The 576,716-nt window shown below is 42.0% G+C and overlaps 10 protein-coding genes, 1 long non-coding RNA gene and 1 other non-coding gene across 41 annotated transcripts; 6 read left to right on the top strand and 6 right to left on the bottom strand.

Moving 5' to 3' along the window:
- Positions 1–54,365: 54,365 nt before the first annotated feature.
- CHMP4B (charged multivesicular body protein 4B) lies at positions 54,366–112,169 on the bottom strand. The gene is made up of 5 exons (XM_001381324.5): positions 111,685–112,169; positions 61,186–61,363; positions 59,956–60,070; positions 58,470–58,596; positions 54,366–55,221 (listed from the first exon to the last, which is right to left on the bottom strand). The coding sequence occupies exons 1-5, from the start codon at positions 111,875–111,877 to the stop codon at positions 55,157–55,159; spliced, it is 678 nt and encodes a 225-aa protein (XP_001381361.2). The 5' UTR covers positions 111,878–112,169; the 3' UTR covers positions 54,366–55,156.
- On the top strand, positions 87,719–102,009 carry LOC103105990 (motile sperm domain-containing protein 1-like). Of its 4 annotated transcripts, none has more exons than XR_008915211.1 (3): positions 87,719–88,379; positions 94,585–94,774; positions 100,881–102,009. XR_008915211.1 is itself a non-coding variant. In XM_007474210.3 (2 exons), the coding sequence occupies exons 1-2, from the start codon at positions 87,985–87,987 to the stop codon at positions 89,433–89,435; spliced, it is 477 nt and encodes a 158-aa protein (XP_007474272.1). In that variant the 5' UTR covers positions 87,719–87,984; the 3' UTR covers positions 89,436–89,609. The 4 variants fall into 4 exon arrangements, 2 of the variants coding, with proteins under 2 accessions (XP_007474272.1, XP_056667742.1); XR_008915210.1 differs by having other exon boundaries at positions 87,726–88,731; positions 100,881–102,000; XM_007474210.3 differs by lacking the exons at positions 94,585–94,774; positions 100,881–102,009 and adding an exon at positions 89,354–89,609.
- A 12,116-nt stretch (positions 112,170–124,285) lies between the features above and the next one.
- Positions 124,286–170,024, bottom strand: ZNF341 (zinc finger protein 341). 3 transcript variants are annotated; one of them, XM_056811763.1, is made up of 16 exons: positions 169,877–170,024; positions 168,442–168,517; positions 150,458–150,568; positions 147,408–147,595; positions 143,866–144,030; positions 141,159–141,425; positions 139,671–139,866; positions 138,590–138,674; positions 138,006–138,196; positions 137,310–137,500; positions 136,654–136,862; positions 133,888–133,984; positions 132,333–132,465; positions 130,723–130,834; positions 129,961–130,031; positions 124,286–129,618 (listed from the first exon to the last, which is right to left on the bottom strand). In XM_056811763.1, exons 4-16 carry the CDS (start codon positions 147,531–147,533, stop codon positions 129,116–129,118), a joined length of 2,346 nt encoding a protein of 781 aa, XP_056667741.1. In that variant the 5' UTR covers positions 147,534–147,595; positions 150,458–150,568; positions 168,442–168,517; positions 169,877–170,024; the 3' UTR covers positions 124,286–129,115. The 3 variants fall into 3 exon arrangements, with proteins under 3 accessions (XP_056667741.1, XP_056667740.1, XP_007474271.1); XM_056811762.1 differs by lacking the exon at positions 168,442–168,517; XM_007474209.2 differs by lacking the exons at positions 147,408–147,595; positions 150,458–150,568; positions 168,442–168,517; positions 169,877–170,024 and having other exon boundaries at positions 141,159–141,420; positions 143,866–143,998.
- Positions 170,025–214,964: 44,940 nt separating this feature from the next.
- Positions 214,965–231,229, top strand: PXMP4 (peroxisomal membrane protein 4). The gene is made up of 4 exons (XM_001381306.3): positions 214,965–215,199; positions 227,305–227,367; positions 227,624–227,822; positions 228,462–231,229. Exons 1-4 carry the CDS (start codon positions 215,087–215,089, stop codon positions 228,723–228,725), a joined length of 639 nt encoding a protein of 212 aa, XP_001381343.1. The 5' UTR covers positions 214,965–215,086; the 3' UTR covers positions 228,726–231,229.
- Positions 231,230–246,740: 15,511 nt separating this feature from the next.
- E2F1 (E2F transcription factor 1) lies at positions 246,741–262,386 on the top strand. The gene is made up of 7 exons (XM_001381292.4): positions 246,741–247,475; positions 254,395–254,485; positions 255,255–255,474; positions 256,984–257,136; positions 258,833–258,947; positions 259,290–259,518; positions 260,061–262,386. Exons 1-7 carry the CDS (start codon positions 247,224–247,226, stop codon positions 260,309–260,311), a joined length of 1,311 nt encoding a protein of 436 aa, XP_001381329.1. The 5' UTR covers positions 246,741–247,223; the 3' UTR covers positions 260,312–262,386.
- Positions 262,387–265,354: 2,968 nt separating this feature from the next.
- Positions 265,355–265,409, bottom strand: MIR7252 (microRNA mir-7252). Its single transcript, NR_127437.1, has one exon. It is a non-coding gene; the product is annotated as a microRNA mir-7252 (primary transcript).
- A 991-nt stretch (positions 265,410–266,400) lies between these two features.
- NECAB3 (N-terminal EF-hand calcium binding protein 3) lies at positions 266,401–301,983 on the top strand. 5 transcript variants are annotated; one of them, XM_007474206.3, is made up of 14 exons: positions 266,401–266,579; positions 266,760–266,922; positions 270,388–270,412; positions 271,056–271,164; positions 273,283–273,308; positions 274,206–274,303; positions 293,992–294,128; positions 294,566–294,693; positions 294,972–295,051; positions 297,175–297,231; positions 299,346–299,458; positions 299,690–299,767; positions 300,289–300,380; positions 301,142–301,983. In XM_007474206.3, exons 2-14 carry the CDS (start codon positions 266,800–266,802, stop codon positions 301,168–301,170), a joined length of 1,095 nt encoding a protein of 364 aa, XP_007474268.1. In that variant the 5' UTR covers positions 266,401–266,579; positions 266,760–266,799; the 3' UTR covers positions 301,171–301,983. The 5 variants fall into 5 exon arrangements, with proteins under 5 accessions (XP_007474268.1, XP_056667737.1, XP_056667739.1 ...); XM_056811759.1 differs by having other exon boundaries at positions 266,406–266,579; positions 299,343–299,458; XM_056811761.1 differs by having other exon boundaries at positions 266,422–266,579; positions 297,178–297,231.
- On the bottom strand, positions 275,864–280,319 carry ACTL10 (actin like 10). Of its 2 annotated transcripts, none has more exons than XM_007474203.3 (2): positions 280,215–280,319; positions 275,864–277,171 (listed from the first exon to the last, which is right to left on the bottom strand). In XM_007474203.3, exon 2 carries the CDS (start codon positions 277,036–277,038, stop codon positions 275,887–275,889), a length of 1,152 nt encoding a protein of 383 aa, XP_007474265.1. In that variant the 5' UTR covers positions 277,039–277,171; positions 280,215–280,319; the 3' UTR covers positions 275,864–275,886. The 2 variants fall into 2 exon arrangements, with proteins under 2 accessions (XP_007474265.1, XP_007474266.1); XM_007474204.2 differs by lacking the exon at positions 280,215–280,319 and adding an exon at positions 278,084–278,385.
- On the bottom strand, positions 282,630–283,696 carry C1H20orf144 (chromosome 1 C20orf144 homolog). Its single transcript, XM_007474205.3, has 2 exons — positions 283,441–283,696; positions 282,630–283,054 (listed from the first exon to the last, which is right to left on the bottom strand). Exons 1-2 carry the CDS (start codon positions 283,564–283,566, stop codon positions 282,671–282,673), a joined length of 510 nt encoding a protein of 169 aa, XP_007474267.1. The 5' UTR covers positions 283,567–283,696; the 3' UTR covers positions 282,630–282,670.
- Positions 301,984–306,803: 4,820 nt separating the features above from the next.
- Positions 306,804–462,261, bottom strand: CBFA2T2 (CBFA2/RUNX1 partner transcriptional co-repressor 2). Of its 19 annotated transcripts, none has more exons than XM_056811746.1 (13): positions 462,033–462,167; positions 460,939–461,064; positions 386,645–386,735; positions 346,406–346,546; positions 341,541–341,782; positions 338,332–338,421; positions 330,864–331,042; positions 327,578–327,828; positions 326,893–326,978; positions 320,975–321,170; positions 318,261–318,329; positions 313,937–314,127; positions 306,804–311,528 (listed from the first exon to the last, which is right to left on the bottom strand). In XM_056811746.1, the coding sequence occupies exons 3-13, from the start codon at positions 386,706–386,708 to the stop codon at positions 311,238–311,240; spliced, it is 1,800 nt and encodes a 599-aa protein (XP_056667724.1). In that variant the 5' UTR covers positions 386,709–386,735; positions 460,939–461,064; positions 462,033–462,167; the 3' UTR covers positions 306,804–311,237. The 19 variants fall into 19 exon arrangements, with proteins under 19 accessions (XP_056667724.1, XP_056667725.1, XP_056667728.1 ...); XM_056811747.1 differs by having other exon boundaries at positions 327,578–327,825; XM_056811750.1 differs by having other exon boundaries at positions 313,937–314,124; positions 327,578–327,825.
- An 11,576-nt stretch (positions 462,262–473,837) lies between these two features.
- Positions 473,838–503,314, top strand: LOC103103133 (uncharacterized). Of its 2 annotated transcripts, XR_008915209.1 has the most exons (3): positions 473,838–474,114; positions 487,158–487,287; positions 491,098–503,314. It is a non-coding gene; the product is annotated as an uncharacterized LOC103103133 (long non-coding RNA). The 2 variants fall into 2 exon arrangements; XR_457958.3 differs by lacking the exon at positions 491,098–503,314 and having other exon boundaries at positions 487,158–487,427.
- Positions 503,315–527,379: 24,065 nt separating this feature from the next.
- On the top strand, positions 527,380–546,399 carry SNTA1 (syntrophin alpha 1). The gene is made up of 8 exons (XM_001381272.4): positions 527,380–527,805; positions 530,253–530,438; positions 536,281–536,464; positions 538,638–538,848; positions 539,002–539,132; positions 540,870–541,066; positions 541,250–541,437; positions 545,646–546,399. The coding sequence occupies exons 1-8, from the start codon at positions 527,469–527,471 to the stop codon at positions 545,733–545,735; spliced, it is 1,524 nt and encodes a 507-aa protein (XP_001381309.1). The 5' UTR covers positions 527,380–527,468; the 3' UTR covers positions 545,736–546,399.
- The last annotated feature ends 30,317 nt before the right edge of the window (positions 546,400–576,716 follow it).

The raw sequence follows: 576,716 nt of genomic DNA, 5'->3' as shown, positions 1-576,716 counted from the left end.
CCTCAAACAAAATGATTTCAGGACTGAGTACTCCAGGATCTGCCCATTATCCTTCCTTGACTAAACAAAGATTTGTAGGTCTGAAAGAAGCTTAAGGCATCCTAAGAGGCCTGTGACCCAGGTAATATGGTCAATAATGGTGGAGAAGGGAAGGAAGGAAGGAAGGAAGGAAGGAAGGAAGGAAGGAAGGAAGGAAGGAAGGAAGGAAGGAAGGAAGGGAGGGAGGGAGGGAGGAAGGGAGGGAGGGAGGGAGGGAGGGAGGGAGGGAGGGAGGGAGGGAGGGAGGAAGGAAGGAAGAAAGAAAGGAAGAAAGAAAGAAAGAAAGAAAGAAAGAAAGAAAGAAAGAAAGAAAGAAAGAAAGAAAGAAAGAAAGAAAGAAAGAAAGAAAGAAAGAAAGAAAGAAAGAAAGAAAGAAAGAAAGAAAGAAAGAAAGAAAGAAAGAAAGAAAGAAAGAAAGAAAGAAAGAAAGAAAGAAAGAAAGAAAGAAAGAAAGGAATGGAAGGAGGAAGGAAGGAATGGAAGGAGGAAGGAAGGATGGAAGGGAGAGAGGGAGGAATGAAGGAACAAAGGAATGGATGGAGGAAAAGAGTAATGGAAAGGAAGGAAGAAAGGAGGGAGAGAGGGAGGGAGGAGAGAAAGGAGGAAATATTTATTGTCTATTGCATGACAGGCACTGTGTTAAGCACATTACAAACATTTGAGACTCACAATAACTCTACCAGGTAGGTGATATTATTATTCATATTTTATAATCAAGGAAACTGAGGCAGACAGAGCCTAAATGACTTGCCCAGGGTAACAGATAGTAAGAATGAGACTATATTTGAACTCAAGTCTTCCTGATTCCTAGCCTAACACTGTTCAGTGCACCAACTAGCTATCTCTGGGGGTGGAGGACAGGTCTTAAGATGGCCTCTTGATGTCAGTTCTAATAGGAATAAAATTCCAAAGGGGAGAGCTCTGCAGCGATCTCTGGACTCTTCCTAGGCTTGCTTGCATTAATCAGGTGTCAATGTAGAGACTGCTGCTTTACTGTGCAATTCTCCCTGCCTGGCTGCTCATGCTGGAACCAAAGGCTGGACTTGTCTGTCTGCCTCCCTAGACCATATCCCCTCTCCTGACACAGCAGTATTAAAAATAAAATAAGAGTCAGCTCTTACATGGTAGAGATCTCATTTGAATCTCACAACAATCCTCTGAGGTGGGTACTGTAGGTATTGTTATCTTTATTATATAATCAGTCATTTATCAAGCACCTACTATGTGCCAGGCACCATGATAAGCACCGCGGATACAAAGAAAGCCCCCAAATAGTTCCTGCTCTCAAATGGAAGTGGGCAGAACAACATCCAAACAATTATGTGCAGAATACACTGGAATTCTGACTTAAAATCCAACCTTTTTTCAATTTTAGCACCCCTCCATCCTTGGCCTGTGCCCCTCAAGGCTTCCCTCAGCCCTTCAGCATCTTTCTCAAACATTTCTCCTCTGCAGAGCTCAGAATGTGGCTCCATCCCCAAATCAGGCCCCTGATGGTTCCTTCCTGATCCCTACCTTAGAGCTGATACTCAATCCCTGGCCTTTTTATTAGAGCTCTGCCTCCTTGCTGTTCCCTGCTGGCTGCTCTACACTCAGACACCTGTCCCTTAGTTCTGGCCTTCAGACCATTCCCCTTAGCCTCTATATGTCACCTAGAGATCCGCTTGCCCCACAGCCTCCCTGCCTCTTGCCTTTGTCTCTTCTGACCTGGTTCTAATTTGGACAATCCAATGGGGGTGGGGATAAGCCTAGCCCATTCCTGATAGGATGACTGAGTCTGGGCAGTAGAGGTTGGAGCCTTTTGGCCCTGGGGAGATGCAGAAGCTCCAGGGGGTGCAGATTGACAGTTAACTTGGTTTTCATGGGGTTCTCTGCGGAAAGGCTGTCATGTAGACGAGGAAGTACATCTGTTCTGCTTGGCCTCAGAGGGCAGAACAAGAAGTGTTGGGTTGGGATTGCAGAGGCACGTAGAGCCTTCATGCTGGGAAAAACGTCCTAATAATCCAGGCTCTGCTAAAGGGGGATGAGCTGCTTGGGAAGCAGTGAGCTTCCTAACCCTTCTGGAAGTGGCCCTTAAGTACAGATTAGATGATCATTTGTCAAAGACGCTGTAGAGATTCCAGTCCAAATAAAGGTTAAATGAGGCACCCCCTATGGTCCTGCCAGCACTAGGATCCTGAGATTCTGTGAATTCTAATGAGCATACAGAGAAGGCTTCTTCCCATCCAAGAGACTGGCATCAAGAAAACAGACAAAGCAGGCCTGGATGAACCCCTTCACAAGAGATCCTGCCTGTTTATCAAGAGAGGAGGTTAACAAAGCCTCAGAGAATTGCATCCAAGGCTAGGGTATCCACATTCTTTAGACCTCCCAGCCTGATCTCCTGCCTAATGAACCAAAGAGAAGTTGGAGAGCCCTCTCTCTCTCTCCTTGGGTGCCTAATTGGGAAGGCCCAAAGATTCTTATCCCTGATCCAACAAATCAGAGAAGACTTTGCTGGAACCAAAGAAGAAGGGGTCCCAAGGAGTTTAAACATGTTGACCTGAATTCAAATCTTGCCTGATATTTACTAGCTATGTGAGTCTGGATAAGTCCCTTAGCTTATCTGGGACTCTCATCCATAAAATGAGTGGGTTGGACTTGAATGAAATAACTCTAAAGTCCCTTCTGATTCTAAATCTATAATCCTATGACCCTCCTTGTGTGACCTTGGGCAAGTCTTCTAACCTTCAGTGGGCCTCAGGTTCCTCATCTGTAAGATGAGGGCTTGGACTAGAACACTAAGGTCCTTTCCAGCTCTAAATCTATGATTTTACTTTATATGAACTTGGACAGGTTGATTAATTTCTAATGGACTTCATTCTTCTCATCCATAAAATGGGAGGGGGGATGTGGACTAAATGGTCACTAATATTCCTGCTAGTTCTACAGGTGTATCACTATGTCCTCTGAGCTCTTCTTTGACTTTGGATGAAAACTCTATGTTATTAGTGTTTGTGTTTTTCTGTAATGAACCTTCAGGAAAAGCTCCCTTGCCTTTCACTGATAATCTCACTAAAATCTAAGAGAGTGAGTGCCCTTCCTCCCCAGCAGAGAACAGTTCCCTCCTGGAAGGCCAATGGCCCCCCGCCTTGCTGTATTTCTGCTTATACTGTTGCCCTTTCTGGGCTCTCAGAGTGAGGGGCTCCTCCTATCTGGGCCCCAAGTACCACTTCTTGGGCTTATAGTCCAATCCTCCATGATGTTTCAGCCACCTCCTTCACCTTGAGCCTGGGACTACCTGGCAGGGAATTCCACATCCCTGTCATCTGAGTCTCTTCTCCCTGGCTGGATACAGAGGACCTGTACTTTCCTGAAAAATGCCCTGTGCATCACACTCTCCAGCCTGCCCTTGGCTCTCCTACTTCCCAGGCCCTTCCCAGCGTAACACCTCAGAACCAGCATCCTCTTCATCTTTTATTTCTCCTTTGCCACACCGTTTGCTGCCTTCCCTTCTTATTCTACCTTTCTCTCCATCATGTTTCTGATGGCCATCTTTGCATCAGAAAGCTCCCTACCCCTAAAGTCCCCTCATTGCGTTACGATGCCACCCTTACAATTGTGCAAGGAACATCTTGGTTCTGAGGGGCAGCCTGACAAAGTACAAGGAGTGTTGAATTTGAGTCAAGAGATCTGAATTCAGGTTCAGATTCCCACACTTATTGGCTGTGTGATCATAGGTAAATCATTCTCTTTGTTTCCTCCTCTGTAAAAATGGGGACAATAATACCTGAGCTGCCAGCCTCACTGGTTTATTGTAGGGATATGTTTTTGAATACCTCAAATCGTACAGACATGAGAAGTGTTAAAGCAAAGATTTAGAGCTGGACAGCCTTGTAAGGGTCATTTAGACTAGAGGTATTAAATTTATGGCCTACAAAATTCCCCATTGCAGCCAGAATCAGATTAAAATATAATTAAAATGCAATGGGAAATATAACAAAATAAACAAAAATCCAGCACCACATAGATGATGTTAATTTGTGGTTTTCTGATTTGATATATGATCTTTAGGAATCCTTACGTAAAATTTCAGTTTTGGATTTGACACCACCAAAGACCAAAATGCTCATCTTAAAGATGCCCAAAGGCCAGAGAGTGACCCAGATCCTTATAGGTACAAAGTGGGAGAGCTGTGTCCTCTGAGTCCAAATCCCTTTTTTGCCACTGAACTATAGTGTCTACTACATTTTATTTTACTTTTTTAACTCTTAGAATCAACACTGTGTATTGGTTCCAAGGCAAAAGAGCAGTAACAGGCTAGGCAAAGGGTTTAAGTGATTTGTCAGGGTCACCCAGCTAGGAAGTGTCTGGAGTCAAATTTGAACCCAGGACCTCCCATCTCTAGGGCTGGCTTTTTGACTATTGAGCCACCTAGCTGCCTTTTCTGCAACATTTTTTAAAAATGACAAAATAGATGGCTCTCTGGGTAGAGGTAGAGGAAGCATTATATTTGGAAATGAAGATACTATAAAAACAAATGCTATCAATAAAAAAAATTGTAAACCACTTAAGGCACTACATTTATCAGTATGAGTTCATACCTCTGGACTCTGTCAGGTATACTCCTGTCCAATCTACAGTCATATTTTAGAGGAAAATGGATTTTATCAGAAAATGCTTAATCAAGACTTCTTTTGAATTGAGCTGAGTATGACTGAGGAGACAGGCTAGAAATCTCTTCCTCTACCCAATAGGCTGATGAAGCTGCTTTTTTTACTGGGGGCTACTTGGACCCCAACTGAAGTGAAAGCAGGGAGAAAGCAGAAGAACCTCATTCGGGCTCTAAATCCACACCTTGAGGAACAATGTCAGAAAAGCAGGGCTGTAGCAGGGCATGCCTCACCCAGGAACCCACCTCTCCCCTCAGGGACTAATGTGGCTTCAGATTTCCTAGCCCCTCTGTGAACTTGGGGAATCCTGTCCTTACATCAGGCAGCTGATGAATCTTCCTGATTTTAGGCTTGGCAATCTATCTGCTTCACCACCTGGCTGCCCACCCTGAAATATAGCAAATATTTAATAAATGCTTCCTTGTGGAGCAGCAAGGCTGCTCAGTGGATTTAGAGATGGGAGGCTTTGGGTTCAAATTTGACCCTGGGGAAGTCACTTAACCCCCATTGCCTAGCCCTTGCCGCTCTTCAGCCTTGGAACTAATACACAGGATTGATTTTAAGATGAAAGGTTATAACTTTTCAAAAATTAAAATTAAAAATATAAATGCTTCTTTGCTCTATGTACCTATCTAGCTATCTAACCCTTTTACAAAGTGTTTTATCCAAAACAGCCCTAAAAAATAGAGATGAAGGAGGCAGCCAGGTAACTCAGTGGATGGAGATCCAGGACTAGAGATGGGAGGTCCTAGGTTCAAATCTTGACCTCAGACACTTCCCAGCTATGTGACCCTGGGAAAGTCACTTAACCCCCATTGCCTAGCCCTTACCACTATTCTGTCTTGGAAACAATATTGGAAACAATACACAATATTGAGTCTAAGACAGAAGGTAAGGGTTTAAAAAAATAGAGATGAGGAAACTGAGGTACAGAGCAAAAGTGACTTGTCCAAATTCATGCCACAAGTTAATACTGAATTCCAGAGTGGAAAACCGATCTGATTTCTCTCTCTCTTTCTACTTCGGCATACTCCTAGGTTTGTCTGTCTCTAGACTCCTATCCAAGACAAAATGTTTTGAGGCTTCCCCCTTATATAACAGGAGAGAGTCATGTGTAGGCAGTTAGCTGTTTTGCTCAATTGCAAGCACCAAAGTTATTCCTTATCTAATACTGAGTTTTAGATCCCTGTTTGCTAGCCAGTGATGCTCTTGTGGACCACATATAGTCTAGAGCAAATTTTTCCCAGTCCACAAAACTTTTACTACCAATGTCTCTCATTTTTAAAACATTAAAAATGTCTTTAGAAATTTCTCATCAAACATCAATATACACAATTAAAAAAAAAAAGATTGATAGAGCACTGGGGCTAGAATCAGGAAGACCTGCATTCAAATTTGACGTAAGATACTTCTTAGCTATGTGACCCTTGGCAAGTCACTTAACCTCAGTCATCCCATCTGTAAAATGGGGGTAATAATAGCATCTACCTCCCAGGGTTGTTGTGAAGATCAACTAAGATAATAATTGGAAAGTGCTTAGCATAATACCTGGCACTAAATAAATGTTAGTCATGTATAAAAGTTAGATTGACAAGAAGGGAAAAAAGCAATGGCCATCCCACTCTGGCCAGCCTGGGCCTTGGTCTGCTATGTCCAGACAGTGGAAAGAGTGAGGGGAGTAGTAGAGGGGGAGAGGAAGAGGAAGGGGATGTACCTGATGACCTAACCAGCTCGCTCTCTACATAGGGGTGAAATGACCTGTGTGGAGCTGAAATCAGAAACACACCAGTAGGTTCCCAGTCATGCCCTTCCTCACATCCCCAATGGTTTTACTCCACTCTTCTCTGAATGTAAAATTTCCCATTAATTTTCAGTAATACAACATAATGGCCATTAAATCCTGAAAGCTGGGAAGAGATCAGATGAATACTTGAAAGTACTTTCTGCCAGTAAGAAAGTAATAAAAGGTCTTTATGTTTAAATTAGGATGCTTCAAAGAAGAGAATTTCTTTTTTCTTTGCAATTTGAGAGGGGCATCAAGGCATAGTGGAGAAAGAGTTAAGCCTTGGAGTCTGGAAGGACTCGACCACATTAGACCCACATCTCTGGTGAAGTATCTAACAATGAGCATTTTTTTTAACCCTTACCTTCCATCTTAGAATCACTACTGTGTATTGATTCCAAGGCAGAAGAGTGGGAAGGGCTAAGCAATGGGGGTTAAGTGACTTGCCCAGGGTCACACAGCTAGGAAGTGTCAGAGGCCCGATTTGAACCTCCCCATCTCTAGGCCTGGCTCACTATCCACTAAGCTATCCAGCTGCCCCCTAACAATGAGCATTTCTTTTTTTTTTATTTAAGTTTATTTAATTTAGAAGTTTTCCAAGATTACAAAACTCATTCGTTTCCTCCCCTCCTCCCAACTGTATTAAAAAAAGATAAAAGAAGGGAAGTTTTGTGCCCTGAGGGAAGCTTGGAGTTGAATATATAGAAGGAGAAAGAGAGAACCCCCTTCTCAAAGTGGGGTTCAGGGGAAACAGCAGATGTAACAGGTTGGCTCAGAAAGAAAGGGGGTTTGAAGATTTTCCCCCTTCTGCCTTCCCTCCTTAGCTAAAGCTGCTCTCCCCAATTCACTCTTGTCCCTCTTGTCCCCCCTCCACTACTTGAGACCAAAGGATCTCCCCTTGATCTGTTCACTCACACTCAGCTTGGGGAACAGATAACCTTTAATGTTAACTCAATCAGGCAATACAAAAGGAATAATGGGCAGGGAAGAATGGGAAAAGGAATGTGGGAAAAGGGGATCCCTGTCTCTATCCTAACTCTTTTCCCTCCCTCCTTGAGTATGGGGGAAACTCAGGCCTTGGCAGCCTGAGCCCCCTCAGAGAAAGTCAGGTTGACTCACCCCTGGGCAACAGGAGCTGAGGTAAAGTCTGCTCAGATTTCTCTTCAGAAAGTTCCTTCAATTGGGAAGTGTTGGGGGGAAGGATTTCCAGTCACCAACAGGAAAAATGGGTAACTCTCAGGAGAAAGTCTTTTTTCCCAACTTCTCTCTTCAGCTTCTCAAGACTGTTCTCCAAGCTAGAGTCTCCTCCTCCTCTGTAATCCACTCCTGGGATCCCTCCCCCATCAAGGTGATCAATTTCACATACTCTTCTGCCTGGCACTTTCCCCTAGTGCCAGCCTCTGTCACACAACCCCTTCCTACACCTATTGCATACCAATCATCATGGGAGGTGCTGGGAATTCAAAGTAAAAAAGCAAAAACAAAAACAAAACCAGCCCCTGCCCTCCTGAAATTTGTGTTCTATTGAAGGAAATAGTATGTACACATACATATATTTTTTTTTTAAGTAAGTGCAAGGCAATTCAGGTGTGAGAGGGAAAGCATAGGCAACAAGGAGAAGGGGGTGGAGGGAATCCTGAGGGACCTCATGTAGGACATCCCGAACTTGGAAGAAGCTGGAGACTCTAAAGAGGCCAAAATGAGCACGGCATTTTAAGCTGGGGAGCAGGGGGACCAACCAGCTCTGAAACAGCAAGGAGGAAAGAAAGAGAAGGTCAAGCAAGCTATTTTGGCTGGATTGTTGAGTGTATAAAGGGAATTCATGAGTAACACCTGGACAGGTAGATTAGCACTAGCGTGGGAGGGATCCACCAGGTGGCTCCTGGGCCTCTTTGTCCTTATCTGAACCTAATAGAACCTGGATGGAACTGCTGGCATGATTAATAATAATGACAGCTCCCATTTCTATAGTGCTTAAAGAATGCTCATAATCCTGTGAGGTTGGTAAGGAAGGGATTAGTAGCCTCATTATCTAGCTATAATAATATCAAAAATACCAGACATTTATATAGTGCTTTACACACATCATCTCATTGTATCTGTCTACTGTATCTATCCATCCATTTTTGTTTGTATCTGTCTATAGCTATATCTATCTTTGTATCTATTTATTTACAGGGGGAAAAGAGAGAGAGAGAGAAGGAAGGAGATATCAAGAGAGAGGGAGAGAGAAAGGAAAGGGAGAGAGAGAGAGAGAGAGAGAGAGAGAGAGAGAGAGAGAGAGAGAGAGAGAGAGAGAGAGAGAGAGAGAGAGAATTGGTTGATTGTTGCCTTTCATACTTAAGGATGGCCAAAATGACATCACTGGTGATGCCTTTTAACTCATGCATAAATTGGATTTCAGTGAGACAGAGCTGTACAAAGTCATCAGCCTCACTCTTTCTTCTAGAGTTGTCCAAGTCCAGTGTCAGGACAAAAGTCAGGATGACTGATGATGGCTCAGGATACAGTGGATGACCTTGGCATCTTCAATGTCTGACCAAAAGCTAAGCTCTCCACAGCACCCACTTTCACTACCTTAATGGCTTTTGGAACAAAATGTTCTCATCTGCCCCTTCTACCTGGGAAAGTCTTCATATGCCTGAGGTAGACATTCCCTAATTCACCAACATATTTGAGGCCTGTTGGTTGCCCTTATCCTGGTTTAGCCCATCTACTGAGACAGTTTCCTGGGGTGTGGCTGCTGGGTATGCTACAGCTTCCTGGAGCCAAAGGTGAGAGCTGGGTGGCAGGAGGATCCCAAAGGAAGGAGTCCTCAAGTGGGTTGGAAAGCCTTCATACCAGAGGTACTAGTCTTCCTTGAGCTTCCTATCCACCATATATGGGTGAGTGTGTATGTGTATACAAATATTTTTAAATAGATATACTTCCATGTATCTACCTACATGTCTATCTCTCTATCTTTTAGCTATGCATCTATCCAGTATATATATATATGCGTATACATATATTTATCTATCCATATATACACATATACATATATGTGTGTCTACCTACTTACATGTTATCTGTCTGTCTGTCTTCTATCAACCCATCTATGCATTTATCCATCCATGGATATATGTATGTATATTTGTATCTATTTTTATTGATTCATCTGTCTATATATACATATATATTTCTCTTTGTATATATGTATATTATATATATACCCCATCTATGTATGTATAAATCTATTCATCTGTGTATCTAGCCATACATCTATCCATCTATGTATGTTCATACATATATGTATGTGTGCCTATCTATCTATCTGCTTTCTGTCTGTCTATCCATCTCTTTCTCTCTCTTTCCCATCTATTTATTCATCTCTCTCTTTTTTCTCTCCCTATCTATGTCTGTCCATCCATCTATCTATCCATCTCTCTTCTATCTATCTGTCTGTCTGTCTGCCTGCCTATTTATCTGTGTCTATCTGTCTGTCTGTTTATCTATCCATCTATCTATCTCTCTGTCTGCCTGTCTATCCGTCTGTATGTCTGCCTATCTATCTGTCTGCCTCTCTATCTATCTGCCTATCTATCTATCCGTCTGCCTGTCTGTCTGCCTGACTGTCTGTCTGTCTATTGATCAATCCAGTCCAACATTGTACTTCTCTTGGGGCAGGGAGTTCCCTCTTCTGATGTAGATCTCCCAACTCATCTGTAACTTATAGTCTCAGAGAGCTGCTGAGGGGCACTGAACAGTTAAGCCATTTGCCAGTTGTCACATTCCCATTTTATAGAGGAAAAAATAGGTTTCTGGCTTGACTCCTAGACTGTTAGAGCTGGGAGGGAGCTTAGAGATTACCTCCTCTAACAGTGTGATTTATAGGAGGAAGAAACTTGAGGCTAAAAAAAAAGGAAATGACTTACCCAAAGTTCCACAGGGAGTGTGTCAAACCTAAACCTCCTGACTCCAGTTCTCTTCTCATTACTCCCTGTAGCTGTACTCAGGTCAGCCTTCATGCATTTACATTTCCAAGGCCACAAACTGGACAATTACAGATTATTTTAAAATTCCATTTTAGATGAAGATTAGAGGCACCTGGGTAGCAGAGTGAATAAAATGCTGGACTTGGAACTGGGAAGGCCTGAGTTCAAATACTACCTCAGTCCTGGGCAAGTTAATCTTAATGTCTCTCAGTCTCAGTTATCTTATCCACAAAATGGGGACAATAACAGCACCTCCTTCACAGGGTTGTTGTGGGACTAAATGAGATAATTTATGTGAAGTTCTTCGAAAACCTTAAATGCAATATAATATTAGCTATTATTATTACAGGAAAATATGAAAAGATACTTATGAAATTATGCAAAGTGAAATGGTCAGAATAGGGGAGCAGACACATCAGTGACAAAATTAGAAAACAAGAAAAGAAATCAATGTCCAAAGCAGGTGAGTCTCTGACACATCTGAATGGAGAACCAGGACAAAGTATTTTGGTGTTTTGTTTCTTTGTTTTTCATTTGTTACTTTGATTTCTTTAGTTGTTCTTAGAATGTGAGTGGTTTTTCTCCATATCTGATTAAGATACAAATGATTCATATTTGGGTGTTTTGGTTACAAATTTGCCTCCCTGGACACTAATGCATTGTTGATGGAATTGTGAATTAATCTAACCATTCTGGAGGACAATTTGGAATTATGCCCCAAAGAGCTATAAAAAAATGCAAATCTTTTGACCCAATACTACTACTACTAGGTCTGTATTCTGAAGGGAAAAAAATGGAAAGTACCTGTTTATACAAAAATATTTATAACTGCTCTTTTTGTGGTGGCAAAGAATTGGAAACTAAAGGGATGTCCCTCAACTGGGGAATGGCTGAACAAGTTGTGTTATATGATGATGATGGAATACTATTGTGCTGTAAGGAATGATGAACAGGAAGGTTTCAGAAAATCTGGAAAGACCTACATGAACTGATGCAGAGTGAAATAAGCAGAACCGAGAGAACATTATACATAGTAATAACAGTATTGTGGAATGATCATCTGTGATAGACTGAGCTACTCTCAGCAATACAATGATCCAGGACAATTCGGAGGGACTTATGTCCAAGAATGCTCTCCACCTTCAGAGAAAGAACTGTTGGAGTCAGAATGCAGATGAAAGCATACAATTTGTCACTTGTTTATTTAGGTCTATGTTTGGGGGTTTAGGTTTTACAAGATTAGTACAAAATGAATAATATGGAAATATGTTTTATGTAATACATGTGTCACCCAGAAACAAATAAAAATAAAAGCTTGAAAAAAAAAAGAAGTTTGCCCCCATAATCCCTTCTGACTTCTCCAGTTTTCTTATACCTTTTTTCCCTCTAGCTATCTAATCCAGGAACACTGGTCTCTTTGCTTCCCGTTATAAGACACCCTGTCTTCTGACAACAATATTTCTGATTTCCCCCTGCCTGGAATTCTCTCCTTCCTCATCTCTACCTCCCAGTATGACCTAACTAAAACCTTATTTTTTAAACCTTTACTTTGTCTTAGAATCAATACTGTGTATTGGTTCCAAGATAGAAGAGTGGAAAGGGTTAAGCAATGGAGGTTAAGCGGCTTGCCCAGGTCCACACAGCTAGGAAGTATATGAGGCCAGATTTGAACCCAGGACCTTTATATCTAGGCCTGGCTCTCTATCTCAGTAGAGTCCTCTGGCTGCCTCTGACTTATCTAAAATCTCATCTTCTCTAAGAAGTCTTTACCAGACCTTCCTAATCTTAGTGCTGTCCCTCTAAAATAATCTCCAGTTTACCCTATTTTCTTCTTATTTGTACATAATTGTTTGTGAGTTATCTACCCCATTAGATTGTGAATTTCTGGGGAGCAAGGACTATCTTTTTCTTTTCTTTGTATCCCCAGTGTTCAGCAAGGTGCCTGGCACATTATAAATTTCCAGGATTCTAGGTACCATCATCTTCCACACTTTACCTTGAGAAAACAACCTCTGTGACTGAATATTGTTCAGTTGTTTCAGTTGTGCCCAACTCTTTGTAAGCCCATTTGGAGTTTTCTTAGCAAAAAATACTAGAGTGGTTTGTCATTTTCTTCTGCAGCTCATTTTACAATGAGAAAATTGAGGAAAACAGAATTAAGTGATTTGGCCAGGGTTTGAGCTAGTGTCTGAGATCGGATTTGAACTCAGGTCTTCCTAACTCCAGGACTGGCACGATAGCCACTGCTCCATCTAGCTGCCCTGACCAAGTGTCCTCATCTGTAACATGAAGGGGTCAGACTAGACAACTTCTGAGTTCTCTCCCATCTCTAAATCTAGGATCACTTGCCCTTAGTTTCCTCATCTGCCAAACAAGATTCAGAAGACCTTTTGAATCAGACAACAACCGTTTGAACCCCACTTCTGACCTTTATGTATCTGGTCAATTTTTTAGGCAAATTTTAGGCAATCACTTAACCTCTCTAGGCCTGTAATATTTCCTTCTCTGTAAAATGAAGGAGTTGGACTAGATGGCCTCTGAGGCTCCTTCTTGCTTTATATCCAGAAACTCATCTCTAAAGTTCTTTCTAATTCTGATAGTCTAAGATTCTGGCTGAAAGTTCCAATGTCAGGGACTGTGCCAGGGGCCAGCACCCCCAGCCTCCCCACTCTTCCCAGCTATCCCAGCCATTCAGGATCTCCACACTTCTCAAAGGCGGCCCAGCTGGAGAATATATGCTCTTTCTATTTTTTTTTAAAGCTTTCAGGCTCCAATAAAATGGCTCCAAAATTCAATTTCAAACTGATTTTTTTTCATTTTCATTATTTGCTGTCTCTTTAATGGTATTTGTTGCCCTCCCCCTTCTGCATTGCTGAATGAGCAATGACTCTGGGGACATCTGAGAGTCTCTCTAAATGTTCATGGCTCTAATCATGCCATCTCCTCCTGGCTCACAGCTTTTGTGGGCTGTCAAATTATCTTCACAAGAGCAGATTAGAGACTTGGAGTCTAAAAATCCACACTCTAAAGCATGAGTTGTGAACAGCCATAATTTATAGTGTCTATTATATTTCAGTGAGCAAAGAGAGCTAAGCCATGGAGCTAGGAAGATCTGGGTTCAAATCCTGCCTCTGACCTGTACTTGTTGTGTGACAAGTCACTGGGTAAGTCACTTAAGACACACTCAGTGTCCCAGGTATCTCTCAAACTCTTGAGTTGCAGAGCAAGTGGTCACCTGCATTGGTAGGAGTTTCCTTGCCAAGAATACCTTGCGCTTTGGTAGTTGTTCAGTCAGGTCTGATTTCTGTTATCCCATGGACATATACCCATGAAATAATAGATACAGCCTGTACGTATATGTGTGTACATACACACCTGTATGCACATGTGTGTATAAAATGCATGCATACATTTGTGCCTGTAAAGATTCTCATATATAATACAGAAATAAGAGAAGATTTGCCTCTCACCTGTCTAAAGGAAAAATTCCTGCTTGTAGTTCCTTTATATTATGAGACAAAATGCAGGAGATAAAAGAGAGGAAACTCCAGTGTACCCTCAATAAAGGTTCCCATAGAAAGCTTGCCTTTCACAAAATCATACTTTGTCTGCTAGTCTAGGAAGAATATCTCCAATTTACAGCAGACTCCTCCTCTTTCATCACCAAAACTTCTCTTGCTTATCCAGTTAAGGAAAACTTCAGAACAGAGCAGTTCACCCAGGACTGTTTCCCACCATCGGGGCAAAATATTCATTATTTGGCAGCTTCTCCATTCTGTGCCGCATGCCCCATGACAGATGTAAATTATTATCCCCATTCTATAGTTGAGGAAACTGAGGTAAACAGACCTTAAGTGACTTGCCTAGGATTATTCAGCTACTAACTCAGTCTGAATTTGACCTCCAGTCTTCCTGACTCCTCCAGGACCAAAACTTGATCCACTGCCAACCCACATACCAAATTGCCCATTCATACAAAAATTTTATGGGTGGTCTACACATTGCATCAAGGGCACCTTGATAAGAATATTGGAAATGAACAGAGAAGTTGTAGAGAATCACTGTACTTGTTGTTAATTTACCATATTTCACCATAAAAAAGCATTTGGTTCAATATTGTCTTTTTTTTTTTTAACTTTTACCTTCAATCTTAGACTTGATACTATGGATTGGTTCTAAGGCAGAAGAGTGGTAAGGGCTAGGCAATAGGGGTCAAGTGACTTGCCCAGGGTCACACAGCTGGGAAGTATCTAAGGTCAGATTTGAACCTAGGACCTCCCATCTTAGGCCTGGCTCTCAGTCCACTGAGCCATCCAGCTGCCTACAACTCTGCTAGTTTCAACTCCACCATCATCATCATGCTCCCCTCCTGAACACCCTCCTCCTCCTCCTCATACTTTAGCTTCCTTTTGTATATTGTCTTTCCCCATTAGATTGAGGGCAGGGATTGTCTTTCTTTTTCTTACTTGAATCCCCAATGCTTGGCACAGTGCCTGGCACTTAATAAATATTTCCATATTGTGTATATTTTGGGTATAATATGATCTATATTGTTCCCTACTATCTTAATATATATTAGTACCTACCTAATGGTAGGTATTACAGTAGTAATGCTCGTATTACTAGCAGTAATCCACAGTATTAGAATAATTATGCCTATCTTATAGTGCTATTTCAGGATCAAATCAGGTATTTGTTAAAAGTGCTTAGTGCATCCACCTCTAGAAAAAGAACAGTGGGAGGAAAAATCCAGAAGAAAACATATGATTTATCACTTGTTTATATGGGTCTAGGATTTGGGGTTTGGGTTTTAAAAGATTACTCTAGTACAAAAATGAATAATATGGAAATAGGTTTTGAGTGATAATACATGTATAACCCAGTGGAATTGCTTGTCAGCTCTTGGAGGGGGGACTGAAGAGGAGAGGGAGAGAAAATGAATCATTTAACCATGGAAAAACATTTTTAAATTTAAATTTTAAAAAAATTTAAGTGCTTAGCACATACTCTCAGTAATACAATGATTTAGGACAGTTCTGGGGAACTTTTTTAAAGTTTATTTATTTAACTAATTAATTTAGAATATTTTCCCATGGTTACAAGATTCATGTTCTTTCCCTCCCCTCCTCCCATAGCCATCATGGAATTCCACTGGGCTTTACATGTGTCCTTGATCAAGACCTATTTCCATATTATTGATATTTGCACTAGGGTGATCATTTAGAGTCTACATCCCTGGTCATATCCCCATTGACCCATGTGATCAACCAGTTGTTTTTCTTCTGTGTTTCTACTTCCACAGTTCTTTCTCTGGATGTGGATAGTGTTCTTTCTCATAAGTCATGAGGGCAAAATTTGAACCCAGATTTATAACCCTGACTCTGGAGTCAAACTTCCTGCTTGGCTCTCTATCCCCTGAGTTAGCTAGCTACCCCAGTTTCCTTATCTATTTGCCTTTTTTTTTTAACCCTCACCTTCCATCTTAGAATCAGTACTGTGTATTGGTTCCAAGGCAGAAGAGTGGTCAAGGCTAGACAATGGGGGTTAAGTGACTTGCCCAGGGTCACACGACTAGTGATACCAGATTTGAACCCAGGCCTCCTGTCTCTAGGCCTGACTCTCAATCCACTGAGCCACCCAGCTTCCCCCTATCTGTCTTTTAAAGTCCTTTATAACATGACCTCCACCCCATTGCCATTTCCAGGGTCATTACACATACTTCCTTTTCTGAACCCCCAAATCTAGTCAAACTGTTCTCTCTCTATTCATCACACATGGCCTCTGTCTCCCTTCTCCATGCTTTTGTCCTGACTGTCCTTCATGCTGTAGTAAATAATAATAATAAGGTATATTTGATAAGTGATAGATAACTAAAGATCAGGCAATTATCTTGTTTATTCTGTCTTTTCTTCCTCCCTCTATACTTCCCTTCCTCTCTTTTCCTTTCTCTCTTCAGCCTCTTCAGCTTCCCTCCCCCTTTCTTCTTCTTTTAAATCACTCCGGATGAGTTAATGAAGTCTCAAATGAAATACTCTTTATCTTCTTTTACCTTAACTAAGGGGTTTATTTGGGGAAGATAGGAAAGGATAGAGAACAAAGGTAAGAGGGTTGGGGATTTCCCTAATACTACAGTGAGCCTTAAGTTTGAGGATATTGGGCTAGAGTTCAAATTGAGAGAAATGTCTTTCATCAACAGAGCAAGTCAGAGAGATATCTGGACTATTGTCCTTTCTTCTGCCTTCAAAGTCACCAGGCCACCACTCTTTTCTGTCTCCAAGGTTAAAAGACAAAAAACTCCCCCTTCCTTCCCTGACACAAGGCAACAAGGATAACCAGAGCCCCCAACTGTTTTCCCGGTAACATTCGAAAAATGGAACCTCTTGTTTGACTGACAGGTCACCACTCAGCCACTGCTTCTACCTTTTGTATGCTTCCCAATTCCTCTCTTCCACAATGCCAAGATTTTCTCTCTTCTCACCTCATTTTCCTCCAAGGGAACCACAGAAGCACCACCTCCCTCCTGAAACCTGTCCTGGTTCCCCACAATGGCTAGTGACCTCCCTATCATGCGCTCAACTACTTGGTATAGTTTTAATCTGAATATAATTGCTGACCAGTTTGCAAACATTATTCTCCCATGTAAATGCATATATTGGCCCTTTAGACTGTAAGCTTGTTGAGGACAGAGTCTGTCTTTTTATTCATTGTATCCCTTAACACACAGTACCTGACATTGTAGGCACTTGTTGTTCAGTCATTTTTCAGTCATGTCCAATTCTTCTTGATCCCATCTGGGGTTTTCTTGGCAAAGATACTGAAGCGGTTTGCCATGTCCTTCTCCAGCTCATTTGACAAGTGAGGAAACTGAGGCAAATAGGGTTAAGTGACTTGCCCAGAGTCACACATGTTAGTAAATGTCTGAGGCCAGATTTGAACCCAAGAAGGAGAGACTTTGGGACTCCAGGCCTGACATTTTATCCACTGAACCACCTGGCTACTTGGATTGGATACTGTTATCCTTGCTAGAATCTAAGTTACTGAGAGCAGAGATTGTTTAATATTTTTCTTTGTATTTCTGGGGCCTAGAAAAGTGCCTGGCCAAGCATTGGAAATTGGGTAAATTCACAAAGATACGCAAACATTTCCATTCACTTATTCATTCCACTTTGCTGTTTAGTTCTTTTTGGTCATGTTCAGTTCTTCATGATCCCATTAGAAATTTTCATAGCAAAGATACTAAAGCTCATTTTACAGATGTAGAAACTGAGGAAAACAAGGTTTGGTGGCTTTCCTAGGGTTACACAGCTAATAAGAGTCTGAAGCCAGGCTGAACTAAGAAAGACTCATTTTCCTAATTCCAATCCTGGCATTCTATCCACTGTGCCACTTAGCATTTCCATTGCATAAACATCTATAGAATCCCTATTCTTTGCAAGGCCTTGTGCTGGGGAAGATACAATAGTCCCTGCCTTCTTTCTGCTCACGGTCTAACAAGAGACAAGACAGGAACCCAGGGTCTCAATCCCCAACAGGGAATAAATAGGGCCATAAAGGGGAGACAGATGGAGGCCTGAGAGGGAGGGAGGGAGGAAAGGGGGTCAGAGGGCCATACCCAGCTCAGGGCTTCCTAGCCATGGGCATGCAGGCGTTGTGAACACAAAGGCACACACGCATGCACCCACACTCCCCAAGTCCCCATGCAGACACGCCTTGTCCCCCCCCCCCCAGCATCCACTCACAGCCACCCACACGGGCCTGCACAGCCACACAGGCCATCTCTGTCCTTGCTGCTAATGAGCCAGGCACCAATTCCAAACCACCAACTTGTAACTGAATAAACATGATAAACGGCTCCTTTCCAGATGGCTTTTTATGCAGAACTGTTTATGCAGTGTTGATAGATGGCAAATTTTATGCCAATAAATCCTCATGTTTTAAAACATTTGCCTTCTTAATTGGCCAGTTTACATGTAAAATATGTTTATGTGCATTACTGAGCTTAGGTGAGGCCTCTGGATAGAGGGAGGCCCTCACCCCACCCACTGCCCAGCAGTCAGCACAGAAATGAGGGGAGCTCACCCAGCTCCCGTCCCTTGGACACCCACCCACAAGCTGACGGAAAGAGGAGATATGGCAGTGGAAGGAGCCAGGAGAATGCAGGTTTAAGCTCTAGATCTACTTTGAATTTGTTTGTGCGCTCATCTCCTCTGGGCCTCAGTTTAACCAACTCTGCAATGAAGGCATGGTTGGACCTGATGTTCAATAAGGCTCCTGGGAGCTCTGATATTAGGAATCTAGATTTACCTGCTCCTGGCTCCAGCAGATGTCCCTGGAGGAAAATCTAACAACCTCCTTCTCAGGTTCTTCTCATTCTTTCTTCCTCTCAATCAAGAGAATGGAACAAGCTCAGGAGTATGTGAGAAGAGGAGTGGTAAGAAGTATAACCCCTGTCCTGAAGCCCATTGGAAGGGGACTCTTTAATGGTGAAGATGAAAACCTCGCCCTGAGGGAGGGACTGGGCAGAGTTGTCCAGAATTCTTAATATCCTTGTGACTCTTTAAGAGTTCCGTCTCTTCTGGTACTTCCGGCTTCCGTCTTTGAGAAGAGAACATAGAAAGGACCAACCCCATTTCAGGCTGCTGAAGGAAAGGACTGGGAAGACACAAGAGGAGCCAGTAGTCTGGTCCATAATGTCCCCATCCCCAGCTTGCTACAAAAGAGACTTAGAGGAATTTCTGTTAGTTAAGATCTAGCACTCTCTCTCTCTCTCTCTCTCTCTCTCTCTCTCTCTCTCTCTCTCTCTCTCTCTCTCTCTCTCGTTCTCTCTCTCTCGTTCTCTCTCTCTCTCTCTCTCTCGTTCTCTCTCTCTCTCTCTCGTTCTCTCTCTCTCTCGTTCTCTCTCTCTCTCGTTCTCTCTCTCTCTCGTTCTCTCTCTCTCTCGTTCTCTCTCTCTCTCTCTCTCGTTCTCTCTCTCTCTCTCTCTCTCTCTCTCTCTCTCTCTCTCTCTCTCTCTCTCTCTCTCTCTCTCTCTCTGACTTTCTTCTCTCTCTGCTGAGTTGTTATCTCATTCCTAATGGAAGAACTCCTTCACTCTGTATTGTCTAGTACATATTCTCTTATATATGCTATTTCTGATTTCTACTTTTCTATGATTTAGAAAAAATGGGTTTCTTTCCTATTCTCTGTGTGCATTGTGGAACTAATTATTTTGTGGGAAAGGGTTTCCTTCCCCTCAGTAATGATGGCAAAGTGATCAGAAGCTAGATTAAAGCCAAATCATATCCCCTAGATTAGTGATGGGGAACCTTTTAGAGACTTTGTGCCATGCCCTGCCCCTGCCCCAGACCACCCCCATGTGCCCCATCCCCTACTGCCCCACACAGGGGAGGAAGAAAGTGATCCCATTGGACTGCTGAGCAGAGGGGTGGATGAAGTGAGGAATGTCCTCAGAGAGTGTAGAAGGGGAGGGGAATGCCCTGCATGCTCTGCTCCCCTCCAGCTCTGCCACCTTTGAGCCACCTACCTTAGCCCCTGTGAGCTCCCATTGGCTACTAGGTAGAAGGGTGGGGGATGTGAAAAAATGTCATCAGGCTTGGTGGAGAGGGGGAGGGGAGCAGTTCTGCCAGAGTTCCTCTACTGAACTCTGCCAGAAATCTCATGTGTGCATGCCCACAGAGAATAACATGACATAGGTTTGCCTTCGTGGCCCTAGATGAACAATATTTAAGGGAGTAGATAGAAGGAATTTTAGTCCAGTTCTTGTCTCTGAGGACAGAGTGGTAGCCTCCAACTCCAACTTTCTTTTTTCCTCTGGGCAGGAATTTGTTTCCCTTATAGAAGGGGAAGGAGAGGTAGTATGGAGGTACCTCTGTAGATGGAGAGCCAGGCCCAGAGATGGAAGGTTATAGATTCAGATCTGACGTGCCACTTCCTAGCTGTGAGTCCCTGGGCACTGGGTTCACACTTCTCCCCTGACACCACCTCTGTGACCTTGAGAAAGCCATTGAAACTTCTGGGACTGAGTTTCTTCATCTATAAAATGAAGGGGTTGGACTAAACCACCTTTGAGGTTACTTCTAGCTCTGGACCTATGTATACCCTTATACTCCTTCCCGTTCTAATCCTTCTGCTCCTAACACTATGGTGTCTTCTATAATAAGAGTGGATCCCACATGGGTAATGAGGGCTGTCCTTGTGAAACTTGAAAGGAGGCAGAATAGATATTTCTAGCCTTTTCTCCCCCTACCCTTCTTTTTTTTTTAGACCCTTACCTTCCATCTTAGAATCCAAGTCAAAAGAGTGGAAGGGATAGACAATGGGAGTTAAGTGACTTCCCAAGATCACACAGCTAGGAAGTGTGGGGCCAGATTTGAAAAGTTTATTTTATTATTTTTTAAACCCTTACCTTCTGTCTTAGAATCAATACTGTGTATAGGTTTCAAGGCAGTAGAGCTATAAGGGCAATGGGAGTTAAGTGACTTGCCCAGGAACATACAGCTAGGAAGTGTCTGAGGCCACATTTAAACCCAGGACCTCCTGTCTCTAGGCCTGGCTCTCAGTCACTGAGCCACCCAGCTACCTCTTAAAAAGTTTATTTTTTAAAGGTTTTCCTCTAAACTGTACTTAACAACCTGCTATATTCCTAAAGCCAGGTAGGTATGATCTCTCTTCCATTTTCCTCTTTCCCATTTCACAACCAAAACACCAAGTTCCATTTATAAGGCTTTCCACATGGTCAATGAATTTTTGTGGGATAGCTATGGCTTGGTCTGGGCTCACTGATGGAGGCAGGTGCTCAGCCCCCTTAGAAAGATTAGGGCTGCCTGGCAGCTCTGGACTATTACTCTCTTAAAAGTGAGATACAAGACCACTTAACTCAAGGCAGCTTTCATAAAAATGAATTTATTGCCAAACTCAGCTTTCTATTTTTGCAGTCAGAGGAGGAGCAGTGGCAATCCTTGGGGAGTGGACTCCAGAAGAGCAAGTTCAAATCCCACCCAACTCTGCCCTGATTGGTGGGGCAACCTTGGGCAGGGCACACGTCCCTCCCTCTAGACCTCAATTTCCTCTCGTAAAATGAATGAGTTGGGTTGATCTCTAAGGTCCCAACTCTGATATTCTCTTTTATGATTCATGAATACAATTTTTCAAGGGAAAATTTAAAAAACATCCACATCTCAGATCCACATCCTGAGGCCAAAGGGAAGAAAGGATTTGTTAATAAGTCATGGACGATTCTACTTAAACTTGTTATCTTAGTTATTAGTCAGGAGCAATATTTCTTACTAATAGCCAATTTCAGATGATAAAACCAACACTTTGGGATAATGAAAGCTCTAAGTATTAGTCTCTCACAAGGAACTTGATGCTGCAACAGCCTTTGTATCATAACCCAAATACAGTAGAATTTTCCATTTTCTGTGTACAGCCCACTGAATTTATCCTTTAGGCAAATAAAACATTCCCAATTCACTGACTCTCCTGTATTTAAAATGTTGCTTAAAACCTAATGAACTCTTGACAGTGGAACCGTTAATTGGTCCAACCACTCTGGTAAACAATCTAGAATTGTTCAAGAAAAGTCACAAACCTGTGCAAACCCTTGAACCCAGAGAACCCTCAGTTTTGTGTGGTATGTGAATGTAAGGCGATATCATTGCATTGAGAAGCTTGCATATTAATAAAGGAGATAGCATGTAAACAAATAGGTCTATTTAAAAAGAGAGAGAGAGAGCAGGTAAAAGGTATTAGCACTGGAGGAACCAAGTGAGGCCTTTTACCAGTGATGTTTAAGTTGAGTCTTGAAGGAAGCCAAGCATTCCAGACACGGGGGGGGGGGGGGGGGGGGGGGATGCCAGTGCAAAGGTACAGAGATGTGAGATGAAGAGTCCTGTGTTAAGGACAGGAAACATCCTGATACTGCTGGATTGAAGAGGGTGTGGATGAGAGCAGGGCCAGGAAAACCCAGAGAAGAGATATTATTTGAAAGAAGAAAGCGATCATATGAGTCAGAAAACAAATAAATAAAAGAGGATAAGGAGAGAGAAAAGGACATGAGGTTTGACAGTTAAGGGATCATTGTTAACTTTGGAGACACTAGTTTAGTTGAAATGATGAGGCTGGGAGACAGATTGCAGAAAAAAAAGAATAAGAACAGAGGAGAATAACTGAAGGCTATGAGTATAGATAGCTTTTTTCAAGGAAGGGTAAGAGGGATAGTTAGCATGGATGGTAGGATCAAGAAAGGTTCTTTTTTTGAAGGATGAGTAGGACAAGGGTGTTTGTATACATCAGGGAAGGAACTAGTAGATCAGGATGAATTAGAGACAGAATAGGAATGAAAACTGCTGGGGAAGATCTGATGGTACAAGAACAAACTTATAAAACTTGGTCAGACATCAAAGACGCCAAGGTCATCCACTGCATCCTATGCTATTATCTGCCTTTGGTCTTGCCACTAGACTTCAGTGACTTGAAGAGAAAGTGAGGGTGACAATTTTATGCAGCTCTGCTTCACGTAAATCTAATTCACAAGTCAAGACATCATCCTGTGATGTCAGTGGTCCCCTTCCAAAAAAACAAAGGACAAACAACATCATCAGGAAATGCCTGTTAGTCATCTCTACTGGGGAGGGGGGGGGAGGGGGCTCAAATCTTGACTAATGAGTCCTCATCCCAGTGGTTACAGTCTTCAGGTTTGTTGAACATTATGTTATTGTATTTACTTGCTTCTCTAAATGTAGTATGCCAATTCAGTTCTCTGATTGACTTTTCTATTTTTTAGCCTGAACTAAATAATTTGGATAATTATTATTGTATTGTTTCAGTCATAGGACTATTATTTTTGCATTATTTCCCTGGAGAATCTTGGCTTTTTCTTTTTTAATTAGCTTTTCTAGCTCTCTAAAAGTTATTCTTTGGTAGTTTGATTCGTCTGGCCCTGACTAAAAAATTCATTTAAGCAAGAGTTGAATTTTTATTATATTGGTGCAGCCCAACTATGAACAATCCATTTAGGTCTATATTTATTTGTGTAAAGAGTATCTTAGAGTTGTATGTGTGTCTTGGTAAATGGACTCCTAAATGTTTTATATATTCTGTAGTGATTTTGAATTGATTTTCTCTCTCTTCCTGCAAGGTTTTGTTGGTAATGTAAGAAAGACTGATGATTTATGTGGGTTCATCCCAAGGCATTTAAAACACAGCATTTTGGGAAAAGAATTCATCATCTTTCTCCTCTAAAACCTTTTCTTACTTCTAAAATTCCCTATTTCTGTCAAGCATCCTCTCAGTTATCCAGATTCTCAGCCCAAATTTATCCTCAACTTTTCCCTCTCCCTTAACCCTTCTTATCCAATAAATTGCCATACCTTGCTGATTTTACCTTCACAATATCTCTTAAACCCATCCCTTTGTCCTCACTCACGTTGTTATCACCTTAGTTCAAGCCCTCAAGGCTTCTTTAATGGCTTCTTACTGATAACCTTCTAATTTGTCTCTCTGCCTACAAATCTTCCCTCCTCTATGAAGCTGCTCAGGTCTGACCGTCTAATTCCTCTGCTCAAGAATCATTAGTGACTCCCCATTAGCCCTAGGATAAAATATAAAATCCTCGCGTTAGCATTTAGAGGGATTTTTGCAGCTGGGCTCCAGCCTACCTTTCCAGCTAATTGCATATTACTACTCCATCTATTCTCTACTCAAGCCAAGCTGTTTCCCTCACATAAAAATCCAGCCCTCATTTCTGTACTTTGCCCAGGCTTCCTGGAAGGCTTTCGCACCTCACTGCCACCTTTCAAGGCTCAACAAGATGCCTTTCCCAGTTGCTTGTGCTTCCTCTACCAAACTATGTTGCATTTACTTTGCATGCATTCTGTATCATCATATCTGTGAACATGCTTCCCTCTCAAAGAATGGAAACTTTTGGAGAGAAGACACTATCTTGCTCATGTATTATCAATCGCCTCTATCAGCTAGCACAGTGCCTGGCACAGAGTAGGCCTCTAATAAATGTTCACTGAATTCCAGTGTCCTCCAAGATAGGCATCAACATCCCCAGGATTCTACTAGGGCAGGACATCTTCTGGATTCAAAAAGGGAACAAGGAGTAGTTCTCTATTTGCTTTCTTATCCTGAGACAGACTCCTGTTGCCAGCTTATGATAGTCCTCATTTTACTTCATCTTTTAGCTTCTCTGGCCTGGGAACTTCCAAACAAGTCTACATTCTCATTAGGCTACTCTGAATTCTTTCCCCTGGGCTGGTCAGAATAAGAAGCTAGAGGCTGGTGTTGGGAAGGGACAAGGCCATTGCCCCATGACTCCTCTTGAGCACTAAGTAGCCTTTTCCAAGCTCCCCTTCACCCCAGGATGAAGAGAGTACCTTTCATGATACAGACAGAAGGAATGAGCAAAGTAGGTAGCAATGGGCAGTACAAATAGCCCCAGGTTTAAGAACAAAAAGGCAGAATGGTCTAGAAGAAAGACTATTGGATTCAGAAGCAGAGGGTTCGAATCTTAGCTTACACACACACTAGCTGTGTGACCTTCATCAATCCTTTCTTTTCTGTGTGAGAAGAAGTTTGGACAAAATGTTCTGAAGTCCCTTCTAGTTCTAGGATTCTAAATTCTGATTCTGCCATGGACTCATTCTACATCCTTACCTACAGGTAAGGGGATACCTTCTCCCTGCTCCCAGCCAATCCCCCTGATTTTCAGCTCCCCTTCTTCTCCCTGTAGAATGAATGTAAGCTCTTCAAAGGCAGGAACTTTCTTCTTACTTGTATTGTGTCTGGCACAGAGTTAATAAATGCTCATTGCTTGCCTTCCCAGCTGTAAAGAAACCCCTTCCAAGTTCCATACCTCAGTTTTCTCCTCTTCAGAGTTAAATTCACTGGGCAGTCACTGGGCAACACGCACTCCTAGAGAAATGTAAGGGACTTTACAGACTCCAACAAATAGGACTTTATTGGTTAAGAGGAAGAGAGGAAGGAAGGGGGTGAGATGAGAAAAGAAAGAGAGAGGTGATGAGATTCAGAGTTGGGGAAGGCGAATGATTAGAAAGATCAAGAGATTAGATCAAATGATTAGAAAGATCAAGTCATTGGAAAGGAAGGGAGAGAAGAAGTGAAGATGGAGAAGGAGGGTGGAGTCTACCACCCTGGAGAGGCAGGATCTTCCTGAGTTGGACAGTACCTGGTCCAGGGCCTGGCCACTTGGTTATAGGGCCTGGATAAATGCTGTCTACCCCATAGGAATGTTGGGAAGTCCAAGGAAGCCCTACAAACACTGCAGTGACCAGGGGTGCTCTGGCTACATTCTAGGAAGACCAGGGATAGCCACCACCAGGACCAGAAATGAATCATTGAGCCTGGCTATGTAAGCGGAAAAGGGAAACCCAAATTATCTGCCTTTAAATATTTGAAGACTGTCATATGGAAAAGATAGCAGACCCATAGGATAACAGATTTAAAACTGGCAAGGAAGGGGTGGCTAGGCGGCTCAGTGGATTGAGAACCAGGTCTGAAGATGGGAGATCCTGAGTTCAAATGCAGTTTTAGATACTTTCTAGCTGTGTGACCCCAGGCAAGTAACTTAACCACAGTTGCCTAGCCTTTACTGATCTTCTTCCTTAGAACCAATATATAGTATTAGTTCTAAGACAGAAAGTAAGAGTTAAAAAACAAAAACTTGCAAGGATTATAGAGACCACCTAATCCACTCCCTTCATTTTCCAGATAAGGAGATTGAGCCCCATAGAGGTTAAAATGATTTGTCTAAAGTCACCCAGTTAGTAAGAAATAAAGACAAGATTCAGACCTTTGAGAATCCTCTGATCCCAATGAGCTTTCTGATGTACCACCATTATGCCTCCTGTAGTATAAAGATGGAATACTGGATTCAGGACCATCTGTTTACTCAGTTTGGGAGGAAAGGAGTTGGGGAAGGAGAATAATATGAAATGAGGCTGGAAAGGTATGTTGGAGCCAGACTATGAAAGGCGCTAAACACCAGGCTTCTATCTCATCCTATCAGACAAGTGACATGACTAGACCCTGTGATTTAGAGAGATTATCTTCACAGCTGTGTGGAGAACTAGTTGGAGAGGGAAGAGACAGGAAGCTGGGCAACCAATTAACAGACTATTATAGCAGTTTGGATGAAAGGTGAGGAGAGCCTGCACACAGGTGATAGCTATGTGAGTAGATGGAAGAGAATTGGCAAAAGACACCGTAGAGATGGAATCTGCTAATCCAAGAGTTTGACAGTGAAAGGAAGAAGAGATACAGGATAAGGACTGCAGCCAGTGTCAAGTTAAAGTTTTATAAAGATAGAGGAGACTTAGAAATGCCAGTCGACAACCCAGAAGGAAAGCAGATGAACCTCTTTGAAATAGATGTCTAGCGGCGGGCTTTCTGAGTCAAAAGGAAAGCAGATCAGACATAGTCCTTGTCATATGGAATTCACAGTCTAGTAGGGAAACAAGACAAAAGGTATAATTATAATACACAATGTTATATAATAACTGCACTAGAGAGAAGCATAGTATCTCCCTTCCATGTCCATTATTCCCTTCCTAAAAAGGTTGTCTATATGGATGCCTCCATTTCCTCACTACACAAGATCTAAACCCTCAACCCCAGAAATCTGGCCTCCTCTCAATTATACTAAAAAATCATCTCCAGTAATATCCTAAGCAAGAAAGCCTTCTCCACTCCTAGCACCACCCCACACTTCCCTCCCCTCTTGGCAGAAGTGAGGAATTTGGGAGTATAGAATATTGCAACCTTTTAGAAATGGTTCATGTATTAATGGGTTTTATTGAATAACTTTTTGGGTTTTTTTCTTCCTCAACCTATGTTACAAAGGATGACCCTTGTAACCCTTTTGCAGAAGAAGAATATAGTCAAAAATGAAGATGATATTTGGATATAAAAGATGACATCATAAACAGATTAGAAAAGAAAGGAGAAAATCACCTTTAAGATCTATGGATGGAGGAAGGGTTTACGACCCAGCAAAGAATAGAAAGAATCATAGAAAAGAAAATGGACAGCTTTGATTATGTACAGTGGGGAAAGTTTTACACACACAAAACCAAATTTAAAAATGGGAAGGGAAACAGGTAACTAGGGGAAAATTTGTGACAAGTTTCTCTTATAAAAGTGTCACATCCAAGATATATTAAAAAATGACTTGATTTTATAAGAATAAGAGCCATTACCCAGTAGAAAAATGATAAAAGGATATGAACAGATAGTTTTCAAGAGAGAAATCTAGCCTACTGTCAACCACATGAAAAAATGCTCTATATAATAAGTCAGGAAATACAAATCAAATTAACTCTGAGGTTATAAATTATATCCATCAGATTGGCAAAGATGTCAAAAAAGAAAAATGAGTTGTTGAAGGTACTAAGAGAAATTGTTTGTGGAGCTATCAACTGCTTCAGCCATTCTGGAAAATAATTTGGAATTGTGCCCAAAAAGTTACTAAGTTGTGACTATGAAAACCTCTACCTTAAGAGGACCAAAGAAAGAGAAAAGGACTAATATATAAAAAAACTATTTGCAGTGACTCCATTTGTAGTAGCAAAACAAACAAACAAAAACGAATCGGGTGCCTATCAAATGAAAAATGACTGACTAAATAAAGTATGGTGTATGAATGTAATAGAATATTATTATACCAAAAGAAATGAGAAAAAGGACAGTTTCAGAGAAAAGCAGGAAGACCTATGAAAACTGATGCAGAGTGAAGTGAGCAAAATCACTTCATTGGAAATATTATATTCATACATGTTATAAATAACATTATAAAGAAAAAGTTTTTAAAGACTTGAGTAATTGATTAATTCAATGATAAATACTAAATCCAGAAAACCAAAGATTATGCCTGCTATCAACCTTCTGACTGAGAGGAGAGAGATGCAGAATGAAATATACATTTTTGAACATGGCCAACAATTTACTTTGCTTGACTGAACATATGTTATAGGAAGTTTTCTTTCTATCATTTTTTTTCTTTTTGGTTCAAGTGAGGAGATTTGGGGAAATACATCCTTGTTAATTGAAAAAGAAATTAATTCTTAAAAATAAATGAAAGTGATATAAGTACAAAAGACATCAATACAAACAAGATATAAATAAACATTTTTATAAGTCTTTTATTTTTTCCAGGCCTTATTCTCTGTTGCATTGGAAACAGTTGACTTCCCAGATAGTTCTCTTTCTGTATGATTTGCCCTTCCTTGGCTTAAGAAAAATGGACATTCTTGATTCTCTTATCTATGTACCTCTTCCTCCCACTATCTTCTTGTCCTCTTCCTTCCACCTTAATATGAGGATTCCTTTCCCAAGGTTCTCTTCCTGATAAGCTCTTATGGCTTCAACTATAATCCCTACTCAAATGAAAGTTGCTATTGAGAGGTTTTCTTCACAAAAATACTAGAGTAGTTTGCCATTTCCTTCTCCAGCTCCTTTTACAGGTGAGGAAACTGAGGTAAATAAGGTTAAATGACTTGCCCAGGGCCACACAGCTATAAAATGTCTGAAACCAGATTTAAACTCAACAAAATAAGTTTTCCTGACTCCAGATCTGGCAATCTATCCACTGTGCCACCCAGTTTCCATATTCAAATGATAAAGATAGATAGATAGATAGATAGATAGATAGATAGATAGATAGATAGATAGATGCAGTCCTAATCTCTCTGAATTCCAAATCTTAATCTCCAGCTGTTTACAGGAAATTACCTAGATTTCATACTTAATAACTCATACTCAGAAATGTCTGAGGTTTATCTTTCCTTTAAACTTGCTCCTTTCTCTTATTTCATTCTTTTTGTGACATTACTTTTCTAGTTTTATGTCCTATTGCTTAACAAAGCCAGCCAGCAGTGGTAGCACTGTTGCTGGATTCAGACGTAGGAAACCTTGAATTCTAATCCTGCCTCAGACACTTACTGGTTGTGGCTTATCTTCTCTCTATATATATCTCAATTTCCTAATCTGTAAAATGAGGGATTTGGACTTGATGGCTCCTAAAGATCCTTATGGCTCTGAATATATGATCCTTGAGTGCAGCAACTGTTTTCTCCCTTTCTTAGTATCCCCAACACTTATTATATTGCGTGGCACATAGAGTTTATGCTTAATAAATGTTTGTTGGCTGATTAACACTGTATCTTGGGCCATTTGGCCTCCACCATGGCTCAGAACTCTGCTCCAAGCCTAGCATGCCAAGCAGGAGGGGATAAGAAGAGAAATCCTTAAGAAACCAGAGACCAGGAGCACCTAAGTGTTTCAGTGGATTGAGAGCCAGGCCTAGAGAGAGGAGGTCTTGGGTCAAATCTGGCCTCAAACATTTCCTTGCTGTGTGACCCTGGGCAAGTCATTTAACCCCAATTGTCTAGCCCTTACCACTCTTTTGCCCTGGAAATGATATGTAGTATCAATTCTAAGACAGAAGATAAGGGTTTTATTTGCATTTATTTTGTATATATGTGATATGTATGTTTCTATGTGCATATGTCTTCTGGCAAACTATAAAATCTGCAAAGGAAAGATATTTTCAATCTTTGTATTCCTGGACCAATCACAGTGCCTGGCCTATTATGATCAATTAATAAATGTTTGCCAATTGATTGATTGACTAGGATATCTCACCAATCAGTTGAAAATAGAGATAATAATCCATAAATGACTGCCCATTCTGTAGGATCTTCCTCCATTCCCCTCCATAAATTCACCACTAAGGGTTCACCCCAAATCATAGAATGATATCCAAAGAAATAAAATTAAAGGGTGAGAAAGATGGTTGCCCCAGAAGAGAGATATATAATGGGGGTAATTATCTCACATAAAAGAGGTATGAAAGAGCTTTTACAATGGAGGGGAAGATGGGGGTGGTAGTAGACAACACTTGAGCCTTACCTTCATCAGAATTGGCTCAAAGAGAGAATAGCATACATCCTCAGTAGGGTATAGAAACCTATAATACTACTACAAGGAAAGGCTATAAGAGAAGGAAGTCCTGAAAGAAGAGAGGGCAGATTCAGCAAGATAGTGGTCAGAAGAAAGAGAAAGAGAAGGATAAACAGGGAGGAAATGGGATGAAGGAAAATATACAGTTAGTAATTATAACTGGATGTGAGTGGAATTAACTCATCCATAAAATGGAAGTGCATAGCAGAGTGGATTACATGATTGGAACATAAACGGTGATACCATAAGCAAATTAAGGGTGCATGGAATAGTTTACCTGTCAGATCTATGGATAAGGGAAGAATTTATGAGCAAACAAGAGATAGAAAGCATTACAAGATGTAAAATGGATAATTTGATTACATTAAATTTAAAATAGTTTTCCCAAACAAAACTAATGAAGCCAAGATTAGAAGGAAAGCAGAAAACTGGGGGCAGGGAGGGGATTCTACAGTGAATTTTTCTGATAAAATCCTCGTTTCTTTATATAGAGAACTGAGTCAGATTTGTAAAAATAAAAGTCATTCCCCAACCTACAAATAGCCAAATGATATTAAATAGATAGTTTTCAGGTGAAGGAATCAAAACAATCTAAAGTCATATGAAAATATGCTCTAAATCACTATTAGAGAGAGAAATGCAGTTTAAAACGATTCTAAGGTACCATTTCACACATATTAGATTTGCTAATATGATAGAAAAAGGAAATTATAAAGTTTGGAAGGGATGTGGGAAAACTAGAATATTAAAGCATTCTTGGTGAAGTTGTGAACTCATCCAAGCATTCTAGAGAGCAATTTGGAACTCTGCCCAAAGGGTTATAATTATAAAACCATGTATATATACCTTTTGACCCAACAATAGTACTACTAACTCTATATCCCAAAGATATTTTTTAAAAAGGAAAAGGATCTATCTGTACAAAAATAAGTATAACAACTGTTTTTGTAGTAGCAAAGAATTATAAATTAGATGCCCATCAACTAGGGAAATGGCTGAACAAGATTTGATATATGATTGTGATGGAATACTATTGCACTATGAAAAATGATGAGCAGGATGCTTTCAGAAAAACCTGGAAAAGGACAATTTCTGAGGGACTTATAAAAAAGTCTTATAAAAAAAAAACAACTATCCACATCCAGAGAAAGAACTGTGGGAGTAGAAATGCAGAAGAAAAACATGACTGATCACATGGTTTGATGGGGATATAATTGGGTTAGGGTTAGGGTTAAATGATCACTCTATTGCAAAAATTAATAATATGGAAATAATAATATGGAAATATGGAAATAATAATATGGAAAATGATCAATGATACATGTAAAACCCAATGGAATTGCTCATCGGCTCGGAGGGGGGAGAGGGGAAAGAAGGGGAAGAACATGAATCATATAACCATGGAAATATATTCTAAATTAATTAATTAAATTTAAAAAAGAAAAAAAAGAAAAGAAAAAGGAGAAAACCTAGAAAAACTTACATGAAGCGATACAAAGTGAAGTGAGCAGAACCAGGAAAACATTGTATATAGTAACTACAAAGTTGTATAATGATCAACTGTGAATGGCTAAGCTATTCTCAGCAATACAAAGTTGGAAAACAATTCTGAAGGACTCAAAAAACACTATCCACCTCCAGAGTCTGAATGCTGATCAAAGCACACTTTTTTAAACTTATTTTTTCATGGGGGTTTTTTGTCTGTGTTTTCTTTCACAATATGACTAATATGGAAATGTTTTGCATGACTGCACATGTATATTCTATATCAAATTGCTTGCCTTTCCAATGGTTGGGGAAAAAGGAAGAGAAAGAATTTGAAATTCAAAATAAAAAAAAACAAATATAAAAATTTGATTTTACATGTAATCAGGAAAAAAATATTAGTTAAAAAAGATGATGTGCTACTGAGAGAAAAACCCAATAACATTTCTATTGTACTTTTAAATTATGTTTTTAAAAGCACTTTCCTCATAACACCAAAGGGGGAGATAATATGAATATAATTGCTCCCAATTTACAAACAAGGTACTTGGGGTTCTGAGAGGAAGTAACTTGCTCAAGGCCAACAAAACTAATGTCAGATCTGGGATTTTAACTCCTGACTCCAGGTCTAGTGCTCTACTATACCACAATATAGGACGACTTATAAGAAGAGCATATGCTAGGCATTAAGAGAGAGACAAAACTTAAATAAGACCCACTCTCTGCCCTGGTGGAGCTTGTAGTTTTTTTAAGGGAAATGACACAAATCAAGCTAAGGGACTGGCACATGAGGTGTGAGAAGGAAGGTCAAAGAGGATCTGGATCATGGAGATGGAACCTACACAATACTTCCAAAGATGCAGGGAAGGAGGCAGGAAATTCACAGGTGACAGGAGGGTATTCTGGCATTGATAATAGGGTATTCAAAGGCATCAAAGCAATAGGATGAAAATTCTGGAGAGAAGTCAGTAGAACAGTTTAGTTGAATTATGTGGAAAAGGAAAGTAGTGCCAGATTATGGATAGCACTGAATGCCAGGAAGATTTTTTTTTAATGATACATTTTCTGAAGTATAATATCTAAATTGTCTCCCTCCCTCCTTTTGCTCCCCTCTTCCCAGAGATGGTAAGCAATTTGATCTAGGTTATACATGTATTATCACACAAAACATATTTCCATATTGGTCATTTTTGTAAGTGAATAATCTTATAAAACCAAGGCCCCAAAATTTGCCCAAATAAACAAGTGAAAAATTGTACGTTTTCATCTGTATTAGGACTCCAATAGTTCTTTCTCTGGAGGTAGAGAGCATTCTTTGTCATAAATCCCTCAGAATTGTTCTGAATCATTGTATTGCTGAAAGTAGCTCAGTCTTTCACAGTTGATCATCACACTATATTGCTGTTACTGTGCACAATGCTTTCCTGGTTTTGTTCATTTCACTCTGCATCAGTTCATGTAGGCCTTTCCAGCTCTTTCTGAAATCATCCTGTTCATGTGGTATATGATGGTGATGGAATCCTATTGTGCTATAAGGATTGATGATCTGAAGGATTTCTATATGAACTGGAAGAACTTCAATGAGCTGGTGCAGAGTGAAATGAGCAGAACCACAAGAACATTGTACACAGAAAGTGAAACATTATGGAACAATCCAATGTAATGAACTTTGCTACTAGTAGCAATACAACAAGCCAGGACACTCCTCAAGGACTTATGGGAAAGATTGCTAACCACACTGAGAGAAAGAATTATGGGAGTAGAAATGAAAAGTAAAACACATGACATCACTTATCACATGCATATATGGGGACGTGATTTGGGGTTCAGGCTTTAAAAATTGCTTTATAGCGAAAAATAATCATATGAAAATAGGCGTATAATTGACAATATGGCAATACAAAATGGATTTGCAGGCAAAGCAAGAAGCTTAGAACTCTTGGAATGTCAATCATCGGAGGAAGGGCGAAGGAGGAGAGACAGTGTTCCATCTTGAAGGGAGCAATTAGGACAGTCCAGCTGCTTGACCTTCACTTCCTTCTCTGGCTCTTGGATGAGAAGGTGGAAGACAAAACTCTCTCTTTGGCTATTGCTTATCCATAAGACTGAGTGCTGAGAAGACCCTTGGGTTGAACCCAGAAGAAACCTATCAGGATTTGCTGTCAACATCTCCCCTTAGGGAAAGATAATTTTGTTTCCTGAATTTGAATACATCTTGAACTCTTCAATCAATAGGGATAAATTAGAAAACATAAGGAGACCTATTTTCCTCTCACCCCTACCCTCTCCTTACCTCCTCTACCCAAAAGAATAAAAGACCTCTTGGTTAAAAGATTTGATTTGTCAGATTTAGTTATTAGGGGAAATCTTCAAGCTTACCATTTCTGTGAAGAACATTTCAAGACAGTGGAAAGGGAACAGGAAGTAGTGTAGGAGGAGAAGCCCAAGATTTAGTCTTTCCCCTAGCTTGCTTCCTGGTGTTACTGCTCTAACACTTCCCTATTACCATAATTCCCCTAATAGCGCTATCTACTACAGATATTAGGTAATAACATTTGTACAACCCAGTGGAATTGCTTGTTGGCTCTGGGAGTGGGGAAGGAAGAGGGGAGGGCAAGAAAATGAATCATGTAAACATGGAAAAATATTTAAAAATTAAAATTAATTTTAAAAAATGAAATCATCCTGTTCATCATCCCTTACAGCACAATAGTATTCTATCACCATCGTATACCACAATTTATTCAACCATTCCCCAATTGATGGCCAACCCATCAATTCCCAATTTTTCCACTATAAAAAAGAGCAGCTATAAATATTTTTGTACAAGTAGGTCCTCCCTGACTTTGTTATTTCTTTGGGATATAGACCTAGTAGTGATATTATTGGATCAAAGGGCATGCACCTTTAATAGCCCTTTGGGCATAGTATCTAATTGTTCTCTAGAATTATTGGATCAGTTCATAACTACACTAACAATGCATTCATGTCCCAATTTTGCCATTTCCCCTCCAACATTTATCAGTTTTATTTTCTGTCATATTGGCTAATCTAATAGGTGTGAGGTGGTACCTTAGAGTTGTTTTGATTTGCATTTCTTTAATCAAGAGGGATTTAGAACATTTTTCATATGATAGCTTTGATTTCTTCATCAGAAAACTGCTTGTTCATATCCTTTGTCCATTTGCGAACTGTGGAATGGCTTGTATTCTTATAAATTTTACTTAATTTTCTATATATTTGAGAAAAGGGCCCTTTTTAAGGGAAATCTGTCACAAATCCCCCCTCCCCAGTTCGTTGTTTCCCTTCTAATCTTGGTTACATTGGTTTTGTCAAAAAAAATTTTAATTTTACATAGTCAAAAGTTTTCATTTTACATCTTATAACATTCTCTGGAGACTTCTGGTCAAGATGGCGGCTTAGAAAAAGCTAAAGTTCAGATCTCCGAAAACCCTTCCCCGACTGATCTCAAACTATAAGCTCCTAAGGCGCTGAAATTCAAAACGATCAACAGCACAGACCCTGGGAATCCTCCTCCTGGACCTGGACCTGGATCAAAAGGTACGGCCCCCCTCAAAAGCCAGAACCCGAGATCACTCGGACCTAAGGGGTAGGAGCGCAGAGTCCAAGGCTCCGGGAAGCCGCAGCCCCCCCCCCCCCCCCAGCAAAGAGCAGGGTCTTCTGAAACAACAACAACCCTCAGGGCCAACAAGACAGCCTCACGGCCAGCTATTCTGAAGGCAACTTCCGGAAAGCAACACAACCCAGTCCAGTAGAGGGGGCACCTTAGCAGCAGGGAAACAGAGAGAGCCGGGGGAGAGTGTGGCCCCCTGGTCCGACCCTTCCATTCCAGTTCCAGTGAAAGTCATTGCCTTAAGACATACTCAGTTTAACCCAGGGAAAGCTCATAGAACGGACAATCTGCCCAGGACTAAAGCCTCTGAACGCCAGACAGAGATAAGAAAAGCTAATCCTCCCCATTCAGAGATGGCAAACTCCACAGAAGCACAGAAGCCCCAAAATACCAAGAAAAATAAGAAGAAAGGGGCGACTTTGGACACATTCTATGGAGCCAAAATACAAAATACAGAGGAGATAGAAGATGATACACAAGAAAATGCCACGAAACCTTCCAAAGGAAATGGAAACTCTCCAAAAACCCATGAAGAATTTGAATCAGAAATGACCAAAAAGATGGAAGCCTTCTGGGAGGAAAAGTGGGAAATAATGCAAAAGAAATTCACGAATCTACAAAACCGGTGTGACCAAACTGAAAAGGAAAACCAGGCTTTAAAGGCCAGAATCAGGCAACTGGAAGACAACGATCGTGTAAAAGAGCAAGAATTAATAAAGCAAAGCCAAAAGACCAAGAAATTAGAAGAGAACATAAAATATCTCACCGACAAGGTGACAGATCTGGAAAATAGAGGGAGAAGAGACAATTTAAGAATAATTGGACTTCCAGAAAAGCCAGAAATAAACACCAAACTCGACATCGTGATACAAGATATAATCAAAGAAAATTGCCCAGAGATTCTAGAACAAGGGGGTAATACAGCCACTGACAGAGCTCACAGAACACCTTCTACACTAAACCCCCAAAAGACAACTCCCAGGAATGTAATTGCCAAATTCCAAAGCTCTCAAACAAAAGAAAAAATCCTACAGGAAGCCAGAAAAAGACAATTTAGATATAAAGGAATGCCAATCAGGGTCACACATGACCTTGCAAGTTCTACTCTGAATGATCATAAGGCATGGAACATGATCTTCAGAAAGGCAAGAGAGTTGGGTCTTCAACCAAGAATCAGCTACCCAGCAAAACTGACTATATACTTCCAAGGGAAAGTATGGGCATTCAACAAAATAGAAGATTTCCAACTTTTTGCAAAGAAAAGACCAGAGCTCTGTGGAAAGTTTGATACCGAAAAACAAAGAGCAAGGAATACCTGAAAAGGTAAATATTAAGGAAAGGGGAAAGGAGAAAAATGTTATCTTCTTCCTTTATTCAAACTCTCTTCTATAAGGACTACATTTCTCTCAATCTATGTATACTAACATGTGGGGAAAATGTAATGTATAAATAGGGGGTAAAGAAAGACCAAATAGAATAATCGTTCTCACACAAAGATTCACATGGGAAGGGGAGGGGAAGAAAACTCCTATAAGAAGGAGAGGAAGAGAGGGTTTTTTACTTAAACCTTAATCTCAGGGAAATCAACTCTGAGAGGGAAAAATATCCAGATCCATTGGGATCTTGAATTCTATCTTACCCAACAAGGGTAGGGAGAAGGGAAAACCAAGGGGGGGGAGGGGGAGAGGGAAAACAAAAAGGGAGGGAAAGAGAGGGGGAAGGGGGAGGGAACAAAAAGGGAGGGACTCAAAGGAGGGGACAAGGGGGACTGATTCAAAGTAAATCACTGGACTAAAAGGTAGAGCCGAAGAAGAAAAGGTTAGAATTAGGGAAGGATATCAAAATGCCAGGGAGTCCACAAATGACAATCATAACTTTGAACGTGAATGGGATGAACTCACCCATAAAACGTAGATGAATAGCAGAACGGATTAGAATCCAAAACCCTACCATATGTTCTCTTCAAGAAACACACATGAGGCGGGTTGACACCCACAAGGTCAGAATTAAAGGATGGAGTAAGACCTTCTGGGCCTCAACTGACAGAAAGAAGGCAGGAGTGGTAATCATGATATCTGATAAAGCCAAAGCAAAAATAGACCTGATCAAAAGGGAAAGGGAAGGTAATTATATTTTGTTAAAAGGGACTTTAGACAATGAGGAAATATCATTAATCAACATGTATGCACCAAATAATATAGCACCCAAATTTCTAATGGAGAAACTAGGAGAATTGAAGGAAGAAATAGACAGTAAAACCATATTAGTGGGAGACTTAAACCAACCATTATCAAACTTAGATAAATCAAATAAAAAAATAAATAAGAAAGAGGTAAAAGAAGTGAATGAAATCTTAGAAAAATTAGAATTAATAGACAGATGGAGAAAAATAAATAGGGATAAAAAGGAATACACCTTCTTCTCAGCACCACATGGCACATTCACAAAAATTGATCATACATTAGGTCACAGAAACATAGCATACAAATGCAGAAAAGCAGAAATAATGAATGCAGCCTTCTCAGATCACAAGGCAATAAAAATAATGATTAGTAATGGTACATGGAAAACCAAATCTAAAACCAATTGGAAATTAAACAATATGATACTCCAAAATTGTTTAGTTAAAGAAGAAATCATAGAAACAATTAATAATTTCATCGAGGAAAATGACAATGGCGAGACATCCTTTCAAACCTTTTGGGATGCAGCCAAAGCAGTAATCAGAGGTAAATTCATATCCCTGAATGCTTATATTAACAAACTAGGGAGAGCAGAGATCAATCAATTGGAAATGCAAATGAAAAAACTCGAAAGCGATCAAATTAAAACTCCTCAGCAGAAAACCAAACTAGAAATCCTAAAAATTAAGGGAGAAATTAATAAAATCAAAAGTGATAGAACTATTGATTTAATAAATAAGACAAGAAGCTGGTACTTTGAAAAAACAAACAAAATAGACAAAGTACTGGTCAATCTAATTTAAAAAAGGAAAGAAGAAAAGCAAATTAACAGCATCAAAGATGAAAAGGGGGACAGCACCTCCGATGAAGAGGAAATTAAGGCAATCATTAGAAATTACTTTGCCCAATTATATGGCAATAAATACACCAATTTAGGTGATATGGATGAATATATACAAAAATACAAACTGCCTAGACTAACAGAAGAAGAAATAGAATTCTTAAATAATCCCATATCAGAAAATGAAATCCAACAGGCCATCAAAGAACTCCCTAAGAAAAAATCCCCAGGGCCCAACGGATTCACCAGTGAATTCTATCAAACATTCAGAGAACAGTTAATCCCAATACTATACAAACTATTTGACATAATAAGCAAAGAGGGAGTTCTACCAAACTCCTTTTACGACACAAACATGGTACTGATTCCAAAACCAGGCAGGTCAAAAACAGAGAAAGAAAACTATAGACCAATCTCCCTAATGAATATAGATGCAAAAATCTTAAATAGGATACTAGCAAAAAGACTCCAGCAAGTGATCAGAAGGATCATCCACCATGATCAAGTAGGATTTATACCAGGGATGCAGGGCTGGTTCAATATTAGGAAAACCATCCACATAATTGACCACATCAACAAGCAAACCAGCAAGAACCACATGATTATCTCAATAGACGCAGAAAAATCCTTTGATAAAATACAACACCCATTCCTATTAAAAACACTAGAAAGCATAGGAATAGAAGGGTCATTCCTAAAAATAATAAACAGTATATATCTAAAACCATCAGCTAATATCATCTGCAATGGGGATAAACTAGACGCATTCCCAATAAGATCAGGAGTGAAACAAGGATGCCCATTATCACCTCTACTATTTGACATTGTACTAGAAACACTAGCAGTAGCAATTAGAGAAGAAAAAGAAATTGAAGGCATCAAAATAGGCAAGGAGGAGACCAAGTTATCACTCTTTGCAGATGACATGATGGTCTACTTAAAGAATCCTAGAGATTCAACCAAAAAGCTAATTGAAATAATCAACAACTTTAGCAAAGTTGCAGGATACAAAATAAACCCACATAAATCATCAGCTTTTCTATATATCTCCAATACAGCTCAGCAACAAGAACTAGAAAGAGAAATCCCATTCAAATCACCTTAGACAAAATAAAATACCTAGGAATCTACCTCCCGAGACAAACACAGGAACTATATGAACACAACTACAAAACACTCTCCACACAACTAAAACTAGGCTTGAGCAATTGGAAAAACATTAACTGCTCATGGATAGGATGAGCCAATATAATAAAAATGACCATCCTACCCAAACTTATTTATCTATTTAGTGCCATACCCATTGAACTACCAAAATACTTCTTCACTGATTTAGAAAAAAACATAACAAAGTTCATTTGGAAGAACAAAAGATCAAGGATATCCAGGGAAATAATGAAAAAAAAATACATATGATGGGGGCCTTGCAGTCCCTGACCTTAAACTATATTACAAAGCAGCAGTCATCAAAACAATTTGGTACTGGCTAAGAAACAGAAAGGAAGATCAGTGGAATAGACTGGGGGAAAGCGACCTCAGCAAGACAGTATACGATAAACCCAAAGATCCCAGCTTTTGGGACAAAAATCCACTATTCGACAAAAACTGTTGGGAAAATTGGAAGACAATATGGGAGAGACTAGGAATAGATCAACACCTCACACCCTACACCAAGATAAATTCAAAATGGGTGAGTGACTTAAACATAAAGAAGGAAACCATAAGTAAATTGGGTAAACACAGAATAGTATACATGTCAGACCTTTGGGAGGGGAAAGACTTTAAAACCAAGCAAGACATAGAAAGAACCACAAAATGTAAAATAAATAATTTTGACTACATCAAATTAAAAAGCTTTTGCACAAACAAAACCAATGTAACTAAAATCATAAGGGAAACAACAAACTGGGAAAAAATCTTCATAGAAACCTCTGACAAAGGTTTAATTACTCAAATTTATAAATTGCTAAATCAACTGTACAAAAAATCAAGCCATTCTCCAATTGATAAATGGGCAAGGGACATGGATAGGCAGTTCTCAGATAAAGAAATTAAAACTATTAATAAACACATGAAGAAGTGTTCTAAATCTCTTATAATCAGAGAGATGCAAATAAAAACAACTCTGAGGTATCACCTCACACCTAGCAGATTGGCTAACATGACAGTTATGGAAAGTAATGAATGCTGGAGGGGATGTGGCAAAGTAGGGACATTAATTCATTGCTGGTGGAGTTGTAAGCTGATCCAACCATTCTGGAGGGCAATTTGGAACTATGCCCAAAGGGCGACAAAAGAATATCTACCCTTTGATCCAGCCATAGCACTGCTGGGTTTGTACCCCAAAGAGATAATGGACAAAAAGACTTGTACAAAAATATTCATAGCTGCGCTCTTTGTGGTGGCCAAAAACTGGAAAATGAGGGGATGCCCATCAATTGGGGAATGGCTAAGCAAAGTGTGGTATATGTTGGTGATGGAATACTATTGTGCTCAAAGGAATAATAAAGTGGAGGAGTTCCATGGAGACTGGAACAACCTCCAGGAAGTGATGCAAAGCGAGAGGAGCAGAACCAGGAGAACATTGTACACAGAGACTAATACACTGTGGTATAATCGAACGTAATAGACTTCTCCATTAGTGGCGGTGTAATGTCCCTGAACAATTTGCAGGGATCTGGGAGAAAAAAACACTATTCATAAGCAGAGGATAAACTGTGGGAGTAGAAACACTGAGGAAAAGCAACTGCCTGAATACAGCGGTTGAGGGGACATGACAGAGGAGAGACTCTAAATGAACATTCTAATGCAAATATTATCAACATAGCAATGGGTTCAAATCAAGAAAACATGTAATGCCCAGTGGATTTACGCGTCGGCTATGGGGGGTGGGGGGAGGAAAAGAAAATGATCTATGTCTTTAATGAATAATACTTGGAAATGATCAAACAAAATAAAAAAATTAAATAAATAAAAAAATTTAAAAAAAAGAATCATAGAAAAAAAAACATTCTCTGTCTCGTTTGGTCATAAATTCTTCCCCCAGGAGAATTAAAAAAAAAAAACACTTTATTGGCAGAAAAGGAAGGTTCTGGATTCTAATCCAGCCTGATACTTTTTACCTAAATTACCCTGGAGAAGTCATTTAATCCTCATTGCTTAGCTCTTACCACTCTTCTGCTTTGAACCAAATACTGTATGCAGTATTGATTCTAAAACAGAAGAAGAGTGTTTTAAAAATTAAAGTTTAAAAAAAAAACTTTGCTGGATGAAGGGAAGAAACTTTGGAGGCAAATACTCCAGCTCTTCTAAGGTGGGCAAATTTTCCCAAATCACATAAACAAAGTGGCTATGATTGTTCCAGCAACGGCAAAAGGTTTTAATGACTGTTAGAAAACATAGCTGAGCAAAAAAAGTGAGCCAAAGAAGGATTAGGAAAACTCCAAGTTACTCCTGATTTGTGAACCCAATCAGGCACAATGATGACTTGCTTTAGATAATTTTTTTCTTTTGGCATGGCCAAAACCCAAACAAACAAACAAACAAAAAACACACAAATTAAATTTTACTGGATAGGCAATAGGAAGCTACAGTAGATTTTTGGGCAGAGGAATGCCATGCTTAATTCTTTTTTAACTATGTATTGGTTCTAAGGCAGAAGAGCAGTAAAGGCTAGGCAATGGGGGTTAAGTGACTTGCCCAGGGTCACACAGCTGGGAAGTATCTGAGGCCAGATTTGAACCCAGGACCTCCCATCTCTAGGCCTACTTCTCAATCCACTGAGCTACCCAGCGGCCCCCTCTTAATTCTATACATAAGAAAGATCAAACTGGCAGTAGTATGAAAGATAGCTTGAAGGGAGAGTATGGAACCCAGAAAATCTGCCCCAAATGGTTCAGAAAACAAGTCATGGAATCCTATACTAATGTCACTGAGTCTATTTTCTCATCTCCAATGAGTTTATTCATTATAAAGGAAAGAGTCAAAACCCAGACACAGAGAACATCCAGGAGCCAGTTGTCTGAAGAAGGTTAGACTGGTCCACTGGTCCATGCAATGGAAGCTTCTGGGCCTGGCTAAATGCTATCATGCACACATAAGGCTTGCTTTAGAGTTCCATCACTTTGGGATGTTTACTCTCTAGGAGGCGGCGCCACCTAGAGGCCGCAAAGTGCAGGAAGTACTCCCTAGAATCTCGAGCATCTTCTGGGTCTTTGGCCGTCCTTTCTACCCAAGACGTTCCTAGGCGTTTATTTCAGAGCTTCTCAGTACTCTGAACTGGGATCAGGCTGAACACTCCTGGGAACAAGGACAAGTTCCAGACCAACTATTGCTCTAACCCACAGATCAGGAATCCATCTGAATAAAGGTTTTTCTAAATCCCACAGGCAGAAATCAAGAAAAGGGTTAGGCCAGTGATGGCGAAGTATAAGCACACTCGCAGAGCCAGTGGGGGAAGCTGCTCTGTGCCCCCTCTTCCCAGCGCCTGAGGGCATTTTTTGACTGCCCAGCTCCTCTGTCCAGCCGCCCAAGGAGGGTCACAGGCAGTTTGAAGTTGCAGTTTAGGTACATGAACTTGAAAACCTTTGCCAATGCTGCTCTAGACCATTTTCCCAACCTAGACCCTTTCCAGGCTTGGTGTTGGTCAAAAAATATTATTAAACACTTATTTGTTCCAGGCCCCATGCTAAATGTTAGAGGATATAAAGAAAAGCACAAGAAACCGTGTACATTCTAATGGGAGAGACAATATGTAAATAAGTATTTGCTGTTGTTCAGTCATTTGAGTTGTGTCTTCATGAACACATTTGGGGTCTTCTTGGCAAAGATACTAGAATGGTTTGCCATTTCTTTTTCCAGCTCATTTGACAGATGAGGAAACTGAGGCAAAGTTAAGTAATTTGCCTAGAGTTACAGAGCTAGTGAGTGTCTGAGGCAGGATTTGAACTGGGGAAAATGAGTCTTTCTGATTCCACTTTAACCACTGTGCTATCTAGCTGTCCCATAAATAAAGGGTGAGGGGGGGAAGAGAAGGAGGGAGGCAGACAGAGGCTGAGAGGGAGAGAGACAGAAACACAAAGACAAAGACAGAGAGAGAGGGAGGGAGGAATAGGAGTAGGAGGAAGAGAGAAATCTATATCTCTAATACATCAAATAGATAGTATATATATATATATATATAGTATGTTTTTAGAAAAAAGAAAGATCCCCTTCGCTGAGGCGGTGGATAGAATGGCTCTAGGTGAGAGGTGAGGAGAGATTGCACACTAACATTGTGGCTGTTTGAGTTGAGAGGAGCCAATTCTGGAGGGAATGACAAGATTTAAGCTGGGAATCGAATCCTGGGACAAGGATAAGGAGTATGAGGATGACACCAAGGTACCTGGGGATATGGTGGTGCCCTTGACAGTCTTGGGGACATTTCTAAGAGGAAAGGGTTTGGGAAGATCAAGAGAAAAGGTTTTGAACATGTTGAGTTTGGAACGCCTGGAGGATGTCCGGTTTGAGATGTCCAAGAAGCAATCGGAGATGAGTGAGTAGAAACTCAAGCCGGACACACAGATCCACACAGCTCAGGAATCCATCTGCATAAAGCTTTTCCAAGCCCGTGGGCAGAAATCCAGAAGAGGGTTGTTTTTTCCTGCCTCGAGCTGTCCAAAGCCCTCTCTGCTCCTAAAACCCAGGCATGAGTTGGGGAACAAAGTCTTCGATGCTTAGCAGGGACAATTCTGCCCTGCTGCTGTCTGCCCTGAGTAGGAACTTGGAGGGTTAAGACCCTGACTTGGAAACGTTGGCTTTCAGTGGGGAGCCTGGGCATATGGAGGATAGGAACAGATGGAGGTGACTTCTACTTCTGCCCTCCAGCTCTAACGATGGAGCCACCAAGGGATCAGAAGAGAGCAGGCATTTCCTCCTCTTTCCACAGCGATCAGACCTTCCTCTTCCAGTCCAGCGAGGTGTGGGGAAGTAGAATACTGGCGGGGCCTGCACAGTTTCCTCCTCAACACAAGAAGGATTTGCCTTTAAATCCCCTTGAAGAGCATAAATTCTGATTTTTCACTCTGAACTCAACCAGACTGAAAACTTTGGCAGCACGGTCTTCTGCTTTGGGGGTGTAGAGTAAATGTCTAGAAATTAGAACCTCAGAGTTGGAAAGGCCATCCTAAATCTAGCCCAATCACCGGGCCTGGATAGAGCACCAAAGCTGGAATCAGGAAGACTTGGGTTTAAATTTGGACTTGGATACCTACTAGTCATGTGACCCTGCATTATTACTCCAGTGCACCTCAATTTCCTCATCTGTAAAGTGAGTGGATTGGACTCAATGATCTCTAAGGTCTCTTCCAGCCCCAAATCTATTATTCTAATTTTACAGGTGGGAAAACTGACCTAAGGCTAGAACTCCATGCATTCTGAGTTCATTCTAGGTATCTGAGTGATATGAATTTCCATTTAAAAGCAGAACCCTTGGATGAGAGGAATGCTGGTGTAAAGAAAGACAAATACCACTGCATGCTATTGTGTGGCAAACATTGCATGATTCAGCCTTGCCACTGTGTCAGGCATGTTGTATGTCACAGAGCTGGAGATATGCATTGTTGGCCTATCACTGTGTGGTAGGTAGTGTTGCATGATGCATATGGAATGCTTCATGACAGACAGATCATTGCATGACACAGGCATTTCACTGTGATACAGGGGCATCCTATGATGCCATTGCATACACTAGTATGTCAGAGCCTGGCATTGCATCGTGCCATTGTATGCCATTTCCTGATTCAGGTGTCATGGGGAACTTCCCTGGAACTGACTAATTTAAATATTGATGGTGTGTGTGTGTGTGTATGTGTGTGTGTGTGCGCGCACACATGCACACACACACGCACATATGAAGGGAGGAGAGAGAGAGAAGAGAGGGAGGGAGAGAGAGAGAGAGGAAGAGAGAGAGAGAGAGAGGAAGAGAGAGAGAAGAAGAAAGAGGGAGGGAGGGAGAGAGAGAAAGAGAGAGAGAGGAAGAGAGAGAGAGAGGAAGAGGGGGGGGAGAGGGAATTGTGGTTTGATCTATGGTCAGTTTTTAATTTCAGGTAGCAGAACAACACAAATACTACTATCCTACAAAGCAGTGGAATGAACACTGTCAATGGAGTTAGGAGACCTGTGTATAGGCTTCTGCCAGGGTGACTTAAATCTTTCATCCTCAGTTTCCCCATCTTGTAAATTGTGGCTAACAATGCTTGCATCACTCACTTCTCAGTGTTGTGAGGAAACTAATTTCTAAAGTTCAACATGTTATTCAAACAAGTCATTATATATATATATATTTTTTTTTTCCCTTTCAATCCTTTCCATGTATAGATTTCTTTTAAAAAATTTCCACCCACTTTACAGGGTTAAAGGGAGGAAAGTGATTGTGAATGGGAATCTTTACTCAAAGTCCTTTCACAGGTATTATTCTCAGCCTGTTTTCAATCCTACTTAACATCTCTTAACACAGTTGAGGAGAAGTGATGTGACCTAAGAAGTCATCCAAAGGGGGCTCACTAGATTGAGTCAGATGGGAGGTCCTGGGTTCAAATCTGACATCAGACACTTCCTAGCTGTGTAACCCTGTGCAAGTCACTTAACCCTCACTGCCTAGCCCTTACTGATCTTCTCTGCCTTGGAACTAATACACTGTATAGATTCTAAGGCAAAAGGGAAGGGTTAAAAAAATAATCGGAGAAGGGGCAAATAGGTAGCTCTTTATTGAGAGACATTAGAGAAGGGAGATCCTGAGTTCAAACCTGACCTCAAATATTTCCTAGCTGTGTGACCCTGGGCAAGTCATTTAACCCACATTGCCTAACCTTTACTACTCTTCTGCCTTGGAACCAGGAAACAGTAGTGATTCTAAGATGGAAAGTACAGGTTAAAAAAAAATAATTGAGAGAAGAACACTCATGGCCAGGAAGAACTAGATTTCTCCCCACCATATTGAGGGCATAGAACTAAGAATGTGACTAACTGCCTTCATGCAGGGGATGGGGAGGAGGGAGTGTTTTGATGAACCACTTTCTCATTGGCTATTTACCAATTAGAGCTATCTTGGGATATCCAGGTGAATAAGCTCCCAAAATTGTCTATTTAAGGATCTGCTAGAGGAGACTTCCTCATCTTTGATCACTAAGAAAAATCAATGTTAGTTATTGCTAGCCTAATCAGTAAATTGACTTCCTTACCCAGAAGCCAGTCTTTCAGATTTTTAAATTATCACACTACCAAGAACAAAACCAAAAACTTTCATCTGGCTTTGGCCCACTCAGACAAGTCCTTCTTAGCCTAGTAGGAGATCTCTGACTCAGGGAGCAAAAGATGCTTGCTCATCCATGGCTCCAGCATCCCACCTAGAGTCAAGAAAGGGATGAGAGGAGGGCACCTGGATGGCTCAGTGGATTGAGAGCCAGACCCAGAGATGGGAGGTCCTGGGTTCAATTCTAGTCTCAGATACTTCCTAGCTGTGAGACCCTGGGCAAGTCACTCAATCCCATTACCCAGCCCTTACCACTCTTCTGCCTTGGAACCAATACACACAAAAAGTAAGGGATTAAAAATATTTAAATTTAAAATAAATGTTAAAAAAGGGGGTGGGAAGAGCAGACAGCACAGCATATCCTTGGTCTGGGTTAGATGTGCCACTCCTGGTCCCTTTAGCTCTAGTATTCCAGAATACTTCTTTTATGCCTTTTGCCTATCATACCACCTCTTGCTGGCTTTTTTTCCTTAATTACTTGGGCTTAAAGTTCAAACTTCTTGTGTCTTGTCAATAGTATCCGCTATTACTGGGGGGCAGCTGGGTGGCTCAGTGGATTGAGAGTCAGGCCCAGAGACAGGAGGTCCTAGGTTCAAATATGACCTGAGACACTTCCTAGCTGTGTGACCTTGGGCAAGTCACTTGACCTCATTGCCCAGCCCTTACTGCTCTTCTGCCTTGTAGCCAATACACAGTATTGACTCCAAGACAGAAGGTGAGGGTCAAAAAACAAACAAACAACAACAAAAAAAAACAGTATATGCTATTCCAGAGGAGAAATGTCAGCACACCACTGATGGCCAGCAGGTGGTGACAGCAGGAATCTGGTTGTGCAAGGAAAGTACTGGGGATCCAGAGGAGAGAAAGTGTGTGGAAGGAGCAGGTGGAGAGGGGGTGCCCATGTATGTCTGTGGTTTTTAACCACATGGGATGGAGTGGTGGGTTATGAGGAAACCTCTAAGAAACACAAGTGGCTAGCTTTCAATTTCTAGAACTGAAACTAGGCAGAAAAACACCAAACTTGGTAGCCCAAATCTCCCCATCTGCCCTTCATCTCCCTGGTAGCAGGGGACTAGTAGATGCCAGCACGCATACGTATGTATAGACTAGATAACCAGGTGACTTTACCAATTGGAAACAGGCTCTGGTCCTAGACCTCTAGCCTTTCTAAGAGGGTACATTCATGGACGATAACAGCTCATCTGAATGGAGCACTTACTCATGATCTGACCAACTTGGTATTACAGCTCCCCGGGGTCACCTGACCCTCTGCAAAAAGTCATTTCCCAAAGAGAATCCTTTCTCAATGCTGAATTCTTCCTTCTTCCCTGGTTCCTGAAAGTGTGGTGCTCTCCCTATTTAAGAAAAAGGCTTCTATTGTATATTATCCATCCTGTAGGAGAAAAAAGGTATTTTTGGTTTCTTGGCCTCGGGAATAGCCAAAGTGCATAAGAATGCATGTGTGCTTGTGGGTAAAAGTGGGTCAGAGGGCCAGTCATCCAGAGGATTCTTCATACCAGGATGGGTAGACTGGCGCTCCATAGAAACCCTATAGTTCTAATGGCAACAGATGATCTCAAGCCTGATGCTTGTGTTCGTGCATGCATGCCTGTCTGTTTCTCTCGGTCTCTCTTTCCTTCTCCCTCCCTCTCTCCCCCCTTCCTCTCTCTTCCTCTCCTTTCTCCCCTTCCCTCTCTCTCCCTCTCCTTCTCTCTCTCCCTCTCCCTCCCTTTCCTTCTTCTCCCTCTCCCCCTCCCTCTCTTCTCTCTACCCCCTCTCCCTCTTCTTCTCTCTCCTTACTTCTTTCCCTTTCCCTCTCTCCCTCCTCCCTCTCTTTCTTCTCTCCCCCTCTCCTTCCCTCTCTCTCCCTCTTCTTCTCTCTCCTTACCTCTCTTTCCCTTTCCCTCTCTCCCCCCTCCCTCTCTCCCCCTCTCCTTCCCTCTCTCCCTCTCTCTGTCTCTCCTCTTCCATGTATATAGGATGGAAGGGCTGCTAACATGCCCAGGGACCAGGCGATAGTCTTTCACACTCTGCCATACAATCTGGAGTCCATGTTCCTCTTTCCACAACCCAGGCAGCTACAGGAAGCTTCTGAGCACCTTGGGCATGGAATCTCTAGGAAGTCATGAGCTTCCATGCTTTTAATAGGGACTGTTCTCATTTAGGACCAAAGCCCTGAGAGAAAGCGTCCGTTTTATTGTTTCCAAGTATACATGGTGGAATGACTTCAACCTTCCTCTGGGTCAGTGTACACGGAGAGTTCACCTCTTGGTAACCCCATTTGGAGTCTTCTTGACAAAGATACTGGAACAGTTTGCCATTTCTTTCTCCAACTCATTTTGCAGATGAAGAAGCGGAGACAAATTGGGTCACACACTTAGTGTCTGGGGCCAGATTTGAACTCAGTAAGTGACTCCAGGCCCAGAGCTCTATCCACTGTGCCACTGAGCTGTCCCACTTCACCCCTCCTTAAATTCTGATTTGTAATTGGGGGGATCAGGGAAAGTAGCAGGTAGGTCTGGGGCCTTTTTAGTTAGCATGAAGCATTTTCCAAAAGCGCACTTTGTCTGAAGCCCCACATTTTGCTTTCCAAGCACTGCTGGCTGCTATAGGTATATGGCCTTTTTATTTCAATACACGGATTGTGTTGCGGAGGTTGTGACCTTCTGAGGGAGAACAGTAATGCTGTATGGGCACGGGGTTTTTATAATTTTCCCACTTTACCTCCATCATTCTAGGACAACCTCAGAACCCTGGCATTGGGCAACAGAGCAGGGCTATGATTACTGAGGTTGTCCCCCTGTGCCCCATGACGCAAGAACCTCCAGCCTACAGGCTGGCAGCCCACACACACACAGCCCTGGAAAGGAGCCGTGTCTCCTCGATGCATGGCTGCTAGGGCTGGGAAACAATTTTTGATTATCCCTGAAAAGTCACTAAACTGAACAGACTCTGATCCACCAATAGGAATATAGCCCAGGGGAATCCGAAACAAGAGGGAAAGTTCTCATACAGAAGAACATTTGTAGCAGAATTCGTGTAATGACAAAGAACTGGAAGCAAAGTGGGAGCCCATTAAATGATGAATTTAGTTGTACAAATTGTAGCATATTATATGATACGATGGACTATTACTATTATTGTTCTGTAAGAAACAACAAATATCTAACACTGTTCTTGGTAAGTGCCTGGTAAAACTTGGATGAACTGTTGCCAAGTGAAGCAAAGAGGAGGACGAGGATGAGGACGAGGACGACCACCTACATGATGACTATAATGGGAAAGAAAACCTCGATGGGAGGCATGCAGTGAGTGACCAGTCATGACTTCAGACTCGTGCATCACTGGGATCATGACTTTGGGAGGTACAGCATCTCCCACACCTTGGCAGATGGGGGTGGTAAATTATAGGCAGGAGAGGAGGGATGTCTGCTCAGTCAGAACCTGGGCCACGTGGTTTGGGTTTCTGCTTAGCAATGTGTCTATTTCAAAGAAGGACTCTTGGGGAAAGCCACTGGGAAGCAGTATCAATGTTAAAAAAAATCAGTATTTTTTTAAAAACAAGAAAGTGCAATCATAGCCTAGCAAGTCCTGAAGTAGGTGACTTCTAAAGGTCACACAACTTAAAGGAAGAGCTAGAAGGGAAAGCTAGATGGCTCAGTGGATAGAAAGCCAGGCCTAGACATGGGAGTTCCTGGATTCAAATCTGGCCTGAGATACTTCCTAAATGTGTGACCCTGGACAAGTCATTTAATCCAATTGCTTAGCCCTTCTTAATCTTCTGCCTTTGAACTCTGTATTGATTCTAAGGAGGGAGGCAGAGAAAAGTTGAGGGGAAAAAAGAGGGAGACACTAAAAGGTTCGCCATCACTGTTCTAGCCCATACCACTCTTCTACCTTGGAACTGATACACAGTATTGATTCTAAAATGGAAGGTAATCCTGAAGGACTTAAGATGGGGAACAATGTCCACCTCGAGAGAAAGAACTGTTGGAGTTCTTTCACATCAGTATATCTTTGGTTGTATTTGAGGTTTTGGTTATATGTGACTTTGCTCTTATAACAATAACAATATGGAATTATGTTTTGCATGACAATAAAAATTTTTTTTTAATTAGCCAGCGAGTAAGGTTTAGGTGAGTACAAGTCTTTCGTTTCTGGGCAAGTCATTGGATCTGAGCCTCATTTTCCTTATTTTTAAAATGGGATTATAGACCTGCATTACCTCATAGGGTTGTTGTGAGAGTCAAATGAAATAATGTGTATGAAGTATTCTGGAGTCATAATGCACTATACAGATGCAAGCTCTCATTTTGAAGAATTGTATTCATTTATCAAACTACTACATGCAGTGTGTTGTGCTTGGAGAGATACAAATATAAAATAAGGTCACTGATCCGGAGCCCTCAAAATTTTGTAGGGTTGATTAGACAGTTACACACAAGTAAATATAATATAAGGATAAATGCATATAAGGAATATCAAGTGCTAGTAAATTAGATGAAGGAGAGAGAACTTCCAGCTGGGAGAAAATCAGAGAAGGCTTCATGGAGGATGTGACATTTGAACTGGGCTTTGAAGAATGCATAGGATGTCGATAGGCAGAGATGGAAAAAAAGGCATTCCAGGCGTAGGGAACAGTGTGAGCAAAGTCACAGAGATAGGAGAGCGAAGGACATGTTTGGGGACGGGCGAACTCATACCGCGCTTTCCCGTCTCCAGGCCACAGTTAAAGAGCCCTGAGAAGTGTTCGAGGAGACAAGAGCAAGCCTGGGTCTGGAAGAAATGTGGTCAAGATCCTCCTAAGCCCATTAGAGTGCATCAGTTTGCATAAAATGGCTAAAAGATACCAGTACAGACACAGAGAAGCCAAGACAGAGGGTGCCATCTTTATATGTGGAAAGGACAACAGAAGCATCAAGCCATATAAGCAGCCATCATGATGGAGCCAAAGAGGCTATTTTTTATACTTGGAAAAGATGGCTTACCTGAGAGTTTAACTGCTTTTGCCCCCTCACTTAACTGGCATTTCCACATACTGATAAAACACTGAGAAATAAGATTCAGAACAATGGTGCCAAAGCATGTAAGAGCCACAAGCAGCCTCTGAGGCATTAAAGAAAAATTAGATTATGCCTAATTTAGGCTTCACATTAAAAAAAAAAATCTTAATGAGTTCTAATGCCTTGAAAATGGGTGAATTTGTGATGGTAGACTACTGATCAAAATCTGTGCATCCCATTTATTCACTAACTCTACGGGCAAATGAGCACCTGGGCCTCAATCACATGCCATTCCCTCCACAAAGCCTTCTCTGACCATCCCCCTCCTGCCTCTAAGAGGCTAGAAGGCTCTTCTTTTCTACTCTATGTACAAGTCTCTCTCTGCTAAATGATCAACTCCTTGGGGAAAAAAAGGCCTATGATACATTTATTTCAATGCCTCCTCACTGTGCCTAGAACACCACCTTCTATAGAGACATCTTTTAAAGCCTAAACCCCAAATCACAACCCCATATATGCACATGATAAGTGATGTCATGTTGTGCTTTTGCATTTCTGCTCCCACAGTTCCTTCTCTCAGTGTGGTTAGCAGTCTTTCCCATAAGTCCTTCAGGAGTGTCCTGGCTTGTTGCATGGCAACTAGTAACAAAGTCCACAATGTTTTACTTTATGGAACACCACCCTCTACAAGAAAATACATTAGAGCATTGAAATAGTACTCAGTACACTTTGTGAATTGTTTCTGCCCTCAGGAGGGCCCTCAATTTGCAAGGACTTACAAAGGCTAGAGCTCCAAGTTTAAATTTCTTTCCTTGGCCAGGGGATGGAGGTGCCTTTTTTTTTTTAAACCCTCACTTTCCATGCTAAGCATTGGTTCCAAGGCAGAAGAGCGATGGAGGTTAAGTGACTTGCCCAGGGTCACACAGCTAGGAAGTGTCTTGAAACCAGGATCTGCCATCTCCAGGCCTCTCTCTCAATGGATCAACGGATATTGATCTATCTTGCTGCCCCCTGGAGGTGCTTTTGACCAAATGACACCAAGGCAACTTATTTCTTTCTACTTGGAGACTTGAATATGGCCTGGCCTTGCACAGGAAGCAGGATGAGCTGGGGAAATGAACAATGGACTAAGAGTCTGAAGACCTGGGGTCCTGGTTCCTGCACAGTTACTTAACTGTAAAACTGTAGAAAAATAGCCTGACTCCTCCAAGCCACAAATTCCTCTGCTGCAATGTAAGAACGATGAATGTCCCACATCCTGCCTGTATTCCAGGATCATGGAGAGAATCAAACACAGATACAATCCACAATGTCAGCCAATATCTGACAACTATGTAAGTCAGCCAATTCTTATTCATATTAGAAGGGCTTATTTGCGTAATGGGATGCTGGAGATGGAAGGAGTCCAAGAGATCATGAGAAAGTTATCAGTTCTGAGTCAGGGTTTCTTGAAATGAGCTAGTCTAGCACTCTTAAGGGTTAAATGTCAGTAGAGCTGGCAGGAGAACCAGCATGAAACAATGAAAGACTGAGCTAGAGAGTAATCAAATTTTTTGAGAACCTAGAGGAGAGAATTCCTGCTCAGGGCTGGATTTCCTCACCTATCACATGACCCGTTTTCTCTGGCCCCAGTCCACGATTAATGTGAAGTCCATTACCTAGTCTAGGCTTGCCTAGACCAACCTTGGACCTCCCAGATAAGAACTGACTTGTTGGCCTTCTTCAGCATTTGGCCTTTAGACTGGATTTCTATGCATGCCTCAGGCTTATGTGACAAAACAAAACAAAACAAAACAACCCAACAACAGTGGGCCCAGAGTTACAGCTGCTTTCAAATGCCAATGTCAGTTGGGACAGAGATTATCATCAGGTGTTGGGTCCAAATGGACTTTAGGAAAAGATCGAGCTCTGCAACTCTTTCCCCAGCTGCCTCCTGGGGAACTGAAGCCAGCAGCAAAGCAGGCAGGTGGGAACTGGAGGCCAAGAAGGCTTCAGCTGGAAGTTCTCCTTTTGAGGGAAAAGAAGAAGAGCTAAGAGCCAGTGTAAATTTGGGTTTTCAGGAAGAATGATTTTCTGGCCGCTTGGGGGAGGTGGGGCTACTTTAATGCTAGGACATAAGGTCAGAGCCCAAGCAGAAGTTACTGGGGGTGGTGAATAATCATCACACCCCATAGTGTGAGCAGCCATTTTCTTTGACACACCTAAGATATCCAGCTCAATGGGTTTTCTGAAGGCAGGTCCTGCCATGTTCCCCCGTTGCTTAAGGTGGTGTAGAAAAGCAGAGGAGCCTTCTGGGCCCTGGAGTTTTAAGAACTTCTTTTTAATGTAACAGACATGCCATGAGAGCAAAACAATACCAGAAAACCCATTCCAGATCAGTTTCCATCTGTTGCCAGGAAACACAGGAAACACAAGTACTGAAATGAATTTCAAGGGGTGAGGGTGATTTTTATCATCAATTTAGTGGTAAATGATCAAATGAACAAAATGGCCACATATGAAAATTAATCGAGATATTTAATAGACAGTGCAAACCATAGTTTCATCTGAATATAAATGTATGCACATGTTGCAATGAGTTATATCAATCAGTTATCACAAACAGCAATGAACACTTCTGTAGAGCTATGTTAAAAAATGTACAGCTGGAATTTAATTCTAATAATCTCACCTGCTTCCAAGAGAACTTTGTCCATTTCAAATCAGTTTCACAAACTTAAAAGAAAAGGTGATCCAGAGTGAAAGGGTGGGTGTAGTGATAAATACAAAGGCAGTCAAACAATCAGTGGCTATAAATACAGCTTACAGAGTACCCCAAATCAAATGCATTATTACAGCTGAACACAAGAAAGAAACCTAGGATTTTTCTTTAAATGTCGTACAAGACTTACAAAGGCATGTGGGACATTTCAACTGACTTCAAATGACAAAGACTACATCTGAAGAGCATTTCAATCCTGAACAATAAATTCCAATTGAAGATCCAGCAAGGAGTTAGCATAGTCCAAAAGCTGAATGCTGGATATTTTGCAAATACATTTTATTTTACAGAAATTCAACATTATAAACAGCAGGCAACTCCCTTCCCCCTCCCCCCAGCTGCTCCCCTCCAAACCCCTCCCACTGGGTGCAGACCACACTCTCCAGGATGCAGCCATGATGCAGGCCCATTGCCTTGGGATAAGATCCAAGAGATAAAGATGGTTCTCCTCCCCCACACCACAAGCACACACCCACTGCCACAGGTGACCAGAGTCTGCTTTTATACAAGCCCAAGGAGTTGTACCCATTACATAGATTCGGCCCAGGTCTCCAGCTCTTTCATTTCATCCTCGTCCTCTTCCTTCTTCTTGGCTATAGAGGGAGAAGGGAAGAAGATGACTCTTATTTAAAAAAGCTAATGGTTTTAAACCCTGGCTTTTCTCCCATCCCCATCCAGGTTCCAGTGCAGTAAGTGGTTATGTAAACAGCCCCTCCCCAGGTTCCCAGCTCCTGATAAGCAGCTCCAGAATGCCAGAGAGTCAGAGAGGCAACTGAATTCACCCTCCTCCCCCTCCCACCTTCCCCTTCCCTTCCCAGGCAGTTTTCATCTGGCAGGAATGGTCATGTGATGAGGACGTCAATGATGATTCACTTTAAGGTTTCACCCTCATTGGGAGGCAAATGTTTCCTTCTTCAATAAGTGAATTGTGGGCACTGAGGGTGGTTTGCTGCTACAGTGCCTTTTTTTCCAGTTTTTTCCTGTCCCAAATCCTGAAGCCAAAGGCTCTCTGCACCAGACACTTGCACCCACTAGAAATTATTTAGGGTACCTGAATACTCAGAAGCAGGATTTGGTAAAGGAAGAAGAGCTTTATGGAGAGAAGTTCTGCACTCAGTGTTATGCCACTGGACACAGTTGTAGCAGGAATGAAAATAATAACTTCCCACTGTGCCTTACAATTACAAAGCACATTCACAGCAAACATCTCATTTGAATCTCATGGTCATTTATAGTTATAAAAGAAGGCAAGACAAAAGATTATGAATTACCCTTATTTTAGAAACAAAACAAAAAAAAGATTTGGAAGGAAAGCCATTTGTTCAAAGTCACACAGATTGTAACTGGAAGAACCAGGAATAGAATCTAATCTAGGCCCCTTTTGTCCATTGGACAGTGACTTCTGACTACTGTTGTCTGTCCATTATATCATGCAATCACTTAACGAATGCCTGCTAAATGAATAAAATAGATGGAGCCATTTGCTTGGTTCCTATGCAACTCTGCCTTCTTTACAAATTACTCCCCTTATTAGCAGAAAAGATGTTACCAAATGTTCTGGCTCTTGCAGTAGGATAATTCTGTTTCTGAGGATTCCAAGGAAAAGCAAGAAGAGAACTGCTGGTGGAAACCCTTTAAAGGGCCTGTTCTTAATGTCATTTTATTGGTTTCCAATTCACTTTCAAATTTCCTTTGACTGCAGACATCTTTGGGTACTCCTAGAGTAAGTGAGTTTAATAAATGTCCTGTCCCCAGTATGTGGGTATATCTAACATTATGTAACCTTGGTTAAAAACCCATACCTTCTTATTATCAATTCTAAGACAGAAAAGTGGCAAGGGCTTAATGATTGGGGGTAAATGACTTGCCCAGGGTCACATAGCTAGAAAGAGTCTGAGGCCAGATTTAAACTAGGTCCTCCCAAATTTCAGCTTGGAGCTTTATCCACTGTGCCACCTAACTACCCCACATTCTCTAACTCTCAAGGAGTTACATAAATTTCAGTTATTATCTCAAATACTAATTCTCTGAGTTGAGACTTGATCTATACAATGTCAAAGCAGAAAATCATAGATTTAAAGCTTAAGGGTGACTTCTAAATTACTAAACAACATTGCAAAGATAAACAACTTTGAAAGATGTAAAATCTCTGATCAATGAATGATCAACCATGATTCCCAAAGGACTATGCTGCCCACAACCAGCTGGAGAAATGATGGAGTATAAATGGAGAATGAGATTTATTCTGGGGCACAGATAATATGAAAATGTGCTTTGTTTAACTATGCATATTTATGGCAAAGAGTTTCCCCACCCCCCTTTGAAATTGGAAGAGGGATTGGGAGAAAAAATACACACTTGTTAATTGGGGAAAAAAAAACCCACTGGTAACCACTTGTCTAATTCCTGGATAGAGAAAGGAATTAGTGAACTGGAAAGCTTCAATTTTATAGCATTTGTTGCCTGTTGGCATTTCTATCTGGGCATCCTACATGTATCTCAAATTCCATATATCCAAAGCATAATTGCCCCCAATTCATTTCTCCCCAAAACTTCCCCATCTTTGTTGATGGCATCATTTATCCTTTCAGAACCTAGGCTGGCACTGAAGACATTTACCTGACTCTCCCCAATGCCCTATGTTCAATCAGCTGATAAACCTAATTGAGGATCTATCCCCATCTCTGTTTTGAACACAGTTACCACCTGAATTTAGGTCTTCATCACTTCATACAAGGACTATTACAATAGTCTGCTCAACGTCTGTCCTGCTTCCAGTCTCTCCTTTCTTCAATCTATATTCCACATGGATTTTTCCCCCTCCTCAATTCTCTTGTGTTTGGTTATCTCATTTCAGGTTACATCCCACAATAGAATAGAATCTATCTGAGGGTAAGTGTCTGTTTCACTTTTCCTCATAACTCTAATGACTACCACAGAGTCTTGTACACAGTAGGCATTCAAATGCTTGATGAATGTGTGTGTGTGTGTGTGTGTGTACATATTCCTTTATATAAATCCTTACCTTCTGTCCTAGATTTAATAATAAGAATTGATTCCAACACAGAAGCGTGATAAAGGCAACTGAGGTTCAATGACTTGCCCAAGATCACACAACTAGAAAGTGTCTGGGGCCAGTTTGAATGCAGATCTCCAGACCTGACACTCTATCCAATGAGTCATCTAGTTGCCCCTATTTTTTTAAACATTAATTTTCTTTTTAGTTGAATTCCAACTTCTCTTCCTTCCCTCCCTACCCTTAAGGCAAGCAAAATAAATTAAAAAAAAAGATAAGCAAAGATCCTTTATATATACACATATATATGTAAAGTCATGCAAAACATATTTCTATGTATATTAATGAAAGTCAGAATGAAAAGTTTATTCTAACTCCTATCCCAGTGCTCCTCTCATATTATGATAACCTCCAAAAGTGAAGAGTGCTTAATTCACCAGGCCTTTGGAATAGCCACAATTGTTCTAATCTTTCTTTTCCACACAAATTATTTCTGGAGCCTAAGTATTTGTCATCCATGAAAATGCCCTCATTTCTGCAATGGGTTGTCCTCAACCTAATATCCCATGGAAGCTCTCCAACATTCTACCTTTGCCCAACAATTTCTCTTGCTTGGCACTGTGTCCAAGATGGATTATTACTAAGGTTCATACATATTCAGAGCTGAATGTGTATAAGTGCACAGGAGAGAATTGTATATAAAACAGAGATCTCTAAGTGACTATTTCTCCAAATGTCACACTAACCTAGTGTTTCTGGCCTGGATCACCTCAGAACAGAAAACCCAACAATTACACCTACTCAAGGAGCTTTGGAGGTGCTTACCTGGCTTTGATGGTAGTGCTATAGAGGGCACGTTTGGTAATGGGACTGTTTCAGGACCATTGATCTCCAGCAAATTTTTGTCTAGTTCTTCCTGTTCAAGTTCCTCTAGCTCTGCCATGAGCTCGTCCTGAATGAAGGAAATCCAAGAGAGAAACGCGTCAACATGGAAATCCCAACCCAGAGGCATACCTCAGACCCAATGGCTCTCTGAATTCTGCTGTCTGGATTCTATTTGAGAGGGGCCAGCTGAAGAAGGTCTAATCTCTTCTCAGAAACCTTTAGTGGCTACTTATTGCCTCTAGAATAAATTGTACAATTCTCAGTCTAGAATTTAATGTACTCTACAACTTGACTCCAAGTGACCTTTCCAAGCAGCTTTCGTAATTGTTTCCCTTTACAATTAAGCCAAAGTGGACAACTGAGCTACTTCCCAAAATCCCACGTGTCATCTAGCTGTGTTTTTCTATAAGGGGTCAACCATACCTAGAGAAGACTCTCTCCTCCTCAGGACCTCCAAAGGCTATTTAGTCCCCCTCAAAGCTCAGCTAAGGTGGTACTTCCAACAATAAAGCCTCTCCACATCCCCTCTCCCTCCCCCTGCTTCCTGCTAGTTGTTATTAGTCTTTTTTATCCTTAAAGGACTTTATACTTATTTATCTCAGTATGGTCTGCATCCCCTTCTACAATGTAAGCTCTTTGAAGACAGGGACTAGTTCATTTTTGCCTCTGTGTACCCAATGTCTAATACTGTGTTGTAGTGCACATTAAACACTTACTAAACGTTAGTGGAGTTACATGGACCTACAGCCATCTAGTATATGAGTTGTTGTTGTCGTCATTGTTGGGTGGTTTAGTGTGCAACTCTTCCCGACCCCACTTGGAGCTTTCTTAGCAAATATATTGGACTGGTTTGGCCATTACCTTCTCCAGCTCAATTGACAAAGGAGGAAACTAAGGCAAACAAGGTTAAGCAACCTATCCTGGGTTGCAAAGCTAGTTAAGTGTCTGAAACAATTAGAACTCGGGGAAAATAAGTCTTCCTGACATGGGAGACAAAATCTGACCCTTAGCATTACTACATCAATGGTACAATGATATGCTTTACCATGAAGTTGAAGATGTAATGCCCCAAATTATTCCAATGTACATGGCAGGTCAACAAAGTTTGAGAAAAGGTACCTGCTCAGCCCTTCTGCATTTATGTTCAGGGTACAACAAGCATTTTAACAATTCTAAAATGGGTAGATATTAGCCAGCTTTGAGTTGAATGTTTGGAGAGGAAAAAAATGTTTCCCAAATCCTAGTCTATGGAAAAGAAAAGCAATTGTGTCTGAGGGGAGAAAAAAATGTTTCCCAAATCCTAGTCTATGGAAAAGAAAAGCAATTGTGTCTGAGGGGAGCTAGAAAGCCTGTAAAACTATCAGACAGCTAAAGAAGGGTTTGAATTTATTCAGTTTGTATAACTGATCTGAGTCAAGTCACTTACCTCATCAAACTCTTCTCCAAACCCTACAGGTTTGGAAATAGCTGTGGATATCTCCTCTGCAAGTTCCTGCTGGTCAGCAATGTCCTGCATTAGCTCATCTACTTTATCAATATCCCTTTAAACAAATTATACAAATGCCACATAAGTCAAGGTACATACACACAATAGAGTCTGATGGGTTCTCATAACTTAACATAAGTAAAGTAAGAATCCAATTTCTTTGGTGTGGAATTTGTCTCAACCTCACCTTTTCTCAACAAACTATAATTTTCTATTCTGAGTCAATTCTTTGAGATGGTCGGTTTTATCTTACAGACCAAAGATCATTCTGAACACTGGGCAATAGGCAAAATCATTACTCATCCATTAAAACACAATCATGCCCAGGAAACCTAATTTCCTGGCCCCCCAAATTCATTTATGGTTTTGAAAAGAAAAAATATCCCAAAATATTTTATATTATATATTATTACATAACAAACAGTAACACCTCACTTATCCAGCAACCTCTCCTTGGTAGGACATGGGAAAACCCCTTCATCAAGCCTTTACTTAAGAGCTTATCTAATAAAGTTCTAACAAAGAAGCATTTACCACAGCAAGAAGAAATAATTGCTAATAGCTTTGTGGTAAGTTAAAGACATAAGAAAACTATAAAAAGCAGATACAAGAACTTAAGGAATTTAACAATTTGAGGCCATTTAATATATACTATAGATACTTCAATATGCTTTAGGGCATCAATGTGTTATACTGGGACATTTAGGACATCTGTGGATATGCACAAATGGTAATCTTGAGACATCAAGAAAGGGGGGAATTCTGTTTGGTGTGCTCTACTGCAAAAGTCAGAGAAATATACAATACATGCTAGAAAATTTTCTGTTTTAAAAAAATTTAAGATAAAATAGTTGGGGACTAAATTAAGGGGTAAGCTTCAACTTTGCCCAACAATATGCTAGATAAATTTCATAAATATGGAATTATAAGTTGGAAATATGTGCATTAGAGCTAGGAGAGACCATAAAAATCATCTAATCCGGGGGAGGGGAGGAAAAGAAAACGATCTTTGTTTGCAATGAATAATGTATGAAAACGACCAAATAAAATAATGTTTAAAAAAAAATCATCTAATCCAACTGCCATATTATTTTATAGACAAAAAAACTTGAGACCCAGAGAGAGGAAGAGACTGCCTGAATACATGCATCTCCCACAGAGGTGACTTACATGTTATCATGGGCAGCCTTCATGGCTTTTGCAGCGTAGCCCATGTTCTTGAGGACTTCAGTATTAGTGTTGGCATTCTCAAGAGCTTCCCTTTGAAATTCGATTGTCGATAATGTACCATCAATCTGGGCCAGCTGTTTCTCATATCTCTTCTTGCGCTTAAGTGCTTGCAGAGCAGCTAGAAAAGAAAGAAGAAAATAGAATAGATTTTGAAAAAAATCACATAAAAGGGCTGCACTACAGTTTACTCAGTTTTGCAGTTTGTGGGACAAAAGCTATTGAAAAAATGTCCAAACCCAGATTATCTTTTGTCTTATTCAAGTTACATTAAAATCAGCATTAATGGAATTAGAGGTGGGATTGAGGGAAGAGTAGGAAAGCATTATAACTGTGAATAAGTCCTACAAATAAATTTCATGTCCAATGAATTCTGCGAGACAGAATCATATCTGATAAATTTATTAACATTATTTTAAGAGGTAAATGGGCATGCAGATAAAGGGGAATCATTAGCTTATATCCTCATTAGCCTTTTTTAAAAGGCCTTTGACAAATCTGTATACTGACAGCTATTAAGGCACAAAAAAAAAATGAGATACCACCAAAGCACTGGAGAAAAAAAACTATTTTATTATGGACATAGAGCTGGCTTAGAGAGAGAAAATAAAGGGTGGGGAAACTTTATACTTAAAAAAAGTTAAAAATCTACATAAGAATTGGCACTGGAGATTTTCTGATTTGGCATCTTTATAGATTTGTAATGGGGGGTACAAATAACAAAATCTCCAATTGTGCAGATTAACCTTTTCTGCGCAATAAAAAAGGGAACTGATGGGAACAGATGACAAGAAGAACTTATTAATCTACCCCTATATTTTATAATATTGTCAACTCTATGACAATATATGCATTGGAAAGAATAGTAAAACATAAGACATGGTTTTAAAAAAACAATCATTTTCTTCAATGAGAAAGATCACAATCCAGACTTTCAACTTGTGGCAGGAATACAAAGCCACTCTCAATACCCATACAAACATAATGAAGCTGCTGCCACCTTCCACCTGTTCTCCCTCCTCTACCCCTCCACAACAACAAAAAAGAAGCAAGGGACAGATTCCAATATTTACTAAAAAGATAGAGAATCTTACACCCATTAAAAAATTGGTAAAGAAGACAAGAAAAAGTGGCAATTATTAGAGGAGTTTAGGGAAGACAGGCTGAGTAAAGCACCTAAGGAAGTGGGAATTGGTACAACCTTCTGGAAATATACTCCCCTAAAAGCTATTAGACTATGCAAAACCCTTTGACCTATGAATATCACCACTAAGCATCTACCCCAAAGAGATCAAAAAAAGAGGAAAAGGAACCATATATACAAAAATACTTATGGCTGACCTTTTGGTTTTATTAGAGAACTGGAAATTAAGGGGTTTGATTAGGAAATGGCTGAACAAATTATGGCATAAGTATGATACATTGCTGCTCTGTATCAAATGATAACAGTGAATGATTCAGAGAAAACTGAGAAGACAAATAAACTGATGCATAGTGAAGTGAGCAAAACCAGAAGAGCAATTTTTACAATAACTACAAAAAATACAAAAAACACCTCAACTTTAAAAGAGTTGAGAACTCAGATCAATGCAATAAGAACTACTTTATTCCAGAAGGCTGATGATGAAGCCTGGTACCACCTATCTGACAGAGAAATGAGACTCCAGAGATTCTTATCTTGAACATAGCCAAAGTATAGGGTTTTATTTTGTTTTTTACTTGATGATGTTTCTTTTTTACAAGGGAGAGTTTGGTTTTTTGTGTTGTCCTTTTTTAATTTGGAGAGGAGGCATCTGGAAGGAAAAGTGGGACTAGTCAGAGAAGAAGAGAGAAGAGAGAAGGATGGGGAGGGAGGGGAAGGGAAAATCATTCCAACATGTTTAAAATGCATAGGAAATAAGTCTAGACAATCAGATCCGCTGTTCATCAACTAACGTTGAATTTATTATATAACTTTAAAAATACAAACTGTACATAATATAGTCATAGTTTTGTATATTTGGAAATGTTCATGCTGGATGATAATCATCAAAAATTTTTTTCTAAAGAAAAAGACTAACGGAATAGAACTGAAAGCCTATAGAATAGAACCTGATGAAGTTCCCTCAAATCCTACTGCAATTTTTCATCTTGGTATGGATGTGACTCAAAGACTATAAGCTCTATCAGGTTCTATCATCCTGGGAAGGTTCTGAGTACAATCTGAGCAAAAGACTATATCTGGTTTCCAAGGAGCTGCACAGCTAAGTATGAAGTGACAAATTCTTTGGCCATGGCAACCCATTAAAAAAAATTTTTAAGACAAATTAGACATCAGTTTTATATAGTCACTGAGTATTCAGTGCCAATCTCAGAGGAAAAAAAGACAGTACTAAGAATCAGTTTTTATACCACCCCTATGCAAGCAAACAGTAGGCATTCTAAATGTAAGATACTAATAACCAACAAGTAGACAAACTACCTTAGGAACTGAAAGATATCCCTCTAGGCATTCTCATTATAAATGAAACCAAAAGACAAGAGGAAGCTGAAGCTAAATGGAAAGATGGCTCAGAGGTTCTCCCTTGAGATGCAAAGAAAGAAGTAGGAAGAGTATGGGTAGCAGGGTGGAAGAGTGGATAGAGTACTGGGCCTAGATTCAGGAAGACATCTTCCTAAGCTCAAATCCTGACCCTGAGCAAGTAACTTAATCCAGTTGGCCTCAGTTTCTTCATCTCTGCTAGATAAGGAAATGACAAATCACTCCAGTATCTTTGCCAAGAAAACCCCAAATGGGCTCAAGGAGAACAGAACCCAATTGATCATCATCAGTTTAGTATTTAATAATGTATAAAGAGATCTGGAAACACCATCACATAGGGCACTTGGTTATCTATTACAGGTTCTCATAATAATAATTTGCAAAAAGACCAGTACAAAGGTAATTTCAGGAGCAGCCAGGTAGCACAGTGGATTGAGAACCAGGCCCAGAGACAGGAGGTCCTGGGTTCAAATCTGACCTCAGCATTTCCTAGCTGTGTGACCCTGGGCAAGTTACTTAACCCTCATTGCCTAGCCCTTACCATTCTTCTGGCTTAGAACTGATACTAAGACAGAAAGTAAGAGTTTTAAAATTTTTTTTGCCAAAAGATGAAAAGACAAAGAAATTCTATGAAAAACTCAATAAAATCCTCCAAATTAAACCAACATATACTTTTGATAGTTGATGACTTCAACATTAGCTGAGGACAGTGAATTTGCATTGGGAAATATTTAAAAAGCCAAAGATTTTTAGACTATATAGAGTCTTTATCCATATAGTGTATATCATGAATACTTTCTTCAAGAAAATAATTATAAGGCACCAGGCATGGCTAACACTGGATAACATTAAAAAAAGGGAAACTGATTTTGACAGACAAGAAATGACTTATTTTTAATGTAAGAATGATTTTTGAATCAGCTGCTTGTGTAGTCAGACCCTTGATTTGTTAGAGCAAGTATCAAAATTAATTCAGAGCTAGAAAAAGAATGGAGAAATGACACGTTGTTCAATTAAAATTCTAATTTGACCTACTTAAAGAAGTTATTGATGCAGAAAGATGAAAAATGGATGAAGGAAAGGACAATCTCATGCATCAGATGAACCGATGTAAATCAAATGCCAGAATGAGTAGACTAAAAAAAGTCTTAAAATGTAACTGACATACTCAACAAGCAGAAGTATATTGCAGCTAATGGCAACATGTGTTCAAACTTCCATTTGTCAAATCTTAAGGAGAGAAAGATAAAGGGAAATGATGAGCAGCACACAAGCTCAAAAAGGAAAAAACAGAAGGAAAAACCTGTTTTAAGAAAGCTTGGTGAGAAACCCAATCTAAGATAGTGCACAAGGGCATTTAGGGATGAAACTAAATGTGGAAAGATCTTTATAAGTTATTTCACTTCTTCCAAACTTCTATTTCTGTGCAAACTACCATGATAATCTTCCCAGGTTCATAACATCATCAGTTATATAGCCTTAACTCCTTCACCCACTCTTATCTATTCAGGTGACAAATTTTGTCGATTCTATACCTCAATCTGTCTCACATTCATCTTCTTTCCATTCACAATAACCTCTACCTTAAAGGCTCAGGTCTCTGATAACCTCCCCATGGGCCACTGCAAGTCTCTTAATTGGTCTCTCTTACCTCCATTTTCTCTCTCCTCATCAATCCGTCATGTACTTTGCTGCCAAACTGATATCCTAAAAAAGGTCTGGCTGGAACATTCTCTGACTCAAAAATCTTCAGTAGCTCTGTTTTATTTAAGTATTAAATATTAAGTCTGGAATTTAGTCACCTAAATTTAAATTTGTAAATTTTCCATATACCTGGCTTCTCTGATCTTTTCCAATTACTCTACTTCCTGGAAATATTATCTTGGTCAAAATGATTCACCTGCTCTATTTAACATTCCACCAAAGGTACTAGACATATGAGAAGAATTCTTAACTTTCTTAAAAGCACAGTTCAGGCATTCTTTGCATTCACGAGGACTTTTCATATCCCTCTAAATGTTAGATCTCTCTCCCTCTTGAAATTACTTATAACAAATTTTATATTTACTTGTATGCTTACATACATACATACTACATCCTCTAGCAGAATATGTTCTTAGAGAACAAGGAGTACTTCATTTTTGTCTTTCATCTAGCACACAGAGAAGGCTAAATTTAAGATTAATAAATATTTGTCAAGATGAATCAAAAACACTATGGAATGGAATTGCTACTAAATTTAAAACTGCTGGGGGAAACTCGGTGGTTATATGTCAAAAGATGGGTTTGGATCAGATATATAACAATGAATTCTAAGAAGATCCAAAATTTTCTTAACTAAAAAAAAAAAGGGAATATCACCTATGGAGAGAAGGGTCATTTTATCAAATAACTGGGAGAGGGAGAAATCACTGGAGACAAAATTGATAGATATGATTATATAAAGATTAAGAAATTTTGAACAGCAAAAAGCAGCATATTTAAAAGAAAAAAATTGGGGAAATATTTGTAATAAATATAAGGTTAAAGTCTTAGCTAGCTGATGATCAAATCAGAATTATAAGTGTATTTACTACAACTTTGGAGAAGAAAGGAAAGCAAGTGGGGTGGGTAGGGCAATGAGAGGAAGGAAGAAGGGAGAAAGGAGAGAGGAAAAGGGGGAGAGAGAGAAGAGGCAGGGAAGAACATTATTCAAATGAGGAACCAATTCCTTCTGCACTCCCTCAAGGTCAGCAGAAAAAAAAAGCAGGTGATCTTGAAATCCAGATTGAATCATGTCTTTGATTTAGCAGAAGACAGATAAAGAAGGGGATAAAAAAAAAGAATATTGCCCTAAAAGATGATAGTTCAGGCAGACCTGGAAAGGGATGTGGAACAAAAGCATTTTCTTTGCTTGTTAATTTATTTGGTTATGCCTTGTAAGGCTAAAGGCTTGGGACAGAATTTAATCTTTGTTTTGTATGTCTGTTTCTGACACTTAATTTTATTGTTGTTCAATTGTTTTCAGTCCTGTGGGATTTTTTTGACCCCATTTGGAATTTTCTTGGCACGGATACTGCAGTGTTTTGCCAATTTTTTCTCCAGCTCATTTAACAAAATAGGAAACTAAGGTAAACAAGAGTTGACTTCCCCAAGATTACACATCTAGTAAGAGTCTGAGACCAGATCTGAACTCAGGAAAATGAGTCTTCCTGATGTGTGGAACAGAAGTGGAGACCACCCCTCAAGAAGATCCACTTCTCACAATGAAAAAGTTCAGAGCCAGAAGTTATGAGCAGAAAAGACAGTTTATTTCTCTTTCATGAAAGAGGGCACCACCCCTAAGCATAAGGCAAATGTACCCTCTTCTGGCTGAACTTAGCCTTTTATAGGCTATAACCAGGTCTCCACCTCCTTTTCCTGTCTGCTTCCCAGAAACTGGAGAGCCAAAACTTTTTCTGATTTTAGCCAATCAGAAAAATAGGACAACCACAATTTTAACACCTATTTTAACACCCAGTTAGCAAATAGTATAACCACAACTTGACACCTGTAACATGTTGGAACACACTCGGGGGCACAGCCTAACAGAAGCAGGGGGTTGAAATTAGGACTTTTCAAGGATGATACACTTGTCAGCATGCTGAAATTAACACATTGCTTTTGGAGAATATATTCTAAGGGCAACACATAGCCCACTCCTCACATTGACTTTGGGCCCAGTACTCTTAACTATTGTACCACTAGTTGCCCAGTAAATTTTATTAAAAAATAAGCTCTTTGTGATGGCAAAGAATTGCAAATTGAGGGATGTCCATCAATTGGGGAATGGCTGAACAACTGTGGTAGATGATGGGTGATGGAATACTATTGTGCTAAAAAAATATGACCAAGATGATTTCAGAAAAAGCTGGAAAGATCTGCAGGAACTGATGCAGAATGAAATAAGCAGAACCAGAAGAACATTGTACACAGTAACAGCAATATTGTACTAATCATCTGTGAAAACTTGGCTACTCTCAGAAGTGCAGTGGCCTGGAACAATGCAGAAAGACTCATGATGGGAAAAGCTCTCCACCTCCAGAGAAAGAACTGTCGGACTCAGATGGACACGAATCAAAGCATACTATCTTTTATATCAGTATATTTACAATTTTATTGGGGGTTTTGGTTATGAGTTAGCTCTTACAACAATGACCAGTATTGGAAGTGTGTTTTACATGGCAATAAAAAATAAAATTTAAAAATAAAATGAAGTTAATTTTATAACTTTTAAAATTTAATAACCATTATATTAAGTGCCTCCCATGTGCAAGATTATTATTGCAAAGCAATTATATTGAAAATTTTTTAATCTATATGTAAATATTTTTTAAACCCTTATCTTCTGTCTTAAAATCAATACTAAGTATTAATTCCAGGTTAAAGAAGAGCTCAAAGGGCTAGGCAATGGGGATTAAGTGATTTGCCCAGGGTCACATTGCTAGGAAGTGTCTGAGGTCAAATTTGAATCCAGGGCCTCCTGTTTCCCAGTATGGTTCTCTATCCATTGAGCCAGCTAAGCAACCCCCTAATACTTTTTTATAAAAAACAACAGTAGCAGTCTGAATGGAGCGCTGACTCCCTTCAGCTTCCCTTCATGGTTAGACAGAAATGAAAACAGACAACTTCAGAATCATGCCTCTGATGGGGTACCTCTACACTAGGCAAAAAAAATAAAGTTTAGGGTAAACATGCTTTTTGTTCCATGGTGCCAAAATTTAGAGCTAGAATATATGATTTCCTCCACAAGTCTCGATGCCTATTCCTGCACCTCTCAGGCCTCCACTGTCCCTGTGTCACAGTTTCTTCATTTGCAGTCCAGCCTCCCTATTCTTTCCCCAAGGTCTGTCTTGGGGCTGTCTAAGGGTTCAGGAATCTCTGGCTGTGTTGCAAAGGCCCAGGCTGGACTAGCTAGAAGATGGAGCAGGTGCAACCATACCAGATCTTGAGTAGCTCAAATAAGTCACTCCCCAGAATGAGTGATACAAATCTGGCAGGAGGCAATCTCTCGCCACCTGTGCCAGAGGTGCTATTGACAGTAAAATCAATGCAGGTCATCCTGACATCAAGAGAAGTGTCCAGATGGTTACTTCATGACTGTTAGCTACATAGAAAAAAAAATCATAAAAGGAATGTTGGACAAAGTACATAATCACCTTTGTGCTCTATCAGTGTGTTATTTTATGAATTATAATTACTTATATGTCATAGTTATTTCATAAATGACCTTTATATTCCAATTCTAAAGTCTCTGAAGCATTTGCCATAAAAGGTATGTATCTCATAACAAATCTATGAGGTATGCAGGTATTATCATCTTCATTTTGCAGATAAAGAAACTGCAGCTCAGCAATAAGTTCAATGACTTGCCCAGGGTCACAAAGTCAGGAGAGATTTGATCCCAGACTTTCTTGATTCTGAATCAAACACTCAGGTGCTAACACTTATTGTAAAGGATTAGTTTTGCAAAAAGCAAGAAGTAAAGAAATCCCACAGAGCAATGACAGGGCCATCATTCCAAAGCTCTCAGGAGGTGAGGGACAGAACACAGAGGAGTTGCTGGCAGATGGTGGACTCTGGATGAGAGAGAAGCCTGTTTTTGCTCTAGCTGTCAGGATACCCAGAGGGTAGCTGTTTGGTATCAGAAAAGCCATTGGTTCCCTCTCTTTGACTGTCTTGATATTCTGCCTGAATTTACTGAGGCTGATACAGAGAAGTGGATTCTGCTGTTGCTGGTGACATCTTACTGGGATTTGCTATTTGGATCAAAGAAAGGACTCCTGTGTTGTGAGATTTCTTTGGGCCCCTTTGTCCTTGCCTCCTTCCTTAACTTGAATTAGTTAGTTTAGTATAATTATAGAAAGTATAGGATTTTAATATCTGGGGTGTGTTAGAAGTAATTCCCTGATTCCCTTCCTTTCCTTTCTCCCTTTAGGTAAATAAACTTCTATATTTATAGCTAGTTTGAACCCTTCTTTACACACCCTATAACACACTACATATGGTATGTGCTGAATATTTATAGAATGATACTGCATTGTTTCATCTTCCCTACAAGCCCCGTGTGATTTAACACATATTGGCTTTGTAGTCCAGGCCCCTAGACTACTGTCCTCCCCTGCTGGTCAGTCTCTCCCCACTTCAGTCCATCCTCCACTCATCTACAAAAGTAATCTTCCTAAAGGGTACATGGTCATGTCACATAGCCGCCACCTCCTCCTCACCAGTGGCTCCTATCATCTCTAGAATCAAATACTTGATCCTCTGTGGCATGTCCAAAGGCCTTCATAACCTATTCCCCCCCCCTTCAGGCTGCTTATACCTTTACTCCCTCCCAGCCACCTACTCTTTAATCCATGGCACTGCCTTCTGGCTGTTCCATAAACAAGAAACTCCATCTTACAAATTTCTGGCTATCCCATGCCTGCTCACTTCTCACCTTTACCTCCTGGCTTCCACAGCTTCCTTCGTCCTACCTTCTCTAGGAAGCCTTTTTCAACCCCTCTTAATCCTACTGCCTTCCCTTCTTGATTATTTCCTATTTATCTGATATAGTTTGTATACAATTATTTGCCTGCTGTCTCCTCCATTAGATTGTGAGCTCTTTAAGATCAGGGACTGTCTCTTGACTTTGTATCCCCAGCACTTAGCACAGTGCTTGGGACATCTGTTGTTCAATCATTTTAGACTCTCCGTGACTCTGTGGACTATAGCACTCGAATACTGTCCATGGGCTTTTCTTGGCAAACCACAAGAGTGATTTGCCTTTTCCTTCTCCAAAGGACAAAGAGAGGTTAAATGACTTGCCCAGAGTCACATAGCCAGGAAGTGTCTGAGGCTGGATTTGAACTCAGGTCTTTTTGGCTCCAGGCCCAGCATTCTATTCACTGAGCCATCAAGCTGCCTTTGTTTGGCATTGGGTAGGTGCTAATAAATGCTTATTGACTGACAGGCTGACTATTATATGCCCACAATCCCAGCACAGAGTTTTAAGCATTCTAGAGAGTTCAGGAAACATTTGTTTATAAAATACATGTTGCTGAAGCCAAAAAAAGAAGCAACTGGAGAGATTTTCAATCAGTGCCTTAATACTTTTGAGCCCTTTTCTATTAACCAGTTTGGGGTATACAAAAATTTTTTTTACAGAAACCAAAAATTTTCTAGTATGTGATATGACAAAGGTAGACTCAAGTGATTTTGAGAAGGTGCTGAATAGAAAGGAAAAAATAGGAAGGGGGGGAGGAAGCCCTAAAGTAATCTACTTGAATTTATCTGAGCACAGCCCACAACAGCAGCAGAGAGATAAAGGAAAAAAGAGCATTGAAATTATTTTTCTATTAACAATATGAATGAAAGCAAGGAGGCAAGGCTGACACACACACACAAAAAGCTATACTTAAGAACAGAGGTATAAATTCTGGGATAAACTTCAGTGACTTGGTCAGGGATAGTCAACTGATTTGCCAGGATACCATGGGATTTATCCAGCTCTCTCACCTCTTTACAACTGTCTCCCAAATACCCATGGAAAAAGACACAGACAGGCCAAGCCTTGAAATGTAGAGAACTAAGAAAGTCAGGAAGTCCTAACCCAATGAGCTGGTTAGGGAGGAGCCAGATCAGTTTACAAGCAGAAAGGAACTGGAAATGAAGATGGAGCCAGAGGCAAGAATGGGCAATCTAGGCATCCTCTCAGCAGTGTGCAATGATACCTAGTCACATGGTAGGGGCAGGCAAAGATGGATGAGAATATGTGGCTAGTAGTTAGCCCTGGATTTTGTGTTGGCCATATATGGCTAGACTAAGAATAGCTCAGGTTTAGATACCTATGATTTGTCTAGTCCAGTTTGTTTTCTCTGCTCCTTTTCCTTAGTTGTTAAGTAAAGCTCTCTTTGAAAATTCCAACTTCTGGGGGGGAGGGGAGGAGAAGAAAAAAGAAAAACCCAACTTCTGTTTTAAATACAGTAAATGTGGAGTAGGGGTGAAGAACGGAACAAGCATATATGCCCTGGGCTGTGCTAAGAACTTGAATGTGTGGGCAAAAAAATTACCCAAAGCCAATACAGAAATATGTTGTCTTCCCACCAGGGTTGAAGAATCTTTCATGGAATCAGGACAGTTATTTTTAAGCACTACTCCACAATACTGTGCCAGAACCAACAGGATAGAAGAGAGAGACATTTCCAAGAAATTTCTGTTGTGGCTGAGAATTAAGTTTATTACAAATTGGATGGGTATTCCTTGTGAAATGGAAAACTTCTCCTTCAACCTATTTCATTCAATTAATTTTTCAAACTCAATGTCATATTTAAAATTCCGAAAAACAATTAAAATAGGTGAAATGTGATGCTAATCTTTATTCTTTATGAATCTTCAGTGGGTAGGAGAGTGAAAAAATCAAGAGCACAAATATTTGTCATGCCTAGGTGAAGACTTATTAAATTACAAATCTGGGACCTGAATTAGAATACTAAACATTCCTTTCAAATCTAAGTCTTGAATCAAAGGTGATGTGCTCTATATATCCATAGAACAGTGCCTGGCACATAGTGGGCTCTTAATAAATGTCATCCCCTTCCACACATACACATTCTTAATAAATGGAAATTGAATGACTGAACAACATTTTTAGCATTACATAAACACAAGAATTATAAAAAATCATAAATTATAGAATTATAGAGCTGGAAGAGGTCTTGGAAATCATTTATTTTGTCTCATTTTTGTCTCATATTTGTCTCATTAAATTGTCTCATTTCTAACTATACAGTTCAGATGAAATTTTCATATAACAGATCTGAGACAAAAAATACTGACAAAGCTTAAATATTTTGGCCAAACACTGAGAAGATGGGAATCATTGGAAAAGACAGACTCTGATGTTGGAAAAGATTGAAGGCAAAAGGAGAAGGGGACAGCAGAGGATGAGATGGATAGATAGTGTCATGGAAACGATTAACATGGGCTTGGGCAGACTTAAGAGAGGATAGAAGGACCTGATGTGCTATCGTCCATGGGATCACAAAGAGTCAGTCATGGCTAAAGACTAAGTAACAGCAACAACAAATTATCATCTCTGTCTTACAGATGGAAGCATACTGACTTGTCCAGGGTAACGTGAGCCAACTGCAAAAGCAGAAACTGGAATACAGCCTCCTGACTTACAGTTCAGTTTTCCTGATATGCTTTGCCTCTCTATCCACATGCTTTCCATTCTCTTTTACTGGAAAGGGGAAAAAAAAGTACTGTGCAGTGGAAAGAACACTGGATTTCAAGTCTGAGTTCAAATCCTAGCTCTGCCACTTCTTACCTGCATGACTTTGATTGTCAATTAATCTCTCTGTAAAAATCCTCTTATAGAATGAGGGGTGAGACCAGATGATCTCAAATGCACACAACTTTAAATTTCTAAAATCTATATATCTAATCCCATTTGCCACTGAAAAGGTCAGGGATGGACTCCATTTCTGAGTTCCATAAAGGCAGCAGCACAAAGCAGGTCTGAAGAACCCCTAATCCCCGACAAACACAGTTGGAAACCCAGGTGTGACCAGTCCAGAGGTTGGGCTCTATCCACCTGCTTGTCTCCAAGGCCACTCCCAACACAACACATTTCAAAGTCTCCCACAAGAGGAGGAAAACCTCCTTCTTAACAAACCCTTGGAACAACGTTTAGAGACAAGGCTGTATTTGTTCTCACCCAGCTAGAGAGGTCAGTTGGATGTGAGCTGACTGCATTTTTCAGTACAGCTGTACCACTCTTCACAATCTCTAATTCTCTGGTACCTTAACTCGGTCTCTGTTGCCTGGAGAGGATACTCTCAACTACAGCATTTTAGTGACAAGAAAACAAATGTTTGTAAGTGACAAGAACTGAACTGGAAATGCTTCCAACTTCAGTCAACTGTAGAAGGAATGCAGGATGTTCAAGTGAGATGATAAAATTAGGAAGGAGAAAAACAGGTCCCAGGATCAACTTAGTTGGAACAAAGATGGCAAGAACAGGCTCAATAATCAATAATCAGTACCCCGAAACATTACTAGAAGTGACTCCAAATAGGTATGTATATCACTTAAAAATATCAGCAGATGCTCCATCTTTTTTTTTTTAATTCTGGCTCTTCATCTACAAAATAAAAGGCATCATTCTGCAGTGGAGAGAACACTAGAATGGTTGCCGAACAGAAGTGAGCCAAAGTCAAAGACAAGAGGGCTCCAGTTGTGCTATTGACATTAATTTGATAGGATGGGGCAGTTAGTATTAATAAGCACAGAGGATAGAGGGGCCAGGTCTGAATTGGGAGCTCCTGGATTCAAATCTGACCTCAGACACTTCTTAGCTATGTGGCTCTGGACAAATTATTTAACCACAATTGCCTAGCCCTTATTGCTCTTCTGTCTTAAAACTGATACTAAGGGTTAAAGAAGGGTTAAAAAAATTTTTTTTTGGTATGTGACATTGAACAAATTGCTTTATGCATCTGAGCTTGGTTTTCTAATCTGTGAAATGGAAATATTACCACTTCTACTAAATACACCATGCAAGGTGTTGGGAGACCCAAATAAGACAATGAATGAGAAACTCTCTAGCCACAAACAGCTACATAAATATGAAGTATTATTATTCTTATTATCAGATGACCAATCTCCAAGGTACATTTCAACTCTACTACAAGATTCTCTTTCAGACCTCATGGTACAATAGAAAGGGCACTAGACTAGGAGACGAAAGACAGATTTAAATCAGTTCTGTCATTTGGCTAGTCTTCCATCAGGAAATCCCCATTTCCTAGCCTTGATTTTTTCAGTAGTAAAATGGCATTATATTTGCCCTGCCTACCTCACAGAGTCATGAGGAAAACAGGAGAATGTCTATGAGACCACTTTGTAAAACTTAAGTGCTGGGCACATGTATGGGATTTTGACTTCCATTATTTAATTGAAATGCTCTATACCCTGCCCCAAATGAGCATTCTATCACTCTTGCTTAGCTGACAAGCCATACTTATCAGAAAACACTCTACTTTTTTCCAAGTCAATGAGTTACAGAAACCAAAGGAATACAATTGCACAAACCTCCGAATTGTAATGAAAAGCTGCCAATCACATCATCTCAGCTTTCAACCAAGGAGGAGCTTAAGTCACAGTAGGACTGAAAAAATATGGGGGAGGGGTTAAGCTGTCTGAAATAAAGAATGCCAGAAGATAGCGCTCTGAAAACCTTTCATCATACTATGGAGACAATCCACGCTTCTGTACTTTGTACTTTAAAGTTGCTCTCTTTGAATGCTCTCAAGTCTTCACATGTGCTTTTTCTGTCCTTTGACAGTGAAAAATCATCTATTTCCTTTGCATCTACCCTCATGCTAGAGTATATGCTCCACATACAAAGAGCCCTCAGTAACTGCTGAGAGAACTATCAGGCCTCACCAGGACCCTTGGCTGCCTCCGCCCTTTGTTTATCATCAGCTGAACTGTGTGGCTTCACCATCATGCCCCCCACTTAGGGTACCCTTGGCTCCTTTCCCCTTTCAACTTCATTTTCAGTGTTCTTCCCAGTAGATTATAAGATCCTAGAAGGCAAATGCTGCCCCCCCCCCTTATTTATATCCCTAAGGCTTAGCATAATGCCTGGTACATACTAAGTGCTTAAGATATATGTATAGTAGTTTAAGTCAAATTACAGAATCTTCAGAGTTAAAAATGATGGAAGAGGTCATTCTAGGTCAACTACTACCTGAAATAGGCAACACCCACCCCCTACAACGTTCCCAATGAGTAGTCAGTCATTCAGCCTCTGCTTGAGTTCACTTTCCAAGTCAGCCCAGTCCATTCCTGGATAAGTTCCAATTGTAGGAATTTTTTCCTTATGTCAAGCTGAGATCTCTCTTCCTGAATACAGTCTCTGAAGTAAAAGAGAAGAAATAATCATGTTCCCCCCTCAGTCTTCTGTTCTTTAAATTAAATGTCCACCCCCAGAGCTTTCAACTGATTCTCATGGAATAAGATTTCAAGGATAATTTCCTTTGATTATGGATAAAGAAAAGATCATTATCCTTTGGTTGATAAATTTAAACTTGTGGTACCTAGAACTAAAGCCTGAGAGATGATCTGGAGAGGCCAATAAATCATTAAGTAGAGGAGCTGGGATCCAAACCCACATCTTGACCCTGAGCGCTGCCTGATATTACAGCACACCAGGAATGATCACAGGACCACAGTGTCATGAATCCAGTGCTAAAAGAGCTGTTGGGAGGACAGCTCCCTCATTTCACAGATGAGAGGTCCAGAGAGGTAGGAGAGTGACTTGACCTCAACAGAACTAGTGAGTATTAGAGTCAGGGGGCTCTGACCCCCAGCTACACTGGATTTAGAAGCAGGAGACCTGGGCTCAAGTCAGTTCTGCAGTTCATCAGTGGAGATATGACAAAAAGTAAAAGATAGGCCCTGGCCTCAAGGAGTTTAAAATCTAATTGGTGTAAAAAATAAAATCTAATTGGTGAGACAACAAGCAGGGAAACAACCATATACGAGCAAGACATGTAAATAACAAATTGGAAATAATCAATAGAGGGAAGGCATTAGAATTCAGGAGTTTTAGAAAAGCCTTCCTAGAAGTTAGGATTTAACTGAAATTTAAAGAAAGCCTAGAGGCCAGGATAAGTCTGAGAAGGTGAACTGAGTCCTGATCACTGAGGGCCTTGAATGACAGGTCAAGGAACTTGAATATTATTTGAGTAGGCAATGAGAAAATATTACAGATATTACTTTGAAAAATAGATTGTGGCTTGCAGCTGGGTGGCTCAGTGGATTGAGAGTCAGGTCTAGAGACGGGAGGTCCTAGGTTCAAATCCGACCTAAGACACTTCCTAGCTGTGTGACCCTGGACATGTCATTTAACTATTACCTTACCATTCTTCTGTCCTGGAACCAATACACAGTATTGATTCTAAGATGGAAAGTAAGGGTTTAAAAAAATAAAATTTAGGTCCTAGGTTCAAATCTGGCCTCAGACACTTCCCAGCTGTGTGACCCTGGGCAAGTCACTTGACCCCCATTGCCTAGCCCTTACCACTCTTCTGCCTTGGAGCCAATGCATAGTATTGACTCCAAGACAGAAGGTAAGGGTTTTAAAAAAATAATAATAATGAAATAAAATAAAATTTAATTTAAAAAATAGATTGTATGACTTAGACTAATACTCTTTCAACAATCTCTTTTTAAGTTAAATTTTAAAAATAAATGAAAGAAAATTAAATTTTATTTTTCCCCCTTTACATGTAAAAAGTTTCCAGTAATTTTCAAAGAATATTGAGCCTCAAATTCTCTCCTCCTCCCTCTCCTGACCCCTGTGGAGAAGGAAAGCAATCTCATACAGATTTTACATGTGCAGTTAGGAAAACATTTTTCCATATTCAATCCTTTTACAGAAGAAAACTCAGATAAAAAAATTTAGAAAAATTGAAAAAAGTTTGCTTTGGTCTGGATTCAGACTATCTTTTTTTTCCCCACTGGAAGTAGATAGCATTTTTTTTTTAACACAAATACTTTGGAATAGTTTTGGATCACTGTATTTCTGAAAACAGCTGTTATTCACAGTTGTTTATTATACAGTATTCCTGTACAATGTTCTCCTGGTTCTGTTTATTTTGCTGTTTCAGTTTGTATAACTCTTTCCAGGATTTTCTGAGCACCTTTTGCTTGTTATTTCTTGCAGCACAATAATATGCCATTACAGCTATATACTATAACTTACTCAGCAATTCCCCAGTGGATGGGGATCCCCTCACTTTCCAATTCTTTTCCATAGCCTCTTCTTAAAACTTTAAGGCAAAATATAGTAAAAAAAGAGAAGTAAGAAGTCCTATGGTAGTTGAAAGGCAAGAAAGAGATTGTGTTGATAGGGAAAGCCCTATAGTGAAGAATGTGAGTAAGGTAGGATTTCTACAGGTGGGAATCACATGGTTAAGAGCTATTTCATGCCAAAGAAAACATCATGAACAAAGGAGCTAGTAAAACACAAATGAATTCCGGAAATTAACCAGTTCAACTACAAAGTGGTTAAAATATAAGAAGTATGTCCATTGACTGGGGAATGGTTGAACAGGTTGTAGTATATGAGTATAACAGAATACTACTGTGCTGCAAGAAATGACAAGCAGGATGACATCAGGAAAAAAAGACATACATGAACTGAGACAAAGTGAAGTAAATAGAATCAGGATGACATTGTACAAAGTAACAGTACTATTGTACAGTGGTCAATTGTGAATGACTCAGCTATTCTGATCAATACAATGGCCCAAAACAATCCCAAAGGTCTTATGAAAAATATTACCCACCTCCAGAGAAAGAACTGATGGAGTCTGAATGCAGATTGAAGAATACTTTTTAAAAAAATGTTATTTTTCTTGGGGGTTAGGGGGTGGGAAGGGCTCTGAATTTTTTTTTTTTGCAACATGGTTGATATGAAAATATGGCTTGCATGACTGCACATGTATAACCTATATCTAATTGTTTTCTTTCTCAAGGAAGGGAGAACCCAAAATTAAAAAAAAATGTTAAAAATTACCTTTACATTATTGGAAAAAAGAAAATATATTTTAAAAGAGAATTAGGCAGGAAACAGCAAGTTAATTAGCAAATTATAAACAAGGGCTAGTAAAGAAAGTAGAAACCAAAAAGGAATTTTCTATACTTAGTTCCAAAACCACTGCGAAACCTGGAATTGGCCCAGAGGGTCTTCTCTAGGAACATCGCTCTCCAGTCTTGAGTCCCCTAATCCCATATTTTCTCTTGGCACAGAAAGTCATATATGAAAATCTCTATCTTAAGACTCCTTAGGTACCTTTATACCCATCAACCCTTGATTTTTCTTCAGGGGTAGACAGGACTGATGCCATAGCCATACCATATGGATAGATTTAAAATAAATTACAGAAAACAACTTTAAAAGACTATAAAATTCTGATCAATGCAATGATAATAATAGCTAACACTTATATACCACTTATAATGTGCCAGGAATTCTGTAAGTTGCTGTGCAAGTAAAGCTATGTAAGTAAAGCTACTTGTGTTATAATTATTATTCTCATTTAATCTTCACAGTAACCCAAGGAGGTGTGATTATCCCCATTTTACAGATGAGTAAACTGATACAAACAGAAAATAAGTGAAAGCCTGGAGTAACATAACTAATAAGGTCTTCCTGACTCCCGGCCTGGTGCTCTGCTCTCTCCCATCCACCTCCATCCAGAGAGGTAACGGGCTTAAAATCCAGAATGAGATATACATTTTTGGACATGGCTAGTGGGAATTTGCTTTACTAGACTAGGCCAGTTTGCTGCAAGAATATTTTCTTTAACATGTATATAGGTACAGATAGACAGTACAGGCGAGACTTTAAAAAAAAAAAAAACCTTCATAACAAACTCAATCTGTGTGTGTACTCCTGCATATATATATATATATATACATATACATATTTTTCCCCCCATTCCCTACCCCCCAGACACCGCCATCAGGAAAAAGTAACTAGCAGTGGGAAGAGATACTCTTTTTCCATTAATTCTTCTTTTTAATCTGGCTCTACATCAATGGTAGAGATAGAGCTGCAATTTGGGGGGTAGTTTTGAATCATACCTTGAAATCACCTTCAGCTTATAAACAACAATTATAAAATGTTCATACTGAGTGATGCTTGCTAGCTTCTAGGAAACCATAATCTCCAGCTAAAGACAAATTCTTTGTAGGGGGATAGTCAAAGCAAGGCTGACAAAGTCTCAGTGTCAATGGAGGACCACTGACTCACAGGAGAGGACAGAAGGCTATATGCAAGTTGTGAATTTTAAAACTACTCCACCCTAATCAGACCATTCTTTAGAAGATCTGATTTAGCTATTTCCTGATCAATAACAATGGAGATACTAGAATAACAGAATCAGGTCTTGGAAAACCCACATTCTCCACCCTACTCAGTTTAACAAGATTTTGAAAGGTCTGCATCAAACTCAAGATTCAATTATCTGAGATGGCCTTCAACAGAAAAAGGACAGACCTCTGGGCTGTCCTAAGTCAAACTAAATCCTCATTGGTACAGATGAGATACAAGTTTCTGCCTCTTTCTCTTTCCCTGAAGAGACCACTCTGGCTGGCAGCCTGTGAAGTGTGGTGAGTTTGCCCTGGAGCTGATTTCAGGTTCAGGCATCTTAGCTAAGCCTCTTTGGAGGTCAAGCTGATTCTTTCCTCCTTCACACTCAAACCCTTACTTTCTAGATCTCCTATCTTCCTGCCCCATACTAGCCCCTTCCTTCCTCCTGCTTCTTAAAATCTTCTCTACTATATCAATTAAACCACCATAAAATTTGGCAACTGACTTGGGCATTTTATTATTTGGGATTTCCCTTGGAGACCACTTAAATTTTAGATTTTTTTCAGTCTCAACCATAATTTCACCCTTTACAAAGCAAAATAGCTTGCTTTTATTTCCCTATTTTTAAAAGATCCACTCACCTACTTTTAAAATAGAAAACAAGAAGCATCAATTTTGTTCAATAAATATCACTACTACTAAAAATGTCTTATTTCCATGTTATGACCAATTAAGAGAGATGGGAAGAAAAATAAAATAAAGGCAGAGGTGTCAAGATAAGAGGGAACAGGGAGGGTAGTTAGAGGGTGAGAGAGAGGCAGGAGGGGGATGTGAAAGGAATACTGGAAAAATGTTAAAAAGGGAAGTAGGAACTATATAAAGTAGTAGTAAAAGTATCATTAGCTACATTTACATGGCTAATAAAGAAATATGTTCTACATGACTATATATGTATTATTGATAAATTGCTTCCTTTCTCAAGGGATAGGAGAGTGCTACAGAGTGCACAGAGGGAGAAGTCAAGATTCTTTTAAAATAGATGTAAAAAATTTCTTAACATACCTGAGAAATTATGAAATTTAAATATATCTTAAAATAATAGCTATACTTATAATTTTTAGATTTACAAAGTGTGTGTGTATATATATAATCTCCTTTAAGCCTCATTTAACAACCTTGATAGCTAGTACTTAAGTGGTATCCCTGTTTTAACCAAGGCCCAAAGAGTTTAAGTGAGATCACTTAAACCAGCTATCTACAAGGCTCTCATTACCTTTTCCCTGGATATTTCAGTAGACTCCTAACTGGTTTTCCTGATAAATCTCTAACAAAAATGATAAATCCCTCTAAACAATCCATCCACTCTACAAGTCATTCATCTAAAACCCAGGTCTTCCTCCTGTCATGCCACTATTCAAACTCCACCAGCTATTACCTCTAGGATCAAATACAAACTCCTTTTTGCCTACCTGTTCCAATGCCTGGAATGCATTCCTTCCTTAAATCTCTTTCTTAGAATCTCTAGTTTCCTTTAAAGCTCAGCTCAAATATCACTTGTTCCATGAAATCTTTTCTGAGTTTGCATTCAATGTCTCCCTCCTAATAATAACTTCTATTAATTGTATTACCTTATGGTATATTTTGTCTCCCTTGATAAAACTATAGTCTTCTTGAGGGCAGGTATTTGTTAATTTTTCCTTTGCACCTATGGACAGTGCCATAATAGATGAAATACTTAATTGGTGTTGAGTAGTGTAACAGCTAATAAACAACATGGGAAGTATCTTAACCCATCTTGTCCAGTTCTAGGACTCTATCTATTAAACAATAATGTCTCTTAAGATTCAGATTCAGAAGAAACAAAGAGTTAGAAGGAAGGAAAATAGGTAGAGACAGAGCAGAGAAAGGGAAAAGGTGTGAAAGAGGTAGAGGAAAAACTAAGACAAAAAGGGGGAAAGAAGAGGGAAAAGGAAAGGGCACTGATTCCCACGACAGAAGGCTGGGGTACAAAATCTGTCTCTAAATTTTATAAAAATCTGTGTTTTGTGGCAAGTTCCTTAACCTTCTTGAACCTCAGTTACCTTATCTGTAAACTAAGGGGGTTGGACCAGATGTGATACCTGAGCTACATTCCAGTTTCTAGAACTCATAGAAAAAAGGATAGAGAGGGATGATAAGGGAGGAGACAAACTGACAGAGAGGGAAAAGCAGAGAGGAGTAGAAGCAAGGAGAGAGGAGAAGAGAGAATAGAGAAAAGAATTAACAGAGTGAGAGCCCCAGCATAAAAGATTGTGGAAAGCATGTATAAGAGAAAAGGAAGATCGTAAAACATATGGACAGAGAAAGGTAGAGCTATGGAAAAGGAAAGCACCAAGAGGGTGAGAAGGGAATGTATCCTGTCATAGCCTATTTCATTGGAGCCACAAGCTTCAAAAGAAGTTATCATTGATACTTTTTGAAATGCTGATTAACCATCATTGCTATCTCTTAATGAAAAAAACTGTTTTCAAGGCTATGGCTACTGCCACGTTACCTAGTACTGCTCTCAAATGGGTAAAATGAAAGGAGCCAGATAAGAAAGGGCTAAAAAGTTATTGGGGGGGGGGGGGGGGAGAAGGTGCAGCTGGGTATCTCAGTGGATTGAGAAACAGGAGGTCCTAGGTTCAAATCTGACCTCAGACACCTCCCAGCTGTGTGACCCTGGATATGTCACTTAACCCCCATTGCCTAGCCCTTTACCACTCTTCTCCCTAGGAAGTTCCAAGATGGAAGGTAAGAGTTCGAAAAAAAAAAAAGTTACCCAGGGAACCTGGAATCCAATATGGAAATGAATGAAGCCCATTTTTCCAATAGAATTTTCTTATTCCCAGCACCAAGTCTTCATTTTTAAAAGTGGTCCTGCCACCCTACTGCAAACATCAATAATATGGAAATAGGTCTTGATCAAAGACACAAGTAAAACCCAGTAGAAATGCCTTTAGGCTATGGAAGGGGTAGGGGAGGGAAGGGAAAGAGCATGATTCTTATAACCAAGGGAAAATATTCTAAATTGACTAATTAAATAAAAATTTTAAAAAATAAACATTAAAAACCATAAAAAACAAAATAAAAAACTGGTCCTGACTTCTCCAGAGATAAAAAAAGGCAACTGGGCCTGCTCATCTAGCCTTTTAACCCCAATAAAGACTTTCTGCAGAACTCAGAACTGCTTCCTCCTTAACAGATTTCTTCAGCCTTAATTTTGTGCAGAAAATCTGAGCTTAAGACACTGGGAAGAGCTGGGTCACAAATGAAGTCAGGTTCCATAGCCTTGTGCAGAGGAGTTTTGGAGAGGATTTAAAAAGTAACTTTGCAAATACAATTTCTTCCATTGCCCGGAAGGAAAGAGTTGCCATTTGATTTCCGTTCCCAGGCTAGAATGCACTGTTTCTTTTCCAAATTGCTTTTCTTTTCACCATTTCCAGCTGAACTAATGCCAACAAGCCCCCCTTTTTGTTTAATGCAGTTTTTGTGCTTTGGCAGCAGAAATAACAACCCAGCTCCTCAGCTAGGGTCCTAATTTTTAGTATATATTGTGTACAGAGTAGTCCCTCTAGAGGACAAAAGCAGGGCATTCACATAGTAGGGAGTTTGAGGGGAAGAGATGGCAAGAAGACAGCAGAGACTACTTATCCTGCCTTGCTGGGCAAGGGAAGCACAAAAGTTCTAGAAATTTTAGAGGCTAAGAGTGAAGTGAACAAGATCAGAAGGCATAAAGATAGAAGGGTAGGAGTCAGGTAGAGGAAAAAGGGGGAGGAGGAGACCACAGAGCAAAACCAAAATGGTTAAGAATAATTAAAGCTCTCAATGCCTTAGATGATTGCTCTCCAGGGCAAGGAAGATTGGGATTAAACTCCCACCCCCAATTCTTAATTGGAGTAAGGAAAGCAGGCAATATCTAAACCTTTCTCTCTGAGGTTCAAGGGTGTCTCCAATAGTGCCTTAAGGGTTCAAAAAAGGTAACTTACTAAAAAAAAAAAAGTTTGGATCCTGTAAAGTCTTCCCTGTTTGTATATTCCATGGAAAATAGGCAGTTACTACTTTGCCCCAGAAAGGTCAACACATGCTTTAAACTCATAAATACCTTCTGGTAGGAGTAGATTTTGCATCAGAAAGAAGTAAAACATGAGAAAATAATTTTGGGAAAATATGATAGATATGACTGAATTTCTAAAAGATACAAAAATAGACAGCATGATTTGGGAATAAAAAGCTAGCCTTAGAGGCAGGAAGACCTGAATTGAAGTTTCACATCTGACAAATACCTGTGACCCTGGGTAAGTCACTTGGTAAAAAAAGGCACAAAAAAATACTGAAGAAAAGAACTCCTTAAAAAGCAGAATAGGCCAAATGGAAAGGGAAGCACAAACATATCACTGAAAAAAAAAAAAATCTTTAAAAATTAGAATTTGGCAAATGGAAGCTAAGACTCCATGAGACATCAAGAATCAAAAAACCAAAGTCAAAGGAATGGAAAAAAAATTAGAAAAAAATGTGAAACATCTCATTGGAAAAATAACTGATCTAGAAAATATATTTAATAATTTAACAATTATTAGACATGGGGCAGCTAGGTGGCACAGGGGATAGTGCCCCAGGCCTGGAGATTGGAAGACCTGGGTTCAAATCTGATTTCAGACACTCCCTGGCTACATGACCTAGGCAAGTCATTTAATTTAACCCTATTTGCCTAGCCCTTGTCCTTCTGTCTTAGAATTGTTACTAGGACAGAAAGTAAGAAAAAATATTGGACTATTTGAAAGCCATGATCATAAAAAAAGGACTTTGACAGCATATTTCAAGAAATTATCAAGAAAAACTGCCCAATTTTTTTCAGAGAAAAACAGAAAGAATCCACTATTCGCCTCCTGAGAGAGATCCCAAAATGAAAATTTTCAGAAATGTTATAGCCAAATTTCAGAGCTCCCAAGTCCAAAAATATATTACAAGCAGTCAGAAAAAAATAATTCAAATATTATGGAGCTTTAGTAAAGATATGAAAAATATGAAAATATGAAAAAGCTTGCAATGATGTTCTGAGAGGCAAAGAAGCCAGGATTTGTGAAAGGAAATTCTTGATTCTCTTTGTCTATTCTGAGTTTACACTTGTAAAAAAGGAATCTTTTATTCTCTTTGTCTAGTTGAAGTTAACACTTTGGTTAACAATAACTTAAGTACTCCTACTTAGTACCTCAGTAGATTTTGAAGACAGAATTAACTGTCTACCTTTTGATTGAATCAACACAAAATTGAACTATGTGTGGGAGCTCTCAAACCATTTAGTGAATTCACACCCTCAGAAACTCAATCAGCCAGGAAACTATGAACTCTTTTTGATGAGAATTAATACCTCCAGAAGGTGAGAAGAGGATTCGACAGACACTGCCCCTCCTGGGCAGGGCTGGGCAATTTGGAAGCTGTGATTGGTCTTTGTTAAGAGGGGAAGGGACAAGAAGCCACTATAAAAGGCCTTGAATTTCTGGGGCTGGGGAAGTTCAACTTCAAGAAGGAAGTCTTCAGCTCCTTGTTGTCTTCACCTGCCTCTTGGAGGGAACTTGGGTGAGTGGTTAGCTGGCCTTCCCTTCCTATCTTCTGAAGAGTTTAATTCCAGTTCAAGGTCAACATGTCCTGGCTGAGTAGAGCACCAGATCAATATTTAGTTAGCTAGGCTAATGTCTTCTCTATCCTTTTGTATTCCTCTGCTTTCACTCTTTCCACCTCTTCTGTAAATAAAAGCTAATCCCTACATTTTACAATCAAGAATAAACTACCCAGCAAAACTGAGTATAACCTTTAAGGGGAAAAAAAACACCAAACAGATATTTAATGAAATACAGAACTTTCAAGAATTCTTGAAGACCAGAACTGAACAGAAACATTTGACATGCAAACAAAACTCAAGAAGCATAAAAAAGTAAACATGAATGAGAAATAATAATGGACTTAATATGTTTAAACTGTTCCTACACAGGAAGATACTTGTTAACTCTTAAGAACTTTATCATTATTAGGAATCTACATACAGGATTATTTTGGGATGATCTAAAAAAAAAACAAAGAGGAATTGCTTTGGACGATGAGGAAAACAGAATTGCATAAAAGAGTCATTCAAGGAAAAGCTTTTATAGTGGAGGGGGAAATGAGGGTAGTAAGGTTGCTGTTAGGCAACATTTCAACCTTATTTATCAGAATTGTTTCAAAGAGGAAGGAGAAAGAATCCACACACATTCAGCTGGATATAAAAAAAAATCTGACTCAGGAAATAAGAGATAAGCAAGGGAGAATGATAAAAAAGAGGGTAGACTAAAGGAAACAATGGTGAGGAGCAAAACAAGACTTTTGAGGAGTGACAAGGGACAAAAAAAGAGAAGGATAAACAGAAAATGGGATTGAGGGAAATATACAGTAATTATAACTGTGAATGGGAATGGGATAAGCTTACCCATAAAAGAGAAACAGATTGCAGAATGGAATCCAACAATACACTGTTTATAAGAGATACACTTTAAACATGACAGGTCAAATAAAGGGTTGGACCAGAATCTAGTATGCTTTAGCCTGAGTAGTAATCATGATCTCAGAACAAACAAAAGCAAAAAAAAACCTAATTAAAAGAGATAACTGAAGAAAGTACATTTTGTTAAAAGGTACCATTAACCATAAGCAATTAATATCTACATTTTTTTACAGCAAGTTTCTCTGATAAAGGCCTCATTTTTCGAGTATCTAGGGAACTGAGTTAAATTTATAAAAAATAAGAGCCACTCCTCAAATTGATAAATGGCCAAAGGATATGAATTAGAAGCTTTCAGAAGAAGAAATCAAAGCTATCAAGTCATAAGAAATAAAAACACTCTAAATCACTGTTGATTACAGAAATTCAAATTAAAACTCTGGGATATCACCACACATCTATCAGAAATGAATGCTGGAGGGGATGATGGAAAATACATACACTGATAAAATGGAATTATGAACTAATCTAATTGTTCTCAAGAACAATTTGTAACTGTGCCCAAGGAGCTATAAAACTGTGTGTGTGTGTGTGTGTGTGTATATATAAATACTCTTTGACCCAACACTAGATTTGTACTCCAAAGAGATCAAAGAAAGGAAATGGAACTATATGTGCAAAAATATTTATATAAGTTCTTTGAGGGGATCCCCATCAATTGATGAATGGTTGAACAAATTGTAACAAAAGATAAGAAATTAAGAAGGGGGTAGTGGGGGGGGGGGGAATGTGGCCTGACCAACAGGAACTGATGCAAAGTGAAATGAGAAGAAACAGATCATTGTGCACAGTAACAGTAATGTTGATTAACTGTAAAAGCCTGCTCTGATCAATACAATGATTCAAGATAACTCCAAATGATTCATGAACAATGCTATCCATCTTCCAAAGAGAGAACTGATGAACTGGGTGCAAAATGAAGTATAATTTTCTTACTTTCTTTTTTTAATTGCCCCCCCATATGGCTAATTAGTAAAAAATTTGTGATTTCACATGTATAATGGGTGTATCATCTTGCTTGCCTTCTCAGTGAGAGGAGAAAGATGGAGAATTTGGAACTCAATTTAAAAGGAAAAAGAATGTAAAAATAATAATTAATTAGAACAGATAATCTTTGACCCAAAAACCCACTGTTGGGAGCAAGCTGAATGTTTCCATGTTATCAAAAACTGTTCAAAGATTTTCATAAATTTAAGTTCATCAAGTTAATGAAATTCCAGGTCCAGTCAAACACATTAATGTAATGGTGTGCTAAAAAACATTAAAAGAGACTCTAAAAAGAATACAAGGAAATCTACAAAGACTTTTCCGAACTAATGCAGGATAGGAAAAAATCAGAGCCAGACAAATGGTGGAGCAGAGGTTGCCTGGAGGAGAAAGGGTTCGAAAAGCAGGGGCGCTGCTACCGTCGCTGACACCGCAGCGCTGCGGAAGCCCCTCCCCTCACTGCCCTCCCTCGCTCCCTTCCCTCCCACGGCTCAGCCTCCCGCCGCGCTCCCCAAGACGGTAGCTCCGCCCAAAAAGCCGCTACGCAGTGCTGCGCGGCCGCCTCGCCACGGGGTCCTCCCGTATCCCAGCAGCCAGCGCAGCCCCAGTCGGTGACAAAGGACTAGAGGAGAAGCGTCGTTGTCCCCGCCTAGCAGGGGGAGGGATCGAGCCGGAGGAGCCGCGTTCGTCGCCGAGGAAGACTGGAAAATGCTTTGGGGTTTTTAACTGAATTGGAGAAGAGAATCGCGAGGGGCAGTGAGGCGGCGGCGGCCCGGGAGCTCCGCGCCAATGCAGCAGCCACCACGGCAGCCCGAGTTAGGGGAAGGCAATCTTCCTGTGTTCGTGTTCCCTACGGAGCTGATCTTTTATGCGGACGACCAGTCCACCCACAAGCAGGTGCTGACTCTCTATAATCCTTACGAGTTTGCCTTAAAGTTCAAAGTGCTGTGCACCACCCCCATCAAGTACGTGGTGGTGGACGCCGCGGGGGCAGTGAAACCTCAGTGCTGCGTGGACATCGTCATTCGTCACAGAGATGTCCGGCCCTGTCACTATGATGTAATAGACAAATTCCGGCTTCAAGTTTCGGAACAAAGCCAGGGGAAGCCTTTAGGGCGCAAAGAGATTATTGCGACCCTTCTGCCGTCGGCTAAAGAACAGCGAAAGGAAGAAGAGGAAAAAAGGTTAAAGGAACACTTGGCAGAAAGTGTCTTTTTTGAGCAGATGCTGTGTCAAACGGAAAACAGGACTGGCTCATCGGGACCTAGTTTATTAACTGTCTTCCTGGGAATAGTGTGCATTGCAGCTCTGATGCTTCCCACACTGGGAGAAGTAGAATCTCTAGTGCCTCACTACTTCCATTTAAGTGTGAATCAAAAATTAGTGGCTGCTTATGTTTTAGGTCTTATCACTATGGTTATACTTAGAATATGAGCAAGGACTGAAATTGACTGAAATCATTTCACCTTCATATCATCATCATGAATGTGGACTGCCCTTTATTCCCACTTGACCCTATGCTACAGAAAAACTTGGGTGATTTAAAATACTTGCAAATGTGTAATATATGTATATATTTTAAACTGATGTATAACTTTATTTGAAGGACACCAGCACCTTGTGCTTATGTTACAGATAGTTATGATAGTTTGTTGAACGATTCCTGTAAAATTAACTGAGGAAAATTTTATAGCTATACTTGGAGGAGAGGGGTGGCTATTAAAATAACACTTGCTTTTTTTTTAGAAAGTGAATGTGAATGGAGTAGGAACCATGAATGGGTACTGCAAAGAGTCAAATTTAACCTTGATGTGAAGAAATACTTCTTTAAAATTAGGGTTGTCTAAAAGTGGAATGGGCTGCCTCCAGGCTGGATGACCACTTGCTGAGTATATTATAGGGAGGATTGTTTTTTCCATATAGGTTGACCACTCAGGTCCTTGAAACTTTGAGATAATGTGATAGTTCTGATGGTAACTTAAAAGGAGGAACTGAAAAAAATGTGATACTTCAGGCATTAAAATTATTTTAAATGTAAATCACTATTAAGCAAATGTGGTTGGTTGTCATGGTGTTTAATGTTTCTAACAACAATTATTTAAGCAACATTGGGAATTGGATGAACCAAAAAGCACTCTCTTTTGATTTTTCATTTCAGGTATGGAAAAAGTACTGGGGGAAAAAAAAAACAGAAAAAGTATTGGGCTAGGCTTCGAGACCTGGGTTCCAGTTCTGTCTAAGTCACTACCTCAATGTGTAACCATAGTAGGCAAGTGATTTGCCCTCTCTGAATCTCAAGTTCTTCCCCCCACCACCAAAAAGAGGAAGTTGGGCTAAATTTCTGAGACTCCTCCCTAATTCTAAAGTTCTATGATTTTAATGTTCAAAGGAATAAAATGTGAGTAAACAAGGTACTCTGATGGATCTATGGTCTTATTAATGTGGGTACTTCATCCAACGATGCAAATGGCAGGCCAGGTATGCCTTCCTCTGTGGCTCTTGTCATGTCAGGTAAATCTTTAGGGGTCCACCTAATATACAGGAAGTCTTTTTTTTTTACATCTTTTATGGATACCAATGGAGTATCTGGGTTGTCTCAAGTCAGTGACTTCATTTTCCTCATCTGTAAATTGAAAAGATTTGACTAGATCTATACTTCTAAGATGCCTTCTAGTTCTAAATCTATGATCCTTCTATAAAGCCAACCCACAATCTCTCTGATTGCATCCTTATACCAATGGCATCAAACTCAACTAGAAATGATCCCTATGAGCCACATACTTCCTTATAAAACTACATGTTTAATATTATATTTTTGCTTATGTTAAACATCTCAATTACATTTAAAAGTAGTTCTAGTTTGGGCTGCACTCAGGAGCTTTGAGGACTGAAGTTTGACACCTACTTTATATCACTTCTTTTGTGCAATTCTACATTGCAACCTAAGCATTTCCATCATGGGCCTATTTTGTTTAAAATTACTCAACTTTAATTCTTCAGAGATGAGTCTTACATGGCTTGTAACTCAATTCAAGTAAATAATGTGCATATCGTATATAGGCTTAGTAATTATGTAAAATTCATTTACAAATTCTTAAAATTATATCTAAGTATGAAGAGAATTAGAAAGATGTATAAAAGTGACAACTACCCTAGGCCACCATAAACCTTATAGAAAATGTACATATATGGAAATGTTTTTCACCCTCCTAAGAACAAAGCCAAGTATTTAGTGTCCTTCAGAAACACTAAAAAGCAAGGGGGAAAAGAGACCTTTCCTTAATACAGTAATCAGCATCTACCATCTAAAGAATCAGTATGATTTATAATGGAGAGTCACTAGAGGTATTTTTAATAATCACTAGTAAAATAAGAATATTCACTTTCACCACTATTATTTGATAGAGTTCTACTAGCTATAGCAAAAAAAGAAAAGTGATTGTGAGGAAATTAAAAATTAACTGCTATTTGCAGAAGATATTTCTTACCTAACAGGTCAGCAGAGACAACTAAAAATTTCATTGAAAACAATAACTTCAGTAAATTAGCAAGCTATTAAAAAAAAAAAACCCATATACACCCCTAAAGAATCAGCCTTTCAACCAAAATCCAGCAGGAGAAGATAAAAGTCATACAAAATGACTAAAAATATATATAAAATATCTTGGGAGTCTACTTTTAAAGACACATCCACAACTTATATAAATAAACCTACCAAACACTTTATAGAAATAAAGGAAAATAAATAATTTATGATATTAATCATGTCAATTTTTCAGAAATGATGATGCTACCTAAATAATTTACAGATAAAATGTCATGACAATCAAACTTAAAGGGTTATATTACAGAACTAGACAAAAAAAACAAAATTCATCAGGAAAAACAAATGGTGGGCGCATATAGGTGGTTCAGTGCATAGAGAACCAGATCTGAAGACAGGAGATATCCTGGGTTCAAATCTGACCTCAGGCACTTCCTAGCTGTGTGATCCTGGGCAAGTCACTTAACCCCCAAATTACCAAATCTTTAACAATCTTCTACCTTGGAACTGATATTGATTCTAAGACTTTAAAAGGTAAAGGTTGAAAAATAAGGTCTAACTTTGGGAGAAAAAAATGCAAGTAGAAACAAAAGAGATTTAACATTACTAGGTCTTAAACTATATTATTAAGCAGTAGTCAAAACTATTTTGGTATTGGCTAAAAATTAGAAAAGTTGATAATTAGTTAATGAGCCCCATAAGAGCATTCCAGAACATAGGAGGACTGTGTTCAATAAGTCCAGGGATGTCAACTACTAGGGTAAGACCCTCCCTATTCAATCAAAACTTGTAAAAAAACTACAAAGCAGCCTGGCAAATTAAGCTTATATCAACATTTTTACATCACATACCAAAATAAGCTCCAAATGTCCATATAAGTAGGTTACATCACACACAAAAAAAATTAGAGGAAAAGAAAATTCTTAACAGCGATAGGGGTGACCACAAAATAAAATGGACAATTTTGATAACATAAATTGAAAAGCTTTTCAACAAACAAAATCAGTGCAGAGTGTATTAGAAGCAGTTGGGGGAGTAGGGGGACAGCTGCAAGGGGATGGTGAATCTGTATTATCAAATGTCTTGCAAAGGTCTGAAATCCAAAATATTTTGTAGAACAGGATTTCTTAACCTTGGGGTCCTAAAATTTGTTTTTAAATATTGTTTTCTTTAAACATAATTGGTTTCCTTTGTAACTATCAATTTTTGTCATACATTTAGAAACACTATCATTCAGGAGGTCCTAGGTTCAAATCTGACCTCAGATACTTCCTAGCTGTGTGACCCTGGGCAAGTCACTTGACCCCAATTGCCTAACCCTTACTACTCTTCTGCCTTGGAGCCAATACACAGTATTGACTCCAAGATGGAAGGTAAGGGTTTAAAAAAAAAACAACCCACTCTGATTATGTTTTGCATGATAATGTGTATAACCCAGATCAAACTGCTTGCCAGATCCAGGAAGGGGGAGAGAAGGGAGAAAGGGAGATAATTTAGATGATATAAGTTTGGAAAACTTATGTGGAAATTTGTTATTACATGTAATTCATAAAATAAAATATCTTTATTCTCCTACTAAAAAAATAAAAATATTATTCTGAGAAGGGTCTCATAGGCTTCACCAGACTGCCAAAAGGGTCCATGACACAAAACTACTGCTTATATGCAAGTCTGTCCCACAGGCCACACCATTTTCACAGCAGTGAAGTATTTTTAACTGAAACCACTTGATAAAAGCTTTAAAACAATCCCTAATTCAACCTTACTGTCATAGAAACCAGTTAATTAAAAAGGACCATCCTGACAAGACAACCTAGAATTGAATGTCCTATTCTACTTATAACCAATGGTCAAATTTATGTAATCCTAGGTTTGGGCTTTAAAAAAAAAACAACCTATAATCTACACCAGATGGCCAGCCCTTAGTCACCTGTTACTTACCCAACAAAACAATCCAAAAGGCTTGGGAAAATGGGAGAGAACTGAAAAATGAAGCAAACTTTGATGGCAATAATAGTAGTGACACTGAAAACACTACCTTTTTTTAAATAGGGTATTTTTTTCAACCTAAATTTACCCTAAATAAAGTTTAGAATTACAAATAAAATGTTTGAGCTAAAAGAGCCTCAGAAATCATTCTGGTCCAGTCCCACCTCCTTCATTTTGCAGATGTAAAGACTGTAAAGACGTAGTATTCAAGATGATTTGCTCAAGGGGACTGACTGACTATATATTTCACCACAGTCAGTCTAGTGTTTCAAATACAAGTACATAGCCTATTGTTATCAAGCCAATAGGAGAATCTGTTTAACTCAAAAGCAGTTATTTTTTTATTTTATCTTTATTTTATTCTGATAACAAATTTACACATAAGTTTTCCAAAGTTACATGATTCATGTTGTCTCCCTCTCTTCTTCCCTCCCCCATCCCAGAGCTGACAAGCAATTCAATCTGGGTTATCCATGTATTATCACAAAAAATATATTTTCATATTATTCATTTTTGTAAATGAATAATCTTATAAAACCAAACCCCCAAGCTATATACCCAAATAATAAACAAGTGATAAATCATATGTTTTCATCTGCATTTCTATTCCAAGTTCTTTCTCTAAAGGTAGATAGCATTCTTTGTCATAAGTCCTTCAGAATTGTCCCAAAAGCAGTTATTTGAACAAACACATAAAGACATGTATGTCTTGTATTTCCTATTGTCTTAATTTTTTAAAAGACATGCCTTTTTTTATGGTGATTCACGGTACATGAGTAAATGGCAATTTAAATTTGAGAAAAGTCACTATACTGTTCATACCCTTGACCCAGCAATCCCACTTCCAGGCATTTAATCTAGAGGTCAACAAAAACAACAAAATGGCCTATAAAACCCTAAATATTCATAGTCTTTGTGGCAGCAAATCATCAGGAACAGAATATGCACCCCATCAACTGGGTAACTTCTAAACAATGAAAATATAATAGAATAATACTACTGTACCAAAAGAAATGATAAATGAAGAATTCTGAGTAAATAAGGGAAGCTTTGTATAAAGTAATCCAAAGTAAAGGAATCAGAACCATGAGAATATACACAGTGACCCTAATAATTTAGGTAAATAACACTTTAAAAAGCAGGGGATTAGGATCTGAATGATAATATATATATAACCCAGTGAAATTACTTGTCAACTCAGGGAAGGGGGACGGAAACAACATGAATCATGGAACCATGAGAAAAAAATTAAAAATAAAATAAAAAGCAGGTAACTGTAATAAATCATCTCAATGCTATAGAACTAATATAAAATACACCTTCCCTCCTCCCCTTTCATTATAAAAGAGGCCTTTGGATGTAGAATCTGGAATATTCGAGTTATTTGATTAGTATAACCAGTGTGACAAAAAAAGAAAACAAGTGGGGGACTATGGTGTAAAAAGCAACAGTAATATTAAGTAAAAAAGCTAATATAAGAAAAACAAGCCCTTTAGGGGAATCAGAAAAAGTTTCTCTAGGGAGTTAATACACAAACTGATTCTTGAAGCTAAACTAATGGTTGGGAACCAGAGATGAGGAGGAGATATATATGCCAAGCCTCAAACTAGAACAGCTGGGAAGAAGATTCTGAGACTCAAGATGGAAGTTGATGTTCAGGATACATCAATTTGGCCAGAATGTAGAGGGTGTCTAAAGAGAAATAATATGAATTCAGAAAAAGTAAGTTGGACCCAGATTGTAAATGATATAAGTAGAAGACTTGGTAATATTTTTTTTTTAACTTACAGGCAATAGAAAGCCAAGGAGGATTTTTTGAGCCAGTGAATAACATAGTCAAATATCTGTGTTTTTAGGGTGAGGATTTTGAAAGCTGTGTAAAAGATGGATTGAAGAGATGAGAAGATTATCAATGGAAGCCATTTAATAAGATACTGCCACAGACTAGGAAAAAGATGAAGACTTCAACTTAAGTGGTAGCCATAAAGCAAATGAAAGATCCAAGCATCTTGAAGAAGAAAGATAATAACAGTTAAAGTTTATATGGTACTTTTAAGATTTATAAAATGCTTTCTACATAAATTATCTCATATGATTCTCACAATATACCTGTAAATGCTATTATCATCTCCATTTTATAGGTGAAAAAACTGAAGCTCAGAGAGAGGGTGACTTACTTATAATCACAAAGTTGATGTCAGAGGCAGCAGTCAAATCCAAGCCCTCCCTAAATCCAAGTTCAAAACTACAGCATTCACTGGTGCCCCTCTCAAGAGACATAGTGTATCAATATGGTGGAATCAATATAGCACTGACAAGATTTGTCAGGAATCCAATTCTAGTTCCCTGGCTGCCTAGTTTCTCTCTCTCTAGGCTTGTAAGTTCTTCTATTCCATTATATATATATATATATATATTCTTTTAGTGATGTATTTTTTTAAGAATATTTTTCCATGGTTCCATGATTCATGATTCCTCCCCTGCCCCCTCCCAAAGTTGACAAGCAATTCCACTGGGTTATACATGTATCATTGTTCAAAACATGTTTCTATGTTATTCATATTTGCAGTAGAGTGATCCTTTAACATCAAACCTAATCACATTCCTATCACACTATGTGATCAAGAATATATTTTTCTAATGCATTTCTAGTTCCACAGTTCTTTCTCTGAATGTGGATAGTGTTCTTTCTCATAAGTCCCTCAGAATTGTCCTGGGTCATTTCATTGCCACTAATGGAGAAGTCCATTACATTTGGTTGTACCATAGTGTGTAACATAGTCTCTGTGTACAATGTTCTCCTCGTTCTGCTCCTCTCACTCTGCATCAATTCCCAGAGGTCATTCCAGTTCACATGTATTCCATCATCTTTCAAAGTTCTCAGATCTCTAAGAGCAATTTAGCATCATTTGAGAAAAAAAGTAAGCTTGAGGGAGAACTGCCTTATATTAGGTCACAATGCTAGTAGGTTCAAGAGCAAATGGAAGATATGAGACAGGCTTTCTATCAAATGGGGCTGCCTTCTTAGGAGATCAAAAAAGGCTCTTCTATCCTACCCAGGGGAAAAAGAGAAAAAAATCTATGCCACAAAAATTGCAACCATAATGAATAAAGCACAAAATGTAATGATTTTTTTCCAAGATGTAACACACACACAAATTTGTAAGAATAGGAACCATTCCCCAAATGGTAAATGATCAAAAGGTAGAAACAGACTGTTTCTAAGGAACAAATCCAAGCTATAAGCAACCAAATTTTTTTAAATGCTCCAAATCACTAATTCAAGAAATGCACCTCTCTGAGATTCTACTTCACACTCATCAGAATGAAAGTTAACAAAAAAGGAAATGAGAAATATTGGAATGCAGGAAACTGAGGGCATTATACGCTATTAGTAGAGCTGTAAACAGGTTAGCTATTCTGAAAAGCAATTTGAAACTATACCCAAAAAGTCACTAAACTGAGCATATGCCTATCTATTTCAAAAGGACCAAAGAAAGAGGAAAAGGAAACACATACAGAATACATAAAAATACATGTTCATAGATCATAAAAATAATCATAGCAGCTCTTTTTGTAGCAGAGAAGCAGAAACTAAGAGGGTGCGGATCAGTTGGAGAATGGTTGGTATGAATGTAATGGAATATTTTTGTGTTTCCAGAAATGATAAAGGGTACAGTTTCAGAGAAGCCTGCAAAGTACCATATGAACTAATGCAAAGTAAAGTGAGCAGAACCAGGAGAACAATTTATACAATAACATCATTGAAAAGTATATGTGAGAGACTTGGGAACTCATGATTAAAAATGCTTCCCACCTCCCTAGAGAGAGGTGATGAACTCAAGGTTAAGACTGACATTTTCTGGACATGATCAATGTGGGGAATTTGTATTGAATGACTTCATATTTGTCTTTTTTTTTTTACCTTTTTTTCTCCCAGTGGGAGATGGATGTTGGAAGTAGAGAAAATAGATTTTTGCTCATTTAAAAAAATAAAATAAATGATGCCATCTTCAAGACTTAATTAGTTCAGCTATGTACTTCCACAGAAAAAACCGATGAACTCTGAATGCAGATTGAAGCATACTTTTTCTTTTTTGGTCTGTTTTCATTTGCAGCATGGCTAACATGGAAATATGCTTTGCATGATTTTACATGTATAATCGCTATCAAATTGCTTGCCTTTTCAAGGAGGGGAAGGAGTGAGAGGGAGAAATTTTGGAACTCAAAAATTTTTTAAATGAATGTTAAAAAAAAATTTTTACATATAATTGGGAAATATTTAATGAAATAAAAACATTTTTTAAAAAGGAAAATTAAAAACTGTACTATAATGCAGTAATCATCTAAACAATTTGGTAATGGCTAGGAGAATAGATCAACAGAATCCATTAGAGGTAAATAACCTCAGCAGTCCTAAACCCAAAGATCCCAGTTTTGGGGATAAGATATTTGACAAAAACTGCTGGGAAATTTGAAAAACAGTGTGGCAAAAATTAGGTTTAGATCAATATCTCATACCCTATACCAACATAAGGTCAAAATGGGTATATGATTTGAACATAAAGTGATATTATAACTAAATTAGGGGAACACAGAATAGTTTACCTGTCAGATCTACAGAGGAAAAGGAAAAAATCTATTATTATTATTAAAGTTTTTCTATCAACAAAAACCAATGCAACCAAGAGTAGAAGGGAAACAAACTGGGAAAAAAATTTTATAACAAATTTCTCTGATAAAGGTCTCATTGTTCAAATATATAAAGAATTTAAGTCAAATTTATAAGAATCCAAGTCATTCCTCAATTGATATATAGTCAAAGGATATGAATGGGCAATTTTCAGATGATGAAATCAAAGCTATCATTAATCATATGAAAATGTTCTAAATCCATCTTGATTAGAGAAATGCAAATTAAAACAACTCTGAAGTACCATCTCACACCTATCAGATTGGCCAATATGACAGTAAAGGAAAGTAATAAATGTTGGAGGGAATGTGGCAAAATTGGGACACTAATGCATTGCTGGTAGAGTTGTCATCCAACCATTCTGGAATAGGTTTATTTTCCATTCCATTCTGGAAGGCAATTTGTAATTATGCCTAATTATGCCTAAAGGGCTATAAAACAATGCATAATTCTTTTGATCCAGTAATACCACTACTAGATGTATATCCCAAAGAGATTTTTTTAAAATGGGAAAGGATCTGTTTGTACAAAAATATTTGTAGCTGTGTTTTTTGTGGTGGCAAAGAATTAGAAACTAAAGGGATGTCCTTCAATTGGGGAATGGCTGAACAAATTGTGGTAAATGATGGTGTTAGAATACTATTGTGCTATATGGAATGATGAATAGGATGTTTTCAGAAAGAACTGGAAAGACCTTCATGGACTTTTATGGACTGATACAGTGAAATTAGCAGAACCCCAGGAGACATAATACACAGGAACTGAAATATTGTAGGACAATCAAATGTGACAGACTTTGCTACTAACAGCAAAACAATGATCCAGGACAATTCTGAGGGACTTAAAGAATGCTATCCATCCCCAGAGAAAGAACGATGGAACATGCAGATGAAAACATACGATTTATATCACTTGTTTGCTTGAGTATGAGAATTAGGGTTTTAGTTTTATAAGATTTATTCACTTACAAAAATGAATAATATGGAAATATGTTTTGTGTGGTAATACATATATAACCCGGATTGAATTGTTTGTCAGTTCTGGGATGGGGGAGGGAAGAAGAGAGGGAGACAACATGAATCATATAACCAGAAAATTTATGTGGAAATTTGAAAAGACTTAACTGGTCCAGAGATAAGATTCTAACCCATGTTGTAGTTTCCCAGTGACCTAAGAACAAAAACTATCACATAAAGAATCAGAAGTTCTTAAGACTGACCAGTGCAATAGCTTGACCAACACAAAGGCTGTAAACTGAACTGGACAAAATCAAAATTGTACCCTTGCTGAATATCCCTTCCATCCTATAGTTAAGCAAACTTTTTAAATGTTTTTAAAAAATCAAATTTTAAAAAATGTAATGCTTTGAGACTATGGCAAATTAACTTGAGATGTAACACCCTGAATATGTCATTTACCCTCTCTCTCAGCCACTTTTCTGTGAGGCTACTGAATTAGATGATCTCTAAGATCCCTTCTGTCTCCAATTCTCTAATTTCAAAAATAATCCAAGGGTGTCTCAACAGAAGCTAGAAAAACCAAATGCCCATGTCACCCAAATGTACAACCTGGAGGAACATCAACACAAAGAAAAAGGCAACATCAAAGAGCATGGAATTTATGTTACATTCTAGCTCTGTCATATAAAAGTTTTGTGGCTTCAGCCAAGTTATTAAATCTCTCAGTCTAAGTTCTTTTAACAGCAAAATGGGGATAACAGTGTACTGCCTCTTTCTCAGGGATGCTGTGGGATTAAAAATGAGGTAACCTCAGTAAAGCATCCTCTAAATCTAAAGGGTTATATAAACATGAATTCTCTTTTTGTATTGCAATGGAGAGAGCAATGCACTGAAAAACAGAAAAACTGAGTGAGAACTCACTGTGACCTTGAAGTCACTTCAGATCTCTAGAATTCAGTTTTATCATCTGTAAAATTATGATTTGGGACTATATGATCCCTATCTTCTCTTGCAGCTCTGTCCTTCTAAAATACTTTAATAATGTAACAATCACCCAGATTCTGTCCCCATAATTGGATGTTCTTCCCCAACCTTCTGCCTGAGCCTTCTCCTCTCTCTCTATACTCTCTCTCGGTAATGCCAACGGATCCTGTGATTTTAGTTATCATCTCCATGCAGATGATTCCCAGACCTATACATCCAGCTCCAGTCTCTCCATTGAACTTTATTCCCACATCACCAACTCCCTACTGGCCATTTCACAGTCCAAAGTCCCAGAAATATCTTACCCTTACTATGTTTCAAAATGCCTACATTCTCTCTCCTCCCTAACTCTTACATACTCCAATTTCCCCTATTTCTAGGAAAAGGTATTATCTTCTTTCAATGTCTCCAGTTCATAATCTCAACATTATCCTGAACTACTCATTCCCCCCTTACTCCATATACCCAAATATTGTCATTTGTATTTTCACAGTATCTCTCTCCCCTGATCCCTTCCCTCTAATCACAGTTATCACCTTGGTTCAGGGCCTCATCACTTCTCACTCAAATTATTCCAACAACCTCTTTATAGGTCTCTCTGCCTCAAGCTTCCCATTACAGTTGATCATTATACACTACTGTCCAAGCAATTTTCCTTAAGTATAATTCTGACACGTGAGTACGTGTCTCCCCAACTCAACCAAATCCCTCACATTTTGATGAAATCAAAAGCTCAAAATTACTGCATACTACCTACATACATGGTACAATTCTACATTCACTCCATCAGTAGGGATATAACTTTACACTAGTGCAAATCACAACTGTCCCTCACCCTCTGAGACTCTTAAACATGTTTTCTTAGAAATATTCCATAGAGGATCCCTCTTCTCATTTTATTATCATGGGAGAACCTATGAAGGATTTACGGCTGTCCTTCTTTGGAACAGAAGATTTAAATTCAAAGGAACCTTCTTGCTCTATCCACTTTTTCTGATTTTATATAGACACACAAACACATCAATAATGTCTTCTATATCACTTTTCATGCACAAGTTACTGCCAATAATCCACTTATGCCCACCACACATCTTTCCTTTCCCTGCAGGTAACTACACTGATGATTTTAATATCCCACAGTGCCACAGTTCACCGATATAAAAACATACTAAAAAAATACCAAATAATATATAATATAGTAATAAATACTATAATACTAAAAGAAGACTTGCTAGAGACAGACTTTAGCTGAAGTAGACATTTTGGGTCATTAAAAGTACTGCCAAATTTCTAAATGTGATTCAGCCCAAATTCTTGTCCATCAGCTATCCGAGCAATATACATCTTCTATCAACTTTGGTTTTTTAGTGTGAATGGTTTTACAGTAATCTCTTTTTGCATCACCATTGAGTTCACTGCAAGAGGCCTTGCAATGTTCCAGGTTTGATTAGTATAGTGTTATCTGGGAATAAGATATTTGGAGAGCCACTAAAGGTTTTTTTCCCTTTGTTTGTAGTAAGCATAATATTTTCCAAGATATGCTATGGAAGCATACTCTGAAAATTAACTGAAATGAAGGGAACTGCTTTGGGGAATGAAAGGAGTTAAAGGGAGGATCAGCTGGATTTTAGATTTTAACAGTCATTGTTTAGATCCTGTTAGGTTTTAGGTTTTTCCACATTCCTAACAGAATGAATTGCTCATGTGTAGAGCCAAGATTTACACTAAGTATATATATAAGACTTTTAAACCAGGTATTTTTCAGATGTGGGCAAGCCTTGAAACACTGATGGTATCACTGCTAAATCTCTGCCATTGATAATACTAAAATGCAGGCATAATTACAACTATTGGCCAACTAGTCTTCTGGAACTGGTTTTTTCCACTGTCCTAGACCTGGAGAAAGGCTTCTACATATTTTATCTCCAAGATTTAATGCAGGAGCTTGGGGCAGGACCCTGTTCCTCTCACAAACTGTCCGCTTCACCAAAGCATCTACTTTTATTGTTCACTGCTGGGTTTTTATTCACCAGAACTAGATCCTACTCAGCTTCCAGAAGAAATTGGTCCCTTTCATTTACCAACACCACAACAATAATAAAACCATATTTAAACAATGCATTCCAAGACAACTCTGCCCGGAAGGACTCCCTGCAGTATCGAGGGAGCTTCGCAGGACTGCCTCTCCTATGGCCACTAATTTAGCCCTAGCTTTTGACCTGAGTAACAGATGGAAAAAAGTTGAGCACATCATATGATGCACCATATGGCTTCTCTCATCTTTTACAGTTAACTAAGATGGTGGTACAAGGAAAAATGCACTGGACTAGGAGTCAAAAGACCCATACTCTGATACTGTTCCGCTACTATCTAGCTGTATGACCCTGGACAAATCACTTCTCTCTAGGCCTCTGTCTCTTCTATAAAACGAGGGCATAAGGACCAAATGCTCTGATGTCCTAAGAGCCCATCCTGTTCTGACATCAGATGATTCTATGAATTGCACCTGGGCCACCAACAGCCTTTTCTGAAGATGTCACATCCCATCAAGACATACAACATAAATGATTGTATTTAAGGTACTCTCAATACTTCAATAAACAGTGAAATTTTTTTAAAAAGACATACAAGATAAAGTACTATCAGTTATTATTTTTTAATTAGGATTACTCCAATTATTATATTTTTTAGAATTTCAATACAACCTTGGAGATAATTGAAAGTTTTCTGGGAGCTGGAAAAAAAATAGGATGGGAAAACTCTGCCCCAGACATTCCTTTCTTTCAAAAAACAAAAACAAAAACTAACCTCTTTTAGAATCAATATAGTGTATTGGTTCTACGGCAGAAAAGAAGTAATGGCTAGGCAATTAGGGTTAAGTTACTTGCCCAGGGTCATATAGCTAGGAAGCTACTTATGGGTCCATTCTGACTACTGACTATTACAGAAGCTCTGGAATGCTCCATTTGCACCCTAGGGCCCTTTCCCTCCTTAGACAACCTGATGGCCCCTGCTCCTGAGACTCAGTGAATACTCATGTTGAATTTAATATGAATTCTGGAAGATAGACATTGTAGCTCAGAACTCTGAGCTCACATGGTGCACCAGCCTGAGCCTAAAACTTCCCTGTTATCTAGGTTTACAGGCATAAGCTGCCACACCCAGCAAAGATCTTGGTTTCTCCCTCTCCTCAAAAATGATACCTCATTTAGGATTCATAACCTTGGGCTCTTTTTAATATATACCTTGAAAGATTCATGCGTTTTCATGATGGGTGATATGAATTTCACGTGGCCCATAGTTTTTCTTAAGATTCTTAAGGTCACTTTAAGGAGAAAAGAAAAGCAGTGTCTCATGTTCAGTCACTACTAATGATTACCACAGCAGATGGAGCCCCAGAATGTAAGTTTCATACAAACCTGGGTACACCTCTCACACACAGAATTTTAGAGGTTCAAGAGACCAAGACTACTCTTAGTCTGACCTACATCTGAAAAAAAGAATCTCCACCACAACGTACCCAAAAGAATATTTCTATCTCCCAAAGCAGCCCATGGATACCTCTAATCTTTGTGAAGTTTTTTCCTTACATCAAGTCTAAATTTAAATATTTGCAACTTCCACCCACTGCTTCTGGAAGCTACCATCTGGATTCAAAAAATAACAAATTTAATCCCTCTTTCACATGAAAACCTTTCAAGTATCTGAAGACAGCAATTATGTGCCCCTCTTAACTCTTCTTCAGGCTAAATATCCCCAGTTCTTTCCATCTGTTCTCAAATTTCATGAACCCAAGGCCCTTACCCATCCTGGCTACAACCTCTGAATGCTCTCCATATGACCAACATCATCCCTTTAATTGAACACAAGGTTCCAGATGTTATCTGGCAAGAACAGGGAACTATAGGATTATAGAACCTAAAATCCTTGAGAGTAGGGATGGGACTGTAGTATTTTTTGTATTTGTATCCCTTAGAACCTACCAGGTTACCCAATATAAAATATTTTTAAATGCCTATTTTTTTCACATTGTTTATCCTATAAGCAGAGGTGTCAAACTCAAATAGAAATGAGGCTACCAAACCATATATAAGGATTCCTGCAGCAGCGTGCAGATTAAGAAAACCACACATGTACATACTTTTTCTTTTGTGAACACATCAATACATTACACTCAGATAAGATGGATCTCCATTTTAATCTGATTTAGCTGTACCCAGTAACACTTAAGTTTTAAACTATGACTCTGAAACAAAGCCTAAATCTGCTTTTTTGGGGGGGGGTGGGGGGGGCTGTTGTTACACAACTAACCTACACTAAAATTCTCAAGTTCTTGTAATTTTTAATTGCATTAAATTTCCAAAATATCGGGATTTTTAAAATTGTGTCCTGACAGACTGCTAGGGCTATGTATGATCTTATTTTGAACTGTCTCTGAGTCAGAGGACTTGAGTTCAAATCCCATCTCTAGCATTTGTCATTTCTGTGTGATCCTGAGCAAATCACAATCTCTGTGGGCCTTTCCTTATCTGCGAAACAAGGAGGTTGGAATAGATGACCTCTCTAGTCCTTTCCATCTCTAGATCTAAGATTCTTTTAAAACAGTGAATTATCTGACCACGCCTCACCATTCTGAACATGTTTACTCAATTTTTATACTAAATTTGTAAGACTACATTTATCCTTAGTACATTTAATCTTATTAGTTAGAATCATCCCAAAGTTCTGCCCTATCGAGATCTTTCTGGATCCTATAACTATATCCTATCTCTATCATTCAGGGTATAAACTATCCTACTTGACTTTGTGTCTTCTAAAAAGATGAGGAACATGGCACCTCTGCTTTTATCCACATCACTAACCACTGTAGAAAACACCTACCATATAGCTCAAGGTACATAGAAAAAAGGTCCTGTCTATACCAAAATATATATGGCAGCCCTTTTTTTTGGTTGTAAAGACCTAGAAACAAATGGGCACTTGCTGTCTGTCAATACAGGAATTAGCTAAACAAATTATATTAAATAAGTATAATATAAATGTGCTTTAAGGAACAGCAAACATGAAAAATTCAGAAAAGCATATAACTTATAAGAACTGATTCGGTGGTTAGAAAACCAAGTCTAGAGTCAAGAGGACTTGGTATAAATCTAGCCTCAACTACTTTCCTAGCTGTATGACCCTGGGCAAAGTCCCTTAACCTCAACTGCCTACCCCTTATTGCTCTTCTGCCTTGGAACCAATAAACAGTATCAATTCTGTTACAGAAGGTAAGGGTTAAAAAAAAAAAGGATTGGTTTAGAATGAAACAAGCAGAACCAAAAAATTATATATAGTGACCACAACCATATAAACAAAAAGAACAATAAAATGAAACTAAACACTGTAATGGCTCAGCTTTGGCCTGAGAAGAGATGAGAAAATGCATCTCCTTTCATTGGAGGCTATGTGTGTGAAATGTTGCATATGCTATTAATAAGTATATTAGGTGGTTTTGCTAAACTGTTTGGAGTTAGGTTTGAATGTTTTTTAATTTTTTGTTACGAGGGAAAACAGGTTGAATGGGGGAAGGGTAGATTAGATTTGAAAATGAACATAATGGGAAAAAAGCACGGATAAAACAATTTGTTTTAAATGTTTGAAAGATGTAAGGCAGTAGGTCGGTCACAGGAGGAAAAGGGGTTGTGATCAGAGACTGTGTCCAGAAAATAAATAGGTGATTTTAAGGGGAATTTGAGTGAGAAAGAGAAGAATAACCACTTACAATGTTGGAGGGTTGCCTGGGCTGGTCAAGATCCTTCTTCCTCACTAACTATAGAAAATAAGACCTTTATGTCAAACCAAAGGAACAGAAGAGTGGATTATTTAGAGAAGATGAAGGAAACTGCACTGAGAGTGAAACAGAACAGCAATCTGTTCAATGCCTGATTAAAAAAATGAGCTGAACAAGGGTTGTTTTGAGTAACAAAGAGTCTGTACCATACTTTATTAACTTGTATTCTGCTATCTCTAGCAATTCCTTCACACTGTTAAAAAGTACCTAACCAATTTGTTGAGAACATTTGCCCAAAAGGTACCAAAGGAAGTTAGGTGGAAAAAAGTTATGATAATCCTCATATTTTTATACTGCTTTAAGATTTTACAAAGCGCTTTCATCCCAACAAGCCTGAAGTATGCAATGTCCAATACTCCAATGGATGTGTGATCTCCTAAATTTGGATGTTCCCTTCAAAGATGCAGACCTTCATCCCATCCTGGACTCTTGCCTATCCCAGGTAATCTGTCCATCTCTCATAAGATTTCATCCAGAAAAGCTCTTTCAATACTATGACCACTCACTCACTAGATAGAGATCTCATCCACAAAGTCCTATGCCAATGCCTCATCATGCTACAGTTCTCAAAAACTTTACCTAATTGATAAACACTTATTAAGTATCTACCACATGCAAGGCACTCTTGATAGGTAATAGGGATATAGAAACAAACAAACAAAAAAAAAACCTATATCTGCAAGCAGCATACAGTCTGGGGTTTTCATTTCCATTTTACAAATATGAAGTTCTAAACAGTTAAGTGACTTACTCAGGATCACACAGTTCATGTCTTAATTTGGATTCAAACCCAAGCTTCCAGACTCCAAGTTCAGCCCACTTTCTACTTTACCATGCAGCCTTCTCAGAACCAGAGTCCCAGAAGGCCCTGGGTTTTCAAGGGAATCTTAACCCTAACCTCCTCAGGGAGGCTCCAGATAATATATCAACTGATTGGTAGGTGGTGGGAAAGTGCTAGACTAGATTTTTTTTTTTAAACCCTTACCTCTTGTCTTGGAATCAATACTGTGTATTGATTCTCTAGGCCTGGTTTTCAATCCACTCACCTAGCTGCCCCCTAGATTAGTTTTATACTTTTTCCCCTCCCACAAGAACTTTTCTCCAGACCAAGCTCCTAATGTCTCTACCTAGTCCATCTTATCCTATACCAATTTTCATGTCTTATGACCTGGGAAACAAGAATAATGACAATCAGGAAGCTGAAAGCATCAGATGAGACCTACCTACAGAGTTAAATGTTCAAGAATGTTATTTTAAACTCCCCTTTTAGATCTATGTGCCATTTACCATCTAATACTGTTAACTTTAATGTTTCTAGCCAAATTTATCGTATAATAAATGTCCTAGCATGTGATGGTCAAAGGAGATGGCCTTACTTTTACATTTTTATTTCCACACAAAGCCCTGGCTACCCTGCTGTTTCAGGTCTATAATTCCTCTCCTTTCCTTCTCTGGCCCCATCTCTGCCAGATCTAATCAACAACATTAAGAAGTGCTTCCTAGGGGACAGCTGGGTAGCTCAGTGGATTGAGAGCCAGGCTTAAAGAGGCCTGGTATTGATTCCAAGATGGAAGGTAGGGGTTTTAAATAAAAAAATTAAAATTTAAAAAAAAAAGTGCTTACTATAGGCCAGAAAGGATTCTACCAGGAATATAAACAGAGGCCAACAATCCCTGCCCTCAAGGAGTTTACATTCAAAGGGAGAAAAACAACTCATAAAGGAAACTGGAAGGAAGGAGAAGAGAAGGCAATCAAGAGGGGTATGGCTCAGCAGAGTCAGGAGTAAAGCCTAGAGAAGAATGAAGACATCACTAGCCTGAGCACATTCCTAAAAAATGGAAGTTCTGGGAAGAACCAACCAATCAGAAGCAGGGACTTTCAAGGGAAGAGTATTTAATCACTCTGAGAAGTTCAGGGGCCTAAGGTGAACTTCCAGGGTCAGGAGGATTCTTTGACATGAGAGCTAAATCAAATCACTCTCTTAAGTGTAGGAGGCCATCAAAACGGACAGCCACCCTGGTGACCTAACTGGTTCTTAACCTTTGCAGAAACCAGTTTATTATTGAGTTGTTAACAGAAAAGAAAACAAAAGTTAGTTGGCACTAAAAGACCATTTACCAAGCTCTGAATTAAAGAACTAATCATCCCATCCCCATATTTCTTCCAAAACCAGCTAACCCATTATTACTATTCCTGATTTTACTATAGAAGTAAAAAAACAGTTCAGTCTCCATCCTATCTACCTTGAATTCCATTTCACATAGCAAAATATATAACCACTCAGCACACAATTCATTCTTCTAAAGCCAGTCTTTGCCTAGCGCTGGTTCTCACTTACCAGCCAAATCTCAGCTTTAGGAAACAGAGCAACTATAAGAGAAAAGGCTAGCTATGTCTCAAAAAGATAACTGGCACCCAAATTTGGGAAGATTAGAAATTAAGAAAATTGGTCTTTTGGAGCAAAAGTTCCAACACTCATTTACTGAGAGAGCACCTCATTTATACAGACCCAGTACAACCAACTCTAGGATGCTGCTTTCCACAGAGCAGACTGGCTGTGCACAGAGCTGGGTGGCTTCTTGTTATAAAGCAAAAGTGTTCATTCATGAAAGACTAACTCATGAAAAAGACATTAAAAACAGGCCCAAATGGATTTATTTTAAGATATGTGCCTATTCAAATTCAATGGTGTGTTTTGCTTTCTAGATTAAACACTTCCACTTGTCAAAATGACTCCTACTAATATTTATTTTTTAATTATCATTATTATTAAAAACAAAAAGCAATGACACAACTCAAATTATTTCTGAGCAAAAGAACTGATTTTTGTGACTCTGAAGGAACTGCTTTAGCTCCACTCTATACTTAAAGCACTACCTACCCTTCCCCTTAACCTTTGGAATACTATAAACATGATGGAGAGATGTTTTTGTCTAAGAAATACTAATCCTGCACATCTCTATTTACAGAATGTTCAGAATTTTTCATGCTAGAACTTCTAGGATCATAGATTCAGAGTTGGAAGGGACCTAAGCAAAATCCATCTTGAGTTCAGTCTGTGAATATACTTCTGCAATCACTACCCAAATATTTAATTCCACTGCCAAAGAGAGGATGCAAAAGAGACAGTTAATAAAACAAAAACATCCAATTAGGCATCTGTGTAACCAAACTTTCCCTAAAATACCAGTCTCTTTTATCCTCATAATCTTAAAAAAGAAACTAGATTCCACACAGTGTACTAAGTGGTTCAAGTAACAACAGCACCACCACCACCATGAACCAGACAGGAGTCTGCTCTCTGATGAACAATTTCCTTGGAATTGTTCTGGTTTTCCATAAGTGTTCTCCTCAAAGAGAACAATCTGCCATCACATACACCAATAGGATATAGTAATTTTCAACATGACACCTCTATCAGAGAACAGGGAGTTCTCATTAGAAATAAATTTAACTCATTAAGATGTTCTCCCACAATAGAGTAAATTAAAGTACCAATTCTAACAATCTGATGGTGGCAGTTTCCACTATTGCCAAATTTCTATACATGCTATTAGGCATTGTTCATTTAACCTAAATTAACTCAGAAAAGAACTCATGCTCTGCTTTGCAAGAGAAATAAAGTATTAGTGCCCTAGCTGATTAGTTCCCAATTTTCCATCTCTTACAAAGCAACACTTTTTTTTTAAATGTTCAGTTAAAATACAGCCTTTCTAGAAAATTCTGGTCTCATTTTGTGTGTGTGTGTGTGGCAGACCTTAAAAATAAAAGGATCCTCACAGAGTGACAATCTCATGATCATAGGATTTAGAGCTAGAAGGGACCTTTAGAGATCAGTCTAGCCCAACCCCTTCATTTTACAGAAGACTTTTTAGAGAAATGATGTGACAACATCACTCAGCATAGATGAGTCAAACTCATGACCTCTTGAGTCTAATTCAGGTACCATTTCTATTACATGATTTAGCTTCTCCTTTATCTTTCATGCTGACTCTCACAAGGAGAAACAATAAAGAAATCCATTGTTTGTAAATGTCAAAAAATCCACCAGAACACAATGATAACTTAATTCTGTTCCATTTTTTGCCCAACTACGTCATTTTTCTGTCTGGGACTCAATGAAAAAAGCTGTCTGTTTAGAAAATCTGACCTAGGGTACCCATATACTGTGGGTTTATAACCACCCCAAGGAATTAATAGACTTTAAGGTGTCTGATAGTAAAGACATAAATTATTTTCATCTTTGTATCACCCCAGCATCTAGCACAAAGTCTTGCAGTTCTAGCTGTTAATAAACAAGACAAAAATTTGGAAATAAAAGAGTAGGCTCAAACTTTTGCCCCACACCTCTCCAACTTAACATATCATTTAACCCTTGGATAATACCTTAACCGTTTACTTAGATTTCAATGACATTTATCTGAATGTTATTCCCCTCAACTCCACTTCATACTATTTTTGTATAGTGTTTGTAGATCCACATAAGATACTCTTCACATCAGTCTGGAGATTTCCCTGAGAGTAGACATGTTTTCTACTTTATTTACAGCATATTCAGCATAGTACTATGTACATACAAAGGAAGGTGGTTAGTAAACTGAGATCTAGAATAATGAAGCAGCAGAGGATCATATAAAGAGACTGTACATTTGGAAGACTAGAAAGTATATTTGTAGAGGGCGGCTTGGTGGATTGAGAGCCAGGCCTAGAGACAGAAGGTCCTGGGTTCAAATCTAACCTCAGACTCTTCCTAGCTCTGTGACCCTGTCACTTAATCCCCATTCCCTAGCCCTCTTCTGCCTTGGAACTAATAATCAGTATTGATTCTAAAATGAAAGGTAAGGATTTAAAAAAGAAAAGAAAAGAAAGCATGGTTGTAGTTGTCCTTACCCTACATAATAAGTAACTGGACATAATCTCAAAAGAGGAAGAGAAATTCATGGAGCACAAGTTTGGTCCTTTCCTAGCTAGGAAAATATGTTAATGCTTTACTTACTGAGATCAAACAACTATGTATCTATCTTTTAAATGCCACTTGACAATCCTTCTTCAAGACCTCTGGATCCTAATTCAAAATCAACTGTCAAAAATTGCCCTGGCCCTATTGCCATTTTCTAGAACCATGAACCATGGAAAACCTCTGAGCATCTGCTATATCATATAAGAACTGAAGTAAACCAATCCCCTACAGCAAAGCAAAGCCTCGAAAAATGCCAGCATCTGTTGAAAAAATAATCTTATAATTAGTTACAGGCAGAGCATAATGGAACATACCGGCCTGGCAAAGAAAAACACAAGGTTATAAAGAGCAGAAGGTCATCAATCAGAAGGAGAGAAGCTTTGTTTCCCCAAGAGACCTTCTTTCCCTTCCAACAAAGCCGTTTGACCTGGGACAGTAAGTCCAGAGGGCAAGACTCACCTACCTTCTGACAAGCAATAAAGTTACATGTATTTTTTGTGGCTGATATTAAAGAAATAGGGGAGAAGTAGCACTACAGTTGTTACTTCCTCATCAGCAAAAAGGTCAACAGTCACCCCAATGGCCAAAAAACAAGCAGAATAGGAGCTGACCACTTCTTAGGGATCAATGGCCTCTCCTAAGGGGTCCTGGTTTGGATAGAGGCATCAGGGGAGTGAATGAGTGGGCTTAGGTCATGTTTTCAGTCCCATCAGGAAGTGGGAGGTGGATGGTGGATGATAAGAGAGTGAGTCACAAGAGAATTTCTCAATACAACCCTGGGACTAGGAAGCTGAAGTTATGGAACAACGATGAGGATCCTGAGTTAAGGGTGGGGAATGAATGGCAGAGCTGGGGTAGAGAACGAAAGGTAAAGGGGCAATGAGGACAAGCATATGAAAATAGATTGGGGGGGAGCAAGTAGGCAAAGTGTAGAAAGCCAAGGATGGGGGCCCAGCCTATAGGAAAACGGAGGGGCGGGATGGTATTGGCTGAGCTGAAAGAGGCAACTTCAGAGTGGGGTTACTTGGGGTAGGGGGGCGGAAGGAGAGAAAGTGTGAGTGAGAAGCCAAGAGATGGAAGGCGAGAGTAAGGGTGTATATGGGGATGGAGGCAGGGTAGAGTTGCCAAGGGTCGCCAGACCTAGAGCACTGGGGGAAGAGAACAGGTACATTGGGGACGCTGGGTATCGGGAGAGGGGGCCGGGAGTGAAGTGCAAAATAAAGTGTCCAGAGTCCTTGGGAGTCACTGCCGGGGTGGGGGTGAGCCTGGGCTCGACCCCTTAGAAGGCAGCAGGAAACTCCACAGGTGCGCAGTGGCCGCGGGAGGGAAGGACTGGGTGGGAGTGAAGGGGTCCCGTGCTGAGCGGGATGACGAAGCAGTGTCAGAGACCAGGGTAGGGCGTAGACGCCGAGGCCAGGGAGCCAGAGCCGGCGTCCCTTGCCGGATGGGGCGGGGCGGGGTCGGTGCCCGCCGGGCGGGGCAGATCGGTGGCGCAGGAGCCCCCTGGGCTGGCCGGCTCGGACTCACCTCGTTTGTTCTTAGTACCGTGCTTCTTGGCCGACGCCAGCTCCTGCTCGATCTTCTTCTCCAAGAACTCCTGTTTCTTGCTTAGCATCTCCTCCGTGTCCCGCAGCCGCTGAATCGCCTCTTGCGGGGTCGGGCCGCCCTTGCCCCCGGACTTACCCCCGCCGGCCCCAAACAGCTTCCCGAACACCGACATGGTGCCGCCACCCCCCCGGTCCCCACCGCCGCCGCCCGAGGACCCCAGTCGAAGCCGCAGTCGCAGCTCCCCGGCTCAGGCCGCACTGATGCCTCCTCCCTCAGCGGGGCCTGTACTTTCCACCTCCCACAGGCCCCCGCGGCGTCTAGGCGACCCGACGCGGACCACAACTCCCGGTACCGCCCGCGCCGTCAGCACTGCCCACTTGGCGACCCGCAGGCCCGCGATATACCGCGGGAGAGCGTAGTCTATTACGCTACCAGACCGCATTGGCTGCCGGGACCTGTAGTCCTTGACACTGCTTGGGTCAAAGGGTGCTAGTGTGTCCTGGGAAATGTAGTCCACCCATAGGCCTCAACCTAAGAACTATGTAGTTTGACAAACTGATTCAATTCGAGGTGACACTAGATTGGATGCTGAGCTGTCCTTTAGTGAAAGAAGCTAGAGCAATTTACAATTAGTTTAATTCAATAGGCATGTTGTTGTTTTAAAAACCCTTATCTTCTGTCTTAGAATCAATGAGTATGGTTCCAAGGCAGATGGTATGGGCTAGGCAGAGTTAAGTGACTTACCCAGGGTCACACAGCTAGGCAATGGGAGTTAAGTGACTTACCCAGGGTCACACAGCTAGGCAATGGGAGTTAAGTGACTTACCCAGGGTCACACAGCTAGACAGAGACAGAAGCCATATTTGAACCTAGGACTTCCCAGTCTCCAGACCTGGTACTCTATGTACTGAGTCACTAACATATGCCTTAATAGGCATATGTTAAACACTTATTTTGGTGCTGAGTAAACAATCACTGGATCATTGATTTGGAGCTGGAAGAGATCTCTTGGTCATCTATTACAACCTCATAATTTTACAGATGAGGAAATTGAGGCAAACAAGGTTAAGTGGCTTAATTCATACTCACCTCTCTACAAAGTTTGGGGGGGAGTGGCACGAAAAACTGAGGGAATAGGGAAGAGTGGCAATTGAGTTAAACCTTAAAGGTAGCTGGGGGGCACCATGAGACGGAGGTGAGGAGAACAAGTATCCTAGTTATGGGGGGGGGGGGGAGCCTGTGCATAGAGTGGAAAATTGAAGAAGAAATACTGGGGAGATATTTTGGCCACTTAAGCTAAAAGGTAGAGCATCCATGAAGTAGAATGACATAGAAAAGGTTAGGAAAGGTAGACAATAGCCAGGTTGGGCTTTAAAAGGGCTCTACCTCTGCCATCACCATAGAACAACTTCTTTCCTGAGAGTTACCCCATATCACCCGTATTATCTGGACACAATTCCTGGTTGGACTCATCTAACCAGTCCCCAAGTCATAATCCCTGGTTTCTCAAGGAATTTATCAGCTGGTTTACACTCTTCCATTCTCATATGGTATCATATTTAGGGGCTTAAACAACAATAATAGCCCACATTTATATGGCATTTTAAAGTTTGTAAAGCTATTTAAAGATGCTCTCTCATTTGAGTCTTAAAACCAAGACCAAAGAAGGGCTATTATAATGCCCATTTTACAGAAGAAACAGTGCCTCAGATGGGAAGAGATTTGTAGAAGATCACAGAACTAGTCATTTCTCAGACAAGATTTGAACCTTTCTGATTCCAAGTCCTGTGCTCTCTCCCTGACATAACACAATCATGTCCTCTCAAATATCCTGGATTACCATAACAAATCATCAACCTCCTCCACTCCCATGACCTTCACTCCATTTCAGCTACTCATCATAATGGAGAGTCATGCCTTCAGCATCACTATTACCCAAAACTGGGCTACCTCCTTGATCCAGAAATCTTAATTTTTCTGTTTGATCACAATCACCTATCTTTCAATCATTCTGGCTGCTTCAATCCTCCTAAATCTATTTTTCAAGTTACTCCACCCCTTCCTAGTCTCAGAATTCATTACCTTGGTTTGGGACTCATGTTTGTCCCTTTGAGGGCTTGTCCAGTTCAACTGTACACTGTCCTCTATCCTTAATTCCCCTGTTCTCTTGTCCAATATTGGCCAGCTTAGGGTCACCTAACTACAACCCTTCTTCAGGTCCTACTCGAGTAATTCTGAAGGTCAGTGAGGAAAGTAACAGAACTGTGCTGACTGCATCTGCTATAGATTTAAATTATCAAATTTCAACTGGCCTTATTGCATAGCAAATGTCTATTCTCCCCTGATGGCCTCTTTGAGCTGTTCCAAACCTTTTCTTCTCTCTTCAAGCCTCCTCCACCATCCCTTCCTTCCTCTATCCTCCCTCTCAGTAAAGTACCTCACCCCCTACTGTACTGAGAAAATAGGGGCCATTCCACACCTCCTGCTCCTTGACACCTTCCCCGAACCTTTCCTCAGTTCTACTTTCTGACAAGAGGTGGGTTCTTAAGCCCATCCCTTTCTATCTCTTTCTACAGCTTGCCCTCTTAATCATTCCCTCTTTCATCTTCAATATCTCCTAATTTGCTCTCCATAAATCTGCCTTTCCTCTGTCCCCACCCCCAAAGTACCCTGCATTTGACCTTTTAGCTATTAACTTACATTTCTTTGTAGCCAAAGTCAGGAAAGAGCTGTTTACACTCATTCTCTCCATTTTCTCACCTCTCACTTCATAATGGTTTGTCGTTAGGCTTCTGACCCTTCCATTTATCAGAGACCACTCCCACCAAAAATTAACAACAATTTCTTATTTGCTAAACTCAGAGATTTTTCTCAATCCTTATACTACTCTGTTCTCGCCCTTGCCCCCTAGACCAGCATTGGTGAAGACCTGGCACGGAAGCAGAGCCGGCACTTGGGGAACTGCTCCATTCTCTCCCCCCACCACCACCACTTCCCAGCATGCCCCAACCCTCTGTCCAGCCACTTCCTTCCTCAGCTCTCTTCAGTAACTCGAGGGCTCACTGACAGCTTGAATTCACCCTCTGGGCACTTGAACTCAGTGGAGAGAAGGGTCACCAGTGCTGCCCTAGACTGTCTCCTGTCTGGGTTTCTGGGATATTCACTGATCTTTTCTGGTTCTTCTCCTTAGTCTCCTTCCCAGGCTCACTGTCCTTTTCTACCACTAAGTGTGGCCATCCCCGAAAGCTGTATCCTCTTCTCTAACCTCATTGATCCCTTGATCTCACTATCTCCCTTCAATTCATTTGTCATCTTGAGGTGGATGACACCAAACCATAAGAAGCCAACCAGATCTAAGCTTCATCCTGAATTCTAGTCCCATAATAATTTGTTGTTCAGTCATTTCAGTTGTCTGACTCTTCATGACCCCCTTTTGTGGTTTTCTTGGCAAAGATACTGGAGTAGCTTGCCATTTCCTTCTCCAGATCATTTGACAGTTGAAGAAACTGAGGCATGCAGGGTGAAGTGACTTGCCCAGGATCCCACAGCTTGTGTCTGAAGCCAATTTGAACTCAGGTCTTCCTGACTCCAGGTTTGGCACTCCATCTACTTCACCGCCTAGCTGCCCCTATAATAATATAGTATAATGATAACTGGAGAATTCCCAGGTAAGGAATGAAGGTCTTCTCTACCAATGAAAGTCAGCACCTTGGCAACTTTTAGAGTTAGAGTTGGCCTACAGTAGAAAAGTCAAACATCTATTGAGGTTTGGAGGAGAGGGGAGCCAGACTAAAACATAATTGGGAAACATTTTACAAAATACAATAAAACAGATATTATTATATTTTTTAAATGAGTCAATATGTGGCCTGCAGGGATCCTTACATACAAATTTGAGTCTAATACCACTCACTAGCTTAGAACATTGAGAGGTAAAATAACTTTCCCCAAATCACATAGTCAATATGTCAGAGGTAGGACTTGAACTCAAAATACCCTGAGTTTCAAGACTAGCTCTCTAACCAATAAGACAAGCTACTTCTCCTTAATAATGGCTAACATTTAAAAAGTTAAATGTTGCAAATTTTTTATATCCATTATCTCACTGATCCTCATGAATAGGTCCTCACAAGCAGGATAATTATGTTATATCCATCTTACAGATGAGGAAATTTCTGCTGGGAGAGAGGGAGTGGCTTGTCCAGGGGTCACACAACTACTCAAAGTCTGAAACAGGATGTGAACTCTGGTTTCCTGATTCTTAGATCAGCACACTATCCATCAGGCGATGCATATCACCAAATGCCTTCCTGGAGCCATATCAAACTCAGTGTCCCCAAAATGGGACTCACTTTGTTTTCCTCAAAACCCATCTTCCTCCAAATTTCCTTTCTGTTGTGAGAACCATTGCAAAGCCTCCAGTCACCTAGGTTTCCAACCTCAGAATCAGCCTTGACTATCCCCTCCCTAAACCCCCATACCATGACAGCTAAGCTGTCAATTTCACCTTCATATTGATATCTCCCATCTGTCTCACACTGGAAATAGCCTCATCCCTGAATCCTTTCCTTCTGATTGGCTGGTTCTCAGAATCTTCATTTTAAGGAGGCTCAGGCCAACCATGTCTTAGTTCCTCTCCAGGTTATAGTCTTGACTCATCTTGACAGGATTTTTCTCTACTATGCCCAGAAATATCTACTTTTGTTCCCCCATCTCTCCCCACCCGTTTTTTAAAAAAACCATATCTTCCATCTTAGAATTAATTCAAGTATCAGTTCCAAGGCAGGAGAGTGTTAAGGGCTGGGCAATTGGGGTTAAGTGACTTACCCACGGTCAGAAATGTCTGAGATCATATTTGAATCCAGGACCTCCCAATTCCAGGCCTGGTGCTCTATCCACTACCTAGCTGCCCCTCTCCATCCCCTTTTCAATTCCCTTTTATGTACTGCCTTCCTCCATTAGAATGTAAACTCCTTGAGAACAAGGATTGTCTTTATTTCTGCTTATATTTTTACTTTATTTTGCCAGGCTCAGAGCAAGTCCTTAATTTAATTTAATTTTTCCTCCAATTACATTTCTTCAAGGTGCCGCTTTCTACCCAAGCAAGACCTTTCTTCTTCCTTCTCCAGTTATTAATGTTCTCTTCCTCTAGAAATTCCATTATGTCGACTTCTATTAGCTGAGTATATATTGTATCTCCTACCCCTTCCCATCACTCAGCCTCCAGTACAATGTAAACTCCTTAAGGGCAAGGACTACTTTGTTGTCCTCTTTGTAACCCTGTGACATGCATGGTTCCTTGTACATAGTAAGCTTTTACTGAATATTCACTGAATAGAGAGAGGAAGGAACTTGTTGAAGGTCCCACACTGAGTCAAGGACAGAGCCAGGGCTAGAATTAGATTGATGCTGAGCTGTGAAGCCATTTACTAATCAGTTTCAGGTTGACAGCTCTGCCATTGAGATGAGAGAGAAGCAGGACATGTGTGCAATCAGTACAAAGAACCCAGGGCTTGGGAGGTAGGGAGGAGGGCAGGCTCTCTCTTCATTCTAGGTCCAAAGTTCTTTCCACTACAACCTGCCACACAGATGGAGCTAGGGAGACCTCAAACCAGCAACTTCCAAGTCCCCAGTCCAAGCTCTAACCCTTAATCTTACAAGCTCCTGAAATACATAACCATATCCCATATTCTGGCCACTGCCCCCAGGAAATGAAGTCAAGAGACTGGAGGGCTTTTCATATTGCATGAAAATGGATGAAAAAAACGAGAATCGTATAACCATGGAAAAATTTTTAAAATTAAATTTAAAAAAATTAAAACCATAAAGAGAAATCTAATCAATATATTTGTAGCACTTTGGGAGAGTATAGGGCAGTGATGGCCAACCTTTTAGAGATGGAGTGACAGACCCCCCAGACTGCATGCTGTACCCCTTCCCCAATGCATGTTGGGTGTGCCCAGCCCCCACTCCTTACCCCACACAGGGGAGGGAAAAAGCACTCCCATTGGGCTACTGAGCAGAGAGGGGCAGGTGATATGAAAAAATCAGGCTTGGTAGAGAGGTGGAGGTGAGCAATTACGCTGAGTCCCTCTTCCTTTCTAATAATAGATTGAGGGGGAGGTGGCCCAGTGCCCACAAAGAACACTGTGTGCCATCTTTGGCACCTGTGTCATAGGTTTGCCATTCCTGGCATAGGGGCCTGTAGCTTGTGGAAAATGAGGGAAGCCACTTTCTACCATTTCTTTGCCGGTGCAAATGAGGGGAAATGGAATCTGGGGGTGAGTAAGGGGAGCTAGGCAAGGAGGTTCTGCCCTTGAAGTCAGACCTGAAATCTGAAGGCAGAACTACCAGAACACTTGTCACAAGCTGGAGATCTTTATCTCAACAACAGGCCATTGTTGTATTTGGCCTAAGGCCACCTTACAATTCACTGGTTGCTGTTTCCTAGAGCTGCAGGAAGGTAGATTCTGATGCCTTTTACATCTTCCCCTTCTCTGAGTAGGGTTGCTATGGGCCAGCAGCTCTGGGTTTGAGGTTGCAAACTGTCACCTCATTTGGAGTTTTCTTGACAAATATACTAGAGAGGTTTATCATTTCCTTTTCCAGTTCATTTTATAGATGAGGAACTGAGGCAAACAGGTTAAGTAACTTGACACAGCTAGGAAATATTTAAAGCCAGATTTGAACTCCGGAAGATGGATCTTCCTAACTCCTAGTCTGGCACTTTATCCACTATGCTACTTAGCTGCTCTCAAAGGCTCCTAATTTTCTTTTAGGAAATTCGCTGCTAAAATGGCTTATTTTTCTCAATCATTCAAGTGAAATGTTATCCCCTCATCTTTGTACTTTTTTTTAATATCTCCAATGATTAGCACATTGTCTGGCATATAGCTACTGTTTAGTAGTTGTTGATTGGATGACATATGTGATTATTAGCAGAGGCATTTTGGAATTAATACTGGCTCCCAATGAAGAAGACCCAGGTTCAAATCTCAATTCTGATACAATTTGTATGACTGTAGACATACTTCTTAACCTCTCTGGGTCTGGTTGTTTCACCTATAAAACAAGAGGCCTTAAACTAGCTGGCCTTTGAGGTCCCAATCAGCTCTGGATCTAAGAACAATGAATTATTTTTATTAGCAGAGATATAAATATATGTTCTTTCGAGACAACTAGGTAGTACAGTATATAAAGTGTCAGGCCTAGAGTTGGGAGGACCTGGGTTCAAATGTGGCATTAAACACATCCTAGTTGTGTGACCCTGAACAAGTCACTTAACTCCAATTGCCTAGCTCCAACAGCTCTTATGTCTTAGAACTAACCCTAAAACAGAAGATAAGGGCTTTTTTCTTTAATTCTCTACACAAAAGATTAGGCCTGGGGGTAAAGGGAAGGGAGCCCAGGTTAGCTCCAGCATGAAGGGGAGGGGCTAAACTCTACCATCCTAGGATTTAGAGGTAGAAGGGCCTTAGAGATCATTTAGGCCAACTCCTCCATTTTGCAGCTGAGGAAAATAAAGCCCAAAGAGTGGTCCACCAGCCCAAAGTCACACAAGGAATAGGAAAGAAAGGCGATATACAAATCCAGGTCTAAGGCCTGAGCAATAGTCACTCCCCAACAGCCCTGCACTGTTTATGGCTCAGAGCGGGCTGTGTGCCTGCCCTAAAGGTAATGTGAAGGAGAGATTTAAAAAGGCTGGCAGTAAAAATGAATCTGGAACATAAGAAGAACAGAAAGAGCCTGGGCCAAGACCAGGAGGAGAATTTAAGTGGAGAGAATTGCAGAGGAAAATCTGTACAAGCTGAGTCAGCAAGAGAGGGCTTTAGGCAAAGGACCAAGCTGCTGCTCTACATTCCCAGTCAAAGGCCCCAGAGATTCAATCCTGCTGACCACATGCGGAGCATGGGACCCATGTGAGTCACTGACTTCCCTAAAGAGCCATATAAATTGTTATTTATACATACCAGAGCACCTCATTAATATTTTTATCCCTCTGCCTCCCACCAGCCACACAGTACAAGGAGGTGCTTACGATTATAAGCCTCCTCCTCATTCTTGAAAAAACCGAGGTAATTGGAGGGAAAGAAACTTGCTCCAAACCATATTCAAGAAGTCAGCGAGAGAGGGGGCAGCTCAGTGGATTGAGAGCCAGGCCTAGAGGCAGGAGGTCCTGGGTTCAAATCTGGCCTCAGATACTTCCCAGCTGTGTGACCCTGGGCAAGTCACTTGACCCCCATTGCCCAGCCCTTACCATTCTTCTGTTGTGGAACCAATACACAGTATTGATTCTAAGACAGAAGGTAAGGGTTTAAAATAAATAAAATTATATTTATGGGGGCAGCTGGATGACTCAGTGGATTTAGAGCCAGATCTAGAGATGGGAGGTCCTGGATTCAAATGTGGTCTCAGTCACTTCCTAGCTGTGTGATCCTGGGCAAGTCACCTAACCCCCATTGCCTAGCCCTTACTACTCTTCTGCGTTGGAAAAAATATATGGTATTGATTCTAAGAGGAAGATAAAGGTTAAAAAAAATGAAGAAGTCAATGAGAAAAGGACGCTGGGACCTAGTTCTCCTAATAAAGAGCTCTGAAAATTCATTACCCCACCTCCATCCTTGTGTTTTGCTTAGAGTTGGCTCCATAATGTCCTGTGACAGTCAGGAAGGCAGCTTGATGAAGTATAATGGAAATACTACTGGCCTGGTAGAATCTGAAGGCCTGGATAGGAATCCTGACTTTTCTGCTTATTAGCTGCATTACCTTAGATAAGTCACTTAACTGTTCTTGGCCTGTTTTCTCACCTGTGACATGAAGAAGTTGAACTAGATGACTTCCTAAGTCCCTTCTAGCTCTTAACAATCTATGATTCGATCTGTTAATTATTATTCCTTCCTATAGCTGGTCACCAGCCTCTAATGACTGGGCAAGGGTGGAGACCAGGCTCTGGGCCAATGGTGTCACAGTCACTCCCTAGAAGAGTAAGGCTGCCCTTGGGGGTGCTGCCAGCTCTGTCCCTGCCGCTTCTTCTATGTGACTGGCTCAACCAGTTCTTCCTCCTGAACTCATTTCATTTACTGAAACTGTCAGGGAACCAACTTTTGCTTTTCACTGCTTTACTCTGTCCACAGAAGGGAAGGAAGCTGACCAAAAGCCAAGAATGGGAGGAATCTGCTCTCCAAAAGGCTTGGAAGAGGTGTAGCATTGTCAGTTGTTTCTCACCAGAAAACACTAAGGATAGAACTCCTCAGAACATTTTCCATTCTCTCTTCTACTCTCCTTCAATTTGCAGTAAAGGATATGGGGGGAAAGAGATGTTCTAGGAAGAATTTGCCTCCATCTGTACTTTTTTTTTAAGCTCATACCTTCTTAGAATAAGTAACCATTCCAAGGCAGAAGAGTGGTAAGGGCTAGGCAATGGGGGTTAAGTGACTTGCCCAGGGTCACACAGCTGAGAAATGTCTGAGACTGGATTTGAACCCAGGACCTCCTGTCTTCAGGGCTGATTCTCTAGCCATTGAGTCACCCAGCTGCCCCTTCTATCCAGATTATCATAAAAGAGTGGTCAATAGATCTTTACATCATGAGTGCAAAATGGTGTTTACACATAGAAAAGGCAGGACAGTATAGAGATGAATGCCTGGGTCTAAGTCTAGCTCCTTTGTGTGTCTGTGAACAAAACATGTGGATCTCTGACCCTATCTCCTTATTGGTAAAAGGGGAGGGGAGCAATGAAAACCATCTTACAAGTCTGTCTCTCCCTATCTCATCCTGCCTTCCACCTCTCTAAGAGCCAATCCCAATGTCATTTCCATCTACTGAAACCATTCCCTTGCTTCGAGGCTCAAATGAGGGGCCAGCTCCTCCACAGAACTTTCTCACATTTCTCCCCAACTCTAACGTTTTCTGAGAATGATCTCTCTCTTCTCAAATTCTGCTCACAGTACGTTGTCTGAGTCTCTCCTTTGACCCTATCACTGTTGATCTTGTAGAATATCCATTAGTGTACATGCCTGATTCCTCCCTGCCTCCCTTCATTATTAGCTCATGAGCTAGCTCTTTGAGAACAAGCATTTTTATCTTCTCTCTAGCCTTTGACCACAGGTACAAATAACGGAAGCTTAATAAATGTCATAATAAAAGTGAATTAAGGCACCAAGGAATGTGAAAGTATTTGGGAGAGTATGCAAAGCCATACAAAAAAATTATTGTCCTGAAATCACTGTTCTGCCTGAGAATATTGGAAAGAAATGGAATGAAGTCAGCATGAGTAGAAGTGACACAGTACCTTTCTGTCAGCAATGAAGAGAGATGTGAAAAGAATATTCCTCTTTTCATTCTACACTTTCTCGCTCCATGACTTCCCATGGTTTAATTATCTCCATGCCAGTGGCTCCCAAACACACCCTGATCTTTCTCTTGAGCTCCAGTCCCACACCCCCAACTGATTATCGGACATATCAAGCTGAAGATACCAAACATCTGAAACTCGACATGTCCAAAACAGAATTAATTTCCTATCCCAAACTTGCCCCTTTGAACTTTCCTATATCTGTTAAGGATACCACCATATTTTTCTAGTTGCTTAGGATCAAAACTTTAATGTTAGCCTCAACTTCTCACTTTCCCTAACCCTACATATTCAACGAGTTGCAAATTGTGCCATTTCTTCCTCCACAACTTACATCAGCTGCTCCTTTTTATTACTTTCATAGCCACCACCTTCATCGTCTCTCACCTGAACTAATGCAGTGCCTCATAAGTAGTCTCCCCTGCCTCAAGTCTCTCTCCCCTCCAAGCCGTCCTTGCAAAGCAATCTTCCTCAAACTCAGGTCTAACCGCATCATTCCTTTCCCTGAGAAACTCCATTGGTTCACTATTGCTTCCACGACAAACTCCCACACTCCACACACACACACACACACACACACACACACACACACACACACACACACACACACACCCCTCTCTCCTGTCTCCATGCCTTTGCACTGGCTATAACTTTCTACCTGGAATGTGGCCCCTCCTCACCTCCAAATTATGGAATCCCTTTAAGACTTAATCAGTTTTCTTCAGGAAGCCTCTTTGGACCCACTCCACATCCAGTGCCAGTGCCTTCTCTCTCAAAAATGCTGCATTTAAAAAAAATGTATTCTCTTCACACACAAAAGAATGTAAGCTCTTTGGGTGAGTGGGGGGGGGGGGCAGCTGGGTGACTCAGTGAATAAAGAGCCAGGCCTAGAGACTGGAGGTCCTCAGTTCAAATTTGACCTCAGAAAGACCCTTAACCCCCATTGCCTAGCCCTTCTGCCTTGGAACCAATAGATAGTATTGATTCTAAAAAAAAAAATGTAAGCTCTTTGAGGGCCAGGACTTTCATTTCTTTCTTTGTTTACGTGGCAACTAAGAAAGTCTAACACATGTGGAAGTGACAATAACAGTGAAAGTCGGCACAAATCTGACCAGTATACTTTTTCTAGGCATCTCTAATTGATCCTATAGCTAGTAGCCTGGCATTATCAAAGTTACTCCACTATATTGAGTCTGAGGAGAAGACTTCAAGCCCAGAGACATTTGTATCTTGGTCATAAACCTGAGACTCCTCTCATAGGCATAAATCCTGCCTGAGAGTCAATACCACCTTGGCCCTGAAAGAAACCCCTAAATCTTACAAATGATTCCAAGGTTATTCCGTTATCTCATCATGGCTAAGCCTCAAGTCCTAATAGAAAATCCAAGCTGTGTACATAATATTCCAAATGGACACATCCTGTTGTATGAATTATAGCTCCCTTAAATTACTCACCCCCTCTCCAATTTTTCCACAAATAAAAAAGTATATAAACTTGAAGTTTTGTCTCTTTGGCAATTCAGTTTACCTGGGCTTCCACATATATGAGGATGAATTCTCTAAGGAAATAAACATAATTACTGTAGAAACCTTTTTCTCTTTGACTATTTCCCCAGGGTTGACACATTAAAAAGCACTGAATAAATGTTTGCTGATTGTCAATTTGATGCCTTGAAATGACCAGGCACAGGACTACCCTCAGCCTAATGCTGGAGACCATGAGGCTCTGGGTTAAAAATTTTCCTAAGCTACTTATTCCCTGCAATAAATAGCATTTTGTGGTTTAGTCATTTCAGTTGTGTCTAACTCTGTGACCCCATTTGGAATTTTCTGGGCAAGGACACTGGAGTGGTTTGCCATTCCCTTCTCTAGCTCATTTTATAGACGAGGAAACTGAAGCCAACAGGGTTACATGCTCAGGGTCATACAGCTAGTGTCCAAGACTGATTCTAAACTTGGTTATTCCTGACTCCAGACCTAATGCTCTACCCCACTCTGTCACCTAGCTACTTCAATAGTTTAACTTCTGTGTAATGAAGTCAATGAAACCCCCACCCATCTTGGTCAACTCACCCACTTAGATAAATGCACCACCAGGCTCAGGGGCTGAGACAGAAATGCTGATCAGACTGCAGAATAAAATTGGGACAAAGGGGAAGAACTCAGTGATGTTCTGAACCACCCACATACCTCCACTTTTTATAATTTCAAATTGAAATGGACTTGTTCCAAATGATTCATTTAATAGATGAGAAAATAGTCCTCAGAAAAAGAAAGACATTTACACTGAAGAGGCCTGCTGGTAGAACCAAACATCACCAGGGCAAAAGTGGCAGAGGGAGCAATACTTTTTTTTTTTTAATCCTTGTTTCTATCTTAGAATCACTACTAAGTATTGGTTCCAAGGCAGATGAGTGATAAAGGCTAAGCAATAGGGGTTAAGTGACTTGCCCAGGGTCACACAGCTGGGAAGTATCTGAGGCCAGATCTGAACTCAATTTAAATTCTTTGTCTCTCAGTCTGACTCTATACACTGAGTCACCTACCTGTTCTCAGAATAATGCTTTTGTAAGTTTATAATAAAAGATCTGAGAGTAGCAGTTTTCTTTGCCAATGAATGCCCTAACCCAGTGATGACGAACCTATGGCACAGGTGCCAAAGATGGCACCCAGATCCCTCTCTGTGGACACAAGGCCACCCTCCCCACCCCACCCCAAATTCATTAATATAAAGGAAGAGGGACTCAGGCAGAGCTGCTCTCCTGCCCCTGTCCATTGTGCCTGATGATATTTTTTCATATCCTCCACCCCTCTGCCCAGCAGCCAGTGGGAGCCCACAATGGATAAGGTAGGCAGATCATAAGCAGCAGAGTTGGAGTGGAACAGAGAGCTTGAGAGCCACTCCCCTCCCCCTCTCTACACTCACTGAGAACATTCCTCACTTTACCCACCCCATCCCTCTGCCCAGCAGCCCAATGGGAGCCTTTCCCTGCTCCTGTGTCAGGTAAGGAGGGGAGGACAGGGCGCACCTGGCACTTGTGGGTGAGGAGGGGCACAGCACACAGTTGGGGAGGGCGGGGCCAGACACTTCATCCACAAAAGGTTTCCCATCACTGCCCATTCCCCAGCCTCCTCATCCTTTCTCCCCTCAACCCAACTTCCTTGGAGCCTCCTATTACTCCCCTCTTCAACAATCACCAGGTCAAGGTATTGTTGGATTAGACCAATATCCGGGTTGCAGAGCCTCAAGCATTAGGCCTCTGACCTACTGTCCCCAACCAGGATTAGAACCTTTTATAGCAGGCCTCCAGGTTTCCAAGACCAAAGCCTCAGACACCACTGCCTTCAGAATATCCTTTAGGAATGGGCTCTCTGACACCAGTCCCCATTTCCCTTCTTCCCTGGTATTTGAGAAAGAAGTGAGGATACCTTTCACCATGGGTCCCTTAAGGGTGGCAGCCCCAGCCAAATAGTCTCTCACTCCATCCCTTTCTGGGCCTTAGGCATCTGGTTGGTCCTTCCTGTTTATAAATTTGCTTTACCACTAAGGTAAGGGCCCAGGCCTTGACTCTTGGTTTATCTACTCTTATTTTTATACATAGTTCTAAACATTTTCTTTAAACCCTTACCTTCCATCTTGGAATCAATACTGTGTATTGGTTCTAAGGCAGAAGAGTGGTAAAGACTAGGCAATGGTTAAATGACTTGCTCAGGATCACACAACTAGGAAGTGTCTGAGGCCAAATTTGAACCCAGGACCTCCTATCTCTAAGCCTGGCTTTCAATCCACTGAGCCACCCAGCTGCCCTCTCATTCTACTGTTAATAAACTCTTCAGCTTAGACTTTTTCTACACTTCATCCATTTTCTGACCCCTTTGTAAATCTGTCCCACTCATCTCCCTAGAAGACACTAAATAACTATCCTTCCAGTTCAGGACTAGAGACACTTTCAGTCTGGATCAACATCCTTCCCCCACTAAACAATGGGCCAGGAGCAGGCAAATTCTACTTTCCTGCCATTTCTAGATCCACCCTTCTGCTATTACCATATAGCCACACCTCCTCTCCCCAAGGATGTTGACCCTACCCAGATTATTATCCTATCTTGATTAGAGAGGCAATTATCTACCAGAATCCAGGCATTCTCTCCTTCCCCAAAGGGTTCAGCACTTGGTTCACACTTCCTCTTCATACCAACTCCTGCCATTATACTCTGTCTTGGACATACATGTTGATGTCCCCTCACGTGTCCTGACTTCCCAGTTCATTAACCTTAGCTGGATATGACCATATCCTTGTCCAAGGGTCCATATCCAAGGGTCATATCCTTGGTCTCTTCTTCAGCCCTAAGTGTTCCCCGTCCCTATCCAAGAATCTGAAATCCCTGTATCCTCAATTCTTTACTCTCACTCCTATCCAGTTGCCAGGTTGCTCAACATCTCTTGCACCCCTCCCCTTCTCTCCATCCACACCACAACCATTCCAGCCACATGACTTATCCAGAGTCATACAGCCAGCTTCCCCCAGAGTCAAGGCTTAATTCCAGATCTTTTTGACTCTCAATTGACTCTCTGCTATAAGATATTGCCTCTCATTACCTAGTCTATGTCCTGTGTTTACTTATCTTTTAACACAAATCTTCTCAGTAGAATGTAAGCTTTTTAAGGGCAGGGACTTATCTCACCTTTGCATTTGTAGCCATGGTGCCTACTATAGTGCCTTGCCACATCCTTAATTCTTCCCTCTTCCTCACTTATCCCCAGAGCAGCTGAAAAGTTTCAATCGTACCTCTGTCTAATCCCAGGGCCCTTACCCTACTTCAAGTCCTTATCACTTGTCATCTGAACTGCTGTTAATAGGCTCCTAATTAGATTCCCCACTTCCAGTCTCTCCCCTCTCTGATCTGTTCGACACACAAATCTGACCAGGTCAGTGTCCTGCACTGACTCTGGGTGACTATTGCTCCTAGGAAAAAAAATCTCCTCTGCTAGATATCAGTGCCTTTCCTGATCTAGGTCCAACCTGTCTTTCCAGACTTATTCCACATTAACTGCCTATCACATACTGTGAGTTCTAGTTCAACTGTCCTACAGCTGTCCTTGGCATACCACCTACTTCTGTGCCTTGGCACAGGCTTTCCCATTTTCCTGGGACGTGCTTCCTCCTCATCTGGGCCTCCTAGAATGCTCACTTTCCTTCAAAGTTCAACTAATGTATCATTTCCAATGGGGAGCCCTCCATACTCAAATTGTCCTATAAATACACATCTGGCTACACAGTATATACATGTAAGCTTTTTGAGATGAGGCAGTTTTTCATCCTTTTTGTATCCTTGCCACCTAATACACTGGACCATCCACAGACCCTAATAGGATTAGAATGGACTGCCCAGCCTCATACAGTGACTTCATTCCCAGGCCAGTTCTGCTTCATGATGATGCCTTGGGGTCTTCCCTCTCCATGAGATCATCAGCTCTGTCCTCCCAAGGTTCATTTGACTGAGATGCAGATGAAGAAAAAGCAGGATGGAATAGTGAGAAAAGTGCTAGCTTTAGAGTCAGAGGTCCTGACATCCAACTCTGCCCCTGCCACTTGGCCTGTGTGCCTTTGGACAAGTCTCTTGCCCTTTCTGGGTCCTTTCCCAAGGCTGAAAAATGAGAGATCAGGCCACATGATCAGTAAAAGTTCCTTTAAGTTCTAAATTCTCTGATCCTATTCATGCTACAAGGATTGCCTCATTCTTTAAAGTCTTTCCTTTCACATCTAAAGGAGGTTGGCATTTCCATCATCAAATAATACTTATTCCACTGAGGAACACCCTACAAGGATCACTAACCTTTTGCCTTACTCCATTTGAAGACATTTGCTTTGCAGCGGCCCTCTTGGGACCCCAAGTTATTTATAAGTCCAGCCACAAGGTGAGTACTGGAGACAGAGGGAACCAGGGGATATGAAATGTTAGGGAATGGGGACTTTACTACTACCCTCTGGATTCTGTTCTCCTTTCAGTGGCTCTTTTCCTCTTTCCACCCCCTGCCCCAGAACACCTAGAAAAGAAGCCTGGGCCTTCCCCCTCATCCCTGCCAGTACATTTGGCCAAGGACTAATTGTGGCAAGGGCTACCAAATATTCATGGAATTGAGTCACCTTTAGAGCCAGAGCTTCTCCATGTCTTATGGTGTGGGTGGGGATGGGGGTCAGGAGTTCCACAGGCTGCTGTGACTGGGTTTTTCTCTTTTCCAAGCCCCCACTCTCCTTGCACAGGCAGCCTCAGGGATAGCCTCACTTCTGCCTTATTGCACCCACCCCTCACATCCAGAGGCAGGGAGAGGGAGGACTGCCGATTATACAATGGCTTCTTCTCCTCCCTGATTATCTTAATGTTTATATGTCATCCTATACAACATCTGATGGCAGGAATAGGTGAAGAGGAGTCACTGGCGTGCAAACTATGACCAGATCCAGGCTCTAGCCATCCAATCTCCCCCATCTCCTCTCATCCCTTTTCTCATCTGGCCTGCCCCAAAGACTAGTAGGTTATGAAAGAACTACAGTCAAAGGAGCTGATAGTTTCATCAAATCTCCCCTAGATCTTGGCCAACCAAAGGACTTCCCTGTATGTATAAGAGTCAGCATAAAGGATGTGAGGTGTTTATAAATGACTTGCTTCCAGTAGGAAGGATCAATGGTCTGCCCTGACAAAGACCATTTGCCCAAAAACCAGGCATACTGACTGGATCACAAACCCAAGTCCACACATATCAGGTCCCATCTCCTGAGTATCCCAGGGCAGGACCAAGCCCAACAGCAGCACCATGGGCTGGCCCCAGGCAGTCCCTAGGACTCACCTGGTTTGCATAAGGGGGTGCTACCTGGCCTCTAAAGGGCCCAGTAGGCTATTGTCCACCTCCCCTCCCCCCCCTCAAGGCAGGGAAGAAGCCTGAGAAGTATTCCTTCTTACATCTCAGAAAAGGTGCCAAGACACCCAGCAGCAGCAGTGGTGGGGAGTTTAGCCCCACCAGTAAGCCCAGGTTCAGCCATGTGCTCCCCACTCATCACTCAGTGGTCTGAATATACACAGGGACAGCCAACATGGCACAGGGACCCTCAGCTCCAGACTGCAGTCCTGCCAGGGTCAGGTTGGGGCCCATATTGTCCGAGTGCCCAGGCACCACCAGCTCTGGCTCACCACCCACTGAGCTTCCCACCACAATAGACAGTACTGCATCTGACTCTGGGAAGGGGTCTTTGACAGAGCCCCCTGCCTCTGCCCCCTCAGCATTGCACTTGAGCTCCTCCAGGCCCAATGGGTCAGGCACAGCTGCCTTGCGAGCCCGAGCCCCCCGCTGCTTCTGGGGGCGGCAGGCCTGGGGGTCTTTGTCTTTGAGTGGGCCCAGCCGGCAGCGGTGCTTCTTCAGGTACTTGTGCCGAGTGAAGCCCTTGGCACAGCTAGAGCAGCGGTATTTGTAGTTATCAGTGTGGGAACGCTGGTGTTCCACGAGGTGGGCCCGGCGGCTAAAGGATTTGCTACAGAACTGGCAGTTGTGTATCTTCATCCCTGTGTGTGGGCAGAATGAAAAGAGGGGGGCAGGAAGTCACAGGAGCCCTCATCCATGGAGCCCACCCAGATCCTTGCCCCTGCCAGGTGCATCCTCAAGGCAAGGTCTGCTCCCTGTAGTAAACAGGGAAAGCACCGAGAGGGTTTGAGGGTACTTGGGACACAGTCAGGATCAGCTCAGGTCTCCTGATATCTATCCCAGGTCTTTTTCCAAGGGTATAAGCCTCTTCCCATCACAGGAAAGAAAGAACCCATCCTCTGTGAGGTGTCCAGGCTTCCATCCTATCCTTCTACCTAGCACACCACCTTCCCTGTGGGCTTCTGGGCATGTGAGCCACTTACCTGAATGGGAAAGGATGTGAGCCTTCAGCTTGTCTGGCCGATTGAACTCCTTATTGCAGCCAGCATGCATCCTATAACAAGCAAATCTGTTTATGCCTGGGAAGCTGGAGCCACTTGGACTGACCCTCCCCTCTCTCTTGAACCAAAAGAAGCATCTTATCCTGGCAAACAACCCACTTGCACCAGTTCACTGGATCCTGGACAGGACTTGGGGAAGAACAGATAAGGTAAACAAGGAAAAAAAAGACCAAGGATGGAAAAAGGGAAATCTTCAACCCCAGAGTCTCCCCCAGGGGGAGAGCCCCAAGCCCTACCAATGAGGATATTTACTTAGGGAGGATGAGCATCTATTTATCAGTTTCTAGGAGCAAGTGTCCAAGAACTGATTAACTCTCCTATCCCTTGGTCAAGAGAGACTCAAAACTCATAACCTTTAGGGTCAGCATCAAATATATTTCCCCGACTCATAGGAGAAGTACAATGTCAGAGCAGGAAGGGAACTTAAGTGGAACATCCTAACAAAGATCCTAACAGCTGGAAAGCAGCAGAACCGGGGCTAGAATCAGTTTCTTAAGATACTCCGTTCTATATTCTTTCCACAATACAAAACATAGCCCCCACCCACATACTAGACACTGTTGGCCATCACTTGGCCCTACATGCCATCCAGGAGCTTCCCTGAGATGACTGGCAGGCCTTCTTCCACCTCCCCAGCCTCTGCCCACCCTTACCAGCCCTGGCCCCAAATGGCAAGCTACGTACGAGAAGGGGCATTTATATTTCTTGGATGGCTCGTGGATCAACATGTGTCGCTTCAACTTGTCTTTCCGGTTAAAGGCCGAGTCACACACAGAGCATTTAAAGGGCTTTTCACCTGCATGGGGAGGAAACATCAAAGGCCCAAATGACCAGGGTCCAATCGTCCGCAGTCCTCTTCCCTGAAATGGGAGGAAGGGGCTCAGCACAGCACTGAGAAGCCTGGGGGAACAGAAGCTTCAGGTATTGCTATTCTCCTGATTTGTGAGGAGCAGCAAGGCACCCAGCTGGCTTTAGAGTCAGGAAAAAAGTCTCTACCCTCAAAAATCTATTGGGGATGCATTTAATCTCAGACAACTCTCCAAGACGGTACAGACTGGCATTGACAGATGGATTTCTTCATCAGGGAGTTCCATTTCCCAATGAAATCACAGTTATAAGAAAAAAAATTATTACTTCACTGAAGAGAGGTAGGGAACGAGCATTTATTAAGCACCTACTTCATACTGAGAATTGTGCAATTATTCCTCATTTGTGCCTCACAACAACTGTAGGAAGTAAGTGCTATTACTATCTTCATTTTACAGTTGAGGAAACTGAGACACACAGAGGTTAAAGTGATTTGACCAGTCACACGATTATTAAGTATCAAGGCCTGATTTAAACTCAGGTTTTCCTAACTTGGGGCAGGGTAGAATAGAGTATATAGAGCACTGGGCCTGGAGTCAGGAAGACTTGAGTTCAAAACAGCCTCAAACACTTAATAGTTATATGACCCTGGGCAAGTCACTTAACCTTGTTTGTCTCAGTTCCTCATTGTAAAATGAGCTGGAGAAGAAAATGGTAAACCTCTCCAGTATCTTTTCCAAGAAAACCTCAAATGGGGTCATAAAGAGTCAGATAAAACTGAAATGCCTGAAAAACAACTGCCTGATTTTAGGCATTTCAGTGCCTAGGTAGTACAATGGCCTAGAATCAGGAAGGCTTGAATTCAAATCTGATCTTAGGGAATGTCAGCTGCATGATCCCAGCAAGTCATTTCACTCCTGTTTGCCTCAGTTTCCTCAACTGTAAAATGGGGATAACAATAGCACCTGCCGCCATTGTGAAGATCAAATGAGATAACAATTGTTAAAGTCCTTGGCAGTGCCTGGCACATAGTAAGTGCTACATAAATTTTAGCTATTATCATTATTATTATTATTATTATTATTATTATTATTATTATTATTCACTGTACCATTTAGCTTTTTAGAATAGACAGATGGATAGGAAGGGAGGAAGGGAGGGAGGGAGGGAAGGAGGAAGGAAGGAAGGAAGGAAGGAAGGAAGGAAGGAAGGAAGGAAGGAAGGAAGGAAGGAAGGAAGGAAGGAAGGAAGGAAGGAAGGAAGGAAGGAAGGAAGGAAGGAAGGAAGGGAGAGAGGGAGGCAGGGAGGGAGGGAAGGAGGAAGGGAGGCAGGGAGGAAGGAAGGAAGAAAGGAAGGGAGGAAGGGAGGGAGGGAGGGAGGGAGGAAGAAAGGAAGGAAGGAAGGTAAAGTGAGGATATGGGAGGTACCAACAATTCCAGGGGCAGAAAAGGCCCAAGGCAGCAGCCCTGAGTGACTGCTCCCCCTACCAGAATGGATGTGGGCATGCAGCTTGAGGTAGTGCTCTCTCCGGAAGAACTTCTTACATATCTGGCACTTAAACTTGCCCCCACTGCCATGGGTGGGTAGATGACGTCGAAGGTACCGCTCACAGGGGAACACCTGGGGGAGGAGGAGAAAAGGCAGCATCAAGGACCACGCTCACCAAGAGCCCCTGCCATCTCAGCTCTAACCCTCTGAATTGGCTCTTGGGGTCCTCCCCACTAGGCTAATTTAAGGACCAGTTTCCTATCAAGGAAATGAACATTTCTATGGAAACTTTCTTTTCTTTGGCCTAAGAAATGGAGACAGAAATCAGCTCTGGCTACTGCAATTTCACAGCTTGATCCTTCCCTACCCCCACCTCAAACCCAGGGAAAAACAAGAATACAAGCCAACCAGTCAATATATATTTGCTGAATGATTATGGGCAAGGCTCTGTGATGGGTACAAAGATGAACAGGATATGGTGCCCACACTTGAAAAGCTTGCCTTTTTTTTTTAAACATCACAGTGTGAATTTCTCTGTAAAATTAAATCAAAGTGGAGGATATATTTTGGGGGAGGATGCCCCCAAGGGAAGCCTCCAAATACATGCTTCATTCCATTAGCATTTCCTCCCCATCTAGGGAGGTTTTTCCCTCCCCTCAGGCATCCAGGGTGAAGTGAAATCCTCTGGAAACAGGCAATCACACTAATCCACTGTAGTTGACCAGACCACCTGCTCTCGCTCCCCCAGAGTCCCCACCCTGTGGCCTTGGTGACAGAGGCAAAGACACAGAAGAGCTACTAACCAGAGCGGGAGTTCCAATTCCCCTTCCTGAGCTACCTCAGTACAAAGCAGTCAATCCTCTGAGATTGGCCCTGCCCCCACGGAGAGCCTCTCACTTCCTCATCTATAAACAGAGGAGTAAGTTGCTAAATTTTAGTTTGGAGTTTTCATGTTCTTTGTGGGGGTGAGGGGGAATGATCAAGTAAGATAAGAGAACCCCCATCTGCCCATGATTCTCTGTGACCCTAAGCCCTCAGAGAAAGAGAGAGCAAGGTAATGATAAAAGGGCCTCAAGCAAAAAACTCCCTACAGTATCAGGTTGAGATGGCCAGGGTGGGGGCAGGGGTATAAGGAAGAGGCTGCAACAGAAAACAAATCTTTATGGGACAGGTGTCTTGGATCATGAAGAGCAGGAGGACTATTTTAGCAACAAAGCTCTAACTCACTCCAACCTGATATGCCTCAGAATCACCACTGTGGGAAAAAGACAGGTATAAGAGCCCCATGAGCCCTCCAATCCTTGGGGTGGGCAACTGGGGCCTGGAAGAGCTGGGGGTCCAAAGCCTTCCGTGACAAATGTTACAGAGATACTTGGGGACAGAATTTCTCTTTAGTGGTAAAGGAATGAGTGTTGTTTCCTCATCTAAGACACCCCACAAGACCTCCTAGTACATATTGAGGTATGAAGGGAGAAGAAGAAAAAATAAGGAAATCCCAATATCTGGGCCACCCACTCTTTCTAGGTGCATTCCAGGAGGAAAGCAAGCACTCACCTTCTGGCAGTGTGGACAGGGGAAGTTGTGAGTTGCTGTCTGGAGATGGTGTTCCAGGGCTTCAGGGGTAGAGTATTTATTGACACATTTGACACACCTGAATGGGAAAGAGCAAGGTGAATGAAACGATGACAATACAGGAGACCAGAATCCCCAAGACAAGTAGTCAAAACTTAAGCCAGACCATTCGCCATTTGTCCTCCTAGAAACCTATCCAGGTAACAACCTATAGGAATGGAAGGAAAAGATGCTCAGACAACAAAGTGAATCAGCAGTCCTCAGTTCTATTCCCAGGATCCCTGCTGACTTGTCTGTCATGTCTGATTAACTCCATTTTCCCAACTGGTTGTGCCTAAACCTTTCAAGTTCCTTTCTCATTCCTACGATCAATTGGCACAATTCTTTTTGAACCACAAGGCAGACTCTCTTCTATTCTTAGGTTCTCAGGCTCATATATCTCCTGCCAGTTAATCACTTTGATGGTTAAAAAATAAAAAACCCTGGGCCAGCAATCCACATGCTCCCACTTGTCACAGGAAAAAATAACCAGAACAAATGGGAAATGATTCAATTTTTTATGAGATGTAGTAAAGGGTGCCTTAAATGATGAATGAATATGACATGGAGCCATGATTTTTTTCAGTACAGAAAGTTCCTCCAGTAAGAGCAACTCATCTATTACTGTGTAGCTTATCCTTCGGGTCTCAGTTTAGGGGCCACTTTTTTCATGAAGACTTTCCTATTCCTGCAGCTATTGGTGCCTTCCTCTTAAATTATCTGATATCTATTTTGTAACTACCTATGTATTTAAACATTGTCTTCCCTGACTAAACTGAAAACTCCTGCAGAAGAGGGGGGATTCATTTTTAAAAAAATAAAAGTCTTATCCTTCTATCTTAGAATCAATACTATATATCAGTTCCAAAGCAGAAAAGTGGTAAGGGCTAGGCTATGGGAGCTAAGTGACTTGCCCAGGGTCACAAAAATAGGCGTGACTCTATCCACTAAACCACCTAGCAAAGTATTAGGGAGTTGCCAAAGGTTCAGGGTGGATAATGCACTTGTCTCCAATTATCAAAAAGCTAGTATCAAAGACAGGATTTGAACCTAGGTGTGACTCCAATTCCAGCACTATATCTAGTATATCATGTTGCTTCTCAATGATAATTAATATCAGAAACTAATACAGATGTTGTTGCATTATAAATATTAATAGTAGAAGAGACTACCCACAGATGCCTATAGGACACTTCTAGAACACTTTGAGAACTACTACCTCATTCTGAGGAAGGAGGGAAAAGAGGAGAGGAGAGAGAGAAAAAGAGAGAGAGAACTAGAAGAGAGAGGTAGAAAGAAAGAGGAGGGAAGAAGAAAGGGGGGAGAGAGAGGGAGAGGGAAAGGGAGGATAGAGGGAAGGAGAAGGGGGGATCCCAAGCTAATTAATGCTCACCTCCCAGATACCCAATACAATATGAAGAACTCATGCCTGCTTTCTAAGCAGGTCATGCCACCCTTCCTCATTTCCTGAGCCCTGATACCACTCAGAGATAAGATACTTTTTACTTTGATTTTGTCAGCACCAATTGGTGCCTCCCATCTTGCATTTCTCTTAGCCCCGATGAGAAAAGTTTGCATTCTTCAACACCAAGGGAAAAAGTTTAAACGTTTCCAGTTTTTCCTTCCTAAGATTTAATTAGATGCATAACAAGGATCATTATGGGGAATGCAGGCAGGGCACTGCAGATTCTGAATTATACTTCCTCTCTCACACGCCTCTTTTTCCAGCTCTTTGTGAAGTCTGGTTCCAAGCTGCCTCCTCTGGGGGCTCTGATCTGACCCTATTGGAGAGCCAGATCAGAAATCTTTCTGACTGGCTGGAGAGGATTGGTTTCCTAGTCAGTGGGGGTAGAGCTCTTTGCTAGTAGGAGTATTTTTCTGCTAAAAGAATAGATTTCTAATCAAAAGAGACTTTTCTCCCAAATATATTTGGACACAGGACTTAAAGTGGACCAAGGTCTCTGTGGCTCGAAAAAAAGAGGGCCAAAAGAAGTTTATAATGAGAAATCAAAACTTCAGAGCATGTCCTGGGGTTCTGATCCCTTTCCAAAGATGAAGAGGAACAGCCTCAAAAATTCAGGTTTCACCTTTAAAAGCCTGCACATTGGTAGGCCCCAACAAATAACTCTTGATGCCCCCATAAATCCTACACATTATGAAAGGAAATATGGGGAAGAAGTAGCAACAGTGTGTTCCTTGGGAGAGATGATCTGGGTTCAAGTCTCACCTCTGCCACATATCAGTTATGTGTCCACAGGCTAGTCACTTCACCTAATCTATGTATAGGGATATTTGTAGTTTCTTTCAGACAGAGTTATTGAGAGGGATGTGCTTTATAAACATAGGCTGTTATTATCAGAGATGAAAAAAGCTGGTTTGGGGCAGATGACATATTTCATGCTTAAAAAGAAAAAAAGCTTCAAGGCTGGATATCGGCTGACCCATCTGTCAGACAACATGGCTGAGAAAAGAAGCCAGCAGCTGCTCAATAACTTGGAACTCTGCTCCTGGGCTTCAGGGGCTCTCCCCTCCCATCCACGGCTGTCAGACAGCAGCCATATTCATAAGTCCCAGCAGACAACCCATGGACAAGAAGAAAATACATTAGACTCCTCACTCCCCTTTAAAGGTCTGCATGGGCAGCGCCACCTGCCCAGGGACTCTGCTGTAGGCCAACGTGGCCCCTGCCTGGATTTGCCCTGACATTACTTGTAGACAGCGACATCCTTCTTGGGGCTGTGCTGAGGCAGGAGGCTGTGAGAGTACTGGTGCACACCCAGCTCATACAGGGAGGGGAAGTCCTTGCTGCACAGATGACATCGGTAACTCAGCTCCTCCTGGTGGCTCTTGATATGCTCCAGGAACATGTCTAGCTTCTGGAACATCTGGGCACAGCTCTTCACGACACACTTGTACACCTGGAGGGAGGCCCCAGGCAGGGGGGAGAAAGGAGTAAGCACCAGGGAGATGCCGCCTGCCCCTTTCACCCCTAGCTGTCAGATCATTTGTGGCCTAGGACCCAGACACAGTGTCTCTTCCCTCCCACAAGGACAGAGCCCTGGACAGGAGGCCCAGCAGTGAGAGAGCTTGGAGTGAGCCCTGAGCCAGGTACACTTATTCCCACAAGCTAGCCTTCCCCTGGGGTTGCCTCAGAGGTTTTCTTCTCCTGATGAGGCTTAGGAGCCCTCTGGGGTAGATCTCACTCAAGTGGGATCTGGCAGGGCCACATTCTTGCCATATCTCTAGCAGGGCTGCCCCTTTCCGGATAAGCCCAAGGTCTCCGGTATCCAAGAGGGGTGCCCAGTTCCTTACCCAGCCAGGACTCAGGAAGAGGGTGAGGCTGGGGTAAACCAGTCACTGCCTACCTGCTCATTCTTATGCTGGGTCATGTGTGACCTGAGCTGGAAGTATGTACTGAACTTGTTTGGACAGAACTGGCACTGGTAAGAGCTGTCAATGAGGACCACCTGCTTGGCTTCCAGTTTTCCAGCCTCGTTTTCCTCCGCTGAAGCCAAGGCCTGAGGCTGGGGAACACTCCTGGGGGGCTGGCTAATCCCTGCAGAAAAGTACAGAGACATCAGGACAGGAGTTGGGAAAGAGGTCAGTTAATCAATATTTACTGAGTGCCTACAATGTGAGGCTAGGCACTCTGGGAGATAAACAAGAAAAAGGCATCTCTTCTCTCAGGGAGAGATTTCACCTAGATTTACCATGCAGCCAGCCCTAAGGGAGGAGGGGCCTGGAGAGTGAGTGCTGCATTCTGCCTGCCACCAGGAGACTTGTGCCTGAGGATGCTTGAGGCCAAGACCCCACTAAGAAAAGCACAGACACCCCTGGCTCTAGAGACCACAAAGGAGCACTTCACAAAAGAGTTACAACTGATTTGCTTTGGACAACATGGGATAACACTTTTCTTGTTGTCCTCTTGATGGAGGGGTCATGAACCCATGGGAGTGAAGCCAAGCAACCCAAAGGCCTGAGGATGTCTCTAGGGCGGTCGCTCCAAGTTCTGGCACCTGCCCTGCCCCGTCCCCCAGCCCCATGGCTCCTCATTCTCACACCTGGGTCTTCCTCGTCCTCTTGCTGGGTGGGGTTTAGAGCCATGACCTGAACAGTCACTGAGTTCCGGGAGATGGTGCACCCGTGCCCTGGTGGCCACACCTTGTGAGTCTGCATATGCTTCTTGACATTTGATTTCTGTGCAAAGGCTCGGCCACAGACAATGCATTGGAAGGGTTTCTCCCCTGTGTGACTAGAAGGAGACGGAAGTCAGTCGTCAACCAACCTTTTGTCTAGGAGAGGGGTTCTGACTACTGTCAGGAGCCAGGAGAGCTCATGTCACACTCCTAGGAAGAGCCCATGAACTCGGGCAGGGCAGAGAAAACCTACACGCCAGCTATTTGTGCCCACCATGCCCGGGGCACCCACCATGGAAGGGGTGAAGGGAGAGGAAGGGTGCCTTATTTGCTCTGGGACATTGTTATCTTTTCTCAGTGCTCCAGGCAATCAGGGAAAAAGATACTGTCATTGTCAGCACTCCCTAAAGAGAGTAGGGAAGCTGGGAACAGCTGAAGCCTACCAGTCCAAAGTAGGCAGAAGGGCTGGTTCCCTCCTCGGAGATAATACCTGACCCCCTCCCGGGTACCTTCGGATGTGCTGTTGCAGGTCAAAGTTCTTGGTGAATGTCTTGTCACAGTAGGTACACTTGAGTTTCTGGCACTTGGGTTTCCCTGCAATAGAGACCGAAATGAAAGAGCAGGGAGGAATAAGGAGGAATTAGAACAGAGACAAGCAGAGGGTAGTTCTCTAAGCCTCAGCTCATCTCCAAGGCAGCAGCTGCACTAGTTGAGGCATCATGTATGAATGGGGCAAAAAGCAGACACATATTTTCATCTCCCTCTAAGGATGAAGGGACTTCAACACTGAAACCCCATCAGCAAAGCCTCTGAAAAGCATCTATCTGCACAAGGCCTCTTCCCATTTGACTTCTGCCACCCAAACTAAGGCTTCCCCACAGAAAAGGCCCCAGAGCAAGGGCTCTGAATCTCTTTTGGGTCATGGACCATTCTGGCAGTCTGGCATAGCATTATAAGGGAAACACACCGTAATGAAATATAGCTATCAAAATCTATTTTTAAGAAAAACCTAACATGGACCCCAAGGTAAGAACTCCTGCCCTAGGGCCAAAAGCTGCCCACCTCAGGTGTGTGCTAAGATTTTTAGCCAAAGAGAAACTTCCTGGTAGCTCACATCCCAGAAATAGATGTCCAATGGAAACTACCTGCCCAGCCCCTCTCCGGATCTTTCCCCATCTCTCCAACTACTAGTTAGTGCCTCCCCTCTGAGATAGCCTCCTCTGTATCCCATCTACTCTGTATACATTTGAGGGGTAGCCCTAGTTATTGGCATCTTGTGTTCCCCATTAGAATGGCATGGACTACTGTTGTCTATCTTTACATCTCAGAGGCTTGGCATAGTGCCTGGGATAGTAAACGCTTAATAAATACATATTATCTGGCTTTCTGATAACTACCAATGTGTGATTCCCAGCTTTGAGGTGTTAGGCTGATAATGAAAGCTGAATACAATTAACGATGTCATTAAATTCATGCAGTCTACACAAGATTTCTGATCATGTATCCACCTGGAAAGGTAGCCCCAGCAATCAAATGCTCAATAATCAGTATGGTTAGCCACTGACCAAGGAAGAGAGACCCAGACCTTACCTTCTTGGAGCCCACCATCAATTTTAGGGCGCTGGGTCTTCAATGTGGAAGAGGAGTTGAAAACAGCCACATTACCACTGGTGGTGTTGGTCAAGGGAGCTGGAGGGGTTGGTCCTTTGGGTTTGAAGCCCTGTTTCCCAGGGCTATACACAGGAGGGCTGGGGTACACGGGATTCTCCACACACTGGTTTGGAACCTGAAAGCACAAAGTTATTAAGGAGAGTGCCTAGTCTGAACACCTGAACCAAGGATGACGAGAGTTATAAATTTACAAATGTTAGTGCCACTGGGAAGTCAGTGACTTTGGTGAGTCCCCACCCTTCTCTGGGCCCCAAATATCCTCCTCTGAAAGACTGAGATTGATGAGATGATCAATAAAATTATTTATGAGATATCAAAATCCAACTCTATACTGCAGAACCGCATCAGAGGCTCCAAGTTAATTCTGATTTACCTAAAGTCATAAGGCACGCTAGGGACCAAGACAAAAATCTCTTCCTACTCACACCTAATCCAGGCCACTTCCACTACTCTATGCTTCTTTTATTTCAATTCCCCACGACCTCCAAGTGCCTTCTCTTCCTATGTATTTTCTTCTAGTGCCCAGCATTTAAGTCATATTATAACATGATGATGTAAAATGCTTCCTCCTACTTCATCTGAACTAGCCATGACCTGAGTGAATTCCTCCTACCTGATAATCCTGAAGGAGATTCATCCAGAGCCCCCCTCTCCCATCCATCTCAAATGATAACCCAATCTTATGTCTCCAACTCAGCACATCGCCACTGGCATCCTCTTTCCTGGTTGGCCCAGAGGAAAGGCAGATGTGAACTTCAGCAAACAGAAAACTAACATTCAAGAGACATCAACAATTTATTAGAAAATCTGGGGGAGGAAAACTTCCCCTGTGAGCCACCTGCCCCAAAGAGGACCAAGCAGAATGGAAAGAAAAAAATGTATCCCCACTGTCTTCAAAGGAACAGCTGAGGCACAATCACAGGACCACAGGGATAGAGCTGGGAGGGGCCTCAGGCCCTCTAGTCCAACCTCCCCTCTTTTCATAGATAAGGGAAAGCAAGGCCCTTGGTAGTAAAGTGACTTGACAAAGGTCACACAGGTAAGAGGCAGCTTTTGAACATTTGAACATTTGAAGGTCTTGGGGGCGTCAGAGTCAGTGCTTCTTCCATCCTGCCAAATGAAGGCTAGAGGTTCTTTAGGGCTCTTGTCTTCAGACTTGACACTAATTGTTAGCAGCCTTTTCTCCCCTAGTTCTACATTTCTGAGTTGTTCAACCTCCCACTAATACCCCAGGACAATGTTCCACTTTTCATGGAAGCAGTACATGGTCCCTTGATTGCCTCTCTTCCAGGTAGGATCCTGACAGTGTCCATTGCTTTGGATCCTTTCACCAGGAAACCCCTACAGGTGCCCTCCCTCCCTGGCTATAAAGTGTGACACGTCACCCCAGGTCCCTCTCACCATTACCTCTAGAGATGGGTAGGGCTGCATCCCCAGAGCCTGGATTTCCACCACACTGCTTCCTGCCAGGGGGGCCGTGGCATTGTAAACCTCTATTACTCCACTGCCACCGGTACTGGGACGTCCAGGAGCCCCCAGGTTCTGGGAAGGAGGAGGAGGAGGGGGAGGGGGAGGGGGCTGTGGAGGAGGAGGAGGAGGCAATGGGGGAGGTGGTGGAGGAGGTGGTGGGGGCTGGGGGAGGTAGCCAGGCCCTGAGTGCATACTCAGGCTGCTCTAGAGTGAGAAGATAAAACAGAAAATCATAAAGAAACATGGCATTAAGACTGAGTATCACCATAATATAAAAATACTTTACAGTTGTTTAGCCCTTTACAGTTTATAAAACACTTGTTTTTTTAAACCCTTGCCTTCCATCTTAGAATCAATACTGTGTGTTGGTTCCAAGGCAGAAGAGCCGTAAGGGCTAGGCAATAAGGGGTGGCAGGGGTGGGTGGGTGGGGTGTTAAGTGATTTCCTCAGCGTCACACAGTTAGGAAGTATACGAGTCAGGATTTAAACCCAGAACCTCCCATCTCTAGGCTTGGCTTTCTATCCACTGAGCCACCTAACTGCCCCCACCCCAGAATTCACTTTCATGTGAAATAACCCATTGGAGCCTCACAAGAGCCCTGTGATATAGGCAAGGGAGACATTACTATCACCTCCATTTTAGGGACTGGGAAACTGAAGTTTGGAGAATCTAAATGACTTCATCATATGACACATATCACATCTCTTCCAACCCAGAGACCAAACTCACTCATGTGAAAAGCAGTATTTGGGCAGTAGGTTCAGCAGAACAAGCTGAAAGGGAGATCATGAAATAAAACTGGATTTGTGCTCAGGACAGAAATGGCCCTTTACTGCTTTTCCTTCTGACAGCGGTTGGCTAAACCACTGCTTTGAGTCCCCAGAGATCCATCCCAGGGTGTGCCTTCCTGGCTCCAGGCCTGGCAACAACTCTCTCTCTCTCACCAATGGCAGCCTACATTAAAGTCTGGCAGGGCCTTTTAAACTGTAACTGCCTTTTCATTTTATAGAGTTTGGTTTGCAATTTCTCTGACCCTTCTTTTATGACACATAAAAGATAGAAAGGATGTGTTTGCTTCTTAGAATTTTCTAACTGCAAGTGCCATCTTTCCTCTTTAAATGCAAAGGAATGAATATTATACGGAAAAATAATATACACATACACATTTATACACAGCTATATTAATACTTGAGGCCTTTCCCCCTACATCTGAGTCTTTGTGTATTAGATATTTATTCCCCTACCCCCTAGAGAATCTAAATTAGCAACTCTATGTGAAATCCCAAGAGACAAAGCTCTAAGCACATCCATCTGAGGGCCTTTTATTCACACTTGAGAGGACCACTCAAGGCCATCAGTGACCTGGCAATTTAGAAGCAGAAGTCTCTGGGAAGTGCATACCCCATATTAATTGGTTGCTTTCGTGTATATCCATGTAGTTTTCATTGCTTCTTGGTTTCTTTTTCTTTCAGCCCTAAAAGCAGCCAAGAAATTCTTTCCCTGACTCCCCAATTGTAACTTTAAAAAAAAGTGTCCCCCTAGGCCCACATAGTCCCATAGCACTTGGGATTATAAGTAAGATCCTTTGCATCCTCTTTGTTAGCCAACCTGGAATAGATGGGGGTCATTCCAATTCTATCACAACCAATTAGAGAACTCAAAATTCAAAGGTAACAATCTTGCTCCCCACAAATCGCTGTTATCAAACTCCTCAAGCAGAGAGAATATCCCTGACTCAAATCAGAGGAGGGGACTTTTTTGTATAAAAAAGGAATCTTTGAAAGGCCTTTAGGGAGCTACACAGGTTTGGAGAACTGTAGTATACCATTCCTGAGACCTCAGTCAGCTATACAGAATATCTTTTATTAAGTCTCTTTTGAAAACAATTCTTTGTCATAAAGGGTGGTTCTCCAGGAGTGGGAGAGTGGAATACAAGGGAAATTTGAGCAATATAAAAACAAAAGATATATTTGGGTACAGGGCTTTCATTCATTTATTTATTTATAGTTATTTTCCCATGGTTCCATGATTCATGTTGTCTCCTTCTCCCCTTTCCTTCCCTCTCCCAGAGCTGACGAGCAATTTCACTAGGTTATACATATATTATCACTTGATACCTATTTCCATATTATTCATTTTTTGACAATACTGTAATCTTTTAAAACCAATGCTCTACATCATATACTCATATGGACATGTGACAAATCATATGCTTTTCTTCTGTGAAAAACAATAGATATTAATAAAAATTTATCTGAAATTTATTTTATGTGTTTACTTGGATACTCATGTGAGAATTTTCTCCTTTTCCTTTCCTACAGCAGAAACTATGTTGCCACACTCAGAGAACTTTGCTGCCAAATGTAGGATCTGAAATGGGAAAACTGCTAAGTATCCCAAGAAGTCACACAGAGTTCAAATTGCTACAGTAACAGACTCTAATTTAAGGTCTTAGAACCTGCCTAAATTATAGGTGATCAGAATTATTCAGATGGGAGAAAATAAGAACAAATCATTCTTTATTTTTCACCAAGATCTTTGGAAAAATGCAGCCAGCTTATAAGTTAGAGCATGAACCAAAACAATAAACAAATTTAATTTTATGAAGAAGCTGTGCCATACAGTGACATGGATTCTCCTTACCTGCACAGGTGGCTGAACAGGAGGCTGCACAGGGGGCATTGGCTGATCCAGTGATGTAAAGGCTGACATGGCAGACATCAGCACTTCATCACTCACCAAAATATTCCCTTGTACCAGAGTCTGGATCAGAGGGGATGGGGGGACTGTAATGTATGTAGAGATTTGCTGTAAGAACGCACACAAGAACTAGATGTTAAACAAGAAGAAATCTCCAACACTGGAAAGAACCCAAAGCCCTATCTCTGATCTATCTGAATCTCTCTCTTTTCCTAGCTCAGAGAGACGATGCTGATGAAGAATACAAATTTCCCTGTTCAGAGATACTGGTGAAGAGTACAAATTCCCCTGTTCAGAGTGTGATCATCTAATAATAAAAATAACTGATTTTATAAAGCATGTTGAAATTTCCAGATTCTCTTTATATTGTTTCTTATCCATGATAAATTCTAGACTTTCATTTGCTTTCATAATAAATAGATGGCACAGAAAGGTTTACTGAAAGTTAAGCAATACGGGGGCCTTTCCAACCTCTCCACTCTCCCCATTTTATAGATAAGAAAACTGAGGCCCAGGGAAGTTAAGTGACTTAGAAAGAGTCATATAGAAAGCAACTGTGAAATTGAAATCTTGATCATCCTGACTCTAAGAGCAGAATTCTTTTTTTTTCCTTTTTTTATCGTCATGCAGTACACACTTCCATAATGGTCACTGTTGTAAGAGTAGTCATACATAATCAAAACCAAAAATACACTGATGTGAAAGACAACTCCAACAGTTCTTTCTCTGGAGGTGGATAGCATTTCCTGTCATAAGTCTTTCAGGACTGTAAGATCAAAATTCTAATTTCTACACCATACCATCACTAATAGGATAAGGATATACTTTCCACAGACAAAATAAGAACACAAGATAGTTACAAAGAATAAAATGACAAAACACTAATTTAATCTACTTTCCTTTTCTATGTTTCACTAATCCCTACAAAAGACAGAAGTTGCCTCTCATCAACCATGTACCTGAGGGAGATATTCATAATCCTCCAAAGATACTAATCTCTATTTTCATTAAAACAAAACAAAACAATCCAACAAACTAAATTTAGGACTGAGCCACAGAGGACTTTTCCTAATGCTCCATCAAAGACAGACTTAACTATCCCTTCTTACAGTCTAAGAAGCTCTACTCTCTCAAAAAGAAGTAAAGACATAATTAATATGATGATGATAATGATAGCAATAGCTAGCATTTCTTATAGTCCCTACCATTTGCCAGATGGGTGTGACAGGGGATAGAGTTCTGAGCCTCAGGTCAGGAAGATTCATCTTCCTGAGTCCAAATGTGGCCTCAGACACTTATTAGCTGTGTGACCCTGGGCAAGTCACTTAACTCTATTTGCCTCTGTTTCCTCATCTGTCAAATGAACTAGAGAAGGCAATGGCAAAGCACTTCAATATCTTTGACAAGAAAACCCCAAATGGGGTCACAAAGAGTCCAACATGAGGGGGCAGCTGGGTGGCTCAGTGGATGGAGAGCCAGGCCCAGAGACAGGAGATCCTGGGTTCAAATCTGACCTTAGACACTTCCTAGCTTAGTAACCCTGGGCAAGTCACGTAACTCCCATTGCCCAGCCTTTACCACTCTTCTGCCTTGGAACAAGTACACAGTATGGATTCTAAGATGGAAGGTACGGGTTTAAAACAAACAAACAAAAAGAGTCCATCATGACTAAACAACAACCATGTGCCAGGAGCTATACTAAGTACTTTATAAATATTATCTCATTTGATCCTAACAACAACACTAGGATGTAGATGCTGCTATTATCCCCATTTTACAGTTGAGAAAACCAAGGCAAAAAGAAGTTAAGTACTTGACTAGGGTCATACTGCTACTAAGTATCTGAGTTCAGGTCTTCCTGACTCCAGGCCTAGAACTCTACCCTATATTTTTGCCATATGAACAGAGAAGTTCGCTTCCTCTACTAACAAAAGCAAGCAATAGGCAGTTCTGCTCATGAAACCACCCTCATTTGGTATCATAATCTACTGTCAGCCAAACTCTAACATTCAATCGGCCAACTCTGGGAATTTCTGTTCTTTGAACAAGTGACAAAAAAAGTTTTTTAAAGACACAATCAACTTTAATTGGGTTCAAAATACAAAGTTTTAAGGAGGAAGATGCCTGACCAAAGACCCAGATCTTTAAAATTCTCATGGAGCTGAGATCTGTTTGCAGCTTGACAGTCCAAGTATGGTAATGTTACTATTACAGTGTGAACCTACAGGAAAAGAGAAGCTAAATGAGAAAAGTCTATTTTCATTATTTTAGCCAAAAGAAAAAAGCAAAAAAAAATGAAGACAATTCCCTTCCTTTAGAATGTTTTGTAGCTTTAAGATTTTCTTTCTGAGAAGCCAGCACCTCTCTGATTTTTTTTTTTTTGAGTCTGGGTCTCTATCACACCCAGGTTGGAAATAAGGTGATCATTCAAGGGCCAATCCCAAGGCTGACTGACATAGAAACTTTGACCTGCTCTGTTTCGAACCTGGGACAGTTCACCTCCCACAGGCAGCCTGGTGTCCTTCCATCTCTCAAGAGTTCATCATATTGGTGTCAGATGTGCTGAGAATACTCAATCACTTTTAGTTCTCCTGTAGCTCAGAACTCCCCAAATCAGATAATCCACCAGCCTTAGCCTCCTCAAGAACCAAAGAATTCAAATATGTGGCATTACACAGAGCACTAATGTTTCATTTAAAAAAATGTTTTTAGTTGATCAAGTACAATGAAACCAATCCAGGACACTGATTACACCAAAAAACAGTGTCTCAAAACCACTTTTTGGTCTAATGCAAAATTCTAAAACAATGTCCAGCTTCAATTTGAAGATGTAGTTACCCACTTGTCAGGTGGGTAACTAAACATTTAGTTTGTAATTTAATTAAACATTTAGAATGTATTTCTAAGATATCAATACAAAGAAATCAATAGCACACAGCCTACAAACTGTACACGGTGAAAGGACATGGATGTCATTCTATGGTCCTCAGAAATGGAAGTTAAAGTTACTGATAATAGTATTGAATATCATAGTTGCTCCCTTATACATGGAGAATGGATTTCCTTGTATTCTTTTTGTTAACACTCAGAAACCCCTTTTGCAAAAAAAAAAAATCACAATTCTTTATAATAAGAGATAGGAAATGGAATTAGCAGACCCGGGGAATAACCTGGAGACAACTCTCCTGAGATTTTTTCTTGCTATTGCATTCTTGTGGGTACATCTCAACTCCCCCAGGTGTTGCCAACATATATGTAGTATGATTTTACTTTTAGAATAGAGAATGGAAAGGGACAGCAGCTGAAGCCTGAGCCCTTGGAAACTTTGCCAATTAATCCAGCATTCTGAGAAGGGGCCCCCTCTCCCCTGTGGATCTCTTCCAACATTTCCTGTGGGTTGGACTGAAGCTTTCCATAGCTGCTGCCTCCCCCTGCTCCCTCCCCCAGTCCTAGTGCTAAAGAAGTCCCACATTCCTCATGGTTACCTGGCGATTGGCTGGTGGAGCCTGCTGCACAGATGTGACAGAGGGAGCATAGATGCTATTGGTGGCCAGGGAGACAGCAGCCAGAGCAGGCGCACTCCCTTGACACTGCTCCCGCTTGTGGGTCATGAAAGCTGGTAATGAGTTGAATTGCTTTTTGCACTTCCCACAGAGAAAGACATCTTCATCATCTATAAGTCAAACAGGAAGGGAGTAGTAACAGAGTGACAGAAAGTGGAAAATAATATGCCAGAGAAAATGGCAGACAGAAGAAGGAAGAGGGCTAATATCTGATTTCAGAATAGCCTTGTGTTTCACATCTGTGATCAGGAAGGTCAAATGAAATCACTAGACACATCAATGAATGAAAAGACATTCACAGAGCACAAACAATATATGGAGTATGCTAGGTGCTCTGGAATAAGAGTATCTGCCCTCAGGGAGTTGATACACTCTCTCTCTCACATATATATAGTTGGGGAGAGAATATTGATCAAAACTTGATTAAACAGCTACTAGACACAAAGAATGAAAAAGGATATAATGCAACGAACATTTGTTGAGTGATTGCTGTGCAGAGTACCTATTGTAGACACAAAGGGGAGAAACAGGACACAATCTCTGCAATTAAAGCACATACATTCTAGTTACAAAGGTTCTAAAACAGAAAAACAAAAAATGCATAATATTAAGTAAATGTATTAGTGAGTTACAAAAAATAAAACACCACATGAAGTCTGTTATATTGCACCATGGGAGGCCCAATGTGATAAAGGTTACAAGGACATATAAAGCCCCAAGGAGACATCATGAAACTTATAATAAGTCTAGTTGGATAGATAAGATGTCCACAGATAACTACAATACAAAATAAAATCTAGGTGATATAGAAGGGTGATGAGTTCATAAGAGGGAAGGCTTCTGGCTAGGACAATATAAAGCTAAATGTTAAAGGACCTGACTTGTGAGTAGTGGGTTCCACTTCCTTCCTTCCAACACTAGTTGAAAGTTCATTCAATCTCAGCATAGTGAACTAGACAAGACTTTGGGGATCACATAATTCAACTCCTTTATTTTACAATACAGAAACTGTAGCAGGGGTGGGGTAGGAGTGGAGAGGAATGACTTGCCCACATGGGTAGTTAAGAAGCCACGTCAGAATTTAAACTTGAGCTCTCTGCCTTCCAAACCAGTGCTCATGGAGACCGAATTTTTGGAGTCAGCTTTCCCACTGACTATCTAATGTCTAGCAAGTTTTTTGCCCTGTCTGGGTTTTGGATTTCCTATGTGCAAGATGGAAAGAATGCCCAGTCTGTCCACATATCAGGCACCTCAGGAAGATGAGTGAGAAACTGCTACTAAAGATCTTTATGGGGTCTCTGAATAGGGCATTTTCAATGTGTAACAGGAACACTATTGTTCGATCCATGTACACAGATCATATTTTCTTAGCATTAAGTGATCCAGAAAGCCTGTCTAAATATCTAAGTTAAAAAACAAAACAAAACAAAAAACCCTATGGGACAGTGAAGGACTGAAAAAGAGGGAAGACCTGGGAAGAATAAAAGGGGAGAAGGATGAGAACCTGGTGGTGGAGGGGGGAAAAAGGAGTCTCCTTTAGATAATGGTGTGTAGGAAGAAGTTGGAGAAGCGCTATTAAACATTACTTGTCTCCTTTTCTAGTCCACTCTCCATACAGCTGCTAAAATAGGATTGCTAAAGCATAAATCTGAGCAGAGCAGAATCATCAGTGGTTCCCTCTTGCCTTTAAGAGGAAATACAAACCTTTCAGCTAGAAATTGAGTCTGGCTCCAGTCTGAGTCCAGTCTGCCTTTCCAGGCCTATTGTAAATTATTGCCCTTCACACGCTCTCCAGGAAAACTGGCCTAATTTCTGCTCTCCACCTTGTACTTTTGTATAAGTCGCCAACATGCTCCTTATGAAGTCTACCTCTTAGAACCCTTAGTTCTTTTCAAGGCTTAGCTCAAGTGCCACCTTTTCCAGGAAGCCTTTTCTAGTTCTCCTAATTGTCAGGACTCTCTCCCACCTCTGATTAACTTTTACAATAGGACCTCATTTTACATGAACTCAACACATTCAAATTCAGGTACTTATGATTAGAAATAGAAAAAAAAATAAAGGCAGAAAAACACATAAAATAAAAATGTTTAATTATGTTCTAAATCTGGGCCATTCTCAAGTCCTGAAACAACTTGCCCAATCACAATCATTCTCACTCCAAGAAGCCTTAGTGTAAGACACTATATTGTTTTTTTTTAATCTTTACTTTCTTACCAATACCATGTATTGGTTCTAAGGCAAAAAACAGGTAAGTGTGAGGCAATGGGGATTAAGTGATTTGCTCAGGGTCACACAGCTGGGGAATGTCCAGATTTGAGCCCAGGTTCCCCTCACACACACACTGGCTCTCTATCCACTGAGCCACCTAGCTGTCCCATCTTTACTTTGTTTTGCACTTTAAATCAGTCTTTGTTCAGAGTAACAAATCCTGTCCCTGCCAGAGCAGTGCTTCTATTTGTTTCAAATAACCCAGGTCTGTTTAATCTGCATTATTCATGTGTTTATTTTTTAAAATTATCTGCATTATTCACGTGTCATTTTTATTAAAAATGTGTGATGGGTGTGCTGGATAAGAAATACCTATTAAATAATGGGGTCCACTATTATGCACCATTTTTGACTTCCAAGAAGGGTTTTCAAAGTTAAAAGGAGGTCCTACCATACTAACTTAATTGTTCAGACAGTTTCTCCCCCCAATTAGTGCATTAGTTCCCTCAGGGCAGGGATTGCTTTTCATTTTGTCTTTGTATCCCTAGGAACCTGCATAGTACCAGGCATAAAATATAAAACAGATAAATAACAATACTATTATAATATTAAAGATTAAAATTATAATATTCAATAATAAATATAATTAATAAAACTGCAGAAACAAATTGTTTCTTAAATTGTATGGTTGTGATTTGGGGGGCAGGGGCTGGAGTTATCCCACACAAAGTGTAGTTGATGGTAGGACCTTAGAAGAGACTCACCTAGGGACTGGATGGTGGCAGGTGTGTTGACACTCTGAGGAGTTGGGTCAGGAACTGCCCCTTGACCATCCCATAGCGACTGAACTGCCAGGACTGTCTGGTTATCTATTCCTGAAGAGAAAAATACAGACAGCCACATGACCAAAGACAAAAAGGAAGGTCCCATGAACCCCAGGAAATGTTGTCTGCAGCTCTTTGGGGAGCATAAGGAATTGTTAGCAAAATAGACAACTACTGTCTAAATAAACTGGGTACATGACTGTAATGAAACATTATGCCATAAAGGATGATAATATTAAGAATGCAAGAAAATACTGATACAGAATGGAGTGAGCAGAAACTGGAGAATAATTTACATAATAACAACATCATAAAGAAAACAATTGTAAAAGACTTAAGAAATTGATCAATGGAATGACCAACTAGGATTCTAGAGAAATGACAAAGCATGCCACTCAGCTCTTGACAGAGAAGTGATAAGATCAAGATGAAAATTAAGATACATTTTTGGCCACAGTCAATATAAGAAGTTTTGTTTGACTGTAAATGGCATAGCTGCTTTATAAGGGATAAGTTTTTCTTTTATTTCTTTTCCCCCTTAATGGAGAGAATGGGATCAAGGAGTTGAATTGGCAAGGGTAGCAAAAAGAAAAAGAAAAGAAAGAAGTGTCCAAGGCAGCCAGGTGGCTCAATGGATAGAGCCTCAGACCTTGGGACAGGAAGGCCTGGGTTCATATCTGGCCTCACAGGTCTTAGCTGTGTGACCCTAAGCAAATCACTTCACCTTCATTGCTGAGGTTTAAAAAAAAGAAAAGGAAATGTGGAAAATATCATTAATTTATACAAAATGAAGTAATCAGAAACAGGAGAATAAGATATAAAATAACTCTAACATAGAAATTAACTCTGTAATCATAATGATAAAACTTGACCCCAGAGAAGAAAGAAGAAAATGTATCTTTTGTCCTTCTTTTCATTAGTGGAGGCCTAGGGGTGTGGAATAGTATACATACTGTCAAATTTGGTTGATATCAATAGTTTTGCCACTATGCTTCTTTTAAAAAAATTTTATTTTTATTGTCATGCAAGACACACTTCCATATTGGTAATCACTGTAAGGGCATACTCACATATAACCAAAACCCCAAAATAAAACTAAAAATACACTGATGCAAAAAAACAATTCCAACAGTTCTTTCTCCAGAGGTAGATAGCATTCCCCATCCTAAGTCTTTTAGGATTGTCCCAGATCATTGCACTACTGAGAGTAGCCAAGTTTTCACAGGTAATCATCATCTAGTACTGCTGTTACTGTGTACAATGTTCTCCCAGGTGTTTGTTTTGCTCTGCATCAGTTCCTGAAGATCTTTCCAGCTTTTTCTAAAATCATCTTGCTTATCATTCCTTATAGCGCAATAGTATTAAATCACCATTGTATACCACAATTTGTTCAGTCATTTCCCAACTAATGGACAGCCTCCCAACTTCTATTTCTTTGCTACCACAAAAAGAACTACTATAAATATTTTTGTACAGTAGGTCTTTTCCCCTTTTTTATTATCTCTTTAGGAAACAGACCCAGTAGTGGCATTACTGGATCAAAAGAAGCCAACATACTTCTTCTCCATTCCACTTTCTTTTTCATTCTTTGGTATAAGGGATGGCTCTCTTGGAAGGAATTATAGCAGGGGAGAATTTTTTTTTAAACCCTTACCTTCCATGTTAGACTCAATACAGTATATTGGTTCCAAGGCAGAAAGGTGATAAGGGTTAAGTAATGGGGGTTAAGTGACTTGCCCACGGTCACACAGTTAGGAAGTGTCTGGGGCCAGATTTGAACCTAGGACCTCCCATCTCTAGGTCTGGCTCTCAATCCACTGAGCCACTCAGCTACCCAAGGAGGGAATATTTTTTGTAACAAAAATTGTATAAAAACAAGTTAGCAATAATTTTTTTAAATAAAAGCCCTTACCTTCCATCTTGGAATCAATACTGTGTATTGGTTCCAAGGCAGAAGAGCAGTAAGGGCTGGGCAATGGTGGTTAAGTGACTTGTCCACGGTCACATAGCTGGAAAGCAACTGGGGCCAGATTTGAACCTAGGACTTCCCATCTCTAGGCCTGGCTCTCAATCCCCTGATAATTTTTTTTTTAAGAAATCCTGAACAGCCAGTTTCTCCAGCAAGACAGATGCTCCCCCAGCAGCCAACCCAGTGTTCACATCATCCAGACCCTCAGGGCCTATGCCGCCAAGGTTTCATCATTCTTGGACTCAGGAACAAGTTCTCTTCATTATGGATTGAGTGGGAACTGCACAATTCTTTCCTTGTTTCCCGTCCCCTCCATTTTTTTTAACTGCTGGGTATGATTTGGATTTATGGTTACATTTTCTCTCAAAAAAGCCAGTTTCTTTCTTGTCCACATCCCACCCCACAGGAAAGACTTCATGCAAAATATGGTACAAAAACTATATCTTAAAAAAAGTGAGGGACTCTAAAGAGGAAGTAAAGAGTGAGTGTATTCCAGGCATGGGGAGATGGCCAGTATAAAGGCCCATCGAGGCTGTGATGAAAAGTGGGGGCCAGGATATATATATATATGTATGTATACACGCACGTGCACATGTACACGAACACACACACACACACACACAGCTTTAAAAAAGAAATAGAATAGTTTCTATTTTATCTAGAGGCAACAGAAAGCCACCGGAGTTGCTTAAGTCACAAAGGAGTCACATGGCCAGATTCATGCTCAAGGAAATTTCTTTTGGCAGAATATACAGCATAGACTGGAATTGTAAGGCATCTGAAGCAGGGAGACCAATTAGAATGCTGTTGAGGTGATAAGAGCTTGAACCAAGGTGGTAACTGTCAGAGGAGAAAAACAGCAAAATTTGGCCACTGATTAGGGTGAGAGAGAGTGGAGAGTGTAGGATAATGCCAAGATTATGGACCTGGAAGACTGGAAAAATAGTGGTACTTTCAAAAGAAGGAGAAAATTTTGGAAGAAGATGTTTAAGTGGAAAGATAATGAGCTCATTTGTAGACATGCTGAATTTAAATAACTCTGGGAAATCTAGTCTGAAACATCTAATAAGCAATTGGTGATAAGGGCCTGAAGCTCAGGGAAGAGACTAGAGACAATGTCAATCTGGGAGTCATCTGCATGGAGGTGATAGTTGAACCCTGAGGAGGTTACTCAAAAGGGGAAAAGAAAAGGAGGCCCACAGTGATGGGAGTAAGATACGGATGATGAACCAGCTAAGGAGGCAAAAGGAGTAGATAGGCAGGTAGGTGAACCAGGAGAGTAGAGGTCACAAAAACCCAGAGAAGAAAAAGCAGATGAGAGAGGGCAGGGTAACAGTATCAAATGTAGCAGATGTGCCTTGGAAAACCCCTCCTTAATATCTACCTTCCTGTCTCCTCAGTCATCAAAATCTGATAATCAGAATTAAACTGGGGGTTTCAGCTAAACTGGCAACAAACACTCTCCAGAAAGAGGAAAGCTTCAGGCAATTCATCTTAAGGAATTTTACTCGTCAAACTACCATGAACAATAATACTCTTTCCCCTATACGAAACGGAGATAGACTTCTTGACTGCCTAAATCCAAATTAGAAATCAGGAGGCTCCAAAACGTCTGAGATTGTTTATAAAGGGCACATACCAGAACTAAGCAGAAACTAACACTCCAGGCCAAATGAGGGCTCAATGTGAAACATCAAACTGAGTGTTTGAGTTTCTAATTTTGGAGTTACCTATGTATTCCTGGACAAGTCCTTCAGTTTCACCATCTCTAAAAATCAAGTTTATTCTGGAAAATAATTTGGAATTATACTAAGAAAGTGACCAAGATGTCCATATTCTTTGACCCAGAGATCCCACTACTAAGTATATAACCCAAGGAGATTAAACATGAAATGAAGGTACCATAGACACCAAAATATTTTTTGTGGTCCTTTTGGAAGAGCAAAAATTGATAACAAAAGGGGGCAGCTGGGTGGCTCAGTGCATTGAGAGCCAGGCCTAGAGATGGGAGGTCCTGGGTTCAAATCTGGCCTCAGACATTTCCCAGCTGAATGACCCGGCAAGTCACTTGACCCCCATTGCCTAGCCCTTACCACTCTTCTGCCTTGGAGCCAATAAACAGTATTGACTCTAAGACAGAAGTAAGGGTTTAAAAAAAAATGATAATAAAATAGATGTCCATCTGCTAAACATATTATGGTACATGAATGTAGTGGAATATTACTGGACCACAAGAAACAAAACTATGAAGATTACTGAGAGACCTTATATGAATAATGCAAACTGAAGTAAGCAGAACCACCAAAATAAGATACACAAGGACAACAATATAAATGCAAAGGATAAAAAAAAACCCAAAACAACAACAACAACAACAAAAACAAACCCCAAAACTATGTAATTTAATGACCAAACTTGGCAGAGGCAGGAAACCATGAGTATAAAATACGGAATTCTACAGGATTTAGCTGATGGGTTTGTTAGTTTAGCTGAACTGCTTTTCCACTTCTTTCCTTTTTTGGGGGGGGGGTTGGTTATAAGAGACAGCATTCTGGAGAAAGAGGAAAGGATGTTAAGGGGCATGGAGGTGAATAGATTGCCAAGCCTGGAATCAAGAGGACCTAGGTTTAAATTTGGCCTTAGATACTTCCAAGCTGTATGACCCTGGTGAAGTCACTTACCCCCCATTGTCTAGCTCTTACTATTCTTCTGCCTGGAAACTAATACTTATATCTATTCTAAGTCAGAAGTTAAGGAAAGAGAAAAGGATATATAAAGGACTGAAACAATGGGAAAGGATTAATTTAAGCACTTATTATGTGCCAAATAAGCACTGTACTATTAGTTACGAATTCAAACAGAAAAAATGAGATAGTCCTTTGCACTCAAGCAGTTGACACTAAAGGGAGGTGAGGGACAATGACACAAAAGAATTAATGCTCTTGGAGGGCAGGGACAGTTTTTACCTTTTTTTTGTATCCCCAGTTTGATTGATTATGGAATACTGCAGTTAGCATTCTACTTGACTGTGTTGAAATGGAATTTTTTCCCCTTCCTCTTTTTTTTTTTTAGTTTTTTATTATAAAAGATGTTTTTCTGGATGGGGATGGAAAGAAAAACACAGTAGTAAATGTAAAAGCATAGGAGATCAATAAAAAATAATTTTTTTAAGAGAGGAAAAAAAAGAGTTCAGTAAGGCTAACAGAATAAATCAGCCAAATCTCACAGTACTTGCAATATTCCACCCTCACTGTTTCTGCAGAGGAAAAAGGTGTATTTTCTCCTTTTTCCTTTGGAGTTGAGCTTTGTCATTATAATTACAAAGCATTGTTTCAAGTTTTTTTGTTCTTTCCATTTAAAATGTTGTAGACATTGTTTCTTGGTTCTGTTACTTGACTTTGTATCTGTTCATATAAATCTCGTGTTTCTTTGAATTTTTCACATTCACTATTTCTGTAAAAAAATGTATTGACGTATTTTTATAACACCTAAAATTCCCACTATATTTATTCCCCTAGCCCTTCCCTTATAATAGACCTATCCCTTATAATAAAGAAAAAAGTTCCACAAAACTAGTGAACCTAGCAAAAAAGTTTGATATTATAATGTATCATATCAATCAATCATAAAACATTTATTAAGAACTTGCTAAGTCCCAGGTACTATGATAAGTACTGGGGATAGAAGGAAAGGTAAAATAAAAGTCTATACAGAGTAGCTGGGGAGATAATCTCAGAAGAAAGGTGCTAAAGGGTAGAGAGACCAAAAAGGGCTCTAACAGATGGTGGGATTTGAGCTGAGACTTGAAGGAAACCAAGAAATTAAAGAGTCTGAGGTGAAGGGCACTAGACATGGGAGATAGTGAATGCAACAGCACAGATTTGAGAGATGAGCATGGTGTTCAAGGAACAGCAAAGAGGGCTGTGTAGATGGATCATTGAGTGAAAGAAAATTAAGTGTAAGAAGATTAGACAGGTAAGGAGAGGCCAAGTTATGAAGAATTTTAAATGTAAAAGGATTTTGTATTAGATCCTAGAATAGGGAGTCACTAAAGTTTCCTGAGTAAGGACAGTCATATGATCAGACATATGCTTTATGAAAATCACTTTGGTAGCTGAATAGGGGACAGTCTGGACTGGGGTAAAGCCTGAAGTACAGAGGTGAATTAGAAAGATATTGTAATACTCTAGGCAGGAGGGATTGAAGGTCTGAACTATGGTGGAGGCTGTATGAATGGAAAGAAGGAAATTAATAGGAGAGATGAGAGAAGAAATATCAATATTTGGCAAGTGATTTGATATGTAGGGCAAGGGAGAGTAAGGAGTCAAGAATAACACCAAGGGTGAATGGGAATATAGTGATGCCCTTAACAAAAATAGGGAAATTGGGAAAGTTTTGCAATAGAGGGAAGGGAAAATAATAAATCCAGTTTGGGACAAAATGGGTTTAAGATGTCTACAAGCCATCCAGTTCAAGATGTCCAAGAGGCAGGAGATTATTCAAGACCACTTCAGGAGAGAGACTAAGACTGGATAAATAGATCTGGGAATCATCTGCACAGAGATAAAAACTGAACCACTGGGAACTGATGTGATCACCAATTTAGGGAACAGAGGGAAAAGAAAATAGGGCTCAGACTTGGAAAACAACCATGGCTAGTGACTATAATAAAGATTTTAAAAATGTAGCAAAGGAGACTGAGAAGGAACAAATAAGTATGAAGGGAATCAGGAGAGAGTAGTGTCACAAAAACCTAGAGAGAAGAAAAAATCCAGAAGAAGAAGGTGATCAATGGTGCTGGAGGTTACAAAGAGGAGAATGATAAGGATTAAAGAAAGATCGCTAGTTATAGCAACTGAGGGATCACCAGCAATTTTGAGGAGAGCAGTTTCGGCTCAGTAATGAGAGCAGGTTTAGAAGAGAGTGAGAGAAGTAAGGACAACTAGTGTAGACATCTTTTTCAAGGAATTTATCCAAGAAGAGAAAGATATAGAGTTACTGAAGAATAGGGGAGATGTGGGTATGTTGGTAGGCAGCCTGAGAGGAACTAGAAGATAGGACAAGACTGAAGTGAAAATGGAATTGACAGTGTGGGCAAACTGTTGGAAAAGACAAAAGGAAATGGGATCAAGGTGTATGTAGAGTGATCTTGGCAAGGAATGGGGTTACCTCTTTATATATAACTACAGTAAAAGGTTAGGTAATTGTAGAAGATGTCTGAATAATGGGAAATGGGAAAGAGGAAAGAAGAATGCTTCATACAATGGCCTCAATTTTTCTGAGTCAAGGGCCTCAGCAGGCACTTTGGCAGGAGAGGGAGTCATGGAAGGTCTGAGAGATGAGATTTGGGAAAGCTGCTGCAGAAAGTGAGATGGAGAGGCAGCTAGGTAGCACAGTTGATAGAGTGCCAGGTCTGCAGTCAGAAGAAACTCCCTGGGTACCTCAGAACATCCTAGCTGTGTGATCCTGGGCAAGTCACTTAAATCCTGGCTGCCTAGCCCTTGTCACTCTTCTGTTTTAGAAATGATATAAAGCAGAAGGTATGGATTTTTTTTCAGTGTGCTAGGGAATCAACTTGGGAAGGATACAATAATTACCTTGTTACAGAGAAGGTTCCATTGAGACTAGATAACATAAATTTGGGGTGGACTCAAACACACTCATACCCCTTCACTTCTACAAAGAAAGGGAAGTGTCTTCCAACTTTTTTTTTTTTAATTGTGAAAAAGGATAGCTTTCTGAGGAGAGGATGGAGAAATCAATTTAGATGAAATGGCAATCAAGGTGATGTAAAAACAAACATCAAAACCAAAACAAACAGATACATATAGATATATTTTTGTTTGTTTTAATATGGAAGATGGTCAAGATGATATGTTAGGCCCGGGCATAATGACTGTGTCACCACTACTTTACTAGATAAATGTCAATGGCTCCCTATTAACACCAGGATCAAATATAAAATCCTGTTTGACTTTTAAAGACTCTCATACCTGCTCAATCTTATATTTGCATCCCTTCCATAATACTCCATGATTCAGCATATTGGCCTTCTTGCTGCCCCTTACATACAACACTCCATCTCCAGACTCCAGGCCATTTCACTGGTGGATGCCTTGAATGCTCTCCCTTCTCAACTCTGCCCTCTTGACTTTCCTGGTTTCCTTTAACATTCAGCTTAGATTCTATCTTCTATCGGAGGCTCTTTCTGGTCTCCACCCTTACTCGTGCCTTGGATTACCTTCCATTTACTCTGTATATAGCCTGTATGTAGTTATTTGAGTTTGTCTCTTCCACTAGACTGTGAGATTCTGGAGACCTATTTATTTTGGGGCTTTCTTTGTAACCACAAGGTAGCATAGTACCTGGTAAACAATAATTAATGAGTAAATGCTTTCAGTCACCACACTTGCACTAACTTATACATAGACCCAGTTTCCTACAGCCAATGACTATAAGTAAGGATAAGGGGAAGGAGAATCTAGAATTTTACCAATATGGGTTCTTCCTCTGATACAGATCACAATTTCTCCATATCTCAGTAGAGGGCTTTTAAGAGCTACTAAGACCAATAAAATTCATCAGCTGGCGGCCAACCCTCTGATGATGAGCCTTTCTGAAAAGAACTGGGCTGGTCTTGGACAACAAACAATCTATCATTGGGCACACATCTGGAGTCTTTCCAGCTTTGAAGGTCTTGCTTATAGCTTGTGCTATAAAGGCATAGGTTTAGAAAACCCAGGGACACCTCCACATCTCAGGAGTTTGGGATTTAGCAGAGGTCTATAAGCCATAAAATGTGGTATAAATGTAAGTTTTTAATACTGTAATTGTTACTATATATTACACTATGATAGGCACTAGAAGAAATAAGAGAGTAAAAAGAGCATTTAGAATAAACATATCTACCTTTTACGCTTGACATTGCCCCTACCATCTCTGTCCTTCTAAACCCATTGAGATTCAAGTAGAATGTCAAATCATTAACTGCAGGGCCTGTTTCTTTCTTTCTTTCTTTTTTTATTTTTAAAAACCCTTACCTTCTGTCTTGGGGTCAATACTGTGTATTGGCTTCAAGGCAGAAGAGTGGTAAGGGCTAGGCAATGGGGGTCAAGTGACTTGCCCAGGGTCACACAGCTGGGAAGTGTCTGAGGCCAGATTTGAACCTAAGACCTCCCGTCTCTAGGCCTGGTTCTCAATCCACTGAGCTACCCAGCTGCCTCTTTCTTTCTTTCTTTTTAAACCCTTACCTTCCATCTTAGAAGTGATACTAAATGTAAGGGATAGGTAATGAGGATTAAGTGATTAGCCCAGGGCCACATAGCTAGAAAGTATCAGAGGTCAAATTTGAACCCTGGACCTCCCATCTCTAGGTCTGGCTCTCTATCCCCTGAGCCACCTACTGCCCAAGCTGTTTCATTTTTGTCTTTATCGGATTTAACACAGTGCCTAGAGCACAGTAAAATCTTAATAAATTGCTCAATTGAAGTTTCTTCCTTTACTTTAAGACCAACTCTGGTACCTCTTATCCCATAAATCACTCCTACCCAAGGGAAAGTGATCCATCTCTGTTAAAATGTCCTCTAGCTTCCCAATAGTTAAGTGGTCAAAGGATATGAACAAACAGGTCTCTAAAGAAAACAAATGCAAGCTATAAATAAGTATATGAAAGAATGGTCCAATTCACAAAGATAGATATAAATCAATACAACCTTGAGGTTTTACCTCAAACCCAGCAAATTAGAAAAGCTGACCAAAAGATAGGAAGGGCCAAACATGTGAGAAGTTACAGAAAGACAAAGATATTAATGATGTACTGGTTTTGGAGCAATGAATTGGTCCAGCTGTTCTGGAAATCAGTTTGCAGTTTTGCTCAGAAAGTGATGCACATACGTTAAAAAAAGGGCTAAGATAGAAATGTCTCACTACAACAAAATAATTCTTGCAGCAAGAAATTATTAAAAAATCAGAGAATAGAGAAACAAATCATGGTACGTAAATGCAATGGAATTTTATTGTCTTAAGAAAAAATAAATATGAATAAAGAGAAGTATGAAAAGATATATGAACTCAGGTAAAGTTAAGAAGAACCAAGAAAACAATATAAAAATCAACTACAATAATTTACATACAAAAATAAAAGATGGAAAAAATGGAAAAAAATCCCAACTATTGTAAAATTACAGTGATCCCAAGAAGAGGGGAGAAAATGTATCTTCTTTCCTTGTCTGAAGTGGTGGTAGGATTACAGTTGCAGAAGACAATATATTTCAAGACTTGCTGTTCTAGAGGCAGCTAGGTGACTCAGTGGATAGAGTGCCAAATGTGAAGTTTGGTAGGAACTGGGTTTAAATCTAGCTTCAGACATGTCCTGGCTGTGTGACCCTGGGAAAATCACTTTACCCTCTTTACCTAGCCCCTCTCTTTCTGTCTTAGAGTTGTTACTACACTGAAAGTAAACGTTTAAAAAAAAAAGATTTGTATTAATTTTGCTGACTGTCTTTTACTCTCTTTTTTATTTTTTATTACAAGATATATCTTTCTGGGGATGGGAGGGAGTGATATGCTTGAAATAAAACTTATATAAAAACAAAAGATAACAATTAAACAATTTTAATAAAGAAAATTTCTCCTAGTACTTCCATTCATTCAGCAAATATCTAGCACTAAGTACTTAGGGTTGGCAGACCTCTGCAATCAGTCCCAAGAGGGAGATGAGTAAAATAAAGCTTCTTACTTTAGAAAGGCCCTGCAAGGAGGCAAAAGGTCATTATTTATGATAAGGGGAGGAATCAAGGAAGTTCTCCTAAGGTGGATAGATAAGTCTTTTAAAGGATGTGCAAATGTTTATGAGGTGGTTCAGTGGATTTGCACTGGGTTTGGAGTCAGAAAGACCTGAACACAAATCTGGCCTCAGACACTTACTAGCTGTGCGAGGGCAATTCCCTTAACCTCTATTTGCCTAATCCGTTTTTAAGAATTAAAATTTAGGCTTTATGCTAAATATGAGAATTCTAAAGTAATATTGTAGTCACAGATTTTAAAATATTACAGCTTAAGTCAAAATGACTTTTAGCAGCTTTATTTACAAAGAGGTAGAAAGAGTGAAAGTGGAAAAATGTAGATAAAGAGGGAGAAAAGTAAGGCCCAGCTACAAAATACCCTAAATTTAATCCTAATGTCTCCAGACTGCAAATGTGAATCCGAAGGTAAATCTCACCAGAATCCAAAATCCTAATTAGGAAGCCAAAATCCAAAGAGCCAAGAGGCACTCAAGAATCCTTCAAGAACTTTCAGTGCAGACAAGGCTAAGATCACTAAGAATTTCACCAGACCTCTCACTGAAGGGAGTGTCCCACCAAAGCACCAACAAGCAAAGAGGGCCTCCTCACTGATGAGCCAAGGAAGTAATCACTCCATTCATCACTGCAGTATCCAAGGAAAGAGTCTCTTCCTCCAATTCGACTCACTGATGCAGAGAGCAGGTGGGCCTTTTAAAAGCAGTATTCTTGATGTCACTTCCTGTTGCTCCCCCACTTTATGGGAACCAAATGCAGTCTTTCAATTTGCCTAGCACTGCCCAGGATGGGAGACAGTGACCTTTGGAGTTGTCACCCACTCTAGCAAGTGACTTGTGAACTCTCATACTTAATGACTGGTAAGGTACTAAGTAGAGGTATTTAAGTTTTTGATCCATTAACTTAAAAGTTGCTGACTGATAGACAAAGAGAGTTTGATTCACTCTTCACACACTGGAGAATGAAATGGAAAACCATTCCAATATTTTTGCCAAGAAAATCCCATATACAGTACTGGCAAGCTAAGGTCCACAGGGTCACAAAGAAGAGGAAACTACTTGAACAAAATGTTTATAGACCAAAGATGGAGAATGTATAATTGAAAATCTGTTACCCTAAAAAAAGAACTACATTTCCCAAGAATCCACTGACTTCCTGTCATTGCATACTTCCTGTAGACAGAGGATAAAGTCAGTGGGAGTTGAGGCTCTTCCTCCTCTTTGGCATGATGCAGCAATCACTGGTGATGGTAGTAAGGTAGGGATTTTAAAAATGGCTAACCAGCCATGGGCACATAGTTTTTATTTTGTATCCTCTTTATTCCTTGATTACTAATGATCATTTAATAAACTTCCTTAAAATATAATATTTTTATTATTAGAGATTAAATTTTAATTTTTATGGTTGGCAACCACAAAGGGATGAAAAAACTCTCAATTTTTTAAAAGATAGCTTAAATAATTTTTTTAAAGCCATGTTTCTCCTGCCAAGGCTTTTTGTCCACCCCACCCACCCACCCACCCTTCCACCCTCACAAACTCTGAGAGAAATTAACTCTCTTTGGAGCTGCTGCCTTTTTCTTTTCCTACTTTTTTCTCGGTTGCTTGCCCTCCCTACTGGCCAGGCTATTTTAAGCCAGGGAACTCTTGTTGAAGAAAAGATAAGCCACTTCTCTCGCCCATCTGCTTGAGTCCATGTTCCTCAGTTCCTCACTGCTGACTTTGGTGTTGCTGACACTGCTTCCTCCAGCCCCTGACCCAGATTGCTCATCCAGCCCCAGCACCAGGTCCCAGGCTGCTGGTAGTTGCCACTGTGTCTTCAGAATCACAAACCAACTGGTAAAAACTGAGGTGTTCTTTTCTTAGGCAACAATTAGCCCCCATGTGGCAGGGGACAATGGGGGAGGGGGGATGTACTAGGAGAAGGAAATTACTCTTCCAACAGGAAGTTGATTGCAAGCATGCCTTATTCTATGAAAGAGCAGTACCTTGCCTGTTTCAAACAGTTTCTACCATTCATGAATGACTGACCCTTTCACTTATCTTGCCTGAGATTCAGTAAAGAAATTCTTCTCCCTGAAACTCTTTGCCATTCTGGCCTGCCCAGTCTCTAAGACTCATTCAATTTGGGATTCCTTCACACTATGTTCAACAAGGCATTCTCCCTCACTATGGGAGATCCCACAGTGCTGACAATAAAAATCTGAATGGATAGAAAAAGGAACTTTAAAGAGACTGGAGGTTAAAACTTTAAGCCTTTATAGACTCCACTTTTCTTTAATGAAAGTCTCTGTATTTCATTGTATTTTACTGATTGTTTTGTTTAATATTTAATTTTGTTGTTTTAAGTTCATATATAAATGTATTCATTTACACTGAATCATTTTAATGTACTGGGTTTTAACTACTTTTATATTCTGTTACCTTTCCCCTATAACTATACTGAACAAATATTATTGAATAAACCATATTTTAAAAAACAGGGTTTTTTTCCATTTTGCATTTGTTAATTGTCATATAGATGATGAATGGACTCAACCTGGCTAACAACTTTTGGAGAATTTAATGAGTTAAGAATTTAAATGGTAATTCTAATGTAACTAGTAGTTTTTGAATGGATGGTTTTTAATATATATGTATATGTATATACATATATATTATAAATAATGTTGTATTAAAGGTAGAGAAACAAAGAAATGTTCCTACCAAGGTGTTTCTATGAATCAGGAAGCTGAAAAAAGAGCTCCTGCAAAACTCTTCAGTTTAATTTACTTCCACCAGAACAATCTAGATTTCTTGGTGATGTTCTAGACCCAAATAACTTTATGTAAAAATATTTGCCAAAGTTGCACGATTTGCTACATCTACAAAAATTGTCATAGGGTTTTTTTTTAATGTCATATAACAATTTATATGAAATATGATAGTGGGTTTGTTTGCTATTGTAATTAACTGGGCTATTGTGAATTTTGGGGACTTTGGAACTTCGTTGAATATGCATTACATGCTGTTCTACTGTTCTTTATAAAAACTGTTACTATGTGAAAATCATTTGCTTGTACTCACAGTGGATCATGGCCAGGTTTGAAGAGGTAATGGATCTCATTTTTGGTGAGAAACCTTTATATTCTACCTTTCCTTAGCTGACACAGTATGTCAATGATTATAAGCGATATATTTTTTTATTTTTAAAACTCTTTTATTATTGTATTGCTTGCATGTGCAATATACTATTTCAGTTTTTTATTTTTTTCACCTTTTTGTATTTGAAGCACATGTCACCAGTATTGAGATTTTCTTTAACTTTTTTGATTTTGCAGTAATATAACTTTAAAATACATTTGCCCTAATGTCAAAACATACCAAAAAAGCTTTAGACTATAAAAATGATGCCATTGATTGTTTAAAAAATTTGTGGGACTTTGCTTAATGATTCTGTCTGATTCAGGAGAAGGGAATACAAAAAGAGCCATTGCACAACGCCAAAGATCTTGCATTGTGCTAATCGAGCTCAAGGTCAAAAAGACCAAACCAATCCTACATGGACTGATGACATTCTGCACAAAGAGCACAAGGACTTGATCATGTGATACTCGAGGTTATAGCTGTTTAACGTGTTAAATGCAGGGCTTCCTTGTAACACACACTCTATATTGAATACATAACATCAATTGTTCGGGCTCCAGTATCCCGGAGAAAAATATGTAAAATCAGACCAGGTAATGACACTTCCCTATCAGTCCTTTTTTCCTCTCTTATAGTATGGCAACTTCTTGTAGTCTTGGCTGCCAATGAGTAAGTGAAATATTATTACATTTTGTCCTACAGACTTGTGGGATAGATATTACTTTAAATGGTCCCTGATTCAAGGACCTGTTATAAATTTGTTTTCCTTTTACTTAGAATTTTTACACATAAGGCTTTGATAGCCTATATTTCATCCAGAAATTATCTTTTTTATTTGGATTTTTTTGCTGTTTTTGATTTATCTTGCCAATTGATTCATATACCTCATAACTCAGCCATGTATTCCTAAGTGATCCCTGTGTTTTTCAACACCCTCTTCAGGAGGGAATGTATAATTGTTCCAAATTGCAAAGTTTAAATTCTTTTTGAGAGTAATTTTAGGTTAAGAAACATACTACCTCTCCAAATCCAGAAAGTGAACTTTTTGGAGAAGGCACCATGAAGATGCCTACACAGACAACATGCTGCCCCAGAAGATCCAGAGTGAACTTTGGGGAGTGGTGATTTAAACTGTGTGGAGTTGAATGCATTTGTTTTGTATGTATACACTTATACCAAAGGGAATTGCCCCCTAACTGGCTTTTTTGTCAATGCACCTAACAATCATTGATTTTGTTCTCTTTTCCTTTTATCCTCAAAGTATTGTAATTTCAAAGTTGGCATGTTTACAAGATCCATTAGAGAGACTACTCTTCCACAGATTTCAGGGGGTAAATGTATAATTAAAAATCTGTTACCCTAAAAAAAGAACTACATTTCCCAAGAGCCCACTGATTTCCTATCATTGCATACTTCCTGTAGACAGAGGATAAAGTCAGTGGGAGTTGAGGCTCTTCCTCCTCTTTGGCATGATGCAGCAATCACTGGTAATGGTAGTAAGGTGGGGATTTTAAAAATGGCTAACCAACCACGGGCACATAGTTTTTATTTTGTATCCTCTTTATTCCTTGATTTCTAATGATCATTTAATAAACCTCCTTAAAATATATTTTTATTATTAGAGATTAAATTTTAATTTTTACAAGAATATGAACATTTCAGCTATCTGGACCATTGCTAATAGCTTTTCTCAAGTGAAACTGCTCTCTCTTTAGTTACTAATTTTTTTTTTAATCCTTAGAATCAATACTGTGTATTGGTTCCAAGGCAGAAGAGTGGTAAGAGCTAGGTAATGGGAGTTAAGTGACTTGCCCAGGGTCACACAGCTGGGAAGTATCTGAGGCCAGATTTGAATCTAGGACCTCCCATCTCTAGGCCTGACTCTCAGTCCACTGAGATACCCAGCTGCCCTCTAGTTACTAATCTTTTAATTGCTGAATCTAATGGCCTTTTCTCAATCTTTATCCTTTTTGACCTTTCTGCATCTTTGACACTATCCATCACCTTTATAGTCTCTTCTCTCTAGGTTCCTGTGATATTGTTCTCTGTGTCTTATCATTCCTTCTCAGTCTTTTTTGCTGAATCTTTATCCAAACCATGCCCTTTAACAGTGAAGATCCCTTAAATCTCTATTCTGGGCCCACTTCTCTTCTCCCTTTATACTATTTCCCTCAATGAACTCATCACCTCCCATAGATTCAATCCCTTTATGGATGAACCTCATATCTATTTGCCTAGCCTTAATCTCTTTCTTGTTGTCTGGTCTTAAATCTCCCACTATCTATTGGAAATATCAAAATGGATATACAGTAGATACCTTAAACTCAACAAGTACAAATATTGGGTTCATTATTTTTTTCCATCAAATATTCCTTTCTAATTTCCTTATTACTGGCCAGAGTACCACCACTCATGTTCAAAACTTAGGTATCATCCCTGACTCCCCATTTTCTCTCACTTCCACATCTACTCAGTTGTCAAGACTTGTCATGTCTGTTCTCAAAACATCTCTTATACATGCCTACTTCTCTCACATAGCACTGCTCCTACCATGATGCATACCCTAACTGCCTCAAGCTTGGACCATTGCAATAGCTTTCCTGTTATTCTCTCTGAGTCAAGTCTTTTCCCACTGTAGTCCACTGTCCACTCAGCTATCAAATTGATATTCCTTAAGCATAGGTGTTATCTGTTACCTCCCTCTAATTTGATAAACTCCAGTGGTTTCCTATCACCCTGAGATGAAATATAAAATCCTCTGTTTTAAAGCTTTTTATAACCTGGACCCCTTCTTACCTTTCCAGTCATCTAACATCTCATTCCTCTCCATGTATCCTATGATCCAGGAACATAGGCTTCCTTACTGTTCTTTAGACAGGACATTCCATCTTCAGATTTTCTCTGGTTATTTCCCATGCCTAAAACTCTTTCCTTCCTCATCTCCTCCTCCTGATTTCCTTCATGTCTCAGCTAAAATTTCATCTTCTGCAATAAAGATTTTCTAGTCCTCTTCAATCTTAGCATCTTACCTTTGAGATTATCCCTAATTTATCCTGTATTTATTTCATTTGTGTAGAGTTGTTGCAAGTAGGTTGTTTTTGTCATAAGACCGAGTTCTTTGAGAGTAAAGACTTTCTTTTGCCTTTCTTTGAATCCCTTTTATTCCAGCACATTGCTTGACATAGGATCTTAGCTTTGCTGAGGAAGCTAAAAGCCTAGTGTTTGGGAAATTTATTCTTTACTAATAAATTAAACATGCTTGGACCTTTTGGCCTCAGTTTACTTTTATTAAAATCTTATGGACAGAGCACTTAATGCTTGACCTTTTTTCCTCTCATTTTACTCATTTTTCTCTCTCATTTTTATTATACTTATTTGTGTACACAATCATGGATTCTAAGAGTTAGAAAGCCCTTAGAGTTGGTCTAACCTCTTAATTAACCAATTCCTTTTACAGATGAGGAAACTAAGGCCAATAGAGGGAAAGCATGGTACAACAGGAAAAAATGTAGCAGCTGGAATCAGAGAGGATGGATTGGAACTGGACTTGACCTCAGGGGCCATACTGCCCAAATCCCTCTTTTTTTTTTTAAACCCTTACCTTCTGTCTTGGAATCAATACTATGTATTGGTTCCAAGGCAGTAGAACAGTAAAGGCTAGGCAATGGGAGTTAAGTGACTTGCCCAGGGTCACACAGCTGGGAAGTATCTGAGGCCAAATTTGAACCTAGGACCTCCCATCTCTAGGCCTAGCTCTTAATCCACTGAGCCATCCAGCTGCCATCCAGCTGTCCCCCACCCCCAAGCTCCTAATTTTAAAGATGAAGACCCTCAACCTTAAGGACATTGTGATTTTTCTCAATATAAAACAGATAGTAAATTTTCAGGGATGGATTTGAATCCAGATCCCCTGAGATTACAGCCAGTTCTATTCTGCTCCAAAAGAAAGTAATCTAAAATCTAAGCCCTGATACTTATGATCTATCGAACTTGGGCAAGTCACTTCCAATGTCTACACTTCAATTTTCTCACCTGACAAATGAAGGGGTTGGCTTATTAAAGATTGCTTCAAACTTCAAATGAGAAAAACGATATTGAGGCTGACAAACTGCCAAAGATAAGAAAAGATATTAATAGTCAACATTGGAGAACCTTCCAGAAAGCCTACTCTTGGAGTTACTCTGGAAAACAATTTGGAATTATAAGAAAAATGTGAATAAAACATCCTTAATCTTTAACCTCAAAAATCTCAAGGAGACTAAAGAGAGAAAGGCTTTTCTGTGTTACTGTTTTTTGTGGTCACAAAGAAACAATACAATTGTTCATCAACTGGCCAAACAAATTACAGTGCACAGATGGAATGGAATGGAACATTACTAACTGTAGGATAGAAATACAACTATTTTAGAGATGCCTGGAAAGGCTCCTATGAAATGATGCAGGGTCAAATATACAAGACAACAATGTTACTGGGTGGAACAACTAAAAGGGACACTGTTAAGGGTAAAGGCTAAATCTAGCCCAGACAAATTAAGAAAATGTACTTCCCTGCCCTCACTGCAGGGGAGGGTGGGGAGTAAGGGTGTGTGGACAGCTGCATGTACTCAGGCAGTTTCCATATGTTGCTTAGTTTTGCAGATCGGCTTAGTTTTCCTTTTTTAATTTTTGTGAAGAGGTAGGAGTAGGAGTGAGAGATTTATTCAGAAATCAAGTAACAAAGGGCATAAATAAAAAAATACTTTCTGGAGAACTGGGGATCAGGGGAGGTAAATGATTTTGGAGGTCCGCTCCAGTTCCGATTTAGGGGCTATTCCTCGTTCTCCCGTACGATAGGGGGAGGGGATTCAAGGCCAGGCCGACAGCTTGTAACCCCTCTCCAGCTCCTTCCCAAAGGGCAAGGCCTGCGCCATCCATCTTTGGCGCATAAAGGCGACTATCTAAGGGTGCAGGATGGGGGTCGGGAATCAGGAGTCTCTGATGCTCCTAAGGCCCGCCTGGTGGCCCACCCAGAATAGGGAGGAGGTTGCCCTTTCTGGGAACTGCCAGGTTCCAAGCACAACTTAGCATGGCGGCCAGGACATCTCCGCCCGCCCCTCCCAGGCCAAAGGCCTGTGGGCCGGCTCTTCCAGGCCCTCCCCGCGCAAGAGGCCCCTAGCCGTGGCTGTTCCAGGTACCCGGCCCCGCCGCCCCGCTCCCAGGGAGCTCTGGCCCCAGCCTCGTCGGCGGCGGTTGGCGGCGGCGGCGGAGGCAGCGGCGGCAGCAGCAGCAGCAGCAGCAGTAGCAGAGAGGTTGCTGAGACTGGTGGCGACGGCGCGGAGGGAGGGGAGGCGCGTGGCGCGGAACAGCCACCCCCGCCCGCCGCTCCCCGGGGCCGCGCGCCGCCCCTCCGCGCCCTGCAGCCACCGCCGCAGCCCGCGCGCCTGCCCGCCCGCCGCCGCCGCAGCCCGGCCCGCGCTGCGCCGCTCACCTTCCAGCGCCTCGAAGATTGTCTGCGCCATTTTGGAGCTGGAGCCGCCGCCGCCGCCGCCGTCGTCGTCGCCGAGGGCTCGGGACTAGACTAGCATTGTGGGAGCGGCGGCGGCGGCGGCGGCCGTCCTCACGGCGGCAGCTGCGGCAACAGAGGGCTGACCCACGGCGGGCAGGAGGCTCCGGGGCGCGAAGACAGGACCCACGGGCGGCAGGGGGCGCTGCTCCCACAGACCTGGCACCCCCCCCCCCACAAAGCGGACACCCGCCGGCCCCCCCCTTACACTCACAGACACCCGCCCCCACCTCCGTCTCAGTACACGCACGCTTCTCCAGAGGTCGATCCCCCTTGTCAGTCTGGACTTCTTCCCTGTTCTGACCCCAGTTCCTACCGCCTCATCCCAAGGATGTTGCTGCAATCCTGCAGCCCCGCTGACCCCTACTTCCTACATTTTCTCTAAACTGGTGCTCTCTGTCCCCAGTTCGAAGCTGCCAAGATCAGGTGGAGTCTTTGGGCCTGGGGACACCGAGAGAACCATCCAGGTGCTGCTTCCACTCTTGTTCCCCAACTTGGCACCAACTGACCAGCTACCCGGGGTTTCATCCCAGGTCTCCTGCTGTTTCCCACAGCCAGGCCCTATTAAACCCCTCTTCATCCTTCCCCCATATGCCTGCGTTTGTTCTGAGTTGCAATTCTTCTGGCCCTGAATAAATCTCACTTAATTTACAGATCACCTCGTTGGTCTGAGTTTTGGACAGCTTGATCCTCCCCCTTACACACTTCTCACCTGCCCCTCCAACATACTCCCACTAGGGTCCACCCCACCTTACAAATACTTGCCTCCCTACCCCACAACATATTCTCCCACTGGAGTTCACCACCCTCCCTTACACACATTTCCCTCCCTACTGCCCACTCTCCCCAACGCTTACTCCCACTGGGATTCTCCTCCCCTTACACTTCCCTCCTTACCCCCTCCAACCACAACCTGGTCCAACAACATACCCTTCCACTGGAGTCCATTCCATCTCTACAATGTCCTTGCCCTTACACTCACACACACTCCCCTACAACACTATCCCATAATAGGATACACACACACACACACTCTGCCCTACCTAGGGTCTCTCCTATGAGTATACCCTCCTACACATAGCTGAGAACACACTCCATGTTCAGTGGCACCCCATCCCTAATACCCACCCCTCCACATGCCTTCTCATCTGGGGTCTACCTTCCACATAGATCCTAACCTTGTATGAATATGCTACATGTCTGACAAACACCTAGCTCTACCACACTGTCCCACTCTTCCCCAATACCTACCATCTTTAAGCTATTGATGTTATGAAGTCCCTAAAACATGATCCTATCCCTCATATATACTCTCCTCTTCTTGTACCCCTTCTGCAACACAAACACACTCTTCTTATCCCTGATACCTACCTGCCCTGATCCCTTCTGCCCTGTTTCACATATCCCCTGAGGTGGAACCCCACTAAGACCAACTCCTTTTTTGTTTGTTTTTAAAACCCTTACCTTCCTTCTTGGAATCAATCTTGGTTCCAAGGCCAAGAGTGATAGGGGCTAGGCAATGGGGGTTAAGTAACTTGTCCGGGGTTACACAGCTGGGAAGTGACTGAGGTTAGATTTGAACCTCTAACCTCCCTTTTCTAGGCCTTGCTTTCAACCCACTGAGCCACCCAGCTGCCTTTTCCCCCCTAACCTCCCTTTTTTGATGATTCTTAAGACAATACTAAAATCTTTCACATCTAATATCCCAAACTTTAACCCCCCTCAAACATATCATCCCACTAACTTCAGACATATATATACATACATATATATTTTTATATGTATGTATATATATACATACACATTTTTATATGTATGTATATATACATACACATTTTTATATGTATGTATATATATAAATATATGTATATACCCACATATACCCTTCCCTGAGAACCTTTACCCATACCTGCCTTGAAATTTTATACCATACTTATAGTGTCATCGAAAACTCCTCTTCCCTCAGACTTCCCTTCCCCCATTTAATGCTCCTTTTCCCTAAATAATCTCAGAACCCCTAACAAGAATATCCCTTCTGTCAATAATCTGATTCCAACTTCCCCTCCAATACAGCTGGGAGCCTATAGCAAGTCAGTGCAGACTATTCACAATCCAGGAACAAGGTCCTAGATGATGTCTTGTTTGCTTTCCTGGAGCTACCTTGAAAAAAGGAGTAGGATGAGTCAGTGTTTATAGACACAGACGCAAGAAAAGAGATGTCCAAAGAACTGAGGTCCTGGTGCTAATGTTACTTTTGATCAGAACTGGTATTTAACTCAAACCCTGTCACATTCAAAAGCTTTGTGATCTTCAGCCAATTTGAGTATGATTTCCCTTGGCTAGATCTTCCTTCCTACTCTATGCCTTAGAACAAAGAGTTACAGGTGTTTAAGATGCTGTGAACAGGTGTCTATAAACAACCATTAGATCCTTCTGTAAAGGACCCTATTGGCCATACCAAGGTTGCTTTACCTATTGTTCCAGCTGTTGACATTTTCTCTCTTTTCCCTTTCTCTTTAATTCAAAGTTCCCTGATTTCATGTGACCATTTCCTCTACTGAGGAAGGTTATGACCTATCTGTAATTGCATACTAGATATTCCAGAGTTATTGTGGCCCAAAATGTTAATCAGCCAATAGTCAAACTGCTGATGAACTTTCCAGAATTAGCTAGTCCCTATAATATCAGCTTTGGGGATCTCCTAATAGTCATCACCTCCTACATCCTGGCCTTTTTGGGATTTCCAGAATTTCCCCAGACTTTCAGGTCCAGTCTGAGAATCTCACCAACTCTAGTCACTGAAGGAGGCAGGTTAAGGTTAAATGGAGCTTTCTATAACAAATCTTTTACAAGGGGATGATAAATAAAAGTGAAAAGATAATAAAATAAATTAATAATAAAACAAGGAGGAGCTAGTAGCTCAGTGGATTGAGAGCCAGGCTTAGCCACTGGAAGTAATAGGGTCAAATCTGGCCTCAGACACTTCCTAGCTGTGTGCCCCTGGGCAAGTCACTTAACCTTCACTGCCCAGCTCTTACTGCTTTTCTGCTTTAGAACCAATACTCAGTATGGATTCTAAAACAGAAGGTAAGGGTTTAAATAATAAAAGGAAATAGTATCCAGCTAGGCTACAAAGTTACAACTTTATGCTATTGTCTCATTTTATTCCCTTCATTTATTTTGAAAATTAGTTTTGTGATTTCTCTCCTACTCTCACTTCTCATACTCCTTAACAAACTATTTCCTCACACTTCTAAGACATTCAGGGCTGTGTTCATTAATTGACCTAATTAGGAGTTGTCTAATGTTGGAACTCAACCAGTTATTTCCCCAGGGGGACCATTTGGTGGAACCTTAGGGCGCCAGAGAACTGCAAAGACTATTGTTTCAACCACCCATACAGGTTCTAAGTTTGGGATGTGACTATGGAATTTCCCCAAATCTACAACATTCCTTTTTCTATGTTTCCCTTCTATCTCTTCATGGCCTGCCAGTACTCCCTTCACATCTTTGTCCTAAAGGTGCTAAATTTGGCTAATCAAGAAAAGAAGAAAGAAACCAGTCAAACGACTCAAGGAATATTTTATAGAGCTAGAAAAAATAATTAATAGAGGATTAAAAGGTCAAGAATCTTAAGGGTAAAAATGGAAAGGAAGAGCACCTAGAAGTATCAGATCTCAATAATAAACTGGCCCAGTGATCTCTTTGGAATATAGATCAAAGAAAAAGGAAAGGGACCTTTCTTTTTCCTTTGGATTTATAAAGGAAGATACAAAAATATTTTAGCCAACACTTATATAGCCTTTTTAAGTTTGCAAAGTGCTTTACAAATATCTTACAAAACAACTCTGAGAAGTAGGTGCCATTGTCAATTCCATTTTACAGATGAGGAAACTGAGACAGACAGATGTTAAACAATTTGGCCAGAGTCACACAGCTAATCAATATATGAGGCAGGATGTTAATTCAGGACTTCCTGACTCTAGTTACAATGTTCTATCCACTCTACCATATTGCCTAATCCTTATTAAAATATTTACAAAAATTCTTTTCATAATAGCAAAAAATTGGAAACTAAAAAGAATATTCCCTATTGGTATGTGCCATAGGAATTTAAGAAATATTATTATGCCACAAGAAGTGACAAAATGTACAACTTCAGAGGAAGTTGTATAACCTATGAACCCTACAATAGATATATTGCTTGCCTTCTCAAAGGGGAAAGGAGGGGAGAGAGGTAGAAAAAGAATTTGGAACTCAATTTTTTTAAAACAAATCTTAAAAATAAATAAATAAAGCCATATGAACAAAATTAAAAAGAAATGACCAGAATTAGGAGAGCAATTTATGCAAACAACCATAGAGAGGGAAAAAAAACTTTAAAAACTTTAGAACTCTAATCACTAAATACAAAGATAAACTATAAGTCCAGAGAACTGAAGATGAAACACAATACTTAACTCCTGCCAGAATTGCAATGATCTTAAAACACAGAGAGTCATATATTTTGGGGCATGACCAATGCACAAATTTGTTTTCTGGACTATATATGTTTATGATGAGAGTTTAATTTTTTAGATTTATTTTTCATTATTCAGTTGTGGGGGCAATAACAGTGGGAATTATAACCGCACATAAAAATAAAATTCTTTTTAAAATAAACTCTTACCTTCCATTTTAGAATCAATACTGGGTATTGGTTCCAAGGCAGAAGAGCGGTAAGGGCTAGGCAATGGGGGTTAAGTGATTTGCCCAGGGTCACACAGCTAGGAAATGTCTGAGACTAAGATTTAAACCCAGGACCTCCTGTCTCTGGGTCTGGCTCTCAATCCACTGAGCCACCCAGCTGCCTTCAAAATTCTTTTAAATGAATGGCACAGGGTATGGGTTGGGGGAGAACTTTATTAAGAACAGTTGAATGGAAAATAGATTTTAGAATTACAAGCATTACAATTCATTGATCCCTGGTTTGGGTTTTAGAAATCTAAGGGGGGGGGGGGTAGTTGAGTATATAGTCAGATTTAGCCCAAAATTAGCCCAGTAGATCCACAAATCACACCATATCTTTTAGGATGCACTATCCTAGTCTCTTGACTTTTTCCACTACATTGAAGATAGGCAGAGCCTTTTTAAATTGGTCAAATGACACTACATAAGCAGACACAGTCCAACTAATTTTTTAAAATTAAATGTTTTTATTGATGTATTTCTTTTCCTGACAGCAGTTCTTCCTATCTTCCTCCTCCTCCCAGAGAGCCATCTCATACCCTTTTTATTAAACTTATATAGCATTTTAGAACAAAGGGGTCAAACTCATAGCCCATGGACTTCCAATGGACTAGAAACAGATTAAAATGTAATTGGGAAATATTTAACAAAATAAAAATATAATTTATATATATATATATATATATATATATAACATAGATAATGTTAATTTGTAATTTTGTAAGTCAGTATGTAGTACACAGGAACCTTTTCTACTTGAATTCTAGCGTTGTTCTGAATATTATAGCTCTGAGCGAGCTCCAATCATTTGGCAAAAATATTTGGTAAGATTTAGTACTACCAATATAAATGTATAAATATGGACAGTGATAATGAGCACTAGAGGTTGGAATATTACCTGTAGCAACTACCCATGAGTCCCTCTTTTCCCCAACTTGCAGGGAAAAAAATGTAGCTTTGACCCAAATACTTGGATTTAAAGAGAGACAAACTAATTCACACAAAAACTCAACACAGTGATGATTTCTACAGGTCACTGAGTCTTGAGAACATCTCAAGTGGAAAACCAGATAACACCTCATGAAATAATCTATCTCATCTGCTGAAACAAGTAGAGGCCAGCAGCCATAATCAGGCCATCAGTGTCAAGTGGTATCAGGACACTCTCTGGTCCTTTTGGATTAGTCTAACTACCTTCATAGTAGAGGGAAGGTACCAATTACAATACGTCCAAAATTCATTACCAGACTTGATTCCCTTCCTCTACCTAATGCAAATAGCTCTGCTGATTGCACAGGCAGACTTGGCTTTCAGAGCCTATGAATAAGCAAAAATGATTGTTACAGATGAGAAGATAAATAGTGCTTTATGACAAGCTAAGTTGACCTCCATAGAGGTTATGAGAAAAAAATTCACCATCCATTACTAAATTATTTTTTCTATCATTCCTATAGACTAAATATAAAAACCTTCAAGGACTTTTTATGCATGAATTCCAGCACATTGTGGGCATCAATCTATATCTAATTCTTATAAATAATATTGGCCTATGAATTGCCAAGGTCAAAGAATTCATTACAAAGAATTCATTACCAAGAGGCCAGCTGATCAGTTATAAATCTTTCCATATTTAGTTGGGCTAGTACTCAGAAAGCAAATATAATTTGTGGCAGGGATCATACCTAGTACTTGAGGCTAGAACACTGTGAAATATCTTTAAAAATCTGAAAATAACAAAAATAACAAATTTCAAATAGCCAATAATTATCATTATTCAATATGGTAACCTTTTACATCTAACTAAAACATCTCAGCAGTGTTCTTAGTTCTACTGTTGAGAAAAAGCAAGTTTTTATTAACAATATTTCAGAGTTTGCTTACTTGTAGGAAATGCCATCAGTTGTACATGAATTAAATTTGAATCTCCAAGGTACCATGACTACTATCTTCAATTTGTCATCAAATTGACCTATTTTTTTAAAAAGTAAAACATATTGGTAGTACAGACTACCAAGTTAAGATGAAGTGTTGCTTCCATTTTATAAATTTTTGAATGAATCAGACTTGAAAATGAGATGCCCCACAAACATTAATTGTGCTTTCTTGAGTATTTGGTAGCTACTGCCTATCAGAAGGTATATAGCATTGGGAAAATGTGAACTGCATATACTTGTATAAATTGCATACACATAAAACATGATTTCATTTGTAAATCTTCTAAATAATCACTTTGGGAACACTAAAGAAGAAAATCTGGCAGAATTATCTTCAGACTGAAGATTTAATAATTTACATTGACAATTAGAACTTACTTGGAGGTAAAATCAAAGATAGAATATGCATCTTCCCAAAAAATCAATGAAAATCTTGTTATTTTTTAAACTGTACTGCAAAGCAACATTTTCACTTTGACAATAATAAATTCACAGTGAAGAAATTGGTTGGTATGTAGCCCTGTTCTTATAGTTATATCTTCAACCTCAAGAATTGAAAAATTAGTTCTTTTTTCAAAGAAGTTTATTTTAATATTTTTTTTATTTTGAATGCCAAATTATCTCCCTCCATTCAGATCTTCCCCCACCCATGCAGAAGGCAAGCAACATGATATGAATTATATGTGTGCATGCAAAACATATTTCCATATTAGCCACGTTGTAAGATAAAAACAAGAAAATAGTGAAAAAATATGCTTTAATCTACATTCACAGTTCACCAATTCTCTCTCTATATATATGGATAGCATTTTTTATCATGATTCCTTTGGAATTGTCATGGATCAGGAAGATTCCTGAAAAATCTGGAAAGACTTACATGAACTAATATAAAATGAAGTGATCAGAACTAGAACATTATACAGTAATATTTTTGATCAACAACTGTGAGTGACTTAGTTATTCCCAGCAAAGCTAGTCTCAGAGACTAATGATGAAAAATGATTAAATAGAGTCTGAATGCAGGCCAACTCATACTATATTTCTTTCTTCTTTTTTTCCCCCTCTCATTTGAGATCTCTTCCACAAAATGACTAATAAGGAAGAAACGTTTTGTGTGATTGCATGTGTAAAATCTATAGCACATTGCTTTCTATTTCTTAGCAAAGAGAGGAGAATGGGAGGAAAGGAGAATGGGAAGAAAGGAGTGAATTTGGAACTCAAAATTTTAAAAAGTTATTGTTAACTGTTTATACATATAATTGGGGAAATAGAATATTCTTAAAAGTAATTGCCTTAGATCTGTGAAGATTGGATTTAGCTATCTCCTGATTGTAACAATGAAGATACTTAGTTCTTCCTTTATCCTGAGGATTAAATTATAATCTTCTGATTGTAACAATGAAGGTATTTAGCTCTTCCTTTATTGGGAATATTGAATGTAATACACAATCTATTTTTAGATTTTAATCCCCAAAAGGAGATAACTCAGTATTTGAAATACATTTTAGACTTCTGATCAAGATGGCAGCTTAGAAGCAGCAAAAGTTCAGACCTCTGAAAACCCTTCCTTACCAATCACAAACTGAATACTCCTAGGAGACTAAAATTTAAACTTAACAACAGGACAGAGGCAGGGAACCCTCCTTCTGGACTCAAATCAAAAGGTACACTCCCCAAAAGCCAGAATCCTAGATCACTCGGGTCTAAGGAGAAGGCAGAAGGAAGGTCCCAGGACCCCTCCCCCCTACCCAGAGTGCTGAGCCCACAGCAGCAACAGGAACCTCAGGGCTGGCAAAAGGGCCTCAGGGCCAGCTGTTCTGAAGGGCGCACCTTGAAAGCAACCTGGACCAGTCTCAGGGTGTCCAACACAGACAGCAGGGAAGCAGCCCGAGAGAGACGGGGGGAGCCTGTAGCCCCCTGGCTGGGTCCTTCCAATGGAGTCTCACCAGAGGTTTTTGCCTCTGGGCACATCCAGACCAACCCAGCTGAACCTAATCCCATCAGGAGTCCTCAGAGCTCAGGGAGGCCAGGATCCCTCCCCCCTTAAAGTGCAGGGCCTTCTGAAAGGACAGGAACCTCACGGCCTGCAAAGGTGTTGCTCTGCAGGGCGTACTTTGAAAGCAGCCTGGGCCAGTCTTGGGGCATCCAACACAGATGGCAGGGAAGCAGCCTGAGAGAGATGGGGGAGGGGGGGAGCTTGTAGCCCCCTGTCTGGGTCCTTCCAATGGAGTCTCACCAGAGGTTTTTGCCTCTGGGTACATCCAGACCAACCCAGCTGAACCTAATCCCGTCAGGGGCCCTCAGAGCTCAAGGAGGCCAGGACTCCTCCCCCCTAAGAGTGCAGGGCCCTCTGAAAGGACAGGAACATAAGGGCTGGCAAAGGCACTGAGGTACCTTGTGGACAGTGCTGCGCCAGGCTCAGAGCCTGGAAGTAAGGCAGTGGAGAAGCAACTGGAGGGAACTGAGAGCAGTAACACCCGAAACACTGGCAGGCAGGGTAGGGCAGACCCTGGGCTTCCCCGGGAAGACAGTGCAGCTGCACAGAACAGATAATTTGCCTGGGGCTAAAGCCTCAGACCATCAGAGCCAATCCTCCTCACTCAAATTTCTGACTGGAAAGAGGAAGAAAAACCATAGAGATGGAAAACAGTACAGAAGTGCAAAAGCCTCCAAACTCCAAGAAAAACAAGAAGAAGGGAGTGACTTTGGACATATTTTATGGAGCAAAAATACAAAATACAAAGGAGATAGAAGAGGGAACACAAACAAATGCTCCAAAACCTTCCAAAAGAAATGGAAATTCTCCACAAACTCTTGAAGAACTTAAATCGGAAATTATCAAAAATATGGAAGCCTTCTGGCAGGAAAAATGGGAAAAAATGCAAAAGGAACTCAGCAATCTGAGAGACCAAAATATGCAAATGCAGAAATAGCTCGAAGCTTCAAAAAACAGGTCAGACCAAACTGAAAAGGAAAACCAGTCTTTAAAGGTCAGAATCAGGCAACTGGAAGACAATTATCTTGCAAAAGAGCAAGAATTAATAAAGCAAAGTCAAAAGACTAAAGAATTAGAAGATAACATAAAATATCTCACTGATAAGGTGACAGACCTGGAAAATAGAGGAAGGAGAGACAACCTGAGAATCATTGGTCTACCAGAAAAGCCAGAAATAAACAGTAATCTTGATATCATAATACATATCATCAAAGAAAATTGATTCTAGAACAAGGGGACAAAATATGCATTGAAAGAGTTCAAAGAACACCTTCTACACTAAATCCCAAAAGACAACTCCCAGGAATGTAATTGCCAAATTCCAAAGCTGCCAAGCAAAAGAAAAAAATCTTACAAGAAGCCAGAAAAAGACAATTTAGATATAAAGGAACACCAACCAGGGTCACACAGGATCTAAACATTTCCACTCTGAACGACTGTCAGAAAAGCAAGAGAGCTGGGTCTTCAACCAAGAATCAGCTATCCATCAAAACTGTTTATATACTTCCAGGGAAAAATATGGGCATTCAACAAAATACAAGATTTCCAAGTATTTGTAAAGAAAAGACCAGAGCTCTGTGGAAAGTTTGACATTCAAACACAAAGAGCAAGAGAAACATGAAACATGAAAAGGTAAATATGAAGGAAAGGGAAAAGGAGAAAAATGTTATCTTTTTCTTTTATTCAAACTCTCTTCTATAAGGACTACATTTATATCAATTTATATATATATATTAATATGTGGGGAAAATCTAATGTGTAACTCTCAAAAACTGTATGCATCATTAGAGTAGCAAGAAGAATCACGCATAGGGAAAGTTTGGGGCATCAAGATGATATGGAGAAAGGTGGGGATAGAAAGAAAAAGGGAGGGGGGGAATCATTGATGGTACTAAGATATACTCCAAGAAATAGTAAAAAAACTAAATAGAATAATTTTTCTCACACAAAGATACACATGGGAAGGGGAGGGGAAGAATTCTCCTATAAGGAGAGGAAGAGAGTTTTTACTTAAACCTTACTCTCAGTGAAATCAACTCTGAGAGGGAAGAACATCCAGATCCATTGGGATCTTGAATTTTATCTTATCCAACAGGGTAAGGGAGAAGGGAAAACCAAGGGGGGGAGGCGGGAGGGAACACAAAAAAGGGAGGGAAGGAGAGGGGGAGGGGAAGGGAACAAAAAGGGAGGGGCTAGAAAGGGATATCATAGAAATCATAGATATCATAGAAAGCATATCAAGGGAGGGGACTAGGGGGACTGCTTTAAAGTAAATCACTGGCTTAAAAGGTTATAGCTAAAGAAGAAAAGTCAGAATTAGAGGAGGATATCAAAATGCCAGGGAGTCCACAAGTGACAATCATAACTTTGAATGTGAATGGGATGAATTCACCCATAAAATGCAGACGAATAGCAGAAATACATTTTAACTACAAAAAGGTGTTAAGTAACCCAAAATAATCTAACCAAAGAAGGTGTGAACTAAAATAATGGACAGTCCTGGAGAAAAGCATCTGATGTGATTGGTAGATGTGAAATTTAGGGGAGGTGACACAAGAGAAAAAGATCTTTAAAAAGAGGACGAAAGGTCAAAAGATGATATTTAATATTCTATTTGAGGAGATCGAAGAGCTCTCTGACTCAGAGGAGAGACTGGAAGACAGATACTTGAGGAGCAGCCAGAAGACAGACACCAAGACTTCTTTCCATTTAGATGGTCACTGTTGGTGAGTGAAAGGCTGATTTAGTGACTGTAAAATTGAGATTTGAACTCTGGACTTCAATCCCCACAATTCCTTGCTCCACTTCCCCAGAATGCTTTGTAATCTCATGCAATTATGAGGTGGGCCGAGATGGAGGAAGGATTTAAGCTGATGGCAAAGGCTTTTGGGACTCTTGCTCTCTTTTGGACTTCCGTTTTGGAGCAGACGTGTCTCTTCCGTGATGTGAGGTTATCTTGCCTAGGCCTCTGGCCTAGGCACGTGGTTTTTCTTATTCTGTATTTTCTTTAATCTTTAACCTTTAATAAACCTCTAAAAAATATAATACTCCTTGCAGAGAGAGACTAATTTCTACCTGCCATAGTCTCCCCTAAATTTTAACTGTTACATGACCCTGCCTTTCTTGGAGATATAAACCTCCAAAAAAGGCCCATTATCTTGAGACTCTTTTCCCTGATTAGGGTCTTAGTATTTCTACCTGGCTCAGAGGAAGCCCGAGTTTCCTCTCTCTCATTCCTTAATATCTTCCCTCTATTGTCAATAAACTACCACAAAATTCATTTTGGGATTTAGAAATTAAATCCCTGGCGACCACCTATATAAATATTCAGAGTCCAACCACAAAAAAATTTAACAAATCATTGACTGATTAGAATGGTTGTGTCTTTCACAGTCTATCATCATTATACTATTGCTGTAATATTTTTATTGATTCAGATATTTTATTTTCTCAGTTACATGTAATAATAATAATTTTCAACATACATTTTCCAAAATTACAAGATCCAAACCATTCCCCTTCTTCTCTTTCCTCCCCCCCCACTCAGAAATGGTAAGCAATTTAATCTGGGCCATACATGTTATTATCATGGAAAACACACATATTGATCATTATTGTAAGAGCATGTTCATATAAAACCAAACCCCCCAAATAAGACCATAAATACACTGATGTGAAAGATAACCTGCCCTGATTGACATCTGACTCTAATAGTTCTTTCCTTGAAGATGGATAGCATTCCCTGACATAAACCCTTCAGAATTGTCACAGATCATTGTATTGCTGAGGGCAGTCAAGTTTTCACAGTTGATCATCATACAATATTGTTATTCTATACAATGTTCTCCTATTTTGCTCTCTATTAGTCAGTTTTTTCTGAAATCATCTTGTTTATCATTCCTTACAGCACAATATCTCATCTCCCACATATACCACAATTTGTTCAGCCATTCACCAGTTGAACATCCCCTCAATTTTTAGTTCTTTGCCACCACAAGCAGAGCTTCTATAAATATTTTTGTACAATCAGGTCCTTTCCCCTTTTTTATTATCTCATTGGGACACAGACTCAATACTGGAATTATAGGATAAAAGGGTATGGCTTGATTTTATGGACCGTTGGGTATATTTCCAAATTGCCCTCCAGAATGTTTAGATCAGTTAACAGCTCCAACAACAATGCATTCAAAATTCCTGTTATTATGTACAACGTTCTCCTGGTTCTGCTCACTTCACTTTGCATCAATTCAAATGTCTTCCTTTTTTTATTTTTTTATTTTAATAATACATTTCCACAGTTATGTGATTCAGACTGTCTCTCTCCCTTCTTCCCTCCCCTCTCCCAGAGCTAGTAAGCAATTCGATCTGTGTTATACATGTTTTATCACACAAAACATATCTCAATATTATTCATTTTTATAAGTAAAATAGTCTTATAAAGCCAAAACCCCCAAACATATTCCCAAATAAACAAGTGATAAATCATATGCTATTATCTGTGTTCCTATTCCAACACTTCTTTCTCTGGAGGTGGATAGCAGTCTCTTTCATAAGTCCCTCAGAATTGTCCTGGATCATTGTATTGCTATTAGTAGCTAAGTCTATCACATTTGATCATTCACAATATTACCATTATTTATACAATGTTTTCTTGGTTCTGCTTATTTCACTCTGCATCAGTTCATGTAAGACTTTCCATCTCTTTCTGAAATCATCTTGTTTATCATTCCTTATAGCACCATATTACTCCATCACCATCATATACTACAGTCTTTTCAGCCACTTCCCAATTGGCTCCCATATTTTTCTGAAGCTGTCCTCCTTATCATTTATTATAACAAAATAATATTCCATCATAATTATATGCCATAGCTTGTTCAGCCATTCCCCAGTTGATGGGCATCCCCTCAATTTCCAATTCACTTTTTTTTGCCACAAAAAGAGCTGTTATAATTATGTTCCTTTTTCTCTAATGTATTTGGAATAGACCTAATAATATAATAGGCAGTTTTCAGATGAAGACATCAAAACTATTAATAATCACATGAAAAAATGTTTTCAATCCTTCCTGGTTAGAGAAATGCAAATCAAAACAACTCTGAGGTATCACCGACCTAGCAGAGTTGCCAATATGATATTAGTTAGAGAGGCATTGCTGGTAGAGTTGTGAATTGATCCAACCATTCTGGAAGGCAATTTGGAATTATGTCCAAAGAACTTTAAAAGCCTGCTTGCTCTTTGATCCAGCAATACTACTACTAGGTTTGTATCTGTAAACCTTAAAATTTCTTAGACTTATGAATGTTGGAAATTTCCCCATTGGGAAATTTAATACTGGAAAAAATTTCCTACTGATAGTAAGAACTCTATTGGAATGTGAAACCCCTTGGCATGGGAGGATCTTTCTCCTCCCTACTTAAGACTATTTTAGGACAGAAACCTTTTGCTAAACAATGGAAAGGGCTTTGACCTATGCTTAAGCATAGAACAGGAAGTTCTTTGAGTCATGATTGATTTTAGAATTAATACAGTAGAGATACTTGGAATGACAGAACCAGGTCTTGGAAAATACAATCTCCACCCTACTTAGAGTAACAGGATTTAGGAAGGGCTGCAGCAAGATCAAGATTTAATTATTTGAGAATATGGCCTTCAACAGACATGTGCAAAGCCACAGACCTCTGGGTGGTCCTGGGTTAAACTAGAGCCACCATTGGCACAGGGGAGACATCAACAGTGATTGGTAGATATGAGAACTGAGAGGAGGGAACTTAGATTTTTTCCTTAAAGATAGCGGGGTCTGAGGAGATAGGAGGAGAGTTTTTTGCTCTGAGAGGTTTTGCTCTGAGGAGGCTTGGCTCTGGGAGGAGGTTGCTCTGAAGGAGCTGAGAGGAGAGAGGTCCTGGAGGTTTTGCTCTGAGGGGGATGCTCTGAAGGAGTCTGAGAGGAGAGAGGTCCTGGAGGGAGAGCTCCTGGAGAGGTCTTGAAAGAGGCTGTGAAAGGAGAACTCAGGAGGAGTCAGGAGGAGAAGGCTCTGGAAACATTTCTTGAAAGGAGGCTCTCTTGAAGGTGGAGCTTGAGGTTGGCATGAGAAGCCTTACCTAGAGAGATCTTGGGTGAGTGATAAAACCAACTGACTGATTTATTCATTCTTATTCCTTTCTTACTTTCTCTCTTTTTCTATTGATTAATCAGTGTATTATAAATTAAATTTCTCTATAAAACCCAGTTGGCTTGGGCATATTCATAAATTGGGAATATATTCCCTGGCGACCATTTTATATTTATATAAACCCAAGACACAGTAGAAAACATATTTCAGCGGTCATAATGGTTATATATTTCCCTTGCTCCCAAAACATTTTAATTATCACATATCCCAAAGAAATTTTAAAAATGGGAAAGTTCATACAAAAATATTTATTCCTGCACTTTTTGCAGTGTCAAAAAATTGGAAAATGAGGGGATATACCTCAATTGGGGAACAGCTAAACAAATTGTGATATATGATGATGATCCTATACTATTTTTGCTGTAAGGAATGATAAATTGATGGACTTCCATAAGATCTGGATAGACCTCCATGAACCAATGCAGAGTGAAATAAGCAAAACCAAGAGAACAATATACAAAGTAACTGAAACATTGTGGAACCAGCAAAGGTAATTGACTGCTACTAATAGCAATGCAATAATCCAGGACAACCCTGAGGGTCTTAGGAGAAAGAATGCTATCCACATTGAGAGAAAGAACTATTGGAGCAGAAATGCAGAAGAAAACATGATTTATCACTTGTTTATACAGATTTGGGGTTTTGGTAACATTGCTCTGTTACAAAAATGAATAATATGGAAATAGGATTTGAGTGATAATATATGCATAACCCAGTGGAATTGCTTGTCAACTCTGGGAGGGGGAGGAAAGAAGGGAGAGAGAGACAACAAGAATGATGGAACCATGGGAAAATTTTTTGATAAATAAATAAATAAATTAGTGAGTCCTCACCCAGCAATATCAACCACATAGATTTTCTTCAAAGATATATCATATAACATTTAGGAGTCTGTCTTTAAATATGGTTTCTAACTGAGGATGTATTCAGTGATGGAAATAAATGAATGAGACTTAAATTTTTACTCTTTAGTTAGCACAGAGTTCTGTATTATTTTAGGGACCCATGTAAACAGCAATAACACTATCTTGTACCTCTGGCCAGTGTCACAAAAGATACAATTTTCAGCCTCTCTCTGCTTGGCTGTGATTGTGCCCCTAGGAATTTTATCCTCAGCTTCTTAACTAAAGTTTTGTTTCCCTCTGCTTATTGTGGCTTTTGTCCTTTGCATTCCCATTCTCTTTCTTTTCTGTATTTCTCTAGCAAGCTAATTTCCTAGCCTCTCCTCTGGCAATAGTTTCAATGGATATCTGCATTGGTTGTCCTCCTACTATATAGCACTGTCATTGCGGATATGAGGTTTATGAAAAACACAAGGGGGAAATGCAGTTGACAGAAAAAAGCATTACTGGTCTGTAGGATGATTTCCTTCTTCCTCTGACCCTCTGCCTCCATTTTCACCCAAGAAGTGCTTGGACATTGAACACAGGCTGAAAATCTGTCTTTGAGGCCTGTCTTCTGAAGAGGTACTATTAAAAAAAACAAAAAACAAACAAAAAAACAAACAAACAAACAAAAAAACACCTTACAGTTCTAGTCCCATCTTTTTTTTTTTTGACTCTTACCTTCTCTCTTAGAATTGCTACTAAGTATCAGTTCTCGTGCAGAAAAGTGTTACGGGCTAGGTAATTGGGGTTAAGTGACTTGTCCAGAGTCATAACTAGGAAATATCTTAGGCCATATTTGAATCAGGACCTCCCATCTCCAGCCACCTAGCTGCTTCCTAATTGGGTTAAAAATTTTTTTTTATTGATGTTCTTGTTGTTTTATCATCTTGTGGTTCCATCAAGACATTTCTTTAATAAAATAAGAAGAAAAGAAGAAAAAAGCAGAATTGTCCAAATGGAAAAACAGGCACAAATGAAAGGGTGAAAAAGAGGAATGCACTGGAAGAATGAGGAAGGGAGGGGTAAATTTGAGGAAATGTTTTCTCATAAAGGTCATGCAATGAATAGTTTTTAAAATAGAAGGGAAAATGGAGATGGGCAATACTTGAACCTCATTCTCATTAGAAATATTTCAAAGAGGAAAGAATATACATACATACCCATATGTGTATAGAAATGAAAGTTACTCAAAAAACAAATAGGAGGGAAAGGGGATAAGAGGAAGTAGGAGGATGATAAAATTGAGAATAGATTAAGGGAAATAGTGTTTAGAAGCAAAATAGAATTTTGAGGAGGGACAGGATAAAAAAAATGACAGAAGAAGAAATCAAAGAAAATATAATGGAGGGAAATATACAGTAAGCAGTAGGGAAACAGTTAGCAGACCAGGAGGAATTAAAGATAAATGAAGAGTAGGGATGTCAGGGGGCACAATAAGTTAGAAGAAATGGGAAGGAATTATTTGTGCTCACAAACTTATCCATGTCTCTCCCTTCCTCAAAAAATTTCCTCATTTGATCCTCCATCTCCAGTAATTCTCAACCAAAGAAAGAAAGAAAGGAAGGAAGGAAGGAAGGAAGGAAGAAAGGAAGGAAAGGAGGAAGGAAGGAATGAAGGAAGGGAGGAAGGGAAGAGGGAGGAAGGAAGGGAGGAAGGAAGGGAGGAAGGAAGGGAGGAAGGGAGGGAGGAAGGAAGGGAGGAAGGAAGGGAGGAAGGAAGGAAGGAAGGAAGGAAGGAAGGAAGGAAGGAAGGAAGGAAGGAAGGAAGGAAGGAAGGAAGGAAGGAAGGAAGGGAGGAAGGAAGGGAGGAAGGAAGGAAGGAAGGAAGGAAGGAAGGAAGGAAGGGAGGAAGGAAGGGAGGAAGGAAGGGAGGAAGGAAGGAAGGGAGGAAGGAAGGAAGGGAGGAAGGAAGGGAGGAAGGAAGGAAGGGAGGAAGGAAGGAAGGGAGGAAGGAAGGAAGGGAGGGAGGAAGGAAGGAAGGAAGGAAGGAAGGAAGGAAGGAAGGAAGGAAGGAAGGAAGGAAGGAAGGAAGGAAGGAAGGAAGGAAGGAAGGAAGGAAGGAAGGAAGGAAGGAAGGAAGGAAGGAAGGAAGGAAAAGAAAATAGAAATTCCTCAAAGGTAGTGATTTTTTCACTGTTTTCTTTGTATCCCTAGTATTTAGCACAGTGCCTGGTAGGCATTAATTAAATGTTTATTTGTTTATTGATTAATGAAGCCTAGTCAGTGCTCGGACTACCACTGGCTCTATTCTCCATTGATGGCATTTCTACAATTCTTTTTTTTTTAAACATTATTTTATTTGGTCATTTCCAAACATTATTCATTGGAAACAAAGATCATTTTCTTTTCCTTTCCCCTCCCCTCCCACCACCTCTCTCATAACCGACCATGATTCCATGGGTATCACATGTGTCCTTGATTCGAACCCATTTCCATGTTGTTGGTATTTGCATTAGTGTTCATTTAGAGTCTCTCCTCAGTCATATTCCCTCAACCCCGGTAGTCAAACTGTTGCCTTTCCTCCGTGTTTTTACTCCCACAGTTTGTCCTCTGCTTGTGGATAGTGTTTTTTTTCTCATAGATCCCTGCAGATTGTTCAGGGACATTGCATTGACACTAATGGAGAAGTCCATTACGTTCAATTATACCACAGTGTATCAGTCTCTGTGTACAATGTTTTCCTGGTTCTGCTCCTTTTGCTCTGCATCACTTCCTGGAGGTTGTTCCAGTCTGCATGGAATTCCTCCACTTTATTATTCCTTTTAGCACAATAGTATTCCATCACCAACATATACCACAATTTGTTCAGCCATTCCCCAATCAAAGGGCATCCCCTCATTTTCCAATTTTTGGCCACCACAAAGAGTGCAGCTATGAATATTCTTGTACAAGTCTTTTTCCTTATTATCTCTTTGGGGTACAAACCCAGCAGTGCTATGGCTGGATCAAAGGGCAGACAGTCTTTTATCGCCCTTTGGGCATAGTTCCAGATTGCCCTCCAGAATGGTTGGATCAATTCACAAACCCACCAACAATGAATTAATGTCCCTACTTTGCCACATCCCCTCCAGCATTCATTACTTTCCTGGCATTTCTACAATTCTAAGAGGTCCTTTTACCCTAGTGCCACTTAACAGTCAGATTAGCTTTTTTTTTTTTCTTAATTCTTATCTTGTCTTAGAATCATTATCAAGTATCAGATCCAAGGCAGAAGAGTGGTAAGGGCTAGACAATGGAAGTTAAGCGACTTGCCCAGGAGCACATAGCTGGGAAATGTCTGAGGCCAGATTTGAAGCCAGATCTCCCAACTCTAGGCCTGGCCCTCTAGCCATGGTGCCACCTAGCTGCTCATAGATTAGCTTCCTGCCCACCTCCCTCCCAATTTTAGCTTTTACAAAAGAATATTTACTTTGCTGGTATTTTGAGAACAAGTTATAAACTTACCCTTCCAAAACGGGGGGCATGATTTATACCCCACCTTGACCTCATACTCCAGGGAGAGGATTAATGAATAGTTTAGCTCAGTTCCTCTATGACATGGTTCCAAGTTCTAAATTCAAAGCCTTCTTTGGCTTCAAGTCCTAGATGTTTCTCATAACTTCCCTCCTAGGCTGGTCAGCTTCATATTCTACCTGGAATCCTGCTGCCAAAGCCACTATGGTTTGATCATTTCATTTCCAATGAAGGTTCACCTAAAACCAAGGACAAATCCCAAGCTCATTTCTTGAGGGCTTGGGGTCTAAAAAGGGAACACAAGTTCTGAGAGTGAATTTTTATCCACTTTCAATTCTGAACAGGAAAGAGAACAAGATTACTCTAGTCTGGCAGTTTTAAAGGCCTATCCTGTTCCAGCTAGGTAGGCAATTAAAGGAGGTGTCAACTGGGAAAAACATAGAATGACTAAAGTAGTCAGAAAGACCAAATCTTTAATCAGGATAAGAGATAATCAGGCTTAATATTTGGCCACTATCCAGTCAGTGCTTAATACCACACAGAGTAAAAACTCTGGTACTCTGGTCATTGCAGTGTCTCTGGGAAAACCCACTGCCAAAGATGATTTTCCCAAGAATAATAGGACTTGTGGGCTTATATACCTTTTGGGGAATTAAGTAACAACAAACATACACTGATAGGTTGCAAGCAGGTTTAGGAAAGAGGCTGGTATTCCTGGGAATGGATCTCTGCTACAATGCTACATCTAAGACAAAAACCATGATTGAGGACTTGAGCATTTCTATCACTCCTATTCAGGAGACTTCATGGATGCTTGGTGATCCATTGTTCAGTCTAAGACAGTCATTTTGGGACTTCCTCTAAAGGCAAGTTCCCAAGGGACAGAGGCAAACTTGGGGCTCCCAAAAACCCAGTTGACAGAAGCTATCCCCATTCAGGCTGCCAGGTAGTGCCATGGATAGAGTACCAGGACTCAAATCTGGCCTCAATCATTTACTAGTTTTGTTAAGCTGGGCAAGTCACTTATCACATTAGCCTTGGTTTCTTCCTCTGAAAAATGATCTGGAGAAAGAAATGGCAAACTACTCCAGTATCTTTGCCAAGAAAACTCCAAATGGGGTCACAGAGTCAGACATGACTGAAACAACTCTTTCTCAAGTGGTAGGACAACACAAGATGTCTTCTTCCAAAAGCAGGGTGCCTCCATGTTAAATGATCTAGGCATGCTCCAAAGCCCTGATTACATTAGACTTTAGTGTGCCTTGGTTGATTTGTCTTTTTTCCCCACATTTCCTTAATTTCTAAATATGTTCATTACCCTCTCCTTCCCAAAAAAAGCAAAACTAAAGGACGGAACTACCAATCTGACTGCATACACAGCATCCCACAACATACTCCCCTACTTCTCCACTCCTCTGAAGAAAGGAAAGTGCTATATTTTCTCATCTCTATTCTGGACCCAAGGTTAGTCATTCAGTTTGTGCAGCAGTCAGTTATGTTTAACATTTCTTTCTTTTAAAAAAATGCTTTTTATCGTTGTTGATATTGTGTTGCTGGTTCTGCTTGTTCCACTCTGATTCAGCTCATATTACCCTTTCCATCCATGTCTGAATTCCTCATATTTTTTCATTTCTCGTTGTTCAATAAATAGTTCATTATATTCACATGCTACATTTGTTTAGCTATTTCCCAATCAAAGGAAATCTGAAGTGAGGCACACTTTTTACAATAACTTACAGACACCCAGAAGTTCAAATTATAGGAACTGTTACCTTTATTACTGGCTGCCAGGGCACCCCCAGAGGGAAGTCACACTGAACAAATAGTTGGTGCAGATTTTTATAGAAGTTCAGAGGGACAGAAAACCTTACTTTGGTGCGTGTGTGGATTTAAACAAATCATACTGGGAAGGGATAAATTTTGGGGGGTAGGAATTTGAACAAAAGTTAGAAGAGCAGTTTCTTAAACACAAAACACTTAATTTATTTATTTAATTAATTTTTTTTAATTTTAAATTTAATTTTATCCCTTACCTTCAATCTTAGAATCAATACTGTGTATTGGTTCTAAGGCAGAAGAGTGGTAAGGGATAGGCAATGGGGGTTAAGTGACTTGCCCAGAATCACCCAGCTAAGAAGTGTCTGATGACACATTTGAACCCAGGACCTCCTGTCTCTGGGCTTGGCTTTCAATCCACTGGGCCACCCAGCTGTCCCCTTGCTTAGTTTACTTTGAGGAAAGTTTGGGTAGGAAATAGAAAGGAGGAAAGTGAGAGAACTCTTATATCTTTACCTAAGATTCCAATCCTAACTAAAAATGTCTAGAAAACCCTAAATCTGCCTTCGAGGGCAGTTTCTTCTGCCAGGGCTAGGCCCAGGCCTAAACTTCTCTACATTGACTCTCTAATAATTTATTCACTATCTAACTAATCTGTCTATCCAAGCTAGTCAATAATCAATAAGTCTGTTAAGGTCTTAAATCCATTTCTCTGTCTCCAACTGTCAGTTAGAAAACTACCAGTCCCAGAGAGACTCCTCTCCCCAGGGGACCTAGAGACAAAAGCCCCTTTCCAACTGCCTTCAAATTACTAACCAACTCTCAGCCATACCCTTCTATCTGTCACCAAATGACAGCCTGCATAGCAGGGGGACTCTTACTCAGAAATCTTTTTTCCCCTTTGCATCTTAAAGAGAAAAAGAGAAAAGGGGAAAAATTAAGAAAAATTCTCTTAACAATATATATGTGTCCATATAGGGATTCTGCAAATTCAGCAAACAATAAATTACCAGAAGTAGAACTGTGCTTTTAACATTAGGCAGGATAGAATACATTTCCAATGTTATCAGTGGAGGCCTCTCATCCTGCCATAAATTTAACTATGGGTGAAGTATGTCTGGGCAAAGTATGTCTTGGCCTTTTGCTGTTCCCTGGGGATCCCACAGGCTTCCTGGGAACACAGATTTTGTCTACATCAATCTGGGAATACAGGTTTTGTCTACTTCAAATCCACTTTGTTTCAAGTTCTTTGTTCCCAGAAAAATCCAAAAAAACTCAAATATGAAGTCATCTCAGAAAAAAAAATTAGAGCACAGAATGAGGTATGTCTCTAGGTATGTCTAGGTAAGTCTCTTTTTCCTTTAGGAAAAAAGTTAATAATCAAACAAGGAATAGAAGTGATTACAAAAGACTAAATCAAAAAACTTTTGCACAAACAAAATCAATACTGCTAGAAAAAAAAGAGTATGTTAAGTAGGGGAAAATCTTTGCATCAACTATATTTGATGTCTAAAAGTCTGATGTCTAAGTTATGTAGGGAATTGAGATATAATAACTGTCTTCATAACATGAAGATCTTTTCACAAATTAGCTTTATCCTGCTTGGCCTCACTAGGTAGAAACTGAAGAAGTACAGTTTCAGAACTCAAGATCAGGAAAAACTTTTCAGCATTTAAGTAGAGCTGTCCCAAAGTAGAATGGGTTACTCCCCAAGAAAGTAGCAAGCTTCTCCTCATTAGAGATTTTTAATTGAAGGATGTATAACTGGCAAGTGCCAGTTCTTGAGAAACAGAATAGTATAATAAACTTGGAATCAGGAAGACCTAGGTCAGAATCCAGACTTAGGGATTTGCTGTTACCTATAAGGATGATATTAGAAACTGGATCTTGAGCTGGGTAGCTCATTGGATTAAAAGCCAGGCCTAGAGACTGGAGCTCCTAGGTTCAAATCTGGCCTCAGACACTTCCCAGCTGTGTGACCTTGGGCAAGTCACTTAACCCCATTGCCTAGCCCTTACCACTCTTCTGCCTTGGAACCAATAAAAATTTAGAGATAAGAAGTGGAGAAGCTGGCTTTAGAAAGAATTTGGAGTTTGAGCTGAGACAGTGTCAATTTCAAATGTTGACAGTTGTAATGGTTTGAAGAGCCAGCTTCCCAAACCTGTATACTCCTTCCCTGTCCCCCTTACCCCTAGAGTCCCTGCAGGCAAGTTACCACACCCTGAAGTTACCACACCCCGAAATGTGCCAGGAGCCAATAATAACCCCAACTGCAGAAGTTCCTGTTCACTCCAGTGTATAAAAGGCCTTCAAGTCCCAGAGTCGGGGCTTCAGCCATTTCAGAGTACCAAGCCTAAGCTGCAGTTTGTTTAATAAACTCCTTCTTGTGCTTTACATTGTTGGTCTTCGCCTCATCCTTGGGATCGATTCACGGGGCACTTTATATGGGGGCTTGTCCGGGATCCCACAAAGGAAGCAGAGTCTGACCAACAGAGGGAGGGGACCCCTGTCACCAGGATGACTAGAGATGAAGGAGCCCGGAACACGTCACATCTTAGTGGAAGACAGTAGAGTCCGGTGAATAGCCTCTGAAGGTGTTGAAAGAATGTGCAAAGAATATTGTGTAAGAGTGAGGGGGTAGGGTCTCCTGAGTTATCGACATATGGCTAAGTGGCTGACCACTGGTCACCGGCCCCAGGGTTGTACGGGGACAGCCTATTGCCAAACCAAACTCATTCAGGAGAACCGCCCACCTATTTCTGAGTGTAGACTGGGAAAGTACGCAGTTTCTATTTCCCACAAGGGGATAGGTTGGAAATCCTGGGAAGCGTGTGGATAAAGACTGTAATATTCCTCTTGGCTATCTTCACATAAGGATCCCTGACTCTTCCCTTGGATGAGCCATGGGAAGGATCCATTGGACTTGACTCCCTTAAACAGGGTATTCTGGCCAGTCGGTTTTATTTGTGGGGTTCAAGTCCCCACTGCAAGGGTTAATGGCCCTTGCCCGGGGTTTGAGTCACTGGTTTGGGGTGGTTAGAGGCCCCCCGGTTGGAATTAGAAAACCCAGTGGACACACTGGAGGAAGAGGGTGAGGCCCTGGGGGAAGCCCAGCCACACTGCTCTGTTTTGGGGAGCACTCACCCCTTGCCCATTGGGGTGAGTAGAGGAGCACATCCAATCCAACTTTCATATTTGTTGTGTCTGTCTTGGCTGTCCAGTCCATCACATATTGCTCTGTCTGCCTTCGTGATCACCACCTTTGTGTATAGCCTACTAATTCCTTTATTCTACAGGACATTATGGGACAGGGAGAGTCTACTCCACTCTCCCTCATGACTATCTATTTCTCTGTCTTCAAGGCGAAGGCCCACAATCTCTCCATGTCCGTCAAAAAGAGTAAACTTGTTATCTTCTGTTCTTCAGAGTGGCCAGCTTTTGGTCTGGGATGGCCCAAGGAGGAGACCCTTAACTTAGAGGTTATTTCCAAAGTCCAGGCCCAGGCTTTAGGTCCCAGCCCACAAGGTCACTTCAATCAGATTCTTTATATTCTTACCTGGCAAGACCTAGTCCTGGACTCCCCATTGTGACTCCAGTCCTTTCTTCCCTCAGATCCCTGTGCTCCCTCAAAGGGAGTCCTTAGGGCCTTGACCCTCTCAGAGGATGTGAGGGAAAAGAGGCACAGGCATGCTGGGATATCTTCTGAGCCAGAGGCCTCAGCCACATCCATATTACCAGAGTCAGACCCTGAGCCTCCAGACCTGCACCTCCACACCTACCTTATGCCCACACTTAGGGGCCGAGAACAAGGCAGAAGATGTGGGGCCAGCTTGTGACACTCATAGCCAGGGCAGACAAGGCACCCCGAACCTCAGGAGTCCATCTCCACCACTGCTCTCCCTGTCAGGGTCATTAGGCCCACAGTTCCGGGTGGGCCCCGGGCATATCAATATTGGCCATTTTCTTCCAGTGACCTTTACAATTGGAAAATGCAGAATCCCTCCTTTTCTGAACAACCCCCAAAATTAATCTCATTACTAGACTATTCTTTTTACTCATAACTGTAATAGAGGTGATATTTCTGAGGGTGTCTATTGTAATAGAGGAGATACTCTGAAATAGAGGGGTGTCCTCGCTTGTGACAAAAGAAACATTCCCTAGTTTCTCTCTGCACTGGTTTTGGTTTGTAACTAGGTTTTGTGTAACTAGATCTTGTGTGAATCTTAACCATGTTTAGTTTCTTGATTTTTTCTATCTCCTTTTCCTTTAGATTTTTCTCTGTCATCTCTAATTTGTCTCTCAAGTCTTGTACTTCTTTTGTTCTGACTGATTATCATGCAAGTAACTTGATGTTTCACACAGTTCAATGAGGCTAACTTTATCATACTTAGGGAAGTAATGCCTAAAGAAGTTCTTTAAATGAGGTGTGCCACCCCTTAGAAATTGCCTTCGAACATGACTTTGAACATAGACTCTTCACTATTTGTCTCTAAACCTAATATTGATTCTGCCACTTCTGACAGAGGGTCAATGTATGTGGCAGGATGTTCCCCTTTGCTCTGCATGGTCTTATCAAACCTAGCCCATGCATTTGGCTTTGAGCAACATTGTTTTATCACCTGAAGCAAATCTTCCCTGCATTTCCTTAGGTAGGACATGCTAGTGGGGTTAGCAAAGTCTAGATCTTTCCTTTGCTCCACAGTTGGCCAATTAGTCAGATTACTATCAGTTCTGTTCTTTTCCAGGAATTGTCTTTGCTTGTGGGGGCTGAACAGTTCTGAGAGGAGAAACTCAACATCCTCAAAATCAGGATCAAAAATCCTAAAAGCTCGTTTCAGTTCCTTTTGAGATTTGAAAGGTTGTTCTACATACTTTGGGAAACATTTTTTAGGGATTCAAGTTCCTGTGAGGTAAATTGCCTGTGAACTTTAGATTGAAGTACACCAGTTGTAGTGGATAGCTTGGTGACCTCCTTTAATGGACAAATTTTCTTTGGTTCACAGTCAGGCTTGTTGTCATTGTCACCTTCATTTCCCTTAGGTACACTATCAGCCTGTCCATTGTCCTTGTTTTCAAACTTATCTAGTCCTTTTTTCCTTGATCAATTCCTCAAACAAGTTCTTTATCACAGTTTCCAAGTTGTTATCAGTAACCAGTATCTTTTCTGCCTTTAGGAAAATCACAAATCTAAAGATCTTCTTTACTTGGATCAAAGTCTGAAGGGCTGCCATAACAAGGGTGTATACTTGAACCAAAACCTGCCAAAGAATAGGGTCTGTTTTAAAAGGCAACTGTAATATAAACATTGTTGTGTTGCCAATGTAATCAATAGAGTCAAAGATCATATGGATCATTTTAGTGTAAAGTATGTTGTAGACCCAGAAACAAGCAATGGCTGCTATAACCACAACTCCAAAGACAACCTGCTTAAACATGTCTTCTACTTTTCTACCTTTCTAAGGATTGTGGGGTTCAGTCTGTCTTAAAGGTGCCAGTTGTAATAGATAATTGTAATAGAAGGCATACTTCTGAGATAGAGAGATATTCCAGAGGGTGTCTATTGATCAATAATGGATGACTAATGGATCAAGATTTTTCCTACCCTCCACCCTTTACCTCCCAGTTTCCACCCTCTCCCTCCTGCCTCCCTTCCCCTCCCCCCTCTTAGTCAGCCACCTTCTAAGTAACTCAGGGTGAACTATGAGATTTAGAGGAGATATTCTTTTCTCTCTTTTCTCAAGTAAGCGATTTATTGGGGAAGACAGGACAAGGATAGAGGATGAGGTAAGAGGGATGGGGTTTTCCCTAATCTACACAAGGAGTTAGGAGGGTATTGGGAGTATGGCAATCAGTCACTATCAGAGACAGTCAGAAAGCTATGAGGACAATTATTTTTCTCCTTTCTTCTTCTTCAAACTCAAATCTCAGATATACAATTAGTTCTTCAGGTTCAGCCACCAACCTCAGCCACACAAAAACTTCTTCTTCCCTCCTCTCTCAGAACATTCCAAATGGAATGTTCCTTTTGATTGACAGATGATATCCTTTGCATACATTGCAGATTCTCTCTTTTACATAACCCCACCTGGAATGATTGCCAACAGTTTTTGCAGGTTCTCTTTACCACCAAGGAGAAGGAATGGATTCTCCTGGAAACCAGGAAAAATGTTCCTGGAATCGATGCAGACCCATGAATCAGCCCAACTTCATTGATGATGCGTTCCCCCTGAACTGCCCCAATTGGGATTTTGATCAACCAGAAGGTAGGGAGCGACTCTGAGTCTATCACCAGACTCTCATGGCTGATCTCTGCGCTGTGGCTCATAAGTCCACCAATTTGGCTAAGGTAAATTTAGTTAGACAGGGACTAGAGGAGAGTCCTGCCTCCTTTCTGGAGAGACTGCAGGAGGCTTTCTGCCTCTATACTCCAATAGACCCCCAAGTGGAAACAAGCCGTGCCACCATACTCTTGGCCTTTGTTAACCAGTCAGCTCCTGACATTTGTCAGAAGTTCCAGAAAATTGAAGGACTAGGTGACCAGTCCCTTGGTGACCTCCTAAAAGGTGCTGATTGAGTGTTTAACACTTGTAAGACCCCAGACGAACAGGCAGAGCGCCTCCGGCAGGAGGACTGGGAATATAAGGCCAGACAGGATCACAAAAAAACAGAAAGATCTCACCAGAATCCTGGTGGCTGGGCTAACCCAGCACCCTGTGACTCAGCCCCCTCCTTGCAGACCCTCTCAAAATCATGGAGGCTACCTCTGTTCCTGTTGCTTTCATTGTAATGAGGAGGGTCATTGGAAGAGGCAATGCCCCCAGTTGACTAAAGACTGCCCCTCTGACTGAGACCGCAGAGACAGGTCTGGATGGAAAGGCCCTCCAGTGTCTCCCCATTACCCCTGCTACAACCAGCGGCCAAAGGTCCTGTGGGCCCAGGAGACAGATGACTGAGGGGCACAGGTCTCTGAGCTCCTCCCAGAGTCCTAGGTAACCTTAAAGGTAGAGGGGAAACCAGTGAACTTCCTGGTAGACACTGGTGCCCAATTTTCAGTTCTTAAAAAACCAACCAGGTCTGACTCTTCCAAGGCCAGCTGGGTGCGGGGTACCACAGGCACTAAGAGCTACAATTGGACTACCAACCTTCGGGTAGACCTTGGGCGCTACCAAGTGACTCACCCTTTCCTTGTGATCCTCGATTGCCTGACCCCACTGTTAGGGCAGGATCTCTTGCAATAGGCGGGCACCCACATTCACTTCACCAACTCTGGGGTGTTGGTCACAGACTCCCATGGGTCCCCCCTCCACATCTTGACCTTGTCCATGTATGATGAATACCGTCTTCACTCTGACCCTGATCCAGTGGAGGTCCCTGAGAAGGTCTGTCCTTGGATGGACCTTGTTTCAGGTATTTGGGCAGAGTTGGCCGGTGTAGGATTGGCAGTACAATAGCCTCCCGTCATGGTCACTCTGAAACCAGAAGTAACTCCAGTTCGGGTCTGCCAATACTCCATGTCCCTTGAAGCCAAGAGGGGGATAACCCCGCATATCAACAGGCTTAAAGCAGCAGACATCCTCATTCCCTGCCAAAGCCCTTGGAACATTCCCCTTCTGCCCATCTACAAACCCGGCAGCCAGAACTTCCGCCCAGTCCAGGATTTGAGAAAGGTCAACCAGAGGATTGAGGACATTCATCCCACAGTCCCTAGCCCGTACACCCTGCTTAGCTTATTGCCACCAGATTTCATCTGGTACACCACCCTAGACTTAAAGGACACCTTCTTCACATTGCCTGTGGCCCCCATTAGCCAGCCCCTATTTGCCTTTGAATGGCATTATGACCAAACGCAGACGACAGGCAACATGACCTGGACACGACTGCCCCAGTGGTTCAAAAATAGCCCCTCAATATTCAACAAGGCCCTCGCAGATCTACAAGAGTTCTAACACCCCCAGGTCATGCTCCTCCAATATGTTGAAGACCTCCTACTAGCTGCCCTCAAGGCCGTTTGCAAGGAGGCTACTTTGGCCCTTTTAAGAACTCTAGAGCAGCTTGGTTACAGACTCAGTGCCAGGAAGGCCATCATAGTGGCAGGGAGAGTCACATTTCTGGGGTACAAACTCTGTGGGGGACAACAGTGGCTAACCCATGCTATGCAGAAAATGGTTCTGGGAATCCTCACCCCAATGGGGCCCTGACAAGTCAGGGAGTTTTTTGGGTCTGTTGGATATTGCCGCCTCTGGATTCCTGGGTTTGCTGAGCTGGCCCAGCCCCTGTACGAGGGCTCAAGGAAAAAGCTGGGGTGGACTTGCTCCCCCAATATGGATGCTGCCTTTTGGGCACTGAAAGACGCCATGTTAACTGCCCCAGCACTGACTCTCCCCAACCTGAGAAACCATTCTGACTTTATGTGGCCAAGAAGAAGGGGATAGGGCCTGATGGATTCACCTGTGAATTCTATCAAACATTCAGAGAACAATTAACCCCAATACTATACAAACTATTTGACATAATAAGCAAAGAGGGAGTTCTACCAAACTCCTTTTACGACACAAACATGGTACTGATTCCAAAACCAGGCAGGTCAAAAACAGAGAAAGAAAACTATAGACCAATCTCCCTAATGAATATAGATGCAAAAATTTTAAATAGGATACTAGCAAAAAGACTCCAGCAAGTGATCAGAAGGATCATTCACCATGATCAAGTAGGATTCATACCAGGGATGCAGGGCTGGTTCAACATTAGGAAAACCATCCACATAATTGACCACATCAACAAGCAAACTAGCAAGAACCACATGATTATCTCAATAGATGCAGAAAAAGCCTTTGATAAAATACAACACCCATTCCTATTAAAAACACTAGAAAGCATAGGAATAGAAGGGTCATTCCTAAAAATAATAAACAGTATATATCTAAAACCAACAGCTAATATCATCTGCAATGGGGATAAACTAGATGCATTCCCAATAAGATCAGGAGTGAAACAAGGATGCCCATTATCACCTCTACTATTTGACATTGTACTAGAAACACTAGCAGTAGCAATTAGAGAAGATAAAGAAATTGAAGGCATCAGAATAGGCAAGGAGGAGACCAAGTTATCACTCTTTGCGGATGACATGATGGTCTACTTAAAGAATCCTAGAGATTCAACCAAAAAGCTAATTGAAATAATCAACAACTTTAGCAAAGTTGCAGGATACAAAATAAACCCACATAAATCATCAGCTTTTCTATATATCTCCAACACAGCTCAGCAGCGAGAACTAGAAAGAGAAATCCCATTCAAAATCACCTTAGACAAAATAAAATACCTAGGAATCTATCTCCCAAGACAAACACAGGAACTATATGAACACAACTACAAAACACTCGCCACACAACTAAAACTAGACTTGAACAATTGGAAAAACATTAACTGCTCATGGATAGGACGAGCCAATATAATAAAAATGACCATCCTACCCAAACTTATTTATCTATTTAGTGCCATACCCATTGAACTACCAAAATACTTCTTCACTGATTTAGAAAAAACCATAACAAAGTTCATTTGGAAGAACAAAAGATCAAGGATATCCAGGGAAATAATGAAAAAAAACACATATGATGGGGGCCTTGCAGTCCCAGACCTCAAACTATATTACAAAGCAGCAGTCATCAAAACAATTTGGTACTGGCTAAGAAACAGAAAGGAAGATCAGTGGAATAGACTGGGGGAAAACGACCTCAGCAAGACAGTATACGATAAACCCAAAGATCCCAGCTTTTGGGACAAAAATCCACTATTCGATAAAAACTGCTGGGAAAATTGGAAGACAGTGTGGGAGAGACTAGGAATAGATCAACACCTCACACCCTACACCAAGATAAATTCAAAATGGGTGAGTGACTTAAACATAAAGAAGGAAACCATAAGTAAATTGGGTAAACACAGAATAGTATACATGTCAGACCTTTGGGAGGGGAAAGGCTTTAAAACCAAGCAAGATATAGAAAGAATCACAAAATGTAAAATAAATAATTTTGACTACATCAAACTAAAAAGCTTTTGTACAAACAAAACCAATATAAATAAAATCAGAAGGGAAACAACAAATTGGGAAAAAATCTTCATAGAAACCTCTGACAAAGGTTTAATTACTCATATTTATAATGAGCTAAATCAATTGTACAAAAAATCAAGCCATTCTCCAATTGATAAATGGGCAAGGGAAATGGATAGGCAGTTCTCAGATAAAGAAATCAAAACTATTAACAAGCACATGAAGAAGTGTTCCACATCTCTTATAATCAGAGAGATGCAAATCAAAACAACTCTGAGGTATCACCTCACACCTAGCAGATTGGCTAACATAACAGCAGAGGAAAGTAATGAATGCTGGAGGGGATGTGGCAAAGTAGGGACATTAATTCATTGCTGGTGGAGTTGTGAACTGATCCAACCATTCTGGAGGGCAATTTGGAACTGTGCCCAAAGGGCGACAAAAGAATATCTACCCTTTGACCCAGCCATAGCACTGCTGGGTCTGTATCCCAAAGAGATAATGGACACAAAGACTTGTACAAAAATATTCATAGCTGCGCTCTTTGTGGTGGCCCAAAACTGGAAAACGAGGGGATGCCCATCAATTGGGGAATGGCTGAACAAACTGTGGTATATGTTGGTGATGGAATACTATTGTGCTCAAAGGAATAATAAAGTGGAGAAGTTCCATGGAGACTGGAACAACCTCCAGGAAGTGATGCAGAGCGAGAGGAGCAGAACCAGGAGAACATTGTACACAGAGACTAATACACTGTGGTATAATCGAACGTAATGGACTTCTCCATTAGGGGCGGTGTAATGTCCCTGAACAACTTTCAGGGATCCAGGAGAAAAAAAACACCATTCATAAGCAAAGGATAAACTATGGGAGTGGAAACACCGAGAAAAAGCAACTGCCTGAATACAGAGGTTGAGGGGACATGACAGAGGATAGACTTTAAATGAACACTCTAATGCAAATACTATCAACAAAGCAATGGGTTCAAATCAAGAAAACATCTAATGCCCAGTGGACTTACGCGTCGGCTATGGGGGGTGGGGGGGAGGAAAAGAAAATGATCTATGTCTTTAACGAATAATGCTTGGAAATGATCAAATAAAATATATTAAATAAAAAAAAAATTATAGAAGTGGAAAAAAAAAAAGAAGAAGGGGATAGCTAAAGGGGTCCTGACGCAGAATTTGGATCCGTGGAATAGACCTGTTGTATACCTTTCCAAACGGCTGGATCCAGTGGCCCTGGGCCATCCTCCTTGTCTGAAGATCCTGGCTACAGTAGCACTCCTAGTACAGGACCCTGACAAACTAACACTCCGGCAGGCCCTCTGCATGGCTACCACTCACGCAATCGAGGGGGTCCTTAGACAGCCTCCCAACAGGTGGCTATCCAACACTGGCCTTACCTACTTCCAGAGTCTGTTACTCAATTGCCCCCCAAATCTCATTCCAAGTGATTTCTGCCCTGAATCCTGTAACCCTGCTGCCTGACTCAGAACCCAGGGGGGGGGGGGCCCTCCATGACTGTCAAGAAATCCTAGCCACTGCCACCTCCACCTGTTCAGATTTCTCTGACATGCCTCTCCTGAATGCAGACCACATATGGTTTATGGATGGCAGCAGCTTCATAAACAGGCAATGAAGGGCCAGCACTGCAGTAGTCGATGCTTCTGGTAACCTCATGGAACGACCGAGAGTCGTTCCATAATCCCTACCAGCCCTGGTGTACATCCCTCTCTTTTTTATTTACCTTTGGGGGTACATCACTTCCCTTCCTTTAAAAAAATTTTTTTAAAAACAGTTTGCACGCCAGATTTATAAGGACCCCATTTATTTAAAAAATAATAACCTTTAGTGACTGACTGTCACCAACTGCTATCAGTTGTCAATTGCAACTCCTAAGGCGATCAGACTTTGTCACTGACTCTGGCTAGCATTTTCCACACAGGATCAAAAACATCTTGATTCATGGTGGGAGAGAGAACAAGTCAGTTACCAACTGCCACTCTGGTCAGTTACAAAACTGAGAGAGAGTCTATTATAAAAGAGAAGCTGTACTAGGGCTGTCAACACTAGGATCTAGCCATCTTGGATCCTATCTAGCTAGAAGCAAAGCTTGTGGGGACAACAACTATTTTCTAACTATTAACTCCTGGCAGTTAGAGCCTAGAAAACATCTAATGGGGAACATGTTACAACTAATACTATGGTCAACTGTGCTAGGAATAATTATCATTTATTGGGACTACTGTATCATTTATAATACAGTGGCAGGGATGATAGACAATGTTCTGGGGACATTAACCAATACCAATATGACTATGGGGTGCCAACTGTTTTAAATTTTTTTAAAGGAAGGGAAGTGATGTACCCCCAAAGGTAAATAAAAAAGAGAGGGATGTACACTGAGGGGAAGCTTGGACCCTGAGGCATGGAGAGGAGGGGGAAAGAGAGGAGAACCCTCCTTCCTGCAAAGCAGGGTTCAGAGGACACAGCAGATGTAACGGGTTGGCTCAGAGAGAGGAGAGGAGGTTTGAAGATTTTCCCCCATTTCTGCCTTCCCTCCTTAGCTAAAGCTGCTCTCCCCAATTCACTCTTGTCCCTCTTGTCCCCCCTCCACTACTAGAGATCAAAAAGGTCTCCCCTTGATCTATTCACTCACACTTAGCTTGGGGAACAGATAACTTTTTAATGTTAACTCAAATCAGATAATACAAAAGGAATAATGGGCAGGGAAGAATGGGAAAAGGAAAGTGGGGAAAGGGGGTCCTTGTCTATCTAAACTCTTTTCCTCCCTCCTCAAGTTTAGGGGAACTCAGGCCTTGGCAGCCTGAGCCCCCCTGAGAGAAAGTCAGGTTGACTCACCCCTGGGCAACAGGAGCTGAGGTAAAGTCTGCTCAGGTTTCTCTTCAGAAGTCCCTTCAATTGGGAAGTGTTGGGGGGAAAGATTTCCAGTCACCAGCAGGAAAAATGGGTAACCCTCAGGAGAAAGTCTTTTTCTACCTTCTCTCTTTGATATCTCCAGACAGAGAGACCCTCACCTCTTTCTCCAGTGCCAACCTCTATCACACTCCTTACTATCATTGTGCCCCATATCCTCTATCACACCAAGGACAATGTCCTTAGATTTTTGGAACCCTGGTCAGGTCCTCCTGCTAGAACACAAAGCCAATAACCACCATCACCCTTGCCACCATCTTTGACCTCACTGGGGTAGAGATGGGCATTGCCTCTCTCACTATACACCATCAGAGTCTCTTGACACTTAGAGCAGCAGTAGATGAAGATCTTGCTAGGATTGAGGGCTCTATCACCCACCCTTACTTTCCTGTCAGAGGTAGCACTCCAAACAGGCAGGGATTTGACCTCCTATTTCTGCAGCAAGGTGGCCTCTGTGCAGCCTTAAAGGAGGAATGTTGTTTTTATGCTGATCATATGGGGCTAGTTAAGGAATCTATGTTCAAACTCTGAGAAGGCCTTACCAAAAACACCAAAAGGAGGAGGAGTCACAAGAATCGTGGTATAAATAACTCTTTCACTGCTCTCCCTGGCTGACAACCCTCATATGTACATTATTAGACTCCCTGATCCTCCTCCTTCTCCTTTTAAACTTTGGTCCATGTATTCTTAATTGTCTAGTCGCCTTTGTCAAGATTCCTCATGTACAGCAGAAGAAGTGGGGAATGAAAAACCAGCTCCCCAAACCTGTATACCCCTTCCCTGTCCCCCTCACCCCTAGAGCCCCTGCAGGCAAGTTACCACACCCTGAAGTTACCACACCCTCAAATCCTCAATCACCCTTTTTGTCTTAGAAGTTTTCCGCATTGTACCAGAGATCCATTCCCAAGAAGACCAACACCTGGCAGGAATCCTTTTTGTACCTATTGTAAGTTAGGCCACTCCTTGATACCCCAACCTCTAGCTATAGCCTCTTTCCCAAGTGTGTCAGAAAGGAGTCAGTGTATGTTTGCTGTACTATATTCCTCAAAAAGGTATATAAGTCCCCAAATTTTATTATTTTTTTGAGAATCATCTCTGGTGGTGACATTCTCTTGGAGACATTGTCCCCAGAGCCCCCAGAGTTGACTCTGTGTGGTATTGTAGCACTTGGCTCTGTGTGGAGGTCACTTATTAAGGACCTGCCTCTTTCCTGATTAAAGTTTTGGTTTTATGACTACTTTAGTGGTTCTGTGTTTTTCCAAGTTAACAGGAAGAATTACCTATAACTATGAAAATAACAGAATTCTTTTTTTTTTTTAAACCCTTACCTTCCGTCTTGGAGTCAATACTGTGTATTGGCTCCAAGGCAGAAGAGTGGTAAGGGCTAGGCAATGGGGGTCAAGTGACTTGCCCAGGGTCACACAGCTGGGAAGTGTCTGAGGACAGATTTGAACCCAGGACCTCCCGTCTCTAGGCCTGGCTCTCAATCCACTGAGTTACCCAGCTGCCCCCCAGAAATCTTTTTTAAATGATTAAGCAAAAAATTAGAAATCAAGAGTATTTTTACCATGTGGGGAATTGCTGAACAAATGATGGTATAGGAATACAATGGAATACTAGTAAGTGGTAAGAAATGATGAAGGGAAAAGTTTCAGAGAAACTTAAAAAGACCATTAGTTATCCTTTGCCAATGACTTCTAGGAGCACTGGTTCCCTTAGCACAGCATTGATGAATCTTTTAGAGATTGCATGCCCAAATTGCACCTTAAAGTTGCCTCTGAGCCCCTCATATAACTCCTGACAGTGGAAAGAAGTCCTTACATTGGGCTGCCTGATAGTGGGGCCAAGCATGCAAAAAATGTCTTCAGATTTGGTAGAGAGGGAACAGAACAACTCCCTCTGGCACACCAGAGCACATGTGCCATGGCTTCACCAACACAGAAGTGAAGTTGTGAAATAAGTTGGGAATTGAGACCTCTACAAAAGTGACAAGTGGTTAGTAGCTTTGGGAGATTTAAAATATTTTTTAAAAAATGCTCTCTTTTTGATTAAAAAAAAATGGGAAAGGACCTGTTTGTACAAAAATAATTATAGCTGCTCTTTCTGTGGTGGCAAAGAATTGGAAACTAAAGGGCTGTTCCTCAATTGGGGAATGGCTGAACAAATTGTGGTATTTGAAAGTGATAGAATACTATTGTGCTGTAAGGAATGAATGATGAACAGGATGATTTCAGAAAGAGCTAAAAAGACTTTAATGGACTGATGCCAAATAAAATAAGCAGAACAAGGACAAAATTGTACATAGCAACAGCAATAATGTGGAATGATCAACTGTGATAGACTTGGCTACTCTCAGCAATACAATGATCCAGAACAATTCCGAGGGTCTAATGACAACGAATGCTCCCCACTTCCAGAAAAAGAACTGTTGGAATAGGAATGCAGATGAAAGCAAATAATTTTTTCACTTGTTTATTTGGATATACATTATGGGGTTCTGGTTTTATAAAACTGGCCTCAAAAATGAACAATGTGGAAATATGTTTTGCATGATGATAATGTGCATAACCTAGATGGAATTGCTTACCACCTCTGGGAGGGAGGAGAGGAGGGAAACAGACAATTTGGATCATATAACTTAGGAAAGCTTATGTGGAAATTTATTATTACATGTAATTGGTTAAAAAATTTTAAGTTAAATCAAAGGAAAAATACTCTCTTTTCAATTCTAATTGTATGCAATAAATATTCTTTAATTTATAATATGTTTTTTCCTTTCTTGTCATATGAAGTTGGAAAGGAAATTTGAAATGAGAGGAGAAAAGTTGAGGGAAAATGAGGGAAAACACAAACCAAATTGTGACACCTTTATGAAATATAATTTTATATTTTAAGCTACAAACTAAGGCAAATTCAAAACCTGTACAAAGGCACAAGAAAGGAGGGACCCAAATAGGTCACAAGAGCACTAGTCTAGCCAAGGCACTCATCTGATTTCCCACCTACATAAAGTACAGGTCAGTACAGAATACTGTGCCACCACAAAAAGAATTACCATAAATATTTTTGTTCATTCAGTCTTTTTTTCCTTTCTTTGCTCTCTCTAGGGAATAAACCTAGTAGTGAAATTGTTGACTGAGAACAAAACTCAGAAAAGAAATAATTTATAAGGAAGTTTATTAAGTCAACTGGAAAAGGAGGAAGCTGAAAAAAGGTATCCTGCTCCCAGTCACCCCCCAAGCCCCCAATGAAGTGTGATTGGTCAGCTTGGAGGTAGTTTCTAGATAAGACCCATGGGTTGCTTGAGATGTATAAAGGGAGGAAAAATCCTTAAGTCAATCTTTGGATCCCCAGGAAGATTTTTGATCAGCCTAAACTGGAGTCTTGAGTTAAGCATTAAACAAATCTGAGCTCTAAAATCAAGTCTGATCTCTCAGCTATGTAGGGCAAGGTTCAAACATTATAATAAAATCTTCCCACAATTTCCTCAATCTTGGGCTTAAAAACCCAAGATTCCAAAACTAGTGGAAGCACAATTACAGAAGTAAATAGCTAGGTTAAGCTTTCAAATAACAAAACAAAAACAAAAACAAAAAAAATCTCCTTCACTGCTCATCTATCAGAAACTTCATAGATTTCCTTCAAGGAGGAATAAGCACCAGAATGATGGCAATTTTTCCCTAAAATCTCTTAGTGAGAAGGATCAAATTGAATAAGCATCAGGGATTGTAAATCAGGGGAATTAGACTTGGACAAGAGAACAAAGAACAGAATTACACAGGAAAACAATGTAATTTGCTACAAGGTGGACAGCATCATGGGAGTGGCAACAACATGATTGGTCATATCAAGGAGAGTGAGCTAGTATCTATGTGGAACTAATAATCATCCCTCTCTGGTCTTAAAGATAACAAAAATGTCTTTAAGTTCCGGGAGTGCTACCTATGTGAAAGACAACTTTTCTTTTCACAATAACTTGAAGCTAACAAAGGGAAAGTGGACTTCCTGAGCTCAACTGAAGGAAATAGAAAGGTAACTTTTGGCAGATATAGACTCAATTATAAAGATCAATATAAAATCAATTACATTGTAGAATCAATACAGGAGAAACTCAAGGTAAGATTAATTTTGATCTTTTCACTGGAAAATCACATTTATGAGAAGACCTTTCTATAACTGCCTTGGCAACAAGTCTGATTCCAGAATTTCCAACTGAGGTGTTTCCAAGGATCTATGGTTTCTTTTAGTGAGATGTAGATTCCCTGATTATCTCTTATAATTAGGTCTAATTTTGTTTTTACTTTGTCTGAAATCATGAATGCTATTGCTGTCTTTTTTACTTCAACTGATGCATAATAGATTCTGTTCCAACCCCTTATTTTAACTCTATGTGTGTCTCTCTATCTCAAGTGTTTCTTATAAACAACATATTGTTAGATCTATTTTTCTAAATCCTTCTGCTATCTGCTCGCATTTTAGGAGTAAGTTCACCCCATTCATATTCATAGTTATGATTACAAATTACATTTCCTTCCATCCTGTTTTCTTTCTCTCTTTTTATTCTCTCAAGTCTGTTTTGCTTCCGACCATTGTCCTCTTCTATTTGCCCTCCATTTTATCACTCCATAAGTCTTGGCCCTTTCTTCTCCTACTTTTCTGTTTGGTAAGATAGATTTCTTTAGACAACTGAGTGCATATATATATGTAGTTATAGTTATAGTTATAACAATATCAAGATTGTCCCTTCAAGGGCACAAATTGACTTGATATAAGCATAATAAGATAAATTTCCCTCCTTTGACTGTTCAAATGAGAGTGAAGTTCGTGTCACCTGCTTCACTGCAACCCTTCTTCCTTGTTTGTATAGACTTCTATTGGTTCACTCCAATTAGGTGACATAATATTTTCCATCCTCCTCTTCTCCCTTAGCAATATATTCTTTTTTTTAAAAACTCTTACCTTTCATCTTAAAATCAATACTAAATATTGGTTCTAAGGAAGGAAAATGGTAAGGGCTGGGCAATTGGGGTTAAGTGACTTGTCCAGGATCACACAGCAAAGAAGTGTCTGAGGCTATATTTGAATCTTGGACTTCCCGCCTCTAGGCCTGGCTTTCTATCTACCTAGCTGCTTCCCTTTCCATTCTTCTTCTAAGATAATAAAAATATAATAGAACCTCCTATCCTAGGGCTTCCATCTTATTAGACTCCCTCCCTCTATGACCACTGATGATGAGCTCTGAGAACATACATCTATTATTTGAAGATAAACATATTTGAAGATAAACAGCTTATTCTTGTTTAGTCCCTTATGATTGCTCATTTATAATTACCTTTTTAAAGACACTTATCTTTTCTCCTATATTGAATTTCAACATTTCTACTCAGCTCTGATCTTTTTTTTTATGAGGAAGAGTGGGAAAGCCTCTATTTCATTAAATATCTATTTCCCACCCACACACACCTCTTAAATTCTACTTACCAGGTAAATTATTTTTGGTTCTAAGTCTTTTTTTCTTCTGCAATATTATATTCTAATCTCTCTGTTCTAATATAGTGGTGACTACTGAAACTTGTATGATCCTGAAATGGCTTGTCCTTCCTCCTTACCTCTCTTTCTTTCTTTTTTTTTTCCATTGTAGCTCTGATTCTCCTGAGATTTTTCATTTTAAGGTTTCAGGAGGCAGCTGGTAGATTCTTTTTTTTTTTAAATAATATTTTATTTTATCATTTCCAAGCATTATTCATTAAAGACAAAGATCATTTTCTTTTCCTCCCTCCCAACCCCCATAGCCAACGCGAGATTCCACTGGGTGTCACATGTGTTCTTGATTCGAACCCATTTCCATGTTGTTAATATTTGCATTAGAGTTTCGTTTAGAGTCTCTCCTCTGTCATGTCCCCTCAACCGCTGTAGTCAGGCAGTTGCTTTTCCTCGGTGTTTCTATTCCCATAGTTTATCCTTTGCTTATGAATAGTGTTTTTTCTCCTAGATCCCTGCAGATTGTTCAGGGACATTACACCGCCACTAATGTAGAAGTCCATTACATTCGATTATACCACAGTGTATTAGTCTCTGTGTACAGTGTTCTCCTGGTTCTGCTCCTCTCACTCAGCATCACTTCCTGGAGGTTGTTCCAGTCTCCATGGAATTCCTCCACTTTATTATTCCTTTTAGCACAATAGTATTCCATCACCAACATATACCACAATTTGCTCAGCCATTCCCCAATTGATGGGCATCCCCTCGTTTTCCAGTTTTTGGCCACCACAAAGAGCTCAGCTATGAATATTTTTGTACAAGTCTTTTTGTCCATTATCTCTTTGGGGTACAAACCCAGCAGTGCTATGGCTGGATCAAAGGGTAGACATTCTTTTGTCGCCCTTTGGGCATATATAGTTCCAAATTGCCCTCCCAGCTGGTAGATTCTATTTCTACTTTGCCCTCTGATTCAATAAATTTAATAAATATTATGTGCCAGACCCTGTACCAAGTGCCAGGGATATGAAAAGAGGCAAAGCTAGTTCCTGCTCTTAAGGAGCCTGCAATCTAATGGGAGAGACAACATGCAAGTAGATATATACAAAGCAAGCTGCATGTATGACATAAGAAATAATTAACAGAAAGGAGGAACTGCAATTAAAAGGGTTTCAGGAAGGCTTCTGGTAGGTATGATTTTAGTTGTGACTTAAAAGGAAGCCAGGGAAAACAGTAGTTGGATTGGAGGAGGAAGAGCATTCCAAGTTGAGGGGATGGCCAGAGAGGATGCCTGGAGCTAAAAGATAGAATGTCTTATTCATAAAACAGACAGGAGGCCAGTGTCACTGGATAGAAGAATACATATTGGGGAATAAGGTATAAGAAGACTGAAAAAGTAGGAGGGGACTTCTAAGAGATTCATTGGGATTTAATATCTAAGTTCTTTTTTTTTGTTGTTCTTGGCCATTATCATCCAATGTTTCTTAGATTCTCCTCAATTTGTTTTCTGGGTCAGATGTCTTATATTTTTCTCAGATATCTTATATTTTCTTCTTTTCCCCCTTAACCTTCTGAATACCTTATGTATATATTTTTTCTTTTTAACCGTAGTTTTTAATAATTCTTGTTGTCTTGTGGAATAATCAGCTTCTATTTGCCCCTTTCTAATTTTCAAGAAGTAGTTTTTCTGATGTTTCATACCTTTTGTACCAAGCTATAAATTATCTTTATAATTCTTTTTCCATGGCTCTCATTTATTTTACTATTTTTCTCCTACTATCCTCATTTGAGATTTAAAAAAATAATCCTTTATTTCCCCCATTACATGTAAAATTAAATGTTTAACATCCATTTTTAAAAAAGGTTTTCAGTTTCAAATTCTCTCCCTTCTTCTAATCCTCCCTTTGTCACTCCCTTCCTTCCCTCCCTGAGATGGCAAGCAATCTGATATAGATTTTACATGTGTAATTATGTAAAACATTTTTCCATATTAGTTATTTTGTGGAAGAGTTCTCAAATAAAAAATAAAGAAAATGAAATATGGTATATTTCACTCTGCATCCAGACTCCAGTACTTTTTCAAAAGGCAGATGGCATTTTTCATCCTAAGTCTCTGGGAGTGTCTTGGATCACTGTATTGTTGAGAATAACTAGGTCATTCACAGTTATTCATCAAGGAATATTGTCGCTGTGTACGATGTTCTCCTGTTTCTGCTTACTTAACATCATCTCATATAAGTCTTTCTAGATTTTTCTTAAATCATTCTGCTTGTCATTTCTTATAGTACAATAGTATCCAATAACTATCATATACCATAACTTGTTCAACCACTTCTTAATTGATGAACAACCCCTTAATATCCTATTCTTTGCTACCTCAAAAAGAGCTTTAATAAATAAATAAATATTTATTTATAATATTTTTCCATGGTAACACGATTCATGATTCCCCTCCCCCACCTTTTTCTTCCCCCCTCCTGAAGCTAACAAGCAGTTCCACTGAGTTATACATGTATCATTGTTCAATACCTATTTCCATGTTATTCATGTTTGCAGTAGAGTGATCTTTTAACATCAAAATCCCCAATTATATTCCTATCGAACTATGAGATCAATAATATGTTTTTCTTCTATGTTTCTGTTCCCACAGTTCTTTCTCTAAATGTAGTAGTAGTAGTAGTAGTAGTAGTAGTCTCTCGGTAACCGAGGATGACGATTGTCTTTGTGCGTTTTCATCTATGATAGATAAGTGTGCACAAAGACACTTGTGCGTGAAGGAGATTTAAGTGGAAAAGTCGATACACAGAGACAGTCCCACTCTCTTGGCATTTGAAGCCTGGGTCCAGTGGCACAAAAAGTCGTTACACCTGGACACTTCCTCAGCTGCATTGGGAGGTACAGAATTTTAAAACACACAGCATCACACTCAAGTCTCATGAACCATGAACGTGACAATCAGTGCCAAAGTTATCTTCCCAACTCGGGTATCCTTTTTAGGAAGTTTGGGGATTATTCAAACGACTAGATATCTAAGTCTCAAATGCTGTTGCCACTGAACCGGCCATTACAAAGGACAAAGTCTCAACTCCTTTGATATATCTGAGGCATGTTTCTCTGTGGAAGGAATTGCATTCTTTCTCCTAAGTACCTCTGGATTGTCCTGGATCATTGCATTTGATTGTGCCACAGTGTATCAGTCTCTGTGTACAATGTTCTCCTGGTTCTGCTCCTTTCACTCTGCATCAATTCTTGGAGGTTGTTCAAGTTCACATGGAATTCCTCCAGTTCATAATTTTTTTTCAGCACAATAGTATTCCATCACCAACATATACCACAATTTGTTCAACTATTCCTCAATTTATGGACAACCCCTTAATATCCTATTCTTTGCTACCACAAAAAAAAAAGTTTCAACAAATATTTTTTGTACAAATAGGTCCCTTTCCCTTTTTTTGGGATCTCTTTAGGATACAAACCTAGCAATGGTATTGATGGACAAAACGGTGTGTACAGTTTGAAAATCCTTTGGGCATATTCTAAATTGTTCTGCAGAATGGTTGAATCAGATTGCAACTTACCAAGAGTGAATTAGTGTCCCAATTTTCCCATATCCCCTCCAATATTTTATCATTTTCCTTTTGTCATATTAACCAATCTGATAGCTGTGAGTTGGTACCTGTTATTTTAATTTGCATTTTTCTAATCAAGATTGATTTTTTACATGACTATAGATGACTGATTTCATCTAAAAACTGCTTATTCATATCCATTGGTCTTTTATCAATTAGAGAATGATTTTTATTTTTATATATTTGACTTAATTCTTTGTATTTTGAGCAATTAGTTCTTTATCAGAGAGACTTGCTACAGAAATTTCACCCCAGCTTTGTTTTCCTTCTAATCTTGGTTGTGTTTGTTTTGTTTGTTCCAAAACATTTTAATTTAATATAATCAGAATTATTCATTTTACATTTTTAAATATTATCTGTTGTTTCTAAGTTCTTCCCTTATCCATAGATCTGACAAGTAGACTATTCTATGCTATTCTAATTTGCTTATGGTATAACTCTTTATATCTAAATCATCTCATTCGGTTTTAAATGTTTTTTATTATTTAAATTATTTATATGTAATAATTAATTTTAAATAATTTAATAATATATCTACATAGTATTTATATGATAATTAATAAATACAATTATTTTAAAATTTTGACTTCAAAATATTTTTTTAAAACAGTGGGTAGAGCATCAGATCTGGAGTCTGGAGGATGTGTGTTCAAATTTGACCTCAGTCACTTTCTAGCTATATAATCCTGGGCAAGTCACTTAACCCCTATTGCCTAGCCCCTGCCACTCTTCTGTCTTAGAATTGATAAAAATGACTAGTTCAATCTTTTAAATGATTTATGCTTTGAGTTTCCCTCACACTTAGTTCACACTTCTAATTGACTATACTCACCTGACAAAGGTATTGCTATTTTAAGTGGGAGTTGGGTTATTTGATTAATGGATTCAATCAATACCTACTCTTACATATTAAATATTTTATTGGATTTCTGTTCTCCAAATATATCTTAGAAAACAATAACTCAAACCCAGAAAGTAGCTAGTGGTCTCAGAACTGTGAGGAATGATGACAATAGGTGATATTGTCTCTCAGTTTTTTGCTATTCCAAATAAGACAGGTATGCCTATCTTTGTACTGTTAACCTTTCCTTAAGAGTATTGTTCTAAGAACACGATCACCAGGTCAGAGTTAAAAAACGATTTCATAATTTAATCCTACTTCCTAAAATTGATTTCACCATTCACTACCTTAGCAGTGATTGGTTTCATATAACTGGTTTTGTATAACCTCAACCAATAATAAATTTTTATCCGTTTTAACTATCTTTGCCATTAATCTGATTAAAATGGCATGTGAGTTTTCTGGGATTTTGTTTTTTTGCATTTTTCTCTGACAGAAAGCCTGAAACAATGTTTTGGTGGTTATTGTCAATTTGTATTTCTTTTTCTACAACTGCCTGTTCATATCCTTTAACAACTTATTTGTAGAAGAATGGATCTTAAGAAGGCGACAGTAGGATTGATGAATCTAAAGTGACAGGACCTCAGTTAAACTGTTGATTCTACTACTTACTACCTGTGTAATTTTTGGGGCATAGCCTCTCTAGGATTCAGTTTCCTCATCTGTAAAAAGAGGAGTTTAATATTCATGATTGTTGCCGTCCCTTCCAACTCTTTTAAAAGATATTTCACTTTACCAATTACAGATAATAACAATTTTCTACATAACTTCCAACTCTCACCCTATTATGTTAGTCTTTCCATTTTGTGTCTGTTTCTACCATTTCTCTGCTAGATTCCCCCAAGCCCCGCCCCAGCTCCTCAGCCCGGTCCCTAAACGACACCAAGCTCTGATTGGAGAAATCCTGGCTCTTATTTTCTTACGCTAAAGCCGGAGGGGGAAGTGCTCCTCCTATGATTGGTTATAGTTGTTATGTTTTAGTTCAATGAGACAAAAATTCCAGCCCTAAGAGTAAATTCTTGATTATGATTGGTCAATTTCTCGTGAGTGACGGATCCATTCCCCCTATAATATGATGTGTCATGCCCGGTGCCGGAAGCCAGGTGTTGGATTGTTCTAGCTGCTCTTCTTCGCGGTTGTCACTGTACTCTCGTTGTTTCCGTGTCCTGCAGGGCTCCACTCAGCGGCTATGGGCCTCCCGCCGCAGCTCGAGAACTTGCTCTACACCGTCAACACGCTGTTGCGCAAGCGGCGCTACCATGCGGCGTTGGCTGTGCTCAAGGGCTTCCGCAACGGAGCCGTGTGAGCCGGGGGCCGGGGCTCCGGGGTCGCTGAGGGTCGGGAGACGGTCTTGGAGGACTGAGGCCTGGGGCAGGGGTAGCGGGAGCTCGTGTTTCTGAGTGCGGAGGAAGCGAGGTTCCGGGGATACACCCTGGGTCAGGTCACGGTCACGATCATAGTCACAGGCAGGGTCTGGAGGAAGCGGGAGAGCCGCCAGGCAAGTCTAAGTTGTTTTCTACCATTGAAGCGTGGTCCCAGGTTCTGAACCCAAAGGTACTAGTCATTTCGTCCCCTGGGGCCCTGGGCGATTGTGAAATAGGATGTAGTGCTGCTTTCCAAGTTACCCCTTGCTGTGAGGAACTTTGCACAACATCCTGGAGTTCTAGAGAAGTCACCCCCATACCATCTAGTCCAGTACACACCTGTGGATGAGAATGGAATCTGACACATATTCAACGAGTGATCTTCAGGCTTTTCTTTAAGATATCTAGTGAAAAAGAACCTACTACCTCCAGAAACAGTCCATTTAATTTTTGTATTCCTCTACTCTTGGAGATCTGCCTCTCTGTAATCTCCCTCTGCCCCCCCCCAGTATCCCCTCCCCAATTCTAGTCTCTAAAGCCAAAGATAAGCCACCTAAGTCCCTTTCCTCATGACAGCGCTTCACCTACCACGTTTCCTCAGTCTTCTCTTCTCCAAGCTAAATATCACTTATTCCCTCAGGTGATCTTAAGGTACTTTGCTATTCTAGGTTAACCTTTTTTGAAGGATTTTTTCCTGCTTGTGATTCTGGAAAATCATAGCAAGCATACCTAGATTGTTAATTTAGAAATGCGTGGAAAACAGGTCGTTTATTCCAACCCTCTTATTTCAGAGATGAGAAAACTGAGGAGGTAAGAACTGATATAACTGTTGATTACATTAGGTGTTTTGAATACTTCACATTTTCTCTCAAACTACTTAGCTTCAAAAGGCCTCCCAAGTTGGGAGGTAGACTTCAGTGGGTAGAGTACCAGGCCTGGAGTCAGATGCACTTGGGCTTTTTTTTTTTAATCAAAAATAACAATTTAGATGCTCTTCAACTTAGGGAAAATAACTCATAACAAAATTAATGGCATTACAATTATAATTTTTAAAAATTGGCATTTGCTCAGACCTGAGACTAATTATTTGTTCCTAGGCAAGTCACTTAACCCTGATTGCCTAGCCTTTGCTGCTCTTTTGTCTTAGAATTGATACTAAAATAAAATTAAGGGTTAAAAAAAACCCTCTGCTGTAATATGAGAAAAGGAATAGTACTGTTAGTACAATAGTTAATAGAATAAATAATGCTTAGCAGTGCATCTGAAACCTAGCCTTCAATACAAAGCAGGAATCTTCTACCACATTTCTGAGTGATGGACTGGCCACTTGTGCCTGAACATTTACAGTGACAGAAAACTCACTGCTTTATGAGGCAGTGCATTCCACTGGTGGACAGCTGCCTCAGAAAATTCTTTCTTTTGAGGGGAAATCAATCTTTAACCCACTGCTCCTAGTTCTGCCCTCTAGAGCTACATTGAAGTAATTTACTCTCCCTTCTAGTGGCTTTCTTTCAGGTATTTGAAGGCAGTCATTATTAGGGAACTCCTAAATCTCCTTTTCACCCTAAATGTTCTTAATTCCTTGAACAGATACTCCATAAGACATGGTTTTAAATCCCTTAGTTTCCTCATTATTCTCTTTTTAGTCACAAGCCAAGTTGTTGATGCCTTTCTTCAAATATGGTGCCCAGACCTCAACTTTAATGGAGCCAAAAAAGGCTAGAGTACAATGAGAGGAGAGAGGTCACAAATTCTCCCCCTCCTACATTGTATTCCTGTATAACATGTATTTATATTGCACAATGCAGCATGTTTCTACCTGTGATTTGGGAAACCACCTCACAGAGCCTCCACAACCTGGAATAAGATCAATGAATTGAAATTGGGTGGGTGGGAGATGGGAAGGGGATTTGACAATGCAATTTGAGTGAGTTTCATATTATTCTTGGAAGTGTACTAGTTAGAGGCAGTTCATGTACTGAACATGTACTGAAGTGTTATTTTGTTATATAGACTTTAAACTTGGGAAAAACATTGGAAATTGTAGTTGAATGAAATTTCAGTGTGAATCAAAAGTGTGATTAGTTAAAAAAAGCCAGTTTGTTGTTCAATGACATTAATAAAAGTATGGGATTCAGGGGCAACTTAAGTGACTCAGTGGATAGAGAACAAGCCAGATCTAGAAATGAGAGGTCCTAGGTTCAAATGTGGCCCCACTTCCTAGCTCTGTGATCCTGGGTATCACTTAACCCCAGTTGCCTAGCCCTTTTTGCTCTTCTGCTTTAGAATATACTTTTTGATTCTAAGGTAGAAGATAAGGGCTTTGTTTTTTTAACATAGAGTTCCTAATCAGACTAATGGTAGTCCCACTCTTATCTGCCCTGCCAGACTGCATGTAGAGCATTTTGTCTAATTCTGAAGGCTACATGTTATATGAGGATTGTTTGAAAGAATTGTCTAGCAAGATATTTGGATGAATGTCATACTTAATGATAAGGATGTGCCAACAAAACACTTACTCTGGGAAAGATAAGACTTAGGAGTAGTCAGAGTGTTGTCTTCAAATATTGGAAAGGCTCATGTGATTCTTCTTGTTTTACTTGATTGCATAAGGAATCAGTAATGCAAGAGATTTTTTTTTAATTCCAGTGCAAGAGATTTGTTTTTTGTCCCATTTTAGTGCTTTTATTAATTAATTCATAATATTTTTCCATGGTTACAGGATTCATGTTCTTTTCTTCCCCTCTTCCCTCCCCCCTCCCTGAACTGACAAGCAATTCCACTGCTTTATACATGTATTATTGTTCAAAACCTATTTCCATATTATTAATATTTGCAATAGAATGATCAGTTAAAGTCAAAATCCACAATCATATACCCACTGAACCACGTGATGGATCATATGTTTTTCTTCTGCATTTCTGCTCCCATAGTTCTTTCTCTGGATGTGGATAGCATTCTTTCTCATAAGTCCCTTAGGATTGTCCTGGATCATTGAATTGCTACTTGATATAGAAGTCTATTACATTGGATTGTGCCACAGTGTATCAGTCTCTGTGTACAATGTTCTCCTGGTTCTACTCCTTTCGCTCTGTATCAATTCGTGGAGGTCTTTCCAGTTCACATGGAATTCCTCCAGTTTATTATTCCTTTGAGCACAATAGTATTCCATCACCAACATACACCACTCTTTGTTCAGCTATTCCCCAATCAATGGACACCCCCTCCTTTTCCAATTTTTTGCCACTACAAGGAGCACAGCTATGAATATTTTTGTACATGCATTTTTTCGTATTGTCTCTTTGGGGTACAAACCCAGTGGTGGTATTGCTGAATCAAAGGGCAGACAGTCTTTTAAAGTCCTTTGGGCATAGTTCCAAATCAGTGCAAGAGATTTCTAACAATTAGAGTTGTCCAGAAAGAAAACTGAAGATCTTGTAGATAGTGAACCCATTCCCTAATTCAACAAATAATCATTAAGCACCTCTTAGGTACAAGTCATTTTTCTAGGGTTAAAAAGTTGCCCCACTACCACCACCAAAAAAAAAAAGGAAATAGCCCTTTTCCTTAAGATTACATTTATTAGAAATGCAAAAAAGGAAGTAAAAGATAATTTGGAGCAGGGGTTCTTAATTTTTTGTGTTACAGACTCCAAGGTGTGCTGGAGCTGAGTTGTACTGGCCCTGGAGAGCTGATTTGTTCATTTTGCATGTGAGCATTTAAATCTTAGGAATTCGCAAAGGCTACAAATCAGTGCTTGACTGATTGTTTTTGTTGATTGTTTTTTAAATGTAATAGAGAAAAATGTTAATGATGAAGCTTAAACTTATAAGTGGGTCAGTGCATTTTCAGAATGCTTTGTTACAAATGAGCACATCCCTGAATGAACTCCTTTAACAGTCTGAAGCTTATGAACCCCTTCTCAGAATAATATTTTTAAATGCCTAATGAGGCAGTCTCTGCGAATGCCTCAAGGAGAGAGAGAGAGAAAGAAAAGATAGTAGATTGGATTCCTCGGGGGGCGTGACGGAGCCAGGTATGAGATGGCAGAAATGAGTCAGAAACCAAGCCGTATTAATTACAATGGAGCCACAGTAGAACTCCGATCTCTGGACTACACAAAGGCACAAACCATCCAGTAGTCCCAAATTTACCACCACTCAGGTCGGAGACATGATAGAGAACTTAGCTGAGAGAATTAGCCTAGGTTCTTTAAGCCAGTTGCCAAATGAACCTTAAGGCTGAGAGAATAGGGTGCAGGTAATAGGATGAATTAGGATGAGCTAGGTATTAACATTGGAAAAGAAAGTGCCTGGCCTAAGGCCAAGTCCCAGGTGAGAGAGATAGAGAAGGAAAGAAATTAAAGATGGAGCTTGGCACAGACATAAGTGAGAGGTAAGATCCAAGAGAGGGAGGTGACTGCTGTGGCTGCTCCTTTTAATGTCTTTGATATGCAAATATACACAATACATAGGGATGATTATCATTGGTTAATGACAAGGTATAGGTGTGGTTTTTCTTAGCCAGGTGAACACAAAGAAACCTGTTTTCCCGCCTAACCTGGGGGAAGCTGGGGTCAAGGGTTAGAGGCTTTACTAGCCAAGACTGAGCATACTCTCTTCCAAGCCACTCCGTACATTCTAACTGTTTCCCTTGTCCATAGCTAGGTGTGGACTGCTACACCTAAAGTATACAAGATTACAGTAGAAATCAGTTATATTGAAATATGGTTATCAAATTAAAAAACCAAAACAAGTTCACAGGCCCCAGGTTAAGAGCCTCCAGTTTAGAGGAAAGAGAAAGTACTAATAACTGAAGGGAATCAGAAAAGGCTTTGTTTAATAAAAGGTAACATTTATGCTGAGCCTTGAAGGAAAAACTACCTGAAATATTCCTGGAATATAATCATGTTAAGGGGAAATAACATGAAATAAGTATGAAAAGATAAGTAAATACTTTATTATAGAGCTTTTAAGTGACAGAATGAGGATTTTGTATTTTATCTTAGAGACAATAGGGAGCCACAAGAAGAATTTTGAGAAGTATTGTTATAATCAGATCTGTTTTAGGAATATTTGGTAGTTGTATGGAAAGATGGATTAGAGAATGGAGAGGCTAGAAGTCAACCAAGAGGTTTCTGAAGCATTTTAGGTGGCTCCAAGGCTTGAGTGGTAATGTCTAGGCAATTGGGGTTAAGTAACTTGCCCAGAATCACAAAGCCTGGACATATCTGAGGCCACATTTGAACCCAGGACTTCTTATCCCCAGGTCTGGCTCTCTACCCATTTAGCCACCTAAGGGCCCCCTCCATTTGAGTTTGACCCCCTTTTTACATGCATATATTCCAATGTCATTTAAATTTGAGTATTAAAACTAAGGGGGATACAAATGATGTGTTTTTAAATTTTGTAGAGAGGATGGAAAGGGTTAAAAAGACTTTCAACAAATCTCAGGTTACCAGAAGCCACAGGGAAGTTGATATGTTGATAAGAATAAATTTAAGGCAGATTGATGATAGGTCTCCCTCATGCAGTAAGATATTTAAGGAACTTGTTGTCCTGAGGGATGATATAGGCAAAAGAAACTCATATTTCAAAAGACTGTAGCTGACTTCCTGAATGATAGATCTTTGGTAGATTGTTAATGAAAACTTAGATATTTAAGGGGACATCCTTAAACAGCTGAGATTGGGGGCAGTAGGGTTCTCTTCCCTATTGTCAAGTTGCCCCTTGACCTTTAGGGCCACTATCAGATCCTAGATTTGGGTGGCTCATAAATCTAATGTGATCTGCTTCTATGGTTTCTATCTACAGTGTTTGCTTTCCTATTTTGTAGTTGCTCTTCAAGTTCATCCAGATTCTTCTTGGTTGTCTTAGTTTTTCTACCCAGCAGTAAAGAGCTTCTTATGCTGTAATTGGAAGCAAAATCTACCAAACCCAGCATACAAAGGAGAAGGAGGATGGAAAGGATAATGGGAAATTGTCTCATTGGGAAATTGTCTCATTAAGAATTCTTCATTTGAGATCAGAACAAAACCTGAAGATCCCTTCCCTCATATGGCCCTGTGGAGTATGGGAGAATAGAGAGGGGAGTGAAGTTGGAGAAGACTCTTACAGGTTTATGGGTGAGCATTTTCCTAGATATTGCATATACTTTAAAAACACACACACACACAAAACACAAAAAGTATTGGTTCCAAGGCAGAAAAGTTTTAAGGGCTGGGCAATTGGGGTTAAGTAACTTGCCTAGGCGTATCTCAGGTCATATTTGAATCCAGGACCTCTCCTACTCTAGGTTAGGTGCTTGATCTATTGAGCTACCTAGCTGCCCCCCTATATATTTTTGTAGGCAAAAAATATGACTTATTTCTCTTTGTAACCTCACTTCCTTTCACAGTCAATTCACACATTCGTTGTTAATTGATTATGGACAAGTTCCTCAAACCAAGTTTCATTTTCCTCTTTATTTAAAATTTTTATTTTAAGTATTTTCCAAATACATGTAAAAATTTTTTTTTAAACAATCATTTGAAAAAAGTGTCTGAGGCCAGATTTGAACCTAGGACCTCCCATCTCTAGGCCTGGCTCTTAATCCACTGAGCTACTCAACTGCCCCTCTAATCATTTTTTAGAGCACCAGTAGAATTACATCACAATCATATACCACAACTTGTTCAGCCATTCTTCAATTGATGGACATCCCCTCAATTTCTAATTCTTTGCCACCACAAAGAGAGCTGCTATAAATATTTTTTGTACAAATTTCCTTTTCTCTTTTCTTTGATTTATCTTAGATACAGATCTAATAGAAATATTGCTAGGTCAAAGGGTATATATAGGATGTCCTTTGGGCATAGTTCTAAGATGTTCTCATTTGGGTTTGTCATTTTCCTTTTTGGTCATGTTAGCAATTAGATAGATATCAAGTGGTATTGCAGAGTTGTTTTACTTTGCATTTCTCTACATTGGCATTTTGGAACTTTTTTTATGTGATTACTGGTAGCTTTGATTTCTTCTGAAAACTGCCTCTTCATATCTTTTGACCATTTATCAACTATGTAATTACTGGATCAAAGGGTATGCACAGTTTTATAGTCCTTTGGGCATAGTTCCAAATTGTCCTCCAGAATGGCTGGATAAGTTCAGAACTCCACATACATTAGTGTTCCAACTTTACCATATCCCTTCCAACATTTATCACGTCCCTTTACCATCATATGGGACAATCTGATAGGTGTGAGGTGGTAATTCAGAGTTGTTTTAGTTTTCATTTCTCTAATCAAGAGTGATTTAGATCATTTTTTGTATGACTATTAATAGCTTTGATTTCTTCTTCTGAAAGTTGCTTTTTCCTATCCGTTGGCCATTTGTCAATTAGGGAATGACTTATTATAAGTATGACTTAGTTCTCTATAAATTTGAGGAATTAGACCTTTATCAGAGAGATTTGATATAAAAAGTTTTCCCAGTTTATTGTTTCCCTTCTAATCTTGGTTACATTGGTTTTGTTTGTATAAAAGCTTTTTAATTTAACATAATCAAAATTATTCATTTTAGATCTTAAAATGTTATTTGGCCATAGATATGCCATATAAACTCTTCTATGATTCCCTAATTTACTTATGGAATCAATCTATCTCCTAAATCATGTAATCATTTTTATTATATCTTTTAGCAAAACATAATTTCATTACTTATCTCTTAATTAGTTCTATTTGTGCATTTGCTTTATTTGAGATCATAATTACTACTGAAATGGTGAAAAAAGGGTTAATTATTTAAAAAGGTTGGACTCGATTATATTTAAAAATAGGGTGACCAGAAGTTTAATTTATCCCAAAGAGATTTATTTATAATTTATTTACAAAATATAGAAAGAGTGAAGTAAAAAAATCAGAGTGAGAATAGGGTAAGATATCTAGCCTAAGCACTAAGTAATTTACTCCCAGCCCGTGGCTCAACCTGGACAGGGGAGTTTAGTTTAGCTGGAGAAGCCTCTCTCAAGAGGATAGGTCTCTCCTGAGGCTAGTCTCTTCAGAAAAATCCAGCAGTTAAGAGTCAGCTAAAATTTTTCACTCAACACGTGTCATTTCAAAGGAAGAGATATAAGGACAGTCTCACCAAGAACAGGGTCTCAGGTCCAGTCAGCAGATTCTTTTTCAGCTTCCTCTCCAAGTAGAACTGACTCAGGAAGTTGTAACTCTCTTTTAAAGACACTTTCTTTTGCATCACTTCCTGTGCCTTTCCCTAATTTTACATTGACCAATCACAATTGAAGTTTTACTTTAGGACTACCCAGGAGGCAGTCAGTCAATTCTGATTTGTCACCCACTATTGCACACGTGGGTTACAGACCTCCCCCACTCAAGTGTGAATGGGTGTTTACACCTTTGGTGATTAAATCTAAAAATGGGCAGATCTCCCCATTCAACTTTAAGTATCTGTTTATACTTTAGGTGAGTAGATCTAAAAATGGGCAGGGATTACAATTTAATCTTCACAATCACGGGAGAGTTAATTTCAATTTCACAATCAGGGGAGAGTTAAATTTAATATTGATACTACTCTTACTTTTTTATTTTTTTACCTTAGCTGAAGCAATCACCCTTTTTTTTACTTGGAATATGTCTTTCTGTTTTAAATGTGTTTCTTGTAAACAACATATTGTTGAATTCTGGTTTCTAATCCACTCTGCTATTAGCATCCATGGGTGAGTTCATCCCATTCACATTCATAATTATGATTACTAACTGTGCAGTTCCCTCCATCCTATTTTCTTCTGTTTATCCTTTTCTCTTTTTTTTTCTTTTCTCTCGCCTCAAGTCTGTTTTGCTTCTGACCCCAGCCTTCTTTTCTCTGCCTTGTCTTTTATTACCCTGACCTCTTTCTTTTATCCCCTTTCCCTTCTACTTATCTGTTGAATAAAATAGATTTTTATTACCAATTGAGTGTGTATATATATATTTTCCCTTTTTGAACTAATTTAGATATGAGTGAGATTCAAGCATTGCCCCTCCCTCATTTCCCCCTCCACTGTAACAACTCTTTCTTGTGTGAGATACTCTTTTATGTGAGATAATTTTCCCCATTCTTCCTTCACTTCCCCATTCTCCCAGGGTATCCCTTTATCTCATCTATCCATTTAAAAAAATATCATTCCAACATAATCAATTTACTCTACATCCTTCTTTTTTTTAATTAAAAATTTTTTTAAAATTTAAACTGTTTTTCACGGTTACATGATTCATGATTCCCCAACCCCATCCTGGCTCTTTCCTCCTCTTCCTGAAGGTGACAAGCAGTTCCACTGAGTTATACATGTATCATTGTTCAAAACATATTTCCATGTTATTCATATTTGCAGTAGAGTGATCTTTGGCATCCCTACATTCTCTTTCTTTCTAGAATCCTTCCAACTGCCATAGGAATGATAAAATGTGCTGACTTCCCACATAGAAAGTCAAAATAATTTAACTTTATTGAGTCCCTTATAATTTCTTTTTCAAGTTTGTCTTTTTATGCTTCTCTTGAATCTTATATTTGAAAGTCAGATTTTCTGTTCAACTCTGGTATTTTCATCATGAATACTTGAAAGTCCTCTATTTAATGAAATATCCATTTTTCCCCTTGAAAGATTAGATTCTGTTTTTTTGGGTAGATTATTCTTGGTTGTAATCCCAAACTTTTGCCTTCTGGAATGCCATATTCTGAGCCCTATATTCTTTTTATGTGGTAGCTACTGAATATGATCCTAATTATGGCTCCACAGTATTTGAATTATTTCTTTTTGAGTTATAGAAGTATTTTCTCTTTGACTTGAAAGTTCTGGAATTTGGCTCTAATGTTCCTGGAGTTTTCATTTTGAGATCACTTTCAGAAAGTGATTAGTGGATTGTTTTCCAAATTTTACCCTTTGATTCTAGGATATTGGGACAATTTTCCGTGGTAAGTTATTGAAATATGGCATCTTGATTCTTTGATCTCTCAGGTAATCCAAAATTTTAAAAATTCTCTCTCATCCATTATTTTCTAGGTTAGTTGTTTTTCTGATGAGATAGTTCACATTTTCTTCTTTTTGTTTTCATTATTTGTCTTCATTTTATTGTTTTCCATTATGTCATGGAGTCATTAATGTCCACTTGCCAAATTCTAATTTTTGAGAACTTATTTTCTTTAGTGATCTTTTGTACCTCTTTCTCCATTGGGCCAATTCTTCTTTTTAAGGAATTATTTTAGAAAATCATTTTTTATACTTTTCCCATTTGACCAATTCTCTTTTTTAATGTGTTATTTTCTGCAGTATTTTTGGTGCCTCTTTTACCAAGATGTTAAATGTCTTTTTATAATTTTCTTCCTTTGATTTCCTTTCCTTCCTTAAATTTTCCTCTACTATTCTGATTAAAATAACTTTTTAGCTCTTCCAGGAATTGTTGGGCTTGTGCCCAATTCACATATTGACTTGAGGCTTTCCTTATAATTGTTTTGGATTCATTGTCTTCTGAGTTTGATCTTCCCTGTCATTATGATAACTTTTTATGGTCAAGTTCTTTTTTGTTGTTTGCTCATTTTTGCATGCTAATTCTTCTTTTTTTTTTAACCTTTACCTTTCGTCTTAGAATCAATATTGTGTATTAGTTCCAAGGCGGAAGAATGGTAGGATTAGACAATGGGGCTTAAGTGACTGGCCCAGGGTGACACAGCTAGAAAGTGTCAGAGGCCAACTTTGAATCTAGGACCTCCTATCTCTAGGCCTGGCCCTCCATACATTAAGCCACCCAGCTTCCCCCTGCATGCTAATTCTTGATTTAGAATTTATCTTAAAGGTGGACTCTGTTCCTATTATGGAAGAAGGGAAGAGCTTTGTCTCAAGATTTAGGTTTTTTGCTTGCTTGCTTGTTTTTGTTTTTGCATTGTTGTTTTCAGAGCTTGTTCTGGGGTTTGGAAGTTTTAGGTGCTTCCAAGGTGGTATGGTCTGGCAAGAGGTTTGATTGTTAATCTGTTGATCTACCTTCTGGTCCTTACCCAGAAAAGGCCCCTGTTCCCTTGGGATTGCAGTTGATACTGCTTCTCAGGGCTCCTCTTCCCTTGGGACCAGAAATGGTAATGATCTTTAGGGTCCTTGGTTCCTTGAGGCTAGAAGTAATACTGTTTCTTAGGGCTTCCACTCCCTCTTGACTGAATGTGCACCTCTTTGCCCTTGAACTATGACCTAGAAGTGGGTATAGGCAATGGAATTGACAAATAGCATCTGGTCCTATGCCCTTTGCTATCACAGGGGTACCCTGTAAATCACTTTCTGACCAGTTGCCTGATTACCTTACTGACTCTGGCTTAAGAGCTCCTGAAGCTGATCCAGCTTCTGTCACCACCTCTTAGTCCTACCTCTAGTGCAGCGGTTCTCAACCTCTCAATTTGTAGCAATGAGAATACATAATGCATATCAGGTATTTACATTCCGAATCATCATGTAGCAAAATTACAGTTTTGAAGTAGCCACCAAAATAATTTTTTGGTTTGGGGTCACGGCAACATGAGGAACTGTATTGCGGGGTCACGGCATTAGAAGGTTTAGAACCACTGCACTAGTGTTTCATTCATGTGGTCTCCAGGCTCTCTGAATCCCTCTGAATCCCCCCCCCACTCCCTATGTCACAAATCTCTCTGATTTTCTGTCTTAGGCTGAAGGGATGTCTTACTCTGACCTTTTGCTGGTTATGCCACTCTAGAATTTGATTTGAGATTTGAAGCATTATTTTAAAGTTTTTTGGAGGGGAATGTTGGGAAAGCTCAGCTGAGTGTTTCTCTATTCTACCCCCAGAAGTCTCAGTGAGGGTGTTGGACCATGTGTCCTCTAAGATCTCTTCCAGCTCTAATAGTCTATGTATTATAATCAATGAGTGTGTAAATAAAGATATATTGATGGAGTTGATTAGTCTTGTTTGCCTGAGAGATGAAGGGCAGCTCAATCATTTGCTATTGTTAAAGACCTATCCAAAAAGCCTAATATCCTATGAAAATTGTTTCTTAATATTTTTCTTTCCCAGCTATGGAGCTAAAATCCGTGCACCCCATGCTCTGGTCATGACGTTTCTCTTCAGAAGTGGAAGGTATGAACTCTCTGGTTTTGTATTTCTGCATGACTTATCTCCAGCAGCATTCCTGAATCTTAAACATAGTATGATCTTGTCCTTGGGAAAATACATTACTAAATTTTGGAAACTAACCAATCCCCTCACCCTTGCATGCAAAGTTTCCATTGGGTTCCAAAAGAAAATATTCTCTTGGCTTCACATTTTGATTCTGATCATAGTCTTCCTTATTCTCTTTGTGTATGTGTGTGTTTGTGTTGCTTTGTTTACCTAGCCTAAAGGAGAAGCTCAAGGCAATTTTTCAGGCCACATACACACATTCCAGAAACCTGGCTTACTTTGTTTTTACCTATAAAGGCTTGTGTGCCTTGCAGTCCCATGTCCAGGGACAGACCTTCCAGTTTCATTCCTTCCTGGCAGCCTGTATCGGTGGCTGGTTGATTTTTGGAGAAAATAATAACATCAACAGTCAGGTAAATGATTGAACCCCCCCCCCCTTTTTTCCCAAGTAGTTATTTACCAGCATCTGATCTCTTTCTCTTTCAGATTTGTTTTTTGACTTCTTGGTTATGGTTTTTCAGGGTAGCATTTTTCCATGGGAACCTCCTTCCACCTCCCCACCCCCCCAGGCAGCCCCATGTCTGTGCAGGCCATTCATTATCACATTGTGATTAATCATTAGCTCAAGCTGCCATCAAGGCCTAAAATTAGACTGATTATCCCACTTGGTTAAAGTTGCCTGCACCTGCATTCCCCTCCTGCCAGCCTCTCTCAGCCTGGATGTTCTTCTAATCACCCATTACAACCTTCCTCAAGATGGGATTTTCCTGGCTCACTTTGCTGTCAGAGAAAAGTGCATGATTAAGTAACACTGTTAAATGATGACTCATTCCCCAGGCCTGTGGCTCCTCCCTACCTTTGAAATGCTGTGATGGCATCACACCATGTGGTATTGTACTTCTCCCTGTCTGCTGGGCTTTTTTCCTTCTTGGTTCATGCCTGGTTGACAAGGAGCCTGGGATGGAAGGGACAATGAAGCACAGTGGGCAGTTTGAGGGCTGCCATACCCCAGAATATCATTCAGTTTCCTACTTAGGTTTTCCTTTTTGCAGATTAACATGTACCTGCTGTCTCGAATCCTGTTTGGATTGGCCCGGCTAGCAGTTGAGAAAGGCGTCATCCCAGAGCCAAAACAGGATCCCTTTCCTTTGTTTTCTGCTATCATCTGGGGACTCATTCTCTGGCTCTTTCAGTACCACAGACATACCCTTCAACCATCTCTGCAGTCCTCCATGACATACCTCTATGACGACAGCAATGTGTGGCACGACATTTCTGATTTCCTAATTTATAATAAAAGCAGCCCTGGGAAGTAATTCACAGGCTTCAGGAAACATGGACAGGGTAAAAGTAAATGACTTTTGTTCTGTCATAAACCTAAAGAGTTTTCAGATCAGCCTTAACCATCCCTTGAATTAATTTCTTGTTAATTTTTTAGACAAACATTGTTTGAACTAGGGTCATTTTTTTCTGTTAGCTTTTTTTTGTCAACAAAAATTTATAGAGACAATGCTAGAGATGATTTATTTCATTCTCTAAGCATCATTCAGGTTTCATTTCATTGATAACAGGGACCCTAAAATATTTACAAAGTAAAGAACTGTTTTTTAAAATCAAGGTACTTACTATGTAAAGACATGGAATTTATTTAGACCATCGATGGAATACAAATCTTTTTTTATTTTTAAAAAACTACTAAAACAGGATGTAAGGGTTTCAAAGAACAGAACAAAACACAATTCTGCTCAGAGGTACTTATGTACAGAAGACACATCTTTCCATTACTTCAAGTATTTTACTGTGGAAATCTGTTTGGCAGATTCTTTTGTCAGGCAGTCGGAGGTTGTTATTTGCCCAAGGTCACACAGCTAGGAAGTATCTGAGGTTGGATTTGAACTCAGGTCTTCTTTGCTTCAGGCCCAGCTGTCTAACTACTGAGCCATAGCTGCTTCTTCAGAAGAAAGTACCATTAAGTAACTCACTGGTTTCTTCAGGGGTGATTTTGTGTTTCCTCTGTCTCAAACTGCAAAAGGCCCACATATTTGTTAGTATTGATATTTTCTAAGAAAGCAGTAAATGACAAATGAATTAGATTTTCTTTCATTTGATCTTTTCTCCTCCCTGATAAAGTATGTTTACAGGTGTGTGAGAATCAGGTTTTCCATTTGGCTTTTTCCTTGCATGGCAAAGGGGAAAATCATCCTTTAGGGAACCATAAGGAGTTTAAACTTGGCTTTTGAAATAAGTATCACTGTATAGAATGATTTTGGCAAGCATAGTTTGTGCTGCACAAATAATAAAACAGATGTACATATAACTTGAAAGCAAATCAGATTGGGGCCATTTGTGCATGTTAGAAGCTGATGGATATCTGCTATTATTTTGCCTGTTTCAAATTTGTAGCAAGTCAGATTAGAATAAAGCATCAAAACATTAATGAGAAACCGAAGGGTGACATCAAGAAGAGAAAAGAATGAAGCACACATTCAGCCAAGCCTCACCTTCCACCTTCTACTTTTCGATTGTCTGCCCAATTGCATTCAGGATTCTTGATTCTAAGAGCATAGTTCAACCAAAGTACTTGTCACCTTCCCTCCTGCTTTCTAGGCAGCCTTCCTGGATTAGGCCTCTTCTCCAGGGATAATCTTTGGCTGAACTGAGTCCTATCAGGGCCCAAGTCCTTTTATAACCTCAGACTAGTATGCTAAAGTGAATTTTCCTTTATTTCTAAGCCTTTTTAGGTAGCTTGCACAAGACCCTTTGCATAAATAAATTAAACTTTAATGTCTTTGCCATGTCCCCTTTGTCCCCTCTTTTTTTCCCCTTTCAGTTTTCTGTTACTTTGGAATTCTCTGACTTTTTGGACCCTCAGAAGGGTTGGGGAAAGGTCCTTTACTAAGCTTTGGTTCAGTTTCTAGCTCTGTTCCTAGTTTTCTGACCTTGAGAAGTTGTTTCATTTTTCTGAACTTCTCTTTCCTTGTTTGGCAAATGGGGTTAATATGTATGTGCTGATTGTTTGAAGGAAATTGAGGGGACTTAAATCCTGAGGATAGAATGGAAGCTCTGGTGCCCCCTGTAGTCAGCAGGAAAAACCAGCAATTGAGGGAAGGGATCATGAGACTGGAGGCAGGCCTGAACTTCCTAGGCAAAGGAGAAAGGAGACTTGGATTGCTAGATGTGATGTATCAGTGGGCGGAGAGAAAGTCTGATAAACTGAGGCAGAACTGGATTTTTGGTCTGTTTCCATGTTGGTGCTGACTGGTGGACCCACATGGCTGCTGCAAAATAGCAAGCTAAATGGAGAAGCTAGAAAAGTAACCTACCTCCTCTCTCAACTTCCTTCCCTTCTCCTGTCATTATAAATCATAAAATCATAAAAAAAATCATAAATCATTCTAAAATCATAAAATTTGTGTCCAGCCTCACAATTTTAATCTAACAATTCCCAAGGCTAGTGTAGAGATCACTTGAGATAATGTTTGTGAAAATATTTTATTACTTGTGATGTTATTTTAATGTAAAGAGTCATTATTTTTAGTTTAATGTATTTGTGGAGACCTGTGGTTTATCAGTGTAGGAAACTCCTATTGTGGGAACTCCCTCCACCTTTGTGGATTGGTAACTAATTTGTAATTTAGAATTTTAGTCCTCTGAGAAGTTAAGTGATCCCATAGCCAATTTTTGTGAGAGGCAGGTTTTCCTGATTCCAAGGCTAGCCTTCTACCATGCCATGCTGTCTCCCATCATGATTTTAATGGTTCTAGTAGAGGAAATCATTATTATTAGCCATCAAAATTTACAAATAAAAATATAAAACTGACTTTGTGCCAGACACTGTGCTTTTTATTATGACTGTCCCTCTAATCAGATGATGGTTATGTAATTGACTTGTGGGTACTTAAAAAGAAAAATCAGTCATGGTTGATGCCTTGTCAGATGAAAGAAAAGTCTATTTGGGGCCTTTCCAATGGGAATCTCTTCAATTTGAGATGGGTTTGAAATAATGGCTCCCTGTTGGGGAAGTATCCCCAAATGGGCTTTGAGCAACAAGCTTTTCTGCTATGGGTAAATGTTGCAATTTGGATTTTTTTTCCTCTGCAGATGTTTTGGGGTCTAAAAAGGACTATGGTTTAGTATCTCTTTCCTAGAATGTAAAATCATCCAGTAACTAATCCAGAAATCACCATCAACTCAAGAGTTTTCAAAAGTGTTTTGTTCTCTTTGGCAAATTATGTTTGGTTTTTGTAAAAAAAAAAAAGAAAAATTTCTTTTGACCTCTGATTCTTCAGCAGAAAAATGAGGTTGAACTAAAAGATCTTTGAAGTCCTTTCCAACTTTAAAACAAAGTCTATGAACTTATTTTAATTCTTATTTTATAGTAAAAGGTACTCTATTGCTTCCCAAAGAGGGCATATTGATTTAAATAAAGTCTTCACTGCAATACACAAGTATCTAATCCAACTTCCCTTTGTTGAATGGGATAAAATAGATTTTTTTAACATGATGACAAAGATGAATTTTTCTTAAATCTGTTTGTAAATGCTATCTCCTATAGAATGGACTTTAACACTATTAAAAAACATCTTCCATTGGCTTGTGTGGGAAAGCAGGAAGTTATACTGTCTGAAGGCACATGTGATTATTTTAATTAACAGCAGCAAAGTTAACCAGAATTAAAATGAGCTCTTTTCTTTTTTATTTAGAAATCTATGCCTTTTCCATGTCTCCTAATGGTATTTCCCAGCCAGCAGTGTCCAAAATAGGAAATCCACTATGACAAAGAATTAGGAGAGACATTAAAACACTCAGAGATTTCAAACTCCTCTGAAAAGTCCTCTATTTTCTGAAAGTTCTGTGGGTTACTTAAAAGAGTCTCTACAAGGAAAGTTTCTCTCTAGACCAAAAATGCAGAAGATTTATCCATATTGGTAACAATGATAAGATTATATTTACATAGTGTGTTAAGATTTGCAAAGTGCTTCCCATACATTACCATTACATTAGTTTACTTTTCATTTCTCTGTAATAGTCATGCCCATTAAGAATGGGTAGTTCTTAGGAGACATTATTTTTGAGAAATGAAAATGTTTTGATCAGGGTCGGAGCTGTGAGGGGCAGGAAGGGCAAAGACCTTTGCTTTCATTTCCTTCTGCTACAGGCTGCTATCAATCACCTGTCAGTCCAGCTGCCCAGGTGGATTAAGAGGTGACCAGTGTAGACTGCATGTAGGACTGAGTTCTAAGTGAAAAGGAGAGCAATGGATCTGTGAGAGCCATTTTATGAGGCAATCCTAATTGCAGTGAAAACAAAGTGTACTTTTCCCCCCATTTCCCCATTTTATTTTATTTTTTTTTTTCATTGTAATTTATTTAGCCAATTTAGAACATTATTCTTTGGTTACAAGATTCATGTTCTTTCCCTCCCCTCCCCCTGCCCTCCCCCTGCCCCTTCTCATAGCCAACCCACAATTCCACTTGGTAGTACATGTGTCCTTGATCAGAACCTATTTCCATGTTGTTGGTGTTTGCTTTAAGATGTTCATTTAGAGTCTACATCCCCAATCATATCCCATCAACCCATGTAATCAAGCAGTTGTTTTTCTTCAGTGTTTCTGCTTCCACAGTTTTTCCTCTGAATGTGGATAGTGGTTTTTCTCATAGACCCTTTTGGGTTATTCCTGATCACTGCATTGCAAGAAAGTGTACTTTTATTTTAACAAGGCTTCTTAAAAAAAAAAAAGGCAGTGTTCAAAATGCATATCCATAGTGTAGGTTCAGAAAATATGATCCCATAGTCCTGTGGGACATTTGCAACCCATTTTGGCCCTTCTGAAGGGATTTCTTAGGGTTGGGTTTAATAGAGGTGAAAGTGAAACCATTCTTGCAGACCAGTCCCGCCCCCAGGCAGTATGGCATAGAGGGGAAGGAGGACTGGATTTGGAGTCAGAGGATTGGTTTCTAATCCTCACCCTTGCAGAAAATTTGGATGACCTTGGGCAAGTTGCTTCCCTCATGGGTCTTAGTTTGTGAATCCTAAGGTTTGGGCTAAATAACTATAAGCTCTCTCCAACTCTAGCTCTAAACCTAGGTTCCCTCCTGGCACTTGTTGCTGGTGCTTACTGTGAGGGGAGGCCTGGCCTGTGTCAGCAGGGCCTGCCTTGTTTCCTGACCCTCCTGTCTGCCCTTGCTCCAGGGAACAGGCTCTGGCCTTGTTTCTCCCCAGGAGCGTCTGCATGCACGCCTCCTGTCCTTGTTTAACAGCCATTCTCCCTCTGAGCCTGCAGATTCCCTCAGCAAACTCTGACCATCAGGCCAGGGCCAGCCATTAGTCAGACTCTTTAAAGGCTCCGAATTTCCCAGCTGTCTGTGGGTAAATCATTGTTATGTGCTCCCAGGGGAGTCATGGGAACATACTCTCATCCTTCCACCAGACCAGCTTCTGGGGCTAGTTTAGGGCACTCAGCAAATCCTACAGGCCCCAGAGAGGTCTGAACAATGGCTGTGTGTAATGAAGAAGTGGCCTAGAAATAATCTGCCTGTTAGAGCTCACTGCCCTATCTGTGGGGTTTTTTACATCTTCGTGTTCTGTTTGTCATTCATGTAGAGCTTATTTCTTCCTCCTTTGGGAACTACCTCCCTCTCTTTTCTCCCCCAATTCCCAATAATAAAATCGAATTGGGGAGGCATTTCCCCCCCTAAAATTCTTACTTATTTGGATCCCCAAAGAAACTTTTTTTCCTTTTCTGGGGAAAAAAAAAATCAAGGTAAGCCTTTAAGTACATTGTTTATACAGTTCCTAGCTAGACTGTTTCCTCCTTGTTGCAACTTTTTTCCTGGTTTGGAAGGTTCCTTCTCAGTGCATGGGTTTCCTTCCTGTGCTTCAGGGAAGAAATCTAGCTGTTGAGTAATACAGGTTTGTGCCTTGTTGTGTATGTTCTCAGGCCTCTCCTGGAAAAGCATTTTTCATCATCCTGATGTTCTCAGTAATGAAGAATACGTAAGTTGCCTCTCATAGGAAAGCTTATATTTTTTTTTTAAAAAGGGAAGAAAAAACCTCAATCATTTCTCTAGCCCTTTAAGTGTTCCAAAAATTCCTACATGCATTTACTACTCTCTCTGACTCTTACTCCTGGAAGGTAGAGAAGAATGCTTTAAAAACATTCTTATCCTCATTTTGAAAAAAAAAAAGACTCAGAAAAGGTGAAGAAGAAACATGGCTATGGTTGTAGAGCTAGTTAGGAATCAACCCCAGGTCTCCTCTAAGTCCAAATCAAGCTTTTTTTCCATTGTACTAAACTGAGACCTAATTCAACACCATTATTTTACCCTAAGAAAACAGGGCTAGAGAGGTTAACGGACTTGTTTACTCAAAGTCACATAATAATCTCCTGACACAAGTTAGTATAAGAATCCAGAACTGTGATCTTCCAAGCCAGGACTCCATACTCCACATATGATTGACATTTAGAAGAAAAACTCAGGTTGGCAACTCCTTTCAAGGATTTTCTTTTCTCCTCTGCAGAGAAAGATGACCAGGGTGATGAGAAAATTTGAAGCCAATCCATATAGGGATGGGATATTTAGTCTAAAGAAGAGGCTTGGGGGTGGGATGGGGGGACAGTACTGTCCTTACCTGCATGGAAGAGGGATTCAATTTCTGCTGTGCCATTGCAGAAGGCGGAACCTGGAGAAATAAGTGAAAGGTTCAGGAGGCAAAATTTGCCTCCATATTAGGGAAACTCCTTAGCAATTAGATCTCTATAAAAGTAGAAAGATTGCTTTATAAAGTAGTGAGTTCCTGATCAGTAGGGGTCAAGCAGAGGCTGGATATGACCACTTCCTAGCCCTGCTTCCAGTTTGGATTAGGTAACTTTTGAGATCCATTCTTAATTTAGTTTTTTACAATAATCCACTAAATAGAGCAAACAGGAAGAGAATTGAGAGAAATCATGAAATGCTTCCTTGGATGAAAACCAGTAACCTTTTAAGACTTTGAACAAGAGAATTCAGTTGACCTCAAATTTTGAGAGAGCTGATGTCAATGAAGATGTACCATATTGTCTGTTTGGAGGAGGTGCCTTTAACTGTATAAAATGGATAGCAAACATACTTTTCTAATGTTGAACTATTCTTTTTTCATTTGTGAATGTTAACTTTTTTAAAAAAATGTATTATCTTTGGAAGGGAAAAATAAATGTCTAATGATTTAATAATTTTACATTGTGTTGGTAGTCACCTTCCTTGTGAGCATATAGAGCAGGTGAATTGCCATCAAGGGTTCCTGTGGCTGACTGGTACAACTACACCAAAAAGACACATGGAATCAGCCATGCCCTGGACCACCTGCCGTGGATGAACTTTGACTTCTTCATGAGATCCTTTCCAAAGGGTGGCCCAGCAGCTTCCACATCGCCATTCATTGTCCAGGGCCTTAGCTACAAAAGGCAGAAAGACAAAGGCCTTGCTTTTTCTCTGCTGCACTAAAAGAAAATTTCTCTGGGTGCTAGAAATTGTTGTCCATAAGATCTGGGGTGAGTGAAGTCTGCTGACAGGCGGTGAGGAACATCCTGCTGTTAGAAAGGACCTCTCTTGACTGCTGCAGCTGCTGTTTGAGGCAGCTGTCCATACTGTACTAATCTGGGGAGGAGGGGGAGAGGTTCCCTCTAACTTTCTCCTCCTTTTTCTGCTTTTGTCTGGCTTTCTTCCCAGCTTCTACCCTCCCTACAGAAAGGGTCCTGGTCACTCACTCAGGACCAAGTTCTTCTCCAATTCTTATCCGTTTGTTGTCTAAAAATCCTCTATCATTGTCTAGTGGCTTAAATGTCCACTATCTCATAGGAATCTTGCTGGCTGAGATTTTCCTTTATATAATTTAATTATCCTATTTAGTTCTGATTGCCAGTACTCTGCACAGACCGAGTAATCAATAATTGAGTTCCTTGCCTCCACTCTTTGCCAGGTATCTTACCCATTTTACCAATTGGGAAACATTGAATCAAGCATTTATCTAGCACCTACTTTGTGCCTCACTTCATGCTTGGGTCATGGGGTATAAATACAAAAACAGGATAACTTTTAATCTCAAGACCCTGCTATTATGACCATTTCCTCTCAACAGGGATCTTGGATTCTGTCCCCTTATCCCCCAGCTCCACTTTGTGTTGTCTCCTCTCATTAGAATACAAGTTTCTTGAGGGCAGGCATTGTCTAGCCAGTTTACATTTGTAGTTAACACATGTAAGGGGAGATAGCTTAGGGTAGAGGCACTGATTGCTGAGGAAATCAAAAGAAAGTCTTATGTAACCAGAGGTCCTAGGTTTGAATCTGACCTCAGACACTTCCTAGCTCTGTGACCCTGGGCAAGTCACTTGATCCCCATGGTCTAGCTCTTCCTGCTCTTCTGCCTTGGAACCAATACACAGTATTGATTCTAATATGGAAGGTAAGGGTTAAGAAAGACTTGTGTAGAAAGCAGCTTTGAACTTTCAAAGGACTTTGGATTCTAATACTCAAATAACTTGCTCGTGATTACACAGCTATCTGGAACTTCTGCCTTCTAATTTCTCTGAAAACATTCTGAGAGGGAAATGTCTGTTGTGTGGGTATATGAGCCCAAAGTGAGAAAATAGCCATGAAATGCTCTTACTAGGGTAAGAGTGGGATGATGGGGGCTTATTTCTCTCAGGGAGGAAAAAGAGAATTCTTATCACCTGTACCATAGGCTGGGAGGAGAACAAAAGATGGTTATATTGTGGATTATAGGGCAAAGTGGCCAAATTTAAGGGAAGCCATCACAGGACAAGCTTTCCAAAAGCTTTTACAGAAACACCAAGACATATTACAGTCCTAGGAGAGCAGAGTAACCAGGAGTCTTTTTGAACAATGTTATGCTCCATAAATACTGACTGAGGTTTGTTATAATTCAGTGAGGAATAATCTCTTAATGAGAGAACACCTGGGAATATGGTAGGTCAGCCAGCAGTATGAGGGATCCTGAGCCTAAGTTGAGAGACTGACCCCTTGCAAAGCTAGATCCAGCATTCCTCTGGTGCTTTGGAGTGGGCAAAATGGCCCAGGAATGTTTAGAGGTGGGACTAGGAAGAGCACCAAGGCCACAGAGACTTGGGGATCATTTTTGATGGCCTAGGAGTTGGTAGCCCCAGTCCAGTATCTCCAGTGGTGGCTCCCTTCTCTCTCAGCAGTTATCAAATGTTCTAGTCTCAGGACCCTTTTGCAATCAATAATTGAGGAATGACCCCCTCCAGGGAGCTTTTATTTATGTGGTTTATATCTCCCTCTCTCACCCTTACTTTCTGTCTTTGAATCTATACAAGTATCATTTGCAAGCCAGAAGAGGGGTTAAGTAACTAGCCCAGGGTCACACAGCCAGGAAGTATCTGAGACCAGATTTGAAGTGAGGTCCTCCTGACTCCAGGCCTGGCACTCTACCCACTGAACCACCTGGCTACCCTATATCTATAGATATTTTAATGTGTTAGAAATAAAAACACCTTAGTATTATTAAACTTCTAACTATCAGGGAACCAGTACACAGTATTGATTCTAAGATGGAAGGTAAGGATTTTTTAAAAATTCTACTTATCAACATTTAATGTATTAGGAATGGAAAAGCCTTAGTGTTATTATTTTTTTTCCTTTATGGACCTCCCAAAAGGTCTTGGGGACTTCCAAAAGTCTCTGAATCACAATTTGAAAATCATTTCTTTTTTTTTCTCTTTATTTCTCCATTATTTTAAAAGTATTTTTCCATGGTAACATGATTTGTATTCTCTCCCTCTCCTTTTACCTCCCTTTCTGGGAGCTGACAAGCAATTCCACTGGGTTATACATGTATTATCACTCAATACAGATTTCAATATTAATCATTTTTGTAATAGAGTAACCTTTTAAAACCAAAACCTCAAATCTTATACTCATATAAACAAGTGATAAGTCATGTGTTTTCTTCTGAGTTTCTACTCCCACAGTTCTTTCTCTGGATGTGGATAGCGTTCTTTGTTGTAAGTCCCTCAGAGTTGTCTGGGATCATTGCATTGCTATTAGTAGCAAAATCTGTTACATTTGATGGTCCCATAATGTTTCAGTTACTGTGTACCATTTTAAGAAGAATCATTTCTTAATGACATCAGGTTGAAATTCCCTCACTTGACATTTTAGGACTTCTTCATTCTGGCCTCCCTTTTCCATTTCCCCCCTTCTTTCTCACAGGTCTCCCACCTAAAGCTCCTCCATAAAGTATAGCCTCTTTTTTTTTTTTAACACCCCTGCTAAGCTCCCTCCCACTTTTACTCATACTGTCTACCTCCCTGATGCCTAACCAAATCCTATTAATCCTTCAAGACCCAGCTCAAATCCCACTTCCTTAGAGAAGCTTTTTGGACTAAGCCAGGCTTTTCTCCCCCCCCCCCCTTTTGGGAAAATTTTATTTAGTCAGTTTAGAACATTATTCCTTGGTTACATGAATCATATTCTTTCCCTCCCTCCCCTCCCCCTTCCCATAGCCAACCAGAAATTTCAGCCGACCGACTGGGTATTACATGTGTCCTTGGTCAAAACCTATTTTCATCTTGATGCTTGCATTAGGATACCTCCCCAGTCATATCCCCCTTGACCCATGTAATCAAGTAGTTGTTTTCCTTCAGTGTTTCTACTCCCACAGTTCTTCCGCTGGATGTGGATGGTGTTCTTTCTCATAAGTCCCTCAGAATTATCCTGCATCACTACATTGCTGCTAGTAGAGAAGTCCATCACATTCGATTGTGCCACAGTGTATCAGTCTCTGTATACAATGTTCTCCTGGTTCTGCTCCTCTCACTCAGCATCACTTCCTGGAGGTTGTTCTAGTCCCCATGGAATTCCTCCACTTTATTATTCCTTTGAGCACAATAGTATTCCATCACCAACATATACCACAATTTGCTCAGCCATTCCCCAATTGAAGGGCATCCCCTCATTTTCCAATTTTTTTTGCCACCACAAAGAGCGCAGCTATGAATATTCTTATACAAGTCTTTTTCCTTATTATCTCTTTGGGGTACAAACCCAGCAGTGCTATGGCTGGATCAAAGGGCAGACAGTCTTTTAGTGCCCTTTGGGCTTCTTTACCTTTTCAGAAGTTTAACATATATTCATGGAATCCCTATTTTGGAAGGGACCTAAAAAGTCATCTAGTTTAGCCATTTACCACAAAGGTGAATCTCCTCAACAACCACTCCAAGATGATCATAACTGCTCTGATAAGTAGTTTTCCATCCTCTGCTAGACCACCTCCAATAGCAGAAAATTTACTATTTCATGAGATAATTCATCCTATTATTGGACATTGTTAGAAAGTTCTCCCTTGGGTTCAGGTGAACTCTTCCTTAATTCACCCTACTCCATTTCCTCTTCCTTCAAACTCCCCTGACCCCAAGCCATCCAGGATAGCTGATTAGGAAGATATGGTGGCTTATTCCTCTTTGATGAACTGGGAGTCATCAGTTACTGCCTTTCCAATAACCATCTGTCTTATAAATATGTACTGTAGTCCTCTGGGTCCAACCAATTACCCTGAAGAGGTGAAGACTAAGGATTTTTTAGTAAGTAGTTGGAAATAATAGGCAAGCAAGCAATAAACATCTAGTAAGCCTTTATAATGTGCCAGGCCCTGTACTAAACACTAGGTTTACAAATTCAAGGAAAAGAAAAAGACAATTTTGCCTCCAATAAATTTACATTCCTATTTGGGAAGGGAGCTGAAAAAAAGTTGTGGAAGGGATAGGGAAGCTGGAGAAGGTTAGTCAAGTTTATAGAGTCATGGTAAGGAAGGATGGATGGCCAATCTGACTCTCTCCACAAATGGTGGCCCTGCCAATACGGAGTGGATAGGAGGGATGGAGGAGAGTTCCAAGGTGAGAAGGCAGCATAACAAACAAGTGTTTGCACACAGGCCTGCTGTTCCCAGTACCAGCAGGTGTTACCACTGTCTGTATTGGAAAAGCAGGGAGAAAAGGTTATTTTCAATAGAGCCAATCCTGTATGCAGGCAGAAGAGATGTGGTATGATCCAAGGCATTTGGAGAAAAGCCTTTGGCCCAAATATATCTCCCTCTTGACTGACCTTCCAGCACTGCCCATTTTACAGGATTCACTTCTATTAGGGAAAAAGTCAGAGCAGCCTAACAAAACAATTCAAGTTAACTTAAATTCAATAAATATTTATTAGGCACCTACTACAGTATATGCCAAGAACTGTGGTAGGTTTTGGAAATACTCAAATGGATCCACGATCTCATTGATTTTGTATATTTCTTTTAGTGATGCAGATCACAATTTATCCATGTTTGTCCATCTTGTGCCATTATTATCCATGTTAGTACCACAGGGTAAGCACAGAGGATAGAATGCGTGGAATTGGGAAGTCCTGGGTTCAGATATGACCTCAGACACTTCCTGGCTGTGTGACCCTGTTCAAATCACTCAACTCCCATTACCTAGCCCTTACCTCTCTTCTGTTTTAGAGTTGAAATTAGGACAGAAGGTAAGGGTTTTTTTTTTTTTTAAAGTAAGTCAACCAGTCAGTCAACAAGCATTTATTACGCATTTAGAATGTACTAATCCCTGGGTTTACAAAGAAGGGCAAAAACATGTCTGAAGGTCTTCCTCAATTTCTCCTGACATCATAAAGACACCAGCAGAATCCTTACTGTCTGTTGGTCATCCCTCATCCTCAACACATAACTGGCCTATCTTCTCTTCCTATCATACATGTTTTTTATTACGGATATATAAAGATATGCTGGCCAATGTTTAACAAGAGAGAGAATATGTATACATTTTTAGCTTTAATCTGCATTATTAACATTTTCTTAAATCTAGAAATCAGCAAAACAATAAAGTTCAGATTTGTAGTGAACAAATTTCTAAAGTGTATGTTGTTGGTTTGTCCTGTCTGACTCTATCTGACCCCATGGGATGAACTATTTTCTTGGCAAAGGTACTGGAATAGTTTGCTATTTCCTATACCATCTTGTCCCCATTTTACAGATGAGAAACTGAGGCAAATAGGGATTAAGGGTCACAGAGCTTGTGTCTGAGATGGGATTTGAACTCAGTTCTTCCTGATTCCAGGCCCAGTGTTCCATCCATGATCTGTCTGAAAGTACACGTTTACTGCGAGAATGTAATAATGAACTCTTATTAGAACTGGCCCTAGGGTAGTCAAGTGTCCAGTTGCAGCTTGCTCTTACTATCCACCATGCACCTCTGTGTGATTTTCTTATTTTCTGGTTTTAGTTCTTGCCCTCAAGGATATTACATTCCATTAGGGAAGCTGGAATGCAATACTAGAAATGAAAGCACTTCTAATAGTAGCTCCAGGAAGTAAAAATAAGGAAGCAAATGTTGTGCAGGGTTAGGCAGAATAGGATGTTTTATTCTCTGGGTTCTCTGCCTTTTTTTTTTTAACCCTTATCTTCCGTCTTGGAGTCAATACTATATATTGGCTCCAAGGCAGAAGAGAGCTAAGGGCAATGGGGGTTACACAGCTGGGAAATGTCTGAGGCCACATTGAACCTTCCATCTCAGGGCCTGGTTCTCAATCCACTGAGGCACCCAGCTGCCTCTTTCTCTGCCTTCTACTAGAAAGCCTGGTGTCTTGGTCCAGATGAGAGATAGGGAGGGAGGGAGGGAGAGAGAGAGGGAGAGAAAGAAGGAGAAAGAGACAGACACAGAGAGAGAGAGATTTATAACACATTTTGGGTAGATCCATACCTCTGAAAAGCCAATATAGTGTTTTCCACAGCTTCTAGGTTTAAATATCATTAAAATCAGCAGGAAACCAAGTATCCTAAGACTACAGTGATTGTGCAGGAATTCCAAAATTTTGAGTCAAAAGCAATGACATCCAATCCCTTCTCCAATCATGGATTCCATCTCCATATCTCCAATACATCATTGAATATCTTCTTAAAAACTCTAAATTCAAAGGAACTCATTACTTCTGAAGTAACCCATTCCAATTTACCTTTGCTTCTTAAAATCCTTTGATTTCTTCAAAACGTTTTTCAACTATCCTTTTCTACACAAAGCCTTATAATCTTAGCAGTTTGGTGCCTTTCTCTTCCCTTTTCCTCCTCCCCCCAAAACACCGTGGAGTGCTTGGGGCGTGTTGGAGCACAAAAGACAACATGGCCATCCAATGCAGCTGAGGAAGTCTCCATGTGTAACGACTTTTCGTGCCACTGGACCCAGGCTTCCAACACCGAGAGAGTGGGACTGTCTCTGTGCAATGACTTTTCCACTTAAATCTCCTCACGCACAAGTGTCTTTGTGCACACTCATCTATCATAGATGAAAATGCACAAAGACAATTGTCATCCTCGGTTACCTAGAGACGACTACTAGCCCACCTGGTCTCTTAGAGGCATCCTCTTTGAATGCAAATTGTATAGGCTGGATTAGTAAAAGGTGAAGGGACTAAGAATGCAAATTAAAGAAGCCAAGGGTTCCTGGTGAAAGAAACTGGGGAAGGAAGGGGGTTAGAGAAATGGGAAGTTGGGTTCATAAAACTTATTCCTAAATCACTAGACTACAGTTTTGAACATTTTAAAAGTACAAACTCAAAAGACACATCCCCAAATCCCAAAAATGTTTGTATAGCAAAGACACTTGTTGCTTCTGATAGTAAGACTTTAGTTATTTCTGTCTCACTCAGGCCCAAGATAAGAGGCTTTTGCATTCTGAATGGGGTGGGGCAATCTTGTCCTGAAAAGGATGCTGTCTCAGAGAGACTTAATTTACTAACTCCTACTAGGCAAACTAATTTTGGAGATGTTAATATTGCTAATATATTTGAGAATAGCACACTAATTTCTCCAGCCACACAAGCTGATGACACATATCTCCAGCCCACGGTTCAGGTCACCCAAACTCCAGCATGAATATGATTGTTGATATTATGGGAAATCTTATCAGCAGCCCTCAGGCCAGGAGCCCCAGAGAAAGACACCTCAGATTTGGTCGAAAACTTCTGGGTAGTACATCTTTCAAGTGGATGTTAACAACGTTTACACTGCTCTCTGCCATTGAGTTTCTGGGTTAGTCTCATACAGTTTCTGGACCCCTTTTTCTTCATATGTAAAAAAAAAAAAGTTCCATCTCACTCTTAGAGAGCTCAGCTTGTTTCTTTTCTAATATGCTCTTTTCCTTCAGTCTGGGGACAGGACAGCTGTGACTTGTAACCCAGAGGAAAGGTTTATTTCCAGCTTGGAAGCCTCCAGCCTTCCAGACCAGCCCATTATTATATTGCTCTAGAATGGAGAGAAGGTTCAAAAGCCTAGGAGGGAGATCAAACCAAAGAGTGGAAATGGAACCAGCATCAGGGTGTACCCTTTCTAAAGCTGAAGGGCAAAGTCGAGGCTCAGATCTTCTATGAGGAAGCATTCCCCACCCCCTTAATACTATTCTCTCTCAATCGATTTTCTCCTATTTTTTTGTATATAGTTTGTACATAATTCTTTTCTGGTCTCCCCCCATTAGATAGTGAACTTCTACCAAACAGGGGCGAATCTTTTGCCTTTTTGTATCACCTGGGTTCAGAACAGTTTAATAGGCTCTTCATGAATATGCATTGACTAATAGACTAATTTGAAAGAAGCACTTTCTGGTGTAAAGGAAACAGTACCCTGCTGGAAAGAGGCCTGAGGCTTGAATAGCTCTAATGCATATGAAAAGGTCTAAAAAAGGCATTAAGGTTGCCCCTGAGCAAAGACTTCCTCTCTCTTTGTTCCCAGGAATCTTGTACTGAAGATCCCTACCTCACTCTAGGAAATATAATTTTCTGGTTCCCATAAGGGTGGATTCTCAGGGAATTCAGGTTCCGTACCCTGGTGCATTATAAAACAGGAGGAATTAATTAGGTGTCCCTCACCTTCAGCCTGGGGACCCAGCCTGCTTGTGCCAGTGTGAGTTGGGGGAGAGAACTCCAAGGGGATGATACACTAATTTCCCTCATTTAATCCTGTAATTATAATTTTCTTCTTTTTTCTTTTTTATAATCCTTACAGTCCATCTTGGAACCAAAATAGAATAAGTGCTAGGCAATTGAAATTAAGTGACTTGCCCAGGACTCCACAGTTTGAAAGTGTCTGAGTTCACATTTTAACCCAGGACCACCCCACTCCAGCCCTGGCACTCTAATCTACTAAACTACTTAGCTGTCCCATTGCTTTCACTATTCTTGACTGCCTGTTCCCCAACTACAGAGTGTAACCAAGTCACCTCTGAAATGACCGAGGCAGTTGGAAGTACAGTGGATAGAGAAGTGGGCCTGGAGTCAGAAAGACCTAAATTCAAATCCAGACTCACATTTTCTACTTGTATGACTCTAGCCAAGTCAGTTAATCCCTGCCTCAGTTTCCTCAAGTGTAAAACAGGTATTTTAATAATAGCACTGATCTCTCAGTGTTGTTATGAGAATCAAATTAAATAATATTTGTAAAAGTACCTGGTATATAGTAAGTCCTACCATATAAATATTGTTTTCCCTTTTTTTTCCCTCAGCTCTAAAATGAGGGAACTATCCAGCCAAGAGGTCAGCTCTGGATAACTTGGTAGGCTATGCTGGTTTTGGTGGACCTCCTGGGAGACTCTCCCATCTCTCAGTAGTGATTTCCATGGAAGTCAGGTAGGTAGGCACTGCCAATCCAAATCCAGTTGTTTGCAAAGAGTAAGACAGAGTCTGGGCACTTATTTCTCAAGACACTTTTAAGACAGCAGTGAGAGATGGTTTCTTCTATTATCTAGGGCAGCCTTGGTGAGTTTACCTGCCCAAACTGCAACTTCAAGCTGCCTGTTAGCCCTCCTCCCCCCTTCCCCTATCACCTCAGACAGCAGAGGGAGAAAGTGCTTGTTTGCTTTGGGTGGCTGGACAGGGCATGAAAAAAATGCCCTTGGACACTGAATAGGGAGAACTGAGCAGCCCCGCTATGCTGACCTGGCACTTGTACCAATACTTCACCAATGCTGACCTAGGGCTAGGTCAGTTCAAGTCAACTGAGGTTCAATTCTAATCTCTGTCAGTTTGGGATGAGAAGGGAGACTGGGAGAAAGGAGAAAAGATCCCTTAGAAGTGGGGAGAAATCTTTTCTAGGACTGGACTTGAAATATTTTAATTCATATTAATGTCTTAATCTTCAAAAGGGGGGAAAAGGGGTCAGAGAATCTATAAGGGGGTGTTTGTTTTTCTGGTCAGAGTGGACTGTTTGTGAGGCAGGTCTCTGTTGTGGTGGTGTCCATGTGGAAGTGGAGGTTTTATACTGAGGGGTCCAATGTGTAAGGTGTTTCTGGGTTTGGGGATAGTTCGTGATTCTGGTTTCTGGGATGAAGTAGTCTTTGGATCCCCAAGTTTGGGCTTCTTCTGGGGGAATGTGTGGGCTGAGGGTTTTATGAGTGTTGGAGGATGGTGTGTTTGGACTGAGGTCCTGAGTTTGGGGAATGAGGTGTCCCTCAGCTGACAAAGCAGGGTATCTTTGGGTTTAGTTTTCAGTTTCTCAGAATTGAAAGATCTGTGGGGGATACTCTTACGACATTCCATGTGTTTTCCATGGCCCCTCCCCCCCAGGTCTGAATTCAGTCTCTCTCCTTCATTCCACCTCTTGCTGTCTCTAGACCATTTTTGATTCAGTTCAAATCCCATTATCTTCAGAAGGCCATTTCTGTTCCTTTACCTTCCTCTTCCTCCCTCCAAGAACCTTTCCTATGTTTGCACAGCCTATATCTACAGTTCTTTGCATGTTGTCTCTCCCATTGGAAAGGCAACTGCTTTAGGATAGGTATTGTTTTTATCTTCCTTTGTATCCCCCAGGGTTTAGTCTAGTGCCTGGCACATAGGAAGCAACCATTAAATTTCTGCTCAACTGAGTAGGCGCTTTGCCGCGCTCCTGGAGTTGATCAGGAAAGCCGGGGAGGGAAGGTAACGGAAGCGAGTCGTGCACAAGTTAGTTTTTTGGCTCTGAAGATGTGCAGGATATCTCCGAAATAAGGGGTCTCCTGGGAGGTGCCAAGACCAGCTGGTTTCCCCCGGGGCGGGGCTAGGCAGGGTAGAATGGGGCGGGACCGGAGCTTCCGAGTCTGCTCCTTCCCAGCGGCGCGCCTCCGGACAAAGCCTGCGCATTTTCGTGGCGGTGATTGGCTGTGGGTGACGTGCTGACCGCCCCCCTCAGACACGCAGGCCGGGGCCGGCGCACCGTATCCAATGGCAGGACTCGGCGCCGGCGCTTCTCTGTATCAATCTCGGTACTTCCAGCCAATAGAAGGGCTGCTACCCGGCTCGTGCTCCTTTCGCGGCAAAAAGGATTTGGCGCGTAAAAGTGTCCGGGACTTTGCGGGGATCAGCTGGAGAGACCAAAACAAGCTCCCGGCTCCGGCCCCAGTCCCGGCCTCTGCTCCGTCCTCCAGGCTCCTGTCCCAGCTCCATCCGCCTGTGCCGATCCGACCACTCCTAAGCCCCGTGGTCCAGGATCGCGCATGGGCCAGGACCCTCTCGGAGCTTCTAGCAGCCCGCGCTCCGGCCCCAGTCCGGGGTCCTGAGCCCTTGCCTGGCAGGCCGGGCCGCGCTGGGGACTATGGATCAGGGGTCCGGAGCAGGCTCCAGTGCCAAGACACCCGGCAGCGGATAGGGCCCCGAGCGGCGGCCGCGGAAGCCCGCCCAGCTTCGGGCCGCGCCCCGCCCCGGCCCTCCCGGCCCCGCCGGCCCGTCCCTGCCCCTGGGATGTGAGCCGGCGCCCGGGGGAGCGAGCAAACCTGCAGAGCCGCCATGGCCCTGGACGGGAGCGGCGGCGGCGGCACGTGTGTGGCGGAGCTGGAGGCCCTGTTGGGGGCCGGGGGGCTGCAGCTGCTGGAGCAGCAGATCGTCATCATCTCCACCCAGGACGAAGGCCCGCTCAGCGCCGCCGCTGTCCCCGTCACCGCCGAGGGGCCCCGAGAGGCCGAGCTGCTGCTGTTCGCCACGCCCCAGGCTCCCCGACCCGGAGCCAGCGGACCCAGGCCTGCCTTGGGCCGGCCTCCGGTAACTACTCCCTTCCCCGCCTTCACAGCACCATGGGCGGGCCTCGGTCCGGGTCATCCCTCTGAGCGCGCATCTCCAGGGCCGGACCCGACCTCCCGGGACTCCGGGCAGCTCTCCAGGGCAGATCCCCCATCCAGGAGGGCAGCTCTGCGAGCTGGGGGTGGGGGGTGGGGGGCGAAGGAGGAGGGTCTAATTTGCAATACCAGATGGATGGGTTTGCGCCAAAGGGATCCCCCTTGCATTGCGCCTGCCTCTGGGGTGGAGCTGAGCAGCGGTCGCCACACGGCCCTTGGGATTCGTTGTACCTTTGCCCTCTCAGAGATCTTGGCCTGGGGCTCCTGTCCGAGGCCGGAGGAAAGGGGGACGGCGGTGGGAGGTGGCAGACTCTGGCCTTTCCACGCCTATCAGACCGTGGGTTCTGGCCTTCTTAAGGCTCTCCAGCTCCATCTGCTCAGTGGAGAGACCTGGCTCTGGATGCCAAAGGGCAGCCCTTGGCTTGGGGCTGAATTGAGATTAAGGATGGACCCTGGGTGTCAGTGTTTTGAGTCTGTTCAAATGCTGTTTTAATAACCACATCACTGTTGGCAGTAAAAGGAGATGGTAGGTTTGGGTCGCCAGGAGTGGATACACGCTGGAGGACTAGAATGCTCTTTGGGAAGGCTGAGGCTTGTGTATGTGTGTGTATATTGGGGGAGGGTCATAGTCGATTTAAGAGGAGGAGAAAAGGGGGGAGGAATGTGCATACAATTGCCCACTTAAGAGTCCCTGTAAAGCCTTTTTGGGTGCCTCCTGGTATTTGAAAGGCACCCAGGTATGGGCGTCTCTCTTTGCTCTGCTCCCTCTGCTCCCTCTGCTCCCTCTGCCCCTAGAAATGCTCCAGAATTGAAGTGGGCTGTCTGTGTGAGGCCTCTGCAAGGCGGGAATGTGTCCTGCCTCCCCCCCCATCAGGGAATGAGGGTACAGCCGGGAGTGGCAGCTGATCTCCTCCCTCCCACCGCCCCCTCCATCTGTTGGCCCTCTCCACCTGCCTTCATATTTTCAAGGGGCTTGTTGCCATAGTGTCTAAATGCTCAGTGAACTTGTTCAGCTCCCCTAGGCCCCCTGGGGGAGGGGAAGGGAACGGGTGACTGAGCTGGGCCTTAGGGATGGTATGGTGGCTGGGGGAAGGGCTAAAGGCAGGAAGGCACATTTAAGCTGCTTGGGGCAAGTCCTGCACCACCCCCACTCCCACCCCCCATTTTCTCTATGAACTTGTAGAACTTGGTTAGTGTCTCTCAGATTGAGCCCAAAGAAAGCTCTCCCTCCTGTGGTAGGCCAGACAGCAGACCCTAGGTTTGCCCTTAGTTGAATGATTAGTTCCTAGTCTTAACAGCACTGGGACCCCTGGAGGTGGGTGGCCCAGCCTAAGCAGGGACTGCTGCAAGGAAAGGGTGGGAGTGGTGGTGGGGCCTCTGTATTTGGAATCTTGGACTGCACAGATTGGCCTGGGATTCCTAGGACATGTTTTGTGATCAAGTCAGAGACCCAGAGTCTTTCACAGGACTTTTCCTGGGATATCTGGGGTATTTGATGAAGCTGCTAGATTGTGCAGTGTGGAAGGAAGAGGAGAACTCCAAATAGAACCTGTCTAGGAAATGTAAAAGATCTTGGCCTTGGGGAATGTTGAGAAAAGGAAATTAGAGCAGGTGCACCAATTATGCTGGGGAAACTTCCTGAAATCTAGGCCCTGCCTCAGCATCAGCTAGTGATTCAGATAGACTACAGTGTGTGTGTGTGTGTGTGTGTGTGTGTGTGGGGAGAATGTTAGAGGATGAGGCTGCACTGATTATTTGATTGAGGCCATGAAAGGTCTTGAAATTAGGTGGCAGATCCCCATGTGGGCAATGATAAGATGCCCTGCTTGATTTTCTGAATAAGGAGGGAGAGGAGGTCCACAATGATCTCTTGACCTAGCTCATGCCTGGCTGAGTTCCTGCCATATGGGTTTCACAGCCTTTCCTGCCTTCCCCTATTGAACTGGGAAAGAAGCTGGGGGGATGGGGTGCATTCCCAGGGGACAGACAGTGATGGGGAGTGTCAGGCAGCAGAGCATAGAGGAGAGAGCACTAGATTTGTGGTTAGGAGCTAGGTTCAAATCTAACTTCTTCTTTATCTGTGTGGCCTCCTTCAAGCCACTTCCCCAGTTTGAACCCCAGCTTCCTTATCTGTCAAATGGGCAGGGGAACCTCATGCTTTCTTAATATCTACTCTGATGCCACTCTCTGTTCTCCCTTATCTGTTTGGGGGGGGGGGCTAAGAAGGGGAGAGTGGGAAGAAGCTGGGGCTCCTGGTACTTCAGTTGCTTGGTGGTATTACTCAGCCTTTGTATGGGGTGCTGATACTGGAACCTGCTCTGGACCCCTCTCCTAGACTGAGACTGGAATGGTAAAGGAGGTGGAAGAAAGAGACCAGAACAGCCCCTGTAGTTGGAGCTCAGGGTTGATACCTTTTTGCCCTCCCTTGTTGCCTTTAGGACCTGAGTGATGAATTCTACCATAGCCAACCCACCCTGTGCCATTTTCTGGATACCTAGGCTCAGGAGTCTTAGAACCCATAGGCAAAACAGCCCAAGTTAGCTTGCGTGTGTGTGTGTGTGTGTGTGTGTGTGTGTGTGTGCGTGTGTGTGTGTGTGCGTGTGTGTGTGTGTGTTCTGTGGGACATGTTCACCACCCTTGCTTAATGGTATTTTATTTTGGGCCCTGGGTTGGCAAATGAATCAATGCCATTCTGGTGTAACAGTACAGATTCTCTCTTGCCCTGCCCTACCCTGCCTCCCTCCCATCTCTACAGCATAGAAGGAAAACCTGTTCTGTATCTGTGGGTGAGGAATGTCAGCCTTGGGAGCATGTGCAGGCATTGGTTCCCTGGCCATGGCTCTCTTCCACACCCTCCATGTTGCCTGGCCCTTTCCTGCCATCCCTAGATTCTAGAATCCCTCTGGCCTTTCTTTACTTGGTTGGCTTTATGATTTGGTGTCATCATCTTTGGCCACCATTTAATAACATTTCTATAGATTTTGCAAAGATACCTTCTATCATTCTATATTACTCCCATTTTACAGATGAGGGAACTGAGGCTAAGAAAAAATAATTACTTATGGGTACAGAGTTTGTAAGTATCAGAGGGAGGATTCCAATTCCAGTCTTCTTGATTTCATGTCTAGGGTGAAATGTATGTAAAGCGATTTCTAAACTTTAATTTTTTTTTAATTGTTCAGGCATGTCCTATTTTTCATGACCCCATGAGTACTTACCCTTCTATCCTTCAATGTTTTTCAAAGCCTATCTAAGCTCATGTCCATTGTATCCTCGACACAAACCATTTTGTCCTTTGTGGTTCCCTTCTCCATTTGCCTTCAGTCTTTCTCCATATCAGAGTCTTTTCCAGTGAGTCCTGTCTTCTCATTATGTGGCCAAAGTATTTAAGCTTCAACTTCAATATTTGACTTTCCAGTGAATAAACTGAATTAATTTTGTAAAGTATTGACTGATTTGATCACCTCGTTGTCCAAGAGTCTCTCAAAGTCTTCTCCAACACCACACTTTGAAAGTATCTCTCCAGTTTTCCTTATAGCCTGATTCAAAAGCACCATATAAATATGTTATCCTCATTAGTACTGCTGGTACATCTAGAGACCTCATCTGGCCCCTGTACAGAAAAGGGCCTGAAGAAGACCTAGACTCTGAATGTGCCAGAAACAGAGAGAGCCTTGAAGACTGGAGGTCATTCAAGTGTTCTGGAAAGAAGGAAAGGAAGTAGACAAGCAAAATGGGAGGGAACAGCGAAGGACTTCCAGGGATAAGATATAGCAAAATATATTGGTTAAAAACAGCCTGAGTGGAGAAGACTTGGGCCATAAGTCAGACTGTCTGGTTGAGTATATAGAGTGTGGGGGCAGCTGGATGGCTCAGTGGATAGAAGAAAGCCAGGCCTAGAGATGGGAGGGCCTGGGTTCAAATCTGGCTTCAGATATTTCCTAACTAGGTGACCCTGGGCAAGTCACTTAATCCCCATTGCTTAGCCCTTACTATTCTTCTGCCTTAGAACCAATACATAGTATTGATTCTAAGACAGAAAGTAAGGGTTTAAATATATATATATATATACATACATACATTGATTCTAAAACAGAAGGTAATGGTTTAAATATATATACATGTTACACACACATGTATATGGAGGGAATATGGGGAGATAAGGCTGGAAACTCAGTTTAGAGCTAGAATAGGCAAACTCCTAAATGCTATTCTAAGATATTTGGATTTTTATTTAAGAAGGTAGTGGGAAGCCTATGAAGATTTTTGAGGAGAGGAGTGAATAATGTGACTGGAACCTAACTTGGTAGTCTCTATAGGCAGGGTTGGAGAGGAAAAAAAACAATTAGGAGGCTGTGGTAGTCTAGGGATGAGATAATAAAACCCGGAGTGGGACAGCCTGTTCCATTGGAGGCCTTCTGAGATTTTTAGGAATTTTGTCCTTTTGAACTGATTCTTGTCTGCTCCATCACTCCTGCCATCTATGTGTAGAATGCCTCTGAGGTAGAGGTGACTTGGTCCCTAGGAATATTCTCATTTCTCAGATAAAGATAGTGAGACCAAGGGAGGTGGTATTATGCTCCAGGGTAGACCCCCACCGCAGGCTGTCCAAGCCAAGCCTTAGGAGTAGGAGTAGCTATAACACTCAGTGAATACCCCCAACCCTGTGCCCAGTGTAGAATGGAGTGGCTTGGATCCTAGTGTAATCACCCTCTTTTCGTTGGCTCGGAGGAGCGAGGCACCTGACCTGCCTACCAGGCTTTGGAGGGGATATTTCAGTGATTCCACGAGAGTCTTCTGGTCCTTAGCCTTGGGAATCAATGACTTCACTGCTATTTCTTGTCTTGCTACCTTTGCTTCTTCTAGGTGCCTCAGTTGCCAAAGTGGTCACTTAGCCTTTTGAGAACATCAACAATCCCTGCCACTTAAGACTTTGGTTATCTTAATCGAGATAGGGCAAGAGTTCCTTTCTCTGTTTGAAGGATGAGGAAGCTGAAGTCCAGGGAGTTTTAGTAACCGAGACATGACTAGAATCAGGATCTGACTCTTGGTCTCAGTATAAAGAGAGCCCTGACTCTGGACTGGGAGGTCTTGGGTTCAGATAGGTCTTCTGACATTGCTTGGGAAAGTCAATGAACCTTTCTTGGTCCTAGTTGCCTCATCTATAAAATGAAATGAGGGGATTACATTAGGAGGCCTTGATTGATCCATGAATGTGGGCTGTCTCTTACAATAAGACTAGGTCACAAAACTATATGGAATGAAGGACTCAGACTATCAGGGTTAGGGGAGCTCAAAGGAGGCATGGGGCAGTGGAGGAAACCTTTCTGAAAAAGAGGGATGTCTAGGTTCCTCATGGGGAGCAGTCAGGAAACTGGTGAGGTGTTCTGTGACCCTGGCTAAATAAATCACTTAACTTGTGGGCCTTAGTTTCTGTAATAATAATAATAATAGAGTTTATAGAGCACTTTAAGGTTTGCAAAGCTCTTTTCAAATGTTTTCATCTAATCCTCACAACCACCCTTCGAGATAGGTGCTATTATTATCATCCCACCCATTTTATAGATCAGGAAAGTGAAGCTGAGAGGGATTAAATGATATGCTTAGCTAGTCTGAAGCAGGATTTGACTTCAAGACTTACTGACTCCAGGTCTTAATACGTGCATCCATAGTTCCACTTCTCTTCCACCTACCAATGAAATGAGAGAGTTCGACAGTTTGACCTCTGAGCTCCCTTCTAGCTCTGAATTTGGGGTCCCCTCCTGTCACAGCTTCTGTAGATCAGGAAAAATGTCCAGAGGAAATATCTTTCATTGTCTGAGCAAGGACCAAAATACGAATGCAGTGTCCATGTGTGCCCAGAGGGATTGAAGAGCCTGGTTTTGACCGTGAGCTAGGATTTGCCATCAGAATCAGATTTAGGGCAAGATTTTTTTTTTTTACAGATTAGTAAATTAAAGACAAGAGGGGTGAAGTGATTTACCATGATCACATTGTAAATAATGGAGCTAGGATCTGCACAAAGTACCCTTGATTCCATTGTATTACATTGCCAAGAGTCATAGATTCTCAGAGCTGGAAGGGAACTCATTTTCTAGACCTAGAAAAGGCAAATGACTTATCCAAAGTCGTCATTCCTTTTGCTACATAAAAACCTTTTTTTGGAACATAGGCCTACAAGACCTTCTTGGCTGCTTTGTTTTCCCTCAGAAAAGGCCCTTACACCCCTGTGTTCCATTTCTTCCTTGTTATATGGACAAAGGTTATCTGTCCCTATAGAATGTGAGCTCCTTGAAGGCAGGGACTTTTTCTTTTTTACCCTTCCTTTTTTTCCCTTCCTCCTACCTCCCAGCCACCAGTGCCAGTAACTAAATACATATTGATTGGTAGCTTTCTCTGCTCATCCCCAGGACCCTCCCCCAGAACCATCTTTACTCTGGGTGAAGAAATTGAAGATGGGGCTCAGGCCGCATCCTATGTCCATCCCTTTTTTCTTGGAGATTCCTGAATTGCCCTAGGCTGGTCTGACTGGGCCTGAGAGAGATTGGGATCCTGCTGTTCTGCCCAGTCCTAGTCTAGTTGATTCTTAGGATTTGCCCTTGGCCCCAACACATAACCAAATCCTTGAGCTTGCTCTGGGAGCAGGGGGCGAATCATTAACAGTCCATCAAAGGGGAGATGGGCCAGATTTTTTAGTGCCAGTGCCATTGAGGAGAGTTGTTTCTAAGAATGGGGGAATTCTATCACCAGCCCTTAAGTTGCAGTCAGAACAAGTTTGTAGCCCCCTTCCTGGGCCTCCTTGGGTCTCTCATGAGGCCTCTCTTTTCCTCTCCCTTGTGCTGCAGGTGAAAAGGAAGCTGGACTTGGAAACAGACCATCAGTACATAGCTGAAGGCAGCCAGCCAGCCCGGGCCAGGCCCAGACCCCCTGGCAAAGGTATGGGCCATCCCTACCCATGCAGACTCTTAGGCTCAGCTCCCCCTTTCTGGCCCCCTGGTTAGACTGTTCAGGACACTGGGAAGCCAGTGTCCCCACGCTGAACTGGAGCCAACCAGGGCCTCTGGTTTCTTCTCTCTCTTCCCCATGAATGGGTGCTGTTTAGGATAGAAAGAGCCTCTCAGCACCAGGGCCTCTCTCCTGAGCTCTGATTCCCCTTCCCTGGTAGACCTTGATGCTCTAAAGAGCAAACGCCAGACAGAGGGTGGGAGTCTTGGAGACTTGGCTCTTTTTTCCTACCCCCTCACCCCTATGTAGACTGGGCACTGAGTCAGGAGAGCCGGGCAGGGGCCCTAGCAAGGGGCAGTCAAAGGAGCCTGGCACTGGTTTCCCCGCCTGAGGATCTGGGCCCTAGGGGAGGCAGACAGGCCTTGAAGGGGGGAAAAGTTGGGCTGGGTTGGGCTGCCCAGCCCTGGGAGGAAGTCCTGTGGTTGGCGGCAGAGCTGGGCTAGGGTATGTCAACATAGGGGGCTTTCCTGCCTGGGCCTCGCCCTGTAGCATCTGTGAGCTGAGAAGGAGAATGGATGTGAGCTCTTGAAGTGGAACATGGGTCTTTCCTGCCCTTTGGATCCTGGTTTGGCAACTTCCCAGCCCCACAGGCCCAGGAGGGAACACCTCCGGGATCCTCCCTGCCGCTGCTGTTGCTGGAGGCCAGGGCATCCTGGAAGGATGTGGGCCCTGAGTCTGTGCCCTTGGTCCCTGACAACAGGTGTGAAGTCCCCAGGGGAGAAGTCTCGCTATGAGACTTCGTTGAACCTGACTACCAAACGCTTCTTGGAGTTGCTGAACCAGTCTACAGATGGTGTGGTGGACCTGAACTGGGCAGCCGAGGTGCTGAAGGTGCAGAAACGGCGCATCTATGACATCACCAATGTGCTCGAAGGCATCCACCTCATCACCAAGAAGTCCAAGAACCACATCCAGTGGCTGTAGGTGCTGGGGTCCCAGGAGGGCTTGGGGGGGTGTCTCCTAGCGTGTTTTCATCTCCAGCACAGCTTTGTCAGAGACCCACTGCCTTGCCCTAGACTGATTAGGGAAGGGCAGAGGGGGAGACATAGTAATATTTTTCTTGATACAGTTTCCAGATTTCTATCCTAACTAGGGGAGAGGTAGCCAGGGATGCTTGGAGAGCAGAGGAGTTGTGGGCATACAGATCAAGCATAAGACCTGGAATTAGGAAGACTGAGTTCAAATCTGACCTTAGGAGGCAACTAGGTGGTTCAGTGGATAGAGAGTCAAACCTAGACATGAGAGGTCCTGGGTTCAAATGTGGACTCAGATACTTCCTAGTTGTGTGACCCTGGGCAAGTCCTTTAACCCCATAGCCTAGACCTTCTATTCTTCTGCCTTGGAGCCAATACACCGTAGTGATTCTAAGGTGGAAGGTAAGGATTTAAAGAAAAAAATCTGACCATAGACACTTAGTAGCTGTGTGACTCTGGGCAAGTCACTCGACCTCTTTGACTCAGTTTCCTCAACTGTAAAATATAGATAATAGGAGCACCTATGTCTCAAGGTTATTATAAGAATCAAATGAAATAATATATTTAGCACAGTGCGTGACCCATATAAATGTTAGCTGTCATTATTTTGGTCAGCAAGACAATGGTGGGAGAGGGTCAAAAACAGGAATTCAGAGGAGGAAGGGACCTTAGAGATTAAAGTATGCCTCCCTCATTTTAAGGATGGGAAAGTGAAGACTAGAAAGGGAAAGTGGCTTGCCTCTGGTCACACTGAGTCACTGTCAGGGCAGGGATGGGGATTTAGATGAGCCCAGGGTTATCTGCTATAGTTTTTCATAAGAGAAACAGGGAGGGCGGGGAACAGGGAAGATGGGAAGCACTTTGTGCAAGAGAAGGAGTAAGGCAGCTGGCCAGATAGCAGGAACCATAGGGAGAATGACAAAGTAAAAGGGTTTTGTGTCCAAGGGTCTTCCCAGCAAGCAGAAGGAGCACTTGTGACCAGATTCTTGTCCCCTCCTGGGGATGGAGGGGAAGTGAGGCTCTTGGCACTTTTCTCTTCCTTTTGGATCCTGTGAAAGTAGTGTAATTCCTAGGTGGGTGTGATGGAGACAAGCCCCCCCATTGCTGCTGATACCCCCTCTCATCCCAGCAACCTGCTTAGACTTTAAAAGATCGCTCTATAGCAAAAATGAATAAGATGGAAATAAGTATCAAGTGATAACATTTGTACAACCCAGTGGATTGCTTGTCCGCTCTGGGAGGGTGGGGGGGAAGGGGAGGGAAAGAAAATGAATCATGTAAACATGAAAAAATATTTAAAAATAAAAGTAAAAAAAAAGAAACCCCAAGAAACTGCTCCTTCTGTCTGTCCCCTCCCCCTTTAAGTCGAGGACCAACATATGGGCTCCCTAGAAAGAGGTTGTGAAGGGGAGCCTCCTCTCACAGATCTACTTTCCTTTTCTCCCTGCCCTCCAGGGGGAACCATTCTGTAGCGGTCAACACTAGCAAGCACCAGATGCTGGCCAAGGACCTGCATCATCTCCAGGAGGCTGAGAGGCAGCTGGATGATCTGATCCAGATGTGCACCGTTCAACTCAAACTGCTCACTGAAGATGCCGACAATCAGCAATATCCTTGTGGGGAAGCAAGCAGGCAGTGGGAGTCATAGTAACGTTGTGCTGTGGGTTTGGTTTCCTCATACTTAGAATCTAAGGCTCCAGACCTGGAAGGGACCTCCGTAGACATCATCTGACATCCCCTGACAGCCCCTACCTGCAGCATCTCTGACAAGAACTCCTCCGGTCTCTCTTTCCACATCCCCAGTGAAGAGGGACTTAGCACCCCCTGAAACAGCTCCTTCCATAGCTGGAAAGCTCTTGTTACTTAAAAGAACTCCCTGACAGTGAACCCAGATCCTCCCTGTAATCTCCAACCATTAGTCATGGCTCTGCCTTCTGGGAAGTCTTGGCTCCCAGATGCTATCTTCAGACTAGGACAGCTAGATGATACTGTGGATAGAACACCAGAACTGGAGTCAGGAAGACTCATCTTTCTCAGTTCAAATCTAGGCTCAGATATTACCTAGCTATGTGACCCTGGGAAAGTCACTTTATTCTATTTGCCTCAGTTTCCTCATCTGTAAAATGACCTGGAGAAAGGAAATGACAAACCACTCCAGTTCAGGAAAACCTCAAATGGGGCCAGGAAGAGTCCGGCATGGCTCAACAACAATTCTATGACCATACCCATTTCTGTATCCAAGGTGTGTTTACTTCTAGGCTAAATATTCCAGTTTTTTCAACTGATCTTCAGGGAGACTAGTCTCCATTCTTTTCTTTCTCTTGGTCCCCATCTTCTAGATATGATTTAGCTTCTCAAAATTCCTCCTAAATATTGTTTCCAGAACTGGACATGACTATCTAGCTATAGTCTGACTGGGGAAGCCCCAGCGGAGTAGGGCTCTTACCTCCCAGTTTCTGAACACCATGCCTGTAGCCCAAGAGCAGTTGCATTAGATTTTGTTTTGGCCTCTCTGTCATGTATAGTGCTTTTAGTCCTTAAATCCTTCTTCCCTTACAAACTTGTTTGGCTGTGCTTCCCCCATCTTGTATGTGGGTAGTTGCCCACGTGTAGGACTTTATAATTACTATTAAATTCCATTTTCTCCACTCCATTCCATTGCTATTCCCTGTTGAGATTCTTTTGGATTCTCAGACCATTCATCCGTGTCATTCATTCTTTTAACACTCCTTACACAACATCATGTTATCCACAAATTTAAGTGACACGCGCATCATCCTTCAAGTCATCGATGAACAGAACAGAAGAGAATGTGGACGTGTCTCCCGATTTTGGTTGGTGTTGGTTAGCCAGTTCCCAACCTACCTAGTGTTATCATCCAGCTCCTCTCTCTCCATCTTTTTTGTGAGAGACTTTGTCAGGTGCTTTACTAAAATGAGATATGTCGATTCCTCTGAGCTACTCATTAAGTGCTCAAACATCTGGTATTGTATTGGAGTCTCGGGCATCCTTTTGAGGCAGGTGGAACAGGAGGTACCATCTCCATTTATAGAAGCTCACGGGATTGGGTGACTTTCCTAAGGCCACACGGCTAGGAAGCGTTGGAATTAAGAGTAGGATGTGCATCTCTGACTCTTCTTCTAGGGCCTTTTCTACCACACTGGCTTGTGTTTGATTGAAGAGTTGCAGCCTGGAGAAGCTTGGGCCCAGGCTTCTCTGGAGGGGGCAGGAGAGTTACCTGGGAGGGAGTTTTCTGTGCTCTTAATGGGGAGTGCTTGTCATGATCCTTGACTTTCGAGTGCACCTTGGCCTATGTGACCTGCCAAGATCTACGCAGTATAGCAGACCCTGCAGAACAGATGGTGATGGTGATTAAAGCCCCACCGGAGACGCAGCTCCAGGCAGCAGACCCCGCCGAGGTAACTGACCTTTCATCCCCCATCTGAGGCAGCTCATCCAGCCCCTGGGCCATCTCCACTTCCAAGATGCTAAACTCATACCTCCTCCCCCTGGTTGGGAGGGGACAGGAGAGGGGACCCAGAGACCAGCCCTGGCCCACCTGCCGCAGCTTTCTTCCTAAGTCCCTGCCACCTCGGCTTTCGGGTGAGCATGAGCCAAGATAAGAGGGTTTGGAGCACCAGCGGGGCTCCTACCTTCCCATCTCCACCCCAGCTCAGTGTGGGACTATTTTACCCCTGTGGCACCATAGCAGACCCTGTTCTGTGGGCCTCTCCCAACACTAGCTCCCAACCTACTTCCAGGCATTCCAGATCTCTCTGAAAAGCAGCCGAGGTCCCATTGATGTGTTCCTGTGCCCTGAGGAAAGCTCTGATGCATGCAGTCCAGTGAAGAGTCCCTTCAAAGCAACTCCTGAGGAGACCAGCCTCAGTCTGGAGCCCACACCTCCACCCCAGCCACTGCCACCGCCACCCAGCCCCCTCATCGCCTCCACGCAGGAAGGCAGCTTGCCCCTGCTCACCAGCGAGCAAGGTATGTGGGCCAGAGAATTGAGGAGGCCTTTGGGAGGCGGCGGAGGGAGAAACATGACAAGCTGCTTCCCTACTTTCTAGGTTTCCTCATCTTTCTGCCTCTGCCTCAGACAGATAGCTAGCCTAAAGGACCCCACATTTAGCCAATGGCACCAAAATGAAGGTTGCTCTATTAGCCCTTCTTTTTTTGTTTATTTTAAAGGACTTTTCACTGGTTACATGATTCATGTTCTTTCCCTCCCCTTTTCCTTCCCCTCTCCCAGAGCTGACAAGCAATTCTACTGGGTTATACATATATTATCACTCAAAACCAATTTCCATTTTATTCATTTTAGCCCTTCTTGGTGGGAAAAGTGGTGGGGCTGGAAAGCTGAATGGGGCTCTGTTCAATGTGTCAAAAGACTTCTTTAAGTTGAGCCAGGGCTGTCCCTCTGAGACACAGGGTACAGAGGGGAAAGTGGCAGCCTTGCCATCAACTCTCCCTCCCCCTTTCCCCACCCAGACATCCTATAATATGAGTTCCTGCTTCCTCTCTCTCTCCAGAATCCCTCCTGTCCACGGCAAGCCCCACATCCCTCAGAGCCTCGACAGAAGACGGACACTTGTCCCCACTAGTGTCTGTGGACAGCCTCCTGGAGCAGGTGAAGGAAGACTTCTCTAGCCTCCTGCCGGATGAGTTCATCAGCCTCTCCCCTCCCCAGGGCCAGGACTATCACTTTGGCCTGGAGGAAGGGGAGGGCATCAGGGAGCTCTTTGACTGTGATTTTGGGGACTTCACCCCCCTGGATTTCTGACACAAAGCAAAAGGAAGCTCCCCAGGTCCAAGAGCAGGTTAAGGGGCTCGGGGAGCAGAGGGGGATATCACAGGGAAAGGGAGGATGCCTGGATTGAGCTGCAAAGAGTCAGACTCCTGGAGAGGTATGGCTGCTCGAGGGATAGTCTTGTATGTGGGCAGCCAGACTGGGCTCACTAGGGCTCTCACCAGCTTTCCTTTCTTAAGTGCTTTGATATACCCAAAGCTGCTGTAGCCTCAGGCCCATCTCTCTCTCCCCCACCTCACCCTTTCTAAGACTTCCCAGGAGAGGATCTCTGATCTGCCGGAGCATCTACCCAAATGATCGGATTTTGTTGCAAAGGCCACCTAATTTATTTCCCCTTTCCCTGGTCCCCTCTCCCCCCCACACCCCCTTAGGCCTGGCCTCCTTGGTGGGCTAGAGTTCTCCTGTCCTAAAGGGGGTCGGAGAGCCTAGCGAATGCCCTCGAAGGGAGGAAGCCAGCAGCGGGTGTGGATGCTTGTGTGTGCTGGGAGCATTAAGTGCACTTTTGCTCATCTTCTCAATATGTAGGTCTTGGAGGCTGGCTGATCCTTTCTGGGATCTGAGTCTTAGACCCACCTCTGAGGTTAAGGGGGTGAAGGCTTGAGTGGCTGCCTCCCCTAGGAGTCCTCCCTCAACCAATCCAGACATGGTGCTGGATGAAAGGCTTCAGGGCTTCTTTAGGGTCCCAGGCTTCACAGAGAGAGCACTTTTGTCGTCTTAAAAGGTTATTTGTTGCAAAGCTTTACTAAACTGCAGTGTGTGCAAACTTATTTATTTATTGAGGTTGGCTATGGCCAGCCCCCACTTCCCAGGTGGAATGGGAGCTGGGGAGCCAGCATCCTAGGGGGCATAGGCCCACTTGGCCCTAAGGGTATCCATTTGGGCCCAGAGGAAGAGGCAGGATAGGAGTTCCTTAGTCTCCGGGGCCTGGGGCAGAAGGCCAGTCAGGAAAGAAGAGGGGCCAGGCTGAGTCCAAAAAGGGTCATCCCTTTACCCTTGGTCCCTTGGGTAGAAGCATTTCAAAGTCTGATTTATTTATTTATTGGAAGTGTCAAGAGAGAGAAAGGTATAGGCCAGGAGCAAAGAGCGACTACAAGAGAAGTAGTATAAGTGAGTGAAAGGAGGCAGGAGGAAGGAATCAGCTGCACCAAGCGGTCTGTCTGTTTTCTGAGGCTGGCCTTGGAGCCATACCCAGAGCCCAGATCGTTGGGGCCTGGCTATGGTGAGGAAGTCAGCTTGGGCACCAGGATTAGAGGCAGGAGCTGTCAAAGCCTGGTGGAGGTAGCAGTGGCACAGTAGGAGAGAGGCATGTGTTTGTAGACAGGAGAGGCAAAGAAGTGACTTCTGGGGTGAGATGGAAGAGGCTTGTCCCCTCACCCCAGTCCTGCCATGTGAGGTTGAGAATAAAGTTAGCACAGGCCTAAAGCAGCCTCAGGAGCATACTTTGCTTCTGGCCTGAAGCCTGACTTGGGCATTTTTTTTTTTGGCTTGAGGAATGGAGAGAGGGAAGGAGGCATAGTCTCTGTCCGCAAGTTCTCCGCTGTCTCTGCCCAGAACTGGTATGCTCCAGTGTCTGGGGACGCAGCCCTCGTCACCATGGCCTGACCAGATTTCTCTTCAGGGTTCAGGACACAGTTGTCCCCCTCCTCTCCTTACTTTCCCATTTGGATGGTGGGAGGGGAAAGGACCCTGTTTGGGTTGGCCAGGGTCTCTGTGTGGTGGTGGGATCTCCTAGGCAGGACGAGAAAGAGGAGATAGTGTAGGGGAAGGGTTAGACTATCACTGAACAGGAGGAAATTAAAGGGGCAAATTCTTGGCTCCCTACCTCTCTCCAATCCCCCAATTCCCATTGTCTTCTCCATTCCCTGTTCAAGTGGTGGAGACTTAGGTTTATGGTCTGTGGGGACAGGGGTGGCCCATTTGGTGCCAGCTTTTTGTCTTGGGGGGGTGGGCCAGCTGCTTATAGGACTTAGTCCTCTCCCCAGCCACAGATTTGCCTTTCAGACTCAATATCTTATTGTGCTTTTGTTTCAATAAAACTTTTGAAGGTGTTTGGGCTGTTTTGGATGAGTTGTGTTTCTGGGGGTAGGGAGGGGAGTCTTGAGTATTTATCCAGCTACCACTTCTCTGGATCTAAGAGTAAGGGATAGGGCAGGGGAGGTCACTACAGAATTCTGCTCTCCTCCTTCCCCTTTAGGGGCTAGCCGTGCCCCTGCCATCTCTTAGGGAGCTGCTCTGAGAGTATAGTTACTGTATCACCAACCTCTAGACCAGGCTGGCTGCCTGGGACCTTGTATGACAAGCCCCGAAAACTGTTCTTCTGGGATCCAGTTTGGTCAGGCTTTCAAGTCTACAAATGGGGTTGGATACGCACACGCACACGCACACACACACAATATTAACTGACAAGTATTTGTTTGGCACCTTCTACGTCCCTGCTCTTTGGGATCCAAGTATAAAGAATGAAACAGTTCCTACTCTCAAGAACCTTACATTCTAAGGGAAGAGACAAATTCATGCAAATATATAGACAGCATAAATGTAAAATTAAAAATGCAAATATCTATATGCAAGGTTAAAGACAAGGTAGTTTGTGAGGGAGGGTACCGGTGGTTATGGGGATCCAAGAAAAGTATGTAGAAGGTGATTCTTGGGGAGGCAACTAAGTGTCACAATGGATGGAGTGCCAGGAGGGTGGTCCTGGGTTCAAGTGTAGCCTTAGACACTTCCTAGCTGTGTGATCCTATTTAGTCCTTGGCCCTTCTGTCTTAAAAATTGTTACTAGGACAAGGAAGGATTGCAAAATTAAAAAAAAAAAAGATGATTCTTGAGCTGCATCTTGAAGGAGGGGATTTGAGGGGGAAGAAAGGAAAGGGGGGAGGAGGGGGGTTGGTCTAGGCAAAGGCATGGAAGATGGAAGTGGACTGTCAGTTTTGAAGAACAGAAAGCCAGTTTGGCTAGAAGGAAATGAGGGATGATGTCCAATAAGTCTGGAATGAAAAGTTGGTGTCATATGCAGAGCTTTAAAAGCTAAACAAAGGAGCTTATATTTTATCTTAAAGGCAATAGGAAGTCACTGGAGTTATTTGATAGGCACTTCACAGCCAGAACCACACTAAAGGAAAATTACTTTGATTTAGGGAACCATTTGAGGCACAGAGATTAAATGACTTAACTAGGGACACACGCCCTATTAAGTGTCAGATATAATTTGGACAATTCCTGGCAACAAATCCTGTACTCTTGGTATATCAGGCTGTTTCTATACACATATAAATAAACATGAAATGCCTGTTGAGTTCAATGCTGTGCCTATTATATTGCTCTTGATCTTAGCCAAAAGGCCTAGAAGTGATGTGTGCCTATTATATTAGAGAAAATACAAAGTTTAGTTAAGTCTTCAGTCTCTTGGAGCTTCATCTGGTGGATGCTGTAGACACAATAGTCATAAGCCATCAAGGAAGACTTTCAGGAAGAGGTGGTTTTTGCATTGGATTTTAAAGGATGGATAGGATTTTAGTGCAACTGTGCTGAGGTCTAGGGGAAAGGAGACTTTTGACTCCCTGCTTATGTCTAGTGAGACAGGACAGGGTATCCTTTGAAACTGGGAGTTGCACCCCAACAGCCCTATCTGATTCCCTTTTTGGGACCAATGACTTAAAGCACAGATGGCCTTCCCCTTACATTATCTGTCCAGATCTAGGCTCTGGCTACTGTGTAGTGATGGAGAAGGCTGGACAGGGAGTGTCTGAATCCTCTATTGTGTCTCTGTCCCATGGATCCTATGCTTTTGAGGCCAGGTTGGGAAGGAGGGAGGGTGTGTGTGTGTGTGTGTGTGTGTGTGTGTGTGTGTGTGTGTGTGTAAGAGAGAGACAGACAGACACAGGGGTGAATGAGGAAATGTTGGAGAGGCAGAGTAGCCTCAAGTCACAGAATGGGAAGAGACCTCCAAGACCATTTAGCCCAATGCACACCTGAGCAGTCCCACATGCCCTTTATGGCGTACCAACAAATAATCAACTAGTTGTTCCTTGAAGATCTCTGATGAGGGAAATCACTAAGTCATCATATATTATGACATGTCAACATGGTCAACCAGTTCTTCCTTGAAGACCTCCAATAAGGAAGGAAACCACCAAGTCATAAGGCGGCATATTGTTTTTGGGGGAAAGTCCCCAGATGCTCTGGCATGAACTTGAAGCCCTTCACTGTTGTATGCTGTCCAACTCATCAGTCCTTCCTAAGTTGAAGCACCCAGATCAGAACTGAATAAGATGCTCCAGATGTTGTCTGAATCCCTAATTTTTAGATTTGTGAGGGACCTCAGAGGTCATCCAGCCTAACCTCTCCTTGAACAAGAATGCCAATTAAAGCACTTAAACAAGTAGTTGACCAACCTTTGATTGAAAAGTAAAGGAATACCTGCTGCTTCTGGAGGCAGCACATTCCATTTTTGGATAGGTCTCATATAGGAAGTTTTTCTGGACATCAAACCTAATTTTGTCTCTGAAACATCATCTCTGGGGCAGTTTAGGTGGCTCAGTAGATTGAGAGCCAGGCCTGGAGATGGGAGGACCTAGGTTTACACCTGGCCTCAGATACTTCCTAGCTTTGTGACCCTCGACAAGTCACTTAATTACAGTTGCCTAGTCCTTACCTTTCTCCTGCTTGGAACCCATACTTAGCATTGATTCTAAGACAGAAAGTAAGGGTTCTAAACAAAACATCTCTTTCTAGTTCTGCCTCCTGAGATGAAAGGACAAATCTAATTCCTCTTCTAGGATCTCCAGTACAGCTGGAAGTGGGGGACGTCGCTTCCTTATTCCTGCGCTTCTCAGTATCCCTTTGAAATTTTATTTTCTTGGGAACCATATGATATGGTTGACTCATACTGAGTTTGTGGTCTACTAAAAGCCCCAGATCTTTTTCAGAAAATCTGCTGTATAGCTATCTGCCCCTACCCTCCCACCTTATCTTCCTGAAAGCAATTCCACAGTTACTGTGGTCATTCTGCTTGGAAAGGGGATAAGGAACAGGGAGATATCCTGACTGTATCTCCTTGTTCTTTATCCAAGGACTGCTGCCCAGTCTGGAGAGATGGAGCTTTTGCCTTGTTTAACCTCTCCTCCTTTTGGAGTTGGGCTCTGCTTGCTCACCCAGCAACTGTGTTCATGACTTGGTCCTTGGCCAAAGAGAGAAGAGGGAGTCCTAGTTCTTTCTCTTCTCTCAGTCAGTTTGAGGCAGATTCTCAGCTCTGTTGTTAGAGAAGGGAACCAGCAAATGCAGCAGGCAAAAAGGAAAGGGAAGGATTTATTGGTGGTCCCAGAGCCTGCTGTGGTTACCGGTGCTGTTTTCAGTCCTGTCTTCCCAGCCCAGGCAGTGCCCCTTTCCACAAGCCTAGTGTCATCTCTCCTGCTTCTGGGGCCCTTTCCAGGATGGGCTGCAGCCTTCATTCTTAGAACTGAACTATCCTTTGGAGTGAACCCCTCTCCTCCCCCAGAACTCAGTCTGAGAGAGAGGATGTGGCTGCTCAAGCTGGACCAATGGCAGCCTCGGATCCCTGGAGCTTTGGCCTCTTGAAAGGAAGAAGAGGAGTATTACTAGGGACACTTGAAAGTGTTTCCTTCCTTTCCCCTTTGTGGAGTTGAGAAGGTGTTTAGAGATCATCTAGCTCTACCCCTTGCACTCTCCTCTCTTCCTCTTCTCCCCATCCCCATTAGTTTCAAAGGCAGGACTTGAACTTATTTCCAAGACTCCAGTCAGGAAGAGAGGATGGGGGTGGCTTCACCAGACAGGTGATGGGAACTCCCAAGTTCTATCAGAAGACATCCCCTTTCTGTGTGCGAGAACACAACGGGGATCTTGAACTATCTGGCTGAGGCAGTTTTCTGGCGAGGCCAGTCAAGGGGCCTACTGGGGATTGCAGCCCTGGAGGTTTTCTTTCTCCCCTTGCTCCCTAAATCTGGCTCTGAGGCTGAGGCGGGGCTGGGGATGTCAATCACATCCGGTGACCAATCCGCCTGACCGGAGGCGGGGTTTATGTTGCCAATCACCCTCACTGACCAATCATTCGCGTTAGAGGCGGGAGCCCAGGTCCCCACTCCAGGCCCAACTTCGCGGGATCGGTGTTCAGTGCTCGAGCCCAGTGGACACCTCGGACGCCCCCATCCCGGACTTGGGCTCCCCCGGACCCTGCTGGGTTTTCTCCTACCCCAGTCTCTGGTCTCGAGGAGCTGCTGTGGAGGCGAGCATTCACCTCTGCGCCCGCCTCAGCCTTTACCTGTCCCTGACTCCCTTCCTCCGGTGCTGCCCACGCCCCCGGCCAATTCCTGCCTAGACCCCTGCTCTAGCCCTCGCCCTCCCTCCTGCCCTTTCACTTGCCCCTACCTCCTCCCACCTGCTCCCTTCTCCTCTGACCCTGCAGGCCCAAGCGGGTTCCGCCCCTTTGGGGGGGATCTCTAAGGATGTCGTGCGCGGAGCTGCTGACCATGTGCCTGCTCCGGCCCAAGGTTGCAGCTCGTGAGGCCCCTGCAGCCCCTGCCGTGGTCCCTCCTGCGGCCTTCGCTGGCCTGGGACTCTTCCAGGACGTGAGTGACCCCCCGGGGAGGGGCGGCGGAGAGCTGGGGGCTGAGGGTCGCAGGATGGGGGGAGGGGTGGTAGGAATGAGAGGTGTGGGCAGGAGCTGGCTGGACTCAGGGAGCAACCGGGGAGGGGGGTGGGGCGAGGAACAGGCCTGAAACTTACAGTTGAGGAAGGGCTGTTGAGGGCCAAACTCAGCTAGATTAGTGGGGATGGACCGAAGACCTGGGCAAGGAAGACGGGAGCTGTCCGGAACTGGTCACAGCTTCTCCGCTTGCATCAACCTCCAGCCAGAACACTGGGCAACTAAGCTGCTCAAGGGACGAAAGATGAGATTGTCCTGGGTCCTAGATGTGGGAGAGCTCCTAGAGAGGGGGGTGGGTGCAGAGGTGGCCACAGCTTGGAATCTGAAGCCATTGTCCCATGCCTGGTGCCCAGGGAATGAAGGTGGAGGGAGCTCTGGGGACTTGGATCTTCTGACCCTATCTTTTCTTGGGGGGGGGAGGTGAGCTGCATTTCTGTCTCCCTGGTGTCTTTTCCCCCTCCCCCACCTCTATTGCTTGCCAATTGTGCCCACCTGTATACATTGTGAAGAGCTGGTGGTTGATTCAGACCCTGTGCAGAAACCATCCTTTTCCTCTCTTCTCATCTTTGTCATCGCCACCTAGTCACCTCTTCTCTTATCCTGCCAAGAACTTGACTCTTAAGAGTCTTTGGTCTGAGGGAGACTCCACTCTCCAGAGACTGAGTCCTTTGATCCATCCTTCAATATCCCTCTTATCCCCCATTCTTTCCCTAACCCCCTCTTTAGCTTTAAAAGGCTCTGACCACTGGGTCAATTTCCTCTCTTCCCATGAGTCAGCATCTTGGATGCAGATTGCACTGACCCTTTCCAGGAGAGGGAAGAGTTGATTCTTTCCCTCCTTTGTCCTCCAAGCAGGAAGGTAGCTCTGGTCCCCGTGCTGGGAGAGAGGGCTGCTGTGTGACCCTAAGCTAATGTCTAAATCTCTCTGAACTTGGCTTTCTATGGAGATGACTGGTCTTCACTCTTCTGGCCCCCAGTATCTTCATCTGGAGCAGTAGGAGCCTGCAATGGATCATTGTGGCCCTGAGATGAGTCACTACCCAAGCCAGTAACCCAGGTTGCCAAGAGTTTAGGGGTGAGGAGTTTGGGGCAGGGGCCACAGAGCAGAAAAGAGCCAGCAGCAGAGGTCTAATTCAGGAGTCGTTGCAGCCCACCCTTAAGCAGCTTATGTATATATACATTCTGGTATTCCTGTCCTTCCTCTCTTTTGAGCAGCTCCCATGTACAGATGAAGAGATGGTAGCTCCCATGGGCAGTATGTGTTTGAGTGGGACAGAAAATAGGTTCTCTAGTATCTTCATCAAGGATCTTTCTTCTCTGCTCTGGCTTGGTACAGAGCTCATGGTCTTTCCCTGCTGTGCTCTGCCTGGGCTGCTGCATTGGGTAGAGGGCATGATTTTCTCCTCTCCCTGCCATGCACACTCTGACCTCTGCCTCTCTCTATACCTACTCTGCTTTTTTGCTTCTTCCCTTCCAAAGGCTGTCCCTTCTCCTCTTTGGGTTGGTTCAGAGTTTCTATGGAGAAAGGGGAGTAAAGATGTCAATGGAGAAGTAGAGAGGAAGAAAGTTCAGAGCTCTCCCTAGTCCCCGGTCTGAGAGGAAGCTCTTGCTGGGTGCCCAGGAGGAGGTTGGGGACAGGCCAGGGAGGAAGAAAGGGCACCAGCAGGAGATCCCTTGCTACAAATAGCATCAGGAGCCTGAGGTTGGGAGTGGGGTGGAGGAGAGATACGCACCATATCCACTCCTGTGACTTGGAGTCATTCTCCACTATTCTGGTTTCTTGGGGCTATAACAGGAGTGAGAGTAGGGCCCAAGCTCGGGTCAGCAAAAACATCCCATGAGGTATGGAATGGCCATATATTTTACCCCTTTCAAAGCCCCTCTCTGGAGGCATTCCCTTTCCTTAGGAGAAATCAACAGTAATCCCTTGGGGAAGTCCAGCAAAACACCAGTAGCCCCCTTGGGTCTGAACTCCCCTCTTCTTGAATGAGAGGCTGCCTCCTGTTAGTCCCCAGTGTTCTGAATACAGACATTGGTCATCATGGAGAAGAGGAGGACAAGTCTGGGTCATCGATGGGGGGGTAAGGGGGAGGTCTGAATTGCTGGGGGCATGGAATGGTCTGTCTTCTGTAGAGTGTGTGACAGCTTTTTGGGCTAGGAGTTCAGGAGGAGGCAGATAAAGCTGATGGGAATGAGGAGACACTTTAGGTAGGGTATAAAACAAAATTCTATTCTAATTCTCTAGAATGTGGTGCTATTTATTTAGGAACAAGAAAGATCTTTATTTACTTTTTAAATTTATTTTTTAATTTTTATTTAATAAGATGATTTAGAATATTTTCCATGGTTACAAGACTCATGTTCTTTCACTCCCCTCCCCCACTCCTTCCCCTATCTGATGCACAATTCCACTGAGTTTAACATGTGTCATTGATCAAGACCCATTTCCATATTATTAATATTTGCACTAGGGTGATCTTTTAGAGTTCACTTTGCCAGTCATAGCCCCAACAACCCATGTGGCCAAGCAGTTGTTTTTCTTCTGTGTTTCTTTTCCCATAGTTCTTCCTCTGGATGTGGATAGTGTTCAAGAAAGATCTTTAGTTCAGGGAAAGGATATTAACCTCCCACCCCTTCCAACTCTAGATTAAGAGGATTGGAGAGGAAAGCATTTGAATAGGAGGGTCAGCTGGGTTGTCTGTGTCTAATGTAGAGGGGTAACCCACAACAACCCAGGTCCTTGGACCCCTCTAGTATTAGAGTCTGAAAGAGGGAGATCAGAGAGGGAGAACTTCCCCTTTCCTCAGCATTGGATAGAGCTTGGTAGTACACTGCTGGGCCTTGAGTTCCAGATGTGGTCTGGGAGTGGTATATCCATCAGAGTGTAAATAAATATTAGATTCGGGACCATTTCTTTAGAGTTAGAGGAAACCTTCAAATCAGTTTAGTCCAAGCCCCTCATTTTACACATGAGGAAACTGAAACCAAAGGATGAAGTGACTGTTGAAGGTCACGCAAATAGTAGCTGCTCAAAGGAGAAAAAGAGGCAGGAATGCAAGAATGTGTATATAGAGATCTACTTGGAGTCTGAATTTGAATCCAGAGCCTCTAGCTCTAAAGCATTCTTCTTTCTGAATTCTGAGTAGCCTGTTGGCTGGGAGGATAACACCAAAGATACCGGTTACTAGGCCTGAGGACATATGGATGGTGTCACAGGATGCTCCTTGTCCAATGTTGGATGTAGGGGCTTGAGTCCAGTTCAAGAGTTATTATGCCTGAGTCAGGGGGCTTCATGTGTTGGCTTCTGTTTGTGGGGCAGGAGGTACCCTGTGTTAGGCCCAAGGAGGCCACCAGGATGTACATGTTACTTCTAATGTTTGCCTTTCAGGTCTTCCGGAGAGCAGATAAGAATGGTGAGCACAGCTCCAGTGGAAGGGAATTGGGGAGATCAGAAAACCCAGGTCTGACAAGTACTTTGGGGGTAGGAAGGCTGTACAGAGACCGGGGCTGGGAGGCCAGTCAAGAGCTAGATGAATTTGGAAAGATATGGGGAAGCATGGAAAAGCCTGCCTCAAAGCCCTGCAAGCCCTCTTTTTCTTTCCCCTTCTCCCTCTTGTCACACTCTGGAATTTTCCCATCTATCTGTCCTTGACCAAGGTAGATCCTGTTTCTCATTGTTTCCAGCATCTTCCCTTTAATCCCTTAGTCCCAGGGTTTAGCTCAGATCCCTTCTGCTCCCCACAAACAACTAACTAGCTACCTTCCAGAGCTCCCAGATTCCCTTTGACCTTGCAGGGCAGGGCTCCCTTTGCCTGCCTACGGACCTGATGATGGCTAAAGAATGACCTGATGTTGACTGAACTGGAGAGCTCCATCTCCTTGCTCCCTGTCAGTCTGTTGGAAAGAATGGGTTAATGGAAACATTCTGAAAGGCCTGATGACCCCATCCCTAGTCTCCAGTTCTGTCTCCCACTTCTCTGACCTCTATCACTGTAGGATAGCTGGGGCTGAGGCTTGAGTGAGGATTCTGATATCTCCTTTACCTTATTCCCATAGATGATGGGAAGTTGTCCTTTGAGGAATTCCAGAATTATTTTGCAGATGGGATTCTCAGTTCTGGGGAACTCCGGGAGCTGTTCAGCAGCATTGACCGGCATTACTCAGAGTAAGTGTTTGCCAGGATGTGGGCTCTGAGAAAATGATCGTGGGGGGGGGGGGGAAGGTTGTATTCTGGGGTACAGTAGGGGGAAGTAGGAATAGTGAGCAAATCTTTTTACTTCCTTAGGTCTTAGTTTCCGTCCATGTAAAGTAAGAGAGTATAAGCTCTCTTCTAGCCCTGGCATTCTAGGGTTCTGTGATAAATAGGAGAAAACTGAAGGCCAGAGAGGGGAATTGATTTATTCAGGATCACACAGCAAGTTGGCAGCAGAGCTGGACACTGGAACTAGTACTTTTTCTGTTAGACTGTGCGTAGCATTCATCTCTTTAGCCTGTGCTCTGTTGGAGAATTGTGGAGCATCTCTCAGTAACCATTTCGAACTTCCTCATTGTCCGGGGAAGAAGTTCTCTCTTATTTCTGGGCTTCAATCCTGCCTCTAGATTCTGGGTTCTAAGTTGGAGGAGGCAGCTGGGGTGAGGGATTAGAATGGGGTGGGGATGGGGGCTGGGGCCAGGCTGTGGGTTGTTGAGAGGGCTCAGGATGCGCCCCATTTGGAGTGGAACCATGGGTCATGGAGGCACCAGTTCGAATGTTCCTACCTCCCTCTTGCTCTGCTCAGCAGATGCTCCCTGAAAGGGAATGGTGGTGACTCACTCACACCCTTCGTTACCAGCTCATTGCTAATTATGGTTAATGAGCATTTGAGAATAACAAGGGGCAGCTGGCAGGAGCTGATCGTGAGCTGAGAGCTGAGCTGAGCTGAGTGAGGAGTCCCAGGGGGGTCCCGCCCTCAGTCCCGGAGGAGAAGGTATCTTCCAAGACCAAGGGGCTACAGGGATGAGGGAATGCAGACTGTTCAACTGGGACTGAGGCTAGGTGTAAGGGACAAGGTTGGTGGGCCTGGGGATTGCCCCTAGGTTTTAAGGCCAGTTTGAATGTTGGTCTGCCCTCCTCCCCCACTCTTTTTCCTCCTCCAGACATACTCTGAGTAGCTCAGCTCCTGCCTGCTGGGATGAATCCAAGCCAGGGTCTCAAAATAGTCTGGAGATGAACCAGGCTCCCTCCTCTGCACCTCTCCACTTTCCACTAGCACCAACCAGGCCTGGCCCAAGATGGAGGAGTGGTCTCACTGGGGCTTACTACCCAAGCCCCATCCTATTGAGGGGGTAGAAGGACAGAACTGTCCATGCCAGGATGTGCCCCACGTTAGAGACATCTGGGCTCATCTGAATGATCTTCGGCAGATGTGGGTCAGGCTGTCTGGCCTCCCACTCAAACTCTTTCCAGGTTTTGGGGGTGAGATTTATCTCCTGATCCAGGAGAGCTTCTGGCTGCTGTAGCTATCCCAATCCCAGAATAGATGGGGGTCTGACTTGGGATGGTCCCTGAGCTCCCCCTCAGAACCAGCTTATTGCTGTCATACTAAGTAGGCTATATATTAGGGTGGGTAGAGGAAACGAGGGTCTTTTCCTTTCATCTCCTGTCCAGCAAAGGGTGATAATGGCCTCTAAGGGACTTTGAGGGCTCTGGGCAGGGACAGGACTTCAGGGAGATCTAGTCTGGGTAGGGATGAGAGCTTGAAAGGAGGTAGGGAGAAAAGAGAGGTTTGGGAGAGGGAATGAATGGTGCTTGATGGGAGTGTCCTTGGGGAGTTAGGAGATAATGAGGAGATGGAAAGGACTAAAAAGGGATGGGCTGGAATGGCACCATAAGCCCGAAATAGAGTCAACACCCAGGAGTTGCATAAAAACAGAGTTTCCCAGGATGCTATGCCACTTGCACATGCATACACAATGTACACACATGGGAACATATGTGCATAAGATTGGACCCATATGCCCCTAGAAACTGGTTCTCAATTCCATCTAGAGTCTCTGGACTCCATTTCCAGTGGGGCCTGACCTTTCATTCCTTTGAGGTACTGGGGTGGGGGGGCCAGGGACAAAGACTGCAGATTGAAACTTCCCTCTAGTCCTTGGAAAGGCACTGGAGGAGGGTCCTTGTTAGGGGCTTTAGAGCTGCAAAACCCCCTAATCAGCAGGTTCTCCTATGCTATTTTTACAGCAGCCACTGCTTGGATGTCAAACACTGTCTAACAAGCCCTGATTTCTCTTTTCCCTGCAGCAATCTGGAAACTGAGAAGCTTTGCGGTAAGTTGGTGCCAGATCTCTGATGGGTCTGGCTCTGCCCTGATGGATATTTCTGTATTTGTATGAATTCAAGTATATATTCTGTGCCTATTTGGGGGGGTGGTACATAAGGACTGACCTGTCACTCTAGTAGTCCAAAGCCAGTGGTCTTAAAGTCTGGGTTCTAAAAAATATCTCTGCTCTAGGGATTTGGGGACCTCTAAGTTGAGGGGGATAGGACTTGTAACCTGATGGGGATTGGGAGACATTTCAGGGGGAGAGGGTTACTGGTAGCTCTTTGGGATGTGATACTATTAAGAGATGAAAGAGAGCTGTTTGTTCAGGTCTTGCCTTTGATCTTACCCCTTGGGGGTGGGGAGGGGTGGGGAGGAGAATATTAGCTGGGTCAGGTGTATAAAGGTAATCCACAAGCCAGGTTCCCAGGCCTCTCTGGTTCTGAGTCTCTGGATTCAGAAGGGGAGGTCCTTCCCTTTCTCCACCCCTGGGTAGAGCTTGCCAGGACATTGGTGGGTCCTGAATCCTAAGTATAACCTGGAAGAGAGGTGGTCCCAGACCTCCCTTTCCCATCCCTTCCATTCTGTCCTTCCCCCAGCTTCCTGTATTTTGTGCTTCCAAGGGCTGTTTTTGACCTGGGAAGGCTGGGACTTCTTCCCTTATCCTCCCTCATCCCTTCCTGGGGCTTCTCCATAGCCTCCCCTTTGGTCTCCTTGTTGCCAGCCTCAGAGATCACATCAGTGACCAGACAGATGGGGATTTTGGGAAGGTGAGACAGGTAGAGGACCTACCTGGACAGGAGGGACCTGGCAGACCTAGGTGTTTGGGCCCCGAGGTGGGCAGACATACCATAGTGAGTGTTCTCAGTTATCTTTTCCTATATTTCTCTCCACCCAACCCTAGACTATTTCTCAGAGCACCTGGGTGCCTACAGACCCGTTCTGGCTGCCCTGGAGGCCCTGAACAGCGCAGTGCTTGCTGCCATGGATGCCACCAAGCTGGTGAGTGGGAGCTTAGGTTTACAGACCTCTTGGGTGCTCTGCTCTCTATGTTTCTATGGCTGGCTGGGCAGGGGTAGTGTTGCTGTTGGAAGCATCAGCCAGCACCAGCACAGAGGGTCATCTGTGCCAACACATTATCTGTTCTTAGATGCACACAGCTAGATGACAAATCCATGCAAACATATGTGCAGGCACTCATGCATTCTGTTCTTCCCTCACCCCTTTCCACTCTCTTTCCTGCCAGTGGAAACTGTATGTGGGTATGATTGAGTGTTAGTAGGGGTGTATGAGTATGAATGTGCTGCTACCATGTGTAAGTATGACCATCACTGTGGTAGACATGGGGAATTGCAACCTGGAGGAGTTTCCCTGCTTGGGGACAGGAACAAGGACTTAGTCCATGTGAACACAGGCTTGCCAAGGCAAATATATGACTAGGCAGATAGGCAGGAAGCTCCCTAGAAGTTGGTGGGAAGTTCTGTGGAATGAGCCCAGAGTTGGAAGCTAACTGGGGCAGGGCCAGCTTCCAGGGGACACAATGGTGGGGTCTGAGCCTGCAAATAAATATTGATATATGTAGCTGGGGAGGCTCCGGGGGTCACTCTGAACCCAACAATGCTGGCTTTGAAGTTTGCCTTATTCTACCAGCTGGCAGATTTGCATTGTGGGAAAAAAAAACCCAATAGATCTTGACTCAAAGGACCCAAGTTCCAATATTGATTGCCCTTACTATCTGGGTGACCCTGGGCAAATTACTTTACCTGTCTGAGCCTCATTTTACTCATCTTTAAAATGAGGGATTTATGCAGATGACTGTTAAGGTCCCTTCCAGCTCTAAACCTATGGTTTTCCTTCCATGATCTTGCAGAAAAGAACCCCTAGAATACACCACAGCCCCTGTGTGTGCCTGGGGAAGCTGAGGAAGGCAAGAAGAGGAGAGGCTGGGAGTGAGGGGGAGAGGAGGGAAGCATCTGGCTTGGGCAGGTGAGACAGTACAGGGATTCTCTGAGCAGGGAGAAGAGGAAGAAGGAAGCCTATGGGAGCTGGATCTGGTCAGATTCCCTTCTTCCTGACCTACCTCAATCCATTTTCTTGGAGTTTCACTTAAAGGCAACCCAATTAAAAAAAAAAAATCCAACCCCATCAGGAGATCAGTGCTTCCCTGGTTGGTGTTCATTACACGGCTCAGTTTGACTAACTTTGCTTCTACTTGTGAACACTGTTCACACTCAAGCACACTTATTTACACTTTTTACATGTCTCAGCCCACTCAGACCACAGTTGTGGTCACTCACAAGAGCTGAACTCCCAGCTATCACGCATCCTCGGCACCACCCAGATGCCGCTTCCCCCCGGAATCTCCAGAGAGCCCAGGTGCTAAGGCCCTGCCCAGATAGCTCTGTGATCACCATCTAGGTCAAGGAATTACCTGCCAGGGATTTGAAGTTGGGCCTTTAGGCATCTATCTGCCCTTCTTGTCAGAGCGGGCTCCATTTCCAGGGTCCTCTGTGGGCCTCCCGAGTGTCTGTGGCGACATTCCAAGCCTCAGGTTCAGCTAGGTCCCTTTGAACACCCCCTTTTATTCAATCAAATACTTCATGCACACAGCCCGCACCTCGTTCCTCATACATGGCGCGTGATACCCAGAGGCGATGGAAGGGGCGGAGCGAGCCAGCCATCGAGCCTCCCACCCAGGCTGCCAGGCCCCGCTCAGGCTTGGCCACCAGCTGCGGATGCAACACCGTCCCCGAGGTCGCTGCGGGCCTCTGTTGCTGCTGTTGCTGCTGCTGCTTCAGGCACAGGGCCTCCAGCTCCAGGCCCAGCCTCTGAGGGAAGCCAGGGAAGAGCGTGGAGCCCCCCGCCACCACCACGTTGGCTGCTAGCTTGGGCCGAATGGTTTCGGGCACCGCCTGCAGCGCCTGGAATGCCAGGCTGGGCAGGCCTGGAGAGCTGTGGCCCAGGAGGCTCGGCTGGAACAAAGGTTCGGGGCAGCGGAAGAGCTCATTGGTCAGGGTCACGAGGCAGTCATTGGCTGTGTGGAAGCTAGTGGATGGGTGTTGGGGTGTGGGGGAACGCTGTAGCGCGGCCTCGTAATCTAAAGAGACATAGCAGAATTGTTTCTTCAGCTTGGTGATGGCGCGCCGGGGGAGGGCTTGTAACCTCGGGTCAGGACAGGCCTCCAGCAGCAGTCCGTGAAGGTACTTAGACAGGGCGGCCCCCGCCATATCGAGCCGGAACGTGGCCTTGTGCCAGGTGTGGCCGGCGTAGATGGGTGTGGTGTGGCACACGCCTGCCCCGGCCTCTACCGCTAACCCGCTGAGGCTCCCCCCGGAGCACAGGGCCAGCAGGCCTGTACTGGCTACGTGAAAAGCTGGCACCGAGAATCTCTCGAACATCAGCTCGGCTATCTTCTCCCTACTACTGGGTGGACTGGTGGGTGAGTCACTCATAAGGACAGGCCAGTTTTTAGGGCTGGTCTTCAGGCCACAAGCAAAGAGGTGGCTCCATAAGCTCTCCATGGCTTCCCAGTCCACTACCATCCCGTGTTTCAAGGGGCGACTTTGGCTCGGGGCCATGCCCAAGGCGTCCAGGTGGCAAGGCATGCCTCGCATGGCACTGGTACAATTGGGCAAGCAACTGGCAGTCTTCAGTATAAATCGAGGCTTTTCTTCCCCAGCAAAGCCCACCTTGGTGAAGCCACTGCCATTGTCGATGACCACAGCTATCCGGCCCATGGCTGTAGGCCCAGGGCCAGCCCTGCACTGGAATCAACACTGATGAAAAGCCTGTCCCTCTCCCGTCTGGAATGGCCACTCTTTGAGATTCTACCCCTTCTATAAGAGGCTCTGGCCCTTCCACACGTGGTTCCTGTAGAGTTACAATTACAGTATTTATGAAGTGTCTACTGCTACGTGCAGGAGGCAGCTAGGGGACATAGTGGATAGAGCACCGGGCCTGGGAAGATCTGAGTTCAAATATGGCCTCAGACACTTCTTAGTTCATACTAGTATGAACCAGGATAAGTCACTTAACCCTGTTTGCCTCAGTTTCCTCCCATTTAAAATGGGCTGGAGAAAGAAATGGTCAACCACTCCAGGATCTTTGACAAGAAAATCCCAGATGGGGTCACAAAGAGTAGGACATGACCGAGATGACTGAACAACAGTAGCTATTTGCAGGGTACTCTACTAGGAACTAGGGGACACAGCTTAGTTAGGGCAGGGTCCTAGCACCCCGGAAGGCTAGAATGAGGATCAGGCACCTCCAAGGGTACGCATTGGCATATGCGGTATTACATGGCAAGTGCCTGAGAAGGGGGGCAGGGATGAGGAAGGCTGCATGCAGAAGGCTGTTGTATGAGTGGGGCTTTAAAGGATGTCAGAGATCCATCAGATAAAGAAAAGAGAAGTCATGCCAATCCCAGGGCCCGTGGCAGGGTAAGGGAAGTAGAGAGAGAAGGGCTAGTCCAGTGGGCCAGCTTGGAATATAGAGGGCACAGAGGGGAACGATGAGACTTAAGGCTGGGAAGGTAGGGTGGTGGGCTCTGATTGCCAAAGAGCAAGAGTTGGCACTAAAGATATCAAATCTGTGTCATGGGTAATGGTCTAGGAGGAGAGAGCAGAATGGAAGGGAGGCTCGCACAGAGTCTATCATAATAGTCCAGGTAAGTATTAGTGGAAATTCATATCAGGGTGATAGCAATAGGACTACAGAGGAGAGAACAGATTTAAGAGATGCCACAGAAATGGGAGTCCACAGGGTTGGGTGGACTGGACTGACCTGACATAGGTGGTAAGGGAGAGGGAAGGGTTAAAGGTCATAGCTCAAGTTTTTCAGTCACTGGGGAGCAGGTGGATGATGGTGCCACAAACAGAAATAGTGATGTCAGATGGAGGACTGGTTGAAGGGAGACAGTTTGGGAAATGTTGAGTTTGAGAGGTGGGCTGGACATCTAGTTGAGTTTATTCTGGAGGAGGCAGCTAGATGGCTCAGTGGATAGAGCACTGGGTCTGGAGTCAAGATCTGAATTCAAATCTGACGTCAGACCTTTAATAGCTGTGTGAACTTCTGTTTGCTTCAATCCACTGGAGAAGAAAATAGCAAGCCACTTCAGGATCTTTGCCAAGAAAACCCTGTAGACACTTCTGGCATGCCATGATCCACAGGGCCACAAAGAATCGGACACCACTGAATGTATAAACAACTAGAACACAAAGTTGCAGACTTGGAGTTTAGGGGAAAAAAAGATCAGTGCTGAAAATATAAATGAAGGAACCTTCTTGCACGGAATGAAATCTTCCTGAGGGTATGAAGTGTTTTCTTTTTTGTCTTTCCTTTTGTCCACAAGTCCTTTCCTTGTGTCCCCAGCTCCTAGCAGAGTGCCCGCTACAACCAAAGCACTCAAAAATGCTTGTGTGTTTTTTGGATTCGTGAAATTGACAATGGAGAAGATAGAGAAGAGGCTTGTTGGATGAGGCAGAGGAAGGAGCATTGAAGACAGTCTGAACTTGAACTCTGTGCTAGGCTGCAGGTGCCTCTATGATCCTGGACAAGCTGCTTTTCTCTTTTTAGTCCTCTGTTTCCTAATCTGTAAAAGGATGGGGTCAGATCAGATGACTGCTAAAGTCCCTTGTGTTTCTATGCTGTGAAAACTATGGATCAATTCTTGGGAAACACAGGTATTTAACTCCATAAGCAAGGTTAATTTAGGAGAATAACAATCATCAAGGAAGACTGAGAAGGAAGTTAGTCAAAGAGGAGAACCAGAAGACTGTGCTATCTGCCAAAACCAAGGAAGGAGAGCATATTCAAGGGGTGAGTAGTTGATATCAAAAGAGCTGCAGAAAGTTTAGGGAAGATAAGAGAGAAGCCAGAAGTTCTGGAGTCTAATCCCACCTCTGATACCACTCAGATGACTTCAGCTAAATCATTTAACCTCAATGGACTTCAATTTTCTTATCTGTAAAATGATGGGGCTGGACTAGTTCCCTACTATGTCTAAATCCATGAGCCTATACTCTGGTGGTTAGGAAATGTCACTGGTGAGCTAGGAGGGAACAATTCCAGTTCAGTGATGAGGGGCTGAAATTATATTGAAGAAGTTGGACCAGAGGGCCAGTCAAAGACTGGACAGAGACAAAGGTGGTCAGAATCTTCTAGGCAGAAAGCAGCAGAGCTCAGAGGACAGTGCTGAGGTAACAAAAGTCTTTACCTGCAAGGGAGGCAATAACTAGGGGCTGATGTCATCAGTTATACTCTCTTCTGTGACCCAACCAAGGAACCTGTGCCCCGCCCTGAATTATATTTTGTTTATTTGGTCCCCACGGCCCAAGCAGCTCCTACTGCCTTTCCTTGTCTTTTTTTTTAAACCCTTACTTTCATTTAAAATTGATACTAAGTATTAGTTCCAAGGCAAAAGAGTAGTAAAGGCTAGAAAACGGGGGTTAAGTGACTTGCTCAGGGTCACATGGCTAGGAAGTGTCTAAGTCATATTTGAACCCAGAGCCTCCTGTCTCTTGGCCTGACTCTGCTGAGTCACTTGACTGCCCTCCTTGTCTTCTGTTATTCAGTCATTTCAGTTGTGTCCAACTCTTCATGACCCCATTTGGGTTTTTTTGGGGGGGAGGGAGCAGAGATATTGTAATGGTTTGCCTTTCCCTTCTCCAGCTCATTTTATATGTGAGGAAATGGAAGCAAACAGAGTTAAAGAGCTTGCCTAGGGTCACCCAGCTAGTAAGTATCTGGGGCCATATTTGAATTTAGGAAAGTGAGTCTTCCTAACTCCAGACTGGGTACTCTATCCACTGTACCACCGAGCTGCCCTCCTGCTTGTACTTCTATTGTCAGAACTGGAATCTGTCCAAGGGTTAGGATTCTTATAGCCTTCCTTTGTTTCTCCCCTTTTTCTTACCTTTTTCCGTCCCAGTCAAGGATCCGTCGAAGTGAGATGCCTCAGTCAGAAGTGATCTGAGGGAGCAACTAGCTACTGCTGTAGGGATTATGACCTCAAGGACTGGGCTATGCCTATCAGAATCAAGCCCTCTCCACCATCTCTAGAATGCTGTCCCCTGCAACTCCTCATTCTCATATTCTGCTCATCCCTCCCCCTCTGGCCCTCTCTCCCTGTCTACACAGAAAGAGTGTGACTCTTTTAGGTGCTTGCTGGAAAGGTAGACCCTTCAACTGCTGCCTCTTTTGGTTCTAATGATGTTTTCATTGGTGAGACCCAGGTGAATTCCAGAAGTGGAGATAGGAGGGAAATGTGAAATAATGCCTGAAGAGCCATGCCCAGTGACAGGAACAATAATAAGATCTATGGCATCTTTCAGAGGACTTTGGACTGCAGTGGTCAGGGAAAGTTTAATTGAAATGAGATTTTAAATGAGCCTTGAAAGACTGATGGGATTTAAGCAAATAGGGCCAGAGAAGACCTTCCAGGTAGAAGAATGGTATAAGAAGCAAAGGTAGATGTTTGAGAAAGTAAAAGCCTTGTTTGGGGAGATAGCGAGGAGACCAGTTGGCTAACGCATAAGCCTCAGGAGCGAAAAGACAGGATTGGAAAATTAGGATGGAGTCACATTGTGGAGAGGGCCTCAAACATCAGTTTAAGGATTTGCATTTCTTTTTATAGGTAATAAGAGCCAAGGAAGGCTTAAAAAAAACCCCACCCTTACCTTCTGTCTTAGAATTGACACAACTATTGGTTCCAAGGCAGAAGAGTGGCAAGGGCTAGTTAAGGGTTAAGTGATTTGCATGCCCAGGGTGACACAGCTAGGAAGTGTCTGAGCCCATAATTGAATTCAGGGTCAACTGACTTCAAGCCTGGTGCTGTATCCACTGTGTAACCGAACTGCCCCAAATGAAAGCTTTTGAATAGGGGAGTAAAATGATCAGATTCGGATATTAGGGAGGTTATTTTGGCAGTATGTAAAGGATTCATTGGAGAGAATAGACCAAGGCAAGAAGTCTGGGAGGGAGGCTGTTTCAGTAGTTTAAACCAGAAAAGAGGGACCAAAGTAGGTGGTGACAGTGGGAAAAGAGAGAACTGAGAGGTAAAGATAGTCAATGTGGAACTGGCAGGACCTCGTGATTAACTGGTTATCAGTTGTTTGTGTCCAAGTCCTCATGATGCCATTTGGGGTTTTCTTGGCAAAGACACTGGAGTGGTTTATTATTTCCTTCTCCAGCTCATTTTACAGGGGAAGAAACTGAGGCAAACAGGGGGAAGTGACATGCCTAGGGTCATACAGCTCCTGAGTGTCTGAGGCTGAATTTAAGTCTTACTGACCCCAAGCTCAACACTCTTATCTACTGGGCCACCTAGCTGCACTAATTGACTGGATAGAGAAGAACTAAAGATAAGGGTTCCGGTCTGGGTGACTGGGAGAATGCTGGTATCATTGACCGAAATAAAGGAATCAAGAGCAGCTGCAAGTTTTTTAGGGAACAAAATAAAGATTTTGGTCTTGTACATATTTAGTCTGAGATATATGAGGCTATTAGTAGAGATGGCCTGCAGGGGGTTGGAGTTGTAGACTTGGAGTTTGGAAGAAATATCAAGGCTATCGGATGTATATATTTATATATGTACATATGTGTGGAGAGATAGATTGGGGAATTATCTGTGAAGCAGGACAGTTGAAACTATGGAAGTAGCTGAGATTCCTGAGGGAGGAAGCCATCCCAGAGGATGTAGTAGATGCTGTGTCCATTTGGGCTAGTTCAGTTGCCTCCTTCCACTGTGCCTTATTCATGGGGGGTCAGAGATCCGAATTGCCCAATTCTTCAGCAGTTCTCCAGACTAGAGCACTAAGAAGGAGCCTCAGCAGTCAGGAGGCCTGGATTCTCATCCCAGTTTTGCCATGACTAACTCCTAGTTAATGGAAGTCTTTTCTCCTCTCTGGGCCTCAGTTTTCTCACTTGTAAAATGAAAGGATTAGATTAGATAGTCTCTAAGGCACTTGTACCAGAGAGGAAGCAGTGTGCCAGATTTAGAATTGGGAAACCTGGGAATGAATCTTAGCTACCTCTTTACTGCCAGTATAATCTTAGGCAAGTCATGACCTTTCTGGGCCTGTTTCTTCCTCTGTAAAATGAAGGGGTTGGACTGGGTTCCATTTAAGGGCCTTCTGGCTCTGTATCCAGGATCCAATGATTTTCAGGCTCTCTCAGCCCCTCCCCCCCCTTTTCCTTGACTTAACTCTGGGGGAAGAGTAATAAGTGGCCATCACCCTTTACCCCCTTCCCCCTCCTATTTCCATGCTTTGGACTCCACACTGGGGGTGGGGCGGCGGACCTGGACACACCAGCCTTGGCCAGCCACCTGAATGCTCCATGGTTTTATTGTCCTGCCTGTCCTGCTGAGGCTCAGCACTGGTGACGAGTCCGGTGCCAGTGCCTTTGTGGATGTGGCTGGGCCTCAGCCTCGCCCTCAGTCTCATTCTCAGACAACAGATGGGTGTGAAGGTCCTGCCAGGTCTGGGCACCCTTGGTACCACCATCCATTCCCCACCACTCCTCTTGTAGGTGGGCATCCAGTAGTAGCAAGAAGACCAAAATCTTCTTCATCTCATGAGTCTGAGAGTCCTCCCGGTGATCAGTCCCATCACCTGCTCCTCTCAGTGAGGAGGCTGCTAGTGTTGCTGTTGCCCCAGCCTCATCCTCTGGCCTCCCTGCCCAGAGTCCAGGGGGTATGCTGGTCTCTGCCAGTTGGTTCCTCTTGTCCAAGGGCAGGAGCAGCACAATCTTGGGCTATGGAAAAGGAAGAGGAAAACTGGTGAGACTTCTTGCCTCCATTAGAGGCTGGGTCCCTTTTCTATTGTGTAGAGGGAAAAAAACAAGAGTTGGAACCCACCAGGACCTAAGACTTAATGTGGCTGGTTTCTGGTGAATTCTTAAAGACTTTTCACCTCTATCCCTGGGTAGAGAGAAATTTACCAAACCTGGGATGGGAGATGAAGGGACCAATCCAAGGGGGCAGACTGTGGGCCAAATTGTGCCCCTCCCTAAGTATGGGGTAAGGGCTCAGAACATATAATTTTCATCTTTAGGCCAGGCCTGGGAAGGATCCAGGAACTAAGGGCATCCTCTAGCCTCCCCCAGTGGATCAGTGGGCCAGGTCTCTCCTGGACACTCACACTTGATTTTCTCTTCAAGTGGCCAAAGAAGGGCTTCTTCTTCTTGGCCTTCTCCATATCTGGAGGTTTCTCCTTCCGTCCTTGCTTAGGAGCCTTGCTTTTCTTTCTCGAGTTGTAGTTACCCATTGTGGGTAGCAGCCGTGGCTTTGGCTCCGTATATGCTCACGTTATGGTCCAGGACCCATCCTAAGCCTTGCCTTGCCCTCTGGGCTATCCTCTGTCTTCACCCTCTAACAACCCAGGTAGGGGATATTGTGACCTCATTAGGCACGACCTCATCAGGACTGTCTGGAATTCTCTTCCCTCCTGTCTTTTCCTCCATGAAGATTCTTTCTTCCTTTACTTTGAATGGAGACTCAGAAAGGCCCACACTCTTTCCCTTGCTATACTACTGACTTATATAATCTCTGATAGATCCCTTTCTTTCTTCAGGTCTCCATTTCCCTCTCTGTGAAATGATAGCGTGAGGTTAGGCAAGCTCTAAGCTTCCTTCTGGCTCTTAGTATTTTTTAAAATGTATTTTCCAGGCTCTTAAGTCAAGCCAACCAGTTTTTATTAAGTGCTAACAATGTGTCAGGGAAGATAGCTGGTGCAGTGGAAAAGAGCGTCAGGCCTGGAGTTAGGAAGAGCTGAGTTCAGATTTGACCTCAGACCTGCAAGCTCTGTTGTATGATCATGGACAACCCTACTTGCTTCACTTTGCATCTGTAAAATGATCTGGGGAAGGAAATGCCATACTACTTCACTGTCATTGCCAAGAAAACCCCCAAAGGGGTCAAAGAAGAGTTGAACATGATTGAAAACAAACAACTAAAAAATGATGTATCAGGCACTGGGCCAAGCTCTTGGAATACAAACACAAACAGAAAGAGAGTCCCTGACTTCAAGGGACTTGCTTTCTAGTAAGGAAAAAATAACCCAGAAGAGGAAAAGGAAAAACAAAGGAGGAGTGGCAGGAAAAGGTAAGAGAAAAAGGGGCCTGGTAGAGAAGGTCTGGAGACTCAGGATTTAAACCTCAAGAGAATGAAGTCATCACTGGCCTAGCTTTCTCCTGAAAATGAAGGTTCTGGGAAGAACCAGCCAAACTGGAAGGAAGATCCAAAGGGATGGAGTGTATTTCTAGAATAAGGAAGTTCTGTGGAATGGGAGAAAGACTAGAGAGTTAGAAGTAGAGCATGGAGAGGAATGAAGGCTATACTTTCCCTAGTGACAAAGACAATTATGCTGAAATTAATATCTATTCAGGGACCAAGTCTGACAATATTCTATCCTAAAAGTCACTTTTCTGCCATGAGGAATAAGCTTTTATTATATAACCTCTAAGGTTCCTTTCAGCTTCTAAATATGTGAGTCAACAGCCCATTCTCAGAGCTTTCATTGGTTTTTCTATCACTTGGAGTTTCTAGTGATCTTTTCATTTATATTTTTTGTAGTTCTATATGTTGTTTTCTTGGTTCTGATCATGTTTGTTCTGCATCAGTTCATAAGACTCTTTCCATTTTTCTCTGAATTCTTCCAATTCACATATCTTTTTGTACAATAATTTTCCATTATATTCACCTAGATATCAATTGAGCATCTACTATGTGCAAGGACCTGAACTGGGTATTTTGCATATGTGCATAGGAGGGTAGAGTTGCATGTTCCTGGAAGCAAGAGATGTTGATAGTTTTGTGTTTAATGTAGAGATTCAGTGTTTGTTTAGAGAGAGAGTGGAAGTGTATATGGAGACATTGAGATAGAGGCACCTGGCTTGGCCTAGTAGAACACAAGTTCTTTGAAGACAAGGACTATAACCTACTTGGCATTGTGGATAGGAGATTGGACTTGGAGTCTGGAAGACCTGAGTTTAAATTCTGCCTCCAATCCTTGATAGCTTCATGATTTTAAGCAAGTCATTTAACTGGTGTTGAGGCTCAGTTTCTTCATCTGTAAATTGAGAGGGCTGGACTTGATGGCCTCTGAAGTTCCTTTTAATTTTTTTAATTTGCATCTTCCTAATAGTGAATTAGAGTATTTTTTCCATGTGGTTGTTGATAACTTAGATTTCTTCCTCTAAAAAACTATCTATTCCTATCCTTTCACCACTTCTTAATTGTAAAGCTCTGATCCTTTTCTATCTTTGTATCCCTCGTCCAATGCCTGCCACACAGTAGGCACTTAAAAAATGCCTGTTAACTTGAATGTATGTGGGGCAATATTTGGTATATTTTATGGCACGTGGAGATATTGATGATGTGGATTTATCAAGGTTGTGTAAATGTGTGATCATGCCTAAGTTTGTATAGAGAAAGTGATTATACATGTGTGCATGTGTAGCTAAAGTTCAACTGTGTATGAATGGATACAATTCATGTATGTTTATGTGGGGAGAAAATGATTATTTGGGGTTATGTGTCTAAGCATGCATATAGGTCAGGAGAGGTAAGGGAGAGGGGTATGTGTTGGGGTAAAGTGTATATAGTATGTGTGAAACATATGCCTGTGTGGGGCTGATAACTGGATGTGTGTTTAGAATAGGCACGTGTCTATGAGTGGGCAAGGATGGATGGAACTGTGTATATATGTATGTATGTATTTATATGTATGTAAGGAGATTGGCTATAATGCTTGAGGTATATGCCTATATATAGAAGGAAATTCAATTAAATTCAACAAACATATTAAGCATTTACTATGAAACCATCCTTTTCATCCTTTCTTATACCATAGTAGTATTCCCATCACATTCATATGCCATAATTTGTTCAGTTATCCCCCAATTGATGGGTAGCCTTTCAGTTTCTGATTCTTTGTCACCTCAAAAAGAGCTTCTATAAATTTTTTATGCGTAGGTCCCATTATTCTTTCTTTGATTTCTTTGTGGGGATATAGACATAAGTGAAGAAAGGGTCAAAAGGATAACAATTTAAAAACTTTTTTTGCTATAATTCCATGATGTACTTATCATTATCTTTTTTTTTGTCAGTTTTTCCAATTTGATGGGTATGAGGTAGAATTTTAATTTGCATCTTCCTAATAGTGAATTAGAGCATTTTTTAAAAAACCTTTACCTTCCGTCTTTGAGTCAATACTGTGTATTGGCTCCAAGGCAGAAGAGTGGTAAGGGCTAGGCAATGGGGGTCAAGTGACTTGCCCAGGGTCACACAGCTGGGAAATGTCTGAGGCCAGATTTGAACCTAGGACCTCCCTGTCTCTAGGCCTGGCTCTCAATCCACTGAGCTACCCAGCTGCCCCCAAATTGGAGCATTTTTGCCATGTGGTTGTTAACTTAGATTTCTTCCTCTAAAAAACTATCTAGGGGGCAGCTGGGTGGCTCAGTGCATTGAGAGCCAGGCCTAGAGATGGGAGGTCCTAGGTTCAAATCTGGCCTCAGACATTTCCCAGCTGTGTGACCCTGGGCAAGTCACTTGACCCCCATTGCCTAGCCCTTACCACTCTTCTGCCTTGGAGTCAAGAAGGTAAGGGTTTAAAAAAACAAAACAAAACTATCTATTCCTATCCTTTCACCACTTCTTAATTGGGGACTGGCTCTTTTTCTTATGCATTTGAAGTTCCCCAAATATCTTAGAAATGAGAATTTTATCAGAGAAATTTGCTACAGAGATTTTTTCCCCATTTACCCGATTCTCTTCTAATTTTTGCTGCATTGGTTTTGTTTGTCCAAATGGTTTTCATTTTATGTAATCAAAATCATCCATTTAATCTTCTATGACCCACTTTTATTTTGTCTGGTCGTGAATTCTTACCCTAGAGATTTGACAATTTCTTTGCTACTGTAATTTGTTTATGATGTCACTCTCTATATCTAAATCATGTACTCATTTGTAGCTTTTCTTGAATATATAGTGTGAGATGTTGATCTCGTAGTTTTTGCCAGACTGCTTTCTGTTTTCCCCAACAACATTTTTTAAATTAAATAGTGAGTTTTAATTGTACTGTCTGGGATCTTTGGGTATATGAAATACCAGTGCTTTTTGCTTCAATCACCTTAATTTCTTAGTATCAAATACTTTGATGATTATTGCATTATATTTATAGTTTACCCAGTATCAAATCAGCCTAGCATTTCTGTTGTAAATCAAGTGTGGTCATAGTGTATTATCTCTATGATATGATGATGTATTTCTTATTAATATTTCATTTAAAAATTTTGCATCAATATTCATTGGGTGTATTGGTCTTTAGTTTTCTCCTTTGACATCTATTTTATTGATTAAAAACAGCTGCTAATTTTACTGGTGAATTTACTAGTTGCTTTCAATTTTGTTTAGTCTCTTTGATTTAAAGAATTTTAATTTTGGTATTTTCTTGGAAGTTTTAAATTTGTTGCTTTTCTAGTTCATTTTGTTGTGTGCCCAATTTATTGATTTCCTCTTTTTTTTTCTTGATGAAAGTGTTTAGAGGTTTAACATTTCTGCTAAGGACTCCTTTGACTATATCCCTCAAACTTTGACATCATGTTGACTCATTATTATCATTATCTTTAATGAAATGATTTATTGTTTCTGTGATTAGTTATTTGAGCCACCTATTCTTGCAATTAAGTTAGTCTCCTATTAATTTTTTAATTTAAACTTCAGTATACCTGAAAAAAAGTATTTTTTGCATTGTGGTCTGTAAAATGTGTTTAATTTTGTGCCCTAATACACGGCCAATTTTTGTGAAGGTGCCATGCACAGCTATGAAATATGTATATTTTTTGATATTTCTATTCAGAAATCTCAAGGTCTGTCATATGTAACTTTTCCAAAGTTCTATTCAGGTCCTTCACTTTGTAAGAATTTGAGTAATTTTATGATTTCTTGAAATATAATTTATAAGCTCTTTTTTTTGGTCATGGTTTTTCAGGTATTCTGATTACTCTTAAACTTTTCAATCTGTATTCCAGGTCAGTTGGTTTTGCTTTGAAGTACTTTATATTTTGTTCCATTTTTTAGTCCTGACTTTATTTTAATATTTCTTGTTGTCTCATGGAGTCATTAGACTATTTTGGTCCATTTTAATTTTTAAAAGTTTTTAATTTCTTGGGTAGGGTTTTGTATCTCTTGATCCAAGCTTGTGCACAAACTTTGACCCTTTGCTTATAGATGTTTTAGTTATTCTCTTTTGATTCTGAGTTTGTGCCCAGCGTATCCCTGTCACCCTAATAGTTCTCTATAGTGGCATTCTTTGTTGTCGTTTTTGTTATTTGAGTGTTATTCCGTGCTCTCGGGACAGCCAAGGATATAGACCTAAAAACTTTTAGTATTCCCAAAGTGGTCTGAACCAGGGCAGAGTCTTATCATTGACCCCCGGTCTGAGCTTTCCATTTCAGTGGCCTGGGTTTGAATCTGAGTGATACCCCAATTAGCTTGTTTTAGGTTGGAAGGTTCATTAGACTGTTGCCAGACTCAGTCACTATCAAAAAACTAGGTTTAGAAGAATAGAACTTTAGGCTCCCTATTAGTATGGGATATCTGCCCTGGTTATTCTGCTATAGAGTTCATACTGGGCTGGAGGCTGGATTCCCATTCTGTTGGTGGAGTTAGGTCCATACAGCTATTGTTTGCTTTAAAAAATAATTAGTTTGTTACATTAAAATTATCAGATATCTCTCCCCTCCCTGTGGTAGAGAAGAAGGAATCTTTTGACAAAAAAAAATTGTATATCTAAAACTATGTCTTGCTTGTTTTTAGTTATTCATTCTTTCTCTGGTATTGGGCATTCACAAGCCATTCTTCAAACAGTATTTCTGTTGCTGTATATAATGTTCTCTTGGTTCTGCTTATTTCATTCCTCATAGTTTCATGCAGGTCTTTCCACTTTTTAAAAAAAAATTAGCCTCCTCAGGGGCAGCTAGGTAGCAGAATGGATATAGTTCTAAGTCTTGAAGTCAGGAGAAACTGGGTTCAAATCTGGCCTCAGATACTTCCCTAGCTGTGTGATGCTAGGGAAATCACTTAATCCCAATTGCCTAGCCCTTGCCACTCTTCTGTCTTAGAATTGATAGTAAGACAAAAAGTGGAAGGATTTAAAAAAATAAAATTAACCTGCTCATCATTTCTTATGGCACAGTGTTCCACCACAATAAAAAGACACAATTAGTTTAGTCATTTCCCAGTTGCTTGCCACCACAAAGACTGTTGCTATAATAAGTACAAATATTTTAGACTATATAGGTTCTTTTCCTTTTCCCCTGATCACCTTTGGAAATAAACCCAATAGTGGTATTGCTGGGCCATAAATTATAAACAGTTTTATAACTCTTTGGGCATAATTCCAGATTGCTCTTCAAAATGGCTAGATCAGTTCACAGTTCCACCCACAGTGTATTGGTGTCCACGTTTTTCCACATCCCCACCAGAATTTTTCATTTTACTCATTTGCCATTTTAGCCAATTTGATAGTTGTGTGATTAGAGTTGTCTTGATTTGCATTTGTTTGCTTTTGAATTTGTTCCTCATTGTATATAGTCAGCAACAACTCCTCACCTTGAAATGCCACTCCAAGCACAGGTCCCCTCCTCAGCCAGTTGTAGATTTATGGTCCCCAACAGGGCTGAAAATGGCACAATCTGCCAGATGGCACTTATTCTATAGCCTTCACAAGGTGAAGGGGTCCTTTTTGTATGGTTCTGAGACCTTTCCTTTCTCTGGTTATAGCCTGTGGCATCTTTCTGTTCCTACTTGGTGGAATTCTCTGTAGAGCATGCTATTGGCTAAATTTTATCCCAGTATTTCTGGACTTGTCTATTTCCCTAGGTTAACTTGGGTTGGAAATATGACTCACTATGATTATTTTTCTTGGATTTCCTAATTAAGACTCAGGCTAGTGCATTTTCTAGATCTTTGTGGAGGAGGCATGTTGGGTGGAATTTGCCTCTACTTTTTCTTACTTTACCATCTTGGCTCTACTCTCTCTCTCTGGTCTGCTTTTAGGAAGATCATTTTGAGAAATGTACAAATGATTGATCAGAGAGGGGAGAGAGAGAGACAGAGAGATGAGACAGACAGGGGGAAAAGGGAGATAGAGAGATTAGAATTAGAGAAATCTAGGAGGCTATTGAAGTAGTTCACCCAAGAAGTAGTATGAAGAGTGAATCAAACTTTCTTTGTCTATCAATCAGCAATTTTTAAGTTAATCAAAAACTTAAGCATCTCTACTTAACACTAAGTAAGAGTGTTCAGCAAGTCACTTGCTAAAGTGGTTGACAACTCCAGAGGCCAATGCCCTGCCCCTGGACAGTGCTAGGCAAATTTAAAGACTGCAGTTGATTCCCGTAAAGTGGAGGAAGGAACAGGAAGTGATGTGGAAAAAGGACTTTAAAAAGTTCTGCACTTCCTGTCCAAGGGATTTTGGTCTTTGGCTTCGCTTCTAGCTGGAACTTTGACTCTTGGATTGCTTCTTGAAGGACAGTTCCCGGATCTTCTTTGGATTTTGGTGTTGGAGAACTTCACCTTGGGTGGGTAAGTAGCTGGCCTTTCTTTCCTGACTTCTGGAGAGATTGGCTCCAGAGAGACCTTTGTTTCCTGGAGGAGGCTCCATTGACAGAAACCTTGCTGAAGACACCCCCAGACTTCTGGCTGAGGATTGGAAAATCCATGTGGGGATAAGGGACATGCTGAACTCCACACTGGAACAGTGCTTAGTGTGATAGGCTAGATAATTCTCTACTTTCTTCTTACAGTTTCCCACTTTCACTCTTTCTACCTCTTTGTAAATAAAGCTACTAAAGGTCATTTTGACTTTAATTATGATATCTTTAAATCAGTGACCACAACATTACTATAGAATTCTCATATTAGCATAAAACCTAAACTTTAAATTCTTACATTGGTAAAGTTCTAAAGGGAACAGATCTGAGTTAGTTTGTAGAGGCAGAATTAATAATTGGTTAGATATGGCAGTTGATGGAGAGGGATAAGTTTGAGGATGACTCTGAGGTTACAAATCTCAGGGACTGGAAGGATGATGATGGCCTCAGTACAAATAGGGAAGTTTGGAAGAGAGGAGTGGGTTTAGGGGAGAAATTAATGAGCTCCATTTTGGACATGTTGAGATTCAGATGCCAACCTGCCATCTAGGAGAACATTTGCAATAGGTAGTTGGTGATGTAGGATTGGAGTTTATGACAGATTAGAGCTGTATATAGAAAGCTGGGTGTCATCTTGCCAGAGATGATAATTGAACCCATGGGAGCTGATGAGATCACTGAGAGTACTTAGCGACAACTGAAGAGAACTCAGGACAGAGCCCCAGGGGACATTTCGCCTTAGTGAATGGGAGATGATAAGCCAGCAAAAGAGATGGAGAAGTCAGACAGATAAGGAGAGAACCAAAAGACAGTAGTGTCAAGAAGTCTTAGCCAAGAGAAATTTCTGGAAGTGGGAGGTGTTGATGTGTCCAAAGAGTCTTGTGCCATGAGACAGGTCAAGAAGGATGCAGACTGAAAAAAGACCGCTGGATTTAGCAATCAAGAATTTGTTGGGTAATTTTGGAGAAAGCAATTTCAGTGGGGCAGAAAGCTAAATTGTAAGAATTGAGAAGTGAGTGAGTGGAAAAGTCAATGCAATGCATATAAATGACTTTTTTCCCCCAGGAGTTTGTCAATGGAAAGAGGAAGAGAGATGATGAGATATAAGATGATAATGTCAGGATATGGATATATGGATGCATGTGCAAGGGTGGGTATAAGGAGATATATGTTTGGGGGCATGTTTAATGTATAAAGGAAGAGGATTGGGCCTTGAGTCTAGGGTGTTTGTACATAGTAAGTATATAAGCATTATGGGTGAAGATATTGATGTGTTTGAGCACATATGTGTGCAGAGAGATTGTTGTTAAAATTTTTTTTTAAATCCTTACCTTCCATCTTAGAATCAATACTGTGTTTTGGTTTCCAGGCAGAAGAGCCATAAGGGCTAGGCAATGGGGGTTAAGTGACTTGCCCAGGGTCATATAGCTGGGGAAAGGTCTGAGGCTAAATTTGAACCCAGGACCTCCCATCTCTAGGCCTGGCTCTCAATCCACTGAGCTACCCAGCTGCCCCCTGTGCAGAGAGATTATGTAAGTGAGAATATAAGCAGGATGAGATTAACTGTATTTTGGGTATATGTATACAGGTATAAGTGGGCACCTGCATGGGGAGAGATGGATCTGTATATTGTAACTGTGGCCAGAGAGGAGGAGAGGAGCTTGGGTTCAGCCTTTCCAAGCAGGAAAGGGGAGAGAGGGTTAGGTTCTTGGCCAATGATGATGGAGGGAGAGGATATAAAGCCCAAGAGGGGCAACAGGGCACAAGGATGCCAAAGGAGAAGCTGCTGGTATGCTCATCAAGGCTTAGGGCCTGGAGATAAAGGCTGAAGTCCTTTTCCTGGAGTGCCTTGGGCCTGAATATATCCTCCCGGCTTTATAGGGAGAAATCTGGGGATCAAGCCCAGAATTCTAGGGGCAGACCCCATCTGCCTTCTCTTTCCCCAGATTTTCTCACACATAGCCTTGCCTCCCTTCCCTTCCATCCCTCTCCCTCTGCCCTCCTCCCATTCCTCAATGCTTCTCTTCCCTGGAGATGGGGGTGGGGTGGGAGGATTTAATTTCTCATCTGCTGCATTTCTGGGGCTTTCCGGGGCCTCCTACTGCTCCCAGCAGCTCTGACCTTTTTGTGGGGCCAGTGCTGCTGCTTCTCTGTCTCCCGGCTCAGCGGGATGGCCCTGAGGAAGTCTGGCAGTCCCTACAGGCTTAAATGGCCCCTTCTGCTCAGGGGCCATTGTGTGAGACCCAGGCTTCTCCCTCTGTTCCACCTCACACCTGAGTCCTCCCCAGCCTCCCTGTTTTCCCTTTGCTCCCCACCTAATGGGGACAGTCAGGCCTGCCTGAGATGTACAAGCTACTCCTAGAGGCACAGAGATGCCCAGGAATCCCCAGATTGAAGCTCACTGGGGTAAATAGGATGAGCGCTATCTTTGGAAGTAGAGAACCTGGAATTTGTTCCTGATTCTGCCATGAGCAACAGCCCACCTCTCCTTTTGGACCTCAGTTTCTTCTTTTGAAAAATGAGATGATTAGACTAGATGGTTTTTATTGCCTGTATTAATGGTAGTTCCTAGGTAAAGGATGCTTCACTGAATAGTGTATGGAATGCATTCCTCACAACAACCCTGTTCAGAGGGGTCGTGTCTTCTTCACAGTCATTCTGCTATTACAAGAACCTGGGACTTTGACTCTACCCACTATGGCTCACTTCTCTCTGGGCCTCCTCCATTTTCTCCTCTATAAAATGGGTATAATAATACTTGTATTTACTCTTTAGCTACAGGAACCTTAAAAATACCATGGAAATGTGAGTTATTTACATTATTTCAGCGCTGAAGCAGGAAACAGTACTGTTGGCTAGCGAGAGAGAGAGAGAGAGAGAGAGAGAGAGAGAGAGAGAGAGAGGGAGGGAGGGAGGCTGTGTGTGTGTGTGTGTACATGTGTACTCATGATACTCATGTGTGGTTAAATAGGTTTGTTTCAGGGGAGGGAGGGTGGATGGTGACTGCCATGCTCCCTCTCAACACCTCCTCCCAGGAGTATGACCATGCATCCAAAGTGGACCAGTTTGTCATGCGATTCCTCCTCCGAGAGACAGTGGATCAGCTGCAGGCCCTGCAGGGCTCCCTGGAGGGAGCCTCAGACACCCTGGAGGGTCAGGTGGGCGGCCCCCGGTAAGTTGGAGAAAAGGACCTGATGGCAGAGATATGGGGGTGGGCAGGGCTGGAAAAGGGTGAGGGGGCCAGGAGGGCAGAAAAAGACCTGGCTTCAAGTTCCAGCTTTACTACTTGTCTGACTCTGGGCAAAGCTCTTTGTGCCTCAGTTTCTTTACCTCTGAAAAGAGGTGGTTGGATTTGCTGATCCAGCCTTGGATGCAAGGCCTTGGAAGACCTTCAACAGTTCCGAATCTTAGGATTAGAGAGGCAGAGATGGCCTGAGGAGGCTGAGGCTGAGGGACGTCCCTGGAAAGCTCTGGGTCCAGGAGCTAGGACATTATATATGTAGGGCTCCCTTTGGCTGCTGTTGTCCTTTTTGGGTCCATGAGCCAGTCTCCAGGGTTAGGGAGGAATTGTAGACTTGGATATCCGGGTCTCAAGCCTATTCTCTACAGGATGGATGTGCTCATGCAGAAAGCAGAGGAGTCAGGCCGGCCTCGGGCTGGCAGGCGGTCTGGGCGCAGGGCCATGCGGAGCATCTGCCTGTCTCCGAGCATCCCAGTTTGTGGAATTCTGAACACAGGTAGGTGGGCCTCCTAGTTATCTAGCTAGCCTCCCAAGCACACACTGATGTGTGGTTCCTTTGCTAGGCCTTCTTCTCCCTCCCTTAAGGTATCTCAATCAGGGCCTGTCCTCAGCCAAAGACTGCAAATCTATGCGTTCTCCCAGGTTCTCCTGCCTGGGGGGGAGGGGAGGGGGCTGGCGAGCTGGGAGGAAGGAGGTGGGGTAGGGAAAGATTACCTGAGAGGTATGTGGGCCCAGGACTTCAGAGGCCTTCTCCCATCTCCTTGACCCATGCAGGGCTATCTGTGGAGACTGACAGTCACTGGACGGTGCAAGTGAATCGATTGCAGCAGCTCATAGACCAGTTGGAGTGTAAGGTACCTGGCCCATAGGAACCGGCTCAGCCCCAGGCCCCACTCTTCCCAGCTCTTCTCTGCTCAGTGAAAGGCCTCCTTGCCCATCTCTGTATGCGCTCACATGCTGAGGCCAGGCAGGGGTCCCAAAGAGAAGCTCCAGACAGTTGGCAGGGTCTCTCCATCATCCCAAAGTCATAGAGTCTCAGAGCTAGAAGGGCTTCAAATGGCAGCTGGTCCTTACCTGGACATGGGTTGGAATCCCTTCTTCACAGTGTGTCCCACAAATGGATGGTCTTCCCACATCTCCTTGAAGACCTCAAGTGAAGAAGAACCCACTTACTTTCCAAGGCAGTGCCTACCTTTCCTTTTTGGATAGATCCGATTTTTTAAAACCCTTACCTTCTGCCTTAGAATTAATACTGTAAAGATTAAAATTTTGGGGAAGCTGAGGCAGGTAGAAATTAGTTTCTCTCTGCAAGGAGTATTATATTTTTATGAGGTTTATTAAAGGTTAAAGATTAAAGAAAATACAGAATAAGAAAGCACATGCCTAGGCCAGAGAGGCCTAGACAAGATAACCTCACATTATGAAAGACACGCATCTGCTCCAAAACGGAAGTCCAAAAGAGGCCGAGCCTATTCACAACCAGGTTTAAATACCCCATCTCGCTCTCGGCCCAGGTGAGGATTCAGTGAGATTAGAGGGCATTCTGGGGAAGTGGAGCAAGGATTTTTAGGGGATTGAAGTCCTGGATTCAAGTCTATTTTTACAATTCTATGTACTGGTTCTAAGACAAAAGACTGGTAAGGGCTAGTCAATGAAGGTTAAGTGACATGCTCAGGGTCACACAGCTAGGAAGTGTCTGAGGCCAGATTTGAACCCAGGACCTCCCATCTCTAGGCCTGACTCTCAATCCACTGAGCTGAGCCACCTAGCTGCCCTCTAGATACATTATTTAAAGAAGTTTTTCCTTATGTTAACTTGAACTCTGGTTCTCAGTAGCTTCCTCTCCCTATTTCCCCCATCTCCCATAGCTCCTCATTCTGTCTTTTGGAGACAATTCTTATCCTCTTTTTCTGTGATAACTCTTTATATATTGTACATAGCGTTCATGTATTCCCCATTGTAAACCTTAAAATTTCTTAGACTTATGAATGTTGGAAATTTCCCCATTGGGAAATCTCATACTGGAAAAAATTTCCTACTGATAGTAAGAACTCTATTGGAATGTGAACCCCCTTGGCATGGGAGGATCCTTCTCCTCCCTACCTAAGACTACTTTAGGACAGAAACCTTTTGCTAAACAATGGAAAGGGCTTTGACCTATGCTTAAGCATAGAACAGGAAGTTCTTTGAGTCATGATTGATTTTAGAATTGATACAATAGAGATACTTGGAATGACAGAACCAGGTCTTGAAACTACAATCTCCACCCTACTCAGAGTAACAGGATTTAGGAAGGGCTGCAGCAAGGATCAAGATTTAATTATTTGAGAATATGACCTTCAACAGACATGTGCAAAGGGGCAGACCTCTGGGCGGTCCTGGGTTAAGCTAGAGCCACCATTGGCACAGGGGAGACATGGACAGTGATTGGTAGATGTGAGAACTGAGGGGAGGGGACTTAGATGGTTTCCTTAAAGATAGCAGGGTCTGAGGACAGGGGGAAGTGGCAGAGGAGGTTTTGCTCTGAGCGAGGTGGCTCTGAAGGAGGACTGAGGAGGTTGCTCTGTGGGAGGACCAGGAGAGAAGGCTGGCTCTGAAGGAGGAGAATTCTCTGGAAACATTTCTTGAAAGGAGGCTCTCTTGAAGGTGGAGCCTGAGGTTGGCATGAGAAGCCTTACCTAGAGAGATCTTGGGTGAGTGATAAAACCAACTGACTGATTTATTCATTCTTATTCCTTTCTTCCTTTCTCTCTTTTTCTATTGATTAATCAGTGTATTATAAATTAAATTTCTCTATAAAACTCAGTTGGCTTGGGCATATTCATAAATACACCTCCCACCCCCATCCCAGCCCCAGGTCTTCTCTTCTCCAGACGAAACATCCCCCGTTCCTTCAGATACTCCCGACCTTCTCTTTGGCTTTTCATCCCTACATCTCTTCCATGTCAACCCTGCTTCCTGTTCTCTCTCTCCTTAGCAGACAATTCGGCTGGAGCCCTTAAGAGAAGCCATAGTTTGCCAAGCAGCTGACTCGGTGAGTCCTCGGTGCCGTTCCCAAGTCGCCGTGTGGAGTGTTTGGGTGGGGATCGATGTCCACAGGGAGCAGATGGCAGTCCCAGGGGTGGCTTCATGCTCAGCCAGGTTATAGAGCCTTCTCAGGATCCCGACTACTTGACTCACAGAACTGGAAGGGACCTTGGAGGCTCTCCTGACCCACTTATTCATGACTAAGAATCTCCTCTTCAATAAGAATTTCCTTAGGAATCTGGAGCCGGCTTCTAGACCTGGCTCTAACTTTCTGTCGTATTCAAGTGATTCCCCATTCATTTAATCAAGCCTTTATTAATCCCCAACTGTGTGCCATAGTGTTGTTCAGCCATATTCAGTCACGTCTGTGTTTGGCAGTTTCTTGGCAGAACTACTGGAGTGATTTGCTATTTCCTTCTCCAGCTCATTTATAGATGAGGAAACTGAGGCAAAATGGGGTTCAATGACTTCCCCAGGGTCCCACAGCTAGGAAATAGCTGAGGCTAGATTTGAATTCATGGAGAATGAACCTTCCTGACTCCAGGCCCAGTGCTGTGAGCTTCATGGCACCGCTTAGCTTGCCCTGCCTGCCATATAAAACACACATACACAATAATACAGGCTCATGTGTTTTGCAGTACCTGCCTCACAGGACTATTCTCAGGATCCAGTGAGCTATAACTGACATAAAAAGGCTTTGAGTAGTGGGAATCCCCTGTATGTAGCCCCAGGCCCCTTCTCTTTCACTGGAGGGGTATGGATTGGGGAGTCAGACTATTTGGACTCAAGTTCCACCATTGCCTGGTTATGGGAACATTGACCAATCACCTTTCCACTACTGGCCTCCACTTCCCCGTTTGTATGTGTCAGGTAGGGCTAGACGGCTCCCGAGACCCATGATGTTAGCTATGGGATTTTATGGCCTGGGATCCTATGAGTTGTGTCATTCAGGCACCTTAGGCATGTCTTAACTCTTCCTGAAGCTATTTGGGGTTTATCTTGGCAAAGATCCTGGAGTGGTTTGCCATTTCCTTCTTTAGCTCATTTGACAGGTGAGGAAACTGAGGCAAACAGTTTTAAGTGACTTGCTCAGGGTCACACAGCTAGTATGAGTGTCTATTTGCCTCAGTTTACTCAATTGCAAAATGGAGATAACAGCACCTACTTCTCAGGGTGGTTGTATGAGGATCAACTGAGAAGATAATTGTAAAGTGCTCATCACAGTGCCTGGCACATAGTAAAATGTTATATATAAATATTGGCTATATTATATTTGCTAAATATATCAATATTATAGAGTTAGTTAGTGGCAGAACCTGAACTCAAAATCCAGTTCTTCGGACCCCCATCTGGGCATCTTTGGCATTCATTACCCCACACTTCCTGCATTCTTTAACAAGCTGTGCCTCCCCTACCTCATTCCTTACTAAAGCCAGTGGCACTGGCTCCTTTAAGAGTCATTGCTAGGATGGAACAAGTGGGGCTTTGTCTGAGCACCAGAATGGGGTGACGGGGCATCCTTTCTCCCCACGGTGGGCCAGACACCGTTCCTTACGGTATCTTGAGTCCTTCTGTAAACCTGTACTTTAAGGTCTCATCAGGTTCCTCCCCCACCTTCCCCCAAGGCCCTGTTGGCCTGGCATTCCTCTCCTAGGGAAGGTCCTCGCTTAATCTCTGTGGGAACGTGGGATGGATTCTCTGGGGGCCTGGCAGCCGGAGTTGGAATATCTTCTAATCATTGCTCCTACTGCATTACTGCCGCCTCGCCTCGCTATTCCCCGTCCCTCCCCTTCTGGTTTTTACTGGCTTCAGTAGTGTTCTTTCTTTTCTATCTTTTTTAACCCTGACCTTCCGTCTTAGACTTAATACTGCGTACTGGTTCTAAGGCAGAAGAGCAGTAAGGGCTAGGCAATGGGGGCTAAGTGACTTGCCCAGGGTCACACAGCTGGGAAGTGTCCGAGGTCAGACTTGAACCCAGGACCTCCCACCTCCAGGCCTGGCTCTCTGGCTGCCCCCAGGATTGCTCTTTATTGCTCAGACTCCCGGGCCTGCGAGAGGATCAGGTGCCCCCTCCCTGTCGTAGTGTCTCGTGTCTCTGGAGCTGTCTTCTCTTCTCAGCAGCACATCCTGGTGGTGCAGAGGCGGGTCTCGGTGGCCCATGGGGCCTTGCAGGATTTCCAGCGTGCCCTCTGCTGCTACACGGACTTCACAAGTGCCCAGAGCAGCTGCCTCCAGTGAGTCCCCGGGCCTGAGCTTGGGTAGCTGAGGGTAAACAGGTGTGTTCTGGGAAGGCTGAGGTTAGGGCCCAGACTCCGTGGCCTCCCGGGGCCAGAGGGGAGATGGAGCCAGGAGGGTAGCCTTCAGCCAGTTGTGGTGCTGCAGCCGCTGGTGTGGCCTGAGCATCTACAGAAGTGCCAGACCCTCAGGGGCCGCCCTCGCATGCACGCTTTGGCCCCTTCTTCCAGTGTGTCGGCACAGAAGCTGCCAGATGAAGCCACTTTCATTCTGTTCGAGTTCTGGAAGAACGAGGCCTCCTGGAAAAGGTGAGTGTTCGTCAGGACCCTGAGGAGGACCTCGATGCCCTCAGGGCGGGGATGGGGCCCAGTGATCACCTCTGTTTCAACACTGTGTCCTTGGGTGAGTCCCTTAACCTCCTTGGCCCTCAGTTTCTTCTTTAAAATGGGGAGTTGGAGGGGGCAGCTAGGTGGCTCAGTGGCTGGAGAGCTAGGCCTAGAAATGAGAGGTCCTGGGTTCAAATGTGGTCTCAGACATGACACTTCCTAGCTGTGTGACCCTGGGCAAGTCACTTAACCCCCACTGCCTAGCCCTTACCTCTCTTAGGAACCAATATATAATATTGATTCTAAGATGGAAGGTGAGGATTTTAAAAAATGGGGAGTTGGACTAGATGTCCTTTGAGGTTCCTTCTGACTCTAGATCTATGACCCTATGATTCACGTTTTGGGGCACATGGATTGAGAATTTGTGGTCCAGTCTTGGGGGCTGGTAGGAGTGGATAAAACCACCCATGTTCCCCCTGCTGCAACACTCCTCCATGCTTCAGTCACTCACAGACAAGCTGTTTCAAGGCTTTCCAGAGGGTTCTCATTGACCACCTGCAGACCCCGGAGATCTTGACCACCATGCTCTTTCCAGGTAAGCCAACTCCACCGTCCCCATAATCCCCGGCCCCCGGTTCTTTGCATGTTACCCCACTCTGTGCACAGAGCCGACTACGTGGAAGGGAACAGCGTAAAATAAGACAGGGAGGGCAGGATGGGACGTATTGTGGAGGGCCTTGAACACCAACATCAGGAATATTGGCAGAAGTGTAGCGCTAAGGCCTCCTTGCCCCGTGTTATCCATGGGGAAACTGACCTCAAAGAAAGGAAGGGAATGGCTCAGGCTCGCAGGGAGTTTAGGAGTAGACTCCATCTCTGGCTCCCGCCAAGGGTTCTTCTTGCCCAGGTTTCTGAGCAGGGGCTTCCGTGGCACTGACCGGAGCGGAGCTGGGGCTATTAACAGTCGTACGGGGCAGCTAGGCAGCGCCCTGGATAAGGTGCCGGAAGGACCTGGGTTCAGATCTGTCCTAGACTCGGGGCAAGCCACGTAACTCCATTTCCCCGGTCCTTGGCCTTCTTGGCTCAGAGTTGTGAGTAGGGCGGGAAGGAAGGGTTTAAAAACAAAACAAAAAACAGGAGAGATGTGGTGAGGGACCCAAGAAACGGAGGGGATGAGAGGGAATCGGGGAGAGATGCCTTAAGAAGGAGGTGTCGGGGTTGGGGAGGGAGAGGGGAGGCCCTGAGCTCAGGAATCCTGTGGATTTGTTTTTTTTTTTGGGGGGGGGACTCCCTTTCCCACAATGCTGTCTGGTCTAGGCAGGGAGGCAGGATCTGACCTCGACTTTCCTTTTCCAGCATCATGGTGGATCATGAACAATAACTGAACTCTGGGCCAGCCCAGTGCTGCCCCTTTGCCCCCCGGGAGCCCTGCAGGATTCCACCAAGATTAGAGACTTGGCTCTGTGTGGGCTCAAAGAGCTGGAGAGTGGGAGCCCGTGGTCTAGGACGGAGGGTCTCCAGGCCAGGCAGCTGCCTTGTCGAAGCCTTCCTCCAAGCCACCTTGAACAAGAATCCCCTCTGCCCCAGGGGGTGGGCTTCCATAGTGTACCTGGATGGGGGTGGGGGATTTTCAATGGCAGCATACGATGCAGGGGGAACTCCGGGATAGAAGGTACGTGTCTTGGGTTCCAGACCTGGCCGTGTTACCTTGGGTTAGTTACTTCTGCTCCATGAGCCCCAGGCTCCTGCTTTGTAAAATGGGGCAAAGGCTGGATTTGAGGATCTCCAAGGGCCCCGTGGCTGCTTTAATGCCTCTTCACTGGGGTAGATGGTGACTCCGTAGCTTTGGCCTGGGCTTGGAAGTGTGACTGAAGACTTTGGTGGGGAGGTCAGGGTGCAGGCCTTTAGGCTGCCTTTGGAACTGCCCTGCTGTGTGTGTGTGTGTATATATGGCAGTGGGGGGAGGGGGATAAGCAAGGGCTCTGCCCATCTCCCCCTGGGGAATTTGTCAAATTTGCATGCAATTTGCATATGCTTTGCATGTCCATATACCACCCTCATGCAGCTCTCTTTAGGGTACAAGTAACTGCATGAGTAGCCATAAGATTACACTGAGGACTTGAGTCACGAAGCAGGAGCCCAGTGATGCCTTTGGACATCGGCTCCCGCTTCACGTGCAATAAAGGTTCCTGTCTCAATTCTGGCATCTCCTCTATTTTCTTCTCAGAGGCTTCATGGTGGAGGCACTGCCTCTCACCGCAGCCTGATGTGGATCTCGTCGCCAATGGGGGGTCCTAATGCCATCTTGCAGCCCCTGGGGGGCAGGGGGCTGGGGCGCCCCACCACCTGGCTCCTTTTTCCTGCATAACTGAGGCTTGGTGCCTGGGAGAGGTCACTTAGCCTTCCCTCACACTGGCCCTGTTCGGCTGGGCCCCGGGGAGGGCAGAGGACCCCTTTTTTGTACAGCATATGCAATTCTGTGCTCTGGAGCAAACACTACTCATATCTGCAGAGCTCAGAAGATCCCAGAGGGCAAAGGGGACTGAATCACTTCTCAAGTGGGGAGGAGGAGGGCAAATAGTTGGTCCAGGTGGTAGAATCAACTAAGGAAGAGGAGTAATTTTTTTTTAACCCATACCTTCCATCTTGGAATCAATACTGTATATTGGTTCTAAGGCAGAAGAGTGGTAAGGGCTAAGCAATGGTGGTTAAGTGACTTGCCCAGGGTCACACAGCTAGGAAGTGTCTGAGGCCAGATTTGAACCCAGGACCTGCCGTCTCTGGGTCTCAATCCACTGAGCCACCCAGCTTCCCCCTAAAGGAGTCATTTGGAATGGGAATGGGACCTAGAGTCCTCTCTCTCCCAATCAGGCAGGGGGAAAGTCTCATCATTCAGAAGAGGATCTGGAAAGGAGGGAAAAGTTTAAAAAAAAAGTGCCAAGATTCTGCTCAAACAGAAATCAGAAGTTCCTAGGCTGTAAATCAAGACATGCAGACCTTTCTTGTAGTCCCTGTACCCCTACCAGGTTGTGGGAGCATCTTGGCAATGTTAGATTCACCGAATAATAAGAGGCAGAGAAAAGGGCTCTATTTGGAGTCTAAGACCTGGACTGAAATCCTGGACTTGCTGCATGTTACATTACCTTGGGCAAATCACTAGCATTGGGCCTCAGTTTACTCATTGATAAAATGGGATTGGATTTACTCTGTAAATATTTACTAATTGCCCACCCTGTGACAAGGCACTCTCCCCTCAAAAAGGTTATATTCCACGGGGGAGTGATAAGTCTAAAATAATACCCATGGAAGATAAGACTAAAAAATTAATATATAACACTTTAAGCTTTGCAAATTATTTAATCCCTCAAAAATATATGAAGAAATGATATCTGGGGGCAGGGCATTGACTGCCTGGCTGGCGGTGGATCACTGCCCTTGGAACCTTGATCACTTGGAACTGAATTCTGAAGGGAGCTGGAGGATTTTGAAAGGCAGAGGTAAGGATTCTGGGGGTACAGCACATGCAAAAGTCCCCAAGATGCGAAGTGGTATTAAGGACAATGACGATAAAGCCAGGTTGGTGGCCCTCTGTGTAAAGGAAATGCTCTGATCATCCTGGAGTCCAATTGGCTAAGGGCTTGACATGCTTAATGAGTTGGCTTGTGTTTTATCCCAGAGGCAAGAGAGGTCCCTCCACTGGGGCTTCTTTGGGCAGACAGGAAACACTTAGACGTGCTTTAGGAAGACTTTTTCCTGACATATTTAGATCGGAAGGGACCTTGGACATCATCTGGTCCAATTCTCATACTGGGTGCACAGCGCCATGTTTTGGGAGTCCCCTGGAAGGGGGAGGGACCGGTGGTAAGAAGAATAGATGACCTGCATGGCCAAGGTCCTCAAGCTCCTGTCAGTCTTTCCTAGCTGCAGTGAGGGCCCATGACCACCAGGGGATGCTCCAACTTGGCCTTGGCCCACTGGGCTCAGAGGGAACAAGGACCCTTTGTTTCTACAAGTCCTCACAGCCTCTTCCTGCATGTTCTTCCTCATCTTCAGGCTGCTGGGTCGCCTATGCATAACTGAGAGGCTAACCAGGACATAGGTTCAAGGATTCAGATAAAACTTCCAGGGTGTGGACCCTATAAAGGCTTTAAGGGTTCAAGGCGATTGTTTTCCCCTCTTCTGTCCCTCAGGCATCTCAGGTCTGCCCAAAGTCTGTTGCACCCCATGATTCAGCCCCCCTCCCTCCATACTTCCTTGGCCTGCCCTCTAGTTCCCACGTTAGATCACTTCTCACCAAAGAATAGAACAAGTCAGGAGAGGGATAGAGCCTATGGGGGCTCTGTGCCATCTCAGTGGGTGGCATCTTCTGGAGCCAGGGCAGATTCACAGAGAACCCCCCACTGGCCCCTCTAGCCTCCCACTAAAATTCTCTACAGTTTGGAATCACAAGTCTGAGCTGAAAGGCCCAGAGAACGAGCCCAGTTTTTTTCCTTCCTATGTGGAAGGTGCTGGGGAAAGAGAATTTCCGAAGCAGACCCTGCAGATAGAGGAAATCCGGCATAGAAGAGGGAACCCAGCCAAAAACTCCCCACTTGCACTCAGACCTTGGTTTGAATTTCCACTTTACTACATAACCTGTGTGATCCTCAGATAGTTTGCTTAATGTCTTTGGGCCTCAGCCTCAGTTCCCTCATCTGTAGATGATTTCTAAGGGCTCTCCCAGCCCTCTGCAATCCCATGTAAGCAACTATCACAAACATGTCAGAATATCCAGAGAGCAGGGCCTTGGAAAGCCGGGCCTCAACTCCCCTTCTGGCTCTTGCAAAGTCATTCCATCTGGACACCTCTATCTCATCTTCAATCTTATAGATAGGAAAAAGCCTAAGACTCCAGGAGAGGATGTGGAGGATTGGGGATGGTTGAGGGGAGAGAAGGAAGAGAAGGTATCCAGATGTCTATTTCTGTCATCTTGCTGGCGCCAAGGATCAACTCAGCAAGATGTCTACACACTGCTTAAGCAAAGATCTCTGCTCCAAGATCCTCATTGCCGGGAGTAAAATTCAAACTCCTTGGTTTGGTATTCAAAGCTGGGCAGCATACTATTTTTCTGGCCTTATTTCCTATTACTCCCGTTGGGTTATTCTCTGCAAACCCAGCCTGTCCTCTGTCCTACCTTGGTCCTACTGTTCCCTCCAGACCTGTTGGACTCAAGTTATAGACTTTTTTTTTTAAACCCTTACCTTCTATCTGAGAATACTGTATCTTAGTTCCAAGGCATAAGAGCAGTAAAGGCTAGGCAATGGGGGTTAAATGATTTGTCCAGGGTCACATAGCTAGGAAGTGTCTGAGGGTACCTTTGAACCCAGGACCTCCTGCCTCCTCTCTAGGCCTGGCTCTCAATCCACTGAGCCACCCAGCTACCCCCAAGCCTAGACTTTAAACATGAACTTAATGGTCACCTGAACCCAAAAGGCTTTCCTGATGTCCCTGATAAGTAGTCAGTTTCCATCAAGTCTTCTGTTGCCTCACCTTTGGAAAGGTTTCTCTCCTGAAACTCTGTTCTGTGATTCTCTGACAGTGATATATTATTATGTATAATGTGGCCCAAAAGCCTCAGTGGTAAACTTTAAGAGCTAATAAGAGAGCAGCTGGGTAGCTCAGTGGATTGAGAGTCAAGCCTAGAGATGGGAGGTCCTAGGTCAGGGATGGCAAACCTTTTAGAGATGGAATGCCATGCCCTCCTCCTCAGACCATGTTCTGTGCTACCCCCCCTCCCCATGTTGGGTATGCTCTACCCTGACTTCCACCTCCCCATAGGGGAGGGAGAAAGTGCTTCCATTGGGTTGCTGGACAGAGGGGTAGGGAAAGTGAGGAATGTCTTCAGTGAGTGTAGAGGCCTGAGCATTCTGCTCCCCCTCCAAATCTGCTGCCACCTTACTCCCTGTGTGCTCCCATTGGCTGCTTCTGGGCAGAGGGGTGGGGATGTGAAGAAATGTCATCAGGCTCTGTGGAGAGGGGGAGGGGAGCAGCTCCGCTGGAGTCCCTCTGCCTTTATAGAAACTGGGGGGAGGAGGAAAGGAGAGATAGGGAGGGAAGGTGGCCAAGTGCCCACAGAGAGAACTGTGTGCCATCTTTGGCACCCATGCCATAGGTTTGCCATCATTGTCCTAGGTTCAAATTTGGCTTAAGACACCCAGTTGTGTGACTGGGTAAATCACTTAACCTCCATTGCCTAGTCCTTATTGCTCTTCTGCCTTGCACATAGTATTGGTTACAAGGCAGAAGGTAAGGGTTAAAAAAAAAAAAGCTTATAGCCTACACTGAGACTTTGGGACAACCCTATATTATGGTGACCTGCATTGTGACTTGCTGCACCCACCTCACTGGACTGTAAGCTCCTGAAAGTCAGGAACTGGACCACGTCCTGTCTAAAAACCATTTGGGGCAAGTATTGTATCCTTTTCACAGTGGTAACAACTGAGGCGTGTGTTTATATGGTGCTTTAAAATTTATAGAATTTATAGAACTTTGATCTCATTTGAGACTCATAACAACCCCATGAGGCAGAAGATATCTTCATTTTGAAAAAATTTCTCCCATTTTATAGATGAGGAAACAGGTTGAGAGAGAGAGAGAGAGAGAGAGAGAGAGAGAGATTAAGTCACCAACCCATGGACATATGGCTATTAAGCCTAGAAGAGGGATCTGAATTGAGGCCTGACTCCAGGTTCATGCCAGGCCCTGTTGTGTGTGGGATGAGTCGGCCAAGAGAAAAAAGTTGCTGCCCTGTTTCTGGGCTGTGGGGGGAGGGAGAGTTTCTAGATGAGGCTGTTTGTACCTCTGCCATGTGCCAGAGCCTGGCACCGTGTCCTTGGCATCTCCCTCTGGAGCATGACATACTGCTCTGGGCCCTCATCAGGCCAGACTGGAGAGGGAGGGCTCTGGAGGGGTGAGGGGCGGATGGCTGGTGCCAAGAGCTTCTCCCGCCTCCCTTCACAAAGAAGCTTGGAGCCAGAAAAGGAATATAGCCTTTTTATTGACTACTCGAAGTAGAACAAACTAAATACATATTTAACAATTTTGGTTCCTTTATACAAGACATTAAATAAGTTATGCATGGAATTAAGTAACAACAAAATTTTTGCTATTCAAGGTTAAATGGCAAAAGATAGAAAACAATCCACTGTCCTCTCCTCAGCCTTGTGGTTTCAGCCTAATTACCCCCTTTTTCAAATCACCCTGGGGGCCATTAGTGCACCCCTTATTTACATTCTTGTCATGCCTAAGACATGGAACCACTTTTATTGCCTCCCCAGAAAGGTAGAATGTCAACATGTAGACACTCCCCTGTCTGTCCTGGGGCCCTCTATGTTCTTGGAGCCCGAGGGCATCCCCTTTGCACACAACAACACCTTCTGTCTTTCCTCAGCCACCGCCAACACCGATGCTGCTTTACCCTTTCCTTCTTTCCCACAGCTGGGATGAATTTTCACCCATAGAGAGGGACAGTCAGACAACAAACACACACAAGCACACCTATTTGGTTTCAGAAATACATTGCAATGCAACAGGGCACATGGGGCAAATGTGGGTCTAGCAATGGCCTCCTGGAGCAACCGGAGTGCCATCTACAGGGAACACACTAGCACCTGTTCAACCTCCCTGACTCCTCCCACCATAGCAGTTTCATCATCTTTGGAAATGGACATTAGGGTAAAGTCTTTGTGTTCACTAAATCGCAGCCAGAAGAGACCTAACAGGTTATCCCCTACTGGGGCAAGAACTCCATCCTCCACTGTCCTCGACGGATGGTCACCTAGCCTACACTCACATACTTCCAGAGACTGAAAGCTCACTACCCAAAACAGGGCAACATGTTCCATTCTTGGACAGTTGCTCATTCTTTTCTCATAGCGACCTCAAATTCTTTCCTCGCCTCTAACCTCTACCTCTCCCTCCTCATTCAGGCCTCTGGGGCCAAGCAGAACAAGTTTTGACTTCTCTTCCTAGCTAGCTCTTCAGCTACATGAAGGCATCAGTTACTTTCTCTTTCCCCAGAATAAACATCCCTCATCCTTTCAATAGAATTCAATTTCAGGTCCTCTAACCATCTGATTTGCTTAGTTCTTGACACCATCTATCTTAACATGGCCCATAAAAGGAACGATATTCCCAATAGGGTCTGAACTAGGACAGAAGAGAGCAAGGCTGATCTTGCTCTCATTCTACACACCGAACCTCTGAACATGGAGCTCAGGATTGTGTTAGCAGCTTTGGCCAGCCAAAACATGCTAGTTCATCCTAAAGCTTCTGGGCCTTTGCTACCTGGACCAGCTGTCAAGTTTAGACACCACCAATTCTATATTTATGTAATAGATTTTCTGAACCTAAATAGTCAACATTTTCCACTAGGCCTGGGTTAAATTTCAACGATTAGCCTGTCTATTGAAAATCTCTGTATTGGACTTTGTTTACCCCCTGCCCTCCCCCCCCCCCATTGGCCACCTCTCCCCTTCTTTTCCTGGGCTTCAAAGCTGAGAAACAAAGCCTTTGCCAAAGCCACTGATCAAAATGGCAATCAGGACAGCCTTGTGGCCATCACTAGGGTACCCTTCCTTCTCCATTAATTCCTGTTCCTTGGGTCCAACTTTTAACCAATTCTGAGCCTTCTTAACTTAGTCATTATTTCTTAGCCCTCTGCCTCTCCATCATGAACTCAGGGATACCCTGCGATGGTTTTGCTGAAATCCAGATGAAGCCATGTTGGCATTGAGAGGGACAAACAACTCCCTCTTCTAGATGGGAAGGGGCACTCACTCACTATAGATCAAGTTGCAGAGATTGAGAGGGGAAGTAATCTTAATCTTGCAACTCTACGATGTAGGCTTTGCTTTATTACCCTTCCTCTAGTAAGCGTACCTTGTTTTACCCAACCTAACCTGCCCTTTGAATTCATCGGGGTCAAATCTCCGGTGACTCCCTTCAGGGAGTGAGCGGTGATTTTGTTTTCTATGTTTGGCTCCACACTTGCTTGGCTTCCTTAAAGCAAAGTCTACCTGATTCAATGGCGCTCCAGATGGGGACCATTTTCCCCCCTTCTCCTCTCCTGTCAATTCCTCTTTGGGGTTTAAGTATCACTTGCCTCTTCTCTGCAGATGTCAGTCCAGGCTTGGGCTGCTGGCTGCAATGTGGAGTAAATCTTTGGAACCTTTTGGTAAATCTTTTGGATAAGAGACCCGTCTGATCTACTGGCTGCCTCCCACGGCTTGTGCCGATCCTGTCCAGCGGACAAGATGCGCACGGCCGTGGGCCCTCTTGGGTTCCTGTAATGCTGCTCACACGTCCCAAAGTGTGGGTCTGAACGTGGGCGAGAATGGCGGTGGAAGTTCCACCAAGCCCACCAAGGATCAAGGCTTTGTAAATGGCTAGAGGCTCATCAAACCAAGGACGTTTCCCTAGGGAGCTCGGTGCTTCCCTGCCGCCCTCCCAACTTCAACAAGGCAGCCTATTAGCATTGTGCTTCTCTCTATTTTCCATGAGATTTTCCTCAAACCTCCCAGGGCTGGAGGAGCTCAGAAGAAATGTCATTTCATTTCTTACAACAACAGGGCAGCTGCAGGGGGAAGGGAGGAAGGAGGGAGGGAAAGCTTTGAAATAACAGCATGTAAACCCCTCCTTGAGGGCCAGTACTATGTTTTCATTGAGTCCGTGCAGGCTTAGGCCTTAGCACGGTGCCTGGCACCTAGGAGACAACTAGTAAATACTCACTGGATTGAATTGACTATTCAATAAAGCACCATGTATAAAGCTTGTGGATGGTTAACAAGACAGATGATGGATGTTTTAGTATCTGAAAGCACATAAGCTGGAGAAATCTTTCTGACATGGCACATGCTTCCTTTATAGAAACGAAAACGACAACGACAAAACAAAACCCAAACCCCCCCCCCACCCCCCACCCCCCAAGCCTTGGGCCTCACTTGACTGGTTGGGCAGGTCCCAAAGCTATCCTGTCGCAGGCTGCAATCAGCCAGCCCAGCCTGGTTCTTTCCCATCCTGAACGAGGTGACACAATAGCTGGAGTCACAGGCACGTCAGGAGGAAACCGAGGGCTCAGACAGGTATAACCCGGGCCACACCGTTAATGTACCAGTCCACGGAGCCCTGAGCACTAGGCTCGGCAATTTTTAAACTTGATAGTCAGTTTGGCCAACACGCCCGTAGAGAGGAAACCAACGATAAATTCAACGTCTCTCTCTTTCTCACATGTTCACTCTTAAGAGAAAAATCCCTCCCGCCATTTTCTATAGCAAGAGAAGTGGGATTATCTTCCATGAGGTGGATCAGACGTTCTCTGCATTGGCCAAATGGCAAACAAATGCAAGAACGCTCAGAACACATCCTCCTCATGGTCCCAAACTGCACTGCGGCAGCCAGCGAGAGGGAGGCTCCTGTCCAAAGTGGGCAGGGATGACTGTTAAGTCGAATCAGAAATCATGATTAATGCATTTTTCGGACACATTCAGCTCCTCCCCCTCCCCCTCTGGGTCTTAGGTGACCCTACATTGGGGCTCTGGGAGCCGGCGAGAAGGGGAGGGTGCAAGGAGTGGTGGCTTTTCTCCTTGTAAAAGGTCTTGTCAGGCTGGGATTCCTGGTCTCCAGCCTGACCATGTGGCTCAGTGAGCGAAGTAGTTTCTGGGGTTGAATCCTTCCCCAGTTGTTCAAAATGGGCACCGTGGTGCCTGCCAGGGCCTAGGCATGTGGGTGAGAACGCCACGCTCTAGACTGGCAGTATATAGCAGGTTCTGTCATTGAATGTTTGTAAAGTAAAGGCTATCATGTTCACTGGTCAGGGACCCCACCGAGGGGCTTCCTGTTGAGCTCCAGGCCGCGGCAGCTGGCCTGAGAGGCTCCTTCCAGATCGGCACTGTCGTGGTCCTGACCAAAATTCTATTTACAGCTTTGGGGGGAAAGGATCTGGGGAGTTCAAGGGTAGGCAAGACAGAGAAGGGGTTTACACCGTAAAAAAGCATGAACAGAGGCGCTCAGGAGCAAGGCGAGGAAAGGGGAAGTTGGAGCCGAAAGGCTGCTTGAGCTAGCGATTTGCAATGAAGAAGGCGATGCAATGGTTACCACCTCCATGCATGGCGGCGGGATGGCCTGGCATGGGAGGAAAACGCGTGTATCCTTAGAAAGCCATGGTTGGCCAGCAAGACTGAGGAGAAGCCATCAGTCATCGCTGGAGATGCTGCTGGTCATCTCGTTCCCTGGGGAACACGACAGATACTGAAAATAGCTGTCTGTTCCCCGCCGTCTGCTTGGATGAGATGGTGTGTGCCAATGGTTTGACAGGTGCGTGAATCAACAGAAACTTCCACCTTCTCGAGGGACCACAAGGGGCTGGTTGTGGTGGTAAAGAAATGACCACAAAGGAGCCGGTGACCGGCTCCGCTCAGAGTCCATTGGTGTCGATGGCCGACATCGAGGCAGGGGTCGAGGACCGGGAGGTGGCCCCCGAGGTCTTGTCCAGGGCTGGGCTCATCCCTCCCTCGGCGGCTTTGGCCATCGACATTCGGCCGGTGGGGGGAAGGAGCGGTTTGCTCTGGCAGTGGGGGTGGGGCCCCTGGCCGCAGATGCGGTGGTGACGCTCCCAGTCCTTGTGCTGGCAGAAGGAGCCGCAGTAACGGGCGGCGTTGCAGCCGCTGCACGTCTCGCTGGCTTTGCGCCCACAGTTCCAGCAGCTCTGAAAGACACAAGCTCGTTCCTGTCAGTCAAGGTGGCCAGTTTCCTCCCTCCCTCTACCTTCTGTCTTAGAATTGATCAAAGCATCAGGTTCCAAGGCAGAAGAGTGGTGAGGGCTGGGCATTGGGGGTTAAGTGACGTGCCCAGGGTCACCCAGCTGGGAAGTGTCTGAGGCCACATTGGAACTCAGGACTTTTCTTCTCTAGGCACTAAGCCACCCAGCTGTCCCATGTGGCCTTTCACAAAGCCAAAGGCCGAGGCAAAGAAGGCACCTTGTTCTCCTAAAGAAAAAAGAGATCAGAGGGCTGTCCCACTCCTGCATTACCTTGATGGGGCTGCAAAGTCAGTGGAAAAACACCAAAGTGCTGTGTGCTGGTAGAGAACCCAGGCCTGGCTGCGACATGAGCCCAGGATCTCTTATTTATCAGAAAGGCACTTCAACCAACTAAATGTACCAGTCTCTGCACCCAAGAGACCACAACACCTGCAGGATTCTGGGGGAAGCCTTGCCCCTTCCCCAACAGATGGAATCCCTGCTTAGGAGCAGCAGGGATTTGCAGCAGAGTGTGGAAAGGGGGTCAGCACAACAGTCCAGTTTCAGAAGGACCCAGGTTCAAATCTGGCCTCAGACACTTCCCAGCTGTGTGACCCTGGGCAAGTCACTTAACCCCCATAGCTTAGCCCTTACTGCTCTTCTGCCTTGGAGCCAATACACAGCATTGATTCCAAGATGGAAGGTGAGGGTTTAAAACAAGAATAATGGAACAGGGAAAACTCTCCTTAGGGCTCACTCTTGATTAAGGCAGGGTCAAGAGTACCATGACAGGCACAGTGAATAAAAACTGGCTTTAGAGTCAGGAAGCCCCGGATGGATTCTGCCTCTCACACGTCCTGGCTATGTGCTGACCAGCCAAGTCATCCTCTTGGCATCCCAGTGACCTTCCCAGGCTCTAAGATAGACATAAGCCATGGACAGGAAGGGTTCAGAAAGAGCTATGTGAGCCGATGCACGGGAAACGAGCAGAAGCAGGCCATATACACAGTGACTGCGAAAGGCTGAGCCACTCTCAGCAACGCAATGACCCAGGGCAATTCTGAGGGACTCGGGACCAGGAATGCTCCCCACTCCAGAGAAAGAACTGTGGCTCGGGGATGCAGAGGAAAGCGTACGATTTTTAACTTTACTTGGGGGTATGCCGTGGGGTTTTGGTTTTATAAAATTATTCACTCGTGAACATGAACAATGTGGGAAAAAACAGTCGGACATAAGCCACCCACCCATGTTCCTCCCTGCAAGAGGCCTTCCACAGCAGGAGCTCCTCACCCATGTCTAGACCCTGTGGTGGAAGAGTTTGCCTCTGAAGACCCACTGAAGAGATGCAGGGTCTGTCTCCCCTTTGGCCCCCACACGTGCTCCAAGCCTAGCCTCAAAGCCCGTAACGAAGCAGGTGAAGCTGTTCTCACGCTCCGCACTCTGGCTCACTGCACTCCCCTTCCCAGCTCCCTGGGCCCGGCCCCACCCCACCCCGAGCAGCGCCTCAGCCGGCGAACCTGCCAACGTGACGGCTGGCGGGGAACAACCCGGGGCACGGAGCCCAAGTTAGGGCTCCAGGGGCCGATGCCAGTGAAGTTTGCTAAGGGAGGGAGGAAGCTGTTTCCAAGCAGAGCCAGCAGGCTTGCTCGTGAGTGCACAAGCCCAGGAGCAGCAGAGAGGAGCTCAGGGACCATCACTGAGTGCTGCGAGCGCCTTCCATAGGGCCGAAGGAGAGGATCGAAGGATGTGCAATCTGGCCGCACTTAACTCCTGGGAGGCTGAGGAGGGCAGGGCCACCCCATTTCTTTTCTTTTCTTTTTATTTAAAAACTCTCATCTTTCGTCTTGGAATCAATACTGTGTATTGGCTCCAAGGCAGAAGAGTGGTAAGTTTATCCAGGGTCCCACAGCTGGGAAGTGTCTGAGGCCAGACCTGAACCCAGGTCCTTCTAATGCTAGGTCTGTAGCTCTAGGGAGCCACCTAGCCGCCCCTATGAGCATATTTTCTAAACTTTAACATGGTTTAGTAATGGGAGAGGTGACCATCCCTGCCATCCTTGCATGCCTAACCCCCACCCCAGGGCTGGACAAGGTTCCTTGCTTGAGGTCAGCTCTCTGCCTACCACACCACGGAGCTGCTACGGAGCATCCCTTATTTGAAAATGGCCTGTCCTCTCCAAACGGATGCAGCTATCCCCGCAGATTACCTGCCTTTTGTTCTGCCAAGGAGATATACTTTAACACCAGTTTCTTTGACTATTACAAATTCAAGCTAAACATTTGCCATTTAAAAACAAAATTCTGGGCGAGGAGAAAAAGATATCATAAATATCAACCTCTATACCCAGGCTCTCATTGGGCCCAGAAAGTTCTTACCTCAGAGGACTCCTCCTGCTCATTTATAACCATGAAAGCATCTTCAGTGGCCTGGCGCTTGGCATCTGCAATGGTCTGCTCCATGCGGGCTCTCTCTGATGCAATCATCTCAAAGGCCTTCTGCTCAGCCTCTGCCACGGCCTTCTGCACTTCTGTCATGGCCTGACGCTTCACTTCATTCACGGCTTCTTCTAGGGGAACACGACAGGATCATTAACTGGCCGGGGAACCCCCAAAAGGCACGTTCACCCCATGGCACGACAAGATGGGGCACAAGCAAAGGACCTCAGGGATGTTGGCGTTTTATTTTTTAATTTTAGTTTTTTTCCCCTGGGTTATACATGTATTATCACATATTACCACATTATTGCTTTTTTGTAAGTGAATAATCTTATAAAACCAAAACCCCAAATCACATACCCATGTAAACAAGTGATAAATCATGTTTTCTTCTGCATTTCTGTTCCACCAGTTCTTTCTCTGGAGGTTCAGTGTTTCAACATGGGCAATCAGTCCCACTTTGGACAGATGTTGTATTTTATACTTACATTCAAAATGAGAGCAGGTCATCCTAGGAATTCATAGGATGGAATAAGATATTTGTAATGTGCTTAGTGCAAGGTCACCCACACAGGATGCTTAAGAAACACTTATTCCTGGGGGCCACTAGGTGGCTCTGTGGATTTAGAGCCAGACCTGGATACGGGAGGTTCTGGGTTCAAATTTGACCCCAGATACTTCCTAGGCTGGGTGACCCTGGGCAAGTCATTTAACCCCCATTGCTTAGTCCTTACCACTCTTCTGCCTTGGAACCAATATGTAGTATTGATAAAAAAGCCAACATTCCAATTGGGGAGAAGATTATAGAGGGGGACGAACATGAACAAATATAAGTAAATACAAAGTATCTACACGGTTCAAGGCCACATTCAGGTCCCCCTTGCCTTCTCCCATGCCTGCGGGGCTCCTCCTTTTCTAGAATTTTACCCTACTCAGCCCCCCTCAGCTTGGCATTCCATCCTCATTCTTCCTTCAGATGTGTTAGTGTAAGCTCTCTGAGGAAAGGAAGGAAGGAGGGAGCCCAACTGCAGAGGGAACCAGACCCTGCCAAAGAGACACACAGATCCACATAGGTTCTTTACCCTAGTGGTGCGGATCTCAAATAGAAACCGAGCCACTCCATCCCGCGCAGGGCCTCTTGCCCAGCCTATCGCTGACCCAGAAAACGACACGTTAAGCCATCTACCTTCTATGATGTTTTTATTTATTTTGTCAAGGGTTTCTCGGGGACGTTTGCTGGAGCGTGTCCTGGCTGCAGGGTCTGACCCGTCTTCTGTAGACAAAGCAGTGCCAGCTCTGGCCCAGGTAATGGCGAGCTGAGTGGGAGGCCTGCAGACGGGGCCATAGTCTGTACAGCCTGGCTTAGGGCCGTCCTTTACTCACACCCTGCTCTGCAGGAAACACGGGCTTTACACAAGCCTCAAACGTCTTCCCAGAAGCCATTTGGAAGCCCCAGGGGCACTCTCCTGGGCCCGTGGGTTTGGCCGGGGTGCCTGTCCCTCAAGAGGAGGAAGACAAATATGCTGTGGCCATCCTCAGCGACAGCTGGTTCCACGAAGGAGATATTCATGCAAACGCCAGGGCTCGAGGGAGCCAGCTTGGGCTTTCAAAGGTCAGCCCAGAGCCTGACACGTAACAGGTAGCTAATAAATGTGGCTTGGTTGCTAGGGGATGCTCTGAATAAAGCAGACTGAGAGAGAGGCTTAAATGTCACCTCGCACAGCAGAAAAAAGCCCGAAGCCAGGGGGGAGCAGGGGTGCCAGGCAGAAGGCCTCTGTGATGAGCTAAGGTAGCCTGACTAGTAGGTAGAATTCTAGACTTGGAGTCAGAAAGACCCAAGTTCAAATCCTGCCTGGGCTCACCTGTACACTCCCCTGAAAACAAAGGGGCTGGACTGGACAGTCTCTAGGCTCTACCACTCTATGATGCTCTGAAAGTCTCAGGCAATCCCAAATTTATTGACTATTATGGACAGAGAGCTTAGAATTTGACAAATGAAAGAATCGGAGGAACAATGATAAAGTGCACAGTGCTGGGTAAGGACACAATTTCAGAAGACAGGAGGATGGACTCAAACAGCCCGGAGCTGAACTTGGCCTTGAACAATGGGCAGGGGGTAACGGACTGTTTCTCTGGCCATCTCCCTGGTAAAAGCCTTCTAGACCATTGCAGCAACCCTTACTCCAACTCAAATTACTGCCAGAATAATCCCGTTTGTGTTTAGGTCTGGCCACATCATTTCTCCAATCAGAAATCTCCAGTGGCTCCCTATAGGCTCCTGAGTAAAGTTCAAAGCCTTCCGCCTGGTTTTCAAGGCCCCCAAATCTGTCCCAGCCCACCTTCTAGCCTCTCTCACACAAGCTGCTGCCCTACATGCTACCTGTGTGCCCCCTAAATACGCCCTGTCTCACTTCCCACCCTCTGTGCCATGGCCACATCTGCTCTCTGTGTGGCCAGAACTGCCTTCCTGCATCTTTTTCCTCTACTGAATTCCTTATAAAGCTGCTTCCTCCAGGAAGGCCTTCCTAATCCTCCTGGTTAAGAACAAGCTTCCTCTAAAGATCTCATATAGACTTTTGCTTGTATGTCTGTCTGTTCAGCACTGATTGAATAACATTGTACATACAGTTCTCTTTCTCTGTGCTTTTAATCTTATTTACTGGGCTGTGAGCATGCCTTAAACAGGGACATGGCTCTTATGGCTTATGGAGAGAGGGAGAGAGACAGAGAGAGAGAGAGACAGACAGACAGACAGAGAGGGAGAGAGACAAAGAGAGTGAGAAAGACACAGAGAGAGATACAGAGACAGACACAGAGAGGGAGACAGAAACAGAGAGACACAGAGAGAGACAGACAGACAGACAGACAGACAGAGAGGGAGAGTGACAAAGAGAGTGAGAAAGACAGAGAAAGAGAGAGAGATACAGAGACAGAGAGAGAGAGAGACAGAGAGAGTGAGAAAGACAGAGAGAGAAAGAGAGAGAGATACAGAGTCAGACAGAGAGAGACAGAGAGGGAGACAGAAACAGAGAGACAGAGAGAGAGACAGATAGACAGAGACAGAGAGAGAGACAGAGAGGGAGAGAGACAGAGAGAGTGAGAAAGACAGAGAAAGAGAGAGATACAGAGACAGAGAGAGAGAGAGACAGAGATGGAGACAGAAACAGAGACAGAGAGAGAGAGAGAGAGAGAGGGGGGGGGGGGAGAGGGAGAGAGTCACGGAGACAGAGAGAGAGAATGTGTATGCTTATACGTGCTCAAATATATACACACATATATAATATATATACACACATAGGTGCTTAATGAATGTTTGTTGGGTAAATGAATGTGATGCAGTATGGTTGGGAGACAGAACTTTGGGCAGAGAAAAGCAGAATATGAGCAAAGGCAGAAAGACAAGAATGAGTAGGTTTTGTATATGTATGTTTGAATGAATGAGAATTAAGAGACCATGATCTTGTCTGGAGAGGAGGTAAATAGGGAGCCAATCTGGGTTCTTGAGTAGGGCAGTGATAGGGTTGTTTTAGAGGGGTTAATGAGCCTGAATGAAGTAGGCAGAAATAGGAGGCTAAGACAGAAGTTTTGTGAAGATGTTTTCAGGTTATATTAGAGCCTTGTAAATAAGAGAGGAGGAAAAAGATAAAGAAAGGGGTGTCAGGGTTTTTAAGGAAGGGTATGGCTAGGGTTATGGGAGGGTGGGCCAGTGACTAAGATAGATGAATAGAAGCCAGAAACAGAGGGAGCGATGTGGGTCACTAAAGATGGAAAGGCAGATGGGCCTAGGAAACTGGATTCTGTTAGGAGTGGGCTAATGAAACTTTTCTTTGTAGTCCATTTGGCCAAAGGGAATGAACTGAGTTACTCCCAGGAGGCTGTGGTTGGGTAGAGGTGATGGGGCCGTGTCAGGAAAAGATAATCAGGGTTTAGGGATGACAAGGTAAGGCAGGAGGAGGCTGGGATGGGAGAAAAAGGAAAAAAGAAGAGGCAGCATTTGGTCAGTGGAAAGAACCCTGGAAACTATCTCTCTGCTGCTGACTTGAGGAATGACCTTGGGGCTAGTGCCTTCCCCTCTCTGGGTCTGTTTCCTCTCTATGATTGGCCAACCAAAAACCAGGATAAAAGAATACAGAATAAAACCCATAGGACAGCAGATGGCCAAGATTGGTCTACATTTGCAGACAAGGTCAAATGCTTTCTTCCAAGTAGAATCACTCAAGTTAGAGGGAATTGCCATAACGCTCTGGCAGACACATGCACTTACCAGCTTTCTTCCAGATATCTTCAGTGACATAGCCTGTGGCTGACCTGCCATTGAACTCACGCTGGGAATCTGCAGGGAGAGGGGGAAATAGAATGGTATCATCAGAGGGGCCCAAATCCCACCCCATGCACTGAGACTCTCTTGGAAGGGGATGGTGGGAACAAAGAAAAGAGAAATGGAAGAGAGAGGGAGGGACAGGTATGGAGGAAGAGAGAGAAAAAAAGGAGAAACAAAGAGCAAGGCAGAGGGAGAGAAAGGGAGAAAAGGGAAAGACGAAAGAGAGAGAGACAAAGATAGAGACAGAGGGAGGGACAGGGAAAGGAAAGACAGAGAGGGGGAGAGAGGGAGAAAGAGGAGAGAGAGAGAGAGAGAGAGAGAGAGAGAGAGAGAGAGAGAGAGAGAGAGAGAGAGAGAGAGAGAGAGAGAGAGAGAATCTAATGCTTAGAGATTCAGGTCACATCTTAAGAAATAGTTAATACTATAAATCTAAAATAATAAAGCTTTGCAAATGGATGAAAGAATTAGGTAAGTGTCAAGAAAACACATTTTTTACTAAGGCAGCATAATAGAATAGTGGAAAGAGGTCTGGATGTGGCATGGGGCATCTCTGATGAGGTAAGAAAGAAGCACCAATCCCACCAGAGGGTTTCCTGAATGCTCCCATTATGATGGGCTCCAAAGCACCAGGACCCATGTAAAGATGATGGATATACAGAAGTCATGATGATCATTTGTGGTCAGTCAGGCTATCATGGATTTGTGCTTAAACAACCAAGGAGAGAACAGCTGGGTTGAGTATGTTGCAGGCACTTAATATGTGTTTGGTGAATCAAACTAAACTGGCTCATCCATTAAAAAAAAAAAGAATCTATGAGGATTTATTTTGACTGAAGCTGGTCCAAGAAAGGAGGAACTAAGGAATTATCTCCAGAATTCTTGCAAAACTGTAGTGCTGGTTTGTCAGACATGTATGACAAGGGTTTAGAAATTGAGTGTTAACCGAAAACCTGTAGGTGTTTCCTTTAGGAGCAGAAGTGATGCTATAGAAAGAGCTCTGGCTTTGGGGGTACAGCTGGGTGGTTCAGTGAATTAAGAGCCAGACTTAGAGAGGGGAGGTCTTGTGTTCAAATTTGGACTCAGATACTGGCTTATGAGTCACTTAAGTTCCATTGCCTATACCCTATATTATTGCTCTTATCTTAGAATCAATGCATAATATTAATTCTGATGGAAGGTAAAGGGAATATATGTATAATATTAATATATGCTCATATATACATATACATACATACATACATACACACACACACATACATACATATATGACAAAGCCCTGGATGAAGGAAGAAAAGAGGTGGCTGGTACCTTCTGAAGAGGGACCATAAACTAGATGCTTAGGATCAGCTTCCCTCAGATCTTTTTCTTCCTTCTACAAGTCTGTGAACACTTGCCAGAAAGGAATAAAAAAGTCTAGCAAGGCTAAGGTACTTCCTTTTTTTTTTAAATTCATTACCTTCTGTCTTAATATCAGTTCTAAGACAGAAGAATGACAAAAGCTAGGCAATCAGGTTTAAGTGACTTGCCCAGGATCACACAGCTAGGAAGTGTCTGAAGCCAGATTCAAGGTGCTTCCTAAACTTGAGGTTCAGGGCCAGCCTTCACAACTGGAGACAAATATTAAAGGAGACTACAGCAAGTAGTTAAAGGCCCACGGGTCCAGGGACTGGAGGGAAAACCACTGGGGTGGCTGAGATCTTTTCTCTTTCTCTTTGCTGTTATTCTTAGAGTAGTGATCCCATCCACAAGCACTTTCTCAGAATGGCACATTCTAGGTAACATTAAATTGAAACAATTTCTCCCTTAGCATGGGGAAAGTCATTCTGTTGTCTCTAAGGTTGGTTCTTAAAGCACCATTTGAACTTCTGGATACCCATAGGAACAGGTACAAGTCATCTCCATCTTATAAATACTGCACCTTTCCAAAGTGGGTGTATGTGTCCCTCTCTTTTATGGTGATGAGGAAGGAAGAGCAAAAGTGCAAGGGATGGGGCAGGGAGTCTGAAGATATTTTCCCTGCTTGAGAAAAATGTTATAAAATGATGAGTAGAAAATCTCTTCAGGCTTTCCTTTAAAGCCCATTCAACTCTGGAAGTAGCTGAACAAAAAAACCTAAGAAGACTAGTCTTGAGTTTGGGGTTCTGGGCAGGAACCACATGATAAAGAAGAAAGTCAGAGGCTAGGTGGCTCAATGAAAGGAAAGCCAGGCCTAGAGACAGGAGGTCCTGGGTCCAAAACTGGCCCCACACACTTCCTATCTGTGTGATCTTGGGCAAGTCACTTAACCTCCATTGCCTAGCCCTTAAAGTTCTTCTGCCATGGAACCAGTACACAGTATTGATTCTAAGGTGGAAGGTGAGGGTTAAAAAAAAAAAAAGCTCAAATTCGCAACGAAGTAAGCTTTTACATTCTTCTCTAAGGATAACTGGAAGCATATTCCAGGGTCCAAGCAACAAAAAATAGAGAAATATTTTACAGGTCACTTACCCAAATTTTCTACAAAACAAAACAAACAAACAATCAAAAAGCCCAACACAAAAAACAATCCACCACCATAACAAAACAAACAAAAAAAAACTACCAAAAGAACCTTTCCAGCCCTGTAAAGTGGGAGCCACAGAAGGATGTGTGTGTGTATATCTGGTGACTTTACTTACCATTGCTGAGTGAGTCTGAGCTTCCTGGGCTGTGCTGCCTGGGGATCAGATCACCAGGAGCTTTCCTGGTCTCTGCGTTCTCATTGCATCGCCTCTTCCAAAAGTTGAGTTCCTCCCGATCAGTTTCCTGGCATCGTCGTAGGACAGCCATGGAACGGCGGGTTTTCTCCACCATCTCCATGATGCAGTTCAGAGCCTGGGAATGAGAGCATATCAGACCCAGGATAAATTGGTGGTAATTAAAAGAAGGAAGGAACTAGAATTAAGGAGGATTGGAAAAGACTTCTTGAAGGTGGAATTACAGCCTAAACTCAAGACTCCTTCAAAGGGAGCTAGTGGAGAGGTGAGGAAGAAGAGCATTCCAGGCACTAAGGGCAGCCAGCAAAAGTGTTCACCTGGGTGGTCATAGTGTTGGACAAAAGAAGGAGGTTGTGAAGGTAAAATTAACAAGACTTGGCAACAGACTGAATCTGGGGGAGCTACGGGTGTGTATGTGAGAGAGAGAGACAGTATGGGTAGGAGGGGAACCAGAAGAGAGTAGGGTCAATAAAACTTAGAGGAGACAGTGTATTACGGGGAAGAGGATAACTGAGTGTTAAAGGCTGTAGAATGGTCAAGAAGGATGAGAAGTGAGAAAAAGCCGTTAGACTCAGCAATTAAGAGATCATAAGTAACTTTGGAGGGAACATTTTTCAGTTGAAAGATTAGGCTGTAAGCTGGACTGTAGAGTTAAGAAGAGAGTGAGGAAAGTTAGTGGGGAAGCACTCATTGTAAATATTTTAAGGAGGTCAGAGAAAAATTTTTAAAAAGTTATCCAGATATGGTATTATAGATAGAGGGATCAGACAAGCGTTTTGTAGTGACAAGTGAGACATGGGTGTTATTGTAAACAGTAGGGAAATAGCCAGTAAACAGAAAGGGATAGAAAATAAGAGAGTTGAGGATTAGAGGGGTAAAGATAGGAAGGAATTAGCATTGTCATGGAGAAGAGCCACCTTTCTTATTTTTCTAAAACATTTTAATTTATTATTCATTTTTAGCATTCTTTTCTTTGTTAAATTCTGAGTTTCAAATTCTCTCCCTTCCTCCAATACCCACTGAGATATCAATTATACATGTGAATTCACTTAACTCTGGCACACACTGAAAAGAGAACTTTTACTTCCTTGTTTTATCATTACAGGAAATAATAAAAGTATTACTAGTAAAAGAATTATATACATGAAATAACGCAAAATATATTTCCATATTAGCCATATTTTAAAGAAAAATAAAGTGAGAAAATTATACTTCAATTAGCACTCAAGACTCATCAGTTCTCTCTCTGGAGGTAGAGAACACCTTTCCTCATGGGTCCTTTGGAATTGTCCTAGATCATTATCTTGATCAGAGCAGCCAAGTCTTTCTATCATCAATTACTCTTCACACTGAGAAAGGGTGAAGGAGATCATGGCAGAAGGGCATTTGGATGATGTGAGGTAAGGAGGAGAGAAGAGGGAGTTCTGGGTGTATGGTTTTAACTTTTCAGTAAAATATGAGGCAAGATTTTTACAGCTAAGGATGGATGACAGATGAAATGGTTTGGAAGAGCTGCTGTGTTGAGTGGGATAATGAGCTAATTAGGGAGGTGTAAAAGGATTGCCTAGCACTGGTGAGTGCCCACCTGAGGTTATGTAACATACATTTGTAGTGGATGTAGTCAGCATGGTTTCATGATTTTCTCCAGCTTCATTTAGCAGCAAGTGTGTAGGAGGGAAGGCAGCAGATGGTGGGAGTGATCCAAAGCTAAGGTTTGGCAAGGGAAAACTGGCAACATGCTAGGGGGCAAGGGGACACAAGAGAACACAGTGTAGGGTTGAACTGGTTCACTAAGGGGTCAAGAAGGGGAAGGAAAAAGAGAGCAGCCAGTGCAGGAGTGACGGCCTGGGTGAGAACTGAAGGGTCAAGGGGTAAAAGGCCATAGTGTGGATGAGTTTGGGGTTGCAAGGAAGAGGGAGAAGAGGAATGACAACAGAGTAGCTCAGATAAGGACATTCAAGAGTTCATGAACACAGAATTGGTGCATTTGTGGGTGATGGTGAGATCCAGGGGAGAACATCTTTGCAGGCAGTAGGGAAGTAGCCAGGAGGAAGAAAGATGTAAGAGAAGGAGGTAATATGGAGTAAGGGGGGTTGGGTGTTGGGTGATGTCTTCTATGGTGTGGGGAGGGGAGAGAGGGGGTGGGTAACTGGGAATTTTCATGTAACCAACTAACAAATAAATTAATAAAAATTAAAAAACAAACAAATAAAGGAACTAAAGTGAGGTTTCGAGAAGATAAGTGATTTGCCAGTAGACACAAAAAAGGATGTTGGGGTTGGATTTCAAACCTGGGGTTCTCCTGGTTCTAAGTCTAATGAGTCTTTCCTCTTCTCCAAGATGCTGCCCAACAGTTATGTCCCATGATCCCAAGTCATTCCCTCTTGTTCTATTCCATGATCCAACCTCTAACCTTTCAATAATTTCAGTTGAGTACCAGGAAGAAAGTTGCTCCATTTCCTATTAAAATGGGAATGGCTGCTAAGTCTTCCTAGTAGGGAACAGACTTTTATCCCCATTTTTTGCAGTTCTCTGCTTTCGTCTGACCTTCCTGTCTTGGTGTTGCAGATTCTTTGTTCAACCTTCCCTTTTTAACAAAGCAGAAGACTCCTATTAGAAAGGTACAAAGTCTCCTGCCCTGAATTTAACATCTGTCTGACCTCTCCATCCATCTTCCTTGTCCTGGCCTTCAGTGATAATCACTAAGGAGTCCTGGAACACCTGGGTGATGGGTCTATGAAGGCAGGCAGAGGACCACAGGTTTTTTAGCTGCTAACACCACATTGTGAATAAGTTTATAAGATATTTAGGCAAATGATGGCTAACATTTCCAGAATGCCTTAAGGTCTACTAAGCACTTTTACATATGTAATCTCATTTTAGCTCCCAACAATCCAGTGAAATAGGTACTTTTATTATCCCCATTTTATAGATGAGAAAATGAAGGCTAGGAAACTTAAATGACTTTCACAGTAAATGTCTGAGACAAGATTCAAACTCATTTCCTGACTGCAATTCAGCCCCGTAGTCACCACAATAAAAGGAGGTGAGGACTGGGAGAGGCTTGACCCAGAGTTCCCACTACCCACAGAACCTCAAAATGTTAGAGTTGGAAGGGATACTGATTATCATTTAGTTTGACATCCCCCTTTTGTAAACAGCAAGTACTTAATAAATGCTTATTGATGAAGAAGCTGGAACCTAAAGAGGAAAAAATGCCCTTTCAGTAGAATATAAGCCCCCTGGGGACAAGGTTCCCTTTTCACTTTTGTCTTTGTATCCCCAGCATCTAGCACAGTGCCTGGAATATAGCAGGCACTGGATAAAAGTTTATTAAGTGAATGAATGAATAAATGTGCATCCATGGGGAGAAGCATAGACATGTGGGATGCACAAGAGCCCAGGGGTTTTCAGAGGGACTACAAAGCAGCTTCCTTCTCTGACCAGGTTTTGCTTTTCCTCCTCTTCTGCAAATCTAAAAAATGCTTAGTTTAGTTGGGTGAAAGTCCAGTGGACTAAGGGTTCACACTAAGGACCGATGACCATTTACACTTAATCACCAGGCACAGTATAATGACTGTGTAGTCATACTTGATCACCGAGAGACTACCACTAGATAATGACTGTTCATTGGGTTAACAGTATTTTGAACTTTATTTAATTACATCACTAAACTCTCTTTGGGTGTGGGCACTCTTCATAGTGGGTCACCCACAAATGAAAAACATTAGGGGATGCCAGGTGGCTCAGTGGATATTGCCAGGCTGGGAGGTCCTGTGTGACCCTGGACAAGTCACTCAACCCTCATTGCCTAGTCTTTACTGCACTTCTGCTTTGGAACCAAGACATAGGATTCATTCTAAGACATCAGGTTTATCAATGAAATCCTCTCTAACTCCTTTAATCTTTCTTTCAAGGGTTCATTCTTGGGGCCTGTCTCTGGATCTTTATCAACCATCCCAACATCCATCCATCCATCCATCCATCCATCCATCCATCCATCCATCCATCCTTTCTTTCCCCATACCTTCCATCTTGGAATCAATACTGTGCATTGGTTCCAAGGCAGAAGAGTGGTAAGGGGTCACACAGCTGGGAAGTGTCTGCATCCAGATTTGAACCTAGGACCCCCCTTCTTTAGTCCTGGCTCTCAATCCACTGAGCTCCCCAGCTGCCCCCCCCCATCTTTCTTTAAACTCAAATTATGATGAGATGGAGAAATTATGTCCCCTCAGATGCTACCCTCATATTCTCTGGAGCAATAATAACAGGATACTTCTCACACACTAATTGACCCAAAGGGCACTGTCTCTGACCTGAAGTTAGAAAGCCTGGGTTCAAATTCAACCTTAGTCAGGTACCCTTGAGTGGGAAAGTAGACCTGGGCCTATAGCAAGGAGGCTTAGGTCCAAATCTGGCCTCAGACATTTACTAGCAGTATGACCTGGGGAAAGTAATTTAATCTCTGTCTGCCTCAATTTCTTCAACTGTAAAATACGGCCAACAAAAGCACCTGCCTCCCAGGGTTATTGTGAGGATCAAATGAGATCAGATTTGTAAAGTGTTTAGCCCGGTGCCTGAGCCATAGTAGGTACTTAATTAATAAATCTATCTATCTATCTATCTATCTATCTATCTATCTATCTATCTATCTATCTATCTATCTATCTATCTATCTATCTATCTTTCTCTCTCTTTCTTTCTTTCTTCCTCTCTTTCTTTCTTCCTTCCTTCCTTCCTTCCTTCCTTCCTTCTCCCCAGGGCCTCAGTTTCTTTATCTGCAAAATGAGGGAATTGACCTAGATATGCTCTAAATCTATGATTTAATGTCCTCAATACATGCTTCAACAATATATAAGCTTGGGTTTTTATTCTTCCAGATGAATTTTGTTATTATTTTTCTAGTTCTATGAAATAATTTTTTATTAGTTTGATTGGTATGGCACTGAATAAGTAAATTGATTTAGGTAGGATTGTCATTTTAATTATATTAGCTCATTCTAACCATGAGCAATTCATGTTTTTCCAATTGTTTAAATCTCATTTTATTTGTGTAAATGAGTTTGGGGTTTTAAAAGGATAAGATTAATTCAAAATTTTCTACTTTTGAATTTCTTTCCATTCCTTTTAACACGATTGCCACTAAATCACTGTGTGATACAGGGCAGGTTCTTTCCCTTCAATGACCTTCATTTTACCACCTGAGGCACAAAGGGGCTGGAATGGATGATCTCCAAGTTCTTTTCTAGTCCCAGTGCTAGTGCTCCTTGATTCTAGTTTTTCTGCCCCATGTCTTTATGAATTCAAATCCCTGTCTTCTAAGGTGAGATAAGGGAACTATGGTGATCTACTGCATTAACTCCCAATTTCTCCATCTTTACCCTCTGCCTCATTGTGTACGTGTATCTTATTAACCAGGGTTGATGCTAAAACAAGAAAGCAGAGTGGTCCAAAAGCTCTGTTTTGCTGGATAGAGCCCCATGGCCAGTGATGGCAAAGCTTTTAGAGAACTCGTGCTGTGCTGTGGCCACCCCCCCACCCCCGTCAGTCCAAGTGCTACACCCTCTTCTACCCTCTACCCCTCACTTTACCCCAGATAGTGCAGGATGTAAGTCCTTCCATTGACTGGGCTGCTGGGCAGAGGGGTGGGGAGTGTGGTGAGGGAGGGGAACAGCTCTGCCTGAGTCCCCCTGTCTTTCTAGTAACAACTAGGGGAGGTAACAGCACAGGCACCCACAGAAAGATCTTTCTTCATGCCATCTCTGGCATATGTGCCAAAGGTTCACCATCACAACCCTAGGTGCTCTGGGAAATGAAATATCTTTGTCTTAGATTCTTACATGATCAAGATGTTTCCATTCATCAGCCCATTCTCTCTCTGTCAAACGGTGGTCCACCAGCTCCTCCTGGTATCCTCCATTTATACCTGTGCAAAATGAGATATTTTCTGTCATTAGGAGGGAAATGTTGGGAAAGGCCCTCAGTTTTTAAAAAATATATTTAAAAAAAACAAACAAAAACCAAAAACCTTACCTTCTGCCTTAGTAACAACTCTAAGACAAAAGGGCAAGGGCTAGGCAAAAGGGATTAAGTGACTTGCCCAGGGTCACACAGCTGGGAAATGTCTTAGCCCAGTCTTGAACTCAGGTCTTCCTGACTTTAGGCCCATCACTCTATTTGCTGAGCCACTTAGTTTCCTTCTGGGGGTTAGGAAGACCAGAGTTTATGTCTTGCTTCTGATACCTCACAAACTCTAGACTTATAATCTTAGACAAATGACAATTCCTCAGGGTCACTTGGGGTTAAGGCTAAATTCTAGATGAGTGCCTGCCCTCCCCAACTCCTCTCATTCTATTGCTACTCTCCTGCTCCCCAGCTTGGTGTTCTCTCTGGAGGATGGATAATAATAGAGCCTTCCTGTATGGGTCACTGCTTAGAATGGTCTTGGGTTGGAAGTGGGATAGGCTCAGGCCTCATGACCGCTCGATAGAGCACTCTAGAGAGGGAAAGGAACATTCGGCTTACCCAGTCCTTGACGGTGCTCCCGCACTTCCCGGGGTTCTGGAGCCTTGGGGGCTTCTCTGCCGTACAGTTGGTTAGTGGTAAAGTCTTCCAAGGTGTAATGCTGGAGAGGGGGCGGAGTAGGATGGAACTGGGCAGGGGTAATGATGGGCATGGAGAGAGCAGGGCTGTGGCGGGGAGCAGGGCTGATGGTGCATACTCTCTTGGCGGGAGGCTCGGGGAGAACAGGTTCTCTCTCAAAGCTGTCTTCTCTTCTGAGAGAAAACCAAAAGAGCTATTGACTGTGCAAAAATAAGAGGCGATCCCACCCCACTTCCATCCTCCTGCGATAAGCTGAAATCTCATCATGAAGAATGACTCAGACTGAAGGGTCCAGTGTATTGAGAGTCAGCTAGAGATGAGAAGTTCTGGGTTCAAATCTGGCCTCAGACACTTCCTAGCTGTGTGACCCTGGGCAAGTCACTTAACCCCCATTGACTAGCCCTTACCAATCTTCTGCCTTGGCATTAATACATAGTATTGATTCTAAAATGAAAGGCAAATTTTAAAAAAATGATTGGTTGGGATACACTCTCTACCTTTTCAACTCAGCCCTCTGAGTGGATAAGTAGAGAATGGAGCAACCAAACTCCTCCTAAAGCTCTTTTATAGAAGACTCACCACCTTTCTCCATGCCATAGAACAACATACCCCCACGGTAGAGAAACCTGATCTGAGGCACCCCCCAACCTAACCCACTGCTACTCTCAGCTTCCTTTGGTGTGTGTCTTCCCCCACTAGTTTGAAAGCCCCTTGAGGACAGGCACTGTCTCTTTTTCTTATTTGTATCCTCAGTTTATTACTGTGCCCATGATTGTAGTAGGAATTTATTGGTTTCTTGAATCAAATTATGAAGGCATCAAGCCCAAATCTTACCTGCAACAAGGCATTATTTTATCAGTTAAGTAAACATATCTAAAGCCAAACAGAAACAAAGCTAGAGAAATGTTAATAACCAAACAACATCATATAAATAGCCTAGGCAAATGGTACAGAAGATACAATACTGGGTTTGGAGTTGGGAAAACTCAAGTTAAAATCCTGTCTCAGGTACTTAATAGCTCTGTGACCAAGCAAGTCATTCTTTGTCTTAGTTTCCCCATCTGAAAATTGTTAACAAGACCAAATGAGACAATTTATGTAAATGCTTTGCAAAATCTTAGAATGCTATGTAAGTACTAATACCCTTTGACTCAGTGACTGAGGGGTTGGAGGGTGGGGTGGAGTATATTCCTTTAAGTTAAAGATAAAAGGAAAGAAACCAAGGATACAAAAATATTTGTAACAGCTCCTTTTGTTTTGGCAAGGAATTTGATACTGAGGGGTGATGCCCTACTATAGGGCAATGGCAAAAACAAATAATGTCTATGAATGGAACTGAACATATATGCCAGAGATGGTGAACTTTAGAGACCAAGTGCCCAAACACGACCTTCATGCCACATGTGAGCCCCCTGCCTTAACTCAGTCAGGGGAGGGAGAAAGTGCTCCCCTTGGACTGCTGGGAAGTGGGGCACGTGATGAGGGAAATATCTTTATAAGTGCATGTGGAGAGGGGGGAAGGGAGCAGCCCCTTCTGGCAAGGGTTCCATAGGTTTGCCAACACGGATATATGCTTTCAAAGATAGACAATTTCACTGAAAACTCAGAAAAGTTCTATGAACTGATGAAGAGAGAATGGAATAATGTTAAGGAAATAATAATTATTAGTAACAACAATAACAACATTGCTAAAAACCAAGAAGGAAGATGCCACAACTCTGATAATTATGATGACCAACCACTCTTCCAGAGGAGTAACACAGAAGATCTAGGCTACCTGTTTTCCTAACCAAAAGGGGATGGACTGTAGATATTTATGCTTTTGTTTCCAATTTTTGTTGTTTTCTTTTTCATTTTTTTCTTTGTGGGGACATTTGCCATTTGGATAGAAACTAGGAATAGGATTGCCCTTCCATCCTCCCACACACAAAAAAAGGGAATGGAAGGAAATAGTTGGATGTTTTTAATACTCATACAATAGAACAGGAGGGAAGCCAAAAAGAGTTAGGATAGATTTGAAAGTGTCATGTTGAATTTTATAATATTTAAAAAAGCAAATCAAGCAATAAATAATAGAAATGATTTTACTTGGAATACTTATTTTTTATATCTATATCTATCTATCATCTAATTTCCTAGACTTTGAATTTTAAAATAAATCAAATGTTGACAAAAAAGTTCTATATAAGTAAAATAAAAGACCACCACTGATTTAAAACTTTGGCCTTAAACTCTGAGCCTCAGGCAACTCTCTAACACTCTTAAGTTATCCGTGGATGAACTGATAATGGAGGTAGTTTCCACAGGCTTTAACATTTTGATGGGATTACCACATGCCATAAACAATGGTTTCAAAAGTTATGAGTGTTAACTTTTTTTAATCCTTTCTTTCTGTCTTAGTATTAATTCTAAGACAGAAGTGCAAAGGCTAGGTAAATGAAGTTAAGTGACTCACCCAGGTTAGGTCTAGGCAAACAGGGTTAAATGACTCCACACTGAATGGCTGAGGCCAGATTGGAACTCTGGTCCTCCTAATTCTTGACCTGGCTTTCTAACTATGCCACCTTGCTGTCGCAAGCATTGATTCTCTAAATACTTCAAAGAATTCTTGAACAAAGACAGGACAAGGACGGTGCTGAATGTGGAAACTGAGTATTTGGGTTCAAATCTTGACTATACCATTCATGTGAGTCACAGAACTTCTCTAGGACTACTTTCTCATGTGCAGAATTAAGGGTGGTCAAGATGACCTTTTGCAGTCCCTTTCAGCTGGATATCTAAATGCTACTTCCACAACTATTATCTTTATAATGTAAGATTCGGAAACTTCAGATCACAACCTCTAGACTTATAATCTTAGAGAACTGCTTGATGCTCAGCCAGTCAATAAATATTTACCGGGTGGCTACTATTGTCTATTATTGTGCTAAATAAATACAGGAAGTTACAAAGAAAGGCAAAAGAGTCTCTGTCCTTAATAAGCTCACAGTGGAATGGGGGAGGCAACAAACAAGCAGTATTCAAGGTAAATTAGAGATAACCAACAAAGAAAAGGCACTGGAATCAGGGAAGGTTTCCTGTAGAAGGGGAGATTTTAGCTGGGACTTGAAAGAAGCCAGGAGGCAGAGGTGAGGAGGGCACAGGGCAAAGGGAATCTGCTGAAACGAAAATAGGAGAAAAAGGAGGAGAAAAGAGTTTACACTTTTACCTGTCAGGGCTGTGCCTCTTGCCATTTCCGTGTACCTCCATGAGTAGCTCTGCAGAGTCAGCTGGGGAGGTGTTGGTGTTCAGCAAAAGGTGTTCGTGCTGGGCCAGGTACTGCGAAGGGGTCTGCTTGGCTGCCCGAGCACAATGCAGCAGCTCCCTCTGTAGCAGGGGCAGGTTGGCCTGGAACAGAAGAAACAATGAGATGACAGTTCCCTGAGACTGTGCCACTGGCTTTCTGGCATCTGTGGCTTCCTCTTGGACATGAAGGAAAAGACCTCTTTCTTCCCTTCCGGTCTTTAACTCCTCATAGGACAGAGAAAAATGTCTTCCTACCAGCTCAAAGCATCATCACCTCCATCATCTTATGTTTAAGCCCCTCCTGGGAAACAAGGATATTTGGAGGGTGGACGGAGCTAGGATAGCCTCAGTGAGGCCCAGATGTCATGGGAAGATGGACTCCTAACTCAGCAAGGGCCTCCAAGCATGAGAAAAGTTAGGTTTGGTGCTAACCACTGAATCCCCTGCTCTTCCTAATGAAGGTGATCATCTGTCAAGTTAGCAGCTTTCTTTTCTTTTTGGTGAGATGCTCTATTTTATTTAGAATTTCAAAATGCAATCTTTTAACACTAAAATAGTGGAAAGGCATGATCAAGCACTTAGAAAAAGACCAAGGCCATGTGATACTGAAAGAGACAGTTTCTCCATCCCCTGGCACTGACCTCTATGTTTATTATATATGAAGGGAAATACTAGGATCTTTGATTTGTTAGAAAATGCTAGCTTTTAGCACATGGGAATCAGGAATCTTGGTGGGCAGCAAGAACTCAGATCTGATGGGAAACGGGGATCTTCTTCTTGAGAATAATAACTAAAATTGCTAGATAATTAAATTAAAATTGTCTAGAGCTTTATGGTTGCCAAAGCCCTTGTAAAATTATCTCATTAGATCCTCACAATAACACCAGGCAAGTGACATTATTATCCTTTTTTTTCAGTCATGTCCTAGTCTTTGTGATCTTGTCAGGGATTTTCTTCTTTTTAAACCCTTACCTTTTGTCTTAGAATCAATACCATGTATTGGTTCCAAGGCAGGAGAGTGGTGAGGGCTAGGCAATGGGGGTCAAGTGACTTGCCCAGGGTCACACAGCTAGGAAGTGTCTGAGGCCACATTTGAACCCAGGACCTCCTGTCTCTAGGCCTGGCTATCAATTCACTGAGCTACCCAGCTGTCCCCAGTAGTGATTCTAACATGAGAAGAGACCATTTCTCGGGCGCTGGCCCTTCTACCTCAACTCCTCCAAAAGCAAACTCTTGCTGTCAAGATGAGATGGCAGCTCTATCATTTGAGACTTGGGAGGCACTTAGGGATCATCTGGTCGGATTCCCTCCTTCCCCTTTCCCCACCAAAGTCAAAAGGGAGGAAGTGATTTACCCAGGGCTACACAGTAAGTTTCAGAGCTGAGATTAGAACCTAGATACCCTGGCTCCCAGTCTGGTGATCTTTCTCCTATTATTCATAGCTGCTGAAGCTTTTTTTTTTTTAAAGCATTCAAGGGAATATATTATAGGATACTAGTGTTTCTCTCTGGGGGCTTTCTCTGGTCAGGAGCGAGGCTTATGGCTAGCTGAGACTACAGAGCCTAATAACATCCCACAAAGGGCTTTGCTAGGAGCTAAGAACTCAGTCCAAACAATCACTCTGAAGGAATTCAGGCCCCTTATAATCCATAAAAGCGATCTTAAAGTCAACAAGCATTCATTAAGTGCTTACAGTGTGCCAGGCACTTTATTAAGCACAAAATGAGTTCCTGCCCTCAAGGAGCTTACATTCTAATAGGGGAAGAGCACCCCCCAAAAGAAAGATAGAAAGGTGTGGTGAATGACTGGAAAAAGTCCTTTTCTGGCTGGGAAGGATGTAGGAGGAACCAACCAATCAGAGGAAGGGACCACCAGGACGAAGGGCACTCTAGAGTGTAAAGATAATGCAATAATAATAGATATAATAATATGTAAAGCATGTCCCTTCCGTGAACAAGCCTCTCACAGGAAGGGCTGCAGTCTACCTCACTGGAGGGAACAAGGCTACAGATGAGGATTTCAATGTCTGAGAGGTAAAATGTGCTCCCTTTCCCCTCTCTCTCAAGCTCTGGCATTCTGGGATTCGGGCCCCCTGTGCCATGCTTCCATTACTGTACAACAATGGGACTCAAGGAGTTTTGATGACACAGAGTTAAATGACTGAGATCAACTCGGAGGGAGTCCCTAGTGGTGACTGTGAGTGTCTGTCCTTGGCCCTGTTCCATTCAGCATTTTTATCAATGGCTTGGGGGGAAGCACAGATGGCTTATCCTGTGTGTGGAGATGATGGATGACAGAACCAAGATTCGAGTGACCTCAGCGGCTGGAGTGATGGAGAGGAAAACAGCAAGACGAAAGTAGAACAGCGAATTTCAATGTGATGTCCTGCACTGACAACACCACATGCGTGAATATAGGATGGGGGGACCCGAGGTTTGAGAACAGCTCACTTGCAAGAGTCTGGGGGTTCAAAGGGGGGGAGGGGAGGAAGAGGAGGAAACCACAGTCTGCTGAGAAACAGAAACTGAGGCAGGACCTAAAAACATTCTTTCTGACTTCACAAATGAGGGTAATGTTCAGAGTAAAAGACGGGGATGGTCCTGCCAGCCTCTGCTGCACTTAATTTAGGAGGAACACTCATAAGCTAGAGAATATCTAGGAAGGCCAGAGAGGAAAGGGGAACGGAAACCATATTCTTCTGTGAGGGAGTGCTGGTGGTTGGAGGAACTGGGGATGTTCAGCCTGGAGAAGAGTGAGAAAAAAGGCTGTCCAGTGGGGAAAAAAAATGAGTTTCACAACCACAAAAGAGTTCAAGCAAGGGCACTTAGGTGGTTCAGATACTTAGTATAGATTCTAAGACACATGGTAAAGGTTTAAAAAAAAGTTTAAGAAGAGACCCGATTTGTCAGGAATGCTGCCGCATCTCTAAAATCTGTGATTCTGTCAACCAGGACTCCCCATTTGCTAATTCTAGTTGGTATTTTCTCGCCTGTTTTCAAAGCAGTATGGAATGGTGGGAAAAGTGCTGAACTGGAGTTAGAAGTCCTAGTTTTGGCTCTGTTAATATTTACTTGTGTTACCTGGAAAGACATTAACTAAGTTCTCCATGCATTTCTAAAATGTCAGTTGAAACACTAGGAGATATATAGTTTTCTAAAGGAGTTATTTTAGAGAAGGGAAAAAAAACACATTTGGAAGGGAGAAACCAAGGAGACTAATGAGGTTAGATTTATAGAGTAAGAAAGAAATGAGTGTCCCAAACTTTTTGGCTTGAGGGTCAGAAAGGACGGGGGGCCACTAGCAGGAAGTGGGCAGAGGAGGAGTGTGGGTAAAGTCTCAGACATCTAATTTGCACCTTGCCCTACTGATTAGAAAGAGAAGCCCTAGAAGTATCGGTAATGATGGCACCTTAGTTAATGTTTCAAAAGGAAAAGCCTTAATTACTTGGCATTCACATTTTAATCTTATTTATTAATTGAATACTTATTCCCTCTAGAGATGGTTACAAGCAAAGAAAATAAGAAACAGCATATGGTTGAGAAAAATCCTAGATTTGTTGGGAGTCTGAGGGTCTGAGTTCAAATCCTTTCTCTGCCATGAACTATTTCTGCCACTCTGAGCAAATCCCTTCATCTTTCTCAATCAGTTTCTTCACCTGAAGGACCTTACCTGGATGGCTCCTACAGTCCCATCCTTTTGAAATCCTATGATTCTGTAGTTATCTTATTCAGGAGACACAGTGGATAGAGTACTGGGCCTGCAGTCAGGAAGACCTTGATTCAAATCTGGTGACTATGGGCAATTTTCCTTAACTTAGTATGGGGATAATAATAGCACCAACCTATCAGGATTTTTGTGAAGATCAGAGATACCTGTAAAGTGTCTGGCACATCCTAAATGCTATATAAATGTTAGCTATTATCAGAATCTGTAAAATGGGATAAGAGTAACATTTACCTTGCAGGGTTGTGAGGACTAGAGATATTTATAAAGTACTTAGCACAATGCCTGGCTCATAGTAGACTCTATATAAATGCTTGTTCTTTTTTCCTTTCCCCTTTCTTCCAAATTTGACTAAAACTGTTCCTGAAGACTATTCCTAGCTAGAACTCTAATAACCTGAATTTAAAATGTCAACTTTATGAGTTCTTTGCACATGAAAAGCAAAGTTTGCTGCTGTTTATAAAACCCCCATCTAAGAGGGTAGAGGAGAGGTGGTGTGTATTTTAATACATGTCTAAACTCAAATTGAGTCTGAAAAAAAGAATTATTGGCAGCTGGGGGAGGGGGGTAGTAGTGGATGGAGTGACAGCCCTGGAGTCGGGAGGACCTGGGTTCAAATCTAACCTCAGATTCTTCCTAGCTGTGTGATTCTAGACAAATCACTTAATCCAAATTGCCTTGTCCTAATTGCTCTTCTGCCTTAGTATCAGTTCTAAGATGGTGAAAAAAAAATCAAAGCTGACTTTCATCCTAAAAAGAAATGATTAATATATATTTTTTGAGGAGTTGGGGGTAGTCAAGACCTGTGATTTCACCTCTGCACAAATTTATTGGTGTGGAAAGGCCCTTCTGAAGCAGATGGGTGATCTGTTTGTAACCCAGCCTGAAAGAACAGCCTAGCTTGGTGAGAAGTGTAGAGGCTCAGCCTGGGTCATGCTGCTAGGATGGCTCAGAATGGGCACTTAAGGCCCATCTTCCTTCCTTGGGGCCAGCCTGTCAGTCCTGCTACTGCTCTGCTGAGCCATGGGCTCAGGAGAGGGCATGAATGAACACGTGTAGCCAGCTCTGCACGAAGGGTTAATACCCCAGCACCCTCATTAGTGTCTGGAGCTGAAAGAAACTGACAGCAGCCCCAATGCCAAAAAGCTGCCACCATGTCCGTACCTCCTGCTGTGCCCAAACAGCAGAATGGAGGAGGGAGGAGAGCCTGACCAAGCAGAGTAGTTACAGAGACAGGCTCACTGTTCTAGGGACAAGAACAGCAGGCACTCAGGATTAGCAATTTTTTTTTTTTTGTGAAAGAGCTTGCCTGATCTTGTGCATTTTGTCAGGGGAGTGGGGAGGGCTCTGTCTGTATTCAACCTGTTCTTTGATGGATAAAAACCTACTATAATTATTTCTTAGGATAATAAGTCTGCGAATACTTTTATGATTCGGGAGTCTCATGGAATGTCTAGGAAATCACAAGATCCAAACCTGGTTGAGACAGAATAACTATAGCTGTTTGGGTTGGGGATGACAACGACAATAAAGTAATCCATATTCGATAACTTTTTTTAAACCTTACCCTCCTTCTTTGGAATTGATACTAAGTATTGGTTCGAAGGCAATAGAACACTAAGGGTTGGGCAGCTGGGGTTAAGTGACTTGCCCAGGGTCACACAGCTAGGATTGGACACTGTACTTGAACCCAGGCCCTCCTATCTCAAGACCTAGTTCCCTTTCCACTGATCCACCTAGCTGCCCAATATCTTACAGTTAATCAATTAAAACTACCACTCTCTTAGGAGCCAGGCCCTTCTCACTTGAAATACTGTCTCCCTAAGTGAGCTAAATTGAAAAGTTAGCATTTTTAAATTCTTCCTATAACTTGTTATTTCCCACTTCTTTTGGCTAGGAGTGAAAAAGTCTTCTGAAATAATACATTAAGTAGCAAATACAATCAACATTTCACTTAACCAGAAGCCACAGACCAAATCATATCAATTATCTACTAGATTTCCACCTCCTCATTCCTATAAAAGTTAGGGGGGAAAGCCGCTTGAGTAATCAAAAATAGCATAAAATCCATGTACTTTATCCTACAGAGGAGCACTAAACCACCCTTAGATTCTTGGGCTCAGAACCTACCTTATTTATAGTTCTAATAAGCTTGGTGATCTTATTAGCTCACCCAGATCAGATCAGAACCAGAAAATCAGGGGTGAGTTGCTGCAGGTAGGTATATTTACAGATGCAAGAAGCAACCAATCATTGTAAAGGAGGAGTAGGAGAAACTCTACAAAATATCATAAACTCCTAAATCCCAGCAGTGAAGACCACATTGGTGTAGGGTAGCCACCCTAGGCCTTCGAAGCCAAAGCTGAGATCCGACAGTCGTCTTCCCTTTGGAAAGCTGGCCACTGCCAACGTCTCCTTGCTCACCCTCCACCCCCAGCTGCTTCTGAGTGGGGTCCCTCAAGCACTTTGGAAAGAACAAAAGGGAAGAGGAACAGATGGCATCTCCCAAATCATGCTAGTAATCGTGGTTGTTGCAGCCACAGGAGATCAGATGGGGCTCACCTCTTTTTTCCTTCTGGAAGTGGGAATCTCAGCAGAGACCTCCAAAGGGCACAGAGGAAGGAGCTGGGGGCAGCTGGTCTATGTGCCTGAGCCTACTTGGAATTCCCTATGGGGGTGGAGGGCTAAGCATGCTGGCTAAAGATGAGGTGCAAGGTAAAGTATCACAGCTAAAATCTGGAGCTGGGTCATGTCCTGGCTCATTTAGAGCAAAGGTCTCCCTCTCCTTGTTCCTAGCATCCCCTGGGGCAGGACTACCAGGATTTTGTTTCCTTCTTTCACTTGCTTCCCCTTTGGAAACAGCCACCATTGCCAGATCCTAGGTGGCCTGCCTGCTAACTTCCACCAAGGTCTTACCTGGGAGCTCTAATCACTGCTTCTTCAGATCTCTGCATCTTGCAGAGAAGGGGGTGTGGGGAGGAGGAGGGGAGCTGTGCCAATGCCCTTCCTTCTCTATCCCTCCAGCTACCAGGCCTCCCCCCACAAAAGAAAGGGGCACGTGTTCCTATAGACCCCAAGTGAACTTGGGCTGAAGGCTTTCCTGTGTCTGATCTGGAAGCAGTTGCTACCCCCTAGGGTGGTACAGGGGGAAGAGAGCATCAGACTGAGTCAGAGGATGGGGATTCAAATCTTGGTGGCTTGGACACAAATAACCTGGGGCAAGCCATTTCATTTTTCAATGCTCATTTTCCACCACTATAAAAAAGGGGTTAACCTTGGAAGTCACTCCCATCTCTCACTCTACCATCTTATAATCTGGGGTGGAATCATAGTGTGGCCCTCCGCTCCTGTTTAAATGAGGGGGTTGGACCAGGTGACCTCCAAGGTCCTTGGAAGCTCTAAATTGATGGTTTAAAAGAAAAGTGACTTCTCCCTCCTCCTCCTCTTCCTCCTCTTCCTCCTCCTCCCTGCAGGGGTGATTAAGAAATCTGAGGTTGGTCTGTCACCTCCCAAAGGCCTGCTGGGACCTGCTTTGGGAGGATGAACAACTTGTAAAAGCTGAGACCTTTGAAGCTGGAAATCAATGCATGGGGGCTGGAGGTGGGCAGCTTGGAGGGTCACAGAGCACTGGCCTTGGTTCCTGGGGTATCCAGGGTTTATCTGATTACCTTCAAGAATGGAATCACAAAAGGACGAAGAGGAAAGTTGGTGGCCTCTTGCAGCTTACAATGGAATTCCTCAATGGTCACCGTGGAGTTCTGAAAAGAGGAAGGAAAGAGTTGGAAGGGGACACTCGGAACCCCCCACCCCCAAACCAAATAAGCTCCTTTTGTCCATTCTCCTTTGTCCACTGCTGCTGGGCCACATCGCAGGATTCTAAGACCACGCAGCTGCCTCAAAGGTCCTGTCAGACAGTGCCGCCCCTTGACACTTTAGGAGGCAAGAATTCCATGCCTGAACAGAGACATGTCACTGCAGGATCATCTCTACTGCCTGAGGGGATGAGTGGATGCCAGATGACTCACCACCCCCCACCCCTGCCCCCTGTCGTCCCCTGCCCCAGAGGCAGTCCCCAAACAAGGCCATCGGGACACTTGGGTGGCCAGTGCTAAGCAGCATTCTTAAAAATGGGCTTTTCCCAGACACTCAGAGGAAAAGAGAGGGGGTGAAGAGGAGGAGGAAAAGGAGGAGGGACCAGAGGAAGAGGAGAGGAGGCAAAGGGAAGAACATAGCAAAGCGTTCCTTCTCATATCACAGGTTTGAATGGAATACTCAGAGAAGGCCAATCTTATTTCCTTCATTTCTTGAGCATACAATTCAGCCCAAAGGATAGAGAAGCAAAAGAAACATATTGTCTCCTCCCTTCTTTTCTGAATGTCAGGCAAAAGGTTTGATTTCAAAGCTTTCCAATAACAAAGTGGGGAAAGGCCTATCCACTTCAGTAGAGTTACATCTTCCTATTTTCCTTGCTTTCCCTTGGAAAAGGGAATGCTCTCCCCAAATCTAACTCTTCACTCTTTAGATATCTGGTTGATTGCAGAAGGCACTCAAGTTGCAGGGAGAATCAAAGATAAACTTTTGTTTAAATTCAAGAACGACAGGGAAGGTGAGTAAAACCAGTGGCTGCTGATCCCAAATGTGTGTCTTTTGCTACTAGAAAATGGAAGAGAAAAGATTGTTCATTCACTTACTTCAGCAGCATGAAGGAAAAGGATTAAGAGTATTGAGAATCAAGAAAACTCCTGGCTCTGAGCTTGCTAGCTTGAAGGACCTTGGGCAAGTTTCCTCCTTTGTAAAACGAAGGGATTAGACTAGATGGCCTTTAAGATCCCATCCGGCCTAAATCTAGGATACTATGATCCTAAGCCATAGTATGTGCCTCACAGGATAGGGAAAGTACTCTTTAAATTGTAAATTGTAAAAAAATCTGGCCAGCTGAGCAACATCTGGATATACTGACAGTAGCCTAAGCGAGAGATGCCCAATTCGTTGTCCTGAAGTCTGAGATTTAAACCTCTCCCTAGGTTATCTGAGCAACTGTTAAGTAAAAAGGATAATATCACACACATAATACTTAAAACTTTCAAGGAGCTTTAAGCCCATTAGCTCATTACATTCTTCTTCATTCAGGATGGTTCATTTCTCACTGCTATCTTCGAAGACTCCATGTACTCTCTCCTCACTCCTGCTTCTGAGAACTCCAACTTTCCATCAATACTTTATAGTGTCTCCATCCCCTCAAATTATTTTCTATCTACTTGGCCAATGCAAAACATGACAAAATACACATAGACATGTTTTGTTTCCCCCAAATGGAATGTAAACTTCTGGAAGGTGTGACACTGGGCAAGTCACTAGCTCTTTCTTACCACTCTTTTGCCTTGGAACCAATACATAGCATTGATTCTAAGATGGAAGGTAATTTTAAAAAATTTATTTTAAAAATAAAAATGCTTATTGATTGACTGGTTTTCATATCACCCGAAGGCAGGAAACTAAAGTTTCATCATTCCCATTTTATAGATGAGGAAAAAGAGATTCAGAGAGATTAAGTGACTCTCTCCTCACTAGCAGCTGTCGTCACATAGCTGGTAAATGTCAGAGGATGGAGTGGAGCTGAGAGCTCACTCAACTCTCCCTCTGCTGTTCTTTCTGCTGTATTGTGCTGCCTCTCTAAGAATCCATTTGAAAAGTAAGAGTTTTCCCCCTGGTGCTCTGGATAGAGGCGTACAGGGTCTCCCATCTCTGAACCACACTTTGCAAGCATTGATGAGGAAAATATTTAAGTGGGGGGCTGGCACCAAAAGGATGTGAGACATCAAAGCCCTTCTCCCACCAGCACCTCATCAGCTTTTGTGGAACAGTTGATGACTTACGGATGATGGAAAACCAGTACTGACTTATCTGAAAGCAATAGCAGCAAAGTGGAGGGCCAACTGATCAGTGGATACCAGGAACTCCTGGCTCCCCTGCACCACTATGCTCTGAGAGGACCCAAATGGGAGCATGGCAGCTACAGAAATAATGTGTGCGGGGCAGCTAGGTAGCACTGTGGATAGGGCGCCAGGTCTGGAGTTGAGAAGACCTCGATTCAAATCCAGCCACAGTACTTCCTAGCTGTGTGACCCCGGGCAGGTCACTTAACCCCAACTGCCTAGTCCTTACCACTCTTCTGCCTTAGAACTGATACTTAATATCAATTCCAAGATGGAAGGTAAGGGTTAAAAAAAGAAAAAAAAAGAATGTGTGCTCTGTGATTCTGAGGGAATTGCCTCCTGAGGGGTACTGAGTGGTAGGAGCCCTTGGAGCTGTTCACTGATACTAAGAAGCTTGTAATTTGGAAAATTAGTGTTTTGAGAATTAAAACTGCTGCTCCGTTTTCTCCTCTCTTGTTTGGAAATAATGTCATAGGCATATGACCTAGGAAATAAAAACCTTGGCCTGATTCCGCCAAATGTCAGTCTATTGGGACACTTAAGGAGGAAGAAGAAAAGAGCCCTCAGCAGGTTCATCAAAACTGAAAGAATGCCTGACAAAAAAAATACAATCCGAGGAAAGAGCCTAGTAATTCTCTGATTAGTGCCCTCACCATGAATTCAATCCAAACCAGCAAGTGTTTAATAACGTACCATCAGTCAATCGTGTGAGTTCTGGGGAATAGGAAGAGGAAACAGAGAAGTCCTTGCCCTCAAGGAGTTTACATTCCACATGAGTGTTAGAGAATGGGACATGCATATACTAAGAGAACCCAATGACCCCAGTCTACTGGCACTCTCAAGTTTCTGTCATTCTGGGGCAGAAAAAAAGGGAGTTTAGACAAAAGGACGGAGAGGCAGGCACCGTGGCTGCTGAGGATGGGGATGACTGTCAGACTTACAACCAAAGCCAGGACGAGGGTCCGAACTTTCTCTCCAATCTCCGGGGAAATGTCGTTACCAAACTGCTGGAGGGTCGTTAGAAAGCGCTTCAGTTTACTGAGCTGTCGGGCCCCACAAGTGGCAGGAAGCTGCTGGTTGGTGAGCGATGCGGACGAGGATGGCGCTGGGCCATTGCTGAACCTCTGTGGTGGGGATGGGGCACCATTCAAGGTGGGCGGCGAATGATTAAGCCCATTGGATACTGAAGGGGGACAAAAACAGAGAACCCTCCATAAGGGACTGGCCCACAGGATTCGAGAACCCCGAGGCCAAGCGTGCTACTATCACCGTCTGCCCTTGAGGACCGGGTTGCTGATGCTCCAAACAGCTGAACCCTTGCATGAGGAGAATCAAGATTTCTCCTCCCCTGGTCTCTGCTCCAAATCGTGGCAGACTTGAATGATGGACCATTCTAAGGAAATGCGAGATTTAATAGAGATAAATGTGAAACCCCCCATCCAAGGCCAAGAAATTAACCTCCAAAGATGTGGGAGGCTTGGCTAGATAAAAGTTCGTGTGAAGAAGATAGTCATTTAATGAATCAACGTGACACAGCAGAATCAACAACAATGAGAGAGGGAGGAAGGGAGGGAAAGAGAGAGAAAGAACGCACACACACATCGTCTATAATACTGCGAAGGCAAGAAGATCTGGGTTTAAGTTCTGCCTCTGACAAATATTGGCTGTAGGCTCCTCACCCAAACACCATCTCAGGGTTCTAGACTCTAAAGATGTACCCTCGGGACAGGGAGTCTCTGAACAGTTTCCGGTACCAATCAAAAGTCCAGTCTCTGTCAGTCTGTTTCTAATACTGGGAAACTAGATGTTTGGATATAATTAATTTGCTTCTTACTAATTAAAATTTCAAATCCTAATACCCTTCCCTTATACTACAAGGGAGATTCTACATGCCTTTCAGGATAATTTTCCAGTTGAACACACCACAAAATCAGCTTGATGCTGGAAATGGTTTGAGAGGGAGGCTGGGCCATTGAGAGAGGCAGCCCAAGACTTTCACTAAAACAAATAACAACCTTTATGGAGAATGCCCTCCCTCCTTTCCCAACCCTTTCCTTTTGTTAACATTCTATTCATCCTTCAAGGCCTAGCTCAGATGCCAACTTCATGTAGCCTTCTATAAGCCCCATCTTCTTTCCACTCCTGTCCCAGAGTTGATAATCTCTCCCCTGCCTTTTTGTTTGGTTGTTTTTGACTCTTCCTGGCCCAGTGGACCATAACACACCAGTACTGTCCATGAGGCTTTTATGGCAAATATATTGGAGTGGCTTGTAATTTCCTTCTCCAGTGGATTCAGGCAAATAGTGGTTAAGTGACCTGTCCAGGGTCACACATCTAGTAAGTGCCTGAGGTAAAATTTTAATTCAAGATCTTTCTGCCTGTTTGGTGTTTTAGCCACTGAACCATCTAACTGTTTCCAACCCCCTCCAATGAACTATTCTTCCATCTTATTCATAGATCTCATGTATGGTTTAGGCTTTATTATAGTGAAAAGAACAATGGATTTGAGACTAGAGAACATGGGATCAAATCTAGCTGTGTGACTCTGCACACCTCATTTACCCCTCAGGCCTCCAGTTTCCTCTCCTAAAAATGGGAATTGGTCTAGAGGGCCTCCAAATTGCTTTTCAGCTCTAAATCTGTGAACCTTTGGCTGGTATGTTGGTTTTCCAGGGGTAAAGCTATGGTTCATCATCCAGTAGGTTGCGGGTGTGGTGTGTGTGTGTGTGTGTGTGTGTGTGTGTGTGTGTGTGTGTGTGTGTGTGTGTGTGTGTGATTATTTTGGCCACGACCACTCTCAGAGCTGAAATCAACATTATTTACTGAATGAAAATGGCCAATGGAAATGAAGCCCAGGCTCATCTAGAAAAGATGTAAGGTTTGCAACAAGTATATTATATCTCGTTGAATTGAATATTTTTTATTAGCCTATAAATAAAAATTTTAAATGGGCATCTTTACATTGAAATGTCTTATGTAACAAAAATAAAGTATTTAGGGGGCAGCTAGGTAGCTCAGTGGATTGAGAGTCAGGCCCAGAGATGGGAGGTCCTGGGTTCAAATCTGGTCTCAGACACTTCTTAGCTGTGTGACTCTGGGCAAGTCACTTGACCCCCATTGCCTAGCCCTTACCATTTTTCTGCCTTGGAACCAATACACAGTATTGATTCCAAGATGGAAGGTAAGGGCTTAAAAAATAAATAAAATAGAATAAAACATTTATGGTTGTTTAAAAAAATGAAAAAAAAAAATGAAGCCCTCACTTCTTGCTTCCCTTTCTATGATCTGTTTTTACTGCTTATGTTTCCACTGAAAGGTCGGCTGTCTTTGGAACCCTGCCCTCCTCTCAAGGAATCCCATAAACATCCTCCCACCACCATCACATCACTGCCTCCTCTTCCCAACTCTCTGCTCATCTTCCCACAGGCCTTAGCTTAAAGGATGTCTCTTTGGCAGCCAACTTAATAAAAGCTTATTATGGTCCAGACTTCCCAGATAAAACATACCCACCCCCAAGTGGCCAAACATGGAGATAAAAATGGAAGATATTCATGCAGGCATCTGCAGTCTGGCCTGGCCTCTGAAGTCTAAATACCAGGAAATGTTTATCAGGTAATTAAGGTCTGCTTCATTTCAAGATATACAGCCCTGTTTAGACCAGAAGCCACAAGTCAGTGACTGGTTTTGCTCAGCACTCTCCAGTGGCCTCATCCACCTGGGGCCAAAATCAATGGCTATCTGACTTCAAGGGATCAGTATCTGTCAAAGAAAATGGGCCCTCGGGCTAAATGCTGGCACTGAAAACCTCTGGCTCTTCCTTACTAGTCTCTGCCTCCAAGAGAGCCAACTTGGTGTTCAGTGTGGATGGAACCCTGGATCTAAAGGACAGAGGGTCTGTGCTTGAATCCCAACCTGTACCTCTCTGGGTCCCTCACTTCACCTCTGCCTCAGTTTCTTCTGTACCACTAATCATAGCTAACACTTATATGTACCAGGCACTGTGCTAAATGTTTTATAATTATTATCTAATTAGATGTCCACAATAACCCTGTGAGAGAGGTGTTATGATGATGCCCATTTAACAAGCGAGGAAACTAAGGCAAAAGGAGGTTAGGTGACTTGTCCAGGGTCACATAGCAAGTAAGTGTCAGAGGCCTGACTCCAGGACTCGTGCTCTTACCACTTTACAATTTAGTGGATTAGCTGAGGGGGTTAGATTCACCCAAGTTCCCTTCTGGCTCTAAATCTATGATCCTGAGACATTTTTGCCAAGAGAACATGAATTAGTGGGTTGATGTCCATGTAATTAGCACAGGGCGGCCTTCCTGTTAAAAGTAGGCCCTCCTGTTACCAGTGTAGTCCTAGATATTCTACCAGCAAAGTCCTTTCTGGAACTCCTGCTTAGAGGCCCAGAAATTATATTAAACCAACCTGGAGTGACATGTAGGATTTCCCCTAACACTGGTGACTTTTTTCCCCACAAAAGCAGCACTCCATAGAATTTAAATGTGATCTTTGTGTGACAGAGCTATGGGTATGGGATACTGGAGGGCAGAACTGGGAAGCAAAGGCGTGGAACAGTGTGAGGAACACCCCCACATGCTACTTTTGGGTTCTGGTCATCAGGCAGCATTCTATATGAGGAATGGAAATTCCTAGGTTAAAGTAGATGCGTCACCAGTCACTCAAAAATTCCCCCCTTCCCCCAAACTCTTACCTTCTGTCTTAGAATCAACACAAAATATTGGTTCAAAAGTAGATGGGCAGTAAAGGCTGGGTTGGGGTTAAGTGACTTGATCCTGGGCAAGTCACTTAACCCCAACTTAGCCTTTAGCTAAGGAATATTTGAGGACAGATTTGAACCCAGGACTTCCTGTCTCCAAGCCTGGCTTTACTGAACCACTTAATTCCACAATCTATAATTTTATTAAGCATTGAAGATATCCCAGGCATTGTGTATTCAGGCTTTCCCATTCCACAAAGAGACGCTTCTTCATATCCACACATGACAAACAAAGCTAGTTTAACCAGCAACTGGTGAGAGTCAAGCTACTGATTTTGCAAATCACCCTAAAATTCCAACATTAGGAAGGTGCTGGGAGCCATCAGACCAGAGTCACGCGTGGATATTTGGATGGTGAATATTTGGAGGGCTAAGCATCCTGAAAATCTGAGAGAATCTTTTCAATCAGCCGATTTAGCTCCACTCAAAAGAACCACAAAGTTCCCTAGGCAATAAAGACCACATGGGAAAACCAAACAGAGCATCAGGTGCAGATATACCCAGCATTATGCAAGGCCTGAGAGATAGCACAATGGATAGACAAATCAAGAAGACGCAAGTTAAAATTATACCTCTGCCCCCTACCAACTGGGTGACCTGGGAAAAGTCACCAAACATCTCAGTGGTAGGCCTAATGAGCTCGTTTAAAAAAAAAAAATTCTGACAGCTGTATTTCCATATAATTGGTTTCCTATACATTTAAAAATATTACTCTGAGAAGGAGTCTACTGACTTCATCAGACTGTCAAAGGCAGTCACAAAAAACCCCTGCCCTAAGAGTATGGCGTCCCCCCCAAAAGATACCAGTGATGTACACTGGGAAAGGGAAACCCCTCTAGCAATGAGAGCAGAGGACTTGCTCCTGTCCTTCTCTTCACTCCTGGGTTCAAAAGGTGTCTGACAGAGATAAGAAATAGAAAGGCCAGGCAGCAAGTGTTCTCGGTGTTGCCCTGCCATCCCTTGGCTCCCAATGTTGCATTGAACCAAGAGAGGCAAGTTCCAAAACCAAGCCAGCAATCTCACATGCTGTAGGGTTGAAAGTGCTCGGCCGGGGAACACCAGGGTTGATGGGAGGCCGTGGAGGCATGTTAGGAGGTGATCTTGACTGTAATTTCACATCCAAGGGGGATCCAGGCATCGTAAGCAATCTCTTCTCACCAGCAACTGTGAAAAAGAAAGAGAGGTATGGCTGTCAACAGGTGAAGCATTTTCTTAGATGTATTATAATATCAAGTATTATATACATAATTTACATATTATGCAGAGATATTATACAAATATACAGGTGAGACATATTATAGCTATGAGACACAGCTGTGGGAAAGATGAAAATTTGTCTCAACCAAAGGCTGAGACATGAGAGGCTAACCAATCCAACACTCTCCCTTTTTTTCTTTTTATATGAGAAAACTGAGGCTCTGAGAGGGAAAAGAACTTCCCCAAAAGTCACACAATGGGTTTGCCGCAGAGGAGGGACTAGAACTCAGGTCTTTTGGATCTCAGACCTACAGGGTTCTCTCTTTGCCATTGATATTTGAACTTGACCGTAATGTTCTCTTGAAGGCTAGCTAGAAAGCTCAGATATTTCATCCATTCCTGACAAGTTTTCAACTGATAAAAGGTCTCATTTCTCAAATATATAAAAACTAAGTAAAATTTATAAGAATATAACTCATTTCCCAATTGACGAATGGTCAAAGGACATGAATAGGCAGTTTTCAGACGAAGAAATCAAAACTATCAATAAGTTTCCTAAATCCCTCCTGATTAGAGAAATGCAAATCAAAACAACTCTGAGGTATCACCTCACACCTAGCAGATTGGCAAATCTGACAGTAAAGAGAAATCATAAATGTTGAAGGGGATGTGGCAAAATAGGGACACTAATACATTGCTGGTGGAGTTGTGAAGTGATTCAACCATTCTAGAAGGAAATTTGTAATTAAGCCCAAAGGGCCATAAAGGAAAGTATATCCTTGGATCCAGCAATACCACTACTAGGTCTATATCCCAAAGATATTTTTCAAAATGGGAAAGGACCTGATAATCTTTCAGGATTGAATGCCATGTCAAGGGTGTGCTAGAACCAGCTGGACACTGTTCTCACAAAAGCCAGTTGGTACATTTAGACCTCATAGCTTCTGCAAATGCTACAGATAAGAGTTTGGTTCATTGTTTTATTGATAGTCTAGACTTAGGAGATGAGGAAAATGTTAAGAATGCAAATTAAGCTTGAGAGCGTGTTTTGGATAGCAAACATTTCCTCCTGGGTAAAGGGCAGCTGGTGGCACCATTTTACAGGAAAGAAAGCAACTTGAAGTGAGCTATGAGTGGGGCCACTTCAGAAATCCAGCACGCGCGTGCACACATACACACACACACACTCCGCAGCTCCCTAAATCCATCACACTTACACACATGCACACACAGAGGCACACCCTATAAGCTTCCCAGAATGCAATGAGAATAGGATACCATCGGATTGTTGGAGAATACTCCTTATCATGGAGCTCATTTATAAACTTAAATGAACTGTCCAGACTAAGCAGAAGTCACATCTCCCTCTGGGGTGATTTATAGCAGCTGCCTGAAACCACCACAGGCCCAGACTTTTGAGGATTGCACCAGGGAAAGCTGGATAGGTTTAACCTGACTTGTGGAATTTGGTCTGAGTGAATATAAACCTGATTTTACAGACTCACAGGAAAGGCAAGAGTTTTTAAGCACTGATGTTTTAAAAAAGAAATTTCTTTCTTATTGAAGAATTAGTCATTTACTGATCTACTGTGGCACAGTCAAATGAAATGGATTTCTCTACTAGCAGCAATGCAATGATCCAGGACAATCCTGAGAGTCTTATGAGAAAGAACACTATCTACACCCAGAGGAAGAACTGTGGGAGTAGAAACACAGAAGACAAACATATGATTGATCACATGGCTCAATGGGGATATGATTGGGGATGTAGAATCTAAACAATCACCTTAATGCAAATATCAATAATAGGGAACTGGGTCTTGATCAATGACATGTAAAACCCAGTGGAATTGCTTGTTGGCTATGGGAGGGGGGTGGGAAAGAACATAAATCATGGAACCATGGAAAAATATTCTAAATTAATTTAAAAAAGAATTACTTTGGTTAATAATAGATCAAATCTCCTAATTCATTTATTCACTCACTCATTCATTAGTTCTCTTAAACCTTAGTCTTATGAAATATATATTTTTTAAACCTTTACCTTCCATCTTGGAATCAATACTGTGTATTGGTTCCAAGGCAGAAGAGTGGTAAGGGCTAGGCAATAGGGGTTAAGTGACTTGCCCAGGGTCACCCAGCTGGGAAGTGTCTGAGGTCACATTTGAACCGAGAACCTCCTGTCACTAAGCCTGACTTTCAATCCACTGAGCTACCCAGCTGCCTCTTAAAATATTAGTTTTAAGGCAAAAGAGCAGTAAGTGCTAGTCAATGGGGGTTAAGTGACTTGCCAAGGGTCATACAGCTAAGCAGCATCTGAGCTAGATTTTGAATCCAGGACCTCCCATTTCTAGGCTACCTATCCACTGAGCCACATAGCTGTTCTTTCCTACTTCTTTCGCTTATTTCTGGGAACAAAAAATTCTTCAATTATGTATTGTATTAATCCCTCCATAACTCCATTTATTTGCTGCATTGTCCAGCAAAGGTCAGGCTGGCTGTGGCTAAACATGAAGTTCTCTTTTCCTTAACCTGGAACAGAAGACAATAGCTACTGATGTTTACACAGGGATTTCAGGATTGCAAAACTGTTTTTTATATAATGACAATATCCTATATGGTAGGCATTTTAGATGCTTTTAATCCCCATTTTAAAGATATAGGAACTGAGGCTGGAAAAGGTTTAGTAATTTTCCCAGTAACACAGGTATTAAGAATTTGAGGAGGGAGTCAAATATAGGTCCCGATTATAAAAAAAAAGTGCAAATTGATCCTACCTTATAAGTGATTTTATTCTGTGTTACCACTGCCCAAGTCATGTTTTATCATCTCCAAGTTAAGTTTAGATGTTCAACTTTCATATAAATTACTTATTGTCTCTAAGTTCAATTTTTCTGTGAAATCAACAGTCTGTTCTTATATCAAAGGAAATCTGTTCTCTCTATCCCACTAGTTGTCCTTCAAGCAAGTCTGGTCTATTATTTTTGGCCTTCCAGGAAGTTAAGTTTGTTATCCATGTACCACTAACTAACCTTGCAGGTAAACACAATCAATCAGCCAGGAGGGGTGTTTGCTAGCCCTCAATTTTCAACCAATCATTGTTTTCTCATCTATGATGCTACTTTTTCCCATGATGCATCTCCTTTTGTTTATAAAAATGATCTGTAATGTAAAATCTATATCTGATTACTTAGTTTCAGGAATACGGGAGGTTCAGAAGAAGGGAGAGAATTTGGAACTTAAAATAAATGAATGTTTAAAATTATCTTTTTATGTAATAGGGGAAAAATAAAATATTATTTTTTAAAAGATCAGTTAAGTTCCACTATCAAGTTCATGTTTTGCTAATAAATCCATTGTACTTGGAATGTTGTGCCTCGGTTTACCAAAATTTCAAGAGTGACATCCCCCTTGAGGAATTGTGAGCCAATTCTAGAGGTCTCAATCAATTAATCAACCTGCAATGTTTACTGCCCCTGTGAACCTGGGGAAATCACTTAACTCATTGCTTAACTTACTCTCTCTAAAATAACCTACTCATCTCTAAAATGAACAATGAACGGATTGATTCTTTCTCCTTCTAGCTCAATATCCCTGTGATTCCATTTTTAGTTCTCCTTCTCCCTCTCTCCTCTCTCTTTCTCCTTCCTTTCCTTTTCTTTTTAATTTTAATTCTTATTTTCTGTCTTAGTAACAACTCTTAAGCTAGGAAGGGCATGGACTAGGCAATCAGTTAAGTGACTTGACCAGGATCACACAGCTAGGAAGTATCTGAGAGAGTAATCTCCCATCTTTAGAATTGGCCTTCTCTCCAGAGTCACTTCAGGGGCTCTCATCTCCAGTAATTTCTATCAACTACATTATAATTCCTTCTCTTGAAATAAACACTATTTAAATTCTGAGGTTTTTTCCTCATCTGTAAAATGGGGGCAGTAATACCCATAGTACCTTCATATGTTTTGTTGTGAAGCCCAAATGAGGGGTCATTAAAAGTGCTTTGCAAACTTTAAAGTACTATATAAATGTCATATATATATATGTACATATATATATAAATAAATTAGCAATAATGAGAAAATGAAGCTATTCTGCCTAAGTTCTCAGATTTCCCCCTTCAAACATGATGACCCTTTAGAGCAGCGGTTCTCAACCTCTCCGTTTGTAGCCATGAGAATACATCATGCATACCAGGTATTTACATTCCGAATCACCCTGTAGCAAAATTACAGTTTTGAGAAGCCACCAAGATAATGTTTTGGCTTGGGGTCACGGCAACATGAGGCACTGTACTGCGGGTCACGGCATTAGAAGGTTGAGAGCCACTGCTCTAGAGATTCATGCGAGGAATGCCACTAAACATCAAGTCCCCTGGGTTTCTGGGAGAGAGGCCTGAAAGAGCCTGGTCAGACTGAGGAGGGCGGTACTGGACAAGCCGTCCAGCTCTCCCTCGTCCTCCCCAGCTCACAGGCTGCTTTCTCTGCTGGCCAAGCGCATGAGCCAAATGATGGAGCTGGTGCCTTTCCCTGGGCCTGTGCTCTCGCCGTGCCCTTCAGAGAAGCCTTGACATGTTTCCAGCACATCCATCTGGGGCCCAGCTTTTCTGAGGAGGGGGAGAAGGGAAGGAAGGAACTGACAGTTGTCTCACACTGTTCAGCGTTGTGTGCGCTGTGCAGCAACCTAAAGGGAGTCTTTCCTTAGACCACCTGCCTTCCCCATGCCGGCGCCAAGGGCCTGAGGAGAGCTTAGCAGTTGGACACATTTTCACATTCAGGGCTTGGCAGAAGGAAAAATCCCAAACAGCCCAAATGCAGGGGACTGAAAGCAAGGGCTGCTTTCTCCCCAGTGAAAGCCTCGGTTCCTTTCTGATGTATCTGCCACACCAGCTGCCAGGCTGATGAATCAAAGGCCTGCCACGTGACTCTCCGCTGGCCACAAGCTTTCACCAGCAGATAGGGCAGCAAAAAAATTAATCTCTAATACACGCTACAGTGAAAAGAGCAGCAGATTGGGAACAAGGAAGCCCGAGTACTAGACCTGGCTCTGACACTGGTTTGGCTCTGACCTTGGGGTTAACCTCTTAACCCTACTCAGTTTGTTCATCTGTCTAATGGGGATAATGCCATCTGGCCTGCCTACCTCAACAGGAGCACTATAAGGGACAAAGGAGATGCTGAATGTGAAAGCACTTAAAAAAGAACACAAAACTTAAATTTTTTCCCCTCTTTACAACTTCATTTCCAAATATTTTCCTACCCAGTTAGTCATCCCTTGTAACAAGAATTAAAAAAAAAAAAGAAAGGTGGGGATAGAGGAAGGATACAGGATAAAATCTAGGTGATAAAAAACCAAAAGATATTAATAATATTATTGAAAGAAAAATGAGTAAAAGCATATTTTGGGCTGAAAGGTATTATATTTATCCATGTAGACAAGTGAATGGAGTGAGTATAACTCTAGCTACCAAGAGATTGCTATTTATATGGAGGAGGGGAATGGATAGCAGAATCTGATTCTGGATGATCTCCAGCATCCTGGCCCTGGGACCCTGAGCAAGGTGGGGCAGAACTAGGAGAGAAATAGGCAACAATATCTACAACAATGTAAATGTAAAAATACAAAAAGGCAGCTGAACTCAGATTAATTACAACCACTCATTTTGATCCTGAAGAATAGAGCACAAAACACAGCCCCCTCTTTTTGGAAGGGCGGGGGCCATGGGAGCAGAATGTTGTTTATGCTGTCATTTTGTTGGTTAGGTTTGCTTGGCTGGGTTTTTTTCATTTGAGAGAGAGAGAGAGAGAGAGAAAGTGTGTGTGTGTTCAAGTGGGAAATGAATATGTAATAAAATAAAAACATTTAATAATGAATAATTTTATAAATCAATTTAAACATAAATAATTTAATGTTTATAATGTGCCAGGCATTGTACTAAAAAAAGTCATCAATAAAACTTTAATGTATAAAAACATAAAGTGACCACTCTATAAAAAAAATTACAAGGAGGGAATTTATTCTATTTGGCTTTAATGCTTTATTACCTCTGGGAAACTAACTAGACACTGCCATTTCCCTCTTTATGACTGCCATGTCATGAGCAAGAACAGGGACAGAGTATCTTCCTTCTAATCAATCTATTCAGAAACAGGTATCTTTGACTGTTTCTTCCTTTATTTCTTTTGTCCTCCAAAATAATTTTATTTTACCAATCTTTAATGACTTATAAATTAGGTAATGCCATTCCTTTCAGTTCTCCATCCTCCTAAACTGTGAGAAACACAGGGCCAAGATCTGTACTACTTTCAAACTCTACATATTCCCTAGTGCACAAAAATTTCTAAAATTTTTATCCCCCTTCATTTCCCACTCTTCCCCTTTTTTGACCTAGAGGATCCTTTATATTGAAGAATTTGTTGTTCAGTCATTTTGGTTGTGTTGGATTCTTCATGACCCTATTTGAGTTTTTTTTGGCAAAGATTCTGGAATGGTTTGCCATTTTCTCCTCCAACTCATTTGACAGATGAAGAAAATGAGGCAACTAGGATGAAGTGATTTGCTCAGGGTCATACACCTAGTAAGTATCTGAGGCCAGACCTGAACTTTGGAAGAGGAGTCTTACTGACTCCAGGCCCAGGACTCTATCTAGCTGGCCCCAAAACAAAGAACACACAATTTTTAAAAGCAGTAACATGCTAAGGGAGGTTGATTAGGGTTACTCCCTTCAGGAGAGGAAGCCAGGTGCCTTACAGCATCTTTTCTTCTAATACTTGATGGGTTGTCCTGCAGAAGAGAGATTGCACCAGAAGTAGTGGATGAAAATCTCAAGAGGGAGATAGATTTATTGCTGATGATGGGGAAGCCCTGTCCTAAGGATTAGTGAGAAGCAAAAGTGGGATATGACTGCCTGGAAGGTGTTGGGTTCTCTTTCACTCCAAGCCTCCAAGGAAAGACTCAGATTGCTGGGAATGAATGTTGTAGATCCTGGCAGTGGTACTAGAGACTGTTCTGTGATTATATTGGGAAGATGAGCTCCTGGATGACTAAACTCTTCATGACAATGTAGGGAGCACCTTCTTTGTAAAGGCTTTAGAGTGGCCTAAAACACGGGAGGTCAAGGATTTGCCCAGGGTCACAGGCCCAGGTCCATCAGAGAAGGAAAATGCCTAGTTTAGTAAATGCTTGCTGACTGATAGAGAATTCTTTGCTAGTCTAGGTTTATCCAGATAGCATTTGTGGTCCCTGACACTTCTTGAGTCTGTGAAAATGACTTTAGATTATTGTTGATGCCCCTTGAATTCCTACTTAAATGGTCTCCAGTGGGGCAGCTGGGTGCCTCAGTGGGTTGAGAGCCAGACCTGGAAACGGAAAGTCCTGGGATAAAATCTGGCCTCAGATACTTCCTAAGTGTGTGACCCTGGGCAAGTCACTTAACCCTCATTCCTTAGCCCTTACTGCTCTTTTTCACTTTCACTAGTGCTGATTCTGAAAGAGAAGGTAAGGGTTAAAAAAAAAGAGAGAAAGAAAATTCAAGGGGTTCTCAGGGTTAGAGCTAGCTCCAAAACAACCCTGCTAGCATCCCACAGCTAGTAAGTATCAGAAATTAAACTCAGTTCTTCCTGACAACATGCCACTAAGAATATAAGTTTATAAATTATGAATGTACTTACGATACAAGAAAATAAGGGGCAGCTAGATGGCTCAGTGGATAGTGAGTCAGGCCTGGAAGTGGAAGGTCCTGGGTTCAAATCTGGCCTCAGACACTTCCTAGATGTGTGACCCCTGAGCAAGTCACTTAACCCCAGTTGCCTAGCCCTTACTACTCCTTTGTCTTAGAATTAATACTTAGTATCAATTTTAAGAAAGAAGGTAAGGGTTAAAAAAAGATACAAGAAAATTAATTTTAAAAGTAGTAAAGAATTTTGATCTTCTTCAATGCTTCCTCTATGATACATAATACAAAGTAGGGGTCAGTAAATACCCAGTACCAGAACAAATGGCCCAGTACACTGATGAGTGACTGAAAAAGCTGTTCTATTTCCAGTGTTGGAAGTAAACAGTTACTACGCAGGTTTAGTTGGCTACACTGGCATTCAATCTTAAGGTTCTAAAGAGAAGTGAGAGAGCAGACAGAGCAAATAATCTAGACATTAGGAAGTCCAGCAGCCTTTGGGAAATTATTTAAACCTTTCATGAGTTCTCTCATGAGTAAAAGGGAAATGAATTTGCAGTCCCCTCTCCCTTGCTCCCAGCCTCAAAGAAGGGTGATTATGGGACAATGAAAACCACTCTAAGCCTCCTGCACACTGAATGATGAGAAGACTGCATAGCTCAATGGTAGAAGGTATCAGGATGCTAGAGCTTCTCTAGCTCTTCATTTCCTCTACACTGACAAGGCAGAAGAGGTCTGTGGGGAATGGCAAAGGAAGTCATGGGCTATGACAGAGTACTGTGGGAAACCCCTTCTCCAAGGGCAAACCACAAAAGATGAGCCTGAGAACACCGGTGGCCCTCCTCAAGGAAGACAGAAAGAAAGAGACAATGTTGGAGCAATGTGCAAATTGATAGACTAGTGTGTTGGGTGTCTAAGTGTGTGACTCTTTTTGCCATCACTTCTGTACTAACCACAGTGGTCAAGATACTGGGTGAATCACAGGAACCACATTTATGGCTCCTTATAGCTGAAGAAATAGAAACTAGTATAAAGCCCACTCCCACAATGGCTACCCAAGGGAAGAAGGATACAATGGGAAGAACCCTTGCCTGTACTGGGAAACTTGGGGTGTGAGTTCTTCCTTTTCTTCAAGAGATGTGTGAACTTGTAAAATAGTATTTCCTATAAAACTCATCTTAAGCACTACCTTTTTTACACAAAATCTATCTCGACAGCCTTCCTTCCCTATTACTAGGTATTTATCTTGTCTTTATTCCAGACATTCTTCATTACCTACACGTTCCCAATTCTGAGAGAATATAAGCTCTTGAGAGCAAAGACTTTCATTTTTAAAAAATACTTACTTTTTGTGTTAGTAACAACTCTAAGAAGAAGGGCAAGGGCTAGGTAATTGGGATTAAGTGACCTGCCCAAGGTAACACAAGTAGGAAGAATGGGAGGTCAAATTTGAACCCAGGTCCTCCCAACTCCAGATCTGGTACTCTATCTTCTGTGCTAACTAGCTGCCCTGACTGTTTCATTTTTGAATCTTTGTAACCAACAACAAGCAACAGAGGTTGGCAAATAGTGGGTGCTTAATAAATGCTCATTGATGGATGGTTGGAGATATTCCCTCTTTTGATGCAGATCACAATCTGGGCACCCCTTTTCCTGTGATTCTTGTCATGGTTCTCCCATAATTTCTCTCCAAAAAGCCTGCACAATGTGTTGGAGGCTTTCTTGAGTCTTTTTATATTTCTTGGGCCATTTTATTCTTTGCCCTTAATAAATGCCTGACCCATTTCATTTTTCCAATTCTATATTTCCTTAACCTGATTCTTTTACTAATTCTTGCATGTACCTAACATGCTTGCCTGAAACATAGGACCTTGGTTCGAGTCCCAACTCCACCACTTAATAGCTAGTGACCCTGGGCAACTTCCCCCTGACATCCCTTGGATGACTTCCTCTTTGAAACTGTTCTTCTATCTGTAAAGTAGCAACATTACTAACAACATGTCCCTCATAGAGTTATTGGGAAGGATAAATGAGGTGATGGGCATAAAATGCTTTTTTACGCTGTAAAAAAGTCAATTATTTTTGCTATTGCATAAAGTGGACTGTCCACATGATTTTGTGCTTTGTTGATTTTATAAATTCTGTTAACATCTCCTTCCCAGGCCAGTAGGAAATCAGACTCAGTGACTGGTTAGACGTCTTTAAATCTCAAACCTACGATTCTCTCTCCCTCACCCCCAAAATATGGAAAAGACTTATATGAACTGATGCAAAGTCAAATAGATAGGACAAGAAGAAAGTTTATAATATAATGTCAATATTGTAAAGATTAATAATTTGGAGGACTTTCTTAGATTGAAGAATGAAATGAATAGAATCAGGCTTATAATTTATATAACAATGTTGTAAAACCAAATAATTTGCAAGTTGAATTATCTTACTTTGAAGTAAGAACTATCATCAGTATGATGATCATCTGTATAAATTTTCAGAGGACCAATGATGAAACATTCTGTCAATTACAGAATGGTTGCAGAATAAGACAGATGTTTCTGTAAACAGACATTGAGGGAATTTTGTTTTGCTTGACTATGCATATCTGTTACCAAAAAATTGCTTTTCTTTTCTGTAGGATGGGAAAGAAAATATTTTTGTTTTTTTTTTAAATGGAGAAATGAGGAAATACTATGGATGTCAAACATTGAATATACTTTCAGACAAGGTCTTAAGAGACATCTCATGATGTGGAGTAGCCTGTAAATGCTATGTAATCTTAAAAGCAAACCACATCATTCAAAGGGAAAGAAGTGAAACCTCATAGGTCATCAGTTTAATAAAAAAGGGCAGTTATTCTCCAAGAGCTTAAAGATTGAAAGGTGGGAGGCAGCTGGATGGCTCAGTGGATTGAGAGCCAGGCCTGGAGACGGGAGGTCCTAGGTTCAAATCTGCCCTCAGATACTTCCTAGCTGTGTGATCCTGGGCAAGTCTCTTGATCCCCATTGCCTAGTCCTTACCACTCTTCTGCCTTGGAACCATTCTAAGATGTAAAGTAAGGGTTTAAAAAATATTGGAAGGTGATGCTGTTTATCTCCAGCATGAAATAGAAACAGGTTGGGGATGGGGGAAGGTGGGAGGGAGGAAGGGAAGGAGATGAGTAAGCTAGGAAGCTTTCCAGCTCCTCCTGAGTTGGGTTCTAACAACATCATTTAATAATTTTCCTTGAAGTGTTTTCAATTCCAAGATCATCAAACACACTCACATTCAAACCAAGTAACAAGCAAACTCTGTTATAATTCAGCTCATCATTTCAGGGTTATTATTACAAGACTAATCCTGCGGTATGGTTATATCATGGATCAAATCATATAATAACCCCACCATAAAAAATCTTTCTAAACAAAGTTGATGGAACCTAGCTTGTTTTAGAAGCACCACAAAGCAAGATGTATTGTTTAAAGCATAGAGATGGGAGCAGAATAGATTTGTATAAGAAAAACAAGTGATCTAGAAGATTTGTGTTCTTTACCTTCTCCATCCAGATCTATATGGAATAAATCCATGGTCCCAGCAAGATATCTGAAACTATGAGTTTTATGTCAAACCTGGTCCTCCTCTAAACCTGCACCACACCAAGTGTCAAAGGTTTCTCCACTGGATGAACAGTGAGAAAATGCATATAAAAAGCTTACTTGCAATGGGAGGAAAAATGCTGGGTTAATAGGATCATGGCAGCTAGATGGCACAGTGTATAGAGCACCATGGCTGAAGCCATGGAGATTCTTCTTTCTGAGTTAAAATCTGGCCTTAGGTCCTCCTGTGAAGACACTTTACCTTGTTTGCCTCAGTTTCCTCATCTGTCAAATGAGTTGGAGAAGAAATTAGCAAACCACTACCATATCTTTGCTGAGAAAATCCCCAAAGTTGGATATGGTTGAAAAAATGACTGAATGACAACAGGATTACAAAATTTATAAAGATCTGTAAGGGATGGCAGAGGCTACTGAGTCCAACAACCTAATTTTATAGCTGAAAAAAATCAAGGTTATGATTGTATGGCTAGTAAGTGTCTGAGGCAAGATTTGAATTTGGGTCTTCCTACTTCCAAGTTCAGCACTCTTATCTGCTGCACCAAAGAAATCTTTCAGTGAATCTGTCATCTTGTCCATGCCTGTGTCCTCCCATAAATTTGCCAGACAGAAGTTCTCATCCCACACTACTTGTGTGATTTTGGGCAAATAACCTACCTTCCCTAACGCCCCATTTTCTCATCCATGAACAATGGCGCTGGATGAAATGGCCTCTGAGGTTGCTTTCAGCACTAGTGCTATGATCCTAGATCTCATGTGGTTACCATGGGAACCCACGGGCCATCCACTGGTTATGTGTCACCCTGGTTACATGAATAGCCCATCATTTTCCCCTGCACAAGTTGGATTACATATTCACAAGGAATTTTCTAACTAGAAGGGCAGTCTAGCAGGGGATCCAGATGTCAGAACCAAGGACCAACTCTCTCTATATATACCAGTTAAGCTCTCCATCAGTTAAGGTAATGAAGACATTTGTTGGTCCATGGTTAGGATAACTGTTTCCTTCCCAGTGACCAAAAGGAGAGACTGTAAATTGCCCGCCATTGTTGCTAATCTCAATGCAGGCTAAGAGCAGCCTTGGCATAGCCCGACCTGATAAGGTAAATAGGGAGACATGATCTATGGATTCATGCCTCCCAGCTCAGCGAATGTTGATTTTGAATAATAGCATTATCTACTCCAACGGCACACCATCTGTTTTACGTCTCCACTAAGCTAATGTTTTTCACATCAAGAGCTGAGAAATAGGAAGATTTAAAATTAAACTGGATTAACATTTTCTCTTCTTGGGGAGGTCAGACCCACAATAGCTCCAACTTGCTGAGACCCAATGCCTAACGTGACAGAAAGAACCCTGCCTGGGGCTCGGATGACTGGGATTCAAGTCCTGCTGGCAGGCTTTCCTTTTTTTCCAGGCTTCAGTTTCCCTAGCTGTAAAACATGGAAGTGGACACAATCTCTAAGGTCCATTCCTCCTCTGATGAAAGGTTTTAGTAATTTATATAAATGTTTTGGCCTAATTTTAGGCAGATGAAGACTTTCAGGTAAAATATAGTAAATACATATTTCCCTAAAAAAAAAAATGGATCTCTTATGGGTCAGCTCAGCAGGATGTAGTATTTTTGCTTTCTTTGTATCCTAAATGCCCAGCATAAAAGTAAATGCTTAATACTTGTGGACTGATTGAATGGTAGCCTTATTGTATTCTCTGCCCACAAGGCATCAGAGCATGTTCTTCCCACCTCCCTACCTTTGGCCCTACTGTTACTCAACCAGTCCAAATCCACCCCACTCTTCATGGGTCAGCTCAAATATTGCCTCTTCCAAGATTTCCTTAACTATTCCTGCCCCTGCTGAGTGAGCTCCTTCTTTCTCTTGAAGTTCAACTCTTTTGATTGCTTTTTTTTTTAAGGCAACAAGGTGAAGTGACTTGCCAGGGTCACACAGTCGGTAAGTGTGTAAGGCTAGATTTGAATTGGAATCTTTCTTGATTTCATGTTGGCAGTCTATCCACTTAGCTGCCCCTCTCAATTGGTTTCTGAGAGCTCTGGGCTAGCTCTGTACCATGATGAGGCATTGGAGGAGAGTTTCAGTATTCTATTGTACTAGTATTAGTCAGAACACTTTTTCTACCTAGGCCCAATAGTTTTAAAGCCTGGGGAAACTTAGAGAGGACTCAAAAGAGTGATAAACATAAAGAAAATAACACTGAGGGAAAATGTTAAGGAAACTAGTCCAGAGAAGAGAAGAACAAGGAGTGATTAAATGACTTCAAAGATTCAAGGGGGTGGTCTCCATCTCTAAGACATGAATGAGAAGAAACAGGCAACATTAGAATGAGATTAAATCTAAGGAAGCATTTCCTCACAGTGATGGTGGTTAAGCCTTGAATTACATTGGCAAGGAACACTGAGGAATATCCTTTCCAAAGCATCTTTTTAAATGGGGTAGATTATGATCTGTATGAGAGATGTTAGTTTAGGTCAGTCTGGAGGGAGCCAGAGAATAGGCCACCTAGATTTAATTCAATTGAACAAAAATGGGCCTCAGTTTCCTCAACTGTAATATGAGAGATTAGGAGTAGACAAACTCAAAAGTCCCTTCTAGCTCTAAATATATCACCCTATGAATAAGTCTCTACCCTCCATGCAAAAGCATAGGAAGAATAATATATACATAAAAAATTAGCCTCTGCCATCAAGAACCTTTAATTCTATTGGCCTTTTACTTATGATCCGGATGACCCCCCCCCAAAAAAAGTTTAATTGTATTTTTTCAATGAACAAAAATCCACCTCTCCATCCCAACTCCCCCCACCCATATCTTTCTCTTTTACATTCCTTTCCACCCATTGAAAATACAAAAAGCAAAATCTAGGTTATCATATAAATAATATATAATCAAGCAAAATAAATTCCCTTATTGGCCATGCCCCCAAATTAGCTATCCCATGAAATCTCTGAATTCACCTCTTCTTTGTGGGTAGCAGGCTTCATTCATCATGAGTCCACTGGAGTCATGGTGGGCCATTGCTTTGATCAGTGTTCTTAAGGGTCTTTTAAAGGTCATAGAAAACTCCCTCACTATTAGAAACACTGCAAAGTAGACTGAGCTGTCTCAAAATAGATTCAATCATCAGAGATATGTGAGCAGGAGACAGATAAGCATTTGTCATAGAGATGCTATAGAAGGGGGCTCTGCTTGGTTTCAACTCCATGGAACATTCATGCTTTCCTTCTCCCTGGATAAGCTGATCTCCTGAAATCTCATTACCATGCAGTCTGACTCAATTTTTGATACTTACCTTCTCAGCTTTCTCAGTTGTTTTTCCTTTCTGATCAGAGGGCAATAAGTCCTTCCAAAGCCTTCCTTTAGAGAAAGCTCAGAACTTTCTGGATAATTCTCCATTTTCCATCAGTGGCTGTGCTTGGTTTCAACTCCAAAGAACAATATGCTCTGCGAGACCAGATCCCTGCACCCTTTTACAACTTTCATTTGTTTCCACCCATTAGATTGTAAGCTCCTTGACAGAAGGAAGCATTGTAAAGAATTTCTCTCTAGCACTTAGCATAATATCTAGCACATAGTAGTTACTTAATCAACGGTTACTGAATTCTTGCTTGGGCAAAGCTGGACTAATGATCCTAAGGTTCCTCCTAACCCCAGGAATCGGTGATTTTATGAGCCAGAGCACTTCTTATCTAGAACTAATCACATTATCTCCTGTAGTAAGTAGTCTCTTAGCTTTCTTACCAGTTTATAAGCTTTCTGAGGGCAGGGATGAGAAACTGTGATCTGCATCTCAGAAACCTGTGCAAAATGCCAATGTGGGGATGAAGTCACATCAGCCCATTTCTAGTGGTGGAAATACTATTTTCTAGGACTGTCTTCATGTACAAAGGACAGCACTATCTGGGTTACACACAGAAACTCTGCTAAAAATGGTTCCCAACAAGGCCAATTGTTTATGTGTTTAAATTGCTAGTGAAAATCTCAGATTAAAGGCAGACATCCGCTCTCTTGCTCTTGTAATTCACTCACTCCATAGGCCTTTTCCTTCTCAAGGATGCTATATTTATACCCATCTCCCCCCCCCCCCACACACACAGCTGTTTTACTTTCAGGCTGCAAATATTAAACTCAGAATGCTGCCATGTTTTGCAAATTCAATGGTATTCTAGTTATTAACAGCAGGCACATACACATTCGACATATTTACATGGATCTCCTTGGTAAAGCCTCCTCTGTTTAGACTGTACCTACTAGATTATAAGTTCCATGACAGCCAAGACCAATTTTTAGTCTTTTGAAGTGGAATAGGGGTTTGAAAGCTGAGTGGCAGCTTGAGATTTGTAGTTCAGAGGGAAAATAAGTATTTAACTCCAAGTTATTCTTGAGAATTGAGTCTGAACTCTAAAGAAAATTTTTATAACTATATTTTAATATAATTGGTTTTCTTTTGTTGAATCATTTTAGTTACATCTTACTCTTAGTGATTCCATTTGGGGTTTTCTCGGCAAAGACACAGGATTGGTTTGCCATTTTCCTTTTCTAGCTCACTTTACAGATGAGGAAACAGAGGCAAATTGGGTTAAGTGATGTGTCCAGAGTCACACAACCAGTAAGAGTCTTGAGGCCAGATTTCAACTCAGGTCTTCCTGGATTCAAGGAATGACAGGTGCTCTATCTGCTATGCCACCTAATTGCCCTATTTCTTTTGTAATCCTTTGCATTTTATTATATTCATTTTTTTCAACATTCTGAAACATTGTCCATAGGCTTCATTAGATTGCCAAAGAGGCTGAGGAGACACAAAAGGCTAAGAACCACTGAGTGAAATGAAAGTGGAATTGTGTCTTGACCTCCAGAGCTCTTAAGAGAGATATAATCTGCGAGAGAGACTGAAAGAAAGGAATGAGTATCTCCACAGCAGAAGAGCAGCATTAAATATAGTTAGTTTTTCCATCCACAACCAAGACTTAAGCTGAGCTAGAAGAATAGGGGCAACAAACAAAAGGAGAAATTGGAAGGAGAATTTAGCTGCAACAGAGGCAGAAGAGATAAGGAAGGGCTATCAGGCATCACTAGATGCCACAATTTGTACCCCCTTCTTCAAAAACTAAGGAAAATTCCAAGAAAAAAGTCTGTTCTTTCTCCAACTTCCCTTGCCTGTGTCTGTTTATTAACACTCACAGTAGCATACTCTAATCGTTTCATTACCCAGACATTTCAGGTAACCTGAATTTTTGCTTCAATCATAAAGAAGTCAGGGTTTGGCTAGAAATAAACAAAAATTTAAATTAAGAGTAGAGAATCAAACCTCTGCCTAATCATTAGGAATTTTTCTTGATTGGGGGGGCTCTGAACTACTATGACTATAGTTATAATTTTTTGCTTAATATAAATTCTACAAAGCAAGAGAGGAGAGAATCATGTATACATGGGAAAGGCCATCATCCTGCCCTTTAAAAAATGAGCTAACTGTTATATCAGGTGTGGCTGATTAAATATGGAGAGACAAAAGGCACAGGAAGAAGAAGGAAGTGATGAGCATCTTACTGGCCAATTGCACCTTCTATCAGGACACCACAACCACCAAATGTTACATCAACAAGCACTCAAGGGAAAACACAGGAAATACTTAGGAAATGTGTGAACTGAATTGAAGGAGAGAACCCATGCTGAACTTTCCATACTTTCCCCAAAATACCTACCTATAATGGGTCTATGGACTCAATAAATCTTATATATTTGACTGGATGATTCTGAGTACTGTTCTATTCTGATTTAATCCACATTAGTCAAGCATAAATCGCCTTGTGTGTGAATGGGCTCAATGAATTGACCATTAATTTTGTGCCTATTTGTGTCTTCTCCAATGACGGAGAAGTCCTACCTGAGTTAAACACCAATGCTCCCTGTTGCATTTAATTTAGAATGAACTTTAGTTCATTTGTCTTCAGCTTTGCTGAAATCAGACATTCCCATTTCCACACTCCATCTCCAAATAGTCCTACATTCTACAACATTCAGAACCATATACTAAATCTTAACCTTTGTGTATGTCCCAGCCTTCACCTTTGGCAGTGTGTTGAAGCCTCTGGATCCTTTTTCAGAGCAATGCATTTAGTTTAAAGAAAAGTTCATAGTTCAAAGAAATGTTAAGTTTCGTTAGAGACTGATGAAAATAAAGATGTAATTTTCTCCTATCTAAGTCTGAAATCTATCCACAGACCTTCAAAGTTTATGGACTTCATATTAAGAATCACTACTCTAAGGCATGAATGTCTTCCAAGTATCTGACAGCCTTCAGAAGAGATAAAGAATTTCAACAGTTGAAAGGGAGACAATATATACAGCAGGAAGAAGGCCAGATTTACAGTCAGAAAGGCCTGACTTCAAGTGTTTCCTTTGACCCAAACTGGCTATGTGACTGACCACGGGAAAGTCACTTAAACTTTCAATGCCCAGGAAACAATAATTTACTTTTCATGTTGGAAGTTCTCCATAATAAGTAAAATCACAACCTCCCTCTTCCCCTGAAGAAAAGTTGAGGGAAAAGAAGATGAGTGAGAAACTATCAGAAAGATAGGATATTTAGAAAGAGGTCTACTTAGCCAAGCTGACCTAGGAGCAATTTGTCTGATTAAAAGCTAATTAAATTTCATTCTTGCTTATTAAACTAGTACTGGTAAGAACTCCAAGAGATAGCAGTGGAGTAATGGAGAAAGAGCCAGGCTCAGAGTCAGGAAGAGCTAGCTGGGCTCAAGGCTTGCCAGTGATACACCATGGAAGTGTTACCCCTGAGGGGCAGGAAGGGTGTCATTTAACCGATGAATCTCATAAGCAACACTTTAAAACTATTTGGGGAAAGGCAGTAATTGCAGCCTCAAAGTCAAAGCAGACAATATTGCTTCTGGTCTAATATGAGAGAGAGAGAGGAAGAGAGAGAGACAGAGACAGAGTGAGAGACAGAATGAGACAAAGATAGACAGAGAAACAGAGTGAGACAGATGGTAAGATGGTGTGAGAAAGAGACAAGAGATGGAGAGAGTGAGACAAAGAAAAAGAGTGAAAGAACAAGCAGACAGAGACAGAGAGAAAGACAGATATTGAGATTGATTGATCTTAAAATTTTATTCATTTCCTCCCCCAATAAGTTGAAGGGCCAATCTCCACTGGCAGATGGAGTTTCCTACTGGAAGTTCTTTATGCTATTTTTAAAATAATGGGTCCACTGTTTTCCTCACTCTACTCCTCCCCACCAAATTAAAAATTCAGACTCAAAACTGTTAAGATTTGGAAGAACTATCTTATAGATTGGGAAAGTGAGGCCCCAAATGGGAAAGAAACTTGTCCATGGTCTTCAAAAATTGCCTAAAAATTCTTCAATCTTTTTATACATAGCTGAGGATGGTCACTAAACTCATGCATTTATTCAGCAAATACTTGCTGTGTGTGCCTCCTGGGTGCAAAGCTTTGTCTTGGACATAAGAGAAAATGAAGTTCATTGTATCTACCTTTACGGCTCTTAACAATCTAATGGGTCCAGTCAGGTATGATAAAACTTTATAGAAAATTGGTGGGCTTGTGTACAGTGTAACACTTGGATCAACACAGAGAATGCAGTTGAAATAAAACATAGCAGCTCTCTGAGAGTAGCCCGAAAGTCAAAAACAAGATAGACCCATAACTGATTCTGGTTTTACATTAGAGAGATTTAAAAATTTCAGACAACCCCCACCCCACCCCTGACACAAGAATGGCATTTCAAATTAGCAAAATACTTAAATATGTATATTTGATATGAAAATGTCATCGTCTCCTGAAAAACTATGGTCTTCAGAGCAGAGACTCCTCTGTTGGGTAGGAGGTGGGCCCAGATGACTTCCTGGGCCTCTTGTTGCAATAAGATCTTATGACTATTGGAATCTGTCAGGTAGTGTTAGAATTTTTCAACTACTTTTACTGCTCTCTACCAGGAATTTCTATTGTAATTAAAACTTTCTGAGTGAAATAATGTTTGGAATGAGCATTCCAGATGTGGGTATCCACCTCGTCTGCCTCCGTATAGAAAGCAAGAGTAAGATTAATTTGATCATTCGGCTAACATTTCCTGAGCACCTGCTTTGCTCAGGGCCCTGAGGCTGGCACTTATAGGAGTGCAAAGAGATGGATTAGGCTCAGGCCCAGTCCTAATGAAGCTCAGTGCAATTGGAGGAAGAAGAAATGTACACATTTAACTAGAAAATAGACATTCATTGTCAGGGCCTGGGAGGAGCTACCAAATCTCTTGAGTTCATTCATTCAATAGCATTTATTAAGTGCTTACTGTGTACAAAGTACTATGTTGATTATGGATGAGAAACAAATAAATCAGATATAGTTCTGGTCCCAATTGAGGTTGTATTCTACTAGGGGAATGGATAACACCCTCATACAGATAGCTACAACATATATTTTAGATAATAAGGGTACTAGAGAGGTGAAGGAAATTTGAGGGGGAAGGATCATATATGACAAAAAAAGAGAAGAGACTCCTGGTTGGGGGTAGGGGGAGAGCATCAAGGAAGATCTTGAAGAAGGGGGTAAGTCTGCCTTAAGTAAGGGCCCATTTATAAAGAAAAATTAAATAAACACAAAAATGATATAATATTAAACTATCATCACTGGTGTAGGTCCATTTATGATTTTTTCTTTCTCCACATATTCTCTCCTGAAAACAATTAAAACTTTCTTCTGACAAGGGAAAAAGTGAGATTTTAAAGTAAGATTTAGGCTCTGAGGCCACTGTGAGACACACAAATAGATCAATAAATCTGTAACAACTTTATGAGACATTATGAGAGCAAGAGATCAATCAATAAATCAGTAACAATAACTCAAATTTACAAATGGCTTTACAGTTTGCGAAGCACTCTCCTTGCAACAAACTTGTGAGGTAGGGTCCTATCATTATGCCAATTTTGTAAATGAAGAAAGTGAGGCTTTAAGAGGATTAAGTGGTTTACCTATGATCTCACAGCTAGTTGATGTGATTGGATCCACCACATATCAGAACCTTGGAGAGAACCTCAGAGTAAGCTTTCTCATCAAAGACAGTGGCTGGACCAATTCAGAAATGAAGGACCCACAATCACCATGATATCATGGGTGTAGTTTGAACCCAGGTGTCCTGACTCATCTAGTACATCATCCATTGTGCTATCCACTGTGGTAGATATAAAAACTATTGCAATCTGCATTCCCTGAAATTAGTGTATCTAACCTCCTCAAAGGAAGCATGACTTTGGAAGAAATGGCTGTCTTAAGAAAACAATAAAGGGGATTCAATGAAGCCCAAATGTTGAGTCATTTCCCCAGACATTCCACCCACAAACAGGATGCTAAAGGCCCCTTTTCTACTGAAGAAGCGGCTGCTTTAATAATAACAAACTGATTTCTTTCTTCTGAGTCCTCCCTTCTCTATTTGAGTGCCAACAAAGAGTTAATATTGCAGAAATATTTATTTTCTCTAGGGAATTACTAAATGCAGTACAATGAAGAAATGGAGAAGGCAGGATAGAGGGGAAAGAATGACAGATTCCATGTCAGAGGACCATGACAAACTCCAAGTCAGATACTGTGACTCTGGGCAAGTCACCTAACTCCTGGGCCTTTAGTTTCCTCATCTGTAATGTGAGTGGTGATATATCCCAGTCCTGACATCTTTATTGATGTGTCCCACAATGGGTTGGATTAGCTGACCCCCAAGAGCCTGCCCTGAAGCCTATGTTCCAAAAATAAGAAACTAACCCTACTGATCTAATGCTACTGGTTCAATGTGTCTCCCTTTTTTTGGGAGAGGGGAGAGAAGGATATAGGGAATAAAAGCAGGAAAAGAATGTGTAGGTGGCAATTAGAGATAGGTACATCAAAACGAAAGAATTTAAGCTAGAAGAGAACTCAAGACCCTCATATAACTTTACCTCATCTCAATTTTATAGAGGAAGAAACAGAGAGAGAGAGAGAGAGAGAGAGAGAGAGAGAGAGAGAGAGAGAGAGAGAGAGAATGACTTGCCAAAGGTTATGCAGTTAATAAGTGGCAAAACTAGAGTCTCTTGAAACAAGTTGACAGTCATCACTTACACTGTTTGAGCCAGTCATGAAGAATACTATACTTATTTCTGAGTCAATTCTCAGATTTTCATAAACACATTTTAATTGATGTTTTTCTCCAATTAAGCTGGTCCTTGGGGTATTGGGGTTCAGTGAAGAAATTTAAAGTCATCTAATTGTAGGCAAAGCAAAATCAATCAGGTCAGAGAATCTATTTTTTTTAGTCTCCAATGCAAATAGAGAAGATTTTGGAATAATCAGCTACTTGGATTATCTATCTGGGCACTCCTATAATTAAGAGTTGGGAAGAGAAAGAAGCTTAGTAATTAACTGGCTCCTGAAATGAATACCATTTGATTAATGGCATTTAAGGATGAAACTGGAAGGAGGACAAAAAATAGATGAGAAAATGAAAAATCTGTAAAGATTTTAAAAACAAACTCTTTTTACCACCATGAATGACATGTGGATTCCAACATCATAAATATTTGTTTTCATTTATGGTTAGTTCATCTAGCTTTAGGAAAATCTAATTCTCTATCTCATTGTTTAACTGAGATATATAAAGACTTCTTGTCTTAACTTGTGATCAAATAAGACCTGTGGGCTCAAAACTGGACCACAACTTATCCTTCTTGATCTTTCCAAATGGTTAATGTGCCCACCATGACAATATGTTTATTTTGGATATATTTCATATGATTGGAGTACATGTTATGTGTGTTCCTTCCTGCTCTAACCACCCATGCCAGCTTCTGGAGGATGGAGATTTCCATTTTTGTCTTTGTTTATCTAGTACAGTGCTTGGCACACAGTAGGATCTTATTAATGCTCACTGAATAGAAATAAGTTAAAAAGCTTTTTTATACATAGAGATTAACAAATAACTTTCCCATGCCCCCCCAATCAGGGGTTGGTCTCTCAGGGTTTTTGTCTCTCCTCATGCTGATTGGCATCCTCCAAGTGAACAAGTCAGTCTTTTCTGAATGGAATTGGCTCTCATTTGAGGAAGAAGTCCACTAAGAATCACTGAATGTTGTAGCTGGAACAGTATGACATGCTTAAGAGCTTTGATTTAATTCTAGCTCTAAAACCTGATACTTCTGTGCTGTGTGACTATGGGCAAGTCGCTTAGCCTCTCCTAGGCCTCAGTTTTTCCTTCTCTAAAATGTCTATAAAAATGCTTGTACAACATCTCTAACAGCATTGTTGTGGGGAGAGAGTTTCATAAACCTTAAAGTGCTGTGAAGTTCTGAACTATAGTTATTGTTAAGGGATAGCCATAATGTTTGATAAAATCCCAAACAAACCTCAGCAACTGAGGGAAGGACCCCACTATTCAGCAACATCTGTGGGGAAAATTGGGAAGCAGTCTGAGAGAAATCAGGTATAGATCAATATCTCACCATATACCAAGATAGAAGCTCCAAAAGGTGTTAAGACAGAAAGGTTACATGATGAACAAAGTAGAGAAGAAAAAAACACCCTTTTTGGATTGGTAGATAGGAGAGAGGTTCATGACAGAAGAAGGGCCAGAGAGGCTCAAAGAGGATAAAATGGACAAATCTGATTCTATAAAATTTAAAGTTTCTGTAGAAACCAAGTCAATGTAGTTAAAATTAGAAGGGAGAAAATCTTGGCAGCAAGTATTGCTGATAAAGGTCTTTAGCCAAGATACATAAGGCATTGTTTACAATTTTTAAAAATTAAAGAAATACAAAGTAAATAATTAAAGAAATGCAAGTTGGAGCAAAACTCTGATGTCCTATACTAGCTAGGTGCTGTGGTAGACGAAGACCTAGCCCTGGAGTCAGGAATCTGAGTTCCTATCTGGCCTCAGACACTAGCTAATTGGCTCAAATAGGCTCTAATCTGAGATGGTCAAGTCACATCCCCTGAGTTAAGACTGTTGTTCAGTCATGAATGATTCTTCATGACCCCATTTGGGGTTTTCTTAGCAAGGGTCCTGGAGTGGTTTGCCATTTCCTTCTCTAGCTCATTTGACTGAAGAGGTAACGGAGGACAACAGGACTGAGTGACTTGCTCAAGATCACATAATTAGTATCTGGGCCTGGATTTGAATTCAGGTCTCCTCACTCCAGGCCTGGAGCTCTATCCACTGTGCTACCTTGCTGGACTATATCCAGGCACAACTCTGGGCCTTGTTTAGTTGCTGTGGATAGCCTAGAGGCTAGATCATTCATGAGACCCTCCAGTGAGACTGGGATATCCCTCAACAGAAAACATTTGATGATGGGAGTTTATGAAATGTTAAAGGAAAGGAGTGGAGGGAGAGCTCCTTATATGGCACCTACAGCAGGAGTTCTTAACCTTTTTATGCTGCGGATTCTGTGACACTGTTGAAGCCTACAGATCCCTGCATATTATTGCCAACATTCATAACTGAAATGCAAAATTCCAGTTAAAACTTAATGAAAATAAAGATGCAATTTTCTTTTCCATTCAAATTTGTGAATCCCCTGAAGTCTATCTACTGACCCAAACTTAAGAATCCTTGCATAAGTCATCCCCATGTCTAGAATGTATCTCCTCTTCCTCAGTGTCCCTCAGGTCAGATGCCGCTTCCTTACTGAAACCATCCTTTAGCCTACATCACTTTCTCTATAACATACTACCTGAAATCATTAAACTTTGTCACTGATCAGCATGAGACCTTGTGCCTGTCTGTAAGTCTGTCTTTTGACCCTCCTGATCCCAACCTCATTTCTCTATCCCGTTTCGTGACCCACAAATCACTTGTTGAGCTGTACTCTACATTAGATGCCATCAAATCCAAGCCCTTCATGCTGTAAATGGGGAACTTTTTTTACAGAGAGGTTGTGTGTCTGGGGTCATACAACTAGAAAAATATCTGAAGTAGGATTCAAATTCAGGTCTTTCTGCTTTCATGCCCAGCATTCTGCCTGGGTACCTCAATGTTCCATCTCTTGGAAAGAATGTAAATCTGTTGATGGCAGGAGCGGTTTTATTTTTGCCTTTGTCTCCCCAGAGTCTATTATGTTTGCCTAAATGAACTGGAAGACACCTTAGAAAGTACTTTATCCAGCCTTTTCACTATACAGAAGGCTGAAGTGGAAGTGTAGTGAGGTTAAAAGTGACTACCAGGGTCACAGGTAAGAAGCAGAATCCAGCTAGGTCTATTGGTCTCAAACCAAATACTGGAATGACTGACTGGAGGGTGAGCCCATGTCTCCAAACCTCCACTTAAGGAGAGCATGAGGCTCAGACGTCTCATTGCTCAGGGCTGTCTTATTAGGGGACTTCTCAGGCCACCTTCTTCCCTTTCTAGTCTCCCTTTGCTGTTGTTGGCTTCCTTTGTCAGACTGTAAACTTCCTGAGGGCAGGGTCTGTCTCTCTTTTTTCATAATCTTGTTTCCTGCACTTGCCATGGTGCTGGGCACACAGTAGGAGTTTAACAGATGTTTACTGATTGCAGGCATTCTTTCCATTGTATTATTTTTGCATAGGGGAAATGAGAGAAGAGACAGAAGCAGTAAGCCAGAGTCTTATTATAAGTAAAAGTGAAATCAAAAGTAAAAATACTGACAGTGAATGTATGTATGTATGTACCTACCTATCTCCCTCTGTGTCTATCATCTATTCATCCATCCATCCATCTAATTATCTCCCTCTATCATCTGTTTATCAATCCATCCATCTATCCATCTGTCTATCCATCTATCCATCCATCTATATATCTGTATCTTTCTATCCATCTACCTGTCTGTTTACATATTCCTATGTATTTTAAATGCATAATTCAAGCATCTCTATGTGTATATACATCCATATAAATGTGTCTGTCTCTTTCCTTCTCCCATGTTATAAATTATTTACCAAGAACACATATATGACATGTATACACACATACACATAACATATATATTTGTCATGTAATTCCATTCTAAATTGGAACAAAGTCACCATTACTGAGCTCTCCCTATCTAGAAATTCTCATAATACACTAAATTTTGTATGCAACTTCTCAGTCTATTCTGGATTCTATTCATTTGTCAATGGGTAATTATTTATCTGTTATGAAACCATAAATTCGTCAAGGGCAGGGAAGCAGGCCTTCCTTCTTTTGGCAGACCTACGGACTCTAGCTGTAGAATTAGGTAGATGTTGCCAGAGAATAAATGTATTAGGACTTGTAGAATCCCTCCCTTCCTTCAAGACTGAGCTCAAGTACCAGCTTCTCCAGGAAGCCTTTCCCCAACTCCCCTTTCTTTTACCTTTATCTTCTATCTTAGAATCAGTGCTAAGTCTTGGTTCCAAAGCAGAAGAGTAGTTAAAGGATAGGCAAGAGGGGTCAGGTGACTTGTCCAGGGTCTCACAGCAAGGAAGTACCTGAGGCAAAATCTGGAGCCAGGTTCTCCCGTCTCCAGTGCTGGCTTTCTATCCAAGGAGCCACCTAGCCACTCCACGGTGAAGCCTTCCTTGAATCCCACCCTTTACTGCTGGTGCACTCTCACCCACCACCTTATAGTAACAACTTTTTATCTATATCTCTTCCATTTATATTTCTTCTGGCTTCTTTGAGGTGTCAGCTAAAGTCTGACCTCTGCAAGAAACCTTTCCCAGGCCTCCTTCCCTGAGAGCACGTCTTTCTCCTGCATAGATTTTGTCTACATGTAGCTGGGGCATGCTGTCTTCCCCATTAGAATGCGGCCCCTTTAAGAGCGGGGCTTGTCGTTTACTTTTCTTGCATCCCCAGTACTAACTACTGCACCTGGCACAGGGTAGGCACTCAATGGAGGCTTGTTGACTCTTCTGTCTGTATTTGTGTATGTCCAGTGGAGGCCCCCATTAGGCTGTTTGACAATGGAGCCTGTTTCATTCATTGTACTGGTAGCCTTGGTGCCTAACACAGTGTTTGATACAAAGCAGCCAGTTCATAAATGCTGGCTGATTGATTGGTTTTGCCTAATTATGCTTTGTTACAAGGGAGGGTTCTATTGGGTGGTATTATTGGGATGTACCCCCCCCCCCAATCCTGGCTGGGGGGGAGGGGAGAATGCAAATAGGTAATAAAAGAAGCTATTTATGTTGCCTAGAACCTTTCTTCCAGAAATTAAAAACAAACAAAAAAAAGGACTCTGCCTGCCCTGACATTGGCTAGGGTAGCAACGTAGCTCACCCACCAAAGCCAACTGGCAAGAGAGCCGCCTACAGAGTTCAGGGCTCTGAGTGATGATCCAGCCGCCCCTCATCCTGCTTCTCCCCCTCCCTCTTGTTCACACTGAAACTACAGGGGCTGATGTGCACTTTCTACCATGTGGCTTCAAAGCTAACTCTTCGTCCCGGATTTGGGGAGCAGGGAACAGATGGCCTCAACAGCAGAAAGTCTCCCAAGAACTAATTTTACCAATCACATGTGGTGAGAGCCCGATTTATACAAACAGATCAGTTAGTGACAGGAACCCTCGTAATGACGTGACAATTATTCAGCGTGGCAGCTGTTTGTGCCGCTACCCAAATGGAGTTTGAAAACATGGGATAACGCCTCTGGCTCCCCTGGACTTTTCAGACAATTTCAATGCCTGCATACATCAGGAGCAGGGAGGGTGGGGGCCTCTCACACCAGCCACTCAATTCAATGAGAAAAATGTGTTTAAAGTTCACAATTGCAGAAGCTCATGATTTGTTTTTCAGGCTTTTCTGTTAAAAGCACCCAAGGTCTGGTGGTTGACAGACAGATGGATTAGAAAGATGGGGAGAGATAATGAAGCCATCGAAGCCACCTCCCTATTTTATGGATGTGGATATCAAGGCCCAGAGAGGAAAGGAGGCTTGCCCGAAGTCACCTCGATGCTCTGGGAAGAACTGGGGCTAGAACCAAGGCCTCCTGACTCAGGATGGCTATCTTGCCTCTTCTAGCCTCTCTAAAGAATCGGTGGAGAGAATTCCCTTCAGGTGTCATTGAAATGATGGTTGGTTCTCTATGGATGAAACATTATACTGTGAAAGGAGCAAAACTGAGGAATTCAGAGAAGCAAGGGAAGAATTCAGAGAAGCAAGTTCTGCAGTGGAATAAGCAGAAGAATAATAAACATCAAGGGAAATGAGAAGATCACCCACAGGACGTAGGACTCTGAATTGCTGAATAACCAAGAAAGGGCCTGTGGAACAGAAGATGAACTATACCTCCTTTCTCTTTGCCAAGAGATGCGGGATGCTACTGGGGCACAATGTGGCATACACTGGTCAGACGAGGTCACTGTGGCGGTTGTGTTTGTTCAACTGTTTCTTTGTTGCAGGGGACAGGAGTTCAATTCCAGAGGCAAAGAGCAGATATAATCTATAAATGACCGTGATATGAAAATAAAGGATATCAATAAAATTTTAATTATAAAAAATCATGATTACTGGCTCCCAAGTGCAGTTAAATAGGGTTAGATTTTAAAAAATTTCAGGAATGCCTCTATAAACAGAGTGGTATGATCCTTCATGTTCAAAAGTGGCCAATGATGCTGCAAGAACTATGGGACAGGGTGACTGGAAAGAATGAGGTACTCCTGGGCAGTCTCCTTTCTATATGGGTTCTATGATTTACCCATCACTCCCTTTGTGAGTGGGCCACCCCGGGATGCTCATATTCTCAAGCTGCCTTGAGTCAACAAGGTTATCTGATGAATCTGACTGAGTTAGTACTGTCTGCAGCAAATCCTGTGGCCTCCCTGCTCAGCCACACCTGTATCTCCTGAGGCTGCCTCTGATATTTAAATCTTCAGAAGTTAACTCATTCCTCTATCCTGTCGCTCATGTGGCCACCGCTGGACAAAGTGACCAGTCACACAACCCAAATAAAACACAGTGGGACAACTGCCTGCCTCATTCTGGATAGATATGTATCGTACTGCAGTGGGAAAGGGCTGCTTTGGGTGGTGGGGACGTGGGGTGGAATATCAGAGGACCTGGGTTCAAATCCCAGCTCGGTAATTTGCTCTCTCTATAACTGTGGTTAGATTCTTTAGCCTCTCTGGCCTTCTGTTTCCTCAAATGTAAAAAGAGAGTGTTCAAGTGAGATGATGACTGTCTACATCTACATGGTCAGTACTTTATGGTACCCTTCTGGCTCAAAATCTACAATCCCAGGTCCAAACTCCTTATCGAGCCACTCTGAGAAGTAGTAGATGCCATTATACCCTCATTTTAGAAGCAATGGGGGCAGACTTTAAAAAATACACATGAGTGGGTGGAGGGGAGGGAGGGAAATAATGTGATTATTGTAACCAAGGAATAATGTTCTAAATTGACTAAATAAACTTATTCAAATGGAAAAAAATATGCATGCATACATATTAAAAGCATAAAAGTATATATAATACATTGATTTATATAATTGTTATATATGTCATCTATTATAACATATCAATGTAGTGATATAATTATATTATAGCAATATATTATATATGCAATTTTAAATAATTTTATAATTTAATTATGTGTATATATGTCTATATGTGTATGTGGCATATGTATATGTATGAATATATGTATATATATATATGTATATGTGTAGACACACACACATCTTTTGTTTTTACATCCCCTTTAAGGAGCAGACTTGAAACCTGTCATTAAAGAAAGGAATCTGCCACTGAAAGCTTGCATGCATTACAATGAAGAGGCTTGCTATTATCTCACTTATAAATCAAATGAAATCACATATGCAAAAAGCTTCCTAAGCTTTAAAGGACTCTAAATTAGCTGTAATTAATATGAGATCGATACTTTAGGAGAAAATAAAGTTTGAGCAGAGTTGGCACTCCCTTTTCTGTCGCTTCTCTGTCTAATCCTTGCATGACAGGGATTGCAAAGAGGAGCATGGGAAGTTTTTTTTTTCTTTTCCAAAAACTGATGGGCATTCTGTAGCCCGTGTTTTCTACCTTTTATGCTGAAGGATAATGAGGCAAGGTTGGGATTAAAACAAAACAAAACAAAACACAAAAACCCACAGTCCTTGTGCCCAGCTAATGTTCCCTTCTAATCAACAGCACATGTAGGAAGGAGGCCAAGGTAAGAATTTTTCTCCATTTCAAGAACAAATCCGCTTCTGAAGCTCCCCCTCATGCTGAGTGGTGAGAGCAGCATCTGGAAGGAAGCTGGGCCGAGGCAGTGGGGGCGTTTGAGTCCCTGGTGGAACGGCTGCCACACACGTACTCGTGCCCAGCCACATCGGCTTGACACAGTCTCTTCACACCTTCACAACACACAGTAAGTGCTAAAAAGCAATAGAGAAAAGTAGTACCAGCTGTACCCAGGCAAGGCAGAAGGAGGGGCCTTATTTACCAAAGGCTCCTAAAAAGGGGGCCTATCCAAGGAGTGGCAAGTTCCTGTTAGAGTTCTTAAGTGGGCTTCTCTCTAGCACAGGATTCTTGACCTAGAGCTGGGAGGTACCCTGGAGGTCATTTATGTGAACCGATTCATTTTATAGATGAGGAAACTGAGGCAGAAAGGCTTGTTTCTGTTGCTGAGCCCCTCCTCAAAGCCTTTCTTCCCAGCTTGGGAGGACCTGATGGCGATGAAATTTAAATCCAGGACCTTTGACTCCAAATCTAGCCTTTGTTCCACCATCCTTTCTTGCCTTTTTCTTCTCGCTGGCCTGATCAGGCAATTTTGAATAAACTGATCAATCAACAAATATTTATTAAAAACCTACTTTTTGTTGTTCAGTTCTATCACTCTTCATGATCCCATTTGGGGTTTTCTTGGCAAAGATACTGGAGTGGTTTGCCATTTCCTTCTCTAGCTCATTTGACAGATGAGGAATTGGAGGCAAACAAAGTTAAGTGACTTGCCTAGGGTCACACAGTTAGTAAGAGTTTGAGGTCTGGCATTCTATTCACTTTGCCACCTAGCTGTCTATGAGCCTCTATTATATACTGAGCATTAAGTGTAATGAGCCAGGACTTATCCAATCCCCACAATTCATCTGGGGTCTATTTTAAATGAAGAGTAAGACAGAAGCAAAAAAGGAAAAAATGATATGGCTCTAAGATTGATGAAAAAAAATTTGTTTTAATCCTTTCTGAGTATCTTATGGAAGTCTGCAACACAGCAGGAGAAAAGATATGGCTCATTTGTAGGTCTCAGAGAGAGTAGATTACTAAGCTTGAAGGGTGATGACAGGTACACCAAGTAGCATGTTTAACTCCCTGGGTTTCCTGGTCAAGAAATGATGCCTCTGGAAGGAGCATGTTGGGGCAGAGACAGAGCTGCTTTGACGTCATACCAAGTACTCAAAGACAAACTGTTACATCTATATCCTCAGGGGAAAAGGATCAGAATGGAATCAGAGTCCTGAGTCAGTCAGTTAATCAATATTTATTAAGTGCCTACTATGTGTCAGGCACTGTGCTAAGTTCTGGGGACACAGAAATAAAAAAAACAAACAAACCAGCCTTTGTTCTCTAAGAGCTCACAGTCTAATGACAGAGACAATATGCAGTCAATTATATATTTAAGCAAGATATTTTCAGGGTAAATTTAAAATAATTAAGAGATCTTGGGTTCCTATCTCAGCTGTGATGCTTATTATATGGGTGACCCTAGGTCAGAGATGGAGAACCTTTTAGAGATAGAGTGCCCAAACTGCAACCCTCACTCCATATGCAAGCTGCCCCCTAACCCCAGAAAGGGGAGGGAGGAAATGCTCCCATTGCTCAGCTAAGTAAAGGAGAAGGTCATGTGAGAAATGTCCTCAGGCGTGGTGGAGAGGGGGAAGAGGAGCAGCCTCCTCCGGCACACATGCCATAAGTTCACCAACACGACCCTAGGTAATCCTTTAGCATCTCCAGGGCTCAGTTTTCTAACCTATAAGATGCAGGGGTAGATCTGGACTGACTTTTGAGGTTCCTTCAACTATAAAGTTATGATCCTATGGAATCACTTCAAAGGTACCTTCTGGCACAGCTGGCCCTGTTCTGAACAACTTTACCCTGAGCTCCTCCATGCAGCTGTCTGGCAGGAGTGTCACTGGGGGCTGGAACAGCTCCCTGAGGAGATGAACACTTTGGCTTCATACCAACATCTCCCACTCTCCAGTCTTCTATAGTTTACTTATTTTTTTTAAACCCTTACCTTATGTCTTAGTATTGATACAGTTCCAAGGCAGAAGAGTGGCAAGGGCTAGGCAACTGGGATTAAGCGAGTTGCCCGGGGTCACACACCTGGGAAATGTCTGAGGCCACATTTGAAGCCAGATCCTCTCTACTCCAAGCCTGGCATTCTAGCCACTACCTTGCTGTCCCATATAGTTTGTATCTTAAGTCCTCTCTTCCTATCACTTTTTCCTAGGGACCACAGGCTACTTTTAAAGCAGAGTTTCTTGACCTGAGGTCTTTAAAAAACAAATATAGACATTTCAATAGAACTGATTTTTTAAATAATCCTATGTACTTTATTTTTCTTTAAAAATGTGATTTTGAGGAATCCAAAGGCTTCACCAAACCCCAAAGGGATTTGTGCCATAAAAAGATTGAGTCTCTTCTTTAGTGTAAGCACATGGGTGCAACCTCTAGGTTGGTGGGTGTTTTCTCTTGGACAGCTTTTGATGGAACACTTATTTGATGCCTTTAAAAAACCCATGACAGCCTTCACTACTTGCTGGAGAAGATGGATTTTAGCTTGACAGCTGTCTTGGCAACTACACAGAAAAGAGTGTCCACATTAACTTTTAAGCGTGGGCACTAAGATAGACAGGAGGAAGGAATGTGCCAGCCAATGCCAAAATTTGATTGGAAATAACCAATCCTGCCTGTTCTTTGCAATGCATATTTTGGGCCCTGGAGAAAGGGCCCCTAAATGTTTTCCCATACAGATAGGGCCTGATCTCTGCTTGATCATCATTGGGTCAATGCCCAGCACTAAATGAGGTGCCTTGAAGGTGAGAGGAGATGAGTGAATTCTGAAGCATTCTATAAGCAGGACAAGCTGTCAACTGACTGATGTCCTAGCTAGTTCCGGGATAGCAGGAAAATCCATCCCTCAAGGGCTGCTCACAGATGTCCCACCAGCAAAAGCCATGTGAGCGACACTCTGTCTGCTTCTCTCTGTTCTCTCTTGGTCACGGCTTTCAGCAGGGAATGTTCTGCACATGTGGGAAGTATTTTTGCCATGAGCTTCCATGACAAAGGGCTCTTAAGTTTGCCTTGGGAGAGAGGAAGCCCTTCAAGTGGGACATCCAACAAGCCCACTCTGCGTCATGGGAGCTGGCCATTGAGAATGATTTTCAGGATTCTTTCTCCACTCTCTGCTGGAAGACATGACCAACTCAGGGAAAAGAAACAAAAACAACAAAAAGCCCATAACTGACATCATGGCAAGCTCTGTGTTCTGCTGCCATCCTGCCTGGGAACCCAACCACATGTGGCATCTTCTGCCATTCCATTTGTGGTAGAAGCAGCCTGTTCAGTTAAAATTGTTCACATTCTGAGTGGGGCTGTGGAAAAGTCTAGGTCTTCTACTAGCTTCTATAAGAGAGTAAATACAAGACAGCGCTGGGCTTGGAGGCAGGGAAAACTGAGTTCAAATTGAGCCTCAGACACAGCACACATTGGAGATGCCAAGCCTCTCCTCGTGTGTGTGTGTGTGTGTGTGTGTGTGTGTGTGTGTGTGTGTGTGTGTGTGTGTGTGAGAGAGAGAGAGAGAGAGAGAGAGAGAGAGACAGAGAGAGACAGAGAGAGACAGAGACACACACACACACACACAGAGAGACAGAGAATGAGCCTGTGGGAATGATCAGTGTGGTCTCACAGCTTATATTTTGCTATATTACTAACCAGTGGAAATGCCTCAATTGTAAGCTCTGAAAGCCAGTCGTGTCTTTTGTCTTACAACGTCCTTATTTTATTTTTATATTTTATTATAATTATGTTCACAATTATAAATATAATCATATTTATATTAAGTATATAATATTCTCACACCAAGCAAAAGACACCAATGCCTTAATTGTAAACTCAAGAGAACCAATCATGTCTTGTATTGTAGTTGAGTCATTTTCAGTCACGTCTGACTCTTCATGACCCCATTTGGGGTTTTCTTGGCAAAGATACTGGAGTGGTTTGCCATTTCCTTCTCCAGCACATTAACAGATGAGGAAATTGAAGCAAACAGGGATAAGTGACTTGCACAGGGTCACACAGTTGATAAGTGACTGTGGCTGGATTTGAATTTAGGAAGATGAGTGTTCCTGACTCTAGGCCCAGGGCTCTATCCACAGCACCATCTAGCTGCCCCTTTGTATTACAATGCTCTTAATATGAGTGTTTTAAGGGGCATATATAGTATTCTCACACCTAGTGAAAGGCAGCCTGAGTGGCTTTGGAAGAGGCTATCTCTGCCAGGGTCAGGGGTTTCATCTGAAACTCAAACTGAGTGGAGGAAGCTAGGAGGAGGTGGCTGGGGCATGCCCTGGGCATCTTCCCCTTCTCCCCCACCGTCCCTGTCAGACTCTGTTGTGTCTTTGAAGCCCAGATTCCAGGTCTCCTTAATCTCTGAGATTAGGAAATCTCATCAAAAGCTCTAGAGAAGCTGGATGGTCATGGGCAAGCCATTTAACCTGTCTGAACCTCACATTCCTCATTTATAAATAATGTGAATAATAATAACCAAATCTAAGACCTGGATTCTAGTGCTGCCTATGAGATATCCTCATTCTGGGACTGTTGCTTAGCTAATGTGTAGTGCTCTGAGTTGCCTCTCAGATTATCACTTTGAAAGAGTACAAAACCCCCTCCCTCTACCCCCAAATACAATTAGCCTACACCTGAAGGATTCTCCTTTGTCATAGATCCCAACATCAAGGTTTCCCATGAAGGTATTTTTAATTCCTAGTATTTTGGTCACAGTTCTAGTTTTGCTGTCAGGAGCACAGCTTCAAAACCACATCTGATGCTTCCCACGTGTGACTGGCCAAGTCAGTTTATCCCTTTGAGCCTTAGTTTCTTCATCTGTAAAAGGGGGATAACCTCTATCTCACAGGATTATTCTAAGCCTCAAATTAATGTATGCAAGTCCTTTATAATCCCATAGAAACAGTATTTATGATTAAACATCTACTACAGTAAATGTCAGGCACTGGGGGTGTTGTTTAAAAGTTTCCAATTGTGTCTGACTCCTCATAATCCCTTTTCAGGGGGGCTTTCTTAGCAAAGATACTGATGCAGTCTCTGTTTCTTTCTTTAGCTCAGTTTTCCAAGATGGGGAAACTGAAGTCAACAGGGTTAAGTGACTTGCTCAGGATCACACACACAGCTAGTAAGTGCCTGGCTGGGTTTGAATTTGGTTTTCTTGACTCCAGGCCTTGGTGTTCTATCTATTGCACCACCTAGATGCCCTTAATGCTAGGGATGCAAAGACATAAATGCATCAGTTCTTGCCCTCAAGGAGTGTTGTTGTTGTTGCTATTATTATTATTGAAGAGTAGGAGTAGTAGTAATCTTCACTGTCATCTCAGAGCTACATTGATTCATTCTTCTTCTAAGTTAACATGTGGAGATGTGAAGCCCTGTAGCAGGGCAGAAAGGGCTTTGTAGAAGGACTGGGAGTCCCAAGAAGAGCCTCTAGCTCCAGAATGGGAACTGAACTCAATCCTGGCCTTGGTAAGACTCCCTCCTGGTCGTTGGTAAACCCCCTTTGATCAAGGGCAGCACTAGCATCTCTCTGATGTTAGTCAACTGTGGCAGCTTCCATGGCCTCTAGACAGACCCAAACTTGGTGTGGTTTTCTAGATCTGGATCAAGAATGTCAGTGGAGGGATAGCTAGGTTGCACCTTGGGTAGAGAGCTGGGCCTGGAGTCCAAAGGACCTGGCTTAAAATCTGACCTTAAGAGACTTCTCAGCTATGTGACCCTGGGCAAGTCACTCAACTCCCATTATCTAGCCCTTGTTCCTCTTCTGTCTTAGAACTGACAGAAGGGTAAAAAAAAAAGAACATTGCTGGCAAAATTTATGGAAAAGAGTGGTTTCTGTTAGTGCCTGTTAATCCCAGCAAATATATTTGCTAATTCTGGGCATTTATAAAAGCTACTGTTTATAGAGAGACTCCATGTTACCTGATTTGATCACCTTGGGCTTAGGGCACAAGTAAAGGTACACCTTTCATCCCTTTGCCTCCTTATATACAAGGTATCCTAAAAGCCTTAGTTGTTTTGTTTTGTTTTGTTTTTGGCTACATGATTGCCAGATTTAATGCAACTATTATTCTCATTTCTGCCCTGCAAAAGTAAGAAAATGTCCCATCAAAATTACACTATGAAATATAAGCACAAAGAAGCCTTAGTTTTTAACACGTCCCTCCAGTATTGTTAAGAATGGTAATTAAAACGGTCCCTTTTTCTATAATTAAATTCTGTGTAAGGTGAGCAGTATGTTATAGTGAAAAGACTGGTGAATTTGAAGTCAGAAGAGCTGGGTTCAAATCCTCAATCTGCTTTACCTGTGTGACCCTGGACAAGTCATTTAACACCAGCACCTAGCCCTTAACATTCTTCTGCCTTTAAATCAATACTTAGGTAAAAACTAAAAAAGGCCTAACTCTGCCTCTAACTTATGAAGCACTTTCTGATTGTATGCTATTAGGGAATCTCTTAATCTCTCTGGGCCTCAGTTTCCTCATCAATAAAATGAGACAGACTAGATGACTTCTAGGCCTGTTTTTAGCTTGAAATCTGAATTTGTCCTGTAATCACTGTTCTTTCACCAGCTGCTGGATACCACCTGATATCCAGGCATAGGCTCAAGCTCAACTTTGGTTTTTTAAAGTCACCATTTATTTATTTTTAACGTTCATTTAAAAAAATGTTGAGTTCCAAATTCCCTCCCTCTAGCCCCTCCCCCACTCATTAAGACATTGTGTATATATATCAATTATATGCACAGTCATGCAAACCATATTTCCATATTAGCCATGTTGCAAAAAAAAAAATCCTCCCCTCAAACAAGAAATATTAAGAAAATGAAAAAATTCTGCTTTAATTTGCATTCAGAGTTCCTCAATTCTCTTTGAAGGTGGTTAGCATTTTTCATCATTAGTCCTTGGAATCATCTTGGATCATTTTATTGATCAAAGTAGTTGTCTTTCATAGTTGATCATTGTTAGAATACCGCTATTTCTGTTCATTTTACTTTGCATCAATTCAAACAAACATTCCCGAATTTTTAGGAAAACCTCATCAATTGTGCACATTAATGTCCCATCACAATAAGATACCACAACTTGTACAGCCATTCCCCAATTAGTAGGCATTTGAAAATTTCCCATTCTTTTCTACCACAAAAATAGCAATGGCAAATATTTTTGTATAGAGGTCCTTTTCTTTTTCTTTTTTTTTTTACTTCTTTTGGAAAACATAATATCAGTTTGATTTATACCAAACATCGTCTTCCCCACTAGAGGCTCTGGACATGCCTATTTCAATTAATGGCATCATCATTCCACCAATCAACCAGTTCAAAAACTTCAGTCATCTAACTACACCAACCTCCGGGAACCAGGAGTTATGAACTTCACACTCTTCCATTCCAGTTTATATATCTCTTCTTCATCATTACCACCTAAGTCTAGACCTTTAGGCCCAGACCTTTAGCCCTGAAGGCTGGAATTTCTACAAAGGCCAACACCAGATCTCACTGGGGTCATTTTCTAAAATCTACCATCCTTTCTTTTCAATATTTTAAGTAGGATCATAGATGGAAAGCTCTGAATGGAACCTGATTCAAGGTCTATGACTCCAAGTTCAATGGTATTTACACTGCACTGAAAAGGGCTGTCTTATGAAAAAAATGAATTAGGCAGGCAGAACTTAAGGATAAAACTTAAGAGCAATGAAAGGAAGTAAAGACAAGCAGATTCCAACTGCATTTAAGGGAATATTGGTAAAAATGAAAGCTGTCCAAAAGTGTAATATGTTTTTGTAAACAAGATAGATTTTTGTACAGGAGATGGTTGGTTCCTCAGTTCCCCATTGCCAAAGAAAGGAAGTGAAGAAGCTGGAGGGAAGAGCATTGGATTTGGAGTCAAAGGACCTGAATCCAGTTCCTGACACTACTATTTACTGTATGACATTGGTCAAGTCACTAACTTCTGTTGGTCTCGGTCTTGTGAATTTTTTTTTTTTTGGTTTATCAAACAAAGGGATTTGATTAGAAAATGCTTGAGCTCCTTTCCTATTCTATGATCCTACAGTACCTCTTGTTTTGGTATGGGTGATCTCAGTGGCTATTAGGGCTTCTTCAGGCATTAAAAGCTGTGGCTCCACATTACTACTCTGCATTGATCTGGTGAGGCGGCTGAGGGGCACGTGAGACTTTTCTTTTCTAGTTCTGACTACAATCACTTCTCAATGTCATCACTGGGCATGGATGATTTCATTGAAGAAGTTTTTATACATAACTCTCAGGATCTTTCATAGTGGATCCACTCTCTTGACCAGAAATAAAAAGCACATGGGCTTTTGTGGCTACTATTTTTCTTACCACAGACCTTTTATTAAAAGTTCACTTCAAGATCTGTAGCTTTGCCCCACATGGCTGGGGTAGTTTCCAGTAAAGTGGGACGTTATTACATTTCAGGCCTAACAAAACCTTGGGGAAAGAAAATATTGATCATAGAAATTAACATGCTATCTCAAAAGGGAATATCTTTCTGCTCTGGCCACAATAAGCTGCCTAATTATGCTAGGATCATATCACGCATTCCTCCTAAAAAGTAAACCCATAGTTAGGAATCAGAAAACAAGAAGTTGGCTGCAAGGAATGCCTTCATTCAAAGAAACAAAACCAGACAACAATCCTTTTCCCCCCACCCCATTCAGCCATTTCTAATGCCAGTCAAGGTATTAGAAAAGACTATAACAAGATTCCCACATCTACTTTTCAAGGCTCTCAGAAATCGCTTTCTCCTGGGCCAATAGAGGCCAAGGCAGGGTGAGCTGAAAAGCATCCCTGTATCACACCAAGGGAAATGGGAATGGTGAGAATGACCTCATGTGCTGCTGAGGAGAGGAAGCGGGGCTAATAGCAGGATTGAGTCCTCAAAAAAAACCGAAGGCGGCCTCCTGTCCGTCCGCCTGTCCGCCCGCCTGCACACATGCAGGCCTTCTTTCCTCACTAGCTTGCACAGGGAGCCTGGGTAAACACCATATGCTTCACTAATCTAATTACAAAGAAGAAAGCCCAAAAGTTACTTTTTCAGGCTTCAGATAAATATTAAAATAAAGTAGTGAGATATTTTTGTATTGCTTTGTCCGCCCCCAAATGTCTAATAAAATACACCAGGCCCCATCCTTGTTCACCAGCTTCCCTCTGCAGCACAAAGGCTTTCACCACACTGGGCTCTGGAAACACAGTCAAGATTTCTTGGCCAGAGAAAAAGGGGGACAATAAGTTTTAAAAGGGGAAGGCCCTAAGAGGTCCTAGTCCAATCCCTATGTTTTACAGATGAGGAACTGAGGCCAGAGAATCAGAATGAACTGCCCAAGCTCACATGGGAGCAGAGCTGGGATTCAAATTAAGGTCCCTTGATTCCAAATGCAGCCCCCATTTCTACCATAGCTTTGGTCCTGTTAGAATATAATGCTGCATTTTACAGGCTGCTGCTTGGTTTCCCTTTGGCCTCCTGTAACCATTTATTTATTTGGAGGACATTTAACTTAAAAAAACAAAAAACACTAGCCAACCTTGTACCACTCTCCACCCACAAACCCTGCCTTCTAACCTCAAACCCACAAAGCAATATTGCCTCCCGGGAAAATTACTAGCCTGGAAGGCAGAAACCCTGGTCTCTGGGCTGGCTCTGCCACCAGCTAGCTATGTGCTTTTGGGAAGTGGGGAATCGACTCATCTCTGTGATTCAATTTCTTCCTGAGAGGAAAAATGGTGATAGTAACACCAGCCTCTCAAGCTTATAAGATTGCTGAGAGAATTAAGTCCACCTCACAATAATATAGGAAGATGAGTTCTAAATGACTAAAATCACTTACACTCCAATCAGTGTAATAATCAATTTTGATGCAAGAGGACCAAGGGGCTAAACATACTTTTCCCTTCTAGGTAGGTCAAGTTAGGTCTAGCTAGGACATGGTCAAAGCCAGCCCAGCCAAGGTGTGTGTTTGTTTTATTCAACTATATTTTTGTTACAAGGAGGGTTTTTTGGATGGGGGATATCTTTAGAAAGTTAACAGCGATTTTTTAACAAGAAAACATTTAAAAAATTTATAATGTCAAGGCATCTTGGCCATCTAAGATAAATGGTATGAAAAAAAAGCACTCTAAGATCACTGGATTTAGAATCAAGAAGACTTAGATTCAGGGCCAAATTATTAGACAAAGGACTGCCCAATACTTCTCTGAGCCTCAGTTTCCCCATCTTTAAGAGAATTCTTGTATTGCTTATATCAGTGGTGTCAAACTCAAATAGAATCAGAGCCATTCAACCATACATAAGGATCCTTTCTGGCTGCATATTGACTTAGAAAACCACATAGAAACTATATTCATTTTCTATTGAGTTTTTAGTTTCTTAAATACTTCCCAATTACTTTTCAATGGGGACTTTTTTGACAACTCTGGCTTATATCACTAGACTGTGTTTTAAACCCAAAAGCATTATAAAGAGATGTAAGTTTCAAGTTTTGCTTTTCATTTGTTTTTATATCAAGGAAGAAAGAGAAAGATGCTCACCATGATTTGGCACTGTCATAGAAGACAGATCCAGGGCAGAGACCAAGCGGTAGAGGGACTCCATAGAGACGGTTAGGTCCTTCAGATAATCCTGGTAGTGGATGACATTATGTTCATTGCATCAAATTATTCAACTCATTATCCACGTAGGAAAAATGAAGTAACTGAAGAATGTCTTTTGTCCAGACTCTCATAAGGCATTTCATAGGCAGTTTGGGTTGGAAAAATCAGAGGTCGCCCTTCAGAACATTTATCTTGTACAGACACTGCAACTGGACAATGAGCTGAACCGAGGATCGAACAGGAAGAAGAGAACATGTTGGATTGCCTTTGGGAAACTAAAAATTCTCCCAATGAATGAACCAGAGTTTCTCCTTCAAAGAAAGGCCCATCTTTTTCACACCAATGCGCTTCCAGTTTTATGTTATTGTTATGGATTAGTGGGAAGAGTGTTCATTGCCACCAGAGTAAAAAACTTGGGTTCAAATCCAACTTTTGGTACTTATTACCTGTATAACCTTTGGCAAATCACTTAACCCCTTGGACCTCTGGAAAATGGGGGAGGGGGGGGCACTAGGAGTTGGCCTCTGAGGCCTCCTATTTTTAAATCCCACCTCCCCTTCCACAAACCTACAGCACCAATATCTTCCATCTCCTCCCGTCCTTCTAGTCTTACATCTAAGAAGGCACTTACAAAATTTTAGTGTATTGGAATGGAATTATAAGGCAGGGTCCCTAGTCCTCAAGTCAGGGCTCACCACCTGGATGGGGAGATGAGAATAAGAAACAGGAAACAATTGGATCAATACTCTGATGGGTGAAGCTTACACAGCTCACCTATTTTACTCTCTTCTATGCCCTCCCTCAGGCATTTCATTCAGTCTGTTGGCCATTTTCCTCTAGTTCTAGACAATGAATGAATGCCAATGATGCAGGTAGGCCTTCCAATAGCCCCTGTATTTTCTTCAGTCATGCATTTCTCTGATGTTATCCAATAATATCAGATTAATGCAATATAGAAAATATCGAGTGCAAAGTAGAGTGAAATGCACCCAGGACTGTGCTGACACAAGAAAAGGAGAGGTGAAAAATGTCTGGAGAACAGTCGTAATATTAGTAGTAATGATGGTCATAGTAACTATTTTATACAGTGCTTTGAGTTTTACTGAGCCCTTTACATATATCTTCTCATTAGAGAATAATCCTGTGAGATAGGTGCTATTATTATCCCCATTTGAAGATAAGGAAATTTGTGACTGGAAAAAGGTTAAGTGACTTGCTCAAGGCTATACAGCTAATGTCTAAGGTACAACTGGAATCAGGAAATATAACTGGAACTCAGGACTTCCTGAATCCAATCATCTAGGGGCTGACTTAGTTACCTAGTAATTATCTTTTGGAATCTTGACCATAAAAACCAAGAGACCAGCCTTGTGTAAACAAACTGACAGAGACATCCTAAATTAAGAGTGTAGCAAACTTTTGAAAACACTCCATAAGAAGCTTTTCTGATAACATGCACAACACAGTCCCTGGTTTTGTTCATTTACTGCTACCCAGGAAGGGCCTCCTACACGGAGGGGTGCTTATTCCAGAATTCTAGTAAGAAAAGCAACATCCTAAAATGAAAAATGAAAAACCAAAAACAAACCACTCAGCTTCTACCAACCAACCTTCTTGTCCCAGAATAGACCTCAGAAGAGTCAACTTCTGCATGCTCCACTCCATCCTGTGTGCCCTACTAACCAAAGGTTTCTCAAACATTGCTTTGATCATGTCACTCTCCTGCTCAGACCTTCACTGGCTGTTCACCTGCCTTCAGGATCAAGTCCAAATGCTTGATCCCAGCACCCCAAGGCCCAAACTATCTCCCTACCTTTTCCTCTCACCGTGTCTCCTTTTAAGAACTTTCTGTTCCAGGCAAACTGGTCTCTTTCAATATTCCACAAACATATTTTGTGCTTTCCTGCCACAGACCTGGATCTAATCCTGTCTCTCTCCAGACAGCTCCATTCCAAAGCCTCTCCCTTCTTCAACTGGCCATGGTAAGTGGAAGCCACACAATTCCTTAAGCAATGTCTTCACACATTCATCAACCACTCAGTCAATCAACCAGAGTATCTCTGGATAGAGGAAATGGGAAGATAAGAAGAATAAACAGGACAGAGTCCTTGCACCAAATATTTGTCAGAATGGTACAAATTTAAAAGATGGAAGAATGCACTCTTAGATGTTAATCCAACGTTTTACAAAGGACGGAACTGAGGGATTAGGTCACCAACCCAGGGATATGCCAAGAGTCGGATGACAGGTCAGAAGTGATCCAAAGACAAAAAGTATAAGACTAGCCCAGCGGGTGGGGGTAGGGGGAGGTCCCTTAGCTTTAGTGGTCTGTGGATAGTCAGATATGGACAGAAACATTCCCTGTAGTGCTGTGGACTGCCCAGAAAGGAAATGAATGTCTCCTGTGCTCCCAAATTCCCTCCCAACCTAACTTAGTGAGGAAGGGGAAGGTTGTCTGTAGGGGAAGGTACAGAAATTTGGGGAGGGGATGGGTACAAAAATTAAGCAACGGGAAGAAAACAGTCTCTTCTAACTTCTTAACCCAGATGATTTGGCAACCTATGCTTTTCCCATAACTGAACACTTCTACCTTGGTGCCTTTGTTTACATCATTCCCCATTCCTTAAAGAATATCCCCTAGACTCACTCCATCCCCTAAGTGCAGAAACTCTACCTAGCTACATATTCTATGTAGTGTTAAGTGCTATTTATCTTATCTCCCAACTAGATTATGAGTCCCCTGGGGGTAAGGTCTCTCATTCATCTGTTTTTACACTTTCCACCCAACTAGGTCTCTATATAATAATTACTGGATTCAGCAAACATTACCCATTTTGAGGGGAGACTACTTAAACCATAGACCACCAAACAATTTCCCTGCTCCTTGAAACAATCACCAAACCAAGCACTCTTGCTTCCCCCCTCCTAGACAGATTTCATAAGATCAGATGATGGTGGGGCTATTCTTGGCTAAGAAGACTTGAAGCTCACTCCCAGGGGGGCACATAATGTTATTCATTGTTGGACTCAAAGATAGAAGAGAGTAGTCGTTAGAGCTGGAGGCAACCCAGGCCTGCCATCACCACCATATCCTGGACATTATCTGAAGTGTCATGACCCAAAATGCTATTTGGGGAAACGTGTGGTTATCTGAAGTGATAATGTATTTTGGGGACAGGAGAAAGAACATGCTTTGCTCCGGAAGCCCTGTCTCACTCAGAGAGAAATAAAACTCTGGGTTTTAGACAATACAACAGGAAATCCATGTTTAAACTGAAAGGCACCTAAGGAGAAAAACATCAACAACCAAATTCTCCCAAACAAAATCAGATGCTTTATAAGGGAGGCTGCCATTCTTGCTGGAAGCTAGCATAGTGGATAGAGTGCTGGACTCAGGAGTTAGGAAGGCCTGGATACAAATCCCACTTCTGACCCTTACTAGTTGTGTGATCCCAGATGAATCACTTGGCTTCTCCTTGCCTCTGTTTCCCCAACTGTAAAATGGGGACAAAAATGTCTGAAGCCTCTTATCGTGTGTGTGTGTGTGTGTGTGTGTGTGTGTGTGTGTGTGTGTGTGTGTGAATGAGAGAGAGAGAGTGTGAGAGAGAGAAAATTGGAACCACAATCATTTCAGGGAAATCTGGATGTACTAATCCCCCAACCACCTGATGGCTTAATGGTGCAAAGTCCCAAACCAACACTGAAGGAAAAATAAAATATAACTACTGGTGGAAACAGTAAGGGAGATGGTCCCATACACTACTGTATTAGATTAAGAGATGTTTGCATTTTTATCTAAATGAACTTAAACAATTATAGAAGTATTTGGGCACCTTCCCCTTGTCTCCTGCCCTTTAACAGAGAATGTTTTCTCATTCCAATAATAAATCCTGCCAACAAGTCCTTCCCCACCCCACCCCCCTTATCTACTCCTTCCTCACCTTTGAAATGCTTGACTTACCCTACGCTGCTACAAAATGCTGCTGAAGGGCTGTTTTCTCTAAGAGAACTGAAAAGTTTTAAAAATCAAATTGATACCTAGGAGGCTGAAGCTGCTTTTGGTCGTCCTTGGTATGCTAACAAATGGCTTTCAGTCTGGCCTTCTATCTTTGACCTGCAATCATGGGATCCCTGCTGGCTGGTATGCCTCTCCTAAGGAATCCTATTTGTCTTGGTGGAGAGAATTCCCAACATGTACAATGGGTTTTGCAAACTTTTAAATGTTACAGAAATGTCAGTTATTATTATTGTCATCACTGAATGTAAAAATGTAACTTTTCTCTGAGGACACAGAAAATCTGGGTTCAAGTTGTAGCTTCTCCTTTTGCTAGCTGCACCATTCAAAAGATTATAATTCTGGAGCTGGAAGGGGCTTCAGGAGCCATCCAGATCAACTCCTTCATTTTACAGATTAGGAAGCTGAGGCCCAGAAAGGTTAAGTGATTTGCCAAAGATCACAAAGGAAATGAAGCATCAGAGGTGAGGTTTGAGCCCAGATCCTTTGATTCCAATGTTCTTTTTACTGGTCTACACTGTCACTCTTGGGCAAGGTACTTCCCCCTCTGCTGCCTTATAGTTTGGGTGAATCTGTTTGCAGGGTCCCCCTCTCTGTGACTGTGAAGTTCTATATCTCTAATATCTCTAGCAATGCTAGAGACCTCAGCCTAGATCCTCTGCCACTCTGGAAAGTGAAAAGTTGGGAAGCCTCATTTTCATGAGTTCAAATCTGGCCTCAGACACTTAACTGTGTGATCCCAGGCAAGTCCCCTAACCCTGTTGGCCTCAGTTTCCTCATCTGTTAAATGAGCTGGAGAAGGAAATGGCAAACCATCCCAATGCTTTTGCCAAGAAAACCCACAGAGGGTCATGGACAATCTGGACTGAACCGACTGGACAAGGGCTGACTGGTTAACAGTCTGGCCCTGCCCTAAATGTGGTAATGCCTTTTAGCACTTTAGTTTACAAACTTTCAAAACCACAAAGTGATTTTACTGCAGCAGCTCTGTTTCAAGACTGGGTTGCACAACTCAAGTCAGCAGAAATTTAGGCCTCCATTCCAATCCATCCCCCTGCCACTGCAGAGCTCTGTGACCTCAGACAAGAGAAGGGCTGCTTAAAGACCACAGCCCAAGGGAGCCATTACTGTCTCCATTTTTCAGATGGGAACACAAGATAGGGGAAGTATCTTGTCTATGGTCACAAAGCCAGCCATTAGAGATGCAAATACCCGTTCTTGACCCGTTCCCAGAGAGCCAGCCACATGTCTGGTTCCTCCTCACGGGGATTCCCACCCTATCGTCTGCTCTTCTAACCTTCATCTATCCCAAATGGGCCATGGAACTTGTTCTAGGGGGAGCAAAGGCAGGAGCCCCAAGGCTTCTCCCAACGAGCTGCAGGGAGAGCGTTTTAGTCAGTGAACTAGACCCACCACACTGGCAAACTGAACAAACACCCTACTCAGAACAGGGCTAAAAGGATCGGCTGAGAGGGAGGGGGTCCTTCAAGTCACCCCCCCTTCACATCCCCACTTTTAAAAGGGGCAACAAGCTAGAAGAACCCTGGCTTCCTCTCCCTCCTCCTCTAAGTAAACTAAGGAAATTAACAGCCAGAAGCTAAAAATGCCCCCCCCCCCCAGCGGGGGGCATTGGGTCCCGTTGGCTTGGCCGTCCACCGGCCTGGTATAAAATATTTAAAGCTGCGACGCCACATTTTCCATAAAAGCCTATCCAAAGGGTAACCACCTCACCGTTTCGGAAGCCCGCTGGTTCTCCAGTCATCGTAAAGATTTCACATCCTGCTCATCCCCCTCTGTTATTTACATTGAATATTTAGGTTGGGTGCTTGGGTGGGAGGGAGTAATTAGTTTTGCTTGTAAACCGTTCATCACAGTTGTAATACTGACCGCGGCGCGGAGCCTATCGGGGCTTAATAGATTTCAGGGCATTATCCTTCGGGTAGCGGGGCTGGGGGGCTGGGAGCTGGAAATCAATAAATGGTGACTTCGCCTCCGCACAGCCCCATATGGAAGTAATCAAGCGCAAGGGTGGCAGCTGGGGCCAATAGCAGTCACCTGCAGCTGAGGGACGTGGGGGTTTCGGATGGGTTTTTAATGCTAATTTCCTGCCGAAACAATGAGCTAGAAAGCGCAGAGCAACAGACGAGGCCGGATGAATGGAGACCAAGGCGAACAATAGCTGCACCTGGTGCTAGGAGCAGGGGAACAGAGCCGGCACGCGCCAACAGCCCAGGGCACATCTGTTACCCTCGGCCGGCCCAGCCCCCAGCCCCCGCCTGGTAAGTAATCCCGAGACCGCGAAACATTAACAGCTTGCCGCTCAGCAACAGGTTTCAGTGTTGTTGTTATTGTTGTGGCCCCGGCCTACCCACCCCCTCCTTCCCGCTCTCGCCCCTCCCCCCAATTCCAAATTCGAAGCCGCAGCGAACCTTCTCGCGGGATCCGCTCCCAATCCTCAGCCAGAGAGGCGAGAACGAGTGACTGCTTGGGGAAGGCGCAAGGAAAAGTCGGAACCCGGTTCGAATTCCGCTCGGCCACCTCTACAGATTAATGATTGATTGAGTCCTCCAGGGAATCTTGGGAGACTCTACACCTCTCGTAGGGATAGAGTGGGTTGGGAATTTGATGACCTGGATTCGAATCCTGCCTCTGACACTTGGTAGCTGTGCCAACTGGGGCGACCGACTCCCTTCGCAAATAAAAAGGGTGAATGGAGGTGGTGTCGGGCCGTGGAGCCAGAGTGGATTTAAGAGTTGGCTCTGAGTAGTTAGGATCTTGTGCAATCTTGGGCAAATCTCTTGTAACCTCTGTGGGTCTCAGGGGGCTCCTCCTTTGTAACATGAGGGAGGGTCAAATTAGTTGTCTTCTAAAGTCCCTTCCAGCTCCAAATTCAAATTCCTTGACTTCTAAGGTCCCTCCGGGGGCTCAATCTACCCTCTCTTTTACAGAAACTGAGGCCCATGTACTAAGTGGAGGAACCAAGGCTTAATATCCAGCCCCTCTGATTACCAATCTTGGGCTCCAGCCCCCAACTGGTGCCTGTTATGATCACAGATTTTAGATTTGGAAGAGAATTTAAGAAATCGTCTAGTCTGGGCAGCTACCTGACTCAGGGGATAGAAAGCCAGGCAGGAGGTCCTGGGTTCCAATATGACCTCAGATACTTCCTAGCTGTGTGACCCTGGGCAAGCCACTTAACCCCCATTGTCTAGCCTTTACCTCTCTTGTGCCTTGGAACCAATACACAGTATTGATTCTAAGTTAGAAGGTAAGGGTTTAAAAAAAAATTATCTAGTTTGATCTCTTAATTTTACAGATGAGGAAACTGAGTCACAAAATGCTATATCACACAAGGTGGTAAGTGGAAGATGAAGATTTGAACCCAGATTTCTCCTTTAGCTCCAAATCCAGAATGCCTTTGGACCTATGATCCCTCCCACTACATACATCAGATTTAAAAGGTATAAATTACATCTTGTTTTTCCCCTGAAGTCTTTTGGCCACTCCTTTGCTGCTTAAGGGAGAACTGGTCATGTCAAGGAAAAGGCCATAATTATTGCAACAAAAAATACAAATGGATGATGTACAGACATGTTTGGAGCCCTGGCTCTGCTCCCTGCCCCCATCCCCCAACTGTGGCTGAGTGTGTCCAGATTCTGTGCCGACACAGAACCCATGCCCTGCCCATCATCTCCCAACTGCTTCAGAATGAAAGGAGACAGGAATGCAACTGGCCCAGACCCCAGACAATAGACAAAGCCCTGCCTTTGCTGGGCGGAACAAAGGGAGTTCACTCTGGCGCCCTTTTTCAAAGTCATCCTGGGTGCGCTTTTCAAGTTTGCATGCACACAGCCTGCATCCCTGGCGGGCTGTCAGTCAGAAGTGCCAGTCCACAGAAGCCTGCCTTGAACACTGGACGTTGGAAGATCCAAAACTATCACAAAAGAGTGCTTTTGGGGACGCCACAACCTAACCTTTAGTTCCCATTATCAGTGACTTTTACTTAAAAAACACTCAAAATAAATCTTCCAATCCTCTCAAATTCAAGACCTTTTAATCCCATTCAAAAGAATTTTAAGATTAAGGATGTTGTTATAACCATGGACATTCCTACTTTAAAAACATGAGAAAACTAAACAGTGCCCTTGTGGCCACCCCCCCCCCCCCCAACATCAGGAAAGACAGTGACACTTAGAGGAAAGAGGACACAACTGGGAGGGATTCAGGGTTTTCTAGGCCCATCTCTGCCTAGGCTGGCTGTATTTCCTCCCCTTTCTCATCCTCTGATTCTTCATCCATACAAGAAAGTGCTGTGCTGGGACAGATAATCTCGATTCCTATCAGCTTGATGACATATTAGGCTGATCTATGCACAGGGCACAAAAAAAGGCCCCATTTACTATAGCATATCCAGACCTGTAAGTATCTCTTTCCCTGAACATGTGGTTCTAAGGGCTCTCAATGAATCAGACCGAGTCTTTTAAAACCCAATTCTAATCCTCCAGAGCTGTACACATATAACCTTATAAAAAACCTATTTAACTAAACTTCCCAAATATTACTTTCTGGTGCTCTCAAAAATACAGATTTACCTTTACCTGATTTGTTGGTGGTACGTTATTCAAGCATTATACTCAGTTTATCCAATAATGATAATAGATTTTCCAGTATTATTGGAATATATACTATATCCAACTGACATCCAATAATATTATAACATTCTTTGAAACCATAAAGCCTTATATAAATGTCAGCTCTGACTATTAGTAATAATACGGTGATTGTTAGTAATAACTGGCATTTATAGAAGGCTTTAAAGAACTTTATATGTTATCTCACTTGATCTTCACAACAACTCTGTGAAGTAGATGCTATCTCCATTTTAGAGATGAGGAAACTGAGGCTGAGAGAGGGAGGTAAAATGATTTGTTCAGAGTCACATGGCTAAATAAATGCTTGAGGCAGGATTCCAGCTCAGGATTTCCTGACTCCCAAGTCCACCCACTCTCCACTGTATCCTTTACTGCCCTAAGGTCGTTTCTTCTATTCTCTGAATCTCCATTTTCTCCATCTGTAGAAAGTATGGATTGGAAGAGATGCTGCCTTTCTTCTGTCTCTTCCTCTCTCTCTCTCCCTTCTCCCTCCCACTCCCTCTCTCTCCTCCCTTCTCCCTCTCTCATCTCCTTCCCTCTCTCTCCTCTCCCCTCCCTTCTTCTCCCTCTCTCTCTCTCCTCCCTTCTTCTCCCTCCCTCCTTCTCCCCCCCCCCAACCTTTATCTTTTGTCTTAGAATCTATATTGAGTATCAGTTCTGATTTTCCACTGCAAGAATAGCAGCGAGGACTAGGCAATTGGGGTCAAGTGACTTGCCCAGGGTCACATATCCAGGAAGTGTCTGAGGCCAGAGTTGAACCCTGTGTCTCCAGGCTTAGCTTTCCATCCACAGAGCCACCTAGCTGCCCCAAAGAGATGCCTTGTAAGGTATATCTCCCAGCAATGACATTCAAGTATTTTCTATGGTTCCTTCCAGCTATGGCATTTCATGAATGTATGGCCAGGACCATCCTTTATTAATACTGTATCTGTAGAATTATATAGTTCCATTGCTCAAAAAAGAGAATTAAAATCCTTCACTTAGGACATCTCCTGGTTATCAATCCCTGATTATTTCTTCTATTCTTTGGTGGTTTTATCAGGGCTCATAGGATTCAGGATAGAAAAGAAGCACATTTGAAGGGTTTCCACTTCACAGATTTGTTTTTATGGTGCCTACCAGGTCACTAGATTCAAGTTCCAGTCCCTTCACAGTCAAAGCACTGGCAGGCTGGGCCACTTCTTAGCTTTCCCTCTTGCGTCTTCGTGTCTATTTCCCAGCTCCTTGTCTTTGCTCAGGGAGTCCCTCTCCCAAGAATGCCCTTCTCCATCACTGAACCTGAAAATCCCACCTTTCCTTCATGATCTTGTTCTGACCACCCTGCCTGCCCTTCCCCCAACCCTAGCTAGAAACGATCCTTTTTTCACCGAGCTTTTGTTCATATTTCACTTAGTCACTCAAACGTGTATTATGGGTTACCAATATATACGTCATATCCCTCTACTAGAGGGTAAGCTCTAGGACAGCAAAGGCTATGTCGTATTTCTCTATGTATTTTCCTGAGCTCTGGCAAGGCCCTCCAGACTCATCAGGTGCCTTTACTTATTGCCTTGGATTTTATTTTATTTATTGACTTGAACGGAATCGAATACAACATCCAAATGCCAAATTCCTGAGGCTTGTTTATTCTGAAGGAACATCATGAAAATTAATGACAATTGTGTGTGTGTGTGTGTGCTCACTAGCTTGTATGCCTGAGAATAAAGGCCACGTCTTATTTATTGCTGTACCTTCCTGAGCCCTAGTATGGCCCTTTATATCCATCAGGTTAATAGAGGCCGTTATAAAAATAGACACATACGTATACATGCATACGCATTTCCCAGACATTTAGATTAGCCAATACAGATGCTAGACAGCTGTGCCAATATCAAATATCAAAATGGAAATATAGTGGAAAAAAATGTAAAACCCATCTTAAAGTAAAGATCTAGAAACATCTATGAGATCATTCCAGTAGCCTCGGCAAGGAAGAACAAACCTGCTCATGGTCCCTGTCTGCAAGCTGCTCCCTTAAACCTCTGGTGGAGAACATAGACAGACCCCTCTGCTGCCCCTGGAGGCCATGATGGCCTGGGAAGTTCTGGGCTGACATTCCACATCTAGGATTTTTTCTCACTAACCTGGAGCTAAAATAATGCTGATTAACTTTGAAAAAAACAGGTGGGAAGAATCAATCAGCATTTATGAAGTGTCTACTATATGCCAGACACTGTGCTAAGCATTATTGTGGCCTCAAGTCCCCAAAAAGGATTGCCTGGGTGTTTCCAAAGGACAAAAAGATGGAGCAGTGTCCCCCCCAAGAGCTGTCTAAAAGCCAGAGGACCCAAAATTTGGCTCTGGGAATGGCCTCGGTGACTTTCCAAAGTTTTCACCCTTCTGGTAGGTTCTAGCAGGCATATTTGCATATTCACACCCAGACTGCCCCTCTAATTGTTATTTACCACAAAAAGCTTGTCATTGGAACGAATTTAAAAAACATGGTAGGAAATGGACTATACAAGATGGAGTCCCAGAGTAGTGGAAGGATACAGAAGGAAGACCTTCTTGGAAAAAATAATCATCATCAAGGCTGTGGGTGACTCTTAGCCCAAGGTCTGGATGAATGTTGTCAATTTGGAAAGATTATGATGATTTTATTGCCATGGATGAATTCTATTCCCTGAATAAACTGTAGCTGAATCTGGAGGCCTTAAAAAAAAAATAAGAGCAGAGCATTTCAGAACCAGAGGGAACCTCAGGAGGCCATCTTGACCCCATGTAAGAGGAATGGTTATTTGATAAAAATGGACAAGCAGCACTTGTGGATGGATAAAACCTGGATTCAGAGAACCATGTGGGAAATCCCAGCTCTGCTACTTTCTATCTGGGTGGCCCTGGGAAAGTCACTTCCTCCTTTTTGGGCTTCAACTGCCTTCTCATCTGTAAATTAAGGAGGTTAGACCAGATGAACGTAAGTCCCCTCTCCAGCTCCATCCCTGATCTTATGGATATAATATAAAGCTCAGAGGTACTTGGCTGCATGTAAATTTGTTGTATTTTTTTAAACTACCTCTCAGAAAGGCATTTGCTTGTGGGCAGCACAAGTGGCTCCCTTAGCTTGCAAGAAACACAGAAGCAACCATGTACTAATACCAGAGGGGCAAAATCTGGTCTTGAGCGCAGTTAAGCTGAACAGATCCAGTAACAGCAAGGATGGTAGGCTCCTTATGATTCTGTGAGGAATGGCCATGACTCTACCAGCATGAAATCCGACAAGCAAAAAAGACCTTCCCACCCCCACCCTGCGCCCTCAGGAAAAAAAATGTCTCACACCCTGGTCCATCAGGGTGGTGCTAAAGGAGATAGTCAGCCACACCACAGAAGGACCCAACGTGGTTATCTAGCTATCGATCCTTTGTGGAGATGCTTTTTTCAGGACTACATTTCCAGGGCCAGAGTCATGTGTTACACTCCTAGGTTGTTGCCTGAAGTTTCCGGATAGCAAAACGCAGCATCTGAACGGAGGTGGGTGACGAGACAGGCGAGCAATGTGGCCAACCCAAAGCTACCCGTGCAAAAGCCAAGCAGCCGCCCGTACGTAGGCTGGGCTTTTCTACCAAACCCTTAGAAACACTGCATCGTTCTCATCTAAGACAACCAAGAGCTCCAAAAGGCACCGAGATAGACCCCTTCCTGTCTCGGCATAAAAAGCAGGAGCAAGATGAAAAGTCTCACTTACCCTGAGATGCCCAGTTGACCACAATCCAGATGCCCAAGAGGCCCAAATTATCTGAAATAGGAATAAAATGCTCCTCTTCCCTTGCTCCTGATCTCTGAGCAGAGCCTGGGACCAGCCTTCCTTGTCCTTTCATTAGCTGGACCTGTGTCAGCTCTCTCACATCTGTGATTTCTCACTGACTAGAGCTGCCTGTCCAATTCCAGGGAAACACAGATGGATCCCAGATGGGAAGGTCCTGCCAAACAGACCAGCTCTTTACCTTGCCAGAATCCCCAGATACACACACACACACTCACTCACTCTCTCACACACACACTCTCTCCCTCTCTCCTTTTCTCTCTCTCCCTCCCTCTTTCTCTCTGTCTCTCTCCCCTTCTCTCCCCCTCTCACCCCTCCCTCCCTCCCTCCCTGTTACCAGGGCTCCTTGCCAGCTGATGTCACTAAGTACACACCTCCCAGTGGTTCCTGGCCAATCTGACATTAACGTTTTAAATACGCGTAATTTGTTTATGGCTGACAATAACAGCGACGACATTGTGCAAACTCTCCTCATGAGTCCCCCATGAGTGGATGTACAGAGGGACAAGGGTGCAAAAGGCAAATATTGGGACGCTCTGATATTTAGTAGCCTCCTAATATAGCCTCTCTGTTGTTTCTCGCTTTCCCTATTGTTAGACTAGCTTCTTGGATGGCTGGGGCCCTCTTCCATGCTCTCTATGTGACAGAGGCATTCCAGAGGATGCCTTCTCCCCTCCCCCCAGCCCCCTTAAAAAATCAAACTTGAACATGAACCCAGAATTGGAGCAAATGTAAACTTGCAAACTCTGTGAGGGAGGAAACAATCTGAAATCTATGGAAATCACTCACTCACAAGCTGCCTCTCCACCCTAAATTCAGTAGCACTGCAAAACTGGCATGTGTTTAAAATTAGACAACTGCAGAAAGGCCTGGAAGGCTGGGAAGAGATCAAACCAGAGAGGGGAACACACACAACAGGGGGACAGTCAGGGGATGGGAACAGGAGATGGGCAGGGGAGGGGGGGGAGGGATCAGCCACTGTCAGACTTCCAAAGTTAGTGTTAGAATGGCAATACTAGTTCATAGCTGCTCTACCTTATATTACAAACTAGAGAATTAAGTGTGGAAAAAAAGAGAGAGAATTAAGTACATTTGGATCTGCAAACTTAGTAAGTTTCCCCCTATTTGAAATAACTGACTCACTATCTTTCAGCAAACTGGAAAAACTCATCCCCTCTCCCAGACCCAGGTTGCATGCAATTCCAGAGCTGTCCAACACTGTATTCTTCCCCAAGGAGCATGGTGGGGAAGAGCCAGTCCTTCCCACATGGACCTGCGCCACCCCCTTCCTCACTTCTTTCTTTCTACCATGGATCCATTCCTGGCCTCAAATATGACATCTTCCTTCCCTCTAGAGGAGATTAAGGTATAGAGGCTTAGCACTTCCCTCTCTACACTCTGCCATCACATTCTTCCTTAAAAATACATCCACAAATTTAAAAAACAAACAAAATGGGAGATGGTGGTATGGAAGAACACATTGTAAAGGAGGCCTGGGTAGGTCAGGAGATCTAGGTTCATGCCTCACTTGTGTCTAGTGAGCTCTGTGACCTTGGCCAAGGTCTTTCCCATTTCTAGGCCTCAATTTCTTTTCCATCTAGTAAGAATTCGCTGAGATGCTTTCTAAGGTCCACCACTTTATAGGCTGTTCTCCTTGTCTCCTTCAATCTCTATCCTTCTGTTGTTACAAAGAAAAACCAAGGAAGGAAAACCAAGTCACACAGCACCTGTGTCCAGCAGTGTACGCAGCATTCTGTGCTCATAATCCCCCATGTTAGATCTCTTCTGGCTCTACAATTCTGTTTTTCATTATTTGGGGAGAAAAGGTAGAGAGGAATACAAATTAATCAAAAAAGACTCCTGTTGAGAAGTTTAATGAGGAACTAAGGTCACAAAACCTGCAGCTCTGCAATGAACTTACTATTAATTCAGGAATGAAAATAAATGATTAGAAATTTGCATTGCAGCCTCATCAATCAAAACAGAATTGCTAAATGAATCAGTTTATGGAAGACAAGTGGCCTTTGCAGGGAAGAGTGACCTTGAAAGGGGAAAGCCTTTAGGTGAGTTTCCTTATCTATAAAATGAGAGGGTTGGATGGAATAGATGGCTTCTCAATTTCCTTTGAGTTCTAAATCAACAATCCTATGATCCTGGAACCAGGGCAGGCCTAAAATGAGAAAATGTCACCTGATGATGGCTCATTATTTTTGAATTAACTAAATCTGCTCTGCCATCTTCCCTGAAAAAGACAGTCTTGCCACTTACTGGAAGTTTTGGTAAATGGAATTAAAAAGTGGAATTGTGAGGCGTCAGTATGGTGTTCCTTGCTATACAGAATCTAACTCATACCAGAGAAGTAGTCCCACTAGAACATACTGGACAAATCCAGCTTCTTCTTGAAGACCTCCAGTGAGAAAATACTCATCACCTCCCAAGAAGTCCAGCGAGAGACCATGTGATACACTGGAAAAAGGGCCAGATTGGAAATGAACAACATAGGTTTGAATCCCAGCTTTGACTTACAATATATGTGAACTCATACAATTCAGTTTGCCTTTAATTTCCTCATTGGTAAAACAAGGTGAGAATAGATAGCCTTTAGAGTTCTAATTTTTCCATGATCTTCTGGAATTGCAATTATTCACGTTTTAGGCTACTCTCCTAAACAGTGATCTCTATGATGGACAAAAAGGGGAAAAAAAACAACAAACATTTATTAAGCATTTAATATGTGCCCAGCAAATATTATCTGATTAATCCTCATTCACAACAACTCTGAGAGGTAGGTGCTAATACTATTCCCATTTTCCAATTGAGGAAAAAGAGGCAGACAGTCATTCAATTATTTGCCTAGAAACATATACTTCTAAACAAGTGTCTGAGGCCAGATTTTAACTCAGGCCTGGCAATCTATTCCAGTGATAGTGAACCTTTTGGAAACTTTTAGGGACCTTGTGCCCATGTTCCACCACTCCCCCTCCCCCATTGCATGCCATGCCCAGATCTCCCAATCTGTGTATAGTATATAGTGCCCCACCCCTTGCCTTTGGGGCTGTGGAGGGCAGGGACAGGGACAGGAACAGGTTCCCACAGGGAGGTCTCTTTATGCTGTATTTGGCATGCACGACATAGGCTTGCCATCATGGCTCTATCCAATGTACCACCTAGTTGCCTAGGTAGCAAAAAGGAATAGTGGCTCAGGTAAAAGCCATAGAACTTTTGACTTGACATTAGGAAACATTTCTTCCAATAAGAGTGGTCCAAAAGAAATGAGTAGAGGTAATAAGCTCTTTTCTTTAGAGGTCTTCAACAAAAGGTTGGCAGAGAATTTCTCAAGGATGTAAGGAAATTCCTGGTCAGATATAGTTTGAAGAAAATGACCTTAAGGTTGAACTCAATGATATGAAAGTCTCTTCCATCTCTAATTCTATGATCCTAGAACTCTACCAGGCCATTCAGAGTTTTTGGCACCAAAAATGTTCAAATGTGGGCAGAAGAGCGGGATATGCTGTCCTCAACAGTTATGTGCTGATCCCCACATGCCTGGGTCATTTTCTCACCAACCACAGTCTAGACAAACACTGACCAAATTGAAGGACAAATGCCATGGTCTCCAGGACTATCCCCATCCTGGTCACTCTCATTAGGCTGTTTCAGTTTTTCAGAGTCCTTCCTATAAATTGTGGCTCCAGAACTGCCTATAATACTGTGAGCTGAGCTGAAATGGGGCAGAGGACATGAGGATCATCTTCTCACTCCTTAGTGCCCAGGCTCCATTAGCATTTCTGGCCCCCTTGTTACAGTCAACAACGCCTACTAAACCTGGCAGCCACTAAAACTCCAGCCCTCTTTTTCATCTAACTTGTTGTCAAACCAGGCCTTCCTCATCCTGGACTTGCACACTTGATGTTTTGAGTCCAGGTGCAAAACTTTACATTTATCCCTATCAAATTATGTCGTGTTAGTTTGGACCCATTGTTCTGTCTGCCAAGATCTCTTTGGACACTAGTGGTGATGGTTCTCCCAGCTGACGGCTTTTCCTCCCAACTGCATATCATCTAGATATTTTATAATTCTCTTTTGTGTTTTCATCTAAGTCATTCACCTAAAAATGTCCAAAACAGGGCAAAGCACAGATCCTGTGGCTGTCCAAAGACTGTAATGATTTCTTAATCACCAGCCCTAGGGTAGGGGTCCTCTATCCAGTCCTAAAGCCACATAACTTCAGAAAGCCAACCAACCAAGACTGACCATCGGGTACTGTCTAGGCTAGGTGCTGAGTACACAAATACAAACATCAAACTATCTCTGCCCTTGGAGAGCTCACATTCCATCCCATTGTTCATGATCTTGTTCCTAAGGATAAGATGCCTTATTGACTGTTACCAAGAAAAGACTAATCATTTCACCCAGAATCCCCTGTTTTAAGAGTGCCAGGACATGCAGAGTTCATTTTAGAGGGTCCTAAGCTGGGAAGGCAAACCCTGTCAGAGGTTAGATGTAAATAAAGTACTTCATTGCAAGAGAAAGTTCACATTCATGAAACAATCGAATATTTTGAGTTTTGTGAAACTGTTAACTCTGGAATTCCTGGGGAATGTGAGGTTTTGGGATGGGGGGAGGGGGATAGGACTCTCAGTTATCTGGAAAACTTGGAGATGGAGAAAACTTAAAAGTTATGTCTTATACTATAGATTTTTAGAAACCTAATTTTAAAACATCTGGGGAAAAATGACACGGACAAAAATTATTATAGACAAAGACTAAAGATAGGTATAGACAAGACTTAGTCTAGATAAAACAATATAACATTCAGGATAAGAAGGCATAGATAGATAACAATCCCCATCAGATGAGGAAATCCTCATCCAGTAATCTAAGCTGCTGAGGTCCCTGATGCAGTCCAGTAAAGATCAGTAAATAATGACCCCATGCAACCTTCCATGTCTCTCCCCAGCCCAATCTGTCCTCCATTCAGCTACCAAAGTGATTTTCCTAAAGTTCATATCAAACTATGTCACTCCCCTATGTAATAAACTCCAAAGGCTCCTTACTGATCCTAGGATCAAATAAAGACTCTGGTTGGGTGGCTTTTAAAGCCTTTCATATCCTTAACTTCCTTTCCAACCTTATTATACATTACTTTCCTTCCAAAACCTTATGTTCCAGTCAAATTGCCTTTTATGCTTTTATTCCACCCATTCTCTGCCTTTTCACTGGCTATCTTGCATTACTGAAATGTATCCTCAGATCCTTGTTTGCTTCAAACCCCCAAAACTCTGCTCAAAGACCATCTTCTAGAAGAACTTGCTGGTATCTCCAGATGCAAGTGCTCTCCCCTCAGAAAATTATACTTCTCTTCTATGTATATTTGTTACCTTTATTTACGCATGTGTCTCATCTATAAGCCCTCACCTGAGGGCAAGGGCCATTTTAGTTCTGCTTTGATATCCCCTTGGCTCCTGCCATGGAGAAGGTCTTAAAAGATGCTCATTGATTGATATATTATTGATAAAACAATACAACATCAAACAGAATCAAAGCTCTTGTCTTTGGACAATGTTCAGACATTGCTAATTTGATAATAACCTAAACACTTTAGAGTTCACAAAACTCTTTATTTACAACTACCTGCCATTTACAACTACAACTACCATTTACAACTACATGTTAAGTATCAGTATTATTATCCTCTAGGGCCATGTTGGTCAACCTATGGCACTCACTCCAATTGAAGGAGCCTGTTCCCCTCTCCCTTGACACCATACCTGAGGTCATTTCTCACATGACCTGTCTGTCCCTCTGCCCAGCAGCCCAATGGGGGTACTTCCTCCCTCCCCTGCCTGGGGTAAGGGGGGTGGGGCTGACATGCAATGTGAAGGTCACAGTTTGGGCACTGGCTCTCTAAAAGTTTTGTCATCACTGCCCTAGAGGGGCAGCTAGGTGGTGCAGTAGTGGATAGAGTCCTGGGCCTGAAGTCAGAAGACTTCTCTTCCTGAGTTCAAATCTGACCTCTGACACTGTCTACCTGTGTCCTAAGCAAGTCACTTAACCCTGTTTGCCTCAGTTTCCTCATTTGTAAAATAAGCTGGAGAAGGAAATGGCAAACCACTCCAGTATCTTTGCCCAAAAAAACACAAATGAGTTGGACACAACTGAACAACAACAAATTATCATCCCCAGATTACAGATACTGAGACAAGAGGAGGGAAATACTTTCTGAGTCAGTGAACAAGTGTCAGAGCCAAGATTTAAACCTTGGTTTCCTGATGAGCCACCCATGATGCCTTCCACTCTACCATGCTGTTTTTCATAATATAACACCTTATTATAAGCTGTGATTGACTTGCAGAACTACAGAATTCAAAGATGATTTCTACCACCACATTTAAGAATCATCCTAGAAACTGGGGAACTCCCCAGTGAATACAAACTCTCTTTGTGGATGAGTCATTAGCCCTGTTGGGACCTAAGTCACACTGCAGTAGTTGGAAAGCAACACTCACATCCTTTAAGCATCTCTTATAAACTCCATGGGTCCCAATCAACTCTAGGAACAAATATAAATATCCTCTGCTTAGCATTCAAAGTCCATCATAACCTAGTCCGCTCCTCCCTTTACATCTTACTTCCCACCATATATTCTTTAATCAAGTGACACTGGCCTCACTGTTCCATGAACAAGATGCTCCTTCTCTTAAATCTAGGCCTTTTCTCTGGTTATGCCCCATACCTGGAATGCTCTCTTCCCTCAACTCCGCCTAGTGCCTTCCCTGGCTTCCTTTGAGTCCCAACTAAAATCTCATCTTTTACTGGAAGACTGTCTTCAGCCCTCTTAATTCAACTGACTTCCCTCTGTTAATTATTCCCTATTTATTCTTCATGAGCATTTTGGTATGTTATCTTCCCCATTAGGCTGTAAGCTCCTGAAGGGTAAGGACTGTCTTTTGCTTCTTCTTCTTTTTTTAAATCCCTGGCACTTAGCACAGAGCCTGACATATAGTAGGTATTTGATAAATGTTTATTGGTTGATTTTACTGATTGAAGGATTCCGCTGAATTGGCAGGGCAGATAAAAAGCTGAAGGGAGTGTCTCATAAGGTAGACTTTTTATTTGCTGAACCAATATGTAAACCTTGTATTATAAGGCCAAAACATATAGTGAGGAAAGAATACTACATTTGGTATTCAGAAAACATGAATATGTGTCAAAGTTCTGCCATTTACAAACTAAGTGACCATGGAAAAGTTCATTTGAGCCCTCTGGGCCTCAATTTCCTCATCTGGAAAATAAGATATTGCTTAAAGTCCCTGGTCCTTCTAATTTTCTATGATTCTAAGAGAGGCTGTCCAAGCCTGGACCCGAGTTCAAATCAGAGGACCAATCTGAGGACCCACATTCCCTCCCCTAAAGTTCTATTTTTTTCTGAATATTTTCCAAATCTATCAACTTGGGTAAATAAAAAGCCAACATTTACCCCATCTTAAGAGAAAGAGAATACGGAGCTAGTTGGCAAAGATATTGGAACCAATCTTGCTTCCTCATTTTGCTGATAAAGAAATGGAGGCAATGTCATGATGTACTTCAAAGATCTCTAGATTTGCAGTGAGAGGTTCTCAGTTTGAATCTTGATTCTGTGATGCATTGGATTGTAGCACTGGCCTTGGAATCAGGAAGAATTATCTTCCCGAGTTCAAATCTGGCTTCACACTATAACTATATGACCCTGGGCAAGTCACTTACCCCTGTTGGCAAATCTGTCAAATGAGTTGGAGCAGGCAATGTCAATCCATTCCAGTACTTTTGCCAAGAAACCCCAAATGGGGTCATGAAGAATCAGACACACTTGAAGAATGAACAATAAATAATTTTAATCATTTACTCTGTGCTAAGAGAGAACATGGTGATGTGGAGGGATGGCCTTGAAGCCAGGATGACCTCTGTTTCCGTCCTATGTGTCACATTCTGGCTGGTGATCTTAGGCCATATACTTCTCAGGGTTTGAGGCAACTTCTCTAGGCAAACTGGAATTTCCATTGGGAAAGAAAGTTTCCTTACCTGGGAGTTTCCTATATCCACAAAATCACAGATCTAGTCCCTGTTCTTATTACGTTCCAGGCCCTAAGGGTGCTAGAAAGAAGGGCAAAGCAGGAGCATTTTCTGTCTTCTCAAAGCTTATATTTTGGTAGCAGAGAGCAATGAGATACTAAAAACTATCATCTAAGTGATAAGAAATTCCTCCTTAGAGAAGGGCTTTTCTTGGCTGGTACTCTAGCAGAGTAGCTATCTGCAAGGTTATTTACTACTATTGTTCTACTCCAACATAACTCTTATTCTTCCCAGGGGTGCTAGGCATGTTCCAGTTATGCCTCTCTGTCCTGTGCAACCCTCATCCATGTCCTTCCATGGGTTCAATACATGGAGTCTGCCTGACATGCTGGAGGCCTTACTCATGTTCTCTCATATTGCCTGGGTACCAATGGAGAACATGGGCTCTCCTTGGGTTATTTATTATTCACTCTTAGTAGATAAAGATGTGGGGCTTGACACTTGTTAGCTATGTGACCCTGGGAAAAATCACTTAATTCCTTCTCAGCCTCAGTTTCCTCATCTGCAAGGTGGAATTAAATAATAGCATCTGCTCTTGTTGTGAGGATCAAATGAGAAGATATATGTAAAGTGCTTTAAACCACTCTAAAATTCTTATTGTTATTATTTCCCATCATAATAAAAGAAAACAACATTGAAACATTCCAGAATTCTGACAAAGGCAATAACTAGACTATATCATCAGCAGTGTCTTCATTTACCCGGAGTACCATTATTGTGCTTTTGGCTGCCATTTCAGGGAAGGGCCCATGAATTGGGCCAAATTCATTTGTGCTGTAACAGGGTCAGAAATCTGGTGGCTCCCACCAAATTGGGGGGGGGGCAATTACAAAGACAAGGTTCCTTTTTCCCCCAGAGCTGACAATTCAGTAATTTGGGCATTGTACAAGTGATGAAAAACAGCAGTTTCCCTAGGTCATTTGCAGAGGCTTATAATCCAGTGCTCTTTTCCCAACACAAAGAAGAGGAATAAGGTGATAGGCTTTTTGGGTTTTACCAAGGTTAAAGTGGCAAGGCCCAAAATATTAAGGACTAACCAATGGTGGTCACTGCTAACCAACAGTCCTGAAGGGACAGGCATCAGTGTCCCTTGGGGGAAGGCAACGTGATAAAGGAAGAGTATGTGTGTGTGTGGGGGGGGAAGGCAGTGGATTGAGAAGCAGGCCCAGAGATGGAAAGTCCTGGTTTCCAATCTGGCTTCAGACACTTCCTAGTTGTGTGACCCTGGGCAAGTCACTTAACCCCCATTGCCTAGCCCTTACCACTCTTCTGCCTTGGTATTAATTCCAAGATGGAAGGGAGGGAGGGAGGGAGGGAAGGAAGGAAAGAAGGAAGGAAGGAAGGAAGGAAGGAAGGAAGGAAGGAAGGAAGGAAAGAAGGAAGGAAGGAAGGAAGGGGGATGGATTTGGATTTAGAAGACTCATATGTAAATCCTAGCTCTTCTATGTATGACTTGTGGCAAGAATTAGAACATCTCTGAGCCTCAGTTTCCTCATCTATAAAATAAGGAGGGGGGCATAGCTAAATGACCCAGTAGATAGTCAAATCTAGAGATGGGAAGGCCTGGGTTCAAATCTGGCCTCAGATATTTCCTAGCTGTGTCTCCTGGGCTAGCCTTTACCCCTCTTCTGTCTTGGAACCGATACTTAGTATTGATTCTAAGACAGAAGGCAAGGGTTAAAAAAAATTAAGTAAATAAAATAAGGGCATTGGCATAGTGAAAAATAATTTGGAACTGTTTAAAGTCCCCATGGCTGTTCCTACCCTTTGCCTCAACCATTCTACCACAAGGCAAATATCTCCAAGGAGACCAAAAGCAGGAAGAAAGGTCAGTCAGTCATTAAGCATTTTGTTAAGCATTTACTATGTCTGTCAGGCACTGCTAGGTGATGAAGATATAAAGAAAGGCAAAAAAAGAATCCTTGCCTCACAATCTAATAGGGAAGAAGACTGCAAACAGCTATGTTCAAATGAGCTATATACAGGGCAAAGAGGAAATAATCCACAGAGGGAAAGCACTAGAATTAGAGTCCTGTATATAACAATCATAAGCACCCCATGTTAGCAAAACCTGCACATGAAATAGGTACCAAGGCTGCATATGTTGGAGGATATAGAGACCGCTCAGTGGCTCAGTGGATAGAGCACCAGGACTGGAGTCAGGAGGTCCTGGGTTCAAATGTAGCCTCAGACACAGCTTAGCTGTGTGACCCTGAGTAAGTACTTAACCCCAACTGCCAGCCCTTTCCACTCTTCTGTCTTGGAACTAAGTATCTACTCTAACACTATTCCAACACTAAGTATCAATGCTAAGACAGAAGGAAAGGATTTACAAAAGAAAAAAAATGAACAAATTATAGGATATGTATGGAATGGATAATATATATCAGATCAACTTGGGAAGACTCATCTGAAAGGACTCCGGGCAAAGATCATAGTAGTCAAAGAATAACATACACAAGGACTGTAATAATATAAACAAACCAACACAAACAGGCAAATGCAGATTAATCTCAATGAACAGTAACTACACAGTAACTACTAAGGCACAGAAGATGTAATACATATCCATCTTCCTCCTGGGAGAGGGAGACATGTCCTTAGACTTGGTAGCTTTTTTGTCAGTTACTTAACAGTATTTCTGCTTCAAGAGGGTTCGATGATAAGGATGGTGGGAGGAGAGTAGAAGGAAACAGTTGAGATGTAAAAGAAAAACAAGGCATCATTTTAAAAATGAAATAAAAATGGAAATAATGGAGTTGAATTAGGTCTCTTTCAGTTCTTATGATGCTGTGACTTTTTCAGAGATGCAGCTGAAAATGTTCTCTGGAAAAGGTCACTGCTCAGGACAGCTCAGAAATGTCCCCAGATCCATTTGGAAATGGTACAAGGTGCAAAGTCAGAGAGAATGGAAGGGCTCCCTGTAGCGCAGGGAGCCAATTACATGGCGTTCTTCAGCTGGCTGTGCCTGAGTCTGGATGAGCATCTTGCTGGTAGTGACACCTAGCCTGATCTCCATTAAATTCTTGGGAATTGAACATCCATAAGCATTGTCACATACAAATTAACCCACAGGCAGGTGGGGAACACTCTCTTCCATATGAGAAAAGCTTTTGGAGGTAGGCAAAAAAGAAATAATGCATTGAGCTCAACATAATTCCTAAGAGCAGAAAAAAAAAAACCACTGACAGGCATGAATGACTGTTCTGGGCAAAATAAATATGGAGAATTTCTCAGTTATAGTTAATTAATCAGGAAACAAATATCGTCATTGGCCAAAGCTTCAAGGAGGAAGATAGGGAAGTCTTTTCCAGCCCTAGTATTTTAGGATCTCAGGAATCTTCCAGAGAAATGGGGGTACCTACTGGTGAAGCATAATGTTGCAACCTGACTATATTAGACATTACATTCAGAACTCTGAGAATGTTAGGGCTAGAAGGGACCTTAAAGTGGATCATTTAGTCCAACTCTTTCATTGTGAAGAAGCTGACACTAAAACACAGAGAGAATGGACTTGTTCACAGTCACACAGGTCACCAACTAAAGCTGAGACTATAATCCAGATTGTAATACAGTGTTCTTTTCCATCTACACAAAGCAAAAAGAGAAATAAAAGTTCTGGTCCTGCTACTGGAAGCAGTTTTTTGGAAGCTGAAATGTAGCCAATGGAGAATGGAAAAATGCAAAAGAAAAAAATGTAGATGTAGTAGAAGAATAAACAACGAGTATAAAGGAAGGCTATACCCTACATGTGATAGGAAGAGCTCTCTTCCTAAAAACTTTTCATTGTAATCTTTTGGGGTGGGTTTTTTTCCCCTTCTTGCTATGTTTCAGATTTTTTTAAAATTGCAAGTCAGTGGGTTTAAGCTCAGTTTGTACTTTATGATGTTCCCTGTTCAGCCATTCTGCAGGAGTTAATTCTCTTAAGCATGTGAGCCAATACAGAATTTTGTACAGGTATAATATAATACTCCACAAAGCTGGCCCTCTTGTTTCCTGCTTTTTGATAGGGCAGGAGGCATAGAAATTGATCCCAGACCATCAGAATTAGATGGGAGCTTAGGGGTTCCAACACTCTGAATTCCCTACTTTTTCACTTTTCATTTTTAAAATAAATTGACAATGGAAAAATGAAACTCAAACACTATTTGCATCTACTATTAGCCATGCATTAAGTGAAAAGCAGACATGCTTTGCTTAACTGATTACTGTAGGGGGCAACTGGTAGCTCAGTAGATTGAGAGCTAGGCCTAGAGATGAAAGGTCCTGGGTTCAAATATGGCCTCAGACACTTCCTTAGCTGTGTGACCCTGGGCAAGTCACTTAACCCCCATTGCCTAGCCCTTACCACTCTTCTGCCTTGGAGCCAACACACAGTATTGATTCTAAGATGGAAGGTAAGGGTTTTAAAAAAATTAACTGACTACTGTACTTCTATTCTTTCCATTGTGACCTGTCACCACATCTTTTTTTATCCATCTTCATAGGAGGTGGAGGAAAGGCAGTGACTCTGGTCCTGAGGGGTCCTGATAAACTGCAGGAGTTCACACTCCTTTGACCCTTAGGGCCTGTCAAAAGGAGCTTCCTATCTCAGGCTAGGGGCTTTAAGCAAGCTCACACCAAGCAGAATCAGTCTCTTCCTCCTCTCTTCTCTAGGTCTTGGCAAGGAAGACAAATTTTTTTATTATCCTCTTAATTTGCTTTTATTATTTCCTATAATAGACAGCACAGAAAGCATTGGCCAGTGTTTGAGCTTATAAAAACTACAATAGAGGTTTCACTAAAAGGGAATATGACTGGGAAAGTCCATCTCCCTACCCCAGACCTCAGTATTCCCATCTGCAAAATGGAGGGGTGGAAGGTTAGTCTCTAAGGAGCCTTCCAACCCTGGTGTTCTATAATTACAGCATAGAAAGACTCAGTTATTGATATCCACAACATCTATGAATGAATCCTATTAAAACCAAAGGGAGTCATACTCATAAATACAGTCTCTCAGAGTGACTAGTTAACAGCCCTCTTGGTGGGAAGAAAATGTGCCTTCATTATCAGTGAACAATTAGGAAACCTCCACAGTGTGCTGGCCTCACACAAAAGACAGAATCACTGCAGTACATTTAACAAACATACTCCTACATCAAAACGCTCATTATTTAAATTGGCACATGGTAGATTATGTTAACAGATTTATTTATCGACTAAGTCTAATCATATTTCCTCACTTGGCATCAATACGGTATTTATTATTTAAGTTTGCTTCAACACAAGATAATTATTCAAAAGTTTTCCATATTTGATTTTTTTTTTACTACAGATTTTGGGATGGAAATTAAATGTTCTGGACTGCCAACCAAGATTTTATAAAGAGAAAACAAACAAGCTTGGGATCACTTTAGTGCCCTCACCTGTAAGTTCATCTTGTGACCTAGAAATTTCACATTTTACCATCCTTTTGGAGACTAAAAAGAATAGCTTTATAAAGGAGGATCTCCTAGCAAAGAAACCAGGAAAAAGAATGATCTAGTATTTTGGATCCTGGCAGTCTTGGCTCAGGAAGCTAGGTGATGGAAAGTAGCTAGAGTGCTGGGCCTAAAGTCAGGAAGACTTCTTCCAGAGTTCAAATCTGGCCGCAGATACTTACTAGCTGTGTGACTGGGCAAATCACTTCAGCCTGCTTGCCTTAGTTTTTTCATCTGTCAAATGAGCTAGAGAAGCAAATGGCAAAGGACTCCAGGGTCCTTGCCAAGAAAAACCCAAATGGGGTCATGAAGAGTCAGACACAATCGAAAAACAACTAAATCTTGGCTTTAAATAAAAAGATGAAATAGTACTCCTCTCCTTCGAGTAGAGAGGCAGGGGACTCCAGATGTGGAGTGCAGTGTATGCTGACATAGAGGGGCACTGTGTTGATTTTGCTTCCCTTTTTTCATGAGAAGAAGAGCTCATTTGATGATGGAGATGGGAAGTTTATCCAGATAGGACTGAAATGTAAAAACAGAAGGCTTCACTTAAAAAAAAAAAAAAGGTCATGAGATTCTATCCTATCATATGCTTTGCTACTTGTACTTGATTCAAAATGGGAGGAAAAAAAAATAAAGAACACCTGAGAGTAGCAGCATCCTTTCCAAAGAAGGTGATTTCCTGACGTTAAAACACGTTCCTTCACAGACTAAAACATGTTATCCTAGAGATGTCATGGAGCATATAAGCCAAACTCCCAAATAGGATATCCAAGCCCCCTTCCCGTTTTGACATTCTGTGTTCTAAGGACCGTTTCAGCTCCAAACTTCTTTGATTTATCATCTTAAACACTTTCCAAACCGCATTGGCAGAAGACATTAGATTCTGAAATGGAAACCCCCTTGGATGAAGCACAGTATTTCTATTTTTTTCTTCTTCTGAAATGTCAACATGTAACAGTTTTTCTTTCTAATACTCCCATCCTCTACACAGCTCCTCCTAACCTCTGGTCCCCAAAGAGGTATAAAGGATGCTTCTGGTTTCATTCCCATATTTTTTTTGGAGGGGGGATACTCATTGGAGATCAATCCCATACTTCTGATGGAAGTATTTGACTTCATCTGGGACTTCTCCTTCAGTGACTGATAACAGCATCACCATACTTGAGTCCTGAACCTATAAGGACCACCCGAGGTGTCTAGCATCAAACACCCAGGGCAAAAAACACTGAACTAGTTAGCAGAAAATATGATTGTAGGCATGTCTATGGCACTGACTTGCTGTTTCTTTGGGGGTAAAGGACTTCACCTCTATGGGCCTCAGAGCCCTCATCTATAAAATGGGGAGGGGAGTGATGGTGGCACAAGGTGGGGCTTTGTCTCAAAGATCTCTTCCAGCCCAAATCTGGGATCCTTCAATTTAACACTACAAACATCCATTAAAAGCACTTGTGATGTGCCTGTATGCAAGACACTTTATTAGATGCTGGAGATGCAAACTTAGAAGTGAAAAACAGACCCTTAAGTTGAATATTCCCTATGGTAATCCTCTCATTTAGCCTCAGTTTCCCTCCTCTGTTAAAGCCTAGATGGGTGAGACCTCTTCTAATAATTCCCAGATTTCCAGTTTTCTTTCTTCTCTCCTATGGCTCCAATCTATCCCATGAACCATGGCTGTCGGGTATAATAGGCTTTAAACTCAAACTCTTCAGCATGATTCTCCATAATGTAATTGTGTTGTTGTTTGGTCATATCCAACTCATCACCCCCTTTTTTTGAGGAGTTTTCTTGGCAAAGATATTAGAGAGATTTGTCATTTCCTTTTCTAGCTCATTTTACATGAGGAAACTGAGGCAAGCAGGGCGAAGTGACTTGTCCAGAGTCAGAAAGCTAGTAAGTATCTGAGGCTGGATTTGAACTTGAGTCTTCCTGACTTTAGAACTGGTGCTCTATCCACTGAGCCACTTAGGCTATCCTAATACAACCAGAGCCTATCTCTAATTAAATGTTCTCTTCTACCTTTTCTCCCCTTGTTTAAAGTGACCTTAAAACCACACCATCCTGCCCAGGTAATATTGGTTGGATATTATCTAAGGTGTCACTGGGAACATAAAAGATAAAAAACAGGGGGGCAGCTGCGTGGCTCAGCGGATTGAGAGCCAGGCCTAGAGATGGGAGGTCCTGGGTTCAAATCTGGCCTCAGATACTTCCCAGCTGTGTGACCCTGGACAAGTCACTTGACCCCCATTGCCTAGCCCTTACCACTCTTCTGCCTTGGAGCCAATACAGAGTATTGATTCCAAGACAGAAGGTGAGGGTTTTTAAAAAAATGAGGCCAAACCAGATGATCATACAAGGTCTGTACTATTATTCCATGATCCTTTAATAGAGTTTTGTCAGGGAGGTGTAGGAACCTGCCTAAGCAAAGGCACATTAGTGGGAAATTGAGGGAGAGATCATGGCTTGTCCAACACTGTTCCTACCCTCATAAACTCGTTTCTTTAGTACTTGACAGTTTGCAAAGCACTTTGGTTTAACTAAACCCTTCCCAAACACCTTCTGAGGTTTATAAGACAAAAATGATGATACCCAAACCCAAGTCTGTTGACATCTCGTCTGAGGCTCTTTTCAAGAAAACTGTAACCGTGCAACTACGCACTTGCCTGCAACCTTGGCTCAGCGACCTAAAGCTGCCAGAAGGCCAGGCTCTGAAGGGGCTGCACCTGGCTCCTCTCTCAAACTGTACCCAGGAACTGGGTCACAGCCTGAAACTCCAGGTGCGTCTTGGTAGTCACGAGAACAGCTTGAAGGTGAGGATCCTGGGGCCTCGGCCTCCAACACACACATGTGGCCCCATCCCGTGGCCTCAGAACCTGCTCCTCCCAACAGAGGGGCTGGTTTCCCAAATGTGCCCGAGACACTAACTTCTCATTTATTCTTCTCCCATGACTCTTTAAAAAAAACCTTTACCTTCTGTCTTAGAGTCACTACTGTGTATTGGTTCCAAGGCAGAAGACGGGCAATGGGGGTCAAGTGACTTGTCCAGGTTCACACAGCTGGGAAGTGTCTGAGGCCACATTTGAACCCAGGACCTTTCATCTCTAGGCCTGACTCTCAATCCACTGAGCCTCCCAGCTGCCCCCATCCCATGACTCTTATGGCTGTTCCCTAGTCTAGTCCTTTTTCTTCCTCGATGCCCAAGTCATCATCAGCTCCTCGGGATCAAAGAGGAAAGGACCCTTGGAAGTCGTCTAATGCACCCCCCTCGTGGGAAAGGTGAGGACCCCGGGCTTCAGGGAAGTCCCAGGATTAATGCAAGGTCAGCTGCTGAAACGGAGGTTCCAAATCCAATAATCTCTCCACTAGATCGTGTTTCGCCTTTTCTAGGCCCGTGCTGATCCTCGACTTACCTTATTGGTGGCCAGATCTTTCAGGCTGCACCATCTGACTCCGCATCAAAGGCATCCTAGCTCAGCGGAGTTTGTTGAAATCCCTTCTATTTCTGGCAAAGGGTCTGGGGAGTTTCTGCTTTAGGAAAAGCAGCGCCCGATCACGAGGAGCTCGCCGGGGACACCCCGCCACCTCCAGGCTCTCCTGGCGGCCCCGCTCTTCTGCTTAGGCCTGCTCCCTCCCTAGCCAGGGATGGCTTTTGCAGGCCCACGCTCTTGTGAGGGGCTTTGCCCCAACAGGAGTAAAGCAGCTTTTGAACCAGGCGGCTACAGGAAGAGGGGGTGGGGGAGCTTTTCTTTATGCCCAGACGATTCCCATCCAGCTGTCTGCGCTCACTTGTCTGCAGGCCAAGCACATGGAAACACTCAGCCTCAAACTGCGTCTGGAACCATTTCTCAGGGTCACGAGAGTCAAAAAGCTGACAAAGAGCCACGGTGGCAATAAATGGTTTTCGTCCCACCAGGTCAAATTCGCTGCGAGACCTTACCAGTCGGGTTGGCGATAAAGCAGAGTTTAAGGCGAAGCTGTAAACACAGCGCAGCTAATATACAGCTTGGTCATAAATTGTACTTTCCCCCCAAACAAACTTCATTCAAGCTGGGCCATAAATTACTACCATTTTCATCACACTATTCTTTTACAAATGATTTTCCATCATCCTTGGAAATAACCTAGCTGCCAATCAGCAACACCGCCTGGAATTAGACCCTCCAAGCAAAGGGAAGTAGCGTGCATAAAGTGCTTTCTCGGCAGCTAGACCGTACCACTGAGTTCTGACCAGGAGCCTATAGGAAGCCCGCTCACTAGATACGCTGGCGCTAGCAAGGCTCCACGGGCACCCAGGTGATGCACGAGGCCCGCTTTAGTATTTACGATCCGGGGTCCTCTGCGGACTCGACGCTCTAGGAGCCCATAGTACCCCACGGACGCGCTTAAATGGTAGTGGCCAGAGGCACCGTGTCCAGGCTAAGAAAGCAGTCTTGCTTCAATCTGAGTGAAATCCTGGGACCGCATCTGCCCCCACTATTTAAGGAGGACAATGATCACTTGAGGCAGTGCCACCGGAGGATCTAAAAGCGTCGGGAAGACTATGGAGACTGGGGGGAAGAGGGGTGCATAACTGCTCTCTTCCAATATCGGAGAGTCTACTGTGAGTAAAAGGAGAGCGGGCTTGTTCTTGGACCCAGGGGGCAGAAGTAGAACCAGTGGGAGTGCAGGGAAGGCGGATGAAAGTTTAATATAGGAAAAACTTCCTAATAGACTGAAAAAAACCCAACAACTTAGAATGGGCTCTTTTGTAAGGCAGTGAGCTGCTCATCACTGGAAGTGTGTAAGTAGAAGTCTGCCTGTCAGGAACACCAGGGAAGGGATTTCTGGACCAGATGGCTGGGAAGGGACATTCCAGCTCTGGGGTTCTAGGAAAGGGCCTTAAAGGGAAGGCGGCTTCAGCTTCGGGGAGAGGGTAATGTTTGGAGGGGGAAGGGGTGAAGGAGAGCAAGGAAACAGTTAACAGACCACTCCCATGATTACCTTATTAACCCAGAGTCACTATTTATGGTGGGAGCAGAATTCAAACCAGTCAGATTACTCGGGGAAGGCTCAGGTTCCCTTCCAGGCCTGGGCTCTGGGATCTTTTGGCAGGCTGGTTTATTCCACGGAGACTCACAACTGGAAAAGTGTGCTACCCTTTCAGAGCCTGTGGGGAGGCCCAACTGCTATACGTTTTGTGTATTCCTGTCTGGCCTTTACATGGCACTTTCTAATTTGCTCTTGTTTAATTGTTTCAGTTGTGTCTGACTCTTCATGACCCCGTTTGGGGTTTTCTTGGCAAAGATACTGAAGCCATTTGCCATTTCCTTCTCCAGCTCATTTGACAGATGAGGAAACTGAGGAAAATAGGGTAAAGTGGCTTGCCCAAGGTCACACAGCTAATAAGTGTCTGGGGTCAGATTTGAACTCTTAAGTCTTCCTGCCTCCAGGCCCTCTATCCATTGTGCCACCTAGCTGCCCCACATTCTAATTACAAAGTGCCAACCTAGCTAAAATAATGCTCCCCCCATTGATAAAGGATTATCACCATTATTATTACAAACAAGAGATCATAGATTTGTAGGGGAGAGGTGGCACAGTGGCTAGAGTGCCAGGCTTGGAGTCAGTTGGTCCTGGGTTCAAATGTGGCCTCAGATTCTTCCTGGCTGTGTGACTCTGGGCAAGTCACTTAACCCCAATGGCCTAGCCGTTGCTGCTCACTCTTTTGTCTTAGAACTGTTACTAAAACAGAAGGTAAGAGGTTAAAAAAAAGAAAACAATAAAAGAATACCAGCACCAGGGATGTTGTGGATCTCTTCTCCTCCCCCCAAAGATGAGGTAAAACCTCAGATGTGACTTTCTAGTCTAACTTCACTTCACAAATGAGGAAACTGCAGTCCCAGAAGCTGGGGCTTATGCCAAGTTTTCCAAGAATGTTACACCTTCAGAATAGTGAGACCTGAAAAACGGGGCATAAAACAAACTCTTGTAAAGCAAATCCAGGACAATCTAAGAGTCTGAGAGCCAGAAACGATTCTCAAGTTTAGAGAATATTTGGAATTCAGGCATTTATCATATGCTATATGTACCACGTGGCAGCTAGATGGTGCAGGGGATAGCACCAGGCCTGGGGACTGGAAGACTTCAGTTCAAATCCAGCCTTAGACATTTCCTGGCTGTAGGAACCCAGGTAAGTCACCTAACCCTGTTGGCCTCAGTTTCCTTGTCTGTAAAATGAGCTGGAGAAGGAAATGACAAACCACTTCAGTGTTTTTGCCCCCCCCTCCAAAAAAAAAACCAAATGGGGGTCACGAAGAGTCAAACACTACTATAATGACTGAAGAACCACCACTGCCATCACAACTACAATATGTTTCAAGCACTGTGCCAGGCACTTTTGTCCCAAGACAAAAAATGAAAAGTCTTCAAGGAATTCACATTCTACTGGACTCTCCCTAGGACTCACATGGGCTAAGCTCAGAAATCTAAAGATGAGTAAACGGAGGCCCAAAGACATAAGAGAACTAGCTTGCCCAAAGTCATGGAGATGGTAAGTAGTAGAATTGGGATTTGGACATCCCACCAACTCCAAATCCTGGTCTCCTTCCCCAATATCCATCCCACTGCCTCCTGCTCGCTAGAACCTCCCCAAGCAGCTTGTTTGGACCCTCTGTGCTTATTCCACCATCACTTTGGAGAGCCAGTTAGCCCCCTGAGCTGGTCCCAGTAGAGAAGGGAAAGATGTGGGAATACAGGGAATAATAAGCCACAAGACAAAAAGAGCCGGAGTCCAGAGAGACAGCAAAGCCTGGAAGCCCTTGGGCTTCCTGTGTGACCCTGAGCAAGTCCTTTCTCTCACTGGGGCCTCAACATCCTTAACATGAAAAATGAGAGGGCTGGGCTGGAGGCTCTCAAAGGGCCCTTCCAGTGTGCTGACGTGCTATGAACTTCAAAAGAAGGAAGAAAAAGGGGAAATTAAATCCCTGGCTCCTAGACGTTTATTTATCAGGCTTTATACTGAAGCATTGTTTGAGTTTTTCCAAAACTGTACTTTTTAAACGGCCAACGGGCAGGTCAGGGAAGGGGCAGGAGGCGAGGGAGGAGAGAGAAGACTATGGTCGAGTCTTGTTTTTACCTGCCTTTGAACTTTTCTTTCTTTCCTTCTTTTTTTTAAACTTGATCTTTACCAGGGTCCTTTGTTGTCAACTGGTCCACTGGATCATTAGCCTTGTAACAAATGGTGGTTTGAGGATAAAAGACAGACCTTTGGAGCAGGCAGTGGCATTCCAAACTCGAGACTCTTGGCTCCACAATGTCTGATTTCAAAGAACTGCTGGGAGCTATTAGTTTAGCTCGCCCACCCAAGCATGCAGAACCCCTAGGGCTCTCTGCCTACCACTCCCATATGCCTCCCATCCCTGCTCTCACACAGAGCCACTGGGATGCTGTGCTCCCATTCGGGCCCAGGACGGCTCAGGGCCAGTGTGGCCGCAGAGGATGAGGGTGTGGGGAGGGTGGAATCCTAGGAAGAGGGAACAGGAAGGGAATGCTTTCAAAAATGGAGTTACAACAGATCTGAAAAAAAAAATCTGAAGGAGTAATCCTACAAAAATGCCTTTTAAAAATCCCCAAACACATGAGGATGCGAATATATGGCAGCAATATGCGTGGTACGTTCCATGCTTTCTTTCCCAGCTAGAGGCTTTTGTTCACACCTTCTTTTGTGCAGAGTTCTTCCTCTCCAATCATCCCCTCCAAAGAGGTATAGTGGGAAAGGGCTGGATTGGAGTCAGAGGGTCTGAGTTCAAACCTTGCCTCTGGGCAAGTCCCTTCCCTTTTCACAATGAGGGGTTTGAACTAAATGGCCTGAAGACCCATCTGAGCCAGACTTAAGGACCACCTTCAACAGGAAGCCTCTCCTAAATCCCAGTTCAGCTAGAAACAATCTCTTCCCTCCTTAAGACGTTCCACACACTTGTTTGTACTTCCTATGATGCTCGTCACGTATTTCCTCATGTGTTGGCCTCACCAGGTACTGCTAACCCCTCAAGTACTTGGGATCACAAGGGGAGGGGCAGTATGGTACCATGTCAACAGCACTGGATTTGGAGTCAAGAGACTTGGGTTCAGATCCTGCCTCAGACAATTCCTGGCTGTGAGATCCTGGGCAAATCACTTAACTTCTCAGCCTCAGTTTTCCCAACTGCAAAATGGAGATAGTAATACATAGGGAACCTGCCACCATAAAGTTTATGAGGATCAAACTGGATAATGTGTTCATGTGTTTTATAAATCAAAAAGAGCTAGGAGAAATGGGTTTTCTACTCAGTATTATTAGTTATAACAGTTACCTGATAATAACAGAATCATGGAAATTTAAGAGTTGGAAAAGACTTTAGTGATCAGGTAGTCCAACCTACATAGGAAAGGATCTCTTACGAGAATATACTCTACCTCCACTTGAAGACCAATAAGAAGAAGAACCCCCCACCTCTGAAGAGGCCCACTGCAATTTCAGATAGCCTCATTGTCCACAGGCTTTTCTGACATCAAATCTAAATTTACCTCTGCAGCTACTACCTGGAACAAGTCTAATCTAATCTAATCCCTTCTTTTGGGTGCCTTTTTATTTCCCAGCTGACTTCACTCCTTTGGATTCTGCATCATGTCCCTAAGCAGGTACCTTCCCTAGCCCTCCCCTTTAGCTTCCTTTTCTGCACCTTCCTCCACTAGAGTAGAAACTCCTTGATGGCAAAGGCTATTTTTCTCTTCTTGAATTTATCTCTCAGCACTTAGTATGGAGTTTGGCACATAGTAGGTGCTTCAGAAATATTTAATGACTGGCTACAAATCAATATGTTTTCTGTGTGCTAGAAAATGCAAATACAGGAGTAAAGACAGCCCCTTCCCTCATGGAACTTACATTTGAATAATTTGAATAATAATTCTTTCAAGTATTTGTCCTCCTTGAGTTTTCTCTTCTCCAAGCAAAACAGTTCTCTCTCAACCTTTACTCATGTGCCATGGATCAAGATTTCATTGTGCAAAAAGCAGAGAAGAAATCAAAGGGAAAATCTCTATTGGATCTGAATCTCACTAATAGGGAGAAACTGGCATCTGGGGTGGTAATGATGGGAAGCCAGGGGAAAGTGATCACTGCCTCCTAAAGTCTGTAATAGGGAAGAAGAAATTTTGAAATTGTCCAATACATATCCTAGATTTTGAGAAGAAGGACTCATAGTATTCCATGGACTAGAAATCTAAGTAAGTAGGTTAACCCTGGAGGAATAGGAAATTTCTGAAGAATGAAATTGTGAAGATACAAATGGAAATGAGCCCAATGAGGAGGAAAAAAAAACCAGGAGTTGTCTAAAGAAACAGATATGGATACACAGGGAACTGACCTGGGAGAGAGAGGTTGGGTGGGGGGAGAGAGGGAGGGAAAGGGGGAGATAGAGAGGGGGGAGAGATAGAAAGGGAGAGGGAGGGAAGGAGAAGAAGAGTGAGGGAAAGAGAGAAAGGTAAAGGGAGAGACAGAGAGGGAGACTGAGATGGGAAGAGAGAGAGAGACATACATACAGAGAGATAAAGAGGGAAAGAGAGAGAGAGAGAGAGACAGAAACAGAGATGAGGGAAAGGGTGAGAGAGAGGGAGGGTGAGAGAGAGAAAAGATGGGGAAGAGAGGGAGGGGGAGAAAGAGAGGGAGAAAGGAAGGGAGAGGAGAGAGAGAGGGAAAGAAATAAAGAGAGACAGAAATGGGGAAGAAGAGAGAGAGACAAAGAAAGAGAGACAGAAAGGGTAAAGAGACAGAAATAGAGGTGGGGAGAAAAAGAGGGAGGGCGAGAGAGATGGAAAAACAGAGATGGGAGAGAGGTGGGAGAGAAAGGGAAAGGGAGAGGGGGAAGAGAAAGACAGAGATGGGGGTGAGGGGGGAGAGACACAGACACAGACACAGACAGGGAGGGAGAGAGGGAAGGAGAGCAACAGAGACAGAGACGGGAGAGAGAGAAAGAGAGGAAGGGAGGGAGAGGGAAAAGGAGAAAGGCAAAGGGACAGACAGAAAGGGAAAGAAACAGAAGGAGAAGGAAAGATAGAGAGGGTGACAGAGACAGTGGGGGGAGGGGGAGGGACAGAGACAGATAGGAAGGCAGGGGGAGAGATGGGGAGAGGGAGAGGGAAGGAAAGAGAAGGGAAAAAAGGAGTTTGGGAGGAAGCAGGAGAGTGACAGAGACAGAGGGGGGAGAGAGAGATGGGGAAAAAACACAGATGGTGAGAGAGATGGGGGAGAGGGAGGTGGAGAAGGAAGGAGGGAAAGAGAAACAGAGTGGGAAAGAGAAATAGACATAGGAGAGGGGGAGAGAGGAAGAGAAAAAGGGAGAGAGGGAAAAGGAGACAGGAAGGGAGAGAGGGAGATGGGGAGAGGGAGAGAGAGACAGAGGGTGGGGGGAGAGTGGAGGGGGTGAGGAAGAGGATAAGAGAGACAGGTGGGGGAGAGAGGGAGGGAAGAAGGTAGGAAGGGGAGAAAGAGAGGGAGAAAGGGAGAGACAGAAAGAGACAGAGTGAAAGAGGAAGATGTTAAGATACAGAGGGAGATAGAGATGGGGAGGGGGAGAGAGATGGGGAGAGACACACAGACAGAGAGGGAGAGAAACACAGGGGGAAAGAGAGGGAGACAGAAGGAGGGAAAGAGAAATAGACAAAGGGGAGAGGAAGAGAGAAAGGGAGAGAGGGAGAGGGAAAAAGAGACAGAGAGGAGGGAGGAGGGAGAGAGAAAGTGACAGTGATGGAGAGAGGGGGGAGACAGAGACAGACAGAGTGGGGGGAGATCAGAGGGGGTGAGGAAGAAGATAAGAGAAACAGAGATGGAGGGAGGAGGGTGGAGAAATGGAAAGGAAGAGACAGTTTCAGAGAGGGAGATGGAAAAATACAGAGGGAGACAAAGACAGAGATGGGGAGGGGGAGAGAGAGGGAGAGAGAGGGGGGGGAAGGAAGAGACAGAGTGACAGAGAGGGAGATGGAAAGATACAGAGGTAGACAGAGACAGAGAGAGATGGGGAGAGAGACATACACAGAGAGATGGGGGAAAGGGAAAGGAAGAGACAGAGGGAGATGGAAAGATACAGAGGGAGACAGAAATGGGGATGGGGAGAAAGATGGGGGGACAGAGAGAGAGAGAGAGAGTAAAGACTATATTGAGAAAGCAGAAATATCAGAGAAAGGCTAGGACATTGTGTGGGATGGATGGGATGATTCTACCTGATATCAGAGAAGGCAGAACTATTCAAATCTTCTTTGATTTCCATTTTCTTTGCTAAGGACAACAGCCTTTGCACTGATATACAAAGTTTAATAAGCTAACAACTGCATTAAGACATCTGGGACACTTGGCTCAATCTCCCATCCTAGAAACAAAGTGGGACATTCTGAAACCATCCTATGAGAAATTGAGGCAAGCAAAATTATCAATTAATGAAGATATCTAATTGTAACAGAAATGGAAACATAAAAATTGAAATCTTTTCCTCTCCAGAATAATATGGACATTGACAAACAGTATTTATGCAGGCAAAATCCTGGAGGAAAGTATCTAACCTACAGCAAGCTTTTTAAAGTGGGTCTGTGGCATTTTCTCTGTGAATTAACCACCTTGTTCAAGTTACAGCTCAAACTTCAGATTCTGGAATTGTGTTTTAAGTAAACTCATCCATGTAAAGAAAATAGGACAAGGGAGATAGTAGCCACCTTCAAAAGATAGGAAGGAACTGAAAACAACCTCACCAAGGGTAGACAGTGCTCAACTTGGAATTAAGTTTTATCTACAGATTCATATTTGTGGTTTCGTTCTAACTCAGATTACACTTTCCCCCAAAACCACATTATAAAGGTGGTTATGATTTCTAGCCCAGTTCATCACAACACCCATCCACTTACAAATAATGTAATACCAAAGACTGCCATTTAAAATGAATAGTAGCAATCTTAGCACTGATATGAAATAGTAAAATTAAGAAAATTTAGTTTTCGTGAATGCTAGGGCTAAAGGAAAAAGTTTTTAAAATCATTATTATAATTAAGATCATATTCAGATGGAGACTTCTTTATAAGTCACGAAGGGTATTTCTGGGTGCTTTCAAAGGTTTCAGAGATTAATGACCTCTGGCTGATCTTCATGACTTCTAATTTCACTTCCAAGTCTCTGGCTTTCCTTGTTATAGATACTTTTAGGATGGTTGTCCATGATCAGAATCATGATGCAATTCAATCATAATCACAAAGCAAAAGGAGAGATGGACAAAGAAAGTGAAAAAAGATTTCCCTGAACTAACTGGGCCAGGGTTGAAGAAAAGGGAAAGAAGCAAAAGAATTTGCAAGTACATATGAAAATGATTCCCTGAATGAGAACTAACTGGGGCTAGGAGCGGAAATCATGAACATATTAACTAGCTGAGAGGAAAGAAAGGAGGCGGTGGGTCAGACTTTTTTTCTGGGCTGGCCACTGGGTGGCACAATTTGCCTAAGAAGGTCTTCCTGGGGTAGAAAAATTGGATCTCTTCCCAAAAGAGAGCACGGAATCCCCCTTTGGCACAAGTTAGAGAGCAACTAGAGCAGGGAAGGATAGGAACCATGTATGGGGCATTTACTGGTCACGTCCCTGGCTCCATACTCAAATTTCAAGTTCAGATTAGAACTAAAGATGCAACCTAGTCCTTAGCCAGGGCTTGAATTACTAACACTACCCTTCTGGGAAAGGCAAGAATCCCATAATCTTTGGGTTCAGATGAAGGAGAAAGCTATTGATACTCGGTGATCTAAGCTGTGATCTAAGAACTTTAATTTGGGGTATAGGAGGACAAGGAGGAGAATCATGAAAAAGGGGGTTCAATGAGAGGCATCTTCAGTATCATGAACTGAAAAATCAAAAGCCCCCAATTCTACTGCCACTTAATAACTGTAACCTCAGGAAAGTTGTCTGTTTCTTCATCTGTAAAATGTGACCAATACTTGTATTGCCCATTTCATAAGCCTGTTGTAAAGATGGATTTTGCCTGTACAGCACAATCTGCTAAACTGAGGCAGCTGTTATTATTAAACACTATATATCAATTGCTTTGGACTCGATGACTTTTAAATAACCTTCTAGTTCTAAATGTAAGATGCTTTTATTAGATCAGAATCTGCTAGACATCTTGGTGACTGCTTTGTAACACATTCTTTAGGGTCCAGCACAAATGCCTTTTCTATGAAGCCTTAAGTGGTTTTTCTCTCCTCTGAGTTCATATCATATTTTGCCATTAGACTACATTATAGCATACTGCCTTGTGATGGCCTATAGGACTTATTCCCTGTCCCCTGCCCCCAACCTCCTGCACAATAAACTCCGAAAATGAGGACTATGCATCAGAGAACCTTATTTTTCCTTGAGTTATTTAAAATGAAGGCTTTTGAGCCCCTTAAGGGCAGGACCCACAGTACCTGACCCATAGTAATTTTTTAAGCCCTTACTTTCTGTCTTATAGAAACAATATTGGGGATTGGTTCCAAGATAGAAGAGTGGCAAGGACTAGGCAATGGAGGTTAAGTGACTTGCCCAGGGCCACACAGCTGGGAAGTGTCTACAGTCACATTTGAACCCAGGACTTCCTGTTCCTAAGTCTGGCTCTCAATCCACTGAGCCACCTAATGGCCCTCAGTAAATGTTTTTTAATATAATGCTTGATTGAATAAATTAAAAATGTGTATGTGTTAATAGTTTTTCCAGCAGTAAAATAAAATGTTAATAAGAATTTAATAAAGAAAAGTCAAGATTATATATTTAAAGAGTCCTTTAAAAATGTGTGGGGCAGCTAAATGGCTTAGTAGATAAGAGTACAAGGCCTGGAGTTATTTTCCTGAAATTGATATTTACTAGCTGTGTGGCCGTGGGCAAGTCAATTAACCCTGTTTGCCTCAGTTTCCTCATCTGTAAATGATCTGGAGAAGGAAATGGCAAATCACTTCAGTGTCTTTGCCAAGAAAACCCCAAATGGGCTTTGGTTTTATAACATTACACACTTACAAAAATGAACAATATGGAAATATGTTTTGCATGATAATTCATTTATAACCCAGATTGAATTGCTTGCCAGCTCTGGGAGGGAGGGGGGGGAGGAAGAAGAGAGGAAAACAATTTGGATCATATAACTTTGGAAAATTTATACAGAAATTTGTTATTAAAACTTAAAAAAGAATAAAATTAAATTTAAAAAAGAAAGAGAACCCCAAATGGGGTCATGAAGAATTGGATGAGAACAAAGAATGACCACACAACAATTTAAAGATGTAGGCAGTGCTTTATGCACATTCTACAACCGTATTCACACAATCATGGCCAGAAGGTCTGACCTTATCATCATCCTCATTTTATAGATAAAGAAACCCAGGCTAAAGGAAGTTATGTGCCTAGATTACAATCACAAAGACTTAAGTAAGTCCTGCAGCTAGAAAATTTCGGAGGAGGGATTCAAACTCTGGCCTTCCAGACCCTTTTATGGTAATGAAACAGATTTTTAAAACAGTAATAGCCAACACTTACATAGTACTTACTATATGCCAGACAATGCACAAAACAGTTTATAATTACTGCCTCAATGTTTTAGAATTAGTACCTCATTATTTTATTACCCTGCTATTTTCTAATTAGTACCTCATTTGGGAAGTTGTTATTATTCCATATTATTATCCTCGTTTTACAGAGGAAGAGACTTGCCCAAGGTTATATGGCTCAGTAAGTGTTTTAAAACTTGATTCGAACTCAAGTCTTTCTGATATCAGTTCCTGGACTCTATCTACTATTCCACCTAGTGGCATATTCAGGATAATGACAATGATGTAGGATTCAAAGGGGGGGAAAAACAACACAGTCCCCAGTGGTTGAAATGATGGGATGTGCCTGTGATCACTGCTGCTTGGGGACTCTGGCAGGTCAGTAAGGGAATGGAGGAAGGCTTTAGAGCAGAGCGCCCCCCCCCCCCCCCCCCCCCCGGCTGCCTACAGAGGCACAAATAGGAGCCAAAGAAGGTTGAAGTTTCTTTGCCAATCAGTATTGGAATGGGGCATGTTGAGTGGTTGCCCTATTTCCAGCCTGGGCAAGCTAGGGAGACCAAGCCCCCCCCCCCCAAAGGGGGAGGGCTGTTTGCTGGGCCACCATAACAAATTAGATAGTGACCAGATATGAACTCTAAGTAAGGGCCTGTCTCGGGTGTTTTGGCATATACAAAAATGAACCAGACACTTGTCCTTGCCCTGAAGGGTTTATAATCTAGTTCCAGAAAAAAGCCGGAGGAAAAAAACCCAAACAAACAGGCTAGATAAATTATAGTTCAATAGGACACTCCAAGAAATGTCCCCAGGCAGCACATGACGAATTGGCAGAAGAACAGGGAAGAGATGCTATGGGAGTTCAAGGGAGGGTGAGTTTACTGAGCTGGAAGGAGTAGTCCTGGGAAGCTTACACAGGAGGGGAGGGATCTGGCTGCACCTGGGAGAAGGAGGAGGCCAGAGATTTAGAAAAGAGGCCAAATACAAAAGCTAATTAATTACAGCACCTTAGGGAAGGCACTCCTCCATTTAATGGAATTGGGGATGACTGGGCCAAAAGGAAGAGAGATGAAAGAGAAATGAGGCTAAATAAGAATAGATTTATTCTATTGATAATAATAATAATAATAAAGGCAAGCATCCAGTTGGGGGTAGGTAGGGGTGGTTAATAGCAGGAAAAGCTACAAAGAGGCCAAGGGGGAGGAGGTCACTAGATCTGGTGATCTTGGCTCTAATTTGGGAAAGGCTCTAATGGTTTGGGAGGCATGAAACAGACAAAAGATTCAGAATTCACTCTGCAAAATAAGGGGGAGGCTAGAGAGGCGGCCCTGGATCACCTGAGGACAGGTGTACATATTTGCTGATGCAATCATTCAAATACACACCTGCACTGGCCAGGTGCAGGCCCACAGCACAACCCGTCCTGCCAGCCTCCTCCCTCTCCAAAGAAATGCAGGCCAGATAAACCGGGCAGAGAGAAGAGATTCTAGTCCTCTGGGTCAAATCACTGAAGCTTCCTTTTTGAGGAAATTTCCCAACTAAAAAATGTAGCTTAATTAATGCTAGTACCTTAACTAATGTGAAAATGTGGCATCAAAAGAAGGCAGAAACTCTTTATGCTGTGTGTGTGTGAGAGAGAGAGACACACACAGAGAGAGACAGAGAGAGACAGAGACAGAGAGATAGAGAGACAGAATGAAAATCTACAGCTGGGACTCTGATGTATCTATAGTAATGAACAATCTGGAGAACTGATGGATAAATGCCTCCTCTTAGGAGAGATGGAGACTAGAGCTCACCTCATCAGGCAGCTGCTATATTTTTTTGGAAGAGGTATATGAGGGATGGAGAGGATTGTTATGGACTGAAGAGGAAATGACTTCTATAAAAATAGAATTATTAAAAAAAACTTGTAAAACATTCACTTGGTAATTCTGGCCTTGGAATTTTCTTAGGAGTTTTCTATGAAAACTTCTTTATCATGGCTTAATATAATTATGACCCAAAACATATGTAGACCACGTGCTATATACAACTTTATTTTTTCACTTCTTGGGTAATTTAAGAACAGCTATGACAGAATGATCCTTCTTTTCACATCGGTTTAAAACTTTATTATATAGTTTGGTCATTAATTTACCGAAACTCCTTTGATCATGCCAAGATTATAATAAAATAATGATTGCTAAGGGAATATCAATGTCTCATTAACTTTTCAGTCATTTCACATATCTACTCTTTGTGATCCCACTTGGGGTTTCCTTGAAAAGATACTGGAGTGGTTTGCCATTTCCTTTTCCAGTTCATTTTACAGCTGAGGAAACTGAGGCAAACAGGGTGAAGTGACTTACCCAGGTTCACACTGTTACTAAGTATCTGAAGCTGGGTTTGAACTTGGATCAAAGATGTCTTTCTGACACCAGACCCTGTGCTCTATCCACTGCACCACCCCATAAGGGTCGTTTACCTATTTGTTGTCTCTCTTTTAAAAATTGCCTAGCTGAAACATCTGGATTGGAAGGCACATTAAAAATAAATTAGCAAAATATCCTTTTTTTTGAAAAAATTTTTCCAAGTAATGTAGCTTTCTCCACCCCAGCTACACATCGACTAAGGCAAATTCCAAAAAAACAAAACAAAGAAGCCACAAAATATACAAGACCCCACATGTCTGTAAATCCCTCAGTTACCCCACCAGATGGTCATATAAACAATGAAGGAAGGAAATATACTTTCTTCTATTCAAACAGAACTTGGATTTAAATAAACAACATTGCCTCACAGAATTATAGAATTCCAAAGTCGAATGGGACCCTTGAGCTCATCTAGTGTATCACATACACAAGTCTCTTCTCCACCTTCTCCAAAAACTCATCTACCCATTCTCTGCCTAAAGCCTTCCAATGAATTAGACTTCCATGACCTCTGGAGGCAGTCATTCCACTTTTAGATAGCTAAATATTAGAGTAGCAGCTCTAGGCTCTAGGACCAGAGTCAGAAAAACCTAAGTTCAAAGCTGGTCTCAGACACTTCCTAGCTGTAAGACCTTAGGCAAGTCATTTAACTCTGTGGGCCTCAGCTTTGGCATTTAAAGCCCTGGCCTCAGTTTCTTCATCTGTAAAAGGAACTAGAGAAGAAAATAGCAAACCACTCCAGGATCTTTGCCAAGAAAACCCCACCTGGGGTCACCAGGAGTCAGACACAACTGAATAACAAAAAGATGGAGGGAAGAGAGAATTAATGCATACTGAAGTTGGGAAAGGAAATCTGGAGCCAGGTTGGGAAGGGCTTTAAATGCCAAACACAAAAATTTATATTTGATCCTAGAGGCCACAGGGAGCCACTGGAACCTCCTGCAAAGGAGACCTGTGCTTTAGGAATTTTAATTTGGCAGGAATTTCCATTTGGCAGCCATGTGGAAAAGGTTGAACTTTGAGGATTTTTTTAAGCACAGCCAAGAGATGCTAGAATCCCAGTTAGTGGAGGAAATAAGCCCATTGGTAATTATCAGGGTTCTTGGTGACCTGAAGTCTGACAGTGGGCTTGCCCCCCTGCTTTTCCTGCTTCTTCTGTGCTGCAAATATTTACACACATCTCAGAAAGCTGACTAGCTACTTCCTAAAGAGCATTACACACAGGTGGTTGCTGCTTCATGTCTGTGGTGTGGTCCCCTCAGTCTTCCCTCTCTCAGCATATGTTCATCTTATCTGTTTAGTGCCGGCCCCTCCCTGTTTTCCTTTTTATCCCCTACTCTCTGAGCATATTTATGCGGAATGCCTCTCTTTCTGTTGACTTCTGGCCACTTCTCAAACCTAACAAGGTCATTTTGACTCCTAACTGAATTCTCCAGAGTGCCAGCCACCTGGCACCTGCCCCAAGCTCAGTGCCACCTGTAAACGGATCTGACACAGACTCTCTTTCATCATCCAGGCCACTGATGCACCACAACCCCAGAAAGCAAAACCAGCCCCCAAGGGCCACCTCTGGCTCATCTGCTCCCTTGCCCATCAGGCACCCGTTATTTCAGAGGCATGGGTGCCCCCCCCCACGAGATGGGTTGGAAGATATATTCCCAGTCCATCACCAATCGAGAGAATTAAAAGATTTGTTCAAGCCAAGCTAGATTACATTTATTGTTCCTGTCACTCATCAGAGGAGATTAGGTTAGCTTGACAAAGCTTGTCCTTTATAAGACAAGCTGGTTATTGCCTGTTCTTTTTACCAGGATAATTGTTGCCCAGCACTCTCCCAAATACCAGAATAGCATACTATGATACTATTAGAAAACAACTTGTCAATCATTTGATTGATATATTACAATATTGACATACAAACAAGTACTGACAATATTACAAACAGCATTTATTAAGCCTGCTATGTACAACACTGGGAATATGAAGAAAAGGCCCAGAACTGTCCCTTCCCAAGAGCTCCGAGTCTATTGGGAGAAAGAACACATAAATGACTGTGTCCAAACAAGATATAGGGAGGATGAATTGGGAGCAGTCTCAGAGGGAAGGCACTAGCATTAAAGGGGATTGGAAAGGCTTCTTGCAGAAAGCAGGGGTTTGACTGAGATTTGAAGGAAGACAAAGATGATGAGGGAGGGGAAAGGGGAGAGGGAGAGGGGGAGAGGGGGGGAGAGAGAGAGAGAGAAAAAGAGAGAAAAAGAGAGAGAGAGAGAGAGAGAGAGAGAGAGAGAGAGAGAGAGAGAAATGGAGGGGAAGGGAGGGAAATGGAGGGAGAGGGAGAGGGGGAGAGAGAAAGAAAGAAAGGGAAAGGGAGAGGGAGAGAGTTCTAGGCATAAGGAACAGACAGTGAAATGCTTGGTCAGGAGATGGAGCAGCAAGATAACTTCTGTATTTTTCTTAGAACATAGGTTCTGCTGCAAGCACATAAAGACAAAAAAATTTAGTGGCTAGTAAATATCATCCAGGTTTATATCCTTTCATGTATTCCAGACAGCACTTTTCCAGGAACATGATGGATAATAATGGGACAGATAATTGGCTCACTGATCTGCTTCAAAGGCAAGCGTCAGTGGCCCAAAGCTGTTTGGAGTTGCTTCGAGATGGAAGTAAATTTGGCTTCCAGAAGCCCTGTGCACCTGAAATGTCTTTCGGGTTCATATTAAGATAAGCCTGCCTCCCCTAAGCATACATTGGGGAGAAGCGAAACCTTGGGAGGACAGACAGGTAATAGCCTAGTATTAAGATCTATAGATAATCTGCTCATGGATAATAGCAGAATTATATATATATATATATATATATATATATATATATATATATATATATATATATATATATATATATATATATCTTCAACAAGGATTCTTAACCTAGTACCCATAAATTTGTTTTAAAAATGTTAATTACTATATTTCAGTATAATTTTTCCTTTGTAACTCTACATACTATGTTTTATGCTTTTAAAAACTTTATTCTGAGAAAGGGTCAATAGGCATCACTAGATGTCCCAAGGGGTCTAGGACACAAAAATGGTGAAGAACCCTCCTACTTCTGCATTATAGAGGATGATCTAAGGACTTGTCTCTCCCTAGAGAACTTTGCATTCTTGCAGAAAAGATGTGAAATGGGAACAGTGTTGTGATCTGGGAATGCTAGGATCTCAGAATAACTTTACTTCTCAGACTCAAGTTTCCTCATCAAAAAGAAGGGATTGGCCTAGACTGGCCTCTGTGGTCCCTTTCTACTCTAAATCTGTGACACTAATTAAACTCTACACCATACTCTTTTCACCAGTCCCTTACCCTTTTCTTCTATTACAGATCTTGCCCTGACAACAATTTTGTCTTGAAGCATTCCCACCATTTGCTGCCCTTACTCCTCCTGCTCGTTGCTGAAGGAAGGAATGAAGGAATGCTCTCAAAGGAAGCTGGAGAATCACAAAGCCAGGCTGACTAGGTCCACTACAAATTTATGTTACATAATCTGATCTGAGCCCTCAAGGAAGCAAGACAATCCTTTTATCTGCCCCTATGCTGATTTACTATCCCACTCATCTGAATGGATTTTCCAATTCTTCTTCCTTCAAATCTTCTAGTCTTCCTCTCCCTCTACTCTCTCAGCTCAAAAAAAAAAATTCCCCCCACTGGAAAAATTGAGGCAATTCACTGAAAGCTCATTTTTCCCTCTTCTTCATTCACATCACCAGATGTCTTCTTCCAAGGCAGATCCCTTGACACACATGAGCTATCCCATTCCATTTGCTCTTCTCCAGAAGATTGTCCCCTCCATGATCCCCACTCTCACTAATCTTCAGTCTTTCCCTCTCCTCTGTTTCTCTTCTGCCTACAAACATGCCCATGTCTCCCCATCCTCAAAAAACCCCATTAGTCTATCTCCTCCCTTCCATGGCTATACCCCTTGAGGAGGACATCTATCATGGGTGCTTTCACTTGCTTTCCCCTCACTTTCTTAATTCTTCATAGTCTGGCTTCTGACCTCCTCATACAACTGAAACTGCTTTCTCTAACTTGCTAAAAATCCAATGGCCTTTCCTCAATCTTCAATCTATTGATGATCACTTCTGAAAACTGAAGTAATGACACTGATTCTATTGTGTAACTGATTTCATTTCGTACCACTATAGACATTTTGTATTAATTACCTAAGTCACATTTCATTTGTCTCTGAGTTAAGTCTGGCAGTGCAGTTTTCTTGTTGATCACTGTTCTAATACTGCGTCAAGAATTCTGTTATCCTTGAAGGATGCAGGTGGATGCCAGGCAGTCTGATCTATCATCTCTGCTACACTAACTATTCTTCAAGAAAAACTGGTCTGTCATCCCTGTGACACTAGCTAGTGGTGGACACCACCAAGCCTTCCATAGAGACAAGAAGGAAGGAGGGCTGTTGCTAACCTTGGATTCCAATTTTCCAGCCAATCACATCGTCCCCCACATCTATGATGCTTTTGTCCTTGTAGCCAATCGTATTGTCTTCCCCGTCTATGACGGTGCCCTATCAGCTCCCAAGGATTCAATCATCTCTATGCTGATGATTCTCAGACCCACTTCTCCAGGCTCAACCTCTCCCCTAATGTCCAGCCATCTTGAATGGGAAGTTCACATATTCACCTCAATGTATCCAAAATGGAACTCATTCTATTTCCCGCTTCCCTCCAAGTGTTTCCCTCTTCCTACCTTCCCTATTAATGTGAAGGGTACCACTTATCCCCTGTCACCCAGACTCAAAAGCTAGCTGTCCGTCCCCGCTCCTTCTCTCTCACTCCCTGCCTTCAATCAGTTGCCAGACCCTAATGATTCTACTTTCAAAACATCTCTCTGAGAGGCTCCCCTTCACTCCTTTAACAATGCCACCACCCTGGTGTAGGAAAATCACCACCCTCACAGCCTCAAGTCTCTCTCCACTCCAGTTCATCCTCCAGCTTTCAGATGGGTCTCCCCAAAGCACAGGTTCAAATCCAGCCTCTGACACTCACTGGCTAGGTGACTTAGCCTGTTTGCCTTAGTTTGTTCAACTGTAAAATGGGGATAATAAAAGCACCCTCCTTCCTTAAAGTATTGCTGTGAGGATCAAATGAAATAATATTTGTTTTGTTTTTAAAAAAAGTTTAGTGTCCGTTTCTGGCACATAGTATGTGTGTGCACATGTGCATATGTAAAGATAGGTATGTGTGTATACACAGATAAAGATATGGGTATTTATGTGTATGTGAACATGTATAAAGATACATGTGCACACAAAGATGTGTATACACACATAAAGATATGGACATGTAGATGTACATATACACATCTTTACATACAAATATATGTATGTGTACACATACATATATGTGTAGGTATGTGCATAAACATGCATAATAGTCTAAAATAGACACATGTTGATTCCCTTTTTGTTTATTCTCATCCCTTTTCTGTTCAATAAACTCTAGTGTCCCTCATGACCTCCAGGATCAAATAGGAAATCCCCTGGTTTGGCACAACCTGCCCCTCTCCTACCTTTCACAGTCCTCTTATACTGCCTCCCTCCCCAGTGGCCTTCTTGCAGTCCCTCTCCCAAGGCATTCCATCTCTGAATTATTTCCCCTATGCCAGAATTCTCTCTTTCCTTCTCCCTGCATCCTGGCTTCTTTCAGGCTGGCCTGGCCAAACCCCTACCTTTTTTTGGGGAAAAAAAGCCTTTCTCAATCCCTCTTCATACTAGCCTGGCCCTCAGTTAATTATCTCCAACTTATCCAGGCCATTGCTTGTTTGTACAGTACTGTACAAGCATGTGGCTCCCTGGGAGCAGGGACTGGGTTTTCTGCCTTCACTTGTACCCCCGGCACTTAGCACAGAGTAGCACCTAGCAGGCGGGTCATAAATAAAGCCTTGTGGGTCTGACTGCCCAGGAAGGAAGGGGTCCTGCTCGCAAAGGCTGCCCATAAGGATACGCAGGAAACTTCTCAAGGAACTTGGGGCAAGTGAGAAAAGCGCGCTTGGTCCTCTCAGTGAATGCCGCTTCCCAGCTAGCAAGCAGCTGACACACACCTTGTTTGCCCGCCGTGGTCCGGCTGGAGGCAGCACCTGTGCCAGGGTAAGAGCGGCCGGCGGGAATCAGATGTGCCTGCACTCTGGGGGGAGGCTAGCCCCTGGGAAGTGGCGAATTTGCACTTCCCCTCAACTCTTCCCAGCTGTGCTCTGCTGACTCTTCAGAACGCCTCCACCTGCTCCCACAGACGGCCCAGCTGCAGGAAGAGGGAAACACCTGGCCCAGGGTGCCCCGCCGGCCCTGGGAGCCGCCCCAAGCACCAGGGGCTCCCCAGGCCTGCTCAGCGTTTCCATTGTAGGCTTAGGCTCAGGTCTGTGGGTGGTTACCAAGGACCCGAAGCAGGCTAGCCGCGAGCCAATAGCGCGGGCTAGAGCCCAGCTTCCAGGCAAAATGTGCAGACAGCCCAAGCTTCCCTTCCTTCCTTCCTCAGACGCTTTGCGCCCTCCCTCTCTCTCCCGCAGGAATGAACTGGTTTAAAAAAAAAAAGGCTGGGTCGGAAACCAAGGCTAACAGAGGCCGAGGGCCGAAGGTCCCAGGAGCTTGGGCTGGTTTTAAATTACACACTAGGCATTTTATTTATTTTTCAGAAAATGGCAATAGATTCATTTCCTTTTCTGTTTTTTTAAAGCCAGGGGCACATTTACTCAACTAATTCTCAGGGAGGAAAAGGTCCATCTCTGGCAGGCAGGCAGCTCCCAGCTAGACACAACCTCACAAAATTCGCAGCTTCAGCCTCACAGAAAAGAAAGGGCTGACCTAGACCAGGGGTGGGTGGGTGGGGTGTTCTTAACCTTTTGGTATCAGAGACCCCCGGGTATTTTGGTGAAGCCTAGGGACCTCTTTTCAGAATTGTTTTAAAAATGCATAAAATAGGGGCAGCTGAATGGCCCCCTAGATTGAGAACCAGGTGTAGAGATGGGAGGTCCTGGGTTCAAATGTGACCTCAGACACTTCTTAGCTGTGTGGCCCTGGGAAAGCCATTTAACCCCCATTGCCTAGCCCTTACCCCTCTTCTGTCTTAGAATTGATACTAAGAGAGAAGGTAAGAATTATTAAAAATAAAATAAAATGCTAAATGTTGGGAAAATTGATGCATGCTGACCTTTTTTAAAGCCCCTACTTAGGGTTACTGTCTTAGAGACAATCCTGTGTATTGATTACAAGGCAGAACAGTGGTTTGGGCTAGGCAATGGGGGTTAAGTGACTTGCCCAGGGTCACACAGCTAAGCAGTGTCTGAGGCCACAATTGAACCCAGGACCTCCCATCTCTAATCTGACTCTCAACCCACTGAGCCACCTAGTTGCCCCCTCATGCTGATCTTTAAAGTCAGACATTAAAACCAAAATCTAATTTGCTCAGAATCTAAGTCAGTCTGCATTGGTTGTCAGCTGTCAAGAGATCCCTGGCTCTGAAAAACTGATCCCTGGCACAGCAGCAATCCCTGACCACCAGCAGGGCAGAGCCATCCCTTCAAGCCCTCCTTGCTCCCTCAGCAGCCATAAAAAAGAGACATTTTTTCTAGCACTGGCACTGTTCTAACAACAGAACTTTACAGATCTTTTTTGTCATCAGACAGATGGAACAACATCAGCTCTCACAGTCCCAAGTAACCAGGTGCATCTGGAGAAGCAAAACACTTCCCTCCTGCCCAGATAACCTTGCATTTCTTTATTTTTTAAATTTAAATCCTTAACTTCTATCTTAGAATCAATGCTGTGTATTGGTTCTAAGGCAAAAGAGCAATAAGGGCTAAGCAATGGGGGTTAAGTGACTTGCCCAGGGTCATACTGCTGGGAAGTGTCTGAGGTAAAATTTGAACCACAGACCTGTGATATCTAGGCCAGGCTCTTAATCCAGTGTGCTACCCAGATTTTCAAATGTTCCACATGATGCCAGGCAGGAAGAATAGTTGACTTACCTTCAGTTGATGGATTCTTTTTCCTTTCTCATAAAGTTCAAAGTTAGGGGCAGCTAGGTGACTTAGTAGATAAAGCCAGACCTGGCACTAGAAGGACCTGGGTTCAAATCTGGCCTCAGACAATGCCTAACTGTGTGACTCTGGGCAAGTCACTTAATCCCCATGCCTAGCCCTTGTCCTTCTATCTTAAGAGTAGTCACTTAGAAAGTAAGGGCTATAAAAAAAGTGCCTTAGGGCAGTAGTGTCAAACTCAAATGGCAACAGGGCCACTAGACTCAACAAAAAGATTCCTACAAGCTGTATATTGACTTGGAGAAAACCATATGTTAACAGTATCTATGTTGTACTATATTTTTATTTATTTTGTTAAATATTCTTCAATTCTGCTTTAATTTGGTTTTGCTGCACTCAGCAAGCCATATGTTTGACACCTCTGCTTTAAGAGACACCAGGCACTGGCAGATTAGTTCAAGTATTCTTAGCCCCATTTTACAGAAATGAGGCTTCAAGTTTACACAATTAGTCCCAAGTGCATACACAGTGACAGAACTAAGATTTGAACCCGTCTATAAAGAACTGAATTCTAAGTCTTCTCCCATCATACCATACTGCTCCTATATGACTTCATTTTTGTGTAAAACAACAATCTCCTGGAACTATTAAGGCCTGATCAAGAGCTTGAGGGGGATTTGGTGTCTACCCATCAGTACAAAACACCATATAGAGTGGTGTTGGTGAAACTATGGCATGTGTGCCGGAGTCCCCCTCTCCATCCCTGCTGTGGATATTCCTCACTTCCCCCGCCCCTCTGCCCAGCAGCCAATGGGAGTGCTTCCTCCCTCGCCTGCCTGGGGTAAGGGGGCAGCTCCCAAACATTGTGAGGGTGCAGGTTGGGCACTGAATCTCTAGCTCACCATCACTGGTGTAGAGTCAATCCCTCTAGAACTGGGGAGAAATAAAGAGTATTCTAGTTAATTTGTTAGTCTTGGTTAGCAGAGATCAAGGGTCTTGATGAATTCAGGTATGAGGAACATGATTCTCATCATATAAGGTAACACAACTGTTAAAATTACCTCAAATCAATGACACATGTAAAACCCAGTGGAATTGTGTGTCAGCTACAGGAGGGGGGGGTAAGGTGCAGGGAGGGAAATAACATGAATCTTGTAAACATAGAAATAACTTTAAATTAATTAATTAAATAAAGAATTTCAGAAAAAATTAATAAAAATAAAACTACCCCAAAACAATATGAGCTGTGTTGGTGTTGGAGAGTGAAGGGAGAATAGCAGATTGGCCCTAGCTCCACTAATTCTAGCAGCAGTCCAGTGACTACTTGTGAGGATATGAGAGGGAAGAGAAGAAGAAAAACAGTGGTGCAGTGGAAAGAGTATTGGGCCTAGAGTCAGGAAGAATAATCTTCCTGAGTTCAAATCTGGCCTCAGACACTTACTAGCTGGGTGACCCTGGGAAAGTCACTTCACCCTGTGTGCCTCAATTTCCTCTTCTGGAAAGGCAATGGCAAACTACTCTACCAAGAGTCAAACTCTTTCATTTTATGGATGGAAACGGAAGCTCAAAAAGTCAATGTCTTGCCCAAGATCACCCAGGCATAAGACATATAGGCAAAGTTTGAACCCATGTTCTGTGACTGCACATCCATACTAGTGAAGTTTGAGGTCTACTTTTCCAAAAAGGGTATGATTTGGAATTCCACATGTATATTAGAGAGGCAGCATGAATCCACAGAATCCTGGGATCGCCAGAACTTCTAAGGCTTTAATTTCTGCCCGAGGACCCTTCCCTTTTCTCTAAGATCAGCATAGTGGACAGAGCTTTGGGCCCGGAATCAGAAAGACCCAAGTTCAAATCTGACCTCTGACACCAGCTATGTGACCCTCGTTGCAAGTCATAAGCTCTGTTTGTCTCTATTTCCTCATCTCTAAATTGTGATCCCCCAGGGCTGTTGTGAGGACCAAATGAGAAAATAATTATAAAGTGCTTGTGCCTGGCATGTACTAGGTACTATATAAATATTAGCTATTGTTATTGTTATTATTATAACACACCCAAATCTGCCTTTCTCCACAACGGCTCTCTGTGAGAAGAGGGGAGGAATGGGGTTACTTCCCGCTTGACAAATAACCCAACTTTTGACAATGTAAGATTATGAGTCTTGATCACGAGTGGTTAAAATGAAAAGAAATCCAAGTCCTTGGAACATGCAGGAAAAACATGGAGCTAGATCCAAGAGCCTCCAGTAGGGGTCCCAGCTCCAATATGAGCTCCCTGCATAATCTACCCATTGTTCCACTCTGGACCTCAATAACTCCCTCTATCTGTACGGAAGGACTGGGCTAGATTATCTATTAGGTTTGCTCCAGTCCCCAGCATTTATGGAAGGGACCCAGCCCTCTCCTTTTAATCTGGAGGAGACCAAAGCTCACGTAAGTCAAGACCCAGTCAAGCTGGGGGGTGGGAAGATGGGATTCGAACCCAGGTCCTTTGACTCCACTGATCTTTTCACTAAACCAGGTTAGGCTGCCTTCAAGGTGCAAGGAGCGATTTAAATGAGAAGGAAAAAAAAGGCATGCATCTGGTACATATAATTGTCCATGCCCACTTTCCCCTCCCCACCAATCTTTCTAAAAATAAATGTCACTATTCAGGATAGATTGAATAAAACCTGAAACCTCCTTTTCCCTGTGATCTGGTGGTGTCGGAGTCAGTCTGGCATGTTCTAGGATTAATTGGTATGTAAAACAGACTCTCAGGCTGCCTGTCTGTCTGTTTTCCCCCTGCCTCACAGAGAGCCCTTCTGTAAGCAGGGTCTGGCAAGTGAGCGTGTGCGCACAAAGAGGCTTTCCTTGGAGCCCGCCTGCCGCTCAGCACATGGCCAGGCTCTCACACTATAAATTACCTGCGGGGCACCCGGGCAGGCCTTGCGGCTGCAGGAAAAAGCCGGGCCGATCCATCGCCACGGGGACGTCCCATCCGACTGGTGAATCTCTCCTACCAAGCACCCCACAAGTGGCCACTCTCCAGTAGGGAGCCACCCTAATGACCCCTCTGGGGGGCAGCGCCCACTCTGCTCTGGAAAGCTCTGCTCTTCAGGAGGATCCAAGAATGCGAGCCAGAAGGGATCCTTGAGTCTGACCCCATTTTTCAGATGAGGAAACTGAGGCCTAAAGAGATCACAGCTACCCGATGTCACACAGTTCTGCCCTCTGTCCCCAAGAAAATGAGTCTAGACTGTGCAACAGTCCTTCAAACACATATTAAGGCAATGATCTGAGTTAGGTAAATGGGGAGGGGAAGAATGTCCTAATGCTTATTTTTTGTTTTTGTTATTTTTTTTAACTCTTACCTTCTGTCTTAGAATCAACACTAAGTATGAGTTCCAAGGCAGAAGAGTAGGAAGGGCTGGGCAATGGGGGTTAAGTGACTTGCCTGGGATGTGTCTGAGGCTAGAATTCCCCTCTCCAAGCCTAGTCTTATTCCACTGAGCTACTAGCTGCCCTTATTTCTTGTTTTTTTTTCTTTTTTTAAACCATTATCTTCCGTCTTAGAATCAATACTGAATATTGGTTCCAAGGCAGAAGAGCAGTAAGGCCAGGCAATGGGGGTTAAGTCACTTGTTCAGGGTCACACAGCTGGAAAGTGTCTGAGGCCAGATTTGAGCCCAGGATCTCTTGTCTCTGGGCCTGGCTCTCCATCCACTGAGCCACCTAGCTACCCCCCCAACCCCTATTTTTTAAAAATCAAAAAAGCACTTATTGATTACTAAATGCTTAATATCATCATCATCATTATTATTATTATTATTATTTCAGGGCAACTATATGGAACAGTGGATAGTGCCAGACCAGTGCCTGTCGAGTCAGAAAGACTTCAAATCTGACCTCAGATAATTCCTGGTTATGTCACCCAGGGTAGGTCACTTAATCCTGTTTGTCTCAGTTTCCTAATCTGTAAAAATGCACTGGAGAAGTAAACCACGCTAGTACCTCTGCCAAGAAAACTCTAAATGGGGTCATGAAGAGTTGGACATGACTAAACAACAACAAACCAAACAACAGACTACTGTGCTAGGCTTAGAAATGGAAAAATAAAAATAAAAAAGAAAGCCAGTCATGAATCTGACAAAAATGACTGAACCACAACATTATTATTACTAAGTGCTAACTGTATAACAGGCACTGCAAGAGTTGGCAAGTCAATCTCTTAAAAAGTAATTTAGGGGCAGCTGGGTGGCTCAGTGGATTGGGAGCCAAATCTAGAGTTGGAAGTCCCTGGGTTCAAATCTGACCTTGGACACTTTCTGCTATGTGACCCTAGGCAAGTCACTTAATCCCAGGTGCCCAGTCCTTACTGCTCTTCTGCCTTGGAACCAATACAGTATTGACTCTCCACCACAAGGTAAGGGTTTAAAAAAAAGAATTTGTCAGTTTTAATGAGCACTCGGCACTTGTGCTGATTTATCTGGGACCAAATGGAGCCTGGAAAGCACCAACAGGGTTAATGAAGCCAAAGAGCCTGGAGGCTCAGGCACTGCTTTCATCATGACAACCCACGGAACGAAGAGGATCAAAAGAAAAGGTCATAATCGAAATGGGTATTTGAGAAGGAGGCTTGGATTTTGGGGCTAGATCTTAAAATATAGGAATGATGGCCTTTGCCTAAGAAGGAAGTCCAACCAGGAAGTCCAGGAAAAATGTATTTGCCCCAAGTCTCACCGGCCCCTTGCAAAGGAAAGGAAGAATAGGGTGGCAAGATTTGGAGAGCCAGTGACCATAAAGGACAACAAAGAAAGAAGTCTAGCAGGAAAGAAATAGTAAGTCATTGGAGAAAACAGGGGAGGAGGGAGGGCCTGGCAGAGGGGAGAAAGCCAGCCTTAAAGGAAGTCAGGAACAGCTGGGTTCAAGTCCCACCTCAGAGCAATGCTGGCCACATGACAGAGAGCCATTTAACCTCAGGGCTCTGGGCAATGCGCCAAGGCTGTAAATTGCAAAGCAGGTGCCAGCTTGCATTGGTTCAGGGAGTTTTGTCACTGGGATATCCGTATACTAATGAACTATGTGCATGTGTATACATATTTGTGTGTGCATGTTTGGGTGCACATATAAACATGTATGGATGCATGTAGATGTGTGTATGTATATACCCCCCATTTGGGGTTTTCCTTTCCTTTCTTTTTTTTAACCCTTGCCTTCTGTCTTGGAATCAATACTGTATACTGATTCCAAGGCAGAAGAGTGGTAAGGGCTAGGCAAGGGGCATTTTGGGTTTTCTCAGCAAAGATCCTAGAGTGATTTGACATTGCCTTTTCCAGCTTATTTGAGAGTTGAGAAAATGGAGACCAACAGGGTTAAGTGACTTACCCAGAGTTACACAGCTAGTAACTGTCTGAGGTTATACCCGAACTCAGGTCTTCCTGACACCAGGCCCAGTTCTCTATCCACTGCACCACTTAACTGCCAAGGTTTCTACAGACATCGTAAGTTCTACAACTCTTCAGAGCAGTAAAGGAAGAAATTTTGAGAAAAAAAAAAAACCACCCAAACTTGGAAAACATCTGCTGTGTCAAATCAAAAATGCATCGGTAATTAAAAAAAAAAAGGAATGTCTGCTTTCTCAAAGCAAAATATATGAACACATTTTCTAAAAAGGGGAAACATGTATTAACCAAAACAATAAACACAAAACCTAATCCCCAAACCAAAAGAACAAAGGCAAAAAAAACCCCCTCAAATACAACCTGGGAGGCAGATGAAGTGCAAATCACAATGGATCATCATTTTTTTTAAAAAAGGGCAAAATATAGAAACATAACACAGATTTATACAAGCAGGTCAGCACCCCCCTTGCCCCCCCACCCCCATCAGTTTTTACCTACCTCCTTGGAGACCAGAGGTGTGCTGCGGAAAAGATCTGCAGGTTTTTCTACACTGAATTCCATTTTGGAAGAACTTGGAGACCTAAACCTTTAAAGGTCACTTTGTAAAACCAGAAGCCCTAGAGAATGATAATCTCTAGTTAAAAGACTTTTTTTTTAATCACCTGTTTGCATTTTGCAGAGGCACACCAGGAAAGGAATTCAGTAGAGCCCAACACCTTTTTTAAGCTAGGAGAACAAAGAGAAATAGGGGAGGGCAGAAGAGACAAGAGTGTAGTTGCCAGCCATCGTCAGGAGAGCTGGGGATCCCCACGGCACCCCTGAGTTCTGATGGATTCCCTCTTCTCTGCGCCACTCCAGCTTTTTAACTCACATCCCTGAACTCACACATGAGAGATGTTACCAACCCTCTTCTATCATCAAAGCCTCAGAGCTCCATTTAGGGAGGTGGGATGATAGAGGAATCTGGAGAGGTGGTATAGAGAATGGTTGTATCACAGCGGCTGAGCCCAGAGGATTTTTCTAGCTGTGTCCTATCTGGGAAGTGGAGAGAAGAAAAGTTGTAAAAGCATACTTGGAATGAAAGAGGAAGTAGGAGGTGTGGCCACTGGCACTGGGGCTCTGCTGGAGAACTAGTTCACATGAGTTCAGTCAGACTTTAAGAAAGCATGAGCTCATAGAGCTGGAAAAAAAAAAGAAAGAAAGAAAAGCAGACAGAGCCCTTAGCCTGGAGGCAGGGAAAACTCCATCTTCCACTACATATTTTGAAATCTGAAATAGTGGGGAAAGGCCAAAGTGGAAGAGTCAGGGAAGGTAGTGTGTGAGGAGCTGGCAGATTGGATTTCTCCTTTACTGGCCATTTTTGCGGTAGGCCAAGCCCCATTACATCTTATCAGCTCACTGGGCTGCTGGCCAAATGTTTAGAACATTAAGTGGATCATTTTATCCCTTTCTCCATTTCTTTTTTAGTTTTATGGAGTGGCTTTGTTGGGGAAGGATATGAGGAGGGATATTATATTCAGAAATGGTGACAAGAAAAAGAAAATATATCAAGAATATCTTTTTTTTAATGTGAAAGGATCTGTTTGCACCAAAATATTTATAACCACTCTTTTTTGTGGTGGTAAAGAATTAGAAACTAAAGAGATGTCCCTCAACTGAAGAATGGTTGAACAAATGATAGTCTAGGATGGCAATGGAATACTACTGTGCTGTAAGGAATGATGAACAGGATGATTTCAGAAAGAGCTGGAAAGACCTTCATGAACTGATGCAGAGTGAAATAAGCAGAACCAGGAGAACATTGTATACAGTAACTGAAACACTATGGAATGATCAAATGTGATAGACTCTGCTACTTAATAGCAATGCAATGATCCAGGACAATTCTGAGACATTTATGAGAAAGAATGCTATCCACAGCTAGAGAAAGAACTTTTGAGGTAGAAATGCAGAAGAAAACATATGATTTATCACTTGTTTATTTGAGTCTATGCTTTGGGGTTTTGGTTTTACAAAATTATTCCCTTACAAAAATGAACAATATGGAAATGTTTTGTGTGATAATACAGTTATATATAACCTAAACTGAATTGCATGTCAGCTCTAGGAGGGAAGAGAAGGGAGAGAGACAATATGGATCACATAACTTCAGAAAACTTATCTGGAAATTTGTTATTAAAGTAAAAAAAGCAAATTTTAAAAAGAATATTTTTTAATCTTATAATGAATAAATAATAAAAAGAGAGACAGAGGAAAAGAAGGCATCAGCCACAAGTGACCAGTCGACTTCCTTTTCAGGAGCCAGACTCCAACCTACTCACTCCAAAGCCAAGGAAAAAAGTCCCTACTTCCACCCAATACTCCAATTTATGCTTTTCATGATGTCCCTTTCCTAAGTCTCAGACTGGAGCACTCAGACCTCACTCAAGAATATCTTTATTTAAAGGGCTATCAGATCCAGCTAGAGGAGTCTATTCTCTGATCAAGGGAATTTACCTTGGGGCCCAGGAACTTAAATGGGAAAAAAAATTATCTATTTTGCTAACCCCTGACACTTCCTTCAAAAATGAATGTAGTCAAAAAACAGTAGTTTGAGAAGGGGCCCATAGGCATCACCAGACTGCCCAAGAGATCCACTACACAAAAAAGGTTAAGAACTGAGGAGTTCAAGGGGCAGCTAGAGGTGTCCCAATGGATAGGTATGCCAGGTCTGGAGACAAAGAGTTCCTGGACTCAAATCTAGCCTCAGATACTTCCTAGCTGGGTGACCCTGGGCAAGTCACTTAACTCTGACTGCCTAGCCCTTGACATTCTTTCCTCTGAGAATTGTAAGGTAAGGGTTTTAAACAAAATAGCTCAAATGTGAGACAATGAGTGCCTATCTGTGTCAAAGAAGAAACGGGTGCATACCAAAAAGCCAGAAATGACAGGATTTGGCAATAGATTGGATTTTTTTCTTGGGGGGGGGGGGTAGCAGTGAAGAGTGGAAGATAAACACTTCACTTGCAAGTGTGCCTGATAAGGGGGCTCCACATTATTAGGGAAGTTAGGACAAAGGGAAGGCTTGGGGACAAAGATGATGAGTTCCATTTTGGACCTGTTGAGTTTCAGATAGTCATCCTGAACTTCCCATTGCAGATGTCCAGGAGACAATCAGCAAGGACTGGAAATGAATTCAAGGGAATGGAAGAGAGCACAATGCCCAGTGGTATAAAGGAAGTAGCCAAGAGGACCCAGGACCCAGGCTAGGAGGGCAGGACTCATCCCAAGGTTGGGGGGAAGAGAAGAAATCTCAAGAACAAGGAGAGGGCAATGCCATGAAGAGGGAATCGAGGGGGAAAGGGTGAGTGATGATGAATTGAGGGAAAAGTCATCAGATTTTGAAAGCTCATTGGTAACTTTGGAGAAAGCAGGTTCAGTATAAACTCCTCTGATGAGCATTTAAAACCTTCCTACTCTGGCTCATCTGCCTATCTGGGGTTATTTCACATAAATCCCCTTTACCACACTGTTTTCCAGCCAAAATGGTTTATTTGTTGCTCTCTATATGGGGTTGTCCCCTTCTCTGGAACAATAGCTAATGTTCATAAAGCATCTTTAAGGTTTACAAAGCACTTTACATATTTATATACATACATACATACATACATACATACACATTTATTCCATCTAATCCAGACAACAATCCTATGAAGTAGGTGGTAGTGGGGTTTTTTTTTCCTCCCAAACACTTACCTTCAGTTTTAGAATCACTGTTCCAAGGCAAAAGAGCTAGGAAAGGGGGTTGAGTGATTTGCCCAGGATCACACAGCTAGGAAGTGTCTGAGGCTACACTTGAACCCCGGGTCCTCCCAACTCCAGGCTTGGCTCTCTATCCACTGAGTCACCTACTGAAGTAGGTGTTTTAAATTATTTCCATTTTCCAGATGAGCACACGTGCTGTTTGAGGTTAAGTGACTTGCCCAGGGTCATACAATGACAATAATATCTAATAATAAGGTCATACAATAATACGTGTCTGGAGCAGGATCTGAACTCATACTCTGGAATCCAAGACCAGCATCCTATCCACTACATCACTTAGCTGTGGAGACTTCACTCTTTCCTCATCTCTCCCTCTCAGCATCCTTCCTGGCTCAGCTCAGCTCAGATGCCGCCTCCTAGATGAGATCTATCAGGATTTCCCCGTCCCCTCCTGTGTCTAGTGCTATTCTGTATTCATTTATCTATGGACCTGGCTCCCACCCCCAACCATGCAAGTTCCTTGAGGGCAGATGTTTTATTTTTTATCTTTGTAGCCCCGATATCCCCTCACAGTTCCTAGCATTTATTAAATGCAGGATGAATGAATGAGTGAAGGAAGATGTATCTGATGATCCCTGGCTACGCTCAAAAGCCAGGCCAAGCCCCTCCTGTGCTCAGGCTCCTGGCCCTGGTGCCAGCCTGCCTTTCCAAATCCCGACTGTGATATGACTTGTTAAATGAGGGCAGACTTGGCTGGGAGCTGCCTAAGGTTTCTCCTGCAAATTCTAGCACCAACTGGCCCGGGAGAGGGCTGCTAGTGTGAATGGAAGGCAGCAGGGCTTTCCAAACTCCAGGGAACCTGGGTGTACCTTGGGCAGTAGGATGTGGGCTCAACTGGGAAGGCGAACCGTGGATTCAGTCTCAGCCTATAACACTGCTAACAAACAGGATGCCCATTTAGCAGCTGGGAGCTGAAGTTTCCCCATCTGTGAAATGGGATTGATAGTGACCCTACCATGGGTCACTTTTGATTAAGGAAACCTCAGAACTTTGGAATACCGGTTCAGTCAAGAGGCAAGTTCTCGGAGTGAAGAAAAAGACACCTCTCTGTCTCTCTCTGATTATCTAAATATGGGTCTCTGAGCAAACTCTGACCTTACCTGAGTGATCATTTCTTGGTATGTTTGGGTCAATATTTCCTCGTAATATGGACTGAGAGCACAGATTTCTTAACCGAGTCAACCAATCAAAGGTGTGAATTAAGCTCAAGGAGGGTGTTTTTCATTCATTTCATTATATATATATATATATATATATATATATATATATATATATATATATATATATATATATATGAGGATTCCAGCATTTCTACCAGGAGATCCCAGCAGCAAGATGATCTACTACTGTTCAAGAGAACCGTCTTGAATAGGGGGTAGAAGGAAGACCAAATTTCTCTCCCTCTCCCAGTGGATGGATGATCTTGTGAACTCTGAAAGACAGAAACTTCTCATTTTTGGAAGTAGTGTTGTGGCTGATGCCAGTATTATCATCAATTCAGTAGCAGAGAAAAATATCGAGGCTAAGGCCAAACTGGACACCAAAAAAGGCCTCTATAAGGACGGGGATCTCAGATCACAGCAGGGAGATACATTCAAAGGGAATTTCAAGGGGGGATTCCACAAAAAGAGGAAAGGATTTCCAGTAACTAGAAACACTGAGCTCATCTTGGCTGCTTAGGCTAAGCTGGAGCCCATTCTCCCCAGGGAATTTGTGTTTTGGGACAGTATGCCCCAGTTTGGGGGTAATGTTTTATACTGAGTCTCACTATTAATTACACCTTAGTAAATACTTGTTTCTAAGAGCTAATTTAAACTTGGACTGGCTAATGGATTATCAGTGGGGAGCACACCAGATGAGGGCTTATGAACAAAAGCATTAGAAAATTCCTGGCTATATGGATAGCCACCTGGGGACCCAGCCTGCCAGTTCTAGTGGGGATTGGGAGAATGAAGGGGGTGGGAAGGTGTTCCATGTAAATAAAGAAAAGTAATAACTTTTTATAATAACTGACTTTGCAGGATTGCCACACAGAAAGAGCATGTAAGCTAAAAAATATGGAAATAGAGTTGTGATTATCACTGGATGGAGATTAAAGATCTAGAATTGTTATATTGGTACTTTCTTTTGACCTTGAAATTTGGAGTGGCACAGGATCACAGAGTATTTTAACAAGACCTGGAGATGCCCAACTGGCCACTTGGCAGGCTTACAAATGCCATAAATAGATTCTTCCTATATATTCAGCCTCATATCCCAGGATTCACACTTGGTAAACAATTTACCAGCTACACTAGCTTTCTCCATTTTCCCTTAGAGAACAGTAAAAATGTCAAACTCCTGGCCTTTTGTCACTCCTCTTCTGGTTAAATACACATTTGATTCAAGAAACTGACCATAATATCTGGAGCCATAGACCCATTAATAGCTATTAAAAATTAATATGCAAATAGTAAAATGTACTTCCTTTCCTTCACTGGGTAGAAGGGGAACTATGAGTGTTAAATTCTGAATATCCCATCAGCCCTTAGAGATGTACTGGTTTGGTTTTTGCCAAACTGCTTTTGCTTACTTTTCTTCTAAATTTGTGCTATGAGATGAGTAGGGAGGGAAAGAAAGAAAAGTATTTGGAAACATGTGCTATAAAAAGAAAAGACATTAATTTTTTTAAAAAATCCATAACTCTACAATAATCTACCAAGTTCCCTTCTGCCTCTGAGAGTCTATAATGTTAATCTTTCCACAGGTGTTCCATCCTGGATAAATATGTATAGGATCAAAAAGTGGTACCATCAATCCAAGGATCCAAGACATGAAGCAGTTCCATTTGTAGACCAGGAAGGTTTCATTTTTGATTGAGTCAGTGTGACCTAGTATAAGAGGCGTGGGGCAGCTGGGTAGCTCAGTGGATTGAGAGCCAGGCCTGGAGATGGGAGGCCCTGGGTTCAAATTTGGCCTCATACACTTCCTAGCTGGGCAAATCACTTCACCTAGTTGTCTGGCCCTTACTGCTCTTCTGTCTTGGAATCTATATTTAGTATCAATTCTAAAACAGAAAGTAAAGGTTTAGGGGGGAAAAAGAGTAAGAAAAACTGTGTTCAAATCCCATCCCTACCTCTTACTATGTTCATCTTGGGCAAGTCATTTCAATCTCTCTGAGTCTCAGTTCCCTTCATTTGTAAAATGTGAACAATGGATGAAATGGTCTTTAAGGTCCCTTCTAACTCAAAATCTATGATCCCTAAAACCCTAGCATAGTGCCTGGTAAAATAAAGTCTGATGATTTAATTCGCAAATCAATAAATTCCAAACATCAGACCTTCAACCCATTCTCCTTTCCCAAGTAACCCCTCCTCCTCAAAAAAGAGAAAAGAAAAACTATTTTCTACACCAAAAGAACACAGTGGGTGCAGACCTGAAGGCAAACAAGGAGTCACTAACTTAGAGCTGCTCATTCTTCCTCAGGACTAGAGAACAAGAGAAAAAAGAGGAAACCTAAAAACCTTGAGCTCCACCTCCTCTTGCACATTCCTGGGCTCCCCTGTGGCAGTCTGCTTCCCAGCTATGTGGCCCCAGCCTAGATTTGCTTCCTCCCTCCCCCCCCAACAAAGGACAAAGCAATTAGAGTGGAAGGGTCCTTCTCCAACACACAGATCCCCATAGCCACTTTTACATTCTCAATTCTTGTTCCTAACCTTCCCCCCACCCCAAACTCATGGTTTTCTACGATGATGCTGTATTCTCCAAAGGACTGACACCTTTCCCTTGAAGGAACAAGGATTTGTTTTGGTTTTTAACTTGAAAACAAATTTTAAAAAATTCTTTTTCTTTTTTTCAAATTAATTAAATGGATAGAAACTTCAGTGTATCATACATACATGCCCCCGGCTTCTTCCTGGAGACACTGAACAATACTCAAGTCTCTTCTCTAGGAATCTGGAGATGGTTATGGGCATCAGTGACTAGCCTGGGCACCAAAAAGCTTCAGAGGCTACCCAAATAATGCAACTTTCTGCCATGAACAAACTGCATAGCCTGCTTTTTCCTTTCACCTTCCTGGTTATCAAGGCCTTTATTTCACCTTGAGAAGACCTTCCTTCCAACTTTCTAAGTTTAGGAGAGAGAAACCAGATTCAAAAAGATTTTAGACAAGATCAAATTGCTTACCACCTCTAGAAGAGGGGAAGGAAGGAGGGAGGGGAGGCAATGTGGAAACATGGATCTTATAATTTCAGAAAACATACGTCGAAAATTGTTACTACGTGTAATTGGGAAAATAAAATATCTTTGAAAAAAAATGTTTAGGGGGAAGCTCAGAGCCAGGCCCAGAGACGAGAGTTCCTGGGTTCGAATATAGCCTCAGACACTTCCTATCTATGTGACTCTGGGCAAGTCACTTAACCCCCTCTGCCTAGCCCTTACCACTCCACTCTTCTGCCTTGGAAACAATACATAGTATTGATTCTGAGATAGAAGGTAAGGATTTTTTAAAAAATGTTTAGAACTATGTATAAAAATAAGAATAGATAAGTCAAGAGTCAAAGCCTGGGCCTTTACCTTAGAGATGAAGCAAATTTATAAACAGTAAGGACCAACCAGATGCCTAAGGCCCAGAAAGGTAGGGGGAGAGATGTTAAGTTTGGGGAGGAAATAATGGCTTATTTAACATTGATCTAAATAAGCTCCTAGTTTGGGAGAGTAATCTTGGTCTCCAAAGGGTTTTCTTGCTGGTGGCTCTTGGGTATTCTCCCCGAGTGTATTCTTTCTGCTGTCCTAGTCCAGGCATTTTGGAGATGCTTGCTAACAGAAGTTTTTCTGCTGTTCTCTCAATAAGTTTTCTGTGGAAAGAATACCTCATTTAGATCAAGGCCCTGGAAGTCCAGCTTGAAGGTCCTCACCCAAGGTTCTGACGACCTTCAGTCAAGGATATGGGCCAGTCCTAGATGAGGCCTTCCTTGTGATCCTACAGTAAACAGCACGGGTGAACCCAGTATTAAAATGTGTGGAAGAGCAGTTTCAGTTGGAGAGTTCTCTCAGCAGGTTTTCAGTAGAAACACAAAGAGACCTAGAGAGAAGCCTGTCAGGATGAGTTCCTAGGTTTGATCTCCACTTTGATTCCCTTCTGGGGGCTGATGCACTGAGAAAGAATCAGTGTCATCAAAAAGGGGTCAGTGGATAGAGAGCCTGGCCTGGAGAACGGGGGTCCTGGGTTCAGATGTGGCCTCAGACACTTGTTAGCAAGTCACTTGACCTCACCACTGCCTAGCCCTTACAGCTCTTCTGCCTTGGAACCAATATTTAGTATCGATCCTAAGAAAAATGGTATGGGGTTAAAAAAAAAAGGGAGGGCAAGTGAGCAAAGGGGATGCCCATCAATTATGAAATGCCTGGACAAATTGTAATACATGATTGGGATAGATTACACTTGTGCTACAAATAAGGAGTAGCAGGATGCTTTCAGAAAACCCTGGATAGACTTAGAGGGACTGATACAAAGTAAAAGAAGCAGAACCAGGAGAACATTGTACACACACAAAGAGCAATATTGTATGATGATCAACTGTGAATGACTTAGCTATTCTGATCAATTCATGGATCCAAGACAATTCCAGAGAACTCATGATGAAAAATGTTAGTTATCTACCTCTAGAGGAAGAATGGATGGAATCTAAATGGAGACTGAGGAACACTTTTTTTTGCTTTCTTTATTACTCTGTTTTTGGGGGTTTGCATTATCATTTGCAACAAAGTTAACTTGGCAATGTTTTTACATGGCTGCCCATGTATAATGTATATCAAATTGCTTGCTTTCTCAAGGAGGGGAGAAAAGAGAGTGAGGAGAATTTGGAACTCTATTTTTAAAAAAATGAATGCAAAAAATGTTTGTTTAGGAGGCAGCTCAGTGGAAAGATCTCCAAACCTGGACTCAGAAGGATCTGAGTTCAAATGTGAACGTAAGCCACTTCCTAGCTGTGACCCTGGGCAAGTCACCTAACCCCCATTGCCTAGCCCTTACTGCTCTTCTGCCTTGGAACCAATACACAGTAAGGATTTTTTTTAAGTTTGTTTATAAGTAAATGAGAAAAAATAAAATAAAAAAGATTCAAGAAAGTAAAAATGTTTTAAAATAGTGGCTGAGGAAAGGCAGGTGATTTACAAGAAGCAGGTTACTCTTCCCAGAAGCATTTATGAGGTGGGTTTGGCTCTTTAAGTTTCCAAATTCATTTTCTCAACTCACCCAATCTTAAAACTAACCAGGAGGAAATGAATTTTGAAGAAGGGAAGCCTGAGTTTTTCCCCCATCGAGGGATAAAGGGACAAGATGAAGAAAGAGGGAGACTAGGTGCCTTTGTATTGCTAATGATCACCACCAAGTTGAGCCAGGAAGCCTCCTGAATGATAAAGAAACTCCTCCCCTAAACTTTAGGGAGTCATATGTAATGTAAAGCTGAGACCACAGGATCCAGACAGATTTAGAGGAATGGCTTGAGGGACTGGGGGGGATTCCTAAGGCCTTAGGTATACCTCTACTATATCTAGATGGGTGGTTAAGCTGGGGGTGTAAAGGGACTTTACCCCTAGAGCTTTTTTGCCTTATGGAATAATTTAGGGGGAGGTGGGAGAACATTTGTTTTTCTAAAGTACTTTGGGGGGTAATAAATTCATTTAAAGTATCTCAAGATCTATTTTCTTAAATAGATTTAAAGTGCTATAATATTCCACCCCTAAAAACAATCAATCATATCCTAAGGCTCCAAAGAAGATCATTACTGATTGTGGGGGATATGGGTTTCATGGAAGGTATAGCATTTGGGTAAAGCTTTCCAGAATGGGGTGGAGAGAGCATTGAAATCCAAAAGACCTTGATTCCAGTGCAGGATACAGGAAAGATTTCCAGATTTGGAATCATAGGTCTGAGTTTGAATCATAGCCCTACCATTTGGTAGAGAAAACCTTGTGATCTTGGGAAAAGTCACTGTTTCTAGAAAATATGCCTGTTTTCTCATCATTTGCACAATGAAGCATTTAGATGAAAGTTCTTTCCAATTCTAAACTTGTGATCAATCTTGTCTCTGACACTTGACTTTCTTGCCCTAGGAGACTCAAAGTATCCAAGTCTCAGTTTCCTCATTTGTCATCTTTCATTACCTATCTGCTGGGTTGTTGTGAGGATAAAATGGATTTTATTCTCTTTTTAAAAACTCTTATCTTCCATCTTAGAATCACTACTATTGGTTCCAAAGCAGAAGAGTGATACAGGCTAGGCAGTATGGGTTAAATGACTTGCCCAGGGTCCCACAGCTAAGAAGTGCCTGAGGTCATATTGGAACCCAGGACCTCCAATCTCTAGGCTTGGCTCTCAATCCACTGAGCTACCCAGTTGCCCCTGTGAGGATAAAATGAGATAATGTGTATCAAGTGCTTTATAAAATTTAAAGTGCATTATTTTCAACTGGAGAGGCAAAGGGGGTCAAAGGAGGCAGAATAGCCCAAAGAACAGGACCTGCAAAGGTACAAGAGCAGGGGCCTGGCATGGAGCAAGGCATCAGTGCTGGTTAGCTGGAACAGATGATAAGGCTAGGAAGGTAGCCAGATAACTAAAAGAGCTAACACTCCTGGCTTCCCTTGGTCTCTCCACTGCTTGTAATCTCCCTTAACACCTTGGATTCTGCATTTATCTAGCAATATTCCAATTTTAATTAGATTTCCCAAGTAACTTTCTGATGAGAAATGTAAATTTAGATAACATTTTGTTTAAAAAAAAGGAAGGAAAAGAAAAAGAAGGGCAGGGAGAAAGAAGTGGAGAGAAGGGGAGGAAAGATCAAGTGATATTCGGGAAGGCAATAATATCTTTGTGCTACCAATTTGGGCTGATTAGGGCTACTTTTTTTTCTTTTCATTTCTCTGCTGATCTGGAGATTCCAGCATCTGCACATTTTCCTTTATATATGAGATGAACACTTCAACATGTCGTCCACAGTGCCTGTATGAGCCCAGTTCTCTCTGCCATAACATGGATACTTCCTTGCTGAGAAAAATAATGGGACCAAATTTGACATTCCACTATAATGTGTTGCTTATTGTAGCTGTTATCTTGGTTTCCTTGAAGGACCAACTACAAACGCATACAACTCTTGCTCCAATTTTGAGCCCCTCCAATTTCTAGCTATGCTTATTTAAATAACAAATAGAACTAAGAATTGGCAGCCATCTCCTAACTCAGAGTTCATTAAATGACATTTTTGCTTCTCAGTTTGCCTACAACAGGGGTCTTTAACCTTTTTTGTGTCATGGCTAAGACAATTTGATGAAATCTACAAACCATTTCTCAGAATAATGTTTTTAAATGCATAAAATGAAATATGAGTACAAAGGAAACTGGTTGTAATGAAAATAGAGACGTCATTTTTTTTCCATCTAAGCTCATGGACCCCCTAGAATCTATACACAGACTCAACGGAGACTTCAAAAAGAATCCCTGGCTCACAAATACAAGGCTGATACCTAAACCAAGAAGGGCAAAAGCAGAGAAAGAAAACTATAGTCCAATCTAGTAAACATTGAATGCAAATGAATATTGATGCAAAGAAATTTAAATTAAATACTAACAAGGAAATTACAGCAATTGATCTGAAGGATCATACACTATGACCAGATGGATTTTTTACCAGGAATACAGGGATGGTTCAATATTAGGGAAAGTATCAGCATAATTGATCATATTAATAACAAAACCAACAGAAACTGTGATTATCTCAAGATACAGAAAAAGGCTTTTGACAAAATACAACATTCATTTCTATTAAAAACACTAGAGAGCATTGGAATAAATAGAACTTTCCTTAAAATTATATATTATCTATCTAAAATCATCAGCAAGCATTATCTGTAAATGGGATAAGCTAACAGCCTTCCTAATAAGATCCTCATTATCACCACCATTATTCAATAGTACACTGGAAATGCTAGTTATAGCAATGAAAGAAGAAAAAAAAGAAGGAATTAGAATAGGCAATGAAGAACCAAACTTATTCTTTGCAGATGATGTGATGGTATCAACCAAAAATCTAATCAAAACAATTAGTGACTAATTTAGCAAAATTGCAAGATACCAAATAAGCCCACATAAATCATCAGCATTTCTATATACTACCAACAAAGTCCAACATCAAGAAGAAAAATTGCACTTAAAATAACTGTAAACAAATAAGATAGCTGAAAGTCTTACTTGCCAAGACAAACCCAGGAACTATATGAACACAACTGCAAAACACTTTTCACACCAATAAAGTCAGATCTAAACTGGAAAAAACATTAATTGCTCATAAGTAGGCTGAGTCAATATAATAAAAACAATTCTACTTAAATTACATATTCAGTGCCAAACCAATCGAACTACTCAAAAATTATTCATAGAGCTAGGAAAAAAATAACAAAATTCATTTAGGAAAAATAAAAGGTCAAGATATCAAGAAAATTAATTACCAAAAACCATGTGAAAGAAGGTAGCTTAGCCCTACCAGATATCAAACTGTTATTATAAAGCAGTAATCATCAAAACAATCTGGTTTTGGCTAAAAGATAGAAATAAGTGGATCAATGGAATAGATCAGATACACAACATATAGTAGTAAATAACCTCAGTCACTTACTCTTTGATAAATCCAAAGATCCAAGCTTTTGGAAGAACTCACTATTTGACAAAAACTGTTGGAAAAACTGGAAAACAATATGGCAGACATTAAGCACAGACCAATATCTTACATCATATACCATTTAAAAATCAAAATGGATACATGATTTTAAAATAAATAGTTTACATGTCAGGCCTAGGGATAAAGGAAAAATTCCGAATAAAACACATAACATTATGAGATGTAAAGTGGACAATTCTGATGACATTAAACTAAAAAGGTTTTGTACCAAAAAACCAATACAACCAAGAATAAGAAGGGAAACAGAAAACTGGGGAAAATTTCTATAGCAAGTGTCTCTGACAAAAGCCTCATTTCTCAAATACATAGAAAATTGAGTCAAATTTATAAGAATACATGTTATTTCCCAATGGATAAATGGTCAAATGATATGAACAGGTAGTTCTCAGATGAAGAAAACAAAGCTAACCATAGTTGTATGAAAAAAATGCTCTAAACCATAACTGATTAGAGAAATGCAAATTAAAACAATTCTATGGTACCACCTCACATCTATCAGATTGGCTAATATGACAGAAAAGGAAAATGATAAATGTTGGAAAAAATATGGGAAAACTGGAAACATTAATGCACTGCTGGTGGAGTTGTGAAATGATTTAACCATTCTGGAGAGCAAATCAGAACCCCACCTAAAGGACTATAAAACTGTGCATAGCCTTTGACCCAGCAGTACCACTACTAGAGCAGTATCCCAAAGAGATCAAAGAAAGGGAAATGGACCTACTTACATGAAAATATTTATAGGAGCTCTTTTTGTGGTAGCAAAGATTTGGAAACTATGGAGATGTCTATCAATTGGGGAATGACTCAACAAGTTTTGGTATATGATTGTAATAGAATACTATTGAATACTTTTGAACCATAAGAAATGACAAATAGGAAGCTTTGGGAAAAATCTAGAAAGACACATGAAGTGAGGTGAAATGAAGGGAGCAGAACCAGGAAAGCATTAAACACAGAAACACCAAGACAACTCCAAAGGACTCATGATGAAAAATGCAATAATAAAAGAATTAGTGGAGTCTGAATGCAGAAAACAATACCATTTTTCATTTTATTTTCTTCATGAATGGCCTTGAATGTGACATGTCTTTAACACAACATGATGAACATAGAAATACATATTGTATGACAGCATATATATAACTAACTAATTGCTTATTGTCTCGGAGATATGGAAGGGGAGGGAGGGAGAGAATCTGGATCACAAAATGTCAGATGTTAAAAATTGTTTCTATGTGTAACTGGGAAAAATACAATAATATACATACAGTATTACCAGAGAACAAAATAAAGTATAATAAAATGGTATGAAAAAAGACTCCTTGACCTACCTGCTTCCTGAGGACTGCTCCACCTTTATTACCTTTTAGATAACTATCAACTTATTTGTTCCTCTATTTTCTCTCCTTTCCTATTGAACTATCCTTTTTTTCTTTCCTTTTAAAAACATAACAAAATACCTTCTAAATTTACACTGAGACCAAGAAAGAGCCCCTTTCTTTTTTCTTATATTGTGAAGAGTGGTTTGATTTGGGGTATCATATCTGACATTCATCAAATTTACACAGGGGAAGACAATAATTTGATCTGCAATACCATTTCAATGAACCCATTACAGATGTTCTGTGGAACAGTGGGGAAAGTGCTGGGTCTGGCACTAGAAAAGATGACGTCACTTCCCCATCTCTAACTCAGTTTCCTAACCTGTAAAAGGATGTGAAATTGTGGAGCCCTGTCCACATGTAATCACAGGGGTCTAGGGACTTTGTGGCCCTGAGCATGTCAATTTAACCCTGTTTGCCCCAGTTCCCCATCTGTAAAATGAGCTGGAGAAGGAAATGGCAAACCACTCCAGCATTTTAACTGCAAACGGGGCCACCAACACCACCGTGACTGAACAACAATAACAAATGTGTAATCAAAAGCCTTATTCTATGCAGTAGTGTCTAAAGCTGATCCCCAGATGGGGGCCATGCTCTTAGAAATCTTTTTCTAGTAAGTGGGACACACAAGATAGCCATGCTCTAAGCCACCCACTCCCTCTACCAGCTCTCCCTGTGTTAAAGGGCACATACTTGAAAGACAGCTGACCAGGGAAGGGTGGGGTGGGGTATACTCTTCCATGATAGAACCCAGGGGGAGAGCTACCCTACCCAAGTGTGACTTAAATCCTGGACGGGAAGCCCTTGGCATTTGAAACATAGGGAGAGCCCTGATCCCCTAAGCTAGAGCAGTAGCCGAGGAGACTAAGTGTCTCTGAAGCAATGCCAACACATTCACAAACACACCAAACACCAAATCCGGGCTTGGACACTGCAGCGCTGAACATCTTATTACTGCCCAGACTCAGCCACTGAATTCATGCTGCCTAGAGAAGAAAAAGCACTTGCGGAACAGTGGCTTAAGAGGTGCCTCATATATATTCTAGGTGGATTTTTTTTCCCTGGCATGATATCTTTCTCCCAACAGGTTTCTCTTCCTAATTATGATTTGACCAAATTAATATTTAAAATGATTCTGCATTTCCTCCCAGACCACACAGGTACAGAGCAGTGAGGGCAAATGCTCACTGTCCATTTATTTGTAAAAAGAAGGGGTTGCTGGGGCAGCTAGGTGGCTCTGTAGATAAGAGAGTCAGTTCTGAAAGATGGGAAGTCCTAGGTTCAAATTAGATCTCAGACACTTCCTGGCTATGTGACCCTGGGCAAGTCACTTCAACCTCAATTGCCCAGACATTACCACTCTGGAATCCACACTTGGTATCAATTTTAAGACAGCAGGGAAGGGTTTAAAAAAAATACACTAGTTGGCCTCTAAAACTCCCTTTTGTTTCAAGTATTTTATTCTTTGTATTCTAAGATCTCTTCCAGCTTTGGCAATCCCAGAGTCATGGCGGTCTAGGTGGGGTTCAGGGATGACTAACCCCTCTGGTGTGAGGGTTTGCTGTTCACCCACTTTTAATGTCTACCTGTCACCCACCTCTCATGGGTGGCTCTGCCAAGGCTGTAGCATGCTCCGTGGCCACGCCTTGGTAAACTATCTCTGCAGGCGGTAAACCCCATCAAGGGTAGACAGGGCTCGAACCCGCGTCCATCCCAGCCACGTGAAGTCTTTCCCAGGCTGAAGGGGCGGATGGGCCTCCTTGGATGGTTACAAATGGTACGTCCCAGGGTAGGGGACTTAACCTCTGTCTGCCTAAACTCTTCTCCTGGGTGATGCGGGTATAGATAATAGCGCCTACCTCCTGCCTGAAAAGATACGCGAAAACGGTACGCAAAAACAGTATTTAGAAAGCGTTCTGCGAACCTCCTAGCTCTCTATAAAAATTGGTTATTATAACTGTTGGGCAGCATGGTGACGCAGTCGAAAAGAGCACTAGGGCCAGCGTCAAAAATAGATTCGGCCATATACGCAGGCAGGTAAGCACATCCGCGGGGTACGCAGGCGCCAAGCCATGAACGCCCACAAGCCCAGCGCAGAAATACGCAAGCGGGTACGCACGCATGCACACGCACACAGCCACAGACACACCCCTCCTACATCTTTTGCCTTCGCAGATCTTTCTTTTACCTCATCGCCAGGCTCTCACCCCACCCCCAAGGTAAAACATGGAGGGGATCAAGCACCAGTTGAGCAAACGCATTCCTTATTTTAGGATTTGATACCAATGTCCCTTCAGATTTGCTTTATGAATCAATGAAAGGAAGCATGTCTTGGTGAAGAAAAGATGGGTCTTTGTACGCAGTTCAGAAGACGTGGCTTAAAATTCTGCCACCCTCCTTCCTTTCCAGCATAATTAAAACTGGATTGACAGCAAAATCCAAAATGTTCCAAATCAAAATTCCAGTTTAAAGAGACATATTGGCAATAAATAAACACCTTTGTTGGTTCCATCCATTCAGCCCAAGGAAACTTCGGAAATTCATTCTAGAGATTTCCCCTCCCCCAACCCCCCTACCAATTGAATCTTCAATGAGAATCCGGTTTCATTCTGTTTAGAGCTTGAAAGGAACCTCATTTTGCAGATGGGGAAACTGAGTCTGAGAAAGGTAGTTTTTTCGAGATCACACAAGCAGCAAATTAAAGATTTGCTAGCTCCAGAGACATTACTGGACAATGGAAAAAGCTCAGAATTCAGAACCCGAAGGCCCGAGTTTTAAAAAATCTCTCTGGATTTCAGTTTCATAATCTGTAAAATGAGGGTGTTGGATTCATTCTAAAATTTCCCATTAGATTGTGAGCTCCTCGAGAGCTCGGATTTTCTTTTTTTTTTTACCTTTCTTTGTACAGCACAGTGTCTGGCACAAAGTAGGCGTTAATTTTTTTTTTCAGATGAACCCCAGAGCATTCTAGACACACGTAAAATATCAAGAGGCAACCACACTTTGTAGGTAGATCCCACCTAGAAAAGAGTTAGAGGGCTTAATCATTAAGTTAGGAAGTTACCCCTCCAGCAGGTTTCATTGTCTGAGGTTCCTCCCCCATCTTGCCCTTTCTGAGTCAGCTCAGGTGCAGAGTTGCAAATTTTTGGAAAGAGCCCAAGGGTAAACAGGGGCTGATTCTAAAAAGACTGACCGCTCTAAGAGAGGCACGTCTCTCAGGGTAGGAAGGAATGGTGGACTGGGCTGTAGAGCTCAGGACTTCAGTGGTCAGTTAGTCGGTCCACAAGCATTTATTAGTGGAGGGCTTTGGGGGTGGGTAGGATTTTTCCCAAACAATTTTTGGTCTGACTCCACCGCTAAAAGGTGAGTTTTTAATCTTCGATTGGAGTCTTTACCATAAGGATCTAGTAAAAAGCCCATTGCTAGTTAGGGCTGGGAGAAGAGAAGGCGGAAGGGAGCGAAGAAAGGGTGTCTCTACCTTCCACAAAGGCAAACACTCTCTGCGCGCCCTGAAACACGACCCCCCTCCCGCCCCCTACTCTTGGGTCTCTTGGCCGCCGGAGTGCGTCTTAAAGCGCGCCTAAGCAGGCAAAGGTTTGCTACGTGGGTCCGTCCTGGGTGGCCAAGAAGGAGGCGGGGCCCCGTGGAAGGGAGCCCGGGCTGGGAGTCTGGACACCTGAGGGGAGGGAGGGGTGGTCTAACCTGGTCTCTACCTTAAATTGGTGCTGTGTGACCTTGCGAAAGTTACTCTCCCTCTCTGGTTCTCTCATTCCATGGTTCTAGATCCTCTCTATGATTAGAGATGGAAACCCCTATCTCCAGCCCGTGGCCGTGGGGGGGGCCCGGCAGCCAGCGTGGAAGGGGCAACCCCCCCCCCCAACCCTCCAAGCACTAAATGGACACACACACCCCTTCTCCTCCCGCTGGCCCTGGGACCACCATGCCTTGGACCCATTCGTTGCTTCCTCTCAGCCCCAGTCCCGCTTACAGTGAATTGCAGCAGCTCCCGAGATTCCCACCATCGCCCGTGGTGCAAACGCAGACCAGCAGCTCCGAGCGAGCACGGACAGCAGAGGAAGAGCAAGACCCAGCTCAGTTAGGCCGCAGCCCCGCCCCCCACTGGCCCCACCTCCAGACTGGCCCCACCCCACCCCTGGACTGCCCCACCCCCGCACCCTCAACCTGGCTCCGTCCCTGGACTGGCCCAGACACATTCTGATCCCGCCCCTCCCCGAACTGGCCCCATCCCTGGACTGGCCCGACAACGTTCTGGTCCCGCCCCTCTGCTACAAGGTCCGGCCCCTGTCTATGCATTACGTCCCCACCGATCCCGGGCTGGGGAGGGGGCACCGCCTACTCGGACGTCACTGGAGCATCTCCCTCTCTAGCTACTGCTGGGCCTCTTGACTCTGGCCGATGGCTGATGATTCTCCTCTTCTGTATCCTGAATCCCTTAGCCAGGAGCTTCAGAGAGAGCAGAATTTCCCAATAGTTCTGGTGGTTAAACTCAGGAATGCATCCCCACTCGGGGTGGAATTTCCTTTCCCAAACACTTAAAAATGGGATAACCCATCACTTTCTAAGAGAAGGTAGCAGTAATAGTACTACTAGGTCTGTATCTCAAAGAGATTAGAAAAAGGAAAAAGACCGACATGTACAAAAATATTTATAGCAGCTCTTTTTGTGGTAGCAAAGAATTGGAAATGGAGGGGATGTCCATCAATTAGGGAATGGCTGAACAAGTGGTGATATATGATTGTGATGAAATATTATCGTGCATAAGAAAGGAAGATGTATGATTTTAGACACGAAAAAAACAAAAACCAGGAAAAAAACCTATATGAATTAATGAAGTGAGCAGAACCGAGGTCATTATACATTGTAACAACACTATTGTAATGATGATCACCAGTGAAAGACTTAGCTACTCTAATCAATACAATGAGTGGAAGACATTTCCAGAGGCCTCTTGATCAAAAATGTTATCCACCTCATGAGAGAGACCTAACCATCTCTGAGTGCAGATTGAAGTATGCCTTTTTCCCGATTTTTTTTGCAATATGGCTAATATGGAAATGTTTTGCGAGTCTTCACATATATAATTGATATCATATTGCTTGCCTTCTCAATGAGTAAAGGAGAGGGGAAGAATTTGGAACTAAAAAATATTTAATGTTAAAATAAAGTACAAAGTTAGCAAAAAAATTAAAAGAATAGATAGCATTATTTGCAACAGGGATAAAATAAAATCAGGAGTGAAACAAGGATGCTTGTTATCACCAATATTATTCAATAAAGTATTAAAATGATCGAAATAGCAATAAAAGAAGAAAAACAAATTGAAGGAATCAAAATGGGCAAAGAGATAATGTCTTTTTGATAATGACATGAAGGTATATGTGGAAAATCCTAGAGATTTTACTAAAAAGTTAGGTTAAACAATAATTTTAATAAAGTAGCAGGATATAAAATAACCCTGCATAAATCGTCAGCATTTCTATACAATACTAACAAAGCCCTGCAAGAAGAGATAGAAAGAGATATCTCATTTAAAATAACCATAGACAAAATAAAATGCCTGGGAGTATAACTGCCAAAATGAACCTGGGAACCACATAACATAATTATAAAATGCTTTTTATACAAATAGTCAGAATTAAATAATTGAAAAAAATATTAATTGTTCTTGGGTGAGCAGAGCCAATATAATAAAAACATCAATCTTACCTAATTTACTTATTGAAAGCCATACCAATTAAATTACCGAAATTATTTTATTGAGCTAAAAATAATAAAATTCATTTGGGAAGAACAAAAGATCAAGAATATCAAATGAATTCATGGGAAAAAATTTAAAGGAAGGAGGTCGAGCAGTACCAAATTTTAAGCTGTATTACAAAGCAGTAATTATCAATACTATCTGGTACTGGTTAAAAAATAGAAAGGTAGATCAATAGAAAAGAACAGACATATGACAAATAATAGTAAAAGATTAAAGTAACCTTGAATTTGTCAGAAGTAGATTCAATATTTAGGAAAAGAATTCACTGTTTGATTAAAATCGTGGGGAAAAACTGGAAGGCAAATATAGCAGAAAGTAGGTATAGAATAATATCTAATACTTTTTAACAAAATAAGATCAAAATAGACACATGACCTGGATATAAAGGGAGATAAAAAACAAATTAGAAGAACATGGAATATATTACCTCTTAGATTTATGGAGGGGAGAAGAATTTTGAATAGACAAGAAATAGAAAGCATCGAGAGATGCAAAATAGATAATTATGATTACATTAAATGTGAAAGGTTTTATACACATAAAACGAACATAGACAAAATTAGAAGGAAAGCAGAAAATGGGGGGAAATTTTTTATAGACAATTTCTCATATAGAGGTCACTTAGTGTTTGATAAACCCAAAGTCTAAGCTTTTGGGAGAAGAGCTCGGTATTTAACAAAAATTGCTGGGAAAAATGGAAAACAGTGTGACAGAAACTAGGCATAGACCGATATCTCATTTCACACCATATACCATTTTAATGTCAAAGTGTATACATGATTTAGAAATAAAAGATGATACCAAAGGCAAATTAGAGGAGTGCAAAATATTTTACATGCCAGATCTATGGATCAGAGAAGAATTTATGACCAAATAAGACATAGAGAACATTATGACATGTAAAATGGATAATTTTGATTATACTCAACTAAAAAATGTTTTATACAAAAAAAGACCAATGCAACCAAGATTAGAAGAGAATCAGAAAACTAAGAGAAAAATTTTATAGCAAATATCTCTGACAAAGGTCCCATTTCTCAAATACATAGAGAACCGAATCAAATTTATAAGAATACAAGACATTCCTCAGTTGATAAATGGTCAGAGGACATGAACAGGTAGTTCTCGGATGAAGAAAGCAAAGCTATGTATAGGCACATAAAAATGTTTGAAATCACAAATTGATTAGAGAAATACAGATTAAAAGAATTCTGGGTACTACCTCATACCTATCAGATTGGGTAATATGACAGAAAAGGAAAATGATAAATGTTGGAAGGGATATGGAAAAGTTGGAACACTAATGCACTATTGGAGTTGTGAACTAATCTTACCATTCTGGAGAGCAAATCAGAACCAAACCCAAACGACTATAAAACTGTGCATAGTCTTTGACCCAGCAATACCACTACTAGATATATGTATCCCAAAGAGATCAAAGAAAGGGAAATGAGCCTAGTTGTACAAAAATATTTATAGCAGCTCTTCTTTGTGATGGCAAAGAACTAGAAACTGAAGGCATGTCCATCAATTGGGGAATGGCTGAACAAGTTGTGGTATATAATTGTAATGGAATATTACTGCACTGTAAGAAATTGCAATATGATCACAAAAAACCCTGGAAAGACTTAAATAGAAGTGATGCAAAGTGAAATGAGCAGAATCAGTACCCAGTAACAGCAATAGTATGCAATGATCAATTCTTAATGATTTAACTGTTCTCAGCAATTTGACAATCCAAGAAAGCTCCAAGAGACTCATGAAGAAAAAGATTATTCACCATACAAAGAACTAATGAGTTCGAATGCAGATCAAAGCTTACCATTTTCCACTTTATTTTCTTCATGAGTTTTTTTATATGTATGTGTCTTCTTTCACATGATGAACATAGAAATACATATTGCACAATAGCACACATGTAACTGTGTGACATTACTTGTCTTAGTAAGAGGGGAGCAGAAGAAAGAAGGGAGAGAATTTGGATAGCAAATCCTCAGAAAACAAAAATAAAAAAAATGTTCCTATATGTAATGAGAGAAAAATACAATAAACTGTTGGGGTGGGGGTGGGGGAACAAAGTGTAGGTAGTGGAGTAATTGGCAACTGCCACCTCCTTCCAGGTTTCTTGCTTCATCTGGGCTGGCTTGCCTGCTAGATGGGTCAGAGTATCGGAGTATGCCAACACAAACTAAGGAAGGTCCTAGGGATACCACAGTTTTAGGCCAAGAGTTTGCCAGGTACAGATGGGATATAAATATATATTAGGTGTCAACATGGAATCTAGAAACCCCAAACTTGTAGCCGAGTAAGATCTGATGAACCCCAAGTTTTAGGACTAGTTTGTAAATTGGAGACCCCAAAGCTTGTACTTGTTCCCTGTTCCTGTGAGAATATACCCTGAAGGAAATCTCAGGCTAGCAGTTTTAGCCTGAATAATGAGCCCTAAGGTAAATAACAATCCACTTCAGGTGGGGACCGAGCCCAAGGTGAAGCGGAGTGACTAGCGCAGTAGGCGATGGGTAAGTCTCCTAAACTGAAGGTCCTGAGTCCGATCCTCAGAAGAAGGGTGTGATATACTGGTGGAGACTTCTGGAGTCAAGAAGAGTCACAAACTTACAAACTAGTCTTAAAACTTGGAGTATATCATATCTTACTAGGCTACAAGTTTGGGGTTTCTAGATTCCATGTTGACATAGGCAATCCTATTCTGTTTGTTTGAGGGGCAAGGGGCAGGATTAAGAGGGAAGAGTTACTCTAGTTGGGGAAAGGGAACAGACCCGAAGGGGCAGAACTACAAAAAAGTTACCTTTATCCTCCCTCCCCAAAAACTCAGCGTGACCTGGGGCTTTGGGGAACAATGATCTGAACCAAATAATCGGTCCCTGGAGACTAGATGGCCTGAAGAATTGTTCAGGTGATCTGGAGTGAGAGGATGACAGTTGTTGCTTTTTTTTTTTGGTAGCAAGAACATTAACACAGTTTCTTTACTCTTTAAACAAACATTTAAAAATATGAAGGCAAAATAAAAGTATATTTTAAAGGGAAGGGGGACATTTGGGTGTATTTTTGTTATATCAAGGACAATTTTGTCTTCTGGACTATACTAGTACAAGTTGAAACAGGAGCCTTCTTAACAAAAGCATCAGATAAAAGGAGCAGAGTTTGGGTTTGTTTGTTTTTTTACCGAGTATCACAATTTTTTCATTTCAACATTTTATTTTTTTAAAAATATTTTTCCATGTTTACATGATTCATTTTCTTTCCCTCCCCTCTTCCCGCCCTGCTCCCAGAGCCAAGCAAGCAATTCCGTTGGGTTTTACAAATGTTGTCACTTGATACCCATTTCCATATTATTCATTTTTGCTATAGAGCGATTTTTAATCCTAATTTTTAAGCCTAATCTCAAATCACATACCCATATATACCTGTGATGGTTTTTGTTTTTAACTTAAAAATCTTTTTTCCCCCAATTACATGTAGAAACCATGTATGACAATTGTTATCTGACATTTTGTGTTTCGGGTTCCCTCACTCCCTTCCTTTTTTTTCTCCTCCCTTCTTCCCTCACTCAGTAAAAAGTCTGATATATGTTATATCAGTGCTTTCATGCAATACATATTTCCATATTCCTCATGCTATCAAAGAAGACACATATCACACATACAATAAAAAAAACTCATGAAGGAAATAGAGTAAAAACGACATGCTTTGATGTGCTATCAGACTCCAGCACAGTGGATAGCATTTTTTTTTTTGGTCAGGAGTCTCTTGGAGTTTTCTTAGAACCTTGCATTTCTGATAATACGTTAGTCCTTCACAATTGATCAACTTTTAATATATCTTTTGCTGTATACAAGGTTGCCTGGTTCTGCTCACTTCAGAGCAAAGGTTTACAATACTTTAAAATGAGCATTTTCTACAACCAGAAAAAAAAATGGAATGCTTCTTTCTAATTCATGCCACAAAATGTTAGGGAAGTGTTTAGACGAGTCCTAATTTTTCTAAGATGCTGGGTCAGGCGGAGTGTGTTCAGTTGTGGCTCAACTCGGAAGGCTGTACCATAGTCCAAGCACAAGTAGTCTAGTAGAACATCTGGAATGGAGATATGGACGGATTTGTGCATTTCGCATTTCGCCAAGTTACCACGGTTCTACTTTATGGGCGGAGCATGGTGTTCTTCCTGAGGCGGGCACACTTTGTCTTGTGCCAGCAGCTCCCATGTGTCACAATCAATTCCAAAGTTCTACAGAGAGACTTTGAGAGTGTTGTGGCATGGCTAATTTTGACTTCTGAGGGAGTGCTTGCCTTAAGCGAGTCCTCCTTCGGTCCAACAAATGGTCGGCATTGGTGTTACGTGGCCAACCCATTGGAGTTTTTGCTCTCTGCCAAAGAATTCGAATGCTTGGCAGTTCAGCTTTTGAGAGGACCTCAGTATCTGGTATCCTATCTTGCCAAGAGATATTCAGAATCTTCCTAAGACAATTCAAATGGAAGTAATTCAGTTTGGGGGCATGGTGCTGGTAGACTGTGCAAGGTGCGCCGCTGCCGCCGCCGCCGCAGCTGGCTGCTGCCTCTGCTGCTGCCGTCGCCACCGCCGCCGCCGCAGCTGGCTGCTGCCTCTGCTGCCACCGCCGCCGTCGCCACTGCCGCCGCCGCAGCTACCGCCACTAACTCTGCTCTGGCTGCTACCTCCGTTACCTCCGCTACATCGGCTACCTCCACTACATCGGCTACCTCCGCTACATCGGCTTCCTCGGCTACCTCGGCTACCTCGGCTACCTCCGCTACCTCGGCTACCTCCGCTACCTCGGCTACCTCCGCTCCGGCAGCTTACCGCCACTACTACCACTGCAGCTACCGCCGCTACTGCTGCCACCACTACAACTTCTACTGCTGCCACCACCACCACCACTGCCATAGCTGCCGTACTTTGATTTTCTCCTTCGTGAGGGCTTGTGGAAGATTGTGGCTAAATTTGTTTGCCTGGAGGAATTCATCAACATTCTAAACAATTTTCACGTGGAATGAATGCTTGCACAACTTATGGACAAATGGCAAAGCTCTCATTCTTTCCTTCTACAAACACCATTCTCTAGGGAAGAGGATACATTGCGCAGAGAACCAGAGCTAGAAAGAACCTACTCCTTGAAAAAAGTCCCATTTTTCACTTCATTTCCTTCATGAGTTTTCCACCCCCCGAAAATAAGTGATATGTGCTTTCTTTCACAACAGGATAAACCTGGAAATACATATTACATGACAGCATATGTATAACCTATATTTCCCCAAGAGATGAGAGAGGAGAGAGCAGGAGAGAATATGGAAGGCAAAATGTCAGAAAATGATTATTATTATTATTATTTAATTAATTAAATGGCATTCATTCCAAGTATTTCAGCTCTCCCCTCCCTCCCTTCCCTGCACCACAGAAGGTATCACCTGACAGAATATAGATATCGATATAGATATAGATATAGAATCTTTATATATATATATAGTGTCTTTCCAGTTCATTCTCTGGAAGTGGATATTTTGGGGTTATTCTTTAAATATTAATTCTATAGCTGTATAGAATGTTTTCTTGGGTTCCACTCCTTTTACTCTTCTTACTTCATATAGAACTTACAGATTTTTAAAAATTTTAACCTATTCATCATTTCTCACGGCACAGTAGTATTCCATTAAGATAATTTGTTTAGCCATTCCTCAATTGAAGGGCATTTCCCTCAATTTCCAGTTTTGTTTTTTTTTTTTCCATTACAAAGAGAGCTGCTATCAATATGTTGGAACATATAGTTCTTTCACCTTTTCACTGATCTCCTTGGGGAAAGAGACTAAGGACATACAAAGTTTTATAATGCTATGGGCATAATTCCAATTGCTCTCCAAAATGGCTTGCATTAGTTTACAATTCCACCAATAGTGGATTAGTGGTCCCCCCCCCCACATTCCATTTTTCCATTTTTTCACATCCCTTCAGCATTTGTCGTTGTTTGCCCTTTTATCATTTTAGTCAATCTGATAGGAGATGTTATCTCAAAATTGTTTTGTTTTACATTTCTCTAATCAATAGCGGTTTAGAGTATTTTTTCATATACTTATATATGGCTTTGATTTCTTCATCCAAAAACGTCTATTCATGTATTTTGCCTTTTTATTACTTGGAGAATGGTCTTTATTCTTACAAATTCGATAAAGTTCTCTATGTGTTTGAGATATGAGATCTCTATCCAAGAGACTAAAATTTGACACCCGGTCACTTTTCGCTTTCCTTTTAATCTTGGCTACATTGATTTTTTTTGTACAGAAACCTTTTAATTTAATGTTATCAAAATTATCCATTTCACATTCACAATCCTCTATCTCTTATTTACTCATAAATCCCTCTCCTAGTTACAAATCTGCAGGTAATCTGCATTCTTCTAATTTACTTATGATAGCGCCTTTTATGTCAGTCACCAATACATTTTGATTTTATTTTAGTGAATGGTTTAAGAAATTGATCTATACGTAGTCTCTGCTAAATTGCTTTCTAATTGTCCCAGCATTTTTTACCAAATAGGGAGCTCTTATTCCCAAAATTTGGATCTATGCTTTTTGTCAAATACAAGGTTACTGAAATCTTTCATTACTTTTTTTTATGTCTCTTCGGTTTCACTGATCTAATTTTCTATTTCTTAACCAGTACAGATAATTTTTATAATGACTGCTTTATAATACAGTTTAAAATCTGGTACAGCTAGGCCTTCTTCTTTTACATTTTTTCCTTTTAATTAATTTGATATTCTTGATCTTTTGTTCTTCCAAATTAACTTTGTTACTATTTTTCTAGCTTAATAAAATAATTTTTTGTCATTTAATTGGGATGGCATTGAATAAGTAGATTAGGTTAGTAGGATTGCCATTTTTATTATATTGTCTCTGCCCACCCATGAGGAATTAATATTTCTCGTTATTTGAATATGAAATTATTTATGTAAAAACTGTTTTATAATTATGTTTGTATAGTTCTTGGGTTTGTTTTGGCAGGTATCCTCCCAGGTATTTTATTCTGTCTATGGTTATTTTAAAAGGAGTATCTCTTTCTATCTCTTCTTCTAGGACCTTGCTGGTAATATATTAAAATGCTGATGATTTATGTGTATTTATTTTATATCCTGCTACTTTGTTAAAATTGTTAGTTTCAACTAACTTTTAGTTGAACCTCTAGGACTTTCCATATATACTAGCATATTGGCTTTTAAAAGAGATAGTTTTAGTACCTCTTTTCCCAGGCTGATTCCTTCAATTTCTTTTTCTTATCTTATTGCTATTCCTAGCATTTTGCCCGGGGTGTGGCCGCTGCCGCTGCCGCATGCTAGCAGCTACTGGGAGCCACAATATACTATATTAAAGAATATCAGTGATAATAGGCATCTTTATTTCACTCCTGATCTTATTTGGAAGACTTCTAGCTTATCCCCTTAAAAATAATACTTGCTGATGATTTTATGTAGATGCTTCATATCATTTTAAGAAAAATCCATTTAGAATTACACCTTCCAGTTTTTTAAAAAGTAGGAATGAGTGAGTGTTGTATTTTGTCAAAAGCTTTTTCTGCATCTATTGATACAATCATATGATTTTTGTTACTTTTATTATTAATATAATAAATTATGTTGATACTTTCCCCTATATTAAACCGTTCCTGCATTCCTGGTATAAATTCTGTTTGGTCCCAATATATAATCTTTGTGATATGTTATTGTGGTCTCTTAGTTGGTATTTTATTTAGGATTTTTGCATCCAGATTCATTAAAGAAATTGGTCTTCAAATTTCTTTTCTCTGTTTTTGCTCTTCCTGGTTTTGGTATCAGCACCAGGTTTGTTTCATAAAAGAAGTTTGGTAAAAATTTTTAAATTTTTATTTCAAATAATTTATCTTTAAAAATTTGACAGAATTCACTTGTGAATTTATTTGGTCCTGGTGCTTTTTTTTTTAAAAAAGGAAATTCATTTATGGTCTGTTCAATTTATTTGTCTAAATTAAGTTTATTTAAATATTCTATTTCTATTTTCTCCTCTGATAGTCAAGGCAGTTTATATTTTTGTAGGTATTCTTCCATTTCACTTACATTGTTAAATCTGTTACCATATAGTTGAGCAAAATAACTCCTAATATTTGCTTTAATTTCATCTTCAATGATAGTATATTCATTCATCCTTTTCATCTTTAATGCTAGTGATTTGGTTTTCTTCCCTCTCCTTTTTTTAATCCAATTAACCAATGGTTTATTTTTTTGTTGATTTTTTTCATAAAATTAAGTTCTAGTTTTATCATTTCAATGGTTTTCTTACGTTCAATTTTATTGATCTTACCTTTGATTTTTAGGATTTCCAATTTAGTATTTAGTTGGAAATATTCAATTGGTTCTTTGTCTAGTTTTTAAATTTTTCATTCCCAATTCATTGATCTGTTCTTTCTTTATCTTACTGATCTAAGCATTTAGACATATATACTTTTCTCTACAGTTTTTGCTAAATCCCATGGATTTTGGTGTGTCTCATTATCCTTCTCTCTATTTTCCCTCAATTACATGTAAAAACAGTTTTCAACATTTTTCGAAGAATATTCAGTCCAAATTCTCCACCACCCTCAGCCCCGACTTTGCACCCCCCTGAGATACTGAGCAATCTTATATAGATTTTATATATGCAATCACATAGAATGGTTCCTCATATTAATCCTTTTGTGGAAAGAAACTGAAATAGAAAAAGATTAAGACAGTGGAAAAAGTTTGATTTTATCTGAATGGAAGTAGATGGCTTTAAAACATCTTTTTATTATGAGTCCTTTGGGATAGTTTTGGATCATTCTGTTACTGAGAATAGTTAAATTATTCACAGTTATCCTTTTGGGATCTTGTTCCATGCTCTTTGTTCTTTTAATGCTGATGATGCCGTCTTGTGTGATTCTGATTGTAGCTCCACAGTATTTCAATTGTTTTTTGTTACTTGTAATATTTTTTCCCCCTTAATCTAGTAAATACAGAATTTAGCAATGATATTCCTGTGCATTTTCTCCTAGGGGTTGCTTTCTGATTGTAATTGATGTATTCTTTCCATTTTTATCTTACCCTCTAGTTCTAAAACTTCTGGGAAATGTTCTTTGATAATTTCTTGGAGTATCATATTTAAATTATTTTTTTTAATCATAACTTTCTAGTAGTTTGACAATTATATTATTTCTCTTCAATCTGTTTTCCAGGTGAGTTTTTTGTTGTTGTAATAAGATGTTTTGTATTCTCTTCTATTTTTTCTCCATTTTTGATTTTGCTTTCTTATTTCTTGTTGCCTTAGTTTCCTCTTGTCCAATTCTGATTTTTAATGATCTTCTATGAGTTTTTTATCTCTTTTTTCCAATTAGGTGACCTTTATTTCATAATTTTCTTGATTTTCTTGCATTTTTTCCTAATTTTTCCTCATCCTCTCTCATTTGGTTTTGGAAGTCTTTTTATAAGCTCTTCCAAAACATCTTTTTCATCTTTGACCATTTGCCATTCATCTTTACTGTTTTAGAAATAGGCATTTCAACTTCACATCCTCTGAATTTGAACCTTGGTCTTCTCTGTCCCTATAGTAGCTACCTATAGTTGGGTTCTTTCTCTTTTGCTTACTCATAAAGAAATTAGTAGACAGTAAGTTTAATTGTTGGCTGTATACTAGGGTCAGGCTCTATTCCCGGGGTATGGGATATAATGCCTCAAGTTTTAGGGGTTTTTTGTGCTTGTTATTTCCTGAGCCTTTACTTAGTTCTTCTGATTTCTCTAATCTAGGGCCAGGTATAGTCCCTGCTTCTGTCAGCTTGTGTTTCAGTTTGTGATTGACTTGATGTGCTCCAACCAAGGCCTTCTGGCATTTCTGCCACTGCAAACAGACTGCTTCACTCCCTGTGGTCTCCAGCTGTTTGTGAGCACCAGCTCACCTCTCTTCTAGAATGGCAAGCAGGGATTCCATTCTCCTGGGAGTAACCACAGCAACCAAGCTCACCCTTCAGCAATTATACTCACCAAGGTGTGGTCCCTTCTCACTCCTCCTCTTCTGAAGCCACAGAAGACAGAGTTGTCATGTTAGTGTTCCTGGGCTTTCTGAGTCCTCCCTCATCAGTCAGCTGCCAATGTCTGAGCTATGGGTGAGTAGGGATCGCCAGTGCTGAGGCTGCAGACTACACAGTTGCCCCCAGGATTTGCTGCCATTGACTCCAAGGTATCTGCCACAGGGCTGTAGATTTCCACGTCAAGTAGACAAGGTGAGGTTGCCCACACTGGCCACAGAGCTTGCCACTTATAGGTTCCTAGCTATTTGCTATAGGGTGTTTGAGCTTTAAGCCTCAATCAGATGGGATATCGACCAGGGAGGTCAGAGGATTTCCAACGACATTGTCCTTTACTGCATTCCTTTACTCCCACCTCTTATCTATTTCTGCTACTTTTAGTATTGATTTTGTGGTGTTATTTCTGATTGTGGGGGAGTTGGGAGGGTGAGGTAATCTTATGCCCTATTCTACCATATTCCTCAGACAATGATTATTTAAAATAGTTTCTATATGTAATATGGAAAAAGAATTTAAAAATAAAAAAGGATCCTTTAGCTTCTACTTGAAGATCTCTAGATCTCTCTCTTTCTCTCCCTTTCTCCTCCATAAAACTGTTACTCCATCTTGCTACAAAAGGCAATCCCTTCTACATTGGGGAAGATCTAAGTATGAAGAAATTAATTCTTCTGTAATAAGGGATTTATTTTCATTTTTGACCAAACAAGATATAGAGAACAAACAAGATAATAAAGAGATAACTTTGACTGCATTAAATTAAAAAGGTTTCACACAAACAAAAATCAATTCAGCCAAGATTAGAAGGCCAACAACAAGCTAGAACAAATCTTTATAGCATATGTCCCTGACAAATGTCTTATTTCTCAAATAAATAGAGGATTGAGTCAAATTTATAAGAATGCAAAGCATTCCCCAATTGAAGAATGATCAAAGGATATGAACAGGCAATTCTCAGATGAAGAAATTAAAACTATCTATAGTCATATGAAAAAAATGTTCCAAATCATTATTAGAGAAATGCAAATTAAAACAATTCTGACACCAGTATCTCACACCAATCAGACTGATTCACATGGCAAAAAAGGAAATTGATACATGTTGGAGGGGAATGTGGAAAAATTGGGACAGTCATATACTGTTGGTAGAGCTGTGAACTGATACAACTGTTCTGGAAAGGAATCTGGAACTATGCCCAAAGAGCCATCAAAGGCTATGTGAATAGCTTTTGACCCAGCATTACTACTACTAGGCCTGCAGCTCAAAGAGATTAAAGATAGAGGAAAAGGACTTACTTGCACAAAAATCTTTATAGCAAAGAAAATTGTAGGAATATACATCAATTTGGGAAAGGCTGAACAAGTTGGAGCATATGATTGTAATGGAATACTATTGTGCCATAAGAAATGAGAAACAAAATGATCACAAAAAAAACCTGGAAAGATTTATGTGAAGCAACACTAAGTGAAATGAGCAGAGCCAGGAGAATTTTGTGTACATTGGTAATTGTACTATTGGTAACAATGATAGTGTATGATAATCAACTAAAAATGACTTAACTATTATCAATAAGGCAAGGATCCAAGATACCTCAAAGGGGTTCATTTTAATTTTTTTAAGCTACTTTTTTCATTTACATGTAGAAACAAATTTTGACAATTGCTTTCTGACATTTTAGGATTTATTTCTCTCCCCCAGCCCCAAGGCAGTACATAATCTGATATAGGTTATACCAGTGCTTTTGTGCAATACTTATTTCCATATCATTCATAATAGAAAGAAGTCACATATCACACATACAATAAAAAAAGTCATGAAGGAAATAAAGTGGAAGATGGCATGCTTTGATCTGCAATCATTGTCCAACAGTTCCTTCTTTGATTGTGGATAGTATTTTCCAACACGAATCCCTTGTGGTTATCTTGGAAACTTGGCTTTACTGATGATGGTTTAGTCCTTCTTAGCTGATCATAAGATATTTCAGTTACTATATACATTGTTCTCCTTGTTCTAATCACTTCACTCTGCATCAGTTCATGTAAATCTTTCCAGTTTTTGCTTAACTTGTCTGGTTTGTCATTTCTTATGACACAATAGTATACCATTACATCCCCTCCAACATCTATCATTTCCCTTTTTGGTCATGTTAACCAGTCTGAGAAATGTTAGGTGGCATCTCATAGTTGTTTTAATTCTCATTTCTCTAATCAATAGTGGCTTAGAGCATTTTTGCATATGACAATAGATAGTTTTAATTTCCTCCTCTGAGAACTGCCAGTTCATGTATTTTGACAATTTCTCAATTGTGGAATGCTTTGCATTCTTATAAACTTGACTTGGTTCTCTATATATTTGATAATTAGGCCTTAGATACTTACTACTATAAGATTTCCCACCAAATTTATTACTTCCCTTCTGACCTTGGTTGCATTGGTTTTGTTTGTACAAAACTTTTTAAATTTAATGTAATCTGTTTTTTTATCTGTTCTTTTGTTCATTTATCTGTTCATAATGTTCTCTACATCTTTATTTGGTCTTAAGTGTTATCCTTCATCCATAAGTCTGACAGGTAAACTTTTCTATGTTCTCCTAATTTGTTTATGGTGCCACCCTTTATTTCTAGATCAAGTATCCACCTTCACTTCATCCTGGTGTATGGAGTGAGATGTTGGTCTATGCTTAGTTTTTACCAGATTCTTTCTAGTTTTACCATCAATTTTTGTCAGATAGTGAGTTCTTTATCCAAAAACTTGGATCTTTGGATTTATCGAACACTAAGTTGCTATAGACATTAACTACTGTGGGTTAATTACTTAATCTATTCTATTATTGCACTATATTTCTTAGTCAGTACCAGATTGTTTTGATGATTACCATTTTATGGTATAACTTGAGGTCTGGCGTGGCTAGGTGTCCTTTCTTTATATTTTTTCATCAATTCTCTTAATATTCTTGGCCTTTTGTTCTCCCAAATGAATTTTATTATTTTTTTCTAATTCTATGAAATAATTTTTGGGTAGTTTGGTATGGCATTGAATAAGAAAATTAATTTATGTAGGATTGCCATTTTTTAACACACGCTGCTCTCCTTTTGTTTTATGGGTGAGTTAATTCCATTCACATTCACAGTTATGATTACTAATTGTATGTTTCCAATTACCTTATTTCCCCCTCGTTTACCTTTCTCTTTCTCTCTCCTTTTAGTTGTTCCCTATTCACAGATGTTTTGTTTTTGATAACTGCCTCCTCCAATTCACCCTCTTTTTTGTCCATGCTTCCCATTATTCTCTCTACCCTCTTACTTCCCTACAGGGTAAGGTAGGTTTCTATAGCTGATTATAGTGGGTGCCATTTCCACCTGAGCTAATATAGTCCTCCCCTCTCCTTTGCTTTCTATGTTGAGTAGCTCAGGCTGGGCTGGTCATTCACCCCGATATTTCTGCCTTTGTATATATACCTGTATTGAGTGGCTCGGTCTGGGCTCATTCCTACTTTGCAGCTTTGTTGTCTTGAGTAGCACTACATTGGTCTGGTCTGGCAGCTAGATGACTCAGTGGATAGACAGCCAAGCCTAGTGACAAGAGGTCCTGAGTTTATATCTGGCCTCAGACACTCCCTAGCTGTGTGCCCCTGAACAATTCACTTAACTCCTAGACCTTTCTGCTATTCTGCCATAGCACCAATTTATAATATTGATTCTATGATGGAAGGGAAGAGTTTTAAAAATATATATGTTAATATTAAGGGAGAGATGGATTGTATTTTTTAAAGGGGGCTTTGGTTTTTTTTCCTTTCCATGGATTCTCTAAATATATCATCATATTATCTGCAAAGAGTGATAGCTTTGTTTCCTCCTTGCCTATTCTAATTCCTTCCATTACATCTCTTGTTGCTATAGCGACCATTTCCACTACAATATTGAATAGTAGTGACAACTGATAATGAGAATTCTTGTTTCACTCCTGATGTTATTGGGAAGGCTTCTAGCTTATCTCTGTTACAGATAATGCCTGCTGATGGTTTTGGTTACATGCTATTTGTCATTTTAAGGAATATTCCATTTATTCCAATATTCTTTCTCTTTTTTTATCCTAAAAATTTTCCACATTAATCCTTTTGTGGAAGAAAACATGAACAGAAAAAATGAAGAAAGAAAGTGAAATATAGTATGCTTTGGCCTGGATTCATATTCTATCAATTCTTCTCTGGAAGCAACTGGTATTTTTCATAAGGAGTTTTTTTGGGGATTATCTTGGATCATCACATCATTAAGAATAACTAAATTGGGGGCAGCTGGTTGGCTTAGTGGTTTGAGAGTTAGGCCCAGAGATGGGAGGTCCTGGCTTCAAATTTAACCTCAGACACTTCCTAGTTGTGTGACCCTGGGCAAGTCACTTAACCCCCATTGCCTAGTTCTTACCACTCTTCTACCTTAGAACCAATATACAGTATTGATTCTCAGATGGAAGGTAAGTGTTTAAAAAAAAAGAATAATTAAATTATTCATAGTTTCCCATTGTACAATATTGTTCTTACTGTGTACAATGTTCTTCTCATTCTGCTTACTTCACTCTTCATCAGTTCATGTAAGTTCTACATTTTCCTGAAATCCTCCTGCTCATGATTTCTCTTGGCACAATAGTAATGCACTAGAATCATATACCATAGCTTATTCAGCCATTCCCTAATTGATGGATATCTCTTTACTTTCCAATTCATTGCCACCACAAAAGGAGTTGCTAGAAAATATTTTTGTACATATAGCCTCTTTCCATTTTCACATATTTCTGCTTTGGTTTTGCTTTCTTCTTTTGAGCCTGAATTTTGGTCTTCTCTGTTGAAATAGTTTTCCAGAGTCAGGCTTTTTCTTTTTAGCTTATTTTGTCAGGCTTTTTAAAATGAACTTGCTTATATGTTAAAGGTCAGCTTTACTTTTGAGGTAGAGTATTGTCCAGAGAACTATGTGCCCTAGGTTGTGGTGGTTTCTACTCCTTAGCTGCCAGCTCTCCAACATGTGGCAAGAGCTGGCCTGAACCTCCCACTGAGGGTTTCCCTTCATGTACTTGCACTAGGCTTCTCATTTAGCTCCTGGTTGTGCTGGTGCAAAGTGTGCTAGACTATTTCTCAGTGAGTGCTGGGCTACTCCTCTGCATGTGTTAGGCTGCTCTTCACCCTGCTGATTTTGTTGCTTACTCCTCTTGCCCCAGTGAGACTTGTTCTTCCTGCTGTCCCTCAATGATTTTTTGAGCTAAAACATCACTTTGCTCTTTCTTTTGTTGGTTCTGCCACTTCCAGAATTTTAGAGTGTGTGTGTGTGTGTGTGTGTGTGTGTGTGTGTGTGTGGTTTGGAAGTGGGTTTGGGTGAGCTCAGAGTGTTCCTTACTCTGCCATCTTGGCTCCAGAAAGTAGAAGTTGAAGTCTATGTTTTAGAACAAGAATTAGATATCATCTCACTCCAGTCAGATTGGCTAAAATGATTAAAGGTCAAAATGACAAATATTAAAGGGAATGTGAAAAAATAGCTACATTAATACACTGTTGGTGGAACTGTGAACTGATTCAATCATTTTGCAGAGCATCTGGAATTATGCCCAGAGTTCTAAAACTGTATATACCCTTTTACTCAGCAATACCACTATTAGGTCTGTTTCCCAAAGTGATCAGGGAAAAAAGGAAAAGAACCTATATTTTTTTTAATGTAGAATATTTTTCCATGGTTCCATGATTTATGATCCCCCCTCACTCCCCTGCTCTTATTCCCTCTCTCCACTCCTGAAGCTGACAAGCAGTTCCACTGGGTAATATATGTATCATTGTTCAAAACCTATTTCCATGCTATTCGTATTTTGCAGTAGAGTGATCTTTTGATGTCTAATCATATCCCTGTCAAACTACATGATCAATCATGTGCTTTTCTTCTGTATTTCTGGCTCCAAAGTTCTTTCTCTAGATATGAATAGTGTTCTTTCTCATGAGTCCCTCTGGATTGTCCTGGATCATTGCATTGCTGCTAGTAGAGAAGTCCACTACATTCGATTGTACCACAGTGTATCAGTCTCTGTATACAATGTTCTCCTGAGAACCTATATGTTCTAAACTATTTATAGTAACTCTCTTTGTGGTGGCAAAAAACCCTAAGATATTAAGAGTTTATACATCAATTGGGGAATGGCTAAACAAGTTTGCTGCATATGCTTGTGATGAAACACTACTGTGCCATAAGAAATAATTATCAGGTTAATTTTAAGAAAACATGGAATGACCTACATGAAATTATGAAGAGTGAAATAAACAGAACCAATAGAACACTATACACAACAACAGAAATATTATTTGAAGAATAACTGTGAATGTCCACCATCAGAGAAAGAACTGACAAATAGAAATATGCAAGACCTAATTTTATATATACATATGAAGATACATAGATAGATAGATTGATTGATAGATAGATGATAGATAGATAGATAGATAGATAGATAGATAGATAGATAGATAGATAGATAGATAGATAGATGATAGATAGTTCAAACGGTTCTTTATCTAGTTTAGGGAGGGGAGGAAGGAGATACCTGGGAACATTAATGTAACAAATAAATAAACTTTTTTAAAAGTTCCAATTTAGTTTCTGGTTTTAGAAGAATTTCCTGGTATTTTGGGACAATGAAACATAGCTAGCAGGTTCCTACCAAGAATGACTGATTGAATGATATTAATTACTGTGACACATATAGCATCATAAGGTTTATAAAATTCTTGACTCACATTATTTAATCTGAATCTCACTACAACCCTGTGAGGCAAGTACTAAAGGAAATATAATAAGGATGATGAGACCTGGAGTTATTTCACTGGTGATTACCTTGGGGGAGGGCAGCTAAGTAGTGCAGTAAATTGAACTCTAGCCTGGGAGTCAAGAAGACCTGAGTTTAAATTTGGCTTCAGAGACTTAGCTGTGTGACACGGGGCAAATAGTTTTGCTCTATTTGCCTCAGTTTCCTGATCTATAAAAGGAACCAAAGAAGGAAATGGCAAACCATTCCAGTATCCTTGCCAAGAAAACCCAAAATGGAGTCATAAAGAGCCAGAACTGACTGAAATGACTGAACAACAACAATAACAACAATGCCATGGAGAAAGCTCCTCTACCATTGCAGATCAGCAGCTTACAATCTTAGAGTGCTGCTTTGAGCCTTGAAAGCTTAAGCAATATGGCCAGCTTCATCTGGGCCCTTCATCAAGATCTAGCATGGAAAACTCTTGCCTGGGTTTTTGGAAAGTTTGGCTGTACTCCTTTTCAGTTATCTTTGCTGCATCATCATTCTAGTTTTGATAGAGATTTGAATCCAGGGCCATGAAGCCAGTGTATGTCAAATATTTCTGACTTGAACCAGGAGAACATTGTACACACTAATTGAAATATTATGGGATGATCAAATGTGACAGACTTGGCTATTTTCAACAATACAATGACCCAGGACAATTCTGAGGGATTTAGGACAAAGACTGCTATCTACCTCCAGAGAAAGAACTGTTGGAGTGGGAATGCAGACAAAAGCATATGGTTTTACACTTTAGTTTATTTGGGGGTTTGGGTTTTAGATGAATATTCTCTTACAAAAATGGACAATATGGAAATATGTTTTACATAATAATGCACGCATAATCCAGATCAAATTGCTTTCCAGCTCCAGGACAGGAGAGGGAGACAATTTTGATCTTATAATTCTGGAAAAGGTATGTTGAAAATTGATGTTGGAAAAATAATTTTTAAAAATAAAATAATAAAAGCCAAAAAAAATTCCTGACCCTTATCTATCTTACTTATCTATCTCCTGCACACAACACTGCCTTTGGGAGTAGCATTCATGAGTTCTACTCAGTTCAACAGGACAAATATTTATTAAATGTCTGCCATGTAAAAGTGAAGTGGTGTCTGACTTCGATGAGTTTATATTCTATTTCTCCCCATTTTATAGATTAGGAAACAAAGACTCAGGAAAGTAAAGCAAGTTGCTCATGTTTCCACAACTACTAAAGGTCTACCTGATTCCAGGGCCAGCACTTAGTCCACTATGCCTGGGCACTTTGGATGCTCAACAAAATAACTACGTCACTGACTGAACTCCCTTGCAATCTTTCCCTGTGTGAATTAATTACTCAACCAGGACCTAGGTGCTGGATTCCATCCATAAAACATGCCTACTGGCTCTATCCCATTACTTATCCCTATGGCCGATAATAGGATAATTGGTGGGCCAATTGGAACTCACCCATCTTTTTAGCCAGGATAAGAACAAAAGACAATTGAAGGTATGCTGGGAAGAGCCTCTATTCTTCACTGAACAAGTTATGGCTTTCCATAGGGCATCATCAGTCATCCAAAAGGGTGAATCATAGATAGCGAGGCTAACCCAAGAGTATATCCTTCAGGGATAATAAAGAAACCCACCCCCTACTCCCCACTTCTTGCCAAAAAAAAAAAAAGAACAAGGATATCAGAGCTGGAATAGAGGGACCATAGCACATAGAGCACAGAATGTCAAAGCTGAGAGAGACTTTAGAGTATCAGCACTGAAAGAGTTTTTAGAATCCAGAATATCTAAGCTAGGAGGGCCAATGAAGATCATTTTATTTAGTCAGAAACTCATTCTTCCAGATTAGTAATTGAGAGAACAAAAGGAGGCATAGAAAAGCAGGACAGCATTGAAAACAACAAGTTGGATTCATTACATACTTCTTAACAATAAGTATTTTTTTATCAGTGCCTTAGTTTTTTTCACAACCGTAGTTAAGTTTCCCCACCTTCCCTTTCTCTTTCCCCTCCCAAAGAAGCATCTCATATGAAAAAAGTGTATGTTTTAAAAGATGTGCCTATTTTAAAAATTAGGTTGGAAGAATGCTACAGATATGAAATGGTCTGTGTGCTTTCAGATGAGCTTTATTTTCTTATAAGAGACCTCTGATAGAATGGGAGTAATCTGTAAATATAATGTAAAACAAAACAAAAATGAAGCGCTTTTTTTTAACCCCACAGGAAATTCAAAAGCTGTAGAGCTGGAAGGAACCATCAGAAATCATTGAACTTCACTTCCTATTTGTCCCAGTTTTGAATCCAGATCCCATGACTTGGGATCCACATTCTCTTTCTACTGAACCACACAGCCTCAGTCATACTCCTCACACTTGCTACCTCACAGGATTACACAATTTAAAAATTTTTTAAATTTGTCCAACATCAATAAAATAAACATTTCAATACACAAAGAACAGAAAAGAGGAAACTGTGAACTATTTCATGAAGTTGTGCTTTTGAGATATCTATTAAATTTAACATGTTAGTAACAACATTGCCCTGCCGTGTCTCCTGAATTTCCTTCCACTTTCTTCAGTGGATTTTAAAAGTGTTTCATTAATGCCATTTATTTCACATCCCCTTTACTACCTACCAATTTCCCTTTGAAACTCCCCTAACTTCTATTCCTCCCCACCACAGAAGAAGCCCTCCCTTATAACATAAAGCATGGTGTAGCAAAACCAATTCACATATTTATCAGGTCTGAAATTGTACATCCCATTCTGAACCATTGGTACATCACTTTTCTGCCATGAAGAGCAAAGCCTACTTCATCCTCAGTCTTCTGAAGTCATGATTGGTCACTGCAGCACTCAGAATTCCCAAGTCTTTCACATTTATTTAACTTTAAATCACCAGAGTTATTGTATAAATGTGTTCTCTTGGTTCTGCTCACTTTATTCCATCTCAGTTCACATGAGTCTTTCTAGGACTCTCTGAATCTATTATTTCAACTATTTCTTACAGTATATTAAAATTCTGTTATATTTATATATTGAAATTACTTTTTTTTGTGACCTTGGACAAGTCAATTCTTCCCCTCTCTGAATCTTGGTTACACCAGCTGTAAAATAAGGTCATTGAATTAGATGGTCTCTTAGCTTTCTTCCAGCTCAGATATCCTGTGTTTTTATGTTAAGGGAACCAAGAGTAAGGCAGGCTTTGTTCCAACTCCTCCACCCCCATTTTTTTCTTTTCTTTAAAAAAAATTTTAAACCCTTACCTTCTGTGGAAGTATCTAAAGTTAAATTTGAACCCAGGACCTCCCATCTTTAAGCCTAGCTTTCTATCCACTGAGCCACCTAGCTGCCTCTCCCCTCTACCATTTTCATAGTTGCTCACATTTTGCTAGTAAAAATATTTTTGACAAAAAGTCATTGTATAACACATGTAAAACCCAGTGGAATTGCATGTCAGCTACAGGAGAGGGAGGGAAAGAACATGAATCTTGTAACCATGGGAAAAAAATTCTAAATTAAATAAAAATTTTAAAGAGTCATTGTAGTTATCAATAGAGTTCTATTGGCTTCAGTCTAAGAAGCTTTGTCTTACACAGTGCTGATCTTCTGTCTTGTTTTATATGTGTAGAACTCGTCCCAACAATTCAGCTTCTAGGGTCTTCTCTAAGATCTTCTTGAGGAGCAGGAATGTGGCCTGTTCTCTTAACCTTCTAATCTTCAGCCCTTATGGAACCTAACCCAAGTCTTAACAGCCTTCCTCCTTGAGAATGTGGAAATTATAGAATGCTAGAATTGGAAAGGATTTTAGAAATCATCTAATCTATATTACAGATGAGGAAACTGAGGTCCTCAGAGTCACAGAGCTAATTAAGGCATAAATAAAGATTCAAACATAGGTCTTTCTGCTGCCCATATCAAGCCGAATCTCTTCAAGGCTGCCAATCAGACCTTGCAGCTACTTATGTGACAAGAGAAGGCAGTTGCAGGTTCCCTGGTACAGGTTAAAAAAAAGACACTTGTTGGAGATATATAATCCTGGGCACGTCTTTTCCCTTTTCTGAGCCCCAATTTCCTCATCTGTAAAATGGAGGTAATACTCTCTTCCTTCTAGTCCTTCCAAGAAAGAGGAAGTTCTTGTTAAATTATAAAGCACTTTGGAAATGTGAGCTGTCATCATCATCATCATCATCATCATCATCATCATCATCATCGCCATTATTTGGATCTTGTTCAAGGTAGGGGACAGGAACCTTCTTCAAGAGGGAGCCCGTGCCCATCTGGGACCAGGAATCACAGGCCCCCAAATGCAGTAGGTTCCAACCAACAATGCCAAGCTGAAGTAGTAGGTCTCGTCCCTAAGCTGTGCTCAGGGAGGAACAAGAAAACAGCTTTGGGCTGCCTGCTGCCTCCTTCCCAAGCCAGTGGATTATTTTACTTGCAAAGTGTCACTAATCACGATGGGTGGCAAGCCTCCCAGACTGCCTGCCATCTGCCCAGAGCAAATGCACCTTCAGCACAATGAATGTGAAACACACAAATGCCATATGACAGCTAGTAAGAGGAAATGACTTAAAGGTATATGATCCCTGTTATGTAAACAGGAGACTGACATTCATAAGGACTTCTGGAAAACTAACATTTGTGCCAGACCAATATTTGGGTTAGGGGGTGAGGGTAGGGGCTGCTGCTCCTCTGCCTAGCAGATGCTGGTGAGCAGGGACGCTAAGGAAAGGATAATGGTTCCCAGGTGAGGAAGCTGGGAAGAAATGGAATTGCCTCCTGAGCTATGAGTGAGTACGTTCCCATAGGAAAGATGGCTCTCAGTGAGACTTCACTCAAGAGCCCTGTGAGGCAGAATTCTAATTGCTCACATGTGTACTGTGCCCTCCTTAACGCAATCCAGGCGGGCCGCACAAGGACTATTATCCTCATTTTACAGAAGAGGAAGTCAAAGACTAAAGAAGATATGTGGGGGCAGCTGGGTGACCCAGTGGATAGAGAGCCAGGCCTAGAGACAAGAGGTCTTGGGTTCAAATCTGGTCTCAGGCACTTGCTAGGTGGGTGACCCTGGGCAAGTCACTTAGCCCCAATTGCTTAGTACTTCTCTTCTGACTTGGAACCAGTACTTAATATTGATTCTAAGATGGAAGATAAGGTTTAAAAAAAAAAAGACAGAGAGATGTGACTTGTCCACAATCACACAATTACTTCCAGGACCCAATTGGTGAGAATAATGAACTCCTTGAAATAGTCTTATTATTCAAAGTTACTCTATTTAAAGTTATTAATAGTGTAAGGGGTAAAATTTATGGTTGGACTGAATATATATATATATATTTTTAGTTGGTCACCAGGGATTTAAATTCTAAATCCCTATGAAATACTCAAGACAGAATGGAATTTTATGGTGGTTTATCTACAATAAATGGAAGAAATTAAGAGTGAGAGAGAGAAAAAAAGGAAGGATAGCTGTCCTGGCTTGGTCTGAACCAGGTAGGAGTTCAGAGGTCTCAGCCAAGGAGGTCTCTCCAGAGGCTAGTGACTCCAGAAAGCCAAGGGAAAGGAAGTCCCAGGAGATGGCCTTTCCAGAGGCTGTTGCCTCCAGAAAAGCCGAGGAAAGGGGAGTCAGCTTTATCAATCACCATGTGATAATCTAAGGGAAGCAGTCTGAGGTCTCACGCTCCAGCTCCTCTAAGTCAAGTTCTATCACCAAAGTCCCTCTCATATGCAGTGACGTGAAATATAAAGGCAGTTCTTTACATCACTTCCTGTGTCTTACACATACCAATGGTGGCTTAAACTTGCCTTTGGATGACCCAGGGGGTCAGTCAGTTGCTTCTGATTTGTCACTTGCTAGCATACCCAGGTCATAGACCTTCCTTCCCCACACTTAATCCTTAAGTGGGGGTGTATACATTCCTGGTTGCTAGAATTCTAAAGACTAAGCAAGGTGGAATAAATCTAAAATTCACAATATCTATAATATGGTGATTGGTTTCAGCCCAATGAGTATATAGTAATATTGATCATAGCTAATACTTATATAGGGCTTACTATAAGTGCTAGGCACTGCGTCAAAGACTCTATAATTATTACTTCATTTGATGCTTGCAATATCCCTGGGAGGTAGGTGCTATTATGATTTCCATTGTGCAGATGAGGAAACTAATATAAACAAGATTTAAGCATTTTGCCTAGGGTCACACGGCTGATAATATAGTGTGTGAGGATGGATTTGAACTCACTATTCTCTGATTCTAGGCCCAGCATTCTATGCATGGTGCCACTTTGCTGTCCCAATGCATGCAGTGTGAATTTGAATAATAAGAAAAGTCACTAAACTGTATATACCCTTTAACTCACTGATACCACTACCTCAGTAAATAAATAATAAATAATTAAATAAAACCTTCTTCCTCTTACAGCACCACAATCAGGTGCTGATGTCAGCTGTCCTAATGGAGTCAACAAGTTCTGGGTCAAGAGAGCCATAGACTGCACTTAAAAAGGAAGGTTTTGACCAAAGACTGTTTGAGTAACCAAGACTGCTAAACGGTATGAAACCCTGTGAGCATGATGCTTTTCATAGATGGAAATGAGAGATGATTATATGGCCTACTATTTGTGCTACTCAGATTCCTGGAGAACTTTGCCTATATATTCTTTATTTACAATAAAATGTTTCTTTTTGGGGAGATTCTCTTTTTAAAATTTAATTTAATTAATTAATTTAGAATATTTTCACATGGTTACAAGATTCATATTCTTTCCTTCACTCACTCCAACCCCCTCCCAAAGCTGTCACACAATTCCACTGGGTTTTACATGTGTCATTGATCAAGATTCATTTCCATATTATTAATAATAATTGCACTAGGATGATGGATTAGAGTCTATAAGTGAGGGATTCTTAATACAATGCTATTTTCACAATTGGAAAAGCATACAGAGTATACTTGTTAATATCTATAAACTAGTACAAGACTGCTTGCCAGTCTGGAAGCATCAATCTGATTCCATATCATAGTTCAAGATTTTTTATTTTTAGGGAATAATATAATATCTTTCTCTTTCTATTTAGAGGGGGAAATAAAGGAAGTAAAAAAAACAGATGGGAAAATTCCATAAATACCAATATATACATAGTAATACTTTTTGTGATATTAAAAAAAAAAGGAAACAAAGTGAAGACCTATTGACGAAAGTGAGGTCTGAGAATGTAATGCGACATAGGGGTACCACAGGAAATTATATGAAGAATTCAGAGAAACTTGGGAATATTCATATGAACTTATGCAATAAGATAAGTAGAGCAAAAAAAGTATATAATGACCTCAATATTGTAAAGGAAAATAGAATTTTCATAATACTGTAAAGGAAAATAACACTGAAAGACATTAGTACTTTGATCAATATAATAATCAATCTTGAATCCAGAGGTTTCAGAGTGAAATTGACCTCTTTTTTTTTAAACTCTTAGAATTTGTCTTAGAATCAATACTGAATATTGGTTCCAAGGCAGAAGAGCAGTAAGGCCAGGCAATGGGGGTTAAGTGACTTGTCCAGGGTCACATAGCTGGCTAATGTCTGAAGCCATATTTGAATCCAGGAACTCCTGTCTCTGGGCCTGGCTCTCAATCCACTGAGCCACCTTCTTCCTAACAGGAAGCTGCTGCACTATAGATGCAGAGTGAGGCATACTTAGTTAGACACAGCCAATATTTAATTTGTTTGATTTCACTAAATGTCCTTGTTCCAAGGGAAGATTTTATTGAGGAAGGGCTGGAGCATTGAGAAATGATAGCAATGCTTTTTAAAAAAGCAGCAGCATAGGTTAAATATGAATGTTACCATCATCAGCAACCAGCAATTATTAAACACCTAACATATGCCAGGTGTTTTGCTGAGCACTGGATACATAAAGAAAGGCAAAAATATAGCCCCTTCCCTCAAGGATCTCAGAGTTTAATGAGGAAGGCAACAAGCAAATGACTACGAGATATAAACAGAATAGATGGAGGGTAATCTCAGAAGGAAAACACTAAAGAAATAGGGGATACAGAAAAGCAGCTTACCGAAAGGAAGTTTTAGGATGAATTTAGATGTGGGCCAAGGGGTATAGGTGAGGAAAGAGCATTCCTCGCATGGAAGAGAGGCAATACAAGGGCAAGGAGTAAAGAGATGGAGGGGTTGTGTGCTCAAGAAATCGCAAGAAAGGCAATATTGCTGGATTGTAGAGTGTAGAGGGAAGTAAGGTATAAAAAGAATGGGAAGGAAGGGGCCATGTTGTGAGAGCCAAACTGAGGGTTTTATATTTGATCTTGAAGGTAATAAATATAATAGGGAGTCACTGGAGTTTATTGAGTAGGGACATAGCACAATCAGACCTGCCCTCTAGGCAGATTGATTTGGCTATTAAGTGAAAGATGGACTAGAGTAGGAAGATGACCCATGTAATAGTCCAGAAATGAGATGAGGGCCTGCCGAAGGGTGGTGGTTGTGTTTGAGTAGAGAAAAGGAATCATATGTTGGATGAACAAACTTATGGTATATGGTTGTGATGGAATACTCTTATGCCATGAGGAATGATGAACAGAATGAATTCAGAAAAACCTGTAGAGACTTAAATGAACTGATGCAAAGTGAAGTGAGCAGAACCAGGAAAACAATGTACATTGCAACAGAAATATTATTATATATAGGAATAATATAGTTGGTATAGAAAAGTACCAACTGTGAAGGTCTGATTATCAGCAAAGCAAGTCTCCAAGATATCCACAAGAGACTCATGAAGAAAAATCTATCCACAACCAAAGAAAGAACTATTGGAGAGCGAGTGCAGAACAAAACATGCCATTCTACATTATATATCCTTCTTGAGATTTCTGTTGTATATATGATAGATGTCTTCTATCAGGGCAGGAGCAATATAGAAATATATATTCCATGAAAGTACGGGTATAACTTATATCATACTATTCACTGCCTGGGGAGGGAGGGAGAAAATTTGAATTTTAAAATGTCAAAAACAGTTGTCAAAAATTGTTTCTACATGTAACTGAAAAAACATTAATTTAAAAAAATCATACACAAGAGATATTGTGGAGATACATATAGCGATATTTGGCAACTGATGGAATATAAGGATTGAGTACAAATGAGGAGTTGAGGAGATGACACCAAGGTTACAAGCCTGGATACCTGGAGGGGGGTACTTTTAACAGTAACAGGAAAGTTTAGAAGAGAGGAGGGTTTGGGGAGAAAAGATAATGATTTCTATTTTGGATATGTTGAATTTACATGTGTTACCAGGCATCCAGTTCAAGATGTCTCGGAGGCAGTTGATGACACAAAACTGGAGCTCAAGACAAATGTTAGTCCCCAACAAATAAATCTGGAAAAAAATCAATCTGAGAATCATCGGCACAGAGATGGGGACTGACTCCATGGGAGCTGATGAGATCACCAAGTGAAATACTATAGAAAGAAAAGAGCAGTCTTCTGGGAGACAGCCAGGGTTTGTGGGCCTGACTTGGATGAAGAGCCAGCGAAGGCGACAGGAAAGGAACAGAAAAACAGGCAGAGGTTTAACCAGGAGGGAGAAGTACCATGAAGACTTAGTGTGGAGAAAATATTGTAGAGAAAATGACTGAAAGTGTCAAAAACTCTAGGGAAGTCAAGAAAGATGAGGCTTCAGCAAATGTCATTAGACTTGGCAACTAAGAGATCATCTAGTGATAACTGGGTAGCTCAGTGGATAAAATGCCAGGCCTGGAGAGAGGAGGTCTTGGGTTCAAATGTGGCCTTAAACACTTCCTGGCTGTGTGACCCTGGACAACTCACTTAGCCCTCATTGCCTAGCCTTTACCACTCTACTGCATTGCACTCTACTACAATACTAGTATTGATTTCAAAAATGGAAGGTATGGGTTAAAAAAAAGAGATCCTACAACTTTGAAGAGAAATCTTCAGGTAAATGATAAGGTCAGAAGTCAGGCTGCAGAGTTAAGAAGAGAGTGAGATGAAAGGAAGTAGAGGCACCCATTGAAGTTAGTTTCTTTAAGGAGTTTAGCTATATTGGAGAGGAGAGATAAAGGACAATAGCTAGTGTGGCTGGATTGCTCAAAGGAAGTTTTTCTGAGAATGTTAGACAGATGGTGATGCTTGTAGGGAGTAGGAAATTAGAAGTTAGGAAGAGTCTGAAGACTAGTGAGTGAGGCATCTGTTGGAGGAGAATGGATAGAATCCAATCAAAGGTTCACGTTGACTCAGAGAAGGGCCACCCCTTCAAGTGAGACAGGATTGAAGGAAGAGACGGTGGGGGAAGGCAGCCGAATAAAGTGAGGTTTATTTGCCTTACTTTAGGAGAAGAGCGGAGAGGGAGCTTTCAGCACGTGGTTTCGGCGTCTTTTTGGTGAAGTATATACCAGAGTCCTCAGGTAAAAGGCCAGGAGGGGGGAGTGCTATGGGAGGCTCCCGGAGACAGGAAAAAGTTTAGAACAGCCTTTGGAGAGTGAGAGAGTGAAGGGATTAGACGATGCAAAAGGATCGCCTGCCCCAGGGAGGGCGCTGTTGAGACCATGTAACATTTATAGTGGATCTAGGCAGCATGTTTGGGGATTTTCTCCATCTTTGTTCAGCGATTCAGGACAGGAGTGAAGGGGACGGTGGGAGGTAGATAGTGGGAGTAACCCAAAATTGGGCTTGGCAAGTAAGGCATGACCAGTGATGGAACAAGGGGACAAGGGACTTGAATTTAGAGCCCAGTGAAGCTTCTTTTTTATATGAGAATTGAAGAAAAATTTCCAATTACATGTAATACTAATTTTCAATATGTGTTTTCCAGAATTATAAGATTCATATGGTCTCATTTCCTCCCTTCCCTCCTCCCTCACAGAGATGGGAAGCACTTTGATCTAGACCATATATGTATTATCATGCACAACATACTTCCATATTGGTCATTGTTGTAAGAGAATGCTCATATAAAACCCAAATCCCCAAATAAAACCATAAATAAACTAAGGTGGAAGATAGTATCTTTGATATGCATCTGACTTCAACAGTTCTTTCATTGGAGGTGGGTAGCATTCTTTGTCAGAATTGTCCTGGATCATTGTATTGCTGAGAGTAGCTAAGTCTTTCACAGCTGATCATCACACAACATTGCTGTTACACAGTGTAGCTTCTAACTGTTGATGGCAACCCATAGCACCATTGAGAGCAATCTTCCTCTTCAAACTTCTGTCTATATCACTGCCAGAGAAACAGCAAGACCCCAGTTGGTTTCTATGTCAACACATTCCAGAGCATTGCTTGCAAAGAGAACTTCTGCAAGGAGATGAACAAGATGAACAAGTTCTATTTTGTGCTCCTGCCACCTCAGTCTTCTCCAGAAGCCTCTGGTGTACATTAATTTTTCAAAAATTTGAGTTCCAAATTCCCTCCCTCCCTTTAGTTCCTCCCTCACCCATTGAGAAAGCCAGCAATATGATACTCCTTAAATATTTGAAGTCATGCAAAACATATTTTCATATTAGCCATGTTGCAAAAAAGAAAAGAAAAAGAAAGCAAAAAAATATGTTTTAATCTGCACTCAAGAGTTCATTAGTTCTGTCTCTGGAGGTTGAGAGCATTTTTCATTTTTCATCATGAATCTTTCAGAATTGTCCGGGATCATTGTATTGATCAGAATAGTTAAGTTTTTCACAGTTGATCATCATTACAACATTCCTTTTTTTAAATTTTATTTACTTTTCATAAAGTATTTTTCCATGGTTACATGATTCATGTTCTCACCCTCCTCTTTTCCCTTCCCCCTCCTAGAGTTGATAAGCAATTCCACTAGGCTAAACATATATTATCATTCAATACTTCTTTTCCATATTATCCATTTTTGTAATAGAGCAATCTTTTAAAATCAAAACCCCAAATTCTATGTCTGTAGAAACAAGTGATAGATTGCATGTTTTTCTTCTGTGTTTCTACTCCCACAGTTCTTTCTCTTAATGTGGATAGCATTCTTTCTCATAAATTCCTTGGGATTGACCTGGAAGGTTGCATTGCTATTAGTAGCAAAGTCTATCACATTTGATCATGCTACAATGTTACATGCCACAGTTACTGTGTACATGTTCTCCTGGTTCTGCTCATTTCACTCCACATCAGTTCATGGAGGTCTTTCCAGTTCATATAGAAATCAAGCAGTTCATCATTCCTCTAGTTGGCATAATAGTATTCCATCACTATCATATGCCACAATTTGTTCAATCATTCCCCAGTTGAGGGATAACCTCTCATTCTTACAATTTTTTGCCACCATTTTTGTGCAAACATTTTTTTAAAAAATCTCTTTGGGATACAGAACAAGTAGTAGTATTGCTGGATCAAAGGGTATGCATTCTTTTAAAGCCCTTTGCACATAATTCCAAATTGCCTTCAGAATGATTGGATCAATTCAAATTCCACCAGCAATGCATTAGTGTCCCAATTTTACCACATCCCTTCCAACATTTATTATTTTCCTTTACTGTCATTTTAGCCAATCTGCTAGGTGTGATGGTGGTACCACAGAATTGTTTTGATTTGCATGTCTCTAATCACAACATTACTCTTACTGTGCACAGTGTTCTTCTTGTTTTGCTTATATCACTTTTGCACCAATTCCTATAATTTTCTCCAGGTTTTTCTGAAACCATTCTACTGTCATAGCACAATAGTATTCCATCCCAATCATATGCCATAACTTGTCTAGTCATTCTCTAGTTGATGGGTAATCCCTCAATTTCCAATTTAAAGAAGAATATTCTGAAGGAATTCTGAAGAAAGGGAGAAAAAACTTGCAAGAAGCTTACAATCCTTACAAGAAAAAGATCAGACTGCAGTGAGAAATTTGAGAGATTGTTTCCTGACTGACATGTTAAAAATCAACCCTCTGGATTTGCACATTTTAAAAGTACTATATAAATGTCAACTCTTGATGTTACTATTGTTATTGTTGCTATTACTACAACCACTAATAATAATTTGGAGTTTAGGGCTCTAATTTTGCTATAAATTACTATTTCAATTTTAAATAAGCCCATTTCCCTCTCCAGGTTTCATTTTTCTCCTTTGTAACACAGGGGAGTTGAATCTGTTGATTTCTAAAGTTATTTCCAATTCTAAATTTCAACATGTTGATTTTTAAAAACATACAAATATAAAAAATGCATTTTTAAGTAAAGGCTAAATTACCTGCCTGACAAAGTGTAGAGAACCCTAGATTGGTAAATGGGAGTCCTGGTATGGTATTGTGGGGTGAGGAAGTGATGGTGGAAAGAAGGGCAGCATTCTGTCATATTAGTTCTTATTAGCCCTACGACTTTGGATGAGTCCCTTGCCCTCTTTTGGCCTTTGTTTCCCATTAAAATCCAGGGTGTGGTGAGAGTTTTATTTGATGATTTTAGGTGATTCTGATTCTTTGCTGATCTAAGGGAGTTTGACTCAAAAGATTTTGAGGCTGTGGGGATCTGGGTGCTCAAGGGCTCTAGAGAAGAACTCCAAGAAAGGCTGCAAGACCTTCTCAGTAATTAAAAGAAAATTAACCTAATGTAAGAAATGAACTCTGAAAGAGGAGATTCAAGGTCTATATAGCAATTAAAGAACATTTGATTGGAGTAGCTAGGTGGCTCAGTGGATGGAGTACCAGCTCAGGGAGGACCTGAGTTCAAATTTGATTTCAGACATTTCCTCGCCATGTAATCCTGGGCAAGTCAGTTAACCCTGTTTGTCTAGAGTTGTTACTAGAACAGAAACTAAGGGTTGTTTTTTTAAAGTGCATTTGACAGCAGACAGATACCCTACCTGGAAACCAAGAAGGCTCCCCTGGGTTCCAAATCTGACCTTTGTACCGTGTGAGCCACGTGATCCTGGGCACTTAGCTTCTCAGTGTTATAGGCCAGTGGTGTCAAACTCAAATAGAAACAGGAAATACTAAACCATACATTAGAATCTCTAAGGCTGCATATTGACTCCAAAAACCTAATGTTAATATTAACTGTGTTTTGTTGTATTTTTATTTATTTTGTTAAATATCTCCCAATTACATTTTAATCTGGATGGGAGCATGGGGAGCTGCACCCTGTCTGATACCTCTCTTCTAGGTTATTTACTAAGATCTGAGTTAACCCGTTTTTCTTTTTCTTTTCTTTCTTTTTTTTTAAAACCTAACCTTCCATCTTAGAAGCCATACTAAGTATTGATTCCACACAGAAGAGCTGTAAGGGCTAGACAATGGGAGGTAAGTGACTTGCCAAGGCCCATATAGCTAGGAAATATCAGAGGTCAAATTTGAACCCAGGACCTTCTGCCTTTAGACCTGGCTCTCAATTTAGCTGCTCCTGAGTTTTTAACTTTTCTTCTGTCATGGACCCCTTTGGTTGACCACTGAAGTCCATAGACCCATTTTCAGAATTGGTTTTTAAATTCATAAAGTGAAAAATATAGGATTAGAAAGAAAACCAATTCTTATTATTACTTTTATGATCTTGGGCAAATCAGTTAATAAAACTCCATGGGACTTAGATTTCTTATCTGTAAAATGAGAAAAATGGATTGGATTTAAAAAATTAGAACTGGACAGAACTTTCAAGTCCAGCCCACTTACTTTGCACAGATGAGGAAAGTGAGGTCCAGATATGCCACGTGATTTTTCCAGGATCACATGTCTAGTAAATGTCTGAAAGGGTATCTGAATCCAGGTCTTTTCAGTTCCAAGTTTAGTGCTCACCAATGGCTTCCATCTTAAAGTCCCATGAAATGTGAATGGATCCCAAGGGGGCTATGTAGAGAGCCAAAGGAGTGTGTGATCAACCAATTGTAGACTAGGAAGATGGGCACCACCCACGCTCCCCATGATAACCAATGTACTTGTCTCTAATACAACTAATTACACCACCCTCTTCATTCATAATTACTGAACAATTTTATTTATTTATTTTTCAAGTTACAGATTGATAGAATTTGATTTTTAAAAAATATTTTTCCATGTTTCCATGATTTATTTTCTTTCCCTCCTCTCTTCCCTCCCTGCTCTGGGACCCAACAAGCAATTCCACTGGGTTGTACAAATGTTATCACATACCTATTTCCATATTATTCATTTTTGCTATAGAGTGATCTTTTAAAACCAAACCCCCAAATCATATACCCATATAAAGAAATGATAAGTGATGTCATATTTGTTCTTCTGCATTTCTGCTCCCACAGATTTTCCTTTGGATGTGGATAATGTTCTTTCTCATAAGTCCCTTTGGATTGCATTGCTGCTAGTAGGGAAGTCCATTACATTGGATAGAATTTTAAATAATTGTTTTTTGACATTTTGCCATCCATGTTTCTTTCCCTCCCTTCCACCCCTCTCCCATCCTCAAGATGGCAGGTAATAATGGTATAGATTGTACATGTATTGCCATACAATACACACTTCCCTGTTCATGGCATTGTAAAGAAGACACATATCTCTTACATCAGAGAAAAATTCATGAAGGAAATGAAGCAAAAAAAATGGTGTGTTTCAATCTGCATCATTGAACACTCTCTTACTGGCTTCCTCCTATCTATGGCTTCCTTTTTTAGCGGCACCTGGACATTGATTGGCCATTGGGCTGCTTCCAGTGACCTAGGCACCTGCACTCCAGCCCCCAGCTTCTCTAAATCCTGCTCCAATTTACCTCATAGCTAGGCTCCACTCTAAGGCTGAAGCCATTAAGCCCTACCCCACCCCTTCCTATTCTCAATTTTTGATGGGATAAAATGATATTCCCAGGAGGAGCAGGTAGGGATGGCCTGAGATCTCCATTATAGTTTTCATCATTTGCTTTCCCCAAAAACCCCTCCTATCAGAGCACCCCATCCTTCTAGTCACTCAGGTTCATCTTTCACTTCTCGCTCTCCCTTATCCCACTTATCCAGTAAGCTTCCAAATCTTGTCTTTTCTACCCCTACAAAATTTCTTGCATCTGTCCTATTTATTCTACTCACACAGTAGCCACCTTAGTTCAGGCCCTCACATCTCTCATCTGGACTTTTGTGTTGTTGTCATTGCTGTTAAGTTGTTTCAGTCATGTCCGACTCTTCATGACCCTATTTGAGACTTCCTTGGCAAAGATACTGGAGTGGCCTGCCATTTCCCTCTCCAGTTCATTTTACAGATGAGAAAACTGAGGCAAATGGGGTTGAATAATTTGCCCAGGATCACACAGCTAGTAAGTGTCTGAGGTTGGATTTGAACGCAGGAAGCTGTCTTCGTGATTTTAAGTCTGGCACTCTATCCTCTGTCACTTAGTTGTCCTGTATAACATTGGACAAGTCACTTCATCTCTGGTTGCTTCAGTTTCCTCAATTGTAAAAGGGAAATAATAGCATCTACCTTGAAGGGTTGTTATTATGTTGTTATGTAAAGTGAGAAAATATTTGTAAAACACTTAGCATAGTGCTGGCTTGTTAGTTATTATTATCTTTATATATACTTAAAAACATATGTATATATTATTAGTGCAGTAGTAGAATATTGAATTTATAAATTATTAAATAGACATGGAGGGGCGTGCTCAAAAAGCTTTTCCTGCGAAGGGTGTACAATTTAAGAAGTTTGCAGACAGCAGTACTTACTACCCATTGCCTTAAATGGTCTCTGATGTTCCTCAAAGCTCTCAGTTTACAATAATATGATTCCCCAAAGACTCTATAGTTAACAAGTAATAGAAACGAATCTGACCCAAGATTTCAAATTCTAGAATGCCACTTTCCTCAGGTAGCATATAAAAAAGTATTTACCAACCTTAAAGTGCTATATAACTGCTACTATTGTTATTAATAATTACATGTCATATTATATAATAAACAACAACAATAATAATAGCAATATCATTCTACCACCCTGATACACCACCATTGATTGGGCCATTTGTCAACTATGAGGCTTATAAATAATTTCCATTTTTATCTTTATTTTTTACTATTACAAATAACTCAACTGAGAACAACTTTATTCAGACTGCTTTTGTTTTGTTTGCATCTTGGAGAGACAGCATGATGTAATGGTAGTGGGTGGAATATTGGATTTGGAATTAGAAATGTCTGGATTAAAAACCTGCCTTTGACACTTACCTTTTTCTAAAATGGAGAGAACAGGATCTCTCTCCCCAGAGGTTCTTTTGTGGGTGAATTCACATAGGCACAGACACAGACACAGACACAGTCAGAGACACAGACGCACACCCACACACACCCCTAGCTAAAGCAGCAGGGCACCCTAAGGGATAGACAGAAGGCAGGTTTAAATCCTACCTACATTTTAGAGGCAATGTTAGAGGTAAAAGTATTGATTTAACTCAACAAACACGTATTCTGCATAGTAATGCAGAGAGCTTTGTGCTATCAGTCAAATCAACAAACATTTGTTCAGTACCTACAATGTGGCCGGCTCTGAGTTACACATTAGAAATACAAAGATAAGTGGATTAACATGATTGGGCATAACATTTGGATTCCCAGTACATTTCTCTACTCCCAATAGAATGTTGGCTCTATAAGAGCAGGGATTTTTGTTTTTGTTTTTTCCTTCATTCCCCTGATGCCTTGCACACAGTAGGTCCCTAATAAATGTTTGTTGAAGTGAATTGAATTGAAATTATTTGTTCCTGACTTTTGGCTATTTCTCTTTCAGGACCTAGGTCATATTGCCTTAGAGGTTTATATTAACCCTGGAAATCATGACTGTTCAGTCATAGCTACACAGTGCCTAGCACTGTGCACCCTAGGTGCCAAATAATGCTTGTTGATTGATGGATGCTCAGGAAATCTGCATGTGGGATTAATTTTCATATCATTAACTTAATCATTTACACAAAAATATTTTAATTAAAGCAAAAATTGACTGTATAAAAACCACAAATTCAATAAATATTCTTTAAACACCTACTATGTCTTAAGCATCATGTTTGGCATTGGAACTCCAACAATATTCTGGGATCAGGGCAGCCAGCTGGCTCAGTAGATAGAGAGCCAGACCTGTAGATGAGAGGTCCTGAATTCAAATTTGGCCTCAGACACTTCCTAGCTAGGCAACCCTGGACAAGTTACTTACCTCCCAGTAGACCTAGCCCTTACTTTTTTTCTGCCTTAGAACTATTACTTACTATTGATTATAAGACAAAAAGTAAGGATTTTTTTTTAATCCTGTAGGTGGTAGTTGGTTAGAAGTTGGCAGAGATGACTGGTCCCTTCTCCACATGATTACTTTCCTAGATAATGGCTTTAAGGACTCGACTGGAGGCAGGACCAGTCACCTGGGTAATGCTGTGGCTTCCTGGGCTCTTGTGCCTGTGGCAGTTGGTTAAAAGCAGTTGCTGGTGGTGATGAGGAAGGAGGACTCCTTCACAGTGATTTCTCTCTTCAATGATGGTTGGAGAGGTTTGGCTGGAAGCAGGTCTGGTGATCTTGGTGCCCTGGGGTGGGAGGTGCCTGCTATTCCTAGGCTCTTGGGTTTAGGGTCCTAGGCTGTCTCCATTAGAATCTGAGGTGAAATGATGGTTAAAGTGGTGGTTTGTCTTGCCTAGAAGATGTGGCCAGTTGATAGTACTCTAAACAAAAATAGTGAAATTCAGGGGAGGCATAAGTTTGAGTAGTTTTATGGGGAAAGATTGGGGAAAGTCCATTTTGGATATATTGAGTTTGATATGCCAGTGGTAAATGGAGGTATAGAAGTCAAGTTGGTGAGTGATATTGTGAGATTAGAGTTCAGGAGACACTGGAATTAGACCTGTAGATGTGAAGAACATTTGAGTAGAGATGATCATTGAACACACAGAAGCAAATGAGATTAGCAAGGGTTTTGAAAGAGAAGGCCAAAGACAAAGGACAGCTTTCCTTAGAAGGTGGGAGATAGATGACAAGCCAGAAACTGAGCTGAAGAATGAACTGGTCAACAGGTAGGAAGAAATAAAGAAAGAATAGGGTAACCCAGAAGAGACATGACTGACAGTGTCACAGGGTCAAGGACAAGGAAAACTGATAAAAATTCATTATTTTTTTAAGCCCTCACCTTCCATCTTAGAATTGATACTATGTATTGGTTCCAAGGCAGAAGAGTGGTAAGGGCTAGGCAATGGCGATTAAGTGACTTGCTCAGGGTCACACAGGTAGGCAGTGTCTGAATCCAAATTTGAACCTAGGTCCTTCTGTCTCTAGGCCTGACTCTCAATCTATTGAGCCACCTAGATGCCCCCTAAAAGCCATTATAGTTAGAGACCAATGGGCAATAGTTTTTGTTCTTATACAGAATGACTTATGATAGCCCTAAGGGTGGGAGCCAAGATGGTGGAGAAGGTCTCCAGAGTCACCTTATCTCTACCAATTTACCCTCTAAACAACTATGATGTAACACTTCAAAATGAATTCTTCATCAGTATAACCCACAAAAAGAAAAGGTAAAATAATTTTTCAGCCCAAAATAACGTAGAAGGCTGGCACAAAAGATATATTGTACTGGGGTAGAAAGTGGAGCACAAAGTATCATGCCACGGCAGGGCCCATCTCAGTAACAGGCATTGGGGCCAACTGAATTGGCAACAAAGGCTTCCTGAACTCTCAACTATAGATTATGGTAAGGAAGGTGGGACAACTGCTCAGAAGGAGATGACAGGGGTCCCTTTCCTGCCTCTGGGTACAAGACTCTCATCACATTGTCCCCACATAGATCCAGGTCACATCCTGAGTTGAGGTCTCAGGGTGACGGAGGAGCACTAGCACATACCACTGTTTGCAGCTGCATGGGACCAACTGGGGTCACAGTTCCAAGGCAGAAAAGAGTGCTTGTGGCTGCTTACAGTCTAGAACACAGGCCAGGAGAGTAAGAAATACAGCTCTCCTTAAATAATCTCATCTTGGAAGAACTGAAAACTTATAGCTCTCCAGAGCTGGCTCTGAAGGCAACTGCACAAAGAACTTGAGGCTTGGAACATTGCCTCTCCCTTCACCATAGGAATAGAGCCCAACTTTAATAGTTTAAGTTAAAAGAAAAGAAAAGGAAAAGACTGGAAAATGAGCAAACAATTAAAAAGAAAACTATTTTGGTGATGGAGAAGACCAAAACACAAACTTTGAAGAAGACAATACTACTGCATCTAAAACCTCCAAGAAAAATATGAATTGTTCTCAAGCCCCAAAAGAATTAATGGAGGAGTTCAAAACAGATAAAGATTTGAGGTAGAAGAAAGGTAATGGGACCAATGTTCTGGGTCAGACTGGGTTCTTTTGCCTGTTTGTGGCAGTTGGTTACCTAGGGAGGTAGAAGAAAAATTGGAAAAAGAAATGAGTGTGATATAGGAAAATCATGAAAAAAGAGTCAACAGCTTGGGAAGATGATTCTTGTAACTCTTAAGAACTTTATCATTGGGGCAGTTAAAAGTAGTATACACAGAGAAATGCATTGGGAGAAGGGGAAAGGGAGAAATAGAATGGGGTAAATTATTTCACATAAAAGAAGCATGAAAGAGGTTTTACAGTGGAGGGGAAGATGGGGGAGTCTGAGGGGGGAACTTGTACTTTAATGTTTTTGGAATTGGCTCAAAGAGGGAAGAACATACATAATCAGTTGATTATAGAAATCTATTTTTACTCTACAAGAAAGTAGGAGGGGAAGGGGATAAGAGAAGGAGGAGGGGCTGATAGAAAAGAGGACAAAGTAGGGGATGTGATGGACAGAAGCTAAACACTTTTGAGGATGGACAGAATGGAAGGACAGAGAGTAGGATAAGCTGGCAGAAATAGTATGAAGAATAATACAGAGTAGTCATAATGCTGAAAATTTTTTATAAGTCTCTCTAATAAAGGCCTCATTTCTCAACTATATAACTGAGTAAAATGTACAAGAATAATACAAGCCATTCCCCATTTGATAAATGGTCAAAGGATATGAACAGGCAGTTCTCAAAGTAATTAAAGCTCTCTCTAGTCATGTGAAAAAATGCTTAAAATCATTATTAACTAGAGAGTGCAAATTAAAACAGCTCTGAGGTACTACCCAGCACCTATCAGATCAACTATTAAGATAGAAAAGGAAAATGACAAAAGTTGGAGGGGATGTGGGAAAATTGAAACACAAATGCACTGTTGGGGGAGTCATGAATTGAGAGCAATTTGGACCTGTCTAAAGGGCTATAAAATAGTGCATATGCTTTGATCCAGCAGTACTAGGTCTGTATCCCAAAGAGATTAAAAACAAAAAGGGGAAGGATCTGTATGTACAAAAATATTTAAAGCAGCTCTTTTTTGTGGGGGCAAAAAATTGGTAAGTGAAGAGATAGCCATCAATTGGGGAATGGTGGAGTAAGGTATATAGTATATGATTATAATGGGAGACTGTAAGAGCTGTAAGAAATGATGAGCAGGAGCTCAGAAAAAACTGGAAAGACAGTACAAACTAAAGCAGAGTGAAACGAGCAGAACCAGGAGAATCCTGTACACAGAGACAGCAATCTGTACTATGAACAACTGGGAATAAGTTAGTTATTCTCAGCTATACAATGATCCAAGATAATCCCAAAGCTCTCATGATAAAAATTGCCATCTGTTTCCAGAAAAAGAACTGATGGAATCTGAATCCAGACCAAAGTGAAGTTTTTCACTTTCTTTATTTTTTTTAGTTTCCTTTCACAAAAGAATAAATATGGAAATTATTTTGGAAATTAATATGGAATAATTACACATATAAAATCTATATTAGGTTGCTTGCCATCCCAGAAGACTGGGAGAGAGAAGGAAGGAGAAAATTCAAGAATCAAAATTCTTTTTAAAATGTTGGAAACTGTTTTTACATGTAATTGGGGGAAAAAGAAAAGGGGGGATAACAAGTAAAAAAGTAGCACTGACTACCCCATATATCAGTCCCAATTCCTTTATATTTTAGACATTAGACATTTACCAGATAGATTTATTTTGAAGATTTTTTTCTCAGACTTCGTGGGTACCCAAGACCACATGAGCTGCCAGATTACAAGGACTGACTGGCTGACCAGTCTAATTTCCACGTGGATGAGGAGGGCCAAAGCCAGAGGAGCCCAGGGTCCACTGTATGCTTGCCTTGCTGGGACAAAGTAAACCTCCTTTGTCCAATGAGTGCTTCTTTCCATCTCAACACTGAAATGAACCAAATGGGTTCTGGCTCCCCCAACACTGTGCCTGGGACAACCAGAAACCACGGACACACGTTTTGCTTCTGCCCTCAGCGTCCATTATTTCATGCCTTTGATGGAGGAATATAGGAGACGGAATATTGGAGACGGAATGGATCGTGGACTTTGAAAGGTCAGGAAAATATCAGGAGTCCTTCATATGCACTAAGGTTTTGGATTTACTCTCCCAACTCATGTATGGGTTCTGAAAGCAAGGTTCTGTCTCTCCCCTCAGGGGTCTAGAGGCACCCTTGAGGTCCAGTGTTTCCCTTAGCCCTATCCTGCAGACTGGGAGGAGCAGTGGAGGTGTGTGCGCTGCACACCTGTGCAGGAACAGGGCTGTTGTGATGGGGAATTAAAGAAAGGCAAGAATAATTGCTCGTTTCGGGGCACCAGCCCTGCTTCTGGGTGCTTTGGGATCCAGGTCCTACGGAAAAGCCAAATGCACTGACCACTAAGGGATTGGGCCAGGGCTGGGGTAGGGGTCAGAACAGGGGAACAACCCAAGCTTTTGCCCCCAGCTGCAGGAACAGCCTGTTTCTTTCATTTGGTATTTGGCTCTTTTTTCCCCCTGAGGTCTAGGGAGAACAAAGCATCCTCTGGTCTCCTCCTACCACAATGGGGCTAGACCAGGCTCCAAGCTCCGGCCCCAGCCTCCAGCTCCAGGTGTCAGGCTCTCTGACACCGTTAGGCGTGCATTTAGGGTTAGAGTTAGGGTGCTGGCTCCAGAAAGGTTTCCTACTAGCCATAACCTAGCCTTTAGGTGTAGGGGCGTCAGCACACAGGTCTGGGGGTGCAAACCAGAGTTTCCCTGATGTGAAGATTTTGGATGGATGGGGCAGTGGAACTCACTGTCTCCTTTATCTCCCCTCTTCCTGCCCCGGCTGCCCCCTCCCTCCCCCATGGCGCCGGGACAGGCTCCAGGACCCTGCTGGGTAGCTCTAAGAAAAGCAGGACAGAATAGGACAGTAGCCAAAGGCCTCATTCCTGGCCCCTGGGATCCAAATGTCAACAGAAAGCCCAGAGAGAGACTGAGCGTTTGGAGAGAGCAGGCAGTTCTCCTTGACTGTGATGGTGTGTTCATGAGCACGTTGTGCACACGTATGAGTGTGTAAATGTGTGTGAGGGTACAAACAAGTACACAGCTTGCATCTGAAGGTCAGACGTGAGTGCATTTGCAAGTGACCTTTGTCATCTGGTCTCCATGACCCACCCATCAGCCGCCCTTTGCCGGGTCCAGCTGCTCCTCTGACTCCAGCCCCAGCCAGACTGCCCGCCACAGGGAGTCCTGGTGGCCAAGGCCCTCGTGTCAATCAGCCACTATAAATCTGGCTTAAAATAAAAACAGGAGCCTGGGGGCTGCGGGGCCCCTCCCTCCCACCTTGGAACCCTGCTTGGGCCCCAGGTGTCAGACCCTCCCCCAGTGCCTCCCAGGCTCCCCCCCCCCAGGGAAAAATGGCAGATTTGCAACTATTTTCATCACAGTCCCCTCTCATAGACACTTTTTGAACACTCAGGACTTTATTTGGATCTTACATCAGCAGGAAAGAAGGTTGGGCAGCGCCATAGATTCCTTTTTAAGGATTAGGAAACTGATCCTGCTCTTGGAGAAGTCAACGGACCTGCCCAAGAGCACACCACAAGTTGAGGCCTCACTGGAACTAGAACCAGGTCTCCAGGCCTTAAGCCCAGCACTCTGTCATCAGCAGTGTGTGGGGGGTGGAAGGTGGGGGTGGGTTGGGGATGCCTCCTGAAATTGGTAATAAGTGGCCTGGACACTTCTCAGAGGGACTATAGAAATGGAGCAGCAAGGGACCTCCAGCCCCCCAGCTCACCCCTACATTTTACAGATGAAGACATTGAGGCCAAGTGTGAAAATGAAGTGTCCAAGGTCACACGGGCAGTAAGAGTCAGAAGAGGGACTTGAACCCTGGGTTTACTTATTTCAGTGCCAGGACTCTTTCTGCTGTACTTCTTCCCAACCTTCCTCCTGCTAGGTTTGAGACTTAGGAGGAGGTGGGGAGAGTGGTAGGGGGCTGAGCAGCTGGTTTTGGAGGAGCCCAGCCGGTCTCCGGCTGGCACTGAGCCTAGGGCAATGAGAGAGGAGGGTGGGTGCAAGAGCAGCCCGGAGATAAGCTGGAGCTAGCAAAGAATCAGTAAAGATGTTGCCACAGCCTTTTTGACTCTGTGTGTGTGTGTATGTGTTTGTCAAGCCTGGGGCCGGGAAGTCACAGCTCCCCATGGCCCCCTTGCCCTCCCCAGGCCCCTGGCACTCAGGTTTGACAGCTGGGCTGTGAAATCAAGCAGGATGGCACAGGGCCCAGCCAGGAGACTCAGCATCTCCTCCCTGAGCTCCTCTCAGAGGCCCAGCATTTCTCACTGAGGCGGGCAATAGGGAGGAGGAGGAGGCCAGAAGTTCAGGCAGAGTAGCCAAGGTCCTTCACCCCTGGAAGGTGCTCAGGGATAGAAAAAGATCCCCCCACCCTGCCTGGGCTCTGGTGGTCCCGAAAGCCTCTGCTCTGCTCAGGGCTCCACAGTGACAGGGGCTACTGGCACTAGCCTGTGGCTTTCCAGGATCATTTCCCCCTTTCCTTGGACACCAACACTGTCAAAGTCCTGAATTGCCCACCTGATTAGGGAGACCCTTTGTGTCCTTTAAAAGAGACCAGGGAAGGAAGAGCACAAACTGATCCAGGACAGTGAGAGGGTCCCAAGAGGAGCCCTTTACAAAAAACTTCCATGCCCCTGGCTGTATGACCCTGGGCAAGTCACTTAACCCCCACTGCCCAGCCCTTACTGCTCTTCTGCCTTGGAATCAATATACAGTATGGATTGTTAAAATGGAAGGTGAAGGATTTAAAAAAAATCATCTGGTCTCCTCATTTTGCAGATGAGGAAACAGACTGAAAGTTAAGTAACTTGGCCAACGTCACCCAGGTAGTCAGTTGAAGAACCACACAACTTCGAATTTAAGCACAAGTCTTTTCCCTCCCAAATCTGGAGCTCTTTCTGTGGTCCATGTTGCTTTCCAAGTTGGTGCTGGTTGTGTACTGCTCTCGAAGGTCTATCTTGGTCCTGACATGTCTCTTCAGAGGTTCTAGGTGTGGCATTAGTGAAATATACAAACTTCTTAAAGATGAAAAAAAATACATTTCCAAAAGCAGGTAAGATAAAGAAAAATGTCAGTGAAGCTGGAATGGTCTGGAGGGTCTGAAACTATCCTCAAAGATATGAAACCCTATACAGTTGATGAATGTGGCCTTTTAGGAATGGGGATTTTTTTTTAAACCCTCACCTTCTGTCTTAGAGTCAATACTGTGTATTGGTTCCAAGGCAGAGGAGAGGTAAGGGCTAGGCAATGGGGGTAAGTGTCTGAGAAGTGTCTGAGGACAGATTTGAACCCAAGACCTCCTGTCTCTAGGCCCCTGACTCTCAGTCCTCTCAGCCACTTACCTGCCTTCAAAAACATGGTGTAAAAAAAAAAAAAAAATATATATATATATATATATATATATATATATATATATATATATATATGTTTTTGAGACTTATCCAGGCCAGAAGTTCAGTGACCACTTGTGAACAGATGATTTGCTCCCTTGCCTAACCTGAGCTGACTTCTCCCTCCCTTGATAGCTTGGGGGCCCCAAGCTCAGGAGGTTTAGCATGTTGGTGACTGACTTAGTGAGGACAGGTGATTGGCTACTGCAGCTCCGGGCACTCTGTGGCTCAGGAGATCAGTTTCCTCAGCCTCCCCTCAGCAGGGAGGCACCACTTGGAGGATTTCAGTTCAATTTGCCAATTATTTACTAAGCATCTGCTGTGTGTAAAGGGTAGGCATATAAAAATGGAAATGATCCAGGAGCTTGTAACCTAACGGGAGAAGAGTTATAATAATAATAGTAATAATAACAATCATCTTTTTTTTTTAAACCCTTACTTTCCATCTTAGAATCAATCCTGTGTAGTGGTTCCAAGGCAGAAGTGCGATAAAAGTTAGGCAATAGGGGTTAAGTGGCTTGCCCAGGGTCACACAGCTAGGAAGTGTCTGAGGCCAGATTTGAATCCAGGACTTCCCATCTCTAGGCCTGACTCTCAATCCACTGAGCCACACAGTTGCCCCCTTATTATTCTTATATAATAAGAAGAATAAATAAGAATTACTGCTACAAGGAAGAGTGAAATAAAGCTGAAAGAAACCAGCAAAGTCCTAAGAGAAATTGGAGAAGTGAGATATCACTTACACCTGGGAAATATTCATGGAGGAGGAAGAGGTTCCTTTAAGGCATGCAACCAAAGTCTTGAAGAAAGAAATGGGTTTCACTAGATAGAGGTGAGAAGAGAGAGTAGGGGGCTCAGTGGATTGAGCCATGCTTGGAGATGAGAAGTCCTGGGTTCAAATATGGCCTCAAATGGTCTGGAGGCTCTAAAACTATCCTCAAAGATATGAAATCCTATACAATTGATGAACGTGGCCTTTTAGGAATATGGATTTTTTAAAAACATAGTTGGGTAACTGTTGGCAAGTCACCTAACCCCAGTTGCCTAGCCCTTACCACTCTTCTGCCTTGGAACCAATAGTTAGTATTGAGTCCAAGAAAGAAGATAAGGGTTTAAAGAAAAAAAAGATAGAGGTGAGAAAAGGATGAAGAGTTCCCAAATTTGCTTTCGCCTAATTGGCCTCTCTCTATTCTGACTGAGGCTGGCCTTCTGCCTTCAGGTAATTGGAAATCATCCCAGGTCAGGTGCATATGCCAGAAGGCACAGATTCCTAGATATAGATCATTTGTGTGATAACCAAGTAGAAAACTGGGGTTGGAGAAATGAGATGACTTGGGCAATGTCACATGGCTAGTGAGTAGCAGGGTGAGGATTCCAAACCAGAAATCAGCAGAAAAGAATTCTGAGAGCTCAGGTGATGAAGCCCAGCACCTTTCCCTAGATACAGGCTTCTTAATGTGGAGTCTATAAACTTTACTAATATTTTGATCACTATATTTTACTGTAATTCCTTTCTTTTTAATCCAGTGCATTTTATTTTATTCACCAAATATTTTTTTCCTAAGAAAGGATCCATAGGTTTCACCAGCCTGCCAAAGTGGTCCAAGACACACAAAAAGCTCAGAAGTGCCTCAGTGGGCTTCCTAGATCTTGAGATCGATGTTCTTGAGGATACTTTGGTGGAATCCCTGGATCAACTTCCTTTAGGGTGTGGAAGTTGGGAACGTGCTCCCAGTTATATTCCTGGCTTTGTAGCTGTCTAAGAAAAATGAGTATAGGAGCGGACTGCATCAGAGGAATGAAATTCATGTGATTATGGTACCACAAACTCCTCCTGGCCCTCAGTGTGCTCTGGGAGATATCAGTAGGCAGGTACTTCCCTGCCCTTGATGTCCATATCTCAGAACTGAACCCAACCTAGGTATAGTATAGGCAGCCTACCAAAGCTCCCTCCTTCCTCAGTCTGCTAGGCCTACTGGACTTAGGGACTACAGTCTGGGAGTAGGGAGAGAGGTAAAGGAGAGAAAAGCAAGATGAAGAGGGGATAGGGGGAGCAGGGAGGGAACCAGAACATTTACTTCTCTCCCAGGAAGCCAGTATGATTGTTGCCTCCAAGAATCCCTCTTAAACACAAAGGGTGTGGACTAATTTCAATTAGCTCCTTTGTGCCATTTGAATTCTATTAATATCAAAGTAATGAGGTAATTACTGTGATTTGGAAAAATTACTAGTGAAGGGTTTTTGAGGTAATATAAGGAATAGAGGGCAAAGAAAGCATCTGTTTAGAAATGAACAAAAGTTGTTTGTTTTTGTTTTTTTAAATGAAAATGTGTCTATCTATGGGTGACAAGGAATGTATGTGAAGAACCTGAGGATTATATGTATGTCAGTGTGGGTATCTGTGTCAGCATAAATGTGGGTAGCATATAGATTTGCAAGTATATGTAAATATATATTTATATACATATACTCAGATACTTCCTGTGTGACCCTGGGCAAGTCACTTAACCTCCAATGCCTAGCCCTTACTGCTCTTTTGCCTTGGAATCAGTACTCTATATTGATTCTAATATGGAAGGTAAGGGTTTTAAAACAAGAAGTGGGGCAGCTAGGTGGCTCATTGGATGGAAAGCCAGGCTTGGAGAGGGGAATTCTGGCCTCAGGTACTCCTGTCTGTGTGACCCCAGGCAAGCCACTTAACTCCCATTGTCTAGCCCAGTGATGGTGAACCTTTTAGATACTGTGTGCCATGCCCCCCCCCCCTCCAGACAGGGGAGGAAGAAAGAGGAGAGAGTGGCTCAGGGTCAAGGGAGAGAGTAAGTGCTTCCATTGGATTGCTGGGTAGAAGGACAGGGAGGTGCTGTGGAAAGAGGGAGGGGAGCAGCTCTGCTTGAGTCCCTCTACCCTCTACATTTCTAGTAACTAATTCTGGCAGGCAACAGCACATGTGTCTACAGAGGGTTCTCTGAGTGCTATCTTTGGTACATGGGCCACATTTGCCATCATGGGTTTAGCCCTTATGGCTCTTCTGTCTTGGAATCAACACACTGTATTGCATTTAAGACAGAAGGCAAGGGTTTTGCAAATAAAGAAACATACATATATATTTGTTTTTGTATGTGAAAGTAAATCTGTCTGTGTGACTGCATATGAGAATGAGCATTAATAGCTGTGTGAGTGTGAATCTGAGTATGTCTACACATATTGGTGTTATGAAGGTATTACTGGTGCTGTTGTTGGCTTGTATATTGGATCATTAAGGTCTGTCAGGGTGTATGTAAGTCTAAATGTATATCATGTGTATTTGTGAGTCTGTGTATGTTATCATGTGGATATCTACTTATGTGTGTGTGTGTGTGTGATTTTGTGAGTGCAGACATACACCTGGATACATGTGAATATCCCCAGGTCTTAGGTATTTTGTTTGCTTTGTTTTCTGAGACCAGGACATGAAGAGTCAGACACGACTGAAAAACCGAACAGCAACAATCTAGACCAGTGATGGTGAACCTATGGTATGGGTGCCAAAGATGGTATACAGAGCACTCTCTGTGGGCAGTTGCCCCCCCCCCCCAGTTTGTTACTAGAAAGGCAGAGGGACTCTGGTGGAGTTGCTTCCCTCCCCCTCTCCACCATGCCTGATGACATTTTTTCCCATCCCCTGCCACTCTGCCCAGCAGCCAATAGGAACACACAGGGGGGTAAGGTGGGCAGCTCACAGGTGGCAGTGCAGAATGCTCAAGCCACTCCCCTCCCCCTGAGGACATTCCTCACTTCACCCACCTCTCCACTCAGCAGCCCAATGGGAGCACTTCCTCCCCCTCCCTTGTGTGGGGTAAGGGGATGGGGTGGGGGCTACCCAGCATGTGGTAGGGACAAGGGGCATGGCATGTGGTCTCTGAGGGGGTAGGCATGATACTCAATCTGGTCAGTGGGATGGGGTTGGGTCCTGGCACTCCATCTCTAAAAGATTCGCCATCATTAATCTAGACCAGTTCCTCACCTCTAACCCCCCTTAGACATCCTGGTGACTTCCCATACTGGTGCCAGACTAGTGAGGATGCCTTACTGGTTCAGCCCATCAAAAGTTAGAATGCTCAAACTCAAGGGAGCTTCACCACCAGCTTCAGCCTCCCCAGTAGCAATGACTCTAGGTGTATTCTATCAAGCCCAGACAGGTCTTAGTTTTGGTTGGGAAAGGAAGGATCAGTGGGCTCCCTGGGAAGATATTATAGTCATCCAGTGACTCCAGTCATCCCCCCAACCAGAGGAGAAGGAGATGAGGCCCTGAGGATTTTGAACCACAGACAAACTGAAATGTGACTTCCTGGAGGACAATTAGGTCTCATTGATTTCTCTTGCTCTTTCTAGTTCTGATAGCTTGGTAAGTTTTACTGAATGAGCTTTGAAAATGGAATACTAAAACCACCGTTAAGAATTATGGCAGCTGGGGTAAAGATGGGATGTTGAGGGAAGTAGTAAAGAGTGGTACAAGAGGGCAGTTCTCCCCCCTGGGTTCACTGTAATCCCTGGACAAGTCCCCAAGGAGGTAAAAAGGGAGAAGGCAGTAGGCTGGGGATTACAGTAGAAGGGGTGAAAGAGAGGGACAAATCCTTGGGGTGGAAGATAGGTGGGACCAGGGAGTGCTGGAGCCAGCAAGAATTGATTGTTAAATTTTCTTTTCTTTTTCCTTTTTCTCTTTTTAAAATATCCCTTAGCTTCTGTCTTAAAATCGATATGAAGTATTGGTTCCAAGGTAGAGGAGCAGTAAGAATTAGACAACTGGGGTTAAATGACTTACCCAGATGATAAAATGTAATAGACTTTGCTACTAATAGCAAGCAATACAATGATCCCAGACAACTCTGAGGGACTTATGAGAAAGAACACTATCCCAATCCCGAGAAAGAACTGTGGGAGCAGAAATGCAGAAAAAAACATATGATTGATCACTTGTTTATATGGGTACATGATTGGGGGTTTTGGTTTTAAAAAGATTATTCTATTACAAAAATGAATAATATGGAAATAGGTTTTGAGTGATAATACATGTATAATCTAGTGGAATTGCCTGTCAGCTCTGGGAAGGGGGAGGATAGAAGGGAGGGAGAAAACATGAATCATGGAATCATGGAAAAAAATAAAAAATTAAAAAAATGACTTATCCAGGGTCACATAGCTAAGAAGTATTTGAGGTCACATTTGAACCTAGGACCTCCTATCTCCAGGACTGGCTCTCTATCTCTCTATCCACTATGCTAATTGTTATATTTTCAGTGTGAGCATTCACACTTCAGAAATTGGCAAATGCTACAAATCAGGGCTTGATTTATTGTTTTGTTGATTTTATAGGCTCAAGAAAGTGATGGAGAAAATAATATTAATCAAATTAACAGTTTAAGGGGTGTTACATGTACATTTTCTGGAGTGCCAGCATACACCTGAATGGCATTTTTATGGTACCTATTGGCACAGGCTCAATAAGCCTTAGAAGAAGGAATATATTTCCTTCCCCCACCAAGTTTGCACTCTGGACAAAATATCACTTCCCCTGCCTTAGTTATAGTTCTATGTACAGACGAGTCGGTGGCAGAGTATTTTCTTGGTTTCTTTCTCTTGGACTAAATCTCAAAGAATTCTTCTTTCTTAGCCAGGAGATGTTGACTAGTGAGCCTTGGGCTGGAGGGAGTCTGGTCACAGTCTGACATGCATCCTAGTCTTTTGGAAAGCAGATTTTAAGGGATTTGGCAGAAAGGTAAGATCTCTTATACTAAAATGCTTCAGGGAATGTCAGTCCATGAGTGTTGGGAGATGCTTAAGAATAAAATGCTAAAGAGACAAAAAGAAACAATTCCAATGGGGAGGAAAAAAATCAGATTTGTCCAAAAAGGTGGAAGTCTATGTACAAGGAATTTATCAAGCTACTTAGATTTTTAAAAGAAATATACAGAAAGGGGCAGCTTCATGACTCAGTGAATTGAGAGTCAGACCTAGAAAAGGGAGATCTTGGGTTCAGATCTGACCTCTGATACTTCTTAGCTAGATGTCCCTGAGCAAGTCACTTAACCCCTATTGCCAAATCCTTCCTGCACATCGAAACTGGATCCAAAACACAGTATTGATTCTAAGATAGAAAGTGAGGGTTAAAAAAAAAAAGAAATATACAGGAAATGGGGGCAAGGCCAGGGAACTGAAGATAAATATAAGACCATGGCATGGTCTTTGTTCAGAGATGCTAAAGTTTATAATAAGCTGAGGCTAACAAAGAAAGTTAAACATAACAAAAGGATTATTTGTTGGTTTAATTTTTTACAAAAGCTATAAGGGAAGAAAAAAAGATCAAAGAAAGGATAGGGATTCTCTTTTGGGAAAAGATAGTATGATGATAACTGCCAACAAATAGAATGTCAAGCTGCTGAATTCTTACTCTATTTCTAATTTCTCTTACAAAAAAATTAACTTTTACATGGGTGATGATAGAACACATATGTGGGCCAAGAAATAGATTCTCCCAAGATAAGTAAGGAGGTCGTTGATGTATACCTTTCATGAAATCAAGTCCCTTGCCCCCTATGAATAATATCTTCGGGAGATTCAAACCAAGGCAATTGTTGTACCACACTTAGTGATATTTGAAAGACTGTGGAAAATAGGAGAGAGAGAACCAAGTTGGAGAAGGGAAAGTGCTTTCTCGATATTTAAAAAAGGAAACCGAGGCTGCAAATTATAGGCCAGTGACTTTGATGAGGAAGAATTCTAGAACAAATTACTAAAGAGTTGATTGGTCAGCAGCTAGAAAGGAAAGTGGTAATTACGAAGGCCTCATCAAGAAGAAATCATGCCAAATTACCCCAATTTTTTTTTGACAGGTTACCAACCTAGTAGATGAGGGAATGCTATGGAGATTGTTTAACTTGCCCACACTTTGGGGCTGTTATACCAACTTCCATTAACATTGGCAGGTTGGGCTCTCAGGGGTTGTCTACTATCTCTTACTCAGGAGTAACACTGAGGGGCTGGAGTTTCTAGTATTGCTATTCATGAGTCTTCATCGGGTGTATTCCCCAATATCATTTAACTAGTTATTATCACTCCAATATCAATTGCTGAATTAATTTTACCAAATTAAATGACAACAAGATAAAGTTACCCTCGTATCGATTAATGAATTAACATCATTTAGCTTTTCCAAAGGGATATTTCCTGAAGAAGCACATTATTTTCCCCAAGTGAAGGCACCTTCTCCCTTCTATATACCCACTTGGTTCCTGGAGAGGGTGGATTTAAAGTAGTTGCCACAAAACAATCCCCCTCTCTCCAACCCAAGGGGTGGATACTCTCTGGCCTTGGGAGTCTCTACTAAGTTCACTTCTGGGTGAAGTAAACATGCCATACTCCATGTACCAGTTGCTCCCTAGTAATGCCAGAACATAATGTCTCAGCCGCCTGGTTGATTAAATGCTGGGCTGAGTGAGACAGGTTGCTCCTCAGGGTTGGCCCCTCCCTGTACTTGGCAACGGTTGCTACTGGCTCTGGTTGCTAAGGGCTCCTCACCTTCAGTGGCACTTCCAACCTTTTTTTTTATTATTTTTTTTTTAATTTCAAATACCATGGTTACATGATTCATTTTCTTTCCCTCTCCTGTTCCCTACCCGCTCCTGGAGCTGACAAACAATTCCATTAGGTTATACGTGTATTGCCACTTGATACCTACTTCCATATTATTCATTTTTATATCAGAGTAATCTTTTAAAAACCCAAACCCCAAGCCAGATACTCATATAAACAAGTGATTAATTATATGCTTTTCATCTGCATTTCTTTTTTCTTTTTAATTTTTTAATTTAAAAAAATAAAATTTTTTCCATATTTACATGATTCATTTTCTTTCTTTCCTCTCTTCCCTCTCTCCTCCCAGAGCCAACAAGCAATTCTACTGGATTGTACAAATGTTATCACTTGATACCTATTTCCATATTATTCATTTTTATATGAGAGTAATCTTTTAAAAACCCAAACCCCAAGCCATATACTCATATAAACAAGTGATTAATTATATGCTTTTCTTCTGAATTTCTTTTTAATTTTTAAAAATTAAAAAAATTTCTCATATTTACATGATTCATTTTCTTTCCTTCCTCTCTTCCCTCTCTCCTCCCAGAGCCAACAAGCAATTCTACTGGATTGTACAAATGTTATCACTTGATACCTACTTCCATATTATTCATTTTTATATCAGAGTAATCTTTTAAAAACCCAAACCCCAAGCCATATACTCATATAAACAAGTGATTAATTATATGCTTTTCATCTGCATTTCTTTTTTCTTTTTAATTTTTTAATTTAAAAAAATAAAATTTTTTCCATATTTACATGATTCATTTTCTTTCTTTCCTCTCTTCCCTCCCTCCTCCCAGAGCTGACAAGAAATTCTACTGAACTGTACAAATGTTATCACTTGATACATATTTCCATATTATTCATTTTTATATGAGAGTAATCTTTTAAAAACCCAAACCCCAAGCCATATACTCATATAAACAAGTGATTAATTATATGCTTTTCTTCTGAATTTCTTTTTAATTTTTAAAAATTAAAAAAATTTCTCATATTTACATGATTCATTTTCTTTCCTTCCTCTCTTCCCTCTCTCCTCCCAGAGCCAACAAGCAATTCTACTGGATTGTACAAATGTTATCACTTGATACCTACTTCCATATTATTCATTTTTATATCAGAGTAATCTTTTAAAAACCCAAACCCCAAGCCATATACTCATATAAACAAGTGATTAATTATATGCTTTTCTTCTGAATTTCTTTTTAATTTTTAAAAATTAAAAAAATTTCTCATATTTACATGATTCATTTTCTTTCTTTCCTCTCTTCCCTCCCTCCTCCCAGAGCTGACAAGAAATTCTACTGAACTGTACAAATGTTATCACTTGATACCTATTTCCATATTATTCATTTTTATATCAGAGTAATCTTTTAAAAACCCAAACCCCAAGCCAGATACTCATATAAACAAGTGATTAATTATATGCTTTTCATCTGCATTTCTTTTTTCTTTTTAATTTTTTAATTTAAAAAAATAAAATTTTTTCCATATTTACATGATTCATTTTCTTTCTTTCCTCTCTTCCCTCCCTCCTCCCAGAGCTGACAAGAAATTCTACTGAACTGTACAAATGTTATCACTTGATACCTATTTCCATATTATTCATTTTTATATCAGAGTAATCTTTTAAAAACCCAAACCCCAAGCCAGATACTCATATAAACAAGTGATTAATTATATGCTTTTCATCTGCATTTCTTTTTTCTTTTTAATTTTTTAATTTAAAAAAATAAAATTTTTTCCATATTTACATGATTCATTTTCTTTCTTTCCTCTCTTCCCTCTCTCCTCCCAGAGCCAACAAGCAATTCTACTAGATTGTACAAATGTTATCATTTGATACCTATTTCCATAGTATTCATTTTTGCTATAGAACAATCTTTTAAAACCAAAACTCCCAATCATGTACCCATACAAACAAGTGATGAGTCATATGTTTTTCTTCTGCGTTTCTACCCCCACAGTTCTTTCCCTTGATGTGGATGTTCTTTCTCATAAGACCCTCAGGGTTGTCCTGGATCATGGCATTGCTATTAGTAGCAAAATCAATTATGTTCGATTGTCCCAGTGTTTCACTTTCTGTGTACAATGTTCTCCTGGTTTTGCTCATTTCACTCCGCATCAGTTCATGGAGATCTTTCCAGTTTGTGTAGAAATAAAACAGTTCATCATTCCTTACAGCACAATAGTATTCCATCACCATCATATTTTAAATCATAAATCATCAATTTGTTCAATCATTCCCCAATTAAGGGACACTCTCTCATTTTCCAATGTTTTGCCACCACAAAGAGTGAGGCTTTAAATATTTTTTGTACAAGTCTTTTTTATTATCTCTTTGGGGTACAAACCTAATAGTGAGGCAGGCAGTCTTTTAAAGTCCTTTGGGTATAATTCCAAATTGCCTTCCAGAATGGTTGGATCAATGCACAAGTCCAGTTCCAACCTTTTTGAAGCTCATGAGAACATGACCTCCCCACCTCAATCCAAAGGCTCTCAGAATGTCTTCCTCCTCAGTAGAAAGCCACTAGAGAAGAGAACCAAAAAAAAATTTTTTTATCAATACATGGCAAGTCGAGGGGGGAGGGTGAAAAAGCATTTATTAAAAACCTACTATGTTCCAAGCATGGTACTAAACACTTTTCAAATCTCATTTGATCCTCACAAGAACTTTGGAAGGTAGGTGCTATTGTTATCCCCATTTTACAGTTGAGGAAGCTGAAGCAGAGGTTAAGTGATACTTGCCAGTGCTCTGAAGTAGAACAGAAGGGACTATCCCACCCCTCCCATCACACATTTCTTTTTTTTATTTGAAAATTTTTATTTAATTAATTTATAATATTTTTCCATGTTTACAAGATTAATGTTCTTTCCCTCCCCTTCCCCCCCCCCATAGTTGACACACAATTCCACTGCGTCACTGATCAAGACCTATTTCCATATTATTAATATTTATATTAGGGCAATTGTTTAGAGTCTACATCCCCAGTCATATCCCCCTCAACCTATATGATCAAGCAGTTGTTTTACTTCTGTGTTTCTGCTCCCACAGTTTGTTCTCTGGATGTCCATAGTGTTCTTTCTCATAAGTCCCTCCAAATTGTCCTGGATCATTGTATTGTTGCGAGTAGAGAAATCCATTACATTCGATTGCCCTCACACATTTCTAGGAGTAAACACGCCAAGCCTCCATGAAGTATTGTACCAGGAAGGGCTTATTATGTATGCTGTAAGAACTGATCTCTCATTGCTTAGTCCATCCACTATGTTAGATTAAAGTAAAGCTTTTGATAAAGTCTCTTTTGTTATTCTTGTGCAGATGTTGGAGAAAAACAGATTAGAAAGTAATAAAATCAAATGAATTCATAACTGATTGGCTGGCTGGACTCAAAGAGTAGTTATTGAATGTTAATGTGGCAAAAAGTCTCTGGAATCTTTGCTTGTCTCTTTATCAATGACTTGGATAAGGACCTAAGTGGTGTCCTCATCAAATCTGCAGATGACTCAAAGCTGTGATAGCTAACACACTGGATAACAGAGTCTGGATTTAAAAGGATTTTGACAGGCTAGAACACTGAACTGAATATAAATAAAATGGAACTTTGTGAGGTTAAATATGAGATTTTGCCTTAGGTGCAAAAAAAATCAACTTTACATATATAAGATCAGAGAGACATGGGTAGAAAGCAATTGTTCAGGAAAAGATGCTGAGGGTCTTAATGTATTACAAGCTCAAAATGAGTCAGCTGTGTGATAGGTGGCCAAAAAGCTAATGTGATTTTGGGTTTTGGCTTCCAGAGATAGGGGAGAACTGATGGTTTCACTGTCCTCAGCCCTCATTTAACCTCCTCTGCAGTGTTGTGCTCAGTACTGAGTGTCACAGTTAAAGACAGTCTTTGATAAACCAAAGAGTGCTCAGAGGAGCATATCTGGGATGTCAAGGGACAGTGGGTCCAGGACTTATGAGGCTTAACTGAAGGAAATGGGCATGTTTAACCTGGCACTTAGGGTCAGGGAATATTGGGATTTGGGTTGTTAATTTGGTTGTCAGTTATTTCTGACTATTGATGACCCCATTTGGGGATTTTTTGGCAAAGATACTGGAGTGATTTGCCATCTTCTTCCTCAATTCATTTTTATAGATGAGGAACTGAGGCAAATGGTTAAAATGACTTGCCTGGAGTCACATTGCTAGTAAGTGTCTGAGGCCATATTTGAACTAAGAAATAGGAATCTTCCTGATTCCAGGCCTAGCATTCTATCCATTGTACCACCTAGGGTGAGTAGAGCATGATAACTATCAAATATTTGAAAGATTGTCAAGGGGAGGGAATGTTAGGGCATACTAAGTGATTCAATGGATAAAGTGCTGGGCCTGGAGTCAGAGAGACTCATCTTCCTGAGTTAAAATCTTGCCTTAGATATTTCATAGCTGTATGACCTTGGGCAATTCACTTAACCCCATTGGTCTCAGTTTCCTCATCTGTAAAATGAGCTGGAAAAGGCAATGGCAAACTACTCCAGTGTCTTTGCCAAGAAAACCCCAAATGGGGACTCAAAGAGTCAGACGTGGTTGAAAAATGACTGAATAACCAACAATGTGGGGGAGATGGGATTAGGTTTGTGCTGTTTAGCCCCATGGAGTCAAATGAAGGGCAAGGATTTGAAACTGAAATAGGCAAATTTAGACTTGATGCTAGGAAAATTTTCCTGAAAATTAGAGCTGTTCCCCAGTAGGATGTCCTGTTTGCCCTAAGAGCTGGTGGGTCCTCCCTCTTAATAGGTCTTCAAGCAAAGACTAGATGACTATTTGTCAGCCATGTTCTAGAGCTTCCTGAATTCATGGCTCAGACAAGATGGCCTCTAAGATCCATTTCTTCCATCTCTCAAATTCTGTCATTCTGTGTGCTTCTCACAGGCCTTTGCCTTCCTTCATTTTGTGGATATGCTCCCACTCCAAGAGAATCTGCTTCTGTTTTGGGGTGGAGGGGGAGGCATCCACTTTTCTTTTTGAACTGAACCCATGTTTTTGTTGAGTCATTCCTTCTTTCTGTAATGGAGGACATTGGAGGCAAACCTCTTCTAAAGGCTGAGTGTTCTCATGGCTACTGTCACAGCATAGAAAAGGGACACAGAGAGAGAACTCTCATTTATTCATAGTAATACCTATCCTCATCTTGGGTCCTGAAGTCCTTCTCCTCACTCAGGAAATGTTCCCGGTTGCTAAGCAACATACCACTCCAGTTACCACAAGCGCAGACTATTCATTATCCATTATGCCGCCCAGGCTATGCCCTGATCCATTAGACAAGGGAACAAATCAGACTGAGACATCTATCGTCACAGGGAAATGGGGACTTTAGACTCAGAGCCTTCATGTCTGCTGGCTGGGGGAGAGTCTCCCGCCCCCGCCCCATCTTTTTCGTGACCATACTTGAAATCCAGTCTTTTGTCTGACCAGGATGTGCTGTCCTATATTACCTGGCACAGGGCTGCCCTGGCTGGCCCTGGCAATTCTGACTGGCCCTTTTCTAGCTATGATAAGCATTATAGCTGAGCTGTTTCACTGTTCATGGACAAAGAGAAGGAACACTTATTTAGCCTTTGTTGAGATAGGGAAAAACACAATAAGCCTTATTTTTAAAATTCTGGGGTTCTTAACCTTTTTTGTATCATCGATCCCGTTGGCAGTCTGGTGAAGCTTGTGAGCTCCTTTTAAGAAGAATATTTTTAAATGGTTGAGTTTCAGTTAGAGGCTAGTGAAAATGAAGATGTCATTTTTTCCCATCTAAGTTTATAGATTCCTTAAAATCTTAACTGTAGTTCTGTAATCAATAATTAAGATTTGAAGAATCTCTGACTTAAAGAGTGTTGAGGTCTATTAGTTTTCATGAATGACTAGGTAGATGCTGGATTTGAGGGGCACACTCATTTGGTTAGAGAGAAGCTGGTCTTGTCATAGCCACCCTCTGTAGTAGGGGAGAAAATTGGGAGATTGGCAAATTCACTTGTATCAAATGGTCCGGCAGGGCAGTGAGGATTACTTTATACCCCTGGGAGCACAGTTTGGGGCTTGGGGACACAGGACAGGACAGACCTACTGAATAGAAAAGAAAATCAGGTTTGCACATCTCAGAACCTTTCTTTCCTTTTTTCCCTTCTCATTCTAAATTTATTTAGTTTCTTTGTTTTAAATTTAATTCATTAATTTCAAATATTTTTCCATGGTTACATGATTCATATTCTTTCCCTCCCCTCCCAGAGCTGACAAGCAATTCCACTGGGTTTTTCATGTATCATTGTCAGAACCTTTTTCTAACCCATGGTACATCTTGAATAAGGTTTCCAGGCACAAGCAGAGACATACGCACTTCTACATTCTAGAACTCAGAGGCAATCACACATTAACACACACAGTGAAGCATACACCCACATGTCCACACTCACACACACACACTCATACACCCACACTCACACCCACACCCACACCCACACACACTCACACACACACACACACACACACACACACACACACACACACACACACACACACTGACAGCCCTGCTCTGTGTTTCCAGCATGGCCCCCTTCAGCTTGCTGTCTATTTTCTAGGAAGTCCTCTCACTTCTCTCCTCTGATCATAGCAAGACAATGAATCCTTGGGGAAAGAAGGGGCTTAAAGGTTGTACCGGGTGCCCAGACTCTCATTAAGTCCTTTCCTTGTAGAAACGTGGGGAGACTTTCAAGGACCCAGCTCTTGGTTTGGGGCCTGGGAAAATGGTTGGATTGGCTGCAGAGGAGGCAGTGACTTTGGCCAGAGAGCAAAAAGGGAGGGGAGCGTGAGAGTCCTGATTGTGGACCCACCCCCTTCAGGCCTCATTACCCTGATTCATGCCCACCCCACCCCCTCCTTTGACAGTCAGTTTCCTCTGGGCACTGCTGCGGCTGAGGCCCCCAGTCCCACTGTTAGCAAGTGAGAGAGACAAGGCTTGAACCCTAGTCCCTCCGTTCTCGGGCCACGGTTCCCTTGGTTCCCCCAAAATGCCTCACAAATGTCACCAAGGGACCCAGCACAGGTGGTTATGATAACTGGCACTGTGAGCACACCAACCTTTCCACTTGCCTCAGGCCAGACCTTGTTGACTTATGGTGGTCAAAGCACTGCCTCCCAGAACCAGGTCATCAGGCCAGGCTCTGAATTTGGGATCTGCCTACCTTCTGGAATGGGAGAGGCAGAATATCTCTCCTCAGAGGTCTGCCAAGGAGTGCCATCCCTTCTGTGGGGCCTAAAAGTTCCACCTAGAATCCTCCAAAAAAGGTGTTGGCACTGTCTCCAAAAGGTATCCCTCCAATATGTGGGCAATTTGGGACAGGAGGGAGAACTTTCTCCATTCCTTCATTCGGGTCTGGGCAGGCCCTGCCTGAGATGCCCAGAGATCAGTGGCCACCTGTCACAGTAGCCTCTGGATTCCTACTTAAGCTGAGCTAGCTTTTTAAAATGAATGCCAAAGGCCCTTCCAGGGGCAGGGAGCTCACACAGGAGAATTAAGACCTAGCCAGAGATAATTATAAAACAGATTAGGAGGCAATAAACCCTATGATCCTAAGTGCACAGGAGTATAAAATGCTACGAGATCAGGTGAAGGGAAAATGACTTTCAGTCAGGGGCACAAAGGGATGCTTCAGGGAGAAGGTGGAGAGGGATTAGGGAGGCTTTCTAGACCAAGGAAATGGTATGAGCAAAGACAAAGAGACAGGAAAGGATGAGACACAATACATAGTGAGTTATATAGTTTAGCTATAGCAGAGAATGGATGGAGGGCAGCTACATGACACAGTGGATAGAGCATCAGATTTGAAATCAGGAAGACTCATCTTTGTGAGTTTAAATTGGACACTTACTGTGCAATTCTGGATGAGTCACTTAACCCTCAGTTTCCACAGCTGTAAAATGAGCTGGAGAAGAAAATGGCAAACCATTACAGTATTTTTGCCAAGAAAACCCCAAATTGGGTCATGAGGAGTTGGACATGACTGAAAAATAACTAAATAACACAAAGAATGAATAGAGGTCAGTGGGAAATGAGGCTTGGGTTTGGACTTTATTCAATAAGCAATGGGGGTATATACTGTGTGGTTTTGATCTTTAATGATTTTTTATTTTACCAGTTACATATAATAAATTTCCACATAAGTTTTCTGAAGTTATATGTTCCAAATTGTCTCCCTCCCATTTCTTCCCCTTCCCAGAGCTGGCAATTAATTTAATCTGGGTTATATATGTATTATCACCCAAAACATATTTTCATATTATCCATTTTTATGAGAGAATAATAATATAAAACCAAAGTCCCCAAATAAAAACTCAAATAAACTAAAGTGAAAAATTTTTGCTTTCATCTGCATCCTGACTCCAGCAGTTCTTTCTCTGGAGATGGATAGCATTCTTTGTTATAAGTCCCTTAGAATTGACCTGGATTGTTGTATTGCTGAGAGTAGTTAAGTATCTAGCTGATCATTCTACAGTACTGTTTATAATGTTCTCCTAGTTCTGCTTATTTCACTCTGTATCAGTTCATGTAGGTCTTTCCAGCTCTTTCTGAAATCCTATTCATCGTTTTTTATGGCACAATAGTATTCTATCACCATTATATACCACAAATTGTTCAGCCATTCCCCATTGGAGGGGCATCTCCTCAATTTCCAATTCTTTGCCACCACAAAAAGAACTGCTATAGATATTTTTGTACAATTCTGTCCTTTACCCTCATTTAAAAAAAAAATCTCTTTGGGATACAGACCTAGTAGTGGTATTACTGGATCAGAAGGTATGTTTTATAGCCCTTTGGACATAGGTTCCAAATTACCCTCTGGAATGGAGTTCACAACTTCACCAGTATGCATTTGTGTCTCAATTTTGCCACACCCCCTCCAACATTTATCACTTTCCTTTACTATCATGTTGGCCAATCTGATAGGTGTGATGAGGTGGTACCTCAGAGTTGTTTTAATTTACATTCCCTAAATGAAAGGGATTTAGAACATTTTTATATGATTAATGATAGCTTTGATTTCTTCATTTGAAAACTGCTAGTTCATATCCTTTGACCATTTGTCAACTGGGAAATGGCTTGTATTCTTATAAATTTGAGCTAGTCTATCTATATTTGAAAAATAAGACTTGTATCAAAGAAATTTGTTATAAAATACTTTCCTCTAGTTTGTTGTCTTCCTTCTAATATTGGTTTCATTTGCTTTGTTTGCATAAAACTTTTTAAATTTAATATAGTCAAAATTATTCATTTTACATATTGTAATGTTCTCTATCTCTTATTTAGTCATAAATTCTTCCCTTCTCCATAGATCTGACAGCTCAACTACTTTGTTCTCCTAATTTACTTATAGTCTCACTCTTTATGTCTAAACCATGTATCCATTTTGACCTTATATTGGTATAGGGTGTGAGATATTGATCCAAACCTAATTTTGAGCATATTGTTTTCCAGTTTTCCCAAATTTTGTCAAACTGTGAGTTCTTATGCCAAAAGCAAACACTAGACAGCTTCCCTGTGCCTCAGAATCTTGTATGTAAAAAAAAAAAAAGGAGGTTGGATTAAGTGATCTCTGAGGGAGCTTCCAGTTTTACATTCATTCATTTATTCATTCAATAAATATTTATTAAGTGCCTACAATGTTCCAGGGGCCAGGTAGGTAGGGTAGTGGACAGAGTGCCAGGCCTGGAGCCAGGAAGATTCATTTTTCTGAGTTCAAACTGGCCTCAGACACTTACTTGCTGTATGTCTCTAGGTCTTACTCTTTTTGTCTCAGTTTCCTCATCTGTAAAACGATCTGGAGAAGGAAATGGCAAACCACTCCAGATTTTTTGCCAAGAAAACCCCAAAGGGGGTCACAAAGAGTTGGACACGACTGAAACAACTCAACAATAACAACTATTTGCCAAGTGCTGGGGACACAGAGGCAAAAGACACTTGTTGCTTTCAAGTAGCTTACAATCTGATGGGGGAGACAACACACATATAAATACATATCCTATATAAATAGGAAATAATTAACAGAGGCCCTGGAATTGAGAAATTGGGGCAAGCTTCCTCAAGAAGGTGGGATTTTAGTTGGGACTTAAAAAAAGAAGTCAGAGAAATCACTAGTCAGAGCAGGGGAGGAAGAGTGTTCTACGCATAGGGGACAGTCGGATAAAATGTCCAGAGCTTGCCCAAAGGGCCATAAAAGTACACATACCCTTTGATCCAACAATGCCACTACTAAGACTGTATCCCAAAGAGACCAAAGATAGGGGGAAAGGATCTACTTGTAAAAAATATTCATAGCATATTCTTCTTGTGGTGGCAAAGTACTGGAAACTGGAAACTGAAGGAATGTCCATCAACTGGGGAACCGTTGAATGAGTTGTGGTATTTGATTGTAGTGGAATACGGCACTATGGTGCCATAAGAAATGGCAAGATGATCACAAAAAAATCTTGACTTGTATTAAATGATGCAAAGTGAAATGAGCAGAACTAGGAGAATGTTGTACACAGTAACAGCAATAATATATGTTGATCAACTGTGAATGACAACTTTTCTCAGTAATGTAAGGATCCAACTTCAATGGACTCATGACAAAAAAGGCTAACCATCACCAAAGAAGAAACTGATAGAATCTGAATGCAGATTGAAGCATACCATTCTTTACTTTGTTTCCTCCATGAATTTTTCTGTAGGGTAAGTTATACCTTTTTCACAATATGATGAACATGGAAATGTATATTGTAGAATAAAACGTTACAATCTATATCATATTACCCAGCTGTCTTTGGGAAGGGGGAGGGATGGGAAGAAGGGAGAGAACATGAATCTCACAGTATCAGAAAATTATTGTTAAACATTGTATCGACAGGTAATCTGGAAAAAAATAAAAAAGAACCCCCAAAAGAATGTCCAGAGCTGAGAGATGGTGTGTTTTATTTCTAGGACAGCCAGGAAATCAGTGTCACTAGATTGAATAGTACAGGGACTTTCAAGGAGCAAGGTTCAAGAAGACAGGAAAGGCTGAATGAGGTTAGGTTTTAAAGAACTTTGAATGCCAGACAGAGCATTTTGTATCTGATCTTCGAGGCAATAGAAAATTACCAGGGTTTGAATAGGGAGTGACAAGATTAGACCTGCATTTTTGGAAAATTACTTTAATGGCTGAATGGAGAATGGATTGGAGTAGGGAGAGACTTGAAACAGGCAGAATCGCCAAGCACGATATTGCAGTGGTCCAGACGTGAGGTGATGAGGGCCTGCACCAGAAAGGTTGCAGTGGAGAGAAGGTGACTCATTTGAGAGATGTTGCCAAGGTAACATGGCCAAGTCTTAGCAACAGCTGGGATATGGGAGGGTGTGGTGAGAGAGAGTGAGGAATCCAGGAGGACGCCTTAGGTTGTGAGCCTAAGGGACTGGGAGGATAGTGTTGCCCTCTACCGTAAAAGGGAAGATAGGAGGGGGGGAGAAGGTTTAGAGGGAAAGAGAATGAGGTTTGTTTTGGACATCCAGTATAAATTATCTGAAAAGCAGTTGAACATCTTTGATTCTAAATTTCTAGGGACTATCTGCCCCTATCCAGGATACTAGGATAGAAAAGAGTTTGGAACAAGGGCAGAAGCTCTCGATGGATAGGATGGGGAGTGCTTTGCTTAAATATTTTCATCAGGAGTTGGTCTAACCTTTGGCTGGGAAAGCTATTTTTCAAGGAGAAAGGCTAAAAAACCCAAAGGGTCAGGTGGGAAGTACTAACAACAGGAGGCGCTAGGACGGCCCCGGTTGAATCAGAGGATCAGTCACCCCTACCTCATGAGGATTATAAAGGCTATTGATGCACAGGGGGCTGTGACCAATGAATTAATCAGATCACCCCCACCGGATCCTGAGAGCAAAACCCATCTGCCCAGGGATTCTGTCAGTCTGACACCTACATTTATCCCACCGGCAGTCTACAAGACCTTAGGATAGACGCTTAACCTGTGCATCTCAGTTTCCTTATTGGTAAAATGAGGAGGTTGGATTAGATGACCTCTCTAAGGTACCTTCTGACTCAGAATCTATCAATCTATGAATCTTTTTTTTGAAGCACCATGGTCCAGGGCAGAGATGACATGCTGGGGACAGATGACACATGCCTGAGTGGCCCAAACCAGATTAAAATGTATTTGTGAAATATTTAACCAAAAATTAAAATAATATATGTGTATACAGACATATATATTAAAACCAAGTCAATATGCAGCCTTCAGGGTTCCTCATGTAAGGATAGTGGTTCCTATTTCTATGAGTTTGACAGGATTGGTCTATGGGAAGGGAGGCAGATTTCTAAAAGAATTCAGGCATCAAGGCTCTTAGACCAGCCAGCTATTCGATTAACACTTTACTTGCTGAATTCAACCCTAGGCTGAGCCCCCTTCTCACAGCCACAGTCCTACATTCAGGTGGCCACCCTTCCTCCAGATTAATGGAGGTCAAGGTAGAAAGTATCCTGAATCTGGAATCAAGAGAGTGAGGACAAGAATTCTGGGCATGGGGGTAAAGCCTGGGAAAAGGCAGAAACTGGAGATGGAATGTTGATAGATCCTCTAGTTAGAAAGTAACAAATAGGCCAGTTGGCTGGAAAACACTGTATTTGTCGGGTGGGAGAGTGGGTGGGGACGAGGTGAAATCTGTCTGAAAAGATAGGGGTTGTGAAGAGTCAGGTTGTGCAGGGCTTTCGATGCCACAAGGAGGGATTTATATTTTACCCCCAGAGCCCACAGGGAACTAGTAAAACTCTTTGGACAGCTAGATATGGACGTAGTGAGAACTGACCCTCCATCTATCATTCTGTTCTGCCTTTATCTCTATGACCTTGGGCAATATCTCTGGCCCACCGTCTCTCGATTTGTACAATGAGGGAGCAGGCTGAGGAGAGGGCCCTCCGAGCCCGGTGGTCTCCGTTTTGCCCGCATTTATTAGGAGAGTGGAAGTGAGCTCCCTTCTCCTTTCCTTGCATCCAAACATTTTCTCCAGCACTAAGCCCTAGGCCCATGCAGACGAGCCCCAAGAGAACCCGCTCCGTCCAGTCTCAGGGTCTGGGACGGGGATCGAGGGGCAGAGAGAAAAGGGTGACCGGGATTCCACTGTCTCCCGGCCGGGGGGCGGGGGGCGGGATTGCAACTGGGCCGGGTGCCCGGTGCCTGGGCTCTTGGGCTCCCCCACGGTGCCCCCGGGCCGCCGGCGGGGCGGGGAGGGAGGGTAGGAAAGGGGCGGGGAGGGGCGGGGAGGGGGCCGGAGCGCTCGCTGGCCGCTTGCTCGCTAGCTCGCTCGCTCGCTCGCTCCGTGGCTCTCTGGCTCCCTGGCTCCGAAGATGGCGGCGGGCAGGCGCTCACCAAAGAGCGGGTTGCTGGAACTGCGCGCTCCGGGCAGCGCGGGGCCCGGGCCCTGGCTGCGGGTCTTGGTCAGCCTGGCAGCGGACGTGGTGACGGTGAGCGCCGCGCCGGCTAGCGGCGAACCCGAGCCGGGGCCGGGGCCGGTCTCGGAGCTTGTGTCCGCGTCCTTGCCCCAGCTCAACGGCGCCGATCCCGGGGCGCCCGCAGCCCCCGGAGCGCCCCCAACGCCGCCACTGCCCCACGCGCTGCTCAACCAGAAGCGGACGGTGCGCGTGGTGAAGCAGGAGGCGGGCGGGCTGGGCATCAGCATCAAAGGTAGCGGCCCCGGGGGCACGGGCTGGGGGACACTGCAGCCGCACAGGGGCGGCCGTGGGACTTGGGGAGGGCAGCCAGTCGAGCCAGGATGAAGGTGAAGGAGCCTAGGATAGTTGAGCAACGGAGACAAGAGGGGTGAGGGGCGCTCTGCGCCCTGGCGCATTGCTCTGGACTGTCCTCTCTCTCCGACTGTCTCTCTGTCTGACTGACTGTCTTGTTGCCCCTCCGATTGTCGGGGTCCCCTGCACGGGTATAGCACTTGCGGGAAGGTGACCGTCATGGGAGCTGGGAAGGCCCTTGAAATCACGATCGGGCCACATGGAGACAGACGCAAGTTCCTACCCAGTTTCTCCCTCTGCAAACTTCACGGGACAGCGGGGCCTGGCAGGCTGAGCTGGTGGGCAGGGCCTCTCTGAAGAGAGCTGCCCAGGCTATGGACTGGCTGGGAGCCTGGCTCTGATGGTAGCCTCATTGCTTCCTAGTCTGAGTCTCTGAGAGTTCCATGGAACCCTCACAGGGCAGTTCCTGCCCCCTGTGGTCTAAACTCTCCAACCCAGACTGTTGGCCCTGTCTGGTGGGGAGGCAGGCTTTCGCTGCCCTCTGTTGTGCTAATTTTCTGGGCTTGTTCCCCAGTATGTAGCACTCCTTGAACCTCCCATCATTATATCCACAGTGATGCTCTACTTATGTTGAGCTTTAAAGCTTACAAAGCCTTTCCATACAACATCTCATTGGAACCTTAAAACCACTCTATGAAGTAGCTTCTCCACTAATTTACATGTAAAGAAACCTCAGAGAAGTTCAGTGGCTTGGTCCCATTTCTAGGAAGTATGAGAAACAAGATTGGAACTCAGGGCTCCCAGCTCCAAGACCAACTCTGCTGCCATCTCTATCTGCAGCTTTCCATAAAGGCAAGATCTGGCTTCTAGCCTGATATCTCAGGACCATTATAAGGGTGGAGGATCTTATTCCATGTCCCCTCCCACTTCAAGCCTCCTGGCTTCTTCATTTCTCCTAATCCCCCCTCCTTTCTTGTCTTTTTCCTCTTTCTCTTTTCTCTATCCTCTCTCTTCTCTGACTTCTCTCTCCCTCCAGAGCTGTGTGGATGTTCATGGCTTGGATAGGAAAACAATTCCCAGAGGGCTGAAGGCCCTTTGGACCTGGGTTCCAGTGCCATACTAGGACAGTTCTGGTCACAGAATAGAATAGTCAAAATATTCCCAGGCATCAGCAGTAAGAGCCTTTGTGGTGGAGTTATAGTATTTCTGGGGTAGGCTTGGGGGTTCCTGCTTCAGAAATAATTTGTGAATGGCAGGGTTGAAAGTTTTAAAATCATAGAATTTCCAATCATAGTATTATCACATGTAGCAAGGGCCTTACCCCAACTCCTTTTTTGTTTTGTGGAAAAGAAAAAAGAGGAAAGGGGAATTTTCCTAGGGCACACAGAGAATTAGTAGCAATAAAAGAGACTAGGACCCAACTCTTCTGATCCTCAGCTCACAGCTCTCTTTAGTACTCCATAATCTTCTTGTACCTATGCCCCACTTCTGGGTCAAGGTGCCCCTTGAGCTTTCTGGGAAGGCCCTTTTCTCTTTTTTGAGGCCTCCCTCCTCCTTCCCCAAGCAGTTGGCACAGATGGGCAGCTAGGTCTCCTCTGAGAGCAGAGCCCTGCCATTCCCAAGAGTGAAAGAGTCTATATCTATAATTCTCTCATGGATGTTAGGGAATGAGTTTTTCTTCCCCTCAAGGAAAGTAATTTCTCCTGAGCCTGGTTTGGAAATTTGGCTATTGAAGGATCATGGCAGCCCAGCTAATGCTGGGTTCAAGGCTCTGCTTTTTCTCTGCTCTGCTCTTTGCTTTTGGAAAATAGGAAATGACCTTGGATCTATCTATCCCTACAGTTAGGAGGGATTTCTTCTACCCACAAAGTCTCAGGGTCCAAATACCATATGCTAAGGCCACTCCCTCCCCTCCCCACCCTTTCCTCTAAATGGTCTTTTGAGTCTGATATTCTTTCCGGGGTTGTGACAAATCCCTTCCTCCTCCTAGGCCACAAACTGTCCATCCATAAATTGGGAAGATAACCTCTTATAGAAGAACAATTATTGGAACCCCCCTCTCTAGCCTCAGTTTCCTTGACCATTGGAGTGGTGACCTCTGAGGTCTTTTTCAGTGCTAATGGTCTCTGGTTCCATTTTTAGGATCTTCTTGCCAGTACCCCTTGGGAAAAGTAGGCAACTTGGCCCACTGGGCTTCCCACCTTTATAAGGGCTGGGAGCTGTTTTGTTGCTCCAGGAGACCTTGCCCATGACTCCTAGGATCCACTCGCCAGTCGTAGGCTGGTTATTAATTAATTAATATTTGTTCCTGATTCTCTGACATTGGTGCCTGTTTCCTTATCTCCATTGTATGCCTACATGTGTACATGTCTGTGTGTGCATCCTCAGGTGGCCAAGAGAACAAAATGCCCATTCTCATCTCCAAGATCTTTAAGGGGCTGGCAGCTGACCAGACAGAGGCTCTGTTTGTGGGCGATGCTATCTTATCGGTGAACGGTGGAGACTTGTCCACAGCCACTCATGATGAGGCCGTGCAGGTGCTCAAGAAAACTGGCAAGGAGGTGGTGCTGGAGGGTAAGCTGAGGGAGGACTGGGCTGGGAAGGGGAGCTTGTGGAGGAGATAGCTCTATTGCTCCTCCCATACATTCCTCACCCTGCCCTCAACTAGGACCTGGGACGGTTTTCCTAGAATCTCCAGGTTTTTGGTTGAATTGGTTGCATTCGTTCATGAAAAAAAGCTATGTGCTTTTCATATTTAAATATTTCCCTTTGTTTATTTTCTTAGAAACCAAGAGATTAGAAATTTTAGGCTGGGAGCCTGGGGTTCTGGTCTCAGCTCTGCAACCAACTTGCTGTATGATATTGGGCAAATCCTTTCTTCTCTATGGACCTTAGTTGCCCTGTCTGTAAAATAAAGGGATAGGATTCAATGGTCTCTAAGTCCCTCCAACTCAGACATTCTATTAATTCTAAGTCTTTGATTGAGGTTTGGAGCTGCTTATCAGGGGTCTTTTGGTCAAAGGATTCTATGTGAAGTGTAAGCAGTGCCCTTGGGAAAAGTAGGCAGCTTGGTTCTCTATAAGGTCTGGAAGCAGTTTTGTGGCTCCAGAATACCTTCCTTACTCATCACTCCTACAACTCACCTGCCAGTCATGGGCTGGTAGAGCTAAGAGTAGGTTTGTTCATCAGCCCCCATGGTCGAGCCTTGAGTCCGTGGCCCCACTAGGAACCTACTGCTCCCTATCTCCATTCCCTCTGACTTTAAGAAGCCGGTCTCCCATGAAGTGGTCAAACTTGTCAAGGCTGGATCTAAGGCCCATGGCCTGTTCTCCTCTTAGCTTCCCTTAGATACACTACAGCCCTAGGGGAAGTAGGACTGTCTACCTGTGGGATAAATAAGAGAGAGGATCATTTGTGGTCAGGGATCAGGTATGGTGATATTAACAGATATCCTAAGATAGAGAAAGAGACTTTGGGGAGGCTGGGGAGGCAGGGAAAGGGGCTGATTGGGGAAGGGCCTGAAGATTTGGTCCCTTCTTGGGGTCCCATCTTGGTCCTTCTGTTTCTAATCTGGAAGCTTCTTCTAACCTAAGATGGTCTGAGGGGAATTATGTCATTCCTATGGATTCTCTTTTATTCATGTCTCCTTGGGTTCTCCTCCTTCTTGTGAAGTGTGTAAGTTTGGAAACAAGCTTGGTTGAACTTGGTAGGGTAAAGGGGCCATTGAGAGGTACAGAATGTACCTTGTGACTCTGGGAAATATGGGGGGAAGGGGTGCTGCTCAGTAGACTTCTGATACCCTGGACCAGCTTTGGACTAGTAAGTCTTTGATCTATGATGCAGTGGCCCTTGCCATAATATGGGGGTGGGGGTGGAAGGTACACCTCTGATCTAGTAATACAGGCTCCCTGCCCTACTTGCCTATTGCCCCTTTCTCATTTTCCCTAGTGCTCAGCCCTCCCTCCATAGGCATTTGCTGGTCCTTCCCATCAGGGCAGGTTGCCAGGTGAGTCAGCCTGTCCTGTGGCCCCCAGCTTTGACTCTCAGAATTTCCAATTCCTATTCTCAAAAGACAAGGGCAGATGGGAGGAGTGGGCAGCTTGGCACTCTATTCAGGCCTTGGAGGGTGGGGCATGCCCAGACTGCAGTGTGTGCAGAAATCTCTGATTCTAAGATCCTTTGGCCACGAAGAAGATAGGTTTGTGGTGTGAATGTGACATCCCCTTTGCAGGGAGAAGGGGTGTGTGTGCATAGGAACATCCCACCCCCGCTACCCTGTAGAACCAGGTCATGCCACCTTGGAGGAGCTTCAGAGCTTATGGTCTCCCTCTGCTAAAACCAGCCCCCTTAGTCTAGTTGGCTCTGCTCTATGGAAAGAGCTGTGAGCGACTGCCTAATAGAATGGGAACCACGCAGTCCTGGGTCCAAAGAGGAAATAAAGAGCTTTCTTTGTCCAGAAAGCCCTCTGGGGGTAGCAGGCTTTGAGAAAGATACCATTCCATTTCTAGCACCAGGGAAGACAGAGGGCAGACCAGATGCGCCAAAGCCAGGAAATGCCTAGGCCAATGAGGCCAGGGGTGGTAGTTTCAGAGCCCAATTGTTGGGCTGCCACCAGCATTCCTCAGCAGTAAGTGTTCTCTGCCCTGAGACCCAGCCCCACTGTGGCCCTGCTAGCCTTAGGGTGGCAGTTAGGGAACATTGAACAGTATGCACACCCACAGAACATTCAGGGAAGAAGAGTCAGGCTCAGACCCAGGAAGGATATGCTGTGAGCTCCAGTGTGCATCAGGGACACGGTAGGCCAGGCTCTGGACCCTGCACTGTGGGGAGTTCACACTATTTCGAGGACGGAGGTGCCAGGGGCTCTGGAGCCAGTGTAATCCTCCTTCATCAGAAGAAGCCCTGGAAGTCCTGAAGTCATAATGTTTCTTCAGTCAGTCCCAAAGGAGGCTGAATGGCAACCCAAACTGTAGTCGGGCTAGACACAGAGCTAAATAAGACAGAGGTTCTTCCCTCCAGCTCTGTTCCCCATTCCCTATTGGGGCCGTTGTCCTAGGAATGGGGCTAGAACTCGGCCTAGAGAGCTGTTTTGGGCACCCTGACTCTTGGGCATCTAACATCCCCAAGCTCGAATCTGTGGCATTTTCTTGCCTTTCCTGACTTTGGAAAAGCCACTTGATCTCTCTAAGCCTCATCTGAAAATACAGCAATTGGTTTAGGGGCTTTTCAAGGTCTCTCTTGGCTTTGACATTCGAGGATCCTTTTATATTAATTCCTCCATTCTGGTTCCCTGTTAGATGAGGTGGGCCTGGGTTTTGCAGGGGAAGACCATGAGCTGCAAAGTCCCTTCAGGAGAAACATGGCCATAAAACAAGTAGAGAGGGAGTGTTCTCCTGCCTCCCCTACTGAGCTGTCTTCACTCTTCCCCTGTTACTAGGCACTAGGAGATTCTTTGCCTCTCTTGCAAGCTATTCTATTCCAATGCCCTGAGACACCAGTACCTCTTGGCCCTGCCTAGTCCTGAATTCTTCGCTCTCTTCGCTTATTTTTTAATATGGAAAATGTGGGTTCTGTCTGCTAGCACCCCAATTCAGTCTCCCTTGAGAAGCACTTCAGAGAGGGGCATTCCACCCCAGAGAGGTTTCAAGGGCCAGGGACCTCGCACAGATAGTGGCCTGGGGGCTTTCTGCAGTCAGGGATGTGGGAGAGCAGGAGACACATAGGGTGTCCCTATCTCTCTCTTAACTCCCACAGCCACCATGCAAATAGGGTCCACACTTCTTCTAGCAGGGCTCGAGTCTCTGGAAAGGATTCACAGCACAACTGACCTCAGATTCAGTAGGCCCAAGTGGGAAGAGTGCAGCAAATGAAGTCATGGAGAGTTGGGCTAAGGCCAAACCCCAAGAGATTGGATCCTTGCACCCACAGCCCGCCCGGGGCCCGCCCGGGACATGAGGAAAGTGGAAAAGGTGGTTCCCAGCTTGGCTCTGTCTCCGTGTGGCTTAGACTCCCACATATGGAGCAGTTATGGCGCGGGCATAAGGCAGGCCAGGGGTGTGCATTCAGTGTGGCCTAGGCTCTGTTAGAGGAGATGAGGAAATCAGAGATGCGTGTAGGCCAGAGTAGTCAGGGGGTGCATCTGGGCGCTGTGCTTCGCAAGTGGGTAGGTTTTGAGGTGCTTTGAACTCTTAGGCTTTGGTGCTTCTTGCCTTTGGATCTGGGTAGCTACTCTGTGAGCTGGAAACATGGGGTGTGACTCTGGAGACCGAGGGAAGCTGAGACGGGCAGGAAGGTGAGAAGGCCGGAGGGGACCCACTTTGAGAGCACAAGAGGGGCTCTTTTGGTGGGGAAGGGTTCTTCCTGTCCAGCCTATGGTTACTGCAGCTGACCAGCGGTTACAAAACATTCTTACGTGGGTTGACCATCTGAAAGGGAAGCTGGGGACTGAGGGAGTTTGGGTGGAAGGGTTTAGAGATGAAGGAGGGGTGAGCATAGAGAGGGAAATGAGGCACCGAGACTCGGGGTTCATCAGTGTAGCTTCCAGCCTGTCCATTGCTCTTCTGATGGTGTGAGACTGCTCCGTGCCTCTAAGTCTCCCCCAAGGAGACTGGACTTTGAACCTAACAGACTCTGAGGTTGGCCTCTTCACTGGGTGAGGATTCATGATGAGATGGCTTGATCATAGGATGACTTCAGAATGGGGTTGTCTCAAATGCTCCCTCCACTGGGTCGTACTGTATGTGGACCAAAGGAGCAACCCTGTCTACCCCCCTCAAACATCCGAGGCCCTGGGGAAGTGTCTAGGGCTGGAGGGGGCCGGAGATGGTGTTGCTTGGCAGTAAAATCAAGCAGTAATAGGGTTATCCATCAGCTCTGTCAACCTAGCCTGTGCTCCCTCTGTAGAGAAGAGGAGTCCTTGCGTGGGGACACTCCCTATGAGCCTCCCCTCCCTGCTGTGGCAGCAGAGCTCCCAACCACAGCCCCTCCTGAGGGTGGACCCATCAGCTGCCCCTGGGGCTCCCTCACTGCCAAGAATGATGACTCAGGCAGAAATGAGAGAGGGGAAGGAGGCTCAGAGCCAAGTCTTTTTATAGCTTAGGCATTCAGGCCCAGGAGCACGTGTCCATGGGGTCTGCGTGTGTGTAACCCAAGCCCCCAGGTCTGGGACTGCTTAGAAGCCATTTATAGCCTATTCTGTGTGTCCCACACTATGGAAGCTGTGTGGGATACAGAGGGCACCTAGGGAGGAGGGATGGCCTGGCTCAGGGTGGGTTGCTTCCTCTTTTTCTTTAGCCCTCTAAACTTACTTAGTCAGTCAACAGAATAACTCTGGGGCATCTCCTATGGGTATAGTGTGGCTACGTACTTTGGGGAGATGTGGAGAAGATAGATGCCCATTTTGTGCTAGCATCAGCTCTCCATAGCCTTGGGTTTTCTTAGGTTGCTTATCCCCAGGGAGTAGGCAAATGGGGCTCGTGGCCTCTCTTTGGAAACTTCCTCTCCGGTTCATTAGTGTTGCGAGATACTTCCCACTAGGAGTGACCTGCAGTTTGGCCAGGTAGAAGAGCCTGTCTGCAGGCTTATGTGCCAATTACAGGGTTGGGGGCAGGAGCTCAGTAAGCCTAGCAAAGGGGGCCTGAGGACTGCGAGGCATCACCCCTTCAGGGCAGGCCTTGTCCAATGGCCTCCTTTCTTGTCTGGAGGTTTGTGTGATTGTAGAATGCCCAGGTACCTCGCTTAACGATGGAGAAACTGAAGGCCAGAGAGAACTAGCAGTTTACCCAAGGCTAGGCAGTAAATGTAATAGAACCAGAATTATATCTTGTTTACTAATTCACAGCTTTGGGTTCTTCCCCCTGTTGTTAGTCCTGCATGGAATCGTTGAAGATTTAACATTTTCTCCTTAAAACCAAGATATTTCTTTCCCTGGTGTATGGCTTCTTGTCTTAAAAATGATCCCTAGTCTTAACTGGCAGACGGAGGGAGGGAAGGAGTCTGCGCGTCTCTGAATAAACGTCTGCAAACGTGTCTGTGGACACTCCACCTGTGCCCGTGTCTCGGTGTTTGTCCGTGTCCGTGTCTGCAAGCGTGTGACCCTTTCAGGTCTGTGGCCCCAACCCCTTCATTTCACAGAGAGGAAGTCGTCCCGGAGTGGAAGGTGATTTGTCCAAGGTCACGCAGCTAGTAAGAATGGAGTTGGGGCTAGAACCCAGGGCTCCTGGTTCTTAGCCCTCTGGGTAGGAGTGCTTTCCTGAAGCCTTGTGCCCTTGGGTGGTGGCTGGGCTGGGCTGGGTCAAGCAGAGAGTGATCCTGCTGTAGTAGACTTGCTGCCCTGAAAACGGAGCACCCAGAGGTGGGGGAGCTCTACTGGTGCACCGGCCCCGTGTGACGCCTTGTCGCCGTCTCCCCCGGACAGTCAAGTACATGAAGGAGATCTCACCGTATTTCAAGAACTCTTCGTCAGGGGCTACTGTAGGCTGGGAGTCACCGACTGCCTCCTCCCCGACCCTCTGCCCCCGGGACCTCAAGGAGGGAAAAAACGTCTCCTTGAAGATGGCCTATGTCTCGAGGAGGTGCATCCCTGCTGATGCTGAGCGCAGGTGAGGACTGGCCCCAGGGTGGCACGGAACCCCGAGCCCAGGAGAGGGTGGGCTCTAATGGGGAGTGGATGCTGGTGGGCCCCCAGGAGAGACTGGATGGCTGTGCTTGGACTCCAGCCATGACAGATTCCAGGTGGCTCAGAGTGTGAGTGTGGTTTGCAGGGGAGCCTGAAAGGAAGGGAAGAGCCATGCCTGGGGCTGGCCGTCAGCACTGCCAGCCGGTTAGGGAGGTGAGGGGCTGCGGGGACCAGGAGACCCAACATTCCCCCGACCAGGGCAGGAACAGCCCGATTCAGCAGAAAGCTCTTGGACCTGGATGCTAGACCAGCCTGCCCACCGACGGGTGATGCGAGCTTGAACGAGGCCCTTCCCTGTCCGGGCTTCGGGCTCCTCCTTTCTTGGAGCGTCTGTAAGGTCCTCCTAGTGCTGAGGTTCTGTGGCTCTAGGCCTTGGTCTCGAGCCTCCGTGTTAGCCTAGGAGGGTGTCAGTCAGTCAGTAGGTCAATAAGCACGATGTGTCTGGGCCTGTGCCAAGAAGTAGAGATACAAAGAAAGACAATCCCTGCCCTGGAGGAGCTCGGCCATCCAACGGGGCAGACGGCGTGCAGGCGGCTGCGTGCAAACAAGCAATAGCTAGGATAATTTGGAAGTAGTCAGCAAGGCCCCCGAATGAAGAGAATGGGACGGGCCGCCTGTCAAAAGGGACAGATTAGCTGGGCTTGAAGAAGATCAGGAGGTGGAGATGACAGTGCATTGTAGGCTGGGGACAGCCAGAGAAAATTCTGTGTGCCTCATTTAGGGGCAGATAGCCTAGAACCTCGGGGACCATGGCATGACTTTGGGGGCTCTGTGAAGACCCTAGAAGAGCTTTTTTTTAACCTGGTGTCTGATTCTTTCTCATGGTGTTGGGAGGAGACTGGCCATGGACCGTGCTCATAAGGAAGAGGGTCCTGAGGATTCAGGAGGGGACCTTGACCTGTCAGGGTCACCCAGTGGCCCAGAGAGAGATCAAAGCCCTCCGATTGGCACTTAGCCCACAGCGGGGGCCATGCGGCCCATCCTGCCCCTTCCAGTCTTCCTGCCCATTTTGGTTTAGTTGATCTAAACTTCTCCCTTAGCCTGGACCAGGCCGTCTGAGCTTCAGAGACCAGGCAGGCATTGTCTGTGTGAGCTTCCCTGACTGAGCCCAGGAGCCCCCAGGCCCAGGGTGAGCACAATCTTGACTCATTCTTTACTCTGACCCTGAGGCCCAGCCTAGTTTCCTAGGCTGGAAAACAAGCAGGACCCAGGACTGTGACCTGAGGGCTCAGGCCTCCTTATGCTAAGGGGACCCCATGATGGCCTGTGGGGCAGTGGGGAGTTTTTTTTTTGAGTTCTAGAGAGGCACAGACAATTTTAAAGAAGCCCATGTATGTTAGAGACCTGGGGCAGCGAGGTGATCCAGTAGATAGAATTCTGGGCTCGGAGTTAAGAAGACCTGAGTTCAAATGTAGCCTCAGACACTTACTAGTTATGTGACCCTGGGCAGGTGACTTAACCTCTATTTGCCTCAGTTTCTCATCTGACTCTTTATGACCTCGTGGACTGTGAGCCTTCGGTCCTGCACTCTCCTGAAGTCTGTCCAAGCTCACGCCGGTTACTTCCATGGCACATCTCATCCTCCACCATCTCCTTTTCCTTTCGCCTTCAGTCTCTCTCTCCATCAGGGTCCAATGAGTCTTGTCTGCTCATTGTGTGGCCAGAGCATTTGTCCTTCCGAAGACTAGTCTGAAATAATTTCCTTAAATATTAGGGACAATAATAGCCCCTGTGCCCCACCGCTGGGAGGATAAAATGAGACATTTGTCAGCACGGGAGCGGTGCTATACAAATGTTAGTTATTATTAGTTATTCTGTCCGGAAGGCACGTGTGCAGGCAGGTGGGGGCTGCTGTGTGTACATGCAGGATTGATGTCTGAGAAATGTGAGGAGGGTCTATATGGGAGGGGTGTGTGGCTGGCGTCTGTCTTCAGTCCATCCTGCACGTCATCCATGTGTCTGTGGGGCCAGCGTGTGTGCGTCCCGGTCAGTGTTCAGTAGTTCGCTGACGTCCAGCTTTCTTGGGGGTTGTAGAGGTCGGCGCCTGGGCTGCTGGTCGGTGGCTTGGCTATCCCTGAGTCGGCCTCTATCCACAGGTACTTGGAGTTGCGCTCTGCAGACGGCCGTGACATCCTCTTCCTGAGAGCCAAGGATGAGGCCAGCGCTCAAGCGTGGCTGGCTGCCCTCCAGGCTAACATCGGTGTCCTTGTACCCTGGGTCACTGATGAACTGCGGGCCCTCCTCGCAGCTGCCGGAGGTGTTTCTGGGAGCACGGAGATCAAGCGGATTGGCTGGCTGACGGAGCAGGTGGCCTGCATGAGGCTGGGGGTTGGGGGTCTGTCCCCTCCTGGCTCTGGCAGGGCATTTCCTTCTCCTCTTTCCCCTTGCCCAGCCTCCTTTATGCCCCTCCTTCTGGACCCTTTCCTTCAGGTCATCCTAAGGTCTTCCTCTGTCCTCTAGCTCTCAGGTGGGGGGACAGAGCCTGTTCTGGCCGTGTTGACGGAGAAGGACCTTTTATTCTATAGCAGCCTCCCCCAGAACCGAGATGCCCTCAGCGCTCCTGCCCGCAGCTCTCCGCTCATTGCCACGAGGTACCTCATGCGCCCAGGTCTGGGGCCCATCGCTGAAGCCTAGCGCCCTCATCGGTCAATCAACCAACCAGCATTTAGGAAGGGCCTGCCATGTGCCAAGCACTGTGCCCACAAGACAAAGACGAGCCAGTTCTTGATCTCAAAAAACTTATATTCTATTGGGGTAGACAACATGACTATTGACAAATGTCTACCAAATATATACGTATGAAATATGAGGTTCACTTTAGGGGTAGGGAGGAGAGTGCTATCAGTTGGAGGGACCAGGAAAGGCTTCATAGAGAGGGTGTTATGCAGAGTTCTGAAAAAAATAAGGGGTGGGGAAAGCTGGGTAGCTCAGTGGATGGAGAGCCAGGCCTGGAGATGGGAGGTCCTAGGTTCAAATCTGACCTCAGACACTTCCCAGCTGGGTGACCCTGGGCAAGTCACTTGACCCCCATTGCCTAGCCCTTACTGCTCTTCTGCCTGGGAACCAATACACAGTATTGATTCCAAGATGGAAGGTAAGGGTTTAAAAAAAAAGAATTTATCTGTTGTCTGGGTTCAAATGTGGCTCAGATACTTCCCAGCTATATGACTCTGGGCAAGTCACTTAACCCCCATTGCCTAACCCTTACCACTCTTCTGTACTGGAACCAATACACAGTATTGATTCTAAGATAGAAGATGAGGTGCATAAATGAAATGGGAAGACCCTCTTGGAATAGAAGATGGCCAGTGCGAAAGGGCAGAGACACACCTGGCCTGGGGACAGGATGGAAGGGGAGCTGGCCAGTGTCCCAAAGATTATATTGTTCAAGCGGCTGAAGCCTCAGACAAGAGAATGGGGAACCCGGCTAAGGTCTTCCAAGACTGTAGGAGGGGGAGAGAAGCAGGGACACAGGGTCAAATGCGGCTGGTGGAGTTGATGGAAGCAATATTTGATGAGCCAATTCAAGGCTCCTCCAGAGTGGCAGCATGTGTGGTGGAAAGACAGCTGGCCTTAAAGCCAGCAAGATCTGAGTTCAAGCCCTACCTCTGATACATTTTGGCTGTGTGACCTCTCAGTTCCGTTGGCATCTTTGTGGCTCTAAAATTGCAGAGTTGGGGCCAATTTACATTGATTGAAGGAGATTTCTCACCTGAGAGAGTTCCCTGTGTGAATAAAATCCGAGGTCTAGAGCCTAATCCTTCAACGATCCTCAGTTCTAAGGCCTTCCCAGGCAGTGTGGTACAGTTGAAAGAGCATGGTTTCTGGAGTCAGAAGACCTGGGTTCAAATCCCACCCTTGATATTTCTCCCACCTGAGTGACTTTGAGCACATCCCTTCACTTCCCTGGGCCTCGGTTCCCTCACCTGTAAAATGAGGAGGTTGTACTAGATGACTTCTGAGGGCTTTTCCAACTCTGGATTTCTAATCCCCTGGCAGATATCTTGAGCCTGGTGGAACTCCTTCTCTGGCCCAGACAAAGCATACTGGAAGGTTGAAGGGAAACATCTTCCTTTTTTTTTTCTTTTCCCCCAAACCCTTACTTTATGTCTTAGAATCAGTACTGTGTATTGGTTCCAAGGCAGAAGAGCTATAAGGGCTAGGCATTGGGGGTTAAGTGACTTGCCCAGGATCACACAGCTGGGAAGTGTCTGAGGTCAGATTTGAACCCAAGACCTCCCACCTCTAGGCCTGGCTCTCAATCCACTGAGCTACCCAAATGCCCTAGGAGTATATATTCTTAAGGTTCTTATCTTCATCCCTTCTAGACTGGTGCATTCAGGCCCTTCTAAGGGCTCTGTCCTCTATGACTCAGAGCTATCCTTCGCGCTCCGTTCGGGGACCCATCAGGGGGTGGAGACACACCTGTTCAGTGTGGAGTCACCCCGGGATCTGTCTTCCTGGACCCGCCTGCTGGTGGATGGTTGCCACAATGCTGCAGAGACTGTCCAGGAGGTGTCCACAGGTTAGAACCTGAGAGGGTGCACAGGGAGAGGGCTGCAAATTCTGGGGAGTCAGGGGGTAGGCAGCCTTTGGGGCTGGGAACCCCAAAGGATCTTTGTCCTGGCTGCTGGGGTGGGAGCTGGGCTTGGACTGGCCTCTGGAGTCTGCCTGCACCTCAATCCCTCACTCCCCTCATCTCCCTCAGCTTGCACGTGGAATGGGCGGTCGTGTAGTCTCTCTGTGCACATCGACAAGGGGTTCACCCTGTGGGCGGTAGAACCTGGCCTGGCCAAGACCTTGTTGCTGCAGGAGCCCTTCGAGAAGTTGCAGATGTCCTCTGATGATGGCTCCAGCCTGCTCTTCCTGGACTTTGGGGGCACCGAGGGAGAAATTGTGAGTGACCTCTACATCCTGGGTCTTGCAGGGAGAAGGGAGAACACAGAAAGGCTGTTAGGTCAAGGAGAATGAGGGCCGGGGGTATTGAGAACAAAAGGGGACCTGAGGATATTCCCAGCATCACCTTCCCTAGAGCTTCCTTCACCTCTTGTTCCCCATCCTCCCAACCCCCTTTCAGTTCCTTTATCCCACCCAGAGGACTGGTCAGACCCTAGCTCTGAGAGGGCAGTCCTGGAGCACTGACAGCCCTATAAAAGCATCCAACAGTAATTGAGCATCTACTGTGTGCCCAATTGTAGGTTTGGGATCAGAAATTAATCAGATAAGGCATTGGATTTAGAGTTAGAAGGATATGAGTTCAAATCCCGACTGATACTATTTTTGTGATGTTGGGCAAGTCACTGAAATAAAATACGTACATATGAAGGGAGTATAGAACAGGTGAAGTGACAGTGGATAGAGTGCTTGTATCTCTTCATCAGGAAAAAAATATGTATATATGTATTCTTTGTAGTTTAATTTCCTCATCTACAAAATGGTGGGGGAAGAGATGTGATGGATGGCCTTTGAGGTCCAATCCAAGTTTAAATCCATTATCCCATTATCCTAAGCTCTTAGGCAAGGAGGAAAGACAAGGAATGTAGAGAAAGATAAAAAGTATGAGGTTATGTAAGGATGCAAAGGAAGACTCACAGAGTTAGTACAGAGACATCATTATGGGATAGGTTAGTAAGGGAAGGCTTCTTGGAGGAAGTGGGGCTTTCAAAGGCCTTGAGAAACTATGAAGAATAGGAGTGAGGACGACTTGAGCAAAAGCCTGGGAGATAGAGATGAGTGTTTCTGGTTTGGGGGCTCTCTGAAGAGATTTCTAACTTGAACAGAGGGTCACATTAGGAAGCTCTGGGAAAGAAGTTCGAGGCCAGATTCCAGGTGGAGAAGCCTGGAACTGTGCTGGGCAGACACTGGCTTGTTACTCTTTACCATGATACGTTTGCCCATGTGTACCACGTGGCTTTCAGAAGGGCACAGCTCTGGGGTTTCCTGTCCCCTTCTAGAGGACACAAAGCTCATTTTTCAACAAGGTGCGCATCTGACAGGAGCACACCTAGAACTTCTGGCCCCAGAAAGAGAAACCTAAAAACAAAATTAATTATTGCCTTGTGGGATATAGGTCACTCACTGCAGAAGGATTTTCTCTACTAGTGGCCTCCCTGGTTCTGACTCTTTCTGTGAAATCCTCTGCCTTTGCTCAGAAGGCAAAACGTTGGCACCTCTGTAAAATGAGAGGACTTAGGAGAGAGCTAAGTGACTCAGTGGATTGAGAGCCAGGCCTAGAGATGGGAAGTCTTGGGTTCAAATATGACCTCAGACACTTCCCAGCTGTGTGACCCTGGGCAAGTCACTTAACCCCTTACCAGACCCTTACCGCTCTTCTACTTTGGAATCAATACACAGTATTAATTCTAAGATGGAAGGTAAGGGTCTAAAATTTTTAAAAAACAATTAAAAAAATAAATTAGAAGACTTGGTTGCAACAGGAATTGTGCACAGTCGGGTTTAGCTGCAGTGAACATAATATTTAAGTATTTGCCTTTAAGAGAACCTTCTGTCAATAGCCCTGGGAAAAAGTTAGGAACCATAGTGGAGAGAGTGCCCGGCTTAGAGTCAGGAAGACATGAGTTTGGAATTGTGACTGCAGTAAGTTATTTAACTTCTCTCTACCTCAGTTTCCTCATCTATAAAATGAGAAAGTTGCACTTGATGCCCCCCAAAGCCCTTTGCAGCTATAAGTCTATAATTCTCTTTTGTGTGGAACTAGCAAGTTGATGTGAAAGCCCCATGTCTCTAAGGTCTGCCTGGTGTCCTCTTGGTTCCAGATTCAGTAAGCTGTGCCTGGGCTACTTGGGAAAGTTTGTTGTTTTCCCTTAAGTTTTCCTTTGATAACTAAATGCCTACATGAAGGGAATCTCCCTGATCGTCAGGGATTTGGGCAGGCTTGGAATGCGTCAACAGTGCGACATGGCAGACAAAAGATCTTGTACATTTTGGGGCTTATAGTCGAGGGCTTAAGTCACTTGCCCAGAATCACAGAGTAAGTGTCAGAAGCAGGATCTGAACCCAGTTCTTTCTAACCCCAAATCCTATACCCTATCCACTATGGATGCTGGGCAAAGTCTAATAAATAGTGGAGAATAATGGCTTAAATGGAGATCCAGGCAAAGTGCTCCAATCACATTTGAGGAAGGACAGAAGCAGGTCTGGGAAGGGACTGGAAAAAGGAGATAAGAGAAGGCTTTATGGAGGAGATTATCATTAAGCTGAGTCTTTAAGGAAGAAAATTTTAACAGGCACAGACCAGAGAAGGAGAAGACCCCATTCCCTGCTTGGGAGACACCCTGAGCCTGTGCACAGAGATAGGAGAGCTCTATAAGCAGATGGACCCAATAAGAGAAATGTAAAATAAACCTGTAATGGCAGTTTGGACTCAGATTGTGGAGGGGCTTTGCTAGGGAGCCATTGAAGGTTTCAGAGAGGCATGCTCTAGGGAGATGAGTTGGGAAGTTATAGGAAGGCTGGATTAGAAGAGAAGAGAGCAGAGCCAGTGAGACTTCCTGAAAGTAGAATTTTAGTTGAGACCTAACCGAAGAAGCCTGTGAAGCCAGGAGGTAGAGATGAGGATGGAGCACATCCTAGGCACTGAGGGCAACCAGTGAGAATGCCTGAAGGTCAGAGGCAACTAAGTAGCTCAGCATATAGAGTGCCAACTTGGAGTCAGGAGGTCCTGGGTTCAAATCTGGTTCAGATACTTCTAGCTAGACTCTTACCCCTAGCTATATAGCCCTTACCCCTCTTCTGCCTTAGTAATGATACTTTGTGTTGATTCCAAGACTGAAAGTAAAGGTTTTCTAAAAAAAAAATTTTTTTTAGTCTGGGTGCCTTGGAAAGTAGTGCAATTTGGGGTGTTGGGAAGAGAGGAGCAGTCCTGGCTTCTAGAGTTGCTACCTGGGAGCTGATGAGTTCAGTTTTGAGTCAGGTAGAATTGGAGTTTTACGTCTAATTCTGGGCCCCACATTTTAGGAATGATTGATAATCTGGGGCACATTCCAAGAAGAAAGTAGCCTAAGATAGGGATGGAGTGGAAGAGCATGCCACGAGAATCCCCGAACTGGGGATGTTTCTCCTAGAAAAAAAGAAGACTTAGAGGGAATATGGTAGATGTCTTCAGAGATATTAGGAAGGCTGAGTTTGGATTCTGAAAAAGAAATTTGTTTTACTTGCCCCCAGACGGCAGAACTAAGAGCAATGAGTAGAAGTTACAAAGAGGCAGAGTTCAGTCCAATATGGGGAAGAATTAACTTTCTTTAAAAAAATAAAAAAAATTGAAATATTTTAAAGTCCCAAATTCTCTCCATCCATTGAGAAGGCAAGCAATAGGATACCAATTATACATATGAAAGCATGCAAAACATCATTTCCATATTAACCATGTTATAATCATTTTTAAAAAGATCTTATTTTTGCATGACATTCATATCTGAGTATATCCTTTCCCTCTTTCATATCCAAGGAGCCACCTTTTGTGACAAAGAGTGAAAAAGAAAGAAAAAAAGCAGTTTAGCAAAGCCAACCAATGCATCAGTTGTGTCTGATGGCAACATAGAGTATTCACAGGCATCTCTTCTAACTCTTCCACACCATTCCAGTCTCCCATCTCTGCCAAGGGTAGGGGTGCTGGTGGTGTGTGTGTATATTTTGAGGAAGAACTTTCTAGCACTTGTAGTTATCTAATAACAACACTGGTTGGGAGAATCATGCGCTCCTTGGCACTAAAATTGTTTGAACAGAGGTTTTTAGGGAGACTATGAAGGTGAGAGATTAAAGAAAGTGCCCTTGAAGTCCCTTTAAGTGCTAAAATTCTGTGCTTCCTTGGCCTTTGACTTCCTCTGCTCTGGGGGATAGCTCTGTCCTCGGAGAATGCTTTATTTTGGTTCCATATTGACCTATTGACCATATCTTTGTGCCATCACTGCTGGGGGATGGTGGGATTAAGGGTGTGTGTGTGTGTGTGTGTGTGTGTGTGTGTGTGTGTGTGTGTGTGTGTGTGAATATAAGCTTCCTTGATTCAGGGCTGGCAAGCCTGGAGCAAGGGGCCTTGGAAAGGGGATGACTGCTTACTCTGACTTGAGTTTCTTTGACCCCTATAGCAGCTGGACCTTCATTCCTGCCCCAAAACCATTGTTTTCATCATCCACTCCTTCCTTTCTGCCAAAGTCACCCGCCTGGGGCTGGCCTAAGGCCTCCAGGGTAGGAGCTTGGAGGGCACAAAGCCCAGGAAGAGGGGCCCACACAGCTCACTGATGGACAGAAGGCAGGAAGAGGAGAGCAGAGCGTCAAGAGAACAGAGCCAGGAAATCAGTGGTGCCGGGGTTGCCAGAAACCACTGTGCGATGAGGGCTTACAGGGTGGTGGCCTCCTGAGACACAGTCCCTGTGAAGGAGCAGCTGACCCCGAGGCTGTTCCCACACCAGTGCCTTGCAGAGTGATATTTTGTGTACAAATAAGCCATTCCTTATTTGATACTTTCGTGGCCAGGGCTGAGAAGGAGCTGGGAGATGGGAGGAAGAGATTTGCTCCCAGCTCTATTGGGGACAGGTTGGCATTTGGCATATCTAGGTCACACGGACACAAGGAGTGGGCCATGCCTCAGCCTGACCCTACCCATCCCCCAGAGCCATGGCTCTTTTTATGTGGGGCAAGAAGCCCTCATGTCCAGTGGAGGCCTTTAGGCTTCCTCCTAGATGTGGCCCTTCCTGGGTCAGGGAGAAGAAGGAAGAGAATTCTTATTTTCTTAGCCCAGATTCCACCATGAAATCTTTTCTCTCCGTTTTGTGTTCTGTTTTTTTTTTTGTGTGTGTGTGTGTGTTCTCTTGGTGAAATAAACAGCCCCACTTCACCATGGTCCAGCTGTATGTTGTTTCTGTCTTGGTTCTTTGGCAAAGGGAACCAGGGAAGCTGCCCTCAACCCTGCTTCCTGTAAAGGCCAGAATGCAAGGGGTTAAAATTAAAGGACTGGACAAAATTATTTAAGAGTATGGTCACCAGGAATTATTACTCAATTCCAAATGAATTTTATGGTAATTTATTTACAAAAAGAGAAAGAGTGAAAGTAAATTCAGAGAGAGTAGATATTTACTCTGGCCTGGTCGGAACCAGGCAGGGCTTAAGAGGCCCAGCAAAGGGGGTACAGAGGTAAATTAAACAAGGGTTCTAGCCACAAGGCCTCCTCCAAGATGAGGGACCTCTCCAGAGGCTAGTATTTCCAGAACAAGCCAGGGAAAGGAGTCAGCTTTTTTCATTCACCCACGTGGTAGATCAAAGGGAGAGATTTAAGAACATTCTCACCAAGTCTAGGGTCTCAGATCTATGAAGCAGATTCTTCACCAGCCTCCCATTCCAAAGCAGAACTCCAAAGAACTAAGAACTGCTCTCACGGGAAGTTGTAACTCCTTTAAAAGATGTTTCTTTGCATCACTTCCTATATCTTCCTCTACTTTTATATGGACCAATTTATAGTCTATAGTTTTGCTTAGGACTGCCCAGGGGGCAGTCAGTGGGTTTTGATTTGTCACCCACTTTCGCACACATGGGTCACAGACCTCTCCCACTTAAGGATAAGTGGGGTGTATATACTTCTGGTGATTAAATCTAAAAATGGGCAGGGGAGAGTTAATCCCATCTTCACATTACACCAACTGAGACAGCTTCATCAAAGGTCTCAGACTACTTATACTGTGTGGGGTAGGGGTACTGGGTAGGTAAGACAGAGCTAGACCTGGGCCCTGGGGCAGCTCCCTCCTTCTGCCCCCAGTATCAGGACTCCTGGCCAATATAAGGTGATGGTCTGCTCCCAGTGTGGCAACCTGGTGGGTAGAATGGGAGGAAGAAAAGAAATAGCTTCTCATGGGGCCCATTTTCTCATCTGTAAAATGAGTAGGTAGAAACATGATATCTAAGGTCCCTGTCAACCTTAAATACATTACTTAGGTGTAAGGAAATATGGAACCCATCAAGCCAGAAACTTGGGGACCCCACCTTCTCCTGGGCTTCCTGGGAGTAGGAGAGACCCATCCTCAGCTCAAGGAATGGTGTTTTAGGCTTAGAGTTTATGTTCAACATTGGAACAGAATGAGACACTCATAGATCATTTCACAGTTAACAAAAGATTTACTTGGTCATGGCAGGAATGGGGTATTCAACAAGAACAGATACCGAGGGCATCACAAGTTGATTCACTTGAGAGAAGCTGCTCTGCTGCCTCTGAATTGTCCAACATGGTCCACCAGGCAAGCATCAGAGCACACCTGAAGTTCCAGTGATACTTTTGGACTCAGTTACTAGAAAGGGATATCAATAATCTAAATAATTAGTCTTTTGGAGCCAGTCAAGTCTCAAAAGTGGTTTCAAAACCTGTAAAGGCTTAAAGGAAAAAAAAGGCTCCTTTTCTAACTTGTATGGGAGAGAAGAAGGGATGTGAAGATTGCTCCCCTTCCATCCTCTAGCAGGGATGAGGTAAGGATCAAAGTGAAGATAAGAAGCCTCTGCTGCTCACTACTGAAATATTGCCCTTAATAGGGATGGTGGTGATGATGTTGAGATACCAAGGTTGATTTGAGTCCTTTGTACCTCTCAGTGAGCTGGGCCTGTGAACCTGCTTCACTGTGACCAGTGCGCTATTCAATCTCCCAGACAGGTTTGTAAAATCAGGACAGGGATTTATTTTGAAACAAAGTAATATGAAGGGGAAGATTAAGGAATAGGATTGCCTAGCTCGAATGAAGTTCTTACTAACCTCCCACCTCCTAAAATCTCCTCACAGAGATTTCTTCCTTTTCTTCCATACTCTCTAGGCCCTAACCTGCCTGTCCAAATTCCCAGGGCTGACTGGCTAACCTGGCTCTACTTAATCCTCCCCGACTACTTTGTAGGATAAAACAGGTCTTCTAGTATCTTCAGGGTGAACCCTTTATAGCAGAGTTCAACCCTAGTTGGTCAGGCTGGAGTTGGCATCTGGCCTTCCCAACATAGACAGTTTTGTTCAGGCTAGCTGGTCACAGGTCTTCTGAGTACACAGGTACTTCCAGCATGCAGGAACACTTACGATTTTAAAGCAAGAAAGGGTTTCTCCAGTCAGGAAGAACAGAGGTAATGATATTCACCTCCAGGGGATAGGAAGCCAAATCTTGGCAGCATCAGAGAGAGGAAGTTCCAGCTCTACTATACTACTATACAAACATACAGAAATATCTTACAAAATATACAGAATATGCAAAGTCATATACAAAATATATATAGATATGTACATGCATGTACAGTCACTATACTATAATTGTCATCTCTAACTATATTACAAATTATTTATGTATATGGACAGACCTATTTACATATGTGTGTAATGTGTATTGCAGACCTTCACCCTTTTGTGATTCTTACACCCTAATCTCTCTATATAGCCCTTTATGTTTGCTGATATTATCTAAACATAATATCTCAAATCAGACCTTCTATTTAGGCAAGACCTTACTGAAACTAATGTGTATAATAACTATTCTACCGTTATCCTAACCAATACCTAATGTATCCATTTATCTACATGGATACCTTTGCTTATTAAAGATCTTATAACATTTTGTGAATAATGTATCCTATATGTACATGTTGGATGCAACCATACCTACCAAAATCTTCTTCTCATGTTGCCCATTGACTCTCTTCTATCTTCATAGTCCTTGGTAGTATTATGTAGTGTTACATGTAACTAAAGTGGAAATGTGCATGTTACAATGATGCAGTATCTCACAGTCATATGTCCATTTACTATCTGCTCCTCCTCTGGGTGGAATCCTTGTGCAAAGTCTGTTATCCTATCAGCTGCTTTCTGTTAGAGTCTTCTTATACTGTCATCTTCAGGTTGACTTGAATCGTCCTCTTCCACTGTAATTGTCCTCTCCTTACTGAACTTTTTGGCTGATGACTCTTTTGACTGATGGATCTCTCAGCTCTCCTCTATACATCTGTTTGCTTTCTTCTTCTTTCTTCTTTCTTCCTTCTCCTTCTCCTTCTCCTTCTCCTTCTCCTTCTCCTTCTCCTTCTCCTTCCTTCTCCTTCTCCTTCTCCTTCTCCTTCTCCTTCTCCTTCTCCTTCTCCTTCTCCTTCTTCTTCTTTCTTCTTCTTCTTCTTCTTCTTCTTCTTCTTCTTCTTCTTCTTCTTCTTCTTCTTCTTCTTCTTCTTCTTCTTCTTCTTCTTCTTCTTCTTCTTCTTCTTCTTCTTCTTCTTCTTCTTCTTCTTCTTCTTCTTCTTCTTCTTCTTCTTCTTCTTCTTCTTCTTCTTCTTCTTCTTCTTCTTCTTCTTCTTCTTCTCTTCTTCCTCCTCCTCCTCTTCCTCTTCTTCCTTCTTATTTCTCCTTTTCTTTCTTCCCTGTGAGCTAGTTTTATGTGTGAGCAATGAAACTACAAATCTCTGTCTAGGACTTTAATTGCTGAAGGTGAAACTAAAATTACAGTGTAAGGGCCAATCCAATGTTGTTGTGTGGCAGATGTTTTTGCAAAGTTCTTAATATACACTGAATCACTTGGCTTAATGGTGTGCAAAGAATAATCCAGAGTACCAGACTGGACTAACACTCCCATGTCATGAAGCTCTTTTATCCTTTCTTACAAAGCAACTATTTGGAAACAATTTGCATATCCCCTCCTAACATCGAGGCGTACACAGTTTTTCAAATTTTGGCTTACAATGATGGATGACCATATAACATTTTATAAGTAAATCAGCTCAAGGTTTAGTTTTTAGGTAAAATATTGCTATTGGGAGAATATCTGGTCATTTGAGATGAGTCTTTGTACACAGCTTTCCCACCATTGCTTTAATCTCTCTATTGAGGCTCTCAACTTGTCCAGAGCTCTTTCGGTGATAGGGTACATGAAATTTTGCTGTTATACCTACATTTTCATACACTTGCTTTAACACTTCATGCATAAAATGTGATCCCTTATCTGAGTCTATGGAGACTGGAATCCCAAATCTAGGAATAATCTCCCATAGCAATACTTTTACTATAAAGCCTGCTGTATTTGTAGCAGATGGAAATGCATCAAGCCACCTCGTTAGCTTATCCACAAATACCAAGTAAAACTTGTATTTCCCTGCTTTTGACATGTAATTTATCTGCAAATTTTGAAATGTAGAGTATGCTAAACGTCTCCTGCCTAAACCTTTCTTTCTAAATGCTACCTGATTGAATCTTTGACAGATAGAATAGCTAGTACAGACCCTGTTTACAATGGTACTAATCTCTGGTGCTATCCAAGTTGGTTTTATTGTGTTCACTAATGCCCGAGTGCCAAAATGTCCTTTCTTATGGATGGTTTGTCATATATGACTGTAAAAATATTTTGGCAAGATTGGTTTTCCAGTGTTTGTGACCCATATGCCATTTACTTTTCTAGCTCTAAACTTTTCTTTCCATATTTGAGTTCAGCTATGCTTTTTGGAGATCTATTGACTCTATGATAGAAAGATTCATCACATAGAATGGAGCTTTTCCCCTGTAACATCAGCTCTATAATTCTCTTTTGACACCAGGTCTTTACCAAAAGTGTTGCCTCAGCAATATATCACAGCTGTGTTGGCATTTGGATAGCTACTAGCAACTCTGTTATTATTTCTGCATGTGCGATTTCCTTTTCCCCAGCTGTTATGAACCCATGCTGTTTCCAAATCGAACCCATTGCATGGTAGATCGAAAATGAATATTTTGAGTCTGTGTAGATATTAGTCACTTTACCCTCTGCAAGAATACAGGTTTGTGAACATCTGGGTAAACATGGCGGCAGTGTAGACCCAGGACTCTCCCTCCCCTCACTACCTACCAATATAGACTACATCAAAAAGCCAAAAAAACCAAATTCATATGAAAGAAGGGACTCTACAGTAGGGTGCAGCATTGAAGGTATGTGGGATTTGGGCATCTCCACACTATAAGGGGGTGAAAAAGCTTCCATCAAAATGCGAGTTGATCTACCCGCCCCTGTCCCACCTATGTAGCCAGTCAGAGCCAGTGCATGCTAGAATCAGTGAGTGAGCGAGGGGCACCTCTAGGTACTTGGCAGCTGACTAAGATCACCAAAGACCTACCTCTGAATGCAGATAGACTTGAAACCCCAGCAGGCTAAAGAGCGCAGATTGTGGGAGCCCGCAGGGAGATAGCACAGACAAGGGCAACAAACAGTAGAAGGTGCAGAGACTAGAGAGGTGCCCTCAGGAAAAAACCTAGCTCCTTAGTTCCATACATAGAAAGCCTGTCCTCCTCACTCAGATTTCTGACTGGAAAGGAAAGGAAAACCACTATAATGATGGTAAACAATGCCCGGGAACAACTTCCCAACACCAAGAAAAACAAGAAGAAGGAGTTGACCCTGGATAATTTTTAAGTAGGAAAAATCCAGACTACAGAGGAAATAACAGAAGAGGAAATACAAATAAATGCACCAAAACCTCCCCCCCAAAATGGAAACTGGCCAAAGCTCATGAAGAATTTAAATTGAAGCTTATCAAAAAGATGGAAGCCTTCTGGCAAGAAAAGTGGGAAATAGTTAAAAAATAAAATAGCAGTTTAAAGGACAAGAACTCCTAACTGGAGAAACAGCTGGAAGCCACAAAAATCAGGATAGACCAAACTGAAAAGGGAAACCAGTCCTTAAAGACCAGAATTAGGCAACTGGAGGTCAATGGTCTTGCAAAACAGTAAGAATTTATTTGTTTATTTATTTTCATTTTATTTGATCAATTTCAAACATTATTCATTGGTTACAAAAATCACATTCTATTCCTCCCTCCCCTCCCCCCCACCCCTCCCATAGCCGACGTGCAATTCCACTGGGTATTACATGTGTCCTTGATCAGAACCCATTTCAATGGTAAGAATTTATAAAGCAAATTCAAAAGACTGACAAAATAGAAGAAAACACAAACTATCTCACTGACACGATGACAAATCAGGAAAACAGATTATGAAGAGACAATTTGAGAATCACTGGTCTACCTGAAAACCCAGAAATAAAACAGAAATATTGACATCATACTACAAGTAATTATCCAAGAAAACTGCCCTTGTATTCTTGAACAAGGGGGCAAAATAGACATTGAAAGAGTTCATAAAACACCCTCTACACTAAATTCTCAAAAGACAATTCCCAGGAATGTAATTGCCAAATTCAAGAATTTCTAAGCTAAAGAGAAAATTTTATAAGAAGTGAAAAAGAGACAATTCAGATACCAAGGAGCACCAATCAGGATTATACAAGGTCTGGCAGCTTCCACACTAAAGGATCACAAGGCTTGGAATATGATATTCAGAAAGGCAAGAGAATTGGGTCTTCAACCAAGGATTACCTACCCATCAAAACACCCTATATACTTCTAGGGGAAAGTATGGGCATTTAACAAAATAGATTTCCAAGTATTTGTAAAGAAAAGACCAGAACTAAGTGGAAAGTTTGATGTTCAAACACAAAGATCGAGAGAAACATTAAAAGGTAAATAAGAGAAAGAGGGAAAAGGAGAAAAATGTTTTCTTACTCAAAATTTCTTCTTTAAGGGCTACAATTAGATCAAATTATATATATTAATATATGGGGAAAATGTTATTTGTAACTCAAAAATTATATTCACTATTATAGTAATTAGAAGAATCATTCACAGGAAGAGATTGGGGGTAATAAGTGCTATAAGGTGATATGCAAAAAAAGAAAAAGGGAGGGGGGAATCAAAGATGGCACCAAGAGATACTTGAAGAAATAAAATAAATAGGATAATCTTTATCACACAAAGATATGCATGGGAAGGGGAGGGGAAGAATACTCTTATAAGAAGGAGATATGGAAGAGACATGAAGAAAGAGAGGATTTGCAGGACAAGCCAGGCATGCAGACCAAGGTGAAGGACTTGACCTGTCTGTCAATCAAGAAGAAGATTCCAAACAGAATGTTCCCAGGAAGAGGCAGTTGAAGCTGGCCAGGGGGAGGCACTGATTCTCTCTCTCTGAGGGTGACTGACCAAGAAAGGAGAAATTTCTTCTCTGGGTTCCTGATCAAGCCAGAGTATATTCTGGTTATTACAGCCAGAAATAGTTCCACACAGATTATCCATTTATTACAATTTTATTTCAGAGAGAAAGAGAATGCTAATAGGTAATACTTAAACCTTGCTCTCAGTGAAATAAATTCTGAGAGGGAAGAGCATCTAGATCCATTGGGGTATCGAATTCTACCTTACCCTACAGAGAAAGTAAGAAGGGAGAACTGGGGGGGGGAGTAGGGAGGGAGTACAAAAAGGGAGGGAAAGAGAGGGAGGAGGGAACTTAACATACACTAAGAAAAATAAGAATAAGGGAACAAAAAAGGGAGGGGGCAGAAAGGGAAGCATATTAAGGGTGGGGATTAGGGGGACTGATTAAAAGCAAACCACTGGTTCAAAAGGATATAGCAAAAGAAGAAAGGACAGGGCTAGGAGAGGATAGCAAAATGCCGGGGAATACACAAGTGGCAATCATAACTTTGAACATGAATGGGATGAACTCACCCATAAAACAAAAACACATAGCAGAGTGGATTAGAATCCAAAATCCTACCATATGTTGTCTACAAGAAACACACTGAGGTGGTTAGATACTCACAAGGTTAGAATGAAAAGTTGGAGCAAAATCTATTGGGCATCAACTGAGATAAAGAAGGCAGGAATTGCAATCATGATATCTGACAAAGCCAAAGTAAAACTAGATCTGATTAAAAGGGATAGGGAAGGTAACTACATCCTGATAAAAGGCATTATAGCCAAATGAGGAAATATCAGTAATCAACATGTATGTACCAAATAGTATAGCACCTGAATTTCTAAAGGAGAAACTATTGGAGTTGAAAGAGGAAACAGATAGTAAAACTATACTAGTGGGAGACCTGAACTTACTACTATCAAATCTAGATAAATCAAATAAAAAAAATAAGAAAGAGGTAAGAGAAGTGGACGAAATCTTAGAAAAATTAGAGTTAATAGATTTATGGATAAAAATAAATAGGGACAAAAAGGAATATACCTTCTTTTCAGCATCACATTGTACATTCACAAAGATTGACCATGTACTAGGGCATAAAAACATGGCAAACAAATGCAGAAAAGCAGAAATAATAAATGCAAACTTTTCAGATCATAATGCAATGAAAATAATAATTAGTAAGGGTACATAGAGAGGCAAATCAAAAATGTAATTGGAAATTAAATAATATGATTCTATAAAATTGGTTAGTTAAAGAACAAATCATAGAAACAATAAATAATTTCATTGAAGAAAATGACAAAGATGAGACATACTTTCAAAATCTATGGGATGCAGCCAAAACAATACTCAAGGTGAACTTTGTATACTTGAGTTCATATATTAACAAATTAGGGAGGGCAGAGGTTAATGAATTGGACATGCAAATCAAAAAACTTGAAAGCAAACAAATTAAAAATCCCCAGATGAAAACTAAATTAGAGATCCTAAAAATTAAGGGAGAAATTAATAAAATTGAAAGTGAAAGAACTATTGAATTAATAAATAAGACTAGAAGCTGGTGTTTTGCAAAAACAAACAAAATAGACCAAGTACTGGTCAATCTATTAAAAAAAGTAAAGAAGAAAACCAAATTAACAGTATCCAAGATGAAAGGGGAGACCTCACCTCTAATGAAGAGGAAATTAAGGTAATCATTAAAAACTATTTTGCCCAATTATATGGCAACAAATATGGCAATCTAGGTGATATGGATGAATATTTACCAAAAATATAGATTGCCTAGATTAACAGAAGAAGAAATAGAATTCTTAAATAATTCTGTATCAGAAAAAGAAGTTGAACAAGCCATCAAAAAACTCCCTAAGAAAAAATCCCCAGGGCCTGATGGATTCACAAGTCAATTCTATCAAACATTCAAAGAACAATTAATCCCAATACCATACAAACTGGCATAATAATCAAAGAAGGAGTTCTACCAAATTGCTTTTATGATACAATTATTGTACTGATTCCAAAGCCAGGCAGGTCAAAAACAGAGAAAGAAAACTATGGACCAATCTTCTTAATGAACATAGTTGCAAAAATCTTAGCAAAAAGACTCCAGCAAGTGATCACGAGGATTATTCATTATGATCAGGTGGAATTTATACCAGGAATGGAATGATGGTTCAATATTAGGAAAACTATATACATAATTGACCATATCAACAAGCAAACCAACAAAAATCCCATGATTATCTCAATAGATGCAGAAATAAAATACAATATCCATTCCTATTGAAAACACTAGAAAGTATAGGAATAGAAGCGCCTTTCCTAAAAATAACAAATAGTATATATCTAAAGCCATCAGTAAATATCATCTGCAATGGGGATAAACTAGATGCATTCCCAGTAAAATCAGGAGTGAAACAAGGATGCCCATTATCAATTCTATTATTTAACATTGCACTAGAAACACTAGCAGTAGCAATTACAGAAAAAGAAATTGAAGGTATTAAAATTAGCAATGAGGAGACCTTTGCGGATAATATGATGATCTACTTAAAGAATCCTAGAGAATCAACTAAAAAGGTAGTGGAAATAATCAACAACTTTACCAAAGTAGCAGGATATAAAATAAACCCACATAAGTCATCAGCATTTCTATATATCTCCAACCCATTTCAGCAGCAAGAATTAGAAAGAGAAATTCCATTTAAAATCACCTTAGATAATATAAAATACTTAGGAATCTATTTGCCAAGACAAACACAGGAACTATAGGAACACAACTACAAAACACTTTCCACGCAATTAAACCTAGATCTAAACAATTGGAAAAACATTAACTGCTCATGGGTAAGATGAGTTAACATAATAAAAATGGCCATCCTACCCAAACTTATTTACTTATTTAGTGCCCTACCCATCGAACTACCAAAAACCGTTTTTACTGAATTAGAAAAAAACATAACAAAGTTCATTGGGAAGAACAAAAGATCAAGGATATTCAGGGAAATAATAAAAAAATGTGAAGGAAGGGGGCCTAGCAGTACCAGATCTCAAACTATACTATAAAGCAGTGGTCATCAAAACAATATGGTACTGGCTAAGAGACAGAAAGGAGGATCAGTGGAATAGATTGGGGTAAGTGACCTCAGCAAGACAGTCTATGATAAACCCTAAGATCCCAGCTTTTGGGATCAAAATCCACTAGTTGATAAAAACTGAAATTGGGGAAATTGGAAGACAGTATAGGAGAGATTGGGGTTGGATCAACATTTCACACCCTACACCAAGATAAACTCAGAATGGGTGAAGGACTTGAATATAAAGAAGGAAACTATAGGTAAATTAGGTGAACACAATAATATACATGTTAGATCTTTGGGAAAGGAAAGGAAAGGAAAGACCAAGCAAGAGTTAGAAAAAAATCACAAAATGTAAAATAAATAATTTTAATTATATTAAATTAAAAAGATTTTGTACAGGGGGCAGCTGGATGGATCAGTGGATTGAGAGTCAGGCCTATTGACAGGAGGTCCTAGGTTCAAATCTGTCCTCAGACACTTCCCAGCTTGATGACCCTGGGCAAGTCACTTAACCCCCATTGCCTAGCCTTTACCATTCTTCTGCCATTGACTCCAAGATGGAAGGTAAGGGTTTAAAAAAAAGTTTTTGTACAAACAAAACCAATGCATCCAAAATTAGAAAGGAAATAACAAATTGGGGGAAAAATCTTCATAACAAAAAACCTCTGACAAAGGTCTAATTACTCAAACTTATAAAGAGCTAAACTAATTGTACAAAAACATCAAGCCATTCTCCAATTGATAAATGGACAAGGGACATGAATAGGCAATTTTCAGTCAAAGAAATCAAAACAATTAAGCACATGAAAAAGTGTTCTAAATCTCTTATAATTAGAGAGATGTAAATTAAAAGAACTCTGAGGTATCACCTCACACCTAGCAGATTGGCTAACATGACAGCAAAGGAAAGTAATGAATGCTGAAGGGGATGTATCAAAGTTGGGACATTAATGCATCGCTGATAGAGTTGTGAATTCATCCAACCATTCTGGAGGGCAATTTGGAACAATGCCCAAAGGGTGATAAAAGACTACCATAACACTGCTGGGTTTGTACCCCAAAGAGATCATAAGGAAAAAGACTTGTACAATAATATTCATAGCTGTGCTCTTTGTGGTGGCAAAAAATTGGAAAATGAGGGGATGCCCTTCAATTGGGGAATGGCTGAACAAATTGTGGTATATGTTGGTGATGGAATACTATTGTGCTCAAAGGAATAATAAACTGGAGGAATTCTATGGAGACTGGAACAACCTCCAGGAAGTGATGCAAAGTGAAAGGAGTAGAACCAGGAAAACATTGTACACAGAGACTGAGACATTGTGGTACAATCGAATGTAATGGACAACTCCATTAGTGACAATGCAATGATCCTGAACAACTTGGAGGGATCTATGAGAAAAACCACTATCCACATTCAGAGAAAAAACTGTGGGAGTAGAAACACCTAAGAAAAACAACTACTTGATCACATGAGTTGAGGGGGACATGATTGGGAATGTAGGCTCTAAATGATCATCCTAGTGCAAATATCAATAATATGGAAATAGGTTCTGATCAAGGACACTTGTAAACCCAGTGGAATTGCGAGTTGGCTTCAGGAAGGGGTGGGGGAGGGGAGGTAAAGAATATGATTCTTTTAACCAAGGAATAATGTTCTAAATTGACTAATTAAAAAAAAAAAAGAATACAGTCTTGCTTTAAGGCAATCAGTTCTTTGCCTTGGGCATTTATGTTTTTGGGTATTGAGGCATACCACAGAGTCTCAAACTCTGTGACTATTGTAGCTCCTGTGTATCTGATATCATTCTGCATGTATGAAGACCCATTTGTAAAAAGCACCAAGTCAGGATTTTGAATAGGAATATCTTTTAAATTGTGCCTTGTTTGGTCTACCAGTTTAACTACTTCTTCTCACCCATGCAATGGTTCTTCATTTGTTGGTAAATCTGGTAGTAGTGCTGCTGAATTTAACACACTACACCTCTTTGGCTGTATGCCTTCATTACCCCCCAAAATTATTTCGTACTTTGAAATTCTCTGGTCCAAAAAAGCTTGGGTATGAAATTTCCTCATAAGTGCTTCAATTTGGTGGGAACAATATACTGTCCAAAGGCGCCCCAAAACTAAATCAGCTGATTTTTTTACTAGCACTGATGCAGCTGCAACTCCTCATAGACAAGGAACTGTCCCTGCAGCTATCGGGTCAAGCTGACAGCTATAGGGTAATTTTGTCCCAGTGTCTCTGGTAACACACCAGATGCTATCCTTTTGCACTCATTTACAAATAGCTGAAATGGTTTTGAATTTTCTGGGATCCCAAGTGCTGGGGCAGAAAGTATAGCCTCTTTTAGCTTTGCAATGGCTTACAGATGTTCTGGTTTAAGCTTTAAAGGTTCAGGTTCTGAGTTTCTTGTCAAATCAGTAATACACTTAGTTATCTCACTGTACCCAACGTAATAGCTAAAGGGATAGTTAAGGATTGAAGACAACAAAACATATTCATATCTAGGTGTGAGGACTTTAGGCAGACCAATTTTGGGGTTTTCCTCAATTTATAATTTCTGTTTTTCTTGTGTTACTTTGAGATGAGTAGCAATGCTGTTTGGCTTCTGTTCTAATAAATTCATTCGAGTGTGGTAACTGTAGGACAAGATTCATTATGTTGTAGGGCCTTGGAGGGTATCTTGTGCTTGAGAAAGGAGGGGTCATGGGCAGTAATCTTTGGGCTTTTATTCTGTAATTGCAATCTTTTTGAGGTAATAACCCAGGGGGCTTAAAGTAGGGTATATATTTATTGATCCTATAAGTATTTGCTCTCATGTTATTTCTCCTGTATTGGGTAGAGAATAATAATCATAACAAGTCCACTAGTGGAGAAAATTTGGGGAAAGACATCACAAACGGGGATCCTCTTACTTTCACCCTCTGCATATCTACTTTTCTCATGTGTGTTTCTTGTATGGTAGGGTTTTGGCTTCTAATCCACTCTGCTATTCGCTTGTGTTTTATGAGTAAGTTCATTCTGTTCACATTCAGTTATGATTACCAGCTGTGTATTTCCCAGCATTTTGATTTCCACTTCTAGTCCTGCCCTTTCTTCTTTCACTATTTCCTTCTACCCCAGTGTTTTGTTTTTAATTGGTCCCCCTAATTCCCACCCTTATTTTACTTCCCTTTCTACTTCCTCCCTTCTTATTCCCCTCTTGTTTTCTTTACAAACTATCCCCACCCTCTCCCTCCCTTGTATTACTTCCCTCTCCACCAGTTTTTTATTCTTCTACTTCCCTATAGGGCGCAAATCAATTCTCTGCCCCAATGTATTTGATTGCTCTTTCCTCTTTGAGTCAATTTCAATGCACGTAAGAATTGCGTATTTCCTATCTCTAACCTCTTTACCCTTCCAGTATATTGATGTTCTCCTCTCCTCCCCCCATGCGCTTCTTTGTGATGTATAAATTTACCCCCTTTTGTTTCTTTTTCCATTTCTCTTAGTATTAACCTCTTTTTTAAACTCTAGTTGTGTATATATACATATATGTATACATATATATTAATGCATACATATATTTATATATATATATATACACTTATGTTTTGGCATTTCATCCTATACAGTTTGTCACTCTTCCCTCTAAGTATAATTCTTCTAGCTACCCAGGTGATAATAACAATTTTTAAGAGTTATTAATATCTCCTTTCTTGTAGGGATGTGTATCATTTTAACTTATTGGGTCCCTTATGAAAAGTTTGTTTGTTTATTGTTTATTGTTTTTGTTTTTGTTTTCCCCTTTCTTAATTACCTTTTGATGATTCTCTTGAGTTCTGTGTTTGGGCATCAAATTTTCTGTTCAGGTCTGGTCTTTTCTTTACAAATGCAAATGCAATACAAATACAAAAGAATTTTACAAAATTTCTTTCCCCTGTAAGAATATAATTAGTTTTGCTGGGTAGTTGATTCTTGGTTGTAGACCTAGTTCCCCTACTTTCCAGAATATCATATTCCATGCCTTTCAGTCCTTCAGTGTAGATGCAGCCAGATCCTGTGTTATCCTCACTGTGGTTCCATGGTATCTGAATGACTTCTTCTTGGCAGCTTGAAATATTTTTTCCTTGGTCTGATAGTTCTTGAATTTGGCTATAACATTCCTGGGTGTTGTCAGTTGGGGATTAAGTACAGGAGGTGATCTGTGGATTCTTTTCATCTCCACTTTTCCCTCTTATTCTAGAATATCGGGGCAGTTTTCTTGATTAATTTCCTGTAGTATTAAGTCCAGGACTTTTCTTTTGTCATGGTCTTCTGGTAGACCAATGATTCTTAAGTTGTCTCTCCTGGAATGATTTTCTAAATCTTCTGTTTTGTGAATGAGATGCTTCATATTTTCCTCAATTTTTTCACTCTGTTGGTTTTGTTTTATAGTGTCCTACTGCCTTGTGAGGTCACTTAATTCTAGTTGTTGTATTCTGGTTCTTAAAGACTGGATTTCATCCCATGCTTTTTGATCATCCTTCTCCTTCTGGTCTGATTTTCTTTGGAGGTCATATTTTATCTTCTTTGCCTCATCTTTCATCTCCATTGCCTCATTTTCAAGCTGGTTGATTTTGGCTTTCAAGACACCATTTTCTCATTTTAGTTCAAGTGCCTCTGTTTCCAGATGACTTATCTTGCTTTTTTAAGTTCTTTTCCCAGGTGTCTTTAACCTCTCTTAATTGTGTTTTGAATTGTATTTTGAGTTCTTCCAAAGGCTGTGTCCAATTCGCTGGGGTTTCTGTATTTTTGCTTGACATTCCTTGGTCTTCCTCTGTTTCATTTGCGCTTTGATAGTTGCCTGGATATCTGTCGATTGTAATTTCTTTTTTTCTTTTTCTGTTGTTTGCTCATATTTGCCCCTTCCTTTCCCCCTGTAGTTGCCTGCACTCTTGTTCCATTCATAATGTGCTGGATCTGTGGTTTTGTGCTTTTCTGTCAGCCTTCACCTTTGGAGCTTAGTCAGCAAATCTCTCAGATCAGTCTGTGGGGGAGGGGTGTTGGAGCTTGAGCTTCCTGGCCCTCAGAAAGCTTGATGAGATTAAGCCCAGCTGAGTTGAATTTGCAAAACTGGATGTGCCCTGAGGCCAAAACCTAGGGGTGTGTGTGTGTGTGTGTGTGTGTGTGTGTGTGTGTGTGTGTGTAATATACAGTGTCTTTGTTGCTGTGATTAGGCTGAGTCCTCTGTGCTTCTCCTCAAGCTGCCTCCCAGCTGCCTGAATTTGGAGCCCTGAGCTTGGCCCAGCTTTGCTGCAAGGTACTCCCTCCAGGCTAGTGTCCTTGCTGGCCCAGAGATTACAGCCACTGCTGTAGGCTCAGTACTGTGGGTAGGGGAGTAGTCCTGGGACCTTCCTTCTTCCTTCCCCTTAAACCCGAGTGTTTTTGAATTCAGGCTTTTTTGGGGGGGGCATACTTTTAAGTTGAGTCCAGCAGGAAGGTTCCTTAGCTCTGTCCTGTTGTTAGATTTGATTTACAGTCCCTTAGGAGCATTTGGTTTATAATCAGTGAGGAAGGGTTTTCAGAACTGAAAGTTCAGAACTGAACTTTCACTGCCTCTACACTGCCATCTTGACTCTGCCTCTATGCTAGTTTTCTTAATTTCAGAGTCTTTAGCAGTAGACAGCACGAGGAAGAAAAGATTCTGATCTTCAGTGCTGGATGGGCCTATCTCTTCAGGCTACTGGCCTTATAGTTTAAACTGATCCCCTTAAATCCTTTTGTTCAATGATGAGATCACAGGAATCCAGGTAGATCACACAGTTGGGAAAGATCCAGGAATAGAGAGAGGTACTTCTTTCCAGAGACAGGGAAAGAGTGTTCCTGCCAGTCTGAGGACCAGGAAAGAGAGCCATGAGGCCAACTGTCACTCTCCCAGTTCCCCTCACCCCACCAACTGTCATTCTTGTCAATATCTTCTCTCTAACATTCCAAAAGCTGTTTGTTCCACCTGAGTGACAGAAAGTCCAAAACTTGCTTCAATTTTCCTTTCCACACCAGGGATCCATTGATGGCATAATCCCATAGTCCCAAGAATTGCTCTGAGCTGCTTCTTAGTTTTAGGTGCACTCAGTTTTGGGATATCTACAATTCTCTAGTTCTAGAATCCCCTGATAGTATGAACCCTAAATACTCAACCCTTAGCAAGCACCACTGTAGCTTTGCTTTGGAAATTGTATGTCCTCGCTTATATAATTCACATAAAAGAAATTTGCTATCCCCAAGACAAACTTTTACATTCAGGGAAGCTAGCAAGATATAATTCACAAAATGCACCTGTTTGCTTTCCTTAAATTTGATTGTTTTTAAGTCTTTATTAAGGATTGAAGAGAAGACAGATGGGCTTCCTGAATAACCCTGGGACAAATGAGTCCAGGTCCATAGGACCCTTTCCAGGCTAATGCAAATATCTTTTGTGAATCCTCATGAATGGGAACTGAAAAGAAAGCTGAACATGACCTGACCACAGTGAAATATCTAGCATGACTGGGGACTGAGGAGATGATAGTTGCTGGGCTTGGTACTACAGAATGACTTTTAATAACATAGTCATTCACAGCTCTTAAATCTTGAATGAATTTCTACACTGGTTTCTCTTTTTCATCTAACTGTTTTTTTAATTAGAAGTATTGGAGTATTAAATTCAGAGTAGCATGGTATTATTATCCCTTGTTCTATTAGGGATTCGATAATTGGTCTGATCCCTTCCACACCCTCTTTGCTAAGTGGGTATTGTGGTATGCAAGGAAGAGGTCCACCTTTGGTTCTCACCCTGACTGGTGTTGCTGACTTTAATGACCCAATGTCTGTAGAAGACACATCCCATAGATCTTTAGGAATGTCTTCTGGTATTGGGTAAACTGATCCTGTGTCTCCCTCTGCCTCTATTGAATCTAAGAATAGCATTGGAAATTCTTTCAAAGATTTCTCTGGAAGATGTAGCTATATATTTCCAGATGATGTGCACTGGATAGTTGTCCCTAATTTGCACAATGAATCCCTACCCAAGAGGTTCATAGGGCAGGAAGGCATAAGGGGAAACATGTGTTCGACAGACAGGGGACTGAAGGATATCATCTTTGGCTGCAATTTTGCTACTCTCTGAGGTTTACCTGTAGATCCTGTAACTTCCATTGACCATATAGCTTTGAAATCCTCAGGGGGTGTTTACAACACAGACTTGCTTGCACCTGTGTCCACTAAGAGATTGTAGATCTATTCCCCCACTTTTAATGACACATATGGCTCCATACTATTTTGGCAGCAAGTGTGTCTCTATAACAGGTGCCAACATGGTTGGGTCTGGGAACTTGACCGGCAATCCTGTTCATGAAAGCCCATCTCCTCATTATCCTTTACATCATTGCACTGCCAGGATTTTATACTGCTGTTGTTTTCCCAGGACTTAGTAATTCCTACACAGCTTTCTTCAGTTTCTCTTTCTGTTTCATTGCTCACACTTATTATTGCTTTTGAATCTGTTTTCTTCTTCATAGCTTACTATTTCTTCATTGCTCACACTAGTTGTTGCTACTGTATCTATTTGCTCTTCTTTATACTCAGAATTTATTGTATTGTTGTTAGTTTGTATTGCATTTCTCCCATAGTGTTCCCCATTAGCTCTCTGAGGTTTACCTGTAGTTCCTTTAACTTCCTTTGACCCTATAGCTTTGAAATACTCAGGAGGTGTTTGAAACACAAACACAAACACAAACAGCAAGCACCTGTGTCCACTAAGAGATTGTAGATCTGTTCCCCCACTTTTAATGACACATATGGCTCCATGCTATTTGGCAGCAAGTGTGTTTCTATAACAGTTGCCTAGTTGTTTCTTGCTCTGTGCATTTCTGGGAACACCTTCATAAGGCACAAGCACCTTTTTGCTGATCCCCTTTATGGAAATTTGCCCTTTTGAATATAATATTGGATTGTATATAACTCAGAAGCTTGCTAGGATTCATGGCAACAGTTATGTGAACAGCAGATAGATTGTTCCTTACTCTGGTATGGATTAAACTTGTTGTTGCTATTGTTGTACAAATAAGAGTTTTGCCTCCAGCCATTGTTAATAAACCCTCAATTTCCTCTGTTTGCCTGCCCAGAGAATTGTCCCCTAAAGTGACATTCCCTCATAAAGTGCCCAAATTTGTTACACAGGTAACATCTGGGTGGGTTTGCTCCTTGTTGCCTGGGTGCAAAGTCTGTTCTTGGCTTGTAGGATCTAAGGGCTGCTACAGCTTTAACCTCTTTGGTTTCACTTTCCCTTATTTTTTGGTTAGCCTCTTTTAGTTGTTTCTTTAGATCCTATATGAGGCCATTCTTCTCTTCTGCATACTTATCTTTATCAGCTTGAAAAATGTAGAATGCAGTCCATCTAAGCTCCTCCAGCCCCATGTCTTCTCATTTTGGACAATTGGTTCTGAAAAAATTCTTAACTGTAGTGCAAGAATTTTTAATAAATGCCATCTGATATGGGCAATATTGTCCTTTCTTAAAGATTCCATTCCTAAAAGGTGTTCCCCTGGATTTCCAGAGGTAGAATCAAGACGGCAGCATAGAAGCAGCAAAAGTTCAGACATCTGAATACCTTTCCTTAACAATTACAAACTAAATGCTCCTAGGGGACTGAAAATCAAACCTAACAACAAGACAGAGCCAAGGAAGCCTCCTGCTGGACTCAATTAAAAAGGTATTCTCCCCAAAAGCCGGAATTTGAGAACACTCGGGTTCAAGCGGAAGGTGGAAGGAAGGTCCCAGGACAACTTCCCCCCTTCCACCTAGAGCACTAAGCCCCCAGCAGCAGCGGGAACCTCTGGGTGGGCAAAGGTTTTGGTCTGGAGGGTGTAACTTGCGAGCAAGGCTGTGCCAGGCTCAGAGGGTTGAACACAGGTGGTGGGGAAAGAGCTGGAGAGGGAGTGCACAGCATCCAGCCTGGTCACAGCAATGGAGACCCTCCATATTGCTGCAGCCTTCCAGGAGGTTTTGGCCTCAGATTACATCCAGCCCAACCCAGCTGACCTTAATCCCATCAAAAGTCTTCAGAGGTCAGGGAAGCCCAAGCTCTAACACCCCTCCCTCACAGACTTCTGGACTTTAATCCAATCAGAAGCCTCCAGAGGACAGGGAAGCTCAAACTCCAACACCCCTTCCCCACAGACTGTACAGAGATCTCTTGACAAAGCTCCAAGAGGGGAGACTGTCAGAAAATGCCAAAACCAAAACAATGATAGGAACAAGAGCACAGACAAATATGGGGAATAAAGAAGGGGCAAATATGAGAAAACAACAGAAAAAGAAAAAAAGAAATTACAGTCAACAGCTTCTATATAGGCAATGAACAAAGAGCAAACAGAACAGAGGAGGAGGGGTCATCAAACAATAAATCAGGAATAGCAGCGAATTGGATAGAGGCTTTGGAAGAACTCAAAATACAATTCAAAACGCAATTAAGAGAGGCTGAAGACAAATTGGGAAAAGAACTTAAAAAGTAAGATAAGTCATCTGGAAATAGAAAATAGTGTCTTGAAAGCCAAAATCAACCAGCTTGAAAATGAGGCAATGGAGATGAAAGATGAGGCAAAGAAGATAAAAGATGACCTCCAAAGAAAATCAGACCAGAAGGAGGATGATCAAAAAGCATGGGATGAAATCCAGTCTTTAAGAACCAGAATACAACAACTAGAATTAAGTGACCTCACAAGGCAGTAGGACACTATAAAACAAAACCAACAGAGTGAAAAAATTGAGGAAAATATGAAGCATCTCATTCACAAAACAGAAGATTTAGAAAATCATTCCAGGAGAGACAACTTAAGAATCATTGGTCTACCAGAAGACCATGACAAAAGAAAAGTCCTGGACTTAATACTACAGGAAATTAATCAAGAAAACTGCCCCGATATTCTAGAATAAGAGGGAAAAGTGGAGATGAAAAGAATCCACAGATCACCTCCTGTACTTAATCCCCAACTGACAACACCCAGGAATGTTATAGCCAAATTCAAGAACTATCAGACCAAGGAAAAAATATTTCAAGCTGCCAAGAAGAAGTCATTCAGATACCATGGAACCACAGTGAGGATAACACAGGATCTGGCTGCATCTACACTGAAGGACTGAAAGGCATGGAATATGATATTCTGGAAAGTAGGGGAACTAGGTCTACAACCAAGAATCAATTACCCAGCAAAACTTACTATATTCCTACAGGGGAAAGTATGGTCATTCAACAAAATAGGAGAATTCTAAGAATTTGTAATGAAAAGACCAGACCTGAATAGAAAATTTGATGCCCAAGCACAGAACTCAAGAAAATCATCAAAAGGTAATTTAAAAAGAGGGAAAAAAGAAAAACAAAACAAAAACCTCCCTTTTTAAAAAAGAGACTCAATAAGTTAAAATGATATGTATCCCTATAAGAAAAGAGGTCATTGGTAACTCTTAAAAATGATTATTATCACCTGGGCAGCTAGAAGAATTACACTTAGGGGGAACAGTGACAAACTGTATAGGATGAAATGAAAAGACATAAATAGGTATATAGATATATGTATGCATAAATACATATACATGTGTGTATATATATAAATATATATACACAACTAGAGCTAAAAAAGAGTTTAGTACTAAAAGAAACATGAAAAGAAACAAAATGGGGTAAATTTATATGTCACAAAGAAGCTCATGGAGGGAGTGGGGAGAATATCAATACACTGGAAGGATAAAGAGATTGGAGATAGGAAATATTCAACTCTTACATGCATTGAAATTGATCCATGACCCAGCCATAGCACTGCTGGGTCTGTACCCCAAAGAGATAATGGACACAAAGACTCGTACAAAAATATTCATAGCTGCGCTCTTTGTGGTGGCCCAAAACTGGAAAACGAGGGGATGCCCATCAATTGGGGAATGGCTGAACAAACTGTGGTATATGTTGGTGATGGAATACTATTGTGCTAAAAGGAATAATAAAGTGGAGAAGTTCCATGGAGACTGGAACAACCTCCAGGAAGTGATGCAGAGCGAGAGGAGCAGAACCAGGAGAACATTGTATACAGAGACTAATACACTGTGGTATAATCGAACGTAATGGACTTCTCCATTAGTGGCGGTGTAATGTCCCTGAACAACTTGCAGGGATCCAGGAGAAAAAAAACACCATTCATAAGCAAAGGATAAACTATGGGAGTGGAAACACCGAGAAAAAGCAACTGCCTGAATACAGAGGTTGAGGGGACATGACAGAGGATAGACTCTAAATGAACACTCTAATGCAAATACTATCAACAAAGCAATGGGTTCAAATCAAGAAAACATCTAATGCCCAGTGGACTTACGTGTCGGCTATGGGGGGTGGGGGGGAGGAAAAGAAAATGATCTATGTCTTTAACGAATAATGCTTGGAAATGATCAAATAAAATATATTAAAAAAAATAAAAAATAAAAAAATAAAAAAACAAAACGAAATTGATCCAAAGAGGGAAGAACAATCCAATCCATTGGGGTAGAGAATAGATTTGCGCCCTATAGGGGAGTAGAAGGGTAACAAATGGACTGGTGGGGAGGGAAGAAGGACAAGGGAGGAAGAGGGTGGGGGTAGATTTAAAAAGACTGCAAAGAAAATAAGGGGGGAACAAGAAGGGAGGAGGGTAGAAAGGGAAGTAAAATGAGGGTGGGAACGAGGACTGATTAAAAACAAACATTGGTGTAGAAGGAAATAGTGAAAAAAAAGAAGAGGCAGGACTAGGAGTAGAAATCAAAATGCTGGGAAATACACAGCTGGTAATCATAACTCTGAATGTGAACAGAATGAACTCACCCATAAAATGCAAAGAAATAGCAGAGTGGATTAGAATCCAAAACCCTACCATATGCTGTCTACAAGAAACACACATGAACAAGGTAGATACACATAGGGTGAAAGTAAGGGGATGGAGCCACATCTATTGGGCATCAACTGATAAAAAGAAGGCAAGAGTCACAATCATGATATCTGACAAAGCCAAAGTAAAAATAAATCTACTTAAAAGAGATAGGGAAGGTAGTTACATCATGATAAAAGGCAGTACAGACAATGAGGAAATATCAGTACTCAACATGTATGCACCAAATGGCATAGCATCCAAATTTCTAAAGGAGAAAGTAGAGGAGCTCAAGGATGAAATAGATAGAAAAACTATACTAGTGGGAGATCTGAACCTTCCTCTATCCAAACTAGATAAATCAAACAAAAAAATAAGTAAGAAAGAGGTGAGAGAAGTGAATGAAATCTTAGAAAAATTAGAGTAAGTATACATGTGGAGAAAAATAAATAGAGACAAAAAGGAATACACCTTCTTTTCAGCAGCACATGGTACATTCACAAAAATTGACCATGTATTAGAGCATAAAAACATTGCAAACAAGTACAAAAGACCAGAAATAATAAATGCAACCTTCTCAGACCACAATGCAATGAAAATAATAATTAGTAAGGGTACGTGGAGAGGTAAATAAAAAATGAATTGGAAATTAAACAATATGATTCTCTAAAACCATCTGGTTAAAGAACAAATTGTAGAAACAATTAATAACTTCACTGAAGAAAATGACAATGGTGAGACATCCTATGGGATGCAGCCAAAGCAGTACTCAGGGGGAAATTTATATCCTTGAGTTCATATATAAACAAATTAAGAAGGGCAGAGGTCAATGAATTGGGCAAGCAAATTGAAAAACTAGAAAGTGAACAAATTAAAAATCCTCAGATGAAGACTAAATTAGAGATCCTAAAAATCAAAGGGGAAATTAATAAAATTGAAAGGCAAAGAACTATTGATTTAATAAATAAGACTAGAAGCTGGTACTTTGAAAAAACAAATAAAATTGACAAAGTACAGGTCAGTCTAATTAAAAAAGGAAAGAAAAAAACCAAATTGACAGTATCCAAGATGAAAAGGGAGACATCACCTCTAATGAAGAGGAAATTAAGGCAATCATTAAAAACTATTATGCCCAATTATATGGCAACAAATATGGCAATCTAGGTGATATGGACGAATACTTACAAAAATATAAATTGCCTAGACTAAAAGAGGAAGAAATAAATTACCTAAACATTAACCCCATATCAGAAAAAGAAATTGAACAAGCCATCAAAGACTCCCTTAAAAAAAATCCCCAGGTCCAGATGGATCCACAAATGAATTCTATCAAACATTCAAAAAACAAGGAATCCCAATAATATACAAACTATTTGACAGAATAAGCCAAGAAGGGGTTCTACCAAATTCTTTTTACAACACAAACATGGTACTGATCCCAAAGCCAGGTAGGCCAAAAACAGCTCAAGAAAACTATAGACCAATCTCCTTAATGAATATAGATGTAAAAATCTTAAATAGGATACTAGCAAAAAGACTCCAGCAAGTCATCACAAGGGTTATCCACTATGACCAGGTAGGATTCATAGCAGGAATGCAAGGATAGTTCAATATTAGGAAAACCATCCACATAATTGACCATATTAACAAGCAAACCAACAAAATTGACATGATTATCTCAATAGATGCAGAAAAAGCCTTTCATAAAATACAATACCCATTCCTATTGAAAACACTAGAAAGTATAGGAATAGAAGCGCCTTTCCTAAAAATAATAAACAGTATATATCTGAAACCATCAGCAAACATCATCTGCAATGGGGATAAACTAGAAGCCTTCCCAATAAGATCAGGAGTGAAACAAGGATGCTCATTATCATCTCTATTATTTAACATTGTACTAGAAACACTAGCAGTAGCAATTACAGAAGAAAAAGAAATTGAAGGTATTAAAATTAGCAATGAGGACACCAAGCTATCACTCTTTGCAGGTGATATGATGATCTACTTAAAGAATCCTAGAGAATCAACCAAAAAGCTAGTCGAAATAATCAACAACTTTAGCAAAGTTGCAGGATACAAAATAAACCCGTATAAGTCATCAGCATTTCTATATATCTCCAACCCATTTCAGTAGCAAGAATTAGAAAGAGAAATTCCATTTAAAATCATCCTAGGCAACATAAAATACTTGGGAATCTATCTGCCGAGGCAAACACAGGAACTATATGAACACAACTACAAAACCCTCTTCACAAAATTAAAACTAGATCTAAACAATTGGAAAAACATTGATTGCTCCTGGGTAGGATGAGATAACATAATAAAAATGACAATCCTGCCCAAATTAATTTACTTAATTAGTGCCATACCTACTGAACTACCAAAAAACTTTTTTACTGAATTAGAAAAAAAAACATAAGAAAGTTCATTTGGAAGAACAAAAGATCAAGGATATCCAGGGAAATCATGAAAAAAAAAATGCAAAGGAAGGAAGACTTGCAGTCCCAGATCTCAAACGATACTATAAAGCAGTGGTCATCAAAACAATTTGGCACTGGCTTGAAGAGTCAGAAAGGAGGATCGGTGGAATAGACTTGGGGTAAGTGACCTCAGCAAGACAGTCTTTGACAAACCCAAAGACCCCAGCTTTTGGGACAAAAATCCAGTATTTGGTAAAAACTGCTGGGAAAATTGGAAGACAGCGTGGGAGAGATTAGGTTTGGACCAACACCTCGCACCCTACACTAAGATAAACTCAGAATGGGTGAATGACCTGAATATAAAGAAGGAAACTATAAGGAAATTAGGCGAACACAGAATAGTATACTTGTCAGATCTTTGGGAAAGGAAAGACTTTAAAACCAAGCAAGAGTTAGAAAAAAATCACAAAATGTAAAATCAATAATTTTGATTACATCAAATTAAAAAGTGTTTGTACAACCAAAATTAATGCATCCAAAATTAGAAGGAAAGCAACAAATTGGGAAACAATCTTCATTACAAAAACCTCTGACAAAGGTCTAATTACTCAAACTTATAAAGTACTAAATCAATTGTAAAAAAAATCAAGCCATTCTCCAATTGATAAATGGGCAAGGGACATGAATAGGCAATTTTCAGTCAAAGAAATCAAAACAATTAATAAGCACATGAAAAAGTATTCTTAGTCTCTCATAATCAGAGAAATGTAAATCAAAACAACTCTGAGGTATCGCCTCACACCTAGCAGATTGGCTAACATGACAGCAAAGGAAAGTAATGAATGCTGGAGGGGATGTGGCAAAGTCAGGACATTAATTCATTGCTGGTGGAGTTGTGAATTGATCCAACCATTTTGGAAGGGTATTTGGAACTATGCCCCAAGGGTGCTAAAAGACTGCCTGCCCTTTGATCAAGCCATAGTACTCCTGGGTCTGTACCCCAAAGAGATCATAAGGAAAAAGACCTGTACAAGAATATTCATAGCTGCGCTCTTTGTGGTGGCAAAAAATTGGAAAATGAGGGGATGCCCTTCAATTGGGGAATGGCTGAACAAATTGTGGTATATAATGGTGATGGAATACTATTGTGCTCAAAGGAATAATAAACTGGAGGAATTCCATGGGAACTGGAACAACCTCCAGGAACTGATGCAGAGTGAGAGGAGCAGAACCAGGAAAACATTGTACACAGAGACTGATACGCTGTGGTACAATTGAATGTAATGGATTTCTCCATTAGTGGCAATGCACACTCAGAGGAAATCCACATTCAGAGGAAACACTGTGGGAGTAAAAACACCAAAGAAAAACAACTACTTGAATACATGGGTCGAAGGGATATAGTTGGGAATGTAGGCTCTAAACGAACATTCCCTTGCAAACATCAACAACATGGAAATAGGTTCTGATCAAGGACACAAGTAATGCCCAATGAAATTGAGCATCGGCTGCAGGAAGGGAGGGGGGAGGTTAGGGAGGGAAATAATGTGATTCTTGTAACCAAGGAATAATGTTCTAAATTGACTAAATAAACTAATTCAAATGAAAAAAAAAAAGAAAAATGTTCCCCTGCCTCTATTTACCTATCTAAGAATGTGGCCAGTGACTCCCCAGAATCCTGTCTAAGCCTTTCAAACTTAGATCAGGTATCAGGTCTTTTTGAATTTGCTTTCATTGCCTCAATGATTGATTCTTTGGCCTGATTAAAAAACCTGTAAGATTTGATCGAATTTAATTCAAAACCAAGACTCCCAGTGGGCCATGATGTTAAATCAGGATTTTTCTTTGTCTCATTAATAAATTGCCACCTTTCCCTTTTTGTAAGCAATTTTTCCATGAAAAGTTGAAAATTGGAAAAATCCAGATCATAAATTTTAATTGACCTTTTAAACTCTCTTATGACCTTGTGAGGATCATTGAAAAACTTTAGTGTTCATCTCTTTATGGAGTCAACATTCATGGATGTGAACTGATTGTGGGACCTGACATGCACTATGTCCTTATCTGGTGTCACATAGGCTATATCCCTCAATGGAAAAAGAGTGGCTGTGGCATTGTCCATTGCCTCTGTTTCTAACCCAAGCTTGGTGGGTGCTTGGGTTGTTTCATCACCCCCCTGCTTGGTAGTAGCCTTGGCCCCATTCCATTTCCCTTTCTCAAATTCCACATAGTGAGTTTCTAATTGGTTCAGTTTAATTTGCATAGTTAGAACCAGCTGTTTCAGTTCAGTATCACCAAAAGTCAGATATCCAGCAGCCTTCAGTCTGTTTATGACTGTCATTACTACCTGTTTGCATTGGTAGAAGCATGCTAGTAGAAGCAACACTAAAGGCATATAGGATAATATTCTCCGTAGAGATTGGTTCAGTATGGGACTTATGGCTTGATATCCCATGATGTTATAAAAATATTCGGGTAATCCTAATAGCACAAAGTAAGGAATCAATGTAAATGGTACATTGAACAACTCCATTGTATCAATCATTATTAATTGTATGTAGTTACTATCCTGAGTTGATAGCACTATCTCAGATTCAGGCCAACTCTGGTTCCCTGCCACTTTAAAATTTCCAGGCAGCTTTGAAAAAGAAACAAAAAAAAAAACAAAAAAAAACCTCTGCTTGACTGCTTTAGTGGCAGGTTAGGTAACACAATGTAGCACAGTCTTTCGCTGGCTCAGTATTCTGATGCCTCTCTGAAAATTCCTAGAGGCCCCCACCAACTGTCTGCTCAGAAAACCTACTACCACACAGGCTTCAAACTGTCCAGTAGGCCCAAACTGACAACTAGGCCCAAAATGGCAGTTTGACTCTGAGAAGCCCAGATCTTTTAGGTTCTTCCCTTTCTGGCTCAGCCAACTGAAATATTGATCCTAGAAGGGATGATGTGGATGATGTTGAGAATCCAAGGTTGATTTGGTTTCTCAGTACCTCTCAGTGAGATGGGCCTGTGAACCTGCTTCACTGTGACCAGTGCGCTATTCAATCTCTCAGACAGGTTTGTAAAATCAGGACAGGGATTTATTTTGAAACAAGGTAATATGAAGGGGAGGATTAAGGAATAGGATTGCCTAGCTCGAATGAAGTTCTTACTAACCTCCCACCTCCTAAAATCTCCTCACAGAGATTTCTTCCTTTTCTTCCATACTCCCTAGGCCCTAACCTGTCTGTCCAAATTCCCAGGGCTGACTGGCTAACCTGGCTCTACTTAATCCTCCCCGACTACTTTGTAGGATAAAACAGGTCTTCTAGTATCTTCAGGGTGAACCCTTTATAGCAGAGTTCAACCCTAGTTGGTCAGGCTGGAGTTGGCATCTGGCCTTCCCAACATAGACAGTTTTGTTCAGGCTAGCTGGTCACAGGTCTTCTGAGTACACAGGTACTTCCAGCATGCAGGAACACTTATGATTTTGTTTTTGTTTTTGAGATTTATTTTTTAAATTCCATTTAGTTCATTTAGAACATTATTCCTTGGGTACAAGAATCATATTCTATCCCTCCCTCCCCTCCCCCCACCCTTCTCACAGCTGACACACAATTCCACTGGGTATTACATGTTTATTTGATCAGAACCTATTTCCATGTTGTTGATGTTTGCACTAGGATGTTCATTTAGAGTCTACATCCCCAATCATATCCCCTCGACCCATGTAATCAAGCAGTTGTTTTTCTTCTGTGTTTCTACTTCCACAGTTTTCCCTCTCAATGTGGACATTGTTTTTTCTCATAGATCCCTCTGAGTTATTCAGAAGTCCATTACATTCGATTGTAACACAGTATATCCATCTCTGTGTTCAGGGTTCTCCTGGTTCTTCTCCTTTTGCTCTGCATCAATTCCTGGAGGTCATTCCCATTCACATGGAATTCCTCCAGTTTATTATTCCTTTGAGCACAACAGTATTCCATCACCAACATATACCACAATCTGTTCAGCCATTCTCTAGTCGAAGGGCATCCCCTCATTTTCCAATTTTTTTTGCTACCACAAAGAGTGCAGCTATGAATATTCTTGTATATGTATTTTTCCTTATGATCTCTTTGGGGTACAGACTCAGCAGTGTTATAGCTGGATCAAAGGGCAAACAGTCTTTTAGTGCCCTTTGGGCATAGGGGAACACTTATGATTTTAAAGCAAGGAAGGGTTTCTCCAGTCAGGAACAATAGAAGTAAAGATATTCAGCTCCAGGGGATAGGAAGCCAAATTTCCTCAGCTTCAGAGAGAGGAAGTTCCAGCTCCAGATAGCCCAAGAGATAGGAAGTCTAAGAGCCCTGAGCAAATGTTGTTTACTCTTTATCCCCTCTCAATATTCCAGAATCCAGCATCATCAGTTCCTAGCATGTGGCTGGGTCCAGCAAATCTCTCTCTTACCATTTCTTTTTCCCTCCTTACACAATGAAATGTAAAAATTTTAAATTTTGTTTTTATGCTAATATTAGAATTCTAAAGTAATATTGTGGTCACCAATTTAAAAATATAATAGCTCTAGTCAAAATGACTTTTAGTAGCTTTATTTACAAAGAGTTGGAAAGAGTGAAAGTAGAGAAATGTAAGAAGAGGGTAGAGAAAATGTCTAGTCTATCACACTAAATGTTGCTCCAGTGTCTGGCTCAGTAACCCTCAGCCAGAGGACCCGGTGGTATCTTATGCAAGGACAGCCTCCTTCAGGAAAGGAAGGCCTCTCCAGAACTAATCTCTCCAGAAGCCAGGAAAGGATGGCTAGCTACTCACTCACTCAAGATGAAGTCCAAAGGAGAAGATCTAGGAGCAGTTGTCTAAGAAGCAGTCCCAAAGCCAAAGTCAAGGTCCAAGCCAAAGGTCAACTTCAAAGTCACCTCCAAAAGCCAAGTCACCAGCCAAAGAACCCCAGATAGGAAGTTCAGAACTTTTTATAGTCCTTTTTCCATTTCACTTCCTGTCCCTTTCTCCACTTTACAGAAACCAATTGCAGTCTTTCAATTTGCTTAGCACTGCCCAGGGGGTGGTCAGTGGCCTCTGGAGTTATCACCCACTCTAAGTGGATTGGGAACACCTTTAGTTAGTGTTAAGTAGAAGTGCTTAAGTTTTTGGTTGATTAATTTAAAAAGTGCTGATTGATAGACAAAGAAAGTTTGATTCACTATTCACAAAGCCCCAGTTTGTCCTTGGGAGTCTAACATGGCCTATCATGTTTGCTGACTAGGAGCTGTCCAATTAGCCCAACAGTGAATGCCTCCTCAGTTGGAGCCATTGGCCTGGAAAGCAGCATCTACTCCATGGGGAGGCTGGAAGGCTTTCTAGCATATATTCAGAGAGGACTACAGGTTTGAGGAGGGAATAGGATTTCTTTAAACTCATATTTAGCTTTAGGCAAATTTCCCTCTAGAGGGGAATAAGGAAGAGGAAATAAAAATATCAAAACAATATTTTATCATTGTTTTTTTGTTTCTATATTGCAATCATTTGTCTTCCTACCCCAAGCCCTTCCTCATAGCTTAGTCAGTCAATAAACATTTATTAATTGCCTACTATGTGCCAAGTATTATGTTAAGCACTAGGGATACATAGAAAGGCAAAAGACAGCCTGTTCTCAGAGTTTACAGTCTAAATAATTGCTTATGTTTTGGAGCATAGCAAGTGTGGGGAATTTGCTTTACTTGACTATGCATATTTTCTGTGTGTGTGTGTGTGTGTGTAGGAGGGATGGTGGAATACAGAGAAAATAAAATCAATGCTTATTCG

The sequence above is a fragment of the Monodelphis domestica genome, chromosome 1 (assembly GCF_027887165.1).
Source record: "Monodelphis domestica isolate mMonDom1 chromosome 1, mMonDom1.pri, whole genome shotgun sequence".
NCBI classification, from domain to species: Eukaryota; Metazoa; Chordata; class Mammalia; order Didelphimorphia; family Didelphidae; genus Monodelphis; species Monodelphis domestica.
The sequence above is the reverse complement of the archived record's forward strand: the minus strand, read 5'-3'. Positions and strand labels throughout refer to the sequence as shown.

Excerpts from the sequence above, each read along its gene's own strand:
- C1H20orf144 (XM_007474205.3), bottom strand. The coding sequence starts at position 283,566 with ATGGGTAACTACAACTCGAGAAAGAAAAGCAAGGCTCCTAAGCAAGGA. Across the intron at positions 283,055-283,440 it reads ACTTGAAGAGAAAATCAAGT|CCCAAGATTGTGCTGCTCCT; the intron begins GTGAGTGTCCAG and ends CCTTTTCCATAG.
- E2F1 (XM_001381292.4), top strand. The coding sequence starts at position 247,224 with ATGGCCCTGGACGGGAGCGGCGGCGGCGGCACGTGTGTGGCGGAGCTG. Across the intron at positions 254,486-255,254 it reads GCCCAGACCCCCTGGCAAAG|GTGTGAAGTCCCCAGGGGAG; the intron begins GTATGGGCCATC and ends CCCTGACAACAG. Across the intron at positions 257,137-258,832 it reads GAAGATGCCGACAATCAGCA|CTTGGCCTATGTGACCTGCC; the intron begins ATATCCTTGTGG and ends TTTCGAGTGCAC.
- ZNF341 (XM_056811762.1), bottom strand. The coding sequence starts at position 169,907 with ATGGCGCAGACAATCTTCGAGGCGCTGGAAG. Across the intron at positions 136,863-137,309 it reads CCCAGCATAAGAATGAGCAG|GTGTACAAGTGTGTCGTGAA; the intron begins GTAGGCAGTGAC and ends GCCTCCCTCCAG. Across the intron at positions 129,619-129,960 it reads TCACATCCTTTCCCATTCAG|GGATGAAGATACACAACTGC; the intron begins GTAAGTGGCTCA and ends GCCCACACACAG.
- PXMP4 (XM_001381306.3), top strand. The coding sequence starts at position 215,087 with ATGGGCCTCCCGCCGCAGCTCGAGAACTTGCTCTACACCGTCAACACG. Across the intron at positions 227,368-227,623 it reads TTTCTCTTCAGAAGTGGAAG|CCTAAAGGAGAAGCTCAAGG; the intron begins GTATGAACTCTC and ends TTGTTTACCTAG. Across the intron at positions 227,823-228,461 it reads ATAATAACATCAACAGTCAG|ATTAACATGTACCTGCTGTC; the intron begins GTAAATGATTGA and ends TCCTTTTTGCAG.
- SNTA1 (XM_001381272.4), top strand. The coding sequence starts at position 527,469 with ATGGCGGCGGGCAGGCGCTCACCAAAGAGCGGGTTGCTGGAACTGCGC. Across the intron at positions 527,806-530,252 it reads GCTGGGCATCAGCATCAAAG|GTGGCCAAGAGAACAAAATG; the intron begins GTAGCGGCCCCG and ends GTGCATCCTCAG. Across the intron at positions 536,465-538,637 it reads CCTGCTGATGCTGAGCGCAG|GTACTTGGAGTTGCGCTCTG; the intron begins GTGAGGACTGGC and ends CTCTATCCACAG.
- NECAB3 (XM_056811758.1), top strand. The coding sequence starts at position 266,800 with ATGTCGTGCGCGGAGCTGCTGACCATGTGCCTGCTCCGGCCCAAGGTT. Across the intron at positions 270,413-271,055 it reads CCGGAGAGCAGATAAGAATG|ATGATGGGAAGTTGTCCTTT; the intron begins GTGAGCACAGCT and ends TTATTCCCATAG. Across the intron at positions 274,304-293,991 it reads CCATGGATGCCACCAAGCTG|GAGTATGACCATGCATCCAA; the intron begins GTGAGTGGGAGC and ends ACCTCCTCCCAG.
- ACTL10 (XM_007474203.3), bottom strand. The coding sequence starts at position 277,038 with ATGGGCCGGATAGCTGTGGTCATCGACAATGGCAGTGGCTTCACCAAG.
- CBFA2T2 (XM_007474194.3), bottom strand. The coding sequence starts at position 399,228 with ATGAAAGGACAAGGAAGGCTGGTCCCAGGCTCTGCTCAGAGATCAGGA. Across the intron at positions 327,829-330,863 it reads AAGAGGCACAGCCCTGACAG|AAGAGAAGACAGCTTTGAGA; the intron begins GTAAAAGTGTAA and ends GTTTTCTCTCAG. Across the intron at positions 321,171-326,892 it reads AATGGAAACATCTTGATCAT|GCTCTGAACTGCATCATGGA; the intron begins GTAAGAATCTAA and ends TCTCATTCCCAG.
- CHMP4B (XM_001381324.5), bottom strand. The coding sequence starts at position 111,877 with ATGTCGGTGTTCGGGAAGCTGTTTGGGGCCGGCGGGGGTAAGTCCGGG. Across the intron at positions 60,071-61,185 it reads AAGGCTGCCCATGATAACAT|GGATATTGATAAAGTAGATG; the intron begins GTAAGTCACCTC and ends ATTTGTTTAAAG. Across the intron at positions 58,597-59,955 it reads TTGGAGAAGAGTTTGATGAG|GACGAGCTCATGGCAGAGCT; the intron begins GTAAGTGACTTG and ends TCCTTCATTCAG.
- LOC103105990 (XM_056811764.1), top strand. The coding sequence starts at position 87,985 with ATGCAGCAGCCACCACGGCAGCCCGAGTTAGGGGAAGGCAATCTTCCT.